We start from the raw sequence: 576,716 nt of genomic DNA, 5'->3' as shown, positions 1-576,716 counted from the left end.
TAGATGGAATTGCAATAGTCCAGATGGCTTAACACCATTGACTGCACCAGATTGCGAAATACCTCCCTTGGGAAGAATGGTTTTATTCTTTTGAGCTTCCACATTGCGTGGAACATTTTCTTTGTTAGATTTTTTGCGTGACTTTCTAGTGTGAGATTTCGATCGATTGTGACTCCCAGAAGTTTCAAGGTGTCCGAAACAGGAAGAGTAAGGTTTGGGGTATTTATCTTGGTATGATTAATCTTGTTATATTGTGATGAAAGAATAAGGCATTGTGTCTTTTCTGCGTTAAGCTTTAGCTGGAATGCATCTGCCCATGAGTTCATTATTTGGAAGCTGTGATTGATTTTATTTGTGATTTCTGTTAAATCATTTCTAAACGGGATGTAGATTGTGACATCGTCTGCATAGATGTATGGATTAAAGCCTTGGTTGGATATTGACTTGGCCAGTGGATCCATCATTAAGTTGAAGAGAGTTGGTGAACGAGGCGATCCATTTATTATAAATTTAAACACACATTTAAAGACAGCCAGATATTTTTGCCACAAATCTCTATCAAAGCTTCTATAAAACTAGAGACATTCACTCTAATAAAATTCTGCTTTGCCTCATGCACATGCCCGAGCGACGCCCACTCCAAAAAAAAAAAATAAATCCAAAGCTCAAACTAAAACCTCCTCATTTAATCATAAAAAATAATTTAAAAAGAAAATTCAAAGTATCAGGTCACCTAAAGGGGTTCTCAGGGACCCAAAACTACCATTAGAATCCCTCAAAAATTAACCCCTTAAATGCCAGCACAACGGGACAAAAAATATACATTTAAAAAATAAACTAAGCAATTTCTTGGGCCATCAGACCCCTTACCTGCCAAGACCCCTTACCTGGTAGCAAGAAGGGTCCTGACTCGACCTCCACCACCGGTCCAGGTCCCGGAGGTCTGTCCACAGCAAACCACTGTGAATTACCATGGTAGCTGCAGAATTCCTGCCAGGGTACCTCTAAAATTGAGGCCTTGGCTACATTTCAGGCCTAGTGCCGTTCTGGAGCGCTACAGCGTATATGCAAAAAGGCGTGCATGCCTGGATCCTCCTGCACTCCACTGGGCACCAATGCATCTGCCTGGGCCAGGAGCACCCTCTCCCCAGATCCAGGGAAAGGACCCTGGACCCAGGTACAAAAAAAAAAAAGGAACCCACCGGGTTACAGAATGTGCAGAGAAGAGTACCAAAAATGATTTAGTAGAGGCTGGCTGAAACCAAAACTGCAGCCAACACTGAAAACTAAACTTTGGTTGTGTGAATGTGAACCAATGATGCCCACTGTGTATTGTCAGAGCTTGTAGTTGGTAGCCCTCTGCTAAACCCACAGGAGACTATTACCCTCCAGACCAGGAGTGTAGCCAGACTTCGGCAGGAGGGGGCACATTTTAGCCATCCTCGGCGTCGCCGACCCCCCTCCTCGCCATTGCCGATCCCCCGCCGCCGCCACCACCAACTTTGACCCCCCCCCCTGCCGACGACCCTCTCGACCCCCCCTCCCGCTGCCAACCCTCCCCCGCCGTCACCTACCTTTGCAGGCGGGGGACCCCAACCCCCACCAGCCGAGGCCCTCTTCTTCCTTCGTTCTGTTTCTGAGTCTGACATCCTGCACGTTGTACGTGCAGGACGTCAGACTCACAGAAGCAGAAGCCTGCGCGGCCACATTGGTGATCTGCAAGGGCCGACTTCTAGTGGAATAGCAACATTCCATGTAGAATCTCAAATAGTAGCAACAGTGGAGGAGTGACCTAGTGGTTAGGGTGGTGGACTTTGGTCCTGGGGAACTGAGTTCAATTCCCACTTCAGGCACAGGCAGCTCCTTGTGACTCTGGGCAAGTCACTTAACCCCCCATTGCCCCATGTAAGCCGCATTGAGTCTGCCATGAGTGGGAAAGCGCAGGGTACAAATGTAACAAAAATAAAAAATAGAATCTAACTTCTGCACGCCACAACGTTGATTAAAACGCTGCATCTTCATCATACTCAACAGAGTCTGGAAATTCTTTAAAATCACCCAAATAGGATCCAAACTTGACAGTATATAATAATGAAAGACCATATTTTACCTCCAAGCAAAATAGCCTCTGTGCACATTGACCTCAGCTAATGAAAACTGAAACTAAAAGCCGCAGTGCTTTTACAATGGCTGACTTTGCACCACATTTGGCATGACAGCTAATATCATATCAACAGAGGCTATTTCCTAGGCAGCTTATCATCCCAAATTTACAGACTTAAAATTCTTGTTTGCATCGAAAGCATTTATTTGGAGCACTCTATTTACCCTATAAACTACTATGCAAGATTATAACTGCATTCTCTGAGGACAAGCAGGCGTAATATTCTCACGTGGGTGATGTCATCCACGGAGCCCGGTTCGGATACTGCCACATGCACTGTCACTTTAAATTATTGAGGCAGTGCCTCCACCGTGCATGCACAGGTGCTTTCCTGCCCGACGCTCAAGCGTGGGACCAACAGTCTATCGATGAATTGAAACTCTAGTATCCTGACAGTTACATCACAAAAAACCTAGATTGTGAACCTATCAGAGACAGGGGAAATACCTACTGCACCAGTATGTCGTATGTAGACTGCTTTGGTTGTATCACAGAAAGGCAATATGGTATAACGTGTTTTTGTAAATATGTCAGTTTAAACTCTAGTTGAATTCCATAAATGCATCATTCATTTGGTATTGCTTACAAATTATATTTGAAGGCTTATTGCTTCTGGCATACATGATCATCAGGGCTGTATCTTGGAGGATGGGAGGCTGGGCAAGCAGGGGGACAGTGTGCTACCTTGAAGAAAGGGGATAGACTGACCAGTTAGAGACAGAATAGGGTAAGTGGGTTTCCCCGCTGTTTCATGTCAGGGTAACAGGGTTCTCTAGCTTTAGCACTGATTATTATCAACTGATGGGTGCAAATTCCCAGCACGGATATTCTTTGTGCACTTGTACCTGATTGAACACCTCAGAGTAGACTGTATAATATTTTCTACCAGGGGCATAGCCAGACATGCCAATTTGGGTGGACCTGAGCCCCCCCCCCCCCCCCTCCCCGTGAGCTCAAAATCAATTTCAGTTGCTGAGCTGGTGGGGACCCCCAAGCCCTGCCAGCTGAAGAGATCCTGCTCTGGTGGCCCCGAACTCTCCCATACTCACTGCAGCTGGTGGTACTCTATGGGTCACCGCTAAACTGACTTTCCTTCTGCACGTGCACAAAAAGCAAGCATGTGCGGGAGTCGGAGAGGGGTGAACTGGTGCAGTGAAGGCAGGTAGAGCGTTCCAGCAGCTGCAGAAGTAAGTATAGGAGCATTCTGGACCATTGGAGTAGGACCTGTTCAGCATGTGGGGCTTGGGGTCCCCTCCAGCCTTAACACGAGTGCTACAATTTTGGGTGGGCCTGAGCCACCCATGGCTACGCAGTTGTTTTTCTACCAAAATATAAATGTGTATTAATGGGTTGTAAGAAAATACACTCTGGAATCTAGAATGAATAGTTACAATAGTGAGTTTCAGGTTGCCAGATGTGATAACATCAACAGTCCCGCGTTCTCTCCATAACCTCTCCTAATGCTCCCCGCATCACTCCACGATTGCCTCTCCTGCAAGCAGAATTTTTTGTTAATTCATTATGTCTTGAACTGCTAATTAGCTTAAATGAAACTGGTAATGTTAAGGTATACCTTCTGCCTGGTGATTTCAACAAGTACTTCAAGTTTTTTTGTTTTTTTTAACAAGTAGCTCAGCAGGAGGCTGATCAGGGTTCTAGGTTGTCAGACTGAGTAATTACCCCTGTGAAGTGAAGCACTAATTTGAAACTGCATCATAGCTTATTGGTGTAAAACCACCCACCCCTCCCCCTTCTCCCTGGGGAGGGGGTGCTTTTTCAGTTCTGCTCTGTCCCACTTTCTTTTCACTGGTGGCTCAGTGGATAATGAGATGTGCTGAGGATGGGAGTAGTGGCAGAAGCAATGCCCTTAACTCCTGGAAGTGGCTGGAGGGGTGGGTGTAATATGTATTCCACCTTCACATTCTTCTGCGGATGATGGGGTGTTACAAGCAGGTCTGTTGTACTCTAAAGAGGAGGAATAAGGTCTTTTAGTGCAGGGTTACCATATTTTGTCCCCCAAAAAGGAGGACACATGCCCCACCCCACCACACACCCAGCCCCCTTTCACACCCCGCCCCCTTTTACACCCTCGCTCCGCCCCGTCACACCTTTGCTCCGCCCCTGTCACATTTTCCCCTCCCCCCTGTCATATACCCTGTCATCCCCCCTCCCCGTCACCCCCCTCCCCTTACCTTACTACTGCCCTGGTGGTCTAGTGAGCTCTTCGGGGCAGGAAAGAGCCCTCTCTTTCCGGCCTGGAGCGCTGCCCTGCACAGGGCCGCGGAGAGGGGGGGACAGGGGGGAAAAAAGTCCCTGGGCCAGGCCTCCGGGGGAGCTCAGCGCCGCCGCCTGGCCCGCCGTCCGTCGTTCCCAGAACTAACCTTAAGCCTCCTTTCACTTCGCAGCAAGTAGCAGCAGGGCAGGCCACTCCTTCCTTCCGTCCCCTGACGTAACATCCGCGAGGGCGGGGCACAGAAGAAAGGAGGAGAGGTCTGCCCTGCCGCTGCTTGCTGCGAAGGTGAAAGGTGGCTTAAGGTTAGTTCCAAGGGCCCGGCCTGGTAGCGGGTGGAGGGGGGCCCGGCGACCTCGGGTGGGTGGGCGGCGGGGGGGCCCAGCGACCTCGGGTGGGGGGCCCAGGGGCGGCCTTGTCCCGGGCCCAGCTCCGGCTCTCAGCAGCCCTGGCCCTGCATGCATCCTTCCTGTTGGTGATCCTTGGCGCCGATTCAAAATGGTCACTTCAACTCTCTGTGGCCATTTTGAATCGGCGCCGAGGATCACCAACAGGAAGGATGCATGCAGGGCAGCGTTCTGGGCAAGAAAGAGGGGGCTCTTTCCTGCCCCGAAGGTGGAAGAGGTCACTAGACCACCAGGGCACTAGTAAGTAAGGGGAGGGGAGGCTAGCAATCTGCTCGTTTGTCTGGATTTCTGGACAAATGGGCAGACTGGCAGGCGGGCCGTCCACCCACCAGCCTGCCCGTTTGTCCAGAAATCCGGACAAACGGGCAGATTGGCAAAACCTGCCCGGTTGCCCAGACATGCCCTCAAAAAGAGGACATGTCCGGGTAAATCCGGACATATGGTAACCCTATTTTACTGTGGCAGAGACTCTGGCTTCTTAGCAGGAGTGGAAATATTACCGTGGCAGCAAGGACAGTCCAGACTGATAAGAGGAGGTCCATCACAATTAAATTCTATTTTATGACTAAATTTACTATTCTGGAATATTCTTTCTGTCAGTCAGAAACTGTTCCATTTTACTACATTAAAAAAAAAATAGAAGAGAAATATGTACTGTCATTTAAAAAAGAAAATGAAAACTGTAATGAAAATTGTTTTGTTTGTGTGTCTGTGTTAGAAACTGCAGCTACGTTGGTTTTTTTGTTTGTTTGTCCAGTTTAGCTGACTGGCTCTATGGCACCCTGAAGCCTGATTTCCCTCCTACGCTGGCATCCTGATGGTGAAAAAAAGATGCGTGCAGTGCCTCCCTCCTCCCCCACCCCCCACCTACATCTATCCTCCCCTGCAGTACCATTTCCTAGGCCGCAGCATGCCCAGAACACTCTCCTCCTCATCCAGCAGCCTGAGATATGTGCTTACCATCTTCCTGCTCCAATCCTGTATTTTGCTACTCTACTGCTTTTAAATTTATTAATTCCTTATTCTTTTAAAGCAGGGCACAAGTTCCATTGTGGAAGAAGTAGTAAAATAGTGCCCCCTTCCAACAACAGTAGAAGTGTCATGTCAGGTTAGAGCAGGAAGGAGGTAAGAGCTTACTCCTCCTATTGGCTGCATGGGGGGAGGGATTGTTTTTGATAGACTAAGCAGAGGTCAGAGTAGAAGGCAAGGCAGGCGTTATGTTTTGGGGAGAAGAGACTGTAACATGTCAAGTTCCCTTCATTTGGTTGCGTGGATAGGAGGGAGATGACTAAGGGTGTCAGTATCTTTCCTTAAGCATATATTTAATCATTAAACATATCTCTTTTGCCCTAGGCAATGGAGCCCATCCCCACCCAGAAATTCACCAATAATAAATTTTAATAGTGCACAGGTTAATTTAAAAAAAAGTTGTCTATTTCTCTCATTTTGGTGGGTTTTTGGGTGGGGATGGTCTCTGCAGTGCCTAAGATAAAAAAAAAAAAAAAAGTATAGGCAGTTTGATATGGCATAATGCAACTATATTTTAAAATAATGGGTTTTTTTCACATTAAGGGGTTTGTTTACTAAGGTGCGTTAGCGTTTTTAACATGCCTGTAAATTTAAGCTACGTTAAACGCTAATGCACCTATACATTTCTATGGGCACATTAGCGTTTAACACGTGTAAACCATTTTCGTAGGTTGAAAACACTAATGTGCTCATAGCGCTGCTTAGTAAACCTAGCCCTCAGTATGTATGTGGTTTATGTTGGTGCAGGGTATCTGTTGGGCAGACTACTTAGAAATCCATCAAGTGCATTCTAAGGAATTATTTTGTAGTATCCCAAGAAACACTACTCATATATAGTGCCCACCCATATTAGCTCTGGGCCCACCCAAAATGTCAGGTCTGGCTACACCACTGTTTGAAAGTGAGTTTTTCTGCAAGTGTTTGAGCACTGCGTGAAGGTGAAATGAGCAAAGAAAAAAAATCTAAAACTGATATTTTTTTTTTTTTTTTTGCTACTTGCATGCTGTTTAAAAGTTTTGCAGTTAAGACTGAGGTAGAAAGACCAAGTGCATGACTTTGTGAAACAAGTTTATTTAAGCGGATTAATCCCAGTTAAGCCACTAGGAAAACTGGTCTCCAAGGCTTAAGGTTAGGCCTGGGGAATTGCAGCTTGTGTGTTCTGCATGATCTGCTGGTGTGCGAGATTGCATGCTTTTGGAGCGACCGAGTTGCTGTGGGCAGTGTGACTGCAGGATTCAATGAAGAGTGTCTTTCCTTGGTTAGGGTACACAGTAAAAGAATAGAAGAACTATTTAAGGTTGCAAAATTATTATTTATTTTGTCAGCTAGAAAGCCACAGTTATCTCTGTTCCCCAGCTAGGGCTGTTCCTGGTGTTAGACAGGAAGAAAGTAATTTTTTGTTGATTTTCTTTAAAGTGTGAGGCACCAACTATATCTTTTTTTCAAGCTGTGGTGAGCAGAATTGTACAGAATACTTGAAGTGTAGTAGAAGTGGGGCAACAGAGACAGCATGATCATCATTGGTTTATTCTCTATTCCTTTCCTAATAATTCCTAACATTCTGTTTGCGTCTTTAGCCACTATTGCACCCTGAGCAGAAAATTTCAACGTATTGTCCATGACACCTAGATGTTTTTCCTGGGTGATGACTTCCGTTGTGGAACGTAGTATCAGGTAGCTATAGTTAGACAATGGCACATGGATGGGGACCCATGGTTAAAAAAAAAAAGTACCGCATTTACCACAGGTGTGGGAGCAAAACATTTAACACCCAGCGGGAGCGGTTAAAAAAAAAAAAAAAAAACATCACTACCGCAGGTCCAACCTCTCCTCCTGTCTTACTTCCTCCCTCCCTGCCTCACCTCTTTACCTTATGGAGCATGAGCAGGGTTGCCAGGTGGAAAATTTTTTTCCCACCCAATCCAGCCTAAAAACAGCCCAAAACCCGCCCAAACTCAAACCCCGCCCCTGACACCCCCACCCCCGCGTCATCACCCCCGCCCCGCTGTCATCAACCGCGCCCCCGCCGTCATCGGCCCCGCCCCCATCATCGGCCCCGCCCAGAATGTCACTAACCCAGCCCAAAACGTCACTAACCCCGCCCCCGCGGCAGAAAAAAACGCCCGAAAAACCGCGGAAAAGAAAAAAAAGAAGCCCAAAAAACCGCGACCAGCCACGGGCAAAAATTTCCCGCGGCGGGTCGCGGAAAACCGCCAAATTGGGCGGTAAAACCGCCCACCTGGCAACACTGAGCATGAGGGAGATCCCCCACAAGCATTCTCTAAGCTTTTCCTCCTCTGCCAGCTCCCTCCTTCTGCTGTAACTTCCTGTTTCATGAAACAGAAAGTTACATCAGAAGGTGGGAGCAGGCAGAGGAGGGAAGCTGCAGGGCAGGATTGTGGGGGATCTTTGTCTCAGTGAAAACAATATGTTAGAGCAGTGGGGGGGGGGGGGGCAGCGCTGGAGGGAAGGGAGGGAGGGAGGGAGGGTTAGAGCTCAAGGGGACTAAGGCAGCACTGGACGGGAGGGGAGGGAAGGCTGGAGCTGAAGGAGACAGAGGCAGCGCTGGAGGGGAGGGAAGGGAAGGAAAGGGGACAGAGGTCCTGGACCTGTGGGAGGGAGGGGGACTGGGGCTGGAGCTGAAAGGTAGAGAAAGAGGTGCTGGAGTGCTATGGGGTGAGGGGCTGGAGGGAAGGAAGAGAGGTTCTGGAGACCCAAGGGGAGGCCGGAGGGAGGGAAGGGAGAGAGGTGCTGGACCTATGGGCAGGCTGCTGGAGAGAAAGGAGAGGGCATAGGGTGCAGGGGGCAGAGAAGAGAAGGGAAAGAGATACTGAATTAAGTGGTTAAAGGAAGAGGGAGTGAAATACTGAACACACAGCAGAGTGAGGGAGATACATTGGTGTGGGGGAAGGATAGAGAGGAGAAGCAGGACACAGAGAGGTATACAGAAACAGAGGGGAGATGATGGGCATAGAGGGGAGCATAGGGATAGGGACACAAAAGGTGAGATGCTGCATGCAGATGGTATGGACACAGAGGGGGCAATGCCAGACATGGGAAGGGGTATATGGACACAGAGGGACAATGCTAGACATGGGGAGAATAGGAACACAGGAGATGCTGGACATAGGGACACAGAGGAGTGGATAGGAACATAGAGTGGTGATGATGAATATGAGATGCTGGACAGGGAAGTATAAGGGACACAGAGAAGGGAGATGCTTAACAAGGGGAAAGGCAGGTACACAGAGATGGAAGATGAATGATGAGCACGGAAAAAGAAGAAATGTCAAATGGACAGGAGACCCTGGCAAATGACTTGAGAAGACAGAAGGAAACAGAAACCAGAGCCTGGGACCAATGTGATTTGAAAATAAAATGACCAGACAACAAAAGGTAGAAATAAATTTTATTTTCTATTTTGTGATTAGAATATGTCAGATTTGAAATGTGTATCCTGCCAGAGCTGGTGTTAGATTCGCCCGCTGATCATTGGGGAGGAATATGTTTAGCATGCATTTGAATGCTACTTGCGCTAAGAGCCATGTTTTGCATGCATTTACATACTAGTTGCATTCAGAGCCTGCAAGCGTGTTGTTTCACACGCTTGGGGGCTCTGATCATGGGGTGGTAGCAAATGCATCCGAAATTTTGCAGATGCACGTCGTGGCTTTCTACGCATGTAGGTCACTACTGCCTGGTTAACGCGTGAGACCTTACCACTAAGTCAATGGCTGGCGGTAAGGTCTCAGACCCAAAATGGATGCGCACCAATTTTGATTTTGCAGCATGTCCATTTTCGGCAAAATTTTTAAAAAGGCATTTTTTTTTTTTACAGGCACGCTGAAAAATAAATCTGTGCACGCCCAAAACCCACACCTACACTAGCTCAAGCCATTTTTCAGCGCACCTTAGTAAAAGGATCCCCTAATGTCCCACTTACAATACTGGATCAACTGTATCTAACAACAAGACTATAACCACCCAATGTCCTACTCATAATATTGTACCAATCTCTGACCCATTGAACCCTAAATAGGGGATATTAGTAGTATATAAGACCTTATTTAAATTGAATAAATTACACAATGCCACACATCCTAAAGTGGTTTATTAATAAATCAAATAAATGACTGACCTCTTCTAGTTTCCCTTTTTTTTATTTTTTGCATACAGAACACCAGATTACAGAATTTCTCTAGACTGTTCATGCTCTGGCATATCTTGGTCTGCTGAAATTTAAAAAAAAAAGTTAACAAGAGCCACTGTATCACTGAAATGGTTCCATGACAGAAGGGACTATGCACTGTTTCGTCACACGGACACACAAACTTTCGTCCATCTTCAAAGTGGAGCAAAGGTTACTTGCTGCTTCTATCGTTTCAGGACGAGGTAATCCATCCATTCCTAGTTTTACATTTCTCCTTCCCCTTTCGCTAATACATAGCTCCAAATTTCTTAGAGAAATCAATTGGAAAATCCAAATTACAAATCCATTCACACACTAAAGACTAAAATCAGGGATGAATCAACCTGCACAGGGAAATATGTTTTGTTTTGTTTTTGTTACATTTGTACCCCGCGCTTTCCCACTCATGGCAGGCTCAATGCGGCTTACATGGGGCAATGGAGGGTTAAGTGACTTGCCCAGAGTCACACCAATGTGGCCGCGCAGGCTTCTGCTTCTGTGAGTCTGACGTCCTGCACGTACGTGCAGGACGTCAGACTCACAGAAACAGAAGCCTGCGCAGCCTTCTACATGGAATGTTGCTAGTGGAATAGCAACATTCCATGTAGAATCTCCAATAGTAGCAACATTCCATGTAGAATCTCCAATAGTATCTATTTTATTTTTGTTACATTTGTACGCTGCGCTTTCTCACTCATGGCAGGCTCAATGCAGCTTACATGGGGCAATGGAGGGTTAAGTGACTTGCCCAGAGTCACACCAATGTGGCCGCGCAGGCTTCTGCTTCTGTGAGTCTGACGTCCTGCACGTACATGCAGGACGTCAGACTCACAGAAACAGAAGCCTGCGCAGCCTTCTACATGGAATGTTGCTAGTGGAATAGCAACATTCCATGTAGAATCTCCAATAGTATCTATTTTATTTTTGTTACATTTGTACGCTGCGCTTTCTCACTCATGGCAGGCTCAATGCAGCTTACATGGGGCAATGGAGGGTTAAGTGACTTGCCCAGAGTCACACCAATGTGGCCGCGCAGGCTTCTGCTTCTGTGAGTCTGACGTCCTGCACGTACATGCAGGACGTCAGACTCACAGAAACAGAAGCCTGCGCAGCCTTCTACATGGAATGTTGCTAGTGGAATAGCAACATTCCATGTAGAATCTCCAATAGTAGCAACATTCCATGTAGAATCTCCAATAGTATCTATTTTATTTTTGTTACATTTGTACGCTGCGCTTTCTCACTCATGGCAGGCTCAATGCAGCTTACATGGGGCAATGGAGGGTTAAGTGACTTGCCCAGAGTCACACCAATGTGGCCGCGCAGGCTTCTGCTTCTGTGAGTCTGACGTCCTGCACGTACATGCAGGACGTCAGACTCACAGAAACAGAAGCCTGCGCAGCCTTCTACATGGAATGTTGCTATTCCACTAGCAACATTCCATGTAGAATCTCCAATAGTATCTATTTTATTTTGTTACATTTGTACGCTGCGCTTTCTCACTCATGGCAGGCTCAATGCAGCTTACATGGGGCAATGGAGGGTTAAGTGACTTGCCCAGAGTCACACCAATGTGGCCGCGCAGGCTTCTGCTTCTGTGAGTCTGACGTCCTGCACGTACGTGCAGGACGTCAGACTCACAGAAACAGAAGCCTGCGCAGCCTTCTACATGGAATGTTGCTAGTGGAATAGCAACATTCCATGTAGAATCTCCAATAGTAGCAACATTCCATGTAGAATCTCCAATAGTATCTATTTTATTTTTGTTACATTTGTACCCTGCGTTTTCCCACTCATGGCAGGCTCAATGCGGCTTACATGGGGCAATTGAGGGTTAAGTGACTTGCCCCGAGTCACAAGGAGCTGCCTATGGTATCGCAAAACATCTAGAATGATGAAAAATATTGCCAATGCATTCTTCAGCTATGCTGTAGAAAGCAGGAAACCCAAGAATGGGCCTCAGTGTACACCATCCCTAGACATGCATCAGAGTCAGTCCACCCATCACCCACTTAAGTCCTCCTCATGTTTCCGGTTGCATATCTACTTGAGTTTAGATGTGATCTGCTCAATATTCAAAGCAATTGTACTGGGCAGAAAATTTTGCCCATGTCTGAATTACGAACATCACAAGGTTAGCCACAATTTACTATTGTATTTTGCACATTTTATATTGTCTATACACATTTTGTTTCATTATCATGTTGAAGTGTTACTTTGGTGTCTTTATAATGTCACACATTTTATGTATCTCCGTAGTCTTTCAATATATATCGCTATATTATGCACAATTTATTTTACGTGTACACTTTTTTTTTATTTTATTATTTCTTAGTTTGTGAAGTGTTTTTATAATGTTTTTCATTTTATGTCTCTCCATTCCATACACTTTTTGGTTTTATTATTTCTTAGTTATGAAGTGTTTTTATAATGTCTTTTGTTTTATGTCTTTCCATTTTACTAATGATTTTTTGTATTAATAATGTATATTTCTTAACTTTTTAAAGTTACATTTTGTGTTTATAATTTTTTATTTTTTTACGATATATATATTTACACTAGTGTTGTATATGTTTTTATAAACTCCTGAGGCAGGCGTTTTAAACACCAAAACACAGCAGTTCTGTCAAGTCTTTTGAACTGTTCTAATAAAGATCACCTCTTTGAACTATCGTCTCCCTTGGCTTTTTGGAAGAGCCAATCTACCCTATGCCTTGGTTTTTATCTAACCGCTGATATCACCATTAACTGCCACTACTCTGTCTGGTTAGTGCCAGGGCAGTCCTTCAGTGGAGTCTGGGAGGAGCCAGTACTTAACCAGTTAGTAGTGATACTCAGACTGATAACTAGTTACAGCAAAGAAGCTGTCCTAACTTTAGCCATGGAGCTAACTGAGCGCTAGTCTGAATAATCGGCTGCTGCCTGGTTAACTTCTGGTTAGTTGCATGAGAGATTTCAAATGCCCCTGCTGTGATCCCCCTCCCTCCTCACCCAAAGACAGTAGCAGCCCTGGACTGAGCCCCCTCCCACCTAGGATCTCCCTGGTGTTCTAGGTCCCAAGGGCAGGAGCAATGACCTCTAGCGGTATCCTCACAGTACTCTAGCTAAGGACATTTTAAAAACTTCATGTGGTTCAGAGGAAAGTGACAAAAATGGTTGACTCTGCACCAAAAGATGTAGTGGTGTGGAGGTGTGGATAATTTGAAGACTTGAATTAAGTGGTTTGATTGTGAGACAAAGTGCTTTAACAGCAGTCTTAGTTAAGTGAAAAGATAGCACTGCACAGAGACTTCCACAGTCCGTATTTACACATTTGGAACAATTCTGGGAAAAGAACCCAAAATGTTAACAGCTTTCAGGGACTATGTCACTGTCCTGCTTATAATCGAACGAGAAAAACGCCCAAGTTCCGACCTAAATCGGGAGATGGACGTTTATCTCACAAAAACGAATAAAGCGGTATAATCGAAAGCCGATTTTTGGACGTTTTCAAGCACTCCGTCGCGGATGCGGACAAAGTTGATGGGGGCGTGTCAGAGGTGTGGCGAAGGCAGAACTGGGGCATGGTTATCTGCCGAACAAAGATGGGCGCATTTCACCGATAATGGGAAAAAAGTATGCGTTTTTAGCTAGAATTTAGGACACTTTTCCTGGACCCTGTTTTTTCACGAATAAGGCCCCAAAAAGTGCCCTAAATGACCAGATGACCACTGGAGGGAATCGGGGATGACCTCCCCTGACTCCCCCAGTGGTCACTAACCCCCTCCCACCACAAAAAAATAATGTTTCACAACTTTTTATTTTCACCCTCAAATGTCATACCCAGCTCCCTGGCAGCAGTATGCCGGTCACTGGAGGAGTTGTTAGGGGGTGCAGTGGACTTCAGGCAGGTGGACCCAGGCCCATCCCCCCTACCTGTTACAATTGTGCTGCTTAATGCTTATTAGTCGTCCAACCCCCCCAAACCCACTGTACCCACATGTAGGTGCCCCCCTTCACCCCTTAGGGCTATAGTAATGGTGTAGACTTGTGGGCAGTGGGTTTTGAGGGGGATTTGGGGGGCTCAACACACAAGGGAAGGGTGCTATGCACCTGGGAGCTCTTTTACCTGTTTTTTTGGTTTTGTAAAAGTGCCCCCTAGGGTGCCCGGTTGATGTCCTGGCATGTGAGGGGGACCAGTGCACTACGAATCCTGGCCCCTCCCACGAACAAATGCCTTGGATTTATTTGTTTTTGAGCTGGGCGCTTTCATTTTCCATTATCGCTGAAAAACAAAAACGCCCAGCTCACACATTGTTGAATAAAACATGGGCGTCTATTTTTTCCCAAAATACGGTTCGGTCCACCCCTTCACGGACCCGTTCTCGGAGATAAACGCCCATGGAGATAGGCGTTTTCGTTCAATTATGCCCCTCTGTGTGACTTGAGGCTAGCCCACCCTGTAATTAGGCATAGTATAAGGATGGATATAATGGCATATTGTTCTAGATGTTGATGTCACATAACATTATACGATTGAATTATGCTGCAGCCACGTTGGGAAGGATGGACAGACCATGCAGATCTTCATCTGCCGTCATTCATTAAGCTATGTCACAGCATCTGATCAGATTCATCACCAGCAGTTCTACAGTGTGTATTCCAGACTGGTGAAAGAGGAGAAGGAATACAGAGAGAGAGTGAAACAGGCATTGCACATGTAGGACACATGACAATACATAAAGATGGATCAACTAGCACAAATTTGTAATGCTGTCATCAAGACTGCATGATTTATTCTTATTGCGTGCATTTCTGGGAGTGCCTCCTGACTGACAGGCCCCTTTACCTATCTCTAGGTGGCAGGAAAATTCACGGGGAAAGCTCCTGTTCCTTTATTTACTGGGTTGTGATGGGGCAAAGTTAGCTCTCAACCTGCCCTCCTTTCCCTCAATCCAAGGCCTACATAAGGATCTAGGAAGAGTTTTACATGCACCACTGTTCCTCTACTGGTTTACCCTTCTTTCCATTTGCCCCAACTCAACATGGATTCATCCTTAGGGGAGGGGGGGCGCCCTCCATGTGGCCTGAGGCTCCTGGCTTTGAGCTCTGAACCTGTTTCTGGGCAATATAAAGAAAAGACAAGAGACCCTTCCTCATCCAAAACTGCCTTTTATGATCTTTGGAATCTCCGGGCTTCTCCCCCATTTTCCCTCACAGAGACCCACGATAGAAAACTCCTACAAGCATATACTTCGATACTGCTACCTGATGGATCAGCACAAGAAAAAAAAACATAGGCCCTGTTGCTTGGTACTTAGTGACACCAGGATTACCCACACATGCACAATGAGATCATATACGGGCAGACATATAAGGTCTGTGCTGGGGCTGGTGGTTGGGAGGCAGGACTAGTGCTGGGCAGACTTATACGGTCTGTGCCGGGGCTGGTGGTTGGGTGGCGGGGATAGTGCTGGGCAGACTTATACGGTCTGTGCCAGAGCCGGTGGTGGGAGGCAGGGATAGTGCTGGGCAGACTTATAGGGTCTGTGCACTGAAGAGGACAGTACAAATAAAAAAGTAGCACATATGAATTTATCTTCTTGGGCAGACTGGATGGACCGTGCAGGTCTTTTTCTGCCGTCATCTACTATGTTACTATGTTACTTTGCAGATCAAGGCACACAGGTGCCACATGGTACTAAGCATTACTTTACTGGAAGTCACTCAGATGCAGCTGCATCTTTTAAAATTATAATTAGTAATCTAAAAGTCTAAAGAGGTTAAAAGTTTTAGAGATATATGGAGGAGGATGGCAATTTATGATTTTTTAACATATATTTTGTTTTTTTTACAGTAACAGGTAAATTGAAGCCTTAATGATCGTTCTAGTACTCAAAACTCTCAAACTTATGCTAATTCAATCAGCTTTCTTTAATGTGAGCGAAGCAAAGTACCAGAAGATTTTGGAACAACAGGATAAGGCAGTTACACAGGCATCAAGGAAATATGGGGTATCCGTATCGTTTCACTTGCTCATTGCAAGTTTCAGATTCTTAAATGCACAGCCATTCAACTCTTATTTGGAAGCATCAGAGTTGTGACTTTGACATACTGTTAATACACTGTCTGAACTTCAAAACCTGCAGGTGACAAGTTTCCATTCTAAGAGAAAGAAGAAGCAAAGAACCTTTGTAGAATTAGGTAGGAAGATGACCAGGCCATGGCACTTTGCCTGTAGCTAGCATCCTAATGAGCCTGCTAATTTCCACAGCTAACTTTGAATTCCAGATTAAGTTTTGTTGATTAGTAGGAAAAGAAAATGTGAAAAGGTTAGCTCTGTCTTGCCTGTTTCCAGCTACACTCAGACTTCATAATTCCTCTGAAACAATTACTGCACACAGGATCTGTAATCAGTGTGTTACTGTCATGCATGCAGGAGACCAACTTAAAGCTGTACTTTTACGTTCCCAACAAAAATAGAGAAACCCTACTTATATAGTACAAATCATTAAACATTTGCATGTCTTTGTCTGCGACTGCTTTTGCTGAAGCTGGTACAGCTCTGAGCAGCCCAGAAGCAGATAAGTCATAGATTAGGACAGAAGGAATCAGAGCTTCCAAGTTACCCTTCTCCAGGAGGGAGATTTTAGGCCAGTCTGGGATTTCAGACACTCATATCATGATGTATTATGGGTCTTGCAGCACTGATTTCACTGGATAGAATCAGGGACCAAACTGCTCTAGGATACAAGTTTAAAAGCAGGACTGGACAAAAAGTCTCCTCCTGGAAACGAGTAACTTGGCAGCTCTGAATCATGTGAATAGTCCTGGAAGCATGTGTATTTTCTTGACCTGAGTACCTGTAGAAATACACAGGCATGGTAGACGTGCAAAGGGAAAGCATCGATGTGAGAATGAGTCAGTAGGAAGCCAAGGGAAAAGGAGGGTCACTTAACTGGTATATGCCAGTGTTTCTATCATTTTAAATTCTTAACAGAAGAGCATTTTGAACAGTGAAGCAACAATTTTTTTAACCCATTCATCTTGATGAGCTACCTAGAGGATGATAAAAATAGTCCACTTTTCTACAGCTGTGTTTCCAAAACGAAGCAAACTGTAGAAGTATTGTTAGGTTTCTTGCCTTATTTTTACCCCGTCCTATTCTCACCTCCACCTTGCATAGCTCCCTGTTGATACCACCAAATGATTTGGGAGAGGGAGGCAATGTGAACCCCCCCCCCCCCCACACACACACACACAAATTCAAACTAAGGCATCCAAGAACTAAAAGGGTAGCTGTAAAAAAATGAAACTGTAAATCAATTAGGTCTAAGCAGTATGAATGAATATTTTTTCTCACTGACAAAACAGCAGGTTTTAAATAAGCAACTTCATGGAAATGTATTTCTTCTAATTGGCCACCAGATGGCGCATGTTTTCAGTTTTAAAGCTGTTCCAGGAAAGATTACTTTTTTTTTCCAATGTAGCCTTGAGAAAAGGGGAACTTGCAGTACCATTGGCCAGATACTTTCAAAGGTTGGTTCTCTGGGCTCTGATTGGTTCTGGACTTCAAATCTAGCCTGGAGGTACTGGAGCTCAGTGTTGCCAGGGCTGCAGGTTTCTCGCCCAATTGGGCTCCTTTCCGTGAGCCGCTGCGGCTTTTTCACGCCGCGTGCAGGTTGCGGTATTTTGGGCAGCTTTTTTAAGCCCCGCCGGCAGTTTTTTCACCCACCGCGGGTTGGCTGGTTTTTGCACGGCTGCGGCCAGTAGAAGCCCCACGGAGGCGGGCTTAATGATGTAATTTGTATGCAAATGGACTCATTAATATTTATTAATGATGTCATTCACATGCAAATTGACTTTGTGTGGTTTTGGACCTGACAAATGTTTTCCATCTGGCAACACTGCTGGAGCTTTCTTTAATTTCAGTGTCAGGGTACAGAGGAGAAACATCTCTGTCCTGTGATCCTGTTCAAGTCTTGTGAACAGTTAAGTTCCTAAATTCCCCAGGAGCTATCCAGGGTGTAACAAATGTTTAGATAGTTTTATAGTTGATCCACATTCAGTTACCTTCCGGAAACAGGAAATGAGAGCGGGACCAGAGGCAGAGGTGAGACAGAAGGGAAGGCAGGCTGAAGCGCCTTGCCTGCTCGACTTACACTGCTGCTGCTGGACCACGAGGTAACAACTTTTAAATTACAGCCGGCATAACAACTTTTAAATTACAGCCGGCACGCAGGAAGACGAGGGGCAGGTGCAGGACTGCGAGAAGAGGGCGGCCAACGCAGGTCGGGCTGCCACTGAGGGAGAGGGAGGGAGGCGCGGGGGTCTGGAACTCTGAAGACAGGAGGGCATGGAACTCACAGGGGAGGGGAGGGAGGGGGCATGGAACTCGGAGTGAAGGGGGGGCCTAGAAAGAGGGAGGGGGCCTGGAACTCTGAGGGGAGGAGAGGGAGGGAGGGAACTCAGAGCCCGTACATGATAATGAGCACTAAGTCAAACTGAGAATGGCCGTGAGGCAGCAACTCGCGCCACAACTATCCGTTGATGTTCCGAATACTGTGCCACTCAGAATACATCGGGCAAGCGCTGATCTCACAAGACAACTCGCTGCTGACGTCCCGATACAGCTGGCAGGGTTTACAAGACTATTGAACAGATGTCAACAGGCTGCAGTCATGTTCTGATATAGTTTCTCAGACTCTTAACTGAAAAATAGGGGTCTCTCTCTGTCTCATACACTCACTCACACACTCTCTGTCACACATACACTCACTCAAACACTCTGTGTCACACATACACTCACACACTATCTCTCACACAAACTTTCTCTATCAAACACACACACTCTAAAACATACACACTGTCTCTCATTCTACGCACACACTCTCTATAACACACACTGTCTCTCTCACACACTCTCTGTGACAGACACTATCACACACACACTCTCTGACACTCTTATCACACACACACAGTCTCTGTCTCTCCCTCATTCTCTCACACACACACTCTCACTCTTGCACACACATACACTCATAGTAGATGACGGCAGAAAAAGACCTGCACGGTCCATCCAGTCTGCCCAACAAGACAACTCATGTGTGCTACTTTTGTGTATACCCTACTTTGATTTGTACCTGTGCTCTTCAGGGCACAGACCGTATAAGTCTGCCCAGCACTAGCCCCGCCTCCCAACCACCGGCTCTGGCACAGACCGTATAAGTCTGCCCAGCACTATCCCTGCCTCCCAACCTCCAGCCCCGCCTCCCACTACCGGCTCTCTCTCTCTCTCGCACACACACACACCGAGGAAAACCTTGCTAGCGCCCGTTTCATTTGTGTGAGAAACGGGCCTTTTTTTACTAGTAATTCTATAATTTGTTCTGCTGTTAAAAAGGATAACAGCTACTAGATACCAGAAGTTGGAAATCCTGTTAACAAGCAGCATCTGTCACAAACACTGCTTGCATAACCATTAGTATGGACGGTTAGTAAATAACCTCTTTAACCACAAGCAAAGGTAGAGTTCATAAGCTCCATGGGAATGTAGAGACTTTGACCATGTTTGTGCATCCCAAAAGACATGGACATCTTGATATGCTGCTTCTGGTTTGTAATAACCATGGCCCCTTTTACAAAGCTGCTGGTGCGGTGCAGACACAGCCTCGGAATTGTAAAAGGGGGGGGGGGGGCGTATTTTCAAGATCTACACCGCTTAACATTTTTTATACAAATTTTAGATTGATAAATTGGTTCTAGTGTTGTACATTATTTTTAAGCACAGTTTACAGAAATATATTTAAGAGCGAGGATAGTAAGCAACTCAGCTGAAAAGAGAGGATGTCTCTCAACTATGGTAGCAAAAGGTGAGAAATAAAAATGTCTCAGAAAATGAACAAAAGAACCTGTGAAGCATGTGTCATGGCAGGACTTAAGCCTACATCTATATTTTTATATATAATATGTACATCTTATTCATATGAATAGATGAGATCATTCTTCTATAATGAATCAGGAAGGGGGGGCGTATTAACTTTTAAATAACCAAATTCTCTCCTCCAAAGACAACCTTGCTGCACAGCAAAAATCTAGAAAAATGCACTACAATCCACAGTACTCACCCATGCCCACTACTGCAACAGCATCTTCATCGGTTGCAAAGCCCAAATCATGAAAAACCTCCAATCCGCCCAAAACACAGCAGCCAGACTCATTTTTGGCAAATCACGATTCGAAAGTGCAACACCACTTTGTGAAAAACTTCACTGGCTCCCTATCAAGGAACGCATAAACTTCAAAGTCCACATAATGATCCACAAGATCCTCCATGGCGAATCTCCAAGCTACATGACCAACTTGATCGATCTTCCAGCCAGGAACGGGTCTAAATCCTCACGTAAATATCTCAATCTTCATCTCCCCAATTGCAAAGGCCTCAAATACAAAACCTACTATGCATCCAACTTCTCCGTTATAGGCAGCCAACTCTGGAACGCAATACCTCGATACATCCGAACAACCAATGAACACCTACCCTTCCGAAAGCTGCTGAAAACTTACCTCTTCAAACAAGCTTACCCAAACAACCCAACTTAATTCTCGAACTTAATCCACGCCACTAGCGCTACCCATACTCCAATCCTCTCCCCCACATCTCTCCCTACTGTCCTACTCTTTATAACTGGATCATCTCTTGATACTCTGTACCATGCTTTGTGCTACCTCTGTGATACTTCGTACCATACCTGTACCATACTTGTGTCAGCTCTGTGATACTTGTACCATACCTTGTAAGCCGCACTGAACCTGCTATCGAGCGGGAAAGAGCGGGGTATAAATGCTATAAATAAATAAATAAATGCACTATTTTCAAATTCATGTTTCTCTTTACTCAGCTTGCAGATGCAACTGCTCCTGTAACATAAGAGCCAAAGCTTTGACGTCATTTCTTCCCTGCCTTAGTCCTGTATATATTTTTCACTATCCAGTCCTCACTTTCAGCAAACTCATGAGGTTAATAATTTCTGTAATTGAATTATATACTACATATGGGAATGTAGATGGGTTACAACTGATGGAAACCAGACAAAATGAATCACAATACCTCTTAAGACACCTTTCACTGCAGCAGATTTATCCAAGAGATAAACCTGAAGGAGTGCTATTACAAAGTGCAGAGCAGAAAGATATAATTCTTACCATGTGTGTCATGTTTTAGGTCAAGGTTTCCCAACTGGTATGCCTTCAGACCTGATCAGGTGTGCACAGAAAAAAACACTGCCTGCCGCTCAGGTTCAGATCCGGCTCGTAAACACATAAGAACTAGTTTCTGAGAATACCTATTTACAAATGCCTCTCCTTCCCAGCCACAGCATGGGCTCCAGCTGCAAGACATGAATAGTTCGGCCCAGTGCACATAGCAATTTCTTTGTGAGCATCCTTTTCTTTCGGTGAGGCTTTCAATACTTTGCAGATTTTCTTATAGCCATGTGAATTCTCTCCAGGTCCACTCTGCAGTGTTGGTGGTGGTTGTTAATGCAAGAGGGCCTTAGGCTTGAAAAAGTTAGGAAATACTTTGTCTTGTTTTTACAATATTCAATTAAACAAGTGGGGAAAGAAGGCAGAGCATAGTTCATGGAATTCTTTTCACCCCTCCATGTATGTTTTGGACCTGGATAGAAGGAATGAGTAGTTCAAAGGGCAGTGCAACCAAACATTTAATTTCATTCTTTTCTAATCAAGTTTCAAGTTTATTAAAGGCTTTACTATCCCACCCATCAAACTTATGTCTGAGCCGCTTACAATCTAGAGCAGGGATTCTCAACTAGAGAGCTGCAGGGGAATGAGGATGAGGATAAGGAATCCCGCAGGGTTCCCACAAAAGTGTAGTGTCAGGCCTGCCTGTCTAACTTTTCCTTGTGTTTCTAAGCTAGCTTAGCAATTCTTATAACAGTAAAAAAAAAATGTACGGATACAGTTGATAGCATTGAAATCCCCATAAGCACTGAGAGGGGAAGTTATCAACATGGACATGGGCTACTGTTAAGTTGGGTTATTTTAGTACACAGAACAGGCAGGGATGGAGGAGATTCCAGTGGGGTTGGGTAAAATTTCTGTCCCGGTGCAACTCTGTTCTCAACCTAGTCCTCAGGACAAACCTAGCCAGTCTGGTTTTCAGGATGTCCACAATGAATATGCAGGTTACAAGTTTGCATGTACTGTCTCCATTAAATGCAAATCTATTTCATGCATATTCATTGTGGGTATCCTGAAAACATGATTGGCTATGTATGTCCCAAGGATTGGATTAAGAACCTCTGATCTAGAGAGAGAGATGGTAAAGAGGGTTAACATACAGGTGTAACCTCACCTTTTGTGTTGTATTCAGTTCTGGTTGCCATATCTAAAAAAGACATAGCAAAATGAAAAAAAGGTGCAAAGAAGAGCAACCAAAATGATAAAGGGGATGGAGCACCTCTCATATGAGAAAAGGCTAAAGAGGTTAGGGTTCTTCAGCTTGAAAGACAGCTGAGAGGAGATATGATTGAGGTCTACAAAATCCCGAGTGTGTAGAACACGTGGAAGTGAATTGATTTTTTTTTCAACTCTTTCAAATAGTACAAAGACTAGGGGACATTCAATGAAGTTGTATAGAAATACTTTTAAAACAAATAGGAGGAACTTTTTTTTTCACTCAACAAATAAGCTCTGGCACTCATTACCAGAGGATATGGAAACAGCAGTTAGCGTTTCTGGGTTTAAAAATGTTTGGACAAGTTCCTGGATGAAAAGTCCATAGTCTGCTTTTGAGACAGACATGGGGAAGCCACTTCTTGCCCTGGGATTGCTACTAATTGGGTTTCTGCAAGGTACTTGTGACCTGGATTGGTCACTGTTGGAAACAGGATTGACCCCCTAATGGTAGAACTGCAAGACTGATGTCACCAACTATGGTAATCTTGCAGTACCACTGGCAAGTCTTCTATCTTCTGAAGGACACTGGCAGGATCGGGAGGGTGTACATGAGATGGCGAAGGCATCCCAGACTATGTTAATGCCTTCCGGTCCATGGAAGCAGTAGAGAGCACATTTTGCATCCCAGGAACCGCAACAGCTCAATGAGAGGGAATCCCTATCCATAGAATAGATGAAGTCACTTCCACCTTGAGAGACCACTTGTAAGGGTTCAGCTTCTAGCGGAGAGAATTTGTAATCCAATTGCTGCAGCCTAGTAGATGCATTACCTAAATGATGGTGCAAATGGCCATGGAAAAGTACCTGATACATGTGGATTTCTGGCAGAGATGTAGTAAGTCTGAACCTCCTTGTTTGTGTAGAGCATTGTAACTTGGTTGTTGGATCCATGGGTGGAAAGCAGATAGGGCACAGAAGACAGCTCCGAGTTCCAACAGGTTGATATGAAGGCCTTTTCCCTGTTGGGACCACTGCCCTTGTGTCTTGGTGTGATGCAAGTGTGTCTCCCAGCCTAGAGGGGGAGCACTGGGTGTCAGTGTCAGCTGAGGCACAGGAGACGTGAAAGGGCATCCTGCCTACAGTGAGGGGAATAATCCCACCAGTGAAGGGATCGTTTGAGCACTCTAGAATGGGTATGAGCTTGCTTAACAGCTGCATCTTTTGGTTCCAATGAAGCTTGAGATGCCACTGGAGTGGCCGTGTGTGGAGCCTGGCTTGAGTGCCCAGAACACTGTAGCCACAACATGGCCTGGTAACCTGAGCATGGTATGAGCTGTCTTCTGAGATGTGCAAAGACAGTTGCTTAAGTCCATGATTGCCACCTTCTCTTCCTGTGGCAGGTAAGCAGTTGCTGTAGTTGTGTCCAAAACGAGTCCTGATAAAAGTGAGGGACAGTGGGTGTGAGGATGGATTTGGTTTAGTTGATTAAAAGTCTAATATTTGTAGAGTCTGCAGGGCAGTCCCTATGGTCTTGTACGAACTGAGCTTTGGAGTGTGCAGAAAGGAGCCAATCATCTGGGTAAGGGTAAAGAAAATGGCCCTGCTTTCACAGGTGTGCTGCTACCACAGCAAGGAACCTTGTGAAAACCTTGGGAGAAGATTGGAGGCTAAAAACGGAAGCACCTAGTACTGCTAGTGTCACTTGAGAAATCTGAACTAAAAATATTTCCAATGGTTTGGGAGAACAAGAATACATACAAAAATGTAGGCGGATAAAGACCATATGGCCTATGCCCATCCATGCTATCTACTCTCCCTATTACTCCCTTAGAGATCATATGTTCTTGTCCCGAGGTCTCTTGAATTCAGATACTGTTTTCATCTCCACCTCTTCCATCAGGACGCCATTCCACAAATTCACAACCCTTTCTGTGCAGAAGTATTTCTTCAGGTTACTTCAGAATCTATCCCCTTTTACCTTTATCCTATGCCACCTCATTCCAGAGCTTCCTTTCAATTGAAAGACTCACCTCCTGTGTATTTATACTGCAAAAATATTTAAATGTCTATCATATCTCCCTTCTCTTGCCTTTCTTCCAAAGTATACACATTGAGATCTTTGTCTGTCCCCATACACTTTATAATGACGATTACTGATCATTTTAGTAGCCACCCTCTGGACCGAGTCCACCCTATTTATATCTTTCTGAAGGTGCTGTCTCCAGAATTGTACACAATATTCTAAATGAGGTTTCGCCAGAGTCTTATACAGGAGCATCATCACTACCTTCTTGCTCCTTGCCCTTCCTCTCCCTATGCACTCAAGCATCCTTCTAGTTTTCGCCATCACATTTTCTACCTGCCACCTTAATATCATTGCATATGATCACACCCAAGTCCTGCTCCTCTTTCATGCACAAAAGTTCTTCATCACCTAAACTGCACCGTTCCCTCAGGATTTTTGCAGCCCAAATGCATGACCCTGCATTTTTTAGCATTAAATCCAAGCTGCCAAATTCCAGACCATTCCTCTAGCTGTGAGAAGTCCTTCCTCATATTATTCACACCATCAGGGGTGTGTACCCTATTGCGGATTTTGGTATTATCTGTAAAGAGGCAAACCTTACCAGATAGCCTTTCAGCAATATTGTTTACAAAGATATTAAAAAACCGGCCCAAGAACAGAACTTTGCAGCACACCACAGGTAACATCCTTTTTCTCAGAATGAGCTCCATTTACCACTGCCCTCTGTTGCCTTCCACTCAACCAGTCACTTCAGGGCCCATACCAAGGGTACTCAGTTTATTAGTCGTATACGCAGAACTGTTGGAATAATGTATTGTATTTAACATGCATTGCCTGTCAGCAATGTTTTTTCTCTGTGATTACTCTGTGACCTCTGATGTGAATTACCTAGAGAGGTCACACCCATGCAACTTCCTGTGGGGGTTAGGCACAGCACATGGAGCTCATGATCTCTCCTAAGCTGAGGATCTATGGTGTGAGCATCCATTACCATCTAAGCACATGGAAAGAGCTGATAATCCAAATGTATAGTATTATGTATATATAAGCCTGTCTGAATATAAATCTAACTACAAACTGTGAGTAAACAGATGTTTTGTTACTTCAACTTTAAAGTGACTCAGCAGTGAATTATTCTGGGGTGTATGTGAGAGAGATGAAGAAAAGAAATTAACATTTCTAAAGCTGAAGCTGTGTGTATAAAATCTGCTAATTATTTACTACAAATATCCAACAAAAGGGTTATGGGCCCAGCCAGGAATTGAAAAAGGGAGAAATATTACCAGGCAGTGAAAAAGCCAAATTTTTCTCTTAAGTTTTAAAAGAAAGATTCAGTCTGTCCTCTCTCTCCCCCCACACACCAAACAGGCTAAGAAATGGCTGAGGGAGGAAATTCACCATTTTTCTACTCTCTCAAGGTGCCTAAATTAACTGAATTTAATTATCAGCAGTGGGAACTAAGATTCAGATGTCTCCTTCAAGCAAAGAAATTAAGTATATGTTTAGACCAAAACAGAACAGCTGAAAATATGGCTGAATGGGACAATGCAAACTATTACAGTGGGGGAAATAAGTATTTGATCCCTTGCTGATTTTGTAAGTTTGCCCACTGACAAAGACATGAGCAGCCCATAATTGAAGGGTAGGTTATTGGTAACAGTGAGAGATAGCACATCACAAATTAAATCCGGAAAATCACATTGTGGAAAGTATATGAATTTATTTGCATTCTGCAGAGGGAAATAAGTATTTAATCCCTCTGGCAAACAAGACCTAATACTTGGTGGCAAAACCCTTGTTGGCAAGCACAGCGGTCAGACGTCTTCTGTAGTTGATGATGAGGTTTGCACACATGTCAGGAGGAATTTTGGTCCACTCCTCTTTGCAGATCATCTCTAAATCATTAAGAGTTCTGGGCTGTCGCTTGGCAACTCGCAGCTTCAGCTCCCTCCATAAGTTTTCAATGGGATTAAGGTCTGGTGACTGGCTAGGCCACTCCATGACCCTAATGTGCTTCTTCCTGAGCCACTCCTTTGTTGCCTTGGCTGTATGTTTGGGTCATTGTCGTGCTGGAAGACCCAGCCACGACCCATTTTTAAGGCCCTGGCAGAGGGAAGGAGGTTGGTCACTCAGAATTGTACGGTACATGGCCCCATCCATTCTCCCATTGATGCGGTGAAGTAGTCCTGTGTCCTTAGCAGAGAAACACCCCCAAAACATAACATTTCCACCTCCATGCTTGACAGTGGGGACGGTGTTCTTTGGGTCATAGGCAGCATTTCTCTTCCTCCAAACACGGCGAGTTGAGTTCATGCCAAAGAGCTCAATTTTTGTCTCATCTGACCACAGCACCTTCTCCCAATCACTCTCGGCATCATCCAGGTGTTCACTGGCAAACTTCAGACGGGCCGTCACATGTGCCTTCCGGAGCAGGGGGACCTTGCGGGCACTGCAGGATTGCAATCCGTTATGTCGTAATGTGTTACCAATGGTTTTCGTGGTGACAGTGGTCCCAGCTGCCTTGAGATCATTGACAAGTTCCCCCCTTGTAGTTGTAGGCTGATTTCTAACCTTCCTCATGATCAAGGATACCCCACGAGGTGAGATTTTGCGTGGAGCCCCAGATCTTTGTCGATTGACAGTCATTTGTACTTCTTCCATTTTCTTACTATGGCACCAACAGTTGTCCTCCTTCTCGCCCAGCGTCTTACTGATGGTTTTGTAGCCCATTCCAGCCTTGTGCAGGTGTATGATCTTGTCCCTGACATCCTTAGACAGCTCCTTGCTCTTGGTCATTTTGTAGAGGTTAGAGTCTGACTGATTCACTGAGTCTGTGGACAGGTGTCTTTCATACAGGTGACCATTGCCGACAGCTGTCTGTCATGCAGGTAACGAGTTGATTTGGAGCATCTACCTGGTCTGTAGGGGCCAGATCTCTTACTGGTTGGTGGGGGATCAAATACTTATTTCCCTCTGCAGAATGCAATAAATTCATATACTTTCCACAATGTGATTTTCCGGATTTTAATTTGTGATGTGCTATCTCTCACTGTTACCAATAACCTACCCTTCAATTATGGGCTGCTCATGTCTTTGTCAGTGGGCAAACTTACAAAATCAGCAAGGGATCAAATACTTATTTCCCCCACTGTATGTGAAGTGCATGTTTTTGGAAGCTCTCTCAGAGAAACAAGCCATATTGCTGGAAGCAAAAGATACAGCAATGAAATTTATATAAACTAAGAACTATGTATGCAACTACATATGCAAAACAGCAACCAATTTGGTTAGCAGAGTTAAATGAGACCAAATTAAGGGATAAAGTAAATGTAATGATCACATTATGCATCTTATGTCTTCATTTCAAAAGTTAGAACTTTCTGGAATTCCCATGTGTGATGCATTGAAAAGAGCATTTCTTTTACCTCACTATCAAAGAAGTTTGATGTTTTTAGGTCTGTAATGAAGCCATTGAAGGGCAATCTTTTGAACAGGCAGCATCAAAACTGAGGCAGGAATGCATAATTATGATTCTGAGGAGATGTGTTCTCAAAGCAAGTCAGAGAGAAATGAAACAAATTTCTTGGCAAAGAACAGAGGAAGGCGGAGCTATGGGAAAACTCCACCCAAGGGCAAGCTGATTTGCTATTCATGTGGAAAGGAGGGACATGTATCTAAATGGTGTAAGGAAACACAAAACACTCCCTCTAGCTCACCTAAGCCAATGGAACAAAAGAATTTCCAAGCAGAAATGTATGAAAGACAATGATAAACATAAGGGCTTTCTAATGGTAGAAAAATCTTTGACTATGGTAAATAATAATTCAAATGAAAGTACTTGGATTTTGGATTCGGGGAGCACATGCCATTTAACCAATTGTAAGGATTTCTTTCAGGAAATGAGTCCAGAAGAAGGCATTCTTCAAACTGCAAACGCAGGGACTACTCAGATCCAAGCAAAAGGCATTGGATTCTTAAAATGCAAAGTGTCTAATGAAGTTAAAGAAATGCCTGTAAGTGATGTCTTGTATATTCCCCAAGCAGTTTGCAATATGCTTAGTGTATCTACATTAGATAAGAAGGGATTTGCGATTCATTTTGAAAACAATAAGTGCACAATCTCTAAAAATGATGAAGTGTATGCTGAAGCTTTTATGCATAATGATGTTTATAAACTGAGCATTTCAGGTGAAGCCTCACATATGGCGCAAGTAAGGAAGAATGATGGTAAATGTAGTCTGGAAATCTGGCACCGCCGCCTGGGACATCGTGATTTTAAGGTGATCCAGGATCTTTACAGTAAGCAACTTGCTACAGGCATTCAAATGAGTGCAGATACTGGTAAAATGGAGAAATGCATAGACTGTGTTACTCAAAAGGTGTGAGACCTCATTTCCTGCATACACAGGAAATAGGAGTAATAAAGTACTGGACTTAATACACAGTGACTTATGTGGACCGTTTAATATCCCATCATTGGAAAATAACAGATTTGTGCTAATATTCTTGGATGATTTCTCTAGATATTGTGTGGCCTATTTGCTGAAAGAAAAAAGTCAAGTCACAGACATGCTGAAGAAATACGTAGCCATGGTGAGCAATAAATTTGAAAGAAAACCAAAGGTTCTTCAGACCGACAATGGTGGTGAGTTCACTTCACAAAGCATGCGCACATTTCTAGAACAAGAAGGCATTCAGCATATCACAACAGTAGCTTATACACCAGAGCAAAATTCTGTTGCAGAGAGAAAATTTAGGTCACTTGTGAAAATGACCAGGTGTATGCTGTCAGATAGCAATCTCCCTAAAAGACTATGGGGGGAAGCCATTCTCACAGCAGTGTACCTACAAAACAGAATGCCAACTAAAGGCGCTGAGCGCACACCACATGAGACATGGCATGGTAGGAAGCCAAACCTGTCACACAAGAACATTTGGAAGTACAGCATATGCTCATGTACCAAAGCAAAGAAGGCATAAGCTGGATTCCACAACAGAAAGGGGCATTTTAGTTGGCTATGCTCCAGGACACAAAGGATATAGAATTTTGAATCTGAAAACTGGCATTGTTGGCATAAGACATGTTACATATTTTGATGAAAACAAAAGGGTTGATAAAGGCTGGATTATCCCAGATGAGCCTTATCATCCAGAATATGAAACTAGAACCTTAATAGACATGCCAATGTATATAAATGCCATACCAAGGCAGATGTCTGAAAGCAACTCATCTGTATCTAACGAGGAACAGGCAGAGGAAGCAGACATAGAAAGGATCATTGCAGGAGACAGTACAGTTGGAGAAGGGGAATCAATTGGAGAAGGACTCTCAGATTTAGAGGATGCGGAAAGGTCAGACCAACCTGTTGTCAGACGCTCATCCAGGGAAAACAAAGGTGTTCCACCCCCAAGACTGTCTTACCTAACAAAGTCAGCAGAAGCTCAAGAGCCCTTAACATGGGATGAGATTGAGAAAATGCCAGCAGAAGAGCTGCTGAATGGCGTAAAGCTGCACAAGAAGAAATTGATGCATTGCATAAAAATAATACTTGGATTCTTACAAAATTACCTCCTGGCAAGAAAGCTATAGGATGCAAATGAGTATTCAAGTTAAAAAGGAATGCACAAGGAAAGTGGAAAGGTATAAAGCCAGATTAGTCGCAAAGGGATATCTTCAAAAATATGGAGAAGATTTTGATGAAGTGTTTGCACCTGTAGTGAAACACACGACAATTAGAACACTTCTGAGCATTGCAGTCTCAAAAGGCATGCAAGTCAACCACATTGATGTGAAAACAGCATTTCTTCATGGAGATATAACTGAAGACTTGTACATGGAACAGCCAACAGGTTTCATAAATACAAAACAAAGACAGCTAGTGTGTAAATTAAACAAAGGTCTTTATGGATTAAAGCAAAGTGCAAAATGTTGGAATGACAAATTGCATGAAATATTGACAAATTTAGGATTTAAGCAAGGTGAAGCAGACAAATGCTTGTACACTAGGTGCAGAAATGGACAATATGCATACATTTTAGCTTTTGCTGATGATCTGCTCATTGCAAGCGAAAGTGAGCAAGAGTACAAGGACATTGTAAAATATTTAAACCTGAATGTTGAGATAAAAGAACTTGGTAATGTGGTCATACTATCTTGGTATAGAAATTGAGAAACAAAATGATGGTTCTTATCTTCTAAGCCAGAAGCAGAAAATAAATGAGCTTATTGAAAGTTTAGGTATGCAAGATGCCCAAGTTGTAAGCACTCCCATGATCACTGATTTTCTGAAGGATGAAACAGTAAGAGAACCTTTACCAGATAACATCCAATATAGATCAGCCATAGGTAAGCTTTATATCTGACTACCACATACAGGGCTGATATAGCAAATGCAGTAGGAATTTTGAGCAGAAGGGTCAGCTCACCTACCAAATCAGATTGGACTGCAGTTAAAAGGATGGTAAGGTATTTAAAAGGTACCATTGATTGTAAATTAAGATTTCAGCCAATAGTAATCCAAAACTAATATGTTACTGTGATTCAGATTGGGCAGGGGATCATTCCGATTATAAATCCACAAGTGGATATGTGTTTATGTATGGAAATGTACAAATTTCTTGGGCCAGTCATAAACAAAGTATTGTGAGTCTGTCTTCTACAGAAGCTGAATATGTGGCTGTGTCAGAAGCATGCAGAGAACTGATGTGGATTCAAAAACTTTTGCTGGATTTTGGAATAGCTGAACAGAGACCAATCCAGATAATGGAAGATAATCAGAGCTGCATCAGACTGTCACAGAATGACAAGGTTCAGTCACGCACCAAGCACATCGCAACGAAATATCACAACGTGCGAGAGCTGGCGAAAGAAGGGGTCATCAGTCTACACTATTGTCACACCAGTGAGATGACAGCTGACATCATGACCAAACCGTTACCCAGAGAACGTTTTGAGAATCTGCGAATAAAGCTTGGACTTTGTATGAATTAATAATTGCATGACAGTTATGCATGAGAAGGGGTTTGTTGGAATAATGTATTGTATTTTACATGCATTGTCTGTCACCAATTTTTTCTCTGTGATTACTCTGTGACCTCTGATGTGAATTACCTAGAGAGGTCACACCCATGCAACTTCCTGTGGGGGTTAGGCACAGCACATGGAGCTCATGATCTCTCCTAAGCTGAGGATCTATGGTGTGAGCATCCATTACCATCTAAGCACATGGAAAGAGCTGATAATCCAAATGTATAGTATTATCTAATATAATAAAACGCACCGTGAACGTTCTGAAGACAACGTTCTGTGAAGCCGGAAGCTTGAAGCCGGAAGTCTGAAGCCTTGAAGCCTGAAGCCTTGAAGCCATCTGACGTCACTCCCAGGCTGAGGCTGAAGGGTTCGGGGATTCGTGGTGTGAAGCCTTCAAGCCAGCCAGCCGTCTCTGCCCCGCCCTCGCGACAAAACAAACAAATCCGGAAGCGAAACGTCAGGGAAGCAGGCGGCGCTCCCGAGTCTAGCCTCCCTTCGCTGTGTTCCGCCTTCAAAACAAGGCGGAACACAGCGAAGGGAAAGCTAGACGTCGGGAGCGCCGCCTCCTTCCCTGACGCTTCGCTGCACGAACCGCCACGGAGGTAAAGTTAAAAGAATTAAAAAAAAAAAAAAAAGGGATGCATGGATGCGAAGGGGTGGGGGGCATGGATGCGAGGGGGGGGGCATGGATGCGAAGGGGGGGGGGGGGAAAGAAGAGGGCGGGCCAGGCTGGGACATGGGAGAGAGCGTAGCATGGATGCGGGGGGGGGGGGGGGGCATGGAAGGGCGAGAGGGGACTTGCTGGAAAAGGATGAATGGAGGCGGCAGGGGACAGAGGAGCATGGATTACAGAGCAGGCCTCAGGCAGAGAGGGGAAATGCTGGATAGGGAAAAATGGAGGGGCCAGGTGACAGATGAGCATGGATGGGCATGGATTGGAAGGGCAGGACTCAGGGAGAGGGGAATTGCTGGATAGGGATGAATGGAGGGGACAGATGGGCATGGATGGATATGGATTACAGAGCAGGCCTCAGGCAGAGAGGGGAAATGCTGGATAGGGAAAATGGAGGGGCCAGGTGACAGAGGAGCATGGATGGGCATGGATTGGAAGGGCAGGACTCAGGGAGAGGGGAATTGCTGGATAGGGATGAATGGAGGGGACAGATGGGCATGGATGGATATGGATTGCAGAGCAGGCCTCAGGCAGAGAGGGGAAATGCTGGATAGGGAAAAATGGAGGGGCCAGTTGACAGAGGAGCATGGATGGGCATGGATTGGAAGGGCAGGACTCAGGGAGAGGGGAATTGCTGCATAGGGATGAATGGAGGGGACAGATGGGCAATGGATGGATATGGGTGGAGGGCAGGCCTCAGGCAGAGAGGGGAAATGCTGGATAGGGAAAAATGGAGGGGCCAGGTGACAGAGGAGCATGGATGGGCATGGATTGGAAGGGCAGGACTCAGGGAGAGGGGAATTGCTGCATAGGGATGAATGGAGGGGACAGATGGGCATGGATGGATATGGATTGCAGGGCAGGCCTCAAGCAGAGAGGGGAAATGCTGGATAGGGATGAATGGAGGGGGCAGGTGACAGACAAACATGGATGGCCATGGATTGGGAGGGCAGGGCTCACGGACAGAGGGGAATTGCTGGAAAAGGATGAATGGAGGGGCAGGGGACAGATGGCCATGGATTGGGAGGGCACGGCTCACACTCTCTCTCTCATATACAATGTCTTTCTCACTCTCACACACTCTGTCTCACACTGTATCACATTCACTCTCTATGTGCCACACAGTCACTCACACACTCGCTTGGTCTCATACACTCACTGAAACAGAGAATCTGTGTCTCACACACACTCTCTCTCTCGCCCACACACACACACTCTCACTCACACTGTGTCTCACATACACACTTGCACACACTCTCATTCTCACACACACACTCTCTCACAAACACACTCACACCCAGACTCACGCTCTCTCTCACACAATCACACTTTCACTCCGACTCTCAAACAGTCACTCTCACATACACTCTCCCAAACATACACACTCCGAGGAAAACCTTGCTAGCGCCCGTTTCATTTGTGTCAGAAACGGGCCTTTTTTACTAGTGTATATATAAGCCTGTCTGAATATAAATCTAACTACAAACTGTGAGTAAACAGATGTTTTGTTACTTCAACTTTAAAGTGACTCAGCAGTGAATTATTCTGGGGTGTATGTGAGAGAGATGAAGAAAAGAAATTAACATTTCTAAAGCTGAAGCTGTGTGTATAAAATCTGCTAATTATTTACTACAAATAATCCAACAAGAACCATGTCAAAGGCTTTGCTAAAATCTAAATACACCATATCTAGCCCTCTCTCCCTTGATCAAACTCTCTGGTCACCCAGTCAAAGAAAAAATAAATCAATCAGATTTGTCTGACAAGACCTGCCGCTAGTGAAACCATGTTGCCTTGGGTCCTGTAATCCATTGGATTCCAAAAACTTTACTATTCTCTGTTTTAAAAGTGTTTCCATTAAATTACTTACCCTAGAAGTCAGACTTACCAGCCTGTAGTTCCCAACCTCTTCCGCTTTTGTAGAAAGAGACCACACATCTGCTCTTCTCCAGTCCACTGAGACCACTCCCAACTCTAGAGAAGCATTGAAAAAGTCAGCAAGCAGAGCTGCTGGAACTTCCCTGAGTTTCTTCAGTATACCATCTGGCCCCATTGCTTTGTCCACCTTTAGTTTAGCCAGCTCCTCACGAACGCAGTCCTCTGAAAATCATTCAGGGACTACCACCCCTTCATTTCTATTTGTTTGTCTTCTGCAGTCCTACTCCCAGCCCTTCAGCTGTAAACACAGAACAGAAATATTTAAGTATTTCCACTGTTTTTAATGGCCCCCTCTATACCTGCTGTCTGCCCATTCCCATGAGGATTCTATGCATCCAAATAATACATTCCCATGGGAGTGAAGTGCGGGTCTCTGAGGACCGCACTTTGGCACGGAGGCGTAGAGGGGGTGACAGAAGGCGCAGTTCAAATCTAATTCCCATGACCTCGGCTTTCTGGCTTCTAGGATCTAGGTGAATCTTTAGCCATTTATTTTCCCACATAATGTATACATGAGTGAAAGACAATTTACTTGTGTGTATACTATTTGTGTGAGTGAGTTCAAAGAAGCAGATAGATAATCAAAAGATTGAAACTCAGGCTGGAGAAGTTTTAGTGATAGAAATAGTCTTTATTCTTACTGAGTGAAACTTCCAGCTGGTACACACATCAGTCAAATTCTGGGTTCAACGGACCGTAGCTTCGCTGTCTGACTGGCGTCGGGGAAGGACTCCGACTCCAGCCCAGATTTACATTTCTTTTATAGTTTTCACAGTCCATACAACTCAATGGAGAGAGATTTTTTTTTACATCTATGAATCATACTTAACCGCAGGTCAGGTGCCCACCTGCTCCCTCTCCCCCCCCCTCTGAAATTGCCTAATAACGACAGTTTCCTGTCTTGAAAACATCTCTCCTAATATGGAGAGATCAGTTTATATCTTGTGATACTGGGAGCCATTTTAACTGCAGCAGACTCCATTTTCTGAACCAAACTTTTTAGGATTTTAGCCATCAATTCCTTGATCTTGGCTCTTGCACAGCTTTTGAATGTCACACTAGATTCTAATAAGGCTTATCAAGCAGTCCTGCTTCTGCAGGTGCTCAGCAACAAGGCCATCATCAGATTTTCAGGCCTAGTCAGTGCTTTTCAACAGTTTAAGCTATGTAAATCGGCCCACCACTATTCCAGTGGATGGGCCTCAAACTGGGACACATATTAACACCACCTTATGTTTAATCAGGTTCTATATTATTCCTCCCCTTTATCTTTGAGTCTCACAATGCCACTTTTGCACTCCATTATCTAAAAAAAAAAATATATATACTTTTTTTTTTACAATTATACCCCACATTATCCTTGAGTTAATTCAAGCTTCTGCTACTAACCTACAAATGTACTCGATCTGCAGCCCCTCCTTACCTCTCAACCCTCATCTCCCCATACGTTCCTACCTGTAACCTCCGCTCTCAAGACAAATCCCTCCTTTCAGTACCCTTCTCCACCACCGCCAACTCCAGGCTCCGCCCTTTCTGCCTCGCCTCACCCCACGCGTGGAACAAACTCCCCGAGCCCATACACCAGGCCCCCTCCCTGCCCATCTTCAAATCCCTGCTTAAAGCCCACCTCTTCAATGTCGCCTTCGGCACCTAACCTCTACACCTCTACCCAGGAAATCTACACTGCCCCAACTTGACATTTCGTTCTTTAGATTGTAAGCTCCTTTGAGCAGGGACCGTCCTTCTTTGTTTATTTTGTACAGCGCTGCGTAACCCTAGTAGCGCTCTAGAAATGTTAAGTAGTAGTAGAGTTCAATTGGCTTACAATAAACAAAATATCAAGTAAGAGCAGAATAGCAGAAATAAAATACAAATAAGAACTAAATAATAAACCAATACAATTGTTTTGTGTCCCCCCCCCCCCCCCCCCATTTTATCATATTGGCTATTTTCTCTTCTATTTGCATCTTTGCTTTCCTCACTACTCTACCAGCTTTAGCTTTTCCAGATATTTTCGCACGTCTTTCTGCAATTGCTTGTAGTGTAGAAGGGCTAACCCTCTTTTTCTTACCGTTTCAGCTTTTACCTTTGAGAAGTAAAGCGGGCTTTCTTGTCTTCTTAATTTTATTTACTTTCCTTAAAAAAAGGTTTGTTGCCCTTACAATAGCTCCTTTCAGATTTGCCCACTGCTTTCCAACTTCTCCCAGATGTTTCCATCCAGACAGCAGTTCCTTGAAGTAATCCTCCACCTGAATAAAGTTTTTTTTTTTTTTTTTAAAGTCTAGAACCTTCACTTTTAAATGAACCCTCTCCACGCCTATCTAAACCACACTATTTAGTGATCACTGGATTCTACTCTATTTTATCTGAGTTTTATATACCGTCCGTTATTCCAAGAGGATTCACAACAGTTAACAAAACAAGAATTCTGTACAATACCGAGAATTAACAAAGGTTGTCATCATACAAATTACCATCCAGAGTAGGAGGAGTGGCCTAGTGGTTCACTGGTCTTGCAATCCAGAGGTGGCCAGTTTGAATTCCACCACTGCACACACCCCCCCCCCCCCCCCAGGTGCAGCATGGCACAACCCCCCCCCCCCTCTGCGGCGCAACCCCCCCGGACCGCATTCTTACCTGCGGGAGGGCCGATCCGCCCCGAGCGCACACCACTCAGAGCTGCGTCGGCCCCACTGGTTCCCGGCTCTCTCTGCCCCGAAACAGGAAGTAACCTGTTCCGGGGCAGAGGGAGCAGGGAACCAGCGGGGCTGGCACCCCCCGAGCGCGTACACCCGGGACGAACTGCCCCTCCCGCCCCCCTTCCTACGCCACTGCTGCTGCTCCTTGTGATCTTGGGCAAGTCACTTAACCCTTCATTGCCTCAGGTACAAACTTAGATTGTGAGCCCTCCTGCGACAGAAATATCCAATGTACCTGAATGTAACTCACCTTGATGATTTTAATCTTTATGCAGGCTCCAACTCCACAAGGAGCATCTTCAGGTCACTCAAAATATAGCTATCAGGATATTGCCGGGTTCATAAATTTGTTTGTTACTTCATTATTTCTTCAGCATCGTGGACTTCCAGTAAATTTCAGGATTCATTTTAAAATCCTACTTTTACCCTATAAAGTGCTAGAGTGGTATACCACATAGTCTTTGACCATTATTACAGACGGTATGCGTTTACTATATAACTAACCCGCTGTACTGGCTCCGATACAAGCAAGACTAGAAGAGGCACTGTGCATTCTTTACAGTGCCAGCGCTGTCGAATTCATACCCTCATTTTGAGAGCTGAGGTTTTCTATTGAAAACTCAACGCAGCTCTTAAAAACCATCTATTCTCTCTTCCAACAGGCAGTAGGTCAAGCTGGGTGGGGTTGCAGTGGTGGTGGTGGTTCCACCTTGTCTCCATACACTTTTGGTTCCTCTGACCTGGTCTATTAATCTTGCCTTTTTTTGCTACAGTGTCCTAAAAGATACACAAGCTTAGTTTTGCCCCCTCCGATTTCCTCTCCACATGGTCAATTTTTATTCAGCTCTAAAAGACAGCATCAGACCAGGGCCCAAACTCTGAAACTTAAGTTTGCTATACCCACTGTTTTAATGTACCCTCTCTAGATCTCCGGGGGACCCGTGCCCACGGAGATGAAGAGTGGGTTTCAGAAGGCTCATTTTAAGTCTGTTACCCAGGACCTCGGCTTTCTGACTCCTGGTGTCTAAGTGTATCTTAGGGCATCTACTCTCCCACATAATGCACTAAGGAGTAGGAGCCTCCTTACTTATGTGAACACTATTTGTGTAGGGGTGTTCAGAGAAACAGATATGCAGTCAAGAAATTTAGGCACAGACTAGGAGAGTAAGTGTTAGAAATGAAATTTACTCTCACCAATTGGAACTTCAATCAATCTGGCACACTCATCAGTCAGAATCTCAGGTGGACCGACCGTAGTTATGCCCTCTGGGTAGAGTTGGGGAAAATTCCAAACTCCGCCTAGATTTGCAGATCTTAAATACTCTCTTCTGCCCATTCAACTCAATGGGCACACAATTTTTTTCATATGTGAATCATACTTTGACAGTTTGCTCAATCGCAGATATAGGTTAGTCCCAAGAGGGGTTGGAATGAGACAGTGTCATGCTATGCGGCTCTAACTTTCAAAAAGCAATAAGATTTGCGAGAGAGGACGACTGCTAATTTAACCACATTCAAAATTCTGGAAATATTTTCAGGAAAATGGTTGCATGCGTGCTGTTTGCATAAACCATGAGCCCACAGAAATAGATTTTGGCATACTGCCCACCTGTTTCAATAGCCTCTTTACCAAAACACTAATAAAGCAAACTAAAAAAAAAAAAAAAAATGCTTTAGGGAGGAAAAGGTTCTTCATGACAGATGGCATTAAGCACTACTTCTTAATGCCAATTTAATCACTTTTACCCATGATTTTCTGTTAATTATGGATTACTGTCCCAAGATCCCAAAACTACTCAGCTAAAATATTTCCTTGTACATATGAAAAAAAAAAATACAATAAATTAGCACAGGGCCTTTTTTCAGGTGAAAACTAAGCTGTATGACAACGTAAACATTCTTGCTTAGACATGGGCAATAATGACAACTGTAAGCAGATGTGCATAGAGTTCAGAAAAGTTACACAAGAACCTATTGTCTCTTTGATAATAGAATAATTCTATATATTATGTTCCATGTATGTATATACCTAAACATAATACCATTTGTAATTGTGTTACCCGGAAATGGCAACCGCCATTACGGCAAATGTAAGCCACATTGAGCCTGCAAATTGGTGGGAAAATGTGGGATACAAATGCTACAAATAAATAAATAAATATGCATTATTTCGTATGAATTTTTTTTTTTATTACATTTGTACCCCGTGCTTTCCCACTCATGGCAGGCTCAATACGGCTTACATGGGGCAATGGAGGGTTAAGTGACTTGCCCAGAGTCACAAGGAGCTGCCTGTGCCGGGAATTGAACTCAGTTCCTCAGTTCCCCAGGACCAAAGTCCACCACCCTAACCACTAGGCCACTCCTCCACTACACAATCCAGAATTTGGAAAGGACTAAGACAGTAAGTGATAGCCCACCAGTTCTGGGTTTTCAAGTCCCGTTTAAATGTCTTCCAGATTCTTGAGTTCATAGAAGGCACTGAAGTGGGAGTTAAAAACCTAGCACCAGCTTTTTTGCCCTGGAAGCTGGTGGGGACTCTCTGTTCATTGTGTGTATACATACATACACCAAAACACTAATAAAGCAAATATGTATAAGTCATCCAGCCAGAATCATGTAGGACTTATACATCTATCTAAAACAAAACTCACTTGAATGGGCTGGGCTCAGCTATTCTACCTGAAGCCTACCCATGAAATGTCTATCAGGATTCACTCCATAGGTTCTTACAAAGTGAAAGGCTCTTCCACCCTCTTCCCCTAGCTTGACTTTTATTTATTTGGATTTATTTACTGCCTTTTTGAAGGAATTCACTCAAGGCGGTGTACAGTAAGAATAAATCAAACATGAGCAATTGACAATTACAGCAGTAAAACTATTCAAATAACAATTCAAAGTATGGCATAGTTTAATACTTGAAACTCCAACCGCATCTTCACACCCACTGTGCAACTCAAAAACTGCCCGCCCACTGCTGCATTATCTTAACATTTACATCAGCAAGCTATGATTTGGTGACCTGCCCTTTGTTCTTGATTTTCCTAATGGGATTTTACTTTGTAACTCCTGGTATGTACAGGTGGCTAAGGACACTCCCCTAAAGACCTAACCTCAAAGTTTTGCTGATTAGGTGATAATATTCAAGATAAAACAGAAAACAAAACACTTATTAAATGCAGTAATTACATTAGCACACCATGCAGTTTACAAGTTATTAAATGTAATTTTCATATAAACACGCTATCATTTCATTCTCTTCTGCAGAAACCGAAGGTCTGTGTTAAAACAACACAAACAGCATCAGTGATTTGAAAATGTGAAAAACAAAGTACATGTCATATTGTTAAATTCCAATTTAAAGCTGCATGCCAAGGCAGCACTGAAACTTGGCTATAATGTAATAAGACTCGAGTAAATGGCTCAACAATTTGCAAGATCTGTGCTTCTGGCTTCTCTCCACACACACCAACCGCCCCCTCTATGTTGGGCCAGGCTCGGTAAGCTGCTCGAGGAACATGAGCACTAAGCCTGCAAGGGAGAAAGTGTCCTAAAAGGACTCTTTATCCAACATCCAACAAAACAGAAGAAACTGGTCCTCGCAAAAAAAAAAAAAATTGAACAGCAGCGAAGATGACACACAAAAGATTAAAAAAAGAAGACAAAAAAAAAAAAAGAAAAAAATGTGAAAAAAGACACTTCAAACAAAAAATTGTTTTTTAAAAATATCATACAATTTTATTGAAAGGTTATATGACTTGACACAGCTGTGTTTCGGCCCAACTGGCCTGCGTCAGGAGTCTTTACACCATATATGTATTTTCGAACCTTATTGACAGAATATTGTGGAAACCAGAACTTTATTTGAGCAACGGAGTCTTAATACAGACTCTGTAGTTACCGACTTTGAACGGTCTCCGTATAGAGCTACTGAACTCAAAAGATCCGAAGCTATCTGTAGCAGCGTCTCTCACTTTAAAAGTGAGAGACGCAGCTACAGATAGCTCCGGATCTTTTGGAGTGTCGACTTGTTTTTTCACATTTTTTTTCTTCTTTTTTGTCTTTTTTTTTTCTGTTTTTAATCTTTTGTGTGTCATCTTCGCTGTTGTTGTTCAATTGTCTAAAAGGACTCTTCACGCCTAACTAAATTGCTGAGCAACACATGTTTCTCAGTCTAGTTCTTCTGAGACTCCTAGCCAGCTGGATCATCAGGATATCCACAATTAATACACATGAGAGATCTGTATACAAGGGAAACAGATTTGCATGAAACTTGTCTTCCTTGTACACGATCTATCACATGCCTAGTCATTGCGGATACCCTGAAGAGTCTGAATGGGTAGCAATGTTCCAAGGACTGGGTTGACAACTCATAAGAGTATGGGGTAAACTATTTTAGCAACTGTCTAAATAGAGACAGTGGATAGTGAAAAATGGAGTAGTACACAAGTTGGGTCATGTAATCTTTGCTGAAGTTTTCTAGTCAAATTTTTACTTTGTTTACTAAAGAGTAAAAATACCTGCTGGTATTCATACTATGCTATTCCATAAGAAACCTTTCATACTGTCTAGCAATACCTTCGTGTGGTATCTATCACACTACTACCCTGATAACTAGGCATACCTCCTTTTCCTAATTTGGCCCCCTTTACTGGAATTCCTTACCCCTAGTCTGAAATAAAGTACGGCGCAAGTACACAGAATGCTTAGATGCACAGATAAAACCCAAAATGAGGTACGGTCTACACTGCATCAGGTTTTAAAGCAGCCTTTAAAAAAAAAAAACCTCCTCCATTTACCCAAACTTTTAGAGACTCATGAGACCCACCCTTGCCATGGAAACAGATCTAGAATAGGTGATCCTTCCTTTTCTTTTTAAAAAGCTGAAATTGTACACCAACTCTCTTTTTACTTTGTATCTCAGATAGCCTCAAAATACTAGGCGTTACAATTGATCGCAATCTCACACTTGAGAGCCAAGTAAACTCCGCTATAAAGAAAATGTTTCATTCAATGTGGAAGCTTAAACGTATAAAACCTTTCTTTCCTAGGGAAGTTTTCCGCAACCTGATACAATCAATGATAATGAGCCACACAGATTACTGTAATGGAATATATGCGGGATGCAAAGAACAACTCAAAGAAACTCCAGACAGCCCAAAACACGGCAGCCAGGTTGATATTCGGTAAATCACGTTTCGAAAGTGCCAAACCCCTTCGAGAAAAACTGCACTGGCTCCCCCAATCAAGGAACGTTATCACCTTCAAAATCTGCACCTTGGTCCACAAGATTATCTATGGTGAAGTCCCAGGATATATGGTCGACCTGATTGACCTCCCAACCAGAAACAGAACCAGAGCATCACGTACTTACCTGAATCTCCACTACCCGAGCTGCAAAGGACTCGGATACAAATTAACCTTTGCATCCAACTTCTCCTACATAGGCACACAATTGTGGAATACACTGCTAAAGACTGTGAAATCAATCTACGACTATCTAAACTTCAGGAGATCATTAAAGACCTACCTATTCAGAAAAGCATTCTCCACCGGCCTAACCTAGATGCCTCCAATCTGCAACACATCAAACCATAGACTGTATTGGACACTATATATTACTTCCTATCTTCGATCCCTAGGCACCTGAATATACTAACTTTACCCGACCCTAACATCAAATTGTATTTGTTTCCATATCAGTCTAGGCGATCGTCTTACAGTAAGATGTAAGCCACATTAAGCCTGCAAATAGGTGGGAAAATGTGGGATACAAATTTAACAAATAAATAAAAATAAATTGTGAACTACGTTGTGGTCCCTAATGGCTGAAAGACAGCAGTATCAAATGTACCAGCAGGGGCATAAGACCTTCATATCTTCAAGGGAGACTCGTGTACTTACAAGCACAACCAAGGCTGGTAAGTTTAAAAATGGTCATTTAGAACATGGCTCAACAAATCCCAGGCACTAGGTTGCCATGGTGTCTGGGATTTTGTGCTCTTGTGAAGTGTTTCTCCCCCTTTTATGTTCCACTGCTGCCAGCATTGAAACAGGTCTGCTCAATTGACTCAGCTCAAGTTTGAGCCTTGTGGTGCAAAATTCTCATTAATTTATTAGGATTTATTTACTGCCCTTTTGAAAAAAATAAATAGCCAAGGTGGTACACAGCAAAAATAAAATTGAACATAGGCAGCAGACAATTACAGCAGTACAAATGTTCAAACAGTACACAGGATGGCATATGCTACTCTCTCTCTATGAGATTTGAGACCACAAGATTTTACTCCTGCCGGAATTCTGCACTACGGCGCAGTGAAGATTTTATGCAGAATTCCCCAGGGATTCATGATTCTGCATTTTTGCACAGAACCCTGGTGATCTGGACATTTGGACCAAGCAGGAGTGAGGACACACGTCATGGAACAAAGGGGGAAGTCCATTGCAGCACTTGGAAGGAAATAAAAGCACACTGCAGCACAGAAAACAAAGCTGCATGTCAGTTAACATGCCTGTCCCTCTAGTGACTCTTCGATCCTTGACGCACCCTCTTCAATCCTCACCGGTCCTCCCCAGACCTACCTTCACCTGCTCTGGTGGTCTAGTGGCCTCACCCGAACTACATCGGTCCTCTTCGGGGCAGGAAAGAACCCCACTCTTTCCTGCCCGCCTGCTGCTCTCTGGCCAGTGCACTTCTCCAAAATGGCCACCGAGACTTCAAGCGATAGTCTTGTGAGGCTGCCACATGACGTCTCCGTGGCCATTTGGATGAAGCAGCAGAGCAGGAAAGAGTGGGGTTCTTTCCTGCCCCAAAGAGGACCAATGTAGTTCAGATGAGGGGGGGGGGGGGGGGGGGGGGGAGACACATCCACACACACAGGGTAATTCTGTAACAGAATACTGAATTACTCCAACAGGTGAAATATGCCCCTAGAATTTAGGTGTGAGCAGCAATGCCAGCCATAGAGAGCTGATGTGTTCGTGCCTAGACATTGGAGATATCCTATAAGTTATGTATGTATAAATTTATACATTATATATGCATGTGGGAGCCCTGATCATGTATACACCCCCTTGCAAATAAAATGTAATGATTGTACTGAAATTCTGGATAATTAGCAAAAACACTTTTTTGTTTAAATTGTGACAACTTGCAGAATTTGTCAATTTTGTGCGCAGAATTCCGGCAGGAGTCACAAGAGCAGCCCAGAATTCCCGCACCACGCAACTCAAAATTGAGATGAATTGCATTGTGCAGAGCAAGAACTGTTACTGCCGAGAGCCACAGCAGCAGCAAAAGCAAGAGACCAGTGGGATAGCAAAGTGGGGAGAGGGTGCATTCAGAAGAGAAAAGCAGATAAGAAGAGAGACTGAGAAAGCAGAAAGAAGTGCACACTCTCCAACAAAGGAAGGGAACAGAAATAAAAATCTGAAACATGAAGAGGAGAGTGACTGGGGGGAGAAGAACAACTATTAAAAATAAAACAAAACCTACAAGGCAGATACAAGAAAGGGAAGTAAGCGCTACTGTTCCTGGGACATGTGTGCTGGATGGGTGGGGGCTGGTGAGGGGGTCAGGACTATACAGGCAAATAGATGAGAGGAATAGACTTGAAACAGGACAATTCAGAAGAGGAGACAACTGAGGGCAGGCAGGGTAGGAGGAATAAGAATAAAAGGATGGGAGAGTGGGTGAGACATGGTTGAGAAGGGTAGGACAGAGGGTAATATAAGGGGGGGGCTCTTGAAGACCCCCATTCCAGAGTTGATATCCGACAGAGGTAAATTGTCTTTGTCATAGCTATGAAAGGGGGGGGGGCAGCATGCTGTTGATAGTACACTTGGGGGAAAGCAACTGCTGGCCTCTCACTGCTACACAGCGACACATTAAGAGCCTGATTTTCTAAGATCTTGTCACACGGAAACAGATTGAGAACACAGCAAATTAGGCCCTAACAGCAGACAGAAGTCCTCTTAGAGGCCCCCTCCCCTCTCCCTTCAATTTTGGTTGGAGAGAAGGGGATGAACCAAAACAAAATTTGTCAAGGCCTAACTGAGGGGCCATTTTACAAGGAAGAGCAAGTCCAATGCAGGCTTACTGCTCACTAAAACAGAAGTACTACCGAGCAGCCCAGCAGTAGTTGCCACCTCCAGTGCGTGCGATTTCCGGCTCTACAAAAATATTTTAAAATTTTTGTACCACTGGTGTGTACCTGGCAGTTACTGCCGGGGTAGCACAGGAGCCCTTACCGCATGGCCATTTCTTAAAAAAAGAACAAAAAACAAACTGTCTTTTACCCCTGTGGTAAAAGGAGGTGTCGGTACACGTCAAAAACACGCGCCAATGCTGGCCCCCCCTTTTGCCGCAGCTTCGTAAAAGGACCCATTAGTATCTGGCTAGCTAAAGGAGGACCCTGATAGACAAAAAAACTCAGATTATACACAGTTCTCCTCCAACAAAATTGGCTTAAACATACATAACGTTGGCATTTATCATATTTTACTCAAATTTTCTAAATCAAATGCAGCAGTCGAGAAACCCTAAAATATTAACATTCACTTTCTACTCTTAAGTAGAGAGGTGTGGTAGCCATGTTAGTCCACTCTTAAGGTTATCAATAGAAATCAAACAAAATAAAACTTGGAAAAGAAAATAAGATAATACCTTTTTTATTGGACATGTATTAAGTATTAAGTTATGTCCAATAAAAAAGGTATCTTATTTCCTTTTCCATGTTTTATTTTGTTTGATTTCTATTGATAACTTTCTACTCTTAAATAAACCCAATACTTTATTGAAAAAGCATTAAAGGACAATAGCAAAATCATATCTAAAGTGAACAGTCACTTACTATACCACGTGTACACTAAATCAGTGCGTGGAACAGAGTGTGGTAATTAGTAGGGGTGTGCAGGGCAAAACATTTTGTGAAGTTTAGTTTCCCCCCCCCCCCCCCTCCCCCCCCCCCGTCATTTTTAAGACTTTGTGTTGTTTATTTTTTTTTACTGGGGAGGGGGGGGGGGGGGTAACGTTGCAAAGAATGCATATACTATTTCAGTAGTGTGCAAAACAGTGCAAACTCTCAACACAGGGAAAAGACAAAATTCTGGGGTTTTTTTCCCTGTAATTTCAGGCCAAAAATACCATAGGGAATGTCATTTCAAAAATACATGTCCCTAGTAATTAGACAGGTCATTTCTGCAGCAAGTCTATTTCAGTCTGCTTTCAAGGAGCCACTGAATTTTTTTTTGTGCAGCAATCCACATTTATAGATAGGCTTATTAATGCGAAGTAGAACACCTTCACCAGGTTTGGAGACATTTCAGAATAAAATTTATGCAAATTGCTTCTAATAAACAAATTACAGTTATCTGGCCACCACGATGCCAAACATCTTCTAAAGTACGCTAAAGCCCCAAAATTGAGATTATTGTGAATTACAGGTAAAAATTTTAAAAAACATTAAAAAAAACCACAAAAAAAAAAAAAAATCCCAAATTATTAGAAATGAAGCCACAAAGAAAAGCTCTGCAGATACATGAGCAAAGAGTAGGATACCACACTACTCTGCCTATCCAGCGAGGCTGAAAATTCGAAAAGAATTGGAAGGCTCAATGCTGCAAAGTGAGAAAACAAAGGCAGCCTCATAGAGGACCATGCAGCCAATTTATAAAAGCAACCGAAATGCCTGTATTCCCTAGAGAAGCAAAGTGATGCAGCTAGGGGATGGGGAGGAGGAGTAGAAAGATGGATGAAGCGTCTACAATAACCCTGCAGGCCACTGAGAAGGGTAAATGGTATGTCTCAAACTACCTTCTGGATACATGACTTGCCTTGGTTTACTGTGCTGGGTAAGGAATGTAACACAACTAGGGAGGGGGCTAAAAGATCTTTAAAAAGGCACGTTTCTGTTCAAAAGTGGGTTACTGACAAAACAACTCAGGGCTTTTAACATGTCACTTGGCATCCTTGAAGTGGAAAGGCCAGTCCTGAAATGCATATGTCACTCTGGATTTTGTTGTTCTTTCAACTTAAGCCATTAAAAGTCAAAGGCAAATCACTGATGCCCAGATGATTGAAAGCCCCGCGCAGTTCCAAAAAGCACTCTAAAAATATTACCGCCCCAAGGATCAGAGATAATGGCACGCAAACTTAGGCGCGCTATGATCTCTGATCATAGGGTAAAGTGAGTGAGGATTGTGCCTCAATCTTCCTACACTTGTTTGACAGGTCCAGGCTGTCAAAAACCCAAACCTGTCAGGGGCTGGAGGTCTGTGGGACCATCAGACCCCAAACAGCAAGGCCTAGTGCACCCACCGACTCCCACCCCAAGCCAGTGACACGAGGGCTGGAGGTCTGGCGAAACTCCAGTTCCCCTGACCCAAGTTCGGGGGGGGGAGGGGGCTGGAGATGGGGTTGATCTCAGCCCCCCCTAACCTCCCCTCAAAAAAGCCCTGGGGCCCAGTGGGCTGCAAATTAACCCCCCCCCCCCAACCTGGTGGTCTAACAGCCCCTCTTCACTGCCCCCCCGTACCTCTGACGGAGGAGAGGTAGTACACTTCCTCATCTTCCAGTGCTGCCTTGAAAATGGCAGCATCTAGCCCTGCCAGTGCATCCTGGGATGCACTGGGTGGAGCTTCACACCATATAAGGGAGAAACTCCCTTATATGGTGTGAAGCCCCAGGGCACCGCCATTTTCAAGGCAGCAATGCTGAAAAGGAGGGAGTGTACTACTTCCTTCATCCAACAAAGGTACGGGGGGCAGGGAAGAGGGTAGCTAGACCACCAGGTTGGGGGAGGGGGCTTCATTTGCGGCCCAGTGGGCCAACAGGGCTCTTTTGGGGGGGGGGGGGGATGTGAGGGGGGGTTATGGGGGGGGGGTGTTGAAGGGATTGGAGGTCCATTGACCTCCAGCCCCCATGTCACTGGCTTGGGGGGGGGGGGGGGAATGAGGGCCTGCTAGCATGTAAATGCATGCTGGACTGGGCTCACCATTCCTCCCCAATGGTCTGTAAACCCCAACACCAGCTCCAAGCTGTCGTAGCGTTTGCCGTGGACAGTGCACCAATGTTTGGCACGCTGCTCGCTGATCATTGGGAAGGAATATGTTTAGCATGGATTTGCATGCTACTTGCACTAAGAGCCCTGTTTAGCATGTATTTGCATGCTACTTGCACTAAGAGCCCTGTTTAGCATGGATTTGCATGCTACTTGCACTAAGAGCCCTGTTTAGCATGGATTTGCATGCTACTTGCACTAAGAGCCCTGTTTAGCATGGATTTGCATGCTACTTGCACTAAGAGCCCTGTTTAGCATGGATTTGCATGCTACTTGCACTAAGAGCCCTGTTTAGCATGGATTTGCATGCTACTTGCACTAAGAGTCCTGTTTAGCATGGATTTGCATGCTAGCTGCGGTCAGAGCCTGCTTAGCATGGATTTGCATGCTAGCTGCGGTCAGAGCCTGCAAGTGCATTCTTTTGTTTGCTTCTGATTATCGGCTCATAAGGAATTTATATACTAAACTGTGCTAATGATGCACTGTTAATGTTAAAAAATACATATATGTGTTTAATGTGGAAGCAGTTAACTACATCTCTGAAGGTGCAGTTAAAATTCCTAAATTAATGCAGGTTACTGAAAAGCAATTTCCTGCCCATTTCCCATCCCATATTTACACTGAATTCCACATTAGTATGAGATTTAACACGTATTAACACCATAAATAAGGCATGTTATGAACTCATTAAATCCCATGTTGAAGTGCCGACACAGGTTAGTAAATATACTTTCAAGACATACCTGTGGTGGATTTGTTTGCTATTACAATTACATTCCAACCCTGACTTCATCTTGAACAAAGTTATGTTTCAAACAGCAAGAAGATGCATTAACAGTGCTTTATGTTTGCTGTCTAAGAAATCTGTTGGCAGCCCAGCCAGGTCTGACAAAGAACTAATATATTTCATGGCTTTGCACCTCTTTGCAGACTGTCTCAGTTGTGTTCCAACCCAGAAAATTTGTTCTGGTTTGAAAGATTGGCATCAGAGTAGCCCCCAAACACCGTCCTGTGTTCTACAGAGTAAAAGTTTAACCGGATGCCTTCAGCACAGCAAGTAACTAAGTAGCAATAAAAATAGACAAAGATCTAAAGCTTTTTTTTTTAATTTTAATATTCATTTTAGTCAAAAGTGTAGCTTTGAAAATCTCTAGCTACAGTGAAAACCTGAATCCAGCGGGGAGCAAATGAACACTGAACATAGTTCAAAGCTGTGAACCAGACAGAGCCACGTCCAGACTGTTACTTGCCGCCTCCTGCAGCCAGGACTGAAAATGTACGGATTTTACAACAAACTCATTCCTCAAAGGAAACAGATGTACTGTACAATCTTACTTTGGATTCAAAAGGTGATTTTGTTTATGTACAGACAATCTGAACTTCCCAGCCGTGCCTGGAAGCATGTGCAAGATTACTTTCAACACTAAAAAACACTTGAAAAATAAAGGTCGTCACCTCATGTGAATCTTTGAGTAGTATTAACAGGTTTGCTTCAAGTCTCACCTGTCATAAGGTTGATGCCCTCTGCCTTAAAACATTCAAAAATCAGCTTTATTGGAAGCAGAAATTAAGGAGTCCATAATGGATAATAGCCACTGGTGATACCAGGATTCTCTTTCCCAGAATGAAAACTGTACTTGCCTTTAGAAATGGGAAAGGCTGAGTAGTGAGAGAACCTCATAATATTTGCAGCCTTTCACCACAAATTTACTTTGCTACTTTTTATGTGAAAGCAAGGTGGCAATCTTAGTTCAATAGGGTTGTTAAATAGCCAAATGAAAAAAAAACCAAAAAAAAAACCAAAACACTCAAAGAAAAGCAGCAAAACGTTTTTCCTTCTATCTGCAGAAACGTCAACAAGAAAACACTAATGTAAACGCATTGTCCACGAAATTGTCTCTCAATTTTGCAATAAAGTCAACTTGCATTTCACAACTCTTCTTTGCCGTCCTCGTTGCTGTCCGACAATTCTTTGGTATCTTCTGCCTCTTTGTTACTGCTGTCTTGATTTACTTTTTGATTTTCAGATTTGGTCCCGTTAAGTATAGCCTCCTTGCCGTGTGTAAACCCATTTTCCGTGATATTTGCCATGGCAATTGATTCTTGCATCTTTAGTTCCTCTTGGTGCTCAGCCTCCTCTTCCTCCTCAAAGTTTCTCAGGACAAGTGGAAGCTTAGAGTCTGTCACAGTGTTCTCTAGTAAGGCAATATTGCTCTCTTCGTATTTTGGAAGGGGAGCACCTTCCTCCAGCTGTTTGCTATTCTGCTTCCTGTTATCAGATGCACTCTTAACTGCTTTTTCCAAAATTTCTTTTTCCACCAGGCGGAGTTTGATGGCCATTGTCGCATGGAAAGTAAGGTCATCCCGCTCCAACAAGAGTTTATCATCCTGGAAAAAAAATTAAATGGCATATTTAAAGAATCAACACGAGATCAAATTCGGCCATTTTTCTAATCAGAAAAAAATGAAAGTGGACTAGGTGACGTGAAAAGCTTGTGCATGTGTGTGGGTTTCTGCAAAACATATATTTCTTCAGTTCACTGTGTCCATCTTCCAAGCGTTTTAAGGATGACAGACAATGTTCGTATAAGAGTAAGTAGATATTAGGATATTCAGTGCATCTTAAATTAAAGCTCCTGTAAGGGAGCCTGTCTTTGAACAAGGATTTAAATTCTCTTCAGGAGTATTCAGCATGGCATTTAATATCTGCTTAAAAACTCGACCCATACTGCCTAGAAAACACAGTGGCCTGGTCGAAGGTAGCACACATGCTCAGTAACCATCTTCAGCTATGAAAGCAGTATATTACCAGCATATTTGCTGAGAAATTATTGACCAAGGCAGAGGAACAGGGGCGATACACATCTTGCTCCCATCTGTCTGTTCACATGGATAAGGTAATATGGCTTTTTTAAACAAAAAAATTTTCTATTTTATATCGTTCTTCAATGAGCACTGCGTGATACTTTCCAACAGACTCACTTGCTACTTATGGAGCTGCTGTCACAAATTTGCAGTATCCCAAAACCAAGATATAAACACAGACCAATTATTCAACAGGTTTCCAAAAAATCAAAAACTTCCTCTTGCCTTATGATTATATTGGTCATTTACCTTAATATTCTACGTTTTCTCCTCTCTACGGCTTTCAGTTCACTTGGATGTGACCTTTAAGCACCTACAGCAGTTAAGATGCGTGCTTAGCTACCTGATGGTCACTTCGTTTTTACTCCCTTTTCTTCCAGCCCATTCATTACTGCAACAGTTCTCTGGCCCAAGAGGCAGGAATCACAGCTCTTGGTGCAACTCTGTGTAAGGGCACTCTTAACCAGCTAGCAGGTGTCACTGGTTCTGAATCAGCTGGAGCTCCTCCCCAGCCCAAGGCTGTGAATGCTGTCTCTCAGTCCAGCCAGCTAAAGGGGTGGAAGCCTGGATCAGGAACTGAATCCTGCCACACTTAGCACTGCCACAGTCAGATTTGTCCCAATATACAATAATATTCTTAAAACAGAGGAGTGGCCTAGTGGTTAGTGCAGTGGACCAGAAACCAAGGTTTCAAGTCCCACTGTAACTATTACTAGCTCTGGAACTCTTTGCCAGAGGATGTAGTAGCATATCTGGGTATAAAAAAAAGGTTTGGACAGGTTCCTGGAGGAAAAGTACATAGTCTGCACATGAGGAAGCCACTGCTTGCCTTGGATTGCTGGAATGGAAATGTTGCTACTTTGAGATTCTGCAGGTACCTTGTGACCTGGATTGACCACTGTTGAAAACAGGATACTGGGCTAGATGGACCACTGGTCTGACCCAGTATAGCTATTCTTTTGTTCTTTGAAGAAATACTGTGTTTTTATATAGAACTGTGAAACTGGACTCTCTATAGACAGAAACATACCTCAACAGTGGTTTTGTATGTTTTCAAAAGCAGGGATGCTCTGGCTTCAAGGAAAGTCCAAAGTTTGACCTCATTTTCCCAGCTAACTGGAAATTCAGAGTTGCCCAAGGTGAAGATTTTGTCAATCGCATGTTCTCCCATCAAATGTTCTTTCAGTTCCTCTGTGAAATGTAGTAAAACTGGTTAACCAGAAAAACTACCATCACTATTTCTGGTTTTAAAATAACTGAACAGGGCTCCCCCCCCCCCCCAAAAAAAAAAAAAAAGTGAATTAAGGGCTGCAAAATTTATATCCACAAAAGCTGATGAGCTCAAAATGTTTAAATCAATCAGGATAAATTGGATAACAACAAAACAATGTAGCAATACTTGGAAAGGACAAAACTGAAGAGGGACTAAAGAAAACTTGAAGCTCAATCAATCCAGAGAACAACTACTATTACACAGAAAAATCCACCCACTGTGGTAAGTAACATTGAAAGTTTAAGACAGACTTTTTGGTAGGTCATTTTCTAAATTATTTGTGTGTGTACATATGTATTATATATAAAATACAGATCACAAGGACAAAGTGCTGTGAACTAAGCTGCTGCCTACTGGTCGTCTGGAAAACCAGTGCCTGACCTTTTTCGAGGGACCTTGTTGCTACTACTATTTAGCATTTCTATAGCGCTACAAGGCGTACGCAGCGCTGCACAAACATAGAAGAAAGACAGTCCCTGCTCAAAGAGCTATGTAATAAAAGTAAGCCAAGTATAGGACAATCAAGCCATTGTGACATCACTGATGAGGTTGGCTCTTATTGGTGGCCTGAGGCATTATGACATCACAATATTAGCTCTGGTTACAAGAGACTACTACTATTACTATTTATCACTTCTATAGCGCTACAAGGCATACGCAGCGCTGCACAAACATAGAAGAAAGACAGTCCCTGCTCAAAGAGCTTACAATCTAATAGACAAAAAATAAAGTAATCAAATCAATTAATGTGTACAGGAAGGAGGAGAGGAGGGTAGGTGGAGGCGAGTGGTTACAAGTGGTTACGAGTCAAAAGCAATGTTAAAGAGGTGGGCTTTCAGTCTAGATTTAAAGGTGGCCAAGGATGGGGCAAGACGTAGGGGCTCAGGAAGTTTATTCCAGGCGTAGGGCTATTTCGCCTTCTAATGAATTAACCCCCGACAGTTCCTAGCCGGGCAAAATGTGGCCACATCAGGCTATTTTTCAATAAAACTTTGCAATATAAAGAAGTTTGGTCCTTGTGATCTGAATATTTCTTGTATTTTACAAAATACATATGTACATGCATATAGTTGCATCTGCCTGAAAACACAAGTTTATGCACTACTGGGCCAGTTCTGGGAGCCTAAAAATGCACACTAAAATAGGTGTTTGATGCTTCATTTAGAAGTAATTTCATAACAAAGCACTTCATGTGCATAATCTTAGAATGAGCATTTAATTGCCTGTCAGGTACCAACTTTCACATGAAACCTTGCCAGCCCTATGTTAAGGTTGGATCAGTCAGAATAGGGACTGGTGGCCATTCACTTGTACACGGAAAGAAGAAATGAATAAGGTAAGTTTTGTAAGAAAGAAATTCACCTCCCGCCCATGTTTTCTATAAACTATTCTGTCTGATCCTTCATGGCTTTTAATTCTTTACAACTTGGAAAACAGCAAACCATATTGTTAAACGGTTCTTTTTACCTTCAGTCATACAAAACACTCGAAGAAATGCAAGAAGCTGGGCAGAGATTGGTGGCTCCGTGATGTGCAAGGCAAACACACTGGAACTGAAAAAAGAAAAAAAAAAAAAATCAACCCAGAAACAGGAACAGACAGGTGAGGGCTCTTTCACATACTTCACTGTGCTGAAGGGAATTAAAAAAAAATAGTGTGGGAACGAGCCACGGTAAAGGATTTTATTTTATTTGTATCCCACATTTTCCCACCACCTATTTGCAGGCTCAAAGTGGCTTCCATTGTTCCGTAGTGGCGATTGCCATTTCCGGAATGAGAAATACAAAGTGGTATTGCATTAAGTTAATAGTGAGAGTAGATTAGGCAATCAAGTATAGAGAATTCATTATTGTAATGAGAAATAAAGTGGTATTGCGTTAAAGTTCATTTGTGACGGAGTACTGAGGTAGTCAAGTATAGCGAGATCGCTTTTTGTCCAGTTCCGGTATGAGTTTTGTTGTCTAGTGTTTAGGATGGATCATTAGGGTATGCCTTATTGAACAGGTTGGTTTTTAGTAATTTTCGGAAATTAGTTATGTCGTGTATTGTTTTTGTGGCTTTTGGTAGTGCATTCCATAGTTGCGTGCTTATGTAGGAGAAGCTGGATGCATATGTTAATTTATATTTTAGTCTTTTGCAGCTGGGGTAGAGATTCAGGAATGTGCGTGCTGATCTTTTAGTGCTACTGGTTGGTAAGTCTATGAGGTCTGACATGTAGACCGGGGCCTCACCGTGAATGATTTTATGAACTAGAGTGCAGATTTTGAACGTAATACGTTAAGTGGGAGCCAATGTAGTTTTTCTCTTAGGGGTTTGGCACTTTCGTATTTCCAAATATAAGTCTGGCTGCTGTGTTTTGGGCAGTTTGGAGTTTAATGATTTGTTCTTTACATCCGGCATAGATTGCATTGCAGTAATCTAGTTGACTTAGCACCATTGATTGTACCAGGCTGCGGAATATTTCCCTTGAGAAGGAAGGTTTTACTCTTGAGTTTCCACATTGAGTGGAACATTTTCTTTGTTGTGTTTTTCACATGGCTTTCTAGTGTCAGATTTCAGTCAATTGTGACTCCTAGAATTTTCAGGCTATCTGAAACAGGTAGGGTAAAGTGGTGGATTTGTTCGTGTTGTATTGTGATGAGACGTGTTTTTTCTGCGTTGAATTTTAGTTGGAATGCATCCGCCCATGAATTCATGATTTGGAGGCTGTGTTTGATTTCTTTGTGATTTCTGTTGGATCATGTTTGAATGGGATGTAGATCGTGACATCATCTATGTAGATGTAGGTGTTAAGGCCTTGGTTGGATAGCGCTTTGGCTAGAGGCGTCATCATTAGGTTGAAAAGGGTCGGTGAAAGCGGTGACCCTTGGGGTACTCCGCATTCTGTTTTCCATGGTGATGTATTCAAATTTGATATCACTTGGTATGTTCTTGCGGTTAGGAAACCCTTGATCCAACTAAGTACGTTTCCTCCAATCCTGAAGTATTCTAGGATGTTTAATAGTATTTTATGGCTTACCATGTCGAACGCGCTGGACATGTCGAATTGAAGGAGAAGTACATTATTGCCAGTTGCAATTGCTTGCTTGAATTTGGTTAGGAGAGTGATTAGTACTGTTTCGGTGCTGTGGTTGGATCGAAAGATGTCAGGAAGTATTTTTTCACGGAGAGGGTGGTGGATGCTTGGAATGCCCTCCCGCGGGAGGTGGTGGAGATGAAAACGGTAACAGAGTTCAAACATGCGTGGGATATGCATAGAGGAATCCTGTGCAGAAGGAATGGATCCTCAGAAGCTTAGCTGAAATTGGGTGGCGGAGCAGTTGGGGGGAAGAGGGGGTGGTGGTTGGGAGGCGAGGATAGGGGAGGGCAGACTTATACGGTCTGTACCAGAGCCGGTGATGGGAGGCGGGACTGGTGGTTGGGAGGCGGGAAATACTGCTGGGCAGACTTATATGGTCTGTGCCCTGAAAAGGACAGGTACAAATTCAAGGTAAGGTATACACATATGAGTTTGTCAGGGACAGACTGGATGGACCATGCAGGTCTTTATCTGCCGTCATCTACTATGTTACTATGTAAGTTTGTACCCGAGGCAATGGAGGGTTAAGTGACTTGCCCAAGATTACAGCTATGTGAGCTCTGTGAAACAGGAGGAGGAGGAAGAAACCAGAACTAGAGTGAACAGGAAAACATTAAGCAGTCTGAAGCATTTTATGCCAAAAGAAAAACAACCAGTGTACTTTACTTACGTTGGAATACCGGCCCGAGCCAAGACCTCCGACTTCATAGCATACAGTCTGTCACTTTTACTCACACCAAGCTTTATTTTCACTCTGTCATGCGAATTATCATCAAAGAAGAAACCATTGTGGATCACAAATTCAGCATTTGACCGAGTGCCATAAAATATGTAAATCTAACAACAAGAGAAGCAAAAAAAAGGAAGAGGGCCATGTCAGATATCTTGTTAGTGAGCTATGCCCACTGTGTGACTAACATACACCACAATTTACCAAAGCACCAAAAATTCTCAGCAAGACTAACAATGAAAATCAAAAGCATTAAAGCAGTAATCAGAGATACTTGTCACTGTTTGTATTTTGTAGTTTATTAAATAAATTCAACTGCACCCCCCCCCCCCCCCCCCCAAAAAAAAGAAAAAAAAAAAAAGATGGAAAAAAAATGTGACAGGCTGGAAAGAACGGAACAGTAGGTCCCTGGTTTGAAGAGGGGAAGGCCTTGCACGAGGAAGGTTTGTAGTCAGTACTGAAGTAAAGAGCTTTGTACGTAATTCAGGAAGAAAAAAGTGTTGGTGCACAGGAAAGAGAACCCCCCCCCCCCCCCAAAAAAAAAAAAAAAATAAACTTCCACTGTTGCTAAACTAGAAGTCCAAGTGATTTTCATCGTTTGTCTTGTTCTACTTTATAGCTTTTTTTTGTTTGTTTTTTTTTACTCCCAATTATTGGCTTTAGCGGTGAGTTACATTCAGGTGCAGTAGGTTACTTCCCTGCCCCATAAGGCTTACAATCTACATTGTCATAATGTGTTCTGTAGGAGCTATACAAAAGTAGTGTTATGCTTGGTCAGACTAGTGGTCAACTGAGCCCATCATTTTATCTTTGACAATAGCTAATCCAGAAGATCTAGTGAGAGAGATTAATTCCTTGTTGCCAACTCTAAGCCAAAATAGGTGAACTTCTGCCTCTTGGGAGAGGAACCCAAAGGAATCTGATTATAGGATTCGGCAGTTATGGTCCACATGGGCACAAGTGACCAGGAAGGTGCAGGAGAGAGTTGCTGGAAGCTCAATTTTGGGTGCTCGATAGGAAACAAAAATCCAGAACTACCAGGATAGGAGTTCTCAAATACTCCCAGTTCCACATTCAGGACTTGGGGGTCATGCCGAGCTCTAGCGTCTCACTGCTTGGATGAGAAGACTGTGCAGGAAAGTGGTTTTATATGCATTAGAATATTGGAGGGGGGGGGGGGTTAGGGAGAGGAGAGATTACTTAACCAAGATAGTGGCTTTTAAACTAGACCACCGAGGAAAGAAGATACTTGCTCAAGGGCATCAGTTCCGAGCAGGGTATGGGTATATATATATATAATGCTTGGAAGCAGGTTGTGCGCCTTTCCTTGAGCAAGTATCTTCTTTCCTCGGTGGTCTAGTTTAAAAGCCGGGAAAGACAAGGCAGTAATAATTGATAGAACGGAGAAGCCGTGCTGGGGGTAGGAGACAGTTAAACGTGAGAGATAATCCAGAAGAGCAGTTTTAAGTGATCTAAAAAAAAAAAAAAAAAAAACTCTGAAGAAACATAAAAACAGGGATAACGAAATATTGGGTTACACCTATCATATTTAAATGGCCAAGAAACTAAAACCCACCTGGGACAACAGGATCTATTTGATAAAAAGCTTGTTTTTAAATGCTTGTTTATATACTCCGTTTTCTGATGTCCCAGGTGGGTTTTAGTTTGCCCATTTAAATATGATAATGAAATATTGGATTACACCTATCCTTGTTTTTTATGTTTCTTCAGAGTTTGTTTTATTTGATTTTCAGAAGATTTTATTGATCATTGCATAGGATAACCAGTCCAAACTCAATGAGAGAACTTACACTTTAACACAATATGAATCTAACATTGGGTATCTAGTAAAGAAACGCACCATCACCAACACAATGCTTTATGTTACTTCTATTATTTTTAATTTTATACAACAGATCCTCCCTCCCTTCACCTGCCTTGACCCTCCCCCCACCCCCTTTTTTTTTTTAATATAATTTGCTTTGTCATATTTATCAGATCTTGATGATCATGATGATAGCATCCATGCACATAATTTCCTCTTCATTTGCAGAAGTGGTGTCACTGTGACTTTTCACATTTTATGCAAAACAGTAGATCCCATTTTCTCTAGCACCACATATAGATTGATCTTATAGAGGTGGGTTTTTAATTTAGACTGGTCATATTTTTCAGTATCACACCGTCATAGATGTGCCTGTTTGCACACATAGGTGACCTCAATTTTATTTGGTTTTATATTCTCTCATTTTTGCATTATTTTAGATTTGCCTATTTATGTGTTATGTACATGCTCGTTTGGCTCTGTACTTGAATTTTTTTTTTTTTTTTTTTTTTTTTTTTTTTTTAATATACATGAGTTTATATAGATTTTAAAGTCCATTTTATTCTGTGGTCCAGGTTTTCGTATGTTTAGTCCACTGATGTGTTTTGTTTATAGATATTTTAATATCTAGTTATTTCATTGTTTATTTTTTTTATATATGAATTTGTTCTCTTGTACAGCGATTTTATTAGACCCCTGATGCAGGTGGTATCTCTGCCAAAAATACAGACATGTGTTGGGTCTTTATTTGGTGCTTTGGAATAAAGATCACTTGTTCTCCCAACGTGTTGGAGCTGTGTGTCATCCTCTAATTCTTTTTTTTGTTACATTTGTACCCTGCGCTTTCCCACTCATGGCAGGCTCAATGCGGCTTACGTGGGGCAATGGAGGGTTAAGTGACTTGCCCAGAGTCACAAGGAGCTGCCTGTGCCTGAAGTGGGAATCAAACTCAGTTCCTCAGGACCAAAGTCCACCACCCTAACTACTAGGCCACTCCTCCTTTGGAGATTTGTCGTTTGCGTAGAGGTGTTTCCCGTTTTCTCTTTGATACTATTATATCAAGCAGCTCCATCACCAATATTTTTTCACGGAGAGAGTGGTGGATGCTTGGAATGCCCTCCCGCGGGAGGTGGTGGAGATGAAAACGGTAACGGAATTCAAACATGCTTAGGATAAACAAAGGAATCCTGTTCGGAAGGAAGGGATCCTCAGGAGCTTAGTGGAGATTGGATGGCAGAGGCGGGGCAGACTTATACGGTCTGTGCCCTGAAAAGGACAGGTACAAATCAAGGTAAGGTATACACAAAAAGTAGCACATATGAGTTATCTTGGGCAGACTGGATGGACTATTCAGGTCTTTTTCTGCCGTCATCTACTATGCTACTATTATCCTTTGCACTAGATTGTGTTCTACTTTAAAAAAGGCCCAGTCTTGTCAGTTTCAGACCAAAAAAAAAAATCACACGCACTGAAAACAGGACTTGGTCACCAATAATCACACATTCCATCAACAATCACAGTCTAAAGCTTAAAAAAAAAAAAAAAAAACTACCCCACAGGTTCATGCAAAATATAGGGATGGACAAGGAGATCCAGAGTGCATAGCTTTCAACTGAAATGTCTTGAGGAGGAAAAATGCAGAGGTAAGAACTCCCCCTAAGGCAGAGCATGGCTATTTTGATTAGACATATGCCAGCTTAGACAGACACTGCCTCTAGAACATGTACTTTTGCACACTAATTTCAAATATTGTCAGACGCCAGTGACCATATATTGCATGTGAATCTTACTGCACAACGATGACATTTCCCACAGTACAAAACCTTACCTGTTCTCCTTCTTTAAAGTCTTGCAATGCTACACATTCACAACGGTCATCTTCTAAATTGTAACCTGTAGTGATCTAGGAAGAGGAGAGAGAGAGAGTTTTAAACCTGGACCACGTTTTTACCCAGAGCCAGTGTGTTCCCAAATGTAATTAAACTATCCAACACACAAATATTCACCAGGTCTGGCAGTAATCTTTTGTGACACTCCAGCACCAGAATTATGGCACGTTATATCCCCACCTCCTTAACAAATTTGAATAGGCATTTCAGAATGTAATAAGTACTGCAGTAGTGGTGAAATATTAAAGCATTAAAAGCTGTTTAAATATTTTTCTAGATAGACCAAAGCTTTACAAACACCTCCTCCAGCACGTTTAAATTTCTATAACTCATCAAGGTCTAGACAGAAACACTAATAAGAGGATATATTATAGGGCCTCACAAAAAAAAAAAAAAAAAAAAAAAGAATAGGAATTACCCTTAATAGGGCAGGAATTGCCAATTAAGTCCTACGCAAACCAGGACCTGTAGATTATTATATCTGACGATGTATGCATAGCAGCAGCATTTTCTCAAGCCAGAAGTTGACATAGGTCATGTGACTTTAACCATGACCCTCTCTCAGCAATGATCCAGCCCACTCCAGCATTCTTCTAAATTTGGATTGATCCTCTTAAGAGAAGTAGGAACGAGCTTTGCTATACCCTAGCATAGAACTGATGCTATTCCACACTTAAACCCATTCAGGCAACCTGTAGTAATCATTTTAAACATGAAATTTGTCCTTACCTGCTAAGATCCTTTTCCTCAAGTCCTGCTAGACCAGTCCAGACCAGTGGATTGTGTTCCCCAACCAGCAGATGGGCAGAGAACACTAACTTTTAGTGATGTCACTAGACTAAGGATTGGTATACTCCACTCAAAAGATGACAACCTTCTGCTACAGAGTATAGGAATATCCAGGAGAGAAGGTAAAAACAAAGACAACCAAGCAACAAATGCAACCTTTTATTCTCAAAAAGGTACAGCTAGACCTGATAGCACCCATATTTTGGCTAGAATGCCTGCATCAAAGGACACAGTTATATCAATTTTGATGGCAGCTTCAGAGGTTGGGAAATAAGGCTACAGATGGGCAGACGTCTACCATCGGTGTCCCGTAAATGGCAAAAACAGATCAGTACCAAGGCTGGATGGGACAGAAAGATTACGTATACAAGGGTTTAATTATGAAGCAGAACCTATGCAGAGTGCCAGATTCAACTCTGGTCACCTTGTTGGGCAGACTAGATGGATCGTGCGGGTTCTTTAAAAATTGGCTGACATTTACTATGTTACTATGTAGTAACCTCCAGGTAGCAAATCAGAGCTAAAAATCCAAAGCATGGATAGCTTTGCATCCCTACCGTCTACCACTGGAAGCGAGACCAACTGGTTCAACATGAAAAGGTGACACTACCTTGGGCTGCAAAGAAGAATACACAATAACACCAACGCCATTGAGACGACGAAAAAAGGGAGCTTGCAGCTCAACCTCTACATTCTCACAAAGTAGATGCGCTAAAGGTTTTCAACTGCATAGAAATTACTGCAGCAGAGTACCCCTTGCACGACAGCCTTTGCCTTCCAAGGGCCACACACTAAGCTAGAAGGGAACCAGATTCTCCTTAAGAACTGGACCCTGATGGAGGTGGCCTTGAACTACGTGAAACCTTAGGGGCTCCCCTACTAGTTTCATTAAGTCTGCATACTGGGGCACCATGCCCATGCCCAATGTGGTCCTACCAAATTGACAAAGAAGGGATGCCTTGCAATCTGGTGCACCACCCACCTGACTAGGGGCCAGAGTGGGAGCACAAAGTGGCTCTTCCAGTGGGCGCATTTGGATCAGCACACTAATACACAGGTACACTGACTCCCTCCACCAGATAAAGAACAGACTGGCACTGCCATTCTTCTGGAAGGCCATTAGGTCAACGGTTGGCTGTCCTCATCAACTTACTGTCTTATGGAAGGCTTGCCATTCCAGCTTCCATTTGTCCAGGCCCAGTGCACTGCGCTGAGGAAGTCCACTTGAATATTCTCCATGCTGGCTATGTGGGCTGCCAAAATTGACACCAGAAGCTTCTACATCCACTGGAAAAGCAAGGCAATTTCTGAGACTACCACAACATTCTTATTGATTCTCTGCATATTGATATAGGACACCGCTGTCAAATTGTCTTACAGAACCTACACTGTCAACCCTGCTTTCAGAAGAGGCTGCCACCTGGGCCAGCAACAAAGAACTTTGGAAGTGTCTTGTTGGCTACACTACTCTTCAGATTCTTCTAGCCTTTTGGACCATATAGTCTCCAGGGACAATCAAGCCCTCTGTGCCACCTGCCCAGACGAGTTCCCCAAACTCATTGGCTGGCAGCCATGGTCACTACTATCCAAATCTGGAACTTCCAATATGCTTCTTTTGAGAAGATTTTAGGGTGATCATAACCAGGCCAAATTATCTTCACCCACTGGCTGGCAGTGGGAGATGAACACACTCCTGCAACTGGGAGATCACCTTGAGAAGAGGGTACGCTGAAGGGGCCTCATGTAAGCCCTCAGCCAACATAGCTACCATGGATCTTAGTTGAAAGTAGTGTCATGCTTTTAGGACTGTGACTGTACAATGATCAGACTCATCAACTTGAGTATTCTCTTTGGTCAAGAACATCTTGCTGACCTCAGTATAGAAGGTGGCTCCCAAATATTCCAAGGATCTTGTCAGCTGAAGGTTGCTCTTGGCATAGTTGACCACTCAGACCATACTCTCCATAAGCTTAATGACTGTGTACCGCCACCAAAGTTCTCTCACTCTTGAGTCAGTCCTGATCAACCAGTCATCCAGGTATGGATGGATTCGTCCCCTCCATTGGAAGGAAGGCCACCACCAGCAATTTCACAAGGTGCAGGGCATAGTGGCCAGCCTAAAAGACATTGCCCTGAACTGGAAACATTTCCCTTTGGGCAGAAAAGCATGTGTGCTGATGACATTCCAGGACAGGGTTGTGTAGGTATGCCTCAACCAAGATTTCTGCAGTCATGGATCACAATAACTCCATACAGTGCTGCATTTACCTCTTAAGATTCAGAGTAGGCTTAAAAGAAACCTCCCTTCTTGAGAACCACATAGTAAATTGAATAGCAATCCTTGACTACACTCCTCTGGCAGAACCAGCATATGGCCCCCAAGTGAAGGTGTTGCACTCACTCCCCACAGATGCAGAACCCCCCCCCCCCCCCCCCCCCAGGACAGGCAATCTCCTACCTCCAGTACCCCCTTCTCCTAAGAAGCAGACCTGTTGGATCTCATTGGGAGCTTTTGCTTCAAGAGGATGAGGGGGCCTCACCATCCCTGGGTGTCAAAAACTGTCCTAGCACATACCCAAAGCTGCTGATTGCCTACCCAGATGAGAGGGACCCTGCCTGAAGGAACCAACTGAACCTGATTCTTAGGCAGCTTCCGTGGCAGTATGGCTTCCTTTAGATCCTTGACCAACTTTTCTAAAAGCTCCCCCAATAAGAGTGCCTCAAAAGGGGAAACTGCTGAAGTACAATTTTGAAGTGGAATCCATTGCCCAATTTCTTAGCTAGATATTTCTGTGTGCCACTACCACTAGCAACACCAACCATGCTTCACACCAAAACCTGGCCACCAAGGCAGCTGCCAATTCCATCCTTGCAACCTCTTGTGATTCAGGAAACTGCTGACTCCATCAAAAGAAGCACACAGGCCACGTAGCTCCTACAGATTGAAGCCTAGACCTGAGGCGCCAAAGATTCAAAGGCTTGCACAAATAGCATCACTATTTGTCTGTTTTGCAAGTTCTTCAATGCTACTCCTCTTTCACCTGTACAGTGGTGGTCTTTGTAATCACCATCACCAGGGTGCCCATCTTCAGAGTCTGAAACAAATGGTCTAGTTCCTTCCATAACAGATGACAGAACTTCCCATTAATGATTGTCTCGGGGGTCTCCCATTCCATGAAAGGGCCTTGTGGAGAGGAAAGGATTGTATTACTCAGCTCCCCCCCACCAAAAAAAATAGTGTCTTCCCTTGGCTGACTCCTCCCCTAAGGTAGCTCCCATGTGCGAGGAGGAGGCTGCCTACAAGGAAGGACAACTCCTCTCTGCAAAGACCAGCCACAAAGATCTTATCTTCCTCAGAGGGGAGAGCTCACCTTCTTCAGGAAAGACTCCCAGAAGAAATCGCCCCCTCCTTCTCTTCATACTCCTGCCAAGCTTTCTCCCAGCTCAGTGATGGGACTGAACTGGAATCCCCTGGACCTTTGGGGCCTCTTAGATCTCCAGGGTACTGAAGTGGCCTTTGCTTCCCAATAAACTGTTTCCGCTCCCAAGGGTCTGTTGTGCCAAGACTAGGGGAGAGGAAAGGGAGAAGGGGATGGGATTTGATACATCACCTTTCTGTGGTTGCAATCAAAGTGGTTTACATATTACATGCAAGTACCATGTTTCCCCAAAAATAAGACACTGTCATATTAATTTTTGCTCCCCAAGACGCACTAGGTCTTATTTTCAGGGGATGTCTTATTTTTCGGGGAAACATCGGGGTCGCCCCCCCACCAGAGATTGCCGGGCCCCCCCTCCACCCGCCCTCCGTCGCTCCCAGAATTAACCTTAAATGCCTTTCACCTTCACAGCATGCAGCAGCAGGGCAGGCCACTCCTTCCTTCCGTGTCCCGCCCTTGCCTGACATTACGTCAGGCGAGGGCGGGACACGGAAGGAAGGAGTGGCCTGCCCTGCTGCTGCGTGCTGCGAAGGTGAAAGGAGGCGCTTCAGGTTAGTTCCGGGAGTGACGGAGGGCGGGTGGGGGGGGGGGGGGGGCGACGGCCTTGTCCGGCTCTCGGCGACCCTGCTTCAAAAGGGAAAAAAAAAAAAAAAAAAAAAAAAACTTTGCTAGGTCTTACTTTCGGGGGAGGCCTTATATTTACCAATTGCAGCAAAACCTCTACTAGGTCTTATTTTCGGGGGATGTCCTATTTTCGGGGAAACACGGTGTTTATTTTGTACCTGGTGCGATGGAGGGTTAAGTGGCATGTCCAGAGTCACAAAGAGCTGCAGTACTACTTACTACTACTTATTTCTGTAGCGCTACTAGACAAACAGCGCTGTACACTTGAACATGAAGAGACAGTCCCTTCTCGACAGAGCTTATAATCTAATCAGGACAAACAAGCCAAGTAAGTGATAATGGAAATACTTGATAAGCAGATATGGGTACTGAACAAGTGAATAGGGGTTAGGATCTTGAACAGGGTAAGATAGCTTTGCTTGTATCTTTAGATTTCTCAGTTGCTTTTCACCTTAGACATTTTCTTATGCGTCATTTGGCTTCTCTGGGCATTTCTGGAACAGTATTGCAGTAGTTTATTTCTTTTCTAGAACACAGGATTGTTACAGTTGTTCAGTCTGCATCTACCTCCTCGTCTTATACAATTTCCTATGGTGTTCCCCAGGGCTTCTTTTTTCAATCTTTCTCCTGTCCTCTTGCACTGATTATTTCAGACCTATGGCATTAGTGCCTATTCATATGCAGAAGATTTTTTTTTTTTTAAACTATTCCAACATCTCTTAATTTAAGCCCCCTTCAGGGCTGTCTGCAGAAGGTAACCAACTGGCTAGAGGATCATCATCTGATCCTCAATCCTGACAAAATGGTGGCCTGCTGGATCATAAGCGCGTCCTCTTCCATTCCTTCGCCGACGCTGGTTCTTTTTGATATAGTAACGCTTGTCACTTCTTTTCCGGTACCTTGGGATACTTTTGGACTTGGCATTATCTTTTGCACCTCAAATATCACAAGTTATGAAATCAGGTTTTTAGCTCTTCATCGACTCAGAGCAGTTCGTAATATGTTGTAGTCAGCTCGACTCATCTCTGTGTTATGCTACGTAAATTCCTGTTATGATTACTGTAATTCTATTTATGCAGTTATTGGTTGTCCCTTACAAACCTTCCTGTACACTTCGCTCTTTAACCAAAGGCTTGTCTTGCCCCACCTTCGAAGGCAAGGTGGGAGTCTACACGCTCCTCTGCATTTTTCTTCCTTACTCCTGCCCTCTGGAAGTCGTTTCCTCAGAATCTTAAGTTGGAGGATTCATATAAATCATTCTGAGTGCTCTTATTTTTCAATTCGGCATTTGGATAATGAATTGGTGTTTGATCTGGCCTCAGAGTATATGTATTTTTATTTTGGCTGATGACAGCGTAATTGTATTTATGTTTTATCAGTAATGTTTGTGACAGATTGAATTGGAGACATCCAGAGATGGAGCTCGATGTACTGACTCAGAAGTTTATTCCAGGCATATGGTGCAGCAAAATAAAAGGAACGGAGTCTGGATGTGGCAGTGGAGAAGAAGGGTACATAAAAGAGAGATTTACCCTATTAAAGGAATTCCTGGGGATGAGTATAGGGAGAGATAATGCTGTTAAGATGCTGTATAGATGGTACCTGACTCCTGCACGTTTACACCACGTTTCCAGGTGTCTCACCTTTGTGTTGGCAAGGGTGTACTCAGAGGGGCACCATGGGTCACATTTGGTGGTCATGTATTAAGGTGCAGGCTTATTGGAAGGTAATTCAGTATAGGTTACAGCGCTGGTTTGGGAAGCCCATTAAGTGGTCTCCCAAGTACTTTTTATTTTCTAAGAAATTCCCGGGTCTCTCTAAATCACAGGCACTGCTGGCTAGACATGCTGTGTCTGCAGCCCATGTAATTCTGGCTGCCCAGTGGAAATCTCCAACAGACCCTTCCTTGGTAAAATGGCTGAATAAGCTTTGGTACATTTGCGAAATGGAAACACTTTGGGCTGTTCGTTGTCACACCATGGCCAAGTGGGAAGCTATTTGGGACCCTTTTTGAAACATTGTTCTTGGTAAGATGGAGTGGGGGTTAAATTTTTCTTTGGTGGTGGTGGGGGGGGGGGGTTGTGGGGTCCTATTTTCTTGGCAAATATTTATATAAAGTTTGAAGTGATCTTTTGTTTCGTGAGCTATATTGAGTACATGGTTTATGTGGCCTTAAACAAATGTACCTTTTGGAAAGAAGCCATACTAGTTCATGGTATTTTGCTATACCTTTCCTTGTTTGTATTTTTTGCCTTTATCATGTTTCTCATTATTCAATAAAGACTTCTACAAATTTAAAAAAAAAAAAGGAATAAAGGAACTTATCAGGGGTTAATAAATGACTGCTACTCAGAGTTAGAGGAGTGAATAGATGGAGTGGACTTCGAAGGTAGAAAAGCAGTGAGACGAGGTGGAAAGAGGCTGAAATCTACAAGAGGGTGAGAGCAGTAGCCAGATATCACCTACATGGCCAACTGGGTGAGGAGTATGGGAGAAAAGGTAACCTCCATGACAGAGGGCCGCAGCTGAAGCAGAGTCAGAGTCAAAAGTCAAGTCTCAGTTAGGGCAAGCAGATGGAGAGTACGAGAGATAAAAGAGGTGGTGGGTGTAGGAAAGTTTGTTGCAGACAGAGTGGGCATTCCACAGAGCACATGAGAAAGGCAGAGAAGAAGGGGAAAGGAGAGGAACAGAAATTAGACTGGAGACATCACGGTGTGATGACCTGCACAAATAGGATAAGAGCTGATGTGGAGGACCAGGATTGGGATTGATATATCCAGCGGACAGCAGCAGAAGGTGCAAAGGAGTACAGAGAAGAGGAGAGGCATGCAGACAGCAATGAACACAAGATGAACTCAGACAAGAATGGAGATGGTTGAATGAAAGGAAGGAAATGTTGAAGGTTGAGAGCTGAAAAGGGAGAAGACAAAAGAGATGGTGAGATGATGAAACCAGAAGGAAGGCAATGTGTTGTTGGTATACAGTGGTTTCACATGGAGAAGACAAAAGAGATGGTGAGATGATGAAACCAGAAGGAAGGCAATGTGTTGTTGGTATACAGTGGTTTCACATGGAGAAGACAAAAGAGATGGTGAGATGATGAAACCAGAAGGAAGGCAATGTGTTGTTGGTATACAGTGGTTTCACATGGAGAAGACAAAAGAGATGGTGAGATGATGAAACCAGAAGGAAGGCAATGTGTTGTTGGTATACAGTGGTTTCACATGGAGAAGACAAAAGAGATGGTGAGATGATGAAACCAGAAGGAAGGCAATGTGTTGTTGGTATACAGTGGTTTCACATGGAGAAGACAAAAGAGATGGTGAGATGATGAAACCAGAAGGAAGGCAATGTGTTGTTGGTATACAGTGGTTTCACATGGAGAAGACAAAAGAGATGGTGAGATATGAAACCAGAAGGAAGGCAATGTGTTGTTGGTATACAGTGGTTTCACATGGAGAAGACAAAAGAGATGGTGAGATGATGAAACCAGAAGGAAGGCAATGTGTTGTTGGTATACAGTGGTTTCACATGGAGAAGACAAAAGAGATGGTGAGATGATGAAACCAGAAGGAAGGCAATGTGTTGTTGGTATACAGTGGTTTCACATGGAGAAGACAAAAGAGATGGTGAGATATGAAACCAGAAGGAAGGCAATGTGTTGTTGGTATACAGTGGTTTCACATGGAGAAGACAAAAGAGATGGTGAGATGATGAAACCAGAAGGAAGGCAATGTGTTGTTGGTATACAGTGGTTTCACATGGAGAAGACAAAAGAGATGGTGAGATGATGAAACCAGAAGGAAGGCAATGTGTTGTTGGTATACAGTGGTTTCACATGGAGAAGACAAAAGAGATGGTGAGATGATGAAACCAGAAGGAAGGCAATGTGTTGTTGGTATACAGTGGTTTCACATGGAGAAGACAAAAGAGATGGTGAGATGATGAAACCAGAAGGAAGGCAATGTGTTGTTGGTATACAGTGGTTTCACATGGAGAAGACAAAAGAGATGGTGAGATGATGAAACCAGAAGGAAGGCAATGTGTTGTTGGTATACAGTGGTTTCACATGGAGAAGACAAAAGAGATGGTGAGATGGTTGAATAAAAGGAAGGCAATGTGTTGTTGGTATACAGTGGTTTCACATGGAGAAGACAAAAGAGATGGTGAGATGATGAAACCAGAAGGAAGGCAATGTGTTGTTGGTATACAGTGGTTTCACATGGAGAAGACAAAAGAGATGGTGAGATGATGAAACCAGAAGGAAGGCAATGTGTTGTTGGTATACAGTGGTTTCACATGGAGAAGACAAAAGAGATGGTGAGATGATGAAACCAGAAGGAAGGCAATGTGTTGTTGGTATACAGTGGTTTCACATGGAGAAGACAAAAGAGATGGTGAGATGATGAAACCAGAAGGAAGGCAATGTGTTGTTGGTATACAGTGGTTTCACATGGAGAAGACAAAAGAGATGGTGAGATGATGAAACCAGAAGGAAGGCAATGTGTTGTGGGTATACAGTGGTTTCACATGGAGAAGACAAAAGAGATGGTGAGATGATGAAACCAGAAGGAAGGCAATGTGTTGTTGGTATACAGTGGTTTCACATGGAGAAGACAAAAGAGATGGTGAGATGGTTGAATAAAAGGAAGGCAATGTGTTGTTGGTATACAGTGGTTTCACATGGAGAAGACAAAAGAGATGGTGAGATGATGAAACCAGAAGGAAGGCAATGTGTTGTTGGTATACAGTGGTTTCACATGGAGAAGACAAAAGAGATGGTGAGATGATGAAACCAGAAGGAAGGCAATGTGTTGTTGGTATACAGTGGTTTCACATGGAGAAGACAAAAGAGATGGTGAGATGATGAAACCAGAAGGAAGGCAATGTGTTGTTGGTATACAGTGGTTTCACATGGAGAAGACAAAAGAGATGGTGAGATGATGAAACCAGAAGGAAGGCAATGTGTTGTTGGTATACAGTGGTTTCACATGGAGAAGACAAAAGAGATGGTGAGATGATGAAACCAGAAGGAAGGCAATGTGTTGTTGGTATACAGTGGTTTCACATGGAGAAGACAAAAGAGATGGTGAGATGATGAAACCAGAAGGAAGGCAATGTGTTGTTGGTATACAGTGGTTTCACATGGAGAAGACAAAAGAGATGGTGAGATGATGAAACCAGAAGGAAGGCAATGTGTTGTTGGTATACAGTGGTTTCACATGGAGAAGACAAAAGAGATGGTGAGATGATGAAACCAGAAGGAAGGCAATGTGTTGTTGGTATACAGTGGTTTCACATGGAGAAGACAAAAGAGATGGTGAGATGATGAAACCAGAAGGAAGGCAATGTGTTGTTGGTATACAGTGGTTTCACATGGAGAAGACAAAAGAGATGGTGAGATGATGAAACCAGAAGGAAGGCAATGTGTTGTTGGTATACAGTGGTTTCACATGGAGAAGACAAAAGAGATGGTGAGATATGAAACCAGAAGGAAGGCAATGTGTTGTTGGTATACAGTGGTTTCACATGGAGAAGACAAAAGAGATGGTGAGATGATGAAACCAGAAGGAAGGCAATGTGTTGTTGGTATACAGTGGTTTCACATGGAGAAGACAAAAGAGATGGTGAGATGATGAAACCAGAAGGAAGGCAATGTGTTGTTGGTATACAGTGGTTTCACATGGAGAAGACAAAAGAGATGGTGAGATGATGAAACCAGAAGGAAGGCAATGTGTTGTTGGTATACAGTGGTTTCACATGGAGAAGACAAAAGAGATGGTGAGATGATGAAACCAGAAGGAAGGCAATGTGTTGTTGGTATACAGTGGTTTCACATGGAGAAAGATTGAGAAGGGACTGTACCAAGAAGAGAAATTGTACTGGAGCCACTGGGAATAGCAGAGAGAAAATACAAACTGTAGAGAAAATATATTGGAAGGCAGCATGTGGAGAGGAAACCCGGGGTAGACCTGGGAGTCACCCTGGAGTAGGCTGGGAGGATATACAGGAGGGCTGCAAGTCCTGCACAGAACCTGGAAAACAGCAATTGGAAGTGTTAGGCACCTGAAGCATAGAAATCAAACCCAGTTCCCCTGATTATCAGGCCTCTGCACCAACCATTAGGCTACTCCTCCACTCCATCAACAGGACCTGACAATCTGTTCTATCAGGTTCTGTCCCAATAAGGACTGACCAGCCTGGGTCAATGTCATGGGACCTCCATGTGATGCTTCCCCTGGGGAGCTGCTGATGCCATGTGGCTCACTCACTCGGGAGAACCACAGTCTGAATACAACATGGCCATAATCTTCACCGGAAGGAACATCTTCCATTGCACATTGGTCGGAGCTCCTTAACCCTGGGATCTAGCCATCTGGAACAGCGCAATCGATGACCTCAAGACGACTAGCTGCTCCATTGTAGATAGGGCAGTACGAACTCTGCAAATGCTATCCATGCTCATGCTGCAGCCCTTCTATGTTCCTGGTCATGCTATATAAGCATCTAGCCGTGACAGTGACTCCAACTGGCACTGCCTTCCAACTAGTTACTCTGGTTTCAACTAGTCTCACTGAACCAACTATACATCATCCTTATTAGCTTCCCAGGACCCCCTCTTTTTTTTTTTTTTTTTTTTTTTTTAAAGACCCAGAATTAAGTACTGTCAGGGGGAGGGAGAGGAAGGAGAAACAGAAAGCAGGCAGGGACAGCACAGAGGAAGGAGAGAGAAATGACAGAAAAGCCACAAGCAGGGACATGGGCACGAGAAGCCTTGAACACACACCAGGTACACAGTGCCCTTCCAGCCAGAGCATCTTGTGGGAGAGCTCTGTTATCTCTCACACACCAGGAAGACTTATACCAACCTGGAAGTAGTCCTTAGACTGACCCAGAGAGCCACCAGCCCAAGATTAGCTTCCACTAGTGACTTGGGCCATGACCTGAGTGCCTCTAGTGGGAAAAATGCTCTTCATCTTGTAGCTACACAATCTTGACTGTGACCATCTGCTGAGCGCAGAAAATACTGAGTGGAATACACCAATCCTTATATCAACAGTGATGTCACTAAAAAAAAAAAAAAAAGTCTACTCTCTGCTTCCATCTGCTAGATAGAAAAAAAGAAAACAACAACTCACTAGTTTAGACTGGTCTAGCATGAAGAACAGGAATATTGGATTGCATGATGAGGCCCCTTAATCTTTCTGGACCTAGGGAAAGTGCCTTAATGCAAAACCTCTCTCCTGTCAGGAAAGGAGGGGGCACAGACAGCCACTCTGCAAGAATACGTATTGGCCAGCAAAGAGCCCTGAAGAAGCTGTAATATGTACCTCTTGATGAGGTGACCAATCTAATGAAGGGTGGGGGTGCGGGTAGGGGGGGGGGGGAGAGGAAGAGAAGCAAGGCTATAACAGGGGATAGGCTTATGAATGAAGGCTCATGGTGCCCAAAAACAGATGCTGGAGCTGGGTAGCATAACAGCAGAAAACTGCAGGGCCATAAACAGAATTTATTAAAATTACATGGATAAACAAAATCCCCTAAAATTGTTCAAACATTCAATGCAGTATTCAGAATCCAAGCACATAATGGCCTAAGTTAGGGCCCTGCTAATTCACTGCTCTGAAAAGTCTCATTACATCTGGCTGGGAAAAAAAATGCAAAAGACACCAAGATTCATATCTAAGATTCATGTCCAAAACAAGATCCAAAAATGTAAAACACACAAACCTGTACTAACTGTGGTTTAAGGCAGTTATCAGAACCTCTCCTTACACTACAGCAGTTATTTCTATCCCCATCCTGAAGGCACACAACTGGTATGTTATCCATCATAAGCAAGCACACACTGGAGAGCCACTCTGCAGACCCCTCATATGCATATTCCATGCAACCATCCAGATACCTAGGTATGCTTCCAGGACTGGTTTTGGAAACACTCATTACAACATAAATAACTTTAATACAGTAATAAGATGTGTTTTTATATGCCTCCCTTGGCCCCAGAAGAGCTGATATCTCATTCCAGGTTATCAATTTCAGACACTGGAACTAGATGATAAATGGAGACTTATGTCTGGAAGTTCTAAGGATGACTCCCATGACCTGACTGTGGCTTAAGACAGTGTCACCACCAAACCTACTTTTTTTTTTTTTTTTTAATTGTATTGCTCTCCTCCTCATTCAGGTAACTAGAAACGGGGGCAGACAACCTCCAGTCCCCATGAAGACCAACAAGGTTTTCAAGACATCCCTGATAAAACAGGAACGAGATACATTTCAAGCAGTGTGAATGCAAATTTCTCTCATGCCTACTCACCATGGGTATCTCAAAAACCAGAGCAGACTGCTGTCTATAGGGACTGAAGTTTGCCTATGCCTGATCAGAAGCAACCCTCTCCAAGGAGCTGCTATTCTCCTCCTCCTCCTCCTCAAGATGAGCAAAACTTGGCAAGAAACAAAACAGAAGTGCTATGTGGTCACTTCCACTTTTGGAGTACCAGTCCTAAAATTACAATCCTCTATCAGTAATGCTTCTAAATTAGAACTACTGGGGAGTGCAACAGTAAGAAAAGGATGGCTGATTTACAACTAAACGCCACTGAACCATGCCAGGGAAGAAAAGCGTACCAGTCCATTGGTGTGATTACACATGTCCCACAGAGGAATCAAAGCCAGGGTAACCCGAGAGCCATCCTCAGTCGGAATTTGGTTCTGCCGGGTCATAACCGAGGAAACGGCCCATCTAGAATGGGGAAAAGAAAAGTTTGGAGTTTTGGGGATCTTTTTTTAAAACAGTCCATCTCTCACTTTGTCAAACAAATTGGCACAAAGCTTTTTTTTCATTAACATTCAACACCTTTTTTATTTTAGGATTTTAATTTATCATGAAACACCCTGCCAAGCCAGCTTCTAAAACTCATTCCTTTTCAGTTGAAAATAGATTGAATTAAAAGAAAACATCTATGAACACACTAGTTTGCATGAATATTGAAGCCTGAATCCACACAGTCTGACTTCTGTTAACATGAAATAAGGAAAACAATTTTAGTCATACACTAGCATCGTTGATGTGCATTCTCACTGAGATACCCTTGCGTGCATCCACTGGCTGGTTAGACCACTTAAAACAAAAGCCAGTGAAATATTTTGTCAGATAGCTTTATGCTTCTGGTATCTTTAATTCTGGTAATTTGCAGTGACAGGGTGTGCCCTCTATCACCAAATCAAAGGAATGTATCAGGAGAGAGCGCAGTCAACCTAGAGCAATAAACTGGGCGGAATAAAAGCCTCACAAAGCCTTCATTTGTCACTGCAGATTTTTTCCTCCTGCTTCTCACTTCAATTGGAAACAGGGTTGGAATCTGGCACCATGAACCTTCATTCAGGATGACTTAGGGACCTTCCCCCTTATTTTATACCTCCTCCTAATTTACTTATAGTTACTCTCTGCAAAGACGGTCTATGTAGGGCTCTCCCTAGAACCATTCAATGGTGGCCTCTAAAGCTAAGCACTAGGTATATTTTTCCCAGAGGCTTGGAACAATGTCTCTGTAGCAACCCAGTTGACCTGGAGGTCTATAGAAGAAAAAAAAAATTCTACTTGTTCTATTTATCACTTGTATTGTACACCAAGTGCCTGTGCAAAACCCCTTCCCATTCAGAGCAACAGTAGTAGTACAGACCACCGAGATGCTTGTTTGTACTCGAACACTTATGCTCCAAAAACTAAAGTCACCCATGTAATTGCAAGTTACACTGTAGTCACACACCTGGTAGACATGTATAAAATCCTAACAGTTTTAAATACTACATTAATTCTACCTCCTCCCTACACACATTATTCCAATCTGTCAAGTAAAATCCTTTTGATAACATCCCAAACTAGGAGACTCCAGCTGGCCAGCCAAGGGTAGATTCACGGTGGTATGTTAGGATCAAGACTGGCAGAGGACTAGGCAGAAGTTAATGCTAAGCCAGCTCATACAAGGCCAGTACTGCTCAGACCTTTCTTATTCTATGCTTCCTGAGAAGTATGTCAGTTTACAGACAAAGGAGAACAAGCTAGATGGGATGAACAAATAAGGAACATTAACAGGCTTGAGAACTGGTGGCACATAACTGCATTTGGAATCCAGAAACCAGAGACCAGTTAATCCAAAAAAGGGCCACCAAAACAGTGCAGTCTGCAACATTGCTTTAAGGCTAATATTGAGGACCTAAATACATACACCCCGGAGTCCAAGAGGAGAAATATGTAACTATCTCTGGGAAACAAAAAAATGAGGTTTTAATGAATTCTGTGAGTAAACAAATATAATATAATAAAACGCACCCTCAACGTTCTGAGGACAACGTTCTGTGAAGCCATGAAGCCATCTGACGTCACTCCCAGGCTGAAGGGTTCGTGGATTCGTGGTGTGAAGCCTTCAAGCCAGCCAGCCGTCTCTGCCCTGCCCTCGCGTCTAAACAAACAAATCCGGAAGCGAAGCGTCAGAGAAGGAGGCGGCGCTCCCGACGTCTAGCCTTCCCTTCGCTGTGTTCCGCCTTCCAAAAAAAGGCGGAACACAGCGAAGGGAAAGCTAGACGTCGGGAGCGCCGCCTCCTTCCCTGATGCTTCGCTGCCGGAAACGCCACGGAGGTAAAGTTAAAAAGAATAAAAAAAACAAAAAAGGGATGCATGGATGCGAAGGGGGGCGGGCCAGGCTGGGACATGGGAGAGAGAGGAGCATGGATGCGAGGGGGGGGCCATGGAAGGGAGAGAGGGGACTTGCTGGAAAAGGATGAATGGAGGCGACAGGGGACAGAGGAGCATGGATGGGCATGGATTGGGAGGGCAGGGCTCAGGGAAAGAGGGAAATTGCTGAAAAGGGATGAATGGAGGGGGCAAGGGACAGAGGAGCATGGATGGGCATGGATTGGGAGGGCAGGACTCAGGGAGAGAGGGAAATTGCTGGATAGGGATGAATAGAGGGGACAGATGGGCATGGATGGATATGGATTGCAGGGCAGGCCTCAGGCAGAGAGGGCAATTGCTGGATAGGGATGAATGGAGGGGCCAGGTGACAGAGGAGCATGGATGGGCATGGATTGGAAGGGCAGGACTCAGGGAGAGGGGAATTGCTGGATAGGGATGAATGGAGGGGACAGATGGGCATGGATGGATATGGATTGCAGGACAGGCCTCAGGCAGAGAGGGGAAATGCTGGACAGGGATGAATGGAGGGGGCAGTGCCCATGGAGAGAGGGGAATTGCTGGAAATGGATGAATGGAGGGAGCAGGGGACAGAGGAGCATGGATGGGCATGGATTGGGAGGGCAGGACTCAGGGAGAGAGGGAAATTGCTGGATAGGGATGAATAGAGGGGACAGATGGGCATGGATGGATATGCAGGGCAGGCCTCAGGCAGAGAGGGGAAATGCAGGATAGGGATGAATGGAGGGGGCAGGTGACAGAGAAACATGGATGGCCATGGATTGGGAGGGCAGGGCTCAGGGAGAGACTCACTCTCTCTCTCACACACTCACTCTTTCACTCTGACTCTCAAACAGTCACTCTCACATACACTCTCCCAAACATACACACTCCGAGGAAAACCTTGCTAGCGCCCGTTTCATTTGTGTCAGAAATGGGCCTTTTTTACTAGTTTGTAATAAAACAAACTCCATTCTTTTACATGAAAAAGTCTTTTCAACTGAAAGTTGAAGGTCATGATGTGAAATTGTAACAGGAAGAAATGGATCCTTAAGTTCATGCCTTCTTCCCATTATCAACCTCTTAGTGGAGGTAGTGGTCACAAAAACAGTATAAGAACTCACAAAAGCATGAGACGGTACATAGAACGTTCATACAGAGTTGGCAGCGCTGTAGCAGGTATGGAAAAAAAAAAAACAGGCGGGTTTATATCAATTGCTCTGTTCCTGCATTTTTTTTACAACAGCCTCCAATGTGAAATTAAAAACTATTTCAAAAAGGCTGTTACAAGGTTCTGATGCTCATCCTTTCCACTTATGGTAAATTCTGAAGGCTTATCAGCACTGAATTGTAAACCGATATTTTACATGGTCACAGCAAGGTTGCTTTTTCCTGAAGTAGTCCTCTCTCTTTTCAAGACATCAAAGACCACTGAAATTTAAAACTAAACAAAACCAAACCTTCTGAAAAACACCAACCTGTAATCATCATAAGTGAATGATTCCTTCAAGGGCAGCTTGTTGGCATTAGGATGACTCTGGGAATTTCAGAGTTTCAGAAGAGCCAGGGAGAAAAAGAAGAGGAGGAAAAACAGAATCAGTCAACAGAATTTCATTACATTGCTGCCTAACAGATCCTAACTAGAGCCAAATGAAGCAGGAGGCGTCCAGCCGCACTACAGAGGGATCATCATGCTATTCGGCTTTCATACATCACTGTCAACTTAATTTGTTGTATCCAGCAGTCGCCATAAATCTGCTTCTTCATATTTCAAGATTGGAACCCACAGACACCACAAAAATATAAAATTTTAAGTGGAATCTGACTCTAGGCAACTACGTGCATTAATGGACCTGCAATTTTCACTAACAGTTCCATGTTTCACTCAGAGTAGGTGCACAAAGGAGCTAGGGCTGAACCGAATATTCGTTTTGGACCCAAATACATTATTCGTATTCAGTTGAATAAATTCAAATACAAATATTCTGGGGCTCTACAGTGCTAAATCCTACTGAAATAGTAAAAGAAGCAATGTGAAATCAGAGATCAAGTATTTGTTATGTTAAAGTTCAATGCCCATTATTCATATTATGTATTTGGCTGAATATTTTTATTTATTCGTATTTGGCTGAACAGTAAAATATGCTATTCGGTACAGCTCTAAAAAGGAGCCACTGGACATGTCCATGCACTGGGACTTGCTCATATATTTGAGACATATCCCCACAAATCTGCACAAGTTACAGCACAGCTCATTCGTACAAAAAAAAAATGGTCAGTGTGATTTCTTTAAGCTGTAGTTCCTAACTCCATTTAATGGAAGGGAAAATATAAAAATGATTGCAAAGTTCACTTGCAGTAAACTGATAAAATATGCATAAATTTGAGACTATAAAATCATGATTCAACATTTAGCACAGATTTCCTTTATTTTAAATTGTCTCCTGACTTTCCTGAATGAGTACATTTCTACAATGGACATACTACTTTTCAAACTGAGGCATTTTAGCTACTTTGGGGTGGGGGTAGGACACCACACATTCCGTGCACCAGTGTAATCAAACCAGATTAAATGTGCTGCATAGTGCCAAAAATTCTGCTCACTATGAACACATTTCAACACATCAAGTGATCAGCTTACTACAGCCAAGGCAGAGAGACACGCGGGCCCGAGCGTACGGCTGTACCACTATTAATGCACGGAGCTGTGCGTCACCTGCAGATTTTACTCCGGATGCATTAGCATCACAAGTGCAAAGTAATTTATCATCTCTCGCTGTAATGTACTCGCTGGCACTGTGTGTGGGACAGTGGGGAATGAGGTAGAAAGTAGCTCGAATCCTAAATCAATTAGACAACAAAAGCCTGCACTTGGTGTGCAATTTTAGGAAAATTACACATCACATAAGGCTGCCAATTGGGTGTTAGCTCCCATGTATTCTTTCCCCCTTCCATAAGCCATTTAAAGGACTAGAGTTGAAATACTTCAAGTTCTGTGATTCTATTGTTTCAGCACAGAATATACAATGTAGTGATGATACATTTACATTTCAATTGATTTTTTTTTTTTTCAGTTCAATTCATATAGAATCATGCGAGGGTTTGTAATTTGTGATGTTTTCCAGCTGTAACCAAAACATTTTTATATTCCACTACACTTCTATCCCAATTTTAAAAAGAGGCACAAATGGTTTTCTCCAGCCATCGTATGATAGATCAGACTTCCAAAACCTGCTCTGCTGTGAATATTGTTATCATAACTGAGAACCTGATCTGCTAACTGTATAAAACTTGATAAGAAATAAGCAGTGGCGTACCAAAGGGGGGGGGGGGGCGGTCTGCCCCGGGTGCACACCGCTGGGGGGTGCCGGGGCGCGCGCCTGTCAGCTCCGAGTTCGCTAACTTCCTGTTCCGGGGCAGAGGGAGCTGCAGCGAACGAGCGAAGTTAGCGAACTTGGAGCCGACAGGCGCATGCTGTGGCACCCCCCCAGCGGCGTGCATCCAGGGGCTGTCATTGCACCGGGGGGGGGGGGGGGGGGGGGCGCACCGGCGATCCGCCCCGGGTGTCATCCAGGCTAGGAACGCCACTGGAAATAAGGTACCTAATAAAGAGCAAACTGATGCAGCCCTGGATGATTTATTTCTTCCTAGTTATTGGTGGGTGGACCACCATGTTGGGAGGGATAAATTGACCCTAAAAAATACAGTTGACACCAGTCAGTTGAATTTTTAGGACAGCTACTATAAATATGCAGGAAATAATTATTTATATATAAGTAAAAAAAGGCCCGTTTCTGACACAAATGAAACGGGCGCTAGCAAGGTTTTCCTCGGAGTGTGTATGTTTGAGAGATGGAGTGTGTGTGTCATAGAGAGGAGAGGGGCAGAGACAGCGTGTGTGTGTGTGTGTGTATGTATGTGAGAGAGAGTGTGTGAGAGACAGAGTGTCTGTGTGTGACAGAGAGAGAGTATGATAGACAGGGAGTGTGTCAGAGACTGTATGTGAGAGACAGTGAGTGTGAGCCCCCACCCCCCCCTCTCTGGTCTCAGGACCCCCTCCACACCTCCCTCTCCCCTGCCCCGCCTTCAGCCATCCATGTCCAGCGACCCTCCCCTCCCCCCGGTGCATCAAACCCCCTCGCCACCCGCAGCTGCCAGTGGTAATGCTGTCTGGCCGCTGCTGCTTCCCCTGTTGAGCAGCAGCGGCCGCTACAAAAAGAAAAGAAGCGATAAATGTTTTTAAACCCAGCCCCAAATCATTCGCAAATGCCCGAGTCTTACAATGCAATCTCTGCAGCCGCTCCTCCTCTCGCCTGTCACGTCACTGTGCTCCTCCGGCGTCTTACTCCAGGGGCAGTGACTCAGCGTGCTTTGTTTTTCAGTGCCATATATAGAATCTGGTCCCAAATGTGTAAAAAAGGGAATTCCATTTCACTAAAACATTTACTTTCATGCATGTGCCTGGAAGCCCAGATAATAAATGCAATACTTATCTATATATATAAAACTCACCCTCAACGTTCTATTTGCACTGACGTCACTGAAAACAGGTTCGTAAGTTCGAAGCTCTGAAGCCACACAAAATCACAGTCTGTGGGCCCCGCCCTCGCGTCAAACGTTATGACGTTGAGGGCGGAGCACATTCTCAGCTCCAACGTTGTACTGCACTGTAGCTCTCGCACGGAGGCTGCAGGGCGGCCGGCGACACACGGAGACACAAAGGGACGGAGGGGAGCCTTGCTTGCGCCCGTTTCATTGCGATTTGAAACGGGCCTTCGTTACTAGTACCAAATAAAAAGTGAGCAAGTAATCCGTCTTGCTATATAAAGCCCTGTTCTACTTGACACATGTGATCATTTCTCTACAGCTTTTTTTTTCTGGTGCAGCAGTGTCAAACAAAACGCCATGTAAAATAGTTTAATTGGCTATATTTTTTAAAGATGCTTTCCATAAACTTAAAAAAAAAATAATATATACACTAACAATTCATCAATGCGCATCAGACTAAGTTCACACACATAGGATTACAACCAAAGCAGGGCCTGAAGGGCACCAGAAGAGGACAAATATGACAAGGTTGTAATTTAAATGACAGGAGGAAAAAAAGGACCAATTCATTCATTCATTCTGCAGTTTTTCCTGCCTATTACAAGGATATAAACGTAGGCAGCATCATGCCATATCCAAAGTCATTTTTGCCATCTTCCTCTCTGGCTTCCTACCACAGGAGTGGCTAAATTGTTTTTTTTAATTAGTTTTCTGGCTATAAAACTACTTTAAAGTGTTCTTTAAATGGTTAAAAAAAAAAAAAAAACCCCAAACCATCTTCTAATTATATTCTAGGAGTATACTTGTTAACAGATGAGAAATTACAGACCTGATCAAGCCCTTCAAGGAGTTGTAAAGGTAATTAAATTTAAATATATTTATAACCCACACCTTCACTCTACACTCGACAGAAACAGCACTCACTAAAGTCTTTAATGACCTGTTCATTGCCAAATCCAAAGGTCACTACTCCATCCTCATCCTCCTTGACCTATCCGCCACTTTTGACACTGTCAATCATATCTACTTCTTGCCGCACTGTCTTCATTTGGGTTCCAGGGCTCTGTCCTCTCCTGGTTCTCCTCTTATCTCTCCCACCGTACCTTCAGAGTACATTCTCATGGATCTTCCTCCACCACACCCATCCCGCTCTCTGTTGGAGTTCCTCAGGGATCTGTCCTTGGACCCCTTCTTTTTTCAATCTACACCTCTTCCCTGGGCTCGCTGATCTCATCTCATGGTTTCCAGTATCATCTCTATGCTGACGACACCCAGCTTTATCTCTCCACACCAGACATCACTGCAGAAACCCAGGCCAAGGTATCGGCCTGCTTGTCAGACATTGCTGCTTGGACCGCCACCTGAAACTGAACATGACCAAGACAGAGCTTATTGTCTTTCCACCCAAACCCACTTCTCTCCCCCTACTCTCTATCTCAGTCGATGGCACCCTCATCCTCCCCGTCTCATCTGCCCGCAACCTCGGAGTCATCTTCGACTCTCCCTCTCCTTCTCTGCGCATATCCAGCAGGTAGAAGCAACAGGTCTTGGCTTTCTTTATAACATCAGCAAAATTCGCCCTTTCCTCTCTGAGCACACCACCCGAACTCTCATCCACTCTCTCACCTCTCGCCTTGACTACTGCAACCTACTCCTCATTGGCCTCCCACTTAGCCATCTATCCCCCCTTCAATCCGTTCAGAACTCTGCTGCATGTCTTATCTTCCACCTAGACCGATATACTCACCCCTCTCCTCAAGTCACTTCACTGGCTTCCGATCAGGTACGGCATTCAGGTCAAGCTTCTCCTACTAACCTACAAATGCACTCACTCAATCTGCAGCCCCTCATTACCTCTCTACCCTTATCTCCCCCTACACTCCTACCCGAAACCTCCGCTCACAGGACAAATCTCTCCTCTGTACCCTTCCCCACCACCGCCAATTCCAAGCTCCGCCCTTTCTGCCTCGCCTCGCCCTATGCTTGGAATAAACTTCCTGAGCCAATACGCCAGCACCCTCCCTGCCCGTCTTCAAATCCTTGCTCAAAGCCCACCTCTTCAATGTCGCCTTCGGCACCTAACCATTCTACCTCTATTCAGGAAAAAACTCTAGACTGCCCCAATTTGATTGTCTGCACATGTTGTCCACTAGATTGTAAGCTCCTTTGAGCAGGGACTGTCCTTCTTTGTTAAACTGTACAGTGCTGCGTAACCCTAGTAGCGCTTAAGAAGTGTTAAGTAGTAGTAGCAGTAGTTCAGTCAAAAAGGTTGTAACAGGGCAGGGAACACATAAAATAGTTACAAAATATCATATAATCCTACCCCACATTCCCACCCATCACAGTGCCAAAGACAAAATACTAGTTAAGACATATTTTCAACTGGCAACATAATCAAAAAAACTTTTCAACTCAAATCGGAAGCTTGTTTCTCAAAATTGGCACTGCATCCAAAAAACATTGTGACCGAGCACATAGTAGTTGAAATTTTCTGAGGAAATAAATTATGAACATATCTAGAGCACAGAGCTTGAGCTGAAACAGGTTTAAAGGCAGAACTGCAGGTACACCAGACCTATCCCACGTAAAGCCTTAAACCCCAAGCACAGAACTTTAAATTGAACCCTAAATTCTAATAGTAACTAGTGCAGATTATAAAGTAAGCGTGACACCCTATCCCACATCTTATAAGTAATCATACAAGTTGCGATACTGTATATTCTCTGTAATTTAGATCAACCCAGGTGCAACGCATTACAGTCGTCTAGTTGACCACACAATCGCCTGGACCACTGTATGAAAGTCCTGGGCAGGTAGATAATGTGTATGCACAGTGTCAAACCTTACAAATGGAAAACATCTTGGGAAAAGAGGAGTCTAATATAAATGTAAGGGAAAAGGGAGATGAATAGAAAGTGGAAAAAGCCCCAAAACAACAACAAAAACAACAAACAAGAGCATGTTCCTGCTAGTCCTGAGGAATAGTTCGATTCTGAATGCTCCCTCCACTGACCAAGATATACTGAGAAAACCATAGAAGGGAAAACTTATAGCAGCAGACTGTAAAGAAACCCTATTTGGGAATATTTTAATGAAGTTTCTGTACTTAAGGGTAAGATTACATAGTAACATAGTTGATGACGGCAGAAAAAGACCTGCACGGTCCATCCAGTCTGCCCAACAAGATAACTCATATTTGCTGCTTTTTGTGTATACCCTACTTTGCCCTGAAGAGCACAGGTACAAATCACAGACCGTATAAGTCTGCCCAGCACTATCCCCGCCTCCCAACCACCAGCCCCACCTCCCAACCACCGGCTCTGGCACAGACCGTATAAGTCTGCTCAGCACTATCCTCACCTCCCCACCACCAGCCCTGCCTCCCAACCACCGGCTCTGGCACAGACCGTACAAGTCTGCCCAGCACTATCCCCGCCTCCCAACCACCAGCCCCGCCTCCCGATCTTGACTAAGCTCCTGAGGATCCATTCCTTCGGCACAGAATTCCTTTATGCTTATCCCACGCATGTTTGAATTCCGTTACCGTTTTCATTTCCACCACCTCCCGCGGGAGGGCATTCCAAGCATTTGTTTCACTGTTTGAATTTTTCACATGTACCTAAGAACCATAAATCCTGGTTGTTTGAATAATCATCTCAACAACTGCTCCTGCTTAAAAAGATACTGAAGCACGCATGTCTGAACAAAAGAGGTTCAGCACAGTAAAGGTGGGTACGTCATACCATTTTTTTCTTAATGCGTGTCAAAGTAGTTAATTTATCCTATCATTTTTTATGCTATCAAAATAAACCTGACATTCCTGTCATAGTTGCATTTTTCAGTGCATGCAAGGAATAAAACTAAGTGACCAGTACAGTAATAACTGTACAGACGTACTTAGGAGCCACCATAAAAATGCAGGATTCTGATGCTGTCCACCCCTACCAAATTCAATTTCACTATCTACACTATTGTTCCTGTCACTGATGTAAGTTAGAAAGACCCAAATATAACCTGTTCACAAAAACAGAAGGTGGAGGAAGCATCTTCCAGAAACAGGCCTAGACAAGCTTATAATGTAAACCAATATACAGCAAGAAGCACAGTAACATAGTAAATGACGGCAGATGTACAGTCCATCCAGTCTGCCCAACAAGATAAACTTATTTTACATGGTATATGATATATGTATATCCGAGTTTGATTTGTCCTTGCCATTCTCAGGGCAAAGAAGTTTGCCCAGCACTCTTCTTGTACTAAAAGTTCTGTAACTAACATCGAAGCCACTTAAAATTTACTACACTCAAGGCCATCCATATCTATTCAGTCATGATCAGGGCGTAGACCGTAGAAGTCTGCCCAGCACCAGTTTTGCCTCCAAATTACCGGTGTCACCACCCAATCTCCGCCAAGATTCCATGGATCCACTCATTCTAAACAGGATTCCTTTGTGTTTATCCTATGCGTGTCTGAATTCCATTACCGTTTTCATCTCCACCACCTCCAGCAGGAGGGCATTCCATGTATCCACCACCCTCTGTGAAAAAATACTTCCTGACGTTACTCCCGAGTCTGCCCCCCTTCAACCTCAATTCATGTCCTCTAGTTCTATCACCTTCCCGTCTCTGGAAAAGGTTTGTCTGCGGATTAAATATGACCAAAACCGAGCTTCTCATTTTCCCTCCCAAACCCACCTCCCCGCTCCCCCCGTTTTCTATTTCTGTTGATGGCTCTCTCATTCTCCCTGTCTCCTCAGCTCGAAACCTTGGGGTCATCTTTGACTCTTCTCTCTCCTTCTCTGCTCATATCCAGCAGATTGCCAAGACCTGTCGTTTCTTTCTTTACAACATCCATAAAATCCGCCCCTTTCTTTCCGAGCACTCTACCAAAACCCTCATCCACACCCTTGTCACCTCTCGTTTAGACTACTGCAATCTGCTTTTTGCTGGCCTCCCACTTAGTCACCTCTCCCCTCTCCAGTCAGTTCAAAACTCTGCTGCCCGTCTCGTCTTCCGCCAGGGTCGCTTTACTCCTACTACCCCTCTCCTCAAGTCCCTTCACTGGCTCCCTATCCGTTTTCGCATCCTGTTCAAACTTCTTCTACTAACCTATAAATGTACTCACTCTGCTGCTCCCCAGTATCTCTCCACACTCGTCCTTCCCTACACCCCTTCCCGTGCACTCCGCTCCATGGATAAATCCTTCTTATCTGTTCCCTTCTCCACTACTGCCAACTCCAGACTTCGCGCCTTCTGTCTCGCTGCACCCTACGCCTGGAATAAACTTCCTGAGCCCCTACGTCTTGTCCCATCCTTGGCCACCTTTAAATCTAGACTGAAAGCCCACCTCTAACATTGCTTTTGACTCGTAACCACTCGCCTCCACCTACCCTCCTCTCTTCCTTCCCGTCCACATTAATTGATTTGATTACTTTATTTATTTTTTGTCTATTAGATTGTAAGCTCTTTGAGCAGGGACTGTCTTTCTTCTATGTTTGTGCAGCGCTGCGTATGCCTTGTAGCGCTATAGAAATGCTAAATAGTAGTAGTAGTAGTAGGATTAATACCTTTCAAAATATTTGAACATCTGTATCATGTCACCCCTGTTTCTCCTTTCCTCCAAGGTATACATGTTCCGGTCGGCAAATCTCTCCTCGTACAGTTTGCAACACAAATCCCATACCATTTTTGTAGCTTTTCTTTGCACCACTTCCAGTCTTTTTACATCTTTACAAAGATACGGCCTCTAAAACTGAACACAAGACTCCAAGTGGGGTCTCACCAATGTCTTGTAGAGAGGCATCAACACCTCCGAGTTTGTTTATGCAGTTAGCATATAGCAGCAGCTTCAGAGAGCATTTTCCATCTCACAGATAGGCTGCAGAGAATACCTTCTCCTGCTTTAGACTTAGCCTGGCCTCAGAATGACATCCTATAGTATATCTCCTATCAAACTGAGCTCTCTTTTTCATCAAGCACTGCCATTTCCTCCCCTCACCCTCCCCACTGACAGTTTGAACTTCGTGGGTGTGGCTTGGATCTCTTTCAGGGAGAGAAAACTAACAACTTATAGCAGCAGCTTCAGAGAGCATTTTCCATCTCACAGATAGGCTGCAGAGAATACCTTCTCCTGCTTTAGACTTAGCCTGGCCTCAGAATGACATCCTATAGTATATCTCCTATCAAACTGAGCTCTCTTTTTCATCAAGCACTGCCATTTCCTCCCCTCACCCTCCCCACTGACAGTTTGAACTTCGTGGGTGTGGCTTGGATCTCTTTCAGGGAGAGAAAACTAACAACTTATAGCAGCAGCTTCAGAGAGCATTTTCCATCTCACAGATAGGCTGCAGAGAATACCTTCTCCTGCTTTAGACTTAGCCTGGCCTCAGAATGACATCCTATAGTATATCTCCTATCAAACTGAGCTCTCTTTTTCATCAAGCACTGCCATTTCCTCCCCTCACCCTCCCCACTGACAGTTTGAACTTCGTGGGTGTGGCTTGGATCTCTTTCAGGGAGAGAAAACTAACAACTTATAGCAGCAGCTTCAGAGAGCATTTTCCATCTCACAGATAGGCTGCAGAGAATACCTTCTCCTGCTTTAGACTTAGCCTGGCCTCAGAATGACATCCTATAGTATATCTCCTATCAAACTGAGCTCTCTTTTTCATCAAGCACTGCCATTTCCTCCCCTCACCCTCCCCACTGACAGTTTGAACTTCGTGGGTGTGGCTTGGATCTCTTTCAGGGAGAGAAAACTAACAACTTATAGCAGCAGCTTCAGAGAGCATTTTCCATCTCACAGATAGGCTGCAGAGAATACCTTCTCCTGCTTTAGACTTAGCCTGGCCTCAGAATGACATCCTATAGTATATCTCCTATCAAACTGAGCTCTCTTTTTCATCAAGCACTGCCATTTCCTCCCCTCACCCTCCCCACTGACAGTTTGAACTTCGTGGGTGTGGCTTGGATCTCTTTCAGGGAGAGAAAACTAACAACTTATAGCAGCAGCTTCAGAGAGCATTTTCCATCTCACAGATAGGCTGCAGAGAATACCTTCTCCTGCTTTAGACTTAGCCTGGCCTCAGAATGACATCCTATAGTATATCTCCTATCAAACTGAGCTCTCTTTTTCATCAAGCACTGCCATTTCCTCCCCTCACCCTCCCCACTGACAGTTTGAACTTCGTGGGTGTGGCTTGGATCTCTTTCAGGGAGAGAAAACTAACAACTTATAGCAGCCAGTGTTGCCAGGTGGGCGGTTTTACCGCCCAATTGGGCGGTTTTCCGCGACCCGCCGCGGGAAATTTTTGCCCGGGGCGGGTTGCGGTTTTTTGGGCTGGTTTTTGTACTTCGGGCGGTTTTTTTCGGCCGCGGGGGGGCGGGGTTAATGACGTTTTTGGGTGGGGTTAATGACGTTTTGGGCGGGGTTAGTGACGTGGGAGGCGGGCCGATGACGTGGGAGGCGGGGCCGATGACGGGGAGGCGGGGCCGATGACGTGAGAGGCGGGGCCGATGACGGGGAGGCGGGGCCGGTGACGTGGGAGGCGGGGCCGGTGACGGCGGGGGCGGGGTTGATGACGGCTGGGGGCGGGGGTGATGACGCGGGGGCGGGGGTGTCAGGGGCGGGGTTTGTGTTTGGGCGGTTTTTGGGCTGTTTTTTGGGCTCCAGTGGGCTGGAAAAAAATTTTCCACCTGGCAACCCTGGCAGCAGCTTCAGAGAGCATTTTCCATCTCACAGATAGGCTGCAGAGAATACCTTCTCCTGCTTTAGACTTAGCCTGGCCTCAGAATGACATCCTATAGTATATCTCCTATCAAACTGAGCTCTCTTTTTCATCAAGCACTGCCATTTCCTCCCCTCACCCTCCCCACTGACAGTTTGAACTTCGTGGGTGTGGCTTGGATCTCTTTCAGGGAGAGAAAACTAACAACTTATAGCAGCAGCTTCAGAGAGCATTTTCCATCTCACAGATAGGCTGCAGAGAATACCTTCTCCTGCTTTAGACTTAGCCTGGCCTCAGAATGACATCCTATAGTATATCTCCTATCAAACTGAGCTCTCTTTTTCATCAAGCACTGCCATTTCCTCCCCTCACCCTCCCCACTGACAGTTTGAACTTCGTGGGTGTGGCTTGGATCTCTTTCAGGGAGAGAAAACTAACAACTTATAGCAGCAGCTTCAGAGAGCATTTTCCATCTCACAGATAGGCTGCAGAGAATACCTTCTCCTGCTTTAGACTTAGCCTGGCCTCAGAATGACATCCTATAGTATATCTCCTATCAAACTGAGCTCTCTTTTTCATCAAGCACTGCCATTTCCTCCCCTCACCCTCCCCACTGACAGTTTGAACTTCGTGGGTGTGGCTTGGATCTCTTTCAGGGAGAGAAAACTAACAACTTATAGCAGCAGCTTCAGAGAGCATTTTCCATCTCACAGATAGGCTGCAGAGAATACCTTCTCCTGCTTTAGACTTAGCCTGGCCTCAGAATGACATCCTATAGTATATCTCCTATCAAACTGAGCTCTCTTTTTCATCAAGCACTGCCATTTCCTCCCCTCACCCTCCCCACTGACAGTTTGAACTTCGTGGGTGTGGCTTGGATCTCTTTCAGGGAGAGAAAACTAACAACTTATAGCAGCAGCTTCAGAGAGCATTTTCCATCTCACAGATAGGCTGCAGAGAATACCTTCTCCTGCTTTAGACTTAGCCTGGCCTCAGAATGACATCCTATAGTATATCTCCTATCAAACTGAGCTCTCTTTTTCATCAAGCACTGCCATTTCCTCCCCTCACCCTCCCCACTGACAGTTTGAACTTCGTGGGTGTGGCTTGGATCTCTTTCAGGGAGAGAAAACTAACAACTTATAGCAGCAGCTTCAGAGAGCATTTTCCATCTCACAGATAGGCTGCAGAGAATACCTTCTCCTGCTTTAGACTTAGCCTGGCCTCAGAATGACATCCTATAGTATATCTCCTATCAAACTGAGCTCTCTTTTTCATCAAGCACTGCCATTTCCTCCCCTCACCCTCCCCACTGACAGTTTGAACTTCGTGGGTGTGGCTTGGATCTCTTTCAGGGAGAGAAAACTAACAACTTATAGCAGCAGCTTCAGAGAGCATTTTCCATCTCACAGATAGGCTGCAGAGAATACCTTCTCCTGCTTTAGACTTAGCCTGGCCTCAGAATGACATCCTATAGTATATCTCCTATCAAACTGAGCTCTCTTTTTCATCAAGCACTGCCATTTCCTCCCCTCACCCTCCCCACTGACAGTTTGAACTTCGTGGGTGTGGCTTGGATCTCTTTCAGGGAGAGAAAACTAACAACTTATAGCAGCAGCTTCAGAGAGCATTTTCCATCTCACAGATAGGCTGCAGAGAATACCTTCTCCTGCTTTAGACTTAGCCTGGCCTCAGAATGACATCCTATAGTATATCTCCTATCAAACTGAGCTCTCTTTTTCATCAAGCACTGCCATTTCCTCCCCTCACCCTCCCCACTGACAGTTTGAACTTCGTGGGTGTGGCTTGGATCTCTTTCAGGGAGAGAAAACTAACAACTTATAGCAGCAGCTTCAGAGAGCATTTTCCATCTCACAGATAGGCTGCAGAGAATACCTTCTCCTGCTTTAGACTTAGCCTGGCCTCAGAATGACATCCTATAGTATATCTCCTATCAAACTGAGCTCTCTTTTTCATCAAGCACTGCCATTTCCTCCCCTCACCCTCCCCACTGACAGTTTGAACTTCGTGGGTGTGGCTTGGATCTCTTTCAGGGAGAGAAAACTAACAACTTATAGCAGCAGCTTCAGAGAGCATTTTCCATCTCACAGATAGGCTGCAGAGAATACCTTCTCCTGCTTTAGACTTAGCCTGGCCTCAGAATGACATCCTATAGTATATCTCCTATCAAACTGAGCTCTCTTTTTCATCAAGCACTGCCATTTCCTCCCCTCACCCTCCCCACTGACAGTTTGAACTTCGTGGGTGTGGCTTGGATCTCTTTCAGGGAGAGAAAACTAACAACTTATAGCAGCAGCTTCAGAGAGCATTTTCCATCTCACAGATAGGCTGCAGAGAATACCTTCTCCTGCTTTAGACTTAGCCTGGCCTCAGAATGACATCCTATAGTATATCTCCTATCAAACTGAGCTCTCTTTTTCATCAAGCACTGCCATTTCCTCCCCTCACCCTCCCCACTGACAGTTTGAACTTCGTGGGTGTGGCTTGGATCTCTTTCAGGGAGAGAAAACTAACAACTTATAGCAGCAGCTTCAGAGAGCATTTTCCATCTCACAGATAGGCTGCAGAGAATACCTTCTCCTGCTTCCACCCACCCTACCCCTCTACCCACCCACCCCTAGAGTGACATGTCTTATATAACCTCCCTATCAACCCACTCATTACTTTACCTCACCCATTTCTATTCTTCTATCACCTTCTCCCACTACTCCAACCAGAGTTACACCTAATCACACTGACCACCCTTCAACATCTTCTGTCCTTCTGTGACTGTTCTCTTGTGCTTGACTGCTTAATATTTTAAATTTAAATGCTTTACTTTTTGTCTATTAGATTGTAAGCTCTTTGAGCAGGGACTGTCTTTCTTCTGTGTTTGTACAGCGCTGCGTACACTTTGTAGCGCTCTAGAAATGTTAAATAGTAGTAGTAGTAGTAGTAGTAGTAGTAGTAGTAGTAGTAGTAGTAGTAGTAGTAGTAGTAGTAGTAGTAGTAGTAGTAGTAGTAGTAGTAGTAGTTAGCTCTCCTTCTGTCACTTCATGATGATGATGTATATGCAAAGAACACATTGTAGGCAAATTGTTGGCTAAAGTATAAACAAGAAACACAGGCACGTGCAAACAATTTAGAGGGGAAAACTGTTAACCTTGGTCTTGAGGAGTGGAGTCATATCCACAATGAACTAATCATGATTCTGTACCAACAGAGTAAGGGTGTGTATATTTCTTACTGACACCTCTGGTACATCAGGAATGAATACTTTCAAGGAGGAGCAGCAGCAAACAACATAAATCCTAAAAATTTAAAAAAAAACCCTATTTCAACTACCTAGTCATTTTGTCACCGATAATACTGCAAATGTTATCCAAACTAAGAAGAAATGTAGAATGAAGTAGCAGTGCGTATTAAATATACTCTATAGTAAGATTTCAAGGGTTCCAGAAAAAGATAAATGCTGTTAAAATTGCAAAACGTGTTCCACAATAACCACTTTGCAACAGCTGCTCTGAAGAAAGCAGGAGGAACCAAATTAACGCTTTCACAAGACGTACGATGAAATTAATGGACTGTGTTTTGAACACTATATCAAGAACTGGCCTACTCCGATGGCAAGCTGAGCAAAATTGTGGAAAAAGAGATGGCACTGTCATAGCCAAAGTTTCAACAGTGGGCCAAAAAGAAACAAACGTGCTACCTTAGAGGCCATTTCCATAGCCATGAACAGAAAGTGCAAAAAAAACGACTTATTTTTTGATGCTGAAGTTTGGAAGGAGCTTGAGAGACCTTGAAAGGCGAAACAAGCAATGAACATTAAGTTACATGCATTAAAAAATGAACTTAAGCTCGGTTCCTTTGCCACTACTCTGAAGAGGAGTTGGCTGTCAAATAGGCATCCAGTAATCACTCTTCTGCAATACCAACTACACTAATTTCAGGGCCAAGTGTGATACACAAGTTTTGCTTTTTTTAAATCCTCATCAGCAAAAAAATCCCCAGCAAAATGGTGAAGTCTCAAACTATATTTATTTATTGGGATTTATTAACTGCCTTTATGAAGAGATTCACCCAAGGCGGTATACAATAGGTAGAGTTTAACATGAAACTTACAATTTTGTTGATAGCATAACAATAGTAAAATGTACAAGTATAAACAAATAGTTAGGCCTGGCCTCTTTTCAATATCCATGTTGGCTCTTCCCCATTAAGCATTTTTATCCATATAATCAGTAATTTTGTTCTCAACAGTAGCTTTCATCATTTTCTATGGCATTAATGTTAGAGTCAATAGTCTAGCCCTATCATTGTACCTCATAAATAATGCATTCTATCCACAGCATTTGGTATACCACCCTTCAAAAGCTAAGTTCACATGAAAGAAATGCAGAGTTCCAACAATAAACACAGATTCATCCAAAGACTAGAGCTTCCTAAACTGTGAGTCAGGACACCAAACAGGGTCATAAATAAATAATAAATCCCAATTAAAAAAAATAAAATAAAACCCACAGCACCGTAGGTTACTGACTCCCATGGTAAAGGAATAACGCAACCTGCAATCAACCACGCAAAATGTGTTATTCTGCTTCCCAGGAGTAACGAGTCACTAACACATGGCCTGATGATCCCCGAGAACCTCTCAAAAGGGACAAGGGCTATCAAAGAGACTGGTCCGGGTCTCCTGCACCCCAACCACATTAGGCCTTATAGGTTCAGGCCCTGCCCTCCCATAGATCCACTACCTGAAGTAATTGTTGGTGATCGGGGCGGGGGAGGTCGCATGAAAGGAACAATTTAGTCACTTCTGCCCCTGTTCATACCAGATTCAAAGTTGGGATCTCTTCTGCCCTGCAACCCTTACACCACTACTGATTGCTTCAGTTAAGCTGGGAAGGGTGGGGGGGGGGGGGGGTGAGGGGGTTCCACAATGCTCTTGGTGTATTTTAATAAAATGTTACACACAAGAATCATTGTCTCTCCACTGTCTTCTGGAAGAGCCTACTCTCTGGTTTGTAGGTCAGTCAATAATACTACAAAACACACTAAACCTATGACTACAAAAATACACACACACACAACCCCCCACACCCCCCCCCCCCCCCCCCCCCCACACACACACATTTATAAGTATCCTAGTCACAGCACATAAGCAGGACACATCTTAGCTTAAAGCGTATTGTCCATAATGACTTTCTAATTTTTTCAAGAGTCTCTCATGAGGGACTTTGTCAAAAGGTTTCTGAAAATCTGCTCACCGTTATCCACGTCAAAAAAAATAAAGGGAACGGGGATGGGACTTGATATACCACCTTTCTGCGGTTACAACCAAAGCAGTTTACATATTATATATAGGTACTTATTTTGTACCTGAGGCAATGGAAGGGTTAAGTGACTTGCCTAGAGTCACAGGGAGCTGCAGTGGGAATCAAACCCAGTTCCACAGGATCAAGGTCCGCTGCACTAACCACTAGGATACTCCCTTGGCTGAATCCATGTTGACTCTGTCCTATTAAATCATGTTTCTGTGTGTTCAGTAATTTTTTTCTTTATAATAGTTTTCATTATTTTGCCTGGCACCAACGTCAGGCTTACTGGGAGCTAAATAGAAGAATCCAGTTTTAAGGATCTCAAAAATCAGACAGTACAGTAAGGGGTTAAATTTGATAAATACTGTTAGTGTACAGCCACTTGGTAGTGCAGAAGCAGGGCAGTAACTGATTTGTATGGTGGCACCCTGCAGTTTTAACAAAATCCATCCCTTCAGATCTGTACATAAGTACCGCCATACTGGGAAAAGACCAAGAGTCAATCAAGCCCCATCCTCTCTCCAACAGCCGCCATCCAGGCTTCAAGAACCCGGCAACCCCCCCCCCCCCCCCCCCCCCCCCCCAAAAAAAAAAAAAAATTATGTTCAATGGACTTTTCCCTCAGGAAAATCAACAACTAATGGCTAGATGAATTATCACAGGTGATTTTCATTTTAAATAACCTTTCCAAGCCAATGCAATGTTTGGGTACTGCTCCACTTAAACCACCTCTGCCTTCCCTTCGGGTCAGAGACAATACAGATACATGCAAGGACTAAACCACATGCCTTCTCCAGTTGTTTTTACAAGTGTAAATACAAAAACTAATCAAAAATACATATGCTTGTTTTAAAAAAAAAAAAAAAAAATTCAGCTGCTACATTCAGCTTTTTTTTTTTTTCTTTTAAGCCATTTGAGACGGTCAAAAAAATATCCATATATTCAGCACTTCTATCCTGATAGTGGCTGGCACTGAACGTCCAAAAGCAGTCCACACTGGAACTATCTGGAAAGTGGCAATATGTCATCTGCTATCTAGATAGTACTACTACTAAACATTTCTAAAGCGCTACTAGGGTTACGCAGCGCTGTACAATTTAACATAGAAGGACAGTCCCTGCTCAAAGGAGCTTACAATCTAGTAGACAAGTGAACGGTCAAATTGGGGCAGTCTGGATTTACTGACGGTAAGAGTTAGGTGCCGAACGCAGCAATGAAGAGGTGGGTTTTAAGCAGAGACTTGAAGATGGGTAGGGAGGGGGCTTGGCGTATGGGCTCAGGAAGGCTGTTACAGGCATAGGATGAGGCAGAATGAGCGGAGCCTGGAGTTGGCAGTGGTGGAGAAGGGTACTGAGAGGAGGGACTTGTCCTGTGAACGGAGGTTTCGGGCGGGAACGAAGGGGAGATGAGGGTAGAAAGGTAGTGAGGGCCGGCAGACAGTGCATTTGTAGGTACTACTACTTATTTCTATAGTGCTACAAGGCATACGCAGCGCTGTACACCATACACAAAAAGACAGTCCCTGCTCAAAGAGCTTACAATCTAGATAAGATACAATCTTCCATTGGTCCTAAGCTATCTGGATAGTGGACTGAATATTGCCACTATCTGGGGTTAAGTTGCAGCCCCACACTGGCTTTTGCCCATGTTCCACCCTGGCCTGTCCACAGAGCAGAGAGGCAGTCTGTAAGGATATGCTGGTCAGCGGCAGTTACCCAGACAGCAGGTGCTGTTACCAGATAAGTTCTTTTGAAGACTAACCCAACTATTTTTGTTGTTTTGTTTAAGAGAGTTATCTGAACAAGCAGGCTTCTTAATACAGTTCGGCGATGGTGGCTCTCCAAGTACATAACGACAAAAATATCCATCAACATCCATGATTAATAGGACCACAAATGGTTCACCTCCTAATGCCTTGGTCTTCACACCCACGCTGAGGGTCACTAATGGGTCAGGTTTTCAGGACATCCCTATGAAGTTGGTGGCCCTGGAGGGCTGGAAGTGATTACTAAACCCTGTTGACTTGCAATTATGTATTTGCTTCAGTACTAAAAGTGATTAAATCATTGTTCTGTGTTTCTTTATTTTTTAATGAAAAAAAAAAAAATCAGAATTGCATTTTAATATACAGTGTGTACCTACCTACCTTCTGAAAACTAAACCTACATCTGAATACTCACGAATATGTATTGAAAAGTTATATCAAAACAATAAAAAAAATCACTTGTTTGGAAAGATCATCCAAAGCACAAACCGTTCAATCTAATATCTACCAGAAGGAAAAATTGATGAAGCCAATTTCTTGTCCGCGCTAAACAAAAAGACTCGGTAACCTCTCCTCACACAAGAACTGGTCAAATCGTTCTGGGACACTTCACCACTAAGAAGGTTAAGGTAGTCAGAAAGTCTGGTTTTCTGAAGACTTATCTAAATGCAGGAATGCAGACACCTTGAAAAGAAATGGAGAAAAACTCACACCGAGGACAAATCCAAATGGAAACCTGACTTCAGTCACTATAAATCAGTGGTGACCAGGGCTAAATGGAACCACTATAGTGATCTAGTAGGCCAGGATACCCAACAAAAAGCTGTTCTCCCTAGTGAAAAGCCTAACCACCACAGTAGCTGATATACTGCATCCTGGCCCAAATATTAGCTGACCACATCATAAGTGTTGCATACTGGGACAGACCGAAAGTCCATCAAGCCCAGTATCCTGTTCTCAACAGTGGCCAATCCAGGTCACAAGTACCTGGCAAGATCCCAGAACAGTACAATATATTTTATGCTGCTTATCATAGAAATACTGTCAAAAATTAATGGGCACTTCTCTACTGAAAAATACACTCAAAACTAATGAAAATAGTAGAGGATACACAAAAAATACAATATGTTACGATCTCATACGTGGGTAAGTCTCATATATACTTGACGGCTGATGTCACTTCACTCCTCGGTGAACCTATTGCCATACAATATTATAATCATAGACTCTTACCCTCCGACCTACCAATGCCTAAGAACTTTACTATTTATTTATTTATTTATTTATTTTATTCTTAACGTTATATGTAAAGGTTAGGCAATGTGTTACTTATCTTAGCTTGTTTCTAACGGGTGTGCTCACAAACCCGACAGGTAGCCTGTTTCGCAATTCTTGCTTTGTCAAGGGGAAGAAACCAGAGGTGTTACAAGCAAACATGAGGTGAAGCGCTCCCCCTTGACAAAGCAAGAATTGCGAAACAGGCTACCTGTCGGGGTTTGTGAGCACACCCGTTAGAAACAAGCTAAGATAAGTAACACATTGCCTAACCTTTACATATAACGTTAAGAATAAAAAATAAATAGTAAAGTTCTTAGGCATTGGTAGGTCGGAGGGTAAGAGTCTATGATTATAATATTGTACGGCAATAGGTTCACCGAGGAGTGAAGTGACATCAGCCGTCAAGTATATATGAGACTTACCCACGTATGAGATCGTAACATATTGTATTTTTTGTGTATCCTCTACTATTATCATAGAAATAAGCAGTGGATTTCCCATTTTAATAATGACTTAGAGACTTCTTTTAGGAAGATAGCCAAACCTTTTTTAAACCCTGCTAAGCGAACTGCATTTACCACATTCTCTGGCAAGTTCCAAAAGCTCATTTTTCAATTCTATCAATTCTCTGGGATGTATACCACACAGTCCTGGTGATTTGCTACTGTTCAGTTTGTCAAATTGCCCCTTTACATCTTCCAGGTTTACAGAGATTTGATTCAGTTTCTCTTACTCATCAGCATTGAATACCATTTCTGGCACTGGTATCTCTCCCATACCTTCCTCTGTGAAGACCGAAACAAAAGAATTCATTTAATCTTGCCGCTATGGCCTTCGTCTTCCCTGAGTGCCCCTTTTACCCCTCAGTCATCTAGCAGTCCAACCAATTCTTTTGCCACATTCTTGCTTTTAATATACCTAAAAAAAAGTTTCTACTATATGTTTTTGCCTCCAACACAATCTTCTTTTCAAAGTCTCTCTCTGACTTCCTTATCAGCACTTTGCATTTGACTTGCCATTCTTTATGCTGTTTCCTAATAGTTTCAATCAGATCCTTCTTCCATGCTCTGAAGGATTTTCTTTTAGCTCTAATAGGTTCCTTCACCTCACTTTTAACCATGCCGGCTGTTTGGTCTTCTTTCCTCATTTTTTAATGCACGAAATATTTGGCCTGGACTTCCAGGATAGTATTTTTGAACAGCATCCACGCTGATGTAAATTTTTGACTTTTGCAGCTACTAAGTTTTCACCATTTTTCTCATTTTATCATAGTCTCCTTTTTGAACGTTAAATGCTAACATATTGGATTTCTTGTATTTACTCCAGAGCTTATACCAAATCTGTTTATGTTATGATCACCGTTTTTAAGAGGCCCCAGCACCATTTCCTCTCGCACCAGATCAATCACTCCACTACGTACTAGGTCAAGAATTGTTCCTCCTCTTGGCTCCTGAACCAGCTGCTCCATAAAAGCAGTCCTTGATTTCATAAAGGAATTTCACCTCTCTAGCATGCACTGATCTTACATTTATCCAGTCAATATCGGGGTAATGGAAAATCACCCATTATTATCATGCTCCCCAATTTGTTAGCCTCCCTAATTTCTGATAACATTTCTACATCTCTCTTCATCCTATCCAGGTGCACAATAGTACACCATCACTATCCTTTTCCCCTTTACACATGGCATATCAATCCATAGGGATTCCAAGATGTGTTTTGTGTCCTGTAGAATTTTTAGTCTATTTGATTCATGGTCCTCTTTAACATCCAATGCTACCCTCCACCAATTTGATGAACCCTATCACTGCGATATAATTTGTATCCTGGTATGACAGTATCCAGTGAATGATACATACCTGTAGCAGGTGTTCTCCGAGGACAGCAGGCTGATTGTTCTCATGACTGGGTGACGTCCGCGGCAGCCCCCACCAACCGGAAAAGGCTTCGCGGGACGGTCGGCACGCAGGGCACGCCCACCGCGCATGCGCGGCCGTCTTCCCGCCCGTGCGTGACCGCTCCCGCCAGTTGAATAACAAGCAATAAAATATGAAACACAACTCCAAAGGGGAGGAGGGAGGGCAGGTGAGAACAATCAGCCTGCTGTCCTCGGAGAACACCTGCTACAGGTATGTATCATTCACTTTCTCCGAGGACAAGCAGGCTGCTTGTTCTCACGACTGGGGTATCCCTAGCTCTCAGGCTCACTCAAAACAATAACCCAGGTCAATTGAACCTCGCAACGGCGAGGGTACAACAGAAATTGACCTACGAAGAACAACTAACTGAGAGTGCAGCCTGACCAGAATAAATTCGGGTCCTGGAGAGTGGAGTTGGATTTACACCCCAAACAGATTCTGCAGCACCGACTGCCCGAACCGACTGTCGCGTCGGGTATCCTGCTGGAGGCAGTAATGAGATGTGAATGTGTGGACAGATGACCACGTCGCAGCCTTGCAGATCTCTTCAATAGTGGCTGACTTCAAGTGGGCCACTGACGCTGCCATGGCTCTAACACTATGAGCCGTGACATGACCCTCAAGAGCCAGCCCAGCCTGGGCGTAAGTGAAGGAAATGCAATCTGCTAGCCAATTGGAGATGGTGCGTTTCCCGACAGCGACTCCTAGCCTGTTAGGGTCAAAAGAAATAAACAATTGGGCGGACTGTCTGTGGGGCTGTGTCCGCTCCAAGTAGAAGGCCAATGCTCTCTTGCAGTCCAATGTGTGCAACTGACGTTCAGCAGGGCGGGTATGCGGCCTGGGGAAGAATGTTGGCAAGACAATTGACTGGTTAAGATGGAACTCCGACACCACCTTTGGCAGGAACTTTGGGTGGGTGCGGAGCACTACTCTGTTGTGATGAAATTTGGTATATGGAGCATGAGCTACTAGGGCTTGAAGCTCACTGACCCTACGAGCTGAAGTAACTGCCACCAAGAAAATGACCTTCCAGGTCAAATACTTCAGATGGCAGGTATTCAGTGGCTCAAAAGGAGGTTTCATCAGCTGGGTGAGGACGACGTTGAGATCCCATGACACTGTAGGAGGCTTGATAGGGGGCTTTGACAAAAGCAAGCCTCTCATGAATCGAACGACTAAAGGCTGTCCAGAGATGGCCTTACCTTCCACACGATAATGGTAAGCACTAATCGCACTAAGGTGATTCCTTACTGAGTTGGTCTTGAGGCCAGACTCTGATAAGTGCAGAAGGTATTCAAGCAGGTTCTGTGCAGGGCAAGAACGAGGTTCTAGGGCCTTGCTCTCACACCACACGACAAACCTCCTCCACTTGAAAAAGTAACTCTTTTTAGTGGAATCCTTCCTAGAGGCAAGCAAGACCCGGGAGACACCCTCAGACAGACCCAACGCAGCGAAGTCTACGCCCTCAACATCCAGGCCGTGAGAGCCAGGGATGGAAGGTTGGGGTGCAGCAACGCTCCGTCGTTCTGCGAGATGAGAGTCGGAAAACACTCCAATCTCCACGGTTCCTCGGAGGACAACTCCAGAAGAAGAGGGAACCAGATCTGACGGGGCCAAAAGGGCGCTATCAGAATCATGGTACCGCGGTCTTGCTTGAGCTTCAGTAAGGTCTTCCCCACCAAAGGTATGGGAGGATAAGCATACAGGAGGCCGGTCCCCCAATGGAGGAGAAAGGCATCCGACGCTAGTCTGCCGTGTGCCTGAAGTCTGGAACAGAACAGAGGCAGCTTGTGATTGGTCTGAGAGGCGAAAAGGTCCACCGAGGGAGTGCCCCACTCTCGGAAGATCTTGCGTACCACTCTGGCATGGAGCGACCACTCGTGCGGTTGCATGACTCTGCTCAGTCTGTCGGCCAGACTGTTGTTTACGCCTGCCAGGTACGTGGCTTGGAGGAGCATGCCAAACCGGCACGCCCAACGCCACAGCCCGACGGCTTCCTGACACAGGGGGCGAGATCCGGTGCCCCCCTGCTTGTTGACGTAATACATTGCAACCTGATTGTCTGTCCGAATTTGGATAATTTGGCAGGACAGCCGATCTCTGAAAGCCTTCAGTGCGTTCCAGATCGCTCGGAGCTCCAGGAGGTTGATCTGCAGATCCTTTTCCTGGAGGGACCACAGACCCTGGGTGTGGAGCCCATCGACATGAGCTCCCCACCCCAGGCGAGATGCATCCGTCGTCAGCACTTTCGTGGGCTGTGAAATTTGGAATGGACGTCCCAGGGTCAAATTGGTCCGGATGGTCCACCAGAGCAGTGAAGTGCGGCAACTGGTGGAGAGGCGGATGACATCCTCTAGATTCCCGGTGGCTTGGAACCACTGGGAAGCTAGGGTCCATTGAGCAGATCTCATGTGAAGACGAGCCATGGGAGTCACATGAACTGTGGAGGCCATATGACCCAGAAGTCTCAACATCTGCCGAGCTGTGATCCGCTGAGACGCTCTGGTCTGCGAAGCCAGGGCCAGGAGATTGGTGGCCCTCGCTTCGGGAAGGTAGGCCTGAGCCGTCTGGGTATTCAGCAGAGCTCCTATGAATTCCAGAGACTGGGTTGGCTGGAGATGGGACTTTGGGTAATTTATCACAAACCCCAGCAGCTCCAGAAGTTGAATAGTGCACTGCATGAACCGGAGGGCTCCTGCCTCCGAGGTGTTCTTGACCAGCCAATCGTCGAGATATGGGAACACGTGCACTCCCAGCTTGCGCAGGTAGGCCGCTACCACCACGAGGCACTTGGTAAACACTCGTGGGGCAGAGGCGAGCCCAAAGGGCAGCACACAATACTGAAAGTGCCGTGCGCCCAGGCGGAATCTGAGATACTGTCTGTGAGCTGGCAGTATCGGTATGTGAGTATATGCGTCCTTTAAATCCAGGGAACATAGCCAATCGTTTTTCTGAATCATTGGCAGAAGGGTGCCCAAGGAAAGCATCCTGAACTTTTCTTTGACCAGGAATTTGTTCAGGCCTCTCAGGTCTAGGATGGGACGCATCCCCCCTGTTTTCTTTTCCACAAGGAAGTACCTGGAATAGAATCCCTGCCCTTCCTGCCCGGGTGGTACGGGCTCGACCGCATTGGCGCTGAGAAGGGCGGAGAGTTCCTCTGCAAGTACCTGCTTGTGGCGGGAGCTGAAAGACTTAGCTCCCGGAGGGCAATTTGGAGGCAGGGAGGCCAAATTCAGGGCGTATCCGCACCGCACTATTTGGAGAACCCACTGGTCGGAGGTTATGAGAGGCCACCTTTGGTGAAAAAATTTTAACCTCCCCCCGACCGGCAGATCGTCCGGTACGGACACTTGTAGGGCGGCTATGTTCCCATGGATCCAGTCAAAAGCCCGTCCCCGGCTTTTGCTGTGGAGGCGCAGGGGGCTGCTTAGGCGCACGCTGTTGACGAGACCGAGCGCGCTGGGGCTGTCCCTGTGCCTGACGAGGCCTTCGGGCCGGCTGGTTGTACCTACGCTTCGCAAAAGAATAGGGTGCAGCCTGCCGGGCCCGGGAAAAAACGTCCACCTGTGGAGGTGGATGCTGAAGGCGCCCGGTGGGAGAGCTTGTCGAGAGCGGTTTCCCGCTGATGCAGTTGGTCCACCATCTGCTCGACCTTCTCACCAAAAATGTTATCCCCCCGGCAAGGGACGTCGGCCAGTCTCTGCTGGGGGTCGCACCCAGTTCCGAAGCAGCGTCTCCTTTAGGACATTGTGCAGCGGCACCGTGGAGGACTCTCTAGGTGGTGATGGATAGTCGAGGACCTCGAGCATCTCGGCCCTCGGCTCTTCCACAGAGACCACGGGGAAGGGAATGCTGATAGACATATCCCGCACAAAGGAGGCAAAAGAGAGACTCTCGGGAGGTGAGAGTTTCCTCTCCGGTGAAGGCGTGGGGTCCGAGGGAAGGCCCGTAGACTCCTCTGAGGAGAAATATCTAGGGTCCTCCTCTTCCCCCCATGAGTCCTCATCCTCGGTGTCGGACATAAGCTCATGTAGCTGAGTCCTGAACCGGGCCCGGCTCGACGTCGAGGCACCAGGGTCTCGGTGTCGTCGAGCGGGTGGACTCCCGCGCCGGCGGGGACGGAGCTCCCTCCATCAACGTCGACTCCACCTGCGTGGCGGTCGAGACCGGCACCGCAAGCGGCGGCGGTGTCGACGGCCCCGGCGCCGGGCTAGAGCTCGCCGGCGCCACAGTCACGGCGCCGAGGGCGCAAGCACCCCCGGCGCCGGCACAGCCTGGCGCATCAGCCCTTCCAGGATCCCCGGAAGGATGGCTCTGAGGCACTCGTCCAGGCCCGCTGCCGGGAAAGGCGGTGGGGCCGGTAGGGGTGTCGGTGCCAGAAGCTGCTGGGAGCCAGGAGACGGCACCGAGGTGCCGGAACCCCGACGCGTCGGTACCGTCCACAACCGACGGAGACCGCTCCTCTCGACGGTGACGCTTCGGCGTCGCCTCCTCTCCGACATCGGGCTGCACCGAGGGCGACCGGTGACGACGCTTCTTGTCTTTTTTCCGATGCCCGTCACCGGCGCCGGAGGGCATGGAGGAGGAGGAGGTCGATCCCCCTCGGTCTCGAGGTACCGGGTCAGACAGGGTTCGGTCCCGTGGCCCACGAGCTGAGGGAGTGACCGGGGCCGACTGCCCACGCGGCCTCTCACCCCCACTCTCACCGGAGGACCGGCGGGCCGACGGGACCTGTTCTCCTGGGGTCGCTGCCATCGGTGCCGATGTCTCGGGCATCGATACCGGTACCGAAGGACCGGGCGTCGATACCGATGCCTTCGAGGTCGACGTCGAGGGGCCGGCGCAAGTTCCAAAAAGACGGTCCGTAGAACTTGCCTCGCAACCTGAGTCCGTTTCCGGAGACCGAGACACAAAGCACACGACTTGAGATTGTGCTCCGGCCCGAGGCACTGGAGGCACCAAGCGTGGGTGTCGGTCTGCGAGATCGGCCGGCCGCAGCGACTACACTTTTTAAATCCACTCGGGACCTTCGAGGACATCGACGGAAAAATCGCGTCGGCGAAGTCAAAGTCGTCAATGGTGGCTGAAATCACACCACGAAAAAGCAAAACGACCGTGCGGCCACTAGGCCGCAACGTGGCGGCCCCGCTGGAAGCGAGGGAAAAAGGGAGCGCGTGCTCCACACGCGCAGGGTTTCTCTTTTTTTTTTTTTTTTTTTTTTAGTAAAAAGAAAACCGGGCGGTAACGAACCGTTAGAAAAAGCTAGAAAAAGCACGATCAGCGTACACGCGATCGAACAATCCGGCGGCTGAACAGAGAGAGCGGCAAGGCACGACTCTCTCCAGGGCGGAAAAAAGGAACTGGCGGGAGCGGTCGCGCACGGGCGGGAAGACGGCCGCGCATGCGCGGTGGGCGTGCCCTGCGTGCGACCGTCCCGCGAAGCCTTTTCCGGTTGGTGGGGGCTGCGCGGACGTCACCCAGTCGTGAGAACAAGCAGCCTGCTTGTCCTCGGAGAACAATGGCTATCCTTCAACCAGGTCTCAGAAATGCCTTTTATATCTATTTTTTTTTCATTAGTACAATATATTCTCCCATTTTATTTCTTAGGCTTCTGGCATTTGCGTATAGACACTTCAAACTATGTTTGCTGCTCCTATTTACATCTCGCTCAGCATCTGACAGTGGTAATGTGCAATCTTGAAAATATGACTGCTTTTTATTTAGACACCTGGTCTACTATGCTCTCTATTGCAACCTCGCTATCAGGATGTCCTGTTTTGGTGATATCTTTGAAAGATACCTTTATTCCGAACCCATGCGCTAGTGAGTCAGCCTTTCCCCAGTTTCTAGTCTAAAAGCTGCTCTATCTCCTTTTTAAATGCTGATGCAAGCAGCCTATTCCCACTCTGATTAAGGTGGAGCCCATCCTTTTGGAATAGGCTTCCCCTTCCCCAGAATGTTGCCCAGTTCCAAACAAATCTAAACCCTCCTCCAAGCATTGAGACTACTACTACTACTTAGCACTTCTATAGCGCTACTAGGGTTACTTAGCGCTGTACAAGTCTGGATCGTCTGCCTGTCTCTTGGGCCCTGCATTTGGAACAGGGAGCGTTTCCGTAATGCTACCCTGGGAGGATCTGGATTTCAGCTTTCTACCTAGGAGCCTAAAGTTGGCTTCTAGAACCTCCCCTCCTACATTTTCCTATGTCATTGGTACCTACATATACCAAGACAGATGGCTCTTCCCCAGCACTATCTAAAATCCTATCCTTCAACAATAAGATTACTCAAATTTGCCCCAACATTTCTAAATCTACTATAACAATGGAAGACTTACCAACTCTTCCTGAACTCGCACACCGACAGAAGCATGACCCTTGAGACCAGGGCAGAAAAAAAATATAGGATTCTTTCCTGCCATTGTCGCTTGCTGATCTAAAAATCACTTCTGAAATGTTCTCAATCTCGCTGTTCCCTAGACTACTATCCTAATTTCTATATCCATCCATCCCTACTGAAATAGTATAATGGCTGTTGGTCAACCTCAACAAGCTCTTAGGAACAGGTTCCCTTTTTTTTAAACATGGGAAAGTTTGTCCTTACACCTTTACTGAAGGGACTGAAAGGCTCAGATATCACCTCAGCAGCAAACTACCGACCAGCAGCCAGCATCCGTCTATTCACCAAAATTCTGGAAACCTATATCAGTAAGCAATTCTCTTCATATTTAGAAAGATTCTCTATTCTACACAGCTCACAGTACGAAACCTTACTACTCATCCTAAGGACATACATAACAGTTTCTCTGCAGAGGGGAGGAGGTAATCCTGCTTCATTTCAACATCTCTGCAGCTTTCGACACAGTTGACCACACATTGCTACTTGAAAAACCGGATCAGATAGGCATTGAAGGTATTGTACATAAGTGGTTCAGCGAATTCCTATCCAACAGGAGTTACTCAGTTAAACAAAATACGCAATTATCCCGCTACTGGTTTCCAAATTGTTCCACAGGGATTACCGCAGTTTCTTCATTTCCTCACTTGGTTCTCTCTCTGGGGGGCTTGGCGAATTGCTGTTATCCTACACCAATGACATTCTGCTTCTCTTGCCAGTTCCTCCATCAAACCACAATCTTACCCAGACCGTAACAGCGAGGATGTCTGCTAACCATAACTGGGTGCTGAAACTAAAATTGAATACACAAAAAACTAAGCTCCTATGGTTCCGGACACAAGGGGCCGAGGTTCCAACCTCCATAACACTGTACAATGATAAAATCTTCACAATACATTCTGAATCCAGAGTGCTGGAGGTTTATCTGGACGCCTCCTTAACATTCTCTTCTCACATCAAATATGGAAAATAACACTGTTTAAGATGAGACAACTAAAGATAATTCGATCATTTTTCTTTTTTTAACCAGAAAGCCTTTGCATGACTGGTCCAAATGCCGATTCTGCTGCACCTAGACTACTGTAACATACTATTTCTTGGAATTAAGGTTCAATACCTGAAGAGACTACAGCTGATACAGAACACCACAGTCCGGCTGATCTTCAAGCTAAACAGATATTGTAGCGTCTCACCATGCCTTGATAAATTACACTAGCTTCCCATAACTGAAAGGGTCAAGTTTATAACTGCTTGCATAGTCTTTTAAACTCTATATGGTATCACATCTGCTCTGTTCAAAATATCTTTTTGCTTTGCTTGTTTGGAAAGTCTAAAAGATTTTTTGATTCTATCATCTCAGTCCCACAAGAGCACGTGGTTCCAAAAGATATTCGACATGCTCTTCCTAATATCAGCCACCTCTCTATGGAACTCCCTCCCCACTGCTATAAAAACAGATAGTAGTTACTGCAGCTTCAGCAGGAAGTTAAAAACACATTTCCAAAAGATGTTAAATTATCACCTATTAATGTACCTCTCCCACTGACTACATACAGACCTTTCAGCTCTGTCAATCACTATACTGCTCGTGACAACAACCCCCTCTCTTGTCCTACCATCCAATGTAATTTAATTCATGTAAACCACACTGAACCCTAAATAGGGGATTTTATCAGTAAATAAATGCTGATTTGGATTTCAATGATTAAATATAACCTTCCTATTGAATGTGTTCCCAATCTACAAATCTTGGATAGATGAGCACTAGTTCCCATACTAAATTCAATGTTCAGCAGTCACCCGTTTTCCAACTTTTACCACCAAGGTATGTAATACCCTGTACAAAACTAGGGATCCTAACAACACTTGCTCTTTCCTAGTACTACTACTTAACATTTCTAGAGCACTACTAGGGTTACGCAGTGCTGTACAATTTAACAAAGAGAGACAGTCCCTGCTCAAAGAGCTTACAATCTAATAGACAAGTGAACGGTCGGTCCGATAGGGGCAGTCTGGATTCATGTGACCTTGCTGGATGTAAGTCACCAACTCACCTGGTTTCTCTGGATATTCATAGCCTGCTGACACAGCCATTTATGGCCTGTGGTGTCACTAGTTTGCGTTCTCTACCCACTACTTCTTTTCTCTTATCACTTTGCCACAGACATGAAAATATGAATAAAATTTTACACAATGAAATGCTATAACATTTATTTTCAATATCTAAATTTCAGGAGATATAAAAAGTGAAATCTTCCAACAGATATTAAAACTTCTCATTCTAGCTCAATGCACCCATCTCACATCAACACATCCAAATGTGCTATTTAGCTTGTAGTACACCAAGTCCCAGGCTACTGCTTTCACCAACTATAAAAAGCATCCCCATATTGGTGCCACTATCAGTACCAGCTGCCACTGTGCCAAGACAGTAAATCCTGGTACCATTAAAAAAACTCCAGTTAACACTGCAGATAATGAACACACTAGGCCAGTGTTTCCCAAGTCGGTCCTGGAGTACCCCCTAGCCAGTCAGGTTTTCAGGATATCTACAATGAATATGCATGAGAGTGATGAGACTACACTGTTTCCACTGTATACAAATCTTTTATATGCATATTTAGTGTGGATATCCTGAAAACCTGAGCGGTCCTGGAGTACCACCTTGCCAAATTGGGACACAACTGACCTACACCCTTCTAAATATATAAAGGGACGAAAAGTTTCTGCAAATTATAATGTGCCTCTTGGCTCCTGCAAAGTGAGAATTCTGTTCCTCCAGATTCCACTGTAGCAGTGGCAATCCTAGGTCAGCTGCCACTCAGGGCGGATCGCCCGCTGCGCACCTCCCCCCCCAGGTGCAGCGGTGTCCGTCCCCCCAGGGTGCAGCATGACACCCCCCCCCCCCCCCCGGGGTGCATTCTTGGCTGCTGGAGGGTGCAGAGAGCAGCCGCGCGTGCCTGTCGGCTCCGCTGGTTCCCTGCTCCCTCTGCCCCGGAACGGGAAGTAACCTTCCTGTTCCGGGGCTGAGGGAGCCGGGAACCAGCGGAGCCGACAGGCGCGTGCGGCTTGCTCTCTGCACCCTCCAGCAGCATGCACACGGGGCAGACCGCCCCCACCGCCCTGCCCTTGCTACACCGCTGCAATGTAGAACATCCGCTCAATATGATTAGGCCATAAAACATGGAATTGCAAACATTAATATGTAATAGAAATAAAATATTTTGCCCATCCCTGACACGGAGGCTCTCAATAAAAACAGGGCTACGAAGTCAAGAGTCAGAAGCAATTTTGGGTCGAGTCAGTTTGTAAAAATGTACCAACTCCAGCTTCAAAATTAAAAAAAAAAACGTATATTTATAAATAAGTTTACCATATATTTTTGTTCAGGTTCTTTGCTCAAACTTTAAATACATTTTGCAGCCTATTAGTCCTAATTTTGTACATAAAGAAATATCCATGTTTCTGAAATTAATCAAATTTCTCCTGGACTTACTAGATATAGTAGGAGTCGGACAGTAGAAAAATAGAGGAGGAGGAGTCGAAGATTTGGTGTACCGACTTCACAAAAGTTAGTCAAAAATGTACTGTTAGTCCAATAATAAAAAACTATATTTACTTTTTTTTTTTTTAAATTCTAATTATCTTTAAACTTGACTACACAGCAACCATACTATTTTATCCAAACACAATATCACAGAAGCAAAAATCCCCCCCCCCCCCCTTATAAGGGCTCAAATTGCCCTCACAAAACAATGTACGGTAAAAAAATAGTAGTTAAACATTTCTAAAACAATCCTCAGCAACACCATGCTGCATCGTCACATTAAAGTAGTATTCCCACCTCAGTTTTACCCCCCCCCCATCCAATTAAGAATTTGAGGGGAACCCTCCCTCCTCCAAAAAAAAGCAAAACAAAATGAGCAAACGAAAATAATTTTTTCCCCACTTATTTCTGGCCTTAGCAAGTGGCAGAGAGAATGTGAGGAATACGCAACAACATTCTAGGTACGCTCTCTCTAAATAAACGTGAATATAAAGTACAGCCATGGCTTCTATACTCAAAACAAGTGATTAAGAAGCTGAAAGGCTTTAACTAACATGCAGTGGGAACTCTGTCCCACATGTCAACAAATTCTTTTCTTTTTTTGCGGGGGCTGAATTTTTATTGCTGGCGCTATTCACACTTTCATATAAACTACTGGTATAATAAACCTGGTATCTCGCCTTCTATCTATGAAAATCATATGACGTGGTACCCCGATCTCAGTCTTAAAGCACAGCTGAATGTTTGCTTCTTCAGCTGTTAATGGAAGACCACGAAAAAAAAGAAATTATGTCTTCCCTGATCATTTTCTTTAGTCAGCGACACTGTTCTGAACCAACGGGTGTTATCCCTTCCTACCAGCAGGTGGCGGTACAAAAAGTGAAGATACCTGTAACAGATGTTCTCCAAGGACAGCAGGGCTGATCATTCTCACAAGTGGTCGACGATCCACGTCGGCCAGGATCTGGCATTTTCCATAGCTAAGTAAACAAGTCTTTGCTAGAGTCTTCTGGCAAACATGCCGGGCCACACCATGAATGCAGAGAGTGCCTTCCCGCTCGTCGTGAAACGCGCTCCTAGTTCAATCCAAAAGCATAAACAAAAGAAAAGAAACGACTCCAAGGGAGGCCAGCAGGACTGTGAGAATGATCAGCCTGCTGTCCTCTGAGAACACCTGCTACAGGCAAGTATCTTCGCTTTCTCCGAGGACAAGCAGGGTGAATCACTCTCACAAGTGGGGTATTCCTAGCATCCAGGCTCACCCAAAACAACAAACACTGGTCAATGGGGCTCGTAACAGCGAGGACATAAAGATTAACATGAAACTATATACAAACTAGCTGAGAGTGCAGCCTGGAACAGAATAAACGGGTCTAGGAGGGTGGCGTTTGAATTCTAAACCCCAAACAGATTCTGCAACACTGACTGCCCAAACCGACTGTCGCGTCAGGCATCCTGCACAAGGCAGCAATGAGATATGAAGTGTGGACTGAAGACCACGTCACAGCTTTGAGATGGATATGGGGGAAGCCACTGCTTGCCCTGGGATTGGTAGCATGGAATGGTGCTCACTAACTGGGTTTCTGTCAGGTACTTGTGACCTGGGCAAAGATGGACACACTGTCTGACCTAGTATGGCTATTCTTAGTTCTTAACCACTATGATGGATAAACAGACAGATGAGTGGAAATGCTACATCAAGCCTAAATCTTCAATAGGAGAGACTTCTATTTTCCATTTGACCATCAGGGGATTCTAACGTTTGTCAGAATGAAATGGAAAACATGTATATAGATACTATGCTCAGTTCTTATTGTTTAAACAATAAAAGCCAGATGTTTGAGTGATGTGCTGTGCTTCTGTTGGAACCTCTCCATCTGTTTAGAAGCATGTGGAACAGTCTTTTATAAAGGATTCTAACTTTAAGGGGTTTTAACCTGACAGGGAGAGATCATACCTGGTTAAATCATGTTCTGTGGGCCAGTCACCAATATTTAGTAGCCACTTAACCGAGAAGTGGTCCCTGACTGTCGAATTTAAGAAATCGTGGGACAGGCACATGGGATCCCTTAGGAAAAGAAGGGCTTAGTGGTTACTGAGGAGGGACAGACTGGATGGGCCATTTGGCCCTTATGTTTCTATGTTAAAACATTTTATGGAAAACCTGTCAAAAGCATATAGTTATGTTTTCTGATCCTTAGTTTCCACATTTAAAACAGGTCCTATTACTGTGCTACTAATATGCCATCTACTGGTAGCATGATGTCTCTACAGGCTTCATGGTTGTTCCATACTGATCAAAGCCAGCCCTTATCACACTTGAACAAGTAGACTGCATGTGCCAGGAAACCTCCCTAATCAAAGATTTGTACAGAATATAGTCCTTTTCATCCAGCTGCTGGTGGTTAGACAGTTCGACTGAATCTTAACATAAATCACAGTTAATTGATTCAACATAATGCTTGACCAATGGGCTAAAATTATTTTGATGTGACCATGGTATGCTCCTTCCAAGAAGTCAATTCATGCTAGTTTTTTGTACCCTTCTATCACCAGAGCCAAGCTAACAGCTAGAAGCAGGAAAACTTAAGCCTACACACTTCTGACCAGCGACTGAATAGTTTTCCTACAAGTGCCAAATGAACTAGAGTGGCTTCTAGTATCAACAAGAAAGGAACAAGTTCCACAAGTCACAGTATAATTGGATTAGGATAATTAGTCGTTTGACTTAAGAATGCCGATGCCGAGACCGTTTCTACACTGGGGAAAAAAAAAAAAAGTACTAAAAAAAAAAAAAAAAGCTTGGCTTTACATCAGGCCAACCCTGTTCAGGAAAGGTGACAGACGTGATAGAGAACCACTAATTAGTGAGGAGGAAGAACGGCACAGAATTCTGCAGTTCTGTCCTTTTATTTTAGGTTTTATTTATTTGTTACATTTGTATCCCACATTTTCCTACCTATTTGTAGGCTCAATGTGGCTTACATAGTACCAGAGATGCGTTTGCAGACTCCGATGTGAACAAATATAAAGTGATGATGTGGTAAGAAAGTTCATGTGGCACAGCCACCTTAGGGCATTGTATAACGGAAGAGTTGTGTTATTGTCCATTACGTACTTTAGTTTTGTTGTGTTTTTAGATATCAGGCATTATGTTGGATCGGCAGGGTATGTTATTTAACTTTATTAAAAAGCATATTAAACTAAGACCCAGCCCCCAAAGTTTAAATCTACCAATGATTCTAGAATTCAAACATTAAACACGTTTGAGACTAACGCAAACATACGGTCACATTTTTATTCTGCATTAACTTTCAATCTGGGTTTCGGAAACAAATTCATGACTGAAAACTGTGGTGGGTTCTACTGTAGCCTTGGGAAAGACATTAAGCCAGGGTAGGTGTGTTATTCTGGTCAACTTCGATCTTTTGTGTGCATTTGACCTGGTGGATCAGGAGATCATGCTATATACCAGCGTTGTCCAACCTCAGTCCTCGAGGGCCGAAATCCAGTCGGTGTTTTCAGATTTCCTCAATGAATATGCATGATATCTATTTGTATGCACTGCTCCATTGTATGCAAACAGACCTCATGGCATATTTATTGGGGACATCCTAAAAACCCAACCTGGCGAGGGGGCGGACATCTAGCTACATAACTTTGGTATCAATGGATCTGTTTTTGTAGTGGCTTGAGGTTTCCTTACTAACTGATCCTATTCAGTTAAGGGACACTATGGAATGTCTGAATACTGGAGAGCACCCTGTGGTGTTCTGCAAGGCTCCCCTCGCTCACCCATTTTATTTAATGTTCTGTTGTAAACGCTGGGAGTTCTTTTGGAATCAGGAAGGTGTTTTTTTTGTTTTGTTTTTTTTTAAATATATGCCAATGACATTTCTATTCTTTGTCCTGAGTCTTTCTTGATTTAGGGGAAGCCACGGCTTGCCCCAGGATTGGTAGCATGGAATGTTGCTGACTTAATGGGGTTTCTGCCAGGTACTTCTGACCTGGATTGGCCACTGTTGGAAGCAGGATACTGGGCTAGGTGAACCAGTGGTCTGACCCAGTATGGCTATTGTTACACTCTTATGACTGGTCTAACTTATGCTGGTATAGTAAATGGTTTTAGTACAATTAGATTATGCTTCATAGACAAGTTAAATAAGGAAGAGACCAAGATTTTATGGCTGGAATCAAATGACCACCCATTTAGTTGTCAACAATTTACCACTGGGGTAGACTGTTTTACTTTTGAGAAATCAAAGGTACTTGGGGTACAGGTGGACAGTATTTTTAGTTTAAGACTACATATAAATCTTAAGAAATCTTTTTTTCTTGTAAAAAAAAAAGCTCCATTTTATAAATAATTTGGACATTTCAATTTTTAGACTTGTAGTTCAGTCTCTGATCTATCTAGAATTGACTATTGCAATTATTTTTTTCAGGTTGTACAAATGCTTCTTTGAGAAGACTTCAGATAGTGCAAAACACTGCAGCTAGACTGTTTTTTTTTCCCTTTGGGCAGGGTTTATTTATTATTTATACCCACATTTTTTAGTTCAATGTGGCTAACAGCTAAAAAGAAGTCATTACAAAATATGAAACAAATTCATAAACCACCACTCTTATAAAAGGAAAGAATATATAAAGAGTTCAATAATAAAGCATAATGGGGAGAATGGGGATGGGGGAGATTAGGCACCAGGATCAACTGACAGAAATTTTTTGAAAAGGAACGATTTCAAAAACTTACACGAAAACCAAGTAATCATGTTGGGATCTTATATTTTTCAGCAAGGAATTCCACCATTTCGTAACAAGGGGCAAACCACACAAAATCTGAAATATGAGAGCACAGAGTTTGAATATAATCCTGGCCCTAATGGGAAGCCAATGTAAATGCATTGGCAAAGGAATAGCCCTCTCAAAGCGTGGTACATGCATGACAAGTCTAGCCGCAGTATTGTGGGCAAGTTTGCAGATTTCCTAAGACACTTTCTTTACACCCTGCAGAGACAGAATTACAATAATCAAACTGGGTCAAGACAAGCGATTGGACAAGTAATCTGAAAATATCAATTGAAAAAAAGGGCCTAATTCACTTCCGCTTCCAAAGTAATTTAAGAGACTTCATAACTACTCAGGACACCTAAGATTCAAAGGTTAAGTGCCGATCAACAACCCCTAAAATTTTTAGAATGGACTCCAAAGGATAAGAAATACTGTCAGTACTAAAACTGCTGCAGGGATCACGGTCAAACAGATTAGTTATTACCAAAAATGAAGTCTTCTCCCAATTTAATTTTAGCCTGAATTCAGAAGCCCAGGATTCCATTAAAGCAAGGCCAGCTTTAATCCTATATAGAATTCCCTGGATATCACCCTCATAAAAGGGATGCAAATAGTGACATCTGCATAGATAAAGGATAGATCCTATTAACTCAAGTCCTCCCCCACACGTGGAACCATCCTGACATTAAATAATATTGGAGATAGGGGTGAGCCTTCTGGCACACCACAATCTGAATCCTAAGGCAAGATAATGTGGCCCAACATTTTTTTACTCCTCAGACCTAGACTTCGGAAGACCTGAAACCAGGTCAAGAACTTCCTACAACAAATCTCAAATGGTCTCGTAAATTAACGAACAAAAAAAAACTCATCATCCACCACATCCAAAGGCACTTGACATGTCAAAACTGCAACCATAACCGGGACCTTGTTACCTAAACAAATTTCTTCCCTGAAGGCAGAAATTAAAGTGGTTAAAACAGTCTCGGTACTATAACATGGCCTAAAGCCAGACTGAGAAATGTGCAGGAGACGAAAGATGGAAGGGTAGTCAGAGAGCTAGGCTGCTACAATTCCTTCCATCAACTTGACCAATAAGGGAACGGAAGCAACTGGCAACGTCACTCCATGAGCCTGAGGAAGTTTCAGGAATAGGAGTTAAAATAGAATCCCTCTCAACCAGGAAGGGGCCTTGAGTAAACAAGATATATGTTCCCTGAGAAGTTCAACGAATAAGCTACGGGCATTTTTCAGAAAATTACTTAGACAGGCATCAAGGATACAATGGGACGAGGAATTCTTTGAAAGGAAGAATTTAACTGTATCAGAGAAGGGCAACTGAAAAGAAGGCCAAAGTATCGGCAGGTATACCAGCCCAATGATCAGCCTGACACACAGGAAGAGTAGCATTGTTGCTAGGAGACTGGAGAATTGCCCTCCTAATAGTTGCTATTTTCAACTCAAAGTGGGCAAGCCAGCTGTAAGCGTAAATCACATTAGAACTGTGACCTCGTTGGTTGGAAAAGACTCTATGCACCAATTGATAAAGTTTGTGGACTATTTAAAATTAATGCCCCCAACTCTGTTCAGCAAAATACCTCCTATCTTAGCCTCCCCGAATTTTCTTTGTAATCCTAATTGCTCTTCTCCAAGCAGTCTATTAACATCTGATCTACATTTGGACCACTACCTTTCCAAGCTTTCGACAATGTCTCTTGATTTGAGAACTTGTTTGACTTACACTGGCTCCCTGCTGAGGTTCGAGTGCACTGTCCGACTGAGGATTATGGTAAGAGACTTCATCTTATTTAGTGAACATGGTTTTATATTTCTTCTAGTTACAAATCAGATTGGATTGTATGACAACTTCTGTAAATAAGGTTAGGTATACAAAATTCTTGTCCAGTCCTATTTCTTATCAAGCGTAACTATAGAATTGCTCCTGAACTTCGAATGATTGGTAATTACTTACTTTTCAAGAAATCACTTAAGACTTATTTAGAACATTTTTTAGATTATAAACTTGGAATTGTTTACTTAGGGCTTTTACTGTTCAAACTGATTTATTGAAATTTTAATTATGATTATTGTGTATCTAAACAATTGGTTCACTCTTTATACTTTGTGACCCACATAGAATTACTTGTGGTAATTGCAGGATATCCTGTGTAAGGAGGAATGGGACTTATTATACCGCCTTTCTGTGGTTTTTCCAACTACATTCAAAGCGGTTTACTTATTTGTACCTGGGACAATGGAAGGTTAAGTGACTTGCCCAGAGTCACAAGGAGCTGCAATGGGAATCAAACCCAGTTCCCCAGGATCACAGTCTGCTGCACTAACCACTAGGCTACTCCTGTAAGGTAAAGTAAACCCCCAAACTTTCCTCCCTGTGTCATTATTTTAGCTAATTTGATTGTTTTATGTATGTTGCTTTGGAACCTGCCTATATTTGAAGATACAATGGGATAAATATGTTAATGGGATGTCTTAAGTCCACCACACTGCAAACAAACTTCGCTCTGTGCCAACAGTGGCCCATTCCCCCCCCCCCCCCCCCCACACACACAGTGGCCCACATGGGAAGCCCAAAGAATAGTTACAGTGACTAGACAAAATAGAGGTGCATCATATCTAGGGAGAGGTGGTAACCACTGCTTTCACAAAAAAAAAAAAAAATTTAAAGTTAATCTTACATTTTGCAGATGATATTCTGGCCATCATCCTCTGTTACATGACCACCATACTGGGACTCAATATGGATATGGCAGAATCACTTAGAAATTTATAAAATGTAGGAAAATGCAGCCCTATTTTAACAAAATCTATTTTGATACTTTATCAAGGGATGGCAAAAAAAAAAAAAAAAAAATCCTTAAACCAAAACCAAACCAAGGCATCAGGTTGCTCAAAATTTAGAACATGGCACTAGGAACAGGCATGGAGATCAACCACCAAGGTGAAGGAACAGAGAACACTACGGCTGCAGCAAAGTAAGGCCAGCTCAAGCGGTTGTGGCAACCTGGACCATTTGTTTTTGCGCCCCTCCCCCCCCCCCCACAGCCACCCATTATTCTCTCTCCCCCCCCCCCCCCAGGCCACTCACAGTTCTCTCAATTCCCTCCACCACCGCCCACAATCTCTCCCCTCTCAAACTGCCGGCGGTTCTCTCGTCCCTCCCTTTCATACTTGGTATTACTTTTTTTTCAGTAAAATCTTTGGTCCTGCAGTCGCAGTATGGAAAAGCTGCCTGTGGCCTGCACTGGGCCTTCCCTCTGACCTATCCCAAACAGGAAGTTGCATCAGAAGACCAAGGAGTGGGGGGATGGGTCACAGGGGGTAAGGCCCATTGCAAACCACAGGCAGCTTTTCAGTACTGCTGCCACGCGGCTAAAAGGCTGAAGATTTTAGTGGAAATAGGTGGGGGGGGGGGGGGGGAAGTAAAACCAAGTAGGAAGGGGAGGGAAGAGAGCCACCGCCAGCAGTCTTGGGGGGGGGGGGGGGGAAGAGATGCTGGACCACGTGTGGACGGGGAGGGAGGCAAGCAGAAGGCAAATTATTAATGGTGATTACATTTTTAAATCACAATTAAAAATTAACGTATTAATCGCAGCATTAACGTGCAGCCCTATTAAGTACTAAAAAGCTAAGCTTAACCTATGAGAGGGTGACTTCATGGGCTCGGGCATTAGGCGCCCTGGACCAGCGCTTTACTTGGTCCATAGGTTAAGTTGGCCCGAGTCAAAGGAGTAGTGTGAAGAAATGACACTTCCAAAAACATGAGTCAAAAAAGTGATACACAGAGTTTATTCCCTATACACTCGACATGGTGCCGTGCCTCAGGAGTCTACAAAATACACATTCAAATTTTTTTTTAAACATATACATAGATTAAAGTCAAATCAGATAAATAATTTTAAAAAACCACTCAAAACTAACTTTTGTTATATATGAATTTTTGGTTTTAGTAGCTTGGTATGGTTTACAGTATTGAGTTTTTTTAAAAATTATTATTTTATATGATTACTAGTAAAAACATGCCCGTTTCTTGCGGCAATGAAACTGGCGCTAGCACGGTTTCCTTCCGGACCTCCCCCCCCCCCCCACTCACCCTGTCGGCATTCGTCCGCCATTGTTGCGGACCTCGGCACCCCTGTTTGAATGAACCAATGACATTTGCTCTACCTATTCAGATACGTGTTTTGTATTGGTTATTTACGTAATCTTATGTTTGACTATTTTTGTATCATATTACAGTGGTTACTGATAGTCAAAAGAAGGTTTTTCTGGGAGTAATGTGTTTTGTCACCTCATTGTTGATTGTTTGGGTGACAAATGTTTTTGAGCACCCAGTTTTTTCTTTATCTTTTTGTATTCATTTGTAGGACATATTTTTCATGAAAAGGAATGTAAGGATTGATTTATGTTTAAATCCTTTTTATTAAAATTATAGAAGAAATAAAATACAAACTATAAAAGTTTGTGAGACGAACTAAATATACAAGCTTCCAGACAGATTCATACAAATGAAAACCAAAGAACACCCTACTACCCCCTTCCCCTCCCCAACTACTGCTACACAATAAACTAATTCAATAGTCTGCTGCGGGCTGAAGTGCCCCCAAATTCTCTGGAACCCTTACACTGAGGAAATACCGACAACCACAAAGCATTCCATGGATCCACCACATCGCCAAAGTAGGAGCTGCAGATGTCCATCAATGGAGTAGAATTACTCTTTAGAAACCCTCGAGGCTATGGGAGATTGGTTGAGAAAAAGTTGAAAAATGGCAAACAGCAAAGAAGGATGTAAAGGAGGTGCTTGGCCCCACTGTGCTACAGCACTGCCCAAAACTTGGCACCAGGTTTGAATAAGGGGACAGCTCCAAAATACATGACCAAGTGTAGCAGGAGCATGACTGCATTTCGGACAAGCTCCCAATGAAGTACATGCCCAGTGATGGTGAGATAGGTAAGTGAAGGGCAAATTGACACTGCAGCTCTCAAAGTGATGTACTGCCAAAGCACCGCTGGGTACACATATAATCCTGGGTTTGGGCCCCAGTAAGTTCAGTAGACAAACCCTCAGGCCAACAGTGTGCCAGGTGATCAAAATCAAAATCTTCTGTAGAATAATGTAGATATTTATGACAAAAAGGACAATGGCACTTCATGCTGGGAACCTTTCTAGGGAAGGCTGCGAACATAGTGACAAAGCTGAGAGTACGCAAAGAAGTCATTACTAGGCAAAGAGAATGCTGCCTGCAGATCCATAAATGATTTAACCTTCCCCTCTTCCGATAACACATGGAGAGGAACTTTGACCCCAGCAGCGTCCCATCAAGCAAAAGCTGCCAAGTCAGTTTTATCCCTAATGGAGATGAATGCTGCTGAAAAATGTCTCCTCCGACACAGCCAGCGCCATGCAGCCCGTGCAGACTTGAGAAACAGATTATAGTGCAAGGAGAATGCCCAGGTAAAGTATGAAGGTCCCTACTAAAATGATTTGTAGAAAGTACTGCAGTAGGGAAGAGGTAGCCATAGTGCCTGAAAGGTAACTACAAAGTAGTCTATAGTATGCTGCCCCTTTCCTTTATACTCCTTCACAGAGGCAGTACTACCTTAAGCCCCATAGTCTTGCTCAAAGAGAAAATGACACGAGAGGGATGGAACAAGGACGACGTCTGCCAGAAGTATATAAAGCAAGGCTGGAGTTGGGTTAAGGAGGCCCAGAAGGAAGCAGCAACACCCTACAGCATATGACTCCACTACCAATGTGTACACTACAATGTGTACACTACAAATAGGCCGTCCAACTTGAAACCTTGCAGACACTATTTTTTTGGCTCAAGTACTTGATAGAGATTGCACTGGTAACTGGCGAGCAAGGCCAGAGAAGTAATGTTTGCTGTTGTGCCAAGAGACAGGAATGTATGCTGTGGCTGCAGGCCACATGAGGACACTGTCACATTCAAGGATTTTGCTTTGAGTTTGCCTTTTCCCTTCCTGTGAATTGAAAAAGACCCTTCGCCCCAAACCTTTAATAAATATTATTTGCCTTTGCCTGCAATTGCTGTGTGGTCTGTCTTACCCAGGCTCTGGGCCCGCCGTCGCTCATGGTACCACAATGAGTCAAATTTAACGCGAGAACAAAGTCAAAATTAGGGAAACGTGGAAATGAGGGGGGGGGGGGGGGGAAAAAGCGCCAAACATTAAGAGCAAAATAAGAAAAAAAAAAATCTAAGTGACAAAGAAAAATAAAGGGGAAATTTTTTTCCCTTGATTCCTAACTTTTTGGGCCGACACCAAAGTTTTCTAAATACAAGTCTATCCCAACTTCACCTAAACAAGTATCTATCTACATATTCATTTTCAATATATACCCTGCTCTGTTTTCAACCATATTTCAAGATACAAGGTAAAGAAATGTGTGTTTTAGAAGTGTAAAATGATACAGTGAGCTTGTACACATTAATTTAGGCTGCAGTTTGGCTTCAGTCCCTGGGAGAAAATGAAATCTCCGTATCAAACCACTTAATAAAATCTGTCAATATATCTCCAAAGAAAAATGACACAAATGTATTAAGTATTAAATATCCTTGGATAAAGTCATATATTCTATGAATTTCTGATGTACTATCTTGACATTAATGTAAAACCTTGATATTTATAATTGACAGATATTTAATAAAGTATAGGGTAAGCAGTCTGCTGCATGGCATACAAATTCTTCTGTTGATCAAAAATACTGAAATGTATTTCAACAAGCTATTCCCCTAGAAATGTAAGCCTTGTGCAACAAAGCTTTCATAAAACTGCACCTTATGATAACCTGGAGTGTTGGAATGCTAATTTAGATAAATTAATTCTATGGAAAACAGCCAGGATAGTGGGGGGGGGGGGGGGGGGGGGGAAGACAGACCCAGCACCATCTAGGATTTCTATTCTTTACTTAGGCCTATTTACATGCAGATAGTAAAATTCAAGTGAAAATTCCAACATATTTGCAGCAAAACAAGTATCTAAATTACAGGGGCCGCAGTTACTAAGGAATCGTATACTACTATTAGCCAAATACGGTTTGACAAAAACGTGTATTATCTGTCCTTAACATGCGTTAACTAATGACATGTAAATAACTCATTAATACATTAATATGCAAAATAAGGCAACTCTGTTAACCCTTGCAAGATGAATTACTCATAGAAAGGTAACACTACCTCAAGAGGTGATGTTAACAGTCCACAGGAAGGAAAAGTAACATGCAGCCTGATACTGAACCCTTTAAGCTGCTCACAAGGGGTATTTTAACAAAACGTTACTCCTTCACCTCTTCCAAGATCAACCCTATCCCCTGTTCCACCTTACTGGTGTAATTATGTAACTTTATAGGACAGATTATATTGTTTTAATTATTGGATTTTTTTATGTTTGTGATCTGCCTAGTGAACAATGCAGAGATAGTCAATATGGCGGGGGGGGGGGGGGGGGGGGGGGGGGGAGGAGCAATCCCCAGGGGCTCTGCCATGAATGCTATCAGCATTAAAATAGCCACTCCAGCCCCCAGCAGTCTAGTAGGACTACCACTAGAGCAACATGATGCCAAATAAGGGGGCATCAGAGCAGCTGGCATGACATACTGTACATCATTTCAAAATATTTAGTTACTGTGTATTACAGACTGGCAAATCAATTTATCACAGGCATGGAAGCACACTCAGCTCTCACTTAAGATGGAGACCACCCTACCTGGTCTCTGTTACTTCTATATAATACCTCTCATCCTGAAGTGCAATATGCAAAAATTATTGATTTTGGACCTGCCAAATTCTTCCTGATCCTCTGGACTTTCAGCTCCATCAGAAATAGATGGACCTTCATTTGCAACTATGTGAGGATCTGTTACCCTCCAGACTTGCTTAACCAAGCTGCTATGGTGAAAATCAGCTGGGGCCCTGTACCACGATCTTTTTCCAGGATCCTTCTGTCATAGACCCTAAACTTAACCATTCTGCAGGGACTCTCTCCAGTCCTGGCCACCCCAGGCAGCATAAGACCTGAGCTGGTATTCCAGATCCCTCTGCTTAAGTGGCAAAGCCAGTTCAGATTGCAGATGTAGCAAAGTTACTCACCAAAAACAACTGTGGTCAATAGGGACTTGCAATGGAAAGGAAAGGCAGAATCAACACAACAAAAACAGACCTGTTGTGAAGGTGCAGCCTTTAATAGAGAAGAATGGGTCTAGGAGGGTGGAGTTGGATGCTAGATACCAAACAAATTCTGCAGGACTGTCTGGCCAAACCGGCTACCATGTTGGGTATGGGTATGCTGCTCAAGGCAGTAATGCACAGACCTCAGCTCAGATATAGGGATGAGCATCAGATGTCACCTGACCTACTGCCGCGTGCATGTGGCACTCTCTTGGCACACAGTGCCAGTGAATCAGAGAAGTCTTACACGTGCACACCAGATTGTTCCAACTTCCGTTCCTTCCTTGCCTGTAGTGCTGCGGCTCAAACCCAGAGAGAGAGAGCAGACAGCAATTTTTTTTATATGTACCATTAAATTCTTGCAGGACTGGGTGAGGACAGGTTACATTCTTGCGGCGATGGGTGGAGACGGGTTAGATTCCCTGCAGGGATGGGCGAGGACGGGTTCGATTTCTGTCCCCTTGCAACTCTAGTACAGATCTGTGGCACTCCACTGTTCACTCTCCTCCATTGACAGAAATGACCATTTAACCCTACTCTCTCCAATAGCCAATTCCTAATCCACACCAGAACCTTGCCTTCTATCCCATGACTAATTTTGTCAGGAGTCCCTCACGAGGAACTTTACCAAAAGCTTTCTGAAAATCTAGACACACTACATCAACTGGCTCACCTTTATCCATATGTTTATTCATGCCTTCAAAGAAATGAAGCAAATTGGTAAGACAAGACTTCACTCAGCTGAACCCATGCTGACTGTCCCATTAAACCATGTTTGTCTACGTGTTCCATAATTCTATTCTTTATAATAGTTTCCACTATTTTGCCCAGCACTGACATCAGGCTTACCAGTCTATAATTTCCCGGATCACCCCTAAAACCCTTAAAAAAAAAAAAAAAAATCAGCGTCACATTGGCCACCCTCCAATCTTCTGGTACTACGGATGATTTTAACGACAGTTTACTAAAAGCAGATCAGCAATTTCATGCTTGAGTTCTTAGAGTACCCTTGGATGTGTGCGACCCTAGAGGATACGGATTTCAGCTTTCTACTGTGAGGTCCGCCACCTTCGCACCAGGCAGGTAAGTGACCAATCTTCACGTCCACCAGCCACCTACATGCCTAATGATCAAATTGCCAACTACAATAGCTGTCCTAACCTTTCCCACCTCAGCTATTCTGTAAATTAAAAGCAGCAGCTACCTTCTTTTGTGTGAGATCTTACTTTCATGATAAGGTTTAAAAGATTAAACTTGAATTCACAACCAACTCTCCTCCAACCATTCTTCCCTTAGTCCACTCTCCCAACCCCCTTACCCCTGCCTCCTTTTCTTCCTTTTCCAAAATCACTGAAGAAACTTCTTTCATCCTCAAAAATAACCACCTGCTCCACTGACCCTATTCCCACTCATCTACTCAACACTATCTCTCCTGCTGTCACCCCTTTCATCTGTCATATCCTCAATCTGTCACTTTCCACTGCGACTGTCCCTGATGCCTTCAAACATGCCGTAGTCACCCCACTCCTCAAAAAACCTCCTCTGGATCCTACCTCTCCTTCCAACTATCACCCCATCTCCCGCCTCCCTTTCTTAGCCAAGATACTAGAAAGTGCTGTCCACCGTCGCTGTCTCGACTTTTTCTTCTCAACCTATTCTTGATCCACTCCAATCTGGCTTTCGTCCCCTTCATTCAACTGAAACAGCACTTACTAAAGTCTCCAATGATCTATTCCTGGCTAAATCCAAAGGGCTCTATTCTATCCTCCTCCTTCTCGATCTTTCTGCTGCTTTTAATACTGTTGATCACAGCCTACTCCTTGACACGCTGTCCTCACTTGGATTTCAGTATTCTGCTCTCTCCTGGTTTTCTTCTTATCTCTCACAGCGTACGTTTAGTGTAAACTCTGGTGGATCCTCCTCTTCCTCTATCCCGCTGTCAGTGGGTGTACCTCAAGGATCCGTCCTATGACCTCTCCTTTTCTCCATCTATACTTCCGCCCTTGGTGCTTTGATCTCATCCCACAGTTTTCAGTATCACCTTTACGCTGATGACTCCCAGATCTACCTTTCCACACCAGAAATCTAGTCCAAGGTTATCTGCCTCTCTCTCTGACATTGTTACCTGGATGTCTCACCGCCACCGGAAGCTCAATATGTCCAAAACTGAGCTCCTTATCTTCCCACCTAAACCAACCTCTCCCCTTCCCCCATTCTCTATTTCTGTCGACAACATGCTCATTCTTCCTGTCTCATCTGCTCGTAACCTTGGGGTCATCTTCGACTCCTCCCTCTCCTTCTCTGCACATATTCAACAGATTGCTAAAACGATGCTAAAACCTGTCATTTCTTCCTTTATAATATCGCCAAAATTCGCCCTTTCTTTTCTGAACACGCTATCAGAACCCTCATCCACACTCATCACCGCTCGCTTAGATTACTGCAACTTGCTTCTCACAGGTCTTCCACTCAGCCACCTCTCTCCTCTTCAATCTTATCAAAATTCTGCTGCACGACTAATATCCGTTTCCGTATAAATTCAAGCTCCTCTTATTGACCTATAAGTGCATTCACTCTGCAGCCCCTCACTACCTCTCCACCCTCATCTCCTCCTACACTCCTTCCCAGGAACTCCGTTCACTAGGCAAATCTCTCCTAATTGCACCCTTTTCCTCCATCGTTAACTCCAGACTCCGTTCCTTTTATCTCGCCGCACCTTATGCCTGGAATAGGCTTCCTGAGTTGTTACGTCTAGTTCCATCCCTGGCCACCTTCAAATCCGGGCTAAAGACCTACCTGTTTGATGCTGCTTTTGACTCCTAAATTGTCACTTGCTCGTAACCTTTATCTTGTCTTCCTCTCTTCAATAGTCCTTTTCCCTATGTGTCCTTCCCTTATTGGTCCTGTTTGTCTTGATTTAGATTGTAAGCTCTTTTGAGCAGGGACTGTCTTTTCTTCATGTTCAATTGTGAAGCGCTGTGTACGACTGGTAGCGCTATAGAAATGATTTAGTAGTAGATCTTACCCTCAGACATGCAGGACTCCATTTGAGATTAATTAGGGCACCTCCTTTTGAAATGGAGATTAAAAAAATCCTAGAGCAACCAATGAAGCAAAGAAGCTCCTTATAGAGAAAACTGAACTAAATCCTCTCTAATAAGATAAGGGGAAAAAAAGAGCAAAAGTCATCCCAGCAATATAAAGTTAGAAATTAAACAGACCCTTTCTTAAAATAAATCAGGTACAACACTTGTTGCAAACAAAAATAACACACACACCTACCTCAATCTACAATGTGCTCCTCCAAATTGGCTGAAAAGCTTATAAATCAAGGATCAGACTTGGGGTGCGAGGGAATTAAACAGACAGAGGCTTCCCTATTAAAAGTTTACATTTCTGCTTACACACCATGAATGTCCCCTTGTTACTGAATGAGCTGGTGGTAAGATAGATATCTACTAAACATTCCACATTCCAGTAGCTCAACACACCAGGAAGTCAGGCGTCATAACTAAAGCACCAGGGTAGATGAGAACAGATTAAACAGGTCAATTTTTAATTTTGTTTTAAAATAAAAGGCAAGGGGAAGGGAATTTGCATTTACCTCATGGCAAGTTAGATACTGTACCTGAATGTAACCCTAAATATCGGCGAAAAGGAAAGTTGAGTATATATTGTGTTGCCACTAGCTGGCACTGCTGCTTTCACAATATAACACTGGTCTTGTAGAATCCAGGCTTATTTTAGGTCTGCTGGCCTTCGACACCTGTTTTAGCTCATCAGACCAAACTTTCAACTCAAGTTTTGAAACAGTAGCTACGAAATATAATAGCCTGCTACTTCAAGTATACCCAAGTATCCTATCACTCTAGGATGACCTCAGAAGTGTTTCCTTCTGAGGCTCACGTTAGTTTAAAAACAGTCCCTGAAAGAAAAAAAAAAAAAAAAAAGGGGGGGGGGGGGGGGGGGGGACTACCAACATCACAACTTTTTTTTTATAAGCACAGACGTGAAACGTGAATTGAGTTGGAAAATACTGTAAAGCGAAGTAACTCACCTCAGTAGGTGTTCTCCGAGAACAGCAGGCCAAGTACTCTCCAGTCTGGGTGACGTCATACGACGGAGCCCGGTGCGGATGCTGACTAGAGAAATGATGTAGAAATTTCTAGCAGCATCCGACCAACCATATGTCGGTGTCTTGCCACCTGACATGTGCGCTTGGGTCCCTCAGTCACATAAAAAAGCTAAAATATACAACTCCAAGGGGAGGTAGGAAGGTATGCGAGTATACTTGGCCTGCTGTCCTCAGACGTACATAAACTTGGCTTTCTCTGAGGACAAGTAGGCCTTCCTTATTTTCTCATCTCTGGGAATCCCTAGGTACCAGGTTCACTGAAACAACAACAATGCTAGGACAATAGGGACTCGAAATATCGAGGCCTCAAAATCAATTAACCTGAAACTATGTACATACTGGCTGTGAAGGTACAGCCTGAAACTGACGCAAACTGGGCCTAGGTGTATGGAGTTGGATTCTAAAGAGAATCCACGTATGTGGAGAACTCAAAAGGTCCCACGGAGAAACTCAGACAGAAAGGGAAGTGGGGGTGAGAACCAGGCTATCCAAAGACAGGACCACTGAAGTGGTGAAATGAAGCAAAGTTTATTGAAAAACAAACTGACTCGACACAACGTTGTGTTTCAGCCAGATGACCTACATCAGGAGTCTGAATTAAAAACAATATATAAGAAAACAAAATTCAAACAGAAACCTTGTGTAGTGATTTAAATTTAATATTGCAGAATTTGTGAACCATGATAACGCATGGATATGTCACTCAAATATTAATTTTCCATGACCAATCTAAACCAGGCATGTCAGGAGTAATATACATACATATATAAAAAAGATCAGTTTTAATATAATAAAATGAATCCTATACATTTTAAGAATGAATAGAAATGAATAAAACAAAATGAATGGTTATAGTGTGAATTATGTCATATATATATATATTTTTTTACATCATTATCATTGTTAAATCTCATATGTTCTTAAGTTGTCTGTTCGTGTTTGCATTTTATCACTACACAAGGTTTCTGTTTTGTTTGAATTTTGTTTTCAATTCATACACTCCTGATGTAGGCCATAAAAACTTTGAGTCAGTTTGTTTTTCAATAAAATCTTTGCTTCATTTCACCACTTCAGTGGTCCTGTCTTTGGATAGCCTGGTTTTCACCCTAACTTCCCCTTTCTGTTGGAGTTGGATTCTAGACACCAAGCAAATTCTTCAGGATTGCCTGACCAAATTGGCTGTCACATTAGGTATCCTGCTCAAGGTAGTAATGAGATGTGAACGTGTGAACAGAAGACCAAGTCACAGCTTTGCAAGTCTCCAACATTGTAAACCTTGACATGTCCTTCAAGTCAGCCCAGCCTGGGCGTAAGTGTAGGAAATGCAATTTGTTAGTCAATTTGAAATCACTGGTTACCCCCATCCAATTTGGGTCAAAAACAAAAAAAAGTTAGGTGGACCGTCTATAGGCTTTAGTCTGCTCCAGATAGAAGGCTAAGGCTCGCAGTACACTTTCACCAGGATGGGCATGCGGTCTGGGGGAAAATGTTGGCAGCATGACCTATTAAGATCGAACGCCGACAACTTTAGGAAGGAATTTAAGGTGCGCGCAGAGAACTACTTTACTGTGGCAAATTTATTATAAGGTGGATCAGCTACTAGGGCCTGAGGCTCAAAAGAAGCTTTTTTCAGCTGGGTGAGGACAACATTCAGATCCCATGACAGTTGAGAGGTTTAACGGGGGGGGGGGGGGGGGGGGGGGTGGAGGGCTTTGTTAACATCAAAACTTCTCACAAAGCAAGCAATTAGAGGCTGTACAGAGATGGGCTTACCTCTTACACGTTGATAAGAAGCACTAAGCGCACTGAGATGGACTCTTACAAAGTTCATTTTCAAACCAGACTCAGAGGTGTAGCAGGTATTCAAGAAGTTTTTGATAGCATTTCATCCTTTTATATGAAACTGCATTGTTACCAGTTGAAGTCAGAGTTCTTTTTAAACCGGCCTGTTTTCTCTTCAAGGTTATGCATGGTCTAGCACCAAATTATCTGTACGCCCACGTTCAATTTTCTGCACCTTTAAGAACCAGAAGGACTAATAAAGTGATCTTCAACTCCCTCGTCTAAGGGGAAGAAAAGATTAAAGTTACTTGAATTAACTTTTGGTGAAAGCTGCTAGATACTAGAAATGATTTTTTTAAAAACCCAGCAAATTCTAATCAGTCCTACCTGATCATTAGGGGAAAGGTTAAGACCTTTTTGTTTTGGACATTTGTTTTACAGAATAGTTCTTAATTTTTAATGATTTTTTTGTTTTACTCTTCCAGAGGATTGTTCTGGTCTCTGTTACCCGATTTGAACTGTGAAGTGTAAGCAGGATATAAGACTAGGTTTAGATTTAGATAAATCTACTTCAGACCTTATAGAATACACCTAAAATCTCACAACTGGACTACCAATGCAGAAGGGATCCCTTGTTCTGTGTGATGAGGGTCGGAAAACATTCCAAATCTCCACATATCTTCGGAGGATAACTCCAGAAGGAGGAGGAGGAAGCCTTTACTGAGTTCCAAATTGCCCTGAGCTCAAGGAAGCTAATATGGTAAGTCGTTTCCTAAGCAGACCAAGTACCCTGGGAATAAAGCTTATCCACATGAGCTCCCTCATACCAAGTTGGATGCATCCGTTGTTAACACTTTTGAGGTGGTGGAATTTCGAATAGTAGTCTTATTATCATCAGAATTGTCCACCAAAGAACAGCATAAGACAACTCTGGAGGAATCTGGATTATATCCGTTAGATTCCCAGCCGCATGAGACCACTGGGAAGCTAGGGTCCACTGGGACTCTTTCAAATGGAGACATGCCATGAGAATGACATGCACTGTTGAGGCCATGTGGCCCATTAATCTTCACCATCACAGTCCTTTGGTACAAATGACAATGAACCCTTATATGCCCTCAGTGTCGTGTCCAATGCAGACTGTCCTAGGACCTACTTTCAGCGCCCAATGTCAAGAGAGGTAGAGGCCTCCTTGATGCCGGTGCATTCCCAGTGGTAATCAAGTCTTAGCAGCCATCGAGGTCTATGCTTCCAGTGCCGATGGATTAGCCAAAAAGTCTCTCCTACTAATCTGCCATGCCCTCTGTATCCTCAACTGTATTTGCAAACAGAGAGAACAAGAGTTAGGCCCAAGGTGCCTGATGCACCACATGTGTGGGTCCATCAAGGAAAATCACCCAATTACACTGGGTGCACCTTTTGAAGCCACTGGGGGGTCGTCCTGGACATTGAAAAAAGAATCAAGGCCAAATTAAGCTCCTCAATTGTGAGCTTTAAGGGACAGTGTTCAAACTGAGATCCAGCCTAAGCAGGCCTAGCAACTCAAGGGAGAGAAAAAAAAAAAAAAAAAACGAGCCGAAAATACTAAAAAAAAAAAAAAGTTAAAAAGGTAACAGAAGAAAATAACGTGGATGGATAAAATAATTGCAAAAAGGATGAAAATATCCACACAGGAAGGCACTGAAAGCATAGAAAAAAAATGCATGGAGAATATGATGCGCTGTCCCTACTCAAGAAAAATGTCAGGAAGTATTTTTTCACGGAGAGAATAGTGGATGCTTGGAATGCCCTCCCGCGGGAGGTGGTGGAAATGAAAACGGTAACAGAATTCAAGCACGCATGGGATAAACATAAAGGAATCCTGTTCAGAAGGAATGGATCCTAAGGAGCTTAGCCGAGTTTGGGTGGCAGAGCTGGTGGCGGGAGGCAGGGATAGTGCTGGGCAGACTTATATGGTCTGTGCCCTGAAAAGGACAGGTACAAATCAAGGTAAGGTATACACAAAAAGTAGTACATATGATTTATCTTGTTGGACAGACTGGATGGACCATGCAGGTCTTTTTCTGCCGTCATCTACTATGTTACTATGTTACTCTGCAGAAAAATGAAGACTGAGGGACCCGCACCTCAGGCAGGAAGGAACCAGCACATGTGCAGTGGAATGCTGTTAGTCAGCATCCACACCAGGCTCATTGCATGACATCACCGAAATGTGAGAATATGGAAGGCCCACTTGTCCTCGAATAACCTGTGTTATGTGAAGCTTTTAAATGACTAGCAATCAAATACTGTAGTTTGGCCTTTTGTATAAGCAGAACTGTACTCCTATGAGAAAATTTATTTTTAATTCTGTATACTCTATTGGTAAGTTAAATTGCTTTTCTCATAGGTGGCCTGGTCTTTTATCATTCCAATCTTTTCCCAGGATGTGTATGATTAATGGGATGCTCTCTCAGAAGCTTTTGACATGGTTCCCCACAGGAGGCTCTTGAATAAACTAGACAGGCTGAAGTTAGGACCCAAAGTGGTGAACTGGATTAGGAACTGGTTGACGGACAGACGGCAGAGGGTGGTGGTAAATGGAATTCGATTGGATGAAGGAAAGGTGAGTAGTGGAGTGCCTCAGGGATCGGTGCTGGGGCCGATTCTGTTCAATATATTTGTGAGTGACATTGCCGAAGGGTTAGAAGGTAAAGTTTGCCTTTTTGCGGATGATACTAAGATTTGTAACAGAGTGAGTAGAAAACATGAAAAAGGATCTGCGGAAGCTAGAAGAATGGTCTAAGGTTTGGCAATTAAAATTCAATGCGAAGAAATGCAAAGTGATGCACGTAGGGAGTAGAAATCCATGGGAGACGTATGTGTTAGGTGGCGAGAGTCTGATATGTACAGATGGGGAGAGGGATCTTGAGGTAACAGTATCTGAGGATCTGAAGGCGACGAAACAGTGTGACAAGGTGGTGGCCATAGCTAGAAGGTTGATGGGCTGTATAGAGAGGTGTGACCAGCAGAAGGGAGGTGTTGATGCCCCTGTATAGGTCATTGGTGAGGCCCCACCTGGAGTATTGTGTTTAGTTTTGGAGACCATATCTGGCTAAGGATGTAAAAAGAATAGAAGCGGTGCAAAGAAAAGCTACAAAAAAGGTATGGGATCTGTGTTACAAGACGTATGAGGAGAGACTTGCTGACCTGAACATGTATACCCTAGAGGAAAGGAGAAACAGGGATGATATGATACAGACGTTCAAATATTTGAAAGGTATTAATCCGCAAATGAACCTGTTCCGGAAATGGGAAGGCGGTAGGACTAGAGGACATGAAATGAGATTGAAGGGGGGCAGACTCAAGAAAAATGTCAGGAAGTATTTTTTCCACAGAGAGAGTGGTGGATGCTTGGAATGCCCTCCCGCAGGAGGTGCTGGAGATGAAAACGGTAACGGAATTCAAAAATGAGTGGGATAAACAAAGGAATCCTGCTCAGAAGGAATGGATACTCAGAAGCTTAGCGGAGATTGGGTGGCAGAGCCAGTGGGGGGAGGCGGGGCTAGTGCTGGGCAGACTTCTACGGTCTATGCCCTGAAAATGGCAGATACTAATCAAAGTCAGGTATACACTAAGTAGCACATATGAGTTATCTTGTTGGGCAGACTGGATTGACGGTACAGGTCTTTCTCTGTCGTCTCATCTACTATGTTACTATGTAGAAGATTTAAAACAAACTGGTTAGTGTGATAAAGACAGCTCAAGAAAAACATCTCCTTGTGCTAAAAACTTTGGTGCAGGCACAAGAAATTTCTGGTGTGTATCCTGCTTCCATTTATGGTCACTTGACTGCCATGTAGGAGGTCAAATCGCCATTACTGCTGTTCTTACTACCCAGCTGCACTACATGCTCCAGCAAGGCCTTTTATTTCCAGACAATCATTTTATTAACTTGCACAGCAAAGTTCTTGGACCTGTACCCAAGAACTTAACACTAATACAGGAACTACGTGTATTGCTATAACTGATAGAATCATGAGCTAAACCCAAAATCACTAGAAGGAACTATTTAGAAGGAATCTTTCCACTTCTAGCAAAAATATTTTTTCCTCATAAGGACAAAGCTGGAAAATGGCTAACAAATAGATGATGTGCTATGAAACGATTTTGGCTGAAGTTTAGTCAGACATAATTCTACTGTAAACAAGGAGTTTTACCTTAGGTTTGAGACAACGACAAGAGACACTAAGACACTCATTTTCAAAGCATATGGACAATCTCAAAACGGCTGAAAAAAAGGACATCCATGGTGCTTGAAAGGTTCAAATCCCAGTTTTGCAAAGGGCAGAAAAGAGATGTCCAACACTGCAGTATGTTCAAATAACAAGGGGTGCGTGCTTTGGATGGGATTAGGGAGGGCCTAGAATCTGGATGTCCAAGAGTGAGTACCAAAGGGGAAGAAACATCCATGTCTAAAAAGGAGGACATCCTTATTTAGACCCGTTTCAGGAACGTTCAGGGAAAAAGGTGCCCTGACTGAGCAGCTGTCCCCCTCCTTCTCCACTGAAAGAAAAACCGAACGGGATACCTGGCTCCATGAAAGCTTCACGCACAGTTATATATTAAAAAACAAAGTAAAAATAAACTGAATAAGCACACACAAAAGTTAGGAAGGAAATATGTCCCTGGTTCCTAAATTTTCTACTTGCCCATCCATGTACTAACTGCTTCCCTATGTTTTTTTCATAGCCGCTGTGGGGGGGGGGGGGGGTCGGCGCAGGGTCTCTCTCTTGCTCCTGACGGGACCCAGGTGATCACGTCCGACAGGAGCAGGAGAGAGAAAACTCTGGCGCCGGGCACCCTTGAATTGCCTGCCTAGCAGCTGCTGGGCCCTCAGGCCACGTAGCTCACTTTTGAAACATGTGCAACCTGATGAAAGCAGCCATAGGGGCAGGCAATGCTGGGCAGGAGGAAGGAGCCATGCTACCTGCAGCTGGCGGGGCCAGCCAAGGTACTTCAAGGGGGGGGGGGGGGGGGGGGGAGGGAGGGCGGCGCAGCGCAGCACTGAGTATTTATGACCGCTGCAACTCCAAAGACATAGAGGTGGACTGGCCCTTCTTTAGGGCATCCAAAATGAGCAAAAACTGAAGAAAAAAACTGGATCATAAAAAGTGCACATTTGTGCTCAAAATACAATACTTAATGCAATACAAAGACTACAGAAGGTGCCAAATTAGTACTAAAGGATCTAGTGATTAAACATTTCCAGAACACCCAAAAGCAGTAACATCTCTTCTGCCAACTCCTCTCTGCTGTGCTAACGCATACTGACCAGGAATCCAGGGTTGGACAGCTTGCGAACAGTGCGACACAAACATTTTAAGAAAACAAATTATATTGCTGGATGTTGTGTGTCACTCTGTGCTAATCTGTAAAGGATATTTGTACTGCTCAAAATACATGAAAATAGAGGTGGAAAAAGTGCAAGAGATTATGGGGAGAAAAAGAGAGTCCAGAGATCATTCCAACCATGGACCAAGGTGTTCAGAAAACACATATTTGAAAGAAACTAACAGGGAGCAATAGTTAAACATGTCTTAAAAAATTATATACACTTCCTCCCTCATCCCACATAATTAAGCAACCTACCTGAATGACCTTGTAGAAGTAAGCGTACTGGCGAGCTGTGTTTTTATACTGACTGAAAACATCATGTATTGCCTGAGTGGACTGAAGATACTGCACTTCTTCCTCTTCAAAATATAGTGGGGTGTCATATTCACTTGGAAGGGTCATGATGTAAGGCAGCCAGAAAGAACTGGGATTAGCTCGTTCACAGAGAAGATGGAAGGCCAGAGTGAGGTTTCCCATGCCTGTAGGATTCGGTCTTGAGAATACAGAGAACCTACATGAAATGGATCAGCAAAGCACAATCAGAATGCTGCATATCCTTTCCTGAAAATTACAGACAGGTATTTGTATAACAATTCCAATTCCAGTGTGCTTTAAGTACTGATGGCCCGTGAAAAGAGGCAAATGAAGCACCACACCAAGGACAAACATCTGGGTAGTCAGACACTCAGGCTCATTTTCAAAGCACACAGATATAAATTACATAGTAACCAATGTGCTTTGAAACTAAGCCACCCAAGTCTCACAAAATTATCTGTGAAAAAGACGATCTAGTTTCAACTGGATATAATACAAGCAATAATTATTTCATATCTTGTATTCTGTCTTTTCAGAACACAATCTATTTTGGTCCAGGTCGTTTCCTCAGTTTCCAGCTTAATCAGAAGCAGGCTCTGAGCTTTTACTTACAAATACTGTTCCCCCCCCCCCCCCCTTACTGTTTACTATCCCCCTCTGTATAATCCAGCCCCACAACAAATCTGCACCCAACAGTTCTTTCCAGAACCTCCATCTACCCAACTAGGGGTTCCTGTTGTGCAACGGCTGAGCCCACCACATGCTAGGCAGTGGTCTTCACTCAGTTTGAGGAATGCCAACATGTCAGGTTTTCAGTATAACAGTCATACCGTATGTCATAAGAACATAGAATGGAAAGCGTTCTATTAGGATGGCCCTTTAAGAAATCTCTAACAGAGGATTGGCTGATAAATCCTGAGGGTGTTTGTTTAAATTCCGCAGCCATCTTGAAGCAGAGAACAGTACTGAGCACAAGTGAAAGTCAAGGTTTCCTTCCTGAAGCAGCGAAAGAGTTCGCGAAACGAGACGTTCTTGTAGAAGGAGCAGATGTGCAGGAGAAGAAATAAACACAGTATTTATCTACAGAAGGAGGAATCAGCACTGGAAGTCAGCTAGGAACGCACCAGCCAGCTGGGACAGGCTAAATAGATTGCAAAGAACAACGCAGCACAGTGCCGTGCAAATACAAGCAGAGCAAGAGGTAGTACAGGGCCGGGCCGACGGTGGACAGCGGACGTGCTGGGATCCTCAGGAAAGAGTTTACTGTTAGTGTATTTGAAGAACAGTTTAAGAGAGTTCATAAACATTAACGTGTTTGTTCTCACAGTGAGTGGTTATTTGCACAGAGACTGATAGAGGATTTCCAATGGTTTTTCTCTTTAATAGAGTTTTTTGCATGGGTGTCTTATCAGTCTAGATTTACAACTTTGGCTTTCTTTTGTAATAAAAGGGCTCATTCACCTGAAGGTGAAATGCCAAGGGTGGATGCACTGAGGTCCAGTTAATTGAAGTTTAAACATTAAGGCAACCACACACTGTGAGAACAACATTTGAGTTGCTCTTGGTATAACGTTATAGAGATAGATTTGGAACCAAGAGGCCCCATAAACAAAATAGAGCAGTACAATGATATTTATAGCTACATATGGGAAGTTTTCAAATAAATTAAAAAGCTGTCCAATAAAAAAACCCAAAAACTTTTGTCCTTCACTTTTTAAGCCACTGCCTATCCAACTGAAACAGCTTTAAACTTGTTACAGATGGACCAACAATAAAAAATGACAATGTGGATGCAGCAGCTCATAGGTTTGCTTGCTTTGTTTTACGTGAACGGGGATGACGGCTGCGCTGGGAAGGGGAAACAGACTGTGCTAACTGGCTTCCTTGCTTACAGTGAACTAGATAGGAGTGGAAGTGAAACAGGAGTGGAAGTGAGCCTGTTTATTAAACCTGCTTGCCATATACAGATAAAAGTATGCATGTCAGAACATGCATGTACCTTTACCCACACAGGGTGGACAATTTTTTAAAGCCATTTACCCAAGTAAAACTAGAGCCTTTTTGCAATTTGTGCAAGGAGGGATGGAAATGAGCTCTACCCTTCAAGAGGCCATGGAGTCCCAGCCCCACAAAATTACTATCCTGTACAGATCTCTCTAAACAGTAATGGGCTATAAATGTGTAGTTTGGGATTTTTGAGGCAGCAACATGGAAAGGGATACACCTTATGTGGGGCAAACGTTGCCACTGTTCAGGAGTGACCCGATTACACATTTAAAGATTCACAAAAGTGGTCTAATCGGGAGAAGTGTTACAGACTATGAAAACCATGAGCTCCAGCACTTTCAATATGAATCCTGCCGATATCTGCCAGTACCAAATAATCCTTCCATTATCACTACTACAGCATGCGGTGGAGAAAGACAGGCCATGACTTCAGTCACTTTCAGACCAGTCCTTGCAAATTCCAATTGTGATAGGATCAAAAGGGATTCAGGGGTAACTGATGACTTGTGAATGCAACACCAAGATGTTGTTCTACATGGATTAATCTGTCTTCACCTGAGATTGTACATGATCAAGTGTTCAAGAAATACAAGAACCCCAATTTGCATAAAATGCCGTGACAGCAGCTTGATATTGTTGATGCTAGGATAAAGGAAGAACATGGTATTGGAGCTGGTGTTTTCCTGCCATAAATCTAAAGATTGTATAGATCTCTCTGTATGCATATATCTCCTGTAAATCCAGAGAATGTAGCCAGATTCCTCTGTTGCTTTTATACAGATGTCTAAAGGAGGGCACACGGCATTCTACCTGCACTGTGTAAAAGCTTCTTCCTCCGACAACAACCTTGACCAGGCTATAAAAAACTACCGCCACACACGACAAAAAATATACACCACATACAGTCTTCAAGGAGAAAACAGATCTGTTTACCTATATATTTTAGACTTGAGCCCTCAGCATCTAGTTATCTTGAAACACAGTGCTCAGCTTATCAAGCAGCTACTGCAAAAGCGTGGCTCTTTGCCAGATTTTGCAAAAATTAGAGCAGCTCCAAGGAAGCAACAACAACAAAAAAAAGATCCAACATGCCTCACCAACTTCACAAAACAGTAAATAGTTCACACTTTTTTCTCTTAATGAAAACACAAGAATATTTTATTAATCCACTTTTGAACAACCCATTTTGGTTGTACGGTGGTATGATTTTTTTTATTTTTTAAATACATAAACAGTGGTTGAATCTTCTGAACAAGCTTCTTAGGTTATATTTTTAAAAAACACTATCAATGTACATCTGTAAACATAATGCTTACCTAACACTGAATTTTTAGCAGATTCCACTGTCCATCAAAAAGCTTCCTCGGAACCCAGAGAAAAGAGTTCTTCTGCCTAAAACAAAGACAAACAGACATAAGAAAAACTACAAAATTGCAAGGCCTGATCCGAGTGGAAGGGTAACAGAACATGAGCAACAGAATGTCCCTGAAACCCAAATCGCATGGCAAATTAGTAAAAACTGGAGACCAATCAGCTTTTTGGTAGGCACTGGATTTACACAAGCAACTGGGGGGAAAAATAGCTAGCTATCCCTTCCCTCTGCTTTACAGCAAAGATACTTACCAGTAGCAGGTATTCTCAGAGGATAGCAGGCCATTCATTATTCGGTACGGAACTTAAAGCTAATATAGCTTTAAGAGCATGCTCAGCATCCCCACTACACATGTACGAGTGCCTTCCTGCCCGCTGCAAGAGCACAGGACCAGTAGTACAATAACATAGCAGAGAATCAAGGAGAGGGTATGTGAGAATGGACTACTGTCCTTGGAGAATACCTGCTACAGGTAAGTATCTTTGCTTTCTCCAAGGACAAGCAGTCAATATTCTAACATGTGGAAATCCCTAGCTACCAGGCTCACTAAAAAACCACCACCACTGGTCAATTGCGCCTCGCAATGGTGAAGGCAAAATACCTAATAACCTGAAACTATTTACAACTGTGCAAGTGCAGCCTGGAACAAAACAACAACAACAAAAAAACCCCACAAAGGAGGGGGCCCAGGGGTGGAGTTGATTCTAGGCCACAAACAAATTCTGCAGAACTTCTGGGGCTGAGGAATTTGAAATAAGAGTCCCATAGTCAAATTGGATCAAATTGGTCACCAAAGCAGAGACTGAACCAACTCTGGTGTCACTCGGATGATATCCGCTAGGTTCCCAAGGTTGAACACAACTAGGAAGCTAAGGTGCACTGTGCAGTTCTCATGTGAAGACTTGCCTTGGGCATGACAAGGACAGTGAGCCTCAACATCTTCTAAGCTGTGACCTGCCAGCTGGCTTGGACCTGAGTGGCAAGAGTGACCAGAGTGTCCACCCTCAGCATAGGGAGAAAAGACCACACCTGCTGTATGTCTAGCAGGGCTCCTATGAACTCCAATTGCTGAACAGGGTAGATGGGACTTGGGGTAGTTTAAAATAAACCCCAATAGCTCTCCACAGGGACTCGAGCACCGTCCCTTGACATGCTCTTCACCAACCAATTGTCCACATAGGGGAACACATGGACTCCCAGTCTGCCTAGCGATGCTGCGACTACTGCAAGGCACTTTGATGAAAACCCTGGGAGCTAAAGCAAGGTCAAAAAGGCAACATGCTGTACTGGAAATGGTGTCCCCAACTGAAATCCAAGATACTTCCTGTGACTTGGAAGTATCAGGATGTGGTGTAAGCATCCTTTAAGTCCAGAGCATAGCCAATCTTGTTCCTGAATTATAGGGAGAAGGGTGCCCAGAAAAACCATCCCGAAATTTTGAACAGGAAATTTGTTCAGGGCCCTTTGGTCTCGGACAGGACGCACCCCATGTGTTCTTCGGCACAAGTATCTGGAATAGAAATCCCTTCCCTTCTTCCTCTGGTGGCCAGGCTCGACAGCATGGGCCTTTAGAAGGGCAGGGAGTTCCTCTGCAAGTACCAGCTTGTGCTGAGAGCTGAAGTGAGATGCTCTGTGTGCGCAATCTGGTGGTCTTTGACACCAATTCAGGGTGTAACCGAGACAGACTATTTGAAGAGCCCACTGGTCAGAGGTTACAAGGGCCACCTTTCCTGGAAAAACTTTCAGCTTCCCCCCAACCAGCAAGTTGTCCAGAACAGTCACTTTTACTGCAGCTCTGCTGGAGCTAGTCAAAAGCTCATCCCTTGCTTTGACTGAGGAACTGGCTGGGCCTTGGGTGCACAGTGTTGACAAAAATAAGCGCGCTGGTACAGAGCATGCTGAAGATGGCAAGAAGCATACCTGCACCTCTGAGTAGTGGGAACCCCTCTTCGACGTGACCTAAAAACCTCCTAGATGAGAAGGGTGCAGAAGGAAAAGTAGCAATGGTGTCAGTGTGTTTCTTGATGAAGTCAGCGACCTCCTCCACCTTCTCACCAAAAAGGGTATCCCTTGGCATGCAGCATCTGCCAGTCTCTGCTGGACCTCAGGGTCCAAGTTAGAGACACATAGCCACAAGAGTCTGCACATCGCTACACTTTGAGCAGAGATGTTGACCACCACATCAAAAGGTATCGTAAGTGCCCCTGGCCAAGAAATTACAGAACATCTTCCGCTGCTTGACCAGCTGGCAAAGAGATTTAGCCTGCTCCTGTGGGAAAGAGTCTGCCAAATCAGATATACTGCACACAAGGAGATTTTTGTAGACAGGACTGAAAATCTCTCAGCCCTGGGCTCGTCCTCCATCTCTAAATGAACGGAATTGCAGCTGCCATCTCCTTGACAAAACCAGGGAAGGAAAGGCACTCAGATGGAGACTTCCTCCTTGCCTATGGAGGAGAGGGGTTAGATGAGATAACATAAGACTCCTCTGAGAAGTACGATGGATCCTCATCAGACTCAAAGAACTCCACGTGGGAAAGCCAAGACTGAGTCTCAATAAAGCCATGTCCCTGAGAAGGGAGATGAGCTGTCTATTCCCTCCTTGATACAAGCAAAGCTTCCTCCACTGACGTCAAGGGGGTGACAGCATGGGTGGCACACGACACCAGCGGAGACCTCACCACAGGCCAAAGGCCTTGCAGGGCAGCAGCAAGAGGCACGGCTGGTGCAAGCACCCCAAACGTCAATGCACACTGTTGTAAAATTCCCGCCAAGTGCTCATGGAGCACGGCTTGGATGCACTCATTTAGACAGGCCATCAGGAAAGGCAGGGGTGTTGGTTCATAGAGACTGCTGAACTGCAAGAGTCAAGGTGGGTGCCTGGTCCTGGCTACATTGGCACCTCTTGTATGAATGGGGAGCAGTCCTCCTGGTACCGATGCTTCTTGGAGACCAAATCCCTCGGAACCCTGAAGCTCCTGGCACCATTTGTTGAGGGGAAAACGATACTGATGCTTCTTGGCCTTCACCCGATGCAACCAATAATCCTCAATGCCAAGGACAACATCGAAGTGTCAGGTCTGATGCTGACAAGTCCTGGGGGGTCCTGCACAGCAGATGGCATTGAAGCAGGTGGAGACCCACCTGATGTAGGGTCCAAGACAGGCATATGGATTGATTCAACCCCCAACACTGATGTTGATACCAACGTCGATATTTTGGACCGGGCTCCAAAAATGATCTATTTCAGCCTCTCTGGCCAGCTAGGTTCCTTTCTTTATACGAAAGCACACAGATGGAAGGAGTATGTTCAGGCCCCAAACACTGAAGACATCAATAATGAGTGTCCTTGCCAGAGATGGTCTTATTGCACTAGTTACAAACGCTTAAAGCCACTGGGAACCTTTGAGGACATGGAAGGGAAAACAGCTGTGGCCAAAAACAGATTGACGGAGACTGAAAAAAAAAAAAAGGGGGGGGGGGGGGCAAGCACCAGAAAAAGAGAGAGGGCCTACTGAGCATGATAAAAGAAAAGAGAACATAAAAGCGGGGAAAACTGAACTAAAGACGATACAGGAAGGGAGAGGAAAGTTTCCTGAACAAAAATCAGTGGGGCGGGGGGGGGGGGGGGGGGGGGGGGGGGGGGGGACCTGAAGGGAAAGGCACAAAAAGCTCAAAAACAGACTCGCACACTAAAGTTGTGAGAAGTGCAAGGGACAACACATACTCTACTCACTGCGGACAAAGAAACTGCTGGTCCTGTGCTCTTGCAGCGGGTAGGACGGCAGTTGTGCACGTGTGGTGTATGTGATCATTAAGCTACATTAGCATTATTTAAGCTCCGCACTGGGTGACACGAATGACGTCACCCACATGTGAGAATATGGCCTGCTTGTCCTCAGGGAAAGTATTTTTGTCAAATGTATCATAGTGCCCAAAGAGTAATTCCGCCTATGTTGGTATTACTAAGGCTAATCTAAACAAACAGTCTCTGAAACCCTCCAAATACTGCCGCCCGTATAATCTGCCAAGCTAAATGATATGATCATGTATCACCTTTACTGCAACGTCTCCACTGGCTTCCTATTGAATTCTGAATGAAATTAAAATTCTAGTGGATTATGCACAAGGTTTTGCACATTACACCTCCTCCTTATTTATATTTCCAGCTAGCCCCTTGCACCTTCAGTCTCTGCTTGGCAACAGGCTAGTTCTACCTCATCCCTCTAGGCTCGCTGGGAGTCTACGCGTCTTCTGCTTTTCTTTTCCTCGCTCCCACACTTGGAACTCGCTCCCTAAAATAGTTATGACTCAAAGCTTCTCCTGCTTTCGAGTGTCCCTACTTCTTTAAAATGGCATTTGAACAGTGAAAACTGTTTTCAGTGAGGGTTCTCTGGGATGGGAAGGGATTAGAGGTCTACATTAGTGGGTTTTGCTCTTCTCTAAACTTTGATGGATGGATTGATTGTTTAGGTTGTATGTTTGCTGCCTATTTGTGCTTGAGTGAACTGTTTGCTTTCCTTTTGGTATTATGGCAACGAGAAACAGTATATCAAACCAAATAAATTATCAGATCAACAGTTTACAACCAAGATCTTGGAAGAAGTCATATAACCAGGAACCAACATTCGGAATATATGCACACTTCACTAAAGATACAGCTTTGCCTACATGAGGAAACAAAGGCCCAAAAGATGGCATACTAAAATATGAAGTCAAAATACACTCTAAATTGTGCTTCTGGCTTCACATAAACCTGCATCACAAAAGGCTTAAAAAAAAAATCCAACTTTCTCCACAGAAGCTAAACAGCCAATTGCTTTTATCTTAAATGAATCTTTATTCATTTTTAGTATTTATTCAATTTATTAGTATTTTAGAAGCAGCTGACATTAAGTGGGGTTAATGTTTTTGGTATACTTTACTGTAACATCACGCTATATTTGCACAGTTATCCAGCAAAAATAAAATGTTCCCCCCAAAAACATAAGAAACTTGGCGCTGAATCAAGATAGTCCTACAGGGCAGTAGGCTCCAGATAAAGTGAACATGTATTTGGGGAAAACAAATTGCTCATCTGGATGGGGGGGGTGGGGGGGGTGGGGGGGGGGGGGGGGGGGGGGGGGGGGTTCTCCATAGACAGATAAATCAGAACATAACTTAGGACGCGAGCATGTCCAGAGCTTATAGAGCAGCCATCACTCATGAGTCCACTCAATCTAGTGTAGAGCTTAGGCACCAACCCCTCAAAAGATAGGTGGGTGTATTTACGCATGTCCAATTTATCTTGCCAACTACAGAGAACAGCTGTTACAAGGTAAGCAAGTATGCTTTTGCCATTAGTCCTCTTTCTGGGGCTAAGCAGTATTTCTCCCTCCTCCTGTAAGAGGGGCTTGGGCCTGCAAAGCCTCTGGGTGCACCTCGCACCCTTTATCTTCCTTGGGATTTTTTCAGTGATTTAGAGGAGTCCGCTGATAAAAAACTAAGGTCTTCAGGTTGCAGCTTGTGAATTCTGACAGTAATAATAAGGGTTATTTTGGTACAGTCCCAGAGACAGTAGTAGCACGTCTGGTATGCATCTCACAAGAATACCTTCCACCCTCAGGAGTACCTTTTCAGTACCCTTATAATTATGTATTTGAGGTGGAGGCAGAAGGGAATTTAGAGAACATAACAGTTAATACTGGGTCAGACCAATGGTTCATCTACTCCAGTATCCTGTTTCCAGCAGTGGCCAATCCAGGTCACAAGTACCTGGCAGAAATCCAATTAGTAGCACCATGCCATGTTTCCAGTCCTGGGCCAAGTAGTGTCTTCCCCCATGTCCATCTCAATAACAGTCTATGGACTTTTTCTCCAGGAACCTGTCCATTCTTTTTTAAACCCAGATACATTAACTGCTGTTCCCATTTTCTCCAGCATCAAGAGTGAAAAAAATATATAAGTACATAAGTATTGCCATACTGGGAAAGACCAAAGGTCCATCAAGCCCAGCATCCTGTTTCCAACACTGGCCAATCCAGGTCACAAATACCTGGCAAATATCCCAAAAATGTACAAAACATTCTATACTGCTTATCCCAGAAATAGTGGATTTTCCCCAAGTCCATTTAATAATATTCCCTCTTGTTTTAAAAATATATTTCCATGCATTTCATTGAGTGTTCCCTGGTCTTTGTATTTTTTTGAATGAGGGGGGGGGGGGGGGGAAACAAAAGAAACCCACAATTAACCTCCACCCGCTCCACACCACTCAGGATTTTCTAGACCTCAAATCATATCCCCCTCCCCCCCAGCCATCTCTTTTCCAAGCTGAAGAGCCCTAACCTCTTTAGCCTTTCTTCATATGGGAGCAGTTCCATCCTATCATTTTGGTCGCTCTTCTTTGAACCTAATTCCTCTGAGGTACAGCGACCACTAATTCTTATACCTGAGATACAGCAACCAGAACTGAACACAATACTCAAGGTGAAGTTGCACCATGGAGCAATAGAGGCATTATAATAATTTTTGGTCTATTTTGCATCCCTCTCCTAATAATTCCTAGTATCCTGTTTGCTTTTTTCAGTTGCAAGACAAGAAAAGGAACACACAAAATGCAACCCCCATAGAAAAGGCTGAAAATAAGACTGACAACTTATGAGGTAGCTGGGCAAGAAATTCTATAAACTTGTCAATGCAAAACGCTTACAGGATGGTGTGGGGTTTGCACCACTTCTGCATGCAATTCTATGGCCATGTGATGCAGAGGTGTTTTCTGCACAAGAATGCTACAGGAATCTACAGGTAGGACACTGGTGAATAGCACATTGAAATGCAGGTATTAGCTATTCAGCCCCAATGCAGAGAAGTGAATGGAAAACTGTAAAAGATTCCGCAGGAGGCTGAAGCTTTCACACCACCTCAGAGAAGGCACAGAAGGGTTAGATCTTCTGCAGAACTTATTTCAATCCCCCAAGATAGCCTCCTAATTCCCCATCCACCAGCCAGAGATGCCCCCTGTCCACCCTCAACACTACCTAAAAATCCCTGTGGACCTCCTCACTTCAAGAAAATATCCCTGGTGGTCTAGTGAACATCCACCTCTCGTGAGCCCCTTTCCTGGGCCCCCCAGACTCACTCTTGCATACCATTAAAGAGAAAACAGGAGCGATGCCCACTCCAAAATGGTGGCACCCAACTCCATGCACTACATCTCAGGAAGCATCATGCAAGATAGGGAATTTTTGGCAGACCAATTTAACAGGATCACTCCTGCCTTTACTTTAAGGTACACGGGGGAGGGGGGGACAACACAGGTGGTCCAACAGACTATCAGGAATATTTTGGGTAATTTTTTTTTTTAAATCATGTTCCCCTTCCTTCTAACTGTGCACATTAATGCAGTAGTAATCTGCATGGTCATTGCTTACTGCATCAAGCAATAAACCTTTGCTTTGAGCTGTTCACTTTTGGCTGAGCACACAGCTAATGTGCCACTTTTTGCATTAGCCCCTCAGAGAAACCTTCACAGTTCTCCTAAGCTTAGAGAGATATTCTTGTTGGCACTGTTGGATGACATAACATGGTAAAACAATAAATGATAACTGATAAAGATCAATGATAGCTGATAAAGACCTTGTTAGCTTTAGAACATAGTACAAGAACAGTGGTGGGCAGACTTCTACAGTCTATGCCCTGAGAATGGCAAGGACAAATCAAACTCAGGTATAAAGTATTACATACCATGTAAAATGAGTTATCTTGTTGAGCAGACTGGACGGACCGTACAGGTCTTTATCTGCCATCATTTACTATGTTATCCAGTCTACCCAGTAAAATGAGGTGGAGAGTTGTACATGCCACCTGGTGCAGGTTCACTCTCTATGCTCTTTGAAATGCAAAAATCATTTGTAATCCACATAGGTATTTAGATATGCAGGCTATAAATAATTTTGAATAAAATGAACTGTTGCTTAGAGCAAGTGTGCTTTTTGCTTGGTTTCCATACTCTTCCCTATTTAGGGATCCTCTGTTTATTCCTTTCTGAATTCAATTATTGCTTTTTTGCTCCAACTCCTCTCAAGACCATTTCAGGCATTTCCCCATGGTTTCTGCTATTGCTATTAAGGCTATTTCTTGGCATCTTCATGTTATCGCCTTTAGTCCTACAACTTCCTCTTTTTGGGGAAAGTTTGTATGTTCATTTACGAGCTAATTAATCCTGCTTTTCAACAGAGAAAAAAAAAAAAGCAGTAATATTTCTGCCTTTAGAAGGTAGAAATGACAAGGATGACAAGTTTATCTTCTTGTAAAAGTCATATTGTCACATTTCCAAAAGGGTCACAAACAGGACTCTCACAGGTGCAGGTTCTGGTTTACTTACCTTAATGTCTCTAGTTGCTTTTAAGCCAAATCCCTCTTCTGGGAAGTCTACCAACTCAAATCCCTCTGTAGAAGCTCCATTTTCATTGGCCCACTTAATCAGCTCAGGGAAATAGTCTTCTCGTTTTCCATCAAACAAGATTGTGAGACCTATTTTTAATATACATCGAAGATGGATATTAATATAAGATCATGCAGTAGGATTTAAAAGGTTACAAACGATTCCTGCACAGGTTTATTTACTGGAACACCCAGCAACTGTCTGTTTGGATAAGGGTTTTGTTAAAATGTTATCTTTGCTTCTGTACAAAGTAAAACCACAGGATAATTTGTTTACAACCCTGGTTAAAACAGCAGCATACGGGACTCTAGATAGTTCATTTAGTTGATCTGTCTTCTCTAAATGAAACCCTTGAGGCCTCAGGTTTTCACAAAGGGTAAATGAAATGTCGCATTCAAACAGTAGGGTCATTTGGGCTCCCAGCAACAAACTATACATAAAAAGCAAAGTGGTTTCATTATTGTAGTAAAAGGGAAATGATTACTTCCGTCTAAATCTATTTTTATTATTTTTTCAGACAGTGATTTCAAAACTATTAGAACACCCTCACAGATTGTTAGTAATTGCATTGTGGGCTAAGAGAGTTCAGGTATTAATGTAGCTGCTTGTACAGTTCTAACCTTGTGAGCTACAAAGGCCTTAATGCACAGGCTACTTCCATCTCCCAAGAATGACAGCTATGATATGAAATGAGTGGTTGACAATTGCTGGTTATTTTCCCCCACCAGGATCCTTTTAAATACAAGATCCAAACAAGAACCCTCTTGGTCAGGTTCTCTCCCATCTCTTGCCAGTGTTGATACTGGCACTCTCATGTTTTGCACATCAAAATGCATTCCATTGCCCTCGGTTTGTTCTGCAATATCTAAGATGACCAACATTTTATACCTTTCTACACTTACCCTTTTGTTTTTTGCGTATTTTCTCCACCAGGCTTCGGATCTGCACATACTCTTCCCATTCCCTGCCAGGAGCAGAGGTTGGGCTGCTGCACTCTGAGGAAGAGAAACAATCCTGATACAAATACTTCATTACATCTTCACTGACAATTTTACTTGGCTCCAAAAGTGCTTTTAGTCATCACCTCTTATTAAAGCCAAAAACCACATTCCATAGCTGTTTGCACATCACAGGGGTCATTTTATAAAGCTTTACCTGCATGTTAAAGCCTGTTTTACATGCAGAAAGGGCTTTCCTAAGCCTGTGAAACTGCAGACATACAAGACATACACACATGAAGAGTGTACCTGGGGGACAAAGCCTACGCATAACATAGGCAGAGTTGTAACATACACATGTAAAATATGAATTCATGTGCTTATAAATAGCTGCCCAACTTTACAGGTGTGTATTTGTACATCAACAGTTACATTACTGGAGCTAAACCTGGAAGTCTAATTTACTGCTAATTCCATTTTACAGAAGATATTTTTACAATATAATTGGGCTCTTATATCCCACAGAGTCCCAAGAGAGTTCTATGCAGCTTACAGTAAGAGGACAAATCTGGACATTCCCAGAGAGCTACAATTTAAAAACAAAACATCAAAAAGCAGAAAATTACCTATTAAAATTTCTGAAAAAGATGTTTTAAGAGCTTTCCTAAATAATCTGTATGGAGTAATTGTTCTAAAGGAAGAGTATTCCACTATTTGGGTCATTGAAAAGGAAAAAAAAAACCAAAACCCATTAAACACAGTTATGTAGATTACTCCTTTAGGGTTAGGATACTGTAGCAATACTGGGAGCCTGTCAAACAAGGTTCTATTTTTCCACATAAGATTAACAAGATCAGACAGATATTCCGGAGCAGATCCATACAGAATAAGAAATCGTAGCACACAAATAATTCAGGGCCTAAAATTTTAACAATGGAACAGCTGATTCATATTTAGATGACTGACAAGTCATGCCACTATTCTGAAATGTTTGTAGTTTGTTTTTTTAAATAAAAGATCTTCAGATAAACTTACAAAGTGTTGCATTGCAGTAATCTGTACTAGTCTAAAAGCATTAAAATTGAAAACTTGATCTCGTTTTTTTCCATACTGTAAAATGCCTTTAAAAAAAAAAAATCACTCGACTTACATATTGTCCAAAAGTCAAGAATTCAAAGACAACTCCTAAAATCTTTAATTGCTTCTCCAACTGAAATGTAACTATTAAATAACTAATACAGTTTCCCTAAAAGGTTTTAAAAAAAGCTTCCTAAAACTGGGAACTTTAAAGAAAACAATTACCCTAAAATCTGAAATCCATTCATTAAGAATGTCAAACCCACATTCTATTATTCTATGTGGAAACTTAAACGTCTAAGACCTTACTTCCCGAGGGAAACATTCCGTAACTTGACACAAACAATGGTTCTGAGCCATGCAGATTACTGCAATGGAATATATGCGGGATGTAAAGAACAGCTTTTGAAGAAACTCCAGACAGCCCAAAACACAGCTGCCAGGCTGATATTCGGCAAAACACGATTCGATAGTGCCAAACCTCTCCGAGTAAAACTGCATTGGCTCCCAATCAAGGAACGCATTACCTTCAAAATTTGCTCTTTGGTCCACAAGATTATCTACGGTGAAACTCCAGGATATATGGTTGACTTGATAGATCTTCCAACCAGAAATAGAAATATTACATCACGTACCTATTTGAACCTCCACTAACCGAGCTGCATAGGACTCAGATATAAATCAATCTATGCATCCAATTTCTCCTAATTAGGCACACAAATGTGGAATGCACTACCAAAGACTGTGAAAACGATTTACGACCATCTTAACTTCAGGAGATCATTAAAGACTTACCTGTTTTGCAAGGCCTATCCCACTGACACTACTTAAATGCATCAACTCTGCAACATAACATAACCTTAGATCATATTAGACATTATATATTCCTTATTATCGTTGACCCTTATACCCTAACCTTACCTGACCCCTATTTCAATCTAAATTTGTTTACCCTCCCGGACTTGGCGGTCGCCTTTATGGTATTTTGTAAGCCACATTGAGCCTGCTAATGGGTGGGAAAATGTGGGATACAAATGTTACAAATAAATAAATAAAAAGTACTCACAAAAGTCTCAAACTAAGTCTGGCTATTTCTGAAAATAAAAAGACCTATCTAAAGCCCATTGGGACCAGCAAAAACAAGCCCTGGCTACCAAGGACCCACAAATGGATGTCTGTACCACTAGAGCAGAAACATCAAAGCTAGAATTTAACAGAGATGCCATATGCCGATCCTGAATGTCCTTAAGAGAACTGCTGCCATTCACAGGTACGGTATTCCTCTCTAACTACAGAGACAATGGCATCCACCAGCAGTGGCTTAAGAAGAGATTTGTCCTGTTCAGGAGCCAGATAGAGATGAATCATAGACCTTGAAAGCCTAAATGGCGCATCTGGTATGTCCAACTGTGCTTGGATGATATCTCTGATATCCTGATGCACAGGAAACAATCTTTCTGATGCACTTGACTAAAAGATTGACCTTGCACTGCTGTACAGTGGAGGATTCTTCAAAATTTAAAGTGGAAGAAACTAACATATAAGCTCCTGTAAATCCTCTTTACGAAAAATCCATACTACTGAGGGATCTTTACCAGACAGGAATGAATCTTCAACTGGATCCACAGACCCGGTGTCTTCAGAAAACTGTACATCTCCCAAACCAGCATCTTCCAAGGAGGGGCATTTCAGGATCTGTGTCGGACACATGTTCATCCTCTAGGTCCCAGGAAACTCTTGGGCGCTTAGCTGAAGATAAAACCCACTCCGACTCAGGAGCTGCTTTATGTAAAAGAAAGAAATGCCCTATACATTTGTAAAACAAATTCAGGAGGGAATTCCCCCTCAGGAACTCCCTTCTGGTCAAAAGAAGGCACTGAAGAAGACCCCAACAACTGTTCCTGAACAGGAATTGGCCTCTCTACGACAACAGGCTGCTTATCCAAAATGGTGGCGTTTCCCACCGAAGCCAGAGCTAATGAGACAGGAATCCCTGCATCAAAATGAGAAGAAACCACAGAGACTGACGAACACGATGGCACAAAAGAAAGAGAAACTGGCGGAATTTCTTTTCTCCCAGAAAGGGGGAGGGGGAAAAAAAAAAAACAAAACTCCAGCCAACAAGCACCCAACCAAGCCAAAACGGAAGGGCTGCTGAAGCAAAACGGAGCTGCTTTACTCGTTCACTTTTTCTTTTTTTAATGTGCAAATTTAACATGGCTGTCTCTCCCAGCCCTCAAAGCACCCTTCCTGCAAAGGGACCGAGGTAGTGCAATACTTTCCTTAACAGAAAAAGATGCCAGCACTCAAACAAAAAACTTGGAAGGAGTTCAAGGGGCCGGGAGGGACCTGGCCACCCAACCCCCAAGGCTTACCAAGAACCCACATGGGGCTCAGCCTTTGACTGCTACGAGAAACACCGGAGCACAGAATTAAATAAGTAATTTTTATTTATTTTTTTAAGCTAGAAAGAAGAAATAGAAAGAGACTGAAGGGCTCTCCACCTTCCACCTGCTGGAGGCTGAGAACACTGGATCCGCCTCTAGTTATCCAGGGCTTTTATTGGCTCTCTTGAGAGAGTTCAGTCTCCAACTGCTGGAAGGTGTGCACAACCCGTCACTTTCTGGGCTGGTCCACAGGAACGCTAAGGAAATAGTGATTTGGGAATCCTGTGGAACAGAAAGTTATATGGGATTCCTGTGGTGATAAAAGTTACCATGAGATTCACACATGAGTGTAGTCAATCTCCAGTGACTCCAGAATGAGTCTTGGAATGCACTGGAACACCAGATTGAGGCTTGGAATGAACAAAGAGGGGCATCTGGAGCACCAGAAGAGGCTTGGTGAATACCATCCAAAAAAAAAAAGCCACAAGAAGCTGTTAGGGTTGGGAGGAAACAGAAGGCTGCAAGCATCAACTGCTGTGGATGGAGGAGATTATCGTGGGGATAGGTGAAATTTCTGTCCCTGTAAAATGCTGCCATACTGGGACAGACCAAATGTTCATCAAGCCCAGTATCTTGTTTCCAACAGTGGCTAGTCCAGGTCACAAGTACCTGGCAAGACCCCAAAACAGTACATTTTATGCTGCTTATCCCAGAAATAAGCAGTGGATTTTCCCCAAGTCCATCTTAATAATGGCTTAGGGACTTTTTAGTAAGATTAAAAAAAAAAAAAAGGTTTGGTTAACTGCTTTTACCACATTCTCTGGCAACAAATTCCAGAGTGAAGAAATATTTTCTCTGATTTGTTTTAAATTTACTACTTTGAGGCTTCAATGTGCCCCCTAGTCCTAGTATTTTTGGAAAGAGTAAACAAGTGATTCACATCTACCTGTTCCACTTCACTCATTTTATATACCGCTATCATATCTCCATTACCCAAATTGCAAAGGACTAAAATACAAGACAACCCATGCGTCCAACTTCTGTTACATAGGCACGCGCCTGAGGAACGCATTGCCATAAGTGGTGAAAACTTATGATTACCTAAAATTCAGGAAGTGGAGGAGTGGCCTAGGGGTTAGGGTGGTGGACTGAGTTCAATTCCCACTTCAGGCACGGGCAGCTCCTTGCGACTCTGGGCAAGTCACTTAACCCTCCATTGCCCCATGTAAGCCGCATTGAGCCTGCCATGAGTGGGAAAGCGCGGGGTAAAAATGTTAACAAAAAAAAAAAAACAAAAAAACACACACCTATTCAGAAGGGCATATCCGAATGACCCAACTTAAATGACTCAACCCTGCAACACTTCACTATTAAAGATTGTATTGGACATTGATGAACTCGTTTTACCTCAACCCAACTTGATTGAATCTTATCTTCCCTATCCCAATACAACATTTTGTACCTATCCCTTACCGGATTTGGCGAATGCCTTCACAATATTATGTAAGCCACATTGAGTCTGCAAATATGTGGGAAAATGTGGGATACAAATGTAACAAATAAATAAAATATCTCCACTCAACCGTCTTTTCCCCAAGCTGAAGAGCCCTAGCCGTTTCTGCCTTTTCTCATAGGGAAGTCGTCCCACCCTCTTTATCATTTTCATCACTCTTCTCTGTACCTGCACAAGGAACAGCCCAAAAAGAAAATGGCACCTGCTGAAGGGCATGAAGAGAAGCTAGAGGCACCTGCTGACACCAGCTCTAACGCAGCACGTTTGTGTGTGTGTGTGTGTGGGGGGGGGGGGGGGTCTGAAAAAATGGCACCTGAAGGGCATGAAGCAGCAAGGCCCAATGTGCCCACCAACTCTGGCTCCGACGCCTCCCGCTCAATCCCCCAACTACAGGTGTCCTCTGCCCTCTGATGGCAGAATGGCTTTGATGGTACCATGTGCGCAGGCATGGCAGGAACCCGATGCTGCTCTGTGACTCAAGTACCGGGAGCAGTGCTTAGCATATTTGGAAGTCATTGCCATCGGCCAACCATCGACCCCCTCCCTTGCACCAGCTTCCAGCCTTGCAGCCCACACTCGAATCAAGAAGCTGCAACCTTACCAGCGCTGCTTACTGTGAGCACAGCTGTTCCTGGAATTTATTATGTATACTTTTAACACCGACTGGAGGCAACACCAGGAGGAAGGGGGGGGACCTGGCACTACCAGGTGTACCCTGCTCACCAGAGAAGGGAGCCCTCAACCCCAAAAGAAGGGTCAATTAGGCCGGGGGAGAATGGGTCATGAGCCCAGCATCCGGAGCTGCAGAGTTATGACCCTACACCTGCTAGATTGATAGAATACTGTATAATTAATATAAATTTTCCTAGGATTGACCATTTTTGCTGTATTAGGTAACCTCATACTTGCTATCTACTTTTTAGTGCTCATTATTGGATGCTAATGATGAGTAATGGTAAGGTCCAGGAATTCCGACCTGTTTAAGGATTCTGAATACATACAACCTAAAACAGCCTGCAATCAGAGTACTAACCATATATTTGTTGAGCCCATAACAATGCTTACTCAAAACCACTATGATAGATACATTAGATTATCTCCCCATGCACTATGCAACAGATACAATAGAAGCCATAGAAAGACCTCAAAAGTATTTATTAGCATGATCCACCTGAAATTGCTATTACCCATATACCTATACTTCATGAGATTTTGTAGATGAACTCATGGATTTGTCCCATTCATAAAACCTCTCTCACTACAGGTTTGAGTAAGTCTCAAGAGAGATGACATCAGGATTAAGGCCCAAGGGATTGGGTAATATAAAGGGAATTCCATATGCCCAAATAATATATCACCTGAGAATGAAATTTCCTGTCTTGCACCATACCTTCTAGCAATTTGTAAGACCAAAAACTCGCCCTCTCGTTTGATAGCTTGCTACCTTCTGGAATGGATGATGACAAGCTTGACGAGCTTTGTGTCACCCCTCCCCAGAGGGGGTGACAAGTGGGGAATGTATAATTATGGTACAGCCAGAGACCCCTCCACTAGAATGGTGGAGGGCCCAGTCATAGAGCTCAGGCCATTACAGACCTTGGCTGAGTCAGAAATCTGATGGCTGACATAACTGGGAGCTTCCTGGAAAAGTATGGCCTAGTTTGTAGCCCAGATTGAGGCCTAAAAGTTAAGTCAATAGATATGGAAACAAAATGGAGGATTTTCAACACAAATGGAAGCCCGTATCTGTTACAAAGTGGAATTTTCTCTAATGTAAGTTAGAAAAACAAGTTGAGAAATAAGTGAGTCAATAGCAGGTGCAAAGAAAATAGGGAACTAGCTGTTCCAGAGAGGAGGGAGGACTTCCTGTGAGCAGGATTGTGGTCAGCTGGTGTGAGAAAGGAAAGGCCGTAGCAAGATAGAAGCTACTCATTAGCATGAGCCAATCAGTGACAACCATGACATTAGCATAGATCCAATCAGGTATATCTACTGTCCATATTACCCATATCCTGAGGGCACCTATAAAAAATCCGGGCATTTCCTGGTTTAAGTTAGAGAGAAAAGGGTTGTCACTCTCTCTCCAAGGGAAACCAATGTGGTCCAACAGAATTGACAAATTACCTAATTGCTTTCCCCTTGTAAAACCTCTAATTGGTAAAAGAAATTATAAAAGATTAGCAAATATTTAACACCTGTTTGCAGCTTATTATATTCCTATAATTAATTGATTGTACATGCCTGTTGTCAATCACTGATTTGACTTATACCTTAGCAAATAAACTCCTCATTCCAAATGATGATTTGTGGGCTTCACTTAATGATCCAAGGCTGTAAGGTATAAATGCATTGTATAACTTGTAATCTAAATCCAGTTTGTCATAAGGCTGGTATCTTTCCTTAGACCTAACGTCTCCCTTAGAGGCAATAACTCCTTGATTACCCCAGTACTAGTGTTATTTAGAGATGGAGTCAGATTAAGGTCACTCTAGCCTTCTTGGGGGGGCTCGGGACCCCTAAATTCTCAACAATACCCACCGAGGTTTAGGTGGCTGCACATGATCACATAGAGAGACTGCCACCTGCTGGCTAAGGAACATAACCCACAAGTCTGTATGGATCTGTGGGACGATATTGAAACAGAGTTTGAGAGATAATATGTGTGCTTTGTTCTCCCTCTCCTCCCCCAAACTCTGCCAATGGTCTGGCATATTACTGCTACTGTGGGATAATGGGAGATTTTTGTTTCTTTTTCTAATGAACAGGAACCGTGTTCTCCCTCAATTCAAATCCTGACCATAGCTCCTATCAATATCTGAGCTGTAGTCTTAAAAGGGAGATTTTCAGTTCATGGTATTCCATGCTTCAACAATCTCCTTCCCCTTCATTTCTGCTTTTCTTTCTCCAGCTAACCCCTCACTAACTTCTATCACATTTAATAGCACCCCTGCCCCAACTTTCATTCGCTGTTCATGTCTCTTCCCCTCACATCCCATGTCTTCCAGCTCTCTACCACTCTCCCTCAGTACCACTCTTCTCCTCCGTTCTTTTCCTCCCTTCTCAGTCAGGACTCCTTCTGGTTACTCCCCCAGACCTTTATAGCATTATCTGCTAGCCAGTACCCCTTTTAGGGAAAGGGAATGGATATACTGCCTGTGGTTTTTTTTTGCAACCACATTCAAAGAGGTTTACATAGTTTTGTACCTGGGGGAATAGAAGGTTAAGTGACTTGCCCAGAGTCACAAGGCGCTATAGTGGGATTCAATCCCAGTTCCCCAAGATCAAAGTCTGCTGCACTAACCACTAGGCTACTCCTCCACTCCTTTACAGCCCCCCCTCTCCCAGCAGCTCAGGCCCTCACTGCTTCTTTTCTCAGCCTTTCCTTTCATTCTCCTTTTTCTGTATCAGTTTCTCACTACCTTTCCCTATTGCTCGATTGAAGCAGAACTTCTCTCCCTATGGCTGACCAAAGGAAGGAAGACTATCTGTCCTACACTGCTGCTTTTCTCTGCTCCCTATTAGCCTATTGGTCAGCTATTCCTTAGCCAGCCAATAAGCTGCAGGGGACCTAAGAACAGTAGCTTTGGGAACACCAACCTTCTTTCCAGCCTTCTCCTGCAGCCAACTGGTCAGAAGAGGAGGCAGGAGAAGCAGCTGAGGAGAGACAGCCTTCTTTCCTGCTTTTCCCTGTAGTTTTGGTGCCAGCCTAGTGCTGGAAACAATTTTTTTTTTTGGGGGGGGGGGGGGGGGTGGGGGGGGGGGAACAGGTGATCTGGCACCCACAAAGCTAGCACCTATGCTTTGCCATCACATGCTACGAGTGAGGGTGCTGTGCAGCTCGGGGGGAGAGGAAGATATCTTGCCTGGTAAGTTGAATACTGTTAGCAATAATTGGGAATTTTGTTTATAACCACATATCATCCCCATTATGTCTGACTGCCTATATGATTGGCATAGTGGAGACTTGACAACCAGCATTTAAACATGGTTAACAGGGGCTCGAATAGAGTGGCAACAGCGGCTCTGGCCACCTTGTTGGGCAGACTGTATGAGTGGCAGGAGCGGCTCTGGCCACATGCTGGGCAGACTGGAAGGACCATGTGGGTCTATCTGCTGTTATTTACATTCAATGGCCAAGCCATAAGACCAAAGGGGCACAGATCCTCCATAAGCACTGGACCTTGCTTCAGTAGGCCGTGTACCTGCGGAAGACCCCATCTAGCAGTCGAATCAGGTAAATGTACCATGGCCTCCACTGCCAATCCGAGGCTATGAGAATTATTCAAGCCCAGGTACAATGTGAGCCTTCAACACATGGCCTACTATGGGCCAAGAGGGAAGGCATACAGTAGCTATATGTCCGGTCAGGGCTGCAATTAGGCATCAATCCCCATCAAGCCTGGTTCTTTCCAGCAGCTGAAGAACTTGGGCACTTTGGCATTCCTTTTCAATGCCATAAAGTCCAGAAGTGGAGAACCCAATTGGTCCACTATTAGCTGAAAATCCTGGCTGGTTAGTTCCATCCTCCTTGGTCCAAGGAATGCCTGCTGAGAAAGTCCACCTCCACATTCAAGAGCCAATAATTGTGAGCTGCCAACAAGCAGAGAAGAATCTCTGCCATTGCATTGTCAGAAAATACTCAGACCAAGGCCTCTGCCAGAAAAGCAGCAAAGTCAGGGTAGGCATTCCGCAGTGCCCTGAGCTGCAAGCATTTATTGACTGCCGAGACTCCTGTTTTCTCTAGGTGCCCTGGGCAAGAAAAATTGTAATGAGCTCCCCAATCTGACTTGTTGGCATCCATTGTCACCACCTATCGGAAAGGGAGCTCCAGTCAGATTCCTGGAGACAACCACCACTGCATACTCATGGCAACATTTAAAATCGCTGCAGTCATTGACCCTAGAACCTGGACACAGTACCAGACTGAGCGTGCCTTGACTCTTTCTTCAAGTTTATATGGCCCATTCAAACCTTCATGCAGACATTTAGACCACAATTTAATGATGTGCTTTTTCAAAGTTTAAGTTCAAGATGAATTACATATTCCGATACACCTAGATTGCAGTTCACTTAGGCAGAGATCTACTAAGCTGCACCTAAGGCAACAGACCTGTCCAAGATTACAACCATCATCACTGGACAATCAGGAATTGAATCCTAGCTTTTCAGCCTGCTGCTCTGACTATTAGGCTACATAATACTGGTACCTATTTCTACATCACCCCCTGAGAAGTGACAGGAGAGGAGTGTAATTAGAGATCAGAGCAATTCTCTAAAGGACACTAGCAAAGAGTTGGGGGAACTGGGGACAACACAAAAACAGCACCAGAACCTACTTTGAAACTGTACCCCATAATTCTGTATTTTAAATTCTCCTTTTAATTACTATGGCAGTAAATTTTATGAAACATTCTTAATACATAAATCATATTTTACACAACGGTGGGAGCTAGTCCAGGCACCAGGAGCACCAGTCTGCTGGAAGTAGAGGAATACTAGAACCTTTCCCTATGAGAATCAGCATGTTTTACTGGTAATGCCACTGGAAAAGATCACTTTCTCTCCCTGCCCTTGCTGGCGGGAAGCAACACTACCTGCTTGTTAAGGATGATACAGCCCAGATGCCAAGGAAAGGGCTCTTATAAAGCTGCATGAGGTATAAAGTAGGCACATGGAAGGCGCACACATACTTTATGAAACCTGTGTGTAGGCATTCTCAGAGGCAACTTTAGGGCAGAGCTGCTATGTGTATTTTATAAAATGTACAACACTGCATGTGTACATTTACACCTTTAGAGCACATGCAAAATTTATGCAAGAGCATTTGTGTACTAATGGCCTAGTTTTGGATGCTTATTTTACAAATATAGGCACTTATCTTGCCTTTATAAAAAGGGCCTTAAAATAGGGAAAGGAGGGAGGATTTATTTAGCTCTGCAGCTGATTAAAGAATGGGGACAGTGGACAGTAGCCTTACTCTCTAAAGATGGCCTCACATCACAAGCCATATAAAAAAAACCAGCTGAACACTAGTTGTGATAAGCTTGGTAACCAAGTGTCCCCTGCGTATTCTGGGTCAGTTCAATGTACAACAGTTTAAATATTAAGAGTTAAGAAAATGAAGCTTACTCTGCAATAATTCACTTATCAAATTCAGCATTTCTTTTGGTGGCACTGCAGCAGCAGCTCCAGCTCCACTGCCTGACTTCTGAGTTTTCACTCTGCTCTTCTTACCCATCTTCTGGCTACAGCAGTCAAAACAAAAAATTGAATTAAAACAACAAAGAAGAGAATGAAAATATAGAAATGACTCAACATCGCTAACAAGATTTGATTTAGTTTTAAATTAAAATTAACTTGTTCAGAACAGGGCTGGTGTTAAAAATGCTGTGGCCCAGGGCAGAAATTTGGGAGAGGCCCCATAACCCATCCAATGGGCTGTATCTCATACAGCTCTAAGTAGTTTTGGGGGCTATGTCATTGCCTTGTTTGCACCTCTTCCCACACAAATACCATTCCTCATGCAAAATGTCTTGATACTTTATCTCTGGGAAAGGAATACAATAAAATAATTCTTCAAGCCTTGAAACTAATATGGGGCAGGGGCCACAAAGTTCAGTCAACTATTGTTTTCAACTTCCATAGCTAATATCAGGCACTCAAGCTCCTATCTGACTAAGCATATACAAAGAAAACAATTTCAACACAAGAAAGAAAAGGATTCTACTACTACTATTTAGCATTTATATAGCGCCTACAAAGCATACGCCGCGCTGCACAAACATAGAAGACTGATGAACTATTTCCCCCCCCCCAAAAAAAACACCACCAGTTATTACAAGAACACCACCTCTGAAAACAAGCAGCAGGGGGCCGTCTTGAACAAGTAATGGAGACAATTATCAACATGCAAACAAACATTTAGCTGCACCTGCAGTTAGGAGAGAGTTAATTTGGAAGGAGATACTCCTGGTCGGGTTTTAGTAGATCAGCCACCTGAACCAGTCCCTGAGCTTCTTGGAAACTTGGGGAGAGCATCTCGCAAATTGCAAACGCTTTGAATCCACGGAGCACAAGCCCCCCATGAATATATCAGAGAAATGTCAAAAGTTTCAGCAGGATTATCACAAGCCAGTTTCATTCACTGCACTTAGAACCTGCATAGAATATACATGCAAACTGCTTTTGGATGCAACCACAAAAGGCAGCATAGTAGATCCATGACTATGACCCTTGTAGCCTGCAGACCTGAAATGCTTACTCACCCGCTGTCACCCCCCTCCCACCCACTGTCACTCAAGCTGCTGCTTCCCTCCCTCCCGCTGGCTACGAGCCCAAGCCGCTGCTTCCCTCGCGCTGTCACCCGAGCCGCTACAGCTCCAGAAAGAAGCCGCAGCAGAGGCGACGAGGAGATAAACTTACCACCACAGCACGGCCCAAGGAAATCTCTCTATTGTTGGCGCAGCCGAGGAGGTCTCTCTATTGGCGGGCGCGCAGCCGGAACAGGAACTGACATCAGAGGGCGGGGCCGGCAGTCACTCCAAGCAAGCCACCCATGCAAGGAGGTTGGACGAAAACAGGAGGCGTCTGGGGGCGGGATGATAAACCGAAGGAGGTTTAATAGACAGGAGACCCAGTGACGTCAACGCGTTGCAACCAACCGGGTTAATCTCGGTTTCCACTCCCCCCGCGCAGCCGTCATCTCTAGTACACTCAAAACATACCTGTGAGCTGCTACTGTATCCACGTTGTCGTTCTTTTTATTCTTGGTAACATTTTTATTTCATCTCACTTCTATTTTCAAGCATGCCAGCTTGTGCAGCGTACGAATGTACACAGAGGAAGTATAATAACGGAATAACTTTCCATATGTATAGTAATTTGTTATAAACCCCAATCAGTCTGTCATTTCGAGGGGCTGGTTATAGGGACACCCTAGCATGTGTTATGTTCGTGCAGCGATTTATTTTCTCCTGGTAAAGGACCACTAAAACAGACATCATGTCATGAGAATCAGGTGCTCAACATTCAGAATTTATATCTAGTTATTTATGGCAGTTGTATCCCACATTTAACATGAATTAGGTTCAAACCTGGGAGCATTTAAAATCTTTGTTCCTGTGCCTAGATCAAACGACAAAGATGGTTTGTGGGAACTTGCTCCTTTTGTTTTGTGGATTGCAGTGCTATATTATAAAAATGCACTTAGAATTGTTTATTACTACTATTTAAAATAAATATATTAAAGAATGAGGGCAGAGCTACCTTCCTGCAGAAGTCCAGAGTCAATCTAAATGTGCCAACATTGTCCAGTTTAGCACAATATTAGCAGCCAAGTTCATACAAAGGGCCCTGTTTACTAAGGTAGATTAGTGTTTTTAGCGTGCTAACCATGTAGGCGCCTATAGGGATAGTGTAGACACGTACGATTAACACACATTTAAAAAAACATTAATGTGCCTATAACGCTGCTTAGTAAACAGGGCCCTAAGTTAATTATGTTCAGAATAAATCTGTTGCCTCATGATGCTATGTGAATATTCCATCATTGTTTCATTATTGCTACAACATATTACATATTATGGGCATTTGCTTTAAACTTGGAGTAGCCTAGTGGTTAGTGCAGTGGATTTTGATCCTGGGGAACTGAGTTCAATTCCCAATGCAGCTCCTTGTGACTCTGGGCAAGTCACTTAACCGTCCATTGCCCCTAGTACAAAATAAGTACCTGAATGTATGTAAACTGCTTTGAATGTAGTTGCAAAAACCTCAGAAAGGTGGTATATCAAGTCCCATTTCCGCCTTTAATTTGGTTATCCAGACCTTACATGCACATGGTTTTGCTTTTTAAACCCAAAGGTGAATCCTAAGCATGGTTGAACAATTAATATAAACTGTGTTGTTTCTCACTTTACTTGTTTTGGAGTGCTTTGGGTCCTGCTGTCTGGAATGTTGGAAGATTGGAATAAGGAAATAAAAATTACATTTTGAATGTACTCTGTAGAAGTTGTTTGTTTTTGCAATGTGATGAATGCCTGTTCTGGTGTGTGTGTGTGATAATCTTTGAATAACTGCCTATAATTATGGCTATGATTTCTGAATATGTGGCATCATTAAAGGACAGACTTTTAAATGTCCAGTTGGGTATATATGCTAATCTCAACTTCGTTAAATGTTTCAGACATATCCATCTCTTTGCTCCCATGATAAAACTGAATTCTATTATTCTGTCTCACTGTATTTTCAAATGAAAGCCACATTGAACCAGGCTTTGTTTGGGATAATGTGTGATTTAAATGAAAAAAAAAATCCTTTATCCTCCACCTTTTAAGACACTGCCTACCTGCTGGATAGTGATGGCAAAAGGAAAGCAAGTTTGGTCCAATGAAGATTAACTCAAAATAACTGTTCCTTAGCTTAACTCTAGTCTCTCTATATAAAAAGCAACACCAACGTTCTATGACGCCTCCAGCCGGAAGTGTGAAGGGGGCGAGATATCCGGTTTCCCTATGAGTGTCTGCCCCGCCCTCTCTGTAACACAGTCAGTGAAGGAAAACAGCAGAGCACGAAATCAAATCGCTGGCTCTGTAACAGTGAAGGACTCAGAATGGGGAGGGGAGAGAGGCCAGAGGGCAGGGACACACACACTCCCACATGCACACAGAAGAAAACATTGCTAGCCCCCGTTTCATTTGCATCAGAAACGGGGCTTTTTTACTAGTATTACCATATTGAAAATGCGACCATACCATGCCTCTGTGGTTATGTTCCATTAATAAGTTAAACAATTAACTGGCTTTCTTAAAAGGATTATATAAACTTTGGATGCATGACTAGGGACACAAACATACACTTATTTATTCAATATCACAATTCCTCTTGTACAGCCACAAAACAACTTTTTAGGGTGGATAGTGTTCACAATGAGCTCCTTTTATTATCAACCCTATAGAGATAAGAGTTTTCAGTTTTGGCACAGTATAAGCCATCGCAAGAACAAAATATAAGAAAACTAATGGACTGCATTAAGGGCTTATAGCCCAATTAGCTATGTTTAAACAAAAGAGATTTGCATTAAAATAAAATATTTATTTTAAACTTATAAAACCACTTACCCCTGAAACATGTTCAAAACAGAATAATCCATTTGTGTATCTAAAATGTAAGCTTCCTCAAAACAGATGAAGATGTGATTCCATATGCCCCAATGAAAGGAGAGTTTAATTTTATTTCCATTTAATTTCTATATATTCCATCATCTTTATAACACCAGGCTTCCCAAGGCAGATTACAACAACAGTTAAGATGAACCCATCAGGAAAAGGGATATCCTCACTGAAATTTAGCCATCTGTATTGTATACAGTGTATTTATTTAAGATTTTAGTGTAGAAAAATTAGCACAAAATACAAAGTTTAAAATTGCTGTTTCTACCAGCTATAATAATTTTAAGCTGTTTTAGTAATATTCAATTGTTATTTCATGATATTTATGTATTTATTTATACATATGGGAAGCTTTCAAATAAAAGAAAAAGCTGTCCAATAAGTAAAAACAAAAACAAACAAACTTTTGTCCTCCACCTTTTAAAGCACTGCTTATCTAATTGAAACAACTTTAGACTTGTTACAGATGGACCAACAATAAAGAACACCAACATGGATGCAGCAGTTCAGATTGCTTGCTTTGATTTGAGTGTACTAGAGATGATGGCTGCGTGGGGGAATGGAAACAGAGATTAGCCTAATTGGCTTCCTTGCTTACAGTGGACTAGATAGGCTCACTTCTACTCCTGTCTATTAAAACTCCTTGGACAAACCTATGAACTGCTGCATCGACGTAGTCATTCCTTATTATTGGTAGTATTTTTATTTAACCTTACATTTTCAAAACATACCAGCTTGTGCAGCATATGGATGTACACAGAGGAAGCATAATAACGGAATACGTTTTTATAGGTAAAGTAGTAAATTGTTTTATAAACTGTAATCAGTGTGGCATTTAGACGGGCTGGTCATAGGGACCCCTAGCACTGTTATATTCGTGCAGAGATTTTTTTTTCTCCTGGTAAAGGGCCTCTAAAACAGACAGCATGCTATGAGAATCAGGTGCTCGACATTCAGAGTTTACTTATTTATGACATTTATATCCCATATTAGGTTGAAACCTGTGAGCATGTAAAATCATTTTCTTTCTGTGCTTAGATCAAAAGAAAAAGATGGCATGTAGGAACCGGCCACCAGTGGCGTAGGAAGGGGGGGGGGCGGTGGGGCGGTCCGCCCAGGGTGCACGCGCTGGGGGGGGGGGGGGGTGTCGGCTCGCTGGTTCTCTGCTCTTTCTGCCCCGGAACAGGTTACTTCCTGTTCCGGGGCAGAGAAAGCAGGGAAGCAGCAGAGCCGACGCAGCTCCCAGTGACGTGCACTGGGGGTGGATCGGCCCTCCCGCCTGCCCCCCGCTGCAAGGTAGGGTGCGTTTCAGGGGGAGGTACGCTCCGGAGGGGGGGGGGCGCCGTGCCCTGCACCCGGGGGGGGGGGTGCGCAGCGGCGACCCGCCCCGGGTGTCAGGCATCCTCGCTACGGCACTGCTGGCCACTTTGTTTTGTGGGTTGCAATGGTATATTATAAAAATGCACTTGATATTTGTTATTACTACTGTTTAAAAGACAAATATTGAATGAGGGCAGAGCTACCTTCATGCAGAAGTCGAGAGTCAGTCTAAATGTGCCAACATTGTCCAGCTCAGCACCATATTAGCCGCCAAATTCATTCAAAGTTAATTATGTTCAATGGCAAATAAATCTGTTGGCTCAGGTTGCTTGCTATGTGAATATTCCATCAGTGTTTCATTATTACTACCAAGTATTACATATTAAGGGCATTTGCTTTAAACTTTGTTTTAATTTGTTTATCCAGTCTTTACATGCGTATGGTTTGGCTTTTTAAACCCAAAGGTGAATCCTAAGGGTGGTGGAACAATTAGGTATAAACTGTGTTTTCTGACTTTACTTGTTTTAGACTGCTTTGGGTCCTGCTGATCTGTACATCTGCTGTCAGGAATTTTGGATGATGGAAATGAGAAAATAAAAATTAAATTTTGGATGTACTCTGTAGAAGTTGTTGTTTACTTTTGCAATGTGTGTATGGATGCCTGTGCTGGTGTATGCATGAGATAATATTTGAATAACTGTCTATACTTACGGCTATGATTTCCAAACATGCAGCATCATTGAAGGACAGACTTGATGGTGAGGTATGTTTTGAACTTAATTTTAACACTGAACAATAATTGTGGAGATAGTGTAGACATTTTAGAGAAGTAGAGGCTGGTGCAGTTTAAGCTGTCATCACAAATGCTTTCATGAATGTTTAAAGTTTTCATTTGCTGCTGCCTGTATGTGTTACTCTGTTATAATATTAGCATAGGTCTGAGGCTATGGGCCCCTATATTTCAGTAAAGCAGAATCGAAAAACCAATTCAAATGAGTGAATTGAATTGAAATCTTTTTGAGTGAATCAGACAACATGTGCCACCCCAAACAGAATCAGTACTCTTTCCCACCTTCTGACCCCTCCCCATGGGTCCTACATATTTGCTGTGTTCGCCGGCAGCAGGCTACCCTGAGGCTTTTCCTCCGCTGTATCATGCCCACGAGGCTAGACACAGAGAGCCTGATGCAACTGCTGTCAGCAACAGGTCTGTGGGGCCAGGGGAAGAATGCTACACATGTACGGAAGGGAAGAGATGGGAAACTAAATTTGAAAAAGAAGCAGAAAAATGAAAGAAAACTGAATGTGCCAGGTGTAGTGTATGTAGCAAGTGGAGGAGTGGCCTAGTGGTTAGGGTGGTGGACTTTGGTCCTGGGGAACTGAGGAACTGAGTTCGATTCCCACTTCAGGCACAGGCAGCTCCTTGTGACTCTGGGCAAGTCACTTAACCCTCCATTGCCCCATGTAAGCCGCATTGAGCCTGCCATGAGTGGGAAAGCGCGGGGTACAAATGTAACAAAAAAAAAATGGTATATAACAGCTCAGAATGAAATCTAGAACAAAACACAAAATATTGAGTTACACAGCTTCAAAATTGGTTTTAAATATAAACAGATTTCAGCCAAGTGATGCAGAACTTATGGACACCACTACAACTCATAAGTAGAAACAATCATAAATGTATTCTATAAATTCACTACTTCGTTGCTTAAAAATGTATTTCAGTTACAGTGGTGGAAATAAGTATTTGATCCCTTGCTGATTTTGTAAGTTTGCCCACTGACAAAGACATGAGCAGCCCATAATTGAAGGGTAGGTTATTGGTAACAGTGAGAGATAGCACATCACAAATTAAATCCGGAAAATCACATTGTGGAAAGTATATGAATTTATTTGCATTCTGCAGAGGGAAATAAGTATTTAATCCCTCTGGCAAACAAGACCTAATACTTGGTGGCAAAACCCTTGTTGGCAAGCACAGCGGTCAGACGTCTTCTGTAGTTGATGATGAGGTTTGCACACATGTCAGGAGGAATTTTGGTCCACTCCTCTTTGCAGATCATCTCTAAATCATTAAGAGTTCTGGGCTGTCGCTTGGCAACTCGCAGCTTCAGCTCCCTCCATACGTTTTCAATGGGATTAAGGTCTGGTGACTGGCTAGGCCACTCCATGACCCTAATGTGCTTCTTCCTGAGCCACTCCTTTGTTGCCTTGGTTGTATGTTTTGGGTCATTGTCGTGCTGGAAGACCCAGCCACGACCCATTTTTAAGGCCCTGGCGGAGGGAAGGAGGTTGTCACTCAGAATTGTACGGTACATGGCCCCATCCATTCTCCCATTGATGCGGTGAAGTAGTCCTGTGCCCTTAGCTGAGAAACACCCCCAAAACATAACATTTCCACCTCCTTGCTTGACAGTGGGGACGGTGTTCTTTGGGTCATAGGCAGCATTTCTCTTCCTCCAAACACGGCGAGTTGAGTTCATGCCAAAGAGCTCAATTTTTGTCTCATCTGACCACAGCACCTTCTCCCAATCACTCTCGGCATCATCCAGGTGTTCACTGGCAAACTTCAGACGGGCCGTCACATGTGCCTTCCGGAGCAGGGGGACCTTGCGGGCACTGCAGGATTGCAATCCGTTATGTCGTAATGTGTTACCAATGGTTTTCGTGGTGACAGTGGTCCCAGCTGCCTTGAGATCATTGACAAGTTCCCCCCTTGTAGTTGTAGGCTGATTTCTAACCTTCCTCATGATCAAGGATACCCCACGAGGTGAGATTTTGCGTGGAGCCCCAGATCTTTGTCGATTGACAGTCATTTTGTACTTCTTCCATTTTCTTACTATGGCACCAACAGTTGTCTCCTTCTCGCCCAGCGTCTTACTGATGGTTTTGTAGCCCATTCCAGCCTTGTGCAGGTGTATGATCTTGTCCCTGACATCCTTAGACAGCTCCTTGCTCTTGGCCATTTTGTAGAGGTTAGAGTCTGACTGATTCACTGAGTCTGTGGACAGGTGTCTTTCATACAGGTGACCATTGCCGACAGCTGTCTGTCATGCAGGTAACGAGTTGATTTGGAGCATCTACCTGGTCTGTAGGGGCCAGATCTCTTACTGGTTGGTGGGGGATCAAATACTTATTTCCCTCTGCAGAATGCAAATAAATTCATATACTTTCCACAATGTGATTTTCCGGATTTAATTTGTGATGTGCTATCTCTCACTGTTACCAATAACCTACCCTTCAATTATGGGCTGCTCATGTCTTTGTCAGTGGGCAAACTTACAAAATCAGCAAGGGATCAAATACTTATTTCCCCCACTGTACATATTCATTTTCAATATATACCCTGCTCTGTTTTCAACCATATTTCAAGATACAAGGTAAAGAAATGTGTGTTTTAGAAGTGTAAAATGATACAGTGAGCTTGTACACATTAATTTAGGCTGCAGTTTGGCTTCAGTCCCTGGGAGAAAATGTCAAGATAGTACATCAGAAATTCATAGAATATATGACTTTATCCAAGGATATTTAATACTTAATACATTTGTGTCATTTTTCTTTGGAGATATATTGACAGATTTTATTAAGTGGTTTGATACGGAGATTTCATTTTCTCCCAGGGACTGAAGCCAAACTGCAGGGATCAAATACTTATTTCCACCACTATATAGTGCCCAACTACATCATACTTCTCATGATATGATAATTTATTTTGTTCTATTACCACCTCTTGATTATAAGTTGTCTTAGTTTGCAGAATTCTGCACAATTCAGTTACCTACGTTACGCCTCGTCATTTTACACCGTGAATCATTCAGCTCCCAGCCTGTATGCTGTTTCTTCTTCATACCCAACGAAAGTCCAGGAAGCAGTCGCTATACAACCAGACAAGTTGGAAGAGTGGTTACTTTTCGAAAAACTACGAAGGGAAAAGAAGAGCCTAAGTCCCAAAAACACAACTTAAGGACCCACAACCCATTCGAGGCGACCTTATGGAAAATGGATACAATGGAGAGATATAAACAAACGACCAGATGAGTAAAAAAGGGAACTGTGCCGCAGCTGCCAGGAAATTATTGATTTTCTGTCCTGCCAAAGCGATAGTCATCACAGAGCAGGAAGACAGGGAGAGAGATTAAGCGTTTAAGCCTGCAGACACAATCAGACAGGCTCGAGATAAGGTAGGTCCTTATATCAGTGACCGTAAGAAGTAATCCTAGAGCAGTTTCCTTAGATCTACTCTCAAACATTGTATAATTTCTTTGTTACAGAAGATTCCAGTAGACAAGGGGTCAGCTCCTTATGAAGCATAGGCGAAACAGGAGCTCTCTCTAGAGCGTACCCGGACAACATAGCTACAACTCAGATAAGATAAATGGTGATCTCCCTTAACAATATATCAGTTAGACAGACACTGGATTAGGGAGGAAGCAGCATCAGTCCCCCCAGGAGGTTTTTGACTAATGACGAGCTCAAGAGTGTATTTCAGAATTACAACTAAGTAATCGAGATTAGATACACAGCAACCTGCATCTTCTCTACGCACATAGTGCACTGAGAGGGCAGAGCTTCTGAAGTCTTTTCCTCCATAAAGAATACAAATCAAATATTGAGAGAAATTCTTGAAACCTCACGAAATAGAATAACCATTCATTTACAAGAACCATAATAGATAAGCAACGAAACATATAATATACCACTGCAATCCACAAAACAAAAGGAGCGAGCTCCTACATGCCATCTTTTTCTTTTGATCTAAGTACAGGGAAAAAACGATTTTAAACACTCACAGGTTTCAACCTAATGTTTAATGTGGGATATAAACAGTGTTGTTTTTCTAGTAAAAAAAGGTGCCAGTACTCAAATGCTAGGCCACCCTTCAGGAGTGGGGTAATCACTGCGGGACCCACCCCATAATAGCCAGGCCACCTGCAACCAGTCACAGAATCTATGACAAGACAGAATTGGTGTGTAGCGCCTGAGCTCTTTCATTAAAACTTGGGTTCCATGGGTCAATTTTAGCAATGGAAAAGGTGCAGGTACTCAGTACCCCCTCAAAAAAGCCCCTGGATATAAATGTCATAAATAACTTAGTAAATAAATAGAAATTCTGAATGTTGAGCAACTGATTCTCATAACATGATGTCTGTTTTAGAGGCCCTTTACCAGAAGAAAAAAAAACACCAAAAACTCTGCACGAATATAACAGTGCCCCTCTCAATGACAGACTAATTACGATTTATAAAACAATTTACTACTTTACCTATAAAAACGTATTCCTCTGCGTATATCCGTATGCTGCACAAGCTGGCATGTTTGAAAATGTAAGTGAGAGAGTAAATAAAAATACTGCCAGCAATAGAGAACAACAACGTGGATGCAGCAGCGAATAGGTTTGTCGTCACGCCTCCTGTTTTCATCCAACCTCCTCGCTCCTCGCATTGGTAGCTTGCTTGGGCGGTCCCGCCCCCTGATGTCAGTTCCTGTTCCGGGGCAAAGCCGGCAACCTGCCTGCGCGCCTATAGAGAGACCTCCGTGGGCCCTGCTGTGGTAAGTTTGTTTTCTTGTCGCTGCTGCTGCTGCTTCTTAGGGGCTGCAGCGGTTTGGGTGACTGCAGGAAGGGAAGCTGCGGCAGCGGCTTGAGTAACAGCGGGTGGGAGGGAGGTGGGCACTCTCCGAATCGGGACTTCCGTTTTTTTTTCCCCAAAACGAATCGTAAATTGGACAACACTTGTGTTCTGAATTTGTTTTTTTCATTTGGGATTTCATGGTTTTTGGTATGCAGCCAACCAGTATGAAATTTGTCCCTGCCCGATATGAAGGAAAATGTATAGTGCCAGTGTCAAGCTAAAGTCTAAATGTGATTGGCTATTGGTGTTTCTAACCAGTCAAAAATAATACATGCTGATGTTGATCGTTGTTTGGCACAATCCCATATTTGTCGTTAACATCATGTAACATTATGCATCTGTTCAGAACGAATGGATCCTAAGGAGTTTAGCCGAGATTGGGTGGCAGGAGGCGGGGATAGTGCTGGGCAGACTTATACGGTCTGTGCCAGAGCCGGTGGTGGGAGGCGGGGCTGGTGGTTGGGAGGCGGAGATAGTGCTGGGCAGACTTATACGGTCTGTGCCCTGAAAAGGACAGGTACAAATCAAGGTAAGGTATACACAAAAAGTAGCACATGTGAGTTTATCTTGTTGGGCAGACTGGATGGACCGTGCAGGTCTTTTTCTGCCGTCATCTACTATGTTACTATGTATCTGCTCTCAGGCACTATGTAAGCCACATTGAACCTACAAAGAGGTGGGAAAATGTGGGGTACAAATGTAACAAATAGTTACATACAAGTCTACCCAAATGGTGCAAAATGATAACTTTAATTAATGCACATGGTCTTTATATGAATGTAGAATGATATAACTAGCATATATTTCTTCAAGCTATAGACTTAAATGACAAATTATCTCAAAAAGTGGTAGTTTACACAGGCGATGCAGGACTTACGCATACCATTGTATTTATTTTTTATTATTAGGGCTGATCACACTTTTGAAGGAATTCACTCAAGGCAGTGTACAGCAAGAGTGTATATGCAATAAAAAGTATAGTTAGTAAAATGGATCCTTTGTCCTAATATCAAAATATTAGTCTAACAGTATCATTCTTATAGATGTTCACATTTCATAATCGTGTGTCAATTTCTGTTAAATTCCATATTAAGTTTTTGTAATGTTAGGTTAAAGCAACGTCAGGTATGTATGTATTTGGTTGTTGTAGTTGACTGGGTCTTCAGTGGTTCCACTTACACACATCAAGACCAGGACATTTGCAACAATCATGATTCCAGCCCCAGAAGCCTAAGAAACTATGGGGCTTATTTTCAAAGCACTTAGATTTACGAAATTCCATAGGTTTCTATGTAACTTTGTAAGTCTAAGTGCTTTGATAATACACCTCTAGGTATGTATTTAAAAATAAAAAATGTTATGCCCACCTCTTGGCAAAAGCCGTTCAAGATTTGTTTACAAATATAAAACAAATAACAAATTTGAAATTCAAAACTCGCATACATTTTTTTAAAAAGTAGAAACATCAACCAGCACTTCCTCTAGGAAATAAATACAATTTCAAAGCCTTTGTGAAACCAGAAATGCTTATCATATTTCTCCTCTCATCTGGTAAATTATTCTACTCTGTCACAGCCAGTTTTCTAAAAGCTCAGCTTCCTCATCATTTTTTAACAAAAACAATTTTAGAGATGTCAACAACAGTTTGTGACTGGATCGTAAAGGCCATCTAAACTTGAATAAGGGGGTAGAGCAGAGGAGGAACCTGATATTTCAGAATCTTAAAGGTTAATAATGAGATTTTTAAAATGCTGTGCTCATCAATCAGTAGCCAGTGTAGTTAAGAACATTTGGAAGTCACTAGCTCTTCTCATCAGAAATCTTGTCACGGTGTCCTGCACAACTTGAAGGAGCCTCAGTAATTTTCCAGGTAACGCTCCATACAGGGCATTACAGTAATCAAGAGCAGATAACTGCTTGTACCTAAACAGGTCTTCATTCAAAAATGGTCTTAGCGTTTGAATAAATTGTAATTTTACCATAAATTTGCCTTAAAACATTAAAAACTTGGTGCTACCCAATTCCATCATCTTCCAGAATAATCCCCTGCGCCATCCAAAAAAGTAATCTGCTGTAATTTACTCTCTTAGCAGCACCTGTCACTGTGTCCAAGTCCTGTCATTATCTCCAAAACACAGCATTGCTGATTAGTCACATTCCACCCTAAACAAGTATTCAATAGCATTGGATAGCTGAAAGAATTTTCAGTAAAGCATGTTTGTATCCATTTTATATGAAAAATAAAATTGTTTTATTTAAGCATATATGGGGTCTTTATAATAAAGATTAGCTAATGTTATTTGCAGCAGTTCCCATAGGAATAAAATGGACTTATCTTTAGTTTAAAATAAAAAAAAGTTCCTACTATTCTTAAAATCAGCTATGCTGCTTTCCTTTTTAATGAGCAAATTTTATTAGAGACACAGTTTTAAAACTATCAGCACAGTAAGGGGGGGGGCAGATCTGAGGGGCTGTGCTGTGGGAGCGATTTCCCTTGGGGCGAGGCTGGGTGCTCTGGGAAAAGAAGAGAGAGGAACGTTGCTTTGATGCCACTGTTGGAATCCCTGGTGCGTAGAGTGCGTCTGGTCTCCTGGAATGTGTGCGGAATAACTTCGCCAGTTAAACAGGCAAAGATTTTATTGGCTTTAAAACGTCATGGGACTAGCATTGTTTGCCTCCAGGAGACTAGGCTCTCTTTGGAGGAGCATGCAAAACTAAAGCGCCAGGGGGGGGGGGGGGGGGGGGTGTTCTGTTCACAGGCGACAGGTAGACGAGGAGGTGTGGCAGTTTTGATCCATAAAACGTTAGCATGCCACGCAAAGCTGTTTTTTAAAGATGGGGATGGGAGCTATGTTGGAATAAAGATTAATTTGCAAGGTAGGGAGATGTTATTAGTAGCAGTATACGCGCCAACCACGTCTGACAAAGGATTTTATTCCCGCCTTTTCGCTAGATGTCAACAACATGCAGACATTCTGGTTATTTTGGCGTGGGATGTGAACCAGGTGCTTTACCCAGAATTAGATAGATCAGGGACCACACAGTTGATATCCTCGCTCGGCACACCTATTTTAGAGTCCTTCCGCCAGAAGCTAGGTCTGGTAGATCTGTGGAGACTGCTACATGTAGAGGAGCGAGACTACACGCATACATCTAGGGCACACTGTACCCAGTCACGATTAGACTACATCCTAATATCGCAGACTTTGTTTGCACAATTCATGAATGCGGTAATTGGGCCGGAGGAGATCTCAGACCACACACTAATATGGGTAGATCTGGAGGCTGCAACCTATTTCAAGCAGTTCTCGGGATGGCGCTCTCCAGCATATCTGTTCTCCTCTCCTGAATTTGCTAAATATTTGCAGGCAAAATGGGAGGAGTTCCTTACCTTTAATAAACGTCACTTAGATGATCCGTGTCTCTTCTGGTCCACAGCCAAAGCGGTCCTGAAGGGGGATATAATAGCTTTTGTGAGCAGGCGTAATCGCCGCATTGCGCAGGGGTTCATAGATCTTGAGCGCAAGCTTAAAGTGGCAAAGCAGAGGTATGTTAGATCCCCCAATCCCACATTGTATGAATCTTTAATGGCGCCTAGAGTAGCGCTGAATAGCCTATTGCATGAACGAACGGTTCAATGTCTTATTTATAGAAAGGGTAAAACAAACAGTGGATCCAATAAAAGTCCTCTCACAATGAGTGTCTTCCTGAACAAGGTCTTTATTCACAATAGCACAATTGACCCGACACGTGACATGTTTCGGCCGTGAGGCCTGCGTCAGGGTCTATTATTATCTGAAGACAAAATGCCTTGTGGGTCAGGTGATAAACCAACACTAAAAACTGCTAAAAAAGGTATCTGTGCTTTTCTTCTAGATGGTCAAAGACCTACATAGTCATTTGGTCACATCCCGCAAGGTTTTTCCAGGAACACTGAAGATACTGGCAAATTAATTCCCTCTCTCCCCCAAAAGACCTAACCATAAGTTAGTAGGTCACTCTCCTCCCCCTCCTCTTATAAGTTTATTTATTTATTTTTTTTCTTGGGAAATTCACTAGGAAAATCAGAACTACAAATCCACACTAGGAAAATCAGAACTACAAATCCATTTATAGAAAGTACAGGCTCTACAAATTTGGAGACAAGGCAGGAGGGCTGCTGGCATGCTTAGTGAAAGGAACACGAAAGACCCACTTTATTTCGATAGTCCGTATGCGTGCGGGAGCGGTTACCTCCAACCTGGGAGAGATTGCGGACACATTCAGTCATCATTTTGCCACTTTATACGCGAGGGGGAGGAGGACGCCCAGGCTTCCGTCCAGGAATATTTGCAAAAGTCGGGCATGCAGAAACTTTCTGCAGAGGCGATAGACTCTATCAATAAGCTGCTTATGACAAAGGAGCTTCAGAAGGCTATCAATGCTCTGAGACTGCATTCGGTGCTGGGACCGGACGGGTATACTGGAGAGTTCTTTAGGCTTCTGCGGACCCAGCTCCTTGGCCCGTTGTTAGATTTTTATAACACTGTTATTGAAGCTGGAGTTTTTCCCCCTCATGCTAACACAGCCTTAATCAGCTTAATACATAAGAAGGGGAGAGACCCGCTCCAACCAGGCTCTTATAGACCAATTTCCCTGATAAATGTGGACATAAAAATACTGTCCCGTGTATTGGCAGATAGGCTGGCTCCTTTGATACCACTTATGGTGAAAGAAGACCAGGTAGGCTTTGTCCGAGGGTGCCAGTCAGTACTGAATGTGCGTAAGCTAATTCTGGCCATGATGCAGGATCTGGGAGGAAAGCCGCGAGGGATGGTGGTCAGTTTAGATGCAGACCGGGCTTTTGACTGGGTGCTTTGGTTATTTCTGTTTGGAACTGTGTGCTGGATAGGATTACGAGGCTGGTTTTTGCAGGCAATTATGGCCCTATGCTCAGAGTCGCGGGCCAGCGTGATGGTGAATGGAGTCAGGTCGGCAGAGTTTATGATTGCATGTGGAACTCGTCAAGGTTGCCTGCTGTCATCATTGTTGTTTCTACTTGTCTTAGAGCCTTTATTGTGCGAGATTCGGGCAAATGATGACATTTGGGGGGTGCTCCTAAATGGGCATTTGCTCAAAGTGCTTGCATATGCAGATGACCTATTACTACTCTTAGAGGCACCGCAGACCTCTTTGGAGAGGCTCCACTATATCATTGCTAGGTACGGCGAGATTTCGGGCTTTCACTTGAATCTGTCCAAATCGCTAGCTTTACCATTGGAGGCAGATGTGAGACAGAATTAGAGAGGGCAGTTCCTCTTGCAATGGGCAGACGGTCAACTAAAGTACCTAGGAGTGATTGTCCCGTCCGACCTGTCTCTGATGTGTGAGAAGAATGTGATTCCCTTATTGGCTGAGACCAGACGCACCCTACAACTCTGGGGCGCCTGCCCGCTTTCCGTATCGGGACGCATCGGGCTGTTTAACATGATCGTGGCCCCCCCGGTGGTTATATCTGTTTCAGATGCTGCCATTATTTTTGAGACAGAAAGAGAAACAGTCTCTGCATAGATTAATTCAAACGTTTCTCTGGGCAGGTGTCCCAGACTTCCAATAAATATATTACAAAAGCCTAGGGGGAATGGGTCTACTGAACATTAGATATTTAACAATGTCTTGTGCTATGAGGCATATGCGGGATTGGTTGACAGGGCAACAGTGTTTTTCTGCGACACATGTGGAGTCTTCCGTTTCCCCTAAGACGCATCTCAGCCGGTTGTTGCATTCGTGAAGAACAAAGCCTGAAACTGGGATTCGCAAAAATCCACTTGTACTTTCTGCCAGGGCAGGCCGGAGATGGTTGTGTCGTAGGCACGGCTTCACTGCGGCAGTGACACCTTTCTTGTCATTGTATCGTAACTTGGACTTCCCAGAAGGAACATCGTCACTGGCTTTTGCGCGCTGGCGCAGGAAGGGAATTCATTACTTATACCAGCTGGTAAATGAGGAAGGAAAGACCCGGCCCTTCTCGGATATTCAAAAAGAATTTGCACTGTTATCGTCAGATTATTTTGCTTATCTTCAAGTGCAGCATTATGCCGCCTCGTTGGGATGGATTAACCTTTGTGAGAATGTGCAGGACACACTAAACACAGCTCTTACATTGGGGTCACAGAATGTGGTTCCATTACGATTTCATCATAGATATCTACGGAATTCTACAGAAGACCTGGACTTTTTGAGCAGAGCGAGCGTGTGGACAGAGTAATTAATGACTGAAGGGTCTGCGGACCTGTTACGGAGCAGAGCTCCCCTTTCGCCAGGTGCTGGGAGTTACAATATAAGTTTGCGCTCCGAATGTATATGTCCCCAGCTAGGGCGCACCGGGCCGGGTTTGGAGCCTCTGGAGCCTGTCCCAAATGCAACCAGGCGTCAGCCACCCTTGGACACATGTTTTGGTCCTGTCTGCGGATTCAAGCTTACTGGTGCCGCAAAGTGTCAAGTCATCCTCTGTTGCTATTTGATATGTACAAGTATGCAAAACCCACTTTACCTGGATTTAAACGTTTTCTACAAAGGGCTATGCTAATTGGGAAAAAATCCATACTTTTATGCTGGAGAGAGCCGGTGACGCCTTCTTTGGGACTGTGGAGGACACACAAGATAGAGCTTTTGAAGTTGGAAAGATGTGCTATTAAAGACCTGTCCTCCAAGGAGGGCAGATGCTTGCAACGGACTTGGGAACGTTTCTGGGACACATTACAGCCAGTGGCGAGAAGTAGAATTCTGAACTAATGTACATTACACATGGTGTGAGCTAGCAAATTTGCTTTACAGAAGATAGTTTCCGGAAGGGGGGTGGCAGGGGTGTAGAAGGGCTGGGAAGGGTAGTGGGGCTGTTGTGTTTGTAAACAAGTTATGGTGTATTGAAAATGAGAAGATTGGCATTGTATACCTGTTATGTGTGTTGCAATAAACATGATTTAAACATAAAACTATCAGCATTGGGACAAAATCTGGTACTTTATACCCCAGAATGTTGTGCTGCTTTTCAAAGACAGTGTGTATACTTTGGACTTTAAACATATCAGTAGTTCAAAGTACTTATGGATATTTTTACTTTTTTGTGTAGATGGATTTTGGTCAAAAGATAGCATACAAAGGTTTGAAAATAGAAACGGAGAAAAATGAAGGCAGATAAGGACTGTATGGCCTATCCAGTCTTCCCATCCATGCTATCTTCTATCTCTTCTCCCCAAGAGATCCTATGTACTTGTCCGGTTTTCTTGAATTCAGTTACAGTTTTTGTCTTCTCCACCAGGAGGCCTTTCCCTGAATTCACCACCCTTTCTTCAGGCTACTCCTGAGTCTGTCTCCTTTCATCTTCATCCTCTGCTCCCCTCATTCCAGAGCTTCCTGTCAATTGTCTACTGTAATACAAATCAATGCATGCATCAACCTTTACCTATATGAGCATGCAGTTCTGGAACTTGTTGCCACGCAACCTAAGAGCGATCTATGAACTGACCAACTTCCGCAAACTACTGAAGACCCATCTCTTTGACAAGGTATACCACAAAGATCAACACATGTGAAACTCCCTACATATATCCAGAAATGTTTAATAATGCCTTCTGTTATATTACTATCATGTATTCCATTACCATGCAACCCAAAATCCTTCTGTAATACCTAATGTCTATTTTCTTCCTATTTCCACTATCCATGATGTACTGTAAGCCACATTGAGCCTGCAAAGAGGTGGGAAAATGTGGGATACAAATGCAGTAAATAAATTAATAATAATAAAGAGACTCGTCTCCTGTGCATTTATGTCATATAGGTACTTAAATGTCTCTCTTCATATCTTCTCTCTCCTGCTTTTCTTTGAAAGTATACATATTGAGATATTTTAAGTCTATCCCCATATGCTTTATGACAAAGACAACTGACCATTTTAGTAGCTGCCCTCTGGACCGACTCCATCCTGTTTATATCTTTTTGATGGTGCGGTCTTCAGAATTGTACACAGTATTCTAAATGAGATCTCACCAGAGTCTTATACAGAGGCATCATCGCCTCCTTTTTCCTGCTGGCCATTCTTTTCCCTGTATACCAAGCATCCTTTTAGCATTCGCTTTCACCTTTTCTACCTGTTTGGCCACCTTAAAATCATCGCATACAATCACACTCAAGTTCTGTTCCTTTTTCATGCTCAAAAGTTCTTTGCCCCCTAAACTGTACCATTCCTTCGGAATTTTGCAGCCCAAATGTGTGACCCTGCATTTTTTTAGCATTAGATCTAAGCTGCTAGTTCTAGATCATTCCTCTAGCTTCACTGAGTCCTTTCTCATGTTATCCATAACATCAGGGGTGTCTTCCCTATTGCAGATTTTGGTATCGTCCACAAAAAGGCAAACCTTACCAAACAGCCCTTCAGCAATATCGCTTTCAAAAATGTTAAAAGAAACCCGCCCGAGAATTGAACCTTGGGGCACACTACTGGTAACATCCTTTTCCTCAGAATGAGCTCCATTTACCACTACCCTCTGTTGCCTTCCACTCAACCAGTTCCTAACCCAGTCGGTTACTTTAGAGCCCATTGTGAGGGCACTCGGTTTATTTGAGTTGTCTGTGTGTAATGGTTTCAAAAGCCTTGCTAAAATCTAAATACACCACATCTAGTGCTCTTCCTTGGTCTCCCAGTCAAAGACAGGTCTAACAAGACCTGCCTCTAGTGAAACCATTCTGCTTTGGGTCCTGTAATCTGTTGGATTCCAGAAACTTAGTCAGCATGTGTTTTATTCTGATCCCATCCAAAATAATGCCTTACCTAAATATGTTCTTTTATAAATCACTGTATATAAATGGTTCTAAAATTTTCTAGAAAAGGAATAAAAATGTTTCCCTGATGTTGTGATGACACAAACCTTACTGTTTTCAGGTGTTCTGCATAGATTTTAGAATTTGTCAAGACAAAATCCTTCTACTAAAATAAATGAAGGAAAACAAAGAAAATTCTAGCCCTTCTGTGACTTCAGGAAACCTGGACCTCACAAAGCCATGCTGGTACTGGGATAAGAAGGACTTGGCACACACACCATCACAGTTAGAGGGGCTTGATCCAGCTACTGAAGCAAGATACCGACGAGAAGGTGCCAGGTTCATATTTGATGTGGGAACTCGATTGGGGCTGTATCCTTCATCTGTGTACTATATGTCATCAGTAGAATGTAGAACATAAGATGCTTTTGAGTTTCTAAAAGCAACTCAATATTTTTTTAAGTTGTTGAAGCCGATTTGACCTCTTAATGTATTTGTTCATATTACAGAATTTTTAATTAGCTTAAAAACATTGAGCTAATTTTATTTAAACTTGAACATTTTGAAACATTTGTAGGATCTACCTACTTGTTGCCCCCTTAGCCATTCCTTGCAATGCTGACCAGGGGTATCTGGGCTTTGCTTCGTGCAGCACCCGTGTAAGTGGTGCTTTCTTCTCACTTTTTTAACTAATGTGTTTACTGAAGGTACTTTCTGTTTAAGTACAAAAAAGTACATTTCCTCAGCAACCCTCTAGACCGGTCAAGATGCTTGGGTTATGCACGCCTACCAGCAGAGGGAGACTGAGAACACTAAACTTTGTACACTGTATATATGACCTGTGCCTTACCATATCCATCCAGTATTTCTCAGTCTCCAGCAGAAGGTAGATGTGCAGCCTGTCCAGTCTGGTAGGCCCTAGGGGTATCTTAGGGTCTAGTTTGTCTTTTTTCTTTTCTAGCTTCTATGATTTGGTAAAACAAACCAACCTGTGCTTGATCTCCTCGGTGTGCTTGGGGTGGTGGGTCCAGTGGGGCCCCATTTTTACCCCGTGGCCGGGTCCCTCCCCCTAGCTGGCGCTCCCTCTTGGGCAGCCTTGTGCCTCTGCTGCCGTGGTAGGGCGGCAGCCTTGAGTGCTTTACAGCCAACAACAGCGGGGCTCAAATAAAGTTGATTTAAAACAAAAAAAAAGTTGAGAGAGTCTGCCGCTCCGGTTTTTAAACAGGCGTCTTTTTGGCTGTTCGGGAGAGCTTAGGCTTGTGGTGAGTCGTGAGTGTGTGTTTAGGCTTAGGCTATGTTCTCCCTTACCGCGGTTATATCTGGGAAGCTGCTCCGCTGCTGTTTTTGCTCTTGTCAGGGGTTGGAAGCGCTGGGTTGTCAGTGCCTCCTTTGTGGGGAGCCTAAGCCACCTTCCTTTGCGTCCCCGTTGTTAGCGGCGGAGGTTCCTGCCGCCAGTTCTGTTGGGGCTGAGTCGGCAGCTCAGGTGGGCTTGTTAGCGATGGTCCCATTTTTGTCGGGAACCGCCACCATTTTAGATTCTTCACGTGCTGCGGAGCCGCCTCAGTCAGCACAGGGGGTTTCTGTCCTGGGACAGCCTTCAGCGCTAGATAGCGCAGGGGGGATGGGATTCCCTCCAGATTTTATATGGTCCATGTTTCAGGCCTGGAAGGCAAGTCCTTCCCTCATGGAGCTCCCCGGTGAGGGGGCGGGGATAGCGAAAAGATCTCGCCTGGAGTGGGCTGAGGATCTTGAGATTTTTTCTCTCCGGGCTCTGAGGGGGACCTCAGTGAGCTTGGGGAGGAGGAGGTTTCTTTTTCTGTTCTGGACAAAGAGGGATCCGTGCCAGGGGAGGACCCCTCAGTGGTTCGGATTTTTCATAGGGAGGAATTATCCAAGCTCATTGATCAGGTGTCCTTTACCCTTAAATTTGAGCCGGTGGACATTCCTGTAGGGGATCCGAAGCAGGTGGACCCCTTGGTTAAGGGAATTTGGCGTTTTCCGCGCTCTTTTCCGATGAATAAAGACCTGAGGGAAATAGTGGCACAGGAGTGTGCTTCTCCAGATTCGCCTTGCAAGGTGGCTAGGTCCATGGCTAAGCTTTAACCTGTCCCTCAGGAGGATAGGGACTCTTTGAAGTGGTGCCATTCCCTCCAAGTAAAAGGGGGACGGGTTGCTACTTTATTTGTTTCATGGTTCCCAAGAAGGAGGGGTCCTTTCGACCCATCAAGATACCCTCTCTTCGGATGGAAACTTTGCGCTCGGTCATTGTGGCGGTTCAGGAAGGAGAGTTCCTCACCTTCCTCAACCTGTCAGAGGCCTATCTTCACATTCCCATCTCGGCGGAGCATCAGCGTTTTCTTCGGTTTGCTGTCTTAGGGAAGCATTTTCAGTTTTGTGCGCTTCCCTTCGGTCTTGTGACGGTGTCTCACACTTTTTCCAAGGTAATGGTGGTTGTTGCAGCAGCTCTGCGGAAACAGGGCATCGTGGTTCATTTGTACCTCGACGATTGGTTGATTCGAGCCAAATTAAGATCGGAAAGTGAAGAGACAACCGCACGGGTGGTGTCCTTGTTACATTCGCTAGGCTGGGTGGTGAATCTGGTCAAGAGTCAGCTGGTACTGTCTCAGTCCCTGGAGTATCTGGGGGTGCATTTCGACATGGAGAAAGGTCGGGTGTTCCTGACACCCGCTCAAGTTTCCAGGCTGCAGGGACAGATTTGTCAGCTCTGTGCGGAGAAGGCTCCCACGGCCCGTTCTTATCTCCAGGTTCTGGGTATGATGGCGGCAGTGATAGAGGTGGTCCCATGGGCCAGGGCCCATATGTGTCAGTTGCAGTTGGCTCTGCTACATCGCTGGTCTCCTCAGATTCAGGAGTTGGAGGAGAGGCTTCTTCTGTTAGAGGCTCCTCGCTGCAGTCTGCGCTGGTGGCTTCACACGCCGAATCTGGTGAGGGGCATGCCGCTGGACCCTCCAGACTGGGTACTTCTCATCACGGATTCGAGTGTGGGGGGGCTGGGGAGCCCATTGCCTTGGGCAGGTGGCCCAGGGGCGGTGGTCATTGGCGGAAACTCAATGGTCCATCAACCGCTTGGAGATGCGGGCGATTCAGTTGGCTCTCCAGTTTTTTCAGTCCCTTCTCCAAGGCAGGGCCGTCAGGGTTCTTTCTGACAACGCAACGGCCGTAGCCTATGTAAATCGGAAAGGGGGACCAAGGAGCCGAGCGCTGGCCGAAGAGGTGGTGGAGTTACTGAGCTGGGCAGAAGTTCATCTTCAAGATCTCTTGGCGGGTCACATGGCAGGTGTGGACAACGTGAGCGCAGATTTTCTGAGTTGGCACACGTTGGATCCCGGAGAGTGGTCTCTTCATCAGTCTTCGACCGCATAGTGTTGGAGTGTGGTCTGCCAGTAATGGACCTCATGGCGTCAGACGACAATGTCAAGGTTCCTTGTTTTTTCAGTCGGCGACGGGATCCTCGGTCTGAGGGGATCGAGGCGTTGGTTCTTCCGTGGCCTCCACATGAGTTGCTGTACTTGTTCCCTCCGTGGCCATTGGTGGGTTGAGTAGTTCAGCGGATCTGGCCGTGTCGTCCTTGGTATGGAGATCTAGTGCGCTTGGCTGTCAAGGAGCCACTTCCATTGGGAGTCACAGTGAGGTTGGTGCAGGAGCCGATTGAGATGCCCGATCCCTCTCCGTTCTCGCTTATGGCATAGCTCTTGAGAGGCACAAATTGAGGAAGAGAGGTTTTTCTCCGAGGGTAATTGATACTATGTTGCGTGCCCGTAAGAGGTCTACTTCATTGGCTTATGTGCACATGTGGTGACTTTTTGAGAATTGGTGCCAGGAGTGGGATTATTTCCCTTTGTGCTCATTGATAGCGGAGGTGTTAGAGATTTTGCAGGATGGTCTGGAAAGGGGCCTTGCACTGTCTGCCCTAAAGGTACAGGTTGCAGCTTTATCCTGTTTCCGGGGTAAGGTTCAGGGGATGTCCTTAGCTGCCTCCCCAGATGTGGTGCGTTTTCTTGAAGGAAGTGAAGTTGATCCGTCCACCACAACGTCCGTTGGTTCCTTGTGGGATTTGAATCTCATTTTGGAGGCGTTGGTGGGCCCTCCTTTCGAAACCTTGGAGTCGAGCACCTGTAAGGATCTTACCCTGAAGGCAGTCTTTTTGGTGGCCATTTCTTCAGCCCGGAGGATTTCGGAGCTACAGGCTTTGTACTGCAGGGAGCCTTTCCTCCAAGGCGACATTAGCTCGGTGGTTAAAGAAAGCTATTGGTTCGGCCTATTTGCTGAAGGGCCATGTGGTGCCATCGGTGCTTAAGACACATTCTACCCGGGGGGTAGCTTCTTCCTGGGTCGAGAGTAGTTTCATTCTTCTGCGGGATGTTTGTAAGGCAGTGGCTTGGTCTTCTATGTATTCCTTTGTGCGATATTATAGGATTGACGTCCAGGCAAGGGAGGAAGCTGGATTTGGAGCAGCTGTGTTGACCTCTGGTTTTCGGGGGTCCCGCCCTTAATCTTCTACTGCTTTGGTACTTCCCAAGCGTCTTGACTGGTCTAGAGGGTTGTTGAGGAAGATGAAATTAGGCCTTACCGGCTAATTTTCTTTCCTCTAGACCCTCCAGACCGGTCAAGAGCCCGCCCGTCTTATGTCAGATGTTTTCTTTGAGCCTGTGTTCTGCTGTGGCTGTCAATTAGTATGTTTCTATGCAATTCTGGTCTGGGTAATGTCAGGTGTCTTTCCCTGACTCTAGACTGGTGCAGTACGGGGCGTTGTTGGCATTCGGTCTGTTTAAGCACATTTCTGGTTGTGATGGGGTTTCAGGTACAGGGTTTTTTTTTTCTGGTTTCATTTTCCAGTTTGTGTGTTTTAGTTTTTCTTCTTGGCTAGTGGTATACTGGATGGGTATGGTAAGGCACAGGACATATATACAGTGTACAAAGTTTAGTGTTCTCAGTCTCCCTCTGCTGGTAGGCGTGCATAACCCAAGCATCTTGACTGGTCTGGCGGGTCTAGAGGAAAGAAAATTAGCAGGTAAGGCCTAATTTCACCATTTTAATCTATACTGTCTGTTAGAATGTAATATACTAACCTTGGGCCCAATGTTTAAAAACATTTAAACAAAAATGTCTGGTTAACACCCAATGTGAAATCTGCTATTTTGGGGGCATTCTGGGAGTGGAATCAGCACTTGGCAGGCCAAGGTAATCGTATAAATAGGACAGTCCTGTTTTTATGTGGTTCGCCATAGCCTGTTGTGCTGAATATTGCACTTAACCGGTTATGTTTTCGCCAGCTCCTTATACCTGTAAATTCAAAGCCAGAGCCAGGACATGGCCCACTGTTGAATTTCCAGGATAATTCCAGTGACGATCAGCAAAAGGCTGATCACCACTGGCTGAATATCAGACCACTTATGTCTTTTAAACCCTAAACGAAGGTGTAGGGACGGGGAAGTACACACAGGTAATTGCATGGGGCAGCAGTTACAATCCTGATCGCCTCAGGCTAGCTAGATTATTTTGGTCTTTCTGCTGTCGTTTTATTATGTCTTTAGATAAAAATCTGATTTAACTATCTAGAATTTTTGCTACTTCCTTTTGGTTAGATATAATCATTGCTGATTTCCTTAACTGGTCTAACAGACACTATGATACCTTGGCAACAGGAATAATTTATTTTCATCGCTTTTACATGTTTCATTCTTTCAAACAGTTTCCAAGATATGTGAGTATCATAATTATGATATTTTTTTTCTAGTCAACATTGACATTATTTCTTTTTATGCACCGCTGCGATCTGCAAGTTAGTCTTAGGGTAAAGCAGGATATAAATTTTTAAATAAATAACTGTAAGAAACTGCACTGACATTGTCATTTTGGAATAATTTCAAATATGATTGAAAATAAAGGTCACTTAGGAGCTCATTATGTTTCCTAAATGAATGTACTGTGACATCCTAAGGTACAGTTAAAACCTGATCTGGTGTGTTGCGGAAAGGTCACCACTGTCTAATGTTCAGACCAGTACATGGGCTCTGCTGTCAGTACCTCACAGGAAGAAGAGATTCAAGCCGGAGCTCTTATGAACACGTGTAAACATACGTGTTTCTCTCCTTCCTAGACATAGCATGAGCTCTGGAGTGAGAGAATTAATGGCCAGCCTTACAGAGTATCTTTGAACTTTGCTTTGTGCAGTACATGTAATCTTAACTACCCCAACTTGACATTTCGTCCTTTAGATTGTAAGCTCTTCTGAGCAGGGACTGCCCTTATTTGTTAATTTGTACAGCGCTGCGTAACCCTAGTAGCGCTCTAGAAATGTTAAGTAGTAGTAGTAGTTGGACTTTCAGTACTTCTCTAGCTTTTTCTTTCGGCTTCGAGAGTCCTTTCTGTATCCCTCATTGCTTGTTCTGTGGAGATTGGTACGCAACATAAGGAAGGTATTCCTTGGCAGTATACTAATAACTGATAGAAAATCATGAAGAGGGCAATTTTGAAATAGGTTCTCAACAAATAAATAGGCTTTGTGGCAGTGTTGTACGTTACCATGTAGAGGGCCTATGCTGTTCCTTTGGGCTGGCTGGAGTTTGCTGGAGAGGATGTCATGCATTGGATTTTAAGGCCTGTGATTGCTGGGTTCTGGAAGGAGTCCTACTGCATGGCCTCTAGCTGAAGAGTTCCTCTGCAGTGACTAGATTAGATGAATTGGCAAGTGATAGGGGAAGGCAGCAAAGGAAGGTTGACTGTGCTGGACCCCAGCCCTAGTTTTGAACTGGATGCAAAAAGGAGCAAGAGGAACCTATATACCCCCTACCCCCTCCTTTGCCCCACACCGAAAAAAGATTTAATTCTCTTGGAAAGTGAGACATCTTGTTGAGATCCTTATACTATTGAAACTTTGTGTGGGTTCTCAAACAAGATCTTTGCTGCCATCCTCTATAAGGATATGAACAGACATTTAATTTCATTATTTTTCTTTTTATTCGTCGTCGATGATACGCTGAAACCTTCTGCTCAGTGTGCTGCTGCGGCTAGGAAAGCGAATAGAATGTTGGGTGTTATTAGGAAGGGTATGGAGTCCAGGTGTGCGGATGTTATAATGCCGTTGTATCGCTCCATGGTGCGACCGCACCTGGAGTATTGTGTTCAGTACTGGTCTCCGTATCTCAAAAAAGATATAGTAGAATTGGAAAAGGTACAGCGAAGGGCGACGAAAATGATAGTGGGGATGGGACGACTTTCCTATGAAGAGAGACTGAGAAGGCTAGGGCTTTTCAGCTTGGAGAAGAGACGGCTGAGGGGAGATATGATAGAAGTGTATAAAATAATGAGTGGAATGGATCGGGTGGATGTGAAGCGACTGTTCACGCTATCCAAAAATACTAGGACTAGAGGGCATGAGTTGAAGCTACAGTGTGGTAAATTTAAAACGAATCGGAGAAAATTTTTCTTCACCCAACGTGTAATTAGACTCTGGAATTCGTTGCCGGAGAACGTGGTACGGGCGGTTAGCTTGACGGAGTTTAAAAAGGGGTTAGATAGATTCCTAAAGGACAAGTCCATAGACCGCTATTAAATGGACTTGGAAAAATTCCGCATTTTTAGGTATAACTTGTCTGGAATGTTTTTACGTTTGGGGAGCGTGCCAGGTGCCCTTGACCTGGATTGGCCACTGTCGGTGACAGGATGCTGGGCTAGATGGACCTTTGGTCTTTCCCAGTATGGCGCTACTTATGTACTTAAATAGTTTTTTTTTTGTTTTTTTTTGGGGGGGACGGGACAAAAGATAGTCCAGGGTTTCCTCCTGCCCACCCTGTGGATCATCTTTTCCCTACCCTGCCTCTTACCCACATAGCTGAGGTCTTCACTTGGCAAGAGTGATGCTGTATTTCAAAATAGTACCGGGTGAGCCAAGGCCAGTGCTGTTTTGGAGTATGATTTATAATCAAACAGCACAAGCTGTCCTGAACCAGCACTATTTAAAAATACAGCACTTGCTATTAAGAATGTTCTTTTACATGTATATGTTTACGATTTTTCTTATTTTATATCATAGGCCTCTTATTATGAAGAATGAAGAACCTATTTTAAGTTTCAAAAATTCTGCATAGTGGGGATAGTTTTATAAACCGTAAGCATCAGCTAGATTTGTAAAGAGGCAAGGTACGCATGCAAACGGACAAAATATGCATAGCTGATCATTTTATAATTTAGATGTGTACTCTGCAAAATGAGGAGATTGCATATGGAACAGAGGCATTCTCTGGGTGATCTTCCAAGGAGAGAGAGATGGGTAAACCGTGCTTTATAATGGTAATACATGTATACCTTTCCACTTTTACCTGCTGTCATTTACACTGCTCATTTATGCTTAACTCTTGGCTAACTTGCTTTTTTTTTTGTGCATTTAAATCATCCCTTTTCAAGTGGTAGTTCAAGGCAAGTTACTTATGTGTGGTAGATTGTAAGCCCTCCAGGGACAGGGAATTATCTGAGATCCCCTTTACAAAACCGCACTAGCGATTCCAGCATGGCAAATGTGACAAATGTGTCGCACTTGCTGCACTGGAAATCAGCGCGGTTTAGTAAAAGGGGCCTAAGTTTGTGCCTGGAGGCTTACTTGCCTGAAGTCACAAGGAGTATCAGTGGGATTTGAACCATGACTTCACTGGTTTTCTGCTGTCTCTGCTCCTGGGGCTTGTAATACCTGAGAGGAGATTTGTTTACTTCTCTGGCTAGCAGATCTACTTTTTTTTTTTTTTGCCTTTCTGAAGAGGCTTCCTTCTTCCCTGATGTTGAGTGTACTTGATTTATGAAATATGCTGAGTATCTAAGCATTGCTATATATGGAGACATAACCTTGCATTTTATAAAATCAACATCTTCCCCTTAAAATGTAATTACTTCTGCAGATATATTCACTGTTTGAAAACTTAGGGCCCCTTTTACCAAGCTGCGGCAAAAGGCCTGCGCTGGCATCGGCGCGTGTTTTTGGCGCACACCGAGAACCCCTTTTACCACAGTCGGGTAAAAGGTAGGTCTTTTCTGCAGGAAATGGCCGCATGGCCATTTCAAGGAGGAGCCCTTACCTCCACCCACTGAGGTGGAGGTAAGGGCTCCCGTGCTAACCCGGCAGCACACAGCACTGCCCGATTACCACCAGGTACACACCGGCACTACAAAAATAAATATAATTTTGTAGCGCTGGGGGTGGGACTGGTAGCCCAGCAGTAGTTCCTTTTTAGTGAGGCTTACCACCACTTTGTAAAAGGGGCCCTTAGATTATTGAAGCAGGTTTCTTTTTAAGATCTTTAGCACTTTTTTGCGCTCAGGTCATCAACTGGTATCTTTGACCAGCACTATATTTTATAAAAGACTTGCACTTGCTGAGCAGTTTTATAAAACGTTTGTCTATTTTTATCCTACCTTACTTAGGCTTAGGCTGACTGCCAAAAAGGGAACCTAGTTGGAAAGGAAGCCTAGTTTTGTGAAATATCCTCACACTGTTGGTTTCAGACCTTTTTCCTCTTTCTTCATAGGTTACAGGTGCTTGCTGTCTATTTCTAGCTGGGAAGGTTGAAGAAACTCCCAAGAAATGTAAAGATATTATTAAAACCGCTCGCAGTTTACTAAATGATGTGCAGTTTGGACAATTTGGAGATGATCCAAAGGTAAGAAATTAGTAAGGATGTTCTCTTTAAGATTTGATGAGACCTAAAGCACTAATAATAGCCCTTTTTTCAGATCTCTATATCTTTCTATAGTTATCTCTATATATTTCTCTCTCTACATTTATTTTTGTCTTAATAAAAGATAGGTACCACTCCTTAGTTTTCTGTCAGTAACCTGTGGGATGTGTGACCTTGGAGTCCTGACACTATTAGATTTGAAATTCTTATCTCTGAGTAGACCAGCAATAAAAAAAAAAACCCAGAACAAAACATGAGAATAGCCATACTGGGTCAGACCAATGGATCCATCTAGCCCAGTATCCTGCTTCCAACAGTGGCCGATCCAGGTCACAAGTACCTGACAGGAACCCAGCTAGTCAGCAACATTCCATGCTACTAATCCCAGGGAAAGCAGTGGCTTCCCCCATGTCCATCTCAATACAGACTATGGACTTTTCTTTCAGGAACTTGTGCAAACCTTTTTTAAACCCAGATATGCTAACTGCAGTTACCACATCCTCCTGCTGCGAGTTCCAGATCTTAACCATTTGAGTGAAAAAGATTTTCATGTAATTTCATTGTGTCCCCTGGTCTTTGCGCTCTTTTTGAAGAGTGAAAAATTGATTCACTTTTACCTGTTCTGTACCACTCAGTATTTTGTAGACCTCAAACTTATCCCCCCTCAGCCATCTCTTTTTCAAGTTGAAGAGCCCTAACCTCTTTAGCCTTCCCTCATACGGAAGGAGTTCCATCCCCTTTATCATTTTGTTCACTCTTTTTCGAAGCTCTTCTAATTCCACTATATCTTTTTTGAGGTACGGCAACCAAAAAGCAAGACGAGTTTTTTTCCTACTCCTTTCATATTAATATCATAATACCTCTGATGGAAGGGGGAAGAAAGATGGTAAAACTAGGAAAAAGAAAAGCAGCACAGATGGCTCTTCTCTGAAGAAAGCCTAAACTGGTTAAAAGCTGCTTAGCTAGGAGAAGAGAAATGCTGTGGGATTTAATAATTGTTGATGGAACAAGTTAACAAGGGAGCCTTTTTTTTTCTTTCAAATAGTACTAAATGCTCCATGAAATTAACAAGTAACAGATTTCATACAGCTTAAGTATCCATTCATATATACTTAAGCTGTGGAATTTGTTGCAGGAGGATGTAGTCAAGTGTAGTAATAATAGTTCTGGGTTAGAGCACATTTGTGGAGGCCAGGTCCATTAGCAGCTAAAACCAGGTAAGCTTGATTTTACTTTAGTGGGAGCAGCAGAGAGGATGTCTCCCCGGTTCAGATCTGCCAGATATTTCCAAGCGACCCGGCTGCTCCACATTTTGAAGATAGGAACCAAGCTTGATGGACCACTGGTCTGAACCAATATGGTACTTCTCTTCTTAATATATTCCTTTAGTGTTGAGTTTACATAGAAAAAAAGAAACTACGCTATTCAGATGCTCAGGCTTTGCATTTTAAAAACTAGAACAGATCATTAGGTGTTTTTTTTTTGCTCCAGACTGGGTGTTAGGGGATCACAAGGCACCAGAAAAAAACACCAAGGGCCCTGTTTACTAAGCCACGTTGTAGGCGCACTGACTTTTTAGCACACGCTAACGATAGAGACACCCATTATATTCCTGTCGGTGTCTCTATTAGCATGTGCTAAAACATTTGCACGCCTAAAGCACAGCTTAGTAAACAGGGCCCCAAGAGTACAAATGAATTATTGAAAAGTTATTGTCCTCGTGTAGGTTAGCTGAACACTCTGCAACAATGCATTTCTACCACCCCGTGAGAATTGTAAAAGAACCTTATTTTGCATAACAAACCTAATCCCTCCCAGGGCCACTGAGAGGAGGGGGGTAGGGGGGGGCAAAATTCCCCAGGCCCGTGCCACCAAGAAGGGCCCGGCACCAGAGTCTCTCGCCCTCTCCTGCTCCCAGGCCGCTGGCACCGCAATTCCGTCTCCACTTGCCTACCCTCAGCTCCCTTCTGTCTGTCGTCTGACCTTCATTTAAAAAAAAAAAAATCTTTAAAGCGGCAGGTGAAGTGCCTTCTGTGCAAAAGCGGCAGATCGCCTCGGGCGGGCCTTCCCTCACTGTGTCCCGCCCTCCTCTGATGTAACTTCCTATTTCCGCGAGGGCAGGACACAGTGAGGGAAGGCTCGCCCGAGGCGATCTGCCGCTTTCGCACAGAAGGCGCTGCCTCTGCTGCTTTAGAGATTTTTTTTTTTTAATTTAAATGAAGGGGGTCGGATGGCAGGCAGAAGGGAGCAAGAGGGTAGGTAGGTGGAGACTGGGAACTGCAGCACCGGCGGCCTTGGAGCAGGATAGGGAGGCGACAGAAGTAGCGATTGAGGGGTGGAGGGCGAGGCGGCGGCGATCCTGGGGCGGGGGTGCAGTCTTGCCCCGGGCCCGGCTCAGTCTCTCGGCGGCCCTGATCCCTACCCCCTCACGACTAGCACCCTGGTAAATGTATGTAGGGCACTACTCTGCTGAATGGAGCCAACAGGAAGGTGGTGTTGAAATTGGAGTGTGCACACTGTCTTTACACTAACCCTGACCACACCTTCCTCTTCAAACAGGATTTTCTTGGGAGAGAGAGCAGCACTGCTGTACGGACTTCATCAGTCCTGTGCATAGTACAGTTTTCTCACCGGCAGAACAATGTGCTGCACATCTTGCAGTTCACAAATACAATTTGTGAACTGGCTAATGGTAATCATGAGGGCTACTGGCCACTGTGCAAGCTTGAATCAGTTGAGTCAAAATGTGAAATTAAATTGCCTAAATAAGTTTGATTGAGTTTAGGCACCTTAATCATTGTTATCAACCCTCGGCTCCCATAAGGGCTCTTTTACTACGTTGTGGTAAGAAATGGGCTTAGGGCTTCTTTTTCAAAGTCGCACTAGCAAATCCTGCGCAACAAATGAGAGGAATCCCATTCAATTCCAGTAGGCATCCTCTCATTTGCCACGTGGGAAGCACTAGCACGGTTTTGCAAAAGAAGCCCTTACTGCGCCCTTACACAGGTTTTTCCCATGCGCTAAGCCCATTTCTTGTATGCCCGTAAAAAAGCTTTTTTTGGTATTTGTTTCATTGCCATTAGCACGTGGCCATTACCAGGGCTCCTCCGTTAACCCTGGGGTAACCAGTTAGTACTGCACATTTGTGTGTACTAACTGGTTACCACTTCCATGCCGCCCTCAAAAAAAATAACTAGTGTGCATTTAGCTCATGCAGATACCAAAAGTAACACAGGATTCTTTAGTGTGTCCTGCATTAAGCCATTTTTGCTGCATTAGGCACATTTTAGCTCCTAATGCAGCTTAGAAAAAGTGCTTCTTAATTTTTAAAAAACTAGGGTAGTTTGAAAGAATGTTAATCTGTATCAAACATGTTTTGTTACAGTTCTGATCTGCAATATCCATGATGATGCTAAATCATTTTCTTGCACTTTGCTCTTTAGGAAGAAGTGATGGTGCTGGAGAGAATTTTGCTGCAGACAATAAAATTTGATTTACAAGTAGAACATCCATACCAATTCCTTCTCAAATATGCAAAACAACTGAAAGGTAAAATAATAAAATAAAAATGGACTACTTCAACAATAAACCAGTGTGTTGTTGTGTGTAAGGAATGTTGTAGACTTCAGGGAAAACAGAAGTGATAAATGAAATATTAGGTTACATTCTAAAATTGAATTTGTAATTGTATTTCAGAATTGGTAAATGGCAGAAAAAAGCCTATGCGGGGTTAGTTGTGAAGCCTTCACCTCTTTGTGTGTGTGTATATGTATATATATATATATATATGCCTCAAGAGTAACGCAAAAAAAACATATTTATAGAATATTTGCAGAATATTCAGTTGTACAAGTGTAATGGAGTTTCTGAAATTCTTGTGAATAAAAACATTTTTTTTAATAAAAAGGAATTTAAAAAAGCATCTAGTATTACCCCAGAAATATTCCTGCTCTGGGTAAAATATAAAAAATGAACAAACCACAAAACTGGTTTAAAAACAAAATCAGCATCGTAAAAAGGCTCGTTTCCTCTATATCTAGAATTAGTTTACGCATCTTTGAAAACTCAGCTATGTTTTGATTGTCAGATGTACTACAGGTCTGAATAGCGATGCACATTTGACTAACACCGCTCTGAAACTATCACGCTTATTTTCGAAAGAGGACACCCATCTTTCGACACAAATCGGGAGATGGGCGTCCTCGCAAGGTCATCCAAATCGGCATAATCAAAAGTAAAAATGAATATATTATATGTCATGCGTTTTAAGAAAGTAATTTGATTTACTTATCTTAATAAGAAAATGTTTTGAAGCTATCAAAATATATAGAATGCATCATGCTTAAAAAATAAAAAAATTTTTATATATGAACTCGTGGTTCATAATGTCATTTGCATTAAAATACATAATGTGCTGCGACCGTTTTTTTATTATATTTAAATGTGTTATTTATTGTAAAAAAATTTCAATTAAAAAAAATAAGAAATATTTAATGAGAGAATACATAAATATATCTGATATTCTGCAAAATTCTGACTATTCAAGAAAAAAACCTCTTTATGCTCCACATATATGAAGATAGACAGTGAGATGATATAAAATAGAATAGGTATATGCACTCCATAATATAAAAATGTATCTATAATATCTAAAAAAAAGATGATTACTGTTATTCATAAAAAATAAGAAAATATTAAAAATAAATTACAATTAAGAAATTAAAAAATAAAAAACAAGAAATGAATAAAAAAAATAAAAATCGCGTTGATATTAACATCTATTAAACATGATGTGCAGCAAAGAGTATCTTTTTAAAAGACATATGCGTATTTTATACCTTATTAGTGTCTTGAAAAGGAATATAACTTATTAGGAAATCTCCAAGACAACTCATTTGGAAGCTTATATTCATGCATAAATAGGGATAGAGACCAGATGTGTATAGGCCTTGATTTTCTTTGTTTTCAAAAGGTACATTTTTGATTGAAGTCACAGAAAGGAACTATAGTCAATGTCCGCATTCAAACCTTGTGGTATAAATTTGGAGCTGAAAGATTATCTTTGTTCCTCTCGTAATAGCATATTGTCTGTTGTCTTCCTACGCCAATTGTCTTTTAAAACCTTGAAGACAAAAAAATTTTAAGTCTTGAATGGAGTGTCCTGCTATTTTCCAATGCGTGACTAAAGGTGCAGATTCCACATTTCTTCTAATTCAACTGCGATGTTCAATAATGCGTGTCTTGCCTTTTAGTTTTGCCAACATAAGCAAGAGAACACGGACACAAAATAATATAGACGACATTGTAAGAATTACAGTTGAAAATATGTCTCAGATTGTATCTTTCTCCAGTGCTGGGATTTGTAAAACAGGTTATCTCTAAAGCATGTTCACACATGCTACACTTTCCACACTTTTTGTGTCCAGGTGGAGTCTCATCAGATTCATCATCTTGAATTTGTGGCAGAGAGGACGGCACCAAAGTCTCCTTTAAATTTTTCGCCCGAGAGTAGGCTACGACTGAGCGTTTATTTCTGAAACAATCATGTTGTTCCAAAATGTGCCAGTGTCTCCTGATGGAGTTTTGTACTTGTTTTGCCAGGTGAGAAATCATGAGTGTGCAAACGATATCAGGTGCGGGTCTGTTGGGTCTCATAGGTAGTAGTTGATCTCTATCTTCCGTAACTGCTCTGGCGTATCCGTCTTCTATTTTTCTTCGGATAACCTCTATTTTGAAACCTGCGGGCCGTTATGTTGGACTGAGCATGGAAATCCTCAAAGTTCGTGCAAATCCTTTTCAATCGCAAAAATTGACACAGTGGAAGATTCTTCTTAAGTTTATATGGATGAAAACTGGTATAATGAAGGAATGCATTCTGATCTGTAGGTTTTCTGTATAATGTGGTTATAAAATGGTAAGTGTCCTTTTGAATCAATAGATCCAAGAAACTAATCTCTGTCTCATGATGTTGTATCTTGAAATGAAGATTCTCATCTCTAGTATTAAGCCAGTTGTAAAACGAATCGAGAGATGTGGTGTCTCCTTTCCAAATCAAAAAAATGTTGTCTATGTATCTCTTATAAAAGATAACCTGCTGGTTGTATGGATGGTCTTCTAGAAATGTTTTCTCAAAATGGGTGACGTATAAATTGGCTATGTTGGGAGCCATGGATGAGCCCATGGTCGTGCCTTTGATCTTTTGAAAACACCTGTCTTGAAAACAGAAGTAATTATTGGTGAGTGCCATGCTTGCAACTGTGAGGATAAATCTATTGGGAATGATTCTATGAGTGATCCTTTCTCTCTCTCTTTCTTCAATAATCTGAAGTGCCTCATATTGCGGGATGTTAAGTATACAGGGTGTCAATGTCCAAGGTGACCTTAAGGGTATTTTCAAGATCTCCATCGAACTCTTGTAACAAGTTAATTATATGTGTGGAATCCCTGACATATGACGGTTCGAGAGGTACATATGGTCTGAGAAAGAAATCAACGAAAATAGGCAGGGGCTCCAGAACTGAACCATTACCAGGGATGATTGGCCTGCCTGAAGGGTCAGTAAGTGATTTGTGTATTTTCAGCAGTACATAGATTGTGGGAATGATTGGATTCAAAGTGTAAAGAAAATTGGATTCTTTTGGAGTCAAGTATCCTGCTTTAGATGCTACTTCTATCAGTGATGAAATGTCTTTCTGTATATGTGGAGTCAGATCTGCGGGCAGGGGTGTGTAGTATCTCCTATCGCTTAATTGGTCTTCTATTTCTGAATGTATTTGGAGCGATTAAGAACAACTATACCACCCCCCTTATCTGCAGGTTTAATGACTATTTGCATATTCTTGGCCAAGTTCTGCAAAGCCTCTTTTTCTTTTTTAGATAGATTGTAAAAACGTGGTCTTTTTCCTTTTTCTGTTTTCAGGAGATCTCTTTCTACGCAGGTGTTAAATGCGTGGATCAATGGGTCTACTGGGCCTGATGGAATCCAGGTTGAGGGTTTTTTTTAACAACTGAGACATCGGCACTTGGAGGATGGTTTGAAAAGTTGTGAATAATTTGTAGTTTTCTCGAAAATTTGAACAAATCAACCTGTATCTGAAAGGCATCATACTTAGCCGTAGGTACAAAGGAAAGACCCTTTTGCGGTATGGATATCTCCATTGTATCAAGGGGCACATCTGATAGATTAAAAACTGGAATATTTACCTCCAGCTTTCCCGGCGATACCCTCTGTTGGCTGGTATGTAATGATGTCCCCTGCCTCTTCCTCTGCCTCTCCAGGAGCCTCGCTATGTCATTTGTGCTTGTCCATATGTCACATTCTGGAAGCATGGTGATATCTCGGAATCTGTCTTCCAGATTCTCTCTAAAAAAGAAGATTGAGTCGGGATTACACTCTGTATGGGCGAAGGGCACGTTGTAGCCCTCTCAGGTGGTTCATTGTCATCTGTTGGGGTATTAGGACTATTGAGAGGTGACCAATACAAATCTCCAGATTCACTTGTTATCCATTTCCTACTGGGTTCAATAGGAAACTGTTCTCTAATTTGCGAAGGCACATGCCTAGGATAGGGATCAGAGGTATGATTCTTTTTAGATGCATAGTATGGTCTTGCTTTTGAAAAGGAATATATAGACCCCCTCTTGTAATCTCCCTCATCCCTAATGAATTTCTTTTTTTACCTCTTTCAATTCAGATTTGAAATTTTGGATTCTACGTTCCACATCTTGGTTGATTACTTTGAAATTATGGTCGTCTTATCTAAGGCAGTTAAGTTTTTCATCACATTTCTCTTTAAGAGAGATACTTTTATTCCTAGCTGTTTCAGCAATTAAAATCATAAGGTCTAGAGCACATTTATTTAAAATACAACACCATTTGTCCAAGAATGTTTGATCATCTAAAAACATAGTGGGTTTCTTCGTAATACAAAGACCCCTAGGAATCTTTCTAGCTGTACAATAATTAATCATAGTAATAAAATGTAAATCATTTCTAATAATATTCTTTCTTTGTTCTACAACTTCTTTCCATAAATCTATAAGAGTCTCTTCAGGATGTTCAGGATCTTCTTCTGAGTATCCTGCATTTTGTATTAAGTGATTCAATAATCATCACTGATGAGAAAGTCTTCCCACCTCATTTGAGGTGCCAGGGTATCTTGAGTGCATCCCTACTGGACGATTAGTTGATCAATGCTGACTCGGACTGAGTCCAGGGGACCACTGCTAAAATCATTGCTCTCTTGAAGAGTCTGTGCTGGGTGGTGAATTGTCTGAAGAGTCGCCTGCTCCAAACCCATGTTCTGGAGTATTTGGGAGTTCGATTCAGTACAGCTCAGGGTATGGTTTTCCTCCCAGAGGATCAAGCAACAGTGCTACAGGCCCAGAATCACAGACTCTGCAAGCTACCAACTCCCACGGTTTGGGCTTTATTGTGGCAACCTTGGTGGTGCCTTGGGAAATGGCACACACGTGGCCTCTACAGTCAGCCTTGTTGTCCAGGCGAACTCTGGTTTCACGGAATTTCAAAAGCCTTTTGCCTTTCTGCCAGGGTGCAAGCCAGTCTGGATTGGTGTTACTGCCAAGGTCACCTCCTGGGGGGGGAGGATTTCTCATTTTCCCAGCATTATTATTATTTTGTATTTTTATTATGTGCTATCACCATTTTATAATCAACATTTTTGAAACCCTCTCTTCCAGATGGCATACTCTAGCATTTTGGGGGAACCATACCAGCTTGAGCATTTAGAGACGCACTAGATCATGCTTCTTGATTTGTGAGCCATAGTGAGCCTCCAAGGCATACCAAGGCCTGAATGGTCTTGATAGTAGGGGGTTCCAAACTGTTGTCCACAACTTGTGTTTTTCATTATCTTTGTACATTTGTCAAATTGACTTCATTTTTAATAATGTTTAAGCAGAAGTCTTAGTAATAAGCTTATTTTTTTTTCAGGTGACAAAAACAAAATTCAGAAGCTGGTTCAGATGGCTTGGACTTTTGTAAATGACAGGTAAGGGTTTCTAGCAAGTTTTTGCTGCAGATTGGGTTATGCCTAGCATTCAATGCCAAGAAGATTAAGTCAACAACATTTGCTACAGTTTTTCTAAAATTCTCTCATCCTCAACAAATAGTTTTAAGAGGAAAGTGCTACTGACCAAGCAAGTAAATCCTAATTTTAAAGTAGTATTTCGAAATTCCTTAAATGTAGCCATGTGTCCCTATGTCCTCCCCTCCCCCCCCCCCCCAATGCGCGAGCCTTTAGTGAATGATAGTTTTCCTTGTCTCGCTTTCCTCTTATTGCTTATTTTTCAGGAGAAAGTTTCTGAATATCTGCTGTTCTGAACAAACTGTAGAAAATGGGAAAGACTGATTTTTGACAGCCACATGCCAAGATACAGTTGCTCTATCTAGTTGATCTGCTGTTTGGTAGCAGCAGTGAAACTCCAAACTCGCCCCTAGATTATGCCAAATTTCTTGGATTTTTGAATCAATTTGTGCCTTGGGTACCACCCCAATTTTTGAAACTTTCACTGAAATTCGTATCTTGCAGGTAGTCCTTGAAAATCTCTAAGGGTGGGTCTTTTATCATATTGCATCTAAGTCTTCTCTATCCACTGCCCTACTTCCCACATATTAAATATATATATCCCCATTTTAGAAAGCTGGTAGAATTGAGACCTGCAGTCGGTGCATCTCAAGTTTCACCAGTATTTTAGAATAGGATGTGCCAGCGTAGATCCTGATCTGAAATACAAGGAAATAGATGTTTGTGCAGCATAAACATCCATTCTCCGAGGACAAGCAGGCTGCTTTTTCTCACTGATGGGTGACGTCCTCGGCAGCCCCTCCAATCGGAATCTTCCTAGCAAAGTCCTTTGCTAGTCCTCGCGCGCCCACGCGCACCGCGCATGCGCGGCCGTCTTCCCGCCCGAAACCGGCTCGAGCCGGCCAGTCTTCTTTCGTCCGCACTCGGTACGGCTGTGTTTTTGTCGTGTCGAGCCCCGGAGAGTCGACCTCGCGCGTCCGTGTTTTATTGACGTGTTTTTCTTCGGAAAAGTTTGTTTATCTGTCGGGAAGTGCTCCGAAAACCCCCTTGGGTTCTATTTTTCCCTTCCCGTATTTCCAGTTTTGCCCCGGTAAGTTTTCTTTCGTCGTCGGGGTAGGCCTCTTTTCGGCCTCGGTCGAGATTTTTCTCCCTTAAATTTTTGGTGCTCCAAATTCGTCATTTCGGATTTTGACTTCGCCGGCGTGATTTTTCCGCCCATGACATCGAAGCCTTCCAGCGGCTTCAAGAAGTGCACCCAGTGCGCCCGGGTAATCTCGCTCACTGATAGGCACTCTTCGTGTCTTCAGTGTCTGGGGGCCGAGCACCGTCCCCAGAACTGTAGTCTGTGTTCCCTGTTACAGAGGCGGACTCAAGTAGCGAGATTGGCCCAGTGGAACGTTTTGTTCTCGGGCGCTTCGTCGGCATCGGCACCGGGGTCATCGTGTGCATCGACGTCATCAGCGTCCAGACCTTCATCCTTGGCTGCCAGTGCATCGAGGCATCGGCCCTCTGCATCGGCACCGAGACATCGGATAGCTGCATCGACGTCGGTGGTACCGGGACCTCGTCTCCTGATGTCGTCGGACGGTGGTGCATCGAGTGGAGTGCAGGTGAGGGCTGTCCATTCCCCTGCTGGTGGCGATGAGCCCTCGGGTGGGTCTCCTCCTACCCTGAGGGCTCCTGCGGTACAGCCCCCCCGAGATCGACCCTCTTCGGTCTCGGCCCCGAGGAAGCGACGGATGGATTCTACGTCCTCCTCGTCGGTGCCGGGGAGCTCCGGTGACATGCTTCGGAAGAAATCGAAGAAGCATCGACACCGGTCCCCTCCCCGCGTCGGCACCGAGAGCTCTGGGTCGCCGAGGGAGTCGGCACCCAGCAGGCATCGGCACCGAGAGGACCGCTCACCCTCTGTTCAGGAGGTGTCGATGCGCTCCACTCTGGACAGCCCGGAACAGCCTCCACGCCCGGAACAGGTTCTGACGTCGACGCCTGCATCGACCTCCATGCCTTTCTCTGCAGCCGCTCTGAACGAGAGCCTCCGGGCCGTTCTCCCAGAGATTCTGGGAGAGCTGTTGCGCCCTACCCCTCCGGTACCGGCGGTGCTTGCGCCTCCGGTACCGTCGAGCATGGCGCCGGCTGGCCCATCGCCCGGGGTGAGGTCCCCGACGTCGGTACCGCATGCGGTGCCGACTGCGGCCACCTCCCAGGAGGGCTCCCCGACTACGTCGGCGGAGGGAGCTTCGCCGATGCGGGCAAGGGAGTCTACCTCTCGACGCCCCCATCGTGGATGTGGCTCCACGGAGTCGAGCCGGGCGCGGTTGCAGACGCAGGTCCGTGAACTTGTGTCTGACACCGAGGGTGAGGCCTCGTGGGAAGAAGAAGAAGATCCCAGATATTTCTCTGACGAGGAGTCTGAGGGTCTTCCTTCTGATCCCACTCCCTCTCCTGAAAGACAGCTTTCTCCTCCCGAGAGTCTGTCTTTTGCTTCCTTTGTCCGGGAGATGTCTACGGCCATCCCCTTCCCGGTGGTTGTGGAGGACGAGCCCAGGGCTGAAATGTTTGAGCTCCTGGACTATCCTTCTCCACCTAAGGAAGCGTCCACTGTTCCCTTGCACCATGTCCTGAAAAAGACATTGCTTGCGAACTGGACCAAGCCACTAAGTAATCCCCACATCCCCAAGAAGATTGAGTCCCAGTACCGGATCCATGGGGACCCAGAGCTGATGCGCACCCAGTTGCCTCACGACTCTGGAGTTGTGGATCTGGCCCTAAAGAAGGCTAAGAGTTCTAGGGAGCATGCTTCGGCGCCCCCGGGCAAGGACTCTAGAACCTTAGACTCCTTTGGGAGGAAGGCCTACCATTCCTCTATGCTCGTGGCCAAGATCCAGTCTTACCAGCTCTACACGAGCATACACATGCGGAATAATGTGCGGCAGTTGGCGGGCTTGGTTGATGCTCTTCCCCCTGAGCAAGCCAAACCTTTTCAGGAGGTGGTCAGGCAGCTGAAGGCGTGCAGAAAATTCCTGGCCAGAGGGGTGTATGACACTTTTGATGTTGCGTCCAGGGCCGCTGCTCAAGGTGTGGTGATGCGCAGGCTCTCATGGCTGCGTGCCGCCGACCTGGAGAATAGACTCCAGCAGCGGATTGCGGACTCGCCTTGCCGTGCGGATAATATTTTTGGAGAGAAAGTCGAACAGGTGGTAGAGTCTCTCCACCAGCGGGACACCGCATTCGACAAGTTCTCCCGCCGGCAGCCTTCAGCTTCTACCTCTACAGGTAGACGATTTTTCGGGGGAAGGAAGACTGTTCCCTATACTTCTGGTAAGCGTAGGTACAATCCTCCTTCCCGACAGCCTGCGGCCCAGGCAAAGCCCCAGCGCGCTCGCTCTCGTCAGCAGCGTGCGCCTCAGCAAGGCCCCGCGGCTCCCCAGCAAAAGCAAGGGGCGAGCTTTTGACTGGCTCCAGCAGAGCATAGCCGCAGTACAAGTATCAGTGCCGGGCGACCTACCGGTCGGAGGGAGGTTGAAAGCTTTTCACCAAAGGTGGCCTCTCATAACCTCCGACCAGTGGGTTCTGCAAATAGTCCGGCAAGGATACACCCTCAATTTGACTGCAAAACCTCCAAATTGTCCACCGGGAGCTCAGTCTTACAGCTTCCAACACAAGCAGGTACTTGCAGAGGAACTCTCCGCCCTTCTCAGCGCCAATGCGGTCGAGCCCGTGCCATCCGGGCAAGAAGGGCTGGGATTCTATTCCAGGTACTTCCTTGTGGAAAAGAAAACAGGGGGGATGCGTCCCATCCTAGACCTAAGGGCCCTGAACAAATATCTCGTAAAAGAAGAGTTCAGGATGCTTTCCCTGGGCACCCTTCTCCCCATGATTCAGCAAAACGATTGGCTATGCTCTCTGGACTTGAAGGATGCCTACACTCACATCCCGATACTGCCAGCTCACAGACAGTATCTGCGATTTCAGTTGGGCACACGCCACTTCCAGTACTGTGTGCTACCCTTTGGGCTCGCCTCTGCGCCCAGGGTGTTCACAAAGTGCCTAGCTGTGGTAGCAGCGGCACTTCGCAGGCTGGGGGTGCATGTGTTCCCATATCTCGACGATTGGCTGGTGAAGAACACATCCGAGGCAGGAGCCCTGCAGTCCATGCAGATGACTATTCGCCTCCTGGAGCTACTGGGGTTTGTGATAAATTACCCAAAGTCCCATCTTCTACCAGTGCAGAAACTCGAATTCATAGGAGCTCTGCTGGATTCTCGGACGGCTCGTGCCTATCTCCCAGAGACGAGAGCCAACAACTTGCTGTCCCTCGTCTCGCGGGTGCGAGCGTCACAGCAGATCACAGCTCGGCAGATGTTGAGATTGCTGGGCCACATGGCCTCCACAGTTCATGTGACTCCCATGGCCCGTCTTCACATGAGATCTGCTCAATGAACCCTAGCCTCCCAGTGGTATCAGGCCGCTGGGGGTCTAGAAGACGTGATCCACCTGTCCACGAGTTTTCTCGAATCCCTGTATTGGTGGACGATTTGGTCCAATTTGACTCTGGGACGTCCTTTCCAAATTCCTCAGCCACAAAAAGTGCTGACCACGGATGCGTCTCTCCTGGGATGGGGAGCTCATGTCGATGGGCTTCACACCCAAGGAAGCTGGTCCCTCCAGGAACGCGGTCTACAGATCAATCTCCTGGAGTTGCGAGCGATCTGGAACGCTCTGAAGGCTTTCAGAGATCGGCTGTCCCACCAAATTATCCAAATTCAGACAGACAACCAGGTTGCCATGTACTATGTCAACAAGCAGGGGGGCACCGGATCTCGCCCCCTGTGTCAGGAAGCCGTCAGCATGTGGCTCTGGGCTCGCCGTCTCGGCATGGTGCTCCAAGCCACATATCTGGCAGGCGTAAACAACAGTCTGGCCGACAGACTGAGCAGGATTATGCAACCTCACGAGTGGTCGCTCAACTCCAGAGTGGTGCGCCAGATCTTCCAAGCGTGGGGCACCCCCTTGGTGGATCTCTTCGCATCTCGAGTGAACCACAAAGTCCCTCAGTTCTGTTCCAGGCTTCAGGCCCCCGGCAGACTGGCATCGGATGCCTTCCTCCTGGATTGGGGGGAGGGTCTGCTGTATGCTTATCCTCCCATTCCTCTGGTGGGGAAGACTTTGTTGAAACTCAAGCAAGACCGAGGCACCATGATCCTGATTGCTCCTTTTTGGCCGCGTCAGATCTGGTTCCCTCTTCTTCTGGAGTTGTCCTCCGAAGAACCGTGGAGATTGGAGTGTTTTCCGACCCTCATCACACAGGACTAGGGGGCGCTTCTGCATCCCAACCTCCAGTCTCTGGCTCTCACGGCCTGGATGTTGAGGGCGTAGACTTTGCCTCTTTGGGTCTGTCAGAGGGTGTCTCCCGTGTCTTGCTTGCTTCCAGGAAAGATTCCACTAAGAGGAGTTACTTCTTTCAATGGAGGAGGTTTGCCGTCTGGTGTGACAGCAAGGCCCTAGATCCTCGCTCTTGTCCTACACAGACCCTGCTTGAATACCTTCTGCACTTGTCTGAGTCTGGTCTCAAGACCAACTCTGTAAGGGTTCACCTTAGTGCGATTAGTGCATACCATTACCGTGTGGAAGGTAAGCCGATCTCAGGACAGCCTTTAGTTGTTCGCTTCATGAGAGGTTTGCTTTTGTCAAAGCCCCCTGTCAAGCCTCCTACAGTGTCATGGGATCTCAATGCCGTTCTCACCCAGCTGATGAAACCTCCTTTTGAGCCACTGAATTCCTGCCATCTGAAGTACTTGACCTGGAAGGTCATTTTCTTGGTGGCAGTTACTTCAGCTCGTAGAGTCAGTGAGCTTCAGGCCCTGGTAGCCCAGGCCCCTTACACCAAATTTCATCATAACAGAGTAGTCCTCCGCACTCACCCTAAGTTTCTGCCGAAGGTTGTGTCGGAGTTCCATCTGAACCAGTCAATTGTCTTGCCAACATTCTTTCCCCGTCCTCATTCCTGCCCTGCTGAACGTCAGCTGCACACATTGGACTGCAAGAGAGCATTGGCCTTCTATCTGGAGCGGACACAGCCCCACAGACAGTCCGCCCAATTGTTTGTTTCTTTTGATCCCAACAAGAGGGGAGTGGCTGTAGGGAAACGCACCATATCCAATTGGCTAGCAGATTGCATTTCCTTCACTTACGCCCAGGCTGGGCTGGCTCTTGAGGGTCATGTCACGGCTCATAATGTTAGAGCCATGGCTGCGTCGGTAGCCCACTTGAAGTCAGCCACCATGGAGGAAATTTGCAAAGCTGCGACGTGGTCATCTGTCCACACATTCACATCTCATTACTGCCTGCAGCAGGATACCCGACGCGACAGTCGGTTCGGGCAGTCAGTTCTTCAGAACCTGTTTGGGCTTTAGGATCCAACTCCACCCCCCGAGGGCCCTGTTTGTTCTGTTCCAGGCTGCACTCTCAGTTAGTTGGTAAATTTTTTAGGTCAATCTCAGTTATGTCCTCGCCGTTGCGAGGTCCAATTGACCATGGTTGTTGTTTTGAGTGAGCCTGGGGGCTAGGGATACCCCATCAGTGAGAACAAGCAGCCTGCTTGTCCTCGGAGAAAGCGAATGCTACATACCTGTAGAAGGTATTCTCCGAGGACAGCAGGCTGATTGTTCTCACAAACCCGCCCGCCTCCCCTTTGGAGTTGTGTCTTCCCTGGAACTGTATTGTCTTGCTACATACTGGACTGGCCGGTTTCGGGCGGGAAGACGGCCGCGCATGCGCGGTGCGCGCGGGCGCGCGAGGACTAGCAAAGGACTTTGCTAGGAAGATTCCGATTGGAGGGGCTGCCGAGGACGTCACCCATCAGTGAGAACAATCAGCCTGCTGTCCTCGGAGAATACCTTCTACAGGTATGTAGCATTCGCTTTTTAGGAAAATAAATTTATGTAGTATTGATGGGTACAGATCCAGCACATAACCAGTAGAAAGATATTATTATCCTGACACTGTCACAGTGACCAGTCTTTCTTGTCAATTTGGCATTTGGAAGGGGACAAAAACTACTGGGGAATTTAGCCCCCCCCCCCCCCCCCCCCGCAATCTGTCTAATGTAGGCTGCTCAATAGCAGCTATTGACCAAATCGTAAACATGTTTGGTAGGAGGAGTAACTCCCAATGTGAATCATTTAGGACATAGTAGTTCCCTTGAAAATGGGGAATGAACATCTGAGAACTTACCATGTCCTTGTCCCACCCAGAACGTACCCAGATCATGCCCCCTTGCCATTTGCTCGCACTTGGGTTTGATAAGCGCATATCTGGCTTTATAAAATGGGGACTTAGACATTTATGCAAGATATATGACAGACCTTATAGACTTACCAATAAGAAACAAAGTCAGATCGTCAAGATCCTACCTAAACCTACACTACCCAAATTGCAAAGGACTGAAATACAAAACAACTTACGCAGCCGGCTTCTCCTACATAAGCGCACAACTATGGAATGGGCTCCCAAAAGCTGTGAAAACAATCCACGACCACTTGAACTTCAGGAAATCACTAAAAACCTACCTCTTCAAAAAGGCCTACCCCAGCGACCCCTCGTAACCCTCTCCACCTACCAACATAGCATGACTATGATCGAACAGGACATCACACAATCTTCATCCATTTCGACCCCCCACTTATACCTCATACGATCACTATACAACTTTGTATTTGTTATTCACCGACTGGGCAAACGTCTTTGACGGTACTATGTAAAGCCACATTGAGCCTGCAAATAAATGGGAAAATGTGGGGTACAAATGCAACAAATAAATAAACATTTAAGTGCCAGTTTATGCACGTATCAAATACAAATAGGGCTTGTAAAATTAGGGCTGTAGTAACATAGTAAGTGGTGGCGGATCTCTGTGTGCTCCATCCAGTCAGCCCAACAAGTTGAGAGGTTACACTCTTCTATGCCCTGTTTGTGTGAAGGTCATGTAAGTGTGTGTTTCATTGCTGCTATGTGTTTTGACTTTCATCCTTACTTTGCCTACCATGACGGTGTGTTTTTTTTTTCTCACTATAATTTTAGTTTGTGTACTACACTGTCCCTGCAGTGGGAGCCTGAGATAATAGCAGTTGCGGTCATGTATCTGGCGGGTCGCTTATGTAAGTTTGAGATTCAGGAGTGGACCGCCAAACCCATGTACAGAAGATGGTGGGAGCAGTTTGTTCAGGACGTGCCAGTTGATGTTCTTGAAGGTACCAGTGTTAGCCTTTGTGTTCAATTATTATTTTCTGAATTTCCAGCAGTCCAAAACTAAGCTTACCTCCTAGTTAAGTTCAAATTCATCTTCTTTTTGGACAAGAAACATTGAAGCCATGTTGAATGTTATACAAGTGGTGTATATACTGGTGTTCTATAAATATCACTTTCTAGGATCTGGTAGTCTTGGATACCTAATTTTGCTGTGCAGTAAGAGAATTTGTGAAAGAAAGTGACAATCAGTGAAGTGAGACAGTATTAATAGGAGATGTATAAAGCCCTCACATCTACGCAGATTAAAGATTTAAGGTCAATTCTGCAAATCTTGCAAATGTTTGGGCGCTAAAATTCAAGGTGCTGAGTATAAATTTTGAAAGGGCATCTTGGTGCAGGCTCTATTACTTAAGCCATTTAAAAGGCAGGCATAAATGTTAGTATGTAAATGTTGCACTTTTAGGGCCCTGTTTAATAAGCTGCACCAGAGGCTCACTAGCGTTTTTAGCACACGCTAACCGTGTAGGTGAATATTCCTATGGGCACCTACATGGTTAGCGCATGCTAATTTTTAGCACACACTAAAAATGTTAGTGCACCTTAGTAAACATGGCCCTTATTGTGTAACTTTTAGTTTTCTGTTATGTACTTAAGTGTGGATCTGGCTCATGCTATGCCCATGTGTACGCCCCCTTACAGTTGCACACTAAACTTGTAGAAAACTGCTTAGCGCTCAACCAGCACTTACACGCATAAGTACTAGTGTTCTATAATCTTAGCACACAAATGGCACTTGCATTTAGGTGCTAAGCAGAGGAGTAACCCTATCAAACGTTTTGCAGAGTAGACCAAGCAAATTACTACATTTTCTGGCGTTTGTAACCTCTTCAAAATTAGTTGTATACAACCTACAAAATAATGAATGAGTGGGTTATTTCTTGCACGTAAATGAGTGGGTTAATTCTTGCACATTTTAAATGCATCACTGGAGGACGCTCAAAGGAGGTCATACTCCACATACCCTGGCTTAGGAATGAGGTTCATTACTGCCATAGTATGTGCAAAGATAGCCCATTGGGAAAAATTACTCCTGAGGGAAACAATTCTACAGGGGACTGGGCAAGAGTTTAAGTGCAGTAGAAACAGGGCTGCCGAGAGACTGGGCTGGGTCCGGGGCAAGGTAGCCCCAGCCGTCCCCCTCCGTCCGCTACTAGGCCGGGCCCCCTGCATTGAAATCACAGCGCCTCTCACCTCCATGTGAGAGTGCTGCAGGCAGCAGCAGGTTGCCTCCCTTCGGACCTCCTTCCCTCCCTGTGTCCTGCCCTCGCGGAAGTTATGTCAGACGAGGGCGGGACATAGGGAGGGAAGGAGGCCTGAAGGGAGGCGATCTGCTGCTGCCTTAAGCACTTTCACACGGAGGTGAGAGGTACTGTGATTTCAATGCAGGGGGCCCGGCGCGGTGGCAGATGGTCGACGACGGAGCCGCGGGCGGGTGGGACTGTGGCGCCAGGCCGGGGAATTTAGTCGTTCCCCCCCCCCCCCCCCCCCCCCCCCGGCGGCCCTGAGTAGAAATACAACAAACTAAAGCTGACCTAGAAACATTCTGGAAAATAGGTTAAGAATAGCTCCAATCTGAGCTTGTGGCTCAGTTAAGATCACTCCATCAAGACCCGACAAATTGTGAAAATCAGTTGGTCAGGCAGCCAGAATTGACAGCACAGTAGCTAATCGGCCAAACATTTCATCTTCCAAAGGGAGATCAAGTAACATTCCTAAAAATGAAAGACCTGTAGGTAAACAAGTAATGGTCTATAAGCTGTTCACTATTCTAGATGCAGATGGAATATACACTACTACTACTTAACATTTCTAGAGCGCTACTAGGGTTACGCAGCGCTGTACAAATTAACAATAAGGACGGTCCCTGCTCGGAAGAGCTTACAATCTAAAGGATGAAATGTCAAGTTGGGGTAGATAAGTTTTCTGACAATCATATTGACTCTAATAACATCATGTCAGTAGAACAGAAGGGCAATAAGTAGGGAGCTTATGGAACCAAGGACCAGTTAATGTTAAATAAAGCCATTATGGCCAGTGCTAAGAAAAGTAGGAATCCTTTTTCACTACATAGCTTCCCACTATTCCGGAACATGTGGGATAGTTGTGTCCAGCAGGTGGAGACAGAGAACTGAGGCATATCTCTTGATATCCAGACCAGCTCCTCAGTTTTTGTTTTGTTTTTTTAAATCTCCAGCAGGTGGATGGACACACTTTTCAGCCTCTGGTTGTGAATGATTTGCTCCTGGTCTAGTTGGTCAACTGGTTCCCTCGTTGAGCTTTGCCAGGTGGTTTGGGTTTGCAGAGTCATATGTGGAGGTCTTCAGATCCTTGTCTGTGGTACCCCATGAATTTACTTCTTCCTTCTCTTCACTTCCCCCCGTTTCCTGTGGCGCTCTCCTTTTCCAGCACAACAACCTAAAAAAAAAAAGGAAAGAGGCATTAGGACTGATACTCTGTCCCATGCTTTCCAGCAAACCTTTACTCATCTGTGGTAAGACTTGTGAAGACTGTGAATTTGGGGGGATTAAAGTTTGACTCGGAACTGCTTGGAGGGCTGCACGTTTTATATGGTGCAGGGGAGGGATCCTGACTCACTTGCTTGGGACACGTGCTGCGCTGGTGACAGACGGGGTGAATGGCAACTCCTGCAGAGGCAGTTAAGCAGCATTCCCGCTGTGGGACCCCACCGACTAGTGTCGGGGCATTGCAGTACGTACAAGCCGAGAATCCCGCAGGACGTGGAGGAAATGGGAGGTGGCAACACATTTGGATTCAGCATAGCATTCGAATATGCTGGGCTCTCCAGCAGGGCCAGTGTGCAGGTGCCATTTTGTCGGGGCTGACTGGCAGTGAGGAGCAACCTCTAGCTGATCATGAACGAAGCACAGCCGACATTTTACAACCTTAGGGCCTGACTGAGCATTCAGCTGCATCAGGATCTTCAGAGTTTATATTGCTCTTACACCAGGCCTATTTACTGAATCAAGGACAGTCAGAGTTGCTGCAAGGTGCCTCAGTTTCTCATCCCATTGTCCCTCCTGCTCCTAAGAGATCTCCTTTAGACCTCCAGGAGTGGGCAGATAAGGCTAGCTCTACTTCTCCCTCCTTAGCTGATGTGGCCTCGGTCTATTCAGAGGAGCCATCATTGAAGGAGCTGTTAGAGGAGGGAGAGCTTCCTTCTAATGAGAGAGATGATCCAAAAGTACTGAGGTTGTTTCGTAAAGAGGAGCTCAGTACTCTTATTTGAGGCACTGGTGGTACTTTCCATTGAGGAGCCATTGGGAGTCAGGAGTTCCATCTTCGTCGATTTATGAGGGGTCATAAAAGTCCTTCTGAGGCCTTCCTGATGCATTCAGACACACAAGACCTGATTACAGCAGAATAGGTCTCTCCGGTCACGGGGCTAAGAGTAGGAAGACCCATGGCTCACCTCTACCCATTAGTTCTGGAGGAGAATAATAAACTGCAGCTTTCCAGGGTGGGCTCCCTGGTTACAGCAGTGACTAAAGACCTCTTTTCCAGTGGAAGGGGGCATTGCCTTCAGATCTACAGATAGGAGGCTAGAAGGCTTGCTGAATCAGGCCTTTGAAGTGGCCTGTTAGGCCCTTCAAGCCACAGTGTGCAGCTCATTCGTGACAAGAGCATGCCTGAAGTGGCATCAGCAGTCTGCAGCTCAAGATGTGCGCCATAATGCCCAGTTAGAAATGGGGTTGGCCTACTTGGCGGATGCTATTTATTGTAACAGATGTTTTTATTGAAAATCAAAACAACAATACAAGAGCACTAGAACGGTGAAGTAATGAGAGCCAAAATCTATCCTCCAACAAACTTAGCTAAATCCCCCACCTCTCCACCCCCCCCCCCCCCCCCTTTTTATAACAGAACTTTCACACCCGAACCATTGGGCTATACATTCAACAACTGGCTGTGGGCTTATGGGGAAAGCTTATTCCAGTATCTGAAACTGTAAGCCTGTTGGAAAATCAATGTCTTGGAATGCCAGACATTCCATTTTCCAGAGGGAGGTCGTGTGAATGCGCCACCAACACACAAAGATGGATTTTTTTGCCATTAAAACAACTCAGTTTAGAAAGCCTTTTAATCCAACTGGTTGGCAGATGCTATTTATGACATGGTATGGCCTGCAGTATGTCTTTGGCTTTGTCAGCACATCGGCAACAGGTTGTGGCGTTGCGCAGTGCATGCAGCGTTGGCCACCCTCCCATCTTCAGGTACTACGGACAATTTAACAACAGGTTACAGACTAACAGCAGATCTGCAATTTCATGTTTGATTTCTTTCAATACCCTAGGATGCATACCATCTGGTCTAGGTGATTAACTATTCTTTTTAATTTATTGATTTGGCTCTGTACATCCTCCAGGTTTGCTGAGATTTTTCAGTTCATCCGCATCATCACCCTTAAAACCTTTGGCCTTGCGCTCTCTGAGTGCCCCTTTTGCTCCTTCATGATTTAACGGTCCCACAGACATGAAAAAGTTGTTACTGTGAGTTTCGTAGATGACCTGAAACTCTACAGTTCCAGTGACCTTCAATTAGCGGAACAACTTTCAGTAGTGAAAAGCTTCTCTGACATCAAAATGACTATTTTTTTGGTCTGGACAAGCTTGCTAAGGCAACTTTTCCTTCATGGAAAGTTGAGCAAAAGTGAAATCATCGCCCTGACTGATGTCTGTGAGAGAAAGGAATTTGAATAGGAAGGTGTATATAAATATCTTGGATTGGAGGAAGGAGCAACAATTAAGCAGAAATCACTGAGAGAATTAATCGGTAAAAAAACATTATAGGATACTAAAATTGATATTGAAGAGCGCATTAATATCAACATCTCATACAGCATTGGTTTTGTGGACTGGCGTCTTTAAGACCTTGAAAAACTGGATGTGTGAATAAGAAAACGTCTTCATGCCCACAAGATCATTTATAAGACATATATGCCAAGACACTATATCCCCAGAGTATGTAGTGCTCATTTCAAGGCACATAGACTTTAAAAGTTACATAGTAATCTGTGCAACTTTGTAAGTCTGTGTGCTTTGAAAATGAGTCTCTATATCTATCACGCTACTATTGTAGCCCTGTAGGCTTATTTAATAGCATCATTAGATCCATCTGTACAAACAGTAAGATATTAAATAAAACTTACAGAATCCATTTATATCATTAAACTTTGCCAAGTGTTCCAAAGAGTAAAAGGAATAGGTAATCTACCGGCACTGAAAGGGAGGGAAGCAATACAATTTGCAAAGGAAGAAAAAAAAAACTCTTCAAGGAATTAGACCGGCAAGGAAGGCACAAGTTCCCGCTGTACTTATTCATTTGCCATGAACCATTCATTGATCAAGATCAGACACATGAATGGTTAAGAAGAGATTAATTGAAACCCAAGGATTTGTGATGGATAGTTGCAGCCCATGATATCAGATTATGGACAAGATGGTTTATTGCAAGTATAGAAAAAAAAAGTGGTGCAACAGACAAATGTAGATTCTGTAAGAAGGATCTGGAAACGGTTAGTCGTCTTGTAGCTGGCTGTGGAGTTCCAATGGCATTGTCTATACAGAAAGGCACAACACGGTAGCACATCTCATCAGTTGTAAACTTTGTAAACACTGCAACATTGTTTTACTGGAAAAGCACTGGGATCGTGAACCTATGAGAATCATGAAGAGGTTGTGATTACCTGAGATATATCCCCATTCCAACAGATAAAAAAAATTGAGTGCCAGGACATAGTGGTAGAAGAGGAAAAACCCAGAATGGCCTTGATTCTAGAGGTTTCAGTCCCAAGCGATTTACTCGGTGAATTGCGTAGAGAGAGAAAAAGGCTTTAAGTATCAAGAAGTGTAGTCTGAGACCAAGAAAATGTGACAGGATACAGAAATACTTCCCATTGTTTTGGGTATTGTAGGTCTTGTTAAAAGAATTTCCAAGCACACCTGTATAAAATTGCCTATATACAGTGGGGGAAATAAGTATTTGATCCCTTGCTGATTTTGTAAGTTTGCCCACTGACAAAGACATGAGCAGCCCATAATTGAAGGGTAGGTTATTGGTAACAGTGAGAGATAGCACATCACAAATTAAATCCGGAAAATCACATTGTGGAAAGTATATGAATTTATTTGCATTCTGCAGAGGGAAATAAGTATTTGATCCCCCACCAACCAGTAAGAGATCTGGCCCCTACAGACCAGGTAGATGCTCCAAATCAACTCGTTACCTGCATGACAGACAGCTGTCGGCAATGGTCACCTGTATGAAAGACACCTGTCCACAGACTCAGTGAATCAGTCAGACTCTAACCTCTACAAAATGGCCAAGAGCAAGGAGCTGTCTAAGGATGTCAGGGACAAGATCATACACCTGCACAAGGCTGGAATGGGCTACAAAACCATCAGTAAGACGCTGGGCGAGAAGGAGACAACTGTTGGTGCCATAGTAAGAAAATGGAAGAAGTACAAAATGACTGTCAATCGACAAAGATCTGGGTCTCCACGCAAAATCTCACCTCGTGGGGTATCCTTGATCATGAGGAAGGTTAGAAATCAGCCTACAACTACAAGGGGGGAACTTGTCAATGATCTCAAGGCAGCTGGGACCACTGTCACCACGAAAACCATTGGTAACACATTACGACATAACGGATTGCAATCCTGCAGTGCCCGCAAGGTCCCCCTGCTCCGGAAGGCACATGTGACGGCCCGTCTGAAGTTTGCCAGTGAACACCTGGATGATGCCGAGAGTGATTGGGAGAAGGTGCTGTGGTCAGATGAGACAAAAATTGAGCTCTTTGGCATGAACTCAACTCGCCGTGTTTGGAGGAAGAGAAATGCTGCCTATGACCCAAAGAACACCGTCCCCACTGTCAAGCATGGAGGTGGAAATGTTATGTTTTGGGGGTGTTTCTCTGCTAAGGGCACAGGACTACTTCACCGCATCAATGGGAGAATGGATGGGGCCATGTACCGTACAATTCTGAGTGACAACCTCCTTCCCTCCGCCAGGGCCTTAAAAATGGGTCGTGGCTGGGTCTTCCAGCACCACAATGACCCAAAACATACAGCCAAGGCAACAAAGGAGTGGCTCAGGAAGAAGCACATTAGGGTCATGGAGTGGCCTAGCCAGTCACCAGACCTTAATCCCATTGAAAACTTATGGAGGGAGCTGAAGATGCGAGTTGCCAAGCGACAGCCCAGAACTCTTAATGATTTAGAGATGATCTGCAAAGAGGAGTGGACCAAAATTCCTCCTGACATGTGTGCAAACCTCATCATCAACTACAGAAGACGTCTGACCGCTGTGCTTGCCAACAAGGGTTTTGCCACCAAGTATTAGGTCTTGTTTGCCAGAGGGATTAAATACTTATTTCCCTCTGCAGAATGCAAATAAATTCATATACTTTCCACAATGTGATTTTCCGGATTTAATTTGTGATGTGCTATCTCTCACTGTTACCAATAACCTACCCTTCAATTATGGGCTGCTCATGTCTTTGTCAGTGGGCAAACTTACAAAATCAGCAAGGGATCAAATACTTATTTCCCCCACTGTATATGTAGCATCATATGAACTCCAGAAGGAAGCTCTCTTTGGCCAATGCAAGTACTTCAATGAGCCTTAGCAGTAAATTTGAGAGATTGAGATCATACTCCATATACCCAGGCTTAGGAGTGAAGTTCATTCCCATCGTGGTATGTGCAAAAAATAACCCATTTGGAGACATTGCCCCAGAAGATAGCTCAAAAATAGCAGTTGGCCTATTGCTTTTTCACTTGGTCATATTTCTTTATCCTTTCCTTTTGCATAAATAAACCTTTTTTTTTATTGTTGCCCAAACCCTTCTTTTCTTTAATTTCCCCACCTCAGTTCTGTCTTTATCTATGTTGATGTGATGCCTGCCTAGTATTTTGTTTTTGGAGGAGCCCGCTAGTTCCTCTATCTTTTTTTCTTGCAGCTGAGAAACTGTGCTGGGATTATGTCACAGTAAGCTTTCATTCGTAACTACGCAGGGCTTTTCCCTCTATAATAAATGTTTGGTGATAAAGCAAGCTTTTTAATAACCTTGGCCATGACCAAATCGAGGTGATTTACCTAATAAAATATCAAACTGAACTCCATTTAAAAGAAAGGATAGACAGAATCATTCCAAAGATAGTGCCAGCCTTCCCATTTGGCAGTTCGTGTCCAGCTGAAGACTTTATGGTGCCTGAAGTCTCAGAATAGTTATAGTAAAGAAGTGAATTCGATGGTGAAAGTAAGTTCCTTAAAAGTGCTGGTCTGTTCATTGTATTTATTGGCAGTTTAGAGTTTTCTGTGCTGTGTGTTTAATGGGCATTTTAACCTATTACCGTAGATATCTGTCACCAGATCTTAGATCTGTACTCTCAAGGGAAACAGCAAATGCCCCATCATGCACAGCAACTCCAGCCATCAGCACCGTCACTGCAGGCACCTCAGGTCCCACCGATAATAGCACTGTCCCAGAGCTCGGAGCCACTGCAGCCACAAGTGAAGGAGCCACAGGCACAACCGCCAGCTCCAACGCCAAGCCAGCAGCCATCTAAAAAACCTTCACCTCAGCCTAGTCCTCCCAGACAGATGAAGCGGCCAGCGGTGAGTTTTAACTTGCACATTCCTGTGTTTTTACTTTTTGCTTTTAATTCTGTGTTCAGCAGACAGAAATCAGAAAAATAACAGTTTCTTGTAATCGGTTGCATAGTGTTTGGCACCTATGAACTTTGTAATGGTTTGTATTGCTTTTAGTGGGTTAGAATGAATTTGTTCCTTGTACCCTTGGACAAATTAATTGACCTCCATTGCAAACTGTGTTAGGCACTAATGTGTGCCTGTTGCAGTTTAAATTGGCGTATCGCTGAACACACTTGGCTGTGCTGCATGCGTTACCCGTGCACTAAACTTTTGTTTACATTTTTTTTTTGGAGGGGGCATTCCTTCACTAATCAGTTAGTGCAGCTACATTACCGCACGCTGATTAGCGCCGAATAACACGTCAGCCCTTACCGCCTTCAAAAATCGGTGGCGGTAAGTGCACACGTGCTAAACATTAGCACGTGGCCATTAATGCAAGAAGTAGGCCATTTCTATGGCCGCAATAAAAATGGCCTTAGCATGCAGGAAAACCCCACAAAAGACTGTGCTAAGGCCACTTTATTACCACAGCTTATTAAAAGAACCCTTTTAGATTGTAAAACCCTTCACAGACATGCAGATACCTTCCGTACCAGAATATAAAACTCACCTTGAAAATATCTTAAAGGTTTGTCATTGGTAGGAAAGGGATTTTATTTGCTACATTACTACTACCTGTCATTTCTATTACGCTCTACACATTATATGCAGGTATATCGGGGCCTTGATTGGCCTAGGCTTTATCATATTCTTTGCCTGTGAGAGGAAGAAGCTAGTAAATAACTGTGGCCCTGAGAAGAATTCAGAGAGGCACTTACTGTTGGTGCCAGCAGCTGTTCATACAAATCAAGCCTGCGCACTGCCCAGAAAGTTTCAAATCATTAAGGCCAGATGTTCCACATAATAATGTGTCTATGGGGAAAAATAGCAAATCACAGGCCTCTAAATTTCTTCAGGCACACAGGTGGGACAGTGGACAGTTTTGAGACCATCGGCTTTCCTAGAGCTCAGAACTAATGCACAAGGCAGTCCCCTCTTTTTGTTCTGCTGTACTGAACAGATGTCTAAACAAAGCCCTTAAGGTACATCTTGAAGGGTTGTTCAAGTTGTATCAACACTGTGCCATTTTTCTTTTGTTTTGCCTTTGGTTACATTATTTCTTTAATTTTGGGGAGGCAGAGCCAAGTGCGAGCAAAACTTGGCTTCAGGCCTTGTCCAACCTGAGGCAGAATGGCCAGCAACAATGCCTACGAGTTCTTGTGTCTTATGACCTGCTCACTGTGGAATAAAATGTCCCCAAGAGCCAGGAAGCAGTAGCAGCAGCTCAGTCTAAGGGATTGATATAAGGAGGTAGAACAGTGCTTGAAGATTATTATTATAACTTTTTTTTTAATTTATTTATTTATAGTTTCAATATAATACAAGTTAAACTCTTGCTAAAGAAAAACAGACCATATAATTTCCAAAAATATACAATATCAACTCCTTTAAATTAAAAGGAAAAAGAAAAAATCAATACTCTTTCTTAGACCACCATTTAAAAATTGTGGGGGCGTGAGGAAAGAAAACTGGTGGATTTCAATCTAAGGTAACTTATAATAAACAAATGAAAGGCCGGATTTACTCCTTATTATACATTCGTTAAACCTAGTTCTCTTAACATCAGAGTCTATCTGGTTATTTTCTTCATTTCTACAAAAACTTTCAGCTGCTCAGGTTCGAAAAATACATATTTTTTATCCAAGTAAGTTATCATGCATTTACACGGGTAAGACAAGGTAAATCGAGCTCCCAAATTTCGAATATCCTCTCTAAATAAAAGAAAAGCTTTTCTCCTATCCTGTGTGGTTTTTACCACATCAGGATATATCCATATTTTCTCACCCAAAAAGACTTTTGTTAAATTTTTGAAGTAAAGTTTCATTATTGAATTTAAGTCCTGTTCAAAGACCAATGAAACAAGTAGTGTTCTTCTTTCAAGTATTTCAATTTCAGAGCGTTCTAAGAGAGCAGTTAAATTCTGTATTGCCTGTATTTCCTTCAAACTCCCAGAGTTTTTTGTAGCAGGCAAATAATAAATTTTATTAACTGGAGGAAAAGATTCTGGAGAGTACTGAAGAATTTCAGCCAAATACTTCTTAAACAATGTCATAGCGTCCATTTCTATGGATCTAGGAAAATTCAACAAACGCAGATTTAAACGTCTATTATAGTTTTCAAACTGCTCAATCTTACGATGAGTCATTAATTTATCCTTAACAAGGGCTTCTGTCTTCTGCTTTAGAGTGGAAAGATCTTGTTGTACAGCATTATTGTTTTCAGCCGATTCTTTTTTAAAAGTTTCAAATGCACTTGTCAAAAAGTCCAATTTACTCACCATTTGAGCAACTGAGGTAGTCAAAGATTGTAAGGCCTCCCGAATAGAGTCTAATGTTGCTGCCATGGGAGCCGCAAGCTCGACTTTGCTGGTATCTCCGAGGGTTTCAGACTGAGCTCCGACGGTAGGAGATCCCGTTGCGCCACTTTCGGACGTCTCAAGGGATTCTAGCCCACTTCTGAGTCCTGCAGGGCATGGCGGCGGGTTAACATCCGGCGAGGACAAAGTTGTTACTATTTCCTGTGAGGGAGAAACTCCACCATTTTCTCCCCCCGCGGGAATCAAACTCGAGCCGGTTTGACGAGGAGTGCTAGTGGCGAATCTGTCCAATGTCGTCTGGGTAAGGGCATTATTGGGGTTTATCGTCGGTAAACCCTTAAGTACCCCTTTCCTCTTGGTGTGAGGCATATTTGAGCATTTAAAGAAAAACTTTCTCAATAAGAAAAATCATGTCCACCAGGGAAAATCTCAGCGACATGACAGAGCGTCCTTCTAGTAATCCGCCATCTTGACACGCCCCCTTTCTTAGTGCTTGAAGATTATTTAAAAAGAAGAAATCAGTGCAAATGTCAACAAAGCTCAGGGCCTTCCAGCAAGTCCTGTTCATTTGACATTGCTTCTATCTCACATCATGGCTCAAAAGACCCAGAAGAAAGTGCCATACTACTTAAGGATATTGCATCTGCTTCAACGTAGGGCTCAAAGTCCACATCTAAATGCAGAGGATTATCACCATCGTGTATCCTTTTTCACAAGGAGAACATCGGGCACATAAAACAAGAGGAGCAATCTTCTTGGGAGCAGAGAGGACTTAGTTCCCAGGGTGATAGTGAAAGGGCCAATCAGCAGCAGTGTAAAAAGCCTAAGAGGCTGATGGCTGACTTTCTCACAGGACCGAAGGCGGTGGAGGTTGCAGTCTGCAATGGAAGGTAGTGTGTTCCTGGATAAAGTGCATTTCTATTTTGTGGATAAATAGAAATAAAAACATAGAAGAGAAAATAAGATGATACCTTTTTTTATTGGACTAACGTAATACATTTTTTGATTAGCTATCGAAGGTAACCTTTCTTCAGGGGTTTTTTATGTCTGATCTGAAAAAGAAAGGTTACCTTCAAAGCTAATTAAAAATGTATTAAGTTAGTCCAATAAAAAAAATGTATCATCTTATTTTCTTTTCTATGCTTTTGTTTTATTTCTGTTTAATACCTTTAAACGTAGACTAACACGGCTACCACATCACTTGACTCGAGATGTTTTCTGGATAAATGAAATTTTTGTTAATATCTTCCAGTAGGAAGAGGTGATTTTTTTAATGCTACTGAAGGTTTGAGAAGTCACATGGGTGGTGATAGGTGGGCTACTTGTTAGCTTGATCTTTTCTTTGTTATTTTACAAGCCCTACCTAAAAGAACTGTAGAAACATTTGGGAACTGTGCTGTATGAATTATTGTTTTAAGAGACCGTTTTCCCTTCTAAACTTCAGCCAGAAGACCAGTCTGAGGAGCTCTTAAACTGGGGGATTTATCATTAACTTGAGGCCTCTGTGAACTCATAGCAGCTGGAAATATAACACCCTACGGGAGTGGAAAAACAGCTGAGGAGCAAAATAAGGCCTAAGCGACAGCCCAGCGCACTGTAGTTAACCAAAGTACTGGGCAAATGAGAATGCTTTGGTACAAGAATCTGCATCTATGGGCTTGACTGTCAGTGCAGAGAGATTTCTGGTTCACACCATGTGCACATTTCTTCCTCCTCCCCATTACCTGCACAAGCCTTTCTGTGATTTCACCGTCTCCTTAACATTATTCCCAGGATTAGGACTCCTACCAGCAGGGAAAATCTGTCACTAGGTATTCCTTTGGATCTCTCTCTTCCTTCTCCTCCTCCTATCAGAAATGCCTGTCCTTATGAAGGTATTTCTTATTCAGGCTTTGTACAGAAGATTGCAATAGCTATTCCTCTCTCTGTCAGGAGTCCGAGCCTATAGCATATGTCTTTGGTAGTTGAAGTTTATAGAAATTACAGTTACTGCAGCTATTTACAGCTTGCATCTGTGTTCAGTAGGGACTACTCAAATGTGGTAAATTTAAAACGAATCGGAGGAAATTTTTCTTCACTCATCACGTAGTTAAACTCTGGAATTCGCTGCCGAAAAATGTGGTTAAGGCGGTTAACTTAGCGTACTTCAAAAAAGGGTTGGACGGCTTCCTGGAGGAAAAAGCCATAGAGTGTTATTGAATGGACGAGGGAATACAGTATTTCTAGGATGGGCGGGACAAATTGCTTGTTCTTTTGGCCGCTGTCGGTGACAGGGTGCTGGGCTCGATGGACCCTTGGTCTGTCCCAGCATGGTGATGCTTATGTACTTATTCTTATGTACCTGGCCAGTACCAAAAACTTCATCACTGGGCAAGATCTAATGCTTTCTGAACACTTAGCTTCTCAGAAAAAGGTACATGGTGCAGTACATATCTACCAAATTGCAAAAGATCCAGGCAATATCTCATAACCTTGCCATACAAAGGCAGACTAATCTTTCCGCCCTGCTCTCGGAAGCAGATTGTGTACCTGATTTGACCAACCAGTGGTGCTTTTGATACTGCCTCCTAGATGTCTTCTTTAGCTTGGCTTCAGGAAGCTATAAGACTGCCCATTCCATTGGTTACCTCTTAGAGTGAAGATAAAGAATTTGATATTGAGATCATTTCATGGTCCTTTGAGCCCATCGTCTCTTAGATCTGCAAGCACTAATTAACACACAGGAGCTTTGTCTCTTTCGGGACAAGCTTAGCAAACCCACCTTGGTCCTATTCAAGATCCTGTGCATGGGAGAGATAGTTACTACTACTACTACTACTACTTGACATTTCTAAAGCGCTGCTAGGGTTACGCAGCGCTATACAATTTAACATAAAAGGACAGGCCCTGCTCAAAGAGCTTACAATCTAAAGGACAAGTGAGTAGACGATACGATGGGGGCAGTCAATTTGGGGCAGTCCGAATATCCTGAAGGTAAGAGTTAGGTGCCGAAGGCAGCATTGAAGAGGTGGGCTTTAAGCAGAGACTTGAAGATGGGCAGGGAGGGGGCTTGTCGTAGGGGCTCAGGAAGGTTGTTCCAGGCATAGGGTGAGGCGAGGCAGAATGGGCGGAGCCTGGAGTTGGCAGTGGTGGAGAAGGGTACTGAGAGGAGGGATTTGTCCTGTGAACGGAGGTTTCGGGTGGGAACATAAGGGGAGATGAGGGTAGTGAGGGGCAGCAGATTGACTCATCCTAAACTGCTTTTGTCTTTGACTTCATCAGTTCAGTATGGTCAGTTCCCTTTCCATCCCCAGTCCTGCCCTACCTGTCAGATGTACCTCCAAGAAAGGGTGGAAAAGGAATGCTGGGTGCACCACATCAATATGTTAGGATAACATCTCAGGTTTTGTTTTTTTCGCTCCTTCAGGATGGAGCTCAGCTTATCTGGGTTCAGCAGCCAGTCCAACAGCTACTCCAATCCAAAGCATTGCAACCCATTCTGGACCACAGACCTTTTTTTTTTTTCTTAAAAAAAAAAATCAAACGAACACCCTACCAACCATTCCCCCTGTGGAATCAAAGTGGACTGGTTTTCTTTGAAAGATCTCAGACGCTTACACTAATTCACTCTGCAAACCAACTACTGTCATTGGCTCTAGTCATAGCATCATACTTGTACAGACAAGGTCACTAGTCTTTCAATACCTTAAGGATTGGCTTTATGTAACTCTTCATCAAAACATTGAGGAGTCTGGCCTTTAGCTCAAGCAGAGGCTCGCTTTCATTAGAGCTATTCTGAATGCTTCAAGTCAAAGCTTTCTTTCCATCAAACTGGTGATAATGTCCTATTCACACTATGTGAATTGTTTGTTTGCTGCTCCTTGTGGGTCACAGCTACAACTAACTTATGTTGCCTCAACATATCTCTTTTGGTGGGACTTGAAATTAATAGAACCCAACTTTTTGGCTCTTGTTCTCCCAAGTTGCTTCTTTCAGTTCTCCTGCAGCAGCATATGGTGCAGTTGTGGCTTATCCTCTCTGTTGCTTGAGACTGACTACTTTTTTGCAGGACACACTAGCCAAAAAATGGATCAGGGTTTATTCTATACCCCCCAAATTCCAAAGCAGACTAGGTGACACACTATTGGCTTTGTCAACAGTAGTTTCTCAATTTAAGAGACTGTGAAGCCAAAATTCATCCCCTGGAAAGCAACCCACATAAGTGCCTCCATCGGTACTGACCCAGGATATTCAGTGCCAGACCATTTCCAGCATCCGGCATTGAATATCCAGGTTTATTTTGGCTGCTAAAAAGTTACCTTGCGAACTTTTTAGCAGTCAAAGATAAGATAACTGGTTAGGTGCTGAGTATCAGATAACAACAAGAACGGAAGATGTACAGAAAGACCAAACTAAAATCACAGATGTAAAAAAGCCAAATTCATTTATTAAGACCCTACACGGTCCGTGTTTCAGCCAAAGAGGCCTTCTTCAGGACAGCATTAGCAGATTTGTCTTAATTTGAGTGAACTTTTGGAAGAATATCTATATATGCCAATCCATAGACCCCTGAAGAAGGCCTCTTTGGCCGAAACACGGACCGTGTAGGGTCTGAATAAATGAATTTGGCTTTTTTACATCTGTGATTTTAGCTTGGTCTTTCTGTACATCTTCCATTCTTGTTGTTTTCTGGTGTTTTTTTACGGGAGATTTGGACTCTCTTTGTTGTTGTAGGTGCTGAGTATCTGCACCTAACCGGCTGGTTACTAACTGGTTGTCTCCCGCTGAATATCCGCAGTTACTTAACTGCTATTTAACTGGCCAGGAGCTATTCCTGGGTGGTTAAATATTTTGAATTGGGTGGGGGGGGGGGGGGTGAGTTTATTTTCCAGTTCAACTTAGTGTTCAAACCTTGGTACCATGCATACGGCTGAACTGCCACATCCTTGAAATGGGCACACTTGCTATAACAAAATATGCCTTAATATGGTCAGCTGGGCAGAGAAGGCTTCTTATTTGCCTTTATACATGTTTAGTTATTCCTTTTTGCCATTATGTGAAGATGGACAACTGTGGTGTACCCATTCTCTATCTGCTCAGGTTTTTGTTTGGTTTTTTTCCACACTTGTTTCTAGAGCTAATGTGTATTATGATTTCAATTTCAGGCTGTCTCTCCTAAAGAAGAAAGCAAAGTTGTTGGTAAGTAATTTTCTTTTTTCTTTCTGTGAAAAAGGTTGGTTCAAACAGCAGTAAAGTTGCCATGGTTAGGCTATTTAGATATATTGTGCCAACTTAATATGCATGTGACTTGTGTCAAGAGCCCTTGATCCCTACATCAGGTCCATGCCACATTCAGGCATCATCCTTAATTCATCTGCAAGCAGAGGCTGGACTGGCTTTACAGCTTTGAAAGCAAATATTGTAATGGGTTAGGGGAGACATTACTTCCATAGAGTCCCTCTAGACTGGCACAGATGGAGACTGAGCTTTAAGTAAGCCTATAAGGCTGTGCAGTCCCTTGACAGCCAGTCTGTTCTCAGTCTCAGCAGATGGTAGCAGTGGTAAGCTTGCACAGTCCCAGTCACTCCGATAGGATTGATAGGTTGGTTTTGCCTTGGGTTGTATTTTAATATTACAATGATATACAAAAAAAGAAAAGATCACCCTCTCTGTATTCGGCTTTTTTTTTTTTTCTGGCTGCCGGAGAATATTGTGCACTGTGCTTAGTGGGGTTTCCTCAGGGCTCCCGCAGGCGTGGAGATAAGCACTGTGCGACTTGTTAACATCGGAGCCTCGATTTGTGGCAGGGTTTTGTGCCAGCTGGGTACCTGCTGATTCTGTGAGTTTGGGAGCAAGGGCAGTGTCTTTGGCAAGTTTTTTTTTCTCATGAAGCATCGGCAGGGGGCAAATACTATAGCAGAGCAGTTGATGGCGGTAGCTCCATTTTCAGTGAGAACCACCACCTTCTTGAGTGTTGCTTCGGGTCCTGATCAGCCCCATGATTGGAGCTGGTGTGTTCCTCTGTATCGCAGCAAAGTGCCCTGGTGTTGCCAGTTCCTTCAGGTGTGGATTTTCCGCTGGCCGTATACAAGGCCTTCTGTCAGAGGAGAGCTGGGGCTTTGGCTGGGCCGCGACAGTAGGCAACGCTGCAGTGTGTGTGTGTGTGGGGGGGGGGTCCTTTTCTCTAGTGGACTGGGAGGAGAAGGACCTTGTGGAATGCAGTTTCCTTGCTTTGGAGGCGTATCAAGAGTAGTCAGAGGGAGAGGAGACTTTGGACTGGGGTCCTCCTTTGGAAGAGGATGCTTGGGTGGAGGAGTTGCCCCCCCACCTCGGGGGAGTGCATTTTTTTTATCAGGAGCTTATCTCGCAGGTTTCTTCGGTGCTGAAGTTTGAGGAGATGCCTAAGGAGGTTCTGTGGATAGTGGATCCACTGCTGAAGGGTATTATGAAGTCCACTCGATCCTTCCCTATGCATCAGGACATTTGAGACATGATTCAGGCCCAGTGGAATTTGCCTGATGCTCCTTTCTGGATTATTCCATGATCCAGTTTTACCCTATTCCAGACCAGGACAGGGAGCCTCTGAGACCCCCTATGGTGGGCCTCTGCAGTAACTAAAAAGAATACTGTTCCAGTGGGTGGTGACACGGCCCTGAGGGGTCCACTGGATGGAGGCGTTGCTGAAGCAGAGTTTTGATGTGGCAGCTCTGCTCTGGCGGTTCAGGGGTGCAGTGGCCAGGGCCTGTTTTCATTGGGCGAAGCATATTTTGGACAGGGAGTTGGATGATTGGAGCCTGGTTGATCAGGAAGCTGGCAAGATTGAGATGGGTTCCTCTTTTTAAAATGTTTTTATTGGATGCACTTAACAATCTGCTCCGTCTTCTAAGTCCATGGCACTCGGAGTGGTGGTGAGGCAGTCGTGGCTGAGAGGTTGGTCTGCAGACGCAGCCTCCAACAAAACTCAGTGTTTCCCTTTAGGGGTTCTCTTTGGAGAAGACCTAGATTGTGAGCCCTCTAGGGACAGAGAAAGTACCTGCATATAATGTGTACAGCGCTGTGTATGTCTAGTAGCGCTATAGAAATGATTAGTAGTAGTAGAAATGTTGGTTAAAAGTCTGGAACAGTGTTTCCCAAGTCGGTCCTGGAGTACCCCCTTGCCAGTCAGGTTTTCAGGATATCCACAATGAATATGCATAACAGATTTGCATACAATACAATCAGTCAAAGATCAAAGGGAGGAAACTGGATCCTGGAAGACTGTGTTCCTCTTTCCATGGGTTTTTTTTTTTATGTATTTGAAAGATTTACAGCCTTATGTAATAAAATTGTATTGGAATTATGCTTTTTTTTTTTTTTTTAATTTAGTGATAAATTTTGTACTTAATATGCTAGCTGCTTCTGGTTTTTAACATGACATTTTATTTCACATATTTACTTTTAACATGTTAAATGCAAAAAGTAAATATAAGTTGTGTCCATTGTAATAGTGATATTTCAGTCTAGGCCACCAGCACATGGAGGCTCTCAACCAGAGAGACTCCTCCCCCTTGCTGCCCTGATAGATTTCCCCTTCTATTGCTTCCTTTGTAAATCCCAGAAAGCAGTGGAGGGTACACTAGGGCTGCCAGTGTCTAATCTCAGGGTGGTAAAAGTGGCACTTGCTGGGCTGCACAGGGAAGGGTATAATCAGCGGAGGTACAGGTTAGTAGTGAAGCCTCACTTAGAATACTAGGTTTAATTCTGGCGGCTAGAGCTGAGCCAGAGTCTGCACCAAAAGAGACATGCCATGACACTGAAGGACTTTAAACAGGTATACCCTAATGAGAGTGGGGGGACTTGATACAAGCACTTAATGAGCTGAATGGTATTAATGCACAAAATATATTTTTCTGTTGAAAAAGAAGTTGCTGAAGTAGGATCATAGGTCAGCCCAGGAGGAATAACAGGCACTAGTTTTCAATCAAACAAATAAAAAGGTAGTGGGTGCCTGGAAGGACTTCCGCAGGAAGGGGAGGAGCCAAGCAACAGTAACAACATGTAAAAAGGCTTGGGATAAAACAGATGGGTTAATCCAGAGGCGTAGCCAGACACCCAATTTTGGGTGGGCCTGGGCCCAAGATGGGTGGGCAGAAGAACCCCACCCCATCCCATAGGTGATTTGGTCTCTCCTTCTCTCGCCTGCATGCCATATGGTCTCTCAAATATCTCTCCTCCCCTGCACACCTTTTAAATTTCAGATTTTCAGTGAGGAGCAACTAATACACACTACTCATGTAGGCCTTCCCACTGATACAGCTTCCTGTGGGGCCGGTGTAAGCAGTATGTATCAGTCACTGCTCCTGCAGGCGAAGATCTGCTATTTATAAGGTATGCAGGAGGGACAGTTGTTGGGAGTTTTCAGCTTGGAAATCTCTGCCGGCTACATCACAGGTGTGCTGCTACTGGTGGGCCTGAGCCCACCCTTGGCTACGCCACTGGGTTAATCATAATGAAATTAGATCGTGCTTCTGAAAATGTAGGGAGGTAAACAGTTCCAGCCCTAACCACCTTGTTGGCCTGCCTGAATGGGTAATTGGGATCTGTCAGAAAACACTGATGGACTTTGCCAGAACCCAGGAAAAAAAAAAGCTTTTACGTCTTTCCTGTGCTATTGTAGCTGCTTTTGTTTCTAATCTCCTTTGCTCTGAATGAAAATGAGTAGTAGCAAAAGCCAACTGTTGCTCTGTCATTGCTCAGACCAATGTGTGGTATAAATAGTTTTGTTTTGTTTTTTTTAATATTGTAGAACCACCACCATCTAAACTTCCCAAACTGGAGACACCTCATCCACCAATTCCACCTGTACACCCTCCTCCAGGTCAGTGTTAATGCAAAAGTTTCATAACAGATCCGATGAACTTGGTGCTGGTCATAGTTTCAGTACTGCATGTGTGGCATTGGAATTAGACGTTAAGAAGTTTTGTTCCTTTTTACAGAGCGAAAGCCCCCACTGGTGACATCAGCTGTGTTGGGAGAAGGTGACCAGATTGGCACAAGTGACACTACAGACATGACCAAGATCCAGCTTCCTCCTCCCTCTCATCCTGCCCCAGTTCACCAACCTCCCCCACTGCCTCATCGTCCACCACCGCCACCTCCTCCAAGCAGCTACATCACTGGCATGTCTACTACCAATTCTTATATGTCTGGTGAAGGCTATCAGAGTCTGCAGTCACTAATGAAAACAGAGGGCCCCTCCTATGGAACGTTACCCCCAGCATATGGCCCTCCAGCTCATATCCCCTACCACCCACACGTGTATCCTCCAAATCCTCCACCCCCTGTGCCACCACCCCCTCCTACTGCCTTTCCTCCACCTGCTATTCCTCCTCCCACTCCAGGTTATCCCCCTCCCCCTACCTACAACCCTAACTTCCCCCCTCCCCGCTTACCTCCTACACACGCAGTCCCTCCCCATCCTCCCCCTGGTTTAGGGCTGCCCCCGGCCAACTATCCCCCACCCTCTGTTCCTCCTGGGGGCCAACCACCAGGGCCCCCTCCAATTCCCCCACCTGGTATGCCACCTGTAGGAGGATTGGGGCGGGCAGCCTGGTTGAGATAGCATGAGGCTTTTCTTTGTGTAAATATACTTAAACAGCACCGGTACCCAAAAGCAGGTCATCTTTCTGAGCCATTGCTACTGGTAATGTGGACTGTGGATACTGAACAGCCTGTTGCAATTTTAAGTTTTGATTTGACAGGGCCTAAGTCAAAGGCAGCTTGAGCACTACAGCTGCCTTTGCTGCCATGGCTGAAACAGGCCCACCCTTTTTCCTGAACACTGAGAGCATATCGGTGTTGTCATATAACATAAATCGGTGTCCTCCTCAGTATTGGCCCTGCACGTTTAGAGGGTCTAATCTAGAAAGTTGATTTATTTTCTTTCTGGTTGCTGGGTACCTGCCCCACCCTTCTCCTCAGTTGGCAGACCAAAGTCAGCATGGGCATTTGTGGTTTTGGAATGTTCTGTGGAAAGCATTGTCTGTTTTACCCCTTGTTACAAAGTTTTGTACATAGTTTTATTTTTCGTAAGGATGAAAGGTTGCCTGAGAATTATATTGTGACTTTATTGGGTTGCTGGGACTATTTTATTTCCAAATTAAAAACAATGATTCTGAAAGCCAAGGCTTATTGTAGTCTGTAGCCTAAATAAAACATATGGCTGAGCAGAGACACCCCCCCCCCCCCCCACCCCACCCCAATCATACTGCAATAAAATGAGTATTAGTCTAAAGCCCTATTCACCCAAATTCAGTGGAGTATGATACAGTCTGTGTGGGGCAGTTGCAGGGACTTAAGATATTGAAGCACTCAAACCTACGACTTTAAAACAAAAAGGAATTAGTTCCTTCCTACCAAGCTCTATGGGCACATGGTTAACATAAAACATAGGATGTGTGTGTCATTACACAGAAGTAGCCTGCATTTTTTTAAATTCCCTCTTCAAGGCCTTAGTTGTAGCCATGAGTGAAAATTCCAGATTTTATTTCTATACATAGTGTACAAGAGAATGAGCTGTGTTTGTACAAAGCCATTTCAGATTAGCCAGGTGCTGGTGAATAAGATTTCTTTCTTTATACTGCTTCTGGTCCTTAATCTTGAAGGACTGGAAGTTTAAAGCACCTCCTTAGCCATTTCCATCCTTGAGATATAAATAACCCTCCTTCTAATCATCCTCATTAGCTTCCAGAGCTGTTTACCTGTACTAACAAGTGGACTTGGGAAGCATATGGCGGGCCAAAAAGCCAATTATATTTTGTTAAAGTGAATAAAGTTAAGATGACAGATTGCTCCAGCTCTGTCTTTAATCTAAAAGCTAATCTGGCAGCCTATACAGAGTCCCTTTTACTAAGCAGCAGCAAAAAGGGACCTGCGCTGACATGTGTGTTTCATGCATGCTGAGGCTCCCTTTTACCACAGCAGGTAACAGGGAAGTCTCGTTCCTGCAAGAAATGGCCATGACGGCATTTGGGGGGGGGAGGGAGGGAGAGTGAGTCCATACCGCTGACCATTGAGGTTGGCAGTAGAGGCTCCTGCACTAATCAGGCAGGGCGCAGCACTGCCCAATGATTACTACTGGGTACACTCTGGCGCTACAAAAATAAATATATATGACGGTGCGCTAGGGGGTGGGAAGTACGGCTAGGCTGCTGCTGTAGCCCAGTGGTAGTTCCTGTTTAGCAATAAAAGCCCACTGGTAATGTGTTCAATCCCATAATGTTTGTTCCACACTCCACCAATTAGTGAAACTATAGTCTCTGCAAAACAGAGCACTGGTATGTAAAACTACCCCAATCAGAACAACAAACCTGCATCAGCACTCACTTACAAAGCATATATTTTATTTTGTTCAGCAGGAAGTAAACACTAATCACCCTCATTTATGACTTCACTTTACTAAAATATTTCAAATCAATGTATGTTTTAAAGCACATTTTAATATAAATTCCAATTGCTACTAATCTCCCCCCTCCCCCACAAAAATATAGCAAGTGGATAAATACAGATTTTATAAAATGTGCACCTAAAATCTAAAGCCATTCTCAGATGTATATTCCAGTTACTTTTGTAAATCACATTATACAGAAAATAGAGGAAGGCTGTCCCGTCACAGGTTTACCAGTTATAACTTCAAACGGACTTCCAAAAGCAGCACAAATATACTTTCCCCAGCATGAAAAATATACAGATTTATATACTTTCAGCAAGTGCTTTCTGCTGTTGTTTAAAAATATCAGTAGTATGCTTCCCTTCTCAGTTTGAAAAGATAGATAAAAAGTCTCTTTTTATTGTACCCAACACTGAGGGATAAGGTAATAGCATTTGGCTACAAGTGGCCAATCTTCAGCAATCATCTCTCTACTGCTGAAGGTGTGAGTAAGAGGCAGATGCAGCAACCAAACGTAAAAAAATCTAAATCGTTAAAGTCCCTAACGATTTTAAAATAACGAAAAATGCACCAAAAAAAAAAGTCACACATGCTGAGATCGGTAGTGAAACGTACAATGTATCAAAGAATCACAATACACATCGTTAATCGGCCCCCAAATCATGCGCAGAGCAGCCAAGCGTTATGTTAGCTGCTCTGCGCATGCCACAAACAGTCAAAACACAGTCAAATCGCAAGCACATGGCTCCCAAATAAAAACAAAAATAAAAAAAAAGGGTCGGGAGGGGGCAAGGGCGCTCATCAGGAGCGTCCTGTACAGACGGCCTTGCCCCCCCCCCCCCCCCGCTGCTCCCCACTTTCCGCCGCTCCCCCCACCCCGAAAAAGCAAAATTCTAGAAGCCCCTGCCCCCCTCCCTTCCTCACTACTCTCTCACCTCAGCTCCGCCTCCCGACATCCTCCGTCCGTGCCCCGCCCCCTTTTGGGGTCGTCGCCGCCATTCCCCTCCTCCATCGGGCCCCCCTTCCTCTTACCGGGCCCGTGCAGCGCCTCTCTCCTCTGTCCGAAGGCGCTGCACGGGCAAGAAGAAAGCTGAATCAGCTGATGCCTGCCTTCGCCTAGCTTCGATAGAGCGTCTTTCTCCTCCTGGGCCCGCCCCTGTCTGACGTCAGTAACCTACGTAGGTTACTGACGTCAGACAGGGGCGGGCGCAGCAGAAGAAAGACGCGCCATCGCGAAGGCAGGCATCAGCTGATTCAGCTTTCTTCTTGCCCGTGCAGCGCCTTCGGACAGAGGAGAGAGGCGCTGCACGGGCCCGGTAAGAGGAAGGGGGGCCCGATGGAGGAGGGGAATGGCGGCGACGACCCCAAAAGGGGGCGGGGCACGGACGGAGGATGTCGGGAGGCGGAGCTGAGGTGAGAGAGTAGTGAGGAAGGGAGGGGGGCAGGGGCTTCTAGAAGTTTGCTTTTTCGGGGTGGGGGGAGCGGCGGAAAGTGGGGAGGGGGGGGGGCAAGGCCGTCCGTACAGGACGCTCCTGATGAGCGCCCTTGCCCCCTCCCGATCCTTTTTTTATTTTTATTTTTTTATGTGTTTTCTGAGGTCCTTTGGACCAATCACAGCGCTTTTAGCTCTGCTAATGCGCTGGGATTGGCTCAAAGTTTGTTTATTTTTTCACTTAACACTTTTTCCTGCCACGGAGCTGTCCTAACGAGAGGTCCAGACCTCTCGTTAGTTTTCCTGCCTTTTTCCTGCGTAAAAGCAATCGGAAAAGGTTAGTGCATGTCGTTTCAATGGGGTTTTCACACTAATTGCTCATCTCCATTCCGTTTTCGTTAGCTGCTACTGTCGTCGGAAAATAGGCTTAAGTGCATGGAAAGGATAGGAAATTCTTCCCTGAGGGCTCATTTAACGATGAAAAACGTTTAGTGCATCTACCTCTAAGTCAGAAGCTTGGGCTACAATGCGGAAAAGCCATTCACTGAAAACCCCAACACTTGCACTAGCCCTAATGGGGTCCTACACTGGCCAAAGTCCATATATTCACATCATACACATGCTATTTATATTACTGCACAAAGAACTGGCTTTTAGTATATATGTGACTGGTAAACACCAAACATAAGAGATGTACTTACAGGGGTGATTCTGTTAATAGAAACGTTTGTCTGATTTAGAGTTTCACGGTTGTGCCTACTGCTTGTTGCTGGAGCCGACACTTTTTAAACTTGGAAGTGCCTCACACTCAGAAAAGTTTTACATGTTCTCATAACCTTCAAAGAAATCTGTGTATTTTGGTTTTTATTTTTCCCTCTGCACGTTTCCCCTTTGGGATTTGTGTGGTATGTGACCCTGGTCGGGATTACTAATGTCTGCTTGTGCCCAGGGCCTCTGCAATGTCTATCATCCTTGATAGCAGCCTTCCTCATGCAGAGACCAGCCAACGCTGCTATTTCTATACGCAGAAACTTATATGAGTTCTGGGCTCGCAGAAGTTTCCACTTTCAGAGGGGGGAAAATGAAGCAAACTCAAAGGTTGCAGGTTGTTGAGATGGGAGAAAGATCACTAGTAGGGGGAACACATATGAGAAAGCAGACCGAAGGGCATGACCTCCTTCAGAACATTTAGTATTTTTACATAACTTCTAAGAAACAGATAAGAAAGAACATTTGCCTAAAACATGAGCAGTGGGAGGAAGCCCCACATTAAGCTGTATAAAAATGTTGCACTAATTATTCTGCATTTTAGATTTGATAGACTTTTTTTTTTTTTGTAGTCTGGGAATATTCTAGTATTTTATGGCTGCTGATCAATTTCACACAGTCCCCTACCTCTTAAAGAAGATGAGCCCCTCATAACAAATGATTGACTAACCCACCAGCCCCCATACAAAACCTCCAGGTGGGATGTGCAAAGCCTAGTGATCCTGTTTCCCATCTTTCGATTATGCTAAGCCCATGATTGTACAGGTAGCCTTGACACCTACCCAGATGTGGCGTTCAACAACTTGGGAAAGAGCTTAAAGCAGTGGGCCACAGGCCCTACGACTGGTTTTGACCTTTATTCAATAGATTGGGTCAAAATTGATTAGAATTTGTTAGATGAGTGAAATTTATATCCTCTGTCACACAGCTAGGTGTGTACCATTCTTGTGCATAATTTTAAGAGGACAAATCCTAACTTCTGAGACAATACGGATCACTTTAGGCAAAGGAGCTGAGCTCCAAACAAGGTAAAGTGGGTAAGAATAGCAAGATAATGAACCAGATCAGTGGTGACAGAGTTGTACTTTTCTGTGGTATGTTTTTTTACCACATCTGTCACCCACCTCACCAAGACATTCTGAGATTTACAAACAAAATAAAACAGACACGACTTAAAGCGACATTAAATTTCTCAGTTTCAGATAAGTACAGATTTGAATGAAAGGAAATGTAACAAAGCAGATAGACGTGACAGACAAATCTCAGGCCACTGGAGTACATTGCCTCACACTCCTCACTTAGGCAGGCTGTTTAGCCAGTTTAAGACCTAGATGCAATATGCCTGCATTAGCCTCAGGGGAGGGAAGAAATAGCACTAGTATCTTCCTCTTGAGCCGCATACCCTGCCCCCCACTTGATGCCCAAAGTGGTACAATAAAATACAGCCCAGTACTCTCATGTCACGCTTCCTCTCTGAGAACCCCACTGCTTCTGTTCTAAAGCAAAGGCCCAGGATTCAGAGGTTAGGTTTAACCTCAGCTAAACAAATAACTGCAGCTTAAACTAAGGTTCACCTCTTCCACCCCCCCCCCCCCCCCAAAAAAAAAAAGGCAAGCAGAGGAGCATCAAGAACACTCTCATAAAATTGTGTGTGTGTGTATATATATATATATATATATATATATATATATAGCCAGACCTTATATTAGGGGGGGAAGGGTACCAGAGCACAAAGCAGGGAAACACAAAGCTGTCCCACCCTACTCTCTTTGGCCCCCCAAGTACCTACCGCTGGCAGGGATCCCCAAGTCTCACCAACAGACGACATCCTCAACTGGTGGCCTGGCATTGGCAGCTTTTTCCACGAGCTGCTGCCATGCCACCTGCCCCTTGCAAATGTGCAAAGATCAAGCATATGGGGGGAGAAGAAAGAAACAGCAACTCATGAGAAATATCGCCAACTGCCAGGCTATCAGTGGAGGACCTTTTCTGCTAGTAGGGCTTGGGGATCTCTGCCAGCCACAGTAGACCGTGTTGCAATTGGGGGGAGGGGGGGAGGTCTGCAATGCCAGTGGTGTGAAAATATATGTATATTTACACACACAATTTACATTTTTTAAAAACTTGTTTCAAAGTTTAGCAGATACAGTGTGCCACTGCCTGGAATCAGCAGTCACAAGAAACAGGTGCCATGGAAAGATAAGAAAGTGCTGCTGCCTTAAAGCACTATAAAAAAAACACCAAGGCAAACAGAGATCCAAGTAGGAGAAATTAAACATATGGAATACAATTTAAAAATAAAAAAACACACACTGGTGTAAAAGAGCAAAGGGCTTAAAAACTGGTAAGAAGCATTATTTGTTCTTTTTAAATACAAAAATCCTGAGATGGAAGATTGGGATTGGTGACGGCAAATTTTAACAGGCACCACCAGTCAGGAGGGCATACAAACCCAAAAGGTGTATTTAAAAAAAAAAAAAAACTCCTTCACCTTTTTAGTTTTTTTTTGCCATCTATCCCAGCAACCTTTTGCTAGCCATAATTAAACAGTTCAGTGTCACAGCTTTACTATCTGGGTGTAAATTCCACCCAAATTCCTTGCAGTGCAAGGGGAGGCGTTAATTTCAACTCGCACCCCTGTCTCTGCTGCTCTTTGCTGCTTTTTCTGTTCTTTTGGTTACACTTAAGGCAGTGTTTCCCAAACTTTTATCCAAATAGACCCTGCTAACACTTTACCCAGAATCAGGTGACCCCAGATGATGAAAACTGAAAAGCAGCTCTTCATGTCCCCTCCCCTCTCTTCTCTTCTCCAAAGCATGAAGGCAGCAGTGGATGTGATAACAGCATGTCACTGTGCACTCAAAGACTCCAGTATGCAGCATGGACTTGCAGTCTCGGGGAGCCCAAACAAGAGGGCCCCATGCTGGCTGCCACTATGGTGGGAGCAGCCCTGTTTGTGTGACCCTGTTCACTGATAGGACCCCATCTGGGGTCTTGACTCACAGATTGGGAAGCACTGCATTAAGGGGGAAGCAGGTTAATCAGAACTGAAAGACAGTCTAGAATAGACAGGCTAGCAATTACAGTGACTGCTGCTATTAGCCACTTACTCAGATTAGGGAAACCAGAGCAGCAACCTCTCCAGGGTGGCTGGGGACTTATGTTTCCCAATTCACTACGCAGCAGCCCTGGATAGCCACAGCAAGTAAAACTGTCCCCACATCTTGTCCAGGAGGCACCCCAGCCAGACAGGTTTTCAGGGTATCCGCAATGAATATTCATGAGAGAGATTTGCATCCACCGCCTCTAAGTCTCTCTCATGAATACTCATTGTGGATATCCTGAAAACCTGACTGGCTGGGGTGCCTCCAGGACCAGGTTTGGGAACCACTTACCTAAGCCATAGCATCATTGCAACAAAACAAAGTCATTTGTTTTATGGACAGTAGTAAACCAAAAGCAAATAAAAAAAAAATATCCCATTCATTTTGACCTTTGATTTTGAAACAAAAAAAAAAAAACCTTCTCTTGTGTGAACAATTTTAGGGGGACCTAAATTCTAATTGTTACAGCAAGTAATCTCTGGAAACTCAAAGCAGGGCTGGTAAGAGGAAGGAATGGCTGAAAAAGGATTTGTGTATACAAACGTCTTAATAACATTTTACTTCATGTCAAAATGTTATACCTTTCTTGTTTGGGGGAAGGAGAGCCTGAGGGACTTTATTAAAGTGAAGTTTAAAGCACTGGGGTTTGAAAGTTTGCATTGCGATGGCCAACACTCATGGAGCTAAGCAGATCAGCCAAACCCTATTACCTTAAATTTACATTATCATTAACTCCCTGAAAGTAGAGGAAGACAAGGGAAAAAAATGCATACAGATTGGAAACAAACTCCGATCCCTAACCAAGATGTGCATTACACCAAATCTAATCAAGCTTTTGTCTAAATTCATTCACATTTCTGTGCCTTTTAAGAATAAAAAGTTACATATTTCTAATCCAAATCTGTTTTTTTTAAAGTTTTTCTTTTGGGGTGCAGCAATAAGATATACAAAGTGACATAGGACTAGACAAGGCTCCGTTGCTTCTCTCTGCTGCTGTACCAAGGCTGTAAGTGGCTTTCAGCTGTTCCCTTTTACCAGCCCCAGTAAAGCTGGTGCTACCAACCACATACTGTTAATTAAAGCTCAGAGGAGCGATGGCCAGGGCTAGGAGGCTTTTGCTTCTATGTTGTCTGGCCCAAAGAAATTACCCCAAGCCTTTGGTATCTGCAGGAAATACAGGACTGAAACCCATCCAGGCACTTTAGGACTGGCCCACAAAATTGCTTTCCGCTGGACAGTTCCCTAGTGCCCCCACTTTTTTTTTTTTTTTTTTTTTTAAAGAGCATTCTGTGAATACAAAATTCTGTCCACAACGCACTTACAATACACAAGTGAATGTAGGGAGGCTGTGCAGTGTGTGCTCAAAATCTTGAAAGAAATATTTGGGGGGGGAGGGAGGGGGGTGAAATTCAAACCCCAATCCACAGGCCTGAAACCACCCAAGCAGGATTTTATAGACGTTTAATAGTCTGGGTTCAGCTGCTCCTTGGTATCCAGCGTTCCTGATGGTTTGGAAATTCAAAAGCAGGCAAGGTAGGTATCACGGGCTACCAAGACAAGCGCTATCTAATTCATAAGAGTACTCAGCTGGTTCAACAGGATGCTGACGTTAGGAAGTTGCCACTGTGCAGATCAGCAATACATGGCGTAACTTGTGCTCAGGTTACAATTCTCTTTCTAGTCCTTCCGGAATTGATCAAAAGTGAAAGGGGATTTGCACTACAATACAGAAATGACACAGCCTTGCCAGTAAAGCGCTTTACTCCCATCAACAGGTTGTCCAGACCACCGTAAGCAGGAATCGACCACAGCTGCCATATTTACATTATTTACACTATACAAAGTCCTAACGATACTGGTAGCTGAGAGAAACTGGAGACACTTCTCTTCTCGGAAGTGCTTTCCACGTTGCCCTTATAAAGGGCCCTTGAACTGGTTTCCGGAGAGGTGCTGTCTGATGGATGGTTTGCTACTGGCAGCGTCGCCCAACTTTCTCCAGACAACCTAGGTGGAAAGAAACAGATGGTACTCATCAGTGGCCTGACCTTCTGTATTTTTCATTTAACTGGGAGAATTACTCTTTAAAACAAGTGAATCATTCTTCGTCAGCTTCTCTGTGTGTACCATACAAATTCTGAACCAGGCTGATTTACCACATTTACTTCCAGTATTATAATGCATCACTAGATGGCGCTCATGAACTAAACTAAAGCATTTAAAGAGACAATTCCAGTCATCTTAACTGAGAAGAAAAATGATTAGCTAAAGGAAGTGCCATACTGGGTCAGATCAGATCAAAGGTCCATCAGGCCCAGTATCCTTTTTTCATCAGTTGCCAATCCAGAACACAAGTCTCTGGCAGTATCCCAAAAAGCAAACAGAACGATTTCATGCTGTTTACCCCCAGGGATAAGCAGTGACTTCCCTCCCCCCAAGTCCACCTTAACAACAGTATATAGATTTTTCCTCCAAAACCTATTTTTAAACACAGCTAAACTACCTGCTTTTACCACAACCTCTGGCAATGAGTTCCACAGCTTAACTACACGTTGAATGAAAAAAAAAATGTTCTCCAATTTGTTTTAAACATCACGACTTAGTAACCTCATAGTGTGTCCCTTAGTCTTTGTACTTTTTGAAAAGTAAACAATTGATTCGTGTTTTATCATTTCATCCACTCAGGATTTGATAGACTTTTATCGTATCTTCCCTCAGCTGTCTTCTCCAAGCTGAACAGCTCTGACCTAGTGCTTCCCAGACCTGTCCTGAAGACCCCACATGGGCGTAGCCAGACAGCAGATTTTAGGTGGGCCTAGACAAAAAGTGGGTGGGCACCAAGTGTTCTGCCCACTCCCCCCACCAACTTAAAAAAAAAAAAATTCAGCTGACGCAAAAACACTGCTCTCCACCTTGGCTGCCTGCAGCAGGCATGCACTGAAAATTGAGCATGTGCAGGAGCCAGTATCAGCAGCTTAGGAAGCTCAGACATCTGAAGTGGAGAGCAATGTTTTCAGTAAATCCAGACTGCCCCAATTTGACTGTCCCTATCGGACCGACCGTTCACTTGTCTATTAGATTGTAAGCTCTTTGAGCAGGGACTGTCTCTCTTTGTTAAATTGTACAGCGCTGTGTAACCCTAGTAGCGCTTTAGAAGTAGTAGTAGTAGTAGTATTACATATAGCAGTGATTTATCCAGAGCTGAGATTGTGATGTCATAATGCCTCATTCCACCAATGCCTAAGAGCCAACCTCATCAGTGATGTCACAATGGCTTGATTGTCCTATATTTGTCTCACTCTTATCTATTAGATTGTAAGCTCTTTGAGCAGGGACTGTCTCTCTTTGTTAAATTGTACAGCGCTGCGTAACCCTAGTAGCGCACTAGAAATGTTAAGTAGTAGTAGCATCATCATAGATTTAAGCGCATATTCTATAACTAGGCTCCTACATTTTGGAACGCCCATTTCCCCGCCCATAACCACACCCCTTTTTGCCTATGCACATCCTATATAATAATTCTCACCACCAATGTTCTAATGTGGGACTGCCTGTGTCCGTGGCTCCTGGAGTTGCTGAGCTAGGCTCCGTAGCCAGGATGACGTCACTAACAGCTGATTCCCAGGCAGGAGGAGGAGTAGGGAAACACGCGGAACGTGTTTCCCTACTCCTCCCCCTGCCTGGGAATCAGCTGTCAGTGCCCCGCTCCCTGCCACTTCCTAGCAAATGGCAGGGAGCGGCGCTTCAAAAAACTACAAGTGCGGCACCACAGAACCCCCCCCCCCCCACTCGGCACATCACCTAATCCCCCCCCCCCCGGCACATCAAACATCCCCTCCCCCCCCCCAGCACATCAAACCCCCTTGCCACCCGCAGATGCCAGTAGTAACGCTGTCCGGCCGCTGCTGCTTCTCCTGTTGAGTAGCAGCGGCCGCTACAAAAAGAAAAGAAGTGATAAATGTTTTTAAACCCAGCCCAAATCATTCGCAAATGCCCGAGTCTTACAACGGCAGTCTCTGCAGCCGCTCCTCAGGAGTCTCTTCAGGTACAATTTATCAACTGGTTCACATTTTCCCATGCTTATCTATCCCTTCAAAAATATCAGTTCCTAATTTGTCTCTTAAGAGTTCTTTCTAGCAGCTTTTGTATTCTTCACCTGTAATATTTTCTAGAAGATTCCAATCAGTAAATAACGCAGTTAAAGGCAGTTATAATAGATTTTACTGTAGGGGGAAAAACATGCAGAGGCTCATTTGCAAAAAGTGAGAGTTAAGCAGATCCCAGCATGACTTAAGCCTGATCGAACAAGGTCCTCTTTCTGCAACTTTGGTCGCGGACATTTTATTTTTCTTACATTTAGACCCCGCGCTTTCCCACTCATAGCAGGTTCAATGCGGCTTACATATTATATACAAGTACTTATTTGTACCTGGGGCAATGGAGGGTTAAGTGACTTGCCCAGAGTCACAAGGAGCTGCCTGTGCCTGCAGTGGGAATCGAACTCAGTTCCCCAGGACCAAAGTCCACCACCCTAACCACTAGGCCACTCCTCCACTGTTGCTACTATTTGAGATTCTACATGGAATGTTGCTATTCCACTAGAAGTTGGCCCTTGCAGATCACCAATGTGGCCGCGCAGGACGTCAGACTCACAGAAACAGAAGCCTGCGCAGCCTTCTACATGGAATGTTGCTAGTGGAATAGCAACATTCCATGTAGAATCTCCAATACTAGCAACATTCCATGTAGAATCTCCAACAGTAGCAACATTCCATGCAGAATCTCCAATAGTATCTATTTTATTTTTGTTACATTTGTACCCTGCGCTTTCCCACTCATGGCAGGCTCAATGCGGCTTACATGGGGCAATGGAGGGTTAAGTGACTTGCCCAGAGTCACAAGGAGCTGCCTGTGCCTGAAGTGGGAATCAAACTCAGTTCCTCAGTTCCCCAGTTCCCCTAGGACCAAAGTCCACCACCCTAACCACTAACCACTAGGCCACTCCTCCACTGTTGCTACTATTTGAGATTCTACATGGAATGTTGCTATTCCACTAGCAACATTCCATGTAGAAGTCGGCCCTTGCAGATCACCAATGTGGCCGTGCAGGCTTCTGCTTCTGTGAGTCTGACGTCCTGCGAATCTCCAATAGTATCTATTTTATTTTTGTTACATTTGTACCCTGCGCTTTCCCACTCATGGCAGGCTCAATGCGGCTTACATGGGGCAATGGAGGGTTAAGTGACTTGCCCAGAGTCACAAGGAGCTGCCTGTGTCTGAAGTGGGAATCGAACTCAGTTCCCCAGGACCAAAGTCCACCACCCTAACCACTACCATATATCCTCATGCCTTTTAATCGCCCTCCAAGCTCCCAGTGTTTCCTTCCAAAGTTTCAATGTTTATGTTCCATTGTTACATTCCCTAACGACACCTCAATTGTTTCGCATAACTCTGCACAATGTAATCCATAACCAATCTGTAACAAATTGTATTTCTAACATTTAACTCATATTGTAAGCCACACTGAACCCGCAAAAAGGTGGGAAAATGTGGGATACAAATGCAATAAATAAATAAATAAACTAGGCCACTCCTCCACATAATAACATATGTAACTTCGTAAATCTATGTGCTTGAAAAATGAGCCTCTAAACCTTCCAACAGCTAAGGAACACCACCCTGAGCTTATCGTCTGAATCATGCAGCTTAAAACACATAAACAAATAAATGTAAATGGTACGTTTGCCAGAACACCGTGGTTAACACCTTAACCCCATACATTTCACACAGTTGGCTGCAGTGCCACTGATGCACTGATAGAAACATGACAGCAGATAAAGGCCAAATGACCCATCCAGTCTGCCCATCCTCTGTAACCCCTAATTCTTCCTGTTCCTAAGCGATCCCACATGCTTATCCCATGCCTTTTTAAATTCTGGAACAGTCCTCGACTCCACCACCCTTTCTGTGACATAATACTTATTTATTTATTTATTTATTTATTTATTTATTTTCATTTATACCCCGCCTTTTGCCACATTTTGCAGCCCCAAAGCGGCTTACAATGAACAATAAAATAGGTAGTTACAGTTACATTTCAAAATTTAGAGCAGAAGAACAGGATAAGAAGGGAGAGGTAAGGGAGACAAAGATGGGCAGCAGGCCCAGGTAGACCAAGGGGAAGTATAGAAATCCAGTCTGATGTGAACAGGGCCAGCACGGCGAATGAAGCTCTGGAGTAACAGCAGCTGCATGCAAAGGCAGGACGAAGTCGGAGGCAGACATCCTCTACAATGGAGACAGCGGCACAGGATTCAAAATGGCAGACCAAACGGTCGTCCTCTACATCCCCAACCGTCAGAGCCAGAGTCCTCCTCCACGGACAAAGAGTCGACTCTGGAGAAGCCCGCAGAGGACGGCGATTCCAGCAGGGATCAGTTTAGAGGAGGCATAGCGATGACTTCCTTAGGTTACTCCTAAGCCTATTCCCTCTTAACTTTGTCATATGCCCCCTCATTCCAGAGCTCTCCTTCATTTGAAAAAGGCTCTCTTGCTGTACATAAATGCCCTTGAGATATTTAATCGTTTCTATCATGTCTCCTCTCTCCCAGCGTATACATGTTGAGGTTTATAAGCCTGTCCCTATAATTTTTGCATTCAAGACCGCTTACTAATTTCGTAACCGCCCTCTGGACCAACTCCATCCTGTTTATATCTTTCCGTAGGTGCGGTCTCCAGAACTGCACGCAGTACTCCAAATGAGGCCTCACCAGAGACTTATACAACAGCACTATCACCTCCTTTTCCCTGCTGGTCATGCCTCTCTTTATGCACCCAAGCATCCTTCTGGCTTTGGCCGTCGCTTTTCTACCTGTTTGAAAGGTTTAAGGTCATCAATACAATCACCCCCCAGTCCCGCTCTTCCTTCGCACACTGAAGCACTTCACCCCCTATACTGTACCAGTCCCTCGGATTTTTGCGACCCAAGTGCATGACCCTGCATTTTTTGGGATTAAACCTTAGTTGTCAAATATCGGTCCATTGCTCTAGTTTCGCTAGGTCCTTCCTCATGTCATTCACACCCTCCACAGTGTCCCCCCTGTTGCAGAGTTTAGCATCATCTGCAAAGAGACAAACCTTACCAGACAGCCCTTCTGCAATATCACTCACAAAGACATTAAAAAGAGGCGGCCCTAGGACCGATCCCTGCGGTACTCCACTGACATCTTTTTCTTCAGAGCAAGCTCCATTTACCACCACCCTCTGTTTCCTACCATTCAACCAATTTTTAACCCAATCAGTTAGTCTAGGTCCCATACCGAGGACACTCAATTTATTTATCAGTCGCCTGTGCGGAACCATCTCAAAGGCTTTGCTGAAATCCAAGTAAACCACATCAAGCGCCCCTCCCACGTCCAACTGTTTGGTCACCCAGTTGAAGAAGACAGTCAGATTCGTCTGAAACGACCTGCCACTAGTGAAGCCATGCTGCCTCAGGTCCCGCATTCCATGTAGTTCAAGAAATCTCACAATCCAAAGGAACATTTCAATCTGAAGTCAGCTAGCAAGGAATGTGAGCCACGCACGCTGAGAACATACTCAAACTGGAAGTGCGGGGCTTCTGCACTAACCCTTCAAACGCTCATCACAGAGATCCTTGCGCTAAATCACAAAATGCTGCATGCACAGCACACACACACACACAGACACAATATTCATATGTAGTACTGCAATATTTTATTTTAATACCGGGGTCCTTTTACTAAGGTGCGCTAAAAAATGGCCTGTGGTAGTCTAGGTGCGGGTTTTAGACGCACACAGATCCATTTTTCAGCGCACCCGTAAAAAAGGCCTTTTTAAAAAATTTCTCTTGAAAATGGACATGCAGCAAAATCAAAACTGGCACGCGTCCATTTTGGGTCTGAGATCTTACCACCAGCCACTGACCTAGCGGTAAAATTTCATGCGGTAACCGAGCGGTAATGACCTACGCGTGTCATGTGCCACTTGGCGTGCGTCCAATACGTGTGCCCAAAAATAATTTTTCGAACACGCACCAAAAATGAAATTACCGCAAGAGTCGAGCAGTAGCCGGGCGGTAACTCCATTTTGGCGCATGTTGGGCACGTGTAGACACTTATGCGGCTTAGTAAAAGGGCCCCACTGTGAGGTATCAAAATAAAGAGCAGACTAGCACTCTAAAGAACAAAGCGGTTTATTAAAACAAGATCCCAACGTGGCCACGATATTACAACGCATAAAATACATAGCTTGTTCTGCTTTTAGATTGACACTCAGACTAGGGCAGGCTCGCTTAGGTGTGGACACTCGAACTAGCAGGCTTCTGTGCTGGATCCTCCTGAGGCAGACACTCACGCTGGCAGACACTCTAAAAAAGTTCCTTTGGAGTCTGGGCACTCAGTGCGAAGGGGGGGGTTGCCTCTTCTTTACAGGACAGGCAGTCACACGGCCGGCTTTCTCCTCTCTGAACAGGCAAACACACATCCGTATGCTTGCCTATTCAGAGGGATGCGTTGGGTGGACTTCTCTGGGATTCAGGGCCCTTGCCACGCTGATCTCTGTTCAGCTCTGCACTGCTCCCAACACGTCTCAGCTCCCCAGTGTGGTCCCTCTTCCTCCTCTGCTTCTCTCTCTGCCTGATGAATGGCCTCTGTGGCTACTGCTACAGCTCCTCTTCATGGCCCCAGCTCGCCTGTTCCCCTCCTAACCCTTATTCACTTGTTCAGAACCCTTATTTTATCATCCTCACTTTAATATTCCCTTATCTCTTGTTTGTCTGTCCTAATTAGATTGTAAGCTCTGTCGAGCAGGGACTGTCTCTTCATGTTCAAGTGTACAGCGCTGCGTACATCTAGTAGCGCTGTAGAAATGATAAGTAGTAGTAGTAGTAGTAGTAGTCTTGGGATTCCGGAATCTTGCTACTGTTTGGGATTCTGCACAGAATCTTGCTACTTTGGGATTCCGGAATCTTGCTACTCTTTAGGATTCTGCATGGAATCTTGCTACTCTTTGTCCATATCCCTTATTTGTTCTGTTTGTCTGTCCTAATTAGATTGTAAGCTCTGTGGAGCAGGGACTGTCTCTTCATGTTCAAGTGTACAGCGCTGCGTACATCTAGTAGCGCTGTAGAAATGATAAGTAGTAGTAGTAGTCTTGGGATTCCGGAATCTTGCTACTGTTTGGGATTCTGCACAGAATCTTGCTACTTTGGGATTCCGGAATCTTGCTACTCTTTAGGATTCTGCATGGAATCTTGCTACTCTTTGTCCTTATCCCTTATTTGTCCTGTTTGTCTCTCCTAATTAGATTGTAAGCTCTGTCGAGCAGGGACTGTCTCTTCATGTTCAAGTGTACAGCGCTGTGTACGTCTAGTAGCGCTATAGAAATGATTAGTAGTAGACATGGCAGACTGAACAACTTAAACATGGAACTTGACCCCAAACAGGCTCCTCCTTCTGAGGGTACCGGAAAGGCTGATGGTGCCAACACATCTTTTAAATTTTTGTATCTTTTGAAAGCTATCATCTCTTTACTAGCAAATGGATTGTATTATCGGCCAATGTTTCATAATTATCCGAATTATGTCGTGAAACAAATGGTCACAATATAGTGGACAGACTACCTTGTCTGTACAGTTCTTAGGGTGAGTGGTTAAAGAGAACTTCTGTCTTTCTGCCCTGCTTTCATCAGACCTTCTCTAACATGTTTCTGTGGGTCAGGGGTGTAGCCAGACCTCGAGGTGGGAGGGGCCACATTTCGGTCCGCCGCCCCGCCACTCCCCCCTCACTGCCGTCGCTGTACATATCTTGGCTGGCAGGGGTCCCCAACCCCCGTCAGCTGAAGCCTTCATCCAGCGCTAGTCTCCAGAACCGCCGCATTTCCTGCACCTGCTCTATCTTCCCCTCACGTCCGGCACGCTCCTTTTAATGAAATTGAGCATGCTCGCCTTGTTCTTCAGAGTGCTGGTCTGCTCTATTTTGCACCTTGCTGGGTTGCAGATCAATTTTTTGGTTCATTTTGGACAAGAGGTATCAGCCTTACGCTTTCCCTGGACAGATAGGGAATTTTGAGATCCTTCCTACTTTAACACACAGAACTTGGAGACCCCATCACTGTCCCAAAGACCAGGCCAGAACACAGCCATGCCCCTTCCCTCCCTTCTCTCTCAGGCACCTGCCAGTGCTAGGCTGCTGACCCCTCTCATTTGTCCTTACATTGCACATCTCGCGGACAATCGCCTTCTCCTTCTCACTGAGATCCTCTTCATAGCTGTCCTGTATCTGCCTGTCCAGATTTTCATGAACTTCAAGTACCTGCAGAGAAAACACCAAAAAGAAGTCTATGATTCCTGATGGGCCATGAGAATAAGGCAACCCCAGTGGAGCTTTCATGCTATTCTTTTTCCCATCTGTCTTCTCTTCTTTTCTCCTATTCCAGTGGTTCCCCAGACCTAGTCCTGGAGGCACCCCAGCCAGTCAAGTTTTCAGGATATCCACAATGAATATTCAGGAGACAGATCTGCATGCATTGTCTCCACTGCATGCAAATCTCTCTCATGAATATTCATCTTATCAAACCCCAATTCTTTCATGTAGCATTCTTAGCTGTTAAGCAGGTTAGTATGTGTTAACAGCTAAGAACGCTGCACGAAAGAATTGGGGTTTGATAAGATGCAATGTGATCACAAAAATATGCGATACCATCTTGTTTGATATTATAAGAAAGTTGATGCACGGCTCCTGATGAAGCATGGAAAGTGAAACGGGTTTGGCCACCGTCGAGCCATAGCTAAATGCTCAACTATATACAAAAGAAGATAATATTTGAGAATAAAGGAATATCTGGAATTTTAATACATCGTGTTGATTATTTAGACATTTACACTGGACTCTTCCCTTGTTGATGTATGCTAATTGTAGCATTAGTGCATAGCCATTAAAAAAAATTACCACAGGAGCACTTATCAACACCTATTTGTTGATGGGAAAGGCCGCCACGTGAACCAGGCACTAACCAGTTTGTGCGTGGTAATGTAGATGGCACTAAGTGGTTACAGCAAGAATGCCCACTCTCTGCCCCTAAGAAAACAAGGCAGACGATCCGCAAAATCCAACGAGGATACAAACAGAGCAGATCAATCAGTGGTATGGTTCAAAACTTTATTATAGGATAACTGCCCGACACAAACTGTGTTTCGCCCACAAGGGCTGCGTCAGGGGCTTGGAATCAATGCACTTGATCAACGTGACAATATGATGTCCCTCCTTTGAGCGCATTTATAGACCTTGTTTTGGAGGAAATCAATCTGCTGGTTTTTTACCCTGCTGTTTTTTGGTTTTTTTTTTTTTTTTTTTTAAGCTTGCATCGATTTCAAGCCCCTGACACAGCCCTTGTGGGCGAAACACAGCCTGTGTCCGGCAATTATCCTATAATAAAGTTTGAAACCATAGCACTGATTGATCTGCTCTGTTTGTATTCACTCTCTGCCCCGACACACCCCTCAAAAAATATACAAAAAAAAAAAAATTTTACCAAGTGCTTAGCGCACACACATGCCAAAAGTAACAATGGAACCCTTTAGCGCATCCTGCGTAGGCTACTTTTTCTGCGTTCATAGGGCTTAAGAAACAGGGCCCCGAAGTGACTTGTTCAAGGTTGCACAGGATCCCTGGCACGGGGGTAGTTGATCTTTTCTAATCTGTGTCTGATGCTGTAAACTTATCAAAACTCCTCTTCCTGCCTGACCCAGTACTGGGAAAACAAGGGATACCCAAGGCCATGAATTTTAACCAAAAACAAACAAAAGCCTCTTTTCCTTACTGCCTGAAGGAAAAAGGGAACTGCTAAGCACACAGAATGGGCTTGTGCCTGAGAACTTACCTTAGGTCATGGAGTTAACTGTTTGCTTTCAAATCAATTTGTTACCCCAAGGCCAAACACCAGAAACAACGTCATCCTTTGGACAGCAAGGATATATTTACACACCTGTCTAATTAACTTCTAGCAAACACTGATCAGGGGTTTTGTTGCAGGTACATCCTTCACCTGAATGGGGGGGGGGGAGGGGTTTACCTTCATAGCATGCACGACGGCCTCTGGTTTCTGCACCCCAGGGATGTAGCTGACAGGAGGCGAAGAAGACAGGTCAGGAGTTAAGCGAGTTGCGCCCTGCAAAGACCACACAGGAATGAAAAAAAAAATTTTAAATGCTTCTGCAGCTTACAACCTCAGATAAAAAGTGCTTAAATGTGAGAAGTCTGGCTTAACACAAGAGAGGACGGGAAAAGCGAGCATCGTTCGTTCGCTCTCCTGTCACTGGGAAGTGGGAGCCAAATCCTGTCAGACGGGCCAGTTATCCTGTCACAACAAACTCCATGCTTGTTTGGCCTTCACCTTCGGAAACGCCCTACTTGTAGCGCAGAGCACTGCTTCAACCCCTATCACTCCGAACAATGACGACAACTCATCTGGAAGTGAAAACATTGTATTCACGATATTTTTGTCATTTTGTGAACACCTCACTAAAACATGTGCTCGCCCTCTTTGCAATGCAATGTACCAAAAACCAGTCCTCTCCTCAGCAGAACCTTCCATCCACCAATCCCATCCATGGCCTTACTGGGGCTCCCTGGTGTCTAGCGAGATGCTGGCTATGCTCTACTGGCTCAAAATGGCTGCCAAGCCTTCTAGTGGTAATATTGTGGTATTACCACTAGGTGTCAGGCTTCAATATACGGGAATGAGACTGGGGGTGAAGGTTCTGCTGGCAAATTGTCATCAGGGGTGTAGGCACTATCCAATCTCCTTTGCCATCTAGACACACTCAGCTTTCCACATGTGAATGGTCCCTGTTCTGAAATGGCGTTTAAACATCTAGGCCTCTCCAATGTTTAAATGCTGCCATTTACATAGGCGAATGCTTCCAAAATAAAGGCCTGGATAAAGCAGCATGGCTGCTGTGTTAATCCACTTTAAAGGTAATAAACAGAAATAAAACAAAACGAAAGAAAGGAAAATAAGGCAAATACCATTTTATTGGACTGACTTCACATTTTTTTTTTTGAGAAGCTTTCAAAGGCAGAGCCCATCAGTCAGATATCCAGCAAGACTTTGAAAGCAGAGGCATCTTCTTCACATTTGATATCTGACCTGAAGAGGGCTCTGCCTTCAACAGCTTGGCAAAAAAATGTATTAAAGTCAGGGCTAAAATTTTTATGTTCCCCTGCTGGCTGTCAGGTTAGATAATTCCCGTCTTGTGAGGAGTGGCCTAGTGGTCAGAGCACCGGTCTTGCAATCCAGAGGTGGCCGGTTCAAATTCCACTGCTGCCCCTTGTGATCTTGGGCAAGTCACTTAACCCTCCATTGCCTCAGGTACAAACTTAGATTGTGAGCCCTCCTGGGACAGAGAAATATCCAATGTACCTGAATGTAACTCACCTTGAGCTACTACTGAAAAAGGTGTGAGCAAAATCTAAATAAATAAATAAAATTACCTAATGCACAAATAAAGAGACTGCACCTGACCAGCCAAAGCACACTGTAAATGCTCAGCCAGATACACACAAAATACTACTGAGGGAAGAATCCAAAATAACTTCACTGTTCTACAGCTCATATCCTATGTTCTTAGCAGCGAACTTTATCCCTGCTAAGAAGCATCACAAGGATACAGCTGTTACTTGAAAGGTTTTAGTCATTAGGGCAGGGAGCTTCCCTGCGCCACTGTTCTAGGAATTGATAATGAGATCATTTTAATACAAACAAGCTCATTAGCGTAAGACTTTGGTCTCTGCGTCCAGTAAAACAGCGGACAAAAGGCTCTGTGCATTAGCAGCAAAAAGATGTTTCATTGAGACTAAGAACATAACAATAGCCATACTAGATCACACCAATGGTCCTTCTAGCCCAGTGGCGTAGCAAGGGGGGGGGTGGGAGGGGCGGTCCGCCCCGGATGTCAGCTCGGGGGGGGGGGGGGGGGGGGGGGTGCTCCCTGCCAGCTCCCCCCCTCGGCGCACCGACACCCCCCGACCAGCTCCCACACCCTACCTTTAAAAAGAATATCGGAATCCAAGGCGAGGCGCAGCGCCTGGCGCCTGCCCTGCATGTAAAAGAAATTTGGACCGCCAGGCCTTCCCTCGCTCTATCTGTCCCGCCCTCCGCTGACGCAACTTCCTATTTCTGCAAGGGCGGGACAGACAGAGCGAGAGAAGGCCCGACGGTCCACATTTCTTTTACGTGCAGGGCAGGCGCGAGGGAGGGCTGCGCCTCGCCTCGGATTCCGACATTCTTTTTAAAGGTAGGGTGCAGGAGCTGGTCGGGTGGTGTCGATGCGCCGAGGGGGGGGGGATGTCATCGTGCTGCACCTGGGGGGGTGCAACGGCGAACCGCCCCGCCCCGGGTGGCAGCCCCCCCCCCCCCCCCCGCTACGCCACTGCTCTAGCCCAGTATCCTGTTTCCAACAGTGGCCAATCCAGGTCAAAAGTACCTGGCAGAAACCAATTTAGTAGCAACATTCCATGCTACCAATCCCATGCCCATCTCAATAACAGACTATGGACTTTTCCTCCAGGAACTTGTCTAACCTTTCTTCATATGGGAGGAGTTCCGTCTTTATCATTTTGGTCACTCTTCTTTGAACCTTTTCTACTTCCGCTGTATCTTTTTTGAGATACAGCGACCAGAATTAAATACAATACTCAAGGTCAGGCCTCATCATGCATCCCTTTCCTAATAATTCCTAGCATCCTGTTTGCTTTTTTGGCCGCCGACACACACGGGGCAGAAGATTTCAGCGTATTGTCTACAATGACCCCTAGGTCTTTTTCTTGAGTTGTGACTCCTAACACAGTAACATAGTAGATGACGGCAGAAAAAGACCTGCACGGTCCATCCAGTCTGCCCAAGAAGATAAATTCATATGTGCTACTTTTTTATTTGTATTGCCCTCTTAAGTGCACAGACCGTACAAGTCTGGCCAGCCCCATCCCCGCCTCCCAACCACCAGCTCTGGCACAGACTGTATAAGTCTGCCCAGCACCATCCCCGCCTCCCAACCACCAGTCCCGCCTCCCACCACTGGCTCTGGCACAGACCGTATAAGTCTGCCCAGCACTATCCCCGCCACCCTAAGGTGAACCCTAGCATCAGGTAACAATAATTCAGATTATTCTTCCCAATGTGCATCACTTTGTGTTTGTCCACATTAAATTTCATTTGCCATTTGGATGCCCAGTCTTCCAGTTTCCTAAGTTCTTCCTGCAATTTTTCACAATCCGCATGTGTTTTGACAACTCTGAATAGTTTCGTGTCATCTGCAAATTTAACCACCTCATTTGTCGTTCCGATTTCCAGATCAGTTATAAATATGTTAAATAGCACCAGTCCCAGTACAGATCCCTGCGGCACTCCACTATTCACCCTCCTCCATTGAGAAAAATGGCCATTTAACCCTACCTTCTGCTTTCTGTCCAATAACCAATTCCTAAATCCACGGTGACTTTCTCATTTCCTCAGGCTAAAAGCAATCTAAATGAAACGTTGCAAGCCCAGTTTACTTTGAGCATCGGGCCCTATGGGAAGCCTGAACACGATTATAATTAAGGGTCATATAAAGGGAATTTCTATAATAGGGTTCCCATATTTACACGCCTTTTTAAAAAACCTACTGAAGTAACATTAGACAATCTTTGGCATCTAATTACTGAACTGGGGAAGGCTTTACGCCCCCAGATGAAAATGAAGAATGAAGAAATTCTTCTATTGAATGGGAAAATGAAGGAAATGGAAACTGAAGTTAAATCTGTGACTTTACAAACTAAAAACCTTGAGAAAGAAGTGCAACAGATACAAACTTTGCAAATGACTATGGTTAAAGATTTAACTAACCTAAGGAGAAAATCAGAATTTCTTGAAACTGTTCAAAAAGCAATAACTTGCGATTTATAAATTTTCCTTTGCAACCTCTGATCTCTCCGGGGGAAATGTTAAGAAATTACTTTAAAGACGTGCTGGATATAGGGGATGAACAGTTTCCTCCTATTTCCCAGGCTGTTAAAAAAGGAGAGCAAACAATTAAATAATCAAGTATTAGATGTCTCTGCATTGCTTGAAAGTTCTGATACAGAACAAGTAACTGCATCAACTTTATTAGCTACGGTTGCGTTGACCTCGGACAAGTCATGGATATTAAAGAAATTTTTCCAGAAAAAAAAAAGAGAAAACCTTTAGAGGTTTACAAACTAGGATATTTCCTGACTTGTCGAGGGACACGCAAAAACGGGGCTTTTTTACTAGTGTTTTATGTTCTACAGTCTTGGTCTTATTTTAAGTTTTTATGTATGTATCCTTGTACCTACTTGCAGGTTAGGAAGAAAAACAGAAAAAGAAAAAAAAAACTACAGAGAAAACAAACTTTCCCACACTCTGTCACCTCTGCATTTGTGTGTGTGTGTGTGTGGGGGGGGGGGGGGGTCTGTGCTAAATGATATAACAGCAGCCCACCAAGAAGCCAAGAGGATGAGTCTTTGCTTTGCCTAATCCAAGAGACATGAAAGACAGAGGGACATGACAAAACCTTCTTCCTGTCCTGCTGTCTATTAAGTCCTCCAGGCATTCAAACTGACTTTTCAACAGTATTCCTACCATTTCTGAGACAATGAATATTCTGGCTCAGGGATTGTTTCATCTTCTCCTTTAAGGCTCTGTTCTAGCTACTGAAACATCTGCAGAAAGTTCAGCCCAGTGACTAGACAGGGACCAGGCCGCTTGCTGTGCTCTTTGGCAAGTCATTTTACTTCCCATTGTTCTAAGTCCATACACAGAGTACAAAAGCTCTGTGGGGAAGGAACTCAATGTACCTGTGTATAATGTGTTGTAAAATACCCTATTATATAAGGCACTCTAGAAATGCTGAGATAAATAAAAACTGTGAATCCTATATTCAAATGATTTGTGCTCCTAACTTTGAGAGTTATGCTGCTAAATTGGTCTCTCTGAAAATTTACTAGGGCTGAATGTCTAACTTCACACTCAAAATATCTCTAAACTGTTAAATTTAGAAGAATAAAAAGTGGACAGCAACAGGGGAGAATTTAGAGCACGGAACAAAAGCCAGACTTCGGCGGGAGGGGGGTCCAGAGCCCGAGGTGACCCCCCCCCCCCCCCGGCTGATGACCATCTCGATCCCCCCTCCCGTCGCCAACCCTCCCCCGCCGCCGCTGCCTACCTTTGCTGGCAGGGGACCCCAATCCTCGCCAACCGAGGTCCTCTTCTTCCCGCGCAAGGCTTCGTTCTGTTTCTGTGAGTCTAACGTTCTGCACATACAACGTGCAGGACGTCAAAAACAGAACGAAGCCTTTGCAGGAAGAAGAGGACCTCGGCTGGCAGGGATTGGGGTCCCCCGCCAGCAAAGGTCACGGCGATGGCAGGGGAGGGTTGGCAGCTGGAGGGGGGGGGGTCGAGAGGGTCGTCGGCAGGGGGGTCCAGGGCCAAATCTATGGGGGCCCAGGCCCCCCCTGGCCCCACGTAGCTACGCTACTGCTTGGCACTGATTTTCAACCCAAGACTTATAAATCAGAATAATAAATCTAGGTGAATGAATGGCAGGCCTACATTTGCAAGATCAATTTTCAGCTGAAAAGCTCCTGACTAAAAAATAGGGCACAATTTTAGGAGCCTAAGTTAGGAGTATACATTTCAGAGCTCAGCTTTTTTTTTGAAATATTGGACCCTTTACTTTCTAGCAGTGGCGTATTTAAACCAGGGGCGTAGCTACGTGGGGCCACGGGGGCATGGGTCCCCGTAGATTTGGCCCTGGCCCCTACCCCGTCGCCAACCCCTTCGACCCCCCGCCTCCCGCCAACCCTCCCCCGCCGCCGTCAGGTACCTTTCCTGGTGGGGGTCCCCAACCCCCGTCAACCGAAGTCTTTTTGTCTGGCGCAGCCGCGTTGCTGATCTGCAAGGGCAGACTTCTGTTTCTGTGAGTCTGAAGTCCTGCACGACTCACAGAAACAGAAGCCTGCGCGGCCGCGTTGCTGATCTGCAGGGCAGGCTTCTGTTTCTGAGAGTCTGACGTCCTGCACGCTAAGATTCTGTGGATCCATTCCTTCTAAACAGGATTCCTTTGTGTTTATCCCACGCATGTTTGAATTCCATTACCGTTTTAATCTCCACCACCTCCCGCGGGAGGGCATTCCATGTATCCACCACCCTTTTCTGTGAATAAATACTTCCTGACATTAGTCCTGAGTCTGCCCCCCCCCCCCCCCCCCCTTCAACCTGAATTCATGCCCTCTAGTTCTACCACCTTCCCATCTCCGGAAAAGGTCTGTTTGCGGATTAATACCTTTCAAATATTTGAACACCTGTATCGTCACCCCCCGTTTCTCCTTTCTTCCAAAGTATACATGTTCAGGTCGGCAAGTCTCTCCTCATATGGTTTGCAACGTAAATCCCATACCATTTTTGTAGCTTTTCTTTGCACCTCGTCTAGTGAAACCATGCTGCCTCAGGTCCTGCAGTCCATTCGATTCTAGAAACCGCACATGCAATATTCAGCACTTAATCACCTAAGAAACACCACATAAAGACAGGACTGTGTTTTATGTGATTTGGCCACTTAACTTAGGTGGCTAAGTGCCGACTCTACCCCCGGACTGCCCACAAAATAATCAGCTCTCAGTTCAGCAGCAATGATATTCAGCGGATAGTTCCGCGCAGGTGATTTAAGCAGCCAGGAGCAGTTTCTGGCCGGTTAAATCAGTTTGAATATCAACCCCTATACTCCTTTATTTTCTGAAATTGCCTGGTCTTGACGGTCAGCAGGACACTCACCTCAGGGATATGCCTGCACCCAGTGGTGCGCTAGTAAATGTTTAACAACAGGCTCTCTCCCTGGTCCCCCTCTGCGCCCCCCCCCCCCCCCCCCCCCCAAATTGCAGAGCTGGCTATGGCCGGGGAGAGAGCCTGGGGTGAGGGGTGGCAATGCATTCCTCCAGGAAAAAAATTAAATGATCCCAGGTTCCAATCTAATTCATGTTTAATGTGCGATAAAATGCTGTAAATAAATATAAACTTTTAATGTTGAGCACCTGATTCTCAAAGTGAACATATTCCAAACACTTTAATGAAAATAAAATGATTTTTTTTCTACCTTTGTTGTCTGGTGACTGCTTTTCTGATCATGCTGGCCCAGTATCCGATTCTGCTGCTATCTGTCCTCTTAACTCCGTTTCCAGGGCTTCCTTTCCATTTATTTCTTTCCTTTCCTCCTTTCTTCTTCATTTCTGGTCCTCAGCTTCTGCCTATTTTCTTCATCCATGTGCAGTTTTTCTCCTCTCTTCCTTTTCCCTCATCTCCTTCCTCACTCTTCTCTCCCCTCCATCCATGTCCAGCATTTCTTCTCTCTCCCCTCCTCTCCCCTGCCCTGCATGCACCATGTCCAGCAGTGACCCTCCTCTCCCCTCCCCTGCTTGATGCACCCATGTCCAGCAGTGACCCTCCTTTCCCCTGTCCTCCATCCACCCATGTCCAGCAGTGACCCTCCTCTCCCCTGCCCTGCATGCACCCATGTCCAGCAGTGACCCTCCTTTCCCCTGTCCTCCATCCACCCATGTCCAGCAGTGACCCTCCTTTCCCCTGTCCTCCATCCACCTATGTCCAGCAGTGACCCTCCTCTCCCCTGCCCTCCATCCACCCATGTCCAGCAGTGACCCTCCTCTCCCCTGCTCTCCATCCACCCATGTCCAGCAGTGACCCTCCTCTCCCCTGCTCTCCATCCACCCATGTCCAGCAGTGACCCTCCTTTCCCCTGTCCTCCATCCACCCATGTCCAGCAGTAACCCCTGCCCTGCATGCACCCATACCCAGTGACCCTCCTCTCCCCTGCCCTCCATCCACCCATGTCCAGCAGTGACCCTCCTCTCCCCTGCTCTCCATCCACCCATGTCCAGCAGTGACCCTCCTCTCTCCTGCCCTGCATGCACCCATGTCCAGCGCGACCCTTAGTTCTCTCCCCTCCATCCACTCATGCCCAGGGACTCCCTTCTCTCCCCTGCCACCCCTCCCAAAATGTTCACCGGCGACTTCTCCCTCCCTCCCTCCGGGTCCGTCCCGTCCCTCGCCGACCTGACTCTTCTAATTCTTCGGCGGGGCAGGCAGTCTTGCCTGCCTGCTACCAGCGCTGACTCTCCCTTGCCGGTTCGCGCTTCAAAATGGCTGCCGAGACTTCAGTAGAAGTCTTGCGAGGCCGTCTCTGGAAGTCTCGGTGGCCATTTTTAAAGCGCAAACCGGCAGGGGAGAGTCAGCGCTGGTAGCGGGCAGGCAAGACTGCCTGCCCCGCCTAAGAATTAAAAGAGTCAGGTGACGGTTGGTTACAGTGAGGGATCGGGCGGGCGACTGATCGATTGATCGGGCAGGAGGGAGGGAGGAGAGCCGGCTCGCAGTAGGAAACAACCGGCTCGCAAGTCGGTATAAAATGTAACAACCGGCTCTTGCGAGCCGGCTCCAGCACACCACTGCCTGCACCCCACTGTCCCAAGTCAAGGCTAATTCTTCCATAATTCGAGATACAAAGGTGAAGAAAGGGCTCAGGGGACTATGATTAACCTTTCCAGGAAGTTTGCCCACTCTATACGCAGAAACAATAAAAAAAAAATATGCCCCAAATAATAAAAACCTATTTCACAGATGACCTTGGTTTGTAAAATACATTTTGGTAATAACATTCACTGCAGCATGTAACTACTTGTACTCTTCCAATTTGAGATTTTTTTTTTTAAACAGAAGAAATGGTTTGTTATACTGTAAAGTAACGGAAGCGAGATGACTCTGACCCAGTTTCTGTAGCCTCCAGCATTTACATGCTATGAGTGTGATAACAAGCAATTCCGTCATACTTAAAGGAAGGGAGGGAAGGAGGGATTTGGAGAGAAATGGTGCTGCTTGTCTGTTCAGACATTTCGCTACTATCCAAAGCAAAATATTCAATTACTGCAGATGCAGGACAGCTAGAGAGATTTATCTTCCAAGAGTGCCAAAAACCAAGCGAAGGTCACCTGAACTTCTCCAGCTAGCCTAGCAAGGATATCCCTGCAAGATGATCTGGAAATTAGTACAAGCTCACTGAGCATCCCTGTTCTCTGCACTATGAATATTTAGGTTAGAAATAGCATGGATTTTTTTCCCTCATCTATCTAATAAATCACTTCTCAAGGTTTCAGTAACACACCTAAAGCAGTGGGCAAGCAAAATACGGTATCAGGTGAGTTCCCACCCACTGATTCCTCTCGAGACAATTCCCACTTAAGGGGGGGGGGGGGGACAATTCCCACCAAGGACTCCCCGCCCCCCAGCCTTTTTTTTTATTGAATTTCTTTATTAAGTTTTCAAAATTTACAAGATAATACTTATAAATCGGAAATACAGCAAAGTAATTAGAGAAGTAGCATCATTCATCCATATCCAAAAAGGAAAAATGTTAATCTCCACAACTATTTTGCTTTCTCTAAAAAATAGGCAAAGTAAACAAAAAGAAAAGATAAATCGCTTTCTTAGACCACAATTATATAGGGAGAGGAGACATCTAGTTAAAGGAGAGACATGAAAGTAAACGGCCTGGCTCGTATACCCCCAGCTTTTTATACTATTTCTTAATACTCATCAATCACTATCTGGACAGTTTCTTACTATCTATAAACGTTTTAAGCTGACCTGGTTCAAAAAAGATGTACTTGTTTCCCAGGTATTTAATACAACATTTGCATGGATAAACCAATACAAAAGAAGCTCCCAATGCTTTAACCTCCTCTCTGTAGACAAGAAATGCTTTTCTACGATCTTGTGTGGATCTAACCACATCTGGAAAGATCCAGATTTTATGACCACAAAATTCTTTATTTGAGTTCTTAAAGTCTTAATAAGGCATTCATATCCTGCTCAAAAACGAATGATACCAAAAGAGTCCTTCGCATTGATACTTCTGATATAGATTCCTCTAGTAATGCTGATAAATCTTGTAAATTCAGTTCAGGTGTCTGTATCTTTTCTGTTGGATTCGCCTTAGATTGTTTGGATTCAGGTAAATAATAAATGTTATTTATCGGCGGAATTGCAGATTGAGGATAAGCCAAAACTTCCATCAAATATTTTTTCAAGAAATCAATCGGGGCGATTCCAGGTGAAACAGGAAAATTTAAAATCCGTAGGTTCAGACGTCTATTATAGTTTTCAAGAATTTCTAATTTTAAGGAAACCTTAATTTTATCTTTTATCAGAGTATCTGTTACTGCTTTCAGAGATGAGATTTCAGATTTTTGATTAGACAAATCTATTTTAACATCCTCATGAGCTAACGTTAAAGCATCTATTTTATTTACCAGCAAAGTCATATCCTGAGAGGTTTTTGTAGCCAGAGTCATCAGTTGTTGAATAGCTGACCAAATGGATTGTAGAGTTACCGCTTGTGGAACCGCTTGTTCCATAGTTGTAACGTCTGCTTCCTGGGGCAGAGTACCTCCGTCTGAGGGCCTTCGGTCCCCGACTTCCGGTTCCTCAATACTCGACCGCTGGATTGCAGGACAAAGCGGTGGGTTAAAGTCCGGTGGGGATAGCGATGTCTCTACCCCTAATGGAGATGTCGCTCCTTCCACAAATCCAAATGCGGGGTCCCTCTCACCGGTTCTCGCTGGGGTGCTGGAGACATAACGTAGAAGCGTTTGCTGAGCGGGGGCAGGTAATCGGGCTGACGGTGGTAAACCCTTTACTACCCCCTTCCTCTTAGTATGTGGCATATAGAGAGACGAAATAAGGTTGAACAAACAGAGTTTCAGCTCATGCTAACCGCGGAGCCTCCAGCTCGAGCCGCCATCTTGACTCCTCCCATCCTTTTTTTTTACCGACCGTAGCTTCTTTCTTGTATCGGGTCCCATAAGTTCTGGCGGTGCTTTTGTTTTTTTAACAGCGTCTGGAACAAGGAGGTCAGAGCAGCATACGGACGTACACAGAGGACGTATAATAACAGAATAACTTTTCACAGATAGAGTACTAATTTGTTATAAATCATAATCGGTGTGTCATTTTGAGGGGCTGAATTAGGTTGAAACCTAATTTGGGGGTTGTGGGGGGGGGGCATTGCCCCCCCACACACGAACTGCAGTTTGTATTTATCTATTTATGCATTTACTTATTTATGACATTTTTAATTTTTTTTTATTTATTTGTAACATTTATCACTATCCCACTCATTAGCAGGTTCAATGCGGCTTACGTAGTAAATCAGGTTAACAAAGTGATATAGAATGGGTGCAGCTGTAATATAGTAAGTAAAGAGGTGGTCATTTATGTGTGGATAGGTAAGATGGGCAAGGAAGGAGGATGGAAGAGATAGGGGAATGGGAGGAGGGTGTGTATTGGGATTAACGTGTAGATTTAGTATGGGAAAATGTAAGGGAGGGGTAGGAAGCGGGATGTACTAGAAAGAATTAAAAAGGGGAGCATAATGCAGGTTCTGTTTTCATAGTCTGATCCGGAAATACATATGGACTTGTAGCTTAAGACAGGTTATTTGTGTAGGCTTGCTTGAAGAGGTAGGTTTTTAGTAGCTTCCGGAAAGGTAGAAGGTCATTGACTATTCGAATGGATCTTGGTAAGGCATTCCCGAGTTGGCTGCCTACGACGGAGAAGTTGGATGCATAATATGTCTTGTACTTAAGTCCTTTGCAATTAGGAAGATGCAAATTGAGATATGTTCGAGAAGATTTTGAGCCGTTTCTGGCTGGAAGGTCAATCAGATTATACATGTAACCCGGGACTTCTCCGTAGATAATCTTGTGAATCAGCGTGTGGACATGTGGAGACACCTACACCCGAGCCTCAGAGATTACACCTGCCTCTCCTCTAGTCACAACACATATTCCAGGACAGTGTTTCCTAGCCAACCAGTGCCTCCTAAACAAGATACGCTCATGTGAAATAGGCTTAATAAGAAGCTCAGATCAGAAATGAGGTCAACATTTGCTCATTTCTGATCTGAAGAAAGGTTTCCTTCGAAAGCTAATTAAAAAAATGTATTAAGTTAGTCTAATAAAAAAGGTATCTTATTTTCTTTTCTATGTTTTGTTTATTTCTATGTATGACCTATTATTAAATCTAGAAATAACGTCTTCCTGATGATTTTTCATAAGAACAATGAGCTGGATAAGTGGAAATCTATTTCCCAATTATCCCATAATTTCACTAGTTGCCAAATATAAATGAAAAAGAACTGGCAAAAGACATGATCCTTGCAGAACACCTAGGAACCTCTTCGTATAAAGTTCATGATCCCAATAGATCCACTGTGTAGGATAGAAAAAAAAAATAGGAACCAAACCATTGCAATACCAACGATTTGACGTCAATGTCACCAAAATATTGCAATAATTTAGGATGAGACTCTGCCAGTGTTGCTATGCTCATATTAGCCCTCTCCTCAAGTCACTTCATTGGCTCCCTGTTTCTGCATACAGTTCAAACTCCTCTTATTGACTTACAAGAGCATTCATTCTGCAGTTCCTCAGTACCTCTCCACTCTTATCCCTCCCTACTCTCCTACCCGGGAACTCCGCTTACTGGGTAAATATCCCTTATCTGCACCCTTCTCCTCCACCATTAACTCCAGACTCCGTTCCTTTTATCTTGCTGCACCATATGCCTGGAATTGACTTCCTGAGCCAGTACGTCAAGCTCCATGTCTGGCCATCTTTAAGTCTAGGCTAAAAGCCCACCTTTTTGATGCTGCTTTTAACTCCTAACCCCTATTCACTTGTTCAGTAGCCATGTCCCACCTTAGTAATTCCCTTCTCCCTTATTTGTCCCGTTTGGGAGCTCTGTCGAGCAGGGACTGTCTCTTCACATTCAAGTGTACAGCACTGCGTATGTCTAGTAGTGCTATAGAAATAAGTAGTAGTATTATGAGACACCGCATCAAAGGCTGTGATAAGATCTGATTGTACTCATAGGGCATCACAGCCTTGATCAGCCTTTACTAGTATCTCATCCACTATTTGTCGCAATAAAGATTCAGTGTCAAACCCTGGTCCTCTAGATATTTCCACTGAATATTCATTAGGCATGCATACAAACATTCCATCTGAGAACCAAGTTAATTTGCTTAGCTTGGTTACCCTCATAGGCCAGCAGTGTCCACCTCAGTTCCCAGTCAAGCAGCGCAGACTCCACAATCAATTTTATCTCATTTCAACTCTGCCGTGTTTTCACATCATCATCATCCCACTTCAGATGCTAATCTCCTTCTGATTTTCCTAATTTGCTCTTTACTAATCAACACATTGAGAAGCTATGCACGTAGGTAAGTCCTCAAAGCCTTAAGTACCCAACAGGGCTGCTGAGAAGATAAGCCCAGCTACAGAAAACTGGATACAGTGTTCCTCTAAAAACCTGCAAAACACAGACAAGCAGTTCAAGGCCACTACCAAAAAACAAATCTCCAGGAATGCACAGATTTACTTTGCGTTGGATAATTGTATGAAGTCATTTGGGCTGAAGAGTCAGGTGGAATTCAATATAGAATACAGGGAAACACATTTAAAATGGCCAGAAAGTGTGGAACTTATGCAGGAGATGGAGTTGGGAAGAGATGTTAGAAGGGGTGGATAAAGTAGAGGTTTTCGCTTGCCTACCTAGAGATGCAAGCAAGAACGGGTAGATTCGATTCAATTCAATTCTATTCTCTAGGATTTGGCTGGAGATATTTGTGTTAACCAACTTCAACACACCTTTCGGGGAATTAAGGGCACCCACTACCAATGCGGCTCTGCAGAACATTCAGTTTAAGCTTATGCATCGGGTTTACATCACCAGAAAGCGTGAAGTGGACATGGGGTTATTTGTTGCATTTGTATCCCACATTTTCCCACCTATTTGCAGGCTCAAAGTGGCTTAAATTATGCCGCAATGGCGATCGCCATTTCCGAAATGAGAAATACAAAGTGGTCTTGCAGAAATTCCAAAACATCAAGAACCTGAGCCCTCTAGGGAGATAGGGCCCATTCCCCACACCAGGATTCAAACACAGGCCAGACCCTGACATAAATCCACTTGATTTGGTCATTAAAGTCTTATCAGTGGGGGGTATTGACCTGACATAAGCCATGGACGTCGAGGATTTCTTGGAGCAAAGCAGAGTAGAAATCACCACAGAGGAAAAACCACACTTCTCAAATCATCATCTCTCAACGGTCATACCATAAGTCAAAAGGGATCCGGATCTTCTATTTCTACCGGCCCCTACCAGAGCAGACCAATACCCCCTAGGCAGCGGAAGTTGGTTCTTCACCAGCAGACACCGAAGATCTGCATATCAAGGTCTGTGAGGATAATCTCGTGCCAACAAGACCAGATGAGGATAATGCACAATTCTGCACAACAAGCAGCCAATGAGAAGCCATGGAGGGAAAACAGAGATGTTGCCCCGGGATTGGTAGCATGGAATGTTGCTACTAATTGGGTTTCTGCCAGGTACTTGTGAACTGGATTGGCCACTGTTGGAAGCAGGATACTGGGCTAGATGGACCATTGGTCTGACCCAGTATGGCTATTCTTACGTGCCACTACCGGCCAAAGCTATACGTGCATCTATTCCAAGAGGCCGGGTCCCTCCACTGACTGAAAAAGTGTTCCACCTTCACACTGGTTCTGGACACCAAGCTGAACTGAAGAGGCCCCCAGCGGTCCACAATGAGCTGAAAGGCCTGGGGCCCTAACTCCCATTCTCCCGGATCAGGAGAGAATGACTGGGAAAGTCTGCCTCCATCATTGTCTTTGCACACAAAATGGACCACCGAGAGAGCTTGCAAATGTGTCTCTGCCCACTGACAAAGACTTGCCGCCTCCAGGGCCAACGCCCAACTCCTGGTTCTGCCCTACTTGTTGATATATGCACTGCAATGGTGTTGTCCGACATCACTCTGAATGCTTTCCCTTACAGGAGGGGCCAAAATTCCTGCAAGGCCAGATGGACCACCTGTGTCTCCAGGCAGCTGATGGACCAGGTTGCCTCCTGGCTTGACCAGGTGCCCTGTTCCACCCATCTCAGACAATGAGCTCCCCAACCGAGGCGACTCGCAGCCGTAGTGACCAGCACCCAGACCAGGGGTCTGTCTTGACAGGTTCACCAGACAGTCCCAGAATGTCAGACTGAGTCTTACCATGGACAGGAGAAAAAAAATGTAAGTCCTGACAGGCCGAAGCCCACAGTGACAACAGGATCTGCTGCAGAGGGCACATGTGAGCCCTCACCCAAGGTACCACCTCCAGAGTTGCAGCCATGGAGCCCAAGAGCTGCAAATACCTCAGAACATGGGCTACAGAAGTTTGCACAGCCAGCGTCTCTGCACCGGCAGCTTCTTCGCCCATTCCTCAGGAAGGAAACCCATTCGTGGGCATATTAAAATGGACTCTCAGATACTCCAGAACCTGAGACAGAATCAGGTGGCTTTAGGGTCAATTCATGACCCATCCCAGAGACTCCAAGTGAGATAGCCTGAGAGGTTGCCTGACTGGCCTCTACCACATGAGTTCACTCGAATCAGCCAGACATCCAGGTATGGGTGAACTCTAATCCCCTGGTAACAAAAAGATGCGCAGCCACCACCACCATCACTTTGGAAAATGTGTGCGGTGCTGTAGCCAGGCCAAAAGGCAAGACTCAAAGCTGAAAACGCTGCCCCAGTAGTACCTGAAGATTAGAGGGTGACCCATGTGATGCTGATTTTTAAAAAGGGTTCCAGGGGTGATCTGGGAAATTACAGACCGGTAGGCCCAACGTCAGTGCTAGGTAAAATAGTGGAAACTATTATAAAGAATAAAATTATGGAACACATAAACATGGTTTATTTTATTTATATACTAGAATTTATTTATTGCCTTTTTGAAGGAATTCACTCAAGGCAGTGTACAGTAAGAATAAATTAAACATGAGCAATAGACAATTTCAGCAGTAAAACTATTCAAACAACAATACAAAGTATGGCATAGTACACTACTTACAATGTCAACACAATATATAATAGAACCTTTTAATTGACAGTGTAGGGTATAAACAAAGATGGAACATATAGAGATAGGTAAGAGTAAGAAGGGTTAGAAAGTAAGGTGACTAAAGAAAGTTACACATGAAGTCAGAGAGATGGTTAACATAGGTAAGAGGAATTAGAAAATAAGGTGACTAATTTAAAGAGAGGTGCACATAAGAGAGATGGTTAAATATTATCTCAGCTAGGGTAGGAGTGGATAAACATGTCCTTCTGCTGCAGTATGTGCAGCCCGTGTCACTCCTTGTGCATGTGAATGAGACTAACAAGTTAGTTCTTCCACTAAAGGCTTGGTTGAAGAGTCAAGCTTTCACCTGCTCCCTGAAGTAGAGATAGTCTTGTGTTAAGCGGAGCCTTTCAGGGAGTGCATTCCAGAGTGCTGGGGCTACTCCCAGAGAAGGCTCGCTTGCGGATATCACATTGTGTAATATCTTTTGGAGAGGGTGTGGTTAGTGATAGTCCTTGAGAGGGCCTTAGTGTCCTTGAAGGTGTGTATAGGATCATTCTATTTGGGGCCATTTCCTTTTTAGGGCCTTGAAAGTCTGACAGTTATAAATTTATCCCTGTATTGTACTGGTAGCCAGTGAAGGTTTTGCAAAAATGGTGTGATGTGGTCACGTCGCTTGGAACCTTCTATGAGTCTTGCTGTAGCATTCTGAATCAATTTGAGCTGGTGCAGGCCCTTTTTAGTCAGACCAGTGTAGAGTGCATTACAGTAATCCAGTCTTGATGTTATCATGGCATGCACTACTGGGATAAGATTTACCATCTCGAAGTAAGGAGAGAGGCAGTGTAGCTGTCGCAAATAGTAGAAGCAGCTCTTGAAGGTTGATTGGATTTGGGGAGTCAGAGTAAGTGTTGAATCCAAGGTTCCTGACTTGTGATTTGAGGGGGAGTTCATACTTCCCAAAGAGATTTTGATGTCAGGTATGTATCCACTTCTGTTAGAGACCCAGAGAAGCTCGGTTTTACTTGGGTTCAGGCAAAGTTTGTTGTATTTAGCCCATTCTTGAATTGATGTTAGACAGGTAATCGGTTTATTCAGGGCTGTAGGTAAGTCAGGTTCAATGGGTATGAGTAGCTGTAGAAATGAATGCCCATTGACCGAATCAGCTCAGCTATTGGCTTGAGGTAGATATTGAACAGAATAGGTGACAGCATCAATCCTTGTGGTACCCCATAGGTCAGCGCCCATCAGTTGCTGCCAAACATTATGGATTGTTGCCTCTCTGATAGATAGGATCTGAACCAAGCAGAGTCAGTATGGGTCAGCCAAGGGAAGTCTTGCTTCACCAATTTGCTTAACTTCTTTGAAAGCATGAACAAACATGAGAATAAAGGTGAACCGGTTGATGTAGTGTATCTAGATTTTCAGAAAGGTTTTGACAAAGTTCCCTATGAAAGATTCCTGAGAAAATTAAAGAGTCATGGGATAGGAGACAATGTCCTTCTGTGGATTAGGAATAGGTTATTGAATAGAAAACAGCAGATAGGGTTAAATGGCCATTTTTCTCAATGGAGGAGAGTGAATAGTGGAGTGCCACAGGAATCTGTATTGGGACCAGTGCTATTTAACATATTTAGAAATGATCTGGAAATTGGAATGACAAGTGAGGTGATTAAATTTGCAGATGACACAAAACTATTCAAAGTTGTCAAAACACTTGCGGATTGTGAAAAATTGCAGTAAGATTGGGCATCCAAATGGCAGATGAAATTTAATGTGGAGAAATGCAAAGTGATGCACATTTGGAATAATCCAAATCATAGTTACCGGATGCTGGGGTTCATCTTGGGGATCAGCACCCAAGAAATAGGTTTAGGTGTTATTGTAGACAATACGCTGAAATCTTCTGCCCAGTGTGTGGCAGCGGCCAAAATAGCAAACAGGATGCTAGGAATTATTAGGAAAGAGATTGTAAAAAAGACTGAGAATTTTATAATGCCTCTGTATCACTCCTTCACCTTCAGTTTTGCGTTCAGCTATGGTCGCCATATCTCAAAAAAGATATAGCGGAATTAGAAAAGGTTCAAAGAGCAATTAAAATGATAAAGGGAATGGAACTCCTCTCATATGTGGAAAGGCTAAAGAGGTTAGGGTTCTTCAGCTTGGAAAAGAGATGGCTGAGCGGGGGATATGATTGAGGTCTATAAAATCCTGAGTGGTGTAGAATGGGTAAAAGTGAATCGATTTTTTACTCTTTCAAAAAGTGCAAAGACAAGAGGACACTCAATGAAATTACATGGAAATACTTTAAAACAAATAGGAGGAAATATTTTTTCCCTCAAACAATAGTTAAGCTCTGGGACTCATTGCAGGAGGATGTGGTAACAGCAGTTAGTGTATCTGGGTTTAAGTTTGTACAAGTTCCTGGAGGAAAAGTCCATTGTTTGCCCCGGGATTGGTGGCATGGAATGTTGCTACTAACTGGGTTTCTACCAGGTATCTGTGACCTAGATTGGCCACTGTTGGAAACAGGATACTGGGCTACATTGACCACTGGTCTGATCCAGTATGGCAGAAGTGTGTCTGGGGGCTCTGGAGCCAAGCTCCACACTCAAGCAATGTATAGCCATAGACTGTGAACCTAGGAGCGCTGTTGGGCTCAACCATGCTTTTTGGCCAGCAGAGCAAGGAGCTAGGCCAGGGACAGGAGCACCAACAGCTGATCTACCACCTGCTGGAAGGTAGAAAAAAAATACTGGATCATTACAGGAAGTGCCATAGCTTATACAGCGACATCACTGATAAAATTCCGTTTTCTCTACCTCCATCTGCTGGTAGGAAGGGTTAACAACCCATTTGATCAGAACAGTGGAAGCGGACGCTAAGAAAAGGGCTTTATAAAACTACTAGTAAAAAAAACCCCGTTTCTGATGCAAATGAAACGGGGGCTAGCAAGGTTTTCTTCAGAGTGTGCATGTGGGAGTGTGTGTGTCCCTGCCCTCTGCCCTCTCTCCCTCCCCCTCCCCCTCCGAGTCCAGTCCTTCAGTGTTGTTTCCTGCTGTTCTGTGTTTTTGTTACAGAGAGAGTGAGGGCATCTCTCTCCCCTCCCCCTCTGAGTCCTTCACTGTTTCCTGGGATTTCGTGCTGTGCTGTTTTCCTTCACTCATGGGGAAACCGGATATCTCTGGCGCTTCACACTTCCGGCTGGAGGCTTCAGTGGTGCCTTTTATATATATAGATGTGACTACATACACACGGAAAAAGCAGGCACTTGAAAAGTGTGTGTCCACCTTTATATGATCTGTATGTAGGAATTCTTGGGCACACAGACTGGGCAGAGAGAGAGTTGCCGTCTATGTAGTACTTTATAAAACAGGCTTGTCCAAGTTCAGTCCTTAAGAGCCACAAGCAAATTAGGTTTACAGAATATCCCCTAATGCAGAGCACGACAAATACCAGGCATCAGGTCACCAAGAGGCATATTTTCAAAGCACTTAGCCTTCCAAAGTTCCATAGAAACCTATGGAACTTTGGAAGGCTAAGTGCTTTGAAAATATGCCTCTTTAAGATGCCTAGAAATTGCACAATGGCACCCGGGATTTAATGCCCCTCCGAATTTTAGTGTTGGGGTTTGTTTGTTTTTTTAAACACTACACAGCATCTGTTATGCTTCTGCACCGCAATTCGGCTCTCTATATGAGCCTGAGCTGCGTGGTGCAGGAAGCTCAGGAGTCTCAAGGCTTCGAGTCTGGTGAGACTTAAACTGCAACACTAGCCCATACTTCCTGTACCGTGCAGCGCAAGTTTACACGAGGGCTGAATCGCAGCAGGGGCTAGGAAGAATGGTGAGGGGATTAGGTAGCAGACGGAAACTGGCTGAAGGCTGGGGGTGGGTATATATAAGCAAGAAAGAGAGAGAGAGAGAGACTGGGTGAAGGTTGGGGGCAGGGTATATGCGAGCAAGAGAGAAAGAGACTGGGTGAAGGCTGGGGGCAGGGTATATGCGAGCAAGCGACTGGGTGAGGGCTGGGGGGGGGGTGGGTATATGCAAGAGTGAGAGACTGGGTGAAGGCTGTGGGCGGATATATATGAGCGAGAGAGAAAGAGACAGTGGGCTGGAGGGTGGGTATATGCGAGAGAGACACAGACTGGGTGAAGGCTGGGGGGGAAGGTATATGTGAGCAAAAGAGAGTCTGGGTTCAGATTGGGGGGTCAGTATATGTGAGCGAGAGCCTGGGTGAAGGCTGGGGGGTGGATATATGCTTTAATAAAACAGGTGCCTTGATGGACTTTTCACTTGAATTTCCCATTACAAAAATCAAACCTACAAGGTCCAAGATCAAAATTTTTAGTGTAGTGCAAAAATGGCTGAATACACTGGAAATGTTTATTTTCAAACCAGAATAAATTATGCTCCACAATGATTAGAAACAGGAGTTATGAACAGGAGGAGGTATCAATTCTATAATTTGGGTGCCAATTATCTAGACACCAACAACGCATGTGAATGACCAGAATACAAGCATATACACGCATGTGTGTGTACATATATGCACATAAACACCACTATTCCAGTTCCATGCTATTCTATAAAATGATGCCAAATACAATGACAGACAGTTGCAAGATGGGTGAACACATGGGCGGAGTCTATGCATGTAAAGTATAGAATACTATGATTTACATACATTTTTTAGCAATCTAGGTCTGAGCTTTCACACCAGGTCTTCAGTAGAGAGTTGCAAGGGGACAGAAAATCTCCTCCATCCCGGCCCCCCACAATCACCTTGACCCCACCCCTTCCACAAATACCTGGCAAGATCCCAAAAAAGGACAAAACATTTTATACTGCTTATCCCAGAAATAGTGGATTTTCCCCAAGTCCATTTAATAACGGTCTATGGACTTTTCCATTTTCTTCTGTACATAAGTATTGCCATACTCGGACAGACCAAAGGTCCATTAAGCCCAGCATCCTGTTTCAAACAGTGGCCAATCCAGGTCACAAATACCTGGCAAGATCCCAAAAAAGTACAAAATGTTTTATACTGCTTAGCCCAGAAATAGTGGATTTTCCCAAGTCCATTTAATAATGGTCTATGGACTTTTCCTTTAGGCAGTCGTCCAAACCTTTTTTAAAACTCCGCTAAGCTAACCGCCCCTACCACATTCTCTGGCAACGAATTCCAGAGCCCAATTACATGTTGAGTGAAGAAACCTTTTCTCTGATTTGTTTTAAATTTACTACATTGTAGCTTCATCGCATGCCCCCTAGTCCTAGTTATTTTGGAAAGCGTAAACAGACGCTGTACTCTGCTAAATACAAAATTAAATAAGATACGTATTTCCAAAAAAAGCAAACATCCGTCATGTCCCCGTCTCCTCTTCTTTCTTCTTCTATCCCATGTGCTGTATTTCCAATTTTCCCTTCCCCACTCCTCTATGTACATCCCCCCTTACCAAACCTTTTCCCTCCTCCCTGCACCCACACTCCTTAAACCCTTTTTACAGCTCCCTCTCTCCCACTCACAAACAACTCCATCTATCCACCTCCCATCCAGCCCTGGGTGCCCTGGGTGCCCTTCCCACACATACCTCAAGGTACTCTGGTGGTCTAGTGGCTTCTTCAGGGCAGGAAAGATCCCCCACTCCTTCCTGCCCACTGCCACTGATCCTCTCGTTGCCGCCATTTCTTTAAAATGGCTGCCGAGACGTTAAGTGGTGGCCTCGCGAGACTGCTGGAGAAGTCTCGCAAGGCCACCACTTGAAGTCGCGGCAGCCATTTTAAAGAAGTGGTGGCCTCAAGATCAGCAGCAGCGGGAGGAAAGAGCAGGGATCTTTCCTGCCCCGAAGAAGCTACTAGACCATTGGGTGCCTTGACGTACGTGTGGGAAGAGTACCCTGCAGTTAGGGGGAGGGAAGGCAAAGCTTGGTTCGCTGTACACTTCCGTGGGAATCCTGCAGGACCGCTGTGGACCTGGGTCCATCCCTGCAGACCAGGAGGGAATCCCCGTGGTATTCCTAATATCCCTGTTCCCATTCAGCTCTCTACTCTACAGCTGATGTAAATCGATCACACCTAAATTATAGGTGTGTATTTGCACTGCTACACTAGTATTTCATAAAGCAAAGTAGGCTTCTTCTTTGTAGAATAGGCTCCAGATGGGCATCTTTTTGGTGCCTAAAGATAGGTACACCTCTTTATAGAATTACCCTCTGGATGCCCTTGGTGCTTGGGAGATATGTTCAAGGGACTCCCATGTAGGGGGGGGGGGGGGGGGTCTATATTTTGTACCTCTAAAATAGAAGCAGATACGGCATCTTTGATTCTTACATTCTGAATTGAATCCTGATACTGTGCTGAAAGATGAGATTCAGAGTGGTAAGGGGACAACCCTTTCTTTAAGGTCCTCAAATCCCCAGAGCTTGATTGCTGCAAAAACAAAATGGAGAAAGGGCCATCAATTAACAAATGGAAAAAAAAAAGACTGATATATCACATGAAAGAGCTGGGTGAAGGATGGCAGGAAGATGCCAAGCCATGGAGACAGCTGTGAAAGTTCTGAGTCATGACAAAAACCAAGAGAAAAAGAGGTCGCGTGTACATCTTACTGTTTTGATCATCATGATGCCACTGTACTTACTCATCATCTATGATGCATTTCTAAGCATATGCTAAAGCACGATCATCAAATATGTAACGCAAACATTGGACAAAAAGGAAGCACACCCTCGTGACACTGTAGGCCAAGGGAAAGCCAGACTACAAACAGGAAACAACTCTCCAGGAACCAACCTGATGCATTCCATCAGGCCTGTGTTGGCCAGGTACCAGCCAGCAAGATCTAATCTAAATCGAGTATTTATAAGCTGCTTCCTCCCAATAAGGTTCAAAGTGGCTCACGTATAAAAAGAAAAAAAAAAACAAAGAACACAATTCAAAGAAAAACAAGAGATGCATACCAAAGAAAGTATTAGATATTAAGTATTAGATTGTAAGCTCTTTGAGCAGGGACTGTCTTTCTTCTATGTTTGTGCAGCGCTGTGTACGCCTTGTAGCGCTATAGAAGTGATAAGTAGTAGTAGTAGTCTCTTGTAACCAGAGCTAATATTGTAATGTCATAATGCCTCAGTCCACCAATAAGAGCCAACCTCATCAGTGATGTCACAATGGCTTGATTGTCCTATACTTGGCTCACTTTTATTACATAGCTCTTTGAGCAGGGACTGTCTTTCTTCTATGTTTGTGCAGCGCTGCGTACGCCTTGTAGCGCTATAGAAATGCTAAATAGTAGTAGTAGTTCTAAGCCACTTTGAACCAAAACCTTTGGATAACAGAGGGATACAAGAATGCAAGAATAAATAAAATAAATACAACATAATTATCATTAACGACTGCCACCACACAGACACTTCTGACACAGATACGTTTTTTAAGCTCTCATGAAAACAAACATAGGAAGAACTTTTTGTTTTACAACAGCCGTGTTGGTAAATTATTCCAAATCTGCCCACTTGGAATAGAAAAGATATTTCCAAAACTTTAGCAGTCACACACTCCAGCAAAAACCTCACTAGATTTGGTAGCTATTAGATTACAAAGCCAGACAGCCCTGGCCAATCCCAGATGGAATATTGGGAAATTTATGTTTCACTAAACAGGATGGTAGGGCATCAAAGGATAAAAAAACAAAAACAGACAACTAGGGATCTATTCTTAAGCAGACTGATCTTTACCTGCTTTCACCTGTCTTGCTATAAAACTTGCTGTATTGACAAACAACCTATCATATCTGAATTCCAGTGGCGTAGCCTGGGGGGGGGGGACTTTTTAGATGAGGGGGAGGGTTGTAAGCTGGGGCAACCCTTCTTATTATGGTGGCAATTGATCTGGATCTGTTGTCAGTGTGCAGGTATTACCTGATTCAGTGAATCTTCTGTCTTGGATTTGGGGGGGGGGGGGGGGGTAATATCCTCCCCAGTCAAAAGGACAAAAAATATTGCAAGCTTTACAAAGGCAGAAAGCAACAATTGCATTTCTTCAACAAATGCATCTTAATTCTTTGGAACATGACAAAATAAAAAAACTTAAAGAAACTTACCAAATGACTTTCGGGACTAGTGTTGAGTAAAGTAATTGTAAAATAGCCCGTGGTTTGGGTCCAGGCCTTATTGCCTATTATGAACTAATATGATATATGTTCTCCTGAACTTTACTGACCTCCCCCTCTAAATTAGTGGTCTAAGAAAAGAGGAATATTTACTTTAGAATATTTTTTTGTTATTTCAGATAATATCTCTGTGTTTCTTGTACAAGACATATCTTGTGAATAAGGTTTGAATTATTATAAATAAATAAATAAAAAATAAATAAATATATATATATATATATATATATATATATATATATATATTATATATATATATATATATATATATATATATATATATATATATATATACAGTGGGGGAAATAAGTATTTGATCCCTTGCTGATTTTGTAAGTTTGCCCACTGACAAAGACATGAGCAGCCCATAATTGAAGGGTAGGTTATTGGTAACAATGAGAGATAGCACATCACAAATTAAATCCGGAAAATCACATTGTGGAAAGTATATGAATTTATTTGCATTCTGCAGAGGGAAATAAGTATTTGATCCCCCACCAACCAGTAAGAGATCTGGCCCCTACAGACCAGGTAGATGCTCCAAATCAACTCGTTACCTGCATGACAGACAGCTGTCGGCAATGGTCACCTGTATGAAAGACACCTGTCCACAGACTCAGTGAATCAGTCAGACTCTAACCTCTACAAAATGGCCAAGAGCAAGGAGCTGTCTAAGGATGTCAGGGACAAGATCATACACCTGCACAAGGCTGGAATGGGCTACAAAACCATCAGTAAGACGCTGGGCGAGAAGGAGACAACTGTTGGTGCCATAGTAAGAAAATGGAAGAAGTACAAAATGACTGTCAATCGACAAAGATCTGGGGCTCCACGCAAAATCTCACCTCGTGGGGTATCCTTGATCATGAGGAAGGTTAGAAATCAGCCTACAACTACAAGGGGGGAACTTGTCAATGATCTCAAAGCAGCTGGGACCACTGTCACCACGAAAACCATTGGTAACACATTACGACATAACGGATTGCAATCCTGCAGTGCCCGCAAGGTCCCCCCTGCTCCGGAAGGCACATGTGACGGCCCGTCTGAAGTTTGCCAGTGAACACCTGGATGATGCCGAGAGTGATTGGGAGAAGGTGCTGTGGTCAGATGAGACAAAAATTGAGCTCTTTGGCATGAACTCAACTCGCCGTGTTTGGAGGAAGAGAAATGCTGCCTATGACCCAAAGAACACCGTCCCCACTGTCAAGCATGGAGGTGGAAATGTTATGTTTTGGGGGTGTTTCTCTGCTAAGGGCACAGGACTACTTCACCGCATCAATGGGAGAATGGATGGGGCCATGTACCGTACAATTCTGAGTGACAACCTCCTTCCCTCCGCCAGGGCCTTAAAAATGGGTCGTGGCTGGGTCTTCCAGCACGACAATGACCCAAAACATACAGCCAAGGCAACAAAGGAGTGGCTCAGGAAGAAGCACATTAGGGTCATGGAGTGGCCTAGCCAGTCACCAGACCTTAATCCCATTGAAAACTTATGGAGGGAGCTGAAGATGCGAGTTGCCAAGCGACAGCCCAGAACTCTTAATGATTTAGAGATGATCTGCAAAGAGGAGTGGACCAAAATTCCTCCTGACATGTGTGCAAACCTCATCATCAACTACAGAAGACGTCTGACCGCTGTGCTTGCCAACAAGGGTTTTGCCACCAAGTATTAGGTCTTGTTTGCCAGAGGGATTAAATACTTATTTCCCTCTGCAGAATGCAAATAAATTCATATACTTTCCACAATGTGATTTTCCGGATTTAATTTGTGATGTGCTATCTCTCACTGTTACCAATAAACCTACCCTTCAATTATGGGCTGCTCATGTCTTTGTCAGTGGGCAAACTTACAAAATCAGCAAGGGATCAAATACTTATTTCCCCCACTGTATATATATATATATATATAGTGGTGGGGGGCATGTTATGCGGCCTTATTGGGAGGGGGGGAAGTGGGTGTGGCTATATTGATTAGAAAGCGTGTCACTTGTATATTACGCAAATTGATTAAAGAGGATGCGGGTAGGTTTGTTTTGGCAAATGTGACATTAGATAGACAGGAATTGTTATTATGTAATATTTACAGTCCCAACACACCTGACAAAAATATTTTGTGAGGACTTCAGTGAATCATTTGTTGAACTTTAAGAACAGAGATATTGTTTTAGGGGGCGATTTTAATAAGGTGGCAGACTCGCATTTCGACAGATCACATAGTACACAGGGAGAGGGGACCGACTCTGCTCGAGGTATATATACCCTTGATTTGTAACGTACTTGACTTCATTGAAGTATAGAGAGAGTTTTACATCCTTTGAAACAGGGGCGTAGCCAGACAACAGATTTTGGGTGGGCCTGGGCAAGAAGTGGGTGGGCACCAAGTGTCTTCCCCCCCCCCCCCCCCACGAAAAAAATATCTCAGCTGACGGGAAAACACTTTTTTCCACCTTGGCAGTCTGCAGCAGGCTTACACTGAAAACTGAGCATGCGCAGGTGCCAGTATCATGGAGAGTAGCGTTTTCGTTACCATCAAGGGGAAGTATTCAGCTGGCGGAGCTTGGGATCCCCACCAGCTACTGCTAAACATGTGCTACTGATGGGTGGGCCTGATCGGGGCCCACCCCGGCCCACCTGTGGCTATGCCACTGCTTTGAAAAGGAACTATATCCATCTGTCGGGGCCCATTCTACTCAGTGTAGGATTGACTATATATTGCTTTCATGCACACTTCTGATTGCTACCACAGTTGAAGAATTTGGAAACTGAGATTTGCAGTCATGCTATGGTGTGGATAGAATTGGGACTTCATGCCAACCTCCATAGGGATGTTCAGTGGAAGTTCCTGGCGGATTTGTATAATGACGATCACTATAGGGACTTTTTTTACTAAGTGGAAAGAATATGCACATTTTAATTCTTCTTATGAACGAGACCCTGTCATATATTGGGAAGCAGCGAAGGCAGTTCTTCATGGTGAAATGATTAGTGATGTTAGTCATAAGAAACGGAAAAACGAAAGAAAACAAGAAAAAAATGGGGGATGGCCAATCGAATTCCAACTCAAGGAATTAATTGAATGTAAAAAACAAATGAACAATAAAACCGAAACAGTCCTTCCTATTGAAAATCAACTTGTTAAAACGCAACACAGTCCTGCGTTTCGGGGCAGAAAGCACCTGCCTCGGGAGTCAAAAGTAATTTATTCCAGTTGATAATAATACAAGGACGTCAGTCAATATGTCCAAAACAAAAAGCAGGACATAGAAAAAAAATCTGCAAAACAGCAATAGAGAGAGAGACGTCTGTCTTCAAAATTATCTATTCAGGAAAATCACGGCAAGGCTAACTGTACTAGACAGATCGCAGAAATACAACAGTTTCCGGAGGGATGAACATTGCCTTTGCTTACAGACAACTACTACACTATATTAAAGCTACAGGAATGTCTAATTTTCAAATTCCAATAGTTCACAGATTGAGAAAACTGTTCTTTGAAGGTCAAGATGTTTGTATGATGATCTCAGGCTCATATAAATCTTTACTACTACTACTACTTAACATTTCTAAAGCGCTACTAGGGTTACGCAGCGCTGTACAATTTAACATGGAAGGACAGTCCCTGCTCAAAGAGCTTACAATCTAAAGGACACGTGAACAGTCAGTCTGATAGGGGCAGTCAAATTGGGGCAGTCTGGATTTCCTGAAAGAGTTAGGTGCCGAACGCAGCATTGAAGAGGTGGGCTTTAAGCATGGACTTGAAGATGGGCAGGGAGGGGGCTTGGCGTAAGGGCTCGGGAAGGTCGTTCCAAGCATAGGGTGAGGCGAGGCAGAATATAAATCTTTACAAATCCTACAGGGCTGGAAAGACTACACCCTTCTGCAAGCAGCTTGGGGACCTGATTTAGGTAGCCCTTTGAAATCCTTTGATGTTTTATGTACCACTAGTAAAAAAGGCCCGTTTCTGACACATATGAAACGGGCGCTAGCAAGGTTTTCCTCATAGTGTGTATGTTTTGGAGAGTGTATGTGAGAGTGACTGTGTGTGATAGAGAGAGTGAAAGTGCGAGTGTGTGTGTGAGAGAGAGAGAGTGAGTCTGGGTGTGAGTGTGTCTGTGAGAGAGTGTGTGTGTGAGAATGAGAGTGTGTGCAATTGCGTATGGGAGACACAGTGTGATAGAGAGAGAGAGAGAGTGTGTTTCACACAGATACAGTGTGTGCGAGAATGAGAGTGTGTGTGAGGCACAGATTGTCTGTGAGACTGAGTGTATGAGACCAAGCGAGTATGTAAGTGACTGTGTGACACATAGAGAGTGAATGTGATACACTGTGAGACATAGAGTGTATGAGAGTGAGAGACAGAAACACATTGTCTGTGAGAGAGAGAGAGAGTGTGTGTGTGTGTGACAGAGATACCTCCCTCCCTCTCTCTCTATGGTGTCAGGCCCCCCTCTTTCTCTGGTGTCTGAGATTGCTGCCACTGCACCTAAGCAATTGGTGTGCTGGAGGAGAGGAAGAGAGAGAGAGAGTGTGTGTGTGGGGTGGGGGGGATGTGTTGGAGGGGTTCAGCTTGGAAGAAGAGGGGTGTGGGGGATTCAGGATGCGCTGCCAGATGAAAGTGAGAGAGTGAGTGTGTGTGTGTGTGTGGGGGGGGGGGGGGGTTTAGGAAGCAATGGCAGATGACAGAGTGAGGGAGTGTGTGTGTGGGGGGGGGGGGGCACAGGAAGCGCTGCCAGATGAGAGAGAGAGTGAGTGTGTGTGTATGGGGTTTCAAGAAGCGCTGCCAGTTGAGAGAGAGTGAGTGTGTGTGTGTGGGGGGGGGGGGGGGGGGGGGGGGGTTCAGGTAGCGCTGCCAGATGAGAGTGTGGGTGTGTGTGTGTTTTGGGGGTGTGGGGGGGGGGTGTTGGGGGGGTTCAGCTTGGAAAAAGAGGGGTGTGAGTGGTTCAGGAAGCGCTGCCAGATGAGTGAGTGAGTGTGTGTGTGTATGGGGTTTCTGGAAGCGCTGCCAGATGAGAGTGTGGGTGTGTGTGTTTTGGGGGTGTGGGGGGTGTGTTGGGGGGGGATTCAGCTTGGAAAAAGAGGGGTGTGGGTGGTTCAGGAAGCGCTGCCAGATGAGTGAGTGAGTGTGTGTGTGTGTGGGGGGGGCCGGTTTTTCAAGTTTTGCCAGATGATAGTGAGTGTTTGTGGCGTGTGTTCAGGAAGCACTGGCAGATGAGAGAGTGAGTGCCTGCAGAGGCTAGTAATGCTGAAGATCACGCCGGAGTCTGAAGACAGGACTTATGCTGGCGGGGTTTCGTGTCCCCCGCCAGCAAAGGTACGCGACGGTGGGTGGCTTGGGGGGGGGGGTGTTGCACCTCCTGTTTTTTGTGGGATTTCTTTTCTTCTGTTGAGGTTTGTTGGTTGTTTTGGGGGGGGGGCGTTGCGTGAAGGGGGCAGGGGGTGTTGGACCTCGGTCATTCTGTTGGCGGGGCTCCATTTTATCTATGTAGCTTTTGGGTGGTTTTCTAGGTTGGTAGCCAGCGTTTCCTTGGCAGGGGGAGGAGTAGGGGAACACGCTCCGCGTGTTTCCCTACTCCTCCCCCTTCCTTGATGCGGTCCCTTCTTTCATTTTTCTGTTGGTTTTCCCGCCCTCAACGTCATGACGTTTGACGCGAGGGCGGGGCAGCAAGTCGTTCAGTGGCTTCACCACCACGAACTTACGAACCGTTCTGGGAGTCTGAGTGACTTCAGAACGTTGTCCTCAGAACGTTGAGGGTGCGTTTTATTATATTAGATTAGTGTTCTCCCCTCTGTAGCTCATGGAGTAGATTTGTGAGAGTGTCATTACAGGATTCTTTAGGGCTTACAAGTCCCCATCTAGAGCATATAAAGCGAAGCATGTTGATTCACCTATATGTGTTAAATGTAAATGAACAGAGGGTACTTTTGGCCCATGTTCTCTTGGCTTGTCCTTTTATACAAACATTTTGGATTAAAAGAAGAAATTAGATTTTACCTGCTAATTTGCTTTCCTTTAGTCCCCTCCGGACCAGTCCAGAATGCAACAGATAGGTTGTGCACGCCTTCCACGCCTTTAAACTGTGTGCCGAAGAAAAATCAAAGACAGAAAGAAGCAAGCCGCCACAGAAAAGGGCAAACACAGAGCTGCCCTACTCATTCGCGCCTTTTATTTATTTACTTTAAGCGGCTGTCTCTTCCAAAGCCATCAAAACACTCATCCCTTGAACAGGTTGAGGCCAGCTAACAACCTGCAGGAAAGCTAATGCACAGCAGGGAGACCAAGGGAGGATATGGGGGAGGACCCGGCCACCCGAGTGTGACACCCTCGAGGCTTCAGGAGACCCTCACGGGTCTCAGCCTCCAGAACTGCAAGAAACACCAGGGAACAGAATAAACCAACACCTCAAGGAAAACCTAAGACACTCTCTACTCCCCAAACAAATCCCCAGATATATCTATTTAAAAGTAAAAGAGAAGAGAAAGAGACACTGCAAGGGCTCGCTACCTTCCGTCTGCTGGAGAGTGATAATACTGTCTAGTTATATAGTTAGACAGGGCTCTTACTGGCTCTCTCTGCTGGAAGGCGTGCACAACCCATCAGCTGCATTATGGGCCGGTCCAGAGGGACACTAAGAAAGGCTGAATGATTTAAGCCATTTATTAGCGGTCCATGTACAGGCTTCCATGGTTTTAATAAGCAATCACATGAGTACTACTGAGATTCGTAAGAAAGAACACAAATTATTTGTCAGGAAGGCTGTTCTGGTGGGGAATATCATGTGTATGCTACACAGGTAGGTGCAGTCTGATCCTCCTTCATATCGGCAGTGGAGGAACCCAGTTTCACACACTTATGTTATGGGAAGCTAAGGAAGCGCATCTCACTCCTAAGCATCGGAAGCGTTTTTATTTTGTTTTTGTTTTTTAATTCTGGTCTCCTTATAGTCAATTGTTGCCTCCTAGGGTTAGGAGTTTGGTTTAAAATAAATTACACTTCTGAAGACTACTGGTTTGGTAAACATCTGTATGGATCCATTCTCCTGAGCTATAGTGTATGATGGCTTATGATTAGAGTGGGAGGGCTAGGGTAGGTAGGTGTTGGGATGGAGAACTGTGGGAGAGGAGGGGGAAGGATGGGATTCAAGGGATGTAAAAACTGCAAAACTGTGTTTATGGTTTTTACTTTGTTACTGCTAATGATTTTTGCTAATAAAAATATTTTTTGTCTAAATTAAAAAGACAGTCCTGTTCTTGGACAGGTTACATAGTAACATAGTAAATGACGGCAGAAAAAGACCTGCACAGTCCATCCAGTCTGCCCAACAAGATAAACTCATATGCGCTACTTTATGTGTATACCCTACTTTGATTTGTACCTGTCCTCTTCAGGGCACAGACCGTACAAGTCTGCCCAGCACTATCCCCGCCTCCCAACCACTAGCCCCGCCTCCCAATCACCGGCTCTGGCACAGACCGTACAAGTCTGCCCAGCACTATCCCCGCCTTCCAACCACCAGCCCCGCCTCCCACCACCGGCTCTGGCACAGACCGTATAAGTCTGCCCAGCACTATCCCCGCCTCCCGCCACCGGCTCTGCCACTCAATCTCGGCTAAGCTCCTTAGGATCCATTCCTTCTGAATCGGATTCCTTTATGTTTATCCCACGCGTGTTTGAATTCTGTTACCATTTTCATTTCCACCACCTCCCGCGGGAATAGAGGTTATTCTACTATTCCACATTTTCTCTTAAAAGCCTACTCTTAAAACTGGAGTATCTAGGAATATTCTGGGTTGCAGAAACAAATTAATCTATGCTGTGGCAGTGACACAGTTAAAAATATTAGCTTACTGGGTGTTTCATTGCTGACATCATATTATATCTGTTATTTGAAGGTTTTTTCCATGCTATATTATGGTATTGTTTGCATTGTACTGACTTTTATCATATTTCTGTTACATGATCGGAGGAGTAGCCTTACGGTTAGTGCAGCAGACTGAGATCCTGGGGAACTGGATTCAATTCCTACTGCAGTTCCTGGTGACCCTGGGCAAGTCGCTTGACTCTCCATTGGCCCAGCTACAAAAACTTAGATTGTAAGGCCACTAGGGACAAAGAAAGTACCTGCATATAACGTGTACAGCGCTGCATAGGTCTAGTAGAACTAAAGAAATGATTAGTAGTAGTAGTATAAGATTGTTCTGCAGCAGTGGCGTAGCTACATGGGGCTTGGGCCCCCGTAGATTTGGCCCTGGACCCCCCTGTCGACGACCCTCTCAACCCCCCCCTCCTGCCACAACCCTCCCCCCCCCCCCATCGTCGTGAGCTACCTTTGCTGGCGGGGATTGGGATCCCCCACCAACGGCGGGGGAGGGTTGGCGGCGGGGGGGGGGGGTCGTCAACGTTGGCGGCGGCGCGGGGGGGGGGGTTCGGCAATGGCGGGGGGCAGTAATGGGGTCGGTAATGGCAGGCGGGGAGGTCGGCAGCGCCGGGGGGGGGCTAAAATGTGTCTCCTCACCTCGGGCTCTGGACCCCCCCTCCCGCCGAAGTCTGGCTACGCCCTTGTTCTGCAGTGCTATTAAATGTGTATATTTCTGATACGGTTTCATTTTACCATTTCCAAGTTTACCTCATTGATTTTATTCATGTTTATATGTGGTCATTTTCGCTATTGTTATGCTGCTAACAAAAATTGTAAGTTTTACGTTAAACTGTACCTACTGTACATCTCTCTTCATGAAAGCAGTTAATAAATCCCGATAAATAAAATCAATCAATCCAGAAGTGAGCCAAAAGTGGGAAGCCACAGGGTGGTGAACACAAAGCCTTTCCTAGAAGGAAAGAATCACTCAAGGAAAAAAAAAAAAATCTAATCCCAGGCTACAAACAACTTGTGGTACACACACAACTCTAAAAATTTAAGACACAATAACTACCTTTAAAAACAAAGTCATCTTTCATCGTCAGGGCATACAGCACTTTTTCAAAGAGCTAACAACATCCCTGGGGTGTACTTAATACAAGCCGCCCGAGAATTGATTACACTAGTGATTCATTGCAAAGCATTACCCTGCGGATGAAAAATGGTTTCGGTAATATACAGCGAGATGTGGTTTGCTAAATATCTCTGACCAGAATCCCTTTCTCCAGGAAACCTAGAGCTGTGCTAAAATAGGCTTATATTATGGGAAATAACAGCCCGTGGTGAGTAATACTTTACAAAGGCATCGGCTCATTAGGCAGGCCAATCTCAAACACATCCTGTGCTTTTTCCTTCTTTTTATACTAAAGCATGCAGCCTTTGGGCTTTCGGAGCCATTTCAAGGGGGTTTAATTTCCTACAGAATTATATATTCTCACTTAAGACACAAGCACGAACGAAGACATATAATTGAGGCTGTACAGTGAGATGAAAAACGGTTTACACCCCTCCTGATTTCACCTATTATTGCATATTAAATGTCACACTGAATAGTTTCTGATCTTTAAACAAAATGTACTAGAACCAGAGTAAACAAAAAAAAATTACATGGCCCTTTCACTAAAGTGCATTAAACACACGGTTAGCCCATGGTAACAGGCTACTGCACAAACCCGTTAAGGAGTTGTGTGCTAGTTTGCCTGTTAACATGCATCAAGTCCAACCTTTTTCTATTGGGGGCCACATTTATACTTTGTAACATTTTTAGGGCCAAAACACATGTGCACACGCACACTCTCTTTCTGAGAATCACATATGTTCCCTCCCTATCTTTTTACCCATTCTCTCTCTCATATGTGCCCCCAGCCTTCACCCATTCTCTCTCTCATATGTACACCCTCTGCCATCACCCACACTCCCTCTCTCTCTCATATGTGTTCCCTCTGCTGTCACCCACTCTCTCTCTCATATGTGCTCCTTCTTCCATCACTCACTCTCTCCCTCATATGTGCTCCTTCTTCCATCGCCCACTCTCTCTCTCTCATATGTGTTCCCTCTGCCGTCACCCACTCTCTCTCTGTGCTCCCTTTGCATTCACCCACTCTCTATCTCATGTGCCCCCTGCCGTCATCCACTCTCATATGCGCTCCCTCTGCCGTCACCCTCTCTCTCTCATATGTGCTCCCTCTGCCGTCACCCACTCTCTCTCTCTCTCTCATATGTGCTCCCTCTTCCGTCACCCACTCTCTCTCTCATATGTGCCCCTCTTCCGTCACCAACTCTCTCTCTCTCTCATATGTGCCCCCTCTTCCGTCACCCACTCTCTCTCTCTCATTTGTGCTCCCTCTTCCGTCACCCACTCTCTCTCTCATATGTGCTCCCTCTTCCGTCACCCTTACTCTCTCTCTCATAAGTGCTCCCCAAACCCATAGACTTTGCCGAGGCCCAAAGCAAATCATACAAGAAATCTGCCAAGAATGCAGACCCCATTTCATTGTTGGAGACTTCTCTGTCCACCAGAGCCAAGCCATCACTGGTTCTAAAACTTTCTCAGACCATCTAAAACAGGCCCTAGCTATCAAACTGCCACAAACAGCCACCTGAACTGCTAAGACAGATCACCATACGGCGATCTCGAAGAGCAGAGCCGCCATCCACCAGTACCATATTCCTCTTAGCCACAGCTGAGACGACCATATCCACTACCAGAGGCTTCAACAACGCCCTATCCTGGTCTGGAACAGGATATAAGCAGATCATGGACCGAGCCAGGCAAAAGGGACCATCTGGAACATCTCACTGGGCTTGAACAATATTTCTAACTAGTAAAAGAGGCCCATTTCTGAGCAAATGAAACGGGCGCTAGCAAGGTTTTCGTCGCCAACACCCCCCCTTCCCTGGCCAACCCCTTCATTGTTCTGCCATTGCTCCGCCCCCAACATCATGACGTTTGACACGAGGGCGATTCCCCCCCCCCCCCCCGCCAACCCCTTCGTTGTTCTGCCATAGCTCCGCCCTCAAGGGCAGGGTCCGGAGCGATTTTGGTGGCTTCACCACCACAAACCTTCGAACCTTTTTGAAGGAAGTCAGGGCTTGGCTTCACTGATGTCAGTGTCCTCAGAACGTTGAGGGTGAGTTTTATTATAGTAGATGTCCTGATGCATCAGGAAAGATCTAGTAGGGGAAAGTGGGCTATAAATAAATACATATATAAACATAAAATCTGCATACAATTTGCAGTTATCACGCAGTAAAATCCCACATTAAAATGTGTTAACTTCACATTTTAGCACACTTTAGTATTAGGACTCCATATTTATTTAAGACACAAAGTTATCCAACACCCATGTGAATGTAACTGGCCCCACAGTTACTCAACCAATTGACCAAATTTAACTTAAAATTTAGATTCAGCTGATTGAACGCAGCCAGGCCTTTATTGCAGTCAGACCTGTTGAATCTAAACTTCACTATATACTGAACCTTACCCTTGAAATTTTGTGGCGACTACTTCACTTTCAACAAGAATGATAAGCTGTGATGAACGTAAATTTCAGAAAAGATGAGAAAAAAAAAAGTTGTTGAACTGTATCAATCTAGAAAAGATTACAACCTTGTGAGACTCCACCAAACCACAGTGAGCCCTTATCTCCAAATGGAGAAGGCTTGGAACAGATGAATCTTCCCGGGAGTATCCGGCCTGTCAAAATTACTCCAAGGGCACAGTGATAACTCATCCAGGAAGTCACAAAACATCCAGAAAAACAACCAAAGAACTGCAGGCCTCTCCTTAGCTAAGATCAGTATAAGAAAGATTGGCCAAAAATATGATTCATGGGAGAGTAGCAAGACAGAAGCCACTGCTATCCAAGAATATCATCAATGCTCGTCTCATGCTTGAAAAAATGAACCTGGATGATCCCCAGGCCTTTTGGGATAATGTTCTATGGACAGACAGGTCAAAAGTGGAACTCTTTGGACAACACAGGTCCCAATATGTCTGGCATAAAGCAAATACAGAATACCATGGTAAGAACATCAAACCAGCAGTCAAACATGGCGGTAGTGTGATTATATGGGAATGCTCTGCTGCCTCAGGACCCAGAAGATTTGTCACTATTAAAAGGAACTGTGTATTCTGCACTGTACCACAAGAATTCTTAAAGAGAATGTCCAGTCATCTGCCTGTAAGTTGAAGCTCAATTCTATCTGGGTTATGCAGCAAGGCAATGATCCAAAACACAAATGCAAGTCTACATCTGAATGGTTGCGCAGACACAAAAATAAAGTTTTGGAGCGGAGGAGTGGCCTAATGGTTAGTGCAGCGGGCTGTGATCCTGGCAACCTGGGTTCGATTCCCACTGCAGCTCCTTGTGACCTTGGCCAAGTCACTTAACCCTCCATTGCCTCAGATACAAAAACCAAGATTGTGAACCCTCTATGGATAGAGAAGTGCCTGCTTATAATGTGCAACTGTCCTCCACCTTGATGGATAAGTGGATTTTAAATGCCAGAATTAAATTAAAATTAAATTAAAACCTAGTCAAAGTCCTCACTTAAAACCAATAGAGATGTTTTGGCAGGACCTGAAATGAGAAGTTCATGTGCAAAAAACCTACAAATATCTGAATTAAAAGCAGTTCTGCAAAGAAGTGTGGGCTAAGATTTCTCAAAAGCAATGTGGGGAGTGGCCTAGTGGTTAGGGTGCTGGACTTTGGTCCTGAGGAACTGAGTTCAATTCCCACTTCAGGCACAGGCAACTCCTTGTGACTCTGGGCAAGTCACTTAACCCTCCATTGCCCCATGTAAGCCGCATTGAGCCTGCCATGAGTGGGAAAGCGCGGGGTACAAATGTAACAAAACAAAACAAAAAAAAAAGATTGCTCTCAAATTATAAGTAGCATTTGGTTGCAATTATCGCTACTTTAAGTTGGTGCAACCAGTTAAGTTTAGAGGGAACAGTTACTTTTTCACATGAGCGATATGGGCGTTGGATAACTTTAATCTTCAAATAAATGATGCAATAATTTAAAATACCGTTTTATTTGTTTACTCAGGTTCCCTTTGTGTAATATTACATTTTGTTTAAAGACCAGAAACCATTCAGTGTGGCACACATGCAAATAACAGGAGAAATCAGGAGGGAGTGGGAAATACTTTTTCACATCAATGTGTGTGCATGTGTGTTGTAAAAGCAGTACCCCACCCCACAGGATTTGATCATAGTAACATAGTAGATGATGGCACAAAAAGACCTGCACGGTCCACCCAGTCTGCCCAACAAGATAAACTCACATGTGCCATTTTTTGTGTATACCTTTCCTTGATTTGTACCTGTCTTTTTCAGGGCACAGACCGTATAAGTCTGCCCAGCACTATCCCCGCCTCCCAACCACCCGCCGCGCTTCCCACCACTGGCTCTGGCACAGACCGCATAAGTCTGCCCAGCACTATCCCCACCTTCTAACCACCAGCCCTGTCTCCCACCACCGGCTGAGCTTCTGTGGATCCCTTTCTTCTGAGCAGGATTCCTTTGTTTATCCCACACGTTTGAATTCCGTTACCGTTTTCCTCTCCACCACCTCCCGCGGGAGGGCATTCCAAGCATCCACCACTCTCTCTGTGAAAAAATACTTCCCGACATTTTTCTTGAGTCTGCCCCCCTTTAATCTCTTTTCATGTCCTCTCGTTCTACTGCCTTCCCATCTCCGGAAAAGATTTGTTTGCGGATTAATACCTTTCAAATATTTGAACGTTTGTATCATATCACCCCTGTTCCTCCTTTCCTCCAGGGTATACATGTTCAGGTCAACAAGTCTCTCCTCATACGTCTTGTAACGCAAGGAGGCGAGCGCTGTCTTCACCACAAACCTGTCTGCCGCTTATACTTTCCCAGCTGGTTTCCATGACACGGCTGTACCTGGGCTGCCAGCTCCTCAAGCTCTTTGGGGGTTCCAAGCCAAGCTGCCCATTGGGTCATTTCGTTTGTCACGCAGTTATAAGAAGGGTTGGCAGGTCTCTTCTCCCGTCCCCTCCAACCCATGTCACCCCTTCCAAGAAACCTTGAATTTGACACCTCGGGCACTTCCACTCAACCCTATACAAGCAGATCCAATTCAAAACACACCAGGATGATAACTCATTAAAAACCTTGCTGCATCGGGGAATGCTTTAGGGAGAGGAGGTGGGGGAACCCTTGGCATTTCGCTTCAAATGATCAGACTGCAATCTACATAACATATTAACATATTAGATGACGGCAGAAAAAGACCTGCACGGTCCATCCAGTCTGCTGAGGAGGAAGGAGGTGTTTTAGAGAGCTCTGCTGACTTCCAGTGGAAAGGGAGTGAGACCTAGCTCCCTCCCCAAAGATGAGGAGGGTCCCTGGGGAGAAGGCCTCAGGAAAGTCCCAGGCTGTGGGGCCTCCTGGGGCCCGGGACCAGAAGGCCGAAAGGAGTGGCTCTCTCCCTGGTTTGACTACCGGGAGAAGGGAAAGGAGTCCAGTGGACCGAAGGGAGAAGCAGCCCGGTGGAGGCCACAAGAGCATTTCCCCCTCCATGGCCCAGCTTGCGGAAGGTAAGCGAGAAGACAGTGGAGGGGGGAGGAAAATAGTACAGGCCCCAGAAGGGCGCTTCCAAGGAAGGGAGAAGGAAGAGGCGATGGAAGTTTGCCAGAAGCCTTTGCTGGAGGCAGATGAGAGTGAGAGTGAGGAGAGTGGATTGTCAGATGAGGAGTTCCTTGAAGTGAGCGATGACCCTGATGATCCAGCAAGTAGTGTGGTAAATATTGTAAGACGAATTAAGCTGGTGGAAAAAGAAGTAGTGGAGCTAGGAAAACATCTGAAAATGGCAAGAACTATGTGTAAATTTGCCCCAGCGGAGCACAGACAAATGTATGTTAAAGAGGAAGCCCGGATATCGAAGTTGTTGGGGAAAAAAGAACAATTGTTGAACTGTTTAAAAAAGGGCTCTGTGAATCCTTTGAGGGAGCTCTATGTTAACCGAGAAAGGATGGCTTCTATACCACAGTCTGGGGGTTCAGGAACACTACAGTTGCAGCAAGCTTCAGTGTCTTCAGCAGCATTAGAATCTAAAGAGTTGTCTGGGTTCAGAGGTGACCCCACTTTAAAATACATGAGACAGTTGGCAACACAGTCCAGAGCACTTACCCCGCAGCCAGAGGATAAGGAGGCAGCGGCAGAACATGGCTCTGAGGTGGGGGCTGGAGTGGAGATCCTACCTGTGGAGGGGAGGACAGAACTCAGTACATTGTCAAAACTCCAGATAATGGAGGCAGCAGAGGGAGACGCAGGTAGCAGCCTGTTTTCTACAGAGGTGGTGGTCGAAGTCTCAGAGGGCTTACCTGCAGTTGTGCAAACAGCAGAGACAGTTGCCGTGAAGGAGGCCCTGTTGGAAAAGGGTCAGCAGAGGCAGACTCCGGTATTTTTGACCGGGTCTGCAATGGCTGAAGTGGAAACGGAGGCAGCATGGCATCTGGAGAAGCCCCACCCACGAAGTCCGGGAGCAGGGGAGGTCTTCCCTGAGCATGGAGTAGCTGGCGGTTTACAGGAGAGGGGTCGGAGAGAGAGGAATAGGAGCGGGCAGCAGCTGGGAGCTCATTTGACCAGCTGTCCATTACAAGAGGTGAAATCGGGGGATGCTAACAGCCAGCCTGTGGCGGTATCAGGAACAGACAAGCCATGCCCCCGGGAAGCGCCAGCCATTGGGAGAACGCAGGACGGACTGCACCAGAAGCAAGGGGGAAGTAACCCGATTGTTGAGAGACTGTCGTTGACTAGAGAAGTGGACATGGCAAGTCCAACAGATGTGCAGCGGGTGGTGGAGCGGACCTGCCAGCAGGACGGCTGGGAGCGAGGAGCCAAGGGGAGCGGCGGAGTTCCGGAGGCTTCGCCCCTGGTGCCGGAGGTTGGAGGGAGTTCGGGGGCGGAGCGAGCAGGGAGTCTGGTATCGCCAGCTGCAGACCTGACTGGACAGGAGCCAGAGTATCGCCAGGAGACAGAGGAGAGGAGGCGATTAGCCCAGAGGCTGGAGCCTGCAGTGGCAGGGACGAGCAGGGACGTTCCAGGAAGTGGAGATGGGCAGGACAATCAGTTGAAGGCAGCCCAAGCAGCAGAACTGACTATGGACGTTGCTGGATGTTTGTCTGAGAGGGAAGGGGACGGGGGACAGCGGGAGGGGGAGGGGGCTGTGGAGATTGAGGAAGGGAGAGGGATGAGGGGAGGGGCAGAGGGACAGAAGGGGGGGAGGCAGAGGGAAGGGCTGGAACAAGTGTGGAGGGGGGGCGGTGGGGGCTGGGGTCCAAGTCCTTTGCGGCAGTAGTCCAGGGAGGGGGAAGGAAGGAGGGGGGGAGATCGGGTGGTTTTGAGGGCCCAGGGAGGGGTTGGGGGGGACAGGGGGTGGACAGCTGCCTAAGCGGCGAAATGTGGTACAGCTGAAATGGATAGGGGAGGGGGCAATGCCCTCCAGGGATCGGGTCTTGAGGCTGGTGATGGGATGGGGTTTATACCCGAGGACTTTTACGCGTGTATACACCCCATCAACATCCCAGAATATGACTTGAGCTTCATGACCCAGAGGGGGATGGAAATATTCTGGGAAGGTACGAGGGGGTGAGGGGAAAGGGGGAGTGGCGGGACCTCAGGGCCATTCCAATCAGCAAGCCGGACCTGGTGCAGGTCACCCTGCTCGTGAGAAATGAGTCTATCTCTGGGGCAGATTTAGCCTACTGGCTACAGAGGTACGCGGAGCTGAGATCCCCGCTTACAAAGTTACCGGATCCAAGCAGGGTTTGGGCAGGAGGTTGGGGAGCCCTGGTCAAATTGAGACAGGAGAGCCATGTGGTCCAGCACATTCCTTCGGCTGCCTTTATCGGTCGCGACAGGATACTGTGCTTTTACAAGGGGCAGCCGCGGCAGTGCTTCAGATGTGGTTCGTTTAGGCACTTCAGCATGTCATGCCCAGTGGTAAAGTGTGGAAGATGCGGGGATCAGCACGCCACAGAGGACTGCACCGCAATCAGGTGCAACCTCTGCGGCGGGTTAGGCCATGCATATCGGAACTGCCCTAGGGCGGCCCATAACGAGTGGGATATGTGGGGGAAGGGACAGGGAGGGGGGGTAAGGGAGGAGGGGATAGGGCAGGGGGTGATAGGCAGGGAGGGGCAAGGGGGGGAGAAGGAGGGGATGCAGGAGGGGGGGCGGCAGGGGGCTGGGTTAGGAGTGGAGCAGGGGGGAGAGGGGGAGTGGGTACAAGTGCCACAGAGGAAAGGGAAGTTTCGGAGGGGGGGGAAACTAGGGGTGGGCGGGGAGGGGTTGCTGCTGGGGAAGAGGGGAGGGAACAGATTTCAGGTGTTGGAGGAGGAGGAAGATAGGGAGGTTGGGAGGGAGGAGGAAGAACAGGGGGAAGGAGAAGAGGTGGAGTTAATGGAGGAAGAGGGGGCGGCAGGGGGGATTGGAGAGGGCAAACGGAATATGAGGATGCACTGGAGGAGGGTACTGGTGGTAGGAAGAAGGGCGGGAAGGCTCTGGGGGGAGGGGGAGGGGGGAGGGAGGAGGAAGAGGGAAGGGAGGGAGGGAGGGGAAAGGGGAGTAAGAGGAAAGCTGAGGGGGCTGGGCAGGTGGTGAAGGCCCAAGTGCAAGCTTGGGGGGACAGAGTGGAGCTAGAGGAGGATCTGGAGGACCTGGAGGACTTGGGAGAGGTGGAGGACTCGGAGGAGGAGGTAGGGGGTGGGGGGGGAGAGGGGAGAGGGAGGGTTCAGGGGGTGGGTCCGGATAGAGCAAAGAAGAAAGGAAGGAAGAAAGGGGGAGGGGGGGGGGGAAGGTGCAGACAGGACGGCTGCGGGAGGGGGATCTGGTAGGGGATGACGTAGACCGTATAGCAGAGGACCTGCTTCAGGGTAAGAAGGGGGTATCCCAGGAGATAAGGAGAGAAGGTGGGAGTGAGCAGACTCGTGACTCGCAATAAGGATGGCAGGCTTAGTGTTGACATTTGCCACGCTGAATGTGGCCAGCATCACCTCTCCGAAGAAGCAGGGTTTAGCGTATGACTGGTTCGCGAGGGTCCAAGCAGATTGCTTCCTGCTCCAGGAGACTCGGCTGCGGTCCATTGAGGTGATCAGGCGGGCAAGGCGGGCCTGGAAGTGGGGTCCCTCGGTGTGGGGGTTGGCGGGGGAGAGGTATGGTGGGGTGGGGATCTTATTTAAGTTCCACCGGGTGAATATTCAGCGAGTGGTGGAGCTGGGGGTGGGGAGATGTCTTGTTGTGGATGCGATTTGGGAGGATAGAGCACTGAGGGTGGTGAATGTGTACGGGCCACAAAGCAAGAAGGAAAGGGTGCTCCTCTTGGGAAGATCAAGCCCTACCTATACACTTCGCGCCAAGTAGTCTGGGGGGGAGATTTTAACACCATATTGCGGAAAAAGGATAGTGGGGGACGATCGGTACAGGTGGGCTATGACGGGGTGAGGCTGGCAGGGATCATGCGGGAGGCGGAGCTGGTAGACGCGCATGTGGCCTTCTGTGAGGAACAGGAGGGGTTCACGTTCTTTCGAGGGCAGTGTAAAAGTAGAATCGATAGATTCCTGGTAAAGAAGGGGGTTTGTCTGGGGGGTCCACGAACCGTGGACGTGGACTTTTCAGACCACCACATGGTCCTCCTTCAGGTGGGGGGGGGCGGCAGCGCAGAGGCCAGGGAGGGGGTTATGGCGACTAAATTTAAAGTGGTTAGGTAGCGAGCAGGTGCGGGAGGAGTACCACCGGTTTTTGGAAGATCAGGTGTCAGTGCAGGGGGCATTTCAGTCATTGGGGGAGTGGTGGGATACAGTGAAAAGACGAACGCGGGGATTCTTTCTCAGACAGGCGAGAAGGGAGGGGAGGGAAAGGACAAAGTTGGGCATGGTGATAAAGAAAAAGAGGGACACATTGATTTCACAAGGGGGGAGGGAGGAAGAAATACATGATCTCCAAGCACTCCTGGAGCAGGTACAGTACAACCGCTACACCTCCTTGGTGTATGAGCGGGACTTCGGGAAAATGTGTAGCCCGGACCCCTTCGCATGCTGCCGGGAGCGGAGGGCGCGCAGGGTGATGGAGGGGGTGCAGGATGCACAGGGGGTCCTGCAGGACACCAGGGAGGGGATTCTGGGGGCAGTGAGGGACCACTTTGCGGCGTTCCTTTCAGCCCAGCAGATTGATATGGAGCAGATGGAGTGTTATGTGGAAGGAACCCCGGGGATAGGTCACGGGGGACCCCAGCTTCAGGCCCTCTTGAACCCGTGGACAGAACAGGAGGTGGAGGAAGCCATCGGGGCGCTCCACAGGAAGACCTCGCCGGGGCCGGATGGGCTAACAACTGAGTTCTACCAGGCCTTTAAGGAGCAGCTGGTGCCGATCCTGGTGAGGGTATGGGGGGCAGCCCAGTTGGAGGGTTCCTGTTCCTTGACAGAGGCGGCTCTTATCCTACTAAGTAAGGGGAAGGACCCGGCGATGCTGGCCAACTGGCGGCCTATAGCACTGCTTAATACGGATCGAAAAATTTTCGCGCAAATGCTATTCCAAAGAATGAAGCAGGTGTCTGGGGATTTGCTAGCAGCCTCGCAAGCATGTGGGGTTAAAGGGAGAGGGGTCTTGGAAGCTGCAGCATGGGTGCGGGAGGGGGTAGAACGCAGTAGAGTGGGAGGGCATGGTAGGCTGTTGGTAACACTCGACCAGGAAAAAGCGTTTGATAGAGTGCAGTGGGGTGTCCTATGGAGCATTCTGGAGCGCTATGGGTTTCCGAAGGGCTGGATAGAGCAATTACAGCTACTCTATCGGCATGCGGGGTGTTTTCCCCTGGTTAACGGGTGGAGAGGGCAGGGGTTTGAGGTAGGGGCAGGGGTACGACAGGGGTGCCCACTCAGCCCGCTGTTGTATGCATACGCCATCGACCCTTTTATAAGACGGCTGGAGAAGGGGGGGGTGGAGGGGCTGGAAGGGGTGGAGGTGGGGGACAATAACCAGTTAAGGGTCGTGGCGTATGCAGATGACGTTACAGTGTGGGTAGCGGACCAGAGGGAGGGAGGTAGATTGCAGAACCTGATCCAGGAATACTCGCAGGCAACAGCGTCGCAGGTCAATTTTCAAAAGTCCAATAGCCTGTGGGTTGGGGATCAGGGGCTGCAATTTGAGTTGGGAGGTAGGTTTCCTACAGCTGTGGAACGTATACGGGTCTTGGGAATATACTTCGAGAAGGGGGATTATAGGCTCTACAACTGGGATAGGTGTCTCCATGAAGTGAAGGGGAGGGTGGATAGATGGAAGGGGTGGAAAATGACCATGGGGGAGCGGGTACAGCTCATCAAGGCACACTTAGTTCCTTTGTTTCTGTTCGTCAGTTACATCTGCTTGCTGCCGGAGAGCCGGTACGCGGCCTTGTATGGGGTGTTCTTCCGGCTGCTCTGGGGCAACAGGACGAATCTGGTAAAACGGAATGTTACCTATCTGCCTAGGAGGGAGGGGGGGGGGTGGGCATGATAAACCCAGTCCTGTTTTTCAGCGCTTTGTTCCTGCAGTTTAATCTGGGGAGGGCGGTAGGGCGGGAGCCACCGGGGTGGGCTAGGAGTGTCCTGCAGTGGTGGCCGAGATATTGGGACCTATGGCGGGAGGGGGGGGAGGGTAGTGGCACTGCGAAGGGGGGGCCCCGGGGGGGTGAGTTATTGCAAGACCCTAGTGAAATTGGTGAGGGTGTGGGGGCTGACGGTGGGGGAGGTGAAGGCAGGACAACGGGGGGTCTGGATGGACAGAGTACGGGCGCAGGTGTTCTCAGCTCCTCTGGCGCTGAGGGACGCGCCGGCCCCACGGGTGCAGCAGGGGTTACGGTTGATTGCTTCGAACCGCATCCCGGCGAAGTATAAAGACCTGGCGTGGCTGTCCTTTCATGGTAGACTGTACGTCCGAGGAAATTTGAAATATCGCAATGTGCGAGATAGAGGGTGCCCACGGGAGGAATGTGCTGGAACTGAAGAGACGATGGAGCATTCCTGGTGAGGTGCCCATTTACAGTCCAGGTCTCTGACCGGGTTTCCTCGTTGCTGCAGATCCCCAGTTTCCGCAACTACAGCTATGCGGACTGGGTGTACGGCCCAGAGGGTGGAGGGGGACGCGGGGATCCGGTAACACGCTTTCTGATTTCAGTGATATTGCGGTACTGCCTCTGGATGGCGCACTGCAGGGTGTCCCTGTACCAGGAGGTCCGGCCGGCGGAGGTAGTCAGCTGGGATGTGGTAAGGGCGGTGCAGGAAGCGGCGAAGTGGGAAAGAGTGGAAAAAGGGGTGGGGGTGGCTTCAAGGTGGTGGAGACACGTGAGGCTTAAGCCACCATGAGGGGACATGCTTCCCAGGGGATTGTGTGCCAGTTGTCTGAAGGGGTTTGTGGGGGGTCGGGGGGGGGGGGGGTTGATCCATTGTATTATTGAGGAGGGGGTGTACATAGATAGGCAGACCATGTCTAGCTAGGAGCCTGGGGTTTGATTTGCATGTCCGGTTTTTTTCTTTGGTTTTTCTAATAAACAGTTTCCACTGTACTATTGAGGAGGGGGAGGGGGTGTACATAGATAGGAGGACCGTGTATAGCTAGGGGCTTGTTTTTGATTTGTATGTTATTTGTTTTTAGTTTTTTCCAATAAAAAGAGTTTTCCAGTCTGCCCAACAAGATAAACTCATATGTGCTACTTTTTGTGTATACCTTACCTTGATTTGTATCTGTCATTTTCAGGGCATAGACCGTAGAAGTCTGCCCAGCACTAGCCCCACCTCCCAACCACCAGCTCCGCCTCCCACCACCGGCTCTGGCACCCAATCTCGGCTAAGCTTCTGAGGATCCATTCCCTCGGAACAGGATTCGTTTATGTTTATCCCATGCATGTTTGAATTCCGTTACCGTTTTCCTCTCCACCACCTCCTGTAATTTACGCACATAAATTACAGAACACTGTAACTTATGCCCACCACAAGTTGCACTTATGCCCACCCATTCACACCTGCCACTGATTGGCATAAGTGTGCTGACCAGGGGCGTAGCTACGTGGGGCCACGGGGCATGGGCCCCCGTGGATTTTGCCCTGGCCCCCCTGCCGACGACCCTCTTGACCCCCCTCTCGCTGCCAAACCTCCTCCGCCACCGCCGTCGGGCACCCTCGCAGGTGGGGGAGCCCAACCCCCGCCAGCCGAGGTCCTCTTCTTCCAGCGCAAGGCCGCACTTAAGATTTCTCATCTGCAATGCAGAGATTTCCCCTATTCGCTTACCGTGATGCCAAATCCAACACATTTGGATTTTATAGATTCAATTACTTGCCTGTTTCCAAATTCAGGCTCAAGGCAAATTACAAGCAGTAGGCTTACAATCTATGCTGCACCTGAGGCAATGGAGGGGGAAATGACTTACCCAAAGGTCACAAAGGAGCAGTGATGGAATTAGAACCCTGGCCTCCCTAGTTTTTAGTCTGAAGTTATAACCACTAGGCTATTCTTCCTCTGAATTTGTCCAACAGAAGACTCGCATAATTCCAAGAAAAAAAAAAAAGCAATCTTCCAACAGCTACAAAGTTAGTAAAGAACAGTGTTTCCTCATCCTGGCCTTACCTGTGCCCAGATCCTGTGGAAGGTCTCTGTGTGCTTGAAGTAGAGGTATTAGCTCACACCTGGCCATGTGCCCGTCACCTCCTTTTGTAATACCTTTACTAAAGAGTCACATGCCAACAAATTGTGGTTTATGAAAGCCAAGTACATCACGGAGCAGACAGAAGCGGTCACCGATTTTCTGCCCTTCCCTGGGAGTGTACAGGAATGAACAGGAGTGTGAAAAGGACTTTTCATCTGATTGGGTCTGTGGAGATGTGCTCTTAATTAGCCAAAATCAAAATGAGATGCAAGAACCAGCACAGCTGACTAACCAGTGAAGTGAATCCTGAGTCTCTGCAGCCGACTGACCAGTGAAGCGAATCCTGAGTCTCAGTATCATGGGTCTGTCCCTAACCTCCAGGTCCGTGTCCCTCTTAAAGCAGTAGATTCTCAGCTACACAGTTAAAGAAAATAAATCTGGAAGGGAAAAGCAGGCCTATGGTACAGAGACAAAGCAGGCGCCTTAACGGAGAATGAACACACAGTTCACTACAGAATGAATGTCAAGCGGGGGGGGGGGGGGGGGGGGGGGGGTCTGTGTGTAGAGTATTGTTGTCAAGTTTAACTCATTTTTTGTATTCAGTTTATTCTTGGTTATTTTACTATTGTTATGCTGTAAACAAAATTGTAAGTTTTATGCTAAACTGGACCTACTGTACACCGCCTTGGGTGACTCTGTTCTTATGCTGTTTAACAAAACTGTAATTTTTTATATCAAGCTATATCTGCTATACACCACCTTGAGTGAATCTCTTCATAAAGGTCGTTAATAAATCTTATTATCTATATATATATATTTTTTCTCGATGTGGAAACAAACGTAATAAACCTTTTTTTCCCCAGAGGTGTTTTTCGCAAACTAATACAATCTATGGTATTAAGCTACTTAGATTACTGTAACGAAATCTATGCAGGATGCAGAGGACAGATAGAAACTTCAGACAGCCCAAAACACAGCAGCGAGATCGATTTTAGGAAAACCTAAATTCGAATCTGCCAAAACCCCTTTGTGAAAAACTACATTGGCTCCCCATTAAGGAACGTATTGCCTTCAAGGTTTTGCACCTTGATTCACAGGATTATTTATGGTGAAGTTCCTGGTTACATGCTAAATCTAATTGACCTACCACCCGGAAACAGTTCCAGTCTTTCCCGTTTTTATTTAAATTTACATTATCCAGACTGCAACGGTCTTAAATACAAGTCCCCCTACGCATCCGGCTTCTCCTTCATAGGAACACAGCTCTGGAATGCACTACCTAAATTCTTAAAATCAACTCAGAACTATCTAAATTTCAGGAAATCACTGAACACCACCTTGTTCAAGAAGGGTTACTTTCCTGACTCAACCTAATCTACCTTTTCTACTGTTACAGCAAAACCCACAGACCTTATCATTTTTTATTCACTCTTATCTTCTGTGTTGTTCTTTACGATACGTAATCGTTTACTATTACATTGTTTAATTGTATTATAATGATCTGTAGTTTTCCCTTTGATCTTGTGTAAGCCACACTGAGCCTACTACTAGTGGGAAAATGTGGGGTATAAATGTGTTAAATAAATAATAAATAAATAAGGGAGATATAGATATATATTAAAAATCTTGACCAAACAGATCTAACATGAATGTGTACAATATGTCTACTATTATTAATAATCACTTCTATAGCGCTACTAGATGTAAGCAGCACTATACAAATTATATGCAGGTACTTTCTCTGCCTCTAGGGGACTCACAATCTGTTTTTGTACCTGGGGCAATGGAGATTAGGAGGGTCTTTTACTAAGGCACGCTCATGTTTCTAGCGCGCACTATAATTGTAGGCGCGCTAAACATTAGAGACAACAATGCATTCCTACGGGCGTCTCTTAACATTTAGCATGCGCTAAAAGCGTGAGCGCGCCTTAGTAAAAGACGCCCTAGATGTACAGTGCTGTACACATTATATGCAGGTACTTTCTCTGCCTCTAGAGGGCTCACAATCTGTTTTTATACCCGAGGTAACGGAGAGTTCAGGGACTTGCCCAAGGTCACAAGGAGCTGCAGGGGGAATTGAATCCAGGTCGCCAGGATCAAAGCCCGCTGCACTAACCATTAGGCCACTCCTTTCCCTAATTTGGATATGCAAATGTGGGTGCAGATCACAGATCAGCGCATAAACTAATTAATGACCTGTTAACAATAACTGGTGTTAATTGGCAGTCAATAGGAGCTATGCACCGATGTGTCCTGCACACTATTCTATAACACGTCTGCTTAAATTTTATGGCGCGGAGCTCCAAAGGGGATGTGGCCATATGAAGGGCATGGGCAGGCCAAGCCAGTATTCTGTAAATCTCATTTTGCACTGAGTGCCCTTTGCAAATACTGGCTTAGACTGGATCATTCCCTGCCTAAATCTGGCCACCATTTACTGAATTCCATCCTGTTTGTATAAAAACAGATAAGATTTTTGCAACCTAAAGTGTATGACCCTGCATTTTTTAGCATTAAATCTTAGTTGCCAATTTCTGGACCATTCTTCAAGCTTCGCTAGATCGCTCTTCATGCTCTCCACACCCTCTGGGGTGTCCACCCTATTACAGAGTTTGGTATCATCTGCAAAGAGACAAACCTTACCAGCAGTGGCGTAGCCAGACTTCGGCCAGAGGGGGGTTCAGAGCCTGAGGTGATGGAGCACATTTTAGCCCCCCCCCCCCGGCGACCCCCCCACGACACTTTTGACCCCCCCCCCCCCCCCACCGGTGCTGGCACCCCTCCCCCGTCGCTTTCAACCCCCATCCCACCGCTGCCAACCCTCCCCCACCACCACCAGTTACCTTTGCTGGCAGAGGTCCCCAACCCCCGCCAGCTGAAGTCCTCTTCAGCACCGGTCTCCGAGTTCAGCGTGTTCGCTGATCTGGATTCTGTTTCTGTGAGTACTGACGTAATTTTATTTGTATAGAATTCTATAAGGGCCAGTTTTTCCACACCCAAGCATGATACCTCACTGAATTCGCTTACAGGAGACTCAGTTTCTACCAAATATTCTGATATTTCAGTACTGGCTGCAATCTTAATAAACAATATCTGCTCTGTCCCTCCAGACCCCATCCCTTCAGACAGTCTCCGATTCTGTGACAGAGAATGAAAACTTGGAAGGCAAGAAACAGTCTTCTTAAAGCATTGCCAAGGCCTAGGTCAAGATGCCACACAAGGGAACTTAACAGACTAAGGGGAGGTGTGACATGATTATCCACACTGAGCACCATTGCTACAGCAATGCCACATTGCCAGCCTTTGGAGATACCCATGGCATGGGCAACAGTTCTAGAAAGTATGAAAGCAGGTGTATGAGAGGTGTATGCGTGTGGGGGGGGGGGGGGTACTACTATAAAATAAGGTGGAAGGACCACTTCAAATATTTAGTGATTCTACTCTGTTTTGTCTGTAATGCAATTGGGGACCAAGATCTTCACTATAGCATAGTCAATGTTTAAGCCATTATTGCATTATTGGGACGGCCAGTAGTTGGCGGAATTCCATATTGTATTGGAGTTGTAGTGGTACAAATATATTGTACAATGTGTGTTCTGAACCTTAATAAAAATATAAAAAAAAAAAAAAAGAAAGTATGAAAGCCAAGAGAGCAGATCGAATCTCCAATCCTAGCCGATCCACCTTTCAAACACAAAGGACAAGAGTAACAGACTCTTCCTGGGACTACAGCTTTAGCAAAGGGCCCAGAACCCAGCCCCAAGTTCTGACAAGCCTCAGTAACCTAGAGACCAGCTAGCACTTACTGCAAGTTTTTCCTACATGTTTGCAAGACATTCTGGTTGAAGAGGCTTCTTAGAGATGCCCAAACTTCCCTGGTGTCCCTTAGCTAATGCTGGTCATGTCCACACCCTGCCAAAGATATCAGCTTGGTGTTCTGCTCCGGCCCTCTGTGCTGCCGTAAGTGTGAGATGAGCTCTGGTGTGCCTGGGGATCCTGTTGATTAGTCTCGCAAACATATAAAAGTCCTCTCAAAACCTGAATAAGCAAAATGGCTCTCAGCTTTTCAGAATGAAATGATTTAATCAATAGTGCAATTTAAGCCTGCAATAAACTTTGGCATGTCTACATTTTAACAAATCATAAAGAACACATTTGATAGCCAACTTCACTTTCTACCGACTCAATAAAGCAAAAATATACAAATGTTAATGCTTCAATTCTCACTTAAAGCACATTGCATTTTTTATTTCACAAAACCGTTAATCCCTTTGGCTTCCATCATAATAAAACAAATACAGCAAGTGCTCTCTCAGATAAAACCAAGTCCTGTCCTCCAGCTGCAATAAAAGGAAGGGTTAGATTATCTCCTTCTTGAGATTGCTGTGTCTGATTTGTTTGTTTTCCCTCTCCAAGGCAAATCCCCCCCCTCCCCTTTATTTATTTATTTTAGCACATTTATATCCCACTTTTTCCCACAGTTTTGCAGGCACAAAGTGGCTTACAATGTACTGATGAGGCTAACGCCAGATCAGTTGTTATACAAATACAATCAAATTAAATAGGATAGAAGGAACAGGGTAAAAAAAAAAAAAAAAGAGAGAGAAAAAAATCAGAACAGGGAATCAGTCTCGCCAAGCACGAAGTCACACACATTTATCTAGGACTGGTTCCTTACCGTCCTAGCAAAAAAAAAAAAAAAAAAAAAAAAAATCAACAATGGGTAACTGGGGTAAAGGGCCCACTCCGAAGACAAGCAGAACCTCCATAGCTAATCCAGTATGAGAAAGCTGAGCGTGGGTGTGCTTAACAGAGGTAACTCAGTTCATCAAGGGCAAGGAATGACTGTGGATTTCAATCAGGCATATCCAGCCATATCTGAATACTTGTGCTTTTTTTTTTTTTACTTTAAGTTTTTATTGTAAAGAATTTTGGAAGTTACAACAAATCGCAACAAAACGGGAAACATCACCACATGACTTCATATTGTCAGAACAATAACTACCTCCCAATACCAAGATGAACTTTCCACTACTCATGCCATTCCACACTTTCAATTTTATAACCCCCCCCCCTATCCCTCCCACCCCCTTACCACCCTCCAACCCAACTCGTAAACCCCCCTCCCTACCCCCAACCCATTAAAGAACTCTTAATAACTGGTCCAAATGCGTCCATTCCTCCGCAGTGGGGTTCAATACTTGTGCTTTACAGATATTCTGAATATCAGACTGGTTTCTTGGGGATCACAACCACTACTTTATGTCAATCACATACCAGGACAATATTTGGACTGGGCACACATCTTTTTCCCCAAGAGTAGCTCAACGTGAGTTATATTCAGGTACAGTAGGTATTTCCCATCTCCAGGGGGCTCACAATCTAAGTTTGTACCTGAGGCAATGGAGGGTTAAGTGACTTGCCCAAGATCACAAGGAGCAGCAGTGGGATTTGAACCAGCCAACTCTGGATTGTAAGACTGGTGCTCTAACCACTAGGCCACTCCTCCACTAGCAACATTCCATCTAGAATCTCAAATAGTAGCAACGGAATCTTAAATAGTAGCAACGTTCGATGTTCCACTACACTAACCACTAGGCTACTCCTCCACTAGCAACATTCTGTGTAGAATCTCCAATAGTAGCAACATTCCATGTTCCACTGCACTAACCACTAGGCTACACCTCAACTAGTAATATTCCATGTAGAAGCCCGCCCTTGCAGATCATTCAATGCGGCCTGCGCAGCCGTGTTGCTGATCTGCAAGGGCAGGCTTCTACATGGAATGTTGCTAGTGGAAGAGCAACAACATTCCATGTAGAATCTCAAATAGCAGCAACAGAATCTCAATAGTAGCAACACTCCATCTAGAATCTCCAATAGTAGCAACATTCCATTTATTTCATTTAGATTTTGCTCATGCCTTTTCCAGTAGTAGTTCAAGGTGAGTTACATTCAGGTACACTGGATATTTCTGTGTCCCAGGAGGGCTCACAATCTAAGTTTGTTCCTGAGGCAATGGAGGGTTAAGTGACTTGCCCAAGATGACAAGCAGCAGCAGTGGGATTTAAACCGGGCTCCCCTAGTTGCTAACCCATGCTCTCTCTAACCATTAGGTTACTCCACAGACATGTATGACAATAGCAGCATAACCAAGGTACCTTTATTTATTTATTTATTGTCTGTCCTAATTAGATTGTAAGCTCTGTCGAGCAGGGACTGTCTGTTCATGTTCAAGTGTACAGCGCTGCATACGTCTTGTAGTGCTATAGAAATAAGTAGTAGTAGTAGTCTTTGGGATTCCAGAATCTTGCTACTATTTGAGATTCTGCACAGAATCTTGCTACTCGTTGTCCTTATCCTTTATTTGCCCTGTATGTCTGTCTTGATTAGACTGTAAGCTCTGTCGAACAGGGACTCTCTCTTCATGTTCAGTGTACAGCACTGATTACGTCTAGTAGCGCTAAAAAAATGATTAGTAGTAGTAGTATTAGTCGTCTTTGGGATTCTGGAATCTTGCTACTCTTTGGGATTCTGCACGGAATCTTGCTCTTTGTCCTCATCCCTTATTTGTCCTGTTTGTCTGTCCTGATTAGATTGTAAGCTCTGTCGAGCAGGGACTGTCTCTTCATGTTCAAGTGTACAGTGCTGTGTATGTCTAGTAGTGTTATAGAAATGATAAGTAGTAGTAGTACTCTTTGGGATTCTAGAATCTTGCTCCTCTTTGGAATTCCAGAATCTTGCTATTCTTTGGGATTCTAGAATCTTGCTACTCTTTGGAATTCCAGAATCTTGCCATTCTTTGGGATTCTGCATGGAATCTTGCAACTCTTTGTCCTTATCCCTTATTTGTCCTGTTTGTCTGTCCTGATTAAATTGTAAGCTCCATCGAGCAGGGACTGTCTCTTCATGTTCAACTGTACAGCACTGCGTACATCTAGTAGTGCTATAGAAATTATAAGTAGTAGTAGTAGTATTTATTTTATTCCTGACAGCTGAACAGATAATTTGGGTCCCAAATTATCCATTCAGCAAGGGGACAGAATTTGGGGGATTCCACAGGGTGGCACCACCTAGATATGTAACATTTATCTAAGTGACAATTTCCAGCTGCTAAATGTCTAAATTACACTTCTATGTGGGCCACACAAACAGCAGCAGGTCAAACTTGGAATGTCTGACTTGGATGTTCAAAGTTATCCATGATATTCAGCAGGGCTAATTAAACAGACAGCCTTGCTGAACACACACGTACAATCTGAGCCATTTAAAATTACATGTTTCAAATTATATGTTGACCACATGGCTGAATACTGACCTCATAGACTTCACAGACTTCATCTGAATCCACACCCATCACATCTCCCTCCACTGCCTCAGGTACAATTTAGATTGAAAGCCCTCTTGGGTGGGGAAAATAACCGGAGTGCCTGAACTATAATTTGTATTAAGCTTGGATTTAGAAAGACAAATAATTATATGCGAAATCCAAAGCCACTCACTTCCGGTCTTCAAACAGGATAAAGAAATTGCAAATTAAACAACACTTTGACGCACTATCATATATGTTTACTCCTCTCTCCAATTCTTACTGCCATGACCCCTTCAAATGTATATTATAAATGGAATAATGAAGCCTTTCTAGAAAAGAAATATGCCTGGTCTCCTACTTCTGAAAGTTCTCTATAGATCATGGGGCAAGTCTAGAACTGAGCACCTCCATTTAGGCAACCCTATGCTCAGGGGCAGCCCAAGGCAAGATGCCACCTGAGGCAGGGCTAAGCCCCCCCCCCCCCAACAGGCCAAGTTCTAGCATCTCCCCCCTTCTTTCCTCCACCCCATTCCCCAATTTTACCTTCTTTCTACATTTTGTAAAAGCCGACGGCAGCAGTGATTCCCATACGCTGCCCTGCCGCTGCCACCAGCCTCTTCTCTACTAAGACCCTCCTCTGAGGAAACAGGAAGTTGAGAGGTGGCCACGTTTGCAGTAAAGGGAAGATGTGGCTGCCGGCGGCAGGGCAGCGTATGGGAATCACTGCTGCTACCAGCTTTTTAAAAACTTAAAAAAGGTCAAATTGGGGAACGGGATGGGGGGAAAGGAGGAGATGCCGCTCCCGAAAGAGGACAGGCCACCTCTGCCTATGCTGCACAGCGAGTGCCTATTCTGTAACAGCCTCTGGGTGCCCAGATTCCATTAGAGAAAAAGTAGCGTAACCCAGCATCAACGTGCCTAACATTTACCTGGCCTTAGTTACATCAACCATAGACTTGGACTAACTGTGGGTGTCTAAATGCAGCAGGGCACATGTAATTTACAGTGTTCTGTAATTTAAGTACATGTGGCAGACGTGCCTGTGTCCCGCCCATCGACAGTCCTCCACCTACAGTCCTGCCAGTGGGGGGTGCTGTTTCAGTATCACATTTTCAATAATGAGAGACAGGTAAGCTGTGCAGGACTCCAGAGAACCTGCCTATCCTTAGCGATTGTAAACATAATATTGAAACACCGCCCTCCACTGGCAGCAACTCAGCTGGAGGACTTCTGTTCGGCTTAGAGGGAACAGCATCACCCATGTAACATAGTTACATAGTAGATGACAGCAGAAAAAGACCTGCACGGTCCATCCAGTCTGCCCAACAAGATAAACTCATATGTGCTACTTCCTGTGTATACCCTACCTTGATTTGTACCTGTCCTCTTCAAGGCACAGACCGTATAAGTCTGCCCAGCACTATCCCCGGCTCCCAACCACCAGTCCCGCCTCTTGCATTGCCTCTTGTCAATGCCTCTTGCATTTGTGCGCTATGCCACTTGTGTGAACCATTTATAGAATAGAAATTAGTCACTTTGCTGCCATGTACACGCTAAGTGTACAATTACCCACAAAACATTAGTAATCTGTATATTTATGCACAAGGGGTGCAAAAAAATGCAGGCACCCAGTTTATGGTTTACTTAACTTAGGGCCCCTTTTACAAAGGCATGCTAGCGTTTTTAACGTACGCTAAAAATAAGCGTGCGCTAAACGCTAATCATTAGTGCACGCTAAAAACGCTAGCGCGCTTTTGGAAACGACCCCCTTAATGTACACCTCTTTGCGAGAACAAAGAAAAACAATTTGGGGGGGGGGGGAGACCAATGTAATGCCAACCAGAGGAAACAATTTATTGACAATAATAAAAATGTGTAAGATACAAAGGCTGATAAGTCCAAAATATCAAGGAGACTGAATGGACTTGACGCAGTCCTGCATTTCGGAATGGCAAGTACCTTGCCTCAGGAGTCAGATATTCCGGTCTAGTTGACAATGCAAAATTGTAAGCCAGTGAATGGCAGTGCAGGGATATCAGCCAAAAAGTCAGACTATAACATAAAGCTGTAATACCGTCAAAGATGAAACCACAACCTGTAGAGAGGTTTACATTCTAAAATACATTATATCAAAAATAGAACAGGAACATCACAATCTAATAGGAAAGGAGGAAAACAGCAGAGAAGAGGTGTTACAGAACAAACAACCCTTCACGTGCACCCAGGTACAATGCCAACAAGGATTAAGCTCTTTAAAAATCAAATGGAAGAGAGATTTAACATAGCATCAAGGTAGAACTCAGTAATGCTTAAAGCTTGTCCAGTGAAGCCACACCGGCAAAAACCATGCTGTAGCGTAGAGCACCCCCCATGCCAAAAGCCAGTCCAAAAGACACAATTTCCATTTTTATTGCTGGGCAAACGTTGCCAGTGGTGCTAGTTTGAACTGCAAATTCTTTGCATTTTTGTCTGACTTTTTATTTTGGTTTATGGCCAGCAGGACAACGCATTGGTGAGGAGTCCGTCTTGTTGCCAGGACTGAAGGACCATCTGCTGGTGACAATTTATTGCAACCCAGCTGCTTTCAGGAACAAAAGCCGTGGCACTGACAACACTCACATAAAGACGGACCCCAAGGACTTACAGGCGGGTACCAGGGTTAATGCAAGCTGAACTAGGGAAGTCTTGCGTTGTCAGCATACCAGGCTCAGTGCCCACAAACTATAATTAACAAGCAGCAGTGCCTTCTACTTCCACCAAGTCCGCCAGGACAGCCCTTACAATGCAGTGAATGACAACATTTGAAATGTAAATGGACTCGTTTTTTGTAGGGGGAAAAGTAACTCTACCAATTCATTTGGAACTAGAATGGCTGAAAACTGCCTTGCTCATTTTCTCTCATTTATACCTTTATTTGAAATTTGATATAGTGCTGTTAACCCAATGGATCAAAGCAGTTCACAGAACCTGATATAAAAAAAAATAAGTTTGACATGTATATGTTTATTAAAATATTTGGTATACTACCTTTCCTACACAGAAAAAAATTACACTAATAAAAAAAAAATAAAACAAAAAAATAAAAATAAACCAACTGGGATGCTGAGAGTAATAAAAGCTCTTCAATCAACAATCGTCCCACAAAAGAGGCTCTAATAAGGAGAAATTAAACCTTACCTGCTAATTTGCTTTCCTTTAGTCCCTCCAGACCGGCCCAGGATTGGACTGATGGATTCTGTGGTCTTTGTAAGTGTTTTCAGCCTCTGGGGTGCTACACTCGGGGGTTCCCGGGTCCCTCCCCCCCCCCCCCCCCCCCCATTTCGGAGGAAAGATGTGCAGCTTCTGGGAGAGGCAGCCACAGTTTTAAGAGGCTGAAAACACTACCAGCCTCAACACACAGAATCCATCAGTCCAATCCTGGGCCGGTCTGGAGGGATGCTAAGGAATAAATGTTATAAACACAGGACTCGATCAGCAAAATCAGTCAAATAAAATGTGAAAGGAGGAAGAGGTTTCAATAACCTTAAGAAGCCCTTCCTGTTTGCGACAGTTGATCAGAGACTGTGGGGAAGCTCCCCAATTTGAGCCCGGTCGAGTCGCTGACGCAGAACTTCGAGATGGGGCACCTTATTTATGTATGTATTTATTTTATTTATTGCATTTGTATCCCACATTTTCCCACCTCTCTGCAGGCTCAATGTGGCTTACAATACATCATGGATAGTGGAAGTAAGACGAGAATAGATATTTGGTATTACAGAAGGATTTTGGGTTGCATGGTAATGGAATACATGATAGTAATATAACAGAAGGCATTATTAAACATTTCTGGATACATGTGGGGAGTTTCACATGTGTTGATCTCTGTGGTATATCTTGTCAAAGAGATGGGTCTTCAGTTGTTTTCGGAAGTTGGTCAGTTCATAGATCGCTTTTAAGTCGCTTGTCGGATCAGATGGCGTTTTTACGTTTGAGAAGTGTTTGAGCAGCAACAATTCTTCAATTTAAGGTAAGTGTTTCACTTTTTGGCACTTTATCTATATTTTTCTATTTTTAGGCTATTTTTGAGCTATAGACACTTGGACTGTGGGTTACTACTGCACTTAGGAGGATTAAAGATGTCTAATGATGTAACTAAATGCATTAAGAGCTTTTGGCTCTACATACAGCTCAGCATTTGAAGTGGCGGGAATCGCTCTCTTTCTTAAGACTATTGAAACATCATCCTCCTTTCACATTCCCCTCCCCCCCCCCCCCCCCCCCGGTTTACTAAGCCACACTACCGACTGCCACGCGGCAATGACGTCACAGCCCATTCACCTTGCATTAGCGTACGGCAGCCATTAGCACGGTTTACTAAATGGGGGGGGGGGGGGGGGTTATTTGACTGATTTTGCAAAGTTCTGTGTTTATGACATTTAGAAATATAAAGACTATTATGACAGCAATAAAAGGCCATGTCACAAACAAACCCCAGAAAAACAAAAAGGAAAAAGGAGGGGAGAAAAATAGAATTCATGCACAGTAAACGCCATCTCACTATTAAGAATTAAAGATGAAACAGCAAAATAATCTAATGTGAAGATGAGGTTATATTATGCATGAACACTTTCCATTCAAGCAACAGTCACACACTCCTGTCAAAAAGAATAATACGATTTTGTTTGAAAATTTTACTGGTATTTTAGTTTCGATGTCTATAAAATGCACTGCTGCTTTAAATGAATGAACTCGGGACCATATCAAAATCCCATGAAGTATACTGCACCATCTGAAAATAAATTCTTTTAAAACCCATAATGGAAATTGTCAGTCTTTTCATGGAAGGTGAAAAAAAGCACAGTAGCGCCAAAAAGAACCACCGCCAGGGCTGGAAAAGAAACTGCGTAGATATAAAATACAGCTAAACCAAAAAAGACAGCGCTTGTGTAAAGCATGAATGTTATACCTGAGGGAAATGTCTTGGTAAACTGTTGCAGCCAGTGAGCTAGAAAGAAAGAAGAAGATTATCAGGAGGAAAAAAAAAAAAAAAAAAAGAGGACGCTGAGAGGTTTCTCTTTGCTATTTTATTAAACTATTTTAGTCTTGTTTCGAGTAACATTTGGTAAATGAAAATTGCTCCCAGGAACCTAAACTGGAGTGAGATCCGTAATTTCAGCTTTGTTACACACCCTAGTTTTGCAACTGCTCACTTAGCCTCCCCACCAGGGGCGTAGCCAGACCTCATGGTGGGAGGGGGCCAGGGCCCGAGGTTGGAGGCACATTTTGAGTGCCGCCCCCAAGCCTCCTCGCCTCCCCCCCACCACCTCACCTCCTTGCCGTTTCCCCTCACAAACAAATAGCTTTGCTGGCGGAGGGGTCCCCAACCCCTGCCAGACCCCAACCACTGAAGCCTTCTTCAGTGCCAGTCTCCGGCGCAGCTGCGTTCGCTGCCTGCCCCCTGCTCTTCTTTCTTCTTGCTCCTCCTGTGCACGCTGACGCTCAGCGTCAGCGTGCACAGGAGGAGCAAGAAGAAAGAAGAGCAGGGGGCAGGCAGCGAACACGGCTGCGTCAGCGTGCACAGGAGGAGCGAGAAGAAAGTAGAGCAGGGGGCAGGCAGCGAACGCGGCTGCGCTGGAGACCGGTGCTGAAGAAGGATTCGGCTGGTGGGAGTTGGGGACCCCCACCAGCCAAACCAGGGGCCCGGATGAAATTTGCGGGGCCCAGGTCCCCATGGCCCCACATAGCTACATCCCTTGCTCGTTTTCATTTGCCAGTGACATGAAATGAAGAAGATACATCATTGACATATCCTACGTTGTTTCAAATGACTATACATCTCTGGTCCACTGTATATTAATTAATTTTTTTTTAACAGGCGAGTTGATTTTGTGCACTTAAAAAGGACCCTTGTATGCACAAAGTAAAACAAAATGCATATCCCTCCAGGAACACTGACAAGTTACGGGATGGGACTATTTTTTTGGTCCATGCAGAGCAGGTGATGTAACAATAGTAACATAGCAAATGACAGTATGGTCCATCCACTCTGCCCAACAGAGCTGTACCTGCCGACTGTGCATTTCACGCCCCTTTGTGCTCTGTTTAAAGTGATACTTGTGTCCTAGTGAATAGCACAGCATTACAGGAAATGCCTTGCAGACATCACCTTGGCCCTCAAAGTGGCTAATAATGGGGCACAGAACAAAACAATCAGTATTTCACTCTACCGCTACTTACCTGTGTTGTGTGCTATAATGCTCCTCAGCAAATATACGGTGCTACAGTACAGCAGCATGCACCTACCTTTGATTCTATAAATTTTAGAATGATAGGCATAAATTTTTATCTCCCTATCAAGGTGCTACACTCCTCAGACACCCACATGGGGAATATTTGAGGTCGCTCCTGAACCAACTAAATGTCAGCCTGATTCCCAATTTCAGAATTCTTTCCAGATCTGCAGACGGTATCAATGGACATTTGCTCTTCTCTCCACCTAACAGACGCTGGTGACAATCCAAATCGGTACCAATGTGCATTTGCCCATTTTTGGAATTAAGCTTGTCCCCATATCCCTGTGAAATGAGTCAGTGAGCAATCGGGAACGCTGTAATCTGAATTACAATGCAGGCATCTCATTTCAAAAATCAGGTGCAGACTGACCATTCAAGCAACCGGGCAGTGTTTGAGGGCCCAGAGGCTCTGCCCGGTTGCCCGCCAAACCCTACAGCCCTCCCTGGCAATCCTACCTTGAAAGGCCCTGGTGGTCTTGTGGCCTCTGTGGGGGGCAGGATAATCCCACCCTTTTCTGCCCGCTGGCAACACCCTGCCTTTGCCTGAAGCTATGGCGGGAAATCTCAGCAGCCATTTTAAAAACACAGCAGTACCGGACCCAGGCACAGTAGTGACAGCAGACAGGAAAGAGTGGGATTCTTTCCTGCCCCCGAAGAAGTCACTAGACCACCAGGGCCTTTCAAGGTAGGACCCACTTGCAGGGGTCTGTAGTGTGTGGGAGTGGGGCGGAAACTGAGGAGGTGGTGGTGGGCAGTGGCTGGGGGGGCTGAATCACCCCTTACTGCCCGGGGGAGGGCCCAGTGACCCTTACTGACCTGGGGCTCTGACCACTGTCAGTCCACCCCTGCCAAAAATTATATTGTATTGGGGATATTTCTAGGTACTATGTTACGTAAACAGAGAATAGTCCCATAATAACCAACTCAGGGAAGGTATCACACGGGCTACCATTAGGACGGGTGATTTCATCACAAGTTGTGCTATTTTATGTGCAATGACGCCTTGTGGTCAAATAGCACAAATTAACAGAAGGTCACACTGATAATTTCTCTCCTCAGTCTGTAAAGCACTTTCAATTATACCTTTGTGGATACAACGTTTGCTCCGGTCAACGCCTACAGTCATATTCCTTTCCTGTGCGTAGCAAAATAGCCACTAAAACATGATGCTTCTCAATGCCGATACACATGGCAAAATGTATGATTGGTTGTGAGGTTACCTGGTTTTATTTTGAGAAGAAAGAAATCTACCACATCAAGGACAATTCAAAGCTGAGCATCAGGAAGGAAGAAAAATGCCGCTCCCACTGCCAGGGCTCCTCCACGACACTGGACTGCGAGATCAGGTACGAATGCACATTCTGTCGGTTCACTTTTATTTTATTTTAGTGCATGCTATTTCATTCACTGCACGTTAAAAAATCACATTAACACAAAATCGCATGGGTTGACAAGCTGTAGGCGATGCGTTGTGACTGGAGTAAAATTTGTGACTAGCGTTCAAAAGATATGGGTTGGAGCAGCAAGCTGAGAACCAGGGAAGCAGGGGTCAATTCCCAATTCTCCTTGGACCACTCACTTCACCCTCCATTGCCTCAAATACAAATTAATGCTCATTTGCATATCTACTTGCAACAATTAAATGTGTGTTATTAGTAAATAAACACTGAAAAAAAAATGGAGCTTGCATTAAATAGCATGCACTGGTGTATCTGTTCTTTTATATATATGATATTTATGATATATATATGTATGTTTTGATTTATCTGTTCTTTTATATACATGTAAATTCTGTGGGATTTAGATTAAATTTTTTTTTAATTCTAATTTCAATTTTAACTTTATATTTGATTATTTATTATATATTATTTTGTTTTGTAGCCCCTGAAGCAGCCCAGTAGGGCGAAACACGGCCTGTGTCGGGCTATTGTATGCATATTCTAATTTATTATTAAAATCATTTTTTATCCATCAACGATCTGCTTTGTATATTTTCCATCTTGGAGCTTGCAGATCGTCTGCCCCTTTGATTCCCTGGTGTATGTTAATGCATTAAACCACGCTAGTAAATCTAAATCTTGAGGAACACTCCAAGGTCACTAAGTTCCTCCCAAGGAATATCCCTAACCAAACCCTCTCCAAACAAATCAAGCTTTTTCTGGAATAGCTCCCATCCGCTGGGACGGACTCCCAAAAAGGCTTCACTTAATGTAAGATTGTCTCTGCTTCAGGAAGCAGGTGAAAGCTTGGCTCTTCTTCCAAGCCTTTAATGGAATAAGCAATTATCTAGCTAGTCACACACTCAAAGACAAGGACTAACACCATCTCCTATAAAAACCTGGCTTTTTAACCACGTCTTTAACGTTCCCTGACCCACTATAAGGAGTAATTCGACTCAGACTCACGGCTCCCCTTCCTTTCTCCTCCCTCTCCCTCCCGTTGCCCTCTTCAGTCTTCAGCTGTGCTCGCTCTTTCTGTGGGTATGGTGTAATTCTTTCCTATCTCAAATTGTAGTTCTTTTCCAACTATATAGGTACTTTTAGTTTTGTAAACCACCCAGAAGTTGGACAGTATAGTAAATATTAATAAACTAACAGAAGTCGCTTATCCACACCAACTCTAGTCGAGATTATTTTCATGCACCTTTTCTGATGCCATGTGCAATCTTTCCTTAAGTTACCCTCATTTCTATCTAATTCCTGCTATTCTCTTATCTATCTACAAGTTCCACCTCCAGTTACTCCCTATGCTATTAACGTATACCTCATTAACACTAACCCATAGCAAAGACAATTCTATGACTGTGTGTATACGGCACAGAAAGGCGATACGTACTTGTGGAAAGGGGACATAAGTGTGTAAGTGCATGAGGGTAGACATATGGTTGGAACATGGGGGAACTCCAACTAACATAGTAACATATTAGATGACGGCAGAAAAAGACCTGCATGGTCCATCCAGTCTGCCCAACAAGATAAACTCATATGTGCTACTTTTTGTGTATACCTTATCTTGATTTGTATCTGTCATTTTCAGGGCACAGACCGTATAAGTCTGCCCAGCACTATCCCTGCCTCCCAACCACCGGCTCTGGCACAGACCGTATAAATCTGCCCAGCACTATCCCCGCCTCCCAACCACCAGCCCCGCCTCCCACCACCGGCTCTGCCACCCAATCTCGGCTAAGCTTCTGAGGATTCATTCCCTCGGAACAGGATTCCTTTATGTTTATCCCATGCATGCTCGAATTCGATTACCGTTTTCCTCTCCACCACCTCCCGTAATTTCCGTACATAAATTACAGAACACTGTAACTTATGCCCACCGCAAGCTGCACTTATGCCCACCCATTCACACCTGCCACTGATTGGCATAAGTGTGCTAACCAGGGGCGTAGCTACGTGGGGCCACGGAGGCATGGGCCCCCATAGATTTGGCCTTGGCCCCCCCTGCCGACAACCCTCTCGACCCCCCCTCCCGCCGCCAACTGTCCTCCGCCGTTGCCATCACCATCGGGTACCTTTGCTGGCAGGGGACCCCAACCCCCGCCAGCCGAGGTCCTCTTCTTCCGGCGCAAGGCTTTGTTCTGTTTCTGTGAGTCTGACGTCCTGCGTCAGACTCACAGAAGCAGAACGAAGGCTTGTAGATCAGCCAGCAGCGCCGGAGAACAGGATTTCAGCTGGCGGGGGTTGGGGTCCCCCACCAGCAAAGGTACCCGACGGCGACGGTAGTGGAGGGTTGGTGGCGGCGGGAAGGGGGAGGGTCGAAAGGGTTAGCGCCGGGGGGGGGGGGGTGTCAAAGTTGGTGATGGTGGTGGCGGGGGGGGGGGGGTCAAAATGGCAGGGGGGGGGCTAAAATGTGCCCCCTCATCTTGGGCTCTGGACCCCCCCTCCCACAGAAGTCTGGCTACGTCCCTGGTGCTAACATGGGTTTTTGCTACTCTTCTATAATGGAATCTGGGTACCCAGATGCTGTTCAAGAATAGGGTATTCACCGTACTGCATTGGAATATCTTAAAGGAGGCGCCCAGTTAGAATATTATCTCCCGATAGATACGGTTATCCAAATATTTGTACTGCCCTCACTGTCTACTGCTTATGTTCAGCTTATTCTTCCTGCACACTGCTTTGGGGGAATTCCTTCAAAAAGGTGGCAAATAAATCCTAATAAAAAAAAATAAATAAAACCCTCTTCGGCAGGAAAATATCTGTATGCAACATACCTTGGGCTTACATTTGGAAAGGCACATAGCCAAATCTAATATCCAAATGTCTTAATGTAATGGACAGAGAAAGCTAGACTATTACTACTACTACTACTACTATTTAGCATTTCTATAGCGCTACAAGGCATACGCAGCGCTGTACAAACATAGAAGAAAGACAGTCCCTGCTCAAAGAGCTTACAATCTAATAGACAAAAAATAAATAAAGTAATCAAATCAATTAATATGAACGGGAAGGAAGAGAGGAGGGTAGGTGGAGGCGAGTGGTTACAAGTGGTTACGAGTCAAAAGCAATGTTAAAGAGGTGGGTTTTCAGTCTAGATTTAAAGGTGGCCAAGGATGGGGCAAGACGTAGGGGCTCAGGAAGTTTATTCCAGGCGTAGGGTGCAGCGAGACAGAAGGCGCGAAGTCTGGAGTTGGCAGTAGTGGAGAAGGGAACAGATAAGAAGGATTTAACCATGGAGCGGAGTGCACGGGAAGGGGTGTAGGGAAGGACGAGTGTGGAGAGATACTGGGGAGCAGCAGAGTGAATACATTTATAGGTTAGTAGAAGAAGTTTGAACAGGATGCGAAAACGGATAGGGAGCCAGTGAAGGGTCTTGAGGAGAGGGGTAGTATGAGTAAAGCGACCCTGGCGGAAGATGAGACGGGCAGCAGAGTTTTGAACCGACTGGAGAGGGGAGAGGTGACTAAGTGGGAGGCCAGCAAGAAGCAGATTGCAGTAGTCTAAACGAGATGTGACAAGGGTGTGGATGAGGGTTTTGGTAGAGTGCTCGGAAAGAAAGGGGCGGATTTTACGGATGTTGTAAAGAAAGAAACGACAGGTCTTGGCGGTCTGCTGAATATGAGCAGAGAAGGAGAGAGAAGAGTCAAAGAGGACCCCAAGGTTTCGAGCTGAGGAGACAGGGAGAATGAGAGAGCCATCAACAGAAATAGAAAACGGGGGGAGCGGGGAGGTGGGTTTGGGGGGGGAAATGAGAAGCTCGGTTTTGGTCATATTTAATTTCAGGTGGCGTTGAGACATCCAGGCAGCAATGTCAGACAAGCACGCTGAAACTTTGGTTTGGATGCAAGGTGAGATATCAGGGGTAGAAAGGTAGATTTGGGAGTCATCAGCATAGAGATGGTAGGAAAAGCCATGGGATGAGATTAATGAACCAAGGGAAGAAGTGTAGATAGAAAAGAGGAGGGGACCAAGAACAGAACCCTGAGGTACGCCGACAGGCAGAGGGATAGAAGTAGAAGAGGATCCACCAGAGTGAACACTAAAGGTGCGGAGGGAGAGGTAGGAAGAGAACCAGGAAAGGACAGAGCCCTGGAATCCAAGTGAGGACAGGGTATCGAGAAGTATGTTGTGATCGACAGTGTCAAAAGCAGCGGAAAGATCAAGAAGAATGAGGATGGAATATTGACCTCTGGATTTAGCCAGTAATAGGTCATTGGAGACTTTAGTAAGTGCAGTTTCGGTTGAGTGGAGAGGGCGAAAACCAGATTGTAATGGGTCAAGAATAGCATGTGAGGAGAGAAAATCAAGGCAGCGGCGGTGAACAGCACGCTCAAGTAATTTGGAGAGAAAAGGAAGGAGGGAGATGGGTCGGTAATTAGAGGGACAAGTAGGGTCAAGTGAAGGCTTCTTAAGGAGAGGTGTGACCACAGCATGTTTAAAGGCAGCAGGGACAGTCGCAGTGGAAAGTGAGAGGTTGAGAATGTGACAGATAAAAGGAATAAGAGTAGGAGAGATGGCATTAAGAAGGTGGGTGGGAATGGGATCAGAGGAACAGGTGGTACATTTTGAGGAAGAAAGGAGAAGTGTAGTTTCCTCAATAGTAACTTCAGGAAAGGAGGAAAGGGAATGAGGGGAAGGAGAGAGAGGGGAACGGACTAGTGGAGGGAGAGCTGGTGAGGTAGAGAAAGCAAGGTTTATCTTTTGAACCTTGTTGTGAAAGAATTCAGCAAGGGTCTGAGGAGATAATGAAGGGGGAGTTGGGGGAGGGGGCACCTTGAGGAGAGAGTTCAATGTGGTGAAGAGAAGTCGAGGATTAGAGCCAAGAGTTGGTCAGTTGGATATAATAATCCTGTTTGGCACGTAAAAGAGCAGATTGGAAGGAGGTCAGCATGAACTTAAAGTGTAAGAAATCAGCAAGGGCCCGAGATTTCCGCCAGAGGCGTTCGGCGGAGCGGGTACAGGAACGTAGGTAGCGGATATTAGAATTCAGCCAAGGAAAATACCTGTATGCAACATACCTTGGGCTTACATTTGGAAAGGCACATAGCCAAATCTAATATCCAAATGTCTTAATTTAATGGACAGAGAAAGCTAGACTATGGACACACCCGCTCAGTCAAGGTTTCAGGATATCCACAATGAAAACGTATAAGATGCAGTTGAGACACTGCATGCAACTATCTTGTATATAATTTTTCTGGCTACCCTGTGAAAATCCAACTGGCTTTATGTGTCACAAGGACTGGATTGAGAATCATTGCATTAGTCCAACAGGTATATCTCACCAAGGAGGTTTAATTAACAGGAGACAATGCCAGTGACAAGGCTGAAGCCGTAGCCGCCATCTTGATACACTCAAAGCAAAGCAAACTATTGGTTCACACTAAGCCACTCAAAGGCAGTCCTTATTTCTAATAAGTGCCTTGCTATTGTTTTGGGTGATTCAATATGGCAGCAAGCTCTGCCTACTGGCATCAGGCCAGATAACATGCCAAGCACACTCCCGCCATCTCCTGCCAATTAAACTTCCTTGGATCTCACCTACAACTTGTGTGTTGACCTTTAATTTTACATATCCCAAGCTACTTTATTCAAGAAGCAAGTAGCCAGAAAATCAACTCATTATATAAGATGATGCCTTTTGATCAGGCCGCCATGGTGGAAGCTTATATCAGTGCTTCTCAGCCCTAGGCAGTCAGGTTTTCAGGACTACCATAATGAATAAGCATAAGACTTATTTGAATACATTGGAGACCCACTTTCTCTCATGCATATTTATACTGCACAAATTCTGAAAACCTAAGTAGCTAGGTATGTCTGCAGGAGAGGCTGAGAAGCACTGGGTTATGTATTCCAATGATTTAATTCAGTGCTTATCAATCTTTCTGTGGCTGTGATCCCATTTGCATGCCTACAGAAAGTACATGATTCCTGGTTTTACGGAGGGCTCACCCAGGTCATGACCCTAAACTGAGGTTTCATGACCCACAGTTTGGGAAGCCCTAATTTAATTGTCCTGAATGCATTCAGAGCAAATTCTTTGATCTGGCTCTCTAGGGAATGTGGTTCTTCATGTGCCTCTTTACTGGCCAAAAATACATGGGAAGTCTAGAAAGAGGGTAAAGGGCTGAAATCAAACAGAGAAAAGGCATTGTTAATGAAATGCTGTATTTCTCCTGCAAGCCCATGGCACTAAGCCTTGTTCTCCATCCTCCGAGTAGCAGTTGAATATTGACGACACTCATTAGCCAGAATGGTCTTTTGCACAGGAATGTTTTGGTTTTTTTTTGTTTGTTTGCTTCGTCTTTTTGACTATAGTTGTGCAGAGATTTAAAAATCACAGCCTCTGCTAACCCAAGGCCCCCTTTTTCCAGGTCATTATTAATGGTCCAAATTGATGTTATTATTTTTTCTCCAAAGCAACACATAATCCACGATGAGAATATATTAAAAATAAAATTTTTAAAAAGCCTCCCCCCACACCATCGCAAAATTTTTCAAAATTCAGCCTAGGGCTCTCATACTCTATCATTTCCACATGTGCCATTCCACACACAACTGCCCCCCCCGAAGACTCCACTGCAACGCTGTGCAAGCTAACCCTCTCTTGGACAAGAAACCTTATTAAGTAATATGTGGATTCTAACCAAAAGATTACTAAAACCTTAGCTGAAAGTCACAGTGCAGTCACGCATACAGGCAACCTATCAAGCAGCTCTCTACTTGGCTATTTTTAATCACCAGAATATTTAAATACCATTGTTTAATAAATTAAAAAAAAATGATAGGAGCAGGTTCTGTTTCAGCTGGATACAATGTTAAAAGAAAACCGCAGGCTTTGCGCACTTGTGTCAGAGAGCAGAATGGTTGTTCTGTTTGGTTTTTATTTCTGCTCGGGAAGATGAGTCTTTCCAGAGCATCTGGTCAGAGTCCCCTCCCCCTCATTAGAAACAGGTCATGAAGTAGGTCTTTATACAGGTATTACTATTGAGCACAGAGGTCTTCTTTCCCAGCTCCTCTCTCAAACACAAAGCCGGATTTCAAAGCTCACCGGTATCACTTTCATCGGCTGGATCTGGTTTCTCTTCCTGAATGAGCGCCTGGGCCACGTGTTTAGAGACTGGAAGGAATCCAGGAACACTATCTTTCTAAACCATTAGTGAGAAGGTAGGCTTTGCATTCCGTGTTCTTTGCTTTTGGGGGCCTCGTACGTGGACACTGATGGTTCTAAAAAGTGCGCAGGCTCAGAAGTTGGCCGCTTTAGCAGTATGCACCCCTTACAGGAAATAAAAAACCATCTTATTAAAATCAAAGTTCTTCAAAATTTGGACATTTCTTATCAAGTGTCATTAACCCAAGTCCCCTCAAATCACCAACTCCACACAAAGAGCCTATCAGGCGACTGCTTGGGAGGGTGTAGCTTACCAATTGGACCACTGGAGAGTTGGGACGGCTTCTAGGGCATGATAACGGGTGATTTTACATTCCAAAGTACGTGAAAAAGAACATTTAGGAAAAATGTCTTTCTCTTCCAGAATACAGGCCATAAAGCACTATCTATGCCTATGAAAACATTTCTGCCTGGCCTCCTTGTCAGCCACTAGGCCTGCAGGCACACCTTTCTCTTGCAGGGCTGTTGGATTATGGCTGCCAGAATATTTTCAATGTTGCTGCAATTGTGAGGAGAGAGAAACAAACAAACCCCAAGAGGTCAGTCTGCGGTCACACATGAAGAGGGTTGTAATACAGTCTGAAGTGAACAATGTGCAAAACCTTTGCTCAGGTTTCAGCAGTTGACACAAAAATTTCTCCCTGTAAAGGGGGGGGGGGGGGGGGGAGAGAGAGGCAGAGAGAGAGCGCGAGCGAGCAAGAGAGTAAGATCCATTCCCAATGGCACACACTGTATTTGGCTATAGCCCAGGCTTTTCTGCTCGTCTTAAAATTTGGTTACATGTTAAAATTCACCCAGATTCAGAAATAATTAAATAAATGTTTGTGGTTGTTCAAATGATTGATATACCACCATCTCTGGTTTACAGGTCCAAAGCAGTTAGCAATAAAAATTATAAACAACATAAAAAAAGAGAACGAAAAGAACACCAATAATAGGATGGGGCTCAATCATACCACAAAGTTAACAATTTCAACGGAGTTAAAAACAGAAGATAGTATAAAATCATACAACTGTCACAACTTTAGGTAGGCTCTCTCACCTCAACCAGAGGAGACACCGAATGACAGTTGGAAAAAAGATATGTTTTAACAAGAGATTTAAAATGTAGTAAAGGAGAGTTCAGACTGAATAGGTGGAAGTAAATCATTCCATAATTTTGGGGCTGGGAAAAGATGGAAGAATTCAGAGAGAGCTTTTTTTTCAGAAGGGGAAGAACAAGACAGTTCACATCAGTGGTATGTAGAGCACAGCTTGGTGTATAAGGGATTGTCACAGAAGATATGCATAGAGGGGTGCCCTAATGAAGTGCTTCAGGAGGAATGCAAAAAAAAACAGAAATGAAAATTTATTGGTAGCCAGCGTAGCCTAATCAGTAGTGGGGAAGCACAATCATTTTTCTTAGCTTTACAAAGAAATTGGGCAGTGGAATTTTGTAATGTCTGCAGACGGCATAATTGATATTTAGCAATGCCGCCATACACTGAATTACAGTAATACAAACGAGCATATGGAGTGAGAATCTACTATAATAAAACTCACCCTCAACGTTCTGAGGACACTGACGTCAGTGAAGCCAAGCCCTGACTTCCTTCAAAAAGGTTCAAAGGTTCATGGTGGTGAAGCCACCAAAATCGCTCTGGGCCCCGCCCTTGAGGGCGGAGCAATGGCAGAACAACGAAGGGGTTGGTAGGGAGGGAGGCAGGGAGGTGGGGGGTGGGAAATCGCTCCGGGCCCCGCCCTCGCGTCAAACATCATGACGTTGGGGGCGGAGCTATGGCAGAACAACGAAGGGGTTGGCCAGGGAGGAAGGGGGGTGCTGGCGACGGAAACCTTGCTAGCGCCCGTTTCATTTGCTCAGAAACGGGCCTCTTTTACTAGTAATCTAAGAATTTGTGTATAGAACAGAGATGGCAAAGGGGGGAAAAAAACACGCAACTTAAGCAGCTGTGAAATCTGTTTATCGAATGAGAGTTGAGAATCAAAACTTACTCCTAAATACATCCAAGGAGGACATTGAGGTCTGATAATGCCGTGCGGCTTTCCTTGGATTTACGAGTAAGAACACATTGAGACAAGAGATTCTGCTTTTACTATGACAGGAATTCCGTTATTGAATGCGCTTTCAGGGCAAGTACACCTCTATGGTAACATTTCCCAGTTTATTGAAAATTTCAACCAAAGAATACAATTGTAAATTACACAATGAAAAAGCAAAAGCTAGAATTAGAACATCACCTGCCAATAGAGCATACACATCAATTGCCTACTGTAATAAACACCCCCTCCCAACATTTCCCAGTTTAAAAATCTTTTGCACAGCTTTTTACGGCATTTTTCTAAATTTTGTGTTACCTGATTGTTCTGTATTTTATGAGGTGTTACATTTTGATAACTGAATCTAGGAGTGAAGAAGTGTATTATTGTGATTTGCTTATGATTATGTCTGTCCTCTTCTGTTTTCAATCTTATTATGTATATTTGTATGGAAACTACCTAGGTTACAGGTGATATATAAATTTAAAAATAAATAAATAACGAAATGAATCAACTGTAAGCAGGGGTGGACTGAGAGTGGTCTGGGCCCCCCCCCCCCCCCCCCGGCCACTGCCCAACGCCCCCCTACCGTCGCTCCCACCATCCCAGTTCTTTCCTACCCGCTGCGCTGCTGATACTCCGCTGCCCGCAGATGCAAATATACTATAGGTTAACAAATACACATAAAACAAAAAAAATGGAAAATATGACGATACCAATTTATTGGATCAAATATATTTTCCAGTTAGCTTTCAGAGACCAAAACCTCCTTCCTCAGGTCAGGACAGTATACTGCTATTAAGGTATTCTGTTCTGACATGAGAAAGAAGGGTTGGGTCTCCAAACATTAGCAAAAATGTATTAAAATTAGTCCAATAAAGATATCATCTTATTTCCATTTTCTTTATTAACACAGCTACCACACTACTTTATACTAAACTAAAAATAAAATTCATTTTTCCTACCTTTGTTGTCGGGCTGTTTACTTTTTTCTAATTGTGTTGGTCCCAGTCTCGTTTCTTTTTTCCTCGATCTCTTCTTAACTCTCGCCAGCGTCTATCCCTCTCTCCCCCCCCTTTCCATCCAGCATCTGCTCCCTCTCTCTTTCCCCTTTCTGTCCAGCATCTGCCCCCTCTCCCCCCCCCTTTCCATCCAGCATCTGCCTCCTCTCTTCCCCTCTTTCCATCCAGCATCTACCTCCTCTCTTCCCCTCTTTCCATCCAGCGTCTGCCCTCTCTTACCCCCTTTCCATCCAGCATCTGACCCTTCTCTCTCCTCACTTCCATCCAGAGTCTCTCCTCTTTTTCTTCCTCCTCCATCCAGCATCTGGCCCCTCTCTCTCCTCACTTCCATCCACTCAGGCCCCCTCGCTCCTCAGTTCCATCCAACATCTGCATCCTGTCTCCCCCTTCCATTCAGCTTCTATCCCCTCTCTCCCCTTCATCCAGTGTTTGTCCCTCCTCTCCCCATTTCCATCTGGCATATGTCCCTTCTCTCTCCCTCATCCAGTGTCTGTCCCTCCTCTCCCTCTTTCCATCAGACATCTGTCCCCTCTCCTTCTCATCCAGCATCTGTCCTCCCTTCCCCCTCCATCCAGCATCTGTCACATCATTTCTCCCTTCCATCCGGCATCCGTTCCTCCTCCCCACTCCATTCTCCATCCATTGTCTGTCCTTCCCCATCACCCAGTACCTGGGGTCCTCTTTATTCCTGATCAATTTATATGTCTCCACTATCACTCCACCTAACCCCATATCCCCTCTTCCACCCTACCCTCAATCACACCCTCCCCCTTCCATCCAGTGTTAGTCTTTTTTTTTTAGCCCCACCCAACACCCAAACCTTCTCCCCCCACCCACCGGACACCCCCACTACCACTGGCACACCAGGACCAGGCTATCCCCACTCCCACCCAAATACCCCCCTGCCACCGCCACCACTGCTGCTGCCCTGCTGCTGTTTCAGCAGTGGCGGCAAAAATGAAAAAAAAAGATTGCGTGGCTGCACCATTGTTCCCTTCCCGCTCGCAGCTGACCGGCTCTGCCCCAGAACAGGACATTGATAGAGGAAGGCAGGATCGGCAGCCGCGAACAGGAGGAACATTGCGGCTCCACGTCGCGATCTTTATTTCTGTTTTTGCCGCCACTGCTGTAACAGCAGCAGCAGTGTTGGTGGCTGCGGCAGGAAGTCCGCCCCTGACTGTAGGTATTGGTAAGTTGAACAGCAAAGGAGTAAAAGCTGGATTAGGATGAGAACTTGGTCTGAAGCCCCACCCAGTGCATCCCAGGATGCACTGGGCTGGGTGCCACCATTTTCAAGGCGGCGCTGGAAGAGGAGGGAGTGTACAACCTCCCTCCTCCAATAAAGGTACGAGGGGGCAGGGAAGATGGCCACTAGACTACCAGGTTTGAGGGCCATGATTTGCGGGCCACCAGGAGTTTTTTTGGGGGGAGGGGGCTAGGGGGGCTGGAGATCCACCATATCTACAGCCCCCCCCAGCCCCGTGAACTTGTGTCAAGGAGATCGGGGGTGGGGGGGGGACTGGTGGTCTGCTGGACCTGCAGCCCCTGTGTTGCTGGCTTGGGGTGGGAGGATCGGGGTTCCTACTCTGGGGCAGGGGACTGTATTGGGGGGCCTGCTAGAATGCTGGACAGGGCTCACCATTCCTCCCCAATGGTCTGCAAACCCTAACGCCAGCTCCGAGCTGGCATAGGGTTTGCCGCGAACAGCGCCAATGTTTGGCGTGCTGCCCACTGATCATTGGGGAGGAATATGTTTAAATGCATTTGCATGCTAGTTGCGGTCAGAGCCCGTGAGCACTTTGTTTCACACGCTCGAGGGCTCTTGAACATGGGGCAGTAGCAAACACACGCATTAGTATGGTGCTAATAGCTTCTAGCGCTTGCGTTTGCTTCTGATCATCAGCCCATAAGTTTGTCTGAGACAAGGAAGGAGGCTGGAAAAAAAAAAACTTTGAGAATAATTCTGTATAAATTGTCTAGGACAGAAAACAGAATGTTGGTTCATGCATGCAAAAAGCTGTTAGTATTTTATGAAAAGGCTTTCCAAATACCTTATAAAATATATGCATAGTTCTGAAAAGAAAAAAATTCTATTTCGCACAATGCAGATCAGAAGTTGTTATTGCCAGAGTGACATCACATAAGGGTATGGGGGGGGGGGTCAAGGTTTTTTTTACATATATTATATGTAGCAGGGGCGTAGCTACGGGTGGGCCTGACTGGGCCCAGGCCCACCCAATTTCAGCCCAGGCCCGCCCAGCGCCAGCCCCAGCACCCATTGCCGGCCACTGCTGCTTTTCCTGTTGAGCAGCAGGGCCGGCGCTACAAAAAGAAGAAGCGCTAACGGCGCTAAGGACGAGAAATGTTTAAAAAAAAAAAAAAAGCGCGTCACCATCCGGCAGGCACTGTCTCGGCAGCCTTGAGGCATTGGCTGCTGAGGCATTGGCTGCTGGCTCGCAGGCTCCTCCCGTCTGCGGGAGGAGCCTGCGAGCCAGCAGCCAATGCCTCAGCAGCCAATGCCTCAAGGCTGCCGAGACAGTGCCTGCCGGTGCGGGAGGAGCCTGCGAGCCAGCAGCCAATGCCTCAGCAGCCAATGCCTCAAGGCTGCCGAGACAGTGCCTGCCGGTGCCGCGCTTTTTTTTTTTTAAACATTTCTCGTCCTACGGTCCTTAGCGCCGTTAGCGCTTCTTCTTTTTGTAGCGCCGGCCCTGCTGCTCAACAGGAAAAGCAGCAGTGGCCGGCAATGGGAGCTGGCGCTGGCATGCAGGGCGGGCCTCGTCGAAGAAAAGAGGGAAAACATGGAAGGATGGGGAGAAAAAGAGGGAAAACAGATGGAAGGATGGGGAGAAAGAGGGAAAACATGGAAGGATGGGGAGAAAAGAGGGAAAACAGATGGAAGGATGGCAGAGAATGAGGGAAAACATGGAAGGATGGGGAGAATGAGAGAAAACATGGAAGGATGGGGAGAATGAGAGAAAACATGGAAGGATGGGGAGAAAGAGGGAAAACAGATGGAAGGATGGCAGAGAATGAGGGAAAACATGGAAGGATGGGGAGAAAGAGGGAAAACATGGAAGGATGGGGAGAAAAGAGGGAAAACAGATGGAAGGATGGGAAGAAAAAGAGGGAAAACATGGAAGGATGGGGAGAAAAAGAGGGAAAACAGATGGAAGGATGGGGAGAAAGAGGGAAAACATGGAAGGATGGGGAGAAAAGAGGGAAAACAGATGGAAGGATGGCAGAGAATGAGGGAAAACATGGAAGGATGGGGAGAAAGAGGGAAAACATGGAAGGATGGGGAGAAAAGATAGAAAACAGATGGAAGGATGGGGAGAGAAAGAGGGAAAACGGATGGATGGGAGAGAGACTCTGGATGGAAGGATGGGGAGAGAAAGGGGAGAGACTGGAAGGATGCAGAGAGAAAGGTGAGAGACTGGAAGGATGTGGAGAGAGAAGGGACACTGAACAGAAAAGGGTAGAGTGATACAGAGACACTGGTTAGAAAGAGGGAGAGAGACATTAGATGGAAGGATCAGGAGAGAGGATAGATGGATGGAAGGATGGGGAGATAAAGAGGGAAGACGCTGGATGGAAGGCTAGGGAGAAAGAGGTGACACTGGACGGAAGGATGCAGAAAGAAAGAGGGGAGACTACTGGAAGGATGGGGAGAGAGAGGGGAGACACTGGAAGGATGGGGAGAGAAAGAAGAGAGCTGCTGGATGGAAAAGGAGAGTAGTGAAAGACTGGAGAATAAGAGGAAGGGGCATGGGGAGAACAAGGGTGAGAAAAAGATGAAAAGCCATAAGTAGATGAAGGAAATTAAAGAATGGATAGTAAGAATGAATTAAATCAGGACAGAGAGAGAGAGGCACAAAAATATTGAAGAAAGCAAAGAAAAAGGAGAGAAAAATGAGAAATGGCCAGGAAACCGTGGCAGAAGAGTTAAGCGAAAACGAAGGAAAGCAGAATCTAGAGACTGGGAGCGACACAATGAGAAAAAGTAAATGGCCATACAAGAAAGGTAAAGAAAATAATTTTATTTTTAATTTAGGATAAAGTAATATGGTACCTGTGTTAATGAAGTTTCAGAGACCAATACTTCCTTCCTTAGGTCAGGCAAGGATACCGTAACAGCATTATACTGACCTGAGGCAGGAGGTTTTGGCCTCTGAAAGCTCATTGAAAAGGGTGTTAGGCTATTAAATAAATTTTCTGAAATCTGATGCACTGAAAAGTAGCACTTTACCCTGTGTGACAAATGCATCTGATTAGCGTGACTAAATTTTGCTGGGGGAGGGGGGTAAAGAGAAAATTTTGTGCCCACCCACTTTCAGTTCAGGCCCATCCAAAATTGGCAGTCTGGCTACGCCACTGATATGTAGGTACTTTCTCTGTCCCCAATGGGCTCACAATCTCTACGTTTTTTTGTGCCTGAGGCAATGGAGGGTTTAGTGGCTTGCCCAGGGTCACTAGGAGCTGCCCTAGTTCCCAGGTACACAGTCCACTGCACTAACTAACCTCCAGTCCACAATTACTGCTAATAACTGTAATGAGCAAGTTAGCAGACATGTGTGACTCAGAGCTGGTGTAAAATTTCAATGCAAAAATTCTCAGGGACAGGATATACATGTGCTGTGATTCTAAAACACAGAATACAGGCATATCTTGAAGGTCCACCCAAACCATACCCTCCTCAGCTACGGTAAAGAAAAAATGTGGCAATGATTTCCCTTAAAACTGGGCAAAGCCGTTACTTTACTCACTGGTTATCATTACAATTTTAAGCTGCCTGTGAATTTAAAACTTTAAATAGTCTGTCATAAAACACATACAGATTATCTGCTATACACTGTTCTGGGTGAATCTCTTCATAAAGGTGGTTAGAATTAAATATATATAATCTTGCCTAGCATTTACAGACTAATAAAATTAAAAAGTTATGTATTCAAGCTCAAAGTAAGCCTCAGTTTGAATAACTGGTCTTAACCAAATGGCCATACACTTACTTGAAATGGGGCTCTCTGAAGCTAAGTAAATTAATAAATTCAAACAATTTTATGGATCTTTCTCTTATGAGACAGCCAATTTTGGGTGGGCCAGAGCCCAAATTGGGCGGGCATAACATTTTTTTCTAACCCTGCCCTACTCCCAACTCTTCACCTCTCCCCCGGCACCTCACAACTCAAAATATAAATACTTTAGCTAATGGGGACCCCCAACCTCTATCAGCGGAAGACTTCCTCTGAAGGTGGCCAGAACTCCATTTTACCAAGTTTGGCGGGCAGCAGCAACCCCTGAGTCATCGATGATGGCACCCTACGCATGTGTATGTTATCAGTGACTCAAGGATGGTGCTGCACTCTGCAGAGCTTGGTAGAAGGGAGTTCTGACCGCCTTTGGAGGAGGTTCTTGCTTTGCTGATTCCTTCCTGCTAAGAAGTAACAGGTCACGGCTTTCCTCTTTGTGCCTGACAGATGCTACAGGCTATTTTTTTGTTACATTTGTACTCCGTGCTTTCCCACTCATGGCAGGCTCAATGCGGCTTACATGGGGCAATGGAGGGTTAAGTGACTTGCCCAGAGTCACAAGGAGCTGCCTGTGCCTGAAGTGGGAATCAAACTCAGTTCCTCAGTTCCCCAGGACCAGAGTCCACCACCCTAACCACTAGGCCACTCCTCCACTGTTGCTACTATTTGAGATTCTACATGGAATGTTGCTATTCCACTAGAAGTCGGCCCTTGCAGATCACCAATGTGGCCGTGCAGGCTTCTGCTTCTGTGAGTCTGACGTCCTGCACGTATTCCACTAGCAACATTCCAAGTAGAATCTCCACTAGTAGCAACATTCCATGTAGAATCTCCAACAGTGCATCTGAAACATAAAATTTTTATTTTCTGGTGCGCGTCCGCTACGCACGTCTGAAAAATAATTTTTATTTTCTGGCGCGCATCAGCTGACGGGCGTCAATCGGCATTCTAAGCACGTAGGTCATTACCGCTCGGTTAACACGTGAGACCTTACCACTAAGTCAACGGGTGGCGGTTTGCCGCATGTCCATTTTCAGCAAAAATTTAAAAAGGCCTTTTTTACAGGTGCGCTGAAAAATGGGTCTGCGGGCGCCCAAAACCCGTGCCTACACTTCTGCAGGCCATTTTTCAGCACACCTTAGTAAAAGGATCCCTTATTTTCTTACTCCTATTACTTTATCATATCTATATGTCCTATCTTTGCTTACAACCTATGCTACCTAGTAAAATGTTTTATTGTATATTACTAGTAAGAAAGGCCCGTTTCTGAGGCCAATGAAACGGGCGCTAGCAAGGCGCTTTGGTTCCCATCCCCCTCCCCTTGTTGCTGGACTTACCCTCCGTGCTTCAGGGTGGTCGTGGGCACCCCGCCCCGGCCTGCGACCCGCCCCGCGATGTAGAGCGTGGCTGGCTGGCTCCCTCGCTGCCTGTGACCTACAGCCTGCCTGGCTCACTCCCTCCGTTCGTCCTCGCGTAGTAGATCGATGTATGCCCCGCCCTTTTGTCAAACATAATGACATTGAGGGCGGAGCGATGCGATTGGTCAAGTGTCATAGCTCCGCCCTCGACGTTATCACGTTTGACGCGAGGGCGGGGCAAACAGTAATGGGGCTAAATTCCGATCTCTGGCACCTCACAAACCGGAAGTTACAGCTTCATTAGAACGTTGAGGTAGCAAATTATGTGCGGAAGGGGCGTGGCTGTGGGTGGGTCTAGCAGTGTGAGTGAGTGGTGCATGAGTGACAGTGAGTGGTGACAGCCTAACTGCAGGGCTCCAGGGTTTCCCTGCCACAGAGTGAGCTTCAGAATGTTTGAGATGAGAATTATTAATATAGATGTTGACATTGTGATGTAATATACTATACCATACTTGGTATTGTTTGAATATTTTTATTGCGCAATTGTCTACTGCATAGTTTGACATATTCTTGCTGTACTCCGCCTTGAGAGAATTCCTTGATCCTAATAAATAAATAAAATAAACAATGCTGTGCTAATTTACATATGTAAATTGCATCTAACCCTTTTAAATGTACCAGTTCAGCATGCTTTTTATGGATGCTTTTATATAAAATTAGCATTGAAGATGGTGTGAGAAGTTCTCACTTTAGGCAGTCTTGTGACAAAGCTAGATTTTGTTTTTGACGCACTTCATAAAAGGGATAGATGTAGTTCAGAATGACTTCAGATCCAGAAAGATTAACATCGTTCTTAGTGAACAACTATTCTACCGATGGCCAGATACTCAGCAACAAAATTACCCTCTGAAGAATCCGTAATTGAACCCCAAAGAGGTCACGGCCAGAAATATCCAAGAACAAGCCAAAGACATCCACATGGATAAAAATCAGTACCTGGCCAATGGGGCACCTACCTGTGACAGCAGCTTATTGTCACTCTCTAGAAGCTTCACTTTTGTTTCAAGTTGTCTGATGTAGTGCGAAGAGTCTGAAAAAGATAAAATACACATATGAAAGGAATCGCCAATGACCATTTGTAACAAATATATAGACATTAGTGGAGCATATTCATACTTTTAAAATGCTGCACAGAGTCGGAGAGAGATTCAATTTTCAATCGTTCCCAACGTGGAAGTAGAAGAACTCGATCTTAGTAGGTATGTCATACCCAAATAGAGACATATACATTTGTTAATTATTGCTTTGCTGACTCCTTCCTGCTAAGAAATAACAGGTCATGGCTTTCCTCCGTGCCTGATAAGATGTTACAGGTTATTTCTTTTCTCAACAGGCCGCTCCTGACGTTTACTTCCACGAGTTCAACTTTTTCTGCGTCAATTAGTGCATCAACGTGATTAGAATCTTCAGCAACTCCTCTCCCCACGTGGTGCATGATGGATAGTATTCTTCCCTGGTCTCAAGACACTAGGGACCCAGTGGCATATCCAAGTCTCATTTTGTTTGGTGGGGTCCCTGGTTAAAATTTGGGCGGGGGGGGGGGGGTTGAATCTTTTCATAAAGGCAATTAATAAATCCCAATAAATAAATTAATTAAATAGACACTAAGGGCTCTGTTTACTAACGTGCGATAGCGTTTTTAGCACATGCTTACCATGTAGACACCCATAGGAATACTATGGGCATCTACACGGTTAGCGAACGCTAACGCACCAACGGGGCCTTAAGAATGTAGGCACTGTCTCCAACTCTAATTTCACTGGCCTAAAACACTGCCACTGAATCCAATGTTTGGGAAGGGGGATACATCCCATCCAGGCCTACCCATGGCTATTCCCCTGTTAGAAGCAAACACAGAATTCCACAGGAGTTCTCTCTATAGTCAAATACTTATTAATTGACCTGACACAAATTTTGGTTGTTCCGTAGCAGAGTTTTTTTTTTTTTACAGCAGCGATTTAATTGGCTGAAGCTTGAGGATCTCATAATTTTTAAAGCTCCATAGGATATATATGTCAACTCAAGGACCCGTGACATAGGCGCATACTGAAACACGTCATGTCAGGCCAATAACTGTTTGACTACAGAGATGACTCCTGCTCCCTTGGCCATCTCCATCCTTTTCTGGTGTCCCCCTCTCCCCACCCTGTTAGGACATCATTGTCAATGCATCAGGGCAAATGATGGGTCCTGGAAAAGAAGTGGCCATTCTGCCCCCCCCCCCCCCCCCCAAACTTCCACCTGCTATTTACAACTCAGACATTTTGACAAACTCTGACGCCTTGTTTTGCAAAAAAATGAAAATACCTAAAACGGTAGACATTTGAAACACAGTAGAACACTTTTACCCAAAACAGAGGCAATTTTACAAGTGGCTTGGGTGCTTTATGTGCTCAAGGCACTTATAAAACTACCCAGGGCTATATTTGGATTTCAGATTTAATTATTTGCCTTTTCCAAATCAACATTCAAAGCAAGCTACAAGCAGGTACACAAGTTATAAGAACATGATACAGACATTCAAATACTTGAAAGGTATTCATCCGCAAAAAAATCTTTTCTGGAGATGGGAAGGCGGTAGAACGAGAGGACATGAAATGAGATTGAAGGGGGCAGACTCAAAAAAGATGTCGGGAAGTATTTTTTCACGGAGAGGGTGGTGGATGCTTGGAATGCCCTCCCGCGGGAGGTGGTGGAGATGAAAACGGTAACGGAATTCAAACATGCGTGGGATGTGCATAAAGGAATCCTGTGCAGTAGGAATGGATCCTCAGAAGCTTAGCCAAAATTGGGTGGCGGAGCAGGTGGGGGAAGAGAGGTTGGTAGTTGGGAGGCGAGGATAGTGGAGGGCAGACTTATACGGTCTGTGCCAGAGCCGGAGATGGGAGGCGGGAAACACTGCTGGGCAGACTTGTACGGTCTGTGCCCTGAAAAAGGCAGGTACAAATCAAGGTAAGGTATACACATATGAGTTTATCTTGTTGGGCAGACTGGATGGACCATGCAGATCTTTTTCTGCCGTCATCTACTATGTTACTAGGAGGTATATTTTCAAAGCACTTAGCCTTCCAAAGTTCCATAGAAACCTATGGAACTTTGGAAGGCTAAGTGCTTTGAAAATATGCCTCTATGTAACATAAGAATAGCCATACTGGATCAGACCAATGGTCCCATCTAGCCCAGTATCCTGCTTCCAACAGCAGCCAAGCCAGGTCACAAGGACCTGGCAGAAACCCAATTAGCATTTCCCTAAGTTTGTACCCGAGGTAATGGAGGGTAACACGATTTGCTCAAGTTCATAAGCAGCAGTGGTGGGATTTGAAGCCTGGCTCTCAGACAACTGTTCTCTAGCACCCTACATGTAGGTCTTCTAGAGGACAGAGAATGTGCACCACAAGATCGGTACTTAAGCACATTATTTATAAAACACGTGCCGATTCTTACTGGTACAAACATACACACACACACCTCAGAAAAGAACTAACTCTGTGGTGGACCTTCAGGGAGTTTTCATGTTATTTCAGGCAGGTACATAGTGGCACCTGCTGCCTTTATGAAGCATGTACAACATATATACCACTCTTATACGTATGTCTAGTAGTGCTATAGAAATTGTAGTAATTAATAGGAATTAAAAAGAAGTAACAAATAGTAGGTGACAGATCAGAGACCACCCTAGCACATGATTGGAAAAATACCTGTCAACAGTTGCCTATCAAAAAAGAAAGTGGCTGCCTCTCCCAAAGGCTAAACACCTTTCCTCCGAAAGGGTTAGCCCTTCCCTGCACCAAAGGGAGATGGGGAGGAAGTAGGGGAGAGACCTGGGACCCCCGAGTTTAGCACCCCAGAGGCTGGAGAGTTTCTCACTCTCCACCTGCTGGAAGGCGTGCACAACCCATCAGTCCAACCCTGGGCCGGTCCGGAGGGACGCTAAGGAACTGTTGACAGGTATTATGGAAGAGAACCATCTTCAGAGTCACCTTAGATTTATGGCAGTTCAGTTCCCTCTAATCAATGGGGAAGACCACTCCACAATAGAGGGGCTAGACTGGACAGCGAGCGTCCACAACCTCAAAATGAATTACTTGAAGGAAAGACCATCAGCACCCGGCAGGCTTGGGTGGATCTGATAGGGTGTGTGAATCAAAAGAATTGAGGCCTCCTTATTACGCACAACGAATCAGCAAAAATAAATAATGGACAAGATAGGGAGCCAATGCTGAGAGGTCCTGTGGTCAAATCTTTGTGCACTGTACCACAATTTAACTGCCATGTTTTGGCTTATCTAATCTTTTGATGAAAGCAATACCAGCTCCAGCAAGCAAAAGAGTTGCAATAGTCGTTGCAGCTAAGAATCAATGAGTGAATGAGGTACTAAGTTCTCCTTAGCAAACTGATTTGCCTTAGAACAAGGAATGAGGAACGTACCAAGGAACAAATTTGTTCTTCATAGCCAAAGTGTGAGTCAAGCATAACTCCGAGTGTAGCGAGTTGCATCAGAGTTAACAATTACACATAGGAGGAATCTGGTGAGTAGAAACCAAGAGCCACGTGTCCTTAACGCTTCTGCTTTAGGAAGGGGATTTAAGATTTTATTAGCCCCAAAATACGTATAATTCCCTTGACACCTCACAGGTCTTTCTCATTTCAATGCATTCCATAGGCCAGGAAAATTATTTCCCTTCTCTCACCACATCCACCCCTCCTCCCCCCCCCCCCCCCCCCCCAACCAGTACTACCACACTCCCAATCTCAGCTAAACCTTTGCGGGGAAGGGGTAGAGAGAGAAGAAGCAAAATTATCCTTTTACCGCTCTGGTTTTCTGACCCAACCAATTCCTGCATTCATGTGTTTCTCAGTTCTAGTCCAAAGTCTAGGTGCAAAAAGAGGGGGAAAAAAAGTCTTTTGTTCTAGAACAAAAGACAAGTGCTCTGCTTCTGAGGGTTTACAGAGAATATTTCATTTTCCACGAAACAAGTGGGAGCCTGGCTATTTCAATTATGACTTTTATGTATATTGGCAAAGAACTGATGCTCAGTTTCTAATCTTTCTGGCTCAAATGGTCTCTTTACTGTAAATTGGATTTTATGCTTTTTTTTTAAATATAATACTATAGTCACTTTAATGACCACCTCATTAACTAACATTAAAAACAATGCTCTTCACGTGCTACCAACTGTAAAAACAAGACTGAGAAAAGAGGATTAGGGATATTCCAGCGGCACTGGGCAGAAGCCAGGAAATAGCATGTCCGAACTGATTAGGGGAAGACCGAGGAGCACGTAACACTTTACAGTTAAATGTGCATTAGCTGGCACATGCAGTTACTACAAAGGCGTGTGTTAACTGTCAGGGCGTGGCCAGCGTCTTACCATACAGCTAACACACGGCCAATATACTTCACCACACATTAATGGATCAAGTCTATAAGCGAGTGCTTCCATTTAGGTGCCCTGCCTGTGCATAATGACAGCCTTATTTTATTTTATGTTACATTTGTACCCCGCGCTTTCCCACTCATGGCAGGCTCAATGCGGCTTACATGGGGCAATGGAGGGTTAAGGGACTTGCCCAGAGTCACAAGGAGCTGCCTGTGCCTGAAATGGGAATTGAACTCAGTTCCTCAGGACCAAAGTCCACCACCCTAACCACTAGGCCACTCCTCCACTCCTCGGTCCTTGCAGATCACCAGTGTAGCCGCGCAGGCTTCTGCTTCTGTGAGTCTGACGTCCTGCACATACGTGCAGGACGTCAGACTCACAGAAACAGAAGCCTGCGCAGCCTTCTACATGGAATGTTGCTTGTGGAATAGCAACATTCCATGTAGAATGTCCAATAGTAGTAACATTCCATGTAGAATCTCCAATAGTAGCAACATTCCGTGTAGAATCTCCAATAGTAGCAACATTCCATGTAGAATCTCCAATAGTATCTATTTTATTTTTGTTACATTTGTACCCCGCGCTTTCCCACTCATGGCAGGCTCAATGCGGCTTACATGGGGCAATGGAGGGTTAAGTGACTATAATGACATCTGGGTGCCTGGATTCTGTTATAGAACATAAGAACATAAGCGTTGCACATACTGGAACAGACCAAAAGGTCCATCGAGCCCAGTATCCCATTTCCAACAGTGGCCAATCTAGGTCACAACTACCTAGCAAGATCCCAAAGGAGTAAAACAAATTGTATGCTCCTCATCCTAGAAATAAGCAGTGGATTTTCCCAAGCCCATCTTAATAATGGTTTACGGACTTTTCTATAGGAAAGTAGCCCAGGTCTTTTTTTTTTAAACCCTGCTAAGCTAACTGGCAACGAATTCCAGAGTTTAATTACATGTTGAGTGAAAAAATATTTTCTCTGATTTGTTTAAATTTACTGCTTCATAACTTCATTGCATACCCCGTAGTCCTAGAATTTTTGGAAAGAGTAACACATTCCACTCCACTCCACTCATCATTTTGTAGACTTCTATCAAATCTCCCCTCAGCCGTCTCTTCTCCAAGCTGAAGAGCCCTAGCCACTTTAACTTTTCCTCATAGAGAAGTTGTCCTATCCCTTTTATCATTTTCGTTGCCCCTCTCTGTAATCTCTCTGTAATCTTCTAAAACTAGCGCAACTTGGCATCGTGCCTGCAGTTACCTCTACTACAGTCCTGGTTTAACTGCTGCTGCATAAATGCAACAAAGGCACATAACTTGCAGCATTCTGTAACTTATCCCCCGGATTCTGTATTGCAGGACTTAAGCTGCATGTGCAAATCCGGTCATAATCTGGATTGATGGGCACAACTTAGTTAACAAGCCAATCAGCACCGATAATTGCCACTTCACATGCAATTACTGACACTTATGCGCACAACCGTCTATGCGTAATCTGTAATGTGAAGCGTGTAAATTTAGGCGTCAGCATTACCGGTCACAACTAAATTTAGTTGTACGGATGAGCGCTCGGCATATTCTATAAAATGCACAGAAATTTAGACGTATTTTATAGAATACCCCTAGGCGTATTTTTTTCGGCGCGATATATAGAATCTAGTCCCTATATGTGTAAACTGAAGCCCTACCAATGCTCCATCCATGTGTATGTCCCCTTATGTTTACGCTTTTTGGGGCCCTTTTACTAAACCATGTAGGCGCCTATGCGTGTCCAACGCACGCCAATTTGGAATTACCACCTAGCTACCGCGTGGCCCGGGTGGTAATTCCAGGTTTTTTTTAACGCGCGCTGTAAAATATTTTTTATTTTCCAATGCGCAGTGCTAACCAGGTGGTAATCGGCAGTGTATGCATGCCCATTACTACTACTACAAATCATTTCTACAGCGCTACCAGTCGTGCGCAGCGCTTCACAATTGAACATGAAGAAAAGACAGTCCCTGCCTAAAAGAGCTTACAATCTAAATCAGGACGGACAGACAGGACAAATAAGGGATAAGGGTAGGACAGACAGATAGGACACATAGGGAAAAGGGGATATTGAAAAGAGGAAGACAAGATAAAGGTTACTAGCAAGTGACAAGTTAGGAATCAAAAGCAGCATCAAACAGGTAGGCCTTTAGCCCGGATTTGAAGGCAGCCAGGGATGGAGCTTGACGTAATGGCTCAGGAAGTCTATTCCAGGCATAAGGTGCGGCAAGATAAAAGGAACGGAGTCTGGAGTTAGCGATGGAGGAGAAGGGTGCAATTAGAAGAGATTTGCCCAGTGAAAGGAGTTCCTGGGAAGGAGTGTAGAGAGAGATGAGGGTGGAGAGGTAGTGAGGGGCTGCAGAGTGAATGCACTTATAGGTCAATAAGAGGAGCTTGAATTGTATACGGAAACGGATAGGGAGCCAGTGAAGTGACTTCAGAAGAGGGCTGATATGGGCATAGCGACTCTGGCGAAATATTAATTGTGCAGCAGAATTTTGAACAGATTGAAGAGGAGAGAGATGGCTGAGTGGAAGACCTATGAGAAGCAAGTTGCAGTAGTCTAAGCGAGAGGTGATGAGAGTGTGGATGAGGGTTCAGGTAGCATGCTCAGAAAGGAAAGGGCGAATTTTGGCAATATTATAGAGGAAGAAACGACAGGTTTTAGCAATCTGTTGAATATGTGCAGAGAAGGAGAGGGAGGAGTCGAAGATGACCCCAAGGTTACGAGCAGATGAGAAGGGAGAATGAGCGTGTTGTCGACAGAAAGAGAGAGTGGGGGAAGGGGAGAGGTTGGTTTAGGTGGGAAAATAAGGAGCTCAGTTTTGGACATATTGAGCTTCAGGTGGCGGTCAGACATCCAGGCAGCAATGTCAGACAGGCAGGCAGACATCTTGGCCTGGATTTCAGCCAAGATTTCTGGTGTGGAGATTACCTCCTGGTTAACGCGTGAGACGTTACCACTAAGTCAATGTGTGGCGGTAAGGTCTTAGACCCAAAATGGACATGCGCCAATTTTTATTTTGCCGCACGTCATTCCCCCCCCCCCCCCCCCAAAAAAAGGCCTTGTTTATAGGCCTGCTGAAAAATGGATTACGCAAGGTCATTTTTCAGCGCACGTAGTAAAAGGACCCCTATGCCACTTACATCCTAACAGAATAGTGCTTAGGCATCTCACTAGTACTTCCGAACTTCAGTGTACACTTGTGAAAGTGATAGTGTTCTCCAAATAGACACATACAAGTGGGACATAGAGGCACCTTATTATAGAATTGTCCATTAAATGCACTGCCGATATTTATTTATTGGGATTTAATAACCACCTTTATTAAGAGATTCACCCAAGGCAGCATACAGTAGGTACAGTTTAACATCAAACTTACAATTTCGTTAACAGTATAACAATAGTAAAATGACCATATATAAACAAATGCAATAAATGAGGTCAAAGTGAAAATGTTAAAAACCAAATCCTAGTATTAGGACCAGCAGGAAACAATATCAGAAACACACATTTAATAGCACTATAGAACAATCCTATTTCAGAAATATGATAAAAGTCAATACAATACAAACAATATCATAATAGCGTGGAAGAACATTCAAATAACAGACAAAATACGGAGGTCAATATAATACCAACGGAACATCTAATAAGCACACATTACAACAGCTGAATAACAGATATGATGCTATGCTTTTCCTACAATACAACGAGCCATCTTACTATGTAGCCAGGGGTCAAATGCAAAGTCAATTGGAATATATAGATGGGTGGCTAAACTCACGGCAAGTTCTATGTACAGTTAGACAAGACACACCAGGAAGTGGTCTAAGTTAAAGGGTGCACAGCAACACAGTCTAGGTACCGATCAGTGGCGTAGTTAGGTGAGGACACGGGGGGGGTTGCTCTGGGCCCTTGGTTGGCTGGCAGGGGTTGAAGACTTCATCCAGCGCTGGTCTGTGGCAGCACCACCACCGCACTGCCTGCCCTGCTCTCCGTTCCCCTCACATCAGGAACGCTCCTTTTAGTGAAATTGAGAGAGTTTCACTAAAAGGAGCGTGTGCCGTACGTGAGGGGAAGAGAGAGCAGGGCAGGCAATGCGACGGAACTGGAGACCAGCGCTGGACCAAGTCTTCAGCTGGGTAGGGGAGCTGGGGAGCCCCACCAGTCAAGGTATTTGCAGCAGCGGTGGGGGAGGGGGTGGCGGGCTGGCGGCGACGGGGCGGCAACCAAAATGTGCCTCCCCCCACCTTGGTCTCTGGCCTCCTCTACACCTTGAGGTTTGACTACACCCTTGGTACCGATTGAGTGTATGGTCAGTCACCATATGTATTAAAGGCTTGGGAGAAGAGCCAAGCTTTCACTTGCTTTGTGAAATAAAGGTAGCCTCGAGTTAGACATAGCCCCTCTGGGAGTAAATTCCAGAGCATGGGGGGCAACTCCCGAGAGGCTTGCTGGCGGGTATCACATTGTACAATTTCTTTTGATGAGGGTACAGGTAGTGATGCTCCTTGAAAGGACCTTAGAGGTCTCAAATGTGTGCAAAGGGCTAACTTATTCTTTAAGTACTCTGGCCCATTTTGTCTGAGGACCTTGAAAATCAAGAGTTTTCAATTTATCCCTGTAAGGTACTGGTAGCCAGTGAAGTTTCTGCAGGAAGGGTGTGATAGGGTCACAGATACATTTAAACAGCACTTACTGAGGTGGTGTTAACTGATCTACATTAACAGTTAATGAATCTACTAACTGGAAGGTGCAATCATCAGCTATTTCCCACTATGCAGTCTCTGCTGGGCCTGCTGCACTGTCAGTAAGCATTGATTGCTGCATTAACTGCTCAGTGCATCCTTAGTGAAAGGGCCCCCCTCAAACTGTAAAAATAAGAAATTTATAACAAGAAAAGTATCTGTGCTGCATATCGAGGGGCCAGTGCTACATTAGCATAACAGCACAGTGGAACCATCTAGTCTGGTAGAATTATTGCAAAGAGAATTCTTCCATTTGATGGCCAACTGTATCTGTTTAAAAAGCAGTACATAAGCATCACTAACACTATTCCCAGTGGCGTTCCTAGGGGGGGCGGACCCCCGGGGCAGCCCCCCCCCCCCGAAGCAGCGTGGACCCCCCCCCCCCGGCGAAAGACACCCCCCTGTGAAAGAGCCCCCCCCCGGGTGCATGCCACTGGGGGGGGGGGGTGCCGCAGCGCGCCTGCTGCGAGTTTACTAACTTTGCTCGTTCGCTGCAGCTCCCTCTGCCCCGGAACAGGAAGTAACCTGTTCCGGGGCAGAGGGAGCTGAAGCGAACGAGAGAAGTTAGCGAACTCTCGCAGCAGGCGCGCGCTGCACGCTGCGGCACCCTACAGCGGCGTGCACCCGGGGCGGACTGCCCCCACCGCCTCCCCCCCCCTTTGTACGCCACTGACTATTCCTCTAGGCAAGAAGACCCAGACAATTATTCAGTAAGATCTACTACTTACTACTACTTATCATTTCTAACGCGCTACTACACGTACGCAGCACTGTACACTTGAACATGAGAAGACAGTCCCTGCTCGACAGAGCTTACAATCTAATTAGGACAGACAAACAGGACAAGCAAGAGATAAGGGAATATTAAAGTGAGGATGATAAAATAAGGGTTCTGAGCAAGTGAATAAGGGTTAGGAGTTAAAAGCAGCATCAAAAAGGTGGGCTTTTAGCTTAGATTTGAAGACGGCCAGATGGAGCTTGACGTACCGGCTCAGGAAGTCTGTTCCAGGCATATGGTGCAGCAAGATAAAAGGAACGGAGTCTGGAGTTAGCAGTGGAGGAGAAGGGTGCAGATAAGAGATTTACCCAATGAACGGAATTCCCGGGGAGGAATGTAGGGAGAGATGAGAGTGGAGAGGTACTGAGGAGCTGCAGAGTGAATGCACTTATAGGTCAATAAGAGGAGTTTGAACTGTATGCGGAAACGGATAGGAAGCCAGTGAAGTGACTTGAGGAGAGGGCTAATATGGGTTACGTCTATGCACATCAGCTTTGAGTGGGGAGATGGACTTATAAACAGTATTTGAAGAGCAGTTATCTTTGATCAAAGTAAATTTTTGTTGTCTTTTTTTTTTCTTTTGTCCGTTTTGTGTGGGACACAATAGAAGCCTTGGGCTGTAACCGGATAATTTATGTCCCAACCAAAGGGGCAGATCACTTTCTCTTATTTTATAAGGTGCTATACAGAGGATATAGATCTATGTGTAGTACCATGGCCTGATCACGTGTAGTACACACTTGTACTAAAACATCCGGAAGATCACACCAGTATGAATGAGGGTGCATAAATCAAGAGATTTTTGCAGCCCTGTGGACTAAGGGAGCAAGAGACAATTGTTGAAAGTGATGTGGGTGGACTGTCTGGGGCTTGGGAAAGTGCCCTCCGTGTAACTTTAGATAGACTGACCCCTGAGAAGCTGATCAGGATCAGGAGGACATCATGGGTATCTCCCAAGTTAGGGGTAGCTAGGAGAGAAGTCATGCATGCAGAGAAGGAGTGGCGAAGGAGCCAGTCAGTTGAACTTTTATCAATCATTGTGCCAGCAGGAAAGCAGGACTTTTTTCTACAATGTGGATGTACGTTGAATAGGCTTTGGGGATTATTCATGAAAGAGTTGACAAGAAGGAAGGAAGGAGAAAAACGTTACGTCCCAATTGTGAGGTCTTATCGTTTTTTTGTTTTGTTTTAAACTCCCACACAAAACTCAAGCAGTACAGATGGAAATAGCTCGATTACCAGTAGTTAACGAGTTTTAGGGGACACAGATCAGTAAGATCATTTTGATGTAATGACCTGGAGGCAGTAACATAGTAGATGATGGCAGAAAAAGACCTGCACGGTCCATCTAGTCTGCCCACGATAAACTCGTATGTGTATACCTTACCTTGATTTGTACCTGTCTTTTTCAGGGCACAGACCGTATAAGTCTGTCCAGCAGTATTTCCCGCCTCCCAACCACCAGTCCCGCCTCCCATCACCGGCTCCGGCACAGACCCCGTATAAGTCTGCCCTCCCCCATCCTAGCCTCTCAACCACCAACCCCTCTTCCCCCCGCCACCCAATTTCAGCTAAGCTTCTGTGGATCCATTCCTTCTTCCAGTCCACTATATTGCAGATTAAGTCAATTCAGTGCCTCTAGTCTACACCCATGTCCTTTCTGGCATGTGACAATAGTAACATAGTAGATGACGGCAGATAAAGACTTGTACGGTGCATCCCGTCTGCCCGAGTAGAAAACATCAAAAGGCAAAGTAAACCAGAAGCAACATGATTATGTCAAGCACAGGGTTATGCACAATATCACAGATGTAAAATGTCAAGCATGACTGACAACTAGTGGTGATGAAATAGCAGGAAATTCTAACCTTGAACACAATCATAAGTAGATAAGTATTGCCATACTGGGAAAGACTAAAGGTCCATCGAGTACAGCATCCTGTTTCAAACAGTGGCCAATCCAGGTCACAAATACCCAGCAAGATCCCAAAAGTGTACAAAAAAAAACATTTTATACTGCTTATCCCAGAAACAGTGGATTTTCCCCAAGTTCATTTAATAACGGTCTATGGACTTTTCCTTTAGGAAGCCGTCCAAACCTTTTTTTAAACTCCGCTAAGCTAACCGCCTTTACCACATTCTCTGGCAACGAATTCCAGAGTTTAATCTGGATATAAGGTTACCTCTGACGACACATTAAGTTGTTTTATTTATTGGGATTTACCAAATTTTAGAAGCAATTCACATACAAACAGCCTGCTGCTACTGAAAAAGGTGTGAACAAAATCCAAATAAATAAACAAGCATAAAGCCATGCCGAGTCAGACAGAGGTCCAGAGAGATCAGCATTCTTATCCGAACAATGGCCAGTCCAAGTCACAAGTACACAACAGATCCCAAAAAGTACCCACGCCCCCCCCCCCCCTTTTGAGATTCACGGTCTGATTTGCGCGTATTGCTTTATAGAATACGTTTAACGAGCTATGTGTGCAAATCCTAATTAGTGCCAATACCGATAATTGCTTGTTAGTATCCAATTGTCGGTGCTGATTGGCTTGTTCACCAATTAAGGTCTGCACACAAACTGGCTATGCATGATGGATCTGTGCGTGGAACTCAGTCTCCTGGATTCTGTATATGTTGACTAATGTGCAAAGGCGGCACACTCTTTTCTGATAGTGAGTACATGCACCATGGTTCACGCACGTTTGAAGATTCGTGTGTGTGCGCGCTATCGGGAAAGCACGCACCCTCTTTGCCCAAAGCACATATGCTAAGCAGAATGCGCACTCTTAGCGTTTATTCTGGAGCGAAAAATGATAAAGATTTCTGGCTGCCCATCTCTACTGTTGACATATATGTAAGGTGATATGATCAGCAGAGGTTACCAGCGACAGATCCGTAGAAAAGAAATGCTAAATAAACTGATCCCATTCTTATGCATTACGGGACTTGCTGTGCTGATTTCATTGGTTAGAAACAAACCACCACACTGATTTGGGAGATAAATTTAAAACCAATTCTCACCAAAAATATCCCTCCTGGAACTAGGTAACATGGCAGCTCTAGAGCCCCCTCCCTACCCATCTTCAAATCTGTGCTTAAAACTCACCTCTTCAATGCTGCTTTCGGCACCTAACCTTTTGAGAAATATAGTAAGCCCTATCAGATCGACTCTACACTTGTCTTTAGATTTACACCTGTCTTTTAGATTGTACACTTGTCTCTAGATTTACACCTGTCTTTTAGATTGTACACTTGTCTTTAGATTGTAAGCTCCTTGAGCAGGGACTGTCCTTCCATGTTAAATTGTACAGCGCTTCGTAACCCTAGTAGCGCTTTAGAAATGTTAAGTAGTAGTAAAGCTACCATGTTTTCAAGTTTACCTCATTTATGTTTATTCTTGGTTATTTAACTATTGTTATGCTGTTGTTATTATTATTTATTGCATTTGTACCCCACATTATCCCACCTTTTTGCAGGCTCAATTATACGTTTTGATGTACACCGCCTTGGGTGAAGCTCTTTATAAAAGCAGTTACTGAATCCGAATAAATAAATAATTGTGGTGTCATGTCAGCTGGTGCTCCCCAGAAACTACAAATACTACATTTTTAAAGCAACTTTTCTGGGATACTCCCTGGTCTCAAAGTTAGGCAAGGCCAGCTATTTCCTAACTGTTGGTGTAACAGGTTCTTTTGCTTACTCTGACATAGTGTAGCATCAGGCCGACCTTATCAATCTGTCAATGTTGGGGGGGTTTTTCAAGAGCTTGTCCCAAAGATTTAATGGCCCTTCTTACTCCACATTCAGTTCCAGGTCATTAGGCCCAACCATAGCCTCCAGTCAGCCTGTGAAAATGAGATAAGGCTTCCCCTTAAGTTCTTCCTCTCAACTGTAGCTCCCAGTTTCTAGAAATGGCGCTTTCATCCAACATATCAAACTATCTCCCTACGTCAGCACTACATCAGTCTTTCAATAGTAAGAATTTATTGCCCCTCCCCCCCCCAAAAAAATGAATAGTATTCCCTATAGCTTCAATGTTGTTTCAGAAAGAGAGAAGCCCCCTCCTTTTTTTGGGAGGGGCGGGGGGAGATATTAATCATCATACTGAGTTAGACTAGAGAGCAAGCGTATACCAGCTGGTTACAGCATCCCCCTTCCTGGCTGCCTGTCCCATTTCTTGCCAGGGTGGCTTTATTATTACAATGTTCACCTTTCTGACTTTCCTTCTGGATTCTGTGCAGGCTGTCTCACTTTGTTGAGCACATTTGCTAATTTCCGATCTGAGGAAGAAGGGCAACCTTCGAAAGCTAATCAAGAAATGTATTAAGTTATGTCCAATAAAAAAGGTATCATCTTATTTTCTTTTCCATGTTTTATTTTGTTTGATTTCTATAGATTCTACATGGAATGTTGCTATTCCACTAGAAGTCGGCCCTTGCAGATCACCAATGTGGCTGCGCAGGCTTCTGCTTCTGTGAGTCTGACGTCCTGCACGTACGTGCAGGACGTCAGACTCACAGAAACAGAAGCCTGCGCAGCCTTCTACATGGAATGTTGCTAGTGGAATAGCAACATTCCATGTAGAATCTCCAATGGTATCTATTTTACTGTCATAGTAATGCTTGAATGTTTTCACTTATATACACTGTCAGCTGGCACATTTGCTTATTTCCGATCTGACGAAGAAGGGCGACCTTCGAAAGCTAATCAAGAAATGTATTAAGTTATGTCCAATAAAAAAGGTATCATCTTATTTTCTTTTCCATGTTTTATTTTGTTTGATTTCTATAGATTCTACATGGAATGTTGCTATTCCACTAGAAGTCGGCCCTTGCAGATCACCAATGTGACTGCGCAGGCTTCTGCGAGTCTGACGTCCTGCACGTACGTGCAGGACGTCAGACTCACAGAAACAGAAGCCTGCGCAGCCTTCTACATGGAATGTTGCTAGTGGAATAGCAACATTCCATGTAGAATCTCCAATAGTAGCAACATTCCATGTAGAATCTCCAATGGTATCTATTTTACTGTCATAGTAATGCTTGAATGTTTTCACTTATATACACTGTCAGCTGGCACATTTGCTTATTTCCGATCTGATGAAGAAGGGCGACCTTCGAAAGCTAATCAAGAAATGTATTAAGTTACTGTATGTCCAATAAAAAAGGTATCATCTTATTTTCTTTTCCATGTTTTATTTTGTTTGATTTCTATAGATTCTACATGGAATGTTGCTATTCCACTAGAAGTCGGCCCTTGCAGATCACCAATGTGGCCGCGCAGGCTTCTGCTTCTGTGAGTCTGACGTCCTGCACGTACGTGCAGGACGTCAGACTCACAGAAACAGAAGCCTGCGCAGCCTTCTACATGGAATGTTGCTAGTGGAATAGCAACATTCCATGTAGAATCTCCAATAGTAGCAACATTCCATGTAGAATCTCCAATGGTATCTATTTTACTGTCATAGTAATGCTTGAATGTTTTCACTTATATACACTGTCAGCTGGCACATTTGCTTATTTCCGATCTGACGAAGAAGGGCGACCTTCGAAAGCTAATCAAGAAATGTATTATGTCCAATAAAAAAGGTATCATCTTATTTTCTTTTCCATGTTTTATTTTGTTTGATTTCTATAGATTCTACATGGAATGTTGCTATTCCACTAGAAGTCGGCCCTTGCAGATCACCAATGTGGCCGCGCAGGCTTCTGCTTCTGTGAGTCTGACGTCCTGCACGTACGTGCAGGACGTCAGACTCACAGAAACAGAAGCCTGCGCAGCCTTCTACATGGAATGTTGCTAGTGGAATAGCAACATTCCATGTAGAATCTCCAATAGTAGCAACATTCCATGTAGAATCTCCAATGGTATCTATTTTACTGTCATAGTAATGCTTGAATGTTTTCACTTATATACACTGTCAGCTGGCACATTTGCTTATTTCCGATCTGACGAAGAAGGGCGACCTTCGAAAGCTAATCAAGAAATGTATTAAGTTACTGTATGTCCAATAAAAAAGGTATCATCTTATTTTCTTTTCCATGTTTTATTTTGTTTGATTTCTATAGATTCTACATGGAATGTTGCTATTCCACTAGAAGTCGGCCCTTGCAGATCACCAATGTGGCCGCGCAGGCTTCTGCTTCTGTGAGTCTGACGTCCTGCACGTACGTGCAGGACGTCAGACTCACAGAAACAGAAGCCTGCGCAGCCTTCTACATGGAATGTTGCTAGTGGAATAGCAACACTCCATGTAGAATCTCCAATAGTAGCAACATTCCATGTAGAATCTCCAATGGTATCTATTTTACTGTCATAGTAATGCTTGAATGTTTTCACTTATATACACTGTCAGCTGGCACATTTGCTTATTTCCGATCTGACAAAGAAGGGCGACCTTCGAAAGCTAATCAAGAAATGTATTAAGTTATGTCCAATAAAAAAGGTATCATCTTATTTTCTTTTCCATGTTTTATTTTGTTTGATTTCTATTGTAGCAAAAAGAATCAGGTCAAAGTGGACAACATACACAGGTTTTTGAGGCACACATCCCCTCTTCAGATACAAGTACAACGAACTTCGTCTTGTCCAAAAATAATAATAATAATAATGATTCCATAATTACCTTATATCTTGGAGTTACTTTTGTGGACAAATTTAAATGTTATTTTTCCTGCTATTTAACCTGAGTAATTATGGTATGATACTTTATTTTTTCTGACATTTATTTTATGTAAATGTATAAGTGAAATTGAATAAAGAATTTAAAAAAAAATAATAATAAAGATTGCATATCTCAAAGCAAAAATATGTTGTCCTGTTAACATCTTTCATTTAGCTCTCTCCAAACTAGGTGGTTTTAAAAAAATTGCATTATTTACTAACAAGGGTTCCAACCTTCTCTACATTGTAATGATCATCTAATTGAGTGATATCTTTATTTATTTATTTGGATTTTGCTCACACCTTTTTTTAGTAGCAGCTCAAGGTGAGTTCCATTCAGGTACACTGGGTAGTTTTCTGTCCCTGGAGAGCTCACAATCTACGTTTGTACCTGAGGCAATGGAGGGTTAAGTGACTTGCCCAAGATCACAAGGAGCAGCAGTGGGATTTCAACCTGCCACCTCTCGATGTCAAGACTGATGCTCTAACCACTAGGCTACTCTCTTGGTCAACCAACACTGGACACTTAAAAAGCAGAGATTTCTGACAGCAACAAGCACATTAAAGTTTTAAAAGCAGGGGCGGACTGACCATTCGGGCAACCGGGCAGTTCCCGAAGGCCAGAGGCCTTAGGGGGGGCCCAGAGGTTCTGCTTGGTTGCCCACCACCATCTTCTTCGGGGGCAGCTGGGCAGGAAGAATCCCACTCTTTCCTGTCCACTGCTGCTAGCGTGCCCGGGGCCGGCGTATTTTAAAAATGGATGCGTAGACTGCCGGAGGCCACTCTTTCCTGCCCAGCTGCCCCCAAAGAAGCCACTAGACCACCAGGGGCCTTCAAGGTAGGACCCACTTGCAGTGATCTGCAGTGTGTGGGAGGGGGTGGCAAGTGTGGCAGTGGGGGGGGCTGTGATGTGCATGAGGGGGCGGCGGGAGTGGCTGGGGGCCACTATGACCCTTACTGCCCGGGGGCCCCAACCACTGTCTGCCCCTGTTTAAAAGACAAATCACTTTTCTGGAGACTGTATATTAATGCAATACACCAACTTGTGAAGAGGTTTTTAGACTTAAATCTATGCCAACTCCAACTGAGCAGTTACCCAGAAGCCAGAAATAACTTAAAATGTGATGACTTTATACAAAGTCGCATACAGATCAATTCAACTAAATTTAGTACTTGAAAAAATTTTCTAAAAAAAAAAAAAAAAGATTTTTGTGACCTTAGCAAAAATAATTTGATCCTATGGCCGACGGACATCACTGAAGAGATTCTGCACCCCTTCAACCAAATAACGTCCCTTCAAAATGAGGGCTGGTCTAAAAATCCTGCATTAACATTAGAATTCATCTCCAGTCCCACTAGGATCTGCAGAAGTCTCAGTCTTTTCCAGACACACAAAGTCATTCTCCTGACACTTCCAAGAGCTAGAATAGGGCAGAGGAAGCCATCCAAACATACTCCCATCGTGATGTCAAACCAATAAAAAAGGAAAATGCTTGCTCATAGTTAAGTGAGGCAGTGTGGTGCTCGAACTGGTGTTAGGACAATTAATCAAGCAACACTTAACACCACTGTTCCCTCTAAACTGAGGAGTCCTTCACCTGCAGTCCTGCCAGTAGGGGGTGCTGTTTCACCATCACATTTTCAATAGAGAGGACAGGGAAGCTCTGCAGGACTCCAGGCAACCTGCCTGTCTCTAGCCACTGAAAACAAAATATTGAAACACCACCCCCTGCTGGCAGAAATGCAGTTGGAGGCCTCCCACTCAACTTAGAGGAACTGTGCTTAACACAACAGTGAATCACTCTGACAATTAACCACACATACGTAATGAGATCAGGTGTACAGTTAATCACAAGTTACTTAATTGCATAGCTACTCGAAGATCCTGACATTTAATCATATGATATTCAAATATTTAAATATGTATGATCAATTCAAAGAGAAGCCAGGTTCGCTTAACTAGCGTATTTTGTTATTCACTGTGTAGAAAGAATGGCCGACAAGGTTTCCTTTGCATAGTAGCACAGTAGATGACGGCAGAGGAGTGGCCTAGTGGTTAGGGTGGTGGACTTTGGTCCTGGGGAACTAAGGAACTGAGTTCGATTCCTACTTCTGGGCAAGTCACTTAACCCTCCATTGCCCCATGTAAGCCGCATTGAACCTGCCATGAGTGGGAAAGCGTGGGGTACAAATGTAACAAAAATAAAATAGATACTATTGGAGATTCTACATGGAATGTTGCTACTATTGGAGATTCTACATGGAATGTTGCTATTCCACTAGCAACATTCCATGTAGAAGGCTGCGCAGGCTTTCTGTTTCACAGAAGCAGAAGCCTGCGCGGCCACATTGGTGATCTGCAAGGGCCGACTTCTACATGGAATGTTTAGTGGAATAGCAACATTCCATGTAGAATCTCAAATAGTAGCAACAGTGGAGGAGTGGCCTAGTGGTTAGGGTGGTGGACTTTGGTCCTGGGGAACTGAGGAACTGAGTTCGATTCCTACTTCAGGCACAGGCAGCTCCTTGTGACTCTGGGCAAGTCACTCAATCCTCCATTGCCCCATGTAAGCCGCATTGAGCCTGCCATGAGTGGGAAAGCGCGGGGTGCAAATGTAACAATAAATAAATAAATAAATAAAGACTTGTACGGTCCATCCCGTCTGCCCGAGTAGAAAACATCAAAAGGCAAAGTAAACCAGAAGCAACATGATTATGTCAAGCACAGGGTTATGCACAATATCACAGATGTAAAATGTCAAGCATGACTGACAACTAGTGGTGATGAAATAGCAGGAAATTCTAACCTTGAACACAATCATCCTATATAATTCACCCTCAACGTTTTGAGGACACTGATGTCACTGTCAGGTCCTCCGGGCACTTCCTTCCGGTTCGAAGCCTTCGTGGTGGTTAAGCCACCGAAAACACCGTGTTGAGGCCCCGCCCTCGAATCAATCATGATGACGTCGAGGGTGGAGCAATGGCATCACTGGCTTCACAACCAACGACGCAGCAGATTGAAGATGGCGACGTGGCGTGCTGAGGTCCGCAACAATGGCAGTCAGTGCCTTCAGAACGCCGAAGGGGTGAGTAGGGAGGGGGGGAGGTTCGGAAGGAAAACCATGCTAGCGCCCGATTCATTTCCGCACGAAACGGGCATGTTTTACTAGTAAGTACATAAGTATTGCCATACTGGGAAAGACTAAAGGTCCATCGAGCCCAGCATCCTGTTTCCAACAGTGGCCAATCCAGGTCACAAATACCCAGCAAGATCCCCAAAATGTACAAAAAAACATTTTATACTGCTTATCCCAGAAACAGTGGATTTTCCCCAAGTTCATTTAATAACGGTCTATGGACTTTTCCTTTAGGAAGCCGTCCAAACCTTTTTTTAAAACTCCGCTAAGCTAACCGCCTTTACCATATTCTCTGGCAATGAATTCCAGAGTTTAATTACACGTTGAGTGAAGAAAAACGTTCTCCGATTTGTTTTAAATTTACTACATTGTAGCTTCAATCATGGTGGGTAACATGGAAATTATACTGACACAACTAGCTGTAACTACAATGAACAAGAAAACGGGTGAAATTTCAGCAACAACAATGGAGTTACTGTTCTATAAGCACACAGCTGGAAACCAATGCTCTTAGGACACTACCAAAACGGGTCTCGTTAAAAGACAACAATGAAGAAACTGTCAAGCGATGTCTCTGTCCCAGGGCTCTATTGCCATACCAGCTTCCCGTTGATACCAACTTTCTAATTACCCAATACTTCTGAAGATTTTATTCTATTTGACTCCGGACCAGGTGAAAATCTAGTCATATTAATGGGTTGCACTGAATTTTTAGATGCACTCGTGCAAGCAAAGGTTATGGTTGGCAGATGGAATGTTTAAAGTAATATATGTGAAACCAGAAACGACGTAAAATCCAATATACTCATATTCAAAAAATCATACATACAATATAAATAAATTATATGATAATTATGTGCTCAGGTTTTTTTGGTGCAAATACAGAGACTCAGGACTGAGATGTAAAACACCTTCTTTGACTGATTTGCAGAGAGCTCCTCCCAAAGCTGCTGTATTTTTTGATCCCCTGAAGACGCCGTTTTACTGGCAAAACATGGCCTGTGTAGGGAACCTGAGAGTTTTGTTTTGTGATGTGAAATAAGCTATACAAGAAAAGTATTACACTGACCAGGAAGCAAGATTGGATATTGTATGCACGTCCAATAATTGGACTTAAATCCACTATTCAAGCTAAGTACCAACATTATATATGCACATTATTACTGCACTTTAAAATAAGATCTCAATTAGTTTCGTAATAGGAGGAGGCAGGGCATGCTATGATGTTAAGAAGGTGTTTTACATCTCAGTCCTGAGTCTCTGTATTTGCACCAAAAAAAACTGAGCACATAATTATCATATAATTTATTTATATTGTATATATGATTTTTTGAATTTGAGTATATTGGATTTTACATAGTTTCTGGTTTCACATATATTGACATAATAGAAACTGAATATAAAGAGTACCCATTTACTATAGTGATGTTTAAAGTAATGCCATCGTAGTTTTCCAGCTTTAGTCCGTTCATTATAATTCCAGCAGCAGTTTACTGTCTTATGCAGAAAAAGCAAAGAGTAACTTATGAGAAAACACTGACAACACTTAAGGACAGGATTTCTTTGGTTGCGCCTGATCGAAGACTGATTGATCTCAAAAAAGCCGCTATGGGTGCATTCCCCAGTGCCACTATCTCGGCTTGTTACTTTCATCTTACACAAAGCTTCCAACGCGAGATTCTAGAAACAGGAATGACAGCTAAATATAAATCCAATGATTAATTACATTTGTCCATTCACTGCTTAACAGCATTGTCTTTGGTTCTGGCTTGTGATATTAGCCAGCAAAATGACCATGGTTTAAATTATGGTTCAGCTATTCTTTTCCAGCTGAATTTTGGAATCACCTTGAAACTGCTTCAGAACATATAGCTAAAATTAATGCAATTGAAGGATGGCATAGTTTGCAGGCTTTATTCCATCGCCTGATGTTATGGAATTTCTTGCAAGTTTTGAGAAAGACATGCAAATATATTAGACTTGTCTTTCTTCAGGGTATTTAAGGTGTGCAGTCAATGAAATCAAATATAAGGATCTGCAGCAATGCATGCAAAAAGCAGTCAACTGCTGTTATTCCTCCAGAAACATTCTTGTCTACCGGAGAAGTACTGCCCACCTGTTGTTGCATGTCTGAGAAATTCAGAAGTGACTGTGGCATTTCATTTGATGCAAGTCTGTAACAGATGCTCAGTTATTAAAATAAAGACTAGTGTTTAATGGTAGAAATGATTAACTAGTGTTTGTATGCATTAGTGATTAAATGGCATATTTTTAGCATTTCGTAAAGTTAATTGTGCATGAATTAACTGCCACTGATTAACTGTCACATTATTAAGTGCCACGTGATTAAATGTTACCAAACCACTTGAACTATGTTAAAAAGAATGCATGCATTCCTATTTTATTTTAGGAATCTCTGTACGTGTCTCATCTGTTGTCGGTTTCTGCAGGAGTGGTTTTGTGCTCTGTAGGACAAACGTGATTAGTAAGGAGATATATATCTGGCGTAGTTAGAGTGTGTGATGTCATGGAGGGGATATACGAGAGGTCTGTGCTATTAAGCCTTGATGTCATGCAATAGTGGTATAACTAGTTCTATTAACAGTCAACATGAATTTAAACCATTTGTAGCTGTGCTCTATGGCAATAAAGCACATCTGATGGGCAGACTGGATGGACCGTTCAGGTCTTTATCTGTCATCATTTACTATGTTACTGTTAATCTGCATAGGTTCAGTGGGATATATTGTCTGATACAACTGTGCTGTGTGTTCAAATACATAAAGATATGTATTGTAAGAATCAGAGAAACTACAGATCCCAGAATGCATTGCGGGAAAGGGAAAGACAAGACCAGATCAACTACAGATCCCAGAATGCACTGCGGGAGGGGAGGAGGCAGGAGCATAGAGAACACAGATTCCAGACTGCCTGGAAGAATAAGAGAGGTTATGAATGCATTGCGGGAAAGGGAAAGACAAGACCAGATCAACTACAGATCCCAGAATGCACTGCGGGAGGGGAGGAGGCAGGAGAATAGAAAACACAGATTCCAGACTGCCTGGAAGAATAAGAGAGGTTATCACAAACGAGAACCTGAGTTGCAGGAGAAGGGAAGAGATGGGAAGCTTTTGGTATTGTTCATATTAACACCTTGGCATACCATCCCCAGACTAATGGGCTAGTTGAAAGGTTTAATAAAACCCTGAAGACCTTGTTGAGGAAAATTGGGACCAGCTACTGCCTTTTGCTCTGTATGTGAGTAGAGAATGTGTTCAGTCCTCTCTTGGGGTTTCGCCCTTTGAGTTGCTGTATGGGCGAGCTCCGAGGGGGGTGCTTGACATGGTAAGAGAACAGTGGGTTTTCAGTATTTATATTGAGCATCGGGCAGGGAAGTTATTGCAACATGTGGATGTGTTGTCCAGAATTGCTAGTCTAAATGGTGAAAATTGTAAAAGGGAGAGGACTAGCAATAATTTGGGCAGGGGGTATGTAAGAATCAGAGAAACTACAGATCCCAGAATGTATTGCGGGAAAGGGAAAGATAAGACCAGATCAACTACAGATCCCAGAATGCACTGCGGGAGGGGCGGAGGCAGGAGCATAGAGAACACAGATTCCAGATTGGGGTGAGACAAAAGAGGAAGTAGCAGGAGAGGAGAGGATGGAGGTGGTGGAGGGAGCCCATCTCTTCCCTTCTCCTGCAACTCAGGTTCTCGTTTGTCATAACCTTTCTTATTCTTCCAGGCAGTCTGGAATCTGTGCTCTCTATGCTCCTGCCTCCTCCCCTCCCGCAGTGCATTCCGGGATCTGTAGTTGATCTGGTCTTGTCTTTTCCTTTCCCGCAATGCATTCTGGGATCTGTAGTTTCTCTGATTCTTACAGTATGAAAGAGTTTGTATCCCTGCAGAATGTACACAGAGTGCATGTGTTATGGATATGACTCAATGCCAGTAAGAACAAACATGTGTAAACACAAACGTAACAGTACGAAATGTCGTTATCTATTGTATACACTATTAGAAATGTGGCACTAGTCCCTTAAAAGCTGCTTTTGCATGAGAAACATCTATTCTAAATGGAGATGGATGAACTGTGCTTTGCGACTTGCTCATTAGAATTAAAAAAAAAAAAAAAAGTGGAGTGCTTCAGCTAGTTTGCAAAAGTTTTTGCCACGTTTTGAAAATTATATGTATGAAAATCAGTCCTGTACAGAAAAGAGTAGGAATGGTACAGCTACCGCCCCTGAATCTGAAGGTATAATCCGCAAACAAACCTTTTCCGGAGATGGGAGGGCGGTAGAACAAGAGGACATGATATGAGAGTGAAGGGGGGCAGACTCAAGAAAAATGTCAGGAAGTATTTTTTCACGGAGAGAGTGGTAGATACTTGGAATGCCCTCCCGCGGGTGGTGGTGGAGATGAAAACGGTAGTGGAATTCAAGCATGCGTGGGATAAACATAAAGGAATCCTGTTCAGAAGGAATGGATCCTCAGAAACTTAGCCGAGATTGGGAGGCGGGGCTGGTGTTTGGGTGGTGGAGCTAATTCTGGGCAAGACTTCTACGGTCTCTATCCTGAAAATGGCAGACACAAATCAAGGGAAGGTATACACAAGTAGCACATATGAGTTTATCTTGTTGGGCAGACTAGATGGACCGTGCAGGTCTTTTTCTGCCGTCATCTACTATGTTACTATGAGGCATATTTTCAAAGCACTTAGCCTCCCAAAGTTCCACAGAAACCTATGGAACTTAGCCTCCCAAAGTGCTTTGAAAATAAGCCTGAATGTATATCAGCCACAGATATTTGGGCGTAAGGGCTGTAGGAGATGAGTAGATGTATTTGGGTGGATGTGTTTCTATAAGGTCATCTTGGGTGGAATTGAGGACCTTTCTCTCTGTATGCCTTTAATAATAACACTGTTAGAACTATGACCAATTTTTTTTTTTAACTGGTGAATACCTCCTGTAAAAAAAGAGTTACTATCCAGCAAAACCTGAATTTCTCATTTGTCCCAGAGCCATATCATTTGGGATGAATTAAGACCTACATGTCTTAACTTAAGCCACACCCTGTTCTCAGGGCATCTGCCTTTTGCTGATCTATGAATAATGCACCTACATTACATTTTCAAAGTCTTTGCTCAAAAATATTAGCAATATCTCAGATCAATGCAGTCAGTTTCTCCTCCCCTCCCCCACCCCAAGAATGCAGTGTCAGAAAATGTTTCTTAATGCTTCTGTCCTCATGTACCTTCTAAACAGAGTCTTTGGAAGGACACTGTGAAGCCCCTTCTATTCATTCAGTGAGATACTTTCTATCGTCACGTAAACAAACTAAAGAAAAATTAGCTAGACTGCAAGGTGCTAAAATACAGGATAATGTTAACGTTGTCTACCGTTATTTGCCAAGAATATGGGGCTTCACATGTCACATCTCTCACCTTCTCAGGAATGTTCCACTTCCCTGTGAAGTCCCATCAGAGAACCAGCATATTCCCAGACAAAGTTTGAGAGCGGCTACACATACAGACAAAATATACAACTGATTAATCAAAATTTAATTTCTCTGCCTGAAGATGTAACACATCATTTCAATGATGTATCCATCCATGTAACTGAGGGAAAACTCTGGAACGAGGGGGGCATATGATGAAGTTAAGAGGGAATAGGCTTAGGAATAATCTAAGACAGTATTATTTCATGGAAAGGGTGGTAGAAGCTTGGAATGGCCTCACGGTGGCGGTCGTGGAGTCGAGAAATGTGTCAGAATTTAAGAAGGCATGGGACAAGCACGTGGGATGGCTTAGGAAGAGTTAGGGGTTACAGAAGATGGGCAGACTGGATGGGCCATTTGGCCTTTATCTGCTGTCATGTTTCTACCCATATGAAAATACCAAGCTCCTCTCAATGAAACCGTGACCAGGAAAGAGCTCCTGCCAAGAAACATCCAAGACCATCTTCAAGGCAGAGATATATGATCATAACAAAAGAGAGGGAACGAAGTACAAACTAAAGTCCAAACAAAAAAAACAGCACCACGGGCCTTTAAAAATGGAACACAGTTCTTTAATGAATGAGCCTTGACAAAAAGACCCGACACGGGCCGTGTTTCGGTGACTAGCACCTGCGTCAGGGGTCACAGTGATGACGTGGAAAACTTGGGGAATAACTCAAATATATTCCTCTACAATATATTATTCCTTACCCCACGTCTCATATAGTAAAAGCTACAAAGCACCAAGGCACTTTCACTTTCTGTATCCAAATGGATCCAAATGGATGCTGTTTTTTTTGTTTAGAGATATATGATCACCACAAGCAAGACACCGCGAAGCAACTGCAAACAGGAACATGACATCAAGGTATAGAGCAAACTAAAAAAAAGAAAAAACAAAAAATCCCAACCTGAGTGAGAATCCTAAGAGAGGCAAATAGACAAGACAAATTAAATGGAACCAGAGAACAGGAATAGAAACTGAAGACGGAGAAAAATCAAAATGCAGAAGAGTCCGTTCCGTAACATAGTAAGTGACAGCAGACAAAGACCTGTACGGTCCATCCAGTCTGCCCAACAAGAAACTCATTTTACATGATATGCGATACTTTATTTGCATTCCCGAGTTTGATTTGTCCTTGCCTTTCTCAGGGCACAAAGCAAGTCTGCCCAGCACCCTTCTTGTACTAAAACTTATGAAGCTAACGTCAAAGCCCCTTAAAATTTACACTCAAGCCCATCCCTATCTATTCAGTCATGATCAGGGTGTAGACCATAGAAGTCTGCCCAGCACTGGCTTTGCTTCCCAATTACCAGCGTTGCCACCCAATCTCCGCTAAGATTCCATGGATCCATTCCTTCTAATGGGGATTCCTAGCTACAAGGCTATCTGTAACAAACGGGGTGAAAAAAACTGAAGGCCTGCAACGTGCAAGACTGAACAATCTTTTTTAATATATTAATATTTTTTTGGACAGCCTAGAACAGAAACAAAATGGGCTTGGGGGATGGAGTTGGACTCTAAACCACAAACAAATTCTGAAGAATTGCCTGACCAAACCAGCTGTCACATTAACAATCCTGTTGTGGACAGCAGTGAGATGTGAATGAGGACCGATGACCATGTTGCAGCCCTGCAAGTCTCCTCAATGAAGGCTGATCTCAGTTGGGCTACTGACACAGCCATGGCTCCAACATTACCCTGTAGAATCAGCCCAACTTGGGCATATGTGAAGGAAATGCTGTCTGCTAGCCAGCTGATGAACTAGATTCTATATATGGCTCTGTGTAGAATAGACTTCTGCCTAAGCGTATTCTGTAAGCAGCGCCTACATTTAGTCACGGTATATAGAATATGCTTAGTTGCTATCACAGTGCTTAAAACTATGCGCTTCCATTTACACCAAGGGAAACGTGGGGGTAAATACCTGCTGGTAATAGAAAATATCTTTTTATTTGAGTAGCCTAATACATTTTTGATTAGCTTTCAGAGGCCAAAACCTACTGCTTCAGATCAGGTCAGGACAGTATACTGCTGTTATGGTATCCTCTCCTGACCTGAGGAAAGAAATGTTGGTCTCTGAAAGCTAGTCAAAAATGTATTAAAATTAGTCTAATATAAAGGTATCACCATATTTTCCATTTTATGCTTTATTTGTATTTATCAACCTTAATTAACACAGCTACATTACTTTATCCTAAATTAAAAATAAATTTATGTTTCTACCTTTGATGTCTAGGGATTTTCTTTTTCCAGTTGTGTTGATTCCAGTCACTGGTTTCTGCTTTCCTTCATCTTCTCTTAACTCTCATGCCAGGGTTTCCTGTCCATTTGTCATTTTTCTCTGTCTTTTTTCTTTCAGCTTTGTTCACTTTATTTTCCTATCTGTCAGATTTAATTCGTTCTTACTACAGAGTGTTTAATTTCTCTCTTTTTACTTTATCTACCTACAGCCTTTCATCTTTCCCTCAACCTTGTTCTCCCTTATGCCCCTTCCTCTTATTCTCTAGCCTTTCACTAACTCTATCCTCTCCCTACCCTTCCATCCAGCGTCTCCTCTCTTTCACTCCCTGCCCTTCCAATCAGCATCTCCTCTCTCTTGCTGTCCCCATCCTTCCAGTGTCTCCCCTCTTTCTTTCCCCATCAAGCGTCTACCCTATCCTTTTCCATTCAGCGTGTCCTGTCCCCATCTTTCCATTCAGCATCTTCTCTCCTCCATCCTCCCATCTAGCATCTCCCCTCTCTCCCTACCCTTCCATCCAGCATCTCTTCTTTTTCTCTCCATCCTTTCATCCATTGTCTCCCTTCTTTGTCCCCATCGTTCCAGCATCTCCCCTTTCCATCAGCATCTTCCCTCTCCAGCCATTTTCCATCCAGCATGTCCCCTCTCTCTCCACTCATCTTCAGTCTCTAACCCTCTTCCATCCATCTTTTATCACCCCCTCCTATTTTTCATCCCCCACCTCTCTCTCCCTCCCTCCATGCGGTGTCTTTTGTTTCCTACGGTGGTAACGCAATAAAAAGCAGGCACGGGGCCACAGTCTTCAGGAATGCGCTGTTGACCCTGCCCCTTCCGATGTCAGTTTTCTGTTCCTCACACCTGCCGCTTGTCGAGCACAGCGGCAGCAGGTTTGGCAGTGGTAGTGACCCAACATAGAATTTCCTGCTTTGGAGGGAGTGCAGTATCAAGAGACTGGGCAGGTCTGGTATCAGGAGATTATGGCGAAAGGTCATGGCCACTGTACTGGATGTAGCAATATTCATGTCCAGGAGCAACTTAACATCGCTCCTACCCCAATGAACTCTACTAGACCACCAGGGAAGCAGGCCTAAGGTGGGGGGGGGGGTGCACTTGGATCATGGGGAGGCAGCTGTCTGCAAACTTGTCACTGGCAAAGGAAACCCTGCTATTTTCAAATCACCAATGACAGGAGACGACTGCCCATCCCTATCAATTTGTTGCGTATTGCCTGCAAGCCCAAACGCTATCAAAGCGACGTACATTCAGGTACAGGAGGTATTTTTGTGTCCCTGGAGGGCTCACAATTTGAGTTTGTACCTGAGGCAAGGGAGGGTTAAATGACTTGCTGAAGATCACAAGGAGCTGCAGCTAGATTTGAGATCCTTCACTCCACATACTTTCTGTACAATCTGGCAAATCAGAGCAAGGCTCGTCAGTGGGGTTAAACCTGTTTTCTTTGCATTCAGCGAGTCTGGTATACGGACAACTAAAAAGGCTCTGTAGAACCTTTGCAGTCAATGCTTGCCTACCTGTGGCAAAATCTTCCCATACAACATAAGAAGATAAGTGTTGCCATACTGGGACAGACCGAAGGTCCATCAAGCTCAGTATCCTGTTTCCAACGGTGGCCAATCCAGGTCACAAGTACCTGGCAGAAATCCAAATAATAGCAACATTCCATGTAAAACCCCAAAGAGTAGCAAGATTCTAGAATTCTGAAGAATAACAAGATCCCATACAGAATTTCAAAGTGTATAGCAACATTCCATTTAGAACCCTAAAAAGTAGCAAGATTCCATTCAGAATCCTAAGTACATAAGTGTTGCCATACTGGGACAGACCGAAGGTCCATCAAGCCCAGTATCCTGTTTCCAACGGTGGCCAATCCAGGTCACAAGTATCTGGCAGAAACCCAAATAATAGCAACATTCCATGTAGAACCCCAAAGAGTAGCAAGATTCTAGAATTCTGAAGAATAACAAGATCCCATACAGAATTTCAAAGTGTATAGCAACATTCCATTTAGAACCCTAAAAAGTAGCAAGATTCCATTCAGAATCCTAAGTACATAAGTGTTGCCATACTGGGACAGACCGAAGGTCCATCAAGCCCAGCATCCTGTTTCCAACAGTGGCCAAACCAGGTCACAAGTACCTGGCAACATCCCAAAACAGTACAATACATTTCATGCTGCTTATCCTAGATTATCCCGTTGGCTCTGGAAGACAACTGAAGGGCAAGGTTGATCTTATGACTGCTCAGGTGACACTTGTAAACTAATATCCCTATATATGGCCAAAGTTTTTTGCATTTTTAAACAAATGCTACAATCAGTCATGTGTTCTTCCTAAAGGTGGTTGATTTTATAAAGTGCTAAATCCTCAGATATGGGCAGGTGGCCACCCAGCTAACGTCTGCCAAAATTATAATCTCTTTAGCTGCAAACCGAAGCCAGAGAAGCCCATTTTCTCTGGTCAGGCTTCTTTTGCTTTTCACTACAGTACAGCTTTTAACCTTTTAAGACAAAATTCAGGACACACCTGTTTAATTCTTTTGTTGACAAAAAGGTCAAAGCTAGCTTAACCTGCTGCCTAACCTGAGCTCGTAAGCCTCTTTGGCTTCCTCATGTTGCTTTAATCTGGGTTAACATGTGGTCACTGCATGACCCCCCCCAGGACTACCAAAGCTGATTAGCTAGTTCAGTTCGACTGTAAACAAACCACAACTCAGGACCAAGTCAGACTTGGGCAATCTATACTCGGTGTCCGTTTGATTTGTCCCCGAAAAGAAACACTCAACACATGGTTCCATCTAAAAGAAAAAAATGTGGAAGAAAGCTGTAAGGGAGGAGGAAGAGATCTATTTTAAGAGTTGGCTGCGTTCTCTCTACCAGCAGGTTGCTTTCCAATTTTTACTTTACAGTTATTGGTTTGCATACTGTGAACTGTCTTCATCATTCACAAAAACATACGTACCATATGTTCCAGTAAACACACACACACACACACACGTTACTTAAGGAAAATAAGAAGTCTGAGAACATAAGGATTGAGCCACTGGTAATGAAATTTTTCAAAAGATAGTGGAAGCACTTCAAAGAAAGACCTCAAGCTGTTTAAAAGACTGCAAGATTACCTACCTACTCCCACAACCAAGAGAAGGAGATGGTGGAAAGAAGCAGCACCACGAGATAAAGGTAGTGGAGGAGTGGCCTAGTGGTTTGAATGGTGGACTTTGGTCCTGGGGAACTGGGTTCGATTCCCACTGCAGGCACAGGCAGCTCCTTGTGACTCTGGGCAAGTCACTTAACCCTCCATTGCCCCATGTAAGCCGCATTGAGCCTGCCATGAGTGGGAAAGCGCGGGGTACAAATAATAAAAAAAAATTAAATTAAAAAAATTATTGGACAAATAAGATTCTTGATTACAATATGTATGCAGAGAGATGGACGTTCTCCCCATTGGCTTACTACTACTATTTAGCATTTCTATACCGCTACAAAGCGTACGCAGCGCTTCACAAACACAGAAGAAAGACAGTCCCTGCTCAAAGAGCTTACAATCTAATAGACAAAAATAAAGCAAGCAAATCAATTAATGTGGGGGAGTGGTTACAAGTCAAAAGCAATGTTAAAGAGGTGGGCTTTCAATCTAGATTTAAAGATGGTCAAGGACGGGGCAGTAATATTCCAGTAAGATGTGTAAATAAAAGACTTAAAGCAAGACAGTCAATATATTGTATATGGATTTTCAGAAGGCAATTGGCAACATGAAAGACTCCTCGGGAAAATTTATGATGAAGCCACAACTTAAGTACTGCAAGCAGTTCTGGGCAGCTGCACCTCAAAACAGCAGAATGATGAGAAAAATAATCATGATCAGTCCTAACATCAGACAGGATACAGGACACAAACAGTAGAGCTTGGAGGAAGTGATGTCACTATACCTGATGGCCACTCGAACCCACATCTTCACACCGATGGTGAGCTTGTATGGACTTTAAGATCTTTGAAGCAGCTGGACTGGTCTACCTGACTACTACTACTACTACTATTTAGCATTTCTATACCGCTACAAAGCGTACGCAGCGCTTCACAAACACAGAAGAAAGACAGTCCCTGCTCAAAGAGCTTACAATCTAATAGACAAAAATAAAGCAAGCAAATCAATTAATGTGGGGGAGTGGTTACAAGTCAAAAGCAATGTTAAAGAGGTGGGCTTTCAATCTAGATTTAAAGATGGTCAAGGACGGGGCAGTAATATTCCAGTAAGATGTGTAAATAAAAGACTTAAAGCAAGACAGTCAATATATTGTATATGGATTTTCAGAAGGCAATTGGCAACATGAAAGACTCCTCGGGAAAATTTATGATGAAGCCACAACTTAAGTACTGCAAGCAGTTCTGGGCAGCTGCACCTCAAAACAGCAGAATGATGAGAAAAATAATCATGATCAGTCCTAACATCAGACAGGATACAGGACACAAACAGTAGAGCTTGGAGGAAGTGATGTCACTATACCTGATGGCCACTCGAACCCACATCTTCACACCGATGGTGAGCTTGTATGGACTTTAAGATCTTTGAAGCAGCTGGACTGGTCTACCTGACTACTACTACTACTACTATTTAGCATTTCTATAGCGCTACAAGGCATACGCAGCGCTGCACAAACATAGAAGAAAGACAGTCCCTGCTCAAAGAGCTTACAATCTAATAGACAAAAAATAAATAAAGTAAGCAAATCAAATCAATTAATGTGAACGGGAAGGAAGAGAGGAGGGTAGGTGGAGGCGAGTGGTTACAAGTGGTTACGAGTCAAAAGCAATGTTAAAGAGGGGGGCTTTCAGTCTAGATTTAAAGGTGGCCAAGGATGGGGCAAGACGTAGGGGCTCAGGAAGTTTATTCCAGGCGTAGGGTGCAGCGAGACAGAAGGCGCGAAGTCTAGAGTTGGCAGTAGTGGAGAAGGGAACAGATAAGAAGGATTTATTTTCTTTTTCCCAAGAATGTTAGAATGTTAAGATCTCAAACTTCACTTATTTATTTTCCTTCACCGAAAGGTGTGCATTATTCAAGGATTTTTAAGAGTTCCTATGGATTTCAGGCTGTTCAATGCTGCAACTCCCTACCTAGGGATCTCAGACATTTCAATTCCTGTTTTTCCTTCTGATGCACTCTTAAAACATTTTTATTTTCAAATATATTAATTTTACACTGATTAAATCAATTTATTTGGACTTTTCAGTTCATTTCCTGGCTCTTGTAATTATATTGCTACTTTTATAATCCACTTTGTACCTCAGCAGAATATAAATCCCAGGTTAAAGAATGAAGTAGTGAGTTAGGCTATAGCACCGCCTTTCCAGAGAACTAAACATGAACCTCTGCACCAGCATCTGTCCAATTAAGCACAGCTGAGAATGTTTGCACAATTATCAGCAACATTTACTTACTGTGTGGAAAGCAAACCGGCTCAGTGTGTCACAAGAATGATGGAAGAGTGAGTGAGCTTCAAACCACAGCAATACACAGAAGGAAATTTTCAAAGCATTTGCCTGGGCTAAGGTTACCATACGTCCGGATTTACCCGGACATGTCCTCTTTTTTGAGGACATGTCCGGACGGATTTGGCCAGCCTGCCCGTTTGTCCGGATTTCTGGACAAACGGGCTGGCTGGCGGGGGCGGCAGCGGAGGCGGGCGCGGGACTCCCTTCCCCCTCCCCTTACGCTACTATCCCTGGTGGTCTGGTACCTCTTCGCTCTTCGGGGCAGGAAAGAAAGAGCCCCCTCTTTCCTGCCCGGAGCGCTGCTGCTGCATCCTGTGTGAGTCCGGCTGTCGGCGTTTCAAAATGGCCGCCGAGAGCTAAAGTCTCACGAGGCTGCTTCAACTCTCGGCGGCCATTTTGAAACGCCGAGAACCGGACTCACACAGGATGCAGCAGGGCAGCTAGCAGCAGCGCTCTGGGCAGGAAAGAGGGGGCTCTTTCTTTCCTGCCCCGAGCAAAGAGGTACCTCTAGACCACCAAGGATAGTAGCGTAAGGGGAGGGGAGGTGACACGGGGGAGGGGAGGTGATGGGGAGAAGAGGGGGCGACCGGGGGCGGGGCGATAGCGTGAAAGGAGCGGTGCGATGGCGTGGAAGGGGCGGGGTGAGGGCATGAAATGGGGCGGGGCAAGTATCCTCTTTTTATGAGGACAAAAAAGTGGTAACCCTAGCCTGGGCAAGCATCCATTCAACCCAAGCAAATGGGCCTATTTGAACACGGTCTTCCGATATTCACCTAAAAATAGATAACATTTGGGGCTTCCATACCACACAAACAGGCAGGTTAAGAGAGTCACTATTTGGGGCTTGTTTCGGCCAGGGGAGAGGAAAACTGCACACATACGTTCAATTTTCAAATGGACGCTGGTATTTTGCTTCACACTGGCTGCCCACACAACCAGCACAGATGCAAAGTGCGGGGGTGCAGTGTACCATGTGTACACTGCAGCCATTAATTTTCATGGGAAGAAATGTGCATAGTTTCAGTTTGAAAACTGGAGGAAACTTCTGGCACGTACTGCAAAGTGCAAAGAATGCGGGCTGTTAAACTGCTACCCCCTAAAAAAAAAAAAAAAGTTTATTGAATTATCTGTTTTAGTGTTACAACATTCCTTTGCCAAGTGAGGGCACTCTTTCATGATTGGCTCTGCACAGCAAAGGAAGCTGAAGTGCTATGAAGCATAAGGCTGCCAACTGGATCCAAATTCGCAGGACAGGGTTGATCCAGTCCTGGGTTTACCCCAGTCCATGATGGAATAAGTCTTGCTTTTCTTAGAAAAAGCAAATGGGGAAATCAGAACTACCAGTCCCTGAATGAAACGGGTTAAACCCTGGACTGGATCCAGTTGGCAGCCTTAAAAGCGCCACTCCTGCGAGTGCCATCACTGTGGCTGGAGATGACAACAGTTGCTGGCCAAACACAGCTTCTGGGGAGCCTTCATCACTGCTGATGTCAGAGAGGAAGAAGAGAAAGCAGATGATCTATTGTGGACCTCGACTATACTTTTGCATAGGAAGAAAGTAGGCGACTGATCAGGTCTTTATCTGCTGTCATTTACTACATTACTACTATGTTAGATTATTCTGAGAAAGCCACCCCAGGGAGGTGAAAGGGGAAGGACCCCTGCCCCATCCCACCCAGGTGTCTCAGATTTACATAATGTCAACAGAAAGCTGATAAAATAGATGTCAGCTAAGAAAGGCTATGTAAGGTCAGGAGTGGAGCCTAAGGAGAGCAATGGCTGCCTTTCCCTTGATTTGAACCAGGGGCGTATCTGGAATCCGGCGGTAGGGGGGGCCAGAGAGGGGGGGCACATTTTTGCCTCCCTCCCCCCCCCCCCCCCCCCCCCGCCTCTCTCCACCCCCTCCCCGCCGTCAACCCTCCCCCGCTGCTTACTTTTGCTGGCGGGGGGCCCCAACCCCCGCCAGCCGAGGTCCGACCCGCCATCTCCATATTTCGTCTTCCTCCGTGGCCAGCGTTACTTCCTTGAAGCACATGGCCACGGAGGAAGACGAAATATGGAGATTGCGGGTCGGACCTCGGCTGGCGGGGGTTGGGGCCCCCCGCCAGCAAAAGTAAGCAGCGGGGGAGGGTTGACGGCGGGGAGGGGGGCCAGGGCGAAATCTGCAGGGGCCCAGGCCCCTGTGGCCCCACGCAGATACGCCCCTGATTTGAACATAAACAAGATTCTGTGGATCCTGAGCTCTTTCCTTCCCCTGCGGCTAGAACAAGAGACTCACCAGCAGGGCTTTTTTTTTTTTGAGGGGGTACTTTTCCATTGTCTGCTAAAATTGACCCATGATCCCCAAGTTTAAATGAAAGAGCTCAGGCTCTACACACCAATTCTGCCTTGTCATACATTTTGTGACTGGTTGCAGGCAACCTGGCTATTGTGGGGTGGGTTCCTCAGTGATCTCCCCACCCCCTGAAGGGTGGCCAGGCATTTGAGTACCGGCACCTTTTTTTGCTAGAAAAAAAAAAATGCACTGCTCACCAGTTACAGTACCGATAACTATCCCACCCAGATTATTTATTAACTCTGGCTTCAGAACTTTGGACTGGTGAAGTGTCAAGTGCTCAGTGAATCACCTGTTGGAAGTTTAAAAGGATTCAAGGACATTAAAACCTATTGGCAAAACAAGTCTTTGAAACAAGGACAGAGTTCTGGCAACCAATCACTTTTTTTTTTTCTATGACTGTTCCTTGAAGGTAAACAAAAAACCACGGACCCCTTGCAGAGTTAAGAGACAGACCATTATTTCATACAATCTATCCAAGCAGGACTTGTCAAAATAAACAGATTTAAATAGCATTTTTCTTTTCTCTGTTAGCAGATAGAGTGATTATTAAATGAATGTTTCTTACTACAAATATTTCTTTATGCGCGTTTTGCTTAGCTGAATATAACAGCCTCTTTGACCATAGGTTTTTGTTACATTTGTACCTGGCGCTTTCCCACTCATGGCAGGCTCAATGCAGCTTACATGGGGCAATGGAGGGTTAAGTGACTTGCCCAGAGTCACAAAGAGCTGCCTGGGCCTGAAGTGGGAATCGAACTCAGTTCCTCAGGACCAAAGTCCACCACCCTAACCACTAGGCCACTCCTCCACTGTTGCTACTATTTGAGATTCTACATGGAATGTTACTATTCCGCTAGCATTCCATGTAGAAGTCGGCCCTTGCAGATCACCAATGTGGCCGCGCAGGCTTCTGCTTCTGTGAGTCTGACGTCCTGCACGTATGTGCAGGACGTCAGACTCACAGAAACAGAAGCCTGCGCAGCCTTCTACATGGAATGTTGCTAGTGGAATAGCAACATTCCATGTAGAATCTCCAATAGTAGCAACATTCTATGTAGAATCTCAAAGAGTAGCAACATTCCATGTAGAATCTCCAATAGTATCTATTTTATTTTTGTTACATTTGTACCCTGCGCTTTCCCACTCATGGCAGGCTCAATGCAGCTTACATGGGGCAATGGAGGGTTAAGTGACTTGCCCAGAGTCACAAGGAGCTGCCTGTGCCTGAAGTGGGAATCAAACTCAGTTCCTCAGTTCCCCAGGACCAAAGTCCACCATTCTAACCACTAGGCCACTCCTCCACTGTTGCTACTATTTGAGATTCTACATGGAATGTCGCTATTCCACTAGAAGTCGGCCCTTGCAGATCACCAATGTGGACACGCAGGCTTCTGCTTCTGTGAGTCTGACGTCCTGCACGTACGTGCAGGACGTCAGACTCACAGAAACAGAAGCCTGCGCAGCCTTCTACATAGAATGTTGCTAGTGGAATAGCAACATTCCATGTAGAATCTCCAGTAGTAGCAACATTCCATGTAGAATGTCCAAGAGTAGCAACATTCCATGTAGAATCTCCAATAGTATCTCTTTTATTTTTGTTACATTTGTACCCTGCGCTTTCCCACTCATGGCAGGCTCAATGCGGCTTACATGGGGCAATGGAGGGTTAAGTGACTTGCCCAGAGTCACAAGGAGCTGCCTGTGCCTGAAGTCACAATTAAAATGTATTTGATATTCCACAAATTGTCAAAGAAATCTAAGTGGCTTAAAAAAGTAAATTCAGAGTAAAGATAATGAAACACCAAGGCATAGGGAGAGGTGCACAAGGTCAGGTCACAAGAGGGAGCAAAGCTAAAAGGAACACTGCTTTTTTTTTTTTTTTTTTTGCTGTGACTCCTTGATCATAATAGCCAAATAAAATAATGTAACCCCCTAGAGATGCTGAATAATGATGCACCTATAGAGATCACATCCAGGTCGTAACCCCAAATGAGAGTTTTGTCACCCCAGGCCGGGCTGCAACCCACACACAAAAGTGAGAACCTAAAGGAGCGAGATCCTCACTAACCGCAGAGAAAAAGCCAGATTAAAATAGTAGCCAGCTGATAGTCAACAGTGGACAGCATTCTTTTTTTTTTTAAATGTTGACTGTCACCAGCTAAGTCAGCCCCAGGCCAAGTCCAGACACTTGCACTGAATTTTCACAACTAATTCAAAGGGCCATGGCCGCTGGAGTTTATGCGATTCCCAGTCAATATTCAGCTATTGGTTTTATTCTAATTGTAGGGTTAGGCCTGTGGCGCACTTGCTGAAGACCTGGGATGGTTCTTGGAATAGGTCTCTGTCCCCCATAGCTTTCCTATTAGAAGAATTCACAGCTCCCAGGATATAGAAGTCTCAGCATAACATGTCCTTTAGAAACCTGTGAGCTCCAGGCAGGAGGGCCCATGATGACACATTGTTGAGAAAGTTTTCAGAAACTGCCCATGCAATAGAAGGTCTTCTAAACCCATTAGCCTCCATTCTATTATGGGTCAACCTGGTTATTTAGTACCGCTCAAGCTGAAGTCTGATTGGCAAGTCAGTGTGGGCTCGTGAGTATTGTTTTAACTACCTTCCAAAAGTCATATCTTCATGTCCCCTGACCTCCCACCCCAACCACAGTTGCTCATGTTTATGTCTGTGCTGCAGCTCATGTGCATTCAGGGATGGATCCTCTGCCGATGTATCAGACATCCCTTCATACATGCAGCCTGCACCTGTCCTATGCCTTCCTCTGTCAGAATAATGAACACAAACAACGCAATGCAGGCCTAAAATCATATGTCTAAGTACAGACTTATCTCCTAAAGCATCTTCATCTCAAAATGAACTGTTCAAGTTGCACATCTTCAGCTCTCGGGTTTCCCAGTAAGCTGTGATTCATTGAAAGTGAAACTAACATGCTGGAGGAGTTCCCTGGAACTCAGATGAACTTTTCAATGCTTCTGCAATTAACAGCGAGTATAATGGGTTTATCATTTTCAAAAAATACTGAACAATTCTAATAACCTGTTTTAACCTGTTGCTCATACTCAGGTCATTCTGACATGTCCACGAGTAGGACCAGTCTGTTTTCTGCACATTGCCATAGAACAGCACAGAATACAGGCCAGATTTTAGCTGTTTGGGCTTCCAATTGAGATCAAAATGTATTTATTTACTAGTAAAAAAAAGCCCCGTTTCTGATGCAAATGAAACGGGGGCTAGCAAGGTTTTCTTCTGTGTGCATGTGGGAGTGTGTGTCCCTGCCCTCTGCCCTCTCTCCCTTCCCCTGTGCTGTCTGTCCCCTCCCCCCTCGGAGTCGAGTCCTTCAGTGTTAAGTTTCCTGCTGTGCTGTGTTTGTGTTACAGAGATAGTGAGAGCTTCTGCCCTCTCTCCCCTCCCCCCTCTGAGTCCTTCACTGTTAGAGAGAGCGATTTTTGATTTCGTGCTTTGCTGTGTTTTCCTTCACTGTTTGTGTTACAGAGAGAGCGAGGGCGGGGCAGACACTCATGGGGAAAATGGATATCTCTCCCCCTTCACACTTCCGGCTGGAGGCTTCATTTAGAACGTTGGTGGTGCCTTTTATATATAGAGATTTGTTACACTTGTACCCCGCACTTTCCCACTCATATCAGGTTCAATGCGGCTTACATAGTAATAGGAATACAAAGTATAGTCACAGAAAACAGGCTAAGTTTAGCAGAGTGATAGGGAAGTGTAGATAGGTAACATAATAAGGGAGAGGGATTAGAGGAGGTAGGAAGAGGTGCAAGTTTTTGGCTAGATTGAGATAATCAAGGGATAGGGACAGGGTGAACATAGGGAAAAAATTGGAGGAGGTGTGGTCCGAGTCAATTGCCGTTGTCGCAGGATCAGGTGACGAACAGGTGGATTCGTAGGGTTAGGTAATGGCGTTTGGATAAGCTTTCTTGAATAGACAGGTTTTCAACGATTTTCTGAAGGATAGGTGGTTTTTAATAGAGCGAATGGGTCTGGATAGGGCATTATCTCCACAGTGGGCTACAGTTCTATGAGCCTTTGGCTTACAGCCACCCAGAAATTTTTCCTTCTATTTTTATAGTTCTTCCCCATGATATTCAAAGCTATTGGACCAGCCAGACGGCCGCTGACCAGTTATTTATTTAGATTTATTCACCACCTTTATGAAGAGATTCACCCAAGCCAATGTTCAGTAGGTACAGTTTAACATCAAAATTACAACAGTAAAATGTACAAGTATAAGCATAAATCCAATAAATACAGCAAATTGAAACCCCAATAATAGAACTACTGTGAAACAGGATCAAAAACATACACATTTTAACAGCACTGAAATTCAAATAACAGAGATATAATACGATACAAGCATAATAGTGATGGAATATCTAATAAGCACACAATTAGAACATTCAAATAACACCGCTATGATACTAATGCTTTTCTACAAAACAGCTGAGCATAGGAGCCAGCTCTGTGGGTGCTATGGGTGCTTGAGCACCCCAAATATTGAGAAAATTCCTTGTATATGTCCACGGATGAATTATTTCCACTGAGCTTAGAACCCCCAATAATTTTGAAAAGTTGGCTCCCATGGCTGAGGGTCTAAATGCAGATATATAGATGGGGCCAAATGCGTGGTACAGAGTCAGTTGGGATAATTTGATGGTTAGCTAAATTAAAGGCAAGTTTTTTATACAGTTAATCAAGACATAAGGAACTGGTCTAAGTTACAGTGTGTGAAGCAAGCTAGTTCAGGTGCAAAATGAGTGTATGGATTAAAGGCTTGGGAGAAGAGCCAGGCTTTTACCAGCTTCCTGAAGTAGAGATAGTCTCAAGTTATACGTAGCCCCTCTGGGAGTAAATTCCAGAGCGTGGGGGCTACTCCTGAGAAGGCTCGATGAGGGGGACAGATGATAGTGATGATCCTTGAGAGGATCTTAGAGGCTGAGGAACCACGATAACAAAGCCTAAATCCAGTTACTGGTGTTGCTGTTGAGGAATGGGAAAAACTGCCCCCCCCTGTTCTGCCCCACTCACTGAACTCCAGAAGGTGGCAATACAGCACTTTGCACTTAGCTGGGCCTAGTCTATTTTTACATCAGGGAAATTGTATAACCTGGACGCCCACTTTTATGCGTTCATAGGATACCCACACACACATGCTAGCAGGGTGCCTAAGCGCTATTCCACAAATACCCACAACTTACGTTGCAATGTACACAGGGGGAAGAGAATGTGGGCGGGACAAAGGCAGGGCTCCCACTTAAACAGGTAATTTACAGCAGTATTTCCCAAGTCCAGTTCTGGAGTACCCCTTGCCAGCCAGGTTTTCAGTGAGCCGCACCCCCCCCCCCCTCGGGATTGTCGCCACCCCCCTACGATCATTGTCATCGCTGTTGTCACCCCCCTCCCAGGATCACTGCCCCCCCCCCCCCACCTGCCGCAACTGTAAATACCTTGGCTGGCGGGGATCTCAAGGCCCCGCCAGCAGAAGAGACTTCCTCCAGCGCTGCTCTTCTTCACTCTGCCGCGTGGCCTGCCCCTGCTTTTTCTCTCACGTCACGCATGCGTGGCCTGAGGGGAAAAGCAGCTGGGAGAGGACCCCCACCAGCCTGCTGTGTCTGCTTCTCTGGGTCCTACCCAGCCTACAAGGGGGGCCTGGCACTGGAGTTCTCTCTCCTGATCCTGTCAGGACGCGATCACCCAGGTCCCGTCAGGAGCAAGAGAGAGAGACCCCGGCGATGGGGCCCCCCCTTGGAGGCCCGGGGAATTCTGCCCCCCTCCACCCCCACCCTCTGCAACCCTGGGTCTGGTCTACAAGTCACAAAACAAACCAGTGAGGTAAGTCCAAGGAGGATAAAAAAAGATGCTTTTTTGAGAAAAAGTAAAAACGACCTGACAAGGCCGTGTTTCGGCCCGAAGGCCTGCCTCAGAGGTCTTGATTAATCTCTGATGTTGTAAAGTAAGGCTTGCTACACGGATACATTATTCACACTGGCCAACTACACGGCCATTTTGTTTTGCAGCTTATCCGCAAGACAGAAGATTACTGAAGAACTTTACTACTAGATCCTCACAACAATTTATCCTGTTATCAAGCCTTACTTTACAACATCAGAGATTAATTAAGATCCCTGAGGCAGGCCTTCGGGGCGAAACACAGCCGTGTCGGGTCGTTTTTACGGTTTCTCAATAAAGCTTCTTTTTTATCCTTGGACTTACCTCACTGGTTTGTTTTGTTTCTCACGGCTTCGTGAGGTCCTTTTCCTCTTTGTTGGCTTGTCTGGTCTACAAGTCCCCAGCATTCTCACTCATTAGAGCAGGCACAACACCTCCCTCATACTGTAATCAAACCAATGTGTAACTCTCCGTCTGATCTGTCATCCTCAGGGCCAAAGGGATGGCCAAATCAGAAAGGATCAATTTACAGAGGCAATAATCACCATCGCCAGCTCATTACAAGCTCACTTTCTCCAAATTATATGAGAGAGATTATTCATTCAACGTGCCGCATGAGACTCATAGCCATCCATCTGCTACAGCTAAACTAACAATTTTCTTCCCAGCCAAGGTGAATTATTGTCTTTTGGAGGCAAACAAGGTTATAACAATCATGAAGCCTGACAAGGGGGAAAAATGAAGACCTACCATTCTGTGAAAAAGCACTTTTCATAAACCTTGACAAACAGAAGAATAATCTGATACTGGCCCAGAGGCTTTATAAAATGCAAATTAGTTGCAGCAAACAGGCTGCCAAAAACAAATATTCCAATGACAAGAGGGGCTGAGAGATAAAGAAATGAGCACATTTCTTATATAATGTGCAACCTACAGAAGAAAACACACATTTATTTATTTATTTGTTACTTATATCCCACATTTTCCCACACATGCAGGCGCAATGTGGCTTACAGAGAATTACATAAGAGTACAATCTTAACAGCTTAGGCAAGCATAAAGAGGTAAATAGGAGGGAAGAAACTAACAAAGTGAACTAAATAGGGTTGGGTACAAGGGATACTTTAATCAACATGGTAAGATGAGGGGTAAGTCTTAGCAAAGAGGAATGTCTTTAATAACTTCTTAAAAAGGGCATGGTCCTCTTGAATTTTAAGGTGACGAGGTAACATATTCCAGTATTTGGGACTCCAATAACAGAAAGACGAGGCGAAGATTTTCTTATACTTGACTCCCTTACAATTAGGAAAATGGAGGTGGAGATAGGACCTTGCAGCAGGGTTGGCATTTCTGGGCGGAAGGTCAATCAAGGGAACCATGTATTCCGGGGCTGCCCCATAGATGATTTTATGTGTTAGGGAGCAGATCTTAAAAGCAATGCGCTCCTGTACAGGCAGCCAATGAAGTTTAAAGCGCAAGGGGTCTGCGTGTGCAAAACGCCGTTTGTTTAAGATGAGCCTCGCCGCTGTGTTCTGAGCCGTTTGGAAAGTTTTCAATAAGGAGACCTGGCAACCCACATAAATACCGCTACAATAATCCAGGTGGGATAAGACAAGCCAATGGACAAGGGTACATCAAATGGAGCCCCAGATAGTATGACTCAGGTCCTCGATGGGACCCTCGTTTCGCCTCCACTTATAAAGAAGTGTGTGCTCTGGGGAATGCAATGTCATTATTTACACAATTAAAGCTCCACTAACAGAAAAGTTTTTTCCTGCTCTCTTAGTGAACAGTCACACATCATGAGAAAAATAAATTATAAGCCTCATTTTCTCCTGGAACAAAAGCTGTTCCACTTTTGGATTCCACTTTTTCCCCCCGTTACCCACACCCACTATTCAGAACTTTCTGCTCAATCCCTAGGGTTTGGTGATATCTTTATGGGGGGGGGGGGGGGGGGAGGGGAAATCAAGCCTTTGAGAAAAATCACACCCCTCTGTTAGTCTTTGCCTGACTTAACAGAATTAAGGGATACATTTGGGACAGGTGGAAGCACACTAGTTCCCCATGTCTGCTAGGGTTCTTCCTGGAAAAACGGGTCTTTCAGGCTGTCTGGCTTCCAAGATTGTCCGCAGAAGTCCCATGGGAAAGAAAAAAAAAACCCATAAAACCCAACAAGTTGGGGTAGTTCAAAAATAAAATCTTTATGGGGCAAGTTGATGCAAGTGGAAACATCGGTACGAGCAGTGCTCTTGATCCCGGTAGAGTCCAGAGCAAATGCAAACTTGATATGCCAGGGAGTCCCAAACTGTGGGTTGTAACCCCAAACAGAGTAGCAAAGCCCCTCCATAGAGATGTGATCAGCCAATCTCATTGGGAGAGGGACGGTATGCCTTCTGTGCCCATACAAATGGCCTCTCGGCCACAGAAAGTTTGATAAGTGCTAGAATATGCAGTCCAGCTATCCAAATCTGAACACTCGGTGCAGAAACATTAAAAAAAAACACTCTGAACGCAGCACTAGGGGCATCTTCCTTCACTGATGTCTCTCCTGGGGGATTGGGACTCACTGCTGTCTCTCCTGAGGGATTGGGACTCTTCCCTGCAATTCTGCTCAGAAGTCTTCCACAGGGTAGTACTTCCTAGGGTGCTCATCAAACTCCTCTGAAAAGATACTAAGGAATTCTTTAATGACATCCCACATCCTGAAGGACTGCGTCCAGCCACATTCTCAGACAGAAGACCAACTCAAAAGATTCCTGGGCTTTGCTTGCATCTCACGTCTGGAAGCCCCTCCTGAGAAAGGATATATGAACCCCCAATGTCTTTTACATCAGTCAAAGAGATTCCAGTGACTCTACCAGTGAATACCCATGAGGGAGCCCTATCACCTTCTTGAAACCGAGGTACAGCATTGCAAAACAGCACTCTGCCTGAACTGGAGATGGGGTAGGTGTTAAGCTATGCTAGGACACAGGGCAAAAACTGCGTCCTTGGGTTTCCCTGTGGCAAAGGCAACTGTTGTGTTTTGGGGGGTGGGGTGCTCCCTTCTCACCCCTACCATTCTTCCAATGCCAACACACTGACTGGAGACTGCCAACCTCTGCCCTTAGAGTTATACTTTCCCTGGAGTGGAGTGTGTTGAGGGAAGGCATTTCTTAAACTCAGGAGCAAAGTTCCAGGTTTCCTTTGGAAGCTCAAATATACATTCTGTGAAATGGGTTAGAGAAGTCTGTGTCACAGTAAGTGGTTACAATATTTAACATCCACAAAAAATATATATATTGTTCTCTAAAAAAAAATTCACATTTTCAATATTTTCTTGGACAATAAGTAACCTTTATCCAGATTCATACAACTACTTTTGTTTTGTTTTTTTAATTATTAAAAAATTTAAAAAAAAAAAAAGTTTCCCCATTTCATTCCATTCAGAATCCTTGCTCCATGTCCTTTCGCCTTTCCTCCATCACTCCTCTTTCCCCATCCTCTCAGGCTAAGAACCAAAAGAAGCCCGATTCAAATCCCACCGATGCCCTTTGTGACCTAGGGCAAGTCACTTAGCCCTCCACTGCCTCAGGTACAAACAGGGACGAACTCAATGCGTGCAAAAATAATTCACCCTTGAGCTTCCAAAAATGTTGTATGACAAAAAGCAAAATTATATACAGCAATTACCTCTGCAAACTGTGATCCAGGAAAAGCCCTAAATAAGCAACAGTTATAAAACACCGACAGATTATCAAAATCCCGCGCTGTTCCAAACAGCGCTCCAAAAATAGCGCTGGAACAGCGCGGAGCATTATTAGACCTATGATCAGAGATAACTGTATGCAAATTTAAGCACGCAATTATCTCTGATCATGGGGTAGAAGTGCGGGAGAATTGTGTCTGAGCGTGCGCTGAGCACAATCCTCCCGCACTTGTTTGACAGGTCTGGGCTGTACAGCGCTGCAGAAATTATAAGTAGTAATAGAAGTTGTAAAAAGCCCAAACCTGTCAAACACAGGGGCTGGAGGTCCATGGGACAACCAGGCCCCAACTACCCCTGCCCCGAGCAACGGGGGCTGGAGGTCCAGCGGACCTCCAGTCCCCCCAACGATCCAGCCCCCCCCCCAACTCCCCCAGCAAAGGGTCCCTGGTGGCCTAGTGGGCGACCAACCAACCCCCCCCCCCAGTGACAGGGGGGCTGGAGGTCCGCTGGACCTCCGGTCCCCCCCCCCCCCCAGGTTCAGGGAGGGCTGGAGATCCAGTGGGTCTCCAGCCCCTCCCCCAGTTCCCAAGCAAGGGGTCCCTGGTGGTCCAGTCCCCCCTACCCCCTACCTTGAGGGTTGGAGGAGGGAGGATATCCTGCCTCCCTCCCCTTCCTCCGATGCCGCAAAATGGCGGCGCCCAGCCCTGCCCAGTGTATCCTGGGATGCGCTGGGCGTGGCTATACACTGTGGGGGGATTGTCGGTGGGACCAGAGGTCCGCCGGACATCCAGCACCCTGTCGCTGGATGGGGGGAATGGGGACCTGCCAGCATGCTGGACAGGGCTCACCATTCCTCCCCAATGATCTGCAAATCCTAACGCCAGCTCGGAGCTGGCATAGGGTTTGTTGCAGCCAGCGACCCAATCTTTGGCGCACTGGCCGCTGATCATTGGGGATGAACATGTTTAGCCCGGTTTAGCCTGCATTTGCATGCTAGTTGCGTTCAGAGCCCTCGAGCGCGTTTCATGCGCTCGAGGGCTCTGATCATGGGGCGTTAGCAAACGCCGGCGCTAGTATGGCGCTAACCGCCTCTAGCGCCGACGTTTGCTTCTGATCATCCCCCTTGTAAGAGAGTCTTTTACAAAGTGCCAGTAGCCCCCCCAAATTTGCTCTGGACCCCTGGTTGGCTGGCAGGGGTCCCCAACCCCCACCAGCTGAAGACTTCATACAGCGCTGGTCTGCGGTGGTGCCGCTACATTGCCTGCCCTGCTCCCCTCACATCGGTCCAGACGTGAGAGGAAGAGAGGGCAGGGCAGGCGATGCGGCAGCGCCGGAGACCAGCACTGGACGACGTCTTCAGCTGGCGGGGGCAGCGGTGGAACAGTGACCAAAATGTGCCCCCCCCCCACCTCTGGTGAGTGCTAAATGCTAGAGACGTCCATAAAAATATATGGGCGTCTCCAATGTTTAGTGCGTGCTTATTTTTTAGTGCGCAATAAAAACGCTAGTGCGCCTTTGTAAAAGGATCCCTAATTAAAGAGGGCAAGTTTGGGTTTACTGAAGCTGTCGAGACTCCTTTGTATTGTCATTAGCTGATCTCACAGCAGCGAATCTGGTGACGTTAAATCATAAATCACTCTGGCTGCAAACTGGATTATAAATCCCCCAGATGCTGATCTAGTGTTACATACCTGTCAGAAGAAAACAGCTCAGAATTAAATTGTTCTGCACATTTTGGACTGTGCTCTGGTTATTCCAGTCTTAAGTGTCCTGTGCACTGCTAAGCTCAGTCAGAAAGCGAGTGACTGAAGAGGTGGAGGGAGGTACAGAGGAAGGCCAGCTTTCTGACTGGACCTAAGGAGGGGTGTGGGCTAAAAGGATCAGAAAGGGAGGAGGAAGAGGTTTGACTGAATTTTTCTTTAGAAAACAGCTTAAGGGTTTTTTTTTTCTCTATTTGCTTCCCCCCCACCTCAAAATATGCAGTAGTGTTCCATCTCAACATATGGCAGCTAAATATAGCTAAGGACACTCACCCACAAGACATACAAAATTACCTAAGAGAAAGAAAACATGAAATAAAATAATAAAATCCTGTACTCTTTAATTTTTTAAATACATCTAGTCACAGCATACGTTATGGCAACTGAAATTGTCAAAAATATATAGGGAAATATTAACAAAAAGGAAATCAATATAAAGGAGTCCTTTTAATAAGGTGTGCCAATGAATTTAGTGCATGCTAATTACCTACATTACATGACACTTATATCCCACACATACCTTTAAAATTCTATGTGGCTCGGAATTACATGTTTGGCGTGCACTAAATAAAAAGTGAAGGAGCAGCCTAGTGGTTAGTGAAGGACTTTGATCCTGCGGAACTGAGTTCAAGTCCCACTGCAGCTCCTTGTGACTCTGGTCAAGTCACTTAACCCTCCATTGCCCCAGGTACAAATAAGTACCTGTATATACTAGGTAAACTGCTTTGAATGTAGTTGCAAAAACCACAGAAAGGCGGTATATCAAGTCCCATTCCCTTTCCCCTTCCTATGGGCGTCTTATCATTTAGCACACACTAATCGTTAGTACATCTTTGTAAAAGGACCTAAAAATGTGTCCATTACAAATGAAGAAAAAGTTGGAGCCCAGATTAGGAAAGAAATTTTTAGAAAAAGTATTCAACACCAAATGCTATTTCCCAGCAGAACACCTCTAGCCAGTCTAACCATGAAGATGGGAACGCTCATGTTTGGACATTAACATCTTCTTTCGAAACAAATTCCAAGCGTTGTTTGGGGTCAAAAAACACTTATGGTTTACCTTCAAAAGTTATAACAAGGAAAATAAAGTAAAAAGTTAACACCCAAAACCTGAGCTCTTGGTCACAATGCCAGAAACTCCTGATGGTGTTTCTGCATCGCTTGATAAGTCAGGAAAAACCCTCACTTTAGATCCCATAAATAACTCATCCAATGCACGAAAAGAACAGACAAAGAACTACACTACGATCAAGGCAAACGCTGGTAATTCTTTGAGTAACAACTTCCAAAGAAGATTCTAGAACTCCATCAAGTACATCCCACGTGGAATATTTGTTTAACTAGCAGTTGAGCCCGTAAAAACGGGCTGGTATTGGGGTTTTCCTTCCCCCTCCCTCCCCACCTTCACCCGGCCCGGGCCCTCTCTTCGTTATTCAACTTACAGCAGCGCCAAAACAGCAGCAAGCAGCAGCTCCCGTTGGCCTTCCTTCACTGCCTGTGCCTTTGCCCTCGTGTGACGTCACGTCGGCGAGGGCGGGGCACAGGCAGGGAAGGAAGGCCGACGGGAGCTGAAGCTGAGCTGCTTGCTGCTGTTTCGGCGCTGCTGTAAGTTGAATAACGAAGAGAGGGCCCGGGCCGGGTGAAGGGGGGGGCGGTGGCGACTCCGGGGGGGGGGGGGGCGGTAGCGGCTACCTTGGGGGGGGGGGAGCGGTAGCGACGTCAGCGGTTCCCTCCCTCCCTCGCAGTTTCCCTCTCTGTCCCGCCCCCCTCCCCCCGTCATCACGTATTGACGTGGGGGCGGGGCAGAGAAGGTCTCTACTGCGCATTTGCGGTGAGTACGGTCACTCGCCGTTTATATGTTTGATTGTTGATTCCTATTCCAGAAGAGACCAACACAGACAAGTACTGAGCTCTCACTACTGGATGAAGTAATTTGTCAAGATATTTTTAAGACCTCATGCGAACATTTATGTATCATAATAGGAGAAATCAAAGGTGACCTTGGAAAATTCAAAAACTTAAGCGCCAAGAATTCAATTCTCCTGTATCTTTCACTAATGCTCTTATTTAATTCTTGTACCTCAGTCATTTATTACAGTCTCAACAACTTTTTCCACTGACTGGACTTTTGGTGAAATTTCTGCTAGAAGGGTAGATCTAGGCGCCAGCAGAATAAAAACAGTATGGAAAAAGCAGGAAGAGAAGAGAGGTACGTAGAGCAGAACTGTCAGAGTACCATGAAAGTACTATGAGAGAGGAATAAGAAAATTAAAACAGAGCAGAGGTCCCAGATATTACCATCCACTCCAACACACTGTTCTCAACTGGACAGTGATCAGTGGATAAGTCAGGGAGGATGACGATAGGATAAAGGCCTTTGGCTATGGCCATGAGGAGATCATGGGAGACTCTGGTCAAAGCAGTTTCTGTGGAAAGTAGAAGCCCAGAACATCAAAAGGCCAAGGTTAGAGAAAATTTGTTTAATCGAAGTTGTGTTAGTTGGACGCGAGTACAAGAAAGGAAAATAGCAGATTCACAGTCTACAGCATGTACTGAGTGAGAAATTATTTCTCCAGTACAACACATGCAGAACTATCTGTTTTCGTGTGAAAAGAAAAGCCACCATGGTTTCTGTGTAAATGGAGAACTCCAATGTGCTCACGTACAAAATGACAACTCTCCCCCTCTCTCACACAGTTAGACAAGAACTTGTGTGTTTGAGGCATTGTTATTATGTGGTTTTCAAACACATGCTTTCACGGGTGAGATGGCAAAGTGCGAGAGGAATGACGCAGCCTTCTGTGATGTTCAGAAGCACATCACCAGCAGCAATGTGGTTTCAGACACCAGATTATTTTTAGATGAAGATAATTATGATAATCAAGCCAGGCTACAGAAATATGCTGCTGATGGAGATCAGCACAGTGCTTCTGTATTTCCATTAGGAATATGTTTTTCGGAAGGGCTTTCTCTGTATTCTTTGCACGCTAGTTAAGATGACAGCACACGGGAAACTCTTTTGCAAACTAGGATTCCAGGCCAGCCCAATGAGCTACCATGCAAGCATCCCAATTTAACGTCTAACCTGTTCCTACTTGGTTTCACTGGCCAATACTCATAACCCTAGAGAAAGAGCCCTGGTGACTGCTAACAGTGATGTCTTGTAGCCAGCTCCAGGGCAAGTACAGTAAAACCTCGGTTTTCGTCGACAATCCGTTGGAAATAATCGGCAAAATCCGAAGCCAACGAAAACCGAGGCAACAAGAAACAACAGTGTGGGCAAAATGACGACATTCTTATCTTCAAGCCACAGTCATTTATGCAGAGGCACTGAACCAAAAATCAACAGTGTGGGCAAAACGAGAAACAACGCCATAGGAGAACGCCCCAGAAGAACGCCGCGGGAGAATGCAAAATTAGCAGCGTGGGCAAGCCGACGAAATCCGAGACAACAGACGAAAACCGAGACCAATTTTTCGCAAATTCGATGAAAACCGAAAACGGCGAAATCCAAAGTCGACGAAATCGAGGTTTCACTGTATACTGGTTTCCAAAGGAGTCACAATGCTGTCCAACAAGGACTGCCACAATGAGGCAAGGCCAGAAAAGGACCCAGAAAAAGTATCAATGAGCAGAGAACCCCAAGGGAAGGTCTATGGCGTCATAGTAATCAGCCACACTACCTTCCCATCACAAACCAATCAGGCAGCAAAGCTTGAAAGGAGTTTCAATCCCAGGTCACCTTTCTGCACTTTAAGGAACTGCTCCTACTGCCCTCAAAGGTCTTCTAAGTGTCATATCTTTCATGCTTTTTTGCGGACCCAGACAATTTGACTCGAACATCAAACCAAGAAAACTTTTGAGAAAACGGACCACCTAAGAAATTTGATGGATTTTTTTTTTTTTTTGTAAATCAGACGGAGCCACCCTGGGAGAATTCTTCAGTGGGATGCTTAGAGAATTCCCTAGCAGGAGTAACCACCAGGGGTGGAGGAACACGCAAAAATGGCTCTTCAAAAACAAACCATGGAACAACAGTCTATGAAATCCAATGTCTATTGGTTACTGGATACACTCAAACACTTCCTCATTGTTTGGATTTGGAGCATTCTCTAACCACATTTCCTGATCTTCCCCTTTCGTGAGACTGAGAATTTTTATTTTGTTTTATTGGCAAAAACCTTTCAATCTATTCCCAAACTCTGCTCATTTCAAACTTCTCATACTGCTATTATCTGGACACAAGATCCAGATGCATATTCTCAGTCTCCTACCACAAATCTCCCTTCTAGCATTTTTCACAGCCAGTGAAATAAAAATGCACAAGAACTGCAGAGCAGGTAGAGCCAGGGCCCCAACGGCAGAGACCAAAATGTCAATCTGTCAATTTCTAGCAAAAAGCATGAAAAGGTCTTTCCCAGGCCATGTACATGAAAGAGAGGAAAGAACAGCTGACAGCATGGGGTTCTCTGGAGACGCCTGAAACTACGCTGCAAGCATTTAACAAAATCAGGAGTTTTCTAATTCTTAAATTTCAGCTCCATTCATTCAGGCACCCACAGGGCCAGATCAACTATTAAGCAGACCAGGCAGTCGCCTAGGGCTGCAGCTTCTGGGGGGGGGGGGGCAGAAAAGAGCAGCTGCAATCAAAGCACAAACGATAGATTCTGACTGCTGACAAACTGACACTCAAAGAGGCATATTTTCAAAGCATTTAGACTTACAAAGTTCCATAGGTTACTATGGAACTTTGTAAGTCTAAATGCTTTGAAAATGAGCCCCAAGGTGGGCAATTTTAATTAACACATTTACACAGGTAAATGGCTTTTGAAAATTGCCCTCATATTCTATGCAGTCTTTTCCACATATACCCCCGGATTCTATATATGGTGCCTTGGGTTACGCGCTCAAATCTGGGCGTATTCTGATTTTTGCTGCAACTTAGTACATAAGTACATAAGTAGTGCCATACTGGGAAAGACCAAAGGTCCATCTAGCCCAGCATCCTGTCACCGACAGTGGCCAATCCAGGTCAAGGGCACCTGGCACGCTCCCCAAACGTAAAAACATTCCAGACAAGTTATACCTAAAAATGCGGAATTTTTCCAAGTCCATTTAATAGCGGTCTATGGACTTGTCCTTTAGGAATCTATCTAACCCCTTTTTAAACTCCGTCAAGCTAACCGCCCGTACCACGTTCTCCGGCAACGAATTCCAGAGTCTAATTACACGTTGGGTGAAGAAAAATTTTCTCCGATTCGTTTTAAATTTACCACACTGTAGCTTCAACTCATGCCCTCTAGTCCTAGTATTTTTGGATAGCGTGAACAGTCGCTTCACATCCACCCGATCCATTCCACTCATTATTTTATACACTTCTATCATATCTCCCCTCAGCCGTCTCTTCTCCAAGCTGAAAAGCCCTAGCCTTCTCAGCCTCTCTTCATAGGAAAGTCGTCCCATCCCCACTATCATTTTCGTCGCCCTTCGCTGTACCTTTTCCAATTCTACTATATCTTTTTTGAGATACGGAGACCAGTACTGAACACAATACTCCAGGTGCGGTCGCACCATGGAGCGATACAACGGCATTATAACATCCGCACACCTGGACTCCATACCCTTCCTAATAACACCCAACATTCTATTCGCTTTCCTAGCCGCAGCAGCACACTGAGCAGAAGGTTTCAGCGTATCATCGACGACGACACCCAGATCCCTTTCTTGATCCGTAACTCCTAACGCGGAACCTTGCAAGACGTAGCTATAATTCGGGTTCCTCTTACCCACATGCATCACTTTGCACTTGTCAACATTGAACTTCATCTGCCACTTCCACGCCCATTCTCCCAGTCTCGCAAGGTCCTCCTGTAATCGTTCACATTCCTCCTGCGACTTGACGACCCTGAATAATTTTGTGTCATCGGCGAATTTAATTACCTCACTAGTTATTCCCATCTCTAGGTCATTTATAAATACATTAAAAAGCAACGGACCCAGCACAGACCCCTGCGGGACCCCACTAACTACCCTCCTCCACTGAGAATACTGGCCACGCAATCCTACTCTCTGCTTCCTATCTTTCAACCAGTTCTTAATCCATAATAATACCCTACCTCCGATTCCATGGCTCTGCAATTTCTTCAGGAGTCTTTCGTGCGGCACTTTGTCAAACGCCTTCTGAAAATCCAGATATACAATATCAACCGGCTCCCCATTGTCCACATGTTTGCTGATAACTAGATGTTAACAAGCAATTAGATGTTAACAAGCAATTATCAGCACTAACTAGCAATAATTAAAATTTATAAGCACTGCTCGCTAAGCATATTCTATAACGTAGTCCACGTAAATTCTATCGCGCAGATCCCAAAAGGGGGCCGTGGCTATAGAAGGAACATAGGCAGGTCGTAGGCATTCCAAAAATTTACACGCAGTGTTACAGAATAACCCGCTCTGTGCATAAAGTTAGGCTGGGCAATTATACCAAGTTTTCATTGGCGTAGCCAGACTTCAGCGGGAGGGGGGTCCAGAGCCCGAGGTGAGGGGGCACATTTTAGCCCCACCCCCCACCAACGACCCTCTCGACTCCCCCTCCCGCAGCCAACCCTTCCCCACCGCCACCGTCGACTACCTTTGCTGGCGGGGGACCCCAACCCCCGTCAGCCGAGGTCCTCTTCTTCCGGCGCAAGGCTTCGTTCTGTTTCTGTGAGTCTGACGTCCTGCACGTTGTACGTGCAGGACATCAGACTCGCAGAAACAGAACGAAGCCCTGTGCCAGAAGAAGAGGGGGAGGGTTGGCGGCGGGGGGGGGGGGGGAGGTCAAGAAGGTTGTCGGCAGGGGGGAATGTCCAGGGCCAAATCTACGGGGGACCAGGCCCCCGTGATCGCACATACCTACACCTCTGGGCGTAAATGGCTGTGCCTAAATTCTAGTTGCGTGAACTGATTTAGGCGTATCTGTAAACTGCACCTACTTTAGGCGCAGTTTACAGAATATGCTGAGGCATGGATTTCCTTTGGCGCCAATTTTTTTTTAAGTGACATATATAGAATTAGGTCGATAAAGCCCATTTCAGGTATAGAAAAGGGGCTTGTATTAAAATGAGACCACAAATATGCATTAAAAAAATTAGTGCAGAGAAAAAGGAAATTTACTTTTATACAATCTGCACACAGGCATTCTGGGGGGTGGAGTACAGGCAGAGTTGTGAACACACGTATATTTTCAAATATGCATGTGTACAGAACATTTACACACTCTTGAAAAGGTATAAAATGTGTATTTTTCTGTGAAACCTAATTCCCAATAAAGTGAACCCAGGCAGAAGGAGTAAAAATGTATAATTAGTATAGAAAAAATCCTCCTCAATTTGAGCCACAAATCAATCCTTAAACTTTTAACAAAATATTAATATAATAAGCAGATCCACCATGATTTTGGTATGAGATACTAAGAGGGGCATAATCGAACGGGGCACCCAAGCTTTCCTGAGGGTGTCCTCGCAGGACATCCTCGCGAAGGGGCGGGGAAACACATATTATTGAAACAAGATGGGCGGCCATCTTTCGTTTCGATAATACAGTCGGGGACGCCCAAATCTCAACATTTAGGTCGACCTTAGAGATGGTCGTCCCTGATTTTCGTCGATAATGGAAACCGAGGGCGCCCATCTCAGAAACGACCGAATCCAAGCCATTTGGTCGTAGAAGGAGCCAGCATTCATAGTGCACTGGTCCCCCTCACATGCCAGGACACCAACCGGGTACCCTAGGGGGCACTGCAGTGGACTTCAGAAAAAGCTCCCAGGTGCATAGCTCCCTTACCTTGTGTGCTGAGCCCCCCAAAACCCACTACCCACAACTGTACACCACTACCATAGCCCTTAGGGATGAAGGGGGGCACCTACATGTGGGTACAGTGGGTTTGTGGTGGGTTTTGGAGGACTCGCATTTATCACCACAAGTTTAACAGGTAGGGGGGGATGGGCCTGGGTCCGCCTGCCTGAAGTGCACTGCAGTACCCACTAAAACTGCTCCAGGGACCTGCATACTGCTGTCATGGAGCTGGGTATGATATTTGAGGCTGGCATAGAGGCTGGAAAAAATATTTAAAACATTTTTTTTTAGGGTGGGAGGGGGGTTAGTGACCACTGGGTCCCTCCGGTGGTCATCTGGTCATTTGAGGCACATATCTGTGCCTTGGTTGTAGAAAAAAAAAAAAAGGACCAAGTAAAGTCAGCCAAGTGTTCGTCAGGGACGCCCTTTTTTTCCATTATCGGCAGGACGCCCATGTGTTAAGCATGCCTCAGTCCCGCCCTCGCTATTCTTCCGACACGCCCCCGGGAACTTTGGTCATCCCCGCGATGGAAAGCAGTTGGGGGACACCCAAAAATTGGCTTTCGATTATGCCGATTTGGGCAATCCTGGGAGAAAGACACCCATCTCCTGATTTGTGTCGAAAGATAGGCGCCCTTCTCTTTCGAAAATAAGCCTGTAAGCAGTGTGTATTCTGCACATTCGGGCCATTGCAAGCTAAGTCCCTAAGGAAATATTAGGAAAGGAATGGAGAACAAAACTGAGATTATTTTATTGCCTTTGCATTGCTCCATCATGCGACCACACCTCAAATACTGTGTGACATTTTGGGCACCGCATCCCAAAAAAGATAAAGGGGACGGGACAACTTCACTATGAGGAAAGGTAAGAGAGGCTAGGTCTCTTCTGCTTGGAGAAGAGATGGCTGAGGGGAGATACGATAGATTTCTGTAACATTGAGTGGAGTGGAAATGGTAGACAAAATCGTTTTTCACTTTCAAGAAATACAATGACTAGAGCGCACACAATGAAGCTACTAAGTAGTAAATTTAGAACAAACTGGAGAAAATAATTTTTTCACTCAAAGGTGTAATTAAACTTTGGAATTCACTGCCAGAGAACGTGGTAAAAGCAGTTAGCTTAGCAGGATCTCAAAAAAAAAAAAGGTTTGGGTAATTTCCTAAAAGAAAAGTCCATAAGCCAGCAGTTCCCAAACTGTGTGCTACGGCACTATGGTACGCCGCAGTGAACTTTCAGGGATGCTGCAGCAAATCCTGACCTCTCTCCTGCCGCCCACAATCCAGCATCGCTCCCTTCTTTCCCCTCCCGCAGGTTCAGAATCTGCCGCTTCCTCCTTCTTCTCCCGCCGTCACTGCAGCTTGCATTTTCAAACCATCTGTGATTCACATAGGCACTGCCGGGACTTCCCTCTGCCACGTCCGGGCCTCACAACAGGAAGTTGCATCAGAGAGGGCGGCAGAGGGAAGGCTCCGGAGTGCCTGTGCGAATCGTGGACAGCCCAAAAATGTAAACTGCAAGCACTGCAGCGGCAGCAGGGGAAGAAGAAAAGCAGCAGCAATCCTGGACCTGCAGGAAGGAAGGTAGCGAGCGATGCTAGATTTGGGGAAGGCAGAGGTTTGCTGGACTCATAGGAGGGGGAGGCTGCAGGAAAGGGGAGAAGTGCTGGACTATCTGGGAGGAGAGGTGTGCTGCAGTGAGAGGAAGGGGCTGCAGGGAAAGGGAGACCTATGTGGCCAGGGGAGGAGCGTAGACCTTTGTGGCCGGAGGAAGGTGCAGCGAAAAATTGTTTGGAAACTAAGGGTGCCGTGAACCAAAAATGTTTGGGAATCACTGCCAAAAGTCACTGGTAAGATGGACTTGGGAAAATCCACTACTTTTCTCTAGGATAAGCAGCACAAAATCTGTTTTACTCTTTTGGTATACTGCCAGGTATCTGTGACCTGGATTGGCCACTGCTAGAAACAGGATACTAGGCTTGATGGATATTTGATCTGTCCCAGTATGGCAAGGGTTGTTTTTTCTTATGAGTAGCCCAGTGATAAAAGAAATTACTGTTCCTTCTGATCATGGGCAAGTCACTTAACCCTACACTGCCTCAGACATAAAATTAGACTATAAGGTCTCCAGGGACAAGGAAGTGCTCCAGTATCTGAATGTAACTCACCTTAAGCTAGAACTGACAGAAAGCGAAATCCAAATCAACACATGAAAGTTTTACATGTTTATATAAATGCATATAACGGAGGCAGCGTCTGATATGTAGAAGAATGATGGCCAATTCCGTGTCATTTTATAGGCTTCTTCACAGAAGGGTGTTGGGATGAATACAGCAACTGAGTTTAATTATCAAAAGTCTAAGGTGGGGGGGAGAGATAGAAGCCTGAAAGCTAACCAAGAAAGGGTGCAAGGAACAGGCAGCCAACACTGTGGCACCAGCTCTGGCACACAAATGCACTTCTACAACAACAAAATTGAGAAATAAAGTGCACAGGCTGCCAATCATTTCCAGCCACAGACTTCATGCAAGGAAGGAAGATTTCTGAGAAAGATTAGATTAAGAGAGCAAGGCTCTTTAATGAGGACAGGCGAGGGAAGCTGAAGCCGGTTCCTCTACCTTGAAAAGTGGCACAGGATTAACTAATGATGACAAATAGATATTTATACAGAGAAGAATAAAATAAACAAAAATCCTGCTGCCAGCACAGGACCTCACCCTGGAAATATGCTGGTGTTCACAGAGCTCATTAACCCTTCATAAGCCTAGTTCCATTTGTAGGGCACCAGCATCTGCGTGAAAGCTAAATGCCCAACTTTGACAAAGATCAGAACCTAGGGGGGGGGGGGGGGGGGGGGGGAAGGGGCGTTAAACAGCAATGGCTGCACAACTACACTCAGATTTGTGATCACAACATGAAGATTCCCCGGAAGGAAAGAATCTGCACTTATCGTCTGTAAACCTGCGGCAGCATCAACCGAGTTGGGTTTCTACTTTTATCCCGAGTAAAGCCGTGCGCTAGCCGCGTTAGTCCATTTTCAAAGGTAATAAACAGAAGTAAAACAAAACATAGAAAAGAAAATAAGATGATACCTTTTTTAATTGGACTAACAATACATTTTTTATTACATTTTTTAAAATTAGCTTTTGAAGATAGCACTTTCTTCAGATCAGATTTCTGATGTAAAGGTGGTGTCAAAAATGTAAAGTTATTTGTTTGATTGGACTATCTATCATCTTATTTTCTTTTCTATGTTTTATTTCTATTACTTTTATCCCTAAAGACTTGGCTGCGGTACAAAGAGTAAAGGAATTTTGACATAGCTCACACCTTTTTCAGGAACAGCGCAAGATGAGTTAAATTCGGGAACAAGGTTCTTTTCTTGTCCCCAGATGTCTCACATATGGCTTTTATCCAGCACCACATTTCTATGGGGCCCTTTTACAAAGGCGCGCTGAAAAATGGCCTGCAGTAGTGTAGACGCGTTTTCTGGGCGCACGCAGAATCATTTTTCAGCGCACCTGTAAAAAAATGCCTTTTTAAAATTTTTTGCAGAAAACGGACGTGTGGCAAAATGAAAATTGCCAGGCGTCCATTTTGGGTCTGAGACCTTACCACCAGCCATTGACCTAGCGGTAAGGTCTCACGTGGTAACCGGGCAGTAATGGTCTACACACGCAGAATAACGATTACCACCTGCGTGCCAAAAAATAAAAACATTTTCCGGCGTGCCTAGCAGACGTGTACCAAAAATGAAATTAGCACAAATGCCACGCAGTAGCCGGGTGGTAACTCAAAACTGACGCGCGTTGCTGCCTACGCAGCTTAGTAAGAGGGCCCCTAATGTTTCTTCAGGATTTTCTTCCATGAACAGTGAACAGACTTCCTTGTTGAGCATTTCTGCTTTTTCCTCATCTGATAAAATAGTCTCTGGTCCTCACAAGTTCATGCATGAATAAATTGGTTAGGTTAAGGCGCCACTCACAAACTGAAAAAAAAAACAAACACATTTTGAAAATAGAAACAAATGAATTATTACAATGGCATAAGTCAGGAGAAGTACTTAAGGCCTGGATATGTTACCATGGATGCAAGATTGCTCAATTTGAGGGCACAGAGGGCCTGTAAAACCATAGCTTCACTAATGTGCGGCTCTGCCAGTGAACGTTCACTGTAAAATTATTAACATTGCCAATCAGTACTTACTTTGTGATGAGCACAAGCACACTACTACTTGTCAAGCTATTTACTTTGGGATCCATCAGGTTTCAACTCATTTTCCCAGCAGCGAAAAGTTAACAACATAGACCACAAAAATAACGCACAGGCAGATAAAGAACATGAGGCCCATCGAATCTCCCAAGACCTCATTCTCCAACGATATTCATCCTTCCCGGAATCAGGGCACTCAGCCCCCAAACCTACCAGAAATTGAAGAGGACACAGCCTGCCACTGGGTTTCAGTGCCCTCTTCCAAATTTCTGGCCTGAGCCCCTGCATGTCTACATACAGACCTTGTCCACAATGGAAGATTCTCCATGTTTAAACCAACCCTTACTGTTTTTGACTTCAAAGTTCCCTCAATTTTGCTTTTGGGGCTTGTGTGGTTGTACCCGTCAGGCACAATTCTTCCAAATATGTGACAGCAACAGAACAGGGGTCTCGCCTTTCCCCTAGAGCAAGATTGTTCAACCTTTTCCTATCAGGGACTGCATTTTATATTTTGTAATACGTGGAGAGCCAAAAAACACACTGTCATATTTTGCTACGTTTCGTCAATATAAAATGGTGCATTATCCCCTTCCCAGTCTTCACCCATCTCTCTCTTGCTCATTTAACCCCCCCCCCCCCCTCCCCAAGCCTTCACTCAGTTTCTTTTCCCTCACCTGGCTTCAACTACAGAAGAAAAGCGAGACGAAGTGCCCCCCGGTGCACGGAGCCGACATTAACATGGCGCCGTGCACCAATGGGCCCGCCCGCCCTAAGCAGCGGGGAGCGAGCGAGGGGGAGAGTCAGGACCCCGCCTCTCAGGTGCTCCCCGCTGGGAAGGGCTGGCACAAAGAGGGGGGTTTAAAAACCCCTGGGCTGACCTCGGACTGCCTCTTCGGCGTCTGACCACCAGCCAGCACCCGGCCCCCCCTCCCCAAGAGAACATGAATTTGTACTGTTACAATTGTCGCAGCTTTGGCGGGGTACCCAAGCCTGATAGTGTAAGCTAGACAGCTGGGATAGCTGCGCTTACGGTTGAGATCCCTTGATGCACGGCGGGGAGCTCGGTTTACGATTGGTCAGTCTTGCTGTGACGGCGGACTGGTTGGCTACTAAGCCGCGAGCTGATTGGCTTGGGTATACCTGGGGATTTATGTTTATAAATTGTGTGAATTTAAAATAAAGCTGCGGCCAAGTTTCGCCATGTTTAAGAAATGACCATGTGTCTCGAGTGATTATTATGCATTGTAATGATACCCCGGGCACAAGGGTCTCGGTTGCCTATGTTGACAGTGGGATTCCTGCTTCCCCACCACTACCTGACTCTCTGCAAGCCTGAGCCAAGTGGTGCTGGAAGTCTGGGTTGGTCTCGCAAGTTCTCTCGAGACTTGAAACTGCGAGATCAACACAACGTTCTGGCACTGCGTGGCTCATGTTTATAGAGAGCCATGCTACGGTGAGGAAGAAGGAATCCCACTGTAAGCTCCTCAAGAACTGTCAAGCTTCCGAGGGACTGAAAAAAAAGCACTTGGCGGCCAGGTTCTGCCCGCAGGCCATAGGTTGGATAAGCCTGCCCTAGAGTCTGTTCGCTTCCTATTTCCCCCCTCCCCTAGCATCCTCTCCCTGCCTCCTACCTTCCCTCAGGTATACCTGTTAAGCAGCAGAGTTAGCGTTTCCAACTCTAAGGCCCAGATGCACAAACCTAACGAGCCCACAACTTGCGTTTTAAACTGGTTCCAGCCAGTTTAAAACGCAAGTAGTTCACCCCGGGCATGCACTAAGGGCATTTTCCCTGCCACGGTAGCAGGTAATGAAAACGGAATGCAAATGATTGAAAAGCTATTATAATGAGCTGCAGTACCGTTGCAGCCCATTATAATGAGATGCACTACCGTTTTTCCGATTCCCCTACCGTAGGAACCCTAACGAGATGTCTGACCTCTTGTTAGGGCTCCTGTGAGGGAATCGGAAAGGAAAAGGGCCCCCAAAAAAGGTAAAAAAGAAAAAAAAAAAAAGCAGGGAGCGCATGTGAGGGGCGTTCTTTAAGGACGTACTCTCCCTGCGCTTGTGAGAGACGGGGGGTTTTTTCGCAGTTTTTTGCTCTGCCGGCACTCGTGTTTTTTTTCCCCCTTCTATTTAGTCTTCGCCGCGCCACTTACCCCTCCACAGCGAAATTTTTCTATTTTCCTGGTTACCGGAGAATCGGGACGTCCCTTTAGATTAGGCTCCTCTTCCTGGTCTCTTCAGCCAATCAGAGCGCGTTTCGCTGACAACAGCCAGCTAAGCCCGCTTTGATTGGCTGAAGAGACCAGGAAGAGGAGTCTAATCTAAAGGGACGTCCCGATTCTCCGACTCAGGTACCGAAGGACTAGAGAATGCAAGTGAGCTACAACGAGTAGCTCATTTGCATTCCCTATCGTTGATGCATTCGCTATGGAATCGGTAGGGAACGGGAATTACCAATGTCTTTAATGCATCTGGGCCTAAGCCTCCCGATCCTGCCTTGCCACAAAAACTGTCTCCTCCCCGATCCTCCTATCCACACTACCTTCTAACCCCCTCAGGCTCTCATAACCCATCTATATTCTTTCACACATCCTTTTCCACCTCCTCAACCCTGGTTTTTATCACATACATTTAACATTCATTATTTGATTTATGTGTTTTTGTCCATGGTTTTGTCTTTTTTTTTTGTTCCTACATTTTCTTTTCTTTTTCTGTATGTTTTATTGTACCCTGCCAAGAACTGTAGATCAAGCAGGTTATACATGTTTAAATAAAAGATACTGCAGAATATGGTAATGTGAACCCAGGAAAGGAAGAAGATACTACACAGCTTAGTTTACACTGCTCAGTCACTTCAGTTGGGATTACAAAAAAACACTCCTGATTTTCAGGGACTGTCCTTGAATTGGAAGCACATGGTTTGGAGTAAGGAATCTTTGAAGGAAACTATCAAAAGAGGGAAGTTAACAGCACCCTGACAGAGAGGTTGCAAAAAGGAAAAAAAAAAGCCAGGTGCCTTTAAGAGAAAAGCACACAGAGTAAAGATTGTAAATGATCACTTTCAACTGCTAAGCAGCTCATACATACAAACAAAACACAATTTGAAATGTCTGTACACAAATGCTAGACGCCTAAAAAATAAGTTGAGAGATGAGACTATCCAGCTCATTTTCGAAAGTGATCGCCGGCCATCTTCTGACACAAATCGGAAGATGGCCAGTGAGCTCCTGAAACCAGCCAAATCGGTATAATCGAAAGCTGATTTTGGCCGGCTTCAACTGCTTTCCGTCACGGAGCCAGCAAAATTTCAAGGGGGCGTGTCGGTAGGGTAGTGAAGGCGGAACGGGGGCGTGCTCACAAGATGGCCGGCTTCGCCCGATAATGGAAAAAAAATGAAAGGCTTGACGAGCATTTTGCCGGCTTTACTTGGTCCCTTTTTTTCCACGACCAAATTTCAAAAAGGAGCCCCAACTGACCAAATGACCATCCGAGGGAATCGGGGATGACCTCCCCTTACTCCCCCAGTGGTCACCAATCCCCTCCCACCCAAAAAAAAAATCCAAGTGCTCGTACGTCCTAAATCAAAACTATTTTTGCTCAGCTTTTTCAGTAGTACCAATGGGATTTGAACCAGCCACCTCTGCATTACAAGGCCGGTACTCTAACCACTTGGCCACAGCTCCACTTACTTGGATGTCCCTCCCTTTTGATTATGCCCCTTCAGGTCTCTCTCAGCCAATCACAGCGCATTTAGCTGTCTGAGTGGCTGAGACCCGTCTGTGATTGGCTGAGAGAGACCTGAAGAGGCATAATCAAAAGGGAGGGACATCCAAGTAAGTGGAGCTATGGCCAAGTGGTTAGAGCACCGGTCTTGTAATCCAAAGGTGGCTGGTTCAAATCCCACTGGTACTACTGAAAAAGCTGAGCAAAAATAGTTTTGACTTAGGACGTCCCTGACGAGCACTTGGATTTGTTTTCCACATTTTTGAAGCCAGCCATCTGTAAACCCGGCGATCTCAACATTTGACCTAAATGTTGAGATTTAGCCGGCCCTAACCATATTATCGAAAGAAAAGATGGCCGGCCATCTTTTTCGATAATACGGTTGGCACCGCCCCTTTGCAGAGCCGGCCCCAAAGATGGCCAGCGCCGTTCGATTATGCCCCTCTATAGTACCTAATGAAGAAGTATATGTATATAATACAATAATAGGCATCTCAGAAAGCTAGTGAAAGGAGCATAACCAGTGGGACAGTATGTTACCAGGGTACAAATTATATCGTAATGATAGGGTGGAATAAAATGGAGGTGGGGTGGCTCTATATGTTAAAGAGGAAATTGTGTCAACCGAGTAAAGACTATGCAGAAACAGATTGCAACATGGAATTTTTCTGGATACAAGTTCCATGTGTGAAGAGAAAGAATATTAGTAGAGCTATATTACCATTCGCCTGGTGAGAACAGAGGGACGATGAAATATTAATAAATGAAACTCCCTTAATCCCTTATTTATCCTATCTGTCTTGAATAGATTGTAAGCTCTGTAGAGCGTAGACTCTCTCTTACATGTTTATGTAACAAATCGGGAAACACTATAGTAATGGTTGAGTCTGATATTTTATGTTGATCCAGCAACAGCCTCCACATCAGTTCAACCTGAGTACTATTTGTCAATCTACAAATACAATTTATCTACTACAGTGCCTGCTGGGCTCATTTTCGAAAGAGAAGGGCGTCCTTCTCCCAGGGTCGCCCAAATCGGCATAATCAAAAGCTGATTTGGGGCGCCATCAACTGCTTTCCATCGCAAGAACGACCAAAGTTCCTGGGGGCGTGTCAGAAGCATAGCGAAGGCAGGACTGGGGTGTGCCTAACACATGGGCGTCCTCAGACGATAATGGAAAAAAGAAGGGTGTCCCTGATGAACACTTGGGCGACTTTACTTGGTCCTTTTTTTTTTTTTTACGACCAAGCCACAAAAATGTGCCCCAAATGACCAGATGACCACCGAAGGGAACCGGGGATGACCTCCCCTGACTCCCCCAGTGGTCACTAACCCCCTCCCACCCTAAAAAAATTTTTTTTAAATATTTTTTCCAGCCTCTATACCAGCCTCAAATATCATACCCAGCTCCATGACAGCAGTATGCAGGTCCCTGGAGCAGTTTTAGTGGGTACTGCAGTGCACTTCAGGCAGGCGGACCCAGGCCCACCCCACCCCCCACCACCTGTTAAACTTCTGGTGATAAATGTGAGCCCTCCAAAACCCACCACACCCACACCTAGGTGCCCCCCTTCATCCCTAAGGGCTATGGTAGTGGTGTGCAGTTGTGGGGAGTGGGTTTTGGGGGGCTCAACACACAGGGTAAGGGAGCTTTTTCTGAAGTCCACTGCAGTGCCCCCTAGGGTGCCCGGTTGGTGTCCTGGCATGTCAGGGGGACCAGTGCACTATGAATGCTGGCTCCTCCCATGACCAAAGGGCTTGGATTTGGTCATTTCTGAGATGGGCATCCTCGGTTTCCATTATCGACAAACTTCGGGGACGACCATCTCTAGGCATGACCATCTCTAAGGTCAACCTAAATGTGGCAGTTTGGGCGTCCCCAACCGTATTATCGAAACGAAAGATGGACGCCCATTTTGTTTCGATAATGTGGGTTTCCCCGTCCCTTCGTGGGGACATCCTGCGAGGACGCCCTCGGGAAAACTTGGGCGCCCCGTTCGATTATGCCCCTCTGTGTGTTCTTAAATGTGGGCTAAACCTCTAGAGTCCTCAAGATGAGGCTCATTGAGCACAGAACTTTAGTCAATCACTGTATCAAGAAGAAGCGAAGGTTTGAAGCTTTTCAGGGCAACGTTTTGACTCAGATTTAACTTTCTCCTTGATGAGGTGACATCCAGAAAAGTGCGAGCAAAAAAAAAAAAAAAAAAAATCGATTTTTGCTTTGAATACAGCAGAACCAATCAGGGTTGAATAACAGACTAGAATGGAGCACATTTTATTGGCACTGATTTTGATACAAGTTATGATTAAGATGGTTTATGTTTGACTGAAGTTTCAACATGGCTATGACATCCTGTATTCTGATTGAAACATTTCACTTAACAACATCTTTCTTCTGCAACCAATCTGGAGTCAGTTGCCAAAGTGAAAACACCGAGTTCCTCTGAAGCAGCAGCTTTGCAAAACAGGGATTGCTATCGCGAAACTTATTGAGGATCCCATTGAGGAAGTACATGGAGAATTTCATTTTTTACAACATAAAGTACTTGTATGACTGTGCTCGAAATAGGAGAAGGCAGTGAAAGAGCACAATCAATAGTTTATTTTCACCAATCAATTTATCTTATTCTCTCTATGATTGATATAATGACAAATTCTATTTCATCTGAACTGCATACAGCAAAGACATGCACATAGCAATAAAGGATTTTTTTTCTAGACCACCGACTGAAAAATACTGACCCATGACACTATTATTGAGGGTAATTTGGGATTGTTTAATGAGATTTTTTTTTCTCTGCCTTTACAGTTAAATGTTGTTTTTTCCAGTATTGGTAATTTAAATTAGGGGGATCAAGCTACCAAAGTAGAGCAGTTACCCCAACACTGACTGGATAAATGTCAAATTAGGATATGTTCAAGAGGTAAAATTCCTAGATGAAATAAATGGCTGATTCAATGAGCAGCTGGTTCAGGAACTGACAAGAGAGCTATTTTAGATCTAGTCCTTAGTAGAATGCAGGACTTGGTACAAAACGTAACAGTGTTGGGTCCACTTAGCAATAGTGATCATAACATAATCAAATCTGAATTCATAACAGGAATAAAGACGCTAAAGAAACCTACGGCATCAGCATTTACCTTTCAAATGGGCAACTATAAGGAAAATGTTTAAAAAATAAAAAAAGGATAAAAGGAGCAGCTGCAAATTAGTTCAATCAAGTATAAACATTATTTTAAAATACCATCTTGGAAGCCCAGACCAGATGTATTCCACAAAAAAAAAAAAAAAAACAAGTAGAGGAAAGGCCAAAAAAACAACTGTAAGGTTATACGGCGAGGCAAAAGATCATCTTTTTAAAAATGGAAAAAGGATGCAAATGAAGAAAAGAGGAAGTAGCATAAGCACTGACAAGTTAGATATAAAACATTGATAAAGAAAGGCAATAGAGAATTTGAAAAGAAGCTTTATGTAGAGGCGAAAACTCACAATAAAAACTTTTCCAGATAAATTAGAAGCAGAAAGCCTGTGAAGGAGTCAGCTGGACCATTAGGTCATCAAAGAATAAAAGGAGCAATCAGGGAGGCCAAGGCCATAGCAGAAAGATTAAATTAATTATTTGCTTCAGTCTTTAATGAGAAGCATTAAGGGAGCTACCTGTGCCAGCAATGGTATTTAAAGATGATACAGAGGAACCAAAACAAATCTCAAATATACAAGATGTAATAAGACACATTGACATGCTAAAGAGCAGAAAATTACCTGGACCTGAAAAATCTACTATTAGTAATCCGTAATCTATAATTAAAACCATCCATAGTACCTGAAGATTAGAAAGTGGCCAATGTAATACCATACAAAGGGTTCCAGGGGTGATCTGGAAAACTATAGACTAGTAAGCCTGACATCATTGCTGGGCAAAATGGAAAGGAAATTAACGAACACATAGTTTAATGGGAGAGCGCCAAAATAGATTTAAGCCAAAGAGAAGTCTTGCCTCACCAATTTGCTGTGTTTTATTTTAACATGTGGCTAAAAGCAAGCTAGTTGATGTAGTGCACCTAGATTTTCAGAAAGCTTTAGACCAAGTCCTGTGGAAATTAAAAAGCCATGGAATAGGAGGAGATGTTCTGCTGTGGATTGGGGACCGGTCAAAAGACAGAAAACAGAGAGTAGGGTTAAACGGAGATTAGAGGGGGAACAGTGGAGTGCCACAAGAATGTGTACTAGGACCGCTGCTTTTTAACACATTTATAAATGATCTGGAAATGGGAAGAATGAGTAAGGTGATCAAATTAGCAGGCGAGACAAAATTATTCAAGGTTGTTATAAACTTCAGGAGGACCTTACAAGACCGAAGACTAGGCATCCAAATAGCGAATGGAAATTTAATACGGACAAGTACAAACTGATGCACTTTGGGAAGAATAACCCAAATTACAGCTACAAGATGCTAGGTTCGACAATAGGAGTCACCACACTGGAAGACAATCTAGGTGTCATCATGGAAATACGTTTAAATCTTTTGCTCTGTGTGTGGCAGCGGGCAAAAAAGCAAACAGGAAGTTAAGAATTATTAGGAGAGGAACAGAGAACAAACTATAATGTCTCTGTGTCGTTTATGAAGCCACCACACCTCGAGTACGAGTGCAGTTCTGGTCACTAGCAGAATTAGAAAAGGTACATTGTAGGGCCACCAAAATGACTAAGGAGATAGAACCCACCTCCCCGCCCCCCCCCCCCCCCCCCCCCCCCCCCCGTTTTCTATTTCTGTTGATGGCTCTCTCATTCTCCCTGTCTCCTCAGCTCGAAACCTTGGGGTCATCTTTGACTCTTCTCTCTCCTTCTCTGCTCATATCCAGCAGATTGCCAAGACCTGTCGTTTCTTTCTTTACAACATCCGTAAAATCCGCCCTTTCTTTCCGAGCACTCTACCAAAACCCTCATCCACACCCTTGTCACCTCTCGTTTAGACTACTGCAATCTGCTTCTTGCTGGCCTCCCACTTAGTCACCTCTCCCATCTCCAGTCGGTTCAAAACTCTGCTGCCCGTCTCGTCTTCCGCCAGGGTCGCTTTACTCATACTACCCCTCTCCTCAAGACCCTTCACTGGCTCCCTATCCGTTTTCGCATCCTGTTCAAACTTCTTCTACTAACCTATAAATGTACTCACTCTGCTGCTCCCCAGTATCTCTCCACACTCGTCCTTCCCTACACCCCTTCCCGTGCACTCCGCTCCATGGATAAATCCTTCTTATCTGTTCCCTTCTCCACTACTGCCAACTCCAGACTTCGCGCCTTCTGTCTCGCTGCACCCTACACGCCTGGAATAAACTTCCTGAGCCCCTACGTCTTGCCCCATCCTTGGCCACCTTTAAATCTAGACTGAAAGCCCACCTCTTTAACATTGCTTTTGACTCGTAACCACTTGTAACCACTCACCTCCACCTACCCTCCTCTCCTCCTTCCTGTACACATTAATTGATTTGATTACTTTATTTTTTGTCTATTAGATTGTAAGCTCTTTGAGCAGGAACTGTCTTTCTTCTATGTTTGTGCAGCGCTGCGTACGCCTTGTAGCGCTATAGAAATGCTAAATAGTAGTAGTAGTAGTAGTAGTAACTCCTCTCAAACGAGGAAAAGCTAAAAGAGATGACCGAGGTGGATATGATAAAGGTCTGCAAAATCCTAAGACGAGTGGAACTGGTAAACACAAATCAATTGTTTATTCTTTCAAATAGTACAGAGACTAAGGGACACACCATGAAGTTACAAAATAATACTTTTTAAAACAAATAGGAGAAAAAAAAATTTCACTCAATGCATAGTTAATTTCTGGATCTTGCTGCCAGAGGATGTGGTAAAAACAGTATGTAAATTATAATCTGCTTAGTAGCTAGACAGACAGAAATTCCACATAAATAATTGTGTAAATAAAACTATTGGACTAAATCCTGGAAGCAAAGTCCATAGACCGTAATTAAGGTAGAGCCAGAGAAAGACACTGCTTATCAGTAGGGTAGGTAGGATGGAATTTTGCTACTTTACTTTATGGGACTCTGCCAGATAGGAGGAAGATATGGGGTTATATGGACCTTTGGCCTGACATTTTATGGCAATTCTTATGTTCCCAGGCATCAGGATCCCTAGCAACCTCTTGTCCCCAATTTTATTATGCAATTTAACATGCATAAATCTTGAGCAGGCATCAGGCCAGTGAAGAGAGGCTGGAGCGGGACAACTGAGAATTTTGGGGGGAGACACTGGAGAAACAGAAGAGACCCAGATGGAGGCTACTACTACTACTACTACTATTAAACATTTCTATAGCGCTACTAGACTTACGCAGCGCTGTACAAATTAACATGAAAAGATAGTCCCTGCTCAACAGAGCTTACAATCTAAATTGGACAGACGAACAGACAGCTAGGGGTGGGGAAATTGCAGTGGTAGGGGTGATAAGTGAGGCTGTGGGATATTCTTTTACGTCTCCTTTCCTGTCAGGGCACAAGCCAGTTCTCTGATCCCATTCCCATCCATCTCCTCTACTGTCATCCCTTCTGTCATATTTTTTATTTATTGCATTTGTACCCCACATTTTCCCCACCTATTTGCAGGCTCAATGTGGCTTACAAGTACCTGTTAGGTCTATCGCTTTCCACTGCAACTGTTCCTGATGCCTTCAAACATGCTGTGGATACACCAAAAAAAAAAAACTTTGCTAGGCCACACCTGCCCTTCCAACTATCATCCTATCTCCCTCCTCACTTTTGTATCTTGACTTTCTTTCATCCCATGCTATTCTTGATCCACTAAAATCTGGTTTTCACCCCCTATATTCTACAGAAATAGCCCATGTGAAAGTCTCCAGTGACCTGTTTCTGGCCAGATCCAAGAGCTTTCAGTCAATCATCATCCTTCTTGACCTGCTTTCAACACTGTTTAAATCACCTGCTGTCCTCACAGGGCTCCGTTTTGTCTTGGGTTTCCTCCTTTCTCTCTCTCCCATTGCACTTTTAGGTGTATGCTCTGGTGGATCCTCCTCTACTGCCATCCCCAGGGGTCCTTTTATTAAGGTGCCCTGAAAAATGGCCTGCGGTAGTGTAGACGCGTGTTTTGGGCACATGCAGAATTATTTTTTAGCGCACCTACAAAAAAAATGCCTTTTTAAAAGTTTTGCCGAAAACGGACTTGCGGCAAAATGAAAATTGCCACAAGTCCATTTTGGGTCTGAGACCTTGCCGCAAGCCATGGACCTAGCAGTAAGGTCTCGCAAAGTAACTGGGTGGTAATGGTTGGCGTGCGTAGCTGTCGCACGCCAGAAATTTAAAATTATATTTTGCAGAGGGCCACGTGGTAACCGGGAGGTAACTCCAATTGGGTGCGCATTGGGCGTGCATGGGTGCCTACACGGCTTAGTAGAAGGGCCCCTAATTTGGTCTAAAGGGAAAGACGCTCATATAAGGTGCAGCCAACAAAGTCTCATTTGCACAGGGCTGTGATTTTCATCATTGCCTCTTACTGCTATCTACCATTTTGCTCATTTTTACAATTGCTTGTGTAAAAAAAATAAAAATAAAAAAGTGTGGAGGAGTGGCCTAGTGGTTAGGGTGGTGGACTTTGGTCCTGGGGAACTGAGGAACTGAGTTCGATTCCCGGCACAGGCAGCTCCTTGTGACTCTGGGCAAGTCACTTAACCCTCCATTGCCCCATGTAAGCCGCATTGAGCCTGCCATGAGTGGGAAAGCGCAGGGTACAAATGTAACAAAAAAAAAAATAGATACTATTGGAGATTCTACATGGAATGTTGCTACTATTGGAGAATCTACATGGAATGTTGCTACTATTGGAGATTCTACATGGAATGTTGCTATTCCACTAGCAACATTCCATGTAGAAGGCTGCACAGGCTTCTGTTTCTGCGAGTCTGACGTCCTGCACGTAGACTCACAGAAGCAGAAGCCTGCGCGGCCACATTGGTGATCTGCAAGGGCCGAGGAGTGGAGGAGTGGCCTAGTGGTTAGGGTGGTGGACTTTGGTCCTGGGGAACTGAGGAACTGAGTTCAATTCCCACTTCAGGCACAGGCAGCTCCTTGTAACTCTGGACACTTAACCCTCCATTGCCCCATGTAAGCCGCATTGAGCCTGCCATGAGTCGGAAAGCGCGGGGTACAAATGTAACAAAAATAAAATATTAACCGAGAAAAAAAAAACATGCACTTAAAACTTTAAAACTTCTGCTGGCTGATGTAAATGAAATGTACAGATTCCCTATGGCCGAGTGTCTCTACACCTGAATTCTCTCAGTCACCACCATGTAAAAACAACAGAACACATTTGTGAGTATTTTAACAACAAAAAAAAGAATAATTGTGGGCGTATTAAAAGAATGCAGCTGCAGGATTAAATACTGGTAGAATATACTACAGCTCACATTTGCTGATGGAAGCAGGATCGGCAGGAATATAAAGAAAAACTGCATGATACAGACCAACCCGCTGAGCTGATCACAATAAAATAAGTTTTGCCCTTCCTACAACGAATACAAGCTTTGGACATTTCTGAAAGGCACATAATTATATGGCAATAATAAGTGGGGCATGTATTTTCTAGACCCAAAAGACATTTAGCCCATGCATAGACCAAATAGAGTGCTAAAGCAGGGCACCTGAGGTCTTTGCATCCCATTACTGGTGACGGCAAACTAATATTACCCAGACATTCTTTGTATGCATGTAAATCCATAGTTTTTACCTGTGCTTTAATCTGGGTTTTTTTCGGGGGAAGGTGGGGGGTGAAAGGTCTGGGGTACCCTCAAAACACACTTTTCAAGGTTTAAAATTCAAAAATAAGAGACACTGGTGCTCATTTTACATAGTAAAATAGTAGATGACGGCAGATAAAGACTAGTACGGTCCAGCCAGTCTGCCTAATAAGATAAAAAGAACACAGACCTACGAAGTTACAGAGAGGGGCATTTTCGATATGACGTCTAAGTCTGTTGAGCCCCCCCCCCCCAAACCCACTACCCCCAACTGTACACCACTACCATAGCCCTTATTTATTATCTCATTTGTACCCCCCCCCCCCCCAGTTTCCCAACAGTGTCAGGCTCAATGTGGCTTACAGTACACCACAGAGGCAAACGCCAATGCAGTAAACTGAAGCTAATACAGCAGGAAAATCTACAAGTGATAATGGGAAAGAGTTGGAATAGACGGAAGGAGTAGGGAAACCAGGAGGGAAGAGGGAAGGGGAATGTGTCCAAAATGTCTCTAGATCGATGCGCATCCAAACAGCGGAGACACACGCAGAGGCCGTGGGATAAGCATTTCCGAATAACATGGTCTTTAGTGATTTCCTGAAAGTTAGATGGTTGGTGATGGTTTTTATGGTTTTTCGGCAAAGAGTTCCAAAGCTGAGTACTGATGAAAGAGAAGGATGTAGCATATGTGGATTTATGCGTGAAGGAGGCACTAATATGTGGGTAGAGTGGATTTCTGGTGAGTTTTGGAGGGCTCGCAGTTTCCTCCACATGTTTAACAGGTAGGGGAAGGTAGAAGCCTGGGTCCACCTGTCTGCAGTGCACTGCACCCAACACTAGACTACTCCAGGGACCTGCACGCTGTTCTAATGGACGAGTGTAACATCTGAGGGTGGCACAGAGGCTGGCAAGTAATGTTCTTAATCACAATTTGTGGGGATGGGAGGGGGTTAGTGACCACTGGGGGAGTCAGGGGAGGTCAACCCCGATTCCCTCCAGTGGTCATCTGGTCATTTGGGGCACCTTTTTGTGCCTTATGCGTTATAAAAACAGGCCTAGCTCAAAATGTCTTAGTTTTAGTCCTGGACGGTTTTGTTTTTTTCCATTACGGCTGAAAAACGTCTAAGTCTTAGGAACACCCAAGTCCCAGACTGAACACACCCCTGACACACCCCCTTGAGATTTGGATGCACTTCTGACGGACTTCATGAAAAACGTCTAAAAAAATTTCATTAGTATTTTCAAAACCTATTTTTAGACGTTTTTTATGAAAATGAGAATCATAATATACTATAAATCTGAGTTTGTGTGTTGGAGCCCTTTTGAAGGCCTCCAAAAAGAGCCCTAAGTCAAGAAGCAGCAGGAGGACAGCAGGTAAAGATTAGATCTCTGAAAATCGCCCCATTCCTAAGCTTTTCATCTCCCAGTCAATTCAATCAGAGAGCAGCACATGAAGGGAAAGGGGTCTCCTACCAGGGTCAGAAGACTCCAGAATGGAACTGCCAGAGGCTGGCTTGGCTAAAACGTTCCAGAAACCTATTTTTCCTTTATATTCTTTTGTCAGTCAAGGGTGACTGGTTCTTCACAGCCACAGCAAGTGAGAAAAGCAATTTAGCCTTTGTAATTTCTGGGGGGGGGGGGAGAAGAGAGAAGGCAGGGAAAATGAAACCCATGACAAAACATTACGCATTTTGTTACTGGAAAAGTAAGCAAACAGCAGCATAATTATACCACTAAACCGGAGTCTCAGAATGTAAAAGCTTCCAGCATTCCAAGCACTAAGCTGAGGAATTACTAGGCTGACCTTAGCTGGCACTGTTAATAATTAACACCAAAACCAGAATGTAGGTATAGCCTTTGACAGCTGTTAAGAAGGGAACAGATCTCAGATACTTTCACACCATAGCCACAGGGGTGATAAGAGTCCTCAGCTGGGTGCTTCACCAGCTGTAGCCTGGACAAATATTTTCCAGCAAAAGTGAAACAAAAAGTCACAGCCTCTGTCAATGTCATTTTTCAAGCCACACAGTCTTTGCACTTGCATTGTGGCTCTTTTGCAAGGTGCCATCAGCTAACATGAACATTATACAAAGTGTGGTTTGCATATCAAACAGAAACCAGTTTCCGCAAAACAAATGTATTACAACTCAGAAGTGGCGTAGTCATATCCTCGACCGGGGTGGGGGGGGTCCACAGCCCAAAGGGGGCGGGCACATTTTGGCCCAACTCCCCCTCCTCCCACTGCCCTCACATACCTTGGCTAGTGGGGGTCCGCAATCCCCGCCAGCTGAAGCATTTGTCCAGCGCTGGTCTCCGCCACATTGCCTGTCCTACTCGTCCCCTCACATCGCATACACTCATTTTAATGAAACTTAGCATGTGCGAAGTGTGGCGCATGTTCAGTTTCACTAAAACGAGCATGCACGTGACGTGAGGGGAGGAGCAAGGCAGGCAATGCGGCAGAGAGCTGGAGACTAGCGCTGGACAAACGCTTCAGCTGGCAGCAGTTGGGGACCCCGTCAACCAAAACAGAGGTCCCAGACCCAATTTGGGGGGGCCCAGGCCCCTGCGGGACCCCCTGTAGCTACACCACTGCAACTATACGTGTATTACAGGATAATTTGTAAAACAAAGGTACTCACCTGTAACAGGTGTCCGAGGACAGCAGGAAGCATGTTCTTACATGTGGGTGATGTCACCCATGGAGTCCCGGTATGGAGGATGCCCAGAATTCTATTGATTACAGAAGCTTTTGACAGGTCCTACCACTCATGCATGCATGCCTTCCCACTTGCCCGACTCGCATGGGACCCGCAGTTGGATTTAAAAAAAAAAAAAAACAGAGTTCAACTCCTAGGGGAGATGGATGGGTATGCAAGAACATATGTCCTGCTGTCCTCAGTGAACATCTGCTACAGGTGAACAAATTCACTTTCTGCAAGGACAAGCAGGAAAATATATACTCGCATGTGGAATCCCTAGCTACCAGGCTCACCGAAAACAACAAGGAGAAATTATGTTTTACCTGATAATTTTCTTTTCTTTAGGCAGCGACACTGTTCTGAACCAATGGTCATTATCCCTTCCTATCAGCAGATGGAGGTAGAGAAAACTGAATTCTGCCAGTGACATTGCCAGCATAAGCAGAGGTGCTCCCTGGAACTATCCAGTATGCATCTGCCCAAGCAGAAGGTACCTTTGTAATTGCACCCATGACCCATCAACCATTGAAGCTGCAATGGTAATCAAGCAAGCAAAACACCACAACGTGGCAATCACTAACCTGCATATATAGCCATATCATGGGAGCCCGTATGGCTGCCAATCACAAAGCACATCCAGAACCTCGGCCTGAGATCTTCCAAGGGCAGGACATCACTGACTAAAGAAAAGTAAATTATCAGGTAAGACAATTTCTCCTTTCTTAGTGTCGGCTCCACTGTCCTGAACTAATGGGATGTACCAAAGCAGATCTGTTGGGTTGTGGAAAACAAGGCCCCCTGTATCAAAGCAGATCTATTGGGTGGGGGAAAACAAGGCCCCCTGGATCACAGCTCTGCCTAAGTCCAAGCGGGCTCTGGTCAGCATGTACAATTTGTAGTGCATAGCAAATGAATGAAGTGAAGACCAAGTTGCCATCCTGCAGATCTCCTCAGGAAATACTGCCCAGGCTTCCACCAAGAAAGTGGCCTGAGCCTTAGTAGAGTGGGCTTTGAGACTCTAAGGCACTGAAAGATTCTTGCCGATATAAGCAGACTCAATAGCCACCTTAATCCATCTTGAAATGGAGGTCGTTGAGGCTGCCTAGCCCTTCTAAGGGCCATGAAAAAGTACAAAAAGAAGTGGTCCAAGAGACAAAACTCATTTATCTTCTTTAGGTACTTGAGCAGCGTCCTCCAGACATCCAGCTTGCGAAGCCGCTGACCTTCCGGCAACAATCCCTGCACCACCATGGAGGGCAAATCTCCTGGTTCACATGGAACGGAGACAGCTGTCTTGTCTGGAAAGGAGGTGAGCCCTTAGGTCCCCACAAGGCCCCGAAGGACCTCGGAGGACAGCCGTGCAACTCCAAGTCTTCACCCGCGGCGACCGCCGTTCACCGGGGGTTGAGCCCCCAGCTGCAGGCGGCCAACGGGACTTCCAGAACCACGGGGTTGACGAACTGACCCAGTACCGGAACTGGGAGTGGGAAGGGCAGGAGGAAACCAGAGAAGTCCAACACCAGGCAACTGGTCAGGGCAGGCAGCTCACAGCGTCGTCCAAAAACAGGCAACAAGTCAGGGCAGGCGGCTCACAGCGTCGTCCAAAAACAGGCAACAGGTCAGGGCAGGTGGCAAGCAGAGAAGTCCAGAAACAGTCCAAAGATCAAACCAGGAGAGCAAGGGAACGTGCTGAAAACAAGAACACACAGGGCCTAGGGAAACAGAACCTGAAGCAACGTCCTGTTTCAGCCCTGCTCCTTAAATACTGTCACCATTCAACCGCCCAGCCCCAGCCGACATGGCCGGCCAATAGGAACCCGGCTATTGAAGAAATCCCTCTGGTTGGTTCCATCCAGCTTCCCAGGCGGGGCTACAGCACCGGCATCCCAATCTGGTTCCTCTAAGGCGGAGCTTCGGGCTCCCGCGCCCGAATGTGGAGAAGACGCCGGCCATCGCGTCTCAGCGCCATGCTTCCCGCTGGCGCAAACACGGACCCCATAGTCGGCGATCGAGAGCCCGGGAGCCGCGATCGCCGGCCCACGGGCTCGGCCCCGGACAGGGCGGCCATCACCACAGCGAACCCCGGCTCTCAGCCGCGGCCTCAAGAAGGCCGGCCATCGCTGCAATGGGCACCGGCTCGGCCCCAACTGCACCCGGAACCGGCACCCCTGCCCCCGGCCCCTGCTTCCCGCAGAGGAGCAGCCGGAGGGAGCGACGGATGTGACAACAGCACCTTCAGAAGAAAGGACGGTACCTTGCGGAAGGACATGGAATCCTCCAAGAAGGAGAGATAGGGATCCCGACACAACAGGGCCTGCAATTCAGAAACCCTACTAGCAGAGGCAATGGCCACCAAAAACACCATCTTGAAGGTGAGATCCTTGCTGGAAGCCAAGCACAGGGGCTAAAACGGAGCCTCGGACAGTGCCCAGAGAACCAGACTGAGGTCCCAAGAAGGAAAGGAAGGACAAAGAGGGAGTGCAGATGCGCCTCCCCCTTCAGAAACTGAGCTACTTCTCTAAGCAAAGCTAGAGAGTTCTTCTTCCCCATTCCTCCGAAAGCTGGACAACGCAGCCACCTGGACCCTCAGGGAGCTGAAAGGCCAGCCCCTGTTCCAGTCCCTGCTGCTAAAAAAAAAAAAAAAAAAAAAAAAAAAAAAAAAAAAATTGGGGACCTGAGCCCTCCAGAGAGATAGGGACTAGAGAATGACGTGGGGACAAAGTTTGTCCCCATCTCGTCCCCGCAAGTTCTGTCTGATCCCATCTGCAGAAGCTTCAGTTAGGATTTTATATTTAAATCATTTTATTAAAGTATAAAAAGAAAACAATATTCTGTACAACTGTACAATATTTCTGATCCCTTCTTTGGCTAAAAGAATGGTTCAGAAATATTGTTGAACAATGCATTGAAGAAGTTCTTCATGGGGGGGGGGGGGGGGGGAGGATGATACTGAACAGGGGAGAAAAACTTCAGTGCTGTTATTAATGATATCAAACTGTTCATATTAAGTTTTCATGTTATATGGACAAAATCAACCTCTTCTCGGAAACCGCTTGAAGTCTCAGTCGCCATTTTGAAGCAGCACCGGCAGTGAGTGGGCAGTGGCATCACCAGGCAGGAAAGAGTGGGGTCCCTTCCTGCCCCAAAGAAGCCACTAGACCACCAGGGCACGATAAGGTAGGATAAGGGAGGGGAGGGGCGGTGGATCATGGAAGGAATGTGGATAGGGGGTAGGGAGGCTTTCTTCGGAGGGGGATCGAGGTGACTGTGTGGCATGGGCTGGGAAGGGCATGGCTGAGGGCGTGGTGGGGAGGTGGTTCAAAACTCTGCTGCCCATCTCATCTTCCGCCAGGGTCGCTTTACTCATACTACCCCTCTCCTCAAGACCCTTCACTGGCTCCCTATCCGTTTTTGCATCCTGTTCAAACTTCTTCTACTAACCTATAAATGTATTCACTCTGCTGCTCCCCAGTATCTCTCCACCCTTGTCCTTCCCTACATCCCTTCCCGTGCACTCCGCTCCATGGATAAATCCTTCTTATCTGTTCCCTTCTCCACTACTGCCAACTCCAGACTTCGCGCCTTCTGTCTCGCTGCACCCTACGCCTGGAATAAACTTCCTGAGCCCCTACGTCTTGCCCCATCCTTGGCCACCTTTAAATCTAGACTGAAAGCCCACCTCTTTAACATTGCTTTTGACTCGTAACCACTCGCCTCCACCTACCCTCCTCTCTTCCTTCCCGTTCACATTAATTGATTTGCTTACTTTATTTATTTTTTGTCTATTAGATTGTAAGCTCTTTGAGCAGGGACTGTCTTTCTTCTATGTTTGTGCAGCGCTGCGTATGCCTTGTAGCGCTATAGAAGTGATAAATAGTAATAGTAGTAGTCTCTTGTAACCAGAGCTAATATTGTGATGTCATAATGCCTCAGGCCACCAATAAGAGCCAACCTCATCAGTGATGTCACAATGGCTTGATTGTCCTATACTTGGCTTACTTTTATTACATAGCTCTTTGAGCAGGGACTGTCTTTCTTCTATGTTTGTGCAGCGCTGCGTACGCCTTGTAGCGCTATAGAAATGCTAAATAGTAGTAGTAGTAGTAGGAATGACAAATCGGTGTCCTTTTTTTGTCAAGGCAAATATGGTAACCCTACATGTACCACAACATGGGAGAAATAAAAACAGAAATGAATTTCCTCGTATACTGAGCATAATATAAAGACATGCACGATATACATTTCCTAAACTAATAGTTACTAAATTCAAAATACAACACTTTTCTTTTCCCATCATGAAGATCCTAATTTTTCTTTTCTGCTTTTCTCTCTGTCTTCTGTTCTTTCCAGGGGCTGCTGTCCCATTTCTCATCTTTCCTCCTGTCTAGTTCCATTCCTTTATTACAACTCTCTCTGACATATTGATCTTTCTGTTTTAGTTCTTTCCTCCCTTTCTTATTCTGCCTCTCTGTCAACTCGGATTTCAACCGCTTTCTAACAATGCAATTCTCCAGCTACTTCATTTTACATTTCAACTACTTATCAACTTTCCATCTCCCAGTTCCAGTCTCATTCTTTTCCCTGTCTCCTAATCCCTTCTATCATTCCTCTACTCATTATTAGAGCATTTTTACCCTCCTCTCATCTCTCACAACTTTCCACGACTTCTCCCTCATGGTTCCTCCAGTCTCATTCTCCACTTCCTCTTCCTCCCTCCACCCCCCATCCCTCCCTCACTTCCTCCCTTGTAGCCCATCTGCATGTTTCTTCCTTCCATCCCCCCCACCCCACCATCTCTCTGTATCATTTCTCTTCTGTCCCTCTGTGCCCCAAAATCTTTCTCCCTCTCCTTCACCTTCAGGTCCATAATTTCTCTCTCTTTCCCTACACCCCTTGGATCCATCATTTCTTCCCACCCCAGAGAGTCCATTACTTCTCTCTTTCTTCCCTCCTTCCCCTCAGGTCCATCACTTCTCCCCTCCCCCCCCCCCCCCCCCCCGGTTCATGGTTTTTCTCTCTTTCTTCCCTCCCCCTTCCACTGATCCAGCATTTTTCTTCCCTCCCCTTTCCCTCCTCACAGTTCCAGCATTTTTCTTTCTTCCTTTCCCCCTCCACCTATAACCTTTCTTCATGCCCCCACCCCTGTCTACCTTAAACTGCGTCTTCAAAGAAGTTCCCCAGCAGTGACAGTACTTTACAGTCCGTGTTTTGCAGCCTGCTTGGAGCTTCTCTGTCCCAGTCTGCCCCTGCATAAACAGGAAGTTGCATCAGAAGGGGAGGGGGTCAGATCAGAAGGCAGGCTCCCAGCAGGCTCCTCCCAGCAGGCTGCAAGCAGCGGCGGTGAATTACTGCTGCTACTGGGGAACCACCTTGGAAGACGTGGTTTAAGGTAAACTAGGGCATGGAGGGAGGGAGGGAGGAAAGTGGAAGAAATGCTGATTCACAAAGGGAAGGCACTAGGCCCCCTGCTGCTCTGGGTGTTCGAGCAGTGCTCACTTACCCGAACCGAACCGTCTGCCCCTGCCCACAGCACACCTGTTGAAAAATGCTGCTGTAACCTGATGACTGAGAAAGAAGATTGATTAGGTGGGTAACCAAGAGGTCGATGGCAATTTTTTAAAAAGAGCTATAGGCTTCCATGGTCAAGGCTGGCCAACATGTGTATGTCACAAAACCAAAATTTTAGGGAAATTCCACATGTGTATGTGACAATATTCCAAGTACTCTATAAATCTGGCCTGTACGGGAAGATGGCAAGAAGGAAGCTATTACTCAAGGAAATCCACCCAATATCCTGTTTGAAGTACACAAAAGGAACAATCAGGAGAAACTGTAGCAATACGCAAAAAGTGCTGTGGTCTAGTAAAACAAAAAATATTTTGGCCTGAATACAAAGTTTAACAATCCAGAGCCAACTTCACTATCAGACCAGTGAAGCAGTTTTCTAGGGGGACAGCAGCTTCTGTGGCATGACAAAAGTGGCCACTCGCCAAGCAGAAATTCCGAATGCCACACAAAATGAAAAAAAAAAAAAAAAAAGGTCCCTGCTCACATTTACCCAAGGCTGGGGGGAGGGGTAAATGGCTTTTGCAAATCACCAGGAACAACAAACAAATAGGCAGAACCTCCATGACCAGAGTCCAATCAAAATAAGAGTAGAGGGTGGACAATGGACATTCCAACACTGGTACTGGTGCTTTAAAGTCACTTAATATTAGGTGCTAGTACAGCAGGACCCGACACGGTCCGTGTTTCGGCGTAACAAACTGCCTGCTTCAGGGGTGCAATATGATGTTTTTTTTATAATATAGTCCCTGTTATACTTTTTATCATCATGTATATATATTTTATATATTTATCATCATCGTGTATAGTTTCTTATATTTGGTTTATTTTTTAGTGCATGTGCACTAAGAATTGTGTTCCGATTTTAATATATAATGCAAGATGTGTCATTGCAGGTGCGTAGCCAGACTTCGGTGGGAGGAGGGTCCAGAGCCCGAGGTGAGGGGGCACATTTTAGCCCCCCCCCCCCCCGCCATTGCAGACACCCCCTGCCGCCGCCAGCACCACCACCAACGTTGACACCCCCCCCCCCCCGCCATCCTTTGCTGGCAGGGGACCCCAACCCCCGCCAGCCGAGGTCCTCTTCTTCCTTCGTTCTGTTTCTCAGCCTGACGTCCTGCACGACGTCAGACTCACAGAAACAGAACGAAGCCCTGTGATCTGCAGGGCTTCGTTCTGTTTCTGTGAGTCTGACGTCCTGCACGTTGTACGTGCAGGACGTCAGACTCAGAAACAGAACGAAGGAAGAAGACTTCGGCTGGCGGGGGTTGGGGTTCCCTGCCAGCAAAGGTAGCAGACGGCGACGGCAGGTTGGTGGCAGGAGGGGGTAGTCAGCAGGGGGGTCCAGGGCCAAATCTATGGGGGCCCAGGCCCCCTGGCCCCATAATAGCTACGCCCCTGTGTCATTGTATATGTAATGATTGATGTTTCCATATGTTTTTAGAATATATTGTGACTCCTGAAGCAGGCGGTTTGTTACGCCGAAACACGGACCGTGTCGGGTCCTGCTGTACTAGCACCTAATAAAGTAACTTTAAAGCGCTAGTTCCTGTGTTGGAATGTCCATTGTCCACCCTCTACTCTTTTGTAAATTACCATCAATATATATTCTAAATATTTACACACAGAAAGTACTTTTTCAGTATGATGCCTAAATTTTACAGGACTGTGCTGGTAAAGGGAGTGTTGGAATGATAATTGTTGAGTTTATCAGCAAAATTTCAGGGACATCCCAGTTGGGGGGAGGAGAAAGCAGAGGATAAGTTCTCTTAGGATACCAAATACCTTGCTAAACTGCTGAATAAGGTCTGAGCCTTCCAAGCACCAGCTGATCTGCTGTGTGTCTGTGTGCAACATGGTTCTGTCCTATTCTCATCTTTCTGAAGCTTCAGTTACAAGCTTGCTTTCTACTGATTTTTGCTTCAGACTGTCAGTATATGAGGCAGGACCTCACAAGTCTCCCACACAGGAAAGCCATTCAGCACAAAAGGGATCCTCTCCTGCTTCTCCTCCATGTGGTAGATTATTCAGAGCAGGAATGTGAAGGATGTTGCATGGAGATAGGCCAAACCTTAAAAAAAAACAAGAATAAACTCACAGGCCACAAAGCAGACCAAGGTGACATCTCTGTGAGGGAGTGCTTTTCAAGACTCCAGCACTGCATCAATAACCCTATTACATCAAAGAACATTTAAAACAATCCCAGAACGTAAGACTTTTGAAGTAAAAATGATCAGATGCTTTGAAACAGAGAGTTGCAAGGGAATAGAAATCTTGCTCGTCCGCACCCAGCCCTGCAATAATTTAACCTGTCCCCACCCAGTCCTGCAAGAATTTAATGGTACATAAAAAAAATAATAATAAATTCCAGTGGGTTCTCTCAGTCTCTCTCTGGGATTGAACCGCAGCACTGAAGGCAAGGAAGGAACTTGGAACACTCTGGCGCACTCATGTAAGACTTGTCTCTGATTCACTGGCACTGTGTGCTAACAGGTCACCACATACATGCATCAGTAGGTCAGGTGACATCTGATGCTCGTGCCTATGTCAGAGCTGAGGTCTGTACATCAGCCCCGGAGCAGAGAGGATTAATAGTAACATAGTAAATGACGGCAGAAAAAACCCGGAATGGTCCATCCAGTCTGCCCAGTAGTCACACATTATCAATTCATGATTAAAATCAACAATTAATGTGATATTATATGTACACAAGTATGGTCTTTCTGTGGCATTTCTGGGACACAGACCATAGAAGTCCGCCTGGTCCCATCCTTATGTTCCAACTAATGGAGTTGCCATCGAAGCCCACTCCAGCCTATTCATGTTCTCATTTGTGGGACACAGACCGTAAAAGTCTGTCCAGCACTGTCCTCATGTTCCAACCACTAAAGTTGCTAAGCCCTTTCCAGACCATCCTAAACCAGATTGTCATATATGAGACACTGACCGTATAAGTCTGCATGGTATTGGCCCTAATTCATCACAGCCGGAGTCGCCATCTAAGCGTCACTTGACACATCCACACATAAGCAGCCATTTAAGTTTAGGTTTTTTTATAACTTCCATTTTCTAATTAGAGATTCTCTGTGTTCATCCCATGCCTTTTTGAATTCCGTCACCATTTGTGTCTCTACCACCTTCTTAATGGAGACTTTCCGCATCTGTGCTGTAAAAGCAAGGAGGAGGAGATAGAACTCAAATAACTTAGCACTCAGGTGCAGCATGCACTTCCACCAGAACCCCGCAGGAACTGCTTCCGTCCCCACCGGAACCCCGCAGGAACTGCTTCCGTCCCCACCGGAACCCTGCAGGAACTGCTTCCGTCCCCACCGGAACTCCACGAACGCCATTCCCATGCAGGTCTCTACTTTCAAACAAAACAAACAAACAAACAGAGACCTGGTTTCCTTAACATTTTGTGAACCACACACTTACACTGTCTGCTATATCCCGATTACCTTGACACATCAAACATTAACCCTGCCCCTCTTCATAACTTGAAAGCATTTTATGATTCCTTTATATTTTCCAACATCAATTTTAGTTGATCCTGTTCTGGACTCTAGGAAGGTAATATCAGCATTAGACAGGTGTTCAAGAAACATATTACCACTGTGTGTGTTCAATTTTATTATTATAGTAACAAAGTGATGTCATGCATCCCAGAGAACCAGCAGTGCAATGATACTGAGTTATCCAAATTTAAACACGACAATTAAGGCCACTTCCTCCTCTGAATCTCTCTAACCCCAATAAATTAACAGCTTGCAACCATCAAACAGCTTTCAAACCTGGATTTCTTTTAAAAACTGCAGTGAAAATAAACATGGATTCTAGTGTGGGCGTTTTCACAATTCTCTTCGTATTGCTGAGCGTTTGCCGTGAAATACAAATTTCTCGTGACTTCTGTATTTTGATTAGATTTTTCAAACAAGCTATTCCAGACATCTGTTTAAAAACATCCCAGGAAAAAAAACAAAACAGCACATTAACCTCTTGCATCCCAGAATCTGGTTGAAAAGGTTTTACCGTTTCCCATAATAAGCCAGCAACTACAAAATATTTGTGTCTTCCAGACAAAACTGGGGCAAACAACCCAGCATTCATTCAGCAGCATGTAACAGCCTCTTTTTATTCCCTGCCATTATTTTTACAGGCACAGTCACTCCTCAACCCTCCCAATCTCACCACCGTCCTTTTGTTCAGTCAACAATAGCACTGCACAGATGGTACTGACTGGAGAATCAAGCCCTCATTTCTTCAGAGGCCACAAACAGTAAGAATCATGGGATAAAGCATAATACGTTTGACATGGTCAAGCACAACACATTACTAAGACTCCTAGACTACTTCGGTATCGGCGGAAACACACTCAAATGGATTAAGGGTTTCCTAACCACCAGAACTTAACAAGTGAAACCTAGAACACATCACCACCTTGAAAACCAGACTGCGGAGTACCGCGAGGATCACCATCATCACCAATCCTCTTCAACCTCATGATGACCCCACTAGCCAAGTCCTTATCCATGGGCTGTTTTCATGCCAAGAGGAATTTGTGGACACTAATTACTACACTTGTAGGGCCAGGGCATGCACGTTTGCCCTTGTGGAGTTGGTTTCAACATCATAGGCACCCTTTCATAACATTCTAGATTTTCACATTTACCACTCTGGCATTTCATGAGATCAATGTTTATCTCCTATAGGTTTTTCACATTTTTTTTTAAAGATGTCTTGGAGGGGTGTAACATAGTAGATGAAGGCAGATAAAGACCTGCACGGTCCATCCAGTCTGCCCAACAAGATAAACTCACATGTGCTACTTTTTGTGTATACCTTACCTTGATTTGTACCTGTCCTTTTCAGGGCACAGACCGTATAAGTCTGCCCAGCACTAGCCCCACCTCCCAACCACCGGCTCTGGCACAGACCGTATAAGTCTGCCCAGCACTATCCCCGCCTCCCAACCACCAGCCCCACCTCCCACCACCGGTTCTGGCACAGACCGTATAAGTCTGGAGGGGTGTAGATACACTGATTTCACTATATGCTTACACGTATAGCCCTGATATTTTCACTAAAACATCTATGTTCTAACATCCACAACTTATCTAAAATGGCGCCATTTTTGTTTTGTCAGCTAACGTCACTAGTCATTTTTCAATGTCAAATGATCAATTTTGATCCTTGCATGCCATGGCAATCTTGTGTATTTTATTCGATAGATACAGCAAGCATTGACACATTCTGCACGGTTTGTTATCACCAGTCATATCTCAGGTATTAAGTGCTTTTCCTGCTTTCTCATCTTAACCAGTTAGCTGCCGAAAAACATCTATACAGAATCAATCATGTGTGTATATGTAATTTTTAATAAAACTCATATACTGCTTTCCTGAAACTTAAGGGTTAACGGGGCATCGCCAAAATAATTTATTCAGTGTGATGCAACTGACAAATATTTATATTCTTGCAGCTCTTGTGGGCTTCAATGAAACCATGGCTGGGCTCTGGCACCCTGAGCACTCATTTGCAACTACCTGGGAATTTTTCCTCTATATCACATTCCTTCCTTGCTTAGCAACAGTCCTTGAGCAGGGCCTCTGCACAAAGACTCCTGAATTTAGCTCACCTTCATTCAGTTAAATCCAAAAATCTCTCCCCCCCACTTCTTTCCAGCAGGATACCCTTGCTCTCTCCAACAGTACTATCAAATCCAGACTGCTCATTGATAGATTCCTAAAGTTGTCATGCTAGCGGGAATGACAGCGGTAAGAAGGGAACCTACCTCCTGAATCAAATGATTCCTAAAACGATGCAAGGAAAATTCAAAAAAACACACATTAAGACGTCTTGCCTAATTTTCAGATTTCCAAAGAACCTTAGATGAAGGACACGTTAGTTCCTGCCATCTGGTCATGGCAACTGGAAACTTCTTCATGTTTGTGAAAGAGGGAGGCCAACATGGATTCCTGTGCTTACATTTTTTCAAAGTTCAGGAAGGCAAAAAGATGTCAGAGGCAATAACTCTGTACAGAGAAAAACCAAAAATCTGTCCAAATGGCATCACATACCAAAGCAGATGGTTTCTTGAAAGATGTAGTACCTCCAGTTGTACACATCGCCATTTATTCTCCACCCCCCACTACGCCTCTGGCAGTGACACTCTGATGCCCATTCCTGATCATAAACCTCTCCTACACGCCAAAGATCTTATAGCATCATTTGATGCACAAATTACTCCAATGTCCAACACTCATGAGATTCTGTGCTCCTGGCTCTGTTCTCATCTCACCAGTTAAACCCAGGGGCGTATCTGGACTCTGGCAGTAGGGGGGGCCAGGGCCAGAGGGAGGGGGCACATTTAGCCCCCCCCCCCCCGCCACTGCCAGAGCCCCCCTGCCACCAACGACTCCCCCCCCCCCCCCGCGGCTGCCACCAACGACTCTCTCCACCTCCTCTCCCGCCGCCAACCCTCCCCCGCTGACGTTGTTTACCTTTGCTGGCGGGGACCCCAACCCCCGCCAGCCGCCGAGGTCTTCAAAGTTCTTGTTCGTCGTCCTCCTCCGTAGCCATGCTGTACGCTGCTGATTCGGAGTCTGTCTGACGTCGCACCACGTTGTACGCGCATACAACGTGGTGCAACGTCAGACAGACTCCCAATCAACAGGGTACAGCATGGCCACGGAGGACGACGAACAAGAAGTTTGAAGACCTCGGCGGCTGGCGGGGGTTGGGGTCCCCCGCCAGCTGAAGAATTATTTTTAAGAGCAGGCGGAAGCGGACCTCGGCTGGCGGGGGTTGGGGTCCCCCGCCAGCAAAGGTAAACAACATTAGCGGGGGAGGGTTGGCGGCAGGAGGGGGCCAGGGCGAAATCTGCGGGGACCCAGGCCCCTGTGGCCCCATGCAGATACGCCCCTGGTTAAACCAGAGGACAGAAGATACACACTAACAGAAATGCATCAATACACTCTCCTCTGAATTCTCTTTCCCCGTATCTTCACCACACTTAAAACTCTACCCACAGATAAATTGTTACACCCGAATGTTCTCTCGCCATTGTCCTATCGCCCTATCTTTTTCCCATTGTTACTTTCCATTGCTCTATTCCCCTAATGATATTTTGACTTTGTCTTCCCATAACTCTTCACAATGTAACCCATAATCGAATTGTAACAAATTGTATTGCCATCATATGTATTGTAAGCCACACTGAGCCCGCAAAACGGTGGGAAAATGTGGGATACAAATGCAATAAATAAATAAATAAGATGATTCTTCAGAGCAGCACGGCAAAGATGGAGGCAAATGGCCGCCTGAACTAAGTCATATCATCTGCCTGGCTCAAGGTAGTCCTTTCAGTCTCCGAAAACCATGGATCCATCCAGGGACATCAGTTGTGTGAAGGTCCTTATATAGAATCTGGGAGCCCACTGGAGCATCCTGAGTAGGAGAAATCCACAACCTACCTGCCCTTCCACTGCAGCATAGAATATTAAGTCCATCACATCTATCTCAAAGAGCCACAATGAATGTGGCAATCAGCAAACCACCAGTTTGGTCACCAGATGCCCCTTCCATATTTCCCTAATCCAACACCTTTCTTCTTTTTTCTAATATAAATGCTATGTACCATTTTTTTTTTTCTGAAATGCATTTTAGTTCTCCTTGTTAGTTTTGTTTCTCTTGACCCTATTTTCTGGTATCTACCAGACACTTCTATTCTCTCTCCTCCTCTTACTCACACTTATCCTTTATCTTTTCTGACATTCTAGTCCTGCTCCTCTGTACTAGGCTGCGCATTTGGGTTTACTATTCGCTAAAACAACTTATGAAATTTTATAAAACATTATAGAAAACATTGTACAGGAATTAGAGAGAATTAAAAGTCTTTTTTAATTATTCACCCACCAGCACAGCATCAGACATCAGTTTCAAATTATAACAAACTTACCAAATCTAACATCAGTACCTCTGGTAATTATAAGTAATTAGACTAATTATACAAAGAAGAGAAAAAGAAGGAAGATGAGTTTGTTCCTCATACAAAGGTCACAGAACAGAGAGAAAGCAAGAAAGAAAGAAAGATTCTTAGATATAGAGAATTAGTTTCTACGAAGGGGGGGGGGGGAGCAACCCTTCGGGGAAAACCAAAGGCCATTGGACGGATCTGAAACTCTCTCTCCAAGCCTAGTTTTTCACAGTTCCTTTGTCTGCAGCGTGGTTTTAAAGGCTATGGTGAGCATCCACCTCTCCTCTACCCTGGACCAATCATAGGTGCTGCATATGGACTGGAGACTTGTAATTGGGACTTTCATATGTGCTGGAGGCTTGCAATTGGTCCTTGCCACACCTCTTTCCAGTAAATCACTTTTGTAACAGGATATACAACATTTTCACCATCAGAGCATGTGACCAGCCAGAAATTCCTTCACGTGGCTGATAGGAAAAGAGAGATGGAGGATGGGAAGTAATGCAGTATACCTTAAGTAAAACTTTATAGCTAAAATTATAGAGATCTCTCACACCTCCTCCCTCCAATATTCATCTTTCTCCCTATGACCATTATCAAGACTCTTGAGGCTAGATAACTAGAGGCCCCAATATCTTGGTGTATAACCTTGGCACACCAATCACCCAAAGTCTGTATTATTTTTATGAAGTCTCTTTTATTGAATAAATCACAGATAATTTACTCACAGATAGATGTTCAGAGGTGCTGCTCCAGGACACAGAGACTCCTTAATCGGAGAGCTGTTGGGGGTGGAGATCTGAAGAGAGGTAGATGTATTGCAGGGGGGAAAGGATAGTTGAACAGGTAGAAATGGTCCGAAGCTGGGTGACTGGAATGTGCAATCTCTCATTAGAGAGGAGATATTTTCAAGGTAAAAAAAAACAAAAAAAACCAGGTTCGTTACAGGGAGTTTCAGCAGGACAGAGCTGTCTGGAATGAGATGGTACATGCTCCATGTCTCTGGCTAGATGGTGCTGGAATGCCTCATGGCTGAAAGGACAAAGAGGTGTTGAGGCTTCACACAGGCTCAGGGAGGAGCAGATAGAGACCAATGGGGGCACAGCCTGCCATCGGGTAGCAAGGGGTGGCCCTAGAGGATGGCTCTCGATTGGGGGGAAGGTCACACCTGGCTGACCTCCCAAGACAGAGATAGTGAGAATGACCAGGAAATGATAGCAGGAAGACAAAAGAGCCAAGCTTGGCAGAGAGAGGGAGGAGGTCTGGGCAGCCTCACAACCAGTGGTAACAGTTTTTACACAGCCAAGCAAGTGTGGTTGCACTGCCTGTGAACTACATTACCCACCGTGCATTGCTCATGTATCTTTGCAGTGAGAAAGTGCGGCAATGATAGTCCTTAGAACTGAGAATAACAGTAAAAGCATTACACACATTTTAGGATCACGTTATAAACTAGTGTGAGGCTGTCGGAGGACAGAACAACCATCATCCTTCTCTCCACCCCTTACTTCCTCATCTGAGGCTAGTGTTGGCGAGTGGCACCCTAAGAATGAATTATCAGTGGCACCTGACTTCCCCCCCCCCCCCCATGGGCTTGCAAGGCAACTCTTACCCGCTTCACCCTTGACCCTGGAGATAAGGAGCCTTCCTGCAACCTCATTTGCGCTATTTTTTAAACATTTTGGTGTGAAGAAAATACTGGCAGCCTAGAAGGTTTAAGGGCAGCCACGGCAAAGCAGGAGGGACTAAGGGGTATTTTGAGGCAAGTACTTCTCATGTGGATGGTAGTCAGGAGGAGACTGGCAGAAGGGTATATGGCTTTGAAAAACCTTATCTCATGCAATCCAGTCACCTCCCAAATCCCATCTATTCCCAGGAACAATATCTGGGGCCACAAATAACATCACCTTCCAGATCCTCCGAAAATCTGGCGGAAGATGCCACCTGTAGACATAAATCAATGATTAATCACCACAGTGGCTAGACCACCAGGAGAAGCAGCATGGGGGCCTGATCAAAGGGAAAAGCCTTGATGGCCAAAAATGGACACTTTGGCTTGGAACACTCATCCCCTGCCAGAAAAAGACAACAAGTGGGATTCAGCTAAAAGTCCTGACTTGGCTAAAAGCCCAAAAACTAAGGAGGTCGAGCCAGGCATAGAGATGTTCCGAATAACAACTTTACTATTCGGCCGAATACGAATAATACATAGTAACATAGTAACACAGTAGATGACGGCAGAAAAAGACCTGCATGGTCCATCCAGTCTGCCCAAGACAAACTCATATGTGTATACCTTACCTTGAATTTGTACCTGTCCTTTTCAGGGCACAGACCGTATAAGTCTGCCCAGCAGTATTTCCCGCCTCCCATCACCGGCTCTGGTACAGACCGTATAAGTCTGCCCTCCCCTATCCTCGCCTCCCAACCACCACCCCCTCTTCCCCCCAACTGCTCCGCCACCCAATTTCAGCTAAGCCAAATATGAATAATGGGCATTGAGCTTTAACATAACAAATACTAAAAGAAGCAACATAAAATCAGAGATCAGGATTTAGCACAGTACAGCCCCGGATTATTCAGATTCAGGTTTAAAATCACTATTTGGCCAAATATGAATCATGTATTCAGGGCACTCTTTGGGGCCGAATCAAATACAAATATTATGTACAGCCCTAGTAAATAATATAGCCAATACTCTCATTCCAGTTATTCACGGACAAAAAGGGCAAAAAAAAAAAAAAAATACTGGATGAACTGGCTGAGTCACATGTGGAAACAAAGCCATTGTTCAGAAACCTGAAAACCCAACTTCCTTCTTCTTCAGACATATGTAATGATAAACTGAAGTACAGCAAACACACACAAAGCTACACACCTGAACATGCATAATGTGATGGTGAAAATCCTGTTACACCTTTCGATAATAATCTTTTTCTGCTTCTGTGGTCACAACAGGCTGTTGAAGCTGATCAATAGAAGAAAAATCCTCAACTACCGCAACAGAAATAGTCCAAATATTTCCTCCGTCGCTGAATATCTCATGACACCTCAAATGCTTTGGAGCGGGGGCGGACTGACAGGGATCCCCGCAACCTCCCATCTGACAGATTACTGGCTCTGCATCTGTCATAATAGTTCGATGCTGGGCTCGATGGACCTTTTGGTCTTTTCCCAGGGTGGCATTACTTATGTACTTATGTATGGGTGACTGCATAGATTTTCAGGATCTCTACTAAAAAATAAAACAAAAAACAGTGTAACTTTACCTCATATCCGATATCAGTGTTTCCCAGGCAGAGCACTACATGATTCTTGGACATTTATTTTTTTCACGGAGAGAGTAGTGGATGCTTGGAATGCCCTCCCGCGGGAGGTGGTGGAAATGAAAACGGTAACAGAAGTCAAACACGCGTGGGATAAACATAAAGGAATCCTGTTCAGAAGGAATGGATCCTAAGGAGCTTAGCCGAGATTGGGTGGCAGAGCCGGTGGCGGGAGGCGGGGATAGTGCTGGGCAGACTTATACGGTCTGTGCCTGAGCCGGTGGTGGGAGGCGGGGCTGGTGGTTGGAAGGCGGGGATAGTGCTGGGCAGACTTACACGGTCTGTGCCAGAGCCGGTGGTGGGAGGCGGGGCTGGTGGTTGGAAGGCGGGGATAGTGCTGGGCAGACTTATACGGTCTGTGCCTGAGCCGGTGGTGGGAGGCGGGGCTGGTGGTTGGAAGGCGGGGATAGTGCTGGGCAGACTTACACGGTCTGTGCCAGAGCCGGTGGTGGGAGGCGGGACTGGTGGTTGGGAGGCGGGGATAGTGCTGGGCAGACTTATACGGTCTGTGCCAGAGCCGGTGGTGGGAGGCGGGGCTGGTGGTTGGAAGGCGGGGATAGTGCTGGGCAGACTTATATGGTCTGTGCCCTGAAAAGGACAGGTACAAATCAAAGTAGGGTATACACAAAAAGTAGCACATATGAGTTTATCTTGTTGGGCAGACTGGATGGACCATGCAGGTCTTTTTCTGCCGTCATCTACTATGTTACTATGTTATTCTAGCCTCTTCCACAAAGAAGGAGTTGCTAGTAATACCGTATTATAATCAGAGGGAAGGAACTGTATGGTAGGGAACTCCCCCCAAATATAAAACCCCTGACTTATACTGCTTATCTCCTGTCTGGGATAAGCGGTATAAAATGTTTTGTACTTTTTGGGGATCTTGCCAGGTATTTGTGATCTGTATTGGCCACTGTTGGAAACAGGATGCTGGGCCTGGTGGACCTTTGGTCTTTCCCAGTATGGCAATACTTATGCACTTATGTACTAACACACACTTTAGACAAAAATCCGAAGTAGAAATATACAAAATCATTAAATCCTGTTAATGGTGCAACAGGGGAATACAATTGGAATGATCTGCATGTTCTTTTGCTTTCTAAATGCTGCTGAGGCTCAACCTTTTTTCATTTGAACACACATGAAGGATGATGCTCACACGCTGACCCAGTGCATACATGACCCTCACAGACCTTTGGTCTGACATAGTATAACAGTTTGTGAATGCAGAGCATATGTATATGAGTTAGTTAAATATACGGATATGCTTTGCATTCACAAAAATCCAACCGCTCCCCAACAACAGATGCAGATCAGAAATAGGAAATTTCCTGATGGAAGTCACCATACAAAAAAAAAAAAATTCCGACTGTCATTCATCCGAGTAGCAACATAAATTTCTCCACTTCCAGGCACATTGTAAAATAGAAAACCTGAAAAAAATCCTAAATATAACAAACAAGTCATATGACAGTAGCACTAATTCTATGACTCAAACAGCAAGAACAGCACTACAACTATTACACTGGGCCCTAAAACACCAATACACCAACTACAAGCAAAACAGAACTAGTGGAACAGTTATCGAGTTCTACACAGAAACTACATCAGAATACCAAGCCTCAGTCATATCCAAAACACAGACAGACTCTCGTCAAACACAGAACAAGGAATCACAAATTATAACTAGAAATATGAAGACAAAAATTGAACTCAGAACCCCAAGCATTCAAAGACAGCACGTATTGCAACACTGAAAAAATAAAAACAAATGCATGAACATAACACAAAGCCATTTGCAAAGCAAATTTCTCAAAGGTAACATATTCCACTTAATAAATTCAAAATAAAACTTTATTTTCTACCTTTGTTGTCTGGACATTTTATTTTCCCATCATGCTGGTCCCAGTTTCTCTTTTCTGTTTTCCTGCCTTCTGTTCTTTCCATCAGTTGTCCATTCGTCATTTCTCCCCTCTCCTCCTGTCTTATTCTATTCCTTCACTACACCTGACACACTGATTTTTTTTCCCTTGGGTTATTTCCTCCCTTTTTTCTGTTCTGCCTTTGTCCACTCAAGCTTCACCCTCTTTCTTACCTTCCATTTCTCCATCTCCTGTTTCTTTTCACCTACCCATCAACTTTCCATCTCCTTCTCTCACCACACAGCTCTCCCATTTCTGGTCTCACCCCTTACCCAGCCTCCTATTCCATTCTATCCTTCATCTACTCCCCAATACATTTCTATCCTCTGTACTCACTATCCTCCTCATCACCTTGACGACCCACAATGGCCTCTCCTATAAGGTTCCAACATCCCAAGTATTGCCCCTCCCCCTGCATCCTTCCACTCCACCATCCCCACCCATGATCCACCATCTCTCCCTCTCTCCCTTCTGCTCCCAGGTTCTATATCTCTCCCTCTTTTTCTCTCCCTACCTCCCTTTCCTGGGATCCAACGTCTTTCCCTCCCTCCCCGCCACCCTACCCCTACATCCAGCCTCTCTCCATCTCTCTACCTTCTGTCCATTTCCTCCTTCCTCACGCCTGTGGGTCCAACATCTCTCCATCTAATTTCCTTCCCTTCTGCCCCCAGGTCAAACATGTTTCCATCTCTTTCCCCTCCACCCTAGGTCCAACATGTTTCCATCTCTTTCCCCTCCACCCTAGGTCCAACATGTTTCCATCTCTTTCCCCTCCACCCTAGGTCCAACATGTTTCCATCTCTCTTCCTTCCATTCTTCCCTGTGTATAACATCTCTCCCTCTCTGTTCCCTCTTTCCCCACTGCCCCTAGATCCAACATGTCTCCATCATTTTGTTCTTCCCTTTCTCCCTCTCTGCATCTAGCATATCTCCCTCTCCGTTTCCTCCTTCCCTACTACTCCAGGGTCCAAAATCATCCTTCTTTCCCATACCAACCATCCATTTCTCACTCTGCTTCCCCTCCGCCCCTGGGTCCAGCAGTACTCATGTCTCATAACTCCTGTCCCTCCCACAGCCCGGTATCGCCTCTTGTGTCTGTCTGAACCCCCCCCCCCCCCTTAAAACCTGCAATTCTGTTTCAGAACAGCAGCAGCAGCGATTCCCTTCAGATGTCTGCTGCTGAGCTCCTGGCCTGCTCTCTGCTGCGAAACACCCTTGCAGAAGCAGGAAGTTGCATCAGAAGAGGACAGGACAGGTAGAGAACAGGCTGCAAGCTCAGCAGCAGACAGCTGAAGGGAATCGCTGCTGTTCTGCCACAAAAACGCAGGTTTTAAAGGAGAAGAGAGGAGTCAGACACAGGAGGAGATACCGGGCCACGGGCAGGAGAGAAGTTGAGAGAGATGAGTAGTGCCAGACCCGGGGGCGGAGGGGTTAGCAGAGTGAGAAATGGACATATGGGGAGGGAAATGCTAGGGCTCCCAAACTGCTCTGGGCCCTCAGGCACTGCCTGGTTGCCCGAATGGTCAGTCTGTCCCTGCTTTGGAGACAAGGGTCTTAGAAGCAAGTAGCCTGTTTTCATTATGATTGGCAAGAAGCACAGAAGCTGTCACTACGGGCTCAAGGTGAAAGAGAATGAGCCAACCAGGAGTGGGCAGGGTCCCAGAGACCAGCAGGAAGTAAGGAATGAAGGTGGGAGGAGGAATGAGTAACAGGGGCTGGGATAGCAATCTGCTTAGAAAAAGGATTAACACATCCCAGCAAAAAAAAACACTTCGGGGGTAATTCTCTACAGGTCACATAGGCACAAGGATGATGCATGCCAAGGATGAAATCTATGTCACCAATTATGCGAATAATTGCTATTATAGAATATTAGTATCTTAAGTCCCCCATTAGCCACCTAAATTTAGGCCTGAGCACTTAAAACACTAACTTAATAGCTGGTGTAAATGTTTGTTAGGCACAAAACCAACAGTATTTTATAACCCATGTGCATAAATGCTAGGCACGCCCCCGACCCCCATGCCCTGTTGCGTGCTATGGATTTTGCACACTCAACTTGTAGAATACCGACTAAGGGCAGTTGCATGCATAACTGCAAATTAGTGCCAATTAACACCAATTATAGCTAATTATTGGTTAAGGCCGATTGGCAGCTAATTTAACAATTAAGTTATGCACACAACCGACACTATTCTAACTTGCATGCACAACTTTTGTGTGCTAAGAAACTAATTGTGCATGCAAGTTTACCCTGGAAAAATGAGTCATTCCCCCTCCCCCCCACCACCACCACCAACACCACGAAATGTCCTCCCATGTTTGTTCATGTTGTAGTAGACATTGATAAATTCCTGGGAAAAATAAACTAGAAGGACCTTACCTATGTAATAGGCGTAAGGAACCACTCCATATCTCAATATATTCTAGGATCATTCCTAACCTTTCAGCATTTTCACAAGTTACAGCCTTCTCTTACGTTAACTCTTTACACCACCTTACATCAAGGAGGAAATTAGACACCTAATGGTTAGAGCAGCAAGTAAGAACCAGGGAAGCCTGGATCAAATCCTACAGAGCCTCCTTGTAACTTTGGGCAAATATCATTCAACTCTCTACTGCCTCAGGCACAGTGTGAGCCCACCAGAGACAGGAAATACCTAGTCCTAGTGAACCTGATTGTAACTGGCTTTGAGCTGCAACTACCAAATCCTAGTATTAACAGAGGTCACCTTCCCTCTTTCTCCAGAGCTCAAGCACATCACACCCTGGCAGCACTGCCAGAGGCTCAACAGCCCCAGAGAGGAGATAAAAACCTGAAAGTCTTACAGCAGGACAGTAGAGCAACAGGGTCAATCAGCCCTGTTTCAGTTTTTAAAAGACTTCAAGTTTTTTTTTTATGAAAAAAAGATTAACTGAGTGGAGGAGTGGCCTAGTGGAACACTGAACGTTGCTACTATTTGAGATTCTACATGGAATGTTGCTATTATTGGTGATTCTACATGGAATGTTGCTGAGTGGAGGAGTGGCCTAGTGGTTAGAGCACTGGTCTTGCAATCCAGAGGTGGCAGGTTCAAATCCCGCTGCTGCTCCTTGTGATCTTAGGCAAGTCACTTAACCCTCCATTGCCTCAGGTACAAACTTAGATTGTGAGCCCCCCTGGGACGGAGAAATATCCAGAGTACCTGAATGTAACTCACCTGGAGCTACTACTGAAAAAGGTGTGAGCAAAATCCAGATAAATTATTTGAGATTCTATTGCTACTATCTGAGATTTTACATGGAATGTTTCTACTATTGGAGATTCTAGATGGAACGTTGCTACTATTGAGATTCTATTGCTACTATTTGAGATTCTACATGGACTGTTCCTATTCCACTAGCAACGTTCTATGTAGAAGCGTGCCCTTGCAGATCAGCTGCGCAGGCTTCTGTTTCTGTGAGTCTGACGTCCTGCACGTACGTGCAGGACGTCAGACTCACAGAAACAGAAGCCTGTGCGGCTGATCTGCAAGGGCAGGCTTCTACATGGAATGTTGCTAGTGGAGGAGTAGCCTAGTGCTTAGTGCAGTGGAACACTGAACATTGCTAGTATTTGAGATGCTACATGGAATGTTGCTATTATTGGTGATTCTACATGGAATGTTGCTGAGTGGAGGAGTGGCCTAGTGGTTAGAGCACTGGTCTTGCAATCCAGAGGTGGCAGGTTCAAATCCCACTGCTGCTCCTTGTGATCTTGGCCAAGTCACTTAACCCTCCATTGCCTCAGGTACAAACTTAGATTGTGAGCCCTCCTGGGACAGAGAAATATCCAGAGTACCTGAATGTAACTCACCTTGAGCTACTACTGAAAAAGGTGTGAGCAAAATCTAAATAATAAAATAAAATACTAAATAACAAAACTGTGCAGAGTATTATATCACCACTTTCATTAAACACAAGAAACCATTCACAATCTCTGCATCAAGCCAGCTATAACCCCAAGTTGGTCCAGCTTCATTCCATGTCTGATTTTGCCAGCAGATATCTATTTCTACACCTCCTTGCGTACACTGACAGATGTATTTAATATGCCGATTTCACGAGACTTTGAAAGGTTTCATGGTGTACATTTCACAGGGGTGGAAGTGAAGAAAGTTCCAAATAACCAAGGCAAAAAGACATAAGAGCATCCAAGGGTTATTTGCCAAAATAAGCTGACCCAAAAGACACAGAGTTGACCGTTTGTCACGCCACGTAGGCATGCACTCAGTTTTCTAAGCGTATATCGCTCCAGCGTTTTAATGGTTTTTTTTTTTCATTTATACACTCTGCAGAGCAGAGTTATCTGAACCGCTACGACCCCCTGAGGAAGGCATTCAGACGAAACATGGCCCGTGTAGGGTCTTTTGGGTCAGCTTACTTTGGCAAATAAACTCTTGAGCATTTACACCACCTCTAAGGCTGGACCACGTGCTCACGGAACCTACTTTCCCTTATAGAATAGGTGCCACACAGACATTCTCTAGATGCACAATTACAGAATTGCTTGGCAGACTTTTTTTTTTTTTTTTTAAGGCCCCCTTTTACTAAAGATAAGTCAAGGAACAGACCAGTTCATTTCAGGTGTGGCCTCGTGCATAACCATGAAGCATTTTGAAAGCTGCTGAGCCACTGGGCAGCGGTGATAACGACAGACAAATTTCTGTGCCAAAGAAAGACATGAATTCTCAAGTATCCTTTGCTTGGCAGTTAAAATTTAATGCTAAAAAATGCAGGGTCATGCATTTGGGCTGTAAAAAAAAACCTGAGGGAACAGTACAGTTTAGGGGGTAATGAACTTTTATGCATAAAAGAGGAGCGGGACTTGGGCGTGATCGTATGCGATGATCTTAAGGTGGCCAAACAGGTAACATAACACAGTAGATGACGACTCGAAGGATACTTGGGTGCATAGGGAGAGGAAAGGTCAGTAGGAAAAAGGAGGTGATGATGTCCCTGTATAAGACTCTGGTGAGACCTCATTTAAAATACTATGTACAATTCTGAAGACCGCACCTTGAAAAAGATATAAACAGGATAGAGTTGGTCCAGAGGGCGACTATTAAAATGGTCAGTGGTCTTGATCATAAAGCATATGGGGACAGGCTTAAAGATCTCAATATGTATTCTTTGGAAGAAAGGCGGGAGAGGGGAGATATGATTGAGATATTTAAATATCTATGCGGCATAAATGCCCAGGAGGCGAGTCTCTTTCAATTCAAAGGAAACTCTGGAACGAGGGGGACATAGGATGAAGGTGAAAGGGGATAGACTCAGAAGTAACGAGGAAATACTTCTTCAAAGAAAGGGTGGTGAACTTGAGGAATGGCCTCCTGGTGGAAGTGGTGGAGATGAAAACAGTATCTGTATTCAAGAGAGCTTGGGACAAGTACGTAGGATCTCTAAGGGAATGATAAGGAAAGTAGATGACATGGATGGGCAGACTAGATAGGCCATATGGTCTTTATTTCCCTACATTTTGCTCCGTTTCTACTATTAACTTCAAGTAAGATTCAAGGTCGTTTATGGCTTTTTTTTTAATTTAAAATTCATATACAATAAATGGATTCCTATGGCCTATTACAATCAGATCCATTGTGAATGTTAAGAGCCCAAAGGTGACCCTGAGCTTCAGGGACTTCTCACTTATTAAAATAGCGGAAAATCCCTACCATGACAGATTTATGCAAGGAACAGGGCTACATGGTTACTCTCAGAATAACGATATAAATGCTTAGAGATTACCTACTATTTAGATGATAACACACCCATGCCATTTCTGTTGCATAATTATTATGCCTTTGTATAGGGATGATTTCATGTAACAATTTTCTAAAACTAGGAGTTCCATGCAAACCTTTACTCAACATGGACCTTGTTTCATTCACACTTCCAACACTGGTGTGTCAACATACAGCAATGGTTCTCAACCCTGTCCTGGAGGCACAGCTAACTGCTGTAGCTTTTAGGATATGTTATTTAAAATTAATCCTACCACGTCAATCTGAATAAACGTGTTCAACAGGTTGTAACAACTAAAAAGATCAAAATTACATCCATATATATACTGGATATGCAACGCAGTCATCGCGAATTGGAGATTTGCATAACTCAAAGCAGAGAGCTTAGGTATGCCTGCAAAAAATGGTTGAGAACTTCTACCATGAGAAGATAAGCACCATTTATTTATTTATTTTTATTACTTGCCCCCATGTGATCCATATTAGGGTCACTGGATTAAAAAAAAAAGTGTTCTGGATTTTCTGTACATAAAAGAGATATTTGTCAGTCTATGTAGAGAAACCAGATACTTAGGCCTAATTTGCTAAGGTTTTTCACCCATTCTCTGCCAACAGGTGAGGAAGTGGGTAAAGCAGGTCCCTGTCTATGGCAAAAGCTCCAATTAAGACTCCCTAAGCAACAACTGCAGAAGGGTCAACCTCAGAAAATGCAGGAGAAGCAACAGGTGGGTCCCTTGACCCAGGCGCAACTTAGAAGGCATTTTTACACCACTGCTTAGCGGAGTTTCTCCGCATAAAGACCTAGCTCAAGTGTAAGAGCACAGTTGATCCCTTTAGAGAACAATTAAACTCACATACACATGTTCCACAAAGGAACATATGGGGGGGGGGGGGGGTACGGACACCACTTGAGGTAGCATTGTTAATCTGGTGTAACAAAATTAAAAAAAAGTTTGGATAATTTAAATCCATAAGCCATTATTAAGATGGACTTGGGACAATCCTCTGCTTATTTCTAGGATAAACAGCATAAAATCTGCTTTACTCTTTCAGAATCTTGCCAGGTACTTGTGACCTGGACTCAGTGGTGTAACTACAGGGGGCCAAGGGGGCCTGGGTCCCCCCCAAATTGGCTACCCTATTCTTCTCAGTCACACCATGCATGCTTGTTTAAGTGACACTTCATGCGTGCTCAGTTTGGTGAGACTGAGAACAGAGCAGGGCAGGAAATGCGAGACCAGTGCAGGACAAACACTTCAGCTGGCAGTGGTTGGGGACCACTGCCAGCCAAGGTACCATCATGCGGTGGTGGTGGCGGGAGCCAAAATGTCCCCTCCCCCCACACTTTAGGCTGTAACCCAGCTCCCCGTCGAGGTCTGGCTACGCCCCTGCCTGCATGATGGACTTTGGTCTGTCCAGGTATGGCAACACTTATGTTCTTACTAGGAAAAAATGCCCGTTTCTGAGCGGAATGAAACGGGCGCTAGCAAGGGGCCCCCTCCCTCCGTCCCTCTAAACTACTTGCCTTGTTCGCCCTCCCTCCGTCCCTCGAAGCTACTTGCTGCCTTGTTCGCTGTGGGCCGTTTCGGCCCTCGAGTGTCAATAGCTCCGCCCTCGACGTCATGACGTTTTGACGCGTCATGACGTTTTGACGCGAGGGCGGTGCAGACACTCATGGGCACACCGGATATCTCGGGCGCCTCAACTTCCGTGGAGGCTTCAGAACGTTGGGGTTGCCTTTTATATATATATATAGATGTTTTTAACAGATGGAGGTAGTACCAGAACCCACTTCATCAGATGCATCTAACTCTGGCCCTTATAAGCTCATGCCTCAGTAAACTGGTTGGTCTATAGCCTGTCAAGTATTCAAAATATCCACAATGAATATTCATGAGACAGATTTGCACACACTGCCTTCTTGGTATGCATATTTCTTATGCATATTCATTGTGGATATCCTGAAAACCTGACTTGCTGGGGTTCCCCCAGGAGAGGTTTGGGAAATCACTGGTCTATAGGGTGCAACTGCCCTCTATCATTCACATACAAAAAAAAAAGAACATATTTTCTTAAAATGTTAAGAATCTTCTCCCCACCAGGTACAGAAATAGAATTGTTGTTGGGAATGGTGTCACTCAAATGTCAAAGGGAGCAAGAAGAGCTTTGAACATGGGTTTATCTACAGCTCAAGGTCCCGGGAGGGAGTGGAAAGCATGAAAAGGGATCTGAGGAAGTTAGAAGAATGGTCTAAGGTTTGGCAATTAAAATTCAATGCAAAGAAATGCAAAGTGATGCATTTAGGGAGTAGAAACCCACGAGAGACGTATGTGTTAGGCGGGGAGAGTCTGATAGGTACTGAGGGGGAGAGGAATCTTGGGGTGATAGTATCCGAGGATCTGAAAGCGACAAAACAGTGTGACAAGGCGGTGGCCGTAGCGAGAAGGTTGCTAGGATGTATAGAGAGAGGTGTGATCAGCAGAAGAAAGGAAGTGTTGATGCCCCTGTACAAGTCCTTGGTGAGGCCCCACCTGGAGTATTGTGTTCAGTTTTGGAGGCCGTACCTTGCGAAGGATGTTAAAAAAATGGAAGCGGTGCAAAGAAAAGCTACGAGAATGGTATGGGATTTGCGTTCCAAGACGTATGAGCAGAGACTTGCTGACCTGAACATGTATACCCTGGAGGAAAGGAGGAACAGGGGTGATATGATACAAACGTTCAAATACTTGAAAGGTATTAATCCGCAAAAAAATCTTTTCCGGAGATGGGAAGGCGGTAGAACGAGAGGACATGAAATGAGATTGAAGGGGGGCAGACTCAAAAAAGATGTCAGGAAGTATTTCTTCACGGAGAGGGTGGAGATGAAAACGGTAACGGAATTCAAACATGCGTGGGATGTGCATAAAGGAATCCTGTGCAGCAGGAATGGATCCTCAGAAGCTTAGCCGAAATTGGGTGGCGGAGCAGGTGGGGGAAGAGAGGTTGGTGGTTGGGAGGCGAGGATAGTGGAGGGCAGACTTATAAGGTCCGTGCCAGAGCCGGTGATGGGAGGCGGGACTGGTGGTTGGGAGGTGGGAAATACTGCTGGGCAGACTTGTATGGTCTGTGCCCTGAAAAAGGCAAGTACAAATCAAGGTAAGGTATACACATGAGTTATCTTGTTGGGCAGACTGGATGGACCATGCAGGTCTTTTTCTGCCGTCATCTACTATGTTACTATGTTACTTGCCCGGCATTGGAAGTGAGTTTTTGTGCCTGATCTTCCTTGTTGAAAAGTGAAGTTTCAGTATATTTGGAGTATGGAAAAGTTGATATGAAGAATGACTGTTATTCTGACGCTTGAGAGGAATGGAAAATTACTTCTTTGTATTTTAAGGTTTGAAATTTGTTCCTGGTGTATTTGGTTAAAAAGTTACAATAAAGATTGAAATTTAAAAAAAAATACAGCAGTGTTGCCATCCTCACTTTTTTCCTGCGAGTTTGGACTTTAAAAAATTTTTTAGAACTTGCAGTTTTTTGGGGTTTGTTTGTTTTTTTTTGTCATGGGTAGCTTGTTTTTGGGCTTGTTCGTGCTGACAGCATATGTGACCAGAATAACTTACTGCCGGTGGCCTTGAGTCACAACTCTGGTGTCTCGCAATTGGCTGAGCTGTGGTCTCCTAGGGCAGCACCAGTTCCTCTAATGCCCGGTAGTTGGAAGGGAAGTATCTGGGTGCGTGTTTTAGCGTATGATTAAACTTCACAGTAGGTTAAAAAAAATAATTGGGCTTAATTTTGGGGCTTGTTTTTGAATGGATATCATTTGTTTTGGGCTTATTTTTTATGGAAAACGTGCTCATTTTTCCACAACTACAGGAAGAAAGCTTAGACAGCATCATTAACAAAAATGTATAGAGGAGATGTAAATGAGGCTCCATTAATAGAGGAACAGTGAAATACACGAACATATTTTGGACACATGATAACAGACAAAGGAGGGGTTGAAGGAGCACAAGTTTGAAATTTGGGAGTCATGGACTACCAGCAGGGCTGCTCCCAGTTTCAACCTAGTGCTCATTCAGCCCCCTTTTGTGTCTGTTACATGAATGCACCAGACTTAAAAGATCAATGTCTCTGGCTGCTTAAATTCTTTTCCAGGGAGGCAGCATTTCCACCACACAAAAGCCTGGCTCCTTGCTAAAAATTCACTTCATTTCCATTTCAAAAAAAGTGAAGATGGCTCTTTGTCTCAACTTTCTCAGGGGGAAGGGCTGAGGAGGTACTTAAAACCAACCCCAAGCTGTGTTCCAGTTAGATTACGTACACATGGCACAGTCTGAAGAAACAAACCCAAATATATTTTTTCAGTTTTCTCTAGTTCAAAGATTCTCACAAATATAGTTAATATTGTTGGATCCGTCAGAATAATAACGTTCAGAGCTCAAGCAGCATATTAGCAGCAGGGCAAATTTTTCAACTTCCATTCATCCAATTTTGCAAACCATTAACAACAGTACTCGGTACTTATCTTTTTTTTTTTTTTTTTATTACATTTGTACCCTGCGCTTTCCCACTCATGGCAGGCTCAATGCGGCTTACATGGGGCAATGGAGGGTTAAGTGACTTGCCCAGAGTCACAAGGAGTTGCCTGTGCCTGAAGTGGGAATCGAACTCAGTTCCTCAGGACCAAAGTCCACCACCCTAACCACTAGGCCACTCCTCCACTGTTGCTACTATTTGAGATTCTACATGGAATGTTGCTATTTCACTAGCAACATTCCATGTAGAAGTCGGCCCTTGCAGATCACCAATGTGGCACCGCAGGCTTCTGCTTCTGTGAGTCTGACATCCTGCACATACGTGCAGGACGTCAGACTCACAGAAACAGAAGCCTGCGCAGCCTTCTACATGGAATGTTGCTAGTGGAATAGCAACATTCCATGTAGAATCTCCAATAACAGCAACATTCCATGTAGAATCTCCAACAGGAGCAACAGAATCTCAATAGTAGCAATATTCCATGTAGAATCTCCAATAGTATCTATTTTATTTTTGTTACATTTCTACCCCACGCTTTCCCACTCATGGCAGGCTCAATGCGGCTTACATGGGGCAATGGAGGGTTAAGTGACTTGCCCAGAGTCACAAGGAGCTGCCTGTGCCTGAAGTGGGAATCAAACTCAGTTCCTCAGTTCCCCAGGACCAAAGTCCACCACCCTAACCACTAGGCCACTCCTCCACACTTCCATTCACGTAGGGCCCTGTTTACTAAGGTGCGCTAGCTTTTTTAGCATGTGCTAAAAATTAGCACACGCTAATCGTGCAGACGCCTGTAGAAATATTTTGGGCATTCACATGGTTAGCACGTGCTAAAAACGCTAACATTTCTCTAGCTTAGTAAACAGGGCCCATAGACTCTTCTTTAGTTTTTTCTTTTTTATATATAAAAACTAGCTGTTGAGCCCGTGTAAACGGGCTAGTTTTGGAAGGGGGGGTTCCGAGGCCCCCCCCCCCGAGGTCGCCGCTGCTCCGCCCCCCCCCCCCCCCAGCCCGAGCACTGTCTGTTACTGAACTTACATCGCACCACGCAGACGCAGCAGGCAGATCAGCAAAGCTGCCGTCGGGACGGGCTTCCTTCTCTGTGTCCCGCCCTCGTGTGATGTAACGCGGCGAGGGCGGGACACAGGCAGAGAAGGAAGCCCATCCCGACGGCAGCTTTGCTGATGTGCCTGCTGCGTCTGTGTGGTGCGATGCAAGTTCAATAAGAAAGACAGTGCTCGGGCCGGGTGGAGGGACGGCGACTCCGGGTGGGGGGAGCGGTAGCAGTGACCTCGGGGGGGGGGGGAGGGCGGAGCAGTTGCGAGTACCTCTGCGGCATGCGCAGTAGAGACTTCCCGCTCTGTCCCGCCCCCCTCATCACGCATTGATGCAGGGGTGGGGCAGAGAGGGAAGTCTCTACTGCGCATTTGCGAGTGAGTACGACACTCGCCTTTTATATGTTTGATTCCACAGCAGGAGACCCATTACAGTCTGAGGAAAGACACGGAATATCTCCGGACCCATGGCCTGTCATAGATGGCAGCATGCTGGGAGGAAGTGTAAACCACAGTCTCTGTTCTGAACTGAAGGATCTGCAGTTACTTGAGAAATGGATTGCTAGGCTTCATTTCTCCTCATTTTGTTGTTAATGCTATATGAGCAGATATTCTGCGTTTCATCTTCCAGTCAAGTGTGTAACCTTGGAGCCAGCAGTAATGTGAAACAGATACAAAAGTTAAATACTTCAGTGATACCAAGGGTACCATGAGCAGCACAACCAGAAGCTTACAGGTTTGATGCAAACCTAAGCAATGTTTGGGTTTTGCTTTCTCTCTTTTTAATCTCCCACACCACCCAAGAGAGTCTAGGTCAGTTTGCCACACACACTCAGCCTTTCTTGCATATCCTGGATAGAGCCATTAACTAGCCAGGAAACAGAAAAAGACTTCTACTTAATAACCACCATCCACTTCTGAAAGGCAGGAAACCCCCCCAGGTAGAAACAGCAATGGTTCTCCTGGTCTGCTTCTGGCTTCTTACAGCTAAACAATCTAATGGACTGTAAATGGGTTTGTTTAGCTAGTGTTTTGTTAAAATGACAAAGACTGCCTTAATAAATGTAAAGGTGTGAGCTGACAACCCCATCACATGACTACAGGAAAGAAGTGGTTACAGCCTTTTTAACAGTAATCAATAGAAATAAAACATGGAAAAGAAAATAAGATGATACCTTTTTTATTGGACATAACTTAATACATTTCTTGATTAGCTTTCGAAGGTTGCCCTTCCTCCTCAGATTGGAAATAAGCAAATGTTGGTAGATGACAGTATATATAAGTGAAACATCAAAGCATTTCAGTGACAGTCTAACAGGATGGGGTGGATAGGTGAAAGACAGGAAGAGTCGGGTGGATGAGGGACAGGGAGATATGCATGGAGATAGGAGGGTGACAAAGCAGTACAACCCATTATAAACCATAAAATTGTACTGCTATATGAATGCTATCTCTACATTGCCCGTGGGTTGCTGGGTGCAGGGGTTATATATGTGTATGTGTGTAGGTTGTAACTGTGTGTGTGTGTTAGTGCTTCCTTTGTGCAGCAGTGTTAGGGTATATGTTATAAGTTGTTGGTTTGTGAGATAGTGGGGCAGTTACACAGGGGATATTTGGGGGGGGGGGGGGGTGACAGTTTGCAGGGTGGTGAGGTCATTGTGGGGAATAGTTTTAGGGGTGGGTCAACAGAGAATAGGTAATGTGGCCTGCTATGTAGATATATAAAGCAACCCCTGATAAAGCCTAATATGGAACAGAAACAGGCCCCATTAACTATGGGTTTTTATAGTACCTATGAATGATATAGGAACCATATAGTGGAACGGAATTCAAAATATATGTCTCCTGTGGTTACTGAGGCCCTTTTCCCATAATATACTATGCTAGTCTAAGCAATGGTTTACTCCCTTGGCTTTGATCGGAGGCTTAGTCTGTTATTGAGATGGACATGGGGGAAGCCACTGCTTGCTCCGGGATTGGTAGAATGGAATACTGCTACTAATTGTGTTTCTAGCAGACACTTGTGGCCTGGATTGGCCACCGTTGGAAGGAGGATACTGCGCTAGATGGACCATTGGAATGACCCAGTATGGCTATTCTTATGTTCTTATGAGAACGGGATTTGGGAGTGAACTTGCATCGGTGGGATTTTCTTTCTAACCAGCTGCAAAACGTGTGGTGTAACCATCGAGGCTGCTAGTTTCACGCACAATGATAGGATGTATCACCATACCACTTGCCGTACTCCGTACATTATATATTACACTATTTGTCCGTGCAAAAAAGTTTACATTGGGAAGTCAAGGAGACCCCTGAATGCAAGGATGACCGAACATTGGTCACGGATTTCAGCACACAACATAGGGGCTCCGTTGGTACGGCACTGCATGCAAAATAACCATCCAGTGGACACCCTTAGATGCATGGTGATTGAGTATGTTACCCCAACATCCAGGGGAGGTGACCTGGATAGAAAACTACTCCAGCAAGAAACTTTCTGGATTTACCATTTAGACACCCTGGAACCAAAGGGGTTGAATATATATATATTCACTGGGGATGCTTTATGTGATGCACTGTTAGAGTCCACGTATGCAGTACCGGAAGCCGGATACATTTGGCACCGTTACTGCTTATAAGACGACGACGCCATTAGGTGTTCTAAGGGCTATGTGCTGATCAGGAGGTTGAAAGACTGTAAGCCACGAAATTGATGATATATGCTTGAGTGCAGCATCAGACGTACTCGCCGACGGACTCTTATCTAATTTCCACAGGTCCGGTGTTTAATTATCCCTTGAGAAAGCCATTCAGATCGGAACTGGCCCCTGTCGGGGTAGCAGCGACACTCGGACACACAGATAAGTGTTGTGAACGATACCTTCGTTGAGATGAAACGTTAAGCTTAGCTGTTACAATATGAATATTGTCTGACAACTGATTGAACATATGGGAGTTGACTAATGTTGCAAATACTAAATGACTCAATCAATGAAGTAATGAGATAAAATTAACGAGAAAATCTTCAAAAAAAAACAAAACATTTAAATATTAAGAAAATAACCAAAAAAAAGAGGCAGGTTGGGGGTGAGTCAATGATTACAATGGTCACGAAACAGGGGCACATCGTATTGGTGGAATATAAATTGCCCTGGTGACTATATGAGACTTTCCTTGATTAACCTTTTAGAAAAACATATTGGAAAAACCCATTTGGAAGACAGACACTCTTGCTATAAACTCTACTACTTTTTGTATTGTATTTCTAGGATAAGCAGCATAAAATGTATTGTACTGTTCTGGGATCTTGCCAGGTACTTGTGACCTGGATTGGCCACTAGTGGAAACAGGATGCTGAGCTCGATGAACATTTGGTCTGTCCCAGTATGGCAACAGTTATATACTTATGTCATTATCCTTATAATGAATGTCCTTTAAATATTCCCACAAACCACCGTGTGTGGCTCATATCCCCACACCCTGAGTTTCTAGTCCTGTTAGTTTAGGGGGGGGGGTTGGCCAGGGGTTCATAAGAGTCTAGATCCTCTGGCTCTTTTTGAGCTTATTGGGTGGGGGGTTTCTGGGATGGTGGGGAGAAGGGCAGGTTTAGGGGATCAGCTGGGCAGTGGAGGTGGGGGGGGGGGGGGGGGGTTGGGGCCTACGTGTCTCTGTTTTGATATTTGTTGTTTTACGCATGGTTTGTTATTTCTGAAACTTAATAAAAATTGTTTGAAAATACTATGCTAGTGTATATGTGCAACTGAATACAGTACACTATAGAAATCATTTGTGTGCCTCCTCAGATGTGATTATTTGTGGGTGTCTCCAGATGATCTAAGTGTTTCTTCACTTTTTGAAGTGTACCCCAAGTCAGGCACCTCTACCAGCCTAGATACCCCAAAGCTTAACTGAATCAGGGAACCCAGAACAGGAGCCACAGCAGCAGGAGAAACTAGGAGCTTGTGAGGGTCCATCCACTGCTTGCTGGAGATGGAGAATACCGACTGACCAAGTAGAATACCGTCCTATGTGGCAGAGCTTGTGAGGGTCCATCCACTGCCTGCTAGAGATGGAGAATACCGACTGACCAAATAGAATACCGTCCTATGTGGCAGAGCTCGGTTTGGTACTCTTCACCTCCACCTGCTGGTAGATGGTCAGAACCCACAAGTCTCTGGATTCATTTGCTGCTGATGAGGAGGGAGGGGTTCTTTAACTGCTACATTTCACTGTATGTAAGATTGACTACTGCAACAGCTGGAACTTCAGCTCCCATAGAAATGCATGGGGCCTTTTTTTTTTTTTGGGGGGGGGTTGACTTGTTTCTCTGAAAACCCTAGTCCGATGTGTCCCATTTTTGAATCTGATGTGCCTTTTCGCCAGTTTTCCAACATACCAAGTTTCATCCCATTCTGTTAAAATTTTAGAGCTATTTTGCTCCCAGACATTCAAACACTTTTATATAATTTGTTCCAACTTACATTGTGTTGGAAATAATAAAAACCTATGAATTCCAACTTCTTCCAAATGCACTTCAACTGCGAGATTAATTTATGGCCTTTATCATACCAGCACATTGTAGCAGGAGGGTCTGCTCTAAAATCCTGGCCATTTTCCAAGAATGAAACACACTTCTTGAACCTGTTCTGGACATCTCCCACTTGGAACGCGGATGTTTTATCAGTGTCTGCAATACAACTCCAGATAAGAATTATAGCAAGTGTCTTAGGTCATGCAGAAGGAATTATAATAAGGGGCTCTTCATGCTCTATTGAAAGCCGTTCACTGCATAGCTGGTGCACGGTTTCTGGGTACTTCAACGCTCAAAGACTCAGACTACAGCAGTAGGGGAGTTGTTCCAGTACTAAAAATGTGGTGTACATATCTCCTGATACGGCTTAACGGTGGATCTCCGGCAGGCTCCAGGGATGAGAGAAAGACCAAAGTCTAAAGAAAAAAAGTTGCAAATTAGATGCAGCTTAAAGAAAATGAGGTAAGGGCCAGAAATGAGGTAGAACGCCTCCAGGGAATCCACTCAATGCTAGCAGCTGAGTGCAGTGTTCTTTGAGACTGGGCATCTTTCCAGCTGAAATTAAAATGCCCCGTCTCATTGTTTTTATGCGTGCACCCTTCCCCCAGAAAGGCATACTAGAGAAGGTACTTTCTTTCTAGTGGCACCTTCCAAAAAAACTGGCACACTGAATTAAAATATTCTCTGGCTGAAGTTTGTGATTATGCTTATGTTAATTAGGTTTTTGATATACCATCTTTCAATTTAAAAAAAAAAAAAATCGAAAGGGGAGCAATATATCAAATGGATTAACACAAAGCACAACATGCATACAAATGGCCTTTGTTAATGAGGTACAAATGAGGCAGGCAATCACACTACAGAATTGGTGATGTAATTAAATTTTTTTACATTGTGTCCAAGTTGCATTTTGCATGTTAGTCTATTACCTATTAACACTTCAAAACCTATTTATCAAACTTCTCTCTCCCATGACCTCATCGGCATAAATTTGGACCAACAGTAACACAACCACGCCGATGCTTACGTTAAGTGATGCGAGAATTTTGTGTAGTACTGCACTTGCGTCACCATTTCTGCAGCTTTGTGCATTGGCCCCTGACTTACTAATACACCCGACTCACAAAATGACGCAAATCAGGTCTTGGTTTTTCTTTAAACTTTCAGTTTCTAGCTGGAAACGGCAGTTCCAGACAAATCAGGTGCCCCACTCAGAAACTAGGTCAGTGATGAGCAGAGAATTTATTCTCTACCAACTGTGTAAACAGGGGGGGGGGGGGGGAACCAGATGAAAGGGAGGTGAGCCCGATCTTCCCTGCAAGGCACATTACCATGGCGGACCTCTGCCCTATAGGGTCAGATTCCCTACATACCCTTTTATGCAGTGCTGGCTCTGGTTCAAAGTGGTGTGATCTCTTTTTTTTCTCTGGTTTAAGCAGCTTGTCTGCCCTACATCGGGATGGTAGGGAGATTCTCTCCTTTGGCTGAACGGTATCTGGTTTGTGAAAAAACTCTTCCTGTCAATTCATATAAGTCTGCTGAAATCCACAGCTTCTCTCATCCTTTCAGTTATATAAACACACCAGACGCCTTAATTTTTTTTTTTTTTTTTTTTTTTTAATGATTCACTTTCAGGATTATGCATTTTCACAGCAGGTGTGTAAATCACACTTTTAAAAGGAGCGTTGATCAGAGAGATCAGCATCATCAAGCAGGAGTCCCAAGCTCACTCTGGGCAACTGGCGTACCAAAGGGGGGCGCCGCGCGCCGGTCAGCTTCCTTCGTTTCCATGCTCCCTCTGCCCCGGAACAGGTTACTTCCTGTTTCGGGGCAGAGGGAGCATGGAAACGAAGGAAACTGACCAGTGCACAGCACCCCCCCCCCCAGCGGCGTACACCCGGGGGGGGGGGTTCTTTCGCCAGGGTGGGGGATGTACTTTCGCCAGAGGGGGGGGGTCACGCTGCACCGGGGGGGAGGGGCGCATCAGCGATCCGCCCCGGGTGTCAGCCCCCCCCAGGAATGCCACTGCTCTGGGCAGAAATGCATCGCACAGTGCTCACTCAAGCCTTCAATACGATGGCTGCCCAACTGGATTTCTACAGGGTGTCCTGGTCCTTGTCCCCCACCCTCACCCCCCTTTGCTGGATGGAGCTGGAAGCAGTGCAGAGTCGATGAGCCACACCCAGGAAGATGGTGGCTGCCTTATACATTGTTCTATAGCAGTGGTTTTCAATCCAGTCCTCAGAATACCTAAAATGAATATGCTTGAGATAAATTTGCATGCAGTACTGCCACTCTATACAAATCTATCTCATGCATATTCATTGTGGATATCCTGAAAACCTGACTGGCTGGGGGTGTCCCGAGGTCTGGCTTGATAATCCATGTTCTATAGTGATCCCTTCTGGCCACAAGTGAGAGTTTGTGCTCAAGTCCTCCAAGACTTTGCCTGGTTCGGTGCTGAACTCGGGACTTCTGACTGGGCCTCTTGCTCACTTGAGACCAGGGGCATAGCTACGGGGGGGGGGGGGGGGCCACGGGGGCCTTGTGCCCCCGCAAATTTTGTCCGGGCCCCTGGTTTAGCCGGCGGGGGTCCCCAACCCCCGCCAGCCGAAGCCTTCTTCGGCGCAGCCACATTCACTACCTGCCCCCTGCTCTTCTTTCCTCTTGCTCCTCTTGTGCACACTGATGCTCAGTGTCAGCGTGCACAGGAGCAAGAAGAAAGAAGAGCAGGGGGCAAGCAGCGAACGTGGCTGCGCCAGAGAACGGCTCTGAAGAAGGCTTCGGCTGGCGGGGGTTGTAGACCCCCACCAGCAAAGTGATGCATTTAGGGAAGAGAAATCCACGGGAGACGTACGTGTTAAGCGGTGAGAGTCTGATAGGTACGGATGGGGAGAGGGATCTTGGGGTGATAGTATCTGAGGATCTGAAGGCAACGAAACAGTGTGACAAGGCGGTGGCCGTAGCGAGAAGGTTGCTGGGCTGTATAGAGAGAGGTGTGACCAGCAGAAGAAAGGAGGTGTTGATGCCCCTGTACAAGTCATTGGTGAGGCCCCACCTGGAGTATTGTGTTCAGTTTTGGAAGCCGTATCTTGCGAAGGATGTAAAAAGAATTGAAGCGGTGCAAAGGAAAGCTACGAGAATGGTATGGGATTTGCGTTACAAGACGTATGAGGGGAGACTTGCTGACCTGAACATGTATACTCTGGAGGAAAGGAGAAACAGGGGTGATATGATACAGACGTTCAAATAGTTGAAAAGTGTTAATCCGCAAACGAACCTTTTCCGGAGATGGGAAGGCGGTAGAACTAGAGGACATGAAATGAGATTGAAGGGGGGCAGACTCAGGAAAAATGTCAGGAAGTACTTTTTCACGGAGAGAGTGGTGGATACTTGGAATGCCCTCCCGCGGGAGGTGGTGGAGATGAAAACGGTAACAGAATTCAAACATGCGTGGGATAAACAAAAAGGAATCCTGTTTAGAAGGAATGTATCCTTGGGAGCTTAGCCAAGTTTAGGTGGCAGAGCCGGTGGTGGAAGGCGGGGCTAGTGGTTGGGAGGCGGGGATAGTGCTGGGCAGACTTACACGGTCTGTGCCAGAGCTGGTGGTGGGAGGCGGGGCTGGTGGTTGGGAGGCGGGGATAGTGCTGGGCAGACTTACACGGTCTGTGCCAGAGCTGGTGGTGGGAGGCGGGGCTGGTGGTTGGGAGGCGGGGATAGTGCTGGCCAGACTTATACGGTCTGTGCCAGAGCTGGTGGTGGGAGGCGGGGCTGGTGGTTGGGAGGCGGGGATAGTGCTGGCCAGACTTATACGGTCTGTGCCAGAGCTGGTGGTGGGAGGCGGGGCTGGTGGTTGGGAGGCGGGGATAGTGCTGGCCAGACTTATACGGTCTGTGCCCTGAAGAGGACAGGTACAAATAAAAAGTAGCACATATGAATTTATCTTGTTGGGCAGACTGGATGGACCGTGCAGGTCTTTTTCTGCCGTCATCTACTATGTTACTATGTTTGTGAGGGGATGAGGCGAGGCATGGCGGTGGGGGTGGGAGGCGGCAGGGTGGCACTCAAAATGTGCCCCCAACCTTGGGCTCTGGCCCCCTCCCACCGTGAGGTCTGGCTACACCCCTGCTTGAGACTCATGCCTATGAACCAGACATCAGCTGGATCTGGGAGTTATCACCAGATGCTACCTCAGCATAGCAAAGAGGTGGAAGAGGAGAACAGAATGAAGATCCAGGACGCTGTAAATGGCACTTCATAGAGGGTTAGCTCCAGGTACCCTAAGTGGCAACAAGTGGAACTGGACTGGCTTCCTAGAAGGCTAAAGCTCACCCAATGAGACAGGAAGAAAGCAGCGTATTTCTTTTCATATGTCTATCCACTAATATTTTGTTTAGGTGTCTGTATTACCCTAATACTTATACTAATCCCACTCTGCCTCCTTAGCTTGTATTTCCGGCTACTTGCTTCTCTGAATCCAGCACCCATTCAAACAATGTGATATTTATTCCCAAGTCCTCGGCATATCCTGAAGCTGCATTGTCTCCAGGAAGACTTCAATAAGACTGAACACAGCTCTGATTTTACTTCTCTGTTAAATCAAAGGAAGGAACTGGAGCTCGGCACAGATCTGCATCACATGCCAATGAAATCAGATGTGAATAAAACATACATTCGACAGATTCTAAAGTCCTACGCTCACTCAAATGGTACCTGAACATTATTTTACCATGTAGCATCCTTCTCAGGGTTTTCACTGGATATATTTATGACGCTCTCATTTTCCAAGAAGAAAAGAAAAATGAACAAGCATATTATGAAAGGAAAAAATCATTCAGTATTAAGTTTCACATAATTACAGGTGGGTTGGGCTAGAATCCCTGGCTAGGCTGTGTTCGGGAATGTGCCAGGAAGGAGCTGCATTGTGAGCAAAGATTCAGTCATGGTGGCTTCCCCGGGAAGCAGTTACAAGGAGCATTCATCCTCCCAGGAAAGCTGCAGGACTACAGTCTTGGCCAATAATCTCCCCATTCCAGGTTTTCCTCTCCAAGTCATGCTTGGGACCTTGACTTGGCACCAGGTCTGCCCTGTCTCCAGATGTAAACAAACAAATTGTAATTCCTGTGTCTGAAGGAGAAAGCAAAACAGAGTGCACAACTTGATACCTGCCTGCAAAGGACAGGGCTACCTAGTCAGGCTTAACATGATGGACGTTTTCCCATTTGCTTACTTATTTTTATTTTTTGTTACATTTGTACCCGCGCTTTCCCACTCATGGCAGGCTCAATGCGGCTTACATGGGGCAATGGAGGGTTAAGTGACTTGCCCAGAGTCACAAGGAGCTGCCTGTGCCTGAAGTGGGAATCGAACTCAGTTCTTCAGGACCAAAGTCCACCACCCCTAACCACTAGGCCACTCCTCCACTGTTGCTACTATTTGAGATTCTACATGGAATGTTGCTATTCCTATTCCAGCATTCCATGTAGAAGTCGGCCCTTGCGGATCACCAATGTGGCCACGCAGGCTTCTGCTTCTGTGAATCTGACGTGCAGGACGTCAAGACTCACAGAAACAGAAGCCTGCGCAGCCTTCTACATGGAATGTTGCACTGGCAACATTCCATGTAGAATCTCCAATAATAGCAACATTCCATGTAGAATCTCCAATAGTATCTATGTTACTTTTGTTACATTTGTACCCCGCGCTTTCCCACTCATGGCAGGCTCAATGCGGCTTACATGGGGCAATGGAGGGTTAAGTGACTTGCCCAGAGTCACAAGGAGCTGCCTGTGCCTGAAGTGGGAATCGAACTCAGTTCCTCAGGAAACAAAGTCCACCACCCTAACCACTAGGCCACTCCTCCACTGTTGCTACTATTTGAGATTCTACATGGAATGTTGCTATCCCACTAGCAACATTCCATGTAGAAGTCGGCCCTTGCAGATCACCAATGTGGCCGCGCAGGCTTCTGCTTCTGTGAGTCTGATGTCCTGCACGTACGTGCAGGACGTCAAGACTCACAGAAACAGAAGCCTGCGCAGCCTTCTACATGGAATGTTGCACTGGCAACATTCCATGTAGAATCTCCAATAGTATCTATGTTACTTTTGTTACATTTGTACCCTGCGCTTTCCCACTCATGGCAGGCTCAATGCGGCTTACATGGGGCAATGGAGGGTTAAGTGACTTGCCCAGAGTCACAAGGAGCTGCCTGTGCCTGAAGTGGGAATCGAACTCAGTTCCTCAGGAAACAAAGTCCACCACCCTAACCAATAGACCACTCCTCCACTCCACTTCTTGAAAAAAGGCTCCAGGGTCAGTTTTCAGGAACAGTGGTCAGTAGATTTTTTTTTTTTTTTTTCTTTTTAAGCACCAGCCCTGGCATTTAAAATAAAGACACGCATACAGGCAGTGGTGTTGAATATATTCATTGCTGAGCACTGGCCATTGTGGAGGTCATTTTATAAGGGGGGCACATGCTTTCCCCAAGTTCTATAAATGATGGCTAAAGCTGGGTGTTGCACATGTGCAGAGAATTATACAATGGGGTCAGTTAAGTGAGAACATGCAGGCAGATGATCAGAAGCCCTGCGCTGTTCCAAACAACGCCCTAAAAATAGCGCTGGAACAGCACGAGGCTTTACCGCCCCTATGATCAGAGATAGCATGCAAATATCTCTGATCGTGGGGAAAAAGTGCAGAAGGATTGTGCCTGAACGTGCGCTCAAGCACAATCCTCCCACACTTGTTTGACAGATCCGGGTTGTCAAAAGCCCAGACCTGTCAAACACAGGTGCTCCCTCCAACTACAAGGCCCTGGTGGCCTAGTGCACCCCCGCCAAGCCCCCACATATCCTCACCTGGGACAGCAACATGGGACCTCTAGTCCCCCCAACCCCCCGATACAAGAGCACAGGGGGAGATCTGGTGGATCTTCAGCCTAACCCCCCCTCACACCCAAACAATAAGACTCTGGTGGCCCAGTGGACTGCAAGTCCAACCCCCCCCCCCCCCCCCCCCCCCAGGCCTGGTGGTCTACCGGCCCTCCTCTCCCCTACCTTTGCGGTGAAAGAGGGAGTAGCACATTTCCTCCTCTTCAGCGCCGCCTTGAAAATGGCGGTGCCCAGCTTTGCCCTTCCACCTTATATGGTAGGGAAGCACCACTCAGCGCATCCCAGGATGCACTGGGCAGGGAGCCGCCCTTTTGAAGGTGGTGCTGAAGAAGAGGGAATGTGCTACTCCCTCCTCCACCGTAAAGGTAGGGAGGGTGGGGAGGGCTTGTGGCCCATTGGGCCACCAAGGCCTTATTTTCTGGGTGTAAGGGGGGTTGGGGGCTGGAGATGCACCGGATCTCCAGTTCCCTGTGCCGGGGAGGGGGGGGGGGCGGTCGGGGAGAGGTCCGCCAGACCTCCAGCTCGTGTCGCTGGCTTGGAGTAGGGTGTAGGGGCTAGAGTTCTGTTGGGAGGGGTGGGACACTAGTACAGCACTATTGGCCTTTAGCGCCCGCGTTTGCTTCTGATCATTGGCCCAATATTTAGCTAATTGGCACTAAATTTGCAGTTTATTTATTATATTTGTATCCCGCACTTTCCCACTAAAAGCAGGCTCAATGCGGCTTACACAGTAATAGGTAACAGAATTTTGTTATGTAAAGTGGGAAATTAAGTATAACATAATAGAAGGATGGATGGGTAGTAAATGGATGGGTAGGTAGGTAGAGAGAGGAGGGTAAGGTGGGAGATAGATTCTGGGTCAATGTCGTTTTCTCTTCAGTATATGTAAGGTTCATGAGATTAATCTGGGTCTTTTGGGTAGGCTTGTTTGAATAGATGGGTTTTTAGTGCTTTTCTGACTGGTCATGGATTGCTCGTATAGGTCTAGGGAGAGCGTTCCATAGACGGCTGCCCAGGAAGGAGAAATTGGATCCATAATAAGTTTTGTACTTGAGACCTTTACAGCTGGGGTAGTGCAGGTTGAGGTACTTTCGTGAGGATACAGATATTGGAGATAAGTGCCAATAATTGGCATTAACAAGAACTAACTGGCAGTAATTCACTTACAGCCCTTTTCTGTAAACTGAGCACCTAACTAAAATGGGCATGGCCAAGGGAGGGGCATGGGCGGATCACAGGCACTCTCGGGATTAAAGCGCGGAGTTATAGAATACTTCCATTTCTGTGCTAGACAGTAATTGGGTGCGAGCATTTACGCCAATGCTTGCATCTAAAGGTAAGTCATTTTCACACCTAAGCTAGTATTTACAAAATTCATGTTTAGGGCACTTCATCCCAGCATTTAAACTTTCAGAACCCATTTGGCGCTATTTTAGTCACTATCGTGCACTGGTCAGCGAAAAATACCAAAACAGAAAAAGAATACAAGAAAGAGAGCTCTTGTGTTACAAATAACTTATTGGTCACATAAAACCCAACACTTTCCGCCATCAGGCTGCGTCAGGAGCAAGCGGAGAGCAAGCGTAAGCAAGTTCCTCTACAAGTGTGATAGGTGGTCAGTGTTTTCCCTCTATCACACTTGCTGAGAAACTTGCTTATACTTGCTCTCTGCTTACCCCGACGCAGCCTGATGACGAAACGTGTCGGGTTTTACGTGTCCAACAAGTTATTCTTAAAACAGAGAGTGGAGGAGTAGCCTAATGGTTAGTACACTGGGCTGAGAACCTGGGGAACTGGGTTCAATTCCCACTGCAGCTCCTTGTGACCCTGGGCAACTCACCTAACCCTCCACTGCCCCAGGCACAAACTTAGATTGTGAACCCACTAGGAACAGAAAAAGTACCTGCAAACCGCTTTGGTTGTACCCACAGAAAGGCGGTATATCAAATCCATGACCCTTTACTCTCTTACTTGTATTTTTAATAAGGGGTGGGCTTTACATAAGTACATAAGTACATAAGTACATAAGTAGTGCCATACTGGGAAAGACCAAAGGTCCATCTAGCCCAGCATCCTGTCACCGACAGTGGCCAATCCAGGTCAAGGGCACCTGGCACGCTCCCCAAACGTAAAAACATTCCAGACAAGTTATACCCAAAAATGCGGAATTTTTCCAAGTCCATTTAATAGCGGTCTATGGACTTGTCCTTTAGGAATCTATCTAACCCCTTTTTAAACTCCGTCAAGCTAACCGCCCGTACCACGTTCTCCGGCAACGAATTCCAGAGTCTAATTACACGTTGGGTGAAGAAAAATTTTCTCCGATTCGTTTTAAATTTACCACACTGTAGCTTCAACTCATGCCCTCTAGTCCTAGTATTTTTGGATAGCGTGAACAGTCGCTTCACATCCACCCGATCCATTCCACTCATTATTTTATACACTTCTATCATATCTCCCCTCAGCCGTCTCTTCTCCAAGCTGAAAAGCCCTAGCCTTCTCAGCCTCTCTTCATAGGAAAGTCGTCCCATCCCCACTATCATTTTCGTCGCCCTTCGCTGTACCTTTTCCAATTCTACTATATCTTTTTTGAGATACGGAGACCAGTATTGAACACAATACTCCAGGTGCGGTCGCACCATGGAGCGATACAACGGCATTATAACATCCGCACACCTGGACTCCATACCCTTCCTAATAACACCCAACATTCTATTCGCTTTCCTAGCCGCAGCAGCACACTGAGCAGAAGGTTTCAGCGTATCATCGACGACGACACCCAGATCCCTTTCTTGATCCGTAACTCCTAACGCGGAACCTTGCAAGACGTAGCTATAATTCGGGTTCCTCTTACCCACATGCATCACTTTGCACTTGTCAACATTGAACTTCATCTGCCACTTGCACGCCCATTCTCCCAGTCTCGCAAGGTCCTCCTGTAATCGTTCACATTCCTCCTGCGACTTGACGACCCTGAATAATTTTGTGTCATCGGCGAATTTAATTACCTCACTAGTTATTCCCATCTCTAGGTCATTTATAAATACATTAAAAAGCAACGGACCCAGCACAGACCCCTGCGGGACCCCACTAACTACCCTCCTCCACTGAGAATACTGGCCACGCAATCCTACTCTCTGCTTCCTATCTTTCAACCAGTTCTTAATCCATAATAGTACCCTACCTCCGATTCCATGACTCTGCAATTTCTTCAGGAGTCTTTCGTGCGGCACTTTGTCAAACGCCTTCTGAAAATCCAGATATACAATATCAACCGGCTCCCCATTGTCCACATGTTTGCTTACCCCCTCAAAAAAATGCATTAGATTGGTGAGGCAAGACTTCCCTTCACTAAATCCGTGCTGACTTTGTCTCATCAGTCCATGTTTTTGTATATGCTCTGCAATTTTATTCTTAATAATAGCCTCCACCATCTTGCCCGGCACCGACGTCAGACTCACCGGTCTATAATTTCCCGGATCTCCTCTGGAACCCTTCTTAAAAATCGGAGTAACATTGGCTACCCTCCAGTCTTCCGGTATTACACTCGATTTTAGGGACAGATTGCATATTTCTAACAGTAGCTCCGCAAGTTCATTTTTTAGTTCTATTAATACTCTGGGATGAATACCATCAGGTCCCGGTGATTTACTACTCTTCAGCTTGCTGAACTGACCCATTACATCCTCCAAGGTTACAGAGAATTTGTTTAGTTTCTCCGACTCCCCCGCTTCAAATATTCTTTCCGGCACCGGTGTGTCCCCCAAATCCTCCTCGGTGAAGACCGAAGCAAAGAATTCATTTAATTTCTCCGCTACGGCTTTGTCCTCCTTGATCGCCCCTTTAACACCATTTTCGTCCAGCGGCCCAACCGACTCTTTGGCCGGTTTCCTGCTTTTAATGTATCTAAAAAAATTTTTACTATGTATTTTTGCTTCCAACGCTAATTTCTTCTCAAAGTCCTTTTTTGCCCTCCTTATCTCCGCTTTGCATTTGGCTTGGCATTCCTTATGATCTATCCTGTTACTTTCAGTTGGTTCTCTTCTCCACTTTCTGAAGGATTGTTTTTTGGCTCTAATGATTTCCTTTATCTTACTGTTTAGCCACGCCGGCTGACGTTTAGTCTTTTTTCCCTTTTTTCTAATACGTGGAATATATTTGTCCTGAACCTCCAGGATGGTGTTTTTAAACAGCATCCACGCCTGATGCAAGTTTTTTACTCTGCGAGCTGCTCCTTTCAGTCTTTTTTTCACCATTTTTCTCATTTTGTCGTAATCACCTTTTCTATAGTTAAACGCTAGCGTACTTGATTTCCTAGTTTCACTTCCTTCAATGCCAATATCAAAACCGATCATATTATGATCACTGTTATCAAGCGGCCCTCGTATCGTTACCCCCTGCACTAGATCATGAGCACCACTAAGGACTAAGTCTAGTATTTTTCCTTCTCTTGTCGGCTCCTGAACTAGCTGTTCCATGAAGCTGTCCTTGATTTCATCAAGAAATCTTATGTCCCTTGCGTGTACAGATGTTACATTAACCCAGTCTATATGCGGGTAATTGAAATCCCCCATTATTATTGTGTTGCCCAGTTTGTTTGCGTCCCTGATTTCCTTTAACATTTCCGCATCCGTCTGTTCGTCCTGGCCAGGCGGACGGTAGTACACTCCTATCACTATCCTTTTCCCCTTTGCACATGGAATTTCAATCCACAGTGATTCCAAGGAGTGTTTTGTTTCCTGCAGAATTTTCAATCTATTTGATTCAAGGCTCTCGTTAATATACAATGCTACCCCTCCACCAATCCGATTCACCCTATCACTACGATATAATTTGTACCCCGGTATGACAGTGTCCCACTGGTTATCCTCCTTCCACCAGGTCTCAGAGATGCCTATTATATCTAATTTTTCATTTAGTGCAATATATTCTAACTCCCCCATCTTATTTCTTAGGCTCCTGGCATTCGCGTATAGACATTTCAAACTATGTTTGTTGTTCCTAAGTACATCATGCTTAGTACTTGACAGTATTAATTGGCAATCTTTTGTCTGATTTTTATTGTTATTTAAAGATACCCGATCTACTACAATCTCTTTTGCAACCTCACTATCAGGATACTCTATCTTCCCTGTTATGGTGATATCTTTGAAAGATACCTTATCCCGAACCATGCTCTTTTGAGCGACTGTCGGCCTTCCCCCCATTTCTAGTTTAAAAGCTGCTCTATCTCCTTCTTAAACGCCGATGCCAGCAGCCTGGTCCCACTCTGGTTAAGATGGAGCCCATCCTTTCGGAATAGGCTCCCCCTTCCCCAGAATGTTGCCCAGTTCCTAACAAATCTAAAGCCCTCCTCCCTGCACCATCGTCTCATCCACGCATTGAGACTCTGGAGCTCTGCCTGTCTCTTGGGCCCTGCGCGTGGCACAGGTAGCATTTCAGAAAATGCTACCCTGGAGGATCTGGATTTCAGCTTTCTACCTAAGAGCCTAAATTTTGCTTCCAGAACCTCTCTCCCACATTTTCCTATGTCATTAGTACCCACATGTACCAAGACAGCCGTCTCCTCCCCAGCACTATCTAAAATCCTATCTAGGTGACGCGTGAGGTCCGCCACCTTCGCACCAGGCAGGCAAGTCACCAGGCGATCCTCACGTCCACCAGCCACCCAGCTATCTATATTCCTAATGATTGAATCACCAAGTACAACAGCTGTCCTAACCTTTCCCTCCCGGGCAACATTTGGAGATATATCCTCGGTGCGAAAGGATAATACATCCCCTGGTGGGCAGGTCCTGGCTACAGGAGTACTTCCTACTTCACCAGGGTGATGCTCTCCTTCTAGGAGACCTCCCTCCTCCAAGGTAGCACAGGGGCTACCTGACTGGAGGTGGGACTTCTCTACAACATCCCTGTAGGTCTCCTCTATGTACCTCTCTGTCTCCCTCAGCTCCATCAAGTCTGCTACTCTAGCCTCAAGAGAACGGACACGTTCTCTGAGAGCTAGGAGCTCTTTGCATCGGGCACACACATATGACACATATGACATAATACTCTTAACGTACCAACATGAGAAACAGTGGCATGAACATTTACACTTGCCCTAGGACTGAAGTAAATGTCTGTACCTGTCATACTAGTATTTTACAAAGAAACATAAATGTCTACATTTCTTTATAAAATATTGCCTAAGAATGCAACTTCTTCCCCTCTTGTCCTAGGCACCCTGCTTTGCTATTACGCTCCACTGTATAGCAGTAATACCCAGCCATTCAATGAAGTTACATGGAAAGACTTTTAAAACCAATAGGAGGAAATATTTTTTTCACTCAATGTATAGTTAAGCTCCAGAACTCTTTGCCAGAAGATGTAGTAACAGCAGTTAGCGTATCTGGGTTTGAAAAAAGGTCTGGACAAGTTCCTGGAGGAAAGGTCCACAGTCTGTTATTCAGATGGACATGGGAGAAGCCACTACTTGCCCAGGGATTGGTAGCACAGAAGGTTGCTACTCGGGATTCTGGAATCTTCCTACAGTCTGGGATTCCGGAATGTTGCTACTCTTTGGGATTCTGTGGGTACTTGTGACCTGGATTGCCCACTGTTGGAAGCAGAATACTGGGCTAGATGGACCATCGGTTTGACCCAGTATGGCTATTCTTAAGTTCATAAACAGCTGCATTTTACCTCACGACTGATTTTCCATGCCGGGACAATTAAGACAAATAGTTGCCCCAGCACTATCCGTATAGGGGGGTTGGATATTGGTGGAAAGTGGACTTAATATATTTACTGCCCACTGGTCCTTTTGAAAGATCATCCTCCCTCCCTCCCCGTTTCATCAGTTGTCTTCAAGGTCGAGCAGAAAATCATCACATTCACAACCTTCACTTCAACCAGCGCTTCCACCACTGGAAAAATCCCCCACATCCCAAACGGAAAAGCTCCCCAGCTGCTAATTCGGGCATTATATTAAATACTCCAGGAGGCATGATGCTTTGTAAAAGAATTCAGAAACTTAATCCACACTGTTTGGACAACTGGCTTCAAAAGAAAACCAAACAAGTAGTGATAAGCAGAATGTAATGGCTATCTGAAGCGCCCGGAACAGATCCCTGGGGAGAAACAGACACACACATCTTTGCCAGGTCATGGAGGAGAATGCCGGGGATAAGCATAACACCCGGTTTTGTTATGATTTCAGACCATTAAGAATGTGCTTTGTTTTTCTTTCCCTGCTCTGCACGAGTGCAGCGAGGTAGCAGAACTCTTTCAACCACTAGAGACACTTCTGCTATTCACACCCCTAAAGGACCCAAATCAAAAATGGGCCACATTCAACCCCCACATCAAGGGCTGTCAGTCACTGAGAAATCAGCTATGAACTGCAATGTGAGAGACATAGTTCAAAGGAAGAAGACGAGTCCAATGATATGATAACCGTCTAAAAAAAAGCACAGTCCTTTTCCCTAGGGGTAAGATTACATTTTACAAGTAAAGTGAGAGTGGGAACCTCAGTCCTTGGTATACCTGATGCATCATGGTGGCACATTCCAGTCTTTACTGGTGAACCCCCTGCCTATGACAATCCTCCACTTTCTATGGACTTCAGATCTGAGATGGTGGTGTGTCTCTGGAGAATGAAGATTTGTTTCTCTTGCATCTCATGAGTGGAATGGATCGGGTGGATGTGAAGCGACTGTTCACGCTATCCAAAAATACTAGGACTAGAGGGCATGAGTTGAAGCTACAGTGTGGTAAATTTAAAACGAATCGGAGAAAATTTTTCTTCACCCAACGTGTAATTAGACTCTGGAATTCGTTGCCGGAGAACGTGGTACGGGCGGTTAGCTTGACGGAGTTTAAAAAGGGGTTAGATAGATTCCTAAAGGACAAGTCCATAGACCGCTATTAAATGGACTTGGAAAAATTCCGCATTTTTAGGTATAACTTGTCTGGAATGTTTTTACGTTTGGGGAGCGTGCCAGGTGCCCTTGACCTGGATTGGCCACTGTCGGTGACAGGATGCTGGGCTCGATGGACCCTTGGTCTTTTCCCAGTGTGGCATTACTTCTGTACTTATGTCCTCTACTTGGCTCACTTTTATTACATAGAGCAGTGATTTAACCTATTGTGATGTCATAGTGGCTCATTCCACCAATAAGAGCCAACCTCATTAGTGATGTCACAATGGCTTGATTGTATAGAATGTTTTTACGTTTGGGAAGCTGCCAGGTGCCCTTGACCTGGATTGGCCACTGTCGGTGACAGGATGCTGGGCTAGATGGACCTTTGGTCTTTCCCAGTATGGCACTACTTATGTACTTATGTACATGTTTTCGGCTGGCCACTAGTGTCTCTTCTTCTCAAATCAAAGTCGGTTCTGCACTTGTAAGCTTCACATCTTAGCAAAGGTGGAAAGGTCAAGTAGTTATGTTCCCAGGCAGCTGGAGGAGGCGCTGGGAGGCCTGGAGGAATTGATTGCTAACAGTTAAGACAGCACTTTCATGTGGATTTCGAGGTTTGAACAGAAAACACCATAAACAGCCCAGAAAATGAACCTGTTGCTGGAAAACAGCAAACATTAAAAGCTGCATGAGGACCCCTCTCCACCACACACAAGTTGTAAGACCAGACCTCCAAAATTTCCCTCATCTTGGCTCCTGCTCCACTGCTGGCCATGCTGCTACCCCTCTTCCTCCTGTACTCACCCACCCCAATGCTTCTGCCACTGCCAAGCACAGTTCTGCATCGCCTGGCCCTGGTGAACTCCCAAGTTCATGTGGTAAAAAGAACGCCATTATTGCCGATATTGCAGGGCTCGCATAGGAAAATATACAGCAGCATGGGTGCTGGCAGAAAGGGCGAGAAAAACAGACGAGAATGAATGGAAGAGGCAAAGAAATTAGAAAAAAAAATAGGCACACGTGAGATGGGAGAGAAGCTGTATATAATCTGAGATCAAGAAAATGTGTCACAGAAACATTCCAACTGTACTGGACACCACCGGCCTGATTAAAATGAACCTCCAAGCTGATCTTCATATGTTGTCTGTCCATTTTACACGTTAAGAACACCAGGAGGCGCTCTTTAGTGCAATGCATTGGCCATACCTGGGCTAATGAGCAAGATTCATACCTGTCATGGTAACTCATTTGGAACACTACCTAAAAGAACCGAGACAAGAAAGGATTTAAAAAAAAATTAGAAACTGAAAGGGAGAGAGTAAAGAAAAAAAATTAAAAAAAAAGGAAATTAGATACATGAAAATGGCAAAACATTTTACACATGAAAATGTAATTAAAAAGTTACACAATATAAATATTGGCTTTGTGTGAATTGCAATCACATTGAGCTCTATATCCAACCTGCCGGAGAACCACCGCAGAATATTCTAATCTGCCCCAAGTTGTCACAGGAGGTGGAGCAAGACGGTCTTGATTTCAGACTGACAGCCTGGACGCAGTTCTCAATTTAACGCCAAGATTACCTTGTGGAGACAGATGAGTTCCCTACAGATATTATTTTGCACAAGTGGTGTACTTCAAACATTTCTGTATTATCTCATATGACAAAGGTTGGGTTGTTTTTGTTTTTTTTTTTCCAGCAGCACTTCCTAATAACAAGGCCTGAATGAGAAAGAAAAAAAATTCCCGAGATAGACAGATTAGTTGTGAAAAATCTAGTTTGACAGGTCAAGGGTAAGACACCTTCCTTTTAAAATGTACATCAGAGTCCACGATGCAGAAAGCCCACGTGTTCCTGGCAGGCACAGAGTGGAGCTTTTTAAATACAGAGTGTAAATCAAACAGCAAACCTGCCTTCCTGTACCAGGTTCTTTCTTGGGGCTGGGGAGCAAGAGAAGCCAGACAATCCCCCACAGCAGCACACCAACAAAATTTTGATTTCATCCTAAGTCTCTGCCCACACAAATGTTACCCAAGCACCTGCACCACTCAGTAAGACATGAATCTCCTACAGGACCGAGTCAAATCATAATCAAATAGGCACAAAAAGATGAACAGAGGCACAGAGTGACCTGGGCATGCCAGTAGGGTAGAGAACAGGAGTCAAGGAATGTGACCAGAAGTGTCAGGGAGATCACAGCAGGGGAAGGGGTCATTTTATAGACACAGTGGAAATGCAAGGCTGCAGGAGACCGTGTTTTAGTCAAATATTAGGACTGATCTTAGCCCCTTCAGCCTCAAGTAACTATAAACCAGCCAAAGAGAGGCCAGACTCCTTTACCTGCAAAAAAAAAAAAACCCACCAATGCTGAGCCATATTTCTGGTGCAGCTCTTACACCTAGTCGACACCACTTTTAAAAATGAACTTCTGAACCGTACTGTGCAATACACAAATTTAAAAAAATAAATAAGGGCTACCCCACCCCACCCCCACCCAAAGTACTCAGATTCCAACATTATGTTTACATGGACTAGCTGGAAAAGTAACATATGACTGTCAGCCTAGATTTACTGTAAAAATGCAAACTAAAAGATCCATTTTTTAAAAATTGTTTGTTTCAACAGGAGAATGGAGCTGAAAGGATAGCAGAGCCCCCTCCTTATCAGGCATTCCAATACAGTGACTCAAGAAGCCGGGGAGGCTGACATGTTCCAAGGATGCACGGCACTAAAATGTACCACTGAGCACTATCAAAACAGAGATTATTTGAAACCAACTCTGATTTATCTTCCACATGGTTTCAGGCTGGATTAAGGATGGAGGAAGCTGCAGGTGCTCTGGGCTCCCCACCACAGTGCCAGGAGGGAATAAAGCATTACAAATCCCACACTAAGGGGCCCTTATACTAAAGCTTAGCACACACAACAGACATTATTAGTACGCACTGAATGTCATATATCCTATTTTATACCTTTGGGCCACTTTGCGCTCACTAAGCTTTAGTTAAAGGGCCCCTAAATTCAGGTCTCCAGCACTGTTATGGAGCAACCTGCACCTATAGGGCAGGGGTTCTCAAACCAGTCCTCAGGATGCACCAAGGCAGTCAGGTTTTCAGGATATCCACAATGAATATGCATGAGAGGTTTGCATCCTGTGGAGGTAGGTTTGAATGTAATACGTACCAAACTAAACCAAATCCAAAAAGGTAATTCAGCCCAGTGTCCTGTCTCCAACAGCAGACACCACTGGGCAGTGGCGTAGCTACCTGGGGCCAGGGGGGCCTGGGCCCCCGTAGATTTGGCCATGGACCCCCTGCCGACTACCCTCTCGACCCCCCCCCCCCCTCCTGCCACCAACCCACTGTCGCCTACCTTTGCTGGTGGGGAACCCCAACTCCCGCCAGTCGAGGTCCTCTTCTGCCGGCGCAGGGCTTCGTTCTGTTTCCGAGTCTTTCGTCCTGCACGTTGTAGGTGCAGGACGTCAGCAAAGGTAGGCAGCGGCGGTGGGGGAGGGTTGGCGGTGAGGGGTGGGGTCGAGAGGGTCGTTGGCAGGGGGGGGTCAAGGTTGGTGGTGGCGGCAGCGGTCGGCAATGGCGGGGGGGGGGGTCAGCGGCGCCGGAGGGGGGCTAAAATGTGCCCCCTCACCTCGGGCTCTGGACCCCCCCCCCCCCTCCCGCTGAAGTCTGGCTACGCCCCTGCCAGACCTGTAGAGAAGCAGGATGCATGTGGAGTGGTCTACCCATCAAACCCTTCTCTAGAGATACAAGGGACCTGGAATTACTTTATGTAGATCTGTGTAGCAACCTATTGGCACAGGTCATATTATTCACTGCACAGTAAAAAAATAAAAAAAATAAAGATGTGTGGGAGATAGGAGAGTAGAAACAGGTCAGCATAGGAAGGCCTGGGCTTGTCCACTTACAGTTCAGACCCACCCTGCAGTGGTGCACTGTTGGATTAGCTGGCAGGAATCCCCCAAGCTCTGCCAGCTGAAGATATCCACAGTCCACCGTAACTCCCTTCAGAAAACCATGGCAGTCAGCAGCAGCACTCTGAGCTGGTGACATCAGCACCCCACACATGCTCAGTTCATGCACAAGAACAACCTAAACTGTGCAGGTGCCCATCGCCTGGAGTGCTACCGCTTACTGATGTGGTTGTCTGAGGGGAGTTATGGCGGGCTTTGTATGTCAAAGAAAAAAAAAAAAAAAGAACACAACTGGGCCTTCAAGACTGAGACAACAGGAGTCCTTTATTTCAGTCAGACCCGACACGGGCCGTGTTTCGGCATAAACAACGCCTGCCTCGGGGGTCCAATTAGAATGTCAAGTATATAAGAAGGGAACTCGGTAAAAACAGGTTAATATGCGACTCCCTTTTCTGGCTCTTCAGAGACAGCTCATGGCTTTGGCCTTGCTTCTGACCACATGATTATATTTCCTGGCTGAAATATTCCTAACTGGGGTTTCCTTTGAGGAGGCAGGGCAGAGAAGCAGAGTGCAATAATGGGAGTTCAGCTGGGCATTTTTCCCTGATAAAAGTGATTTCATCCATGGGATGGCATGACATGATCTGACCTTCAGTGGAAAGGTACAAGTATATGTGCAGCTTGTGAGCCTGCTTTGGAGGAGCAAAGGGAGATTAAAAAAAGGTTTGGACAACTTCCTGGAGAAAAAGTCCATAGTCTGCTATTGAGACAGACATGGGAAGCAACTGCTTGCCATGGGATTTGTAGTATGGAATGTTGCTGCTCTGAGATTCTGCATGGAATCTTGTCACTCTTTAGGATTCCAGAATCTTGCTATTCTTTGGGGTTCTACATGGAATCTTTTTACTCTTTGAGATTCTGAATGGAATGTTGCCACAATTTGGGTTTCTGCCAGGTACTTGTGACCTGGCTTGGCCACTGTTTGGAAAACAGGATACTGGGCTAGATGGACCATTGGTCTGACCCAGTATGGCTACTCTTATGTTCTTATGAATAAAAGATAGAAAATGGTTTATATGGTCTGAAGTAGGTGGTGGAGAAGAGACAAATTATTTGAACTTGAAATAAGAGCCTCAGACTTGAAGAGGCTACAAGAGGTCTTAAGACTATACTCCTTTATTCTGATGTCATCGCCTCTTGAAGATTTTTTTCACTTTTGAAGGATATAATTTAGTGAATATATAAGCACTTCACATATTCTCCTGTATTTTTCCTTCCTCTGTTTATCTTGATCAATATTTAGCTGCAGGCAGTTGATATATACGGCCTTACAATTTAAGGAACAAAGCAGTTCACAACTTATAAAATAAAACAGTGAAAAGAATTACAATGTTATTAAGAAGGGAAAGGAGAGCGGGTAGAAAGAACAGAGGCAGGACCTTAAAACAGCGTTCCCACTCTAAGGGGTGTCACCAGGAACACCAGTGAAATCTAATGCTGACTTTCTTGATTCTCTTACCACCAAGCTGCTCCTCCACGCCACAAATCTGTAGAACATCCTTAGTGATTTACAACAACTGATCCTTTGCACCAAAATTTGAGTCATAAGACAATATTATGCATAAAACAAAGCACAAGATAAAATAAAAATGGAGCGTACACAGTTAGAGGAGTGGCCTGAAAATCAGGGAAGCCTGGTTCTATCCACAGTACCCCTTCCTTGTGATCTTGGGCAAGTCACTTAACCCTCCATTGTCTCAGGTACAAACTCAGATTACGAGTCCTCCAGGGACAGAAAAATACTTACTGTACTTGAACGTACACACATCAATGACCTTTGCAAGCAGCATTTACAGGAAGACGGTAGAACCAGAGGACATGAAATGAGATTGAAGGGGGGCAGACTCAAGAAAAATGTCAGGAAGTATTTTTTCGCGGAGAGAGTGGTGGATACTTGGAATGCCCTGCCGCGGGAGGTGGTGGAGATGAAAACAGTAACGGAATTCAAAATGCGTGGGATAAACACAAAGGAATCCTGTTCAGAAGGAACGGATCCTCAGAAGCTTAGCGCAGATTGGGTGGCACAGCCGGTGGTGGGAGGCGGGGCTAGTGGTTGGGAGACTTCTACGGTCTGTACCTTGAAAATGGCAGATACAATGCAAGGTCAGGTATACACATAAAGTAGCACATATGAGTTTATCTTGTTGGGCAGACTGGATGGACCGTGAAGGTCTTTCTCTGCCGTCATCTACTATGTTATTTACAGCAGCTATAGGGCTGCTGTAACTGATCACACCATGAATGTGTGTTTTCTACCACTTATTCTAGTACTCTATAAGAAAAATTGGCACCCACTTTCCTTTATATAATAGGTGATTGCTTCCCTGTTTCTCCTAAGCACCCTGTTTAGAATTAACCTGTAACTGTGAACCATTATACACAGCCAAGCCACATGATATCAATGTATACGTGCTGACTGGGGGGGGGGGAGGAGGAGGAGAACGATGACACTGCAACAGACATCTGAAACTCCTGATCAAGCAAAAAGACTAGAACCCAGAATCACTCCAGAAAGATTGGGGGTTTTTTCTGTCACACACCTAGGCCAAACTTTGTACAGTACAAAGAAAACAGAGGGAGAGGCCCCTTGCAGTGAAAATCCAAGAAACATATAAAGGCCTACAGCCACAACAAGTCACTGATGGGCCGATGATCAGAAGCAAACGCGAGCACTAGAGGTTATTAGTGCCCGTGTTTGCTCCTGCCCCATGATCAGAGCCCGTACGTGCAGGACGTCAGAAACAGAACGAAGAAGCCCTGCTAGCAAAGGTAGGCGACGGCAGCAGCGGCGGGGGAGGGTCGGCGGCGGGAGGGAGGCTAAAATGTGCCCCCTCACCTGGGCTCTGGACCCCCTTCCCGCCGAAGTCTGGCTACGCCCCTGCAGGAACCTGAAGGATGCTACACCTTAAAAGAATAAACCCACATTCAAGATCACAGGGCACAAGGTGGCACCTCTGCAGGGGAGCACTTTTCAACATCAGACCCACCCTGTGATCAAGGAATAGTAAGGTTAAGCACTCCAGAAAAGTAAACCATTGCTAGTTAAAATAATCACATACTTCAGTACGACTTAAAAGAAATGAACAGGTTAAAAAGGTACAACAGACATAAAAGGGAAAGGGAAATGGGCCTTGATATACCGCCTTTCTGAGGTTTTTGCAACTACATTCAAAGCGCTTTACATATATTCAGATACTTATTTTGTACCAGGGGCAATGGAGGGTTAAGTGACTTGCCCAGAGTCACAAAGAGCTGCAGTGGGAATCGAACTCCGTTCCCCAGGATCAAAGTCCCCTGCACTAACCGCTAGGCTAGTCCTCTGTTACTTTCCCTCCCCCCTCCCAGTCATGTTCTAATCACTTGTATTTTTGTTCTGGTTTTGCATGCGAGGAAGGTGGTGTTCACTCCCGAAAGACAGGCAGGAAACCCATTAAGTCAATGTAATAAAAAGGCGTTGCCTTGTTTGTTAACCTTTGTTTGTGTTGCACAATTTGCGACAAGTGAATGAAGCTCCACAGTGGGGCTGACTCAGTACTTTGTGCATTTTCACTACAGAGAAGGGATTGTGAGCAACAGTGTACAGTACAATTTTTTTCTCAGGCTCCTGCAGACTGTATTATCTAAAATCAAAGCTGTTCCCACTGTTGGCCTTGGATTGGTTTCCCAGTGCCTCACCGCTAACATCCCCCCCTCCCCCCACCATGGGACACCATCAACAGAAATCCAATTAACCTAACAATAGCCCCAAGCCTGCAACAGGCTCTCCAGCCTCAATGACCTCCAGCATTTGAGATTTCCAAATAACCGTTACTCTGTTCCAGCCCCCGCTATTGTCACCAATTCTTTCGCATCTTCACACAGGGGATGAACAAGGATATCTGGAGATAGATTTATGAATGGGATTTCAGTCTGCAGGGAAACTTAGGGCCTAGGGCAGACAAAAGGAGCAAGACTTTAACCCAACCCTGCACAGACTCATTATTAGACATCAGGAAAGCCAGAAGAGTTCCTACACAGTCTGAAACAGGTCAATATTTACTGAAAGAGCTCTCTCCGTGCAGTGTTTTAAATGTACACACAATGGCAGGATACAAAGGTTTTACTGCCAAGTCAGGGCTGGCCACCTTACCCTAGTAACAGAAAGTCACAAATTACCTCATACTGGATGGATCCAATTAGTCTACACTGTGAATGAGGTCACAAATGACTCACAGGGTAATTCTCTATAGGTTGCCTAAAGTTAGTTGCCGGGACGATACTGAGCACAAAGTCTATAACAGCGACGCACGTGCAATCGCCGATATAGAATTACTAACATGGTCTGCATTTACACACCTAACTTCAGGTACAAGCACTTACGCTAGTTCAATGGCTGGTGCAAATGTTCTCTTGGCTGTTTTGGATACTAGCCAGCTCTCTGCGTGATTGAAAGTACGTCCAGCGGTAGCTGGCAAGTCACTTAGGATTTCTGCTTATACATAGTGAAGATACACCTTGACCCCTGAGGCAGGCGCCGAAACACGGCCCGTGTCGGGTCTTTTTCACAATAAAAAGACGGCTATTATCTCTTTCTTGAAGGCCCAGTGGTACTTTTTTGTCTGTGGTGCAAACGTTTGCAAACTATAGGCCGTCAGGCACATAAATGCTAGACACACCCCAAACCAGCTCATTCCCCCTCCCAGGTCCACGGCCAGCTCACAGTTGCGCACTCTGGATTTTGCGCACACAATTCATAGGAAACGAATGGCAGTTACACACATCACTGCTAATTAGTGGCCACTGGTGTCAACGTTCTGGTGTGGATTAGGAATTGGTTATTGGGCAGAAAACAGAGGGTAGGGTTAAATGACCCTTTCTCTCAGCGGAGGACTGTAAAGTACGTCTATAATGCGTTAATTTTAACATTATTAAACATATTATGTACTAGTACATTCTAATACAGGTATCCATATTTTTTCATGAGACATTATACTGTTTTTTTATTCCTTGCAACATTTAAATTCTTAGCTTTTAAAACTTTTGGGCCTGTTTTTTTTTTGTTTTTTTTTTTTTAAATAGCAGTTTCAATTTTTCATAAGTACATAAGTATTGCTATTTTCTTTAGAGCACTGCCCACTGCTTGTGCACAACCTTTCAAGCTAAAAGAGGGAACAACTTTAATCACATCTCCCACACTGTCCCTACTCCCCTGCACTCCAGCCTTCCAGTGCCCTCTGGGCCTACAGGGACCACACTTGAAGTAATTATCACAGAATGGAGTACATCCACCTCCCTCCCTCCTCCACACATTCCACAGAGCTACCAAGCTATCCAAGAGAGGTTTAAACCAAACTGGATTTTGAACTTCTATTCCCATGCCTGACAGCACTACAAGTGGTGAAATAAACCACATACAGGACTAACCTGTACATCATAACAACATACTTCACCGTTTAATGAGCATCACAAAACTGGCTAAAATTTCAACCAGAATCAATATTCCACCCAAACTCCTCCCCCGAACACGCCTGCCCTAACTACGCACCAACTTGTTCCGCGCTTACATTCAATCACGACCTAATTTTATGAGGAGTTTTAACACGATACAGGTTTATCGCATATCGTGCGACATTGTAATGTAGCATACAATGGGGCTCATTTTCAAAGCACTTAAGATTTACAAAGTTCCATGGGTTACTGTGCAACTTTTAAGTTTTTTGAAAATACTACTACTACTTAACATTTCTAGAGCGCTACTAGGGTTACGCAGCGCTGTACAAAATAAACAAAGAAGGACGGTCCCTGCTCAAAGGAGCTTACAATCTAAAGAACGAAATGTCAAGTTGGGGCAGTCTAGTTTTCCTGGGTAGAGGTGTAGAGGTTAGTTGCCGAAAGCGACATTGAAGAGGTGGGCTTTAAGCAGAGATTTGAAGATGGGCAGGGAGGGGGGCCTGGCGTATGGGTTCGGGGAGTTTGTTCCACGCGTGGGGTGAGGCGAGGCAGAAAGGGCGGAGCCTGGAGTTGGCGGTGGTGGAGAAGGGTACTTTGTATTGTTATTTGAATATTTTTACTACTAGTTGCCTATTGCAGTGGTTTCTAAACCTGGTCCTGGAGGCACCCCAGCCAGTCAGGTTTCCAGTATATCCGTAATGAATATTCATGAGATATATTTGCATGCCCTGGAGGCAGTGCATGCAAATTCCTCTTATAAATATTAATTGTGGGTATCCTGAAAACCTGACTGGCTGGGGTGCCTCCAGGACCGGGTTTGGGAACCACTGGTCTAGTTGCTTATGTTTGACATTTTTTTGCTGTACACCGACATGAGTGAATTCCTTCAAAAAGGCTGTAAATAAATCTTAATAAATAAAAAATAAAATAAATTAAAATTACCTCCTAAGAGTCTCAAGAGAAAATAAATGCTAAACAAGAGGCCATAATCTCTTGAACTGGGGCTTCTGTCAATCCCATGAGCCACCGACAGGAAGCTCCAATCATGTATCAAAACCTGAACAGTGGGACATTCCCATATCCCGTCCCTTCTTCAACCTCAAATCTCCCTGCAAAATGTAACAGGTGGCAACAACTGCAACACATCCCACTAAACAGCATTTACAGACATTGCAGGGCATGTTTTTGGAGGAATGAAGAAACTGGAGCACGTGATACAGCTACAAAAACCAGTCCAAGGATTCTAAGTATCCCCGGGGCTGGAAATAAACCCAATAACTAAAACTTTGGCACCTAGCACTAAAACTAAACAGGGAGTAGCCACAACCACCCAAACCAGAAAGACATGCAAGCGGCTGGGGTGTACAGAAGCTTCAGGCCAAGACCAGGAACTGCAGCCAAACCTTAATAAAACAGCCACCCCCATTAGCACCAAAGACATTTGGCTGATGCCCGAGTTTCCTGACCTCTAAATCTGTTGACTTGTTTGACAAATTTAGAAGAAAAAAAACATTTAAAACCATTCTTACAGCTCATTTGAAGATGATGAAATTGCAGATGACAAAAATGACTCTTTTGCTAACCTAACTGCCTGCTGATGCTGTACATAAGTACATAAGTAATGCCACACTGGGAAAAGACCAAGGGTCCATCGAGCCCAGCATCCTGTCCACGACAGCGGCCAATCCAGGCCAAGGGCACCTGGCAAGCTTCCCAAACGTACAAACATTCTATACATGTTATTCCTGGAATTGTGGATTTTTCCCAAGTCCATTTAGTAGTGGTTTATGGACTTGTGCTTTAGGAAACCGTCTAACCCCTTTTTAAACTCTGCTAAGCTAACCGCCTTCACCACATTCTCTGGCAACGAATTCCAGAGTTTAATTATGCGTTGGGTGAAGAAACATTTTCTCCGGTTTGTTTTAAATTTACTACGCTGTAGTTTCATCGCATGCCTCCTAGTCCTAGCATTTTTGGAAAGCGTGAACAGACGCTTCACATCTACCTGTTCCATTCCATTCATTATTTTATATACCTCTATCATGTCTCCCCTCAGCCGTCTATTCTCCAAGCTGAAAAGCCCTAGCCTCCTTTCTTCATAGGGAAGCCGTCCCATCCCCGCTATCATTTTAGTCGCCCTTCGCTAGTTTATAAAATCTCTCCACCCATTCCTACCCTCACTCAGAATCCAGCTCCACATCCACACTCTTTTTCATCCCTTCCTCTTAATCCGTAATTCTGCAGGAAACCATGGTGCCTTATAATGCTGGTTATTTCTAAACTACCACCTCCTTCCAAGATAAAACCTTATCAGCTGCTCTAGAGGGCACACAATTCCACCTTTCAACCAAAACTCCATCCCTATAGAGGAATATCATCTTCCTAGACAGCCATCCTCAAAAATGTCTTCACTTTTCCCAGACCTTTCTCCGCACAATTAATCAGCTAATCTGACAAAAACCTCACATCTCTGTGGAAACCCCCAATACATAATAACCACATCATGGCATTAAATCGAATTGACACAACCCTCCAACTCAAAATCTGTTCTCCACAGACCACTTTCAAAACAAACCCAGAATATGCCCTTCACATGGGTTGAACCACTGCACGAACCTCATAGCTGCCAGGGTACCAATCCAAAGAGGGGAAAGAAAAATCATAAGGGCATATTTCAGGCTAAAAGACTCAGCTACCCATAAGACAGCAGGAGTCGAAAAAGAGTTGGATATCCATTAAGGGAGGAAGAAAGAGAAGCAGAAAAAGACTACCATCCAGGTGTTCATCCAGAAGAGAAAGATCAAGAAGATATCAAGAAACATCTAACATAGTAAATGACGGCAGATAAAGACCTTACGGTCCATACAGTCTGCCAGATAAACTCATTTTACATGGTATGTGATACTTTATATGTACACCCGAGTTTGACTTGTCCTTGTCATTCTCAGGGCACAGACTGTAGAAGTCTGCCCAGCACTCCTCTTGTACAAAAGTTCTGAAGTTAATGTCAAAGCCCCTTAAAATTTACACTCAAGCCCATCCCTATCTATTCAGTCACGATCAGGGCGTAGACCGTAGAAGTCTGTCCAGCAACGGTTCTGCTTCCCAATTACCGGCATTGCCAACCTATCTCCGCTAAGATTCGGTGGCGACTGAGGAGGAAAGAGTATGTATTAAGTACAACAATGAACCAAAAGATCCCAAATACAGAAGAATTCACAAATAGAGGGCACCCATTCACAAGCGCTCATGGATAGTCTAAAGAACAGAGTGGGACAGTGGGACCCAGAGTAACAAGGAGAAAATGTACCTTACTACTAACTAACCAGTAACTTATATGCTGACCACAAATAAGGTGTCTTATTTTCTGGGCTTGTTTTGAGGGGGTATTGAGTACCGGCACCTTTTCCACTGTCTGCTAAAATTGACCCATGGTCCCCAAGTTTTAATGAAACAGCTCAGGCTCTACACACAAATTCTGCCTTTTCATAGATTCTGTGACTGGTTGCAGGGGGCCTGGCTATTGTGGGGTGGGTCCCTCAGTGATCACCCCACCCCTGAAAGGTGGCCTGTCATTTGAGTACCGGGACCTTTCTCGCTAGAAAAAAAAAACGCACGTTATTTTTGTCAGTCAGGTAGAAAACAGAGGCATAGTCTACTCTCAGGCCTACTTAAACCTCTCCTACACTGTAGCCACAGTGAACAATCCAGAGTAGAAAATCTGCAAGAGAAAGGCATAAGAACAAGTTCTAGGTACAAGTGTGTCCTCCTCATATTCAGGAGAGATCTAAAATAAGGTTTACAAATGCGTACGCCTGAACCATTAAAACAGCACAGTCGTGTTAGGTAAGGAACATTCAGATCTGCTATTCTACTCCTGTTCTCTCTCCGTTTCCAAGGTGTTTTGAGATCATTTACATTGACAGATGCACAAATATTTACCAACTCTTGTGCATACAACAACTATTCAGGCACATTACCGAGTGAACACAATATGCTATTTTTGTAATTAGGCTTTAAACATTTAAATCAAGCTGGGTTTGTAACTTAATATATAGTGTGAACTGAACACACACAAAGACCCGTGAGAGAGAAAGGGTTCTCAAACAAACCAACCCCGGCTGCCGAGGCTGAACGGAGAAATCTGCATGTGGGTGCCACAACAGTCCCACAGATTACTGTATAAATTATTCAACCAGGCCAAAAGACTTCCAAATCAGCAATAGTTAGGAAATAGGCGGTAGCAGAACCCTCACTCCCTCTGGGATGGCTGCCAATGCGCTATTTCATAAAAATGTGCCAATGGAAGCAGAACAGGGTCATCTCTATATCTGATCTGGATTATTAAATTCTTACTTACTATCACTAGCACAAAAGCCTCCAGATTCGTTAAAAATAATTGAAAGAGACTAATGAAGAAAATCCATGCTAAATGGATATCACTAGCTCAAAGTCAACAATCTCCTATAATCACACACCTTCCCCTGAATTCTATAAAAAGACTAAAAAATGTGCATGGAACTTTGGGTGTACACCTAATTTGTGTGTAATAAAATAACGAGCCAATTAGCACCAATAACTGATCTTAACAAGCAATTATTTTGGTGCTAACTGGATTAAAATGTGCACGTATGAACAGGTCCAAAAAAGGGGCATGGCCATGGGTGGGTCATGGGCAGATCAGGGGTGTTTATCGAATTGATGTGCCTTGTTATAGAATAAAGGGAATCCGCACCTAATTTAGGCGTGGGGGATTACATCAAGGTTTCATTGGTGTAAACAGTCGCGCCTAAATGTAGTTGCAGTTCCCAGCACTATTCCATAAATGACACCTAACTAAGCGGGACAAGCTGAAAAGTTACCAGCCTTATCCAACATCTTATTTCTAGGAAGACTTACAGAACAGTCTGCGTTCAGCTCAACAACTGGCTAGAAGAGATAAACTGGTTAGATCCATGGCGATCTGGATTCAGATCCAGTTATGGAATGGAGCTAGTCCTCATAGCCTTACTAGATCACAGAAAAGCTGAACAGAGGATCCACCACGGTATCAGTACTGCTGAATTTCTCAGCAGCTATTGACAAAGTGGACTTCAATATTGTGCTTGCATGACTGGCAAAAAACAGGTTACTTGCCCGATTCAGATCCTATCTATTAGCTAGGCAACAGTCCATCCTGTTTGATAGTACCTCATCACCAATATGGGCACTGACCTGTAAGATACCACAAGGATCAATACTGTCACCTATTTTATTTAATACCAACCTCAATCCACTAGCCAAGCCAATTCTATCAATGGATACTTGCTTCTACATCTACATGGATGATGTGTAGGTACTTGTACTTAGGGTTACCATACGTCTGGATTCCCCGACATGTCCTCTTTTTCAGGGGACTGTAGGGGGTCCAGGTGGTTTTTACCATCCTGCCCGTTTGTCCGGGTTTCTGGATGGAGGGGCTGGTGGGTGGACGGGCCTTCTCTCTCCCCTGCCTGAACCTACCGTAACGCAACCTGGTGGTCTAGTGGCCTCTTCAAGGCAGGAAAGAACCCCACTCTCAGCAACCATTTTAAAGAAGTGGTGGCACGAGGTGCGGGCCTGTCGCCGGGAAGGCAGCGGAGGTTTTTGGCAGTATGGGGGGGGCGTACTTAGATGTAACCTCGCCAAGAGCACGCAGTCAAATATTGAATAAACTCCCTTGGCAGAAGTAAATTCCAATTCACTAGCACTTTGAGCGTTGCACTGGGGTAGGGGTAGTGGGGGGGGGAAGAGATTGAGGATGGGAGGGAAGGAAGTAGGTGGGGGGGGGGTTGTTGGAGCAAAACCACGTAGTGAGGCTATTGGCTAGAATATCGGTAATATTGGATACTAAATGTGTTTGAACCAGTGAAAGTCCATAAAACACCAAAGGGGGGGGGGGGGGGTAAAAGGTTAAAACGTTGATGACGGACTGTAACACTCTGAATTTCTAGAATATGTTTTCATATCCGAGTTTATGTACCCTCAGATTGTGGCATATGTTTATCAACATGGGCTGCTGTTTAAGTTCAGTTATACCACAAGCTGGGTTATCTTAGCACAGTGGATGGGCAGGAATGGAGGAGATTCCAGTGGGGATAGGCGAGGGATGGGTGAAATTTCTGTCCCCGTGCAACTTTCTAGTTGATAGTATAGCTGCTACTGGGTCACTAGAAAAATTGCTCCTACGAAGGGAGGTAGGCACCAGAACTCAGCTACAGGCTAGACCCTCCGGATTTTATTTTATTTTTAAGATTTAAGGATGTTAGCTTTTTGGGTGGTTTAATTTCCATTGTGCCCGATATTGCTTAAATTCTCTCAGGCAAGATGCAAGCTGTTCCAGATGAAGAGACAGGAGGGTTAGCTCTTTGGAAGCTTCATTTACGTTGCACTTCCCATGTATTTTGTTTTGCTAAATCTCAAAATGGTTAGATTTATATTTTAATCCTACTGACTGAAGAATGTCTTGGAAAACAAGGTTCTTTCTTTACATTTCCTCTGAAGAACCAGATGATGTGACTGTAGGAGCGGGGTGGATCGATTTAGCATGAAGCAGCTTGCAGGGTTATACCTCCCTTGCTGTTCATTTTGGTTCAGTTTGAGGGGGGGGGGGAGGGTTCCCCTTTATACATTAGTTAATTAGAGGCCGACCAAAACTGTTTTTCTCATTTTTGGCTGAAACCGAAACTGCCAATTGTCTGAAAGCTTTCAGCCAAAAAACAGCACTGCAGCTGAACCTAAAGTTTGGTTGTGTGGAAGTAAACCAGTGAGGGCCGCCGGGGATGATCAGCGCTTGCAGTCTGCATCGCTCTGCTAAACCTAATGTATCCAAGCCAGAAAATAATTTTAAATAATGAAAGACTATCTTATCACCAAGCAAATGAGACTCCACAGTTTGGACTGCAGCTAATGAAAACTGAAACTAACAACTTTTGGTGTTTCTACAGTGGCTGAAGCTGACATCATATCTCCACAGACAGGCTAATTCCTAAAGAGTTTATAATCCGAAATTTGCAGGCTTAAATTCCTGCTAAAATTTTATATCAAAAGCATTTATTTGGAGCTCTATTTACCATATAAACTATTATGCAAGATCGAAACAGCAATCGCAGTACAAGAATACAAACAGTAGCGCCCCCCCCCCCCCCAGGACTAATTTACAATCATCCCTGGTGGTCTAGTGGTGTATTCAGCTTGCCCAGTCACGGCAGACATTTTGAGACCAGAGCCAGAATGGACATGAGTAACTACACACTAGACCACCAGGGATTGTAAAATAGACCTAGGAGGACTATAAAGGGGGGGGGGGGAGGCAATCAAGCGGGTCTGGGAGGAGGGGGATGGAGACAAATGGGACAAAGCACAAATTTTTGGCTTCTACAGAAAACACATAGTACCTGCTTATAATACGAGACTGCTCCCCGCTTTTAACTTGATGGTCAAGCGGTTTATAAATGCCAGAATTAAATTAAAATTTTCAGCTGAAAACGAAAACGTGGCCAAAAATTAGAATAATCTTTCTGATGAAACAGAAACCAGGCAGAAAAAGGAATTTTAGGTAAGCTCCAGCACAGAAACTGAAACCAAAACCCGGTCGGACTCTATAGTTAATATTACAAAGGGAAAGATTTTGAAAAATGATTTCTCCTCTTCAGTGGATTTTTAGCAATGATCTTATGATAAATGTATTAAAGTATATTCTTCCCCCACATTCATTTTCATGCTTTAGCATGCGAAACTGCGCACAGAATGATAAATTGGGGGGGGGGGGCGAATGTTAATATGTAAAAACAAAAATGTTTGAAGTATACTAAGTTTTCGATATGATATTGTTATACTGTTAGCTGAATTGTTTGATACGCTACCTCCATTTGAGCTGGAATGGTAGCAGAATTATATATTCCATTTGTACTATGCAGAGATGTGTAAAGTCTGTCTTTGATTAACAATGCTGAATAAAGACTTCTATAAATTTAAAAAAAATTGAACACAGAAGTTATAAAACACTGCCATTTGTGTGTGTAATTTGATTAGCTACTTGGGTGCAAATCAACACTAACCACCAATAATCAGTGATTATGAGAGTTATTTGGCACTAATTAGCCCTAATTTGCTGTTACACACTTAGGAGCTATTGTATAATGTTAGAGTGTAACTGAGAGGGGAATTGGCAGGACAGAGGCAGGTCAAGCACTTGGGCACTAAGGGCTAGTTTACTAAGGCGCACCTAAATGTGGCCTGCACTGGTATAGGCATGTGGTTTGGACACTTGCAGGTCATTTTCTCAGTGCAACTGGGGGAAAAAAAAAGCATTTTTTTGTGGCCGAAAATGATGTGCAGCAAAATTAAAAAGCAGCTAGTGTCCATTTTCAGCCTGAGGCCTTACGGCCACCTACTGACTTAGCAGTAAGGTCTCACGCGCTAACTAGGCAGTAAGCGGCCAGCGCACGTAAACTACCGATTACCGCCGGGTAAGCACCACGTGGCAGAAAATATATTTTTCTACTGCGTGTTTTGGACGCTCGTCAATAATGGAATTACCGCCCAGAGCACCTAACCTTTTAGAACACTGACTCTGCCCCTCCCGGCTCACTTCCTCCCAGGGCAGGATCAGTGCTCTTAAGGTGGTCCACGCTAGTTAGAGAGGGGCTTTTCTTAAGGGTGAGGGACTGTGTTCTATAAACCCTGTTACAGGGTAATTAACAGCATTTAGGTGCAAGCATTTACACCAGCCATTGACATAAGTGTTTGCACCTAAAGTTAAGCGCGCAATTGCTGATAAAGCATTCATGCTTAGGCTGATGCACTCTAACACCTTACTTTAATCGATCTTTATAGGATTACCTCCTTTTTCCATAATGGGTTGAAGTTTCTTTACCAATGAATATACATCTTGAAGTGAATATGCAATCTTGTTCTATTTTGGAAAAAAAAGAAGTCACAAAGATCTACAGAAAAAGAGAACATTAGGTACAACTAGCAAGGATTATTTTACTTTGTCGTGACACAAGTGAAGGAACCAGCACGAGTGCTACAAAAAAAAAAAAAAAAAAAAACGCACTCCCACCATGTTGTTCATACAGACTGATGCTATCTTATGGACAGAGGCCCAGATGCACTAAACGTTTTTCATCGTTAAATGAGCCCTTAAGGAAGAATTTCCTATCCTTTCCATGCACTAAAGCCTATTTTCCGACGACAGCAGCAGCTAACGAAAACTGAATGCAGATGAGCAATTCTTCTACAAATCCCACTGAAATGACATGCACTAACCTTTTCCGATTCGTTTAACGCAGGAAAACATCGTGAAATCTAACGAGAGTCTGTACCTCTCGTTAGGGCTGTCTGTCTGCTAGAAGTTTACAAAATCCATTAAAAAAAAATAACTGGGGGGGGGGGGGGGAAACGCTTCAGGGGCATCCTTTATTGACACCCCAGGTCGCCGCTGCTCCCCTCTCCCTCAGCACCAATATACAGAAAGGGAGGAGGGCCGGCCCGGGGCTGGGGCTGCTAAAATTGGAGTTTTTTCGTGCCGGGGGGGGGGGGGGGGCAAGGTGTCCATACAGGACGCTCATGACGAGCGCCTTTGCCCCCTCCCGAAACACACGTGTTTGTGGGGTTTTTTTTTTTTTTTTTTGACAGCTGGGCCTTTGTGGCATGCGCAGAGCAGCCAGCATAACGCTTGGCTGCTCTGTGCATGCTTTAGGCGCTGATTAACGACGGGTTTAACGATGCTGTGATACATCCTACTTTGCAATACCGCTCCGAACATTTCTGGAGTGTTTTTGTAGTGCATTCCTCATTTTTAAAAAATCGTTAAGCACTTTTACGTTTCTTATTTTTTAATGTTTGGTTGATGCATCTGGCCCAGAAAACGTTCTGAAAGAACATCTTCAGCAACAGACCAGCTCAATACCCTGCCCTAAAGGAAGACCTGTGATTTGCACCAGTGCATAAATCACAAACCGGAAACCCAAGAGAGCCAGGATACCACTACAAAGAAACCAACTCACGATTATTCTTTTAAAGTTCCTAAAATATCACAACCTTCCTCTGTGCATCATCACATTTTGGCTCCGGAAGAGGTAGAGTTGGAGTCCCACAGGGCCAAACCTTACATCAAGAGGTCACACTTAAGCTCATATTTCTTGCCTGAAGGAAACATTCATACAAAGTACGTATACAAGAATAAAGGGTTCCTTTTATCAAGCGGTGTTAAAAGGGGCCCCTGCACGGTGGCATCGGTGTGCGAGTTTGCCACCCCAAGGTCACCTTTCACCACCGCTGATAAAAGGCTTTTTTTTTTCATCGAAAGGGGATGGAAATGACTGTGCGCTAAGCAAAGAAATTGGCGAAAGGACATTTCCTGGGGGAGCCTTTACCACTTCCCATTTAGGAGGCAGTAAGGGCTCCGGAGGTAGTGTCGAATTGCCACCCAGCAATCCAACAGTAGACCCACCGTGTTTGGTAATAGGGCCCCCTAAGGGCGCTATAGAAAATCACACCAGAGAGCTAAGGGACATATTTACCAGAAAAGTGTTTAACATTCTTAATAAATAGGCTTCAACTGAGATTAATAGGACCAGATGTGCTAGCATGGCAGATGACGTTTAATGTGAGCAAGTGCAAAGTGATGCACTTGGGAAAGAGGAACCCGAATTATAGCTACGTCATGCAAGATTCCACGTTAGGAGTCACAGACCAAGAAAGGGATCTAGGTGTCGTCGTTGATGATACGTTGAAACCTTCCGCTCAGTGTGCTGCTGCGGCTAAGAAAGCAAATAGAATGTTAGGTATTATTAGGAAAGGAATGGAAAACAAAAATGAGGACGTTATAATGCCTTTGTATCGCTCCATGGTGCAACCGCACCTAGAATATTGTGTTCAATTCTGGTCGCCGCATCTACTACTACTACTATTAACCATTTATTTAGCGCTACTAGACTTACGCAGCGCTGTACAAATCAACATGAAAAGACAGTCCCTGCTCAACAGAGCTTACAATCTAAATTGGACAGACGAACAGACAGCTAGTGGTGGGGAAATTGCAGTGGTAGGGGTGATAAGTGAGGGTGTTGAGTAAGAGAGTCATGGTTAGGAGTCGAAAGCAGTAGCAAAGAGGTGGGCTTTAAGCCTAGACTTGAAGACAGCCAGAGACTGAACCTGATGTACCGGCTCAGGGAGTCTATTCCAGGCATAGGGAGCAGCGAGATAGAAGGAACGGAGCCGGGAGTTAGCAGTGGGGGAGAAGGGGGACGACAGGAGACATTTACCCAGCGAACGAAGTTCACGGGGAGGAGTGTAGGGAGAGATGAGAGCGGAAAGGTACTGAGGAGCTGCGGAGTGGATGCACTTGTAGGTCAAAAGGAGAAGTTTGAACCGTATGCGGAAGCAGATAGGGAGCCAGTGAAGCGACTTGAGGAGAGGGCTAACGTGAGTATAGCGACTCTGGCGGAATATAAGACGCGCAGCAGAGTTTTGGACAGATTGAAGAGGAGATAGATGGCTGAGCGGGAGACCAGTGAGAAGCAAATTGCAGTAGTCTAGGCGAGAGGTGATAAGGGTGTGGGTAAGGGTTTTGGTAGCGTCCTCGGAGAGGAAAGGGCGAATTTTGCATCTCAAAAAAGATATAGTGGAATTACAAAAGGGAAATGGGACTTCATATACTGCCTTTCTGAGGTTTTTGCAACTACATTCAAAGTGGTTTACTTATATTCAGGTACTTATTTTGTACCTGGGGCAATGGAGGGTTAAGTGACTTGCCCAGAGTCACAAGGAGCTGCAGTGGGAATTGAACTCAGTTCCCCAGGATCAAAGTCCACTGCACTAACCACTAGGCTACTCCTCCACTCCAAAAGGTACACAGAAGGGAGACAAAAATAATAAAGGGGATGGACGACTTCCCTATGAGGAAAGGCTAAAGTGGCTAGGGCTCTTCAGCTTGGAGAAAAGGTGGCTGAGGGGAGATATGGTAGAGGTCTATAAAATAATGAGTGGAATTGAACAGGCAGATGTAAAAGCGTCTGTTTACGCTTTCCAAAAATACTAGGACTAGGGGGCATGCGATGAAGCTACAATGCAGTAAATTTAAAATGAATTGGAGAAAATGTTTCTTCACTCAACGTGTAATTGAACTCTGGAATTCGTTGTCAGAGAATGTGGTAAATGCGGTTAGCTTCGCGGAGTTTAAAAAAGGTTTGGACGGATTCCTAAAGGAAAAGTCCATAGACCTTTGTTAAATGGACTTGGGGAAAATCCACTATTTCTGGGATAAGCAGTATAAAATATTTTGTACTTTTTTGGGATCTTGCCAGGTATTTGTGACCTGGATTGGCCACTGTTGGAAGCAGAATGCTGGGCTTGATGGACCTTTGGTCTTTCCCAGTATGGCAATACTTCTGTACTTATTTTAGTAAATATAGTCTTCAATTATTGTGTCAGCATTAATAAAATCCTTCCTCTCTCAAGACTTAGGGGGTCTTTTACTAAAGCTTAGCTCGAGCTATCTGCAGCAGGGCCCATATTATTCCTACGAGCCCTGCTGCAGATAACTTGAGCTAAGCTTTAGTAAAAGACCCCCTCAGCTCTCTGCCCCAACACATTTCAAATTTTCAACTCTTAGGAGAACTAGGAAAGATCAGAGGGCAAGATGAATCAAGATATAGAAACTTGTTTAGAGGTAAGCAAAGCCCTGATTTAAGGACTAAAGCTCACTAGAAAATTAATTTTAAAAAAAGAGGTGTCAACAGCCTTAATAGGTCTCAGGGTCTCTCTGAAATAATTACATTCTAGAACACAGTCCACTGCACTCTGAAATTTTGTGCGCCACGGTTCACGTTGCCTGCTCTGTGGGCAGCTTTCCACATGATGGACGCTAGACCTCCTGAAGGAGAAAGCAGAAGCTGCATATTCTATTAAAATAGGACATTGAAACTCTTCATGGCAATTAAAGGTGCAAGTCAGAATTCCTCTGTGTAAGCACCCTTCTACTTATAAGTCAGTCCTGCTTCACTGAGCCAAAATTCAGGTCATCTTATCAAATGATTGCCTTGTGGGAGTTCAGTCCCTTGCTGGATAAGTGCACTCCTTACCAGCGTGAGGATATCGTGAAACCTGGGGTGTGAAGGGCATCTGAATTCAAATTGGACTAAGGCATGATTCTCTCATACACAGGTGGATTTAATCACGAAAATCTCTCTCTGCCCAGACAACCTGCTAACTGTTAAAGTCCAACCTGGTCCCCAACAGTCTATATAATCTTATCTTTTATAAGGCCAAGCCAATATGAATGAAAAAAAAAGTTGTTCAGCATTTTGATTTTTGAAAAGTGAATCATTCAAGGTTCCTATAATAAACTGTTACAAACTACCTTACCTGCTGATAATTTTCTTTCCTTTAGTAGCAGCAGATGAATCCAAGAACTGGTGGGTTGTGTCCATCTACCAGAAGGTGGCGATAGAGATCACAAAGCTGAAGGCAGTGATACCAGACGGTCAGCTCCTCCTTCACCTCAGTACATGTCTCATCACCAAGCAGAATCAGACAAGAAACCAGGAAGCCTTCCTCACCAACCATATAAAAACAGAAACTTGTCAGTCTGACTTAAGAGAAACCACGACTGTGATGGAGTCTCCTCTTCAGTGGTTTCTGTTCTCTTTCCTCTTCACCTTTATTTTTTTTGGAAACTAAAGACCAGAACAAGAACAGATAGGCAAAACAAGTGCGGCTGACAAACGGTGGGATCCTGGATTCATCTGCTGCTACTAAAGGAAAGAAAATCATCAGCAGGTAAGGCATAATCTTACCTTCCTTAGCGTATGCAGCAGATGAATCCATGAACTGGTGGGATGTACCAAAGCAATCCCTAAGTAGGGTGGGAAGTCACCGCTCCCCGAGACAGAACTGCCACTGCAAAGGTAGCATCTGAATAGAGAAAGCACACCCGTTCCGCCCAAGAAGTAGATAGCAAACTCGTGAAACAAGCCTGGGATGCAACCTTTCCAAAAAAAATCCACAAATTATCTGCAATCCAACGAGGAAAAAAAAAAAATCAGATCAGACCAGAGGCTGTCGTCCCACAGCAAGAATCAGCGACAAAGACAAACAGAAGATCTGAATGCTGAAAAACATACATCTGCAAATACCAGAGAGACCTCTGAACATCCAGAAGATGAAGCACCATGTACTCCGTGTGAAAATCCCCCTCCCGAAAGAAGGGAAGAAAGCGGCTGAAAAGAAAAGCCAAACCACAGCTGGAAAAGAAAGAAGGAACCGAAAGCAAGGTCACTCCAGACTCCGCAAATTGCAGAAAAAGACAATTTGGAATGGCTGCACTAAAAATTCAGACACTCTGCATGCCGAAGAATTGGCGACCAAGAACACTGCTTGTAAGTTCCTAACCGAAGCATTCTGCAAAGGAACAAAAGAAGTCCGAAGCAATGCTCGGTAGACAAGGAACCCCAAGCTAGACTTGGAGAATATGAACACGGTTTCAGGGAGAAGAAGGTCGAAGAAGCGGAGGAGCAAAGCATTCTGCAAGAAATGTACCACCTCAGAGTGCAAGGCCAGGCCCTTCTGCAACCCATCCTGCAGAAAGAACTCAATCACTGAGGAACAGACGCCCACAATGAAGACCAAGCGTTGGCTGCAACCAGCCTCAAAAAATCCTCAACACCTGAGAATACGCGGTTGCAGTAGACCATGGACCACATACAAGATCGCAACAGAACAGTAACCACAGCATCCAAAGAACTCTGTTCCTCAGAGTCAACCTCTCAAAACACCAGGCCAAAAGACCAAAGCGAGAGGTATCATCCACTCACGAGTGGACCCAGAATGAAGAGCCCGGAGTCAAACTGAAGGCACCACCAGGAGCCTGACCATATCCGCAAACCATGGACACCGTGGTTAATCCGGAGCTACCAGAATGACTCGACCCCGGTGGAGAGCGATCTGAAAAGAACTCGGCCACAGAGAGGCCACGGAGGAAACACTATCAAAGAACATCCTCCGGCCAAGGATGCAATAGAACAACCAGCCCTGCCGAATCACCCTCTCTCCGATGACAGAAGAAAGAAAGCACCTGGGCATCCAGCCGGGACGCCGTCAGATCTACCTACGGAGCTCTCTACCTGAGGCCATGTTGGAGAAGCACTGGTGTGGAATAACCATTCTGCCGAGACCAGAAGATGGCAGAAAAGAGTACTCACTGTAGGAAAAGCCCGCAAAGTGGGCCGCGTAGAAATGGAACACGAGGTCCTCTGCCCATTCCATGGTGGCAACACGCCCTGATGGCCACAGTCTGACTCCGAGTCCCACTCTGTCAAAGAAGCAGCCACCGCCTCATCTTCTCCGATGGCAGAAGCACTGCCTAGCCCACAACGTGTCCTGAAGTGCTAGAAGACGAACAGCACCAAAAGCAGATCCAGGCAGGAGATCGGCTACACCGTCCCCTGTGCCATCCACCACCTTGGAGACGGAAGGGGGAGGCACAGGGCTTTCCAGTCTGAGAGATTCGCATCCGTGACCACCACCATCCACTGCGTTAGCACCAAGGCATACCTTTCACAGGAAGGAATTGCGAAGCCACCAGTTCATGCGCCGGCGTACCGAGAATAGCCACAGAAGACACTGCTGACACTCCTGGAACACAGGAGACCACCTGTCGAGAAGCAAGAGCTGTAGATGTCTGTGAGCACCGCCCACAGCACTACCTCCAAAGTGTCCGCCACAGAGCCCAAGACATGAATGCACAGCCAGGCCCGAGGACTCAGCGCCCTGAGCAGACTGCGCACCCAAGTCTGAACCTAGATCCTCCAGTCCTCGGTCAAGAAAAAAACCGTACCAGAGCTGTCTGGAATGGGACAAGGTGGCTCATTTGAAGGTTGACCACCCAGCTCAAGGATTCCAAGAAGACCCGGGAAGATAAACTCTCGGATCTCTTCTAGAGTGAGGTGCACTCTGATGCTGTCCTTGCGGAGAATGCCACAAAATTCCCAAACCTAGGAAAAGGTGAATGGAGCCATAGCCATGCCGACAGGCAAAGCTTGGAACTGAACATGAGGGCTCAGAACGGCCAAACAGAGAAACCGCAGATGATGGGGCCAAAGAGGAAACAAAAGAAATGCTTCCTAAGGGAGAAGTGCAGGCTAAACTGAAGTAGCTCTGAATATAGCTAGCTGTCCAATATAAAGAAAAAGTGCAATAAAAGCCTTAGAGAGACTGCAACAAACTGATAGCTAAAAGTGCCACAGATACAGTGGAAGCTGGAGCTGGAATGCAATACTTTGATCAGAGTCAGACAGCAAAACTGGAAGAGCAGAGCTGCTGTGGGAAACCACTACTACTACTACTATTTATCATTGCTAACCTTTGGCACTGTAGCCTAGTGTAAACTGTTCCAGCTATGGAAAGAACTGCTTGTCAAGGCAAGCAATACGAGAGAGGGAAGTAAAATATGCCCCACAGAAAAGGAGCTGAGGGCCACAGTTTCTAACATGATGCACAAACCAGCCATAAACCTGTGACCTTCAAGCTGAAAGCCAAGCATCTTCCAGAAAAACATAACTATTTTGCTGAAGCTACTGCACCTGGAGCAAAAGCCCCCATGACAACAGCACTGAGGTTCCATGGTTACCATGGAGACCAGAGCACTAGCCCCAGAAAATAACAATATGTAACATTTCCCACAGAAAGGTGGAGCCAAAGGCACTAAGTCTAGAAACCAGGGGCGTATCTGGACTCGGGCGGTAGGGGGGGCCAGAGCCAGAGGGAGGGGGCACATTTTAGCCCCCCCCCCCGGCGCCACCGATCCCCCCCCATTTCCGGACCCCCCCTCGCCACCAATGACACCCTCCCCCGCTGCTGTCACTTACCTTTGCTGGCAGGGGACCCCAACCCCCCGCCAGCCGAGGTCCTCTCTTCCATGCAGGCTGCGCCGCTGCAAGTTTCAACGCTTCCTGTTCTTCTGAGTCTGACGTCCTGCACGTACAACGCGCAGGACGTCAGACTGAATTCCAAATTCTGAGTCTGACGTTCTGCACGTTGTACGTGCAGGACGTCAGACTCAGAAGAACAGGAAGCGTTGAAACTTGCATCCTGCACGGAAGATAGGACTTCGGCTGGCGGGGGCTTGGGGTCCCCCGCCAGCAAAGATCGGCGACGGGTTGGTGGCGGGCGGGAGGGGGAGGTGGAGAGGGTCTGTTGTAGGGGGGTCCAGGGCGAAATCTGCGGGGGCCCAGGCCCCTGTGGCCCCACGCAGATACGCCCCTGCTAGAAACCCCCACTTGTAATCAGTGTTGCCAGGGCTGCGGGTTTCCCCGCACAATTGGGCGGCTTCCCGCAACCCGCTGCAGTGTTTTCATGCCGCTTGCGTGTTGCAGGTTTTTGGGCGGCTTTCATTTTAACCGGGCGTTTTTTTTTTTTTTGTTGTTGTTGGCCGAGTGCGGTTTTTCGCTCCGCGGTGGATGGGGCTAATGATGTCAGAGGCGGGGTTAATGACGGCAGGGGCAGGGTGTGTGGTTTGGAGCTGGTTTTGGGCGGGGAAAATTATTTAAATCTGGCAACCTTGCTTGTAATTGTAAAAGAGCAAAAGGTGCAGAAAAAAAAAAAAAGAGAAACCCTACTGTCTTTTTTTTGTGTATGGTGTACAGCGCTGCCTTGTAGCGCTATAGAAATTATAAGTAGTAGTAGTAGTGCACCTGGTATTCCTAGGCAGTCTCCCATCCAAGTAGAAACCAGTCAGGCCCAACCCTGCTGAGCTTCCAAGATCATAGGCAATGCCTGTACTGCCAGTATAAAAAGAGTTTCACAAAGGAAGGAGGGAAACTTCCAAGCTGTTCAAGCAACTGCCCTCAGAAAAAAAACGAGGGGACAGAGAAATCTGTAAATAAAAATACTAAATAGGCCCCTTTCAGAGGCCCAACATACAAGGAGCCCTGCTCTGATGCTGTTCAGTTTCCCACACCAGAAACAGTCTTAGCCACCGCAGGAACTTTAAGAAAATCTAAACTCACCACAGACAGTGAGGCCTATTGCTATCAATGTACCCATTTAGGCAAACATGGCTTTACAGCTCAGGTGATTCTTGCTGCCCTGAAAAGACTCCCTCTGAATAGAGGAAGACAGGGGAGAAATGGACCCTACTGCTAAGCTGGAGAGAAAACATCCCCTCTTCGGGACAGGGTCCATCAGAAGAGACAGGCAGGGAACAAGCCAGAAAACTCCAAAGGCTGAACTAAAAAGGAACTGTCAGTTCCCCTACCAGACTTCTTCAACATATAGGATTACAGAGCAGCAGAATGAGCTTGGGGGGGGGGGGGGGGGGGGGGGAGTCAGAAATCCCCTGCCCCAGAGAAGCCCCCAGTGGCTGACATGCATCCCAAAAAAAACAAGGCACATCGCAAGACCAACAGATTCCTTCTGGAAAACTTAGCCCTCGAGATAGACATAAAAACTCCCCCAATCACGAAAAGAGCTACAGAGGCCAAGCTCTTTTTAAGAAGAAAGGTTCAAATTATGGGTCCCAGAGCAGAGGACATCCTGCTCAGAAGATATAGAAGCTTAAAGTACTTCTGTTCTTCCCCTGGATCCCCTTGCATAGTGGGGGCCAGGGGCATACCTGCGTGGGGCCACAGGGGCCTGGGCCCCCGCAGATTTCGCCCTGGCCCCCCTCCCGCCGCCAACCCTCCCCCACTAATGTTGTTTACCTTTGCTGGCGGGGGACCCCAACCCCCGCCAGCCGCTGAGGTCTTCAAAGTTCTTGTTCGTCGTCCTCCGTGGCCATACTGTACCCTGTTGATTCGGAGTCTGTCTGACGTCGCACCACGTTGTATGCGCGTACAACGTGGTGCGACGTCAGACAGACTCCGAATCAGCAGCGTACAGCATGGGCACGGAGGAGGACGACGAACAAGAACTTTCAAGACCTCGGCGGCTGGCGGGGGTTGGGTTCCCCCCACAGCTGAAGAATTATTTTTAAAAGCAGGCGGAAGCGGACCTCGGCTGGCGGGGGTTGGGGTCCCCGCCAGCAAAGGTAAACAACGTCAACGGGGGAGGGTTGGCGGCGGGAGAGGAGGTGGAGAGAGTCGTTGGTGGCAGGGGGGGGGCTAAATGTGCCTCCTCCCTCTGGCCCTGGCCCCCGCTACTGCCAGAGTCCAGATACGCCCCTGGTGGAGGCAGTTTGAGAAGAATTTGTGCCACTGCCCCAGCTACATGCAAACAGTTTCTGATTCAACAGTGATTTTGGTAAAGGAAACCAAAGGCTGGAGAAAATAAAGGGGAATCCCCTGGACCAGCAGTCTCTAATGGAACACAAGGTCCTTTAGGAGAAGCCGCCCCTCCCCCCTGCCCACATCAAGGCCACATGGCGGGAAAGGATCAGAGCTGATAACAGGAGAAAAGAGAGCCACGCCAGCAAAAAGGTGCACGTTCCCGCCATTTTAGCGTGGGAAAAGTCTGCTCGGGAAAGGGGAACTTCAGCACTTCCCTCCCCAGCATTCAAACATGCCACCACACAGAATCCCGCTGCGCAGCATCTGCCACCGCAGCGGGAACAGCTTTCAAACGCCAGCGTCGCCCATATTAAAGCACTGTACCCCCGCGCCGAAAGAGAAAGGCAGGGACTCACCGAACAGTAGGTGTCTCTGGAGGAGAAGCAGAGTCCCACAGACACAGCAGCCTGCTGCCTAACCGACACACAGACTGAAAGCACAGCACTAAGATAGGGAAACCCTGTACTGCCCGGTCCTGTCAGAAATCTTGTTTCTTCTGTTTTGTTTTGGGGGGGGGTTTTAACACCAAATGAAGGTAAAAGAGCTCTCTTGTTTTTTTGTTTTTTAACTGGTGAGGAAGGCCAGAGCTCTAAACACTGGGAGGCAAGGGGGGAAAGGGTTCCGCAGGGACCCTGAAGACTGAGTATGCCCCCAAAGTCGGCAACACCAGCCAGACACCCCTAAACTCAACTGGCCCGCAGGACCCAGGAGTATCCCCAACAGACATAGTGCTGCTGAAGCGCCATCCACCACCTGCTGGAGACAGAGATGTACTGAGGTGAAGGAGGAGCTGATCGTCTGGTATCACTGCCTTCAGCTTTGTAATCTAAGGATTATGATATTGTACAAACAAGCTTAAGATGTCCTTGACCTACATCTAACAAGGGGTCTGCTGGCATTTACTACATACCACTATCATATTGTGGATCGGGTTGTAGTTAAAATGGAAATTGGCTTTTCTGCGCCGTACAATGAGAAACCCTACTGAAGGCAACATAATAGCTATCATTTAATGTCATTAAAAAGAGAAAAAGGTTTTGACATGAATATTCCTGTTGGTACTGGTTGCTTCTCTCTTGAGACAGAACTTCTAATCGAGCATTCAACAGAAAGACAGACACATTCCCTTGCACAAAGCTACTTTATTTACCACTAAATCTCTATTTGCAGAAACTGGGTCAGCGTCATTTCAGAACACGTGCAAGTGGGCCTGGCTCCACTTCTTGTAGTCCCTCTCCATCATACAGGCTCAGAATTGTTTCGGTAGTCATCATGGCATGCGGACCACAAAGAGTCTCATGTTTTGAGCATTATTCTGCCTTGAGGATCTACAGTCACTTGAAAGAACATATCCATTTTCAAAACAAGACAACAGAAAAGAAAAAGGAAACTGTTTGCACATCGGGGGCGGACTGACCGTGCTCTGGGCCCTCAGGCCCAATCCACACACCGCCACCCCGCACACTAGTGCGCCCTCCCCAGTCCTACCTTGAAGGGCATTGGTGGTCTAGAGGCCTCTTAGGGGGCAGAAAGGAACCTCTTTCCTGCCCCCTGTCGTGCCCAGCATCACCGTGTTTCCAAAATGGCTGCCGAGACTTCCTGCGGTAGTCTTGCCGGTCTCGGCAGCCATTTTGAAAATGTGGCAGCACCGGGCAGAGTAGCAGAGGGAGCAGAAAAGAGTAAGGTTCTTTCCTGCCCCTGAAGAAGCCGCTAGACCACCAGAGTTATTCAAGGTGGGACCAGAAGGGGCCCACTAAGGCTCAGGGGGGCTGCCGGGGGGGGGGGGGGGAAGAGGGGAAAGAGCCTCTGGGCCCCTCAAGCACTGCCCAGTTGTCCATATGGATAAATCCTTCTCATCTGTTCCCTTCTCCACTACTGCCAACTCTAGACTTCGCGTCTTCTGTCTCGCTGCACCCTACGCCTGGAATAAAACTTCCTGAGCCCCTACGTCTTGCCCCATCCTTGGTCACCTTTAAATCTAGACTGAAAGCCCACCTCTTTAACATTGCTTTTGACTCGTAACCACTCGCCTCCACCTACCCTCCTCTCCTCCTTCCTGTACACATTAATTGATTTGATTTGCTTACTTTATTTCTTGTCTATTAGATTGTAAGCTCTTTGAGCAGGGACTTTCTTCTATGTTTGTGCAGCGCTGCGTATGCCTTGTAGCGCTATAGAAATGCTAAATAGTAGTAGTAGTAGTCCGCCCCGATGCACATGGAACCCCAAATTCTATAAAGCTGTGCACACTGTTTCATAGGACAAGGTCAATTACATGCTTAACTTATTAGATGCTAACTGACCAACCAATACTTACCCATTATTGGTGTTAACACTAATTGGTTTTACTTTGCACTAATTGGAGTAAATTTTCAGTTAGTCGCTATTCTATAAACTGAGCACACAATTACCACAACATGCAACTGTAAGGGGGGGGGGGGGGGGTGTGGACCTGGTTGTAGCACGGGCAGGATAGGCGCATGCCAAAGAGGTACACGTATGGGTTATAGAGTACTCGCAATTATGTGGCCAAACTGCCTACAATTAGGTGTGAAACTGCCGTTACAGAATTCACACTTTGCACTCATCATGTAGGTGCCCTTTTGAGAATTTATCTCTGTGTTACTGCATGTTATTTATGGACAGTACACAAAAGGGAAGATCAGGGATGAAACAAGCCTGGAAATGACGTGAAAAAAAAAATTTTAAAATATGGTTCCAATCCACACCGCACTCTGCTTTTCAGTCTGTTATTATTATTATTTAATTATTATTATTATTGGTTACATTTGTATCCCACATTTTCCCACCTATTTGCAGGCTCAATGTGGCTTACATAATACCGTGAAGGCATTCGCCTAGACCGGTAGAAACAAATACAAGGTGATATAGTGGTTGAATAATGGTGCATTTGTTTTAAGTACAATGGGATCGAGGGGAGGAAGATTATATATTGACCATTACGAGCTTTGGTTTACTGTGTTGCAGGATGTAGGTATTTATGTTGGATCGGTGGGATATGCCTTTTTGAACAGGTTGGTTTTTAGTAATTTCCTGAAGTTTAGGTGGTCATAGGTTGTTTTCACAGCTTTTGGCAATGCGTTCCATAGTTGTGTGCTTATATAGGAGAAGCTGGACGCATAGGTTGTTTTGTATTTAAGTCCTTTGAAGTTTGGGTAATGGAGGTTTAAGTATGTTCGAGATAATCTGGATATGTTTCTGATTGCTAGGTCTATCAGGGCCATCATGTATCCTGGGGCTTGGCCGTGGATAATTTTGTGGACCAGGGTGCAGATTTTGAAGGTAATACGTTCTTTGATTGGAAGCCAGTGTAGTTTTTCTCGGAGGGGTTTGGCACTTTCGAATCGCGGTTTGCCAAATATCAGCCTGGCTGCTGTGTTTTGAGCGGTCTGGAGTTTCTTTTGTGAGTTGTTCTTTGCATCCCGCATAGATTCCGTTGCAGTAGTCTGCATGGCTTAGTACCATTGATTGTATTAAGTTGCGAAATATTTCCCTCGGGAAGAAAAATATTATGCGTTTAAGTTTCCACATTGAGTAGAACATTTTCTTTGTTATGGAGTTCACTTGGCTCTCGAGTGTGAGGTTCCGGTCGATTGTAACGCCGAGTATTTTCAGACTGGTTGAGATGGGGAGGGAGTGTTCTGGGGTGATTACGGTTGTGGGTTTGTACGTATTGTGTCGAGATGAGAGGATGAGGCAGTGTGTGTTAAACCTATCGTCAAAGTAAATGGAGAAGCACGTTCTTTGGAATAGCCTAACAGTTTGCTTTCAGCATCCGCACCCCCCCCCCCCCACACCAAAATAAAGCTTCTGGAGTATGCATATTGATTGCAAACATTTTAATAAAACCAACAGGCTTTGTCCTAAGGGGTTCAGGAGACACTGGTGCAGTACAGCAGATCAATACCATCCCACAGAGCATGATTCCATCTGCTTCCAACGATGTCCCTCTGGCAGAAACCTAAAATGTACAATACAGTGTCCCAGAGAGCATAACCTGTGATCATTTTCCTCCACAACACCGGGGGTAATTAATCTCACGTGAGCTGGAAAGCAACGAGGAAATGTAACAACAGCCAGAGCTCTTACTGGTGCCATGCCTCTCCGACTCTGCTCTGAAATCACACAGACATTTACAGAAACGCTGGCTACGTTTCTAAATAAATAATGTATTGGCATGAGCTTCTTCCTTGCATGTACCTCTCCTTAAAATTAACACTGATGGTATTGTGTAAAAATCTTAGAATTCCATTCTCTCCTCTCCCCGCCTAATACAATGTCCCAGCCACAATATGGGCACAATCCCTTGGTGCTGCCAAGGGGCAGCAGATCCTGCTATGTAGTATCTGCTCAATAATTCAAATCTACCCCAAAACATGAGGGATCCCTGTCATGAAAACAGATAATTCACACTGAAGTAAACTGGTCAACACTTCGCTCTAGTTAAATTCAAAGCCTCAAATGTGCACAATGTTCAGGTTTAACGAGAAAAGGGCAGGTACAAATAAAAAGTAGCACATATGAATTTATCTTGTTGGGCAGACTGGATGGACCGTGCAGGTCTTTTTCTGCCATCATCTACTATGTTACTATCAAACAAAGCCAACATTTAACAACGAAATAAATCTTGAACAATCATCAAGCGATAATATAACAGCAATCAAGCTTAAAATACATCTTTACAGCAAAAACTGAGTAACACGTGATCCTTTTTTTATTTTATACAAAGACTCCCCCACCCTCCCCCTCCTCAGTACCATAGTCTCTTTCAAATTTAACCGTAATATACAAGATTATCTCCTCCTCCCCCCCAACCTATTTTTTTTTTAATTTTCATGAAGTCTTTATTAATACGTAAAACCCAGATTCAAGTACATAGCACACAGCATAGTACATTTCAATTGTACAGAACCAATCTCTGATAATATGGATGACAGATAATACAGCACATGGTAAGACTCGCACTGCATACCCATCAAACCATACATTTCTTGCTGCACGAGTTCGCCCCCCTAACCTATTTTATCCCAATTCTTAAACATACATTGAGATGGACCAGCGTCTGGGCGCTTATGACCCCAGGCCATCTATGAAAAGATAACATCCAGTATCCCCAATCCTCCCTCCCCTAGCAGAGAACCCCAAGGTACCCTCTATTTATACCAGTACTAGCTTAAAACACATTCTGAAACCTGTTCAACACTGCACTTCTTGCTTTATGGGAGATTTTTTGTAAGTAACAGTTCCAGATAGACACAAAAGCCCTTCTTCCTTTTGGGGAATACCCAGGCTGCCGAGAGACTGAGCCAAGTCCGGGGCAGGGCCGCCCCCCCACCCAATCGCTGCTGCTGTCTCCTCCCTCTCCTGCTCCCAGGCCCCAGTCTCTACCTGCCTACCCTCAGCTCCCTCGACAGCCCCCTTCTGTCTGCCACTGGGCCCCCTGCATTTAAAAAAAAAATCTCTAAATCGGCAGAACAGTACCAGCGAGCAGTGCCTCGCGTCTGTGTGAAAAGTGGCAGATCGCCTCGGGCCTTCTCTCACTGTGTCCCGCCCTCATCTGATGTAACTTCCTATTTCCGCGAGGGCGGGGCACAGTGAGGGAAGGCCCGAGGCGATCTGCCGCTTTCACAAAAACGCGAGGCGCTACCGATATAGAGTTTTTTGGGGGGGGGGGGGGATTTAACGCAGGGGGCCCGGTGGCAAACAGATGGGGCCTGTCGAGGGAGCTGAGGATAGGCAGGTGGAGACTGGGCGCCAGAGGCCCGGGAGCAGAAGAGGGAGAGAAACCCCGGCGCTGAGCCCAGGAAATTTTGCCCCCCCCCCCCCCCCCCCCCCTCGGCAACCCTGGGAATACCTAACAGCCCTTGCCTCCCATAACATAAAAGCATACAATCTATTTCTCCAGTACCAAAAAGAGAGAGGATCCTCCTGCAACCAATGCTTTAGTTTGCTCTTCTTCAAATGTGAACATTTTAAAGACAGACTTCTATACAGCACTTTGTAACAAAAATAGTTTGTTTCCGATGGCCAAGCCCCACTTTGAATTTTTTTGTTCCACCCCAGTTGGCATCAACAAGCATCACACTGAAATCAGGGGATGAAGTGCACAGGAAACTCCTGATCCATTGGATTAAGTTAATGATGGGACTGGGAAAAAAAAAAAACCTTCTACTGAAGCATTTCGTTTACCATGCAAAGCCAGAAAGGAAATAATGAGGTTTGCTTGTTCTAATTGTGAACTTAAAATGCTTCCCCCCCACCCCCACAAAAAAGGGGGGGATTTCTCCTACCCCCAGTGTAAAGGAAACTTGTGCTTTGCTAACTGCAAATCAAAAACCACAAGCCCTGGATGGCAATTCAGGCAGTAAGCAAGTCTGCACGTCTTGGATAATGGTACTGGGGATAAACTCTGAAAAGCTACATTCAAAAATCTGAGAATTACAGAGTTACTGTGGCAACCACCTTTCCCCCCCCCCCCCGTACCACTGGAATCAAACACAGGGACAAGAACGTGACCTAACAGATAACACACTGCCATGGTACCAGATGTGACCTCTAAATTCCAATGGGATTCATGTAGTTATTTTAATGAGATGATCAACCCTATGTTAGTTAAAAGGCTGAACCTTTATAAGCCAAATCACATTTAGATTTCGAACCCCTCATTCAAAAACTGAAAGATAAAAAAAATTTGCAGGATGGCTTTTCAGGGGTGGAAACTAACAATGATCTGCTTGAACACTCCTTGAAGTTTCAGTTTAAATTAGCAGCTGGCATTAGAGTGCAAAAATAAAAATTTACTGTACCACTGGTGCACCTGGTCCAGCAGAAAAGACATTTCTAAGGCTCATTGTGTTCTTGCTGCAGTTGCACAGGGTTTTCCAGCACCTCGGTGCAGCGTGCATGGCAGGCGATGCTTCCCAGCACACTGGTTGCCGTGGCCACAGAAGGAGGCTGCTGGCGCCAACCTAATATGTTCCACAAACAATGACACAGAGGGAAATCGGTCTCTTCCCAGCGAGCACAGTGTCTTGCCATGAGAACTGAAATGCTGCTTGATGCACCAGCCATGTGCTGCATGCGCTTTCGGAGTTGATCACCTCGTTATACAATCTCAAAACGGCTAACTCATTCTCTCATGCTGAAAGCAGATCCAGATCCCACTTAAAATTGATTGCTTTCACCCATGTGATACACAGATTAAAAATGCGGGGCTAGCTCTTCCTTCACCAGGCAGGGGCGTAGCCAGACAACAGATTTTGGGTGGGCCTAGGCAAGAAGTGGGTGGGCACCAAGTGTTCTCTACCCCCCCCCCCCCCAACCACCAAAAATATATCTCAGCTGGCAGGAAAATGCTTCTTTCCACCTTGGCAGTCTGAAGTAGGCATGCGCTGAAAACTGAGCATGCACAGGTGCCGGTATCATGGAGAGTAGTGTTTTCGTTACTATTAGGGGGAAGTCTTCAGCTGGCAGAGCTTGAGATCCCCACCAGCTACCATTAAACGTGTGCGACTGTTGGGTGGGCCTGAGCTCTAAGCGGGTGGGCCCCGGCCCACCCAGGCCCACCTGTGGCTACGCCACTGTCACCAGGGTTTCACAATAACTTGCATCAGGTGCATTTTAAGACCAGTAAAATCCACCACAAAAAAAACAAAAACAAAAAATGCTGCACCTCTCCTGGTGAAGGGACCAGAGTTGGCCGAGCTGAGGATGCTGCACACACAACCCCTGGAAGGTGGTGGGAGGTCCCCACTGTCATAAATGGCAACAGCTACCGGCAGGACACAGGAGCCCATGACTGTAGGTTCTGGAAACTAGCTCTGAGGTATAACCCTTTGGTCAAAGACAGTCAGTACGCAGTGGCTAAAGTGTATGGCGGCAATTCTGTGAACCGCTGCCTCATTTTAGATATAAGCAGTGGCGTACCAAGGTGGGGGCGGTCCGTCCCAGGTGTACGCCGCTGGGGGGGTGCCGCGGCGCGTGCCTGCTCCGAGTTCGCTAAACTTCTTTGCTCGTTCGCTGCAGCTCCCTCTGCCCCGGAACAGGTTACTTCCTGTTCCGGGGCAGAGGGAGCTGCAGCGAATGAGCAAAGAAGTTTAGCGAACTCGGAGCAGGCGCGCGCCGCGGCACCCCCCCCCCCCCAGCGGTGTGCACCCGGGGAGGGGGGGGAGGTGTAATTTAGTGGGGGGAGCGCATCGGCGCTCCGCCCCGGTTGCCATCCAGGCAAGGAACGCCACTGGGTATAAGCAACACTTACAATAGTCTGACAGAGATGTTTAAGACTGAAATTTAACTGTTAAACTTTTTTGCATTTACATACACTGTACATTTTGTTGTTAGCAACAGTAGGATGTGAGCTGTGATTGGGTAAACAAGTTCATTAATGCATGATTAATGTCAAGATTATTGTTTTTTCCAGAGTTCCAGGTATGACTCCTAAAGTTTTCCTCAGAAATATTTCCTTAATTATTACTTCGAAAGGAATGAAGCCTGTGAAAACTGGGATTGCATTATAGTCAGTGGGATTTGAATTAGAGACTAGAGTATATGTATCGTTAAATAATTTCTGGTTTTTAAAAGAGAGAGAATGTAATCAGATGTATTATTTCTAACTAAAACCTGGACAATAAGTATGTTCTCAATTAAATGAATTGACTATATGCCGTATTTGGTCTTGAAGAAGCCCACCAGATGATCAATGTGGAATAATGAATTAGACGAGTAATATCTGGGGATAATCAGGTTAATACCATATTTTATTTTTTCTGTTTACTCTTTAATTGAGCTCCTTGTCTTATTTCACTCTCCCTATTTTTCTTCACTTTGTGGTCTGAGAAAGATTGTATATAATCCATATGTCTAGTCGGGATTGTTTTCTTCTTATATTGTATTAATGTGCAGTCATCTCTGTATTACTGTTTGCAAGTGACCCTTATAAAATGAAAAATTATAAATAAATGAGTTAAAAAAAAAACAACACAAGTTCATTCATGTACAGTTTGGATATAAGTGACCTAGGATATGAGAGACAATTTTTATCAGTCCCCAGAAGTTCTACTGTACATTATAAATCACCATTAACAATGTGAATATTTACTTGTGCTCAGAATACCAAGCCTGTAACTTCAATTTGAGAAGGCGACCAACTGCACACTTGTATATCAGCATCAAATTCTCCATGCAAAAAATGTTCATCAATAACTTAGCCTGGCAGATCTTCTGCGATCGTGCGCAGGCATAAAATTTCTTAAATCGTCCTTGTCAAATCTCCACCGTGCTCATAAAAGTGTTGTGAAACACAGGCTGTGTTTGGGAAAGCTTCGGGGGGAGGGGGGGGGGCTTCAATAATAATCCTAATATTATATAAACTGATTTTCATGACGCCACTATGCACTTGGAAGAGAGCTTCCACCGAGAAACCCCTGTACTCAAAAACGTTCGCATTGCTTGTTAATGGTGATTTATAATATATTTCTTTCTTTATTGGCAATAGAAAACACAAACATATTAACCCAAGCAATTAGAAATTTGGATTCCTCATTTAGGTGCCTATCCTATAATGGCAAAAGGACGCGCCTAAACCGTTCTAGTAGAAAGCCGCACTGGCACGCCACTGGTTTAAGTGTGCCATACAACACATGCAACTGACAGTAGTCTATAAGAGGTGCATGTCGTTCGGCGTCAGCTGTGACATGCCAATGCTCCATCCACGCAATTTAGGTGCACTGTTTATAGAATAACACCTAGCGCTTATACACATAACTGCCAATCACGCACGTAAACATTACAATTCCATAAACTGAGTGCCAACTTACAGAATTACCGCATGTGCTGGGGGGGGGGGGTTGAAATGGAAAACAGAGGAAAATAATCCCCACCTACTTCCAAATGGAAGGCTCAGGGCACCACATCCTGACTGAGCTGGAAGTGGAAAAGGAGAAGGAAAAAAATACCAGATATTTAAAAAAAAAAATTAAAACAAAAAACAGCAAAACACTATTTTTACATCTAAATAATTGCAAAGGACTCAAAAACAAAACATATTATGCATCCAACTTCTCCATCATAGGCAGCCAACTATGGAACGCCTTACCAAGATCCATACAAATAGTCAATAACCATCTACCCTTCCGAAAGCTGCTAAAAACTTACCTATTCAAGCATAGGCAGCCAACTATGGAACGCCTTACCAAGATCCATACAAATAGTCAATAACCATCTACCCTTCCGAAAGCTGCTAAAAACTTACCTATTCAAGCAAGCCTACTCAAATGACTTAAATTAGGAGTCCATCTGCGCTACCTGGATCAGACTATGAAGACAGAACCTGGAATATGCTCCTCTATTTAATCCCATGTTCATTCCTCTTCCAACCCCTCACTATACACTCTTACTTACTAAACAACACGCTTTTCCCAATGCACACCCTCTTCACACTCCCCTACCTTTACCATCCTCCTCCCTTACCCATCCTACTCACCCACATCTAATTGACTACCTCTTTATTCACTTTATTACAGCTATATCCATTCTATGTTATTTTGTAAAATTTGATATACTATGTAAGCCACACTGAACCTGCTAACAAGTGGGAAAGCGCGGGGTATAAGCGTTATAAATAATAATAATACATTTCCCAAGGTTAACACCCAAAAAAGATGGAATACTAATGTGAAAAAGCAATCATTTTTAAGGTCAGCTGTCAAATATTTTGGATTTCCTTGAAGCTACAAAGTTAGGTCTAATGCATCCTTTTACCACTGCCAGCTATAAACAACAAAACTCTGTACATCTAATCCATAGTGATGCAAGTGCTCATTTTCAATGCACTTAGACAAAGTACCATAGTTGTACGTCTAAGTGATTTCAAAATAAGCCCTGCACAGTGCTAGGAAGGCTTAAAAGTCATCACATACCTACTGTTGATCTCAGTCAGAGGAGAGAGGAGGAAATGAACCCTCCTGTGACCTACCACTACATGAGAAGTGCATAGGTTTAGCTATTCCTCAAAAGCTCAACTGTCTTGCACATCTAATTACAGGCATGAAAGTTCCTTCATACAGTCCTGAGTTTCCGTTGCTGCCAGGCTTACTTCCTGTCAAATCAGTCCCTGCTAGACAAGAGATTATACCTGCTCAAGCCTCCCAACTTTTCCCCTGGCTTTTACTGCACTCTTCAGTATGAATATGGCAGATAGTTGCTACCTTAACAACAGGCAACATTCAGTTCTAGTGCAGAAAGTTCTGGGATAGCCCAGTGGCTGAGCCAGAGTCCAGCCTTGGTACACAATGACAGGGACCAGTGTTAAGTGCAGGTAAAAGTGGGATGTTAGACCACAGAAAAACAAATCCTGGAGACAGTGGGACCAGTGTTAAGACACAGGCCAGCTTATTTTCGAAAGAGAAAGACGCCCATATTTCGACCCAAATCGGGAGATGGGTGCCTTTCTCTCATGGGCGCCCAAATGGGTATAATCGAAAGTTGATGGGGCGTGTCGGAGGCGTGGTGAAGGCGGGGCTGGGGCATGTTTATCGGCCAAGGAGAGCTGGGCACCCTCGGCCGATAATGGAAAAAAGAAGGGCAGCAGTAGCGAGAATTTGGGCCGCTTTTTTGGACCCTTTTTTTCACGAACAAGTCCCCCAAAAGTGCACCAACTGCTCAGATGACCACCAGAGGAAATCGAGGATGACCTCCCCTGACTCACCCAGTGGTCACTAACCCCCTGCCAGCAAAAAAAAAAAAAAAAAAAAAGAACTTTAAAAACTTTTTTTTCCCAGCCTGTATGCCAGCCTCAAATGTCATACCCAGCTCCATGACAGCAGTATGCAGGTCCCTGGAGCAGTTGTTAGTGGGTGCAGTGGACTTCAGGCAGGTGGACCCAGGCCCACCTGTTACACTTGTGCTGGTAAATGGGAGCACTCCAAACCGCCTCCCAAAACCCACTGTACCCACATCTAGGTGCCCCCCTTCACCCATAAGTGCTATGGTAATGGTGTAGAGTTGTGGGCAGTGGGTTTGGGAGGGGGGGGATTTGGGGGGCTCAGCACCCAAGGTAAGAGAGCTATGGACTTGAGAAGTATTTTAATTTTTTTTTTTTTTTTACTTTTTACAAGTGCCCCATAGGTGCCCGGTTGGTGTCCTGGCGTGAGGGGGACCAGTGCACTACTAATCCTGGCCCCTCCCACGACCTAATGCCTTGGAGTTGTTCGTTTTGAGCTGGGCGACTTCAGTTTCCATTACTGCTGAAAAACAATACCGCCCAGCTCAAATCCGATGCATTTGCCCGGCACCAACCGTATTATCGAAACAAAATATGGACGCCCATCTTTTTCGAAAATACGATCTGTCCCGCCCCTTCGCGGACCCGTCATCAGAGATAATCGCCCATGGAGATGGGCATCCACGTTCGATTATGCCCCTCAGGGTGATCCAGTATAGAAACTAAAGGAGCTGCCCAGCTGGCATCAAATGCCCTGAAGCTCTGCTTCAGTAAATATCATTTAACTTTGCAAAGGGGGGGCCCTTGTGATACTGCAACCCCGAGTGCCTACCCCATCCCCACCATTTCTCAGAAAAAAAAAAGTTCAGTCACTGTAAGGAAACATGTGAAAGCTTGGCTCTTCTCCCAAGCCTTTAATAAAAAATAAACAAAAAAAAAAAAAAAAGAAGGAACCAGCTTGCTGGTTGAACTCACACAAGGACTAATACAACTGCACATACTGGACTGTAGCAGGATTTGCTTATCACTCCTGAACTGAGATTTTACTCATGCAACTTTCTTTAAGTTAGACCACGTATTTTCTAAATCCTATTACTCTATTTATCTATATGTTCCACCCTATGCCATTTATTAAAATGTTTTAATGCATATTGCGTTTAACACAGTATAGCACAGTATGCCACATACAATGTACTGTTATTTGAATATTTTTCCTGCTGAAATTGTCTATTCTCAATGTTCTACCTATCCTTACTGTACATCATCTTGAGTGACTTTCTTTAAAAAAAAAAAAAAAAGTGGTAAATAAATTCTAAACAATTAATAAATTAAGGGTCATCACAGTGCTAGATACCAGCCCTGGCTCTGATTGAACTGGAAGACTAACGTAGTAATAGGAAATTACTAGCTCCCTCCTTTTCATTTTTCTCATTTTTTTTTAAGAGACGTCTTTCTACTTGATATACTTTAACATTTTACACATACCTGTCACAGTAACTATGATATATACCTTCATCACACTACTAACCCCATAAAATTTTATCAGACTGTCCTCATAAAATCAGAACATTTAAAATGCTTTGGCACATCTTAGAATACCATTACATTTAGGTCAATGAATTAATTTTTAACAACATTTTTAAACACATATATTCTCAGACACCCTAGATGTTGAACTCAATGATAAATGGAGTTATCTCAAAGGCAGAGCAAAGCTTTTAACTCCTACTCACTCGTTCAGTACCCATATCTGTTTTATAATTCCCACCTTAAGTAATTCCCTTATCTGTCCTGCTTGCCTGCCTTGATTAGATTGTAAGCTCTGTCGAACAGGTACCGTCTCTTACAAGTGTACAGCGCTGCGTAAGTATACTAGCGCTATAGAAACGATAAGCAGTAGTAGCAGCATTCACACAGTAAGCTTTGCATCAAGAAACACAGTGAAAACAGCTCACAGTTTAATTTTAATAAACAGAATGTTACGAGATCTTGCTATAGTAATTGATAATTCAATTGGGTGTAGACAAATAACATACTTATTCGATCCAGGACGCCTGGGGGAAGGACAAGGAAGAAGGCTCTTTACAAGACTCTGCATTTCTGCAGCTCATCTTAAACTGAGATTTGGTTAAAGCCTTTCGCACGAAGCCTCCCTCCCCCCCAGATACTTTGAACCTTTTCAGCCTGAGATGTAGACAGATTATTCCATAGTACCAACGCGTCTAGCAGCGACCACCACCCAGAGTTTAATCCATTATCCGGCAGCTGAGAGATTGGCAAAGCTGTTATTAACATCTAATGGGGCTTTTTTTTTTTTTTAATCAAGACCAAAACAGCATCAGATAAAGGAGGGTAAATGAAGCTACAACCTCCCACCCCTCTCGATGTGTCTATCTAAGAAGCCTTAACAGCACTGCCCTACGCTTTGGGCTATTTACAACTTTGCAAGGAGATTATAGCTCCCTAAACTTTGTATTGCTTTAAAATTACCATTTGATTGCGCTCACTTGAGGGTGTGGAAATCACTCACCATTGAGTCCATTGGGGATGCTCCTGTGATGGAGAGGTGTGGCCAAGTCGTCCATGGATCTCCTCAGCGCTCCAACCTTGCTGTCCCCGGGCTTGTTGTGAGGAGGGTGGTGGTGGTGATCCGGGCTGCCCGCACTGCCCGTGCTGGACGTGCTACTGCCGTCACCCACGTCCCTGGTCCCCGATCCCCCGTTCAGGTTGCTCAGGCTGGCCTGGCTGTCTATGGAGCTCCTGGAGCCGGCGCCGTTCCTCTCCTCGTCCAGCATGAGCACGATCTCCTTGAGCTCCACGTTCTCCCTGATCAGCGACTCCTGCTGGCCCTCCAGCTCCCGCAGCTTCTGCTGGTAGAGGCCGACCTCCTTCCAGAGCACGCCGGCCGTGTGCCTGCCGAAGCGCTGCCACTCGCGCCACACCTTCCGGCCCTTCTGCCGGTCGTCGTCCAGGAAGCAGCAGAGCTCGCGCAGCTCCTGGTTGTCGTCCTGCAGCTTCTGGTTCACCTCCTTCAGGCCCCGGATCTCGTGCAGGTGCAGCTGCAGCCGCCGGTTCACGTCCTTCATCAGACCGCCGTGCTCCAGCATCAGGCTCATCCTGTCGCCCTCGGCTTTCCGCAGCCGCCTGGCCAGTTCCTCCTTGCTCCAGCGCAGCAGCTCCTCGTCGGGGATTTTGCTGAGATCCTCCCTGGACCCGTTTGCAAGGTTCTTTGCCATGCTTACTTTTGCTTTTTTGAAAATTGTTTTTGCCTTCAATGAATTACACGTGCGGAGAGGGAGGGCTGCGACTGCTCTCTCTCGGGTTAAGGGGACATTTGCGATTGTTTTAATTCTTTTGCCGGAATCAAGTTAAACTCGACTCATAGCCCTGAGATCCGGTAACAGAGCGAGAGAGAAGGTACCGTGTCGGGGGGGGGAGGGGTGAGGAGATGCGCCTCTGGGTCCGATTCACGGTTCTTGCACTTCTTTGATGTCTGTAAAGTGAGCGTCCTCGATCCGCCCGGTAAAACGGGCCCCCTGGTGGATACTATATCAGGTCCCCTCTCCCCCACCGACAGAGATCGCCCGCGATCATTTCCCGCTGTAAGTCCCGGGAGGCGGCGTGCAACTCCCCCAGCAACTTGGATTTCCTCATCCGATTAGGTAGCAGTAGATCTCAAAAGAGTTTGAACAATAAAATCAATAAAAAAAAACCTTCCGATGTTTTTATTTTGGTGTCGTGGTCTTTAGAACCCCTCAAAGGCTAGCTACTTGCAAAAAAAGCTCCTGCACATTTCAGCAGAAACAGAAAAGCGCATTTCTCTCTGGAGAAGTGGAACTTAAAGAACAGAAGAAGAGACGAGAAGAAGACCTAAATAAATAAATAAAAGCTGCTGAACTAGTCCCACCCACTTCAGAGTCCAGCCAATGTTTTCTTAATACAGGAGAGAGATTTAAAAGGAGGCGGGGGTAAACATCTCGCTCAGCCCCGCCCACTTCAGGGACCAGCCAATGCTTCGTTAATACAGAAGTGCGACATTAAAAAGGGGATAAATAATCTTGCGCAGCCCGGCTGACTGGCCGAGCTGTAACCTGCTGAGATCGGGCTCTTGGCTCGGCTCTTCCCGCCCCCATCCCGGGAAGGACACGCGTTACTCTGGAGAACGGGCCCTGCAGCCAATCAGAGTGCAGTCAGGGAAAAGCTTTGAACGCAGGTAGAGAAAAGGTGCTAGGCGGAGTCTCTTTTTTTAAAGGGACCGCACAGCGCAGAGCTAAAAGCCCTTTCCCGGAGCCCAAGTAGTAATCGTAGAGCAGGTGATCGGCGCAGTGTCTAGAAACTGATTTTTTTGTGTGGGGGATTCATTTTTGGGAAAGCTTTATCTGACACGCTTGCTGCAGCCTACGGAAAGAGAAAATTTGATTGTAAAAATGCTGAAATACCATGGTATATTTTTTATATACTGAATCACTTTGCGTGTATTAAAGAATGGAGGGACGATTGAGGATGGGAGAAGGGAAGTTCTGGGATTATGTGGGCACCTAGAGGAAGGTGAGAAGGAGGTGTTCCTGCTCTTCCACCTTCCTTCATCCCCCCTCCTTTTCATCATACTTACTTTGGTATATATCATAGTTTTAGATAATTACTTTAAATACCATCATTATCTATTACAGAGTTGCCAAGTTAGCCAGTCCCAAGAGGGAGATTTCTGGTTAGGTCTGGAACCTACAACATTGATTTTAGTGGGTAGAATCAAGGACTAAAAAATACCATACTGCTTTTGAGCTGCAGTTCAAAACCAGGACTAACTAAACGTTTCTGTCCTGGAACTGGGTAACTAACAGCTCTGCTATTATTCTGATTTAGTTTGTGCTTGGGGCCTATATAGCAAACCATGGGGACTCATTCAGAAATTATTGCCAAAAAAAAAAAACTACACAGCATGCTGTAATCAATGAGAATGGCAGTTACTGCCCTGTTAAAATGTAATCCACAGCTCATTGCTAAATGTCACCTTTCCTGCCAGTGCTGAGCAGTGATTAGCTCAAGCACTGACAGCACAGTGATATTTCAAAAGAAAACAAGTTACTGGCAGTCTGCATGCCCCCCCCCCCCAATCCCCACCCCCATATCAAAGAAAAATGTCTCTGGTGTCTAGCAATACCCTCAATACACATTATGAGCTGGAAAACAGCCAAACACAATCCCAAAGGGTCCTGCAAAAGACAATTGTCACTGTCAACAATGTCTCTCTTCTTTTTACTTTTTAGCAAATGGGAGGTACCCTCAGAAACCAAGGTCCCTGCCAAGGTCTGACCATGAGGACACTATTATCTATACAAGATTTTTGTGCCTGTGATCTTGTCTCTTTCATAGGGTACACTTTCTCACAAGTTCCAAAATAGAACTAATAATGTAATGACTTTTTAATGTATTTATAAATGACCTAGAGATGGGAATAACTAGTGAGGTAATTAAATTCGCCGATGACACAAAATTATTCAGGGTCGTCAAGTCGCAGGAGGAATGTGAACGATTACAGGAGGACCTTGCGAGACTGGGAGAATGGGCGTGCAAGTGGCAGATGAAGTTCAATGTTGACAAGTGCAAAGTGATGCATGTGGGTAAGAGGAACCCGAATTATAGCTACGTCTTGCAAGGTTCCGCGTTAGGAGTTACGGATCAAGAAAGGGATCTGGGTGTCGTCGTCGATGATACGCTGAAACCTTCTGCTCAGTGTGCTGCTGCGGCTAGGAAAGCGAATAGAATGTTGGGTGTTATTAAGAAGGGTATGGAGTCCAGGTGTGCGGATGTTATAATGCCGTTGTATCGCTCCATGGTGCGACCGCACCTGGAGTATTGTGTTCAGTACTGGTCTCCGTATCTCAAAAAAGATATAGTAGAATTGGAAAAGGTACAGCGAAGGGCGACGAAAATGATAGTGGGGATGGGACGACTTTCCTATGAAGAGAGGCTGAGAAGGCTAGGGCTTTTCAGCTTGGAGAAGAGACGGCTGAGGGGAGATATGATAGAAGTGTATAAAATAATGAGTGGAATGGATCGGGTGGATGTGAAGCGACTGTTCACGCTATCCAAAAATACTAGGACTAGAGGGCATGAGTTGAAGCTACAGTGTGGTAAATTTAAAACGAATCGGAGAAAATTTTTCTTCACCCAACGTGTAATTAGACTCTGGAATTCATTGCCGGAGAACGTGGTACGGGCGGTTAGCTTGACGGAGTTTAAAAAGGGGTTAGATAGATTCCTAAAGGACAAGTCCATAGACCGCTATTAAATGGACTGGAAAAATTCCTCATTTTTAGGTATAACTTGTCTGGAATGTTTTTACGTTTGGGGAGCGTGCCAGGTGCCCTTGACCTGGATTGGCCACTGTCGGTGACAGGATGCTGGGCTAGATGGACCTTTGGTCTTTCCCAGTATGGCACTACTTATGTACTTATGTACTTATGACTAGTATTTCAAAACATTACTGAGTGCAAAAAAACTTCCCAAGCTACAGCAGTGGCGTAGCAAGGGGGAGGCGGGAGGGGCGGTCCGCCCTGGGTGTCAGCTCAGGGGGGTGCTCCCTGCCAGCTCCCCCCCGTCCTCGGTGAATCGACACCCCCCCCCCCGACCAGCTCCCGCACCCTACCTTTAAAAAGAATATCGGGAGGTGAGGCGTAGCGCCTCGCGCCTACCCTTTACGTAAAAGAAATGTGGACCGTCGGGTCTTCCCTCACTCTATCTGTCCCGCCCTCCGCTGTCGCAACTTCCTATTTCCACAAGAGCGGGACAGACAGAGCGAGAGAAGGCCCGACGGTCCACATTTCTTTTACGTGCAGGGCAGGCGCGAGGCGTTGCGCTTCGCCTCCCGATATTCTTTTTAAAGGTAGGGTGCGGGAGCTGGGGGGGGTGTCATCGTGCTGCACCCAGGCGGGTGCAATGGCGAATCGTCCTGGGTGGCAGCCCCCCCCTGCTACGCCACTGAGCTACAGCATGACTTAAATAAATAAACTTAGCTTTCTCATAGCTGGCTTGGTACCCCACACTTCAACTGGTGACTTGCAATCTCATTCATCGGGGCCCAGATCGTTTCACCCACTTAGGGCTTCATCAGGAACCACTCAATTTGTAATATGATTTGGTTATTGTCTAACACTGGGCTGTCTCAGGGTCCTCTGCCTGAATTATTAGATATGTTTATCTTAATAGATGGCCTGGAGTCATAAGAGTCCAGACAGCAGGCTACCTTCATTGTATTTTCAAAGGGATGAAGGTTTGGGGTTGGGTGGTAGTGGGATGTTCACAAAATTGGGATCTTCAGTTTCTTCTGTCTTATTCTGTATGGTGCTTTGTTCACTTTTAGTGCATCCTACTTATCATTGTTACATGATACATAAAAAGTCTACATACTAGTCTTTGCCTAGTATTATCGTTCAGCTGTTTGCTGTATAGTTAATGTGGTCCTGAATAAAAACTGTTAAATCTTTCTGAAGAACATTAACATTTTTGTGTTCTTTGAAATAAATACTCCCTCTTAATTTCTGTCCCTCCCATTAGTTACCATCTCTTTGATCTATGCTATATTTTTGATTTACCTTCTTATTTGAAGACCTCTTATTTGCTCCCTTCCAGTCCTCCTCCCCATCACGCTCCCAGTTTTATTTTTGTTCACTCCCTTATGATCCCTGCCACTCCTAATCCTCTTATTCCCTCCCTTCTACACATCTCAGATACCAATATAGGTACATAGCTTTCCAACTCTTTTCACACTCTCTTGACATTCCTTAGGTCCCTTCTCACATAACTTTCTCACTGATCACTCCCCAGCCCCTTTTCATCAAATCTTCCCATCCTTCCCCCTCCCCAGACAAGCAGGAGGAAGAAGTGAGCAGCAGTGCCTCAGGTCACATCTCTCTTCTCTACTACCTGCCTAGGGGCCACTTTCCTATGGTGGTGTCAGGGCTGGCGTTAGGCAAGGCAATTGCCCTGGGCCCCTATGTCACTGGGGGCCCCAAACCTACCTGAAGTTGCAAAAAGGGACAATTTGCAAGCAAGCTTTGGGGTCACCTAGCGTCTGCCCTGGGCCCCATCATGTCTAGCACTGGCCCTGGGTGTCCTGCATGGTTCAAAACACCAGTCAGCCCCAGGAGGCAGAGGAGGAGGGTGTAGCCTAAGGTGCTTCTGCTCACCACATCCTCCTCCTTTCAACCCAGTCAGCAGCAGAAGAGGGGAAATTACAAACATCTGCATTGGTCAACCACTACCTCCCTACTCTAGTTCAGATCCCAAGCCCTTGCTGTGAATAGATGATCAATAGAAATCAAACAAAATAAAACATGGAAAAGAAAATAAGATGATACCTTTTTTATTGGACATAACTTAATACATTTCTTGATTAGCTTTCGAAGGTTGCCCTTCTTCGTCAGATCGGAAATAAGCAAATGTGCTAGCTGACAGTGTATATAAGTGAAAACATTCAAGCATTACTATGACAGTCTGACAGGGTGGGAGGATGGGGGTGGGTAGGAGGTATGCATGGGGACATCAAAGCACCCAACAGAAAGGACTTAACAAGGATCTGGGGTTCCTAGCCCATTATAAACCATAAAGCTGTATCTCTCTGTTGATCACTCCACCCCTCACCTATCCACACCCACCCTGTTAGAATATCGATGATATGCTTTGATGTCCCCATGCATACTTCCTACCCACCCCCCTCCTCCCACCCTGTCAGACTGTCATAGTAATGCTTGAATGTTTTCACTTATATACACTGTCAGCTAGCACATTTGCTTATTTCCGATCTGACGAAGAAGGGCAACCTTCGAAAGCTAATCAAGAAATGTATTAAGTTATGTCCAATAAAAAAGGTATCATCTTATTTTCTTTTCCATGTTTTATTTTGTTTGATTTCTATTGATAACCTTAAGAATGGACTAACACGGCTACCACACTCCTCTACTTGTGAATAGATGAGAAACTAGCAAAGGATTGACTTTTCAGTTGTTCATAAGGTGGCAGAATCGCCTATAAAATGCTGTTGCCACAGCTTCTAGCAACACTCCTTGCCCTTTACAGGTATGTTTCACTCAAACAATAGCACTGGTTGTGCAGGGTCCACTCTCTATGCATAGGTTTGCATAAACCAATCTATGCATTCCAACAAAGGGAGGGAAATGGGACTTGATATACCACCTTTCTGTGGTATTTTGCAACTAATTTCAAAGCAGTTTACATATATGCAGGTACTTATTTTGTACCTGGGGCAATGGAGGGCTAAGTGACTTGCCCAGAGTCACAAGGAGCTGTAGTGGGAATCAAACTCAGTTCCCTAGGATCAAAGTCCACTGCACTAACCACTAGGCTACTCCTCCACTAGCAACATTCCCTGTAGAAGCCTGCCCTTGCAGATCACCAACGTGGCTGCGCAGGCTTCTGTTTCTGTGAGTCTGACGTCCTGATGTCCTGCACGTATGTGCAGAACGTCAGACTCACAGAAACAGAAGCCTGTGCAGCCGTGTTGCTAATCTGCAAGGGCAGGCTTCTACAGGGAATGTTGTTAGTGGAATAGCAACATTCCATGTAGAATCTCAAATAGTAGCAACATAATCTCAATAGTAGCAACATTCCATGTAGAATCTCCAAAAGGGAAATGGGACTTGATATACCACCTTTCTGTGGTATTTTGCAACTGCATTCAAAGCGGTTTACATATATACAGGTACTTATTTTGTACCAGGGGCAATGGAGGGTTAAGTGACTTGCCCACAGTCACAAGGAGCTGCAGTGGGAATCGAACCCAGTTCCCCAGGATCAAAGTCCACTGCACTAACCACTAGGGAAGAGTCAGCAATGGGGTGGCAAAGAAGTCAAGCACTGCTACCAGAAGAGGAGCAGGCAGCCTGAGAGTCAGTACTGTGGGGACCCCCAGCCCTCGCAGCAGGCACCACTAAAAAAAGAGGATCTCCACAGTGGTGCAGTTTTTAAGGTACCAACAGGCTCCAACCCCCATCAGCAGAACAGAACAAAAGCCATGACCACAGAGAAGAGGTTGTAATGGCAGGGCATTTGCCATGAAGAAGATAATTCACCATCTGTAATCACCCGATAACAACAAAAAAAAAAATACTGAAATACGTCATTAGTAATTCCTAATTCAACCAATTTACTTACCAAAATATTGTGGTCAATTGTACCAAAGGCTACTGAGATATCAAATTGTAAGAGAACCAGTTGGCTCCCCCTACTGAGTACTTTCTTTACTTCAGATGTCAAATCTATCATCAATATCTCTGTGCTATGGGACTGTCTTAAATCCATACTGTGAAGAATGAAGCACCTTGAAGTCTTCTATACAATCTGATAATTGCGAGTTGACTACAAACTCAATTAATTTAGTAAGAAATGGAGTGCTAACTATTGGCCTGAAATTGTTTTAGTTAAGTAAAGGCCTTCTGCCTTTGGAATAGAAGTTGGCACAATCTCACCCATTGGGAGGGAAAATACGCAGATGAATAATGCACAATTTACAAGCTTCACTAACCATTCCGTTATTTCAATGGGAGGATCTGCTAAAAGAAAAGACGAACAATGATTAAGAATGCAATGTGTTGAAGAAAGGTCGTGTAAAAGAACACCTGGAAAACAGTTATTACCTTAAACGGAGACCAAAGAGTATCCGCTAAAACCACATTACTATTATCTGTCTTCACATCATGGGATGATTCGTTAGAACAAGGTATCTCATTCAATGATCTGCGTATCAATTTGATTTTGTCCGAAAAAGTTTGCAAAATCGGTTGCCATTGGTTCTACAACATTAAATGATATCCTGAGAAGAAATTAGATCTTTTATTAATTGAAATAGGTTATATTCAACCAATTTCAAGAAAACACTTATTTGAATAATAAGGCTTCTTTGAATTGGAGGTTTATTTTTTTTATAAAAATTTATCTGTTTTTTTTTTCCATAGCTGTTTAATAGATGGATCTTTCACTTTTTGTTGGTCGTTCTAATTTATAACATTTTGTTTTAATTCTAACAACTCTTGGGTAAACCAAAGAGAACAACATTTAGCAGTTAAAGGGGCTATTAAGTTTAAAACATTAGTAACAATATCCTTCTAATCTGATCATAACAAACTAGGGGTCCTGTTTACTAAGCCGCAGTGTAGCGACGCTAGCATTTTTAGCGTGCGTTAAAAATTAGCACGTGCTAATGCTAGAGACACCCTCCAGCGTTAGCGCACACCTTAGTAAACAGGGCCTTAGGCTTCATAATTCCATTATTCAATTTAGAAATCACCAATTCCAAAAATAAATTTTGGCAAATCTTCCCCCTGAAAAGGAATAATTTTCTTCTATAAGAGGGTCAAGTTTTCTCTAAAGTGATATTTAAAGTAAAATCATCAAGAAAATGATCAGATCACGGGACGGCAACCCATTCACAAAAAGTTACCAATTTCACTGGACAAGAGATGATCAAATCCAAAGTATGTCCCTGCTCCTGCGTAGAAACCAGATCTTGTATAGGTAATTGCAAATTATCCAAGAAATCTAACACAGTGGTATCTGTGTGTTTCTCTAGGTGTAAATTAACATCACCTAATATCAATAATCATGGAAGTTGTATAGTAGCTTATAGTATCAATTCAAAGAATTGAGACTGTATGTTAGTCTAACCACATGATTCTCTATAAAAACATAATATACCCAAAGGACCCTTAAAGTCCTCATCATCAAGCTGATATAATAATGATTTTAAACCTGGGGATTATATAGAATTAATAACCAAGAAAGATAAAAAAAAAAAAAACCTTTAAAAATAACCACCCCTCCACCCCTTTTGGAAGATCTAGAATTTCTCAGAATTTTGTATCCAGGAGGACATAATTCAGCTGATAAGAACATAAGATTAGCCATACTGGGTCAAACCAATGGTCCATCTAGCCCAGTATCCTGCTTCCAGCAGTGGCCAATCCAGGTCACAAGTACTTTGCAGAAACCCAAATAGTAGCAACATTCCATGCTACCAATCAAAGGGCAAACAGTGGCTTCCCCACGTCTATCTGAATACCAGACTATGGACTTTTCCTCCAGGAACTTGTCCAAACATTTTTAAACCCAGAAACGCTAACTGCTGTTACCACACCATTCGACGAGTTCCAGAGCTTAATTATTAATTGAGAGAAAAAAATATTTCCTCCTATTTGTTTTAAAAGTATTTCCATGTAACTTCATTGAGTGTCTCCTAGTCTTTGTACTTTTTGAAGAGTAAAAAATCAATTCACTTCTACTTTTTCTACACCACTCAGGATTTTGTAGACCTTAAGCATATCTCCCCTTAGCTGTCTCTTTTCCAAGCTAAAAAGCCCTAACCATATTAGCCTTTCCTCATATGAGAGGAGTTCTATCCCCTTTATCAACTTGATCGCTCTTCTTTGAAACTTTTCTAATTCCACTATAGCTTTTTTGAGATACAATGACCAGAATTGAACGCAATACTCAAGGTGAAAACTTATAAAGAATACATAGTAACATGGTTGATGTTGGCAGATAAAGACCTGTGCGGTCCATCCAGTCTGCCCAACAAGATAAACTAATTACATATGGTATATATATCTGTTCTTGATTTATCCTTGCCGTTTTTAGGGCATAGACCATAGAAGTCTGCCCGACACTGGCCTTGTTCTGAAATTTCTGAAGTTGTTGTCAAAGCCCCAGAAACTGCGGCCAATCCAAAACTGTTTCAGCTTCCATCAGGGCACAGACCGTAGACGTCAGCCCAGCTCTGGCTTTCCTACCTAATCTCCCCTATACTTCTTTGATTCCCATCCTTCTAATTAGGATTCTTTTGTGTTTGTCCCATGCAGTGGCATTCCTAGGTTGGCTGCCCCTCCCCAGTGCATCATCCTCCCTCTCCCAAAGCGCATTATTCCCCAGAAGTTCATCACCCATCTTCCCCCCTGAAGTGCATCATCCTCATCACCTGGGGGTGCACGGAGCAGTCACGTGGCTGTAGGCTCTGCCAGTCCTCTGCCCCGGAACAGGAAGTAACATCAGAGGGGGCAGGGAACTGGCAAAGCCGATAGCCGCACGCACAACTGCTCCATGCACTTTCTTGCTGCCTGCACTCAGGGTGGACTGCCCCCATCGCCCCGCCCTTAGTACGCTGCTGGTCCCACCCATTTTTTAGTTCCTTTACTGTTTTCATCTCCACCACTTCCTGCAGGAGGGCAATCCAGGCATCTACTACTCTCTCAGTGAAAAAATACTTCCTGACATTATTCATGAGTCTGCCCCAGGGGCGTAGCCACGGGTGGGCCTGGATGGGCCCAGGCCCACCCACTTTCCCTACAGGCCCGCCCATCCACATTCTTCCTCGCTGGCTGCCTTTTCTTCCCAGGCTCCGCTTCGCTGCATCGCTCTGCATTCTTCTTCTCGCCTGTCACGCTGCACGCAGCGCTGCCATTCACACAGGCAGCTGCGCTCCCCCCTACCGCGTCTATCTGGCCCTAACAGGAAGTGCATCAGAGGACCAGATGGATGCGACAAAGGGGAGTACAGCTGCCTGTGTGAATGGCAGTGCAGCGTGAAAGGTGAGAAGAAGAATGCAGGGAGCGACGATCATGCAGCGAAGCGGAGCCTGGGGAGAAGTGTGCATATCTACATTTTGGGCTCAGCCAAGGTACCGGGCAGGCAGCGGAGCAGAGGGAGAAATCAGTTGTATATTGTGGGAGGAGAGGGAGAGGGGGATAGGGACAAGAGATATGGGGTGGATGGTGAAGAAGAAATGTTGCTTGGAGGGGGAGGGAGAACACAGGGAGAAATGTTGGACACAGAGGTGAAGGGGAGGGAGAGATGGTGCATGAGGGTGGAGGGGAGGAAGGGAGAGAGAGACAAAGGGGTAGAGGGGGCAAGAAAGGGAGAAATCTTGTATATGGGAGGGGAGGGAGAGATGGTGCACGGAGAAGAGAGGGAGAAATGTTGGGCATGACAGTGGATGGGAGGAAGGGAGAGATGCTGTATGGGAGGAGGAGAAAGAGATATTGGACCTGGGGCACAAGGGAGGCGGAGACAGAGATGGTGGACAGTGGGACAGAGGCAGAAATGTTGGACATGGTGCAGGAAGGAAGAGAATGCTGCATGGGAGGGAGGGGGAAGACAGATATTGGATCTGGGGTACAAGGGAGGGGGAAAGAAGGATGTGGACAATGGGAGAGAAGGGGAGATGTAGGACATGGGGTTGGATGAGAGGCAGAGGAGATTAATGGGAGGGAGGGAGATATTGGATCCAGGAGCAAATGAGAATGATGGAGAGATGCCAGACAATGGGAGTGAGGGAAGAGAGAGGGAGAAATGCTGGACCATGGGGGACAGGGGAGGAGAGAAGAGAAGGGACAGGGAGATGTTGGGCTACGAGAGCAGGGAGGGAAGAAAGAGGGAGTAGATACTGAGCTAGAAGGGTGGATGGAGTTGGGAGGCAGGACTGGAGGTTGGGAGGCAGGGATAGTGCTGGGCAGACTTATACAGTCTGTGCCCTGAAGAGCACAGGTACAAATCAAAGTAGGGTATACACAAAAAGTAGCACACATGAGTTGTCTTGTTGGGCAGACTGGATGGACCGTGCAGGTCTTTTTCTGCCGTCATCTACTATGTTACTATGTAAGATGCTGGGAATGGTGGAACCATGTGGAAGAGGGTGGCAAGGAAATGGATGAGAGGATAGTGATTACAGAGGATAGAAATATAGTAATGGGGAGTAGATTAAAGATGAAAGGGAATGGCTGGAGAAGGAGTGAGTTGGGTAATGGGAGAGGTAGTGGGTGAGAGAAGAAGATGACGATCTGATAGGCAGCTGTAAATTAAAAAGAAGGAGAAAGAGAGTAAAATTTGAGTTGACAGAGAGGCAGAAAATAAAAAAAAGAGGAAAGAGCTAAAAAGGAATGATCAGTATGTCAGAGGTAGATGTAGTGAGGGAATAGACAGTAGAGAGGAGAAAAGACAAATGGACAGCAGTCACTTGAAGGAGAATTAGTAGACGACATAATGGAAAAATAAAATGTCCAGACAGCAAAGGTAGAAAAAAGCATTTTATTTTGAATGTTTAAATGGAATATGTTAGCTTTGTGAAAAGTGCATAGCAAATGTCTTTGCATTGTGTTCAGTAGAAAGGAAATGCATTTTTGTTTTTATTTCTCCAGAGTTGTAGTACATGTTAAGTTTAACTTCTTGGGGTTCTCAATTCAATTTTTGTGTAAATATTTTTATTTCTAACTTGTGATCCCTTGTTCTGTTTTTGGTGAGGGTCTGTCAGTGTGATAGTAATGGCAGGTACAGAAATCAGAAGGGAGGCAGGGAAGAGAGGGGATTGGAGAGAGTGCCCTCCTTTATTTTCCTACCTGGGCCAGAGCATGTCTAACACTGGCCCTTACCCTTGCTTTATAGATGGTGGGGCTCCCCAAGCATCCCAGCTGAGGACCTCCTCCAAAGGCAGTTAGAACTTGCTTCTACCAAGCTCTGCAGTTGGCAACAGCATCTTTGAGTTACGGACAACTAAGGATGCAAGGGGTGCCAGCTTCGGTCGCTTAGGGATGTTGCTACTGCCTGCCAAGCTTGATAAAAGGAAGTTCTGGCCACTTTCAGAGGAAGTCTTCAGCTGACAGAGTTTGAGGATCCTCATTAGCTATATATTTTGAGGTGAAGGTAGGGCGAGGCAGAGAAACTTTTGTGCCACCCACTTTGGGCTCAAGGCCCACCCAAAATTGGTTTTCTGGCTACGCCACTGGTCTGCCCCCTTTCAACTTCAATTCATGCCCTCTAGTTTTACCACCTTCCCTCTCTGGAAAAGGTTTGTTTGCGAATTAATACCGTTCAACTATTTGAACGTCTGTATCATATAACCCCTATTTCTCCTTTCCTCCAGGGTATAAATGTTTAGGTTAGCAAGATTCTCCACGTTTGTCTTGCTACATAAACCCCCTACCATTTTTGTCACTTTTCTCTGAACCGCTTCAAGTCTTTTTACATCTTTAGCAAGATAAGGCCTCCAAAACTGAACACAATACTCCAAGTGGGACCTCACCAATGACTTGTACAGGGGCATCAACAGCTCCTTTCTTCTGCTGGTTATACCCCTCTCTATGCAGCCTAGCATCCTTCTGGCCACGGCCACCGCTTTGTCGCACTGTTTCGTCACCTTGAGATCTTCAGACACCATCACCCCAAGGTCCCTCTCCTGAGCCTGACCTACCAATCTCTCCTCTCCTATCCAGTACATCTCTTTTGTATTTCTGCATCCCAAGTGCATCACTCTGCACCTCTTGGCATTACATTTTAGCTATATAGTAACATAGTAGATGACGGCAGAAAAAAGACCTGCATGGTCCATCCAGTCTGCCCAACAAGATAACTCATATTTGCTACTTTTTGTGTATACCCTACTTTGATTTGTACCTGTGCTTTTCAGGGCACAGACCGTATAAGTCTGCCCAGCACTATCCCCACCTCCCAACCACTGGCTCTGGCACAGACCGTATAAGTCTGCCCAGCACTACCCCCGCCTCCCAACCACCAGTCCCGCTTCCCACCACCGGCTCTGGCACAGACCATATAAGTCTGCCCAGCACTATCCCCGCCTCCCAACCACCAGCCCCGCCTCCCAATCTTGACTAAGCTCCTGAGGATCCATTCCTTCGGCACAGGATTCCTTTATGCTTATCCCACGCATGTTTGAATTCCGTTACCGTTTTCATTTCCACCACCTCCCGTGGGAGGGCATTCCAAGCATCCACTACTCTCTCCGTGAAAAAATACTTCCTGACATTTTTCTTGAGTCTGCCCCCCTTCAATCTCATTTCATGTCCTCTCGTTCTACCATCTTCCCATCTCCGGAAAAGGTTAGTTTGCGGATTAATACCTTTCAAATATTTGAACGTCTGTATCATATCACCCCTGTTTCTCCTTTCCTCCAGAGTATACATGTTTATAGTTTATCACAGGATCTAAAAAAAATCACATAAAATATATTAATACCATGAATAATATATGATTACTAACCAGAGGGAGAAGGAATGATCTCTTACTGCTAATATTGATGTCATACTTTTTATTTGTTATGGCAGAGAAAATTGCATCGTGGAAATACTGTTAATAAATAATATCAACGAATAATCAATAAACTGAAAAATCAACCTGATCAGTAATCACAGTCACAATTTTGTTCCCCCAAACACCCAGCAAGAGGAGAGCTTTCCAACTGAAATACACATCAACTCATGCTCTTATGTCCAACAATCCAATCCATGGGTAGATAATGTTAGTTTCCAACCAGCAATTGTTCCTCCTTCCTTGTTTGTATTTCAATCAACTTAATTGCTATAACAAAATCATCCCACACTTGTGTGTGTAGCCAACGTTATTCCTCCAATAATTGCTCTTCTTGAACTGGATGAATTCTGATGAAATTCCTGTTACTGGGTTCTGGTCAATCAAAGAGTGTACCCAGTTAACAATTAAAAATGATTAGCACGTGGGACGTGCGTGAACATGCCAGAACTTCCGTGGGATGCCTCTGCACACCCTGCAGTGGGTGTTTTAATGTGCGGTAAGCACGCATGGGTGCTTACCGCAGCTTTGTAAAAGGACCTCCTAAAAGATTTACTTGCACATCTTTATAGAATAGCACCTAACAAAATTGCAGACCGTATTACCTTCAAAATCTGCTCATTGGCTCACAAGATACTATATGGGGAGGCCCCTGCCTATATGAGCACACAGCTGTGGAATGCACTACCAACAAGACTGAAAATAATTAACGAATTAACTAACTTTCGCAAAGCTCTGAAAACTTATCTCTTCGACAAGGCTTATCACGAGAATCAGTAGCTTAACTACAACTCTTCACCAATTCAACCTGATTCTGAATGACGTCTTTCTATAACCATTTGTTAGTTCCTCTCTGTTTTCCTTGATCTCTTTGTAACACCAAATGTATCTTTGACCCTGTAATGGCGACGCCATAACAGACCTTTGTAAGCCAGATTGAGCCTGCAAAAAGGTGGGAAAATGTGGGATACAAGTGCAATAAATAATAATAATACATGTCAGATTTGATAGATCTACCTTCAAGAAATGCATCGGCGACTGCTCAATCCTACCTTCATCTACATTATCCAAGCTGCAAGTCTGTAAAATATAAACTGCTCTTTTCATCTTCTTTCTCCTACATCAGCCCAAAATCTTGGAACGCTCTACCGAGGCAACTAAAGGTGATTGACGGCCACCAGCTATTCAAGAAATCCTTAAAAACATTTTTATTCGAGAAAGCTTATCCCCCACTCAATTCTAAGCCTTCACCTTCCTCATGTTGACTATACCCGTTTAGCCACCGACTACTTCCACCTAGTAAAGTATATTTGTTTTATCCTCTTGTTCTTTCCAGACCTTCTCACTTTTGTGTCACTACCCTCTATGCATTGTAATCCTTTGTAATTTTGTAAGCCACATTGTGCTCGCTATAGTGGGAAAATGTGGGGTATAAATGTACCAAAATAAATAAATAAAATAAAATGCTCACACAAATCCAAATTGTTGCCAATTAAGTCCAATAATTGATAGCACCCAGTTATTGGTACTAATTGGCTTGTCAGTCAATTGCATTGCAAGTGTAAATTTCAATTTTGAGCGTCATTTATAGAATCCAGGCATAATTGTCTTCCTTACCTAAGCAGCATGTTATAGAATTGCTCTCCACATGTCCTTGAGTCGGCTAACAGCTATTCAGGGCTATCTGTGAAAGCTCAAGGTTTCTTCTAGCTTGGAGAGGCTCATTCTTTACAAATGGACTTGAGATAAGCTGGTCTGTTGCTGGCTTCACATGGAATTAGTACAGTGGTGATAAGGATGCTTCATGTGAACATAGCCGCCGAGAGGGAGGGCAGGGGGGACAAAATTCCCCAGGCCTGGGCCTCCAAGGGGGGCCCGGCGCCGCACTCCCACCCACCCTCCGTCGAGGACCGTCTGCCACTGGGCCGGGCCCCCTGCATTGAAATCAGAGCGCCTCTCACCTCCGTGTGAAAGCGCTGCAGGCAGCAGGGCAGCAGATCGCCTCCCTTCGGGCCTTCTTCCCTCCCTGTGTCCCGCCCTCGTCTGATGTAACTTCTGCGAGGGTGGGACACGAGGGAAGGAGGGCCGAAGGGAGGCAATCTGCTGCCCTGCTGCCTGCAGCGCTTTCACACAGAGGTGACAGGCACTGTGATTTCAATGCAGGGGGCCCGGCAAGGTGGCGGACGGAGGGGGAGGGGCGGCAGCAACCTCAGGGGGGGGGGCGGCCTTGTCCCGGGCCCGGCCCAGTCTCTCGGCAGCCCTGCATGTGAAAATGAGCTCTAAGCACTCCTCGGCACTGGGCTCAGTGCTAAAATGTTTAGCACATGCCAAGTTAGCTTTGGTAATCAAAGAGCAGGCTGGCATTGGCAAATACACCAAGTAGAGAAAGATAACCACTTTAACCAGGCAACCTGCTGATGGGGAAGGAGGGTAGGGAACAGTTCTAACAGATTATTTATTGTTTTCCCTAGTAACTCAAGGTAAGGGGTTAGTGCTAGGCAGACTTATACGGTCTGTGCCAGAACCGGTGGTGGGAGGCGGGACTGATGGTTGGGAGGCGGGGATAGTGCTGGGCAGACTTATACAGTCTGTGCCAGAGCCGGTGGTGGGAGGCGGGGCTGGTAGTTGGGAGGTGGGGATAGTGCTGGGCAGACTTATACGGTCTATGCCAGAGCCGGTGGTGGGAGGCGGGGCTGGTAGTTGGGAGGTGGGGATAGTGCTGGGCAGACTTATACGGTCTGTGCCTGAACCGGTGGTGGGAAGTGGGGCTGGTGGTTGGGAGGCGGGGATAGTGCTGGGCAGACTTATATGGTCTGTGCCCTGAAAAAGACAGGTACAAATCAAGGTAAGGTATACACAAAAAGTGGCACATATGAGTTTATCTTGTTGGGCAGACTGGGTGGACCGTGCAGGTCTTTTTCTGCCGTCATCTACTATGTTACTATGCAAGTTACATTTAGGGCTTAGAATCTAAAGGGCCAATACTTGGAATGATTAACTGGGCTGCAGAAACTCCTGCCTGGTTAAATTGCAATGAGTGGACATCCCTGGATTTTCAGTGGCATTTAACCGCACAGTGCTGTGGAAGATCTGGTGTGACCATCATAGCAATTACCAGGGCCTCACAAGGATAGAGTTGGGGAAGTACCTGTGCCCATATAATTAAATGGACATGTAGGACCACACCAAAAGCAGTCCTAATTTTGCCTGGTTGGCTTTACGGGTATATCACTGAATATTTACCTTACCCACAAAACTTCTGGGCACCATCAAAAACCCAAATATTCAATGTTGGTGCCCAAATAGCACCTAGTACCAAATATCAGTGTATAAATTAGCTGGCGGTGGTCATTGTTTAAAGAAACACTGACTGGGACGATCTTTTAGTCATTATTCGCACCCCAAAAGACTCATTGGCAGCACTTTTGGAAATCTTTAGGGAGTATGGGGATTACTCAGGATTTTGCTTAAACTTAGATAAATCTGAGGCCCAGGCATTGTGGATGTCTGAGGAGGAATGGGCGAACTTAAGGTGCCCCTTTAAGAGAACGAATTGTTCGTTTAAATACCTTGGCATACAGCTGCCAGGAGATCCGGCCAAACTGTATTCACTAAACATAACTCAATTGTTAGAACATACGAAACAGATGCTAGAGAGGTGGACAAATTTACCATTGTCATTATCAGGGAGGATCTCGTTGTATAATATGATCCTGTTTCCAAGGTGGTTGTATTGTTTTCAGACCTTACCACTTTATCTAACTAAAAGAGATTGAAAAAAGCTGATGGGCCTCCTTTCCAAATTCTTTTGGAATAAGAGACGCCCACAGATCAAATGGCAAAACCTATTGGACCCATGGAGTCGAGGAGGATTTGGGGTGTTAGATTTGACACGCTACAACAAAGCGAGTTTGTTGAGGCATATAGGGGACTGGTTGTTGGGAACCTCACATTATACCCCAAGGACGATGGAAGAGCAGTGGGTGCACCCCCTGAAATTACACTATGTGCTACAAGCAAAGCTAAAGATGTTGCCAGCACATTTACGGGGGAATGTAGTGATCCGACCTCTTAGATTGGTATGGTGAGATTTGGGCAGGTTTTGGAAGTTTGATGAACACAATAGTAGACTATTACCTATAATAGGGAATGGTGAATTTTTACCGGGTATAGACGGTCCAAGATTTAGACGATGGCAGCAAAAAGGGCTTATCCTCCTCCAGGACATTGTGGAGTCAGATGGGTGTGTCAAAAAATTGGAATCGTTAGGTTTGGGGGAGCTTCAGTGGATAGATAAATTTGCATATCGGCAGATATCACATTATATTGAAAGCCTACCACGCCAACCTCTAGCTATTGATGTACTTACCATGATAGAAAAATTGTTTGAAGTACCCTCAGAGGAACCAATAACCATTTCCTTAATACAGAGACGACTTATGCATAGTACATCACATAGAATGCAAACGCATTTACAGGAGAAGTGGACAGAAGACTTAAAAAAAGGAATCACTGCACAAAGAGTACTGAGTAGTATGAGGCATATTCCGCAGAGAATAAGTAATGCAGAGTTAAGAGAGTGCCAAGGCAGAGTATTGTTCCGGGCCTATACTTCCACATATAGACTGTATCATATGGGAGGAATAGACTCCCCACAATGTGGTAAGTGTGGAGGACCACAATGTACATACTTTCATGCCATGTGGGACTGCCCCAATATACAACAATTCTGGGTGGGGATACATAGGTTTATGACACAAATATTGCACCGACCTATCACAATGAGCCCAGAAAATGTGTTACTAGGAAAGGAGACAGTAGGAGGTACCAGTGATGCTCATCATGATCTTTTACTGTACAGAGCGTTTTTAATAGGGAAAAAAATGCATTTTAACAAATTGGGTCTGTCAAGAGGCGCCTTCATATTGGCAATGGCGTAATGGAATACATGCGTTGTTATTCATGGAGCTGCGAGAAGTTCAATGGAACTTTAAGAAACAAAAAAAGTTCTATCTAATATGGAAAGCTTACATACAAGTTTTGGCCCCAAGGGCACGCAGTACTGTTCTCAATCAATTAGGAGGTTTATGAAGGGAAACAGCAATGAGCAAGTAACAATCACTCTCAGCATATGAACACCTGGCCTTGAGGGGAAGAGGGGAGGGGGGGAAGGGGGGAGACAAGAGGGGAAAGGGGAGTGGGGGGTATTAGGAGAAGGGAGAAAAATGTAATTGTCAATAACAACTGTATTTGATGGAGAAGACAACTGCGACTCTGCACATTACAGGATATGTTTAAAGGAAGGGTCTGAAATATTCCACTTAAGTGGTTGCTAATCATTATCAAGACAAAAGGATTAGCCTAGATTTGGATGGTAGATATAATGTGATGTATCCCTCTCTGTAATGGAACGTGGATGTTTGTAAATGAGGTGGGCGGGGGGAATGAACAAATGTTGTAATTTAAAGTTGTATTTTCCAAAAATTTAATAAAAAATGTTTTCAATTTAAAGAAACACTGACTGCTGCCAGCTGGCTATTGACCTGTGATTTTTTTTTTTTTTACCTGAAGCAATGGAGGGTTAAGCAGCTTACCCAAGTCACATCAGTAGGATTGGAACCCTGATTTTTCTGGTTCTCGACCTAACCACTAGGCTGCTCCTCCAGCAAAATCTCAGCCCTCTTAGCATGAATGTGGTCCCAGAGCAGCAGGAAATGATGTCTCATTAAATAAAAATGTGTGTGGGGGGGGGGGGGGGGGGGGGGGGGGGGGGGGGGAGCAGGAGCCAATGCCAGTTCCTAAGTTGGTTCACACAGTTTCCCACAGTAGAAAATAATTTTCAACCACAGGGGGCATTCCAGGCGGTAATCGTCAGCAGCCGCATGCTAATTTTAATATTATTTATTTATTTTGACATGTATACTCCACGTTATCCCAAACATTGTTGAGTTCAATGTGGCTTACAATAAATAAAACAGGCAAGGTTTACAGTACCATAAACAAAGTATCAAGTAAGAGCATAGTAGCACAAATAAGATACAAATAAGAACTAAATAATAAACCATTGATGGCCAATTACAATCAAACACACTCCATCAATGGGTAGAAACCTCTCAAAAAGGAAAGTTTTCAGCCTTTTGCAAAATACCAAGTAATCAGGCTGACCCTTGATTGCCATTGGCTGTGAGTTCCACCACTGGTGTCTAAAATCTGCATAGTGAACCAACTTATAGCACACTCTCTTACGATCCGGAAGATGAAGTCTAAAAGGTAGTCCCTACAACCAGAAGTTATTTTGCATAGGGGCATAGTTATTAAGGTGTCATGCGATATAATATTTGAAGGACAAAAACACATAATTTAAAAATAATTCTGGCTTTAATGGGCAGCCGGTGCAGCTTGCATAATAATGGAGCGTCTCTACCCTCCTTACACCCAGCCTAGATGGAATTGCAGTAATTGAACTGAGTTAAAACCAAGGATTGAACTAGCAGTCTAAAGAAGTCAAGTGAGAAATATGATCTAATTCTCCTCAGCATCCAAAGAGACCTGAAGGATTTTTTCACTACTGAGGAAACCTGAGGCTCGAACAAGAGGTGACTGTCAATTAATGCACCCAGTACCCTAAGCTTAGTGTCTAGGGGATGGATGCGTTGTCAAAGGTAAAATTATTATATACAGTACGGTTGAAGGGGTTGGTTATCAGCTAATCCCCGTCCCCACGCTTCCAATATATTCAGTCCATGAGTCCTCACTCACAGTTCTAACATCTAGCCAGTCTTAGTCTGGCTTCTGGCTTCCAACTTTCCACCTAAAGTCTGAGTCTCTGCTCTCTCATCCCCATGTCCCCAGTATCTGTCTTTATGCTTCCTTCTTCCCCTTCCTCCAGCAGCCACCCATTTACTTCCTTCTCCAATAGTGGAGGAGTGGCCTAGTGGTTAGGGTGGTGGACTTTGGTCCTGAGGAACTGAGTTTGATTCCCACTTCAGGCACAGGCAGCTCCTTGTGACTCTGGGCAAGTCACTTAACCCTCCATTGCCCCATGTAAGCCGCATTGAGCCTGCCATGAGTGGGAAAGCGAAGGGTACAAATGTAACCAAAATAAAATAGATACTATTGGAGATTCTACATGGAATGTTGCTATTCCACTAGCAACATTCCATGTAGAAGGCTGCGCAGGCTTCTGTTTCTGTGAGTCTGACGTCCTGCACGTACGTGCAGGACGTCAGACTCACAGAAGCAGAAGCCTGCGCGGGTGATCTGCAATGGCCGACTTCTACATGGAATGTTGCTAGTGGAATAGCAACATTCCATGTAGAATTTCCAATAGTAGCAACAGTGGAGGAGTGGCCTAGTGGTTAGGGTGGTGGACTTTGGTCCTGAGGAACTGAGTTTGATTCCCACTTCAGGCACAGGCAGCTCCTTGTGACTCTGGGCAAGTCACTTAACCCCTCCATTGCCCCAGGTACAAATAAGTACCTGTATACAATATGTAAGCCGCATTGAGCCTGCCATGAGTGGGAAAGTGCAGGGTACAAATGTAACAAAAAAAAAAATATTAATTTGCCCTGCCTTTCCTCCTCCCCCACCCCATAACCTATCCCCATGCACCTTCCCCTGCATATGCCTTTGCTTCTTTCTTTTCCTCCCCCCCCCCCCCCCCCCCCCCCAATATCTGTCCTCCTATCCCTTTTCACTTGACAGCATCTGGCTTTTTCTCCCGCCTCCTTTTGCATCTGCCAGCATTAGCCCCTTATCCCAGCCTCATCAGTCTTCTTCCAGCCCCACCCTCAGTCCCTTCTTATCAGTCCCTTGAAAAGAAGAAGACACAGAATTGAAGGATCAGAGAAGGGGAGAAAGAGAGATCAAATCTAACTAAGAATGTAGAAGCAGAGAAGATTTAATTGGGGGGGAAAAAAGATGGAAGGGAAGATTAACGTCAGACACAGGGAGAGAAGGAAGGAAAGAAAACCTGAAAAAAAGAATTTAGAAGACGAACAAAAGAAAATTGGACAAGAGATTGACTTGACCTGATTAGATTTCTTTTGGTTGGACATGTACTATTATTTGGATTTCTTTTGATTTTTTTTTCCTTTCCTTTTAAAGTTCTCTTTATGGGGATCTTTTACTAACAATGAGCTCATATTATCTGCCACAGGACTCGTTTTATTCCTATGGGCTCTGCTGCAGATAACACATACTCTTTAGTAAAACATCCCATATATAGTTAATTATATGGTAATTTATATGTCCCCATTTACGTTATTTTTAGGTGTGATCTGTGTTGTTCTAGAAGTATTGTAATTTTGCCTCTGATCTAGGCATTACATGTGTCTAATATGTAAACAATCGGACGCTCTGATCTACACCACTGTATAAAGATTACTCTTTAAATAAAAACTGCTTCTATCCAAATCCATTGATTGACATTGTGCTGCTCTTGCTTTCTAGAAAAATAAAGTGCCAAGAATACAAGGGCAGAAAAGAAAAATATATTAAATATTTAGGGCTCGGAATGTGTCAACTTTGGGAAATGTACGTCTGTCTATTTTTGTACTTTACAAAGTACAGAAGGGAAAAATGCATTTCTGTTTCTCTTTTTCCATTGCACTGCTTGTCGAATCTGGCTGTCTTGGGGATTTACATTTCAGTTTTTACCCGCATGGTTCTGTTTCTAATCTGTGGTCTCCTGTACATAAGTACATAAGTATTGCCATACTGGGACAGACCAAAGGTCCATCAAGCCCTTAGGAGCTTCGTATTGATTTCAGCACTAGGCTTCTAAATCTAGTCAAATGAATGCAAGGCCCAAATTTTTGGTGCAATCTCATAGCGTCCTGCTCTGTTCGTACTCACTGGTTTTAAACTTCTGAGTTATTTCAGTAGAGTGGACAACCATTGTGCTGTGTTACCACATATGTATCCTGTGTCACCACCTATCCACGTAGTGTAGGTTGAATTGACCCCTGTGGTAGGCATTCCTTATGCCGAAACACAGCCCCTGTTACATAAGTACATAACAAGTATTGCCATACTGGGAAAGACCAAAGGTCCATTGAGCCCAGCATCCTGTTTCCAACAGTGGCCAATCCAGGTCACAAATACCCGGCAAGATCCCAAAAATGTACAAAACATTTTATACTGCTTATCCCAGAAATAGTGGATTTTCCCCATGTCCATTTAATAATGGTCTAAGCTGTCCAAACCTTTTTTAAACTCCGCTAAGCTAACTGCCTTTACCACATTCTCTGGCAACGAATTCCAGAGTTTAATTACACGTTGAGTGAAGAAAAAGTTTCTCTGATTCGTTTTAAATTTACTACATTGTAGCTTCATCGCATGCCCCCTAGTCCTAGTATTTTTGGAAAGCATTGGGTCACTAATAAAGCACACTTGCCCCATTATTGAAAAGCCATTTGTGCCTTTCTTTAGGCCTAAATTTAATCTCCTAAAGTAAGACGAGTTTTCAGCTGAAAACTTAGGATCCTAAGGGGGGGTCTTATACTAAGCTGCGGTAGCGATTTTAGCTCACGGTAGAAATCAACTGGTAAATGTCGAGAGAGATGCCCATTATAGTCCTATGGGCGTCTCAGCGTTTACCGCCAGCTGATTTCTACCGCAAGCTAAAAAGGCTACCGCAGCTTAGTAAAAGACCCCCAAAGTTTGGAGTGTAGCCAGCCGTTCAGTTTTTGGGGTTCCCAGGGATGGACTATGGGGGCAAAGCATTCCTCTCCTCCCTCCCCACGCACTAACCATACCTTTGCTTGCAGGGATACCAAGGCACCGCCAGCCAAATAAATACAGTGCCTGAGCCGCTCCCCTCCTCCTCTCTCTGCTTCCTGCCTGCAGACGTCGACAGCGTACCTTCAGTCACCGACACCGGGATTTAAGTCCCGGCATTGGCAGCTGAAGGCATGCTGCCAATGTCCGCAGGCAGGAAGCAGCATGATAAGGAGGGGAGCAGCGGCACTGCATTTTGTTTGGCTGGCAGGACTCCGGCATCCCCGCCAGCAAAGGTAAAGGGATGCTGCAGTTCTGTTGGGAGCCCAAGGCCCAATGGCAGGTGGCCACTGCTTATGGTCACCTGCCATTAGCCCTATCAGTTGTGGCATCGGTGACAGCCTGAGACATCAGTGTGGTATCTTGTGATAAACAAATGAGCCATAACTGCAGAGAACCAGCAAATGAGTAAGAGAGAAAAAAAAAAAAGGCTCAAACCTTCCAAAAAAGCAGTGGGATATTTTCAGCATTTTTAAGTGACCAATTTGTACTAATTTCCAATGTTCTTTTTTTTTTTTTTTTCAGGGCCTGAGTCTACTAAACCATCCAGATGAGGACAGTCTGTTCTGTGTTAGGAGGAAACAGGGCATGAACTAGTCTGTTTTACGAGAGAATCAGAATTAAGACAGGTTGTTCTTAGTGCTTTATGTAAAGGCTGGCTGCATTTCCTACAGTGCCTCACAAATACGTTACATTCATAAATTTGCCGGACAGTTTTAAAGCTAGGAATGAACCTAATCAGCATAAGTACCGAAATAATGAATATAAGTTGTGCAGATCACATCAGTATGGTGTTACCAAGGAGTTCTCCCTGGAGGGTATCATTGGAATTATTTAGAGTATGAATCACATTCCACCTCCCTCCCCCAACTCTTAATTTAAAAAACTGGCACCTTAGGAACCACTTTAAAAATAATATTTAGACTTCTTTTGCTTACATTTTTATGTGTTTGTGATTCATGTCTTATTTAAACCCAGGAATCATCTGCATGGAAACAGAATCTGTTTCTTGGAATTCGTCTGTGGTCCCTGCTTTCCTTCATCTGAAGTCATAGTCCTTTTAGTGACACACTAATCATTTCCATAGCAACGCACTGATGTCACAGATGGAGGCTGGGGAACTTCAGCTGGTCTGTAATCAGTGGGAAATTCTAAAAAAAAAAAGGGGGGGGGGTTATGCAAATGTCCTCATAAATAAAGAAGAAAAAGACAATCACAGGCCAGCCAATATTCAAAACCATTAACCGGCCAGTAATGGCACCTGGCCCGGTTAAATGGTACCTAACTGGTTATCCACTGACATTCATTGGGAGATAGCTGGCTGTCTCCCGCTGAATATTTCCGTTTAGCGCTTAGGTGAGATTCTATATAGGGCGCCTAAAAACTCCACGCAGAAAACGGTTCCAAGTGTATTCTATATAGAATACGCTTAGTCAATATCCCAGTGCCTAAAACTACGCACCTCCATTTACATCAATAAAAACTTGGTATAAATCCTGGCACGCAGATTTAGGCACACGGCCAATATTCTATAACTATACGCGTAAATTTCAGAATACCTACGAAACACCCATTTCCCTGCCCATAACCACACCCCTTTTTGCCTGTGCACGTTACAAGTTAGGTGCACTGCCTTACAGAATACGCTTAGTGAGTTGTGTGTGTAAATTCTAATTATTTCCAATTAGTACTCATTATTGCTTGTTAAGTACAGTTAAATACACTGATTAGCTTGTTAAGCCAATTAAGTTGCGTATTTTGTTATAAAATACGCTTCGATCTTGGAGCAGCTCTCTAGGCGCGCCATATAGAAGTCAGGGGTTAGTGGATATCATGCAATAGCCGGCTACCCCCCCAATTTTCAAAGCATTGGCAGCTAAGTTTGGTGGCCAAATCTGGCCGCGTCAATAGCAGGTCTATCTTTGGCCACTATGAACTTAAGCAGCCAGCGTTGAATATCATCTTGGCCGCCTATATTCTTAGCAGTCAAAAATAAACCTGATATTCAATGCCGGTCACTGGAAATGGCTCGGCATTGAATATCTGGCATCACCACCGACTGCAGGAGTTAGCTGGGCCAGTGGCGTAGCGAGGGTGGGTGCCACCCGGGGCGGTTCGCCACTGCGCACCCCCCCCCCCAGGTGCAGCATGACACCCCCCCTCGGCACATCAACCCCCCCCTCGGCGCATCACCCAAGCCCCCCCCCCCCCCCGAGTGCATTCTTGCCTGCTGTGTGCATGCCGCTGGGGGGGGTGTCAGTTCCGCTGGTTTTCTGCTCCCTCTGCCCCGGAACAGGAAGTAACCTCCCACCGCCCTGCCCTTGCTACGCCACTGAACTGGGCTAACTCCCGTGGTCTGAATATCGGCTCCAGAGTGCTTTAACAGAATAGTTTACAGTTTATACATTTTTGATATACTGCCTGGTCTATAAGAGGTCTAGGTGGTAGTTAGTACATGGCCAGAGAACCAGAGGTACCTGGGTTTGATTCCAACTACAGCTCCCTGTGTCTCTGAGCAACTCACTTAACCCTCCGTTGCCCCAGGTACAAAATAAATACCTGTATATAATATGTAAATCCCTTTGATTGTAATCCCAGACAGGCAGTATATTAAATCCCTTCCCTAAAAGAGAAATCTCCAAAATAACAGGAAAGAAAAACAATGCAACCAAGACACAAACATCCATTCCACACACCATATTCACACCTAATTCACACACAGTTACCCACATACACTGTCACTGTGGCAGCAAAACGCCTAAGTGCTATTCTGCAAGTACATAAATGCAAGGGGGCATTCGTAGGGGAAGGGCATGGGGGGGGGGGGGGGTTGATATTTACACTCACAACGTATGCCCTTGCCACAGTGTCACCTTATTTTCTGACTCCTCTTACTCTCTTACCTACCTATATGTTCCATCTTTGCTTATACCCTACGCCATCTATGAAAATGTTTTGTTATGTATTGTGTTGACATTGTAAGTAGTATACTATGCCATATTTTGTATTGTTGTTTGAATATTTTTACTGCTGTAATTGTCTATTGCTTATGTTTGAGTTATTCTTGCTGTACACCGCCTTTAGAGAATTCCTTCAAAAAGGTGTAAATAAATCCTAATATTTAAAATAAATAAATGTGGGCGCCTACGTTACACCAGGTTTGCAGCTGCTGTAGCTGCGGGCATCTAAATGTGAGGCATGCCCGATACCAGGTTACGTTGCATTCTATAGCGGAATCTGGACACCGAGATGCTCGTACAGAATAGGCTATCACCTGAAAGGCATCACCCACTTCTAAAATTACCCACTTTGGGGATAATTCTCAAAAGGTCGCCAAACGTTGGGAGCCAGGATACTGCACACTAAGTATGGATCCTACAACAGAACTTCCGGAAATCACTAAAAACTAACCTGTTCAAAAAGGCATACCCCGTCGACCCAACCTAGATGCCTAAACCTTGCAACACAACGAAACCAAAGCCTGAAACAGACATTGCATAACTCTTCCTCTCTACGAATCCCCAACGTGTCTATAACACGTGGACCTTCTTTGACCGCTATAACTGTTTATACTGTTTCTCTACTGGAGATGGTGAACGCCTGTACGGTATTATGTAAGCCACATTGAGCCTGCAAATAAGTGGGAAAATGCAGGATACAAATGTAATAAATAAATAAATAAAATTGGGCATTTAGGACTAAACTCATTAAATGTCTATTCTATAAGCAGTTCTCAAAGTTAGGCACTGTTTATAGAATAGTGCTTAGCACTGGGAATCATGACAACTTTTAGGCATGACCTTTTACACCAATGAAACCCTGGTGTAAAATCCCCATGCCTAAGGGGGTCTTTTACTAAGCCACGGTAGTGTAAACGCTGAATGATTTCTACTGTGAGCTAAAAATGCTACCATGGCTTAGTAAAAGACCCCCTAAATTAGGGGCGGATCCCCTTTATTCTGTAACAGCGTGCATAAATTGTGGGAATGCCCCTATCCGCCCATTACCCCCTTCCCCCCATGGCTGTGCCCCCTTTTTGGATCCGCACATAAAGTTTAATTAATGCCAATTACCACTGACAATAGCTTGTTAGGGCCCAATTATTGGCGTTATTGGCTCATTATTCAATTAAATTGCACGCACAAATTGGGCACAACACCCAAATCTGCACATGCAATTTTTAGTGCCATTTATAGAATTCAAGGCTTTATGCAGCTAACTTTAGGCAGAAGCGCTTATGTAAATGCTCGCACTTAACTGTAGGCAGTTAGGAGCGTAATCACAAATTTTCTATAACCTGTGAGTGTAACTGCTAGGCACACCCCAACCCACCCTTGCCTCTCCCAGGTCCACACCCCTTGCAGTTGTGTACTCTGGGTTACAGAAATAGGATAAGTGGTTACATGCATAACTGCTAATTATTGCCAGATTAGCACCAATTAATGCCAATAATTGATTGTTAATGCCAAATTAGCAGCTCATTAGCTAACTGAGTTTAGCACTGAAACAGTCCTTATAGCCCTCCTTAGTGAAATTCACTCTTATCTTGACAAGAACCTTATGGTCCTCAGTATTTCACTAGACCTCTCTGCTGCTTTTGATCTTGTGAATCATTTCCCACCTCTTTTCCTTGGGCATGTCTGATTCTGTCCTAGCTTAGTTCTCTTCTTTTCTCTCGGGTCGCTCTTTTCAGGTCAGCACTGCTTCTCTTGACCTTTGACTTGTGGTGTCTCTCAAGGTTTGATCTTGTCCCCGCTTTTGCTTAATCTCTTCTTCAGCCTTCTTGCTACACTTACACAATCTTTCAGTGTCTCATGTCATTTTTATGCTGACAACATTCTGTCGATCTGGCCCACAAATCCCTTCTCTCCTTCTAGGTGTGCTGTGATCCGAGAAAGTTTGGGAACCACTTCAATAACCCCTTTCAATTCCTTTTACCCCTTCCTAGCTTCCTCTGCCCCTCTGTCCACTGCTCCACTACCAGTGCCTGTTCCAAATCAACCAGCCCTTCTCTCCCTTACAGTTCCTTTCTGTTTCTTCTAGCCTTTTACAGCACGATTCTCAGGCAGTAATTCCTTCCTATTCCTCTCCCTATAGCTCCACTCTCAGCCTGTCCTCATTATCCAGCTTCTCTTTCCCATACAGAATCTTTTTGCCTCTTTCAGTCCTTCACAGCAGAATTCTCTCTCCTTGCCAGTAACTCCTTTCAATCCCATTCATCCCTTCCTAACCTTCTCTTGTCCTCTTCCCCCCACAGCACCACTACCACTGCATGTCCCCCCATCACCCAGCCCTCTCCCCCTTACATTTCCTTTCTGTTTCTTCCAGTCTTTCACAGTAGAATTCTCTCTCCTAAGCAATAAACCCTATCAATTCACTTACCCCTTTCTATTCCTTTCTCCACAGCTGCTTACCCAGCTTCCTTTCCCTTACTGCTGCTTTTGGTCACCTCCAGCCCTTCACAGCTGCATTCTTTCTCCCAGCCAATAACCCCTTTCAAATTCATTCTCCCCTTCCTAGTTCCTCTAATCCTCTCCCAGTACTTCTCTGTCTTTTTTTTAACCTTAATAGCTAAACATATTATTATAGCAACACAGGTAAAATTGCCATGCCAATAAAGTTATGTGACTCACAGTGTCTATCAATTCCTTTTGCCCTCCCCATTGGCAGCTGTAGGCAGGAAGTGCCTCTATCCTTGGTTACAACCAAGGAGGTTTAATTGACAGGAGAAGGTGGGGAGCATGCTTGGCCCATTATCTGGCCAGAAGCCAGTAGGCTTAGGGTTACCATATTTTGTCCCCCAAAAAGGAGGACACATGCCCCGCCCCTTTCACATCCTCGCTCCGCCCCCTGTTACATTTTCCCCTCCCCCCTGTCACACACCCTGTCACTCCCCCTCCCCGTCACACCCCTCCCCTAACTTTACTACTGCCCTGATGGTCTAGTGACCTCTTCGGGGCAGGAAAGAGCCCCCTCTTTCCTGCCTGGAGCGCTGTCCTGCATGCATCCTTCCTGTTCGTGTTCTCGGCGCCAATTCAAAATGGCCGCCGAGAGTTGAAGTCTCGCAAGGTCACTTCAACATTCGGTGGCCATTTTGAATCAGCGCCGAGATCACGAACAGGAAGGATGCATGCAGGGCAGCGCTCCAAGCAGGAAAGAGGGGGCTCTTTCCTGCCCCGAAGGTGGAAGAGGTCACTAGACCACCAGGGCAGTAGTAAGTAAGGGGAGGGGAGGCTAGCAATCTGCCTGTTTGTCCGGATTTCTGGACAAATGGGCAGGCTGGCGGGCAGATTGGCAAAACCCGCCCAGTTGCCCGGACATGTCCAGGTAAATCCGGACATATGGTAACCCTAAGTAGGCTGAGCTTGCCGCCATACAAAGTAATGTATTTTGAATGCATCAAGATGGCAGCTGCTGCGCAGGGAAGTAATTAAACCTCTTTGGGTGATGCCATCTCATGTCAATCAAACCCAAGGAGGTTGGATGAAAGGGAGACGAAGTGAACCGATCTAGTCCATTGTATAAGTTGAAGCCAGCAGGCAGAGCTTTCAAGCAGTAGGCGGAGCTTGACGCCATTTTAGTTCATCCAAAACAATAGCAAACACTATTGAAAACAATAGCCAAAGATTATTAGAAATAAAGGACTGCCTATACGTGGTCTATCTGTAAAAAGTCTAAATCTGTTCTAGTTGGACAGGCAGTGCCTTAAAAGGTAGAAGGCAAAAGATTATTTGGCTTCCCGTATCTAATCTAGTTATAAATATTATGAAATAAAAATTGAATATCACTAAAACAACTTAAAAATTATTGTAGCTGGTAGCAAAAGAAGTTATAAACTCTGTATTTTGTGCTCATTTTTCTACACTGTCCTATACAACACAGATGGCCAAATTTCAGAGAGGATATCCTGTTTCCTGACATGCCAAGACACCAACTGGGCACCCTAGGGGGCACTGCAGTGGACTTCAGAAATTGCTCCCAGGTGCATAGCTCCCTTACCTTGGGTGCTGAGCCCCCACAAAAAAACCAAAACCCACTACCCACAACTGTACAACACTACCAGAGCCCTAAGGGGTGAAGGGGGGCACCTACATGTGGGTTTTGAAGGGCTCACATTTACTACCACAAGTGTAACAGGTGTGGGGGGGATGGGCCTGGGTCCGCCTGCCTGAAGTGCACTGCACCTACTAAAACTGCTCCAGAACCTGCATACTGCTGTACATCTAGTAACGCTATAGAAATGATAAGTAGTAGTAGTAAGTACTCTTTGGGATTCTGCATGGAATCTTGCTACTCTTTGGGATTCTGCACGGAATCTTGCTACTCTTTGTCCTTATACCTGTCCTGTTTGTCTGTCCTGATTAGATTGTAAGCTCTGTCGAGCAGGGACTGTCTCTTCATGTTCAAGTGTACAGTGCTGTGTTAGTGTTATAGAAATAAGTAGTAGTAGTACTCTTTGGGATTCTAGAATCTTGCTACTCTTTGGGATTCTGCATGGAATCTTGCTACTCTTTGTCCTTATCCCTCATTTGTCCTACATAAGTACATAAGTACATAAGTAGTGCCATACTGGGAAAGACCAAAGGTCCATCTAGCCCAGCATCCTGTCACCGACAGTGGCCAATCCAGGTCAAGGGCACCTGGCACGCTCCCCAAACGTAAAAACATTCCAGACAAGTTATACCTAAAAATGAGGAATTTTTCCAAGTCCATTTAATAGCGGTCTATGGACTTGTCCTTTAGGAATCTATCTAACCCCTTTTTAAACTCCGTCAAGCTAACCGCCCGTACCACGTTCTCCGGCAATGAATTCCAGAGTCTAATTACACGTTGGGTGAAGAAAAATTTTCTCGGATTCGTTTTAAATTTACCACACTGTAGCTTCAACTCATGCCCTCTAGTCCTAGTATTTTTGGATAGCGTGAACAGTCGCTTCACATCCACCCGATCCATTCCACTCATTATTTTATACACTTCTATCATATCTCCCCTCAGCCGTCTCTTCTCCAAGCTGAAAAGCCCTAGCCTTCTCAGCCTCTCTTCATAGGAAAGTCGTCCCATCCCCACTATCATTTTCGTCGTCCTGTTTGTCTGTCTTGATTAGATTGTAAACTCTGTTGAGCAGGGACTGTCTCTTCATGTTCAAGCGTACAGCACTGCGTACATCTAGTAGCGCTATAGAAATGATAAGTAGTAGTAGTAAGTACTCTTTGGGATTCTGCACGGAATCTTGCTACTCTTTGTCCTTATCCCTGTCCTGTTTGTCTGTCCTGATTAGATTGTAAGCTCTGTCGAGCAGGGACTGTCTCTTCATGTTCAAGTGTACAGTGCTGTGTTAGTGTTATAGAAATAAGTAGTAGTAGTACTCTTTGGGATTCTGCACAGAATCTTGCTACTCTTTGTCCTTATCCCTCATTTGTCCTGTTTGTCTGTCTTGATTAGATTGTAAGCTCTGTCGAGCAGGGACTGTCTCTTCATGTTCAAGCGTACAGCACTGCGTACATCTAGTAGCGCTATCGAAATGATAAGTAGTAGTAGTAGGGAGCTGGGTATGATATTTGAGGCTGGCAAAAAATATTTAAAAAGGTGTTTTTTTAGGGTGGGAGGGGGTTAGTGACCACGGGGGGGAGTAAGGGGTGGTCATTCCCGATTCCGTCTGGTGGTCATCTTGTCAGTTCGGGCACCTTTTTGAGGCTTGGTCGTAAGAAAAAATGGACCTAGTAAAGTTGCCCAAGTGCTCATCAGGGACGCCCTTCTTTTTTTCCATTATCGGTTGAGGACGCCCATGTGTTAGGCACGCCCCAGTCCCGCCTTCGCTATGCTTCCAACACGCCCCCATGAACTTTGGTCGTCCCCGTGACGGAAAGCAGTTGAGGACGCCCAAAATCGGATTTCGATGATGCCGATTTGGGCGACCCTGTGAGAAGGACGCCCATCTCCCGATTTGTGTCGAAAGATGGGCGCCCTTCTCTTTCGAAAATAAGCCTGATAGTGGGACAGACCAAAGGTCCATCAAGCCCAGTATCCTGTTTCCAATAGTGGCCAATCCAGGTCACAAGTACCTGGCAATATCCTAGAACAGTAAAACAGATTTTATGCTGCTTATCCTAGAAATAAGCGGTGGATTTTTCCAAATTAATAATAGCGAATGGACTTTTTGTTTAGGAAATTATCCAATCTTTTAGGAGATTAATACAGGACAATTAACACAGCCTAGTAATGTTTTTCCTTTTTTTTTTTTTTTACTGGTTTCCCTTCTCATTGTGGTCTATAATGACAGGGAACATGGGTAGGATTTCATTTCTTATTGTTCTGTTCCTTTCTTGTGATTCTGTACTTGCCTAGATTTCTCAGCAAGGGTTATCATGCATATGTTTGTAAAAAATCTGTAAATAAAAAGTAAAAAATACAACTGCCCCCCCCCAAAAAAAACAAACAAACCCTGTAGATTATTTGTGGGGTGGAGGAAGTTTAATTCTGATTATCTGCCCTAGGCATGGAAAAAGCTGGTATTCATGTCAGACACATCTTGATGTTCACATAGGGAACGGATTTCTGATAGGTGCCCGTGAACAGCTCTGGGTCAAATTCGTTACGGCTAAATGTCCTATTTAAAGAGGCTGGTTTTCAATATTACACCACCATATCTGACTCATGTATTAGACCTTTCATTCTCTCTCTCTCTCTCTTTTAATATTTATTGATTTTTCCATAAATTGTGATGCGTAAAAAGCCTAATTTTATTAGGGCACAGGCCTTATTAAATGCAGACTGCAATCCATATTCCACCTCGATTCCCTTAAATGGTCTAATAGCCTTCTGTATTACATACCGCACAAATGAAGATCAAAGATTAGCTTCCTTGGCTATTCCATTAATTCTTGTCACTGTGGCAGTGGGTAATAATTCAGCTATTTGAACATGACCTCATATTAACCCTTGATCAAATTACAACCTTTAAGAGCGTATTTTATTCCTGTTAGACTTCTGACGTTGTATAATGCAGATGCCAGCCTTAACTGTAAGAGCTATTTCTCTGAAATTTAATATGCGTTGTCACAAAGTCAGCCAGCTCGGAGGCGCTGCAGGTAGAGGAAAGGAGGTGATGAGAAAGGCTGTCTGGATAAAAGAGGCTAGATCCATGCAGGCTACTGTTTAAACACAGTGCAGTGACAAGACAGCTATCAAAATGCAGGATATCATTGCAGAATATTTCATTTACTGTATTTTTGACTTATAAAATACTAGTAAAAAAGGCCCGTTTCTGTTTGAAAGGAAACGGGCGCTAGCAAGGTTTTCCTCTGAGTGTGTATGTTTGAGAGAGTGACTGTGTGAGAGAGGCTTCTGTTCCTGCTGCTGTGCATTCCCCGTGTTGTGCTGATTCGCTGCAAGGGTTGCCAGGTACCCGGTCCCCAAACCCGCCCAAAAAGTTCACACCCCCACCCCCGCCGTCATCAACCCCGCCCCCACCGTCATTGACCCCGCTTCTTCTATCATTGACCCCGCCTCCTCCGTCATCGGGCCCGACTTCTCCATCATCAGCCCCACCCAAAACGTCATCTAACCCCGCCCACAATGTCACTAGCCCCGCCCCCGCGCCCAAAACAAAAAAAAACGCGGAAAAAACCCCAAAACAAGCCCAGAAAACCGTGACCCGCAGCGGGCAAATATTTCCCGCAGCGGGTTGCGGAAAACCACCCAATTGGGCGGGAAAACCGCCCACCTGGCAACCTTGTTCGCTGCTCCCTGTATCGTGGCTCCGCCCCTCTCCCTTCTACTGGCCAATCTGGTGTGGGTTGTGTGACATCACTATTATCTACTCCAACATGATCCACGGTTCCAGGCAGCCTCAGAATATTGGAGGTGAGACTTATTATATAGGATAAGTACATAAGTATTGCCATACTGGGAAAGACCAAAGGTCCATCAAGCCCAGCATCCTGTTTCCAACAGTGGCCAATCCAGGTCACAAATATAATCTATAAAAAAAAATATGTAGCCCAATGTTCAAAGTATGATCATACAAATTTTGTCCCCCATATGCCCTTTGCCCCTCAGCTATATGATAAGCTGTATTGTAGAGAAGCATTAGTATCATAGCTATGTTTTTGGATATCTTCAGATATGTCCTGCAGGATTTTTAATTTTTAGGGAAATGTCCTCTTTTTCTTTTATGTGCCTATGACCAACACACCTACTCACATAATGAGAGAAACCATCCAGTGACGATCCTAGGTTGGCTGCCACCTGGGGCAGATCGCCGATGCGCACCCCCCCCCCCCCCAGGTGCAACCTCCCCCCCCCCCCCCCGGGTACATTTTTAGCAGCTGGGAGCAGCCATGCAGCTCTCGGCTCCGCTGGCTCCCTGCTCCCTCTGCCCCGGAACAGGAACCTGTTCCGGGGCAGAGGGAGCAGGGAACCAGCGGAGCCGACAGGCACATGGCTGCTCTCTGCACCCCCCCAGCAGCGTGCACCCGGGGTGGACCACCCGCACCGCCCCGCCCTTGGTACGCCACTGAAACCATCTCTAGCTTATTAGTCAGTCTGGACACATGGGGGTGCTAAAGAGAGAGAAACGCAGTGCTGATCCCCTTCTCTGTTCCCCTTCTGGTTGAATCTGTCAAAGGAATTTTGTTCGTGCAGCACAGCTTTAAGCCTATATCATGCAAAGACTTTCACACGTATTTCAGAAGCCAGCCAAAGTTGTTGAGTGGAGTTCCTCAGGGGTCGGTGCTGGGGCCTATTCTGTTTAATATATTTGTGAGAAATATTGCTGAAGGGTTGGAAGGAAAGGTTTGCCTTTTTGCGGATGACACGAAAATAGCCAATAGAGTGGATACCCTGAAGGGAGTAGAAACAATGGGAAGGGATCTCCAAAAATTAGAAGAATGGCTGAGGGTCTGGAAGTTAAAATTTAATGCCAAGAAGTGCAGAGTGATGCACTTGGGGTGCAGAAACCCAAAAGAGAGATACCGAATAGGAGGGGAGAGATTAGTAAACTTGACTCAGGAGAGAGACCGTGGGGTGTTGGTGTCGGAGGATATGAAGGTGAAGAAACAATGTGACAAGGCGACGGCCGTAGCCAGAAGGATGTTAGGCTGCATAGAGAGGGATATAACCAGCAGAAGAAATGAGGTGATGCCCCTCTACAAGTCATTGGTGAGGCCCCACTTGGAGTATTGTGTTCAGTTTTGGAGGCCGTATTTTACTAAAGATGTAAAAAGACTGGAAGTGGTGCAAAGAAAAGCTACAAAAATGGTATGGGATTTGCATTGCAAACTGTACGAGGAGGGACTTGCCGACCTGAACATGTATACCCTGGAGGAAAGGAGAAGCAGGGGTGACATGATACAGACGTTCAAATATTTGAAAGGTATTAATCCACAAACTAACCTTTTCTGGAGACGGGAAGGTGGTAGAACTAGAGGACACGAATTGATGTTGAAGGGGGGCAGACTCAGGAGTAATGTCAGGAAGTATTTTTTCTCGGAAAGGGTGGTAGATACATGGAATGCCCTCCCGAGAGAGGTGGTAGAGATGAAAACTGTAATGGAATTCAAACATGCGTGGGATAAGCACAAAGGAATCCTGTTTAGAAGGAATGGATCTACGGAATCTTAGCAGAGATTGAATGGCAACTCCGGTAATTGAGAAGCAAAACCGGTACTGGGCAGATTTCTACGGTCTACGCCCTGATCGTAACTGAATAGATATGGAAAGTTCAAGAAGAGTGCTGGGCACTGGTCTGTGCCCTCAGAAAGGCAAGGACAACTCAAATTCGGGTATACATATAAAGTATCACATACCATGTAAAATGAGTTTATCTTGTTGGGCAGACTGGATGGACCGTTCAGGTCTTTATCTGCCATCATTTACTTTGTTACTATTCTACTACGTTACTATATGTGCTCTTCTGCTAACTATGCTTGGGCTCAGACTCAGTCAAACTCAAATCTGTAAGTTTTTGAATGTAGATTGTCTATTGCTGTACTGTAAGTAAGTCATTGCTTGATGTGTGTTCATTAAACCCCTAAGAGAAAAATTACACTGGCGCCCACTAAAAGAATGTATTATGTTCAAGATCTGCACTCTGGTCCATAAAATCATTTATGGAGAGACACCAATCTACACATCTGACCTCATAGACTTACCGCCCAGGAACAGTAAAAGATCAGCACGCACATTCCTGATTTTCTACTATCCTAGCTGCAAAGGGCTAAAATATAAACTAACATATGCATCCAGCTTCCCCTACATTAGCACGCAGCTATGGAATGCACTACCACTTGCCGTGACAAAAATCCGCGACCTAACCAACTTTCGGAGATCACTGAAGACCAACCTGTTCAAAAAGGCATACCACAACGATATAGCCTAACTACCAGACAACGAACCTCAAGCCTGAACTAGATAAAACCCAACTCTCTATACTTGACTACCAAAGTCTACTCTACCTCGAATGAACTTTAACACAACGCCACCACTCTATCTCTAAATCTGAATATGAGGTCTTTATACTTGAATGTTTAATCTTCTATGCCAATCATGATCTCTAATGTAATACTACTTGTATTTCTCACTCTGGAAATGGCGATCGCCATGACGGAACAATGTAAGCCACGTTGAGCCTGCAAGTAGCTGGGAAAATGTGGGATACAAATGCAATAAATAAATAAATAACTACGGTTAAATATTTCCTTAGCAAAGGTAGCAACCATTTGTAAGTACACTGTCCTCTTTTTTTTTTTTAATCTCCGCAAATATGGTAACCCTAGGCAATTACAAACCCCACAAAAATAGCATGTCACACCTTTACCACTCCTTTCAGCAGCGTCAGCCCCAGCAACCTAGTGCTTCTTGCTGCGGCCTGCCACACATACCAGTTCCCTCCCCCCTGGTCTTGTGCAGTTCAATGATGTGCTGCACTCTTTAGTTCTCTGAGTATTCATGGTTCAAACAACTCATTGAAGCATGTGGGAGAAAGAAAATGCAGGCATGTGCTGCAGAAAGGGAAACTGAAAGTATCAGCTGGCTCCTCCTTCTCCCCCCTGCACCATGCAGGAGGGAGGCAAAGAAAAGGACTCAGGGCATGGGGATTAGGTGGATAATTCAGGGACTAGATTAGTGTTTGGGGAGGGCTGGTAGGGACTTGAGGATTATGTGGATGCTTGGAGGGTAGTAGGGATTAGGTTAGATCAGTGGGTCCCAAACTTTTTCAGTTCACGGCACCCTTCGTGTCTGAGCAAGTTTTCACGGCACCCCCCCACCCCCCGGCCACAGGGCCGCTGAGAGACTGGGCCGGACCCCTTCCACCCCAACCCCCCCCCCCCCCCCAGCAGAAGTGCTGTCTTCTGACTCTGGCATGCGCGGCCCATACAGACGTGCTCCTCTCAGCTGATCTTTGTTGTACTCTGCAGGGCTTCTGTGCGTCTGACGTCCTGCATGTGCACAGACGTCAGACGCACAGAAGCCCTGCAGAGTACAGCGAAGATCAGCTGAGAGGAGCGCGTCTGTGTGGGCCGCACACGTCGGAGTCAGAAGACAGCACTTCTGCTGGCGGGGGTTGGGGTGGAAGGGGCCCAGTGGCGGTGGCGGGTGGGACTGTTGCGCCAGGCCCCCCTTAGAGGCCCGGGCCCAGGGAATTTTGTCCCCCCTGTCCCCCCCTCTCGGCGGCCCTGCCCGGCCACACCGATCTTCGCCCCACCACGACGATCTTCGCCTCCGACCACACAGGTCTCTGCCCCCCCCTCCCTCAGCCACACGTCTCCATCGTTTTCTCTGCACAAATATAACATTGCCAGCCCCTCCAAATGACACACTGATTACGATTTATAACAAATTACTACTCTACCTATGAAAAGTTATTCCATTGTTATACTTCCTATTTGTACATCTGTATGCTGCACAAGCCAGCATGTTTAAAAATATAAGTGAGATTAAATTAAAAAAGCTACCAACAATAAAGAATGACAACTCGGATGCAGCAGCTCATAGGTTTGCATTTTTTTGAATGGGAAGGTAAACAGAGACTGACCTATTCAACTTTTTGACTTCATCCGGTCTCCTGTTTTCATTAAGCACACATTGAGGTGTACTCTCACAGCAAGCCTAAGAGGGGCATAATCGAAAGGGGCGCCCAAGTTTTCCTGAGGACGTCCTCGCAGGACGTCCCGGAGAAGGGGCGGGGAAACCTGTATTATCGAAACAAGATGGGCGTCCTTCTTTCATTTTGATAATACGGTCGGGGACGCCCAAATCTTGACATTTAGGTCGTCCCTAGAGATGGTCATCCTTAGACTTGGTCGTTTCTGATTTTCGGCGATAATGGAAACTAAGGACGCCCATCTCAGAAACGATCAAATGCAAGCCCTTTGGTCGTGGTAGGAGCCAGCATTCATAGTGCACTGGTCCCCTTCACATGCCAGGACACCAACTGGGCACCCTAGGGGGCATTGCAGTGGACTTCATAAAAATCTCCCAGGTACATAGCTCCCTTACCTTGTGTGCTGAGCCCCCCAAATCCCCCCAAAACCCACTACCCACAACTGTACAACACTACCATAGCCCTTACGGGTGAAGGGGGGCACCTAGATGTGGGTACAGTGGGCTTGTGGTGGGTTTTGGAGGGCTCGCTGTTTCCCTCCACAAACGTAACAGGTAGGGCGGTATGGGCCTGGGTCCGCCTGCCTGAAGTGCACTGCACCCACTAAAACTGCTCCAGGGACCTGCATATTGCTGTCATGGAGCTGGGTATGATATTTGAGTCTGGCATAGAGGCTGACAAAAAAATATTTTAAACAAAAAAAACAGCACCACGGGCCTTTAAAAATGGAACACAGTTCTTTAATGAATGAGCCTTGACAGCACCTTATTCCCCCCCTTCCAAATCTCTTCTTCCCCCCAATCCCTCCCCCCCCCCCCCCCCATCTGATAGTTGTTCTAGAATCTGGTGTAATATTTCCAGTGTTCCCTTATCAAACATAGGGTTGTGTGGCTGTGTAAGTCATCTGAATGCTAAAGGGGCAGAGTAGTGTAGCCAACATGACACTTCCAGAAGAAAACGCGTACAGTTCTATTGCTAAAAGTCCGTTTTTTCTCAGACTTTTGGCCACAGAACTCCAAACTGCTTCAGCTCATCGGATGAGCACCTTTCTGGCAGTCTTTTTAAAGACTACATTACCCTTATGGTTACCCTTTGATTTATTCTTGAACGCATTTTATACTACAAGACTCCTGAGGCAGGCATTGTTGCCAAAACATGGCGCCGTGTCAAGTCCTTTTATGCATTAAACTTGTGTTGATACATCTCCATCGTCCACGAGTTTTGTTCTGGAAGTGTTCTGTTGACTACACTATTCCTTTAATTTTGTGGTAGCCTGTTAAGTCCTCTGAATGAAATAATTCTCACCAAAAATTAAGGACCAGAATGCACTGTACTAAGTGTCAACTCTATATCAGCAATTATACATGTAATTGCCATTATAAAAATACTAGCTCAATAATCACTGATTGCCAGTCAGGGACGTCGCCAGACCTCGAGGTGGAAGGGGGCCAGAGCCCAAAGGGAGGGAGCACCTTTTGGGCCGCCTCCCTACCACCCACCACCACCGCCCTGCTGCTGCCACCCACTCACCGCTGCTGCTGCACATACCTTGGCTGGCGGGGGTCCCCAACCCTCCCCCCCCCACCAGCTGAGGCACTTCTGCCGCTACGCCACTGATTTTAGGTGCCATATAAAGAATCGGGACCATGGTGTATCGCAGCTGATGCTCTTGTCTACAGAATAGTAGCACAATATTTTCAAAGCATTTTACATCGCTAACCATGGAGGGTTCAGAAAATAGCAGCCCAGTGACCTGATTACAGTAGGAAGATTCTTGGCTGTTCTGAGCTTTGTGAGATATCCCCACATCCTAATACACTGTGGGGTCCTTTTACAAAGGTATGCTAAAAAATGGCTTGCGGTAGTGCAGGCACGGGTTTTTGGGTACGCGCAGAATCATTTTTCAGCGCAACTGTAAAAAAAGGCCTCTTCTCCACCCCCCCCCCCCCCCAAAAATGGACGTGTGGCAAAATCAAATTTCGTACATGCATACAAGCTGCTTTTGTTTTCAAGCTTTTTTTTTTTTTTATTGCCGCCAGACCCTCGGCAGTAGTACAGTCAGGGGGGGAAGCAAGGGAGACCGAGGCGAAAGAGAGAGTGAAGGTCTGCAGTGCATGCTTGGCGAGTGGGGAGGGGCGGGCTCTAGAGATGCTGTAGCTCTCCTCAGCCATCCAGTGGCTGCTATTTCAGCGGTAATGAGAAGGAAACAAAAGTACCAGCAGCTCCTGACCACCCGTAAAAATTTCATTATAAAGGTAGGCAGTTCTTTCTGTGCATCACTTGGAAAATGGCTGTGCATCACTTGGAATGCACATTTGAATAGTTATTAGCTCATTAAAATAACTTTGCATACAATTCTAATTAGCTGCTACTGTGACAGGAAAAGAGCCCACAGAACCTCTTTGTGCATGTCTCGCTGAACTCCGTGCTTGCTAAACTGGCTAGAATCAGTATAAAAAGTGAGTTGCTGGATCGTTATTTTGTGCATCTAGGTCTTAGTCAGTATTCTGAAACCTTAGGGGATCTTTTACTAAGTCGTGGTAGTGTTTTTAGCTCACAGTAGAAATCAGGTGGCAGTAAACGCTGAGACGCCCATTATATTCCTATGGGCGCCTCAGCATTTATCGCCAACTGATTTCTACCATGAGTTAAAAATGCTTCTGCGGCTTAGTAAAAGACCCCCTTAGAGCGCAAATTGTATAGCCCATAACTGCAAGGGGAGTGTGGATTTGGAAGGGGAATGGGTGAATTAGAGGTGCTATGGAATACCAAATGTTTACTTGTGCAATTGTAACATTTAGTCACGAACATTGACATGGCGGTGCCTAACTACAGACTTTCGCTACTTTACTTTACTTTATTTCTTACTAGTCGCCAGTATTCCCATAACGAGTTCAATGCGACTTACATCAAGAGAATAGGTACATTTTACAGAGATTACATATTGAGATTAATGCTGAAGAGGAAAGGAGTTTGAAAGTCTTCTAATAAACTAAATACTGGCAACAATAGCGTAGCTATGGGGGCCACGGGGGCCTGTGCCCCCCCCCAAACTGGATCTGTGCCCCTGGTTTGGCTGCCGGGGGTCCCCAACCCCCACCAGCTAAAGCATTTTGTCCAGCACTGGTCTCCGGCGCTGCCGCATTTCCTGCCATGCTCTCTCTTCCCCTCACATCCGGTACGCTCATTTTAATGAAACTGAGCATGCGCGTGTGCTCAATTTAATTAAAACAAGCATGCCAGGAAATGACATGAGGGGAAGAGACCAGCACTGGAAAACGCACTTCAGCTGGCAGGCCTCCTCCCTCTGCCCCGGAACAGGAAGTAACCTGTTCCAGGGCAGAGGGAACCATCGGAGCTGACACCCCCCCCAGCGGCGTGCACCCGGGGCAGACCGCCCCCACCACCCCGCCCTTGCTACGCCACTGTCTAAAATTAACGCACATTAGGCAATTACACCTAAGCATATTTTAAATACCGTGTGTAAATCTATGCACGTCCATTTATGCCAATGAAAAGCTGGTGTAAATCCCTGTGCGTAGATATAACGCACTGGCCTATATTTTATAACAACGCATGTAGATTTTGGAATGCCCACGAAACGCCGATTTGCATGCCCCTTTTTTGCTTGCGCAGGTTAGAATTTCGGCGCAGTACATTACAGAATACGCTTAGCAACGTATGCATGTAAATTCTAATTTTTGCCAATTAGTGCTCATTATTGCTTGTTAAGAGCTGTTAACGCTAAAACAATTAATCTATGCACGTAATTATAAAATACACATAGATTTACAAACGGAATTACGTGTAAATCTAGGTGCACTAAATAGAATCTGGGGGCATAGGCATGACATTTCTTGCAAGTACATGCTCTGCCAGCAAGCTTTTACTTTTCATAGCAGTAATCATAAAACAAAAAAGCACATTATTAATCTCAAACTGCTAAAGAATGATAGAAAAAAAAGTTAAAACGGCATTAAAATATTTGCAGTTCAGAGGTTCTCTTATCAGATACAGTTCTCCTACCTGGTGGGATAATGTAAGTCGCCACACTGAGCAGATTAATTTAATTACGTGTTTCATCCGGAAACTGCTTGCCCTGCTGTGTCCAACAAAATCTTTAACATCCTCAGGATTAGTCAGAACAAGTGTACTTTGGGTAGGCTGTTCCTTGTGTTCCCTTTTATTTAAAGCAAAAACATCCCATTGTTAGAACTGTGCTTTCCCTGTTCAAAGCAGGCCTTGAAAATTGAAGGAAGACTCATGAGCTCAAGGTTTGCTGCTGAGTGGCTTCTGCTTGGTCACTGTTGCTGATGATGAGCAGGGACAGAATAAACGACACATAAAAATATTATCATTTTTTTTTCTCTTATGAGACATATTTCATTTATTAGACAAGCTCCTATTAGTTTTGGTTGGGTTTGTCTGTAGGTCTGACCATAGCCCCCCTATCTGCAGTGCTCTGCTTCAATACATTTACATCAGTTTGCTAAGACAAAGCAGTGTTTTGTTTTGTCTTTTTTCTAGGAAAAAAGGTGACAGTACTCACATGAAAAGGCTCTAGTTTTCTAGCACCATTTCCTTGTGTCACAAAATTACAGACAATGTCTGTGGCCTGCTGGTGAGAAACCCACTCTAGCAAAAGCAACCACAAAAGTGGAGAAACTGGATCCGCTACGAGGGGAAGCACAGAAACACAGGAGTAGCGAGATCAACAGGATGCTTCCAAAGAAACCAAGGAGACGAAGAATAAGTAGCAAAAATGTCCTTTAAAACAGTAGAAAATAAGTGTCAACACGGCACTGTGTTTCGGCAAGAAACGCCTGCCTCAGGAGTCTGTATACGGTAAACGCCAGTGGGTGGAGCTGGACCAAATCAAGCCTTTAGAAAGACAAATGATTGGTAGATATGCAGGATACGTTGGTAGAAAGCAGAAGCAAAACTGTGTCAGGGATATTTTTGTGGACACGATTCTCCTTTCAGTTTTGCTTGTGCTTTCTACCAACCAGTGGCGTTCCTAGGGGGGCGGACACCCGGGGTGGCGCCCTGCCCCCCGGGTGCAGCGCCCCCCCGATGCAGCACGGACCCCCCCCACGAAAGAGCCCCCCGGGTGCATGCGGCTGGGGGGGGGGGTGCCGCAGCGCGCGCCTGCTGCGAGTTTACTAACTTTGCTCGTTGGCTGCAGCTCCCTCTGCCCCAGAACAGGAAGTAACCTGTTCCGGGGCAGAGGGAGCTGCAGCGAATGAGAGAAGTTAGCGAACTCTCGCAGCAGGCGCGCGCCGCGGCACCCCCCAGCGGCGAGCACCCGGGGCGGACCACCCCTACCGCCCCCCCCCCCCCCTTGGTACGCCACTGCTACCAATGTATCCTGCATATCTACCAATCATTAGTCTTTCTAAAGGCTTGATTTGGTCCAGCTCCACCACTGGCGTTTACCGTTTACAGACTCCTGAGGCAGGCGTTTCTTGCCGAAACAGGGTGCTGTGTCAAGTCTTATTTTCTACTATTAAAGGACATTTTTGCTACTTCTTCTTCGTCTCCTTGGTTTCTTTGGAAGTGTCCTGTCGATCTCGCTACTCCTCTGCTTCTGGGAAACCACTCTAGGCCATTCCTTGGGCAGCAGATCTTTACTTTGTCACAGCTCTATCTTTACAAATTTCCTGCTCAACTTTATCCTGCAGAAGCTGCAGTGGTGCATCTCACTGGAGAGGAGGGCAACATGGATTGAGAGGTCATTCCTTTCCATCCTCCAAAGTCCCGTAGGCAGTGACCATCATCACCTAACAACATGGAGGACCAGAGGCTGAAGGGAGCAGCACCTGATGTCACAGCTGAGGAACCTGGAGAGGAAGAAGACCATGAAGAGGCAGGTGAGGAAGTCACATCCGTGGTGGAGGAGATAGAGGAAATGCCTTTCGATGAAGAGGAAGTGAAGGATGAGGAGGACCTTGCGAACAGCTACCAGCATTGAGAGAAGGTTGAAACAGAGGACATGGCAGCACATTCTATCAATGGCCTTGAACAGGAGGAAGACATAATTTCAGTGCTAGCAAACGACATCCAGCAGCAACACACCCTGCTCAGGGCAGAGGGTCAGTGTCCTCCATGGTAATGTCGATGTTCTTTGGGGGTAGCACTGATGGAAGTCTAGGGGTCATTGAGCTCCAGACCCTGAACTGTATCCTGGTCCCCTTGCTTCCCCCGCTGGCAGTGGCCTGCAACACCTTCATCATCTACCACTGTGTCTGTGCACTCCCCACCCATTTCAGTCCATCTTACCCCACCCAGCAGCCTGGCCCTAGTGGTATGAGACCATGCCTGGCCTTCCCCGTCTTCCATGAGGAGCCCAGGTGGGACTCTGGGATGGACAGGCAGCCTCTGTGCTGCAGCATGTACTGCTGGCACCTCCCCCAATGTGTGGCCATGGCAGCGGGAACAAAGAGGGAATGGGAGGAGTAACATGGCAGAAAAAAGAAAGGTGAAGAGGGCCCAATGTCAAGAGATCAGTCACCACGCTCAAGGGTAAGATGCTCCAGAAAAGCCGTTATTGGGTCCTAATAAAGGCTTTTCTGGAGCATCTTACCCTTGAACGTGGTGACTGATCTCTTGACATTGGGCCCTCTCCACCTTTCTTTTGTCTGTTGTGTTCGATTGCTGTGGAGAGCGTGAACCCCATTCTGTTTTTCTAGGAGTAGCATGGCTGCACGTAGGACATAGGGAAGGCTTGTCTAATGGGGGGCACATTACATACCTTTTCATATTATCTCATATGTGGTAGGGAGAAATTTGTTGTTACATACACATTGGGCACATTGCCACACCAAGACACATGGGGAGGGGGGAAAACAATATACACGGGGTCACTTGCATTAAATGATGTTAATGTTCAATTGTGAAGCGTTGCGTACGACTGGTAGCGCTATAGAAATGATTTATAGTAGTAGTAGTAATTTATACACAAGAAATATGCTTGGATTAGTTCATTCCTTGCTGTCAATACGCACTGGTGTACATGTGTTGTGTCAGGTCCTGATGTTACACAGCCTTCTTCCCCTCCTCATTGTTGGCGCTCAGCAGCATTGGTCCCTCTGAGTCCCCCTGTGATGGACAGCTAGATTATAGAGCATGGAGCAGTCCGTGAGTATGTTATCGGACTTAGCTGGGGTGTAGAGCATTTCTCCCCCTGACTGAGCCAGGCATCTGAATTATGATTTCAATATGCCAAAAGTCCTTTCTATCACAGCCCTGCTTTTTCTGTGTGTCTTGTTGTATCTCTCTTCAGGTGCCCCCTGGGGATTGACAATGGGAGTCAGCAACCAGGTCCTTAGGGAAGAGCCTCTGTCATTTGCAGGGAAGGGAGCAAAAGGGATGTTAGTGAATGTTTATCTACTGTTGTGTGGGTTGGCACCTCACCAAAATTTGTGTTCCCCAAGGCTTGCAAGTTGTTGCACATAGTGAGAGTCCCTGTGGTGAAAGAGCTGGTTAGTGATGCTAATGGTGTGGGTGGTTGTTAGCTCACCTAGCAGCCATCCCCTGGTGGTCTGGCCACTCTCAATACACTCATGCATTCCACACTGGAACAGGTTGTAGGCTGTGAGACAGGAGTCTGGGTAGCAAATACACACATCTGTTATGATCTTTGAGGCATTACAGACCTCCTGCATGTTTAGGAAATAGTATGATTTGTGTTTCCTATATATTGACTCTTTGCCTGCAAGTGTTCTTATGGCTATGTGGGTGTAGTCTATTGCCCTGACCACAAAGGTCTATAAATTAATGACTGGAGTGGAACGGGTAGACGTGAATCGCTTGTATACTCTTTCCAAAAATACTAGGACTAGGGGGCACACAATAAAGCTACAAAGTAGTAAATTTAAAACGAATCGGATAAAATATTTCTTCACTCAATGTATAATTAAACTCTGGAATTCGTTGCCAGGGGAATGTGGTAAAGGCAGTTAGCTTAGCAGGGTTTAAAAAAGGTTTGGATGGCATCCTAAAGGAAAAGTCCTTAGACCATTATTAAAATGGACTTGGGAAAAATCTACTGTTTATTTCTAGCATAAGCAGCGTAAAATGTTTTGTACTTTTTTGGGATCTTGTGACCTAGATTGGCCAGTGTTGGAAACAGGATGCTGGACTCGATGGACCTTCAGTGTGTCCTAGTATGGCAATACTTATGTACTTATGTTCAGTTATGTGTTCAGTTTTGGAGGTCGTATCTTGCTAAAGATGTAAAAAGACTGGAACCGGTTCAAAGAAAAGCTACAAAAATGGTATGGGATTTGCGTTGCAAACCGTATGAGGAGAGACTTGCTGACCTGAACATGCATACCTTGGAGGAAAGGAGAAACAGGGGTGACATGATACAGACGTTCAAATATTTGAAGGGTATTAGTCCGCAAATGAACCTTTTTCAGAGACTGGAAGGCAGTAGAACTAGAGGACATGAATTGAGGTTGAAGGGGGGGCACACTCAGGACTAATGTCAGGAAGTATTTTTTCCCATAGAGGGTGGTGGATTTGTGGAATGCCTTCCCACAGGAGGTGGTGGAGATGAAAATGATAATGGAATTCAAACATGCATGGGATAAACACAAAGGAATCCTATTTAGAAGCAATGGTTCCGTTGAATCTTAGCGGAGATTGGGTGGCGACGCCGATAATTGAGAAACAAAACGGGAGCTGGGCAGACTTCTATGGTCTATGCCCTGATCATGACTGAATAGATAGGGATGGGCTGGAGTGTAAATTTTAAGGGGCTTCGATGTTAGCTTCAGAACTTAGTACAAGAACAGTACTGGGCAGACTTCTAGGGTCTGTGCCCTGAGAAAGGCAAGGACAAATCAAAGTCAGGTATACATCTAAAGTATCATATACCATGTAAAATGAGTTTATCTTGTTGGGCAGACTGGATGGACCGTACAGGTCTTTATCTGCCATCATTTACTATGTTACTATATGTTCTTATGTGCCAGCTCATAGAAATCTGTCATGATTTGGCAGTACTGCTGGTCTTGTTCAGGGAAGTGAATGTCCTGGGTAACTCTCTGGAGAAAGGCCTGTAGAAACTGACAATGCAGCATGAGGAGGATAATTGGTTGATGCCTGCTGTGGCCCCAGGGGATGTCTGGAATGATCCAATGGCAAAAAATGTATTGGTGACTTATAAATAAACTGAGTGCCCTTGGTATGAGTCTAAAGTGACTGACTGGGGTGGAAACTGGTTAAGTGGAAGGGGTCAGAGGGTGGTGGTAAATGCAGTTTGCTCTGGGTCGGCTTTTTCAACATTTTTGGGTAGAGAGATGTTGTAGCCGTGTTAGTCCACTTTCAAAGGTAATCAATAAAAATAAAGGAAATGAAACATAGAAAAGAAAATAAGATGATACTTTTTTTATTGGACTAACTTAACACATTTTCTGATTAGCTTTCGAAGGTAACCTTCTTCATCAGATCGGAAATCTGATCCAATCTGATGAAGAAGGGTTACCTTCGAAAGCTGATCAAAAAATGTATTAAATTAGTCCAATAGAAAGGGTATCATCTTACTTTCTTTTCTTTCTATTGATTACTTTTAATGTTTTTGTAAGTGATATTGCAGAAAGGCTGTCTGGTAAAGTTTGCCTCTTGCAAATCTGCAATAGGCTAGACACCCCAGATGGAGTTGATGTGGAGGGACCTGGCGAAGCTTGAAGAATGTTCTAGAATTTGGTAGCTATGACGTAATGCTAAAACATGCAGGGTCATGCATTTGGGTTTCAAAAACCCAAGGGATGGTACAGTATAGGGGGTGAAGTTCTTTGCAAAAAAGAGGAGCAGGACTTGGGTGTAATCATATATGATGATCTTAAAGTGGCCAAATATGTAGAAAAGGATGCTTGAGTGGATAGGGAGAGGAATGGCTAGCAGGAACAAGGAGGTGATAATGTTTCTTAAGTCTCTAGTGAGACCCCATTTAGAGTAATATGTGTACCTCCAAAAAGATATAAATAGGATAGAGTCAGCCCAGAGGATGGCTACTTAAATGATAGTCTCCATCATAAAGGGTATAAGGACAGACTCAGACAGGGATGGCCCAAGGCCATTATCATTACTGAACATTTCACATTACCTTTGATCTCAAATACTTGAATTGAATTGTATATCTATTTACTTCTAATTTACTTTATTTTCTGTACTTTAATTGCAACAATATTCTGTACTTCTCATTCCGGAAATGGCAATCGCCATTACGGCATAATGTAAGCCACATTGAGCCTGCAAAGAGGCGGGAAAATGTGGGATGCAAATGCAGCAAATAAATAAATAAAGAAATCTGCTACCCAAGGTAGGGACAGATGCTGCCCCTGCCCGCATCCGTGTCCAGTCTGGCATGTCCTCACTTCCCTCCTCAACCTTCTTCCCCACATTTACCTTGTTTCTTTCTTTTGCAAAAGGCAGCAGTGATTCCCAAAGACTGGCCTGCTGCGGTGCCGCCAGCGCCGGCCTCTTCGCTCTACTTTATCCCGCCTTTGTGGAAACAGGAAGTTATGTCGAGAGACAGGCCACAGTAAGGAGAAGAGGTCAGTGCTGGCAGCAGGACAGCCTATGAGATTTGCTGCCATTGCCACTGAAAAAAATAAGATTAATGTGGGGAAGAAGGTTGAGGAGATATTTAAATGTCCCTATCTTATCTCCTCTCTTGTTTTTCTTTCAAAATAAACATATTAAGGTTTCTGAGTCCAGTGACGGCCCTACCATTAGGCCAGCTGAGTCAAGGTGCACTCTCCCCTTCCCTCCTCAACCGAGTGCACCTTGACTCAGCTGGCCTAATGGTAGGGCCGTCACTGGACTGAGAAACCTCAATATGTTCATTTTGAAAGAAAAACGAGAGAGGAGATATGATAGGGACATTTAAATATCTCTGTGCAGGATGCGAGTCTCTTTCAACTGAAAGGAAACTCTGGAATGAGAGGGCATAAGATGAAGTTAAAAAGGATAGACTTAGAATTACTGTAAGGAAATACTTCTTTACAGAAAGGGTGGTGAATGCATGGAACAACCTCCTGGTGGAGGTGGTGGAGACCTGGCTTGTCTCAGAATTCATGGGACAAGTCTTTCTCTTAGGGAGAGGAAGTGATAGTAGATGGTATGAATGGGTAGACTGGATAGGCCATATGTCCTTTACCTGCCTTCATTTTCTATGTTTCTATAACAGAATCTGGGAACCTAAGTGCCTTTATACAACAGGCTCTCATCAGGCAGCATCAGGGCTCCCAAAAGGAGCGTCTCCTTATAGAATTAGCCCACTAGCTAATTTTTACAGATTCACTGATCTTCTTTTAGTTGTCTTGATCCATTTAGGAAATTTTATCTTGGGCACATGCATTCAGGAACCCTTTACGTTTAACATCTGCTTTGCTATTTACACCCATCTTAAATGCGGGGAATCTGTTTGTTCATCTTACCTCTGCAATGCACTGAACATTTAGTAGTAGAATTTATTAGGAAGGATGTTAGCAAGGCTTTTCTGGGGGTTTCTGAACCCTTTCGGTTATTATTAGTCTCTCTGGTGCAGCTGAGCTGCAGACATTTGGCTGGTGTAGCATGTTTCTGTAAAGGTGAATGATTTTGAAGCTGCGGTGTGGTTCTGCAGTATTCCTTTGGATTTACAAGCTCAGTGCCATGTGAGTCACAGATTCAATAACCGCTGAGGTCGTGCTGACCTCTTTGCACATAGCGAATAAGTGGGACTCGGGAGGCAAGATTTCAGTATGCTGGCTGAGGGTTCCAGCCACTATGAGGCATGGTGTTTCTGAATCCTGGGATAGGGATAGTTTTTGCTTGTGTAATACTCCCTGATACATTTTTCCAGAGCCCTGGGGGGGAGGGAGGTCCCTGCTAGGGGGCTGGAGTGGTAGGATTTCCCTGGGTGGAAGGAGGCCTAGCCCACGGGGAGTGGCTTTGAAACAGAATGCAGGAGAAAAGAGTTGCTCTTGAAGAGAATGACAAGGGGTGGGGGGGGGGAGATTCAAAGGGGATAAAGGTTGGAATTATGTCCATGAGGGGTCTTTGGTTGTCTGATGGTCCCCTGCCAAGAGAAGAGAAAAGGGGAATCCTAAGTGAGGAGTGTGATCACTGGCTGTAAAGGAGGGTTGCAACAGTGAGATTATTGGGCTCATTTTCGAAAGAGAAGGAAGTCCATCTTTCGACATAAATCAGAAGATGAACGTCCTTCTCCCAGGGACGTCTAAATCGGTATAATCAAAATATGATTTTGGAGGTCTCCAACTGCAGTCTGTTGCAAGGATGGCCAAAGTTCAAGGGGCATGTCGGAGGCATAGCGAAGGTGGGACTTGGGCGTGCCTAACACTTGGACGTCCTTGACACATAATCAAAAAAACAAGGACGTCCCTGACGAACACTTGGACGTTTTCACCCAGACATGTTTTTATTACGACTAAGGCACAAAAAGGTGCCCGAAATGACCAGATGACCACCATAGGGAATCGGGGATGACCTCCTGTTACTCCCCCAGTGGTCACTAACCCCGTCCCACCCTCAAAAAACATGTTTAAAAAGATGTCATGCCAGCCTCTATGCCAGCCTCAGATGTCATACTCAGGTCCATGACAGCGCATGCAGGTCCCTGGAGCAGTTTTAGTGGGTGCAGTGCACTTCAGACAGGCGAACCCAGCCCCATCTCCCCCTACCTGTTACATTTGTGGAGGAAACAGCAAGCCCTCCAAAACCCACCAGAAACCCACTGTATCCACATCTAGGTGCCCCCTTCACCCGTAAGGGCTATGGTAGTGGTGTACAGTTGGGGGTAGTGGGTTTTGATGCCCACTAGGGTGCCCGGTTGGTGTCCTGGCATGTCAGGGGGACCAGTGCACTACAAATGCTGGCTCCTCCCACAATCAAATGGCTTGCATTAGGACGTTTTTGACATGGACGTCTTTGGTTTTGAAAATCGCCGAAAGTCAGAAACATCCATGTCTATGGACGGCTAAATCTAGGGCCGGCCAAATTTAAGGCTTTGGACGTCTGTGACGGTATTTTCGAAACGAAAGATGGACGTCCATCTTGTTTCAAAAATACAGGTTTCCCCGCCCCTGGATTTCGACGTTTTGCAAGGGCGTCCAAATCGCAACTTGGACGTCCCTTTCGAAAATGCCCCTCCACGTGTGCTACAGGTGGGCAGAGGAGAGACCCAGCCCGGAGCAGGGGATTGAAGCCAGGGAGAGCTCAGTCCCAAGACCAGGGTGGATCCAGAAAGTGATCAACGCTGGCAGAGGGTCAGACTAGAGGAGGGTCTGAACCCACAGAGTTTGAGTCTGTACAGAAAAGGAGAAGCAGCAGCAGCTAGGAGGAAGAACACTGCCCAAGTGTTAGGCATGAACAGAAGAACAGTGTATATATACATATACCCTATTGGGAACTTGCCCTTGTAGGTAAACCTGAGGAGAGAAGTGGTAAATGTGTTCCCCTAAGGAACAACAGAAGAATTGGAACAGACAGGGCCGGTCTTAGGCAGAGGCGACCAAGGCGGCCGCATAGGGCCCCGCGCCTGAGGGGGCCCCGCTCTGCCTCCACTCCGACCTCCGCTCGCCTCGGACGACCGTCCGCATCATTCATGATGATCCCGTGGCTTGGCCACTCCACTTCTGGGGAGGGGAGGTTTCATGATAGCATTGTGCTTATTATTTCAATCATTTTTTTTTGTACAAGTTTAGCTTCATTTGTCTTTATTTGAAATTTCATAAATAAAAAAAAATTCTAAAAATGGAATAATCTTATCAATGGGGTGGAGCTAGGGTGGGGGCGGAGCTAGGGTGGGGCTAGGATGGGGCCCCACCAAATTGGTCTGCACAGGGCCCCGCACTTGCTAAGACCGGCCCTGGGAACAGAGTTTGTGTTTATCTTGAGTTGGATCACAAAAGACTGTTTGATGTTGCGGCCGTTGCAAAGTTGGAAACTAAATGTTTTGAGTTCTTGCATAGACTGTGGACTACAGTGTGTCTTTGGGGACCGAGAGGTGAGAGTAAACTGATCCCCGAGAATGTGTCTCCCAAACCCCCGGATCTCTAATCCAGACCATTGACTCATTCCCAAGCTCAATTACATGTGCACTGGAATTCATGTGAGGGGAGGGGGCCCTGAATCTGCTTTGTGACCCAGGGCCGGAGCTAGTGCACGGGTGAGACCCTGGTTACACAAAAGTGGCGCCCAACATGGGGTGTTTGGGGGGCAATGGGAGTAAAAAAAAAAAAAATAAGAGAACTGCTGATTGTGAAATACAAATTTGATTTCCCTGTGGATTACAAATTTTGCTTTGCCTTGTGGATTAAAAAGCTGTTTGCCTCAGAGTTACTAGTACTGCGAAAACTGAGAGAAAGACTGTTGTAACAGACCAGGTAAATTTGAACTTTTCTGCCCAAGAAAAGACCACGAAAGAGGGCCTAAGAGTATGCGTCGCCATGGGCGTGCTGCCTGCGCTCGTGGAAGAGGGGAAGAAAGTGCGCCAACTTGATAGGTGCTGCGTAGAGTGCTAGAAGCAAGTCTCTATTGGACGATTTATTCGTATGGCACCATGCATTGGTCACATGGGGAGAAGTTGAGCACAAGGACAGAGAAAGGCATGGAGGATGGCCAAGTGTGGTGGTGGAGTACAGAGTGAGGAGTTGGTGAGAAAGAGCGAGATGACTGCTGATCAAAAGACTAGAATGCCCTTAGGGGGGTGCTAAACTGGAAGTAACCATAGCCAATGGGAACACAGTGGGACAATTCATATGCGGGTGCTGTGAGGCTCGGGGAGAATCTGTGCTACTTCTGTGGCTGTGCGACAAGTGTGAGCCCGATCCATCGGCTTAGGAGCAAGTAGAGGAAGGTAAACAGGAGGGCTCGGATAGGTTGACAACACCTGGAGAGGTGACCCAACCTCCAAGGGATAAACCCAGACCAGCCCCTGACAATACTGTAGGGGAATTGGTTTGGGGGATGCTGAGTGGGCCGATCCCTGGGGCTGCCTAAAAGGAGATGGGGAACTCCGATATCTGGCTCATGGTGTGATGGGAGGTGGAAAGGCTGTTCAACTGGTGCCATTGTCTCCCTATAAGGCCGGAAGGGCGCACAAGTGGCAGGTGGTCTGGTATAATACCCGGCCCGGAGATACGACTGTTGAGGAGCAACCTAGGCAAAGGGAGCCGTGCCCTGCCCCACCGAGTGTGGCCCGACCTGGAGGGATGCTGCTGGGGGATGAAGTTTTCCCAGTGGTTGAACCAACAAATTGAAGAGTCTCTCCAGAAATGTATCGAGGAGGGGACTCACCCAGGTTATGCCCGAAGATCTTTCCGAGCATCCCGTACCCACTTGAGTAGGACCGGGAAAGATAAACCCACTCCAAAGTAGTACAGCTGGGAGTGTATGGTTCAGTGGCGTAGCCACAGGTGGGCCTGGGTGGGCCAGGGCCCACCCACTTAGGGCTTAGGCCCACCCAACAGTAGTACATGTTTAGCGGTAGGTGGTGGGGATCCCAAGCTCCGCCAGCTGAAGACATCCCCCTGATAGTAATTAAAACGCTGTTGTCCATGATACTGGCACCTGTGCATGCTCAGTTTTCAGAGCATGCCTACTGCAAACTGCCAAGGTGGAAAGAAGCGTTTTCCCGCCAGCTCAGATATTTTTCTGGTGGGGGTTGGGAAGAACACTTGGTGCCCACCCATTTCTTGCCTAGGCCCACCCAAACTCTGTTGTCTGGCTACGCCCCTGGTATGGTTGAACTGAACTGTACTGGGTGAACTTAGTGTCCCTGTTTATTGAACTGTGTTGCAATGTGCTGGACTGGCACAATGTAGGTCACAATTACTAGGCAGAATTTGACAAGTAGCAAGATTCTGGCATCCCAAAGAGTAGCAAGATTCCATGTTACCAACCCCAGGGACAGCAGTGTTCCCCCTCCCCCCCCCCCCCCCCCCCCCCACATCTAGCTAGTTAATGGACTTTTCCTACAAGAATTTTCCTTTTTAAAAAATTTTTTTTTTTTAACCCAGCATAAACAAGCCATGCTATGTTACTCTATCATATGTCAGGAGATGGAAAGATTAGAAAAAATTATAGGGGTCGATATTCAGCTGGCAGTGCTCAGCGTTTTGCTGACTGCTGCCGGTGTTATGCTTGTAAATTCAGTGCCAGGCTATGTACCAGCTTTGGCATTGAATTTCTGAGTGTTTGGAGCCGGCTAGTGCAGTTAAGTGTGATATTCACCACTTAACCAGGGCACTGCATAAAGATAGGACTGACTTTTACGTTCTTATGTTTATGTGGTGACACTTGGCAGGGTAAGTGCTCAATATTGACATTTAACCAGCCAAGTGCTGACTCCGCCCCTGGAACGCCCCCGAAATAGTCAATTTTGACATAGGCATCAACCAGACATTTTTAGTGGCAATAACCAATTACGTGCCATTCAAAATGACCGGTCAGCCCTGAACAAGTGATTTAAGTGGCCAGGAGCCATTTCTGACCAGTTAAATCACTTTGAATATCGACCCGATCATTTTTATTGTAACAGATCACAATTAAAGTAACAAGGTGTCTAATATATCGTCTCTCATTGCACATGTACATTCTCATGTTGAAGTAGAGAGTTCATATTATCTGACTGCAAACCACTTCTGTGCATCAGTTCCCCCTTCCCCCCATGCTACCCACTCCCCCCCCCCCCCACTTGTACATTCATAGGGGCCCTTTTACAAAGCTAATGTGTGCTTACTGCAGCAAAAATGGCATACCGTGGGGTGTTCTGAGGAGTCCTGTGGTAATTTAGGGATGTGCATGCACTACTCAGGTGCTAAAAAATATTTCTTTTTTTTTTGCAGTGGAGGCGTGTCTGGGGTGGAAAGTGGGTGTGTTCTGTGCTAATCAGTGCAGCTAAACTGCTGTTCACTAACTCATTAGTGCGTGAGTAGGGTTACCACATGTCCTCTTTTAAGAAGATATGTCCTGTTTTTGGACATCTTCAGGATTTTTAATTTTTAGGCAAATGTCCCCTTTTTCTTGTATGTGCTTATGACCAACACACCTACCCACATAATGAGAGAAACCATCTCTAGCTTATTAGTCAGTCAAGACACATGGGGGTGCTAAAGAGAGAGAAACGCAGTGCTGATCAGTGTTGCCAGGTGGGCGGTTTTACCGCCCAATTGGGCGGTTTTCCGCGACCCGCCGCGGGAAATTTTTGCCCGCGGTGGGTTGCGGTTTTTTGGGCTGGTTTTTGTGCTTCGGGCGGTTTTTTTAGGTGGCTTTTTCGGCCGCGGTGGGCGGGGTTAGTGACGTTTTTGGGCGGGGTTAGTGACGTGGGAGGCGGGGTTAGTGACGTGGGAGGCGGGGTTAGTGACGTGGGAGGCGGGGTTAGAGACGTGGGAGGCGGGGTTAGTGACGGGGAAGGCGGGGCCGATGACGGCGGGGGCGGGGTTGATGACGGCGGGGCGGGGGTGATGACACGGGGGCGGGGGTGTCAGGGGCGGGGTTTGAGTTTGGGCGGGTTTTGGGCTGGATTTTGGGCTCCTTTAGGCTGGAAAAATATTTTCCACCTGGCAACCCTGGTGCTGATCCCCTCTCTGTTCCCCTGCTGGTTGAAACTGTCAGAGAAAGTTTGTTCATGCAGCACAACTTTAAGGCAAGCATAAATCATGCAAAGACTTTCACACGTGTTTCAGAAGCCAGCCTAGGTTTACCATATGGCTCCAGAAAAAGGAGGACACATTGATCCAGTCCGGGTTTTGCTTCCATTGAAAGCAACGGAAGTAAAACCCAGACTGGCTCAATCTGTCCTCCTTTTTCTGGACAAACAGAAAAAGTAAACACTGGGCCTTCAGGAATGAGAAAAATGCAATCCTTTATTAATGATGAATACCCGACACGGGCCGTGTTTCGGCGTACAAACGCCTGCATCAGGGGTCAAAAAGCTCTTCTAGGTCAGCTAGTTAGCTAGTAGATAAAGATGATTAACAAACAGCTTATATTCCCTTTCAGGATTCTCACTGTGAATGACATTCCAGTCCAGGTTTTCTGATACACGAAACGCGCACACAGCAGTGCCTTGATACAAAGTGTATGCGCCGAACTGCAGTCTCCCTTTTCCTGGTTCAGGAAGCCACTAGAGTCCTGCAACATGACATGCTTAAGAATCCTTAAGGGAAAGGGAATATAAGCTGTTTGTTAATCATCTTTATCTACTAGCTAACTAGCTGACCTAGAAGAGCTTTTTGACCCCTGATGCAGGCGTTTGTACGCCGAAACACGGCCCGTGTCGGGTATTCATCATTAATAAAGGATTGCATTTTTCTCATTCCTGAAGGCCCAGTGTTTACTTTTTCTGTTTGTTTGGTTGCTTTTGTATGCTGCTTTCCCTCTGTTTTGTGACTGTATACTCCTTTTTCTGGAGCCATATGGTTACCCTTATTGCCAGCCAAAGTTGTTCAGGGATATGTGCTCTTCTGCTAAGTATGCCGGGCTCAGACTCAGTCAAACTCAAATCCGGAAGTTTTTGAATGTAGATTGTCTATTTGCTGTCCGGTAAGTAAGTCGTTGCTTGATGTGTGTTAATTAACTACGATTAAATATTTCCTTAGCAAAGGTAGCAACCATTTTTATTTATTCTGTCCTCTTTTTTTTGTCTCCGCAAAGATGGCAACCCTTGTGTACCGGGGCGTAGCTAGACTGCAGATTTTGGGTGGGCCTAGACAACAAGTGGGTGGGCACCAAGTGTTCTACCCCCTCCCCCACCAACTTAAAAATATATCTCAGCTGGCGGAAAAACACTGCTCTCCACCTCGGCAGCCTGCAGCAGGCATGCGCCGAAAACTGAGCATGCGCAGGTGCCAGCTTAGGAAGCTCAGACTGCTGAAGTGGAGAGCAATGTTTTCCGCATCATCAGGGGGAGGTCTTCAACTGGCAGAGCTTGGGAGCCCCACGAGCTACCACTAAATGAGTGCTGCTGTTAGGTGGGCCTGAGTCCTGGCCCACCTGTGGCTACGCCACTGTTGTGTACACATCCCTATGAGACACAATTATTTCTGTTTGGCCTGAAAATATTTGTACGTCGTGAGCGAGGGTGGATCAGTCCCTTGGATCGAACGTTGTGCTGTTCCACGGAGAAACTATAGGGTGCGCTGCACAGACCTTTCAGCACCAGGAGAGTCGGGCTCTTATTGCTGTCTCACATTTCAATTTGCTTCCTAAAATCTACAACCTATTGCAGTATATGACAGATTGAATGCAGTTGGCCAGATCATTTATTTTTCTTTGTGCCAACAGCATGTCATTGTAAGCCTACATTCTTTCTCAGATAAGCTGACCCATCTTGCATTATGATGCCAATAAAGCCACAAATAAACTGTTTTATAGGACTGGTACGTCAGGATATCAGCTCTTGTATTAGTGAGGATGTTTGCAGTGGAAGCAAACGCACCCAACCTCCATTCTTCTTTTTACTGGTACTTAAGAGGCCGTGACAGAAGGTAACAATAACCCATCATGTATTTATTGTCTCATTGTAGGGCTGGACTCCGACTAATATGCTCCTAGCTCATATTTTTGTAAGCGTCAGGCGCCAAATTAATTTCACTTCTAATGTCGTACGTTGATTCCTAATGTTTTTGTTGTACGCATTTAAGGGCCCTTTTACCAGTCCGCACTAAAAAAAAAATGGCCAGCGTTGTAGTCAGCGCATGTTTTTTCCACATGCCGCGGCCACTTCTAGTGTGGCGGTACAATGGATGTATTGCCACATTTTTCTTTAACGGCCATGCACTAATTCCCCAGTTAGCGCACAGCCATTACCTTAGGAGCCCCGATCGACATCTGTTTTGTTGGCGCTAAGGGCTCCTGCGTTAACCCTGCAGTTATTGGGCAGCATGCAGCAAAGTGCCCTGGCTACCCGATTAGCGCGGGGCACGTCTACTCTCTGCCCTTGTAGTCGCCTCCAGCAAATAAAAAATATTTTTCAGCACCGGATTAGCACACACTGATGGGCCGCCTCAGCACGTTCCTGCAGCAGTGCCTTTTGTCATGCGATAGGCTTGCACTTGTGCCTACCCTGCCTTTGTGAAAGGGCCCCTTAGTTATAACACACAGGGCTGACAGTTTTCAAAGCGATTTCTAGCCCATTATAAACCATAAAATTCTACTGCTTTGCCACCCTCTTATCTACCATGCATCTCTCCCTGTCTCTCATTCACCCAGCTCTCCCTGTTTCTCATCTTGACCTAGCGGTAAGGTCTCACGCGGTAACCGGGCAGTAATGGTCTACGAGCGTAGAATGATGATTACCGCCCGCGTGCCGGGAAATAAAAATATTTTCTGGCACGCCTAGCGGACGCGTGTCAAACATGAAATTACCGCAAGGGCCACGTGGTACATAAGTACATAAGTACATAAGTAGTGCCATACTGGGAAAGACCAAAGGTCCATCTAGCCCAGCATCCTGTCACCGACAGTGGCCAATCCAGGTCAAGGGCACCTGGCACGCTCCCCAAACGTAAAAACATTCCAGACAAGTTATACCTAAAAATGCGGAATTTTTCCAAGTCCATTTAATAGCGGTCTATGGACTTGTCCTTTAGGAATCTATCTAACCCCTTTTTAAACTCCGTCAAGCTAACCGCCCGTACCACGTTCTCCGGCAATGAATTCCAGAGTCTAATTACACGTTGGGTGAAGAAAAATTTTCTCCGATTCGTTTTAAATTTACCACACTGTAGCTTCAACTCATGCCCTCTAGTCCTAGTATTTTTGGATAGCGTGAACAGTCGCTTCACATCCACCCGATCCATTCCACTCATTATTTTATACACTTCTATCATATCTCCCCTCAGCCGTCTCTTCTCCAAGCTGAAAAGCCCTAGCCTTCTCAGCCTCTCTTCATAGGAAAGTCGTCCCATCCCCACTATCATTTTCGTCGCCCTTCGCTGTACCTTTTCCAATTCTACTATATCTTTTTTGAGATACGGAGACCAGTACTGAACACAATACTCCAGGTGCGGTCGCACCATGGAGCGATACAACGGCATTATAACATCCGCACACCTGGACTCCATACCCTTCCTAATAACACCCAACATTCTATTCGCTTTCCTAGCCGCAGCAGCACACTGAGCAGAAGGTTTCAGCGTATCATCGACGACGACACCCAGATCCCTTTCTTGATCCGTAACTCCTAACGCGGAACCTTGCAAGACGTAGCTATAATTCGGGTTCCTCTTACCCACATGCATCACTTTGCACTTGTCAACATTGAACTTCATCTGCCACTTGCACGCCCATTCTCCCAGTCTCGCAAGGTCCTCCTGTAATCGTTCACATTCCTCCTGCGACTTGACGACCCTGAATAATTTTGTGTCATCGGCGAATTTAATTACCTCACTAGTTATTCCCATCTCTAGGTCATTTATAAATACATTAAAAAGCAACGGACCCAGCACAGACCCCTGCGGGACCCCACTAACTACCCTCCTCCACTGAGAATACTGGCCACGCAATCCTACTCTCTGCTTCCTATCTTTCAACCAGTTCTTAATCCATAATAATACCCTACCTCCGATTCCATGACTCTGCAATTTCTTCAGGAGTCTTTCGTGCGGCACTTTGTCAAACGCCTTCTGAAAATCTAGATATACAATATCAACCGGCTCCCCATTGTCCACATGTTTGCTTACCCCCTCAAAAAAATGCATTAGATTGGTGAGGCAAGACTTCCCTTCACTAAATCCGTGCTGACTTTGTCTCATCAGTCCATGTTTTTGTATATGCTCTGCAATTTTATTCTTAATAATAGCCTCCACCATCTTGCCCGGCACCGACGTCAGACTCACCGGTCTATAATTTCCCGGATCTCCTCTGGAACCTTTCTTAAAAATCGGAGTAACATTGGCTACCCTCCAGTCTTCCGGTATTACACTCGATTTTAGGGACAGATTGCATATTTCTAACAGTAGCTCCGCAAGTTCATTTTTTAGTTCTATTAATACTCTGGGATGAATACCATCAGGTCCCGGTGATTTACTACTCTTCAGCTTGCTGAACTGACCCATTACATCCTCCAAGGTTACAGAGAATTTGTTTAGTTTCTCCGACTCCCCCGCTTCAAATATTCTTTCCGGCACCGGTGTCCCCCCCAAATCCTCCTCGGTGAAGACCGAAGCAAAGAATTCATTTAATTTCTCCGCTACGGCTTTGTCCTCCTTGATCGCCCCTTTAACACCATTTTCATCCAGCGGCCCAACCGACTCTTTGGCCGGTTTCCTGCTTTTAATGTATCTAAAAAAGTTTTTACTATGTATTTTTGCTTCCAACGCTAGGCGGTAACGCAAAATTGACGAGCATTGGGTGCGCGTAGGTGCCTACGCGGCTTAGTAAAAGGGCCCCTGTATTTGTAGCCAGTGTTAGTCCTCAACCCCCCCCCCCCCCCCCGGATGTTATATAGTGCACTTAGATTTAGGCGCTGATAACAGCACTTAACAAGCAGTAACGAGCACTAATTGGCGCTGATTAGAATTTAGGTGCAGAACTCACTAAGGGTATTCTGTAACAATGCGGGCCAAATTTCTAACTTGCGGAGGCAAAAAGGGGCGTGGTTATTGGTGGGGAAATGGCTTTTCCAAAATGTAGGTGCCTAGTTATAGAATATGGCCCAGTGCACCGAAATCTATGTGCTGAGATTTACACCAGGTTTGCGTTGGCGTAAATGGATGCGTGCAGATATCGGCACTGAAATATCAACTAAGCATATTCTATAATCGGCACCTAGATTATAGAATACGCTTAGCCCTCACTGATTTCAGCTCTGATTTTTTTTAGGCGCCGTATATAGAATCTCCTCCCTTGAGCCCAAATTTGGGTGCAGCCATTTATGCCACTGAAAACCCGGCACTATGAGCTATTCTATAAACCGCGACTAACTTTAGGCACAGTTTATAGAACAGCTCTAAGCATTATTTTTGGATGGGCTTATTTTTGAGATGCCATTTACAGAATCTGACCCATGATGTTATGCTCAGGACTCTATTTTGTTAACACGCTGTGGCCTGGTCTCTCCTTCCATCACCTTCCCACCTGTTGTTAAATGTCGTGCAGTCCACCAAAGCAGAACACACGTCTTCAAAAATTAAAAGGCTTTTATTCTTGCCATTTTAAAACACAACCCTGTAGACCCAAAACAGTTAAAACAATTTCTAGATGCTAGAGTGGAATTGAATGTTGTGTGCCCTCCCTAAATGCAGGCTGGGGTCTGAACCAGAGGTTGCAACCACTAGTCCGTAATTATTGCTATACGTTTTAAATTCTAAATTCTTGGATTCCAAAATTCCTAAACTTGTGGACAGAAAGGCTGTTAATGATAGTTCCTTTTATTTTTTATCTTTGCCTCTTGTATAACTGCCGATTGCATATTCACGTATTGTGACGATATATTGAAATATATGAATAAAGAAATAATTTAAAAAAAAAAACACAACCCGACTGGTTGTGTTCTATTGAGAGAGGAGACACTCTTTTTGTGTGAGAATCTTGCTGCTAGCTGCTGAGCTGTTTTTTTTTTTTTTTTGCTGCTTTCGGTTTGGACTAATCTGCTATTAGGTGCTTGTGCCCTTTTGAACTCTAATAGTTGTTAACCCCTGATGCAGCCTCCAGAGAGGCGAAAACGTGAACATGTCAGGTTGCGTTTTAAGGTGGCAAGAATAAAAGCCTATGAACTTTTGAAGACATGTGTTCTGCTTTTGTGGACTGCACTGCTTTTTTTCTGCAGAACTTTGGTTTCCTCTTCTGGATTTCCTTGTTGTTAAATGTCACCATCTTCCTGGCAGAAATAGTTACACAGTGATTCATGCTGTACCTGTAGATCAAAGACAGCTGAAGATCGATAAGCCTTTATTTCTCTGTTATCTCGCTATAGAATAACCAGGCTGTCTCGCTGTGCTTTCCAGGCACAGTGTGATTTAAAACCTGCCTTTGAGCAGTTCCTAATTTTCCCTGACATTGGCTGGGAGATTGATTGTCACACCAGCCCATGAGATTGATGTCTCCCCTCGCCACACATTTCTATCTCTGCACAGGGCAGCTTTTTTTCCTTTAATAATCACCTTTTTCTTTTTCTCCCATCTTAGAAAAACGCCCCAGGAATTTATGGGTAAAACTTGGTGATTGTTGTTTACTTATGTTTAAATCTGTTTATTATTATCATAAAGTACAAAAGTAATATATACAGTACATAACCAACACCATCAATGCAAAATCCAGTAACTTGGAACAAGTACAGCAACTATTTAATTGCCCCAACCCCCCTCCCCCACACCTAAACATACTGGCATCTGAGGCAGGTGATCAAATATCAAATGAGAAAACCTCATAAATGCTTCAGTGTGCACAGGATGGTAATGTCAGCCAGAGAGGTTCCCATGTACCCTGAAAAGTTCTTCCCATGGGGCTCTGAAGATCTGACACTCCCTGTCGCTCCAATCACATTTGTGTAATTAAATAAACACGCCATCTGGATAAAGAAGGACCTGTAGAATGTAACCAAGTAAGTAAATCAGCTTTAAGGCCAAATAATACAGCATAATAAAGAAATCTCCTAAAACCTGCTGTTACGAATCCATTAAACGTATAAGTACCAAACCATAACAAGGCATCCAAAGAGACATGGACATTTGTTGGTTACTTTTTTATTTAGCACATTTGTACTTGGCCTGTCCTAAAAAACCCCCCCAAAAACATGTTGAATTCCTAGATGTAGTGCATCAAATATTTAAGGTGAAACCTTTGCCAACAAAGAAAATACACAGATTGCCCCCAACAAGAAGCAGCCCTACCCAGCCATCCATCCCAGAGTAACATGGTAACATAGTAGATGACGGCAGAAAAAGACCTGCATGGTCCATCCAGTCTGCCCAACAAGATAACTCATATGTGCTAATTTTTGTGTATACCTTACCTTGATTTGTATCTGTCTTTTTCAGGGCACAGACCGTATACGTCTGCCCAGCACTAACCCCGCCTCCCAACCCCCAGCCCCGCCTCTGCCATCCAATCTCCACTAAGCTCCTGAGGATCCCTTCCTTCCGAACAGGATTCCTTTATGTTTATCCCACGCATGTTTGAATTCCGTTACCGTTTTCATCTCCACCACCTCCCGCGGGAGGGCATTCCAAGCATCCACCACTCTCTCCGTGAAAAAATACTTCCTGACATTTTTCTTGAGTCTGCCTCCCTTCAATCTCATTTCATGTCCTCTAGTTCTACCGCCTTCCCATCTCCGGAAAAGGTTCGTTTGCGGATTAATACCTTTCAAATATTTGAACGTTTGTATCATATCACCCCTGTTTCTCCTTTCCTCCAGGGTATACATGTTCAGGTCAGCAAGTCTCTCCTCATACGTCTTGCAACGCAAATCCCATACCATTCTCGTAGCTTTTCTTTGCACCGCTTCAATTCTTTTTACATCCTTAGCAAGTAATATAGTGAAGAGACAGTAGGAAAAGGAACATTTTATTTTAGTTGCATGTATGACTAAAACAAAAAAACAACGGGTACGCCTTGTAGCGCTATAGAAATGCTAAATAGTAGTAGTAGTAGTATGTATGAATCAGATGCTGGAGCCATCAGACATGTGGGTCCCTCACGTGTATCTAGCATATTTCTAAGGGTGCTGCGTGTTTTTAAAATATTAGTTGTAATCAGTGAATTTTTTCTAGCAAAAAAGGTGCTGGTACTCAAATGCCATGCCACCCTTCAGGGGCGGGGTGATCACTGAGGGACCCACCCCACAATAGCCAGGCCCCCTGCAACCAGTCACAGAGTCTATGACAAGGCAGAATTGGTGTGTAGAGCCTGAGCTCTTTCATTAAATTTTGGCTACCATGGGTCAATTTTAACAGACAATGGAAAAGGTGTCGTACTCAGTACCCCCAAGTACCTCCTCAAAAAAAGCCCTGGTTGTAATCTACCTTGTGTTGGAATGACTGATTGCTTTTTCTATTTACTGATGTAGTTATTTTCTTTTTGTGTTGCTATATCCTTGCACATCGCTTTGCCCAATTAAAGGAATACAGTAGAAGTTCTATATAAATAATACTAACAGTTCTGATACAGGAGAAGGAAGTCAGCTTTGATGACATTTCAAGGTCCAAAGATCTGATTTAGGGATTTATATACCACCACAAGTGTCATCAAACTGTGCAATTTATCAAGATTTTCCTGAACATTGCTTTCCCTTTCGCGTGTACAGCTGATACCCTGGAAAGGGAAGGGGATAGGGCAATGGCTCCCAAACCTGGTCCTGGAGGCACCCCAGCCAGTCAGGTTTTCAGGCTATCCACAATTAATATTCATGAGAGAGATTTGCATGCTGTGGAGGCAGTGCATGCAGATCTCTCTTGTAAATATTCATTGTGGATATCCTAAAAGCCTGTGTGGCTAGGGTGCCTCCAGGACCAGGTCTGGTAACCACTGGGATAGGGATTTGATATACTGCTTTTCTGTGGTATTATCAAAGCAGTTTACATATTATATATAGGCAGTGCCTGATCTGATTCATATGATAGATTTCTTACTTTCTTGACTGTGGTGGATGGATGGTTCAGGGGCATAGCCAGACACCCAATTTTGGGTGGGCCTGGGCCCAAGATGGGTGGGCAGAACTACTCCGACTTGTCCCACAAGTGATTTGGTCTCTCCCTCTCTTGCCTGCTTGTCATATGGTCTCTCAAACATCCCCCCTCCCCTGCATACCTTTTAAATAGCAGATTTTCACCAATACACACTGTTTATGTTGACCCCATAGCCTTCTCTCTGATGAAACTTCCTGTTTCCGCATAGGCAGGAATGCATCAGAGGGAAGGCGGTGGGGCTGGTGCGAGCAGTATGTATCAGTCGCTGCTCACAGCAGGCGAAGATCTGCTGTTTTCAAGGTATGCAGGAGGGACAGTTGTTGGGAGTTTTCAGCTGGTGGGGCTTGGGGATCACTGCCAGCCACATCATAGGTGTACTGCTACTGGATGGGCCTGAGTCCAAAGTGGGTGGGCCGGGGCCCACCCAGGCCCACCCTTGGCTACGCCACTGGGATGGTTAGAGCTGCTTATTTTGGGGCAATTTTGTTTGCACTCTCTTTGCAGAAAGTATAAGTCTATTTTGGTGTGAGCTTGTTCCTGTGTTCCCCTCCCAAATGTTGTGGTGCTAATGTTGAATTGGTCCACCCCTCCCCCCACTTCCAATATGACTTCCTTATCATTTGCTCCTCCCCTCAATTAACCATGCAAACTACACCTATGACAGGAAAAAAAAGTATATTTTTGGTGGCAAGAAGGTTCCAAACCGAGGGAGTCATGATATGACTGTAGGGTGAGGTGGGGTGGGGAGAGACTCGGGGGTAAGATGTAGAAGCATTTCTTAACAGGAAGGATGAGGGGGGTGCATGAAATAGTCTCTTTGGGGAAGTGGTGGGGGCGAAACAGCAACAGAGTTCCAGAAAGCCTGTGGCAAACACAGTGGATCCTTAAAGATAATGGCAGTCACAAATTTTTTAAGCAAATGAAACATTGCTATCCTTCTTTCTTGGCAGAAGCATAACCAGGTTTTGACGTCAGGGGGAACAGACCTTTTGTATAATAGGCACCGGTGAAAGGCTTAAAGGACAATCGGCATAGGCGTAGTTTCATTCAAAATCCATTTGGGGGAGTGGCCATTCCCCTTGCACCTCCTAGTTACGCCTCTGTTTCGTGGCTGTGGTAGGAAGAGCAGTGGTAGCAGAACTTGAAGCTGGTCCCACTTGGGAGAGGATGAGGGGGTGGATGTGGAAGAGGGGGCCCCAAAGTGGCATGCAGAATCTTTCCTCCACAGTTCAGCTCATAAACTTCCCTGTATCATGCGCTGCCATGGTCCACCCCCTTCTCTGCAGTGTCACTCCTCCCTATACTAAGGCCTAGATGCACTAAACGTTTTTCATCCTTAAATGAGCCCTCAGGGAAGAATTTCCTATCCTTTCCATGCACTAAAGCCTATTTTCCAACGACAGTAGCAGCTAAAGAAAACTGAATGCAGATGAGCAATTCTTCTACAAATCCCATTGAAATGACATGCACTAACCTTTTCCGATTCGTTTAACGCAGGAGAACACCGTGAAATCTAACGAGAGTCTGTACCTCTCGTTAGGGCTGTCTGTCTGCTAGAAGTTAACAAAATCCAATAAAAAAAATAACTGGGAGGGGGGGGGGGGAACGGTTCAGGGGCGTCCTTTATTGACGCCCCAGGTCGCCACTGCTCCCCTCTCCCTCAGCACCAAAAAAGAAAAAAAAAAAAGGATCGGGAGGGGGCAAAGGCACTCGTCATGAGCGTCCTGTATGGACGCCTTGCCCCCCTCCCCCCGCTGCTCCCCGCTTCCCACCCCCCCCCCCCGGGCCCGGGAAGAAAGAAGGGACGTCTGAGGAGGCCTTCTGACTCGCCGATCAGCTGTTCTTGCCCGTGCAGCAGAGGTGAGAGGCGCTGCATGGGCCGGTAAGGCAAAGGGGGGGTCGTTGGACGGGGGGAGCGGCAGCCACGACCAAAGGGGGGCGGTGGGGGTGGGGCACGGGACCGGAGCATGGCAGGAGGCGGAGCTAGTGTGGGAGAATACAGGAAGGGAGGAGGGCCGGCCCAGGGCTGCTAAAATTGGAGATTTTTCGTGCAGGGGGGGGGGGGAGCGGGGAGCAGCGGGGGGGGGGGGGCAAGGCGTCCATACAGGTCACTCATGACGAGTGCCTTTGCCCCCTCCCGAAACACACGTGTTTGTGGGGTTTTTTTTTTGTTTTGACAGCTGGGCCTTTGTGGCATGCGCAGAGCAGCCAGCATAACGCTTGGGCTGCTCTGCGCATGCTTTAGGCGCTGATTAACGACGGGTTTAACGATTCTGTGATACATCCTACTTTGCAATACCGATCCGAACATTTCTGGAGTGTTTTTGTAGTGCATGCCTCGTTTTTTAAAAATCGTTAAGCACTTTTACGATTATTATTTTTTAACGTTTGGTTGATGCATCTGGGCCTAAATGTTAGCAGTCTGTCATGTAAGACAGATGTTGGGCAGCAAGTCAGCTGGTATATGGGCTGAGCAGTGGTGTTCCTAGGGGGGTTGACACCCGGGGCGGATCGCCGATGCGTCCCGCCCCCCGGGTGCAGCACGACCCCCACCCCGCGAAAGAACCCCCCCCCCGGGTGCATGCCGCTGGGGGGGGGGGGTGCCACGCACGCACCTGTCCGTCGTTCGTTCCATGCTTCTGCTCTGCCCCGGAACAGGAAGTAACCTGTTCCGGGGCAGAGGGAGCATGGAACGAACGACGGACAGGCGCGTGCGGCACCCCCCAGTGGCGTGCACCCGGGGCAGACCGCACCCACCGCCCCCCCACCTAGGAACGCCACTGAGGCTGAGAAAGGGAAGGCACCATAGTATAACCCTTGGTTGGAATTGGGATCACTAACAAAGGCCCTGGGTGGGAGGGAGTCCAGCCAGGGAGGGTTATGAAATCTTTTCCATAAAGAAGTACCCTGATTTACAGAGCCACAGAGTGGGGAGGAATTTGTCAGGCAATAAATATGGAGAGTAGTGCCCAAATGATCGAAAGTCCCATGCTGTTCCAAACAGCGCTCTAAAAATAGCGATGGAACAGCGCGGGGCTTTACCACCCCTATGATCAGAGATAATAGCATACAAATTTATGCATGCTATTATCTCTGATCATAGGGTAATGTGCAGCAGGATTGTACCTGACTACATGCTGTCAAAAGCTCAGACCTGTCAAACACAGGGGCTGGAGGTCCGTGGGACCACCAGACCCCAAACAGCAAGGCCCTGGTGGCCTAGTGCCACCCCCACCTCAAGCTAGGAACACAGTCCCTCCAACCTCCCCTAAACATAAGATCATGAGGGCTGGAGATCCAGTGGATCTCCTGCCCCCCTAACCTCCCCTCACATCCCCCCAAAAAAGCCCTGCTGGCCCAGTGGGCCACAAATCAAACTCCCCCAACGTTGCGGTCTACCTGCCCTCTTCACCCCCCCCCCCCCCACAGTATATTTGTTGGAAGAGGGAGGTAGTACACTCCCTCCTCTTCCAGTGCTGCTTTAAATGGCGGTGCCCAGCCCTGCCCAGTGCATTCTGGGATGCGCTAGGCAGGGCTTCACACCACGTAAGGGAGAAACTGTTGTCTGTTCAATTTCTGAACATCTACATGTAAGCAAGTTATGCATTTACTACTGACCAATGAATGGATAATTTCTTTTGAATATCAGCTTCACAGGTTTTCTTAAACCCTCTTCCATTTGCAGTTGGAATACATGTGAACAGGAAGGGGTGACCTCAGCTATACCATTGTTCCTAATGGAGAAGAGATTTCCATGAGTAAAGGTAAGGGTGCTACAGATATATCTTTTTTTTTTACCGTGAATTTTTTTTGTTATCCTTTGTTTTATAGAGCTGTCTCCTGTCTGTCTGGGTCTCAGCTGCACAGTACAGTTGAGGATGCCAGTCCTGGGAGCTGTACCTGTGTTTTGCTTCAGCACTTCCTCACTGTACAAAGAAAGAAAAGCCCCAGAGCAAGTCCAGCTCCTGTTAAAGAATGGGTCTATAAGCAGCAGGAAGCAAAGAAAAGCAGTCCATGCGGGAACTTTTCTACAGTCTCTGTTTCCAGGGGGGAACTTATCCTCGCTCCCCAAAATGTTACAAGCTCAAGATCAGGTCAGACTTGTAGACACAAAACCAGGTGATTACGCAGCGTAGTGACATTCAACGGCTGCCTGGTTCTAGGGCAGGGCCCTGCTAGTAGGTGGACTAGGCGTGTGCCTAGGGTGGCAGGAGAGCTGCATCTTTTCTCCCCTTCCCTAATCCGTTCTCCCATCCCGTGTCCTGCATCTTCTTTTCTTCCCTGCCCTCGTCCCTGCTACCCTACCTCTTTCCGGACCTAGGCCAAAGTTGAAAGTAGACTCAGTGCTGGGGGGGGGGGGGGGGGGGGCAAATCGAGTTGAAACAAAACAATACAGCAAAAATGCCAAACACAATGAAGTCTTGTAATCCAAATAGCGATATGTGCAACCTGCTAATTTTTCTTTTGTATTAACTTATTTTTCTTTTACTTGGAGGAAAAGGATTTCAGAAACCCTAATGACACCATTTAACACTGTCGGTGTCATTTAAATAGGTTCCATTTATCTTTCATTGATCCAAAAAAAAAAACCTCCTTATTTTTATCAATACTAATAAATGCCAATGTTCATTTCAAGTTTCTTTCAAAACTGAATTAAATATAAATAAAGCCAGCACTTTATCTTTGCCTTTTTGCACTTAACGGGACTCATTTCATTGCCACTCACGGCTTCGTCAGGGGGGGGGGGGTCTCTAGTTCCTGCAGACACACTCATGCAATACACTGAGTGTTCAGGCTGAATGCAGCTTCTAGCGGGCTATAGTGTGAAGCCGTGAGTGATGGTGAAACGGGTCCCGTTGGGTGCAAAAAGGAAAAGGAAAAAAGTGCTAGCTTTATATTTAATTCAGTTTTGACAATACGGGCTGTTGATTAAAATATGAGACTTGAAATGAACAGTGGCATTTATTAGTATTGATAAAAATAAGGAGGTATTTTGGATCAATGAAAGATAAATGGAACCTATTTAAATGATGCCGACAGCATTAAATGGTCTCATTAGGGTTTCTGAAATCCTTTTCCTCCATGAAAAATAAAAAGAAATAAATAAAAGAAAGAAAAAAATTAGCAGGTTGTGTGTGTTGCTATTTGGATCGCAAGGCTTCATTGTGTTTGGTCTTTAAACACAAACCCACACTCAAGCTCTCTTGTGTCCTGAAACCCTCTCCCCTCCCCCCAACACAGGAGTTTCTGTTGAGGGAGAGTAGAATGTGGCAGCACTTGAGCATGGGCCTGTTCAAAGGCACTGAGACTTCGTTCAACTTTATCCTGGATCCAGAAAGAGGTAAGGTAGCACAGGCAGGGGCAGGAAAGAAGGGGGGAGATGCTTAAGGAGGAGACAGGGAGTAGAAGGGGGAAAGCTAGCCACCTGGGGAGAGAGAGAGAGAGATGCTGGCCACCTGGATGAGAAGGTAGAGAAGAGAAGTGGGATGCTGTCCATCTGGGGTAGACAGTAGGGAGGGGGGATGCTCTCTTCTTGGGGGAGGGAGGGGAAGTGGGATGCTCTCCATTTGGGGGGGAAGTGGGGAGGGGAAGTGGGATGCTGGACTATGGGGGAATTAGAGAAGGAAAGGGAAGACGCTACAGGGGAGTAGGGCCTTGAGCTGCCCCAGAGGAGGGGTGGGGGTGTGTGGCACGGCTGAAGGTTCACCTTGGGCCGGCCCTGCCTGGTTCAGGTCTCTGACTGGGTCTTCTCTACCCTGGGTCAGCAAAGGCTGGGATGCTGTATGTGAAGGCAGTGTTGGCATCCCTGGAGAGCAGGGAGATAGCTAGTGATACATGATGTGACACCCTCTGGCAGGATTCTGGGTTACAAATAAAACCTGGCTCCTGGCTCCACCCTCAGGCCCCTTAGGCTAGAAGCAGTGGACAGTAATGAGGAGTCTGTTCAAAGAGAGAAAACAATACCCAGTTGTAAATGAAGGTTTACAGCAGTAGTTCCAAATGAGCTGGAAGGAAGAAGAGGGCAACCCTTCCCTCCACCCTCTACAAAAACAAACAAACAAACAATAAACCCCTTTAGAGCCCAACACAAAGATCTACACAAGATCATGGTGAAAGATGGAGACAGGAAACACTTGTTCTGGAAAGCTTATGCCTCAATAAATCTCCCGCTCCCCCTCTCTGGAAGCTGTTCACTGAGAATCATTGGAACGGTGTGGAGTGGCCTGGACAGAGCAGCATTTCCACTGGATTGTGGGCATCACGCTTTTAATGTACCGACTGCAGGCTGCCAAGACTAATACTCAGCTTCAAATACTGCTGAGATCTGTGTTATTGGCACAAAATCCCCTTCTCTCTCTCAGCCAGGATCATCAACAACTGCCTGGCAAGAAGAATAACATCTAGCTTTTTATTGTGCTTGCCTGCGTTTTCTGGTGTGAATGCAGATTTCAGTGTACTGTGGGGTATAACTGTTTTTGGTCATAGACAAGTGAATTCCTTCCCAGTAAGATCAGTTTTTCCAAATGTACAAGTACATTTTAGATACTGCATGTCCAGGGTTTATAGAGTAGCATCAGAGTCCTGAAATCCTATCCTGAAAATCTATACAAATAATTCTCACCGCCAACGTTCAGTGAAGCACTGAGTCTACTGTTCCTAGGCTAGGCTGTCAGCACCACTCACCCTCCTAGGCTGTCAGCACCACTCACCCTCACTCACAGACCCGCCCTCAGCCACGCCCCTTCCGGACATAATTCACAACTCCAACGTTCTAACGAGGCCAAATCGGAAATCTCCAACTTCCGTCATGGTGTAGATCACTGTTCCACCATGACTGTGTGCCCCGCCCTCACGTCAAACGTCATGACGCCGAGGGCGGAGCACTGGCACTGAGCGAATGGAATCGCGCGCCCGTCAGCTGACACTCACTCTGACACAGCATCGCGCAGGACACAATGGAGAACCAGGAAGCAGCATGCGGTACAAAACTGTGAACCGGCAAGTGGAGGCACCGATCAGGCTCGCGCCCAGCAGCTGACACTGATTCTGAAAAAAAAAATTCGAAACGCCAAGCGCAGACAGTGAAAACCGGCAAGCACTGACAAACATCACATCGCGCTCATCAGCTGACACTCACTCTGACACAGCAGCGCGCACAACCGCGAAGCAGCAGGCGCTAGCGAGTGACCTTCCCAGCCTGAATGTCAGAAGGAGGGAGCGAGCCTGCCTGAACGTCATAGGTAGGGACGGAGGCAGGCAGCGAGAACGACGCAGGGATAGTGGTAGCGACACAGCCAGCCACCCTCAACGTGGAATGGAGGGAGGGAGCCAGCTTCAACGTGGCAGTGGGACCGAGGGAGCCAGCTAAAAGAAGAAGGGAGGGAGGGTCACGACCCTGAAAGGCTGAGGGAGGGGGGCCAACAACCCTGAAGCTGAGAGAGGGGGGGAAGGGAAGGAAAAAGGAAAGGGGGAGGGGAAGGAAAGTGGTGAGGGAAGACACGGGGAGGTGGAAGGAGGGCGGCAGACGGAGGGGGGGGCCCTGCCGTACACTCTCATTCTTTCTCACACACACACTCTCACACAGACAGCCTCACTCTGTCACACACACACACACTCACACATTCACTTTGTCTCTCTCTCTCACACAGTCACTCTCACACACACTCTCTCAAACATACACACTAAGGAAAAAACTTTGCTAGCGCCCGTTTCATTGCTCTCAGAAACGGGCCTTCTTTACTAGTAATTTATAATTCTCCAGATCTCTGGAGAGCCTAAACATACCCTGTATATGAGGTACAGAGTCACACACTAATTTAAACATAGAAATAAGTCACACATAACTTGAAGAAAAATCTATTTGACTATCAAGAAAAAATACTGATTATAAAGTTCACCGTTTCCTAAGGTCCATGTAAAAATAAGAGTCTATGAACCGTTTCAGGCTTCAGCTATGTTCTTTGGTCGTCTATGGTAAATCCAGTGAGTGAAAATGTCCTTTCAAATGAGGTACTGATTGCTGGAACAGCTGAAAGATACTTTGCAAGCTAATCCTTAAAAAAAAAAGCGGTAAATAAATCGTAAAAAATAAATAAACTCAGTTTAGGCCAAACCATTTCCTTGCACTGCCAGAATGACAAAACATTTTCACAGGTTTCTGAATTCCTTAAGGTAATCAATAGAAATTGAATAAAATAAAACATGGAAAAGAAAATAAGATGATACCTTTTTTTATTGGACTAACTTAAATACATTTTTTGATTAGCTTTCGAAGGTAGCCCTTCTTCGTCGGATCAGAAGTAAGCAAATGTTGATAGATGACAGTATGAATTCCTTAAGTAGCTGTTCTTCCAAATCAGTGTGCTGACATTTTGGAGGTATTACTGCTTTAACGCTTCCCATCCCCACAGTAAAACTGTGATCATTTTTACCACTACTGAGATAATATCATGCAGATGGTCCTCGTCAATGCGTTAATAACTGTGTAGATCATCCCTATCCTGGTAGGAATGACTGTGGGTTACCCTGGTATTCCACTTTCCCCATTACTATCTGACATGAGGTACCTCGTATCACCTTTAGATGATAGGATCCTTGGCTCAAAGACTTAATCAAGATTTTGTCAACAGAGACAGTCATGGCTACAGCATTCATTAACTTGGACAAAAAGCTGCCAGCAGGTCTTTGATGAACAATGACATGCTTAGACTTTGGAGAAAAGTGTTGATTCAAGAGATTAAGTTGATCTCTGTATCTGGAGTGGAGTATTTTTTTTTTTCACTGTGAATCAGGACTGGCTATTCATGCATAGTGTTTTTTTCATACAATGCTTCCTAGCATTACCATGAGGAAATATCTTTTGATTTCCATTTTTAATTGGATCATGACATTATTCAGGTAGAAACAAAGGGACAACCCAGGGTATAAAACACCAAGCCAATGAGTAAAGGAATACAAAATATTTTAATTGCAGGTAAATTGCCCTAGAAACAAACAGCCCATGTTTCAGCGTAATAATGCCCGCACCAAGGATATTTGAATAAAAATACAAGTGGGGAAAGCATGCAGAGCATGGCTCATGGAATTCTTTCCAACTCCTCTCCATGTAGATGCATGTGAGTGTATTGGGGGGTGGGGAGCTGATGTGTGTGTACTTTTGTGTTTTGTTATGTGTGTGTGTGCTTTCTGCATATTTTTGATCACGAGAGAAGAGGAGAAGGTAGTATAAAAGGTGCAATTTTTTAATCAGTATATTACGTTGAATAGGCTACTGTGCAGGGGGTGTGCAGGAGGTAGTTTTAGTGGGTGGAGGCAGTTTAGGGGTGGTGTGGCAGTTGCAGAGGGTAATTTTTGGATGTGGGGCAGTTGCAGTAGGTAGTTTAGGGGGACAGAGCAGTTTGCAGGGTAGGTAGTATGGCAGTAGCAAGGGGAGGGGTAGTTTTTGAACTATGGGGGCAGTTTGACTAGGGCAGTTGCAAGGGGGTATTTGGGGGGAGGGGTTGAAGCACTTTGGGGGTTTGGAAGAGTAGGGAGTAACACCTTTTAAACAGTCTTGTTCTGTTCTCTAACTGCTGCATTTCACTCTAAGTTTCAATGCTGCAGAAGCTGAAACTTCTTTTCCCATATAAATTCATTGGGCAATATTTTTTTTTTTTTGGGGGGGGAGGGTAGGGGGCTTATTGCACTGGAACTCCTGGTCTGATTTGGCCCATTTTCAAACTCACTGTCTTTTTTTTTCCCCCCATAAACCAAACTTCATCCCATCTTTTTAACTCTCTGTTACAGAAGCTGAAACACCTTTTCCTATAGAAATGCATTTTTGGGGGGGTACTTATATTTCTAGAACCCCCCAGTCCGATTCGGCCCATTTTCAAACTCATGGCAAGTTTCATCTTATTCCGAGAGACAGAGGGACAGATGTACATTCTAGACCCCTTTTGTATAATTCCAGCTTCCACTGGGTTGGAAAGTATCCGAAGATATCAAAACTGTGGGCTGAACTGTTAGGTGAATGTCATCACAGCAAGCAGATTACAGCACGCCCTAAAAACAAATGAATGAAGCCCATACATACTGCAGTATAACATATCTTATACCAATTTACAAATCAGTCAGCACATCCCAATTTGGGGCTCACTGCCATTGAAAATTACTGTCCATTCTAAACAGCATGCAGATTTCTCTCATGAATATTCATTGTGGATATCCTGAAAACCTGACCGGCTGGGGTGCCTCCGGGACCAGGTTTGGGAATCACTGAGCTAAGCGCTGATCTTGTGCCTAATTCTGGGCACAAGCACCTATGCTTGCTGAAACTTGGTGTAAATGCTGGTGCGCAAGTAATGGCTGTTGGTCGCGTAAATGACCCTTTTCTATAAAATTGCGCCTAAATTCCAGGAACACCCTTGACCTGCCCATCGGCCTCCCTTGGCCACGCCCCCTTTTGAGTTGCATGTTATAGAATAGGGCACAGGGCAGATACACGCATAACTCCAAATGAGTGCCAATTAACACTGATGAATCTGGGATCCGTCTTTGGATTTGCACACCCAGCGTTGGACAGAGTGGAGGAGTGGCCTAGTGGTTAGGGTGGTGGATTCTGGTCCTGGGGAACTGGGGCAATGAGTTCGAGTCCCACTTCAGGCACAGGCAGCTCCTTGTGACTCTGGGCAAGTCACTTAACCCTCCATTGCCCCATGTAAGCCGCATTGAGCCTGCCATGAGTGGGAAAGCGCAGGGTACAAATGTAACAAAAATAAAATAGATACTATTGGAGATTCTACGTGGAATGTTGCTATTCCACTAGCAACTTTCCATGTAGAAGGCTGCGCAAGCTTCGGTTTCTGCGAGGGCCGACTTCTACATGGAATGTTGCTAGTGGAATAGCATCTCCAATAGTAGCAACATTCCATGTAGAAGTCGGCCCTCGCAGAAACCGAAGCTTGCGCAGCCTTCTACATGGAATGTTGCTAGTGGAATAGCATCTCCAATAGTAGCAACATTCCATGTAGAAGGCTGCGCAGGCTTCTGTTTCTGTGAGTCTGACGTCCTGCACGTACGTGCAGGACGTCAGACTCACAGAAGCAGAAGCCTGCGTGTCCACATTGGTGATCTGCAAGGGCCGATCTCTAGTGGAATAGCGACATTCTATGTAGAATGTCAAATAGTAGCAACAGTGGAGGAGTGGCCTAGTGGTTAGGGTGGTGGACTTTGGTCCTGGGGAACTGAGGGGGTGGTGGCCTTTGGTCCTGGGGAACTGAGTTCGATTCCCACTTCAGGCACAGGCAGCTCCTTGTGACTCTGGGCAAGTCACTTAACCCTCCATTGCCCCAGATACAAATAAGTACCTGTATATGTAAGCCACATTGAGCCTGCCATGAGTGAGAAAGCGCAGGGTACAAATATAACTAAAATAAAAATAAAAATATATAGAATCTGGGGCTATATGTGTTGTTTCTGTGGGGTTTGGGGCAGCTTGTGGGGAGTAGTTGCAAGATGGAAGTTTGTGGAAGTTTCTAGGAGTGGGACAGATTGCTGGGTGGTGGGGCAGTTTTGGGGGTTAAATTTTAGAAGTGGGAACAGTGGTGGTGGACTAATTTTTTGGGGTGGGGCAATTTCCAGTGTGATCAGGCAGATGTAGGGGTAAATTCAGGAGGTGAGGAAGTTTGTGGTGTGCTGGAAGGGTTGTGAGGAGTAGTTTTGGGGGTGGGGTAGTTTGTAGGGCTGTGGAAGAGCTGCAGGGGTAGCTTTTGGTGGTGGGGTCAGTTGAGGTAGTATTTCAGGGGCAGTTTGTGAGGTGGTGGGACAGTTGAAAGGGTATTTTTTGGGGGTGGGGCACCACAGGCATGTTTTTTGGTGGGTAGATTTTGGGGGTGGGGCAGTGCATGGATAATTTGGGGAGGTGGGAAAATTTGTGGGGAAGTTGTGGGAACCATTTTAGGGTGGTTTTTTTTTAGGGAAGGGCAGTTTGTATAGGGGTAATTTTTTAGGATGGGGCAATATGGAGGGTTGGGAGAGTAAAGAACAGAGAGAGGCAGTATTACGTTTCTCGTCATCTAAGCTCCTATGTTATAGACGTTGCAACTCTTTCTCCCATAGAAATGCATTGGATCATTTTTCAGAGTGTTTATTCCTCTGGAAACCCCAGGCCAATGCAGCCCATATTTGACCTCTGTGCATCTTTTTACTGATATTTCCCACATGCCAAGTTTCATTCCATTCTGTTAAATTTTCAGAGTTATCTTGCCCCCCAGGCAAACAGACAGACATTCTGAACTCCTTTTGTGTAATTCTTTCCAACTTCTGTTAGGTTGGAAAGAACAAACATGTCAGCCTTATGCAATGGGTGATTTTTTTTTCCCCACATGTGTTGCAATGTTAGTCTGGTACCACATTCTTCCTTAACAGTGCATGTTTTATTTACATATCATTACTTCTTTAAACAGTTCCGTGCTGACCCACTGAACTACACAGGTATACTACAACCTGGGCAGAGATTGAGAGAGAAAAAATATTTAGTTTATAAGTTCATAATTTGCTGTTAAGAAGTGACAGTTATATGTCAGGAGCAGTGGAACACAATTTTGATTGGAGGAGCCAAACAAACCAATCCCAAGTCCTGCCCACAAGCTCTTTAGTTGCTGATGCTAGGTTGAGCAAAACATAGGCTGAGCCGTGACCCCAATATAGCCCATCGCGTTCAACTGCTGTGCCTATGTTATATGTACACTTGATATTTTCCTTTGATAGATCCTCATTCATAGGCAGAGTTTGCCACTGATGGTTTTAGGAGATACCGAAACTACCTCAATTCCCCTAAGATCTGTATTAGTGGAAATAATTTCTCTTCATTTCTCTCAGCCAAAGCCATGTTTTCTATGGCATCCTATCAATCAAGAAAACAGCATTGTTTTTGGCATTCATCACTGCTACCAAAGGCACGCCTGTCTCTCTTCTGTTTACTTTCAGTGAGAACACTTAGAAGTTTGTTATGACCAGTTCAATCAAATAGAGTAAGGATAAGTTCCCAAGGGATAAAGTCTTCAGACCATCCCACCTATAAAGTCTTTGTTGAACGACATATTGAAACCACTATTCCCAAACACACACAATAAAGGAACCTGGATCCAGAATTATTTTTCATGTCATCCTTTATTTCCCATAGTGCTTTGCTCTTGTACGTCAGCACTAGAAGAGTCTAAAGAAGTCTAGAGAAATGATAAACAAGGGAAGGTTCTACACGGGAATGTTTCTGTTTTGACTATAGAAATCCTTCCTTCTAGTGTCCTCCCTTCTCCTCAGCTCGTGAAGCTCTTGAGAGCAAACACTGAGGAGAAGGAGACTCAGAAGTAACATACTGAAGTATAACTTTAGAGTAAGGTGTTGTATGCATGGAATGGTTTCCTAAGTCACATGGAAGAGGCAAAAACAGTACTGGAATTCAAGAAAGTCTGGGATAAGAGCAGTGCCAGTCCAAGAGTATTAGGTGCCTTAGGTAGATAGTGCGGTTCCTCAGGGGTCTGTGCTGGGAATGCTGCTTTTTAACATATTTATCCACGATCTAGAGCTGGGAATAACTAGTGAGGTAATTAAATTTGCTGATGACACAGTTATTCAAAGTTGTTAAATCGCAGGAGGACCTTCTGAGACTGGGCATCCAAATGGCAGATGATTTTTAATGTGAGCAAGTGAAAAGTGATGATGTGGGAAAGGGGAACCCAAACCATAGTTACGTGATGCAAGGTTCCACAGTAGGAGTCACCGACCAGGAAAGGGATCTAGCTGGTGGGGATCTCTCAACCTGCGCCAGCTGAAGACTGATGGTAGCGAAAACGCTACTCTCCATGATACTGGCACCTGTGCATCCTCAGTTTTCAGCGCATGCCTGCTGTAGACTACCATGGTGGAAAGAAGCATTTTCCTGCCAGCTGAGATATATTTTTGGTGATGGTGCTAGTGGTGGGGGGGTGGGGGGAGAACACTTGGTGCCCACCCACTTCTTGCCTAGGCCCACCCAAAATCTGTTGTCTGGCTAAGCCCCTGCTATGCTGCCACTGCCACCCTGCCTGGCCAGCTCAGCTCTCTCATCAGCTGGAGGAACCTGATCCATCTGGCCAACTCTGTTTGCTTTTTTTGCCACCAACATCTCCACAAATTCCGGCACCCTAGATCAGTGCTTCTTAACCCTTTCCTGGAGGCTCGTGCTAGGTATCTGTTGCATGCACACCTATCTCATGCATATTTATTGTAGATATCCTGAAAACCTGACTGGCTAGGTGATCTTCCAGGAGAGGGTTGAGAAGAGGTGCCATAGGTGATGGTCTAGTTCACCTAGTGGTACAGCTGGCTTTGAATAACCCCATGCGCCCCCTCCTTTTCAAACAGGGGAATCTACCACACAGGTATCTGCAGTGGGACAGCCCTTAATACACACTCTTAGAACACTTCCATGTATGTTTATGTTACTTATTATTTGATCCACCGCCTTTACATTAAATAGGTCAAACTGGTTCACAAAACGAATAAATCAGGAAGGGAACTCCAGGCATCGATAGAATAGAAAGCAAACACAAAAATAGCACAGTCATTCAAGCTCACGCATTAGAAGGGCAGTCCAAGAACCAACGAGCTCAGGGTCACTGCACAGACCACCGGTTAATAGGAGATATATGTAGTTACATTAAAAGACAGGTTGAAAAAAAAATGAGTTTTTAAGCAGGATTTAAATCTGGGAAGAGAGGGGGGGGGGGGGGGGGGGGGGGGGGGAGGTAATTCCATGACCTAAGATCAAGGAAGAAAAAAGCAGAAGATCTAGTGGTTTCGTAGTGGGCTGATCTTGGACAAGGAAGAACTAGACTGTGGGCATCCAGAGAGCAGAGAGCACGAGTTGGTGTGTAGGGGAAGATGACTGATGATAGGTAGGGGGGATAACCAGAGTGTAGAGTTTTATGAGTTACCATTTGTCTCACCCCCACACAAGTGGTAATATCCTGTGCCCCTAGATCGTAAGGTGCATCCTGCGGGTAAGGCGGATGAGTGGATCACCTTATGCTTACAGACAAGGGCCTCTTCACCCAGCATAAAGCTGAATATGGATTGCAATTGCTAAACCTGCCATGAACAGTTCCTGGTTCAACTGCATCCTAGTGGTTAATGCAGTGGCCTGAGACAGTGGCGTAACCACAGGTGGGCCTGGGTGGGTCGGGGCCCACCCACTTAGGGCTCAGGCCCATCCAACAGTAGCACATGGTAATGAAAATGTTGCTGTCCACAATACTGGCACCTTCACATGCTCAGTTTTCAGCGCATGCCTGCTGCAGACTACCAAGGTGGAGACTGGAGAGAAGCATTTTCCCACCAGCTGAGATATTTTTTTGATGTGGGGGTGGGGGAGAGAACATTTGGTGCCCACCCACTTCTTGCCTAGGCCCACCCAAAATCTGCTGTCTGGCTACGCCCCTGGCCTGAGAACCTGGGAACTGGGTTCAATTTCCACTGTGGCTCCTTGTGACTCTGGGCAAGTCACTTAACCCTCCATTGCTCCAGATACAAAATAAGTACCTGTTTATTTATTTATTTGTACATTTATACCCCACGTTTTTCCCCCAGTTTTGCAGGCTCAAAGTGGCTTACAATGTACTGATAGGCTATTGCCAAATCAGAGGTGACACAGTTACAGTTAGAATAGAATCAAATAGATAGCATCAGTGAAACAGAGAAAATAGATAACAAGTTGACAGGTGAAAAGAGTTTAAAAATGGTCCGCAAATATGTCGCTAGGAAGGACTTCAGGCGATATGTTGAAGCCTTGGAGTAGGCTGAATCTCTGTGGCTGCCCTGTGCAAATAGCGCCGACATTAGATCACCTGGAGCAGAGTAACCGGAACCGGCAAGGCAGGCTGAGAAGTCCATGCAGTCGCTTACTTTACGTACGGCCCGAGTGGGCTTCCGCAGCTGGCCGGCGACAGGCACACGGAAACGGCGGTAATCTGCCGATTCAAGCGACCGGACGCAGCCTAACAGGCTCCCCACGACACCCAGGTCCATGAGAGGCGCAGGACCAGCGAGGCTATGCCGATCCGTGGCCAAATACCAGCGGTAAATTCGGGGGTCTCGGGAGCCAACGGTTTCCCGTCCCACTATGCGGCGGCCATCTTGGTAATATAATATATAATATAATAATAATAATCTATATATATAAAAGGCACTTTGAAGCCTCAAGCCGGAAACTTGAGGCGCCCGAGATATCCGGTTTGGCCTGCAGGCTCCAGTTACTGTAGCTCCGCCCTCGCGTCAAAACGCGATGATGTTGAGGGCGGGGCGGCCCTCGCGTCAAAACGCGATGACGTTGAGGGCGGGGCGGCCCTCGCAACCATGTCACTGAGGGACGAAGGGACGAAGAGGAGAGGTGTGCAACTCGGAACGGAGGCACGGAGGGGGTGTATGCAACTTGGGAGGGAGGAGGGGGGGGGGATTACCCCGCTAGCGCCCGTTTCATTTTTGCCAGAAACGGGCATTTCTTACTAGTATATTATATAATATAATATATAATTTGTAAACTACTTTGATTGTAACCACAGAAAGGCAGTATATCAAGTCTCATCCCCATCCCATGGCTAAATTTCATAAGATATGTTTTGCACCTTTCCACAACTGGGAATTTTGCAGATTTCTGTCCACAGCAATGTGCAAGAACTCAGGCAAAAATGTTCTCTCTTCACGTGGCCGAGCATCATTTAAAAGGGCCCTCATGGCCCACTTCAAATGCCTCCATCCCTCTGAAACAGGTCATGAAGGCCTTTTAAATGGTACTATGATCGCACAAAGGGAGAACTTTTTTTTTTTTTTCTGGGATAGGAATTAAAATAACTACACCTCCAGAAGTGTAACTATTTTCCTTGAAAAACAGGCCCGCAAAGCCCGTTTCATGTGTTCATTTAAAAAATATTTGTTCATGAATGAGCAGCTTTGCGTGAATTTGTATCGCAGCAGCTTATTAATGGTAAATTTAAACTTCCACAAGAAGTAGACTTTGCACCGTTCATTATTGCAACATGTACTTTTAGGAAGTGGCTTTGCAAGAGTGCAGTTGAGCAGTGGCGTAGGAAGGGCGGGGTGGTCCGCCCCGGGTGCACGCTGCTGGAGGGTGCAGAGAGCAGCCGCGCACCTGTCGGCTCCGCTGGTTCCCTGCTCCCCCTGTCCCGGAACAGGTTACTTCCTGTTCTGGGGCAGAGGGAGCCAGTGGAGTTGACAGGTGCGCGGCTGCTCTCTGCACCCTCCAACAGCCAAGAATGCACCTGGGGAGGGGGGTGTCATTGCGCCGGGGGGGGGGCTTGATGCACCAGGGAGGGGGATTGTCATTGCGCCAAGGGGGGCTTGATGCGCCATGGAGGGGGGTGTCATTGCGCCGGGGGTGTGTGTGTCTGTGCTACACCCTGGGGGGACAGACGCCGCTGCACCCGGGGGGGGGGGGGGTGCGCAGCAGTGATCCGCCCCGGGTGGCAGCCGACCTTGCTATGCCACTGCATGTGAGCAATAGTCCGAAACTTGATGTTTTGTAAGTTTCTAGATATTTTTTGCTATTTTTCACACAAACAGCACTTTTGCAAAGTAAGTTTTCCCTTCAATACATGAGGCCCTTAATCTGAATTCAGTGCTATGCAACATTTTGCTGTAGATTGTTTTAAGGATAATATTGACTAAGCAATTAGAACTAATTGTTTCTCAGTCTAATAACTATTTTCCCTTCTACTTGTAAATGTAATCATTGAGCGTATGCTTTAGTGCTTTAGTAAAATAATCACCAGATCTCAGTTCTACAAAAGTCCTGAGCTGGAAATCCTGTGGCATATTTCCTAATGCAGGGATTCTGAATCCAGTTCTCAGGACACACCTAGCCAGTCAGGGTTTTAGGATACCCACAATGAACATGCACAAGATAAATTTGTATGCAGGACCTCCATTCTGTGTAAAGAACAAAAGTTTATATATAAGTGGCAAATGTTGGAACCATTAGATTTAAATAAAGAAGTTGATTGGACGTCATTGGGTTGAGGATGATGTATAAATAGAGAGGCATTTCCAGGGTAACCAGATGCCCCATGAGAATCATTCTCGTTGGGTAAGAGAGCAACGCAACAAGCTGGCCTGAGTTTTGAGCACAGATAAGGTAAAAATGTATTGTTTAGTTTGTATTTTAGTTGATTATATTTTGGTCATGAGTACTACTTGGAATAAATATACAACAAATATTTAAATTATTTTATTTTTAGGCTTAGCTCCTGGCAGTGGCGTTCCTAGCCTCGACAACACCCGGGGCGGATCGCCGATGCGCCCCCCCCCCCGGCGAAATGACACCCCCCTGGGTGCACGCCGCTAGGGGGGGGTTGCCACGGCGCTCACCTGTCGGCTGCGAGTTTGAATCGCTACGCTAAATTCTCTCGTTCGCTGCAGCTCCCTCCCTCTGCCCCGGAACAGGAAGTAACCTGTTCCGGGGCAGAGGGAGGGAGCTGCAGCGAACGAGAGAATTTAGCATAGCGATTCGAACTCGCAGCCGACAGGTGCGCACCGCGGCACCCTCCAGCGGCATGGACCCGGGGCGGACCGCCCCCACCGCCCCCCCCTTGGTACGCCACTGGCTCCTGGAGATTCCGGTTGGTGAAACACGGCACCGTGTAGAGCTCAGACATGTTTGTAGTTTGATTGTTTGCTGGGAGCGACTGCATACTGTTGACTGGTGGAGCAGTGTGGAATAAGAAGGGAGAAATGGTTTTAATATTAAACCGGGATTTAATGAGGTCCGGTGTGACTCAATTGGTTGATGGAAGAGTGTTTTCAAGGGTCATACCATGGCTCCAGAACATTATAAAGCGCATGGTGATCTACATAACCTATCATATTGCAATAGAGTTAGAGTCATTTGGAAGGATTCGGTATTTTAGTGCAATGCAGAGGACTCAAATTAAGCACTATAGGTTATGTAAAGTTAAATACGGTTTCAAGTAGTAATCGCAACTAAGCTCAATTAGTACTGTTGAGTAGATTTTAAACAAATATTCTAGCAATAAAGTTGATATTTTGTGAGAATTATTACAAAGTGGAATTTTATTGTAGTAGATTTTGATATCGGAACACCACTTTAATTAGATTGTGAACCCAGTAACTTGAATTGAGTTTATACATATTGTGATAAAGTCACATCCAGGATAGTTGGGTTAAGGCAGTGTCAGTTTGAAATACAAGTCCCAGAAGGCATTGCAGGCAAGGAGCCAGGGGGTGAGATGAGGAACCTGGACTGGACTCCTAGCTGCAATAGGGGAAGACATGGGTGTAAGCTGGCAGGACGTGTAGATGGGCTGCCACTAGGGTTAGGAAACCCTGTGTGCAGGAGCTCATCATTAGTCTAATGCTTAACTCAGCTGGTATGGGTGTGGGGGAAGCTAATGGAAGGAGAATGATTGGTTGTGAGAGTAGAAGCCAGGGATTGATTAGGCAGGTGGGAAGGAGTCCCAGAGGAGAGAAGCAGTTGTAGGCTGAAAACCCTTGGGTAAGAGAGGTCCCTAAAGTACTGAAGCAGGCTGAAATCCCTCAGGTGTGAGGAAGTCCCAAAAGTATTTGCAGGCTGAAAATCCTTGGGTAAGGGAGGTCCCTAAAGTATTGAATGTACCAGTGAAGCTGATGCAGGGTGAAATCCCTTGGGTATGAGGAGTCCCTAAAGTATTGAACTCTCCTGAAGGTAGAGAGAGTGGAAGGTAGAAACTGCTGCTTTGTGATTGAACTGTGATGATGAACTGAAAGAACTGCTTCTATTTGGAATTGAACTACTGTTTATTGTGCACTGGATAAAGAGCCCAGACTGGACCTGACTGTGAGCCTGTATTGAATCCTGGTATGTGCTGATAGCCTACTGCTTAAAGGGGACTATTTGCCACACACTTTCAGGTGGCTCATATGTGCTTAAGATTGAAGGTGAATGCTGCTGTTGGAACTGTGTATCAGGTCTACTAGAAACCTGCATGGAATAAAGTCCTTAAGATTGAAGTTGCTGGTGGACATTTATTTCTTGACTGTACCGGGAGCCTGTGGCTGGAGGAGATTGTTCTATCCTTGGCTGCACCTAGAGGTACCTGGTTACAATATTCATTATGTTGTGTCCCAAGGACTGGTTTGAGAACCCCTGTTCTAATGTTATAAAAAATGGCTGGTTCAGGGATAGTTTTCTCTGTTCTGTGGAGGTCTACTCCTGCCACAGTGTGGTATGGGGCGCCAAGGACATCTGTGTACATCTGTAACTCTGCCCTGCTGCTGTGGTTGGAGAAACTGCTAAGCAAAAATCCCTGGAGCTTTCTTTTGGATTGATAGGTTCCTGCGAATCAAAGAAACAGAAATGCATTTTATCTTGCACTAAACATCAGCAAAACTAACATATTCCAATTTACTCAATTCAAAATAAAATATATTTTTATCTCTCTGTAGTCTGGCCATTGTAGTGATGGCCTGCTGGCCAGGAGCTGTGCATTAGAGATTATTCCATAGCCCTGCAATTATGCATCTTGAATCCAGCCAGTAGGTGTCACTCTCAAGCAACCAGGCCTGACTCCCTTTCCTCCTCCTGGGCTGTAAATGCTGCTTTTATCATATCACCAGCCAATCCAGAGAGGGAACGATCCCACTCAAGGATTGAAACAGGGTCTTTCATTATGGCAGTACACTACACTTTCAACTGAGCCATTGGGCTGGCTCTATCCATTCTTTAAACATCTCTTTGAGTGACACTTACAATTACTCAATTAGGCATCTGATTCCTCTTCCAGCTACTTATTGAAATTAAAAGAATACTATATTTCAAATAGTAATTTAATGATTCTCTACTTAATGATGAAAGCATGTGAGCTCAATGTTTAAACACAATTCAGTCAAACTTGATAAATCTCCTTTCAACTGCAAGAACTTATTCCTACCAGCAAAATGATCCACACAAGTAAATTCAAATGTATTCATGTGACTGACAGTTACAACATAAACTGACAGTTCAGTCAAAACTAAAGTGTTTCTGAAGTACCACACTAATGTAATCAAGCCACAGAAAATTGTGCCCTTCAAGAGAGAAAATCTATTTTTAAATAATCTCGTATTCAAATGACAGCTTACAGCAGCTTACAAGGAAATTGACGAGCCCGTTTCAGTGGAAATATTGCATGTAAGAATAAAGGAGCCTTTTTTGCTAAGCTGTGCAAAAAGGGGCCGAGTGCTCTGATTAGCACGTGGGTTTTCTCACATGCTGAGGCCACTTTTAGCTTGGCTGTAAAATGGCTGCATTTCCATTTTTTTCTATTAATGGCCATTAGTGCGCGAGACCTTACTGACACCTATTTAGTAGGCAAAAAATGCCCACATGCTAACCATGCACTAATCATAAGTACATAAGTATTGCCATACTGGGAAAGACCAAAGGTTCATCAAACCCAGCATCCTGTTTCCAACAGTGGCCAATCCAGGTCACAAATATCTGACAAGATCCCAAAAAAACTACAAAACATTTTTTGCTACTTATCCCAGAAATAAGCAGTGGATTTTCCCCAAGTCCATTTTAATAATGGACTATTCCTTTAGGAAGCCAGCCAAACCTTTTTTAAACCCCGCTATGCTAACCGCCTTTACCACATTCTCTGGCAATGAATTACAGAGTTTAATAATTACACGCTGAGTGAAGAAAACTTTCCTCCGATTCATTTTAAATTTACTACTTTGTAGCTTCATCACATGTCCTCTAGTCCTAGTATTTTCGGAAAGCGTAAACAAGCGATTCATGTCTACCTGTTTCACTTCACTCATTATTTTATAGATCTCTATCATATCTCCACAGCCACCTTTTGTCCAAGCTGAAGAGCCCTAGCCACTTTAGCCTTTCCTCATAGGGAAGTCATTCCATCCCCTTTATCATTTTCGTCGCCCTTCTCTGCACCTTTTCTAATTCCATTATATCACTATATCTTTTTTTAGATTCACTGACCAGAATTGATCACAATATTCGAGGTGCAGTCACACCATGGAGCAATACAAAGGTATTATAACGTCCTAATTTT

The 576,716-nt window shown here is 45.0% G+C and overlaps 3 protein-coding genes and 2 long non-coding RNA genes across 9 annotated transcripts; 2 read left to right on the top strand and 3 right to left on the bottom strand.

Annotated features, from left to right (window-relative positions):
* Positions 1-48,934: 48,934 nt before the first annotated feature.
* On the bottom strand, positions 48,935-157,129 carry SETD3 (SET domain containing 3, actin histidine methyltransferase). The gene is given in 14 exon segments (XM_030214029.1): positions 48,935-50,232; positions 51,740-51,900; positions 53,450-53,535; positions 55,732-55,898; positions 59,445-59,519; positions 72,990-73,104; positions 76,533-76,591; positions 132,104-132,327; positions 132,330-132,359; positions 135,487-135,562; positions 143,908-144,056; positions 144,870-144,962; positions 156,012-156,127; positions 156,814-157,129. Coding segments are annotated over 13 exon segments (1,803 nt in total). The 5' UTR covers positions 156,121-156,127; positions 156,814-157,129; the 3' UTR covers positions 48,935-49,773.
* A 9,706-nt stretch (positions 157,130-166,835) lies between these two features.
* Positions 166,836-224,082, top strand: CCNK (cyclin K). Its single transcript, XM_030214031.1, has 11 exons — positions 166,836-166,918; positions 175,922-176,172; positions 181,444-181,525; positions 185,340-185,471; positions 188,933-189,038; positions 194,443-194,500; positions 202,619-202,788; positions 211,224-211,483; positions 219,080-219,113; positions 222,700-222,771; positions 222,890-224,082. Exons 2-11 carry the CDS (start codon positions 175,976-175,978, stop codon positions 223,513-223,515), a joined length of 1,737 nt encoding a protein of 578 aa, XP_030069891.1. The 5' UTR covers positions 166,836-166,918; positions 175,922-175,975; the 3' UTR covers positions 223,516-224,082.
* Positions 190,431-192,847, bottom strand: LOC115477270. Its single transcript, XR_003943306.1, has 2 exons — positions 192,693-192,847; positions 190,431-191,702 (listed from the first exon to the last, which is right to left on the bottom strand). It is a non-coding gene; the product is annotated as an uncharacterized LOC115477270 (long non-coding RNA).
* Positions 224,083-231,239: 7,157 nt separating the features above from the next.
* Positions 231,240-489,853, bottom strand: LOC115477268 (coiled-coil domain-containing protein 85C-like). 5 transcript variants are annotated; one of them, XM_030214032.1, is made up of 7 exons: positions 488,528-489,853; positions 322,106-322,179; positions 301,697-301,735; positions 265,034-265,132; positions 242,737-242,832; positions 240,879-240,977; positions 231,240-232,650 (listed from the first exon to the last, which is right to left on the bottom strand). In XM_030214032.1, the coding sequence occupies exons 1-7, from the start codon at positions 489,231-489,233 to the stop codon at positions 232,561-232,563; spliced, it is 1,203 nt and encodes a 400-aa protein (XP_030069892.1). In that variant the 5' UTR covers positions 489,234-489,853; the 3' UTR covers positions 231,240-232,560. The 5 variants fall into 5 exon arrangements, with proteins under 5 accessions (XP_030069892.1, XP_030069895.1, XP_030069893.1 ...); XM_030214035.1 differs by lacking the exon at positions 265,034-265,132; XM_030214033.1 differs by lacking the exon at positions 301,697-301,735 and having other exon boundaries at positions 264,995-265,132.
* On the top strand, positions 345,811-366,991 carry LOC115477269. Its single transcript, XR_003943305.1, has 3 exons — positions 345,811-345,821; positions 347,612-347,615; positions 366,917-366,991. It is a non-coding gene; the product is annotated as an uncharacterized LOC115477269 (long non-coding RNA).
* Positions 489,854-576,716: the final 86,863 nt, after the last annotated feature.

Source organism: Microcaecilia unicolor, chromosome 9 (assembly GCF_901765095.1).
Source record: "Microcaecilia unicolor chromosome 9, aMicUni1.1, whole genome shotgun sequence".
NCBI classification, from domain to species: Eukaryota; Metazoa; Chordata; class Amphibia; order Gymnophiona; family Siphonopidae; genus Microcaecilia; species Microcaecilia unicolor.
This window is presented reverse-complemented; position numbering and strand designations above follow the sequence as displayed.

Excerpts from the sequence above, each read along its gene's own strand:
- CCNK (XM_030214031.1), top strand. The coding sequence starts at position 175,976 with ATGAAGGAAAACAAAGAAAATTCTAGCCCTTCTGTGACTTCAGGAAAC. Across the intron at positions 189,039-194,442 it reads ATATGCAAAACAACTGAAAG|GTGACAAAAACAAAATTCAG; the intron begins GTAAAATAATAA and ends TTTTTTTTTCAG. Across the intron at positions 202,789-211,223 it reads GCCAGTTGATGTTCTTGAAG|ATATCTGTCACCAGATCTTA; the intron begins GTACCAGTGTTA and ends CTATTACCGTAG.
- LOC115477268 (XM_030214032.1), bottom strand. The coding sequence starts at position 489,233 with ATGGCAAAGAACCTTGCAAACGGGTCCAGGGAGGATCTCAGCAAAATC. Across the intron at positions 301,736-322,105 it reads ACAATAAGCTGCTGTCACAG|CTCACTGGCTGCAACAGTTT; the intron begins GTAGGTGCCCCA and ends CTTTCTTTCTAG. Across the intron at positions 265,133-301,696 it reads TACCAAGACATTTCCCTCAG|CAATCAAGCTCTGGGGATTT; the intron begins GTATAACATTCA and ends TTGTTTTTGCAG.